The sequence below is a fragment of the Pristiophorus japonicus genome, chromosome 8 (genome assembly GCF_044704955.1).
Source record: "Pristiophorus japonicus isolate sPriJap1 chromosome 8, sPriJap1.hap1, whole genome shotgun sequence".
Lineage (NCBI taxonomy): Eukaryota > Metazoa > Chordata > Chondrichthyes > Pristiophoridae > Pristiophorus > Pristiophorus japonicus.
Genome location: NC_091984.1, coordinates 101425160 through 102001875, shown reverse-complemented (window position 1 = coordinate 102001875; position 576716 = coordinate 101425160). Strand labels below are relative to the sequence as shown.

At 46.3% G+C, this 576716-nt stretch overlaps 6 protein-coding genes across 17 annotated transcripts; 2 read left to right on the top strand and 4 right to left on the bottom strand.

Moving 5' to 3' along the window:
* Positions 1–169924: 169924 nt before the first annotated feature.
* LOC139268669 (14 kDa phosphohistidine phosphatase) lies at positions 169925–182391 on the bottom strand. Its single transcript, XM_070887205.1, has 3 exons — positions 182160–182391; positions 173718–173842; positions 169925–170242 (listed from the first exon to the last, which is right to left on the bottom strand). The coding sequence occupies exons 1-3, from the start codon at positions 182371–182373 to the stop codon at positions 170150–170152; spliced, it is 432 nt and encodes a 143-aa protein (XP_070743306.1). The 5' UTR covers positions 182374–182391; the 3' UTR covers positions 169925–170149.
* Positions 182392–217938: 35547 nt separating this feature from the next.
* LOC139268664 (L-selectin-like) lies at positions 217939–297750 on the bottom strand. 4 transcript variants are annotated; one of them, XM_070887190.1, is made up of 12 exons: positions 297600–297750; positions 277284–277387; positions 241459–241546; positions 237848–238231; positions 235687–235794; positions 234519–234704; positions 233003–233188; positions 229198–229383; positions 227390–227575; positions 224085–224201; positions 222218–222245; positions 217939–220662 (listed from the first exon to the last, which is right to left on the bottom strand). In XM_070887190.1, exons 2-12 carry the CDS (start codon positions 277383–277385, stop codon positions 220656–220658), a joined length of 1578 nt encoding a protein of 525 aa, XP_070743291.1. In that variant the 5' UTR covers positions 277386–277387; positions 297600–297750; the 3' UTR covers positions 217939–220655. The 4 variants fall into 4 exon arrangements, with proteins under 4 accessions (XP_070743291.1, XP_070743293.1, XP_070743294.1 ...); XM_070887192.1 differs by having other exon boundaries at positions 297650–297750; XM_070887193.1 differs by lacking the exon at positions 277284–277387 and having other exon boundaries at positions 297578–297750.
* A 24531-nt stretch (positions 297751–322281) lies between these two features.
* On the top strand, positions 322282–414859 carry LOC139269145 (sushi, von Willebrand factor type A, EGF and pentraxin domain-containing protein 1-like). Its single transcript, XM_070888246.1, has 24 exons — positions 322282–322433; positions 324965–325057; positions 326314–326706; positions 327147–327254; positions 328257–328442; positions 328740–328925; positions 330129–330314; positions 330587–330772; positions 331250–331435; positions 331603–331722; positions 337030–337057; positions 337669–337717; positions 341810–341924; positions 360992–361188; positions 363048–363251; positions 381755–381842; positions 383954–384334; positions 395494–395601; positions 398178–398363; positions 398493–398678; positions 398787–398963; positions 403323–403442; positions 409691–409718; positions 414811–414859. Exons 2-24 carry the CDS (start codon positions 324976–324978, stop codon positions 414842–414844), a joined length of 3534 nt encoding a protein of 1177 aa, XP_070744347.1. The 5' UTR covers positions 322282–322433; positions 324965–324975; the 3' UTR covers positions 414845–414859.
* On the top strand, positions 355244–358026 carry LOC139268668 (L-selectin-like). The gene is made up of 4 exons (XM_070887203.1): positions 355244–355669; positions 356099–356206; positions 357329–357514; positions 357812–358026. Exons 1-4 carry the CDS (start codon positions 355282–355284, stop codon positions 358009–358011), a joined length of 882 nt encoding a protein of 293 aa, XP_070743304.1. The 5' UTR covers positions 355244–355281; the 3' UTR covers positions 358012–358026.
* On the bottom strand, positions 396029–445883 carry dusp12 (dual specificity phosphatase 12). Of its 6 annotated transcripts, none has more exons than XM_070887198.1 (10): positions 445601–445883; positions 442959–443072; positions 442745–442863; positions 441839–441929; positions 439609–439786; positions 431456–431596; positions 430026–430120; positions 429732–429834; positions 399615–400193; positions 396029–398355 (listed from the first exon to the last, which is right to left on the bottom strand). In XM_070887198.1, the coding sequence occupies exons 1-7, from the start codon at positions 445852–445854 to the stop codon at positions 430091–430093; spliced, it is 927 nt and encodes a 308-aa protein (XP_070743299.1). In that variant the 5' UTR covers positions 445855–445883; the 3' UTR covers positions 396029–398355; positions 399615–400193; positions 429732–429834; positions 430026–430090. The 6 variants fall into 6 exon arrangements, with proteins under 6 accessions (XP_070743299.1, XP_070743300.1, XP_070743298.1 ...); XM_070887199.1 differs by lacking the exon at positions 399615–400193 and having other exon boundaries at positions 396029–397030; positions 398167–398355; XM_070887197.1 differs by lacking the exon at positions 399615–400193.
* Positions 445884–462352: 16469 nt separating this feature from the next.
* On the bottom strand, positions 462353–556152 carry LOC139268663 (P-selectin-like). Of its 4 annotated transcripts, XM_070887186.1 has the most exons (24): positions 556090–556152; positions 547965–548058; positions 533515–533901; positions 529072–529179; positions 523811–523996; positions 521324–521509; positions 521020–521205; positions 517292–517477; positions 513544–513729; positions 506855–507040; positions 502609–502794; positions 493438–493623; positions 493095–493280; positions 492741–492926; positions 486557–486742; positions 486201–486386; positions 485864–486049; positions 480793–480978; positions 478808–478993; positions 476449–476634; positions 474097–474222; positions 472868–472898; positions 466704–466759; positions 462353–464763 (listed from the first exon to the last, which is right to left on the bottom strand). In XM_070887186.1, exons 1-24 carry the CDS (start codon positions 556090–556092, stop codon positions 464753–464755), a joined length of 3792 nt encoding a protein of 1263 aa, XP_070743287.1. In that variant the 5' UTR covers positions 556093–556152; the 3' UTR covers positions 462353–464752. The 4 variants fall into 4 exon arrangements, with proteins under 4 accessions (XP_070743287.1, XP_070743288.1, XP_070743290.1 ...); XM_070887187.1 differs by lacking the exons at positions 485864–486049; positions 486201–486386; XM_070887189.1 differs by lacking the exons at positions 485864–486049; positions 486201–486386; positions 486557–486742.
* Positions 556153–576716: the final 20564 nt, after the last annotated feature.

Genomic DNA, 576716 nt, shown 5'->3' with positions numbered 1-576716 from the left:
TCTATCAAAGGATCCTCTAGGAAAGAGTGACCATAGCATGGTTCAATTTCAAATTCAGTTGGAGGGTGAGAAAGTTGGATCTCAAACCAGTGTCCAAAGCTTAAATAAAGGAGACTACAAAGGTATGAATGCAGAGTTGGCTAAAGTTGACTGAGAAAATAGATTAAAGTAAGGGACAGTTGATGAGCAGTGGCGGACATTTAAGGAGATATTTCATAACTCTCAACAAATATATATTCCAATGAAAAGGAAAGACTTTAATAGAAGGGATAACCATTCATGGCTAACTGAGGAAATAAAGGATGGTATCAAATTGAAAACAAGGGCATACAAAGTGGCCAAGACTAGTGGGAGGCCAGAGGATTGGGAAACTTTTAAAAGTCAGCAAAGAATGACAAAAAAAAATAAAGAGAGGGAGGATAGATTATGAAAGTAAACTAGCAAGAAATATAAAAACAGATAGTAAGAGTTTCTACAGGTACATAAAAAGGAAAAGAGTAGCTAAAATAAATGCTGGTTCCTTAGAGGATGAGACTGGGGAATTAATAATGGGGAACAGGGAAATGGCAGAGTCTTTGAACAAATATTTTGTATCTGGCTTCACGGTAGAAGACACTAAAAACATCTCAATAATGGATAATCAAGGGGCTATAGGGAGGGAGGAACTTAAAACAATCACTATCACTAAAGAAGTAGTAGTCAGTATAATAACGGGACTAAAGTTGGGCAAGTTCCCTGGACCTGATGGCTTGCATCCTAGGGTCTTTAAAGAAGTGGCTGCAGAGATAGTGGATGCATTGGTTGTAATCTACCAAAATTCTTTGGATTTTGGGGAGGTCTCAACAGATTGGAAAACCGCAAATGTAACACCCCTATTTATAAACGGAGACAGGCAGAAAGCACGAAACTATAGATCAGTTCGCCTAACATCTGTCATTGGGTAAATGCTGGAGTCCATTATTAAGGAAGTAGTAGCAGGACATATGGAAAAGCATAATTCAGTCAAGCAGAGTCAGCATGGTTTTATGAAAGGTAAATCATGTTTGGCAAATTTGCTGGAGCTCTTTGAAGATGTAATGAGCAGGGCGGATAGGGGGAAACAATGTATTTGGTGTATTTGGATTTCCAGAAGGTATTCGATAAGACGCCACATAAAAGGTGACTGCACAAGATAAAAGTTCACGGGGTTGGGGGTAATATATTAGCATGGATAGAGGATTGGCAAACTAATAGAAAACAAAGAGTTGGAATAAATGGGTCATTTTCTAATTGCCAAACAGTGACTAGTGGGGTGCCACAGGGCTTCAAATATTTACAATCTATATTAATGACTTGGATGAAGGGACCGAGTGTAATGTAGCCAAGTTTGCTGATGATACAAAGATGGGTGGGAAGGCAAGTTGTGAGGAGGAGGACACAAAAAAATCGACAAAGGGATATCGTAGACAGGCTAAGTAAGTGGACAAAAACTTGGCAGATGGAGTATAATGTGGGAAAATGTGAGGTTATCCACTTCGGCAGAAAAAATAAAAAAGCAAATTATTATTTAAATAGAGAAAAATTACAAAGTGCTGTAGTTCAGAGGGACCTGGGGGTCCTTGTGCATGAAACACAAAAATTTAGTGTGCAGATACAGCAAGTAATTCGGAAGGCAAATGCAATGTTGGCTTTTATTGTAAGGGGGATGGAGATTAAAAGCAGAGAAGTCCTGCTACAACTGTACAAGGTATTGATGAGGCCACACCTAAAGTATTGCATACAGTTTTGGTCTCCGTATTTAAGAAAGGATATACTTGCATTGGAGGCAGTCACAGAAGGTTCACTATGACTTATGAAGTTGACTTATGAAGATAGGTTGAGTAGGTTGGGCCTATACACATTGGAGTTCAGAAGAATGAGAGGTGATATTATTGAAACATATAAGATAATGAGGGGGCTCGACAAGGTGGATGCAGAGAGGATATTTCCACTCATAGGGGAAACTAGAACTAGGGGGCATAGTTTCAGAATAAGGGGTCATCCATTTAGAACTGAGATGAGGAGGAATTTCTTCTCTCAGTGGGTTGTAAATTTATGGAATTCTCTGCCCCAGAGTGGTGGAGGCTGGATAATTGAATATATTTAAGGCAGAGATAGACAGATTTTTGAGTGATAAGGGAATCCTGGGTTATGGGGAGAAGGCAGGGAAGTGGAGCTGAGTCCATGATCAGATCAGTCATGATCTTATTAAATGGCGGTGCAGGCTCGAGGGGTCAAATGGCCTACTCCTGCTCCTATTTCTTATGTTCTTATGTTCTTAAACCTGAATGTCATCCAGGTCTTGCTGCATGCGGGCATGGACTGCTTCATTACCTGAGGAGTAGCGAATGGAACACTGCAATCATCAGCGAACATTCCCATTTCTGACCTTATGATGGAGGGAAGGTCATTGATGAAGCAGCTGAAGATGGTTGAGCCCAGGACACTGCTCTGAGGAACTCCTGCAGCAATATTCCGGGGCTGAGATGATTGACCTCCAACAACTACAACCATCTTCCTTTGTACTAGGTATGACTCCAGCCAGTGCAGACTTTCCCCTGATCACTGTTGAATTCAGTTTTACTAGGGCTCCTTGATGCCGCATTCAGTCAAATGCTGCCTTGATGTCAAGGGCAGTCACTCTCACCTCACCTCTGTAATTCAGCTCTTTTGTCCCTATTCGGACCAAGGCTGTAATGAGATCTGAAGCCGAGTGGTCCTAGCGGAACCCAAACTGAGCATCGGTGAGCAGGTTATTGGTGAGTAAGTGCTGCTCGATAGCATTGTCGACGACACCTTCTATCACTTTGCTGATGATTGAGAGTAGAAGGATGGGTGGTAATTGGTTGGATTGGATTTGTCCTGCTTTTTGTAGACAGGACAAAACGTGGACAGTTTTCCACATTGTAGGGTAGAAGCTAGTGTTATAGCTGTACTGGAACAGCTTGGCTAGAGACATGCCTAGTTCTGGAGCACAAGTTTCCAGCACCACAGCTGGGATGTTGTCAGGGCCCATAGCCTTCGCTGTATCCACTGCGTTCAGCCACTTCTTGATGTCACAAAGGGTAGACAGTGTTAAGAAGTGGTTGTAGGTAGGATAGATAGATTTTTGGGCACATTTAAATGAGTGTTATTATGGAAAGGAAACACAATTTGCCTACAATCTATCCTCTGCCATATCCTTATCATCATCCTCTTCAAATCATAGGAATAGAGGGATTCCCACTGAGAAATCCATGTCCACAGTCCAAACTTGTACTTTCTGCAGGGTTGTCTAAAATTACCAGGAAGAGTTTTGACAAAACCTGAAAAGTACCAAACAATTCAAAGTAATACTAACCTTGAGCCCCAGCAAACCAAATGGATTCCTTAATGTGATATCAGTCTCAATTTACACTTGGGCTACTCATGGTGCCACTTAAGGAGAAGCAAATTTAATTTGTGTCAGATTTGGGACGTATATTGGGGAAATGGAGCAGTAAGGTTAGCCACCCCCACGTGGCCCCAGTTAAATACAGTGAATCAAGTTCCAGACATGAGTCATTACAGGGGAATGGCCTTATTAATGGAGAATTTAGGTGCAGTTTTTTAAATTGGTGCTGTTGAAGCTATAGCCTCTAATGCTTCAATTTACAAAGATTAATACCCTAAAACCGCCTGAAAATCCAGCCCTTTGTGCAGATGCAAAACTATTTGCCTTTGAATTGATGCATGTCAATTCAAGATAATTTGAAGTCACCTGAATCAAATTTAAGTAAATGGCACAAGGCCACCTCGAGGAGATAGGCGCACATTACACACATATAACAACCCTACACTTAACACTGAAAGTTCAAAGAGTTGCTTTATTACTGATTCATGCTGTTATACTGGCGATTGTTTATTTCCTTCCGGCAAGAAGGAATACTTTATGAGACTCAAACAGTCTGGTCACAAGACTTATCCACAATAAATCTTCTTTAATCAAAGAGAAACATCGCAGACTTCCATGTCGTATAATAAGAAGCATTCAAGGCTAATTAAAATGTGAGCAGATCCAGAGGAGAATGTAAATGCAGTATGCACACTCACTCGGTGTTCAGTTTCTCAATCTATATATTTGTTGGAATTGTTGGATAATAAGAAAAAAAGAAAAACTCGCATTTATGTAGCACCTGGCAAGACCACAGGATATCCCAAAGCGCTTTACAGCCAATGAAGTGCTTTTCACGTGTAATCACTGTTGTAATGTAGGAAACACGGCAGTTAATTTGCACATACCCAGTTCCTACAAACAGAAATGTGATCATGATTAAATAATCTGTTTTAGGGGTTAATATTGGCCAGGGAGAAAAATTGCGGGGAGAACTACTCTGGTCTTCAAAATGATGCCATGGGATATTTTACATCTGCAGTCGGGGCCTTGGTTTAATTTCTGATTTGAAAGACAGCACCTCTAACAGTGCAGCATGCCACCCCTCCCCCCAGCCTGCATTATGTGATCAAGTCTCTGGATCCATTTTGGTTATTCATTCCTGAGATGTGGGCGTTACTGGTAAGGCCAGCATTTATTGCCCATCCCTAATTACCCTTGAGAAGGTGGTGGTGAGACACCTTCTTGAACCGCTGCTGTCAGTTTGGTGAAGGTACTAGGGAGGGAGTTCCAGGATTTTGACCCAGCGACGATGAAGGAACGGCAATATATTTCCAAGTCAGGATGGTGTGCGACTTGGAGGGGAACTTGCAGGTGTTCGTGTTCCCATGTGCCTGCTGCCCTTGTCCTTCTAGGTGGTCGAGGTCACGGGTTTGGGAATTGCTGCCAAAGAAGCCTTGGCAAGTTGCTGCAGTGCTTCTTATAGATGGTAGAGACTGCAGCTACGGTGTATCGGTGGTGGAGGGAGTGACTGTTTAAGGTGGTGGATGGGGGGCCAATCAAGTGGGCTGCTTTGTCCTGGATGGTGTCAAGCTTTTTGAGTGCTGTTGGAGCTGCACTCATCCAGGCAAGTGGAGAGTATTCCATCACATTCCTGACGTGCCTTGTAGATGGAGGAAAGGCTTTGGGGAGTCAGAAGTGAGACATTTGCCACAGAATACCCAGCCTGTGACCCGCTCTTGTTGCCGAAAAGAAAACAAAAGGTTGCAAGGTAAGGACAGGCTCTCAGCTGTATTACAACAAGGACTACATGCAAATACTTCATTGACTGTAAGTCTTTCTTTACACGATCAAATAATCTGCCAACATTCACTGTCAAAGCTCACACTTGATGCCTGGTCATCTGGGCAAAGGCCTCCAACTGAATCAGTACCTTCAGGGAAGAATAAGAGAAAACTTGGCAAAATAATAACAAATTGGGTAAACAGTTATATTTTCCATAAAGTGCTTCTCTTATGCACATATTGGACAGATTTAATCATGTGTTTTAAATGGTTGCTGTAAGGTTTGGGGACCAGCTCTTTGATAAACAAGTCCAAGGGACAGTGGTTAGACTCTCGTTTGTTGGAGATAGTCATTGCCTGGCACTTATGTGGTGTGAATGTTACTTGCCACATATCAGCCCAAGCGTGAATGTTGTCCAGGTCTTGCTACATGTGGGCATGGACTGCTCCATTATCTGAGGAGTTGCGAATGGCACTGAACACTGTGCGGTCATCAGCGAACATCCTCACTTCTGACCTTCTGAATCTGAGGCGAGAGTCCAACAACTGAATGATTAAATAAAAATGATCTGTCGTGTGGAGGGCCTGTGTGGTGCATTCAGTTAGAATATTGTCCTTTCATGGTTGGAATTTGAAATCAAACACAGCCCAGACTAATAGTATGGGAGTCCCACTCTCTGCTGCCTCTGAAGATCCTAAGTGAAATGAGCCTGGGCAATCTCAACCAAGGTCCAATGCACAAAACCAGCTGCAAAGTGACAAACTGGCAACGTCACTCAGAGAAGCAACAAGGACTGCTAAATTCATACAATAGGGTGTGTTCTTCTCAGGTTGAAATTATGATATTCACACATGCCAATCTAGAAACCTCAGAAAAGCTGACAATGCAAAAGACAACGTACAAGTGAATAAGAGTCCTGAGAAAGGCTTATGACCTTATCACTACTGCAAGGCAAATGATTAATTTAAACTGCTGTTTACTCCATGGAGTTTTATGTTTTTTATGTTTTGGGATCAAGTTGTGCAATTCCATTTGTTTTTCTGTGAAAACTGAAACCCAAAGGCCTTGGATATGACAAACTGGAATATTTGCTCACCGCAATTCCTGTTTTCAATGAGTGGTCTCGAAGTGGAGAGTGTTATTGTGCTAATGCAATGAACCAAAGAGTTGCTACACATGTCCCTGGCATGAGGTCATTATCATAGGCGGTCCCTCGAGCGAGGATGACTTGCTTTCACGAGAGTTCACAGATGTTTCAATGAAGGACCTGATGTTCCAGTTCTGATCTCCAGTTGAGGGGGTGGAAGATGCCTGTGCGTGAATTTTTTTAACATGTGGTGATCATTTCACATCAGCCACCACACGGGCTTGACAGAGCTAGGCCTTTATCCAGTGGCAAGGATTAACCAGGACGACTGGAGACCTACTCTGCTGCATGAACCTAGTGTGCACACATATCGCAGTGTGGGCTGGCCTGTGCTGCCCCTGGGGCCTCAACTCTTCTGGGCCCCGTGCCCTCATTCGCCGCACCTCCGCCACGATGTTCCACAGCCCGGCGCTCCAGCTCTATTTATAGCCCCGACCTGCGGTGGTGTCCTCACACAGGTCGAGGCGGCTCATGATGTTGAGGTATTGTACTACTGAAGGAAGGAAATCAGAGGTGAGATTCATCTATATTGCTCAACAAATGAATTTATAATAGTTCATTTTCAAATGATAGTTTCAGCAACAAGTTGCAAAGCAGCATCAATAGGGGTGAACGAGTTTGGCAAAATCGCAGACAGTGAAGGAAAAAACTTACAAAAAAGGCATGCACTCAGACTGCAAACTCACCAATTCCACTGATGCCAGTGATGACCAGAGAGGCTTTGCAAGCATAAGCACAATGCAAGAAAGGTCATCAACCTGAAACGTTAACTTTTTCTCTCTCCACAGATGCTGCCTGACCTGCTGAGTATTTCCAGCATTTTAGGTTTATATTTCAGGTTTCCAGCATTTTCTGTTTATATTTCAGATTCCAGCATCTGCAGTATTTTGCTATTGAGAAACTTATGTGTTATGTATTAATGCTTGGGGGTCACCAGACATCAGAGGGCGCCGCGGTCGGAGGTCATCGGGCTACATGCATGTGGTATGTGTGCTTGGTCACCTGTATATAAGCTGGGTGTCTTTGTCATGCAGGCACTCTTGGGCTGGAATAAAGATGTATCAGGTCGCACCTGAATGAGTTTACAGTAACCAGACTCTTGAGTCATTACAATTGGCGACGAGGTAATTTAAGAACCTTCGCATGCACAATGGGCACTGTTGGAATCCTGAAGAGATTCGTGGAGGGCGAGGATTGGGCGGATTTTGTCGACCGCCTGCATCAGTATTTTGTGGCCAATGGCATGGAGGCAGAGGCCTACGCAGTTAAGCGCAGGGCAGTTCTCCTCACCGTTTGAAAATTTACGGCCTCATGAAGAATCTTCTCTTGCCTGTATGTCCGGTGGCAAAAGGGTATGAGGAATTGTGTACGTTGGTGGGTAACCATCTAAAGCCAAAAGAGGGGATCATCATATCACGCTACCGTTTCTACATGCATGTTCATGCTGAGGGCCAGGACGTGTCAGGATTTGCGATGTCTTGCTGAGCCATGTAAGTTTGGGAACATGCTGGAAGACATGCTGCATGATATCTTCGTGATAGGCATCAGCCATGATGCGATCCTCAGAAATTGTTGGCTGCAGAGTCGTTGGATTTGAAAAAGCCATTGGGACTGCCCAGGCATGCATGACAACGGATGATAATTTGAGACAGATATCATCGATGAGTCGGAGTTCCACAGCAAATACTGTAAACAAGATGGTGTCATCTTCGGGCAGAGCTGCTTATGCGAAACCTGCCACTGCTCAGAGCCCGCCAACTGGTTCGATCAGATTTCACCCTGTTGGTGTCGTGGGGGCAATCATCAGCCTCATCAGTGTCGGTTTAGACACTACTCATGTAATGGATGTTCGAAAGTGGGGCATCTTCACAGGATGTGTCCACAATGGAGCAAGCGTGGTGCGGCTCACCACGTGGTTGATGAGGACCAGTTCAGTGATGGCCCGGATACACAACCCGAGGAGGAAGTGAATGGACTGTATTCGTTCCTGAGCAAGAGCCAGCCGATAGTCGTAATGTGAAGCTGAATGGCGTGCCTATATCAATGGAGCTGGACACGGGTGCGAACCAGTTGATAATGAGCCAAAGGACATTCGACAAGCTGTGGGACACTAAGTGCTGCGAAACCGAAGCTGAGTCCAGTCAATGCCAGGTTGCGGACTTACACTAAGGAACTCATACCTGTGGTCGGCCGTGCAGCAATCGAGGTGTCATATGACGGTGTGGTTCACGAGCTACCATTATGGATCATCCCAAGTAATGGTCCAACGCTGTTCAGTAGGAATTGGCTCGATAAAATCAAGCTGAATTGGAATTATGTCAAGATGTTGTCCCCGGTGGATGATACTTTCTGTGCTCAAATATTGAAAAAGTTTCCTTCTTTGTTTGAACCAGGCATTGGTAATTTTACGGGAGCCAAGGTGCAGATTCACCTGGACTCCAATGCAAGGCCTGTCTATCACAAAGCTCGGTCTGTTCAGTACATGATGAGGGAGAAGGTTGAAATTGAACTTGTCAGACTCCAGCATGAAGAGATCATATCACCGGTCGAGTGGGCTAATCCCATTGTTCCTGTGTTGAAGGTTGATGGTACTGTCAGGATTTGTGGAGACTACAAGTTTACGATTAACCGATTTTCGAAACAGGATCAGTATCTGTTACCGAGGACTGATGACCTGTTCGCCATGCTAGCTGGTGGAAAGTCGTTCACGAAACTGGATCTGATGTTGGCCTATATGACCCAGGAGCTTGTCGACACTTCGAAGAAACTCACCTGCATCAACACCCACAAAGGACTGTTCATCTACAACAGGTGTCCTTTTGGGATTTGTTCGGCTGCAGCCATATTTCAGAGGAATATGGAGAGTTTACTGAAGTCTGTTCCTAGAACTGTTGTGTTTCAAGATGACATTCTGGTCACAGGTCGTGACACTGCTGAACATCTGAACAATCTTGAAGAAGTCCTACAGTGTTTAGATAAAGTGGGACTCAGGCTGAAACGCTCAAAGTGTGTATTCATGGCACCTGAAGTCGAATTCCTCGGGTGGAAGATTGCTGCTGATTCAAAAACCGAGGCCATCAAAAATACACCCAAGCCTCAGAATATGACAGAGCTGTGTTTGTTCCTTGGGCTACTCAACTACTTTGGTAATTTCTTACCCAGATAGAGCCACTGCATGTGTTACTAAGAAAAGGCGACAACTGGGTCTGGGTATGTCTCAAGATAGAGCCTTTGAGAAAGCCAAGAATCTGCTATGTTCAAACAAGTTGCTTGTTCATTATGATCTGCGTAAGCATCTTGTATTGGCCTGTGATGATTCATCATATGGGGTTGGCTGCGTACTCCAAAAAGCAAATGAATCAGGCAAGCTACAACCTGTTGCGTATGCTTCAAGAAGTCTGTCTAAAGCGGAAAGAGCTTACAGTGTGGTAGAGAAAGAAGCTTTGGCCTGTGTGTATGGGGTAAAAAAAATGCACCAGTACCTGTTTGCTCTTCGTTTTGAACTAGAAACGGATCAGAAACCACTCATTTCATTGTTTGCGGAACACAAAGGTATTAATACCAATGCATCGTCCCGCATTCAAAGGTGGGTGCTGACATTGTCTGCCTATGATTACGTCATCCATCATATACCTGGTACTGAGAATTGTGCCAATGCACTGAGTCATCTGCCCTTACCCACAACTGAGATGGAGACGCGTCAACCTGCAGATCTACTATTAGTAATGGATGCTTTTGAGAGTGAAGGAACCCCTGTCACTGCTCAACAAGTTAGGATCTGGACCAGCCATGACCCTATTTTATTGGTTGTGAAACGTTGTGTACTCAATGGTGCTTAGTCCGCCATACCTATGGAGATGCATGAAGAGACCAAACCTTACAATCGTCGCAAGGATGAGCTGTCCATTCAGTCAGACTGTTTACTGTGGGGTAATTGTGCAATCATACCTAAGAAAGGTAGAGAAAAATTTGTACGTGAACTTCATAGGACTCATCCTGGTATTGTCATGATGAAGTCCATTGCTAGGTCTCATGCATGGTGGCCTGGAATTGACTCTGACCTGGAATCATGTGTGCATCAGTGCATACTTGCAAGCAGCTAAGTAAAGTACCAGCAGATTCTCCGCTGAGTCTTTGGTCGTGACTATCCAGACCATGGTCGAGGATCCACATTAATTTTACGGGCCCGTTCCTTGGAAAGATGTTTTTCGTCATAGTAGATGCATATTCTAAGTGGATAGAGTGTGTTATTATGTATTCCAGCACGTCTACAGCTACCATTGAGAGCCTTTGTATCATAAGAACATAAGAATTAGGAACAGGAGTAGGCCATCTAGCCCCTTGAGCCTGCTCCGCCATTCAAAAAGATCATGGCTGATCTGGCCGTGGACTCAGCTCCACTTACCCGCCCGCTCCCCATAACCCTTAATTCCCTCATTGGTTAAAAATCTATCTATCTGTGATTTGAATACATTCAATGAGCTAGCTTCAACTGCTTCCTTGGGCAGAGAATTCCACAGATTCACAACCCTCTGGGAGAAGAAATTCCTTCTCAACTTGGTTTTAAATTGGCTCCCCCGTATTTTGAGGCTGTACCTCCTAGTTCTAGTCTCCCCGACCAGTGGAAACAAGCTTTCTGCCTCTATCTTGTCTATCCTTTTCATTATTTTTAATGTTTCTATAAGATCACCCCTCATCCTTCTGAACTCCAACGAGTAAAGACCCAGTCTACTCAATCTATCATCATAAGGTAAGCCCCTCATCTCCGGAATCAGCCGAGTGAATCATATCTTTTCCCCCTCCAAGGCTAGTATATCCTTCCTTAAGTAAGGTGACCAAAACTGCATGCAGTACTCCAGGTGCGGCCTCACCAATACCCTGTACAGTTGCAGCAGGACCTCCCTGCTTTTGTACTCCATCCCTCTCGCAATGAAGGCCAACATTCCATTCGCCTTCCTGATTACCTGCTGTACCTGCAAACTAACTTTTTGGGATTCATGCACAAGGACCCCCAGGCCCCTCTGCACCACAGCATGTTGTAATTTCTCCCCATTCAAATAATATTCCCTTTTACTGTTTTTTTTTTCAAGGTGGATGACCTCACATTTTCTGACATTGTATTCCATCTGCCAAACCTTAGCCCATTCGCTTAACCTATCTAAATCTCTTTGCAGCCTCTCTGTGTCCTCCACACAACCCGCTTTCCCACTAATCTTTGTGTCATCTGCAAATTTTGTTACATTACACTCTGTCCCCTCTTCCAGGTCATCTATGTATATTGTAAACAGTTGTGGTCCCAGCACTGATCCCTGTGGCACACCACTAACCACCGATTTCCAACCCGAAAAGGATCCATTTATCCCGACTCTCTGCTTTCTGTTAGCCAGCCAATTCTTGATCCATGCTAATACATTTCCTCTGACTCCGCGTACCTTTATCTTCTGCAGTAACCTTTTGTGTGGCACCTTATCGAAATGCCTTTTGAAAATCTAAATACACCACATCCATCGGTACACCTCTATCCACCATGCTCGTTATATCCTCAAAGAATTCCAGTAAATTAGTTAAACATGATTTCCCCTTCATGAATCCATGTTGCGTCTGCTTGATTGCACTATTCCTATCTAGATGTCCCGCTATTTCTTCCTTAATGATAGCTTCAAGCATCTTCCCCACTACAGATGTTAAACTAACCGGCCTGTAGTTACCTGCCTTTTGTCTGCCCCCTTTTTTAAACAGAGGTGTTACATTAGCTGCTTTCCAATCCGCTGGTACCTCCCCAGAGTCCAGAGAATTTTGGTAGATTATAACGAATGCATCTGCTATAACTTCCGCCATCTCTTTTAATACCCTGGGATGCATTTCATCAGGACCAGGGGACTTGTCTACCTTGAGTCCCATTAGCCTGTCCAGCACTACCTCCCTAGTGATAGTGATTGCCTCAAGATCCTCCCTTCCCACATTCCCGTAACCAGCAATTTCTGGCATGGTTTTTGTGTCTTCCACTGTGAAGACCGAAGAAAAATAATTGTTTAAGGTCTCAGCCATTTCCACATTTCCCATTATTAAATCCCCCTTCTCATCTTCTAAGGGACCAACATTTACTTTAGTCACTCTCTTCCGTTTCATATATCGGTAAAAGCTTTTACTATCTGTTTTTATGTTTTGCACAAGTTTACTTTCGTAATCTATCTTTCCTTTTTTTATTGCTTTCTTAGTCATTCTTTGCTGTCGTTTAAAATTTTCCCAATCTTCTAGTTTCCCACTAACCTTGGCCACCTTATACGCATTGGTTTTTAATTTGATACTCGCCTTTATTTCCTTGGTTATCCACGACTGGTTATCCCTTCTCTTACCGCCCTTCTTTTTCATTGGAATATATTTTTGTTGAGCACTATGAAAGAGCTCCTTAAAAGTCCTCCACTGTTCCTCAATTGTGCCACCGTTTAGTCTGTGTTCCCAGTCTACTTTAGCTAACTCTGCCCTCATCCCACTGTGGTCCCCTTTGTTTAAGCATAGTACGTTCGTTTGAGACACTACTTCCTCACCCTCAATCTGTATTACAAATTCAACCATACTGTGATCACTCATTCCGAGAGGATCTTTTACGAGGAGATCATTTATTATTCCTGTCTAATTACACAGGACCAGATCTAAGATAGCTTGCTCCCTTGTAGGTTCTGTAACATACTGTTCTAAGAAACAATCCCATATGCATTCTATGAATTCCTCCTCCAGGCTACCCCGTGCGATTTGATTTGACCAATCGATATGTAGGTTAAAATCCCCCATGATTACTGCCATTCCTTTTTCACATGCCTCTATTATTCCCTTGATTATTGTCCGCCCCACCATGAAGTTATTATTTGGAGGCCTATAAACTACGCCCACCAGTGACTTTTCCCCCTTACTATCTCTAATCTCCACCCACAATGATTCAACATTTTGTTCATTGGAGCCAATATCATCTCTCACAACTGCCCTGATATCATCCTTTATTTGTTTGCTACTCATGGTTTGCCTGACATTGTTGTGAGCGACAAAGGATCTTACTTCACAAGTCTTGAGTTCCAGGAGTTCATGAAACTCAATGGCATCAGACATGTGAGATCAGCTCCATTCAAGCCTGCTTCTAATAATCAAGCAGAGCGTGCTGTTCAGACCATCAAGCAAAGTATGAAACGTGTAACTCAGGGCTCACTGCAGAGACGGTTGTCATATATATTGCGCAATTACAGGTCAAGACCTCATAAGCTTACAGGAGTTCCTCCTGCTGAACTACTGATGAAGAGAAATATCAAGACCAGGCTTCCTCTTGTTCATCCTGATTTGAATGATCGTGTTAAAAAACAGACGTCAAAGTCAGCAATGGTGTCATGATCGTGTTGCCGTGTCACGGGACATCTCGGTCAACGATCCGGTTTATGTACTGAACTATGATCAAGGTCCAAAGTGGATCGACGGCACTGTTACAGCCAAGGAGGGTAACAGAGTGCTAATTGTCGTGCTCAAGAATGGGCAAACATGCAGGAAACACCTTGACCGGGTTAAACTGCGGCACACGGATGAACTGGAACCGAGTGAGGAAGATGCAGTCAGTGACCAACCAACCAACCATTGTTCACTCATCAGAGGACTCTGCTGACATTACTGACTCTTAACCTTCAGTCTCTGATCTGGTCATGACCACTCCCATCAGATCGGTTACTCAGAATCACGTTGCGTTTGATACTTGATACACACCAGGGATTAGGATTCAGTCTTTTTATGTCACTTTTGGTGTTGGTGCCAGTAAAATTTGGCTATTCCCAAAATTAAAGCTGACGATCTAATCCTGACCTGTGACCTTGATGAATGCTTACTGAATGCAGGTATCTCTCTCATAAGCATGGTCACAATTTATTCCTCCAGTTCATACCCAGTGACCGCTTCCAGCCACCATATGCGTTCATCTCGCAGGGGCTACAAGATGAGTTGATTTGTGGACCAATGAACGTGCCCCATTATGCGGATTGCCTCCTCAGCACATGTGCAGAAGCAGCGATCCACAATGTGTTATGGCGTGAGTTGAACAGTTTCCAAGCCTGCTGATTTTCCAATCCTGGTATGAATAGCATGATCCAGGATAGGAAAGGCTGAAGGCCACTCCAAAAGCAGGCAATTGGCAATCATGGATACATCATGGAAAGAATGAAATAATTGCTTTGAATAAAACATTTTTTTTCTTTTTAAAAAGGCCACTTTACTTAAAGGACCAAAGATTTGCGGCTGTTCGGGTGTACTCCCACCATGACTGCAATGGGAGTCCACTGTAACAGCTCGAATCTAAGCTGAGGCCCAGATACACTGGGTTCACACCTAGCTGTAAAGTTTTCTCACTGACTTGTTGAGGCGGAGCCTCTGCCCACCCCAAACATAGCCATTGTCATAAAGGGAAGTGGGACCGGGGAAAGGGACTCCCAACAATCGGGGTCCCCTTGCTCTGGGCCTTCAGTGGGACCTGGCACAGGGTTGGCAAAGGTATGTCTGGTCAAATCAGGCTCACTTCCCCAACTACTGGCAGCTGTAGTTAACCACCTGAGAGTCTTGGCCTGCAACTCCAAAGACAAAGGATGAAACTAATTTTTTAAATGTGGGCATTTACAAAGAAGGGCTGAGAGGATCAGCTATTACTTGTTTAACTCGGGGGGGCCTATACCGCTCCCCACGTCCCAGCCTGGGCACCTTCCCAAATTGAACCCCGAGTGGTGCGGTCGTCCGCTGTTGGCTGTTTGGACTCAAGGCAGATATTTTCAAAGCAACACATTTGCTTTAGTTGCTTTAATAATATTCATAGCACTTGTGTAAAATTTAGTGTTACAAAAAAATCTAATTTTACATAAATTTACAATAAATATGAATAATATAGTTTATTGTTCTCACTGGAACAAAATGGTGACAAACTAGAATTGTTTTAGATGAAAAATGTAAACATTCATGTCTCTGGATTTAAGGAGTAACTCTGGCAGAAATTTGTTGGAAACACTGCTTACGTGTGCAAATAGAAAGTAAGGAGTTTGACAATTGGGAAAACATGATTGGGAACAGGAGATGGTGTGATTCGTCTTTGTTTCAATGCATGGAAGATGCAGAAGGTGCAAGTTTGTAGGATTCACATATTTAGAATTTATGAGGCACAAGAAAGCTCAGAGGAGCAATGAACATCACAATATCAACAAAACAGAGAGATAAGATGCTAGAGGTACAAAAAGGTATTTCCTATTAGACAGACATTTACAACAGTAAATGACATAAATCAACATAAGTGTTTCTTTCTCAGCACCAATTCCATGCAGAATTCAAATGCCTAGAAATTAGATAAGGCCCGAAAATGGGCAGTGGCACCGACCAGCACTAATTGCCTGCACCTTTTCTAAGTGGCGCAGGCTGCACGCAAAATTTGTGCTGCCTGCTCATGAAGATGATTGGAGTGCTGATCACAGTGCTAAACATGCTGCTGATGGGCTTAGAGCTCAAAAGGGGGGCCAATATCAGGTGTAGTCTAATGGCCAATAAAGTTTGGTCAAGGCTCTCTCCGCTACTTAAAGGGGAGGTGCTTTGTTGCAGAAGCATCTCAATCTCACTGTGCTATCATCATGGCTGCGTTTACTAGTGTGCAAAGTGTCATGTATTCAACAGTCATTGTAATCCATGTATAAACTGACCTAAGTTGTACACCGTGAGAACACTGACCACTAGGTGGTGAACTTGTGGGAGACACTCCTAACTTGGACTAAGAGGAAGCTCCACCCATCTTCTCCACTTCAGTGCTGGCTACTAAAGGTTACTGGTCACAGAGTGACTTTCTCTCTGGAGGTGCTACGCAGACTGGACCGGGTAGGTCTGCGACTGAAAAAGACGAAGTGCGTCTTCCTAGCTCCAGAGGTAGAATTCCTGGGGATGAAGGTAGCAGCAGACGGGATCAGACCTACTGCGTCCAAAAGGAAGCGATCCAGAGAGCACCCAGACCCCGTAACACGACGGAGCTGCGTTTGTTCCTGGGGCTCCTGAACTATTTTGGTAACTTTCTTCCCAAATTGAGCACGCTGCTAGAGCCGTTACACATGCTCCTACGCAAAGGTCGCGAATGGGTCTGGGGGGACAGCCAGGAAAGGGCTTTTGATAGAGCACCCAATTTGTTATGCTCCAACAATCTGTTAATGCTATATGGCCCATGCAAGAAACTTGTGTTAACGTGCGATGCGTCGTCCTATGGGGTCGGGTGTGTGTTGCAGCATGTTATTGCCAAGGGTCAGTTACAGCTGGTAGCTTATGCCTCCAGAAGTCTGTCCCAGGCAGAAAGGGGCTACGGGATGGTAGAAAAGGAAGCGCTTGCATGTGTATATGCAGTAAAAAAAATGCACCAGTATCTGTTTGGCAGGAAATTTGAGCTGGAGACAGATCACAAACCCCTAACATCCCTTTTGGTCGACAGAAAGGCCATAAATGCAAATGCGTTGGCCTGCATACAGAGGTGGGCACTCATGTTAGCCGCCTATGACTATACAATTCGGCACACACCGGGCACTGAAAACTGTGCCGATGCACTCAGCAGGCTCCCACTAGCCACCACCGAGGGGGCAACCGAGCATGCTGCTGAGATGGTCATGGCTGTTGAAGCTTTCGAAAATGAAGGCTCACCCGTGACAGCCCGTCAGATCAAAGTCTGGACAAATAGAGACCCGCTACTGTCTTTAGTCAAGAAATGTGTCCTGAATGAGGACTGGGCAGCCACGTACGGGGCATGCCCTGAGGAATTTAAACCATTTCACAGGCGCAAGGATGAACGCTCGATTCAGGCCAATCGCCTACTGTGGGGAAACCGAGTAATCATGCCCCAGATGGGCAGAGAGGCGTTCATCCGAGAACTCCACAATGAGCACCTGGCATTGTCATGATGAAGGCAATTGCCAGGTCACACGTTTGGTGGCCAGGGATAGATGCAGACCTGGAACTTTGTGTTCACAGGTGCAACACGTGTGCCCAGCTGGGCAATGCGCCCAGGGAAGCCCCCCTTAGCCCCTGGCCATGGCCCGCCAAGCCATGGTCACCTATCCATGTGAACTACGCAGGTCCTTTCATGGGAAAAATGTTTTTGGTTGTAGTAGACGCCTGCTCCAAATGGATCGATTGTGACATTTTCAATTCAAGCACATTCTCTGCCACAGTAGAAAGTCTACGGGCAATGTTCGCCACCCATGGTCTACCGGACGTCTTGGTCAGTGACAATGGCCCGTTCTTTATTAGCATTGAATTCCAAGACTTCATGGTAGGAAATGGTATCAACCATGTCAGAATGGCACCATTCAAGCCGGCCTCAAACGGCCAGGTGGAATGAGCAGTGCAGATAATCAAACAGGGGATGCTCAGAATCCAAGGGGGTTCCCTACAAAGCCGCTTATCACGCCTCCTGTTGGCCAATAGATCCCGACCATACTCGCTCACAGGGGTTCCACCCGCAGAGCTGCTAATGAAAAGGACGCTCAAAACCAGATTATCCCTTATACACCCCGCCATGAAAGAAATTGTTGAGAGCAGGCGCCGGTCACAATGTGACTACCATGACGGGAATGCGAGGGTGCGATGTATGTGTCAATGACCCTGTCTTTGTCCTCATCTATGCTGCAGGGCCCAAATGGCTCGCAGGCACTGTGATTGCCAAAGAGGAGAATAAGATTCTGTTAGTTAAACTTACCAATGGACAAATCTGCCACAAACACGTGGATCAAACAAAAAGGAGGTTCAGCAATCCCATAAAAGAAGCAGAGGAAGAACACGTGTGACCGAACACCGGAACCAAGTGGAGGAGAGCCCAGTCACTGTGGGCAGTCCGGACAGGCCTGAGGCACCGCAAACAGCAGACACTCAGGCCAGCGCCCAACAACCAGAGCCCCAACTCAGGTACTCTACAAGGGAGCGTAAACCACCAGAGAGACTTAACCTGTGTTCCCAATAAGACTTTGGGGGGGAGGTGATGTCATGTATTCAACTGTCATTGTAATCCATGTATAAACTGACTTAAGTTGTACACCGTGAGAACACCGACCACTAGGTGGTGAATTTGTGGGAGACACTCCTAACCTGGACTTTCAGGTATAAAACAGGAAGCTCCATCCATCTTCTCCACCTCAGTGCTGGCTCATAAAGGTTACTGGTCACAGAGTGACTTTCTCTCTAGTATGGGCCTCGTGCAGTTGTACTGTATAGTAAGGACATATTACAAAGGGACTTGCAGGGTGTCGCAGCAAAGCCACATGTGTGCAGTTGATGGCGTTCTGCACCATGAGGAAGCCCGATACCCTGGCAAAGCCACGTACATTCTCGTCCTGCTTCTCTCTGTTCAGAGAGAGGACAATGAAGTCCCTTCTCCTGGAGTACAGAGCATTTGTGCCCTCCCAGATGCAGTGATGATGGTGAACTGGGAAATGGTAGCTATGTTTTTTGCTGCAGACTGGAAGGATCCGCTGGCAAAGAAATTGAGGGTCACAGTGACCTTGAGGGCCACTGGGAGAGCCATGGTCGTGCTGCTCTGAGGCTGCAGATCTGGTTGCAGGAGGTGGCAGATTTCTGTAACCACTTCCTAGGTGAAGCGGAGCCTCCTAATACACTGTTCCTCGCTTACGTGGATGTAGGAGAGTGCTCTCAGAAGACCCTATGTGGGTAAGGCCTCGTGCTAAGTGCCCTCCTAGACCTCCTCCTCCTCCTCCCTCTGCGAGCATCTTCTCTTCTTCGCTGCCTCATTTCCCTCTCCCGAAGAAACCTGAGCATGAAAGGGGACTGCCAGTTCAGCCCCCATGAAGGTGAGCAAGTGGTGTGAGCAGAAGCCTTTAAATGAAAATCAAGGCATTCCCCACTTGCAATTGCACTCCCTGTGACTTCAGCAACTTTAAACAAGTTTGCAGACCTGTAGACAGAACAGTAAAACTAAGAAACCATAGAAGCTGCAAGTTGCTGTTGATCCCTTTAAATGGCACAGCTGGGGGCTCCTTCCTGCTGCTGAACGCTTGGTCAGCTGGTTGTGATTAAGAAAGGGCGGTAAGTGGAGCGGCTAAATCCAAAATGGCAGATCATGTGTCAAATCAGCGTTGTACACTCATTGACGTCATGATCTGCCTCATTTCCATTCCTCCTGCGAGCATTGGCAACGACAGCACAGCTGACCTCCACTAAATAGCGGCCACTGTGGGACACGCCAGAAGCGAGTCGGCCGCCATTTTTTCTTCAAAATGGGCTTTAATGGCTGGTGTAAACCCTAGAATTTCTAGGCCAAAGTTTCCATATAATAGTCAAATTTCCCACTGGCAGTAGGTGAGGGCAGTGTTTAATATTTTTTCATATAAGATGTCGTTAACAAATAAACAATTCTTGTAAATGCACCTGTATACCCATAGGTCAAGAGTTTTTTTTCCAGCACTGGTATTTTAAATATTACCATTTACATAAAATTAATTACGTTTCCATTGTTCTGTGTTTTACAAAATGAAAGACTTATTCTCAGTGCCACTACTCTGCCAGTGTTGCAACAACTACTCTTTATTCGCAAAATGAATCTCAACATTTCAAGACTTCGCAACAACAAATCAGCTATTGTGAGAGGTTATTCAAAAAATGGGTTAGTAGGATGTTGAAAATAGTTTTAAGTGCGATGTATGCTGGCTGTGGAGCATTGTTGCTCTCTTTTCAAAGAAAACTGCAGAAGTCACCTTTGTTGACCTGCGTGGTTGTTTGGTATTTAATATCTTAACTCGTTGGGGACTGTAGTATTAAATCTGAAAATTGTGATGGTTCAGCTTACTCCTGGGACAGAGTGAATTGGGAAATGGTCTTTGTTTGACGTTATGTGGTGCACTGGAAACGTTGTAGCATGGCATTGTGCCCATAATCCTCCACACACTGCCATGGGATGGTGCGAAGCACTGGCCAAATGCAGACAAAAGGGAAGACTTGAAAAAGAGAAAGAACTATCCAGGGCTAATCTCATGCATCTCCCAAAGGCCCGTTGCACACCTAAATGTCCTCTTGGCTAATGGTGTTGCATGGCATGGGCTTGATGTAAGAATGGGGAATGGGAGGAAACACCTTTTAAGAAAAAATAGAAAAAAGTACAATCTTTATTTTTTTTTAAACATTTCTCCCACACATATTTCACATCTGCTTGGGAGGCAACGGATGCAGTTGAGGAGTTAGATGAAAGCTCTAATTCTCCAAGTGATAAAAATACAGTTCTAAAAACTAAATAATCTTTCCAAATGCCACCCACCTTTCTGGGAACATTGTATTTTAAAATGATTTAAAAGTTGACCAAAAGTTGTCAACAACAGCTCCTGATTAACAAAGTGACACAAAAATGAGCTGATGGGTGAATCTGGTATCTTTTCAAAGTTAAATTTCACAGATAATAACCTCCCACAGGCAACCAATGTTATCTGCTGCCATATTATCCAGACTAAAAAAGAGCGAACAGTCAAATGTTAAGCAGCTCAGAAGGAACGCTGGTGACAGGAGACGCAGGAAATGGATAATATGAGAAATCTACCCAGAAACAATGATGGTCTGGAAAATTACTATAAAACATCTGGATTCCCCCCCACTCCCCCCTTAGGGATTGAAGGAACTGAAGAAGTTTCGACTGAGTTAGAAACTACTGGTTTTGATCCAAATGTAAAGATGTCACCAGTTGAAATTCAGGCAGTGCTTCAGTTCCTAAATCTTCTCACCAGGTCTAAACAACAATTCTGAAGCACCTGCCCCCCCCTCCATGCAAATCAGAACCAGACCAAAATTCAGACATTTTCAAGGGGTGGGGTGAGAGGAAATACATTTGGAACTCAGTGCAGAGCATTCTAATTCAGATGTAGCCTAAATTTGATGAAATTAGAAAGAAAGAAAGACTTGGATTTATATAGCACCTTTCACGACCACCGGACTTCTCAAAGCGCTTTACAGCCAATGAAATACTTTTGAAGTGTAGTCACTATTGTAATGTAGGAGAATAACTAAATTAAATTAATTGTGAGAGATTGTTAAACACATCTCAGTAGAAGACAATTGGAACACCTTCAAAGGTAGAATGTTGAACATGCAGGATAAATCCAGTCCTAAAACCAGCAACATCAGACAAAGAAATATGACCTTAAAGTGATATAAAAGAAGGGGAAAAGCCAGGAGAAGGGATTCACTGCAATGAATGTCAGTAAATTCAGAAACATGTTAAAAGGGTGATCAGAGGGGTAAAGAGAGATCTGGGAATAAGCGTAACAACCAAAGATTCTTTCAGTGTCAGTGAAACATCCCGAGGCGCTTCACAGGAGCATTATGCGATAAAAATTTGACACCGAGCCGCATAAGTAGAAATTAGCGCACGTGATCAAAAGCTTGGTCAAAGAGATATGTTTTAAGTAGCGTCGTAAATGAGGAAAGAGAGGTAGAGAGGCAGAGAGATTTAGGCAGGGAGTTCCAGAGCTTGGGGCCTAGGCAACAAAAGACACAGCCACCAAAGATTGAGTGATTATAATCAGGGATGCTCAGAAGGGCAGAATTAGAGGAGCACAGACATCTTGGGGGATTGTGGGGCTGGAGAAGATTACAGATATAGGGAGGGGTGAGGCCATGGAGGGATTTGAAAATACGGATGAGAATTTTGAAATCGAGGCGTTGCTTAACCAGAAGCCAATGTAGGTTAGTGAGCACAGAGGTGATGGGTGAGCGGGACTTGGTGCGAGTTAGGAAATGGGCAGCCAAGTTTTGGATCACATCAATTTACGTAGGGTAGAATGTGGGAGGCCAGCCAGGAGTGCATTGGAATAGTCAAATCTAGAGATAACAAAGGCATAGATGCGGGCTTCAGCAGCAGATGAGCTGAGGCAAGGGTGGAGATGGGCGATGTTACGGAGATGGAAATAGGCGATCTTAGTTACGCTGCGGATATGTGGTTGAAAGCTCATTTCAGGGTCAAATATGATACCAAGGTTGCAAACAGTCTGGTTCAGCCTCAGACAGAAGTTCAGGAGAGGGATGGAGTCAGTGGCTAGAGAATGGAGTTTGTGGTGGGGACCAAAAATAATGGCTTCGGTCTTCCCAATATTCAATTGAAGAAAATTTCTGCTCATCCAGAACTGGATGTCGGACAAGCAGTTTGACAATTTAGAGACCGTGGAGGGGTCGAGAGACGTGGTGGTGAGGTAGAGCTGGGTGTCATCAGCGTACATGTGAACACTGACATTGTGTTTCCGGATGATGTCGCCAATGAGAAACATATAGGTGAGAAATAGGAGGGGCAAACTTGGTGGGGCTGTGGAATTGTAAGAGGCAGCTCAAAAATTATAGAACAAGTTGGACAAGATATGTAAATAGGCAGAACAATGGCAGAAGAAATTTAGTACAGCCAAGTGTAAAATGCTACACATAGGAAGGGAAAATAGACAACACCCATATTCCATTAATGGTGTAGAAATAGCTACGGATGAAGCTGAAAGAGACCTAGGAGTCTTGTAGACTTGACGCTACACATTTCCAACGGATGCAGAGTAGCAGTCAACAATGGCAATAGGATATAAGACAGAGGATGTAATGATCAAACTTTATTGTGCACTAGTCAGCCCACACCTTAAATACTGCATCCAAATCTTTTGCTAAGAAACAAAACAGCCATTCAAGCATTGTAAAAGAGCCAAAGGCTGATCTCTACTGTCAGGGGTCTGAGTTACAAGGAACTGGGGAAATTTGATATTTTCAGTCTTGAAAGGAGACCATTGAGAGGTGATCTGAGAGGTTTATAAAATTGTTAAGGATATAGAAGAATTTAACTTGGAATATGAGTTTAATGGGTATGGAAGCAGGGGGACACACGTTAAACTAATTTAAGGTTATATCAGGATTTGCTCTTCACACAGAGATTGATCAACATGTAGAATAAACTTCTTGAGTAGTTGAGGCAATAAAACCGGAATTGTTTAATAAAGAAGTGTTAGCACCTCTCTGGATGGATGAATTCAAATGGTCTTCCTCATCATAATCATAATTATCTGGTCACCCATTAAGAAAATAAATGCAACATGCCACTTTGCAACTGTTCTGCACATGTCGGATGCCATTTTGTAAGTCACACTAAATACTTCAGCTTCATATGTGTTGGATGTTGACAGCCAAAAGAGAATGACTCAACTTTAAAAAGTATATTTTGCTCTTGTCTTGCCATGTTTGATGGATTGGTGATGGTATCTGTTAAGTTCAGAATAACTCCACAAGACTGTGTTATAAGCTCAAACCATTGTGTCTCTTTAATGTAACTCCAAAGTGAGGAAGCAGCATGGCGGATTGCCTTTTATACCTGCTTGCCCAGGGTGCACAGGTAACCCTTAGGTCTCCCACAGATGTGCTTCCTGGTGGCAAGTCTTACACATTGGTGAGGTTTGCATACATAACATCACTCCCCCTCAAAGTCTTATGTACAAGTTATTTACAGGTTGAGGCGATCTGGCGTTCTGCGTTCCCGGGTCGATCGCCTGAGTTGAAGTCCTGGCATGGGTGAGTTGGTCGGATCATTGCTGCACGGCAACTCGGCTGGTCTGATCGGGCTGTCGGGCACGGTGGGTTCATCCTCGTGGTTGACAGCGAGGTCGATTGCTGGTTGGGTGCGTGTTGGTGGATCATAGATAGTAAAGTCTTCTTCAAACTGTTCTTGGTTGTCAGTGAATCGCAGTTTGGTCTGATCCAAGTGCTTTCTGCACGTTTGCCCATTCAACATTTTAACAACAAACACTTTATTCCCCTCCTTGGCTAAAACAGTGCCGGAAATCCAGTTGGGTCCATGACCGTAATTTAGAACAAACACCGGATCATTAACCTCAATATCATGCGATACCTCCGCGCGATCACAGTACACGTTATGCAGGTGCCGCCGGGTTTCTACGTGATCATTGAGATCCGGGTGGACTAAGGAGAGCCTGGTTTTGAGCGTTCTCTTCATTAACAATTCTGCCGGGGGAACCCCGGTGGGCGAATGGGCGCATCCGGTAGCTGAGCAGGACCGGAGATAACCGGGTCTGCAAGGAGCCGTCCGTTATACATCTCAAGCTCTGCTTGATGGTTTGGATTGCCCGTTCCACTTGACCATTGGATGCGGGCTTAAATGGGGCAGACCTGACATGCATAATGCCATTGTGGGTCATGAACTCGTTGAATTCCGAGCTGGTGAAACATGGTCCATTGTCACTAACAAGGACTTCGGGAAAACCATGGGTGGCGAACATGGCCCGGAGGCTTTCAATGGTGGCAGTGGATGTACATGATGACAATATAATACATTCAATCCATTTAGAGTAAGCATCCACTGCTACTAGAAACAGCTTTCCTAGAAAAGGGACAGCAAAATCTACATGGACCCTGGACCACGGTTTGGAGGGCCATGACCACAGGCTCAGTGGGGCCTCCCTGGGTGCATTGCTTAACTGTGAGCAAGTGTTGCATTGGTGTATGCATGACTCCAACTCCAAGTCAATGCCGGGCCACCAAACGTGCGACCTGGCGATAGCCTTCATCATGACTATGCCTGGGTGGGTATTGTCTAGGTCACGTATAAACGTTTCCCTGCCTTTTTTTGGCAAAACCATGCGATTTCCCTATAGGAGACAATCCGATTGGATGGACAATTCATCTTACGTCGGTGGAACGGCTTAATTTCATCTTGTATTTCCCCGGGAACCACCAACCAGCTCCCATTAAGGATGCAGCTTTTTACTAGTGATAGCACAGGGTCTTAGCTAGTCCAGGTCCTGATCTGGCGAGCCATGACAGGTGACCCCTTGCTCTCAAAAGCATCCATTACCAGAAGCAAGTCTGCGGGTTGTACCATTTCCACCCCGGTGGTGGGCAATGGTAGCCGACTGAGGGCGTCAGCGCAGTTCTCTGTGCCTGGTCTGTGGTGGATTACAGAGTCATACGCAGACAATGTTAGTGCCCATCTTTGGATGCGGGACGAAGCATTGGTGTTGATATCTTTGCTTTCTGAGAGCAGTGAAGTAAGCGGTTTGTGGTCGGTTTCGAGCTCGAATAGGTATTGGTGCATTTTCTTAACCCCATATACACATGCTAACGCTTCTTTCTCAACCATACTGTAGGCTCTTTCAGCCTTGGATAAACTTCTGGACGCATTTGCAACCAGTTACAGTTTGCCTGACACATTTGCTTGCTGTAACACACAATCGACCCCATACGACGACGCATCACAAGCTAGTACTAAACAATTACATGGGTCATACAATACAAGTAACTTGTTAGAGCATAGCAGGTTTCCAGCCTTATTAAAGACTGTCTTTTGAGATTTACCCCAAATCCAGTCGTCACCCTTGCATGGCAATAAATGCAAGGGTTATTAGTCAGGAAATGGTGTTAGGAAAATTGAAGGGACTGAAGGCCGATAAATCCCCAGGGCCTGATAGACTGCATCTTAGAGCACTTAAGGAAGTGGCCCTAGAAATAGTAGATGCATAGGTGGTCATTTTCCAACATTCCATGGACTTTGGTTCAGTTCCTATGGACTGGAGGGTAGCTAATGTAACCCCACTTTTTAAAAAAGGAGGGAGAGAGAAAACAGGGAATTATAGACCGGTTAGCCTGACATCGGTGGTGGGGAAAATGCTAGAATCAATTATTAAAGATGTAATAGCAGCACATTTGGAAAGCAGCAACAGGATCGATCCAAGTCAGCATAGATTTATGAAAGGGAAATCATGCTTGACAAATCTTCTAGAATGTTTTGAGGATGTAACTAGCAGAGTGGATAAAGGAGAACCAGTGGATATGGTGTATTTAGACTTTCAAAAGGCTTTTGACAAGTCCCACACAACAGATTAGTGTACAAAATTAAGGCACATGATATTGGGGGTAATGTATTGACGTGAATAGAGAACTGGTTGGCAGACAGGAAGCAAAGAGTGGGAATAAATGGGTCCGTTTCAGAATGGTAGGCAGTGACTAGCGGGGTGCTGCAAGATTCAGTGCTGGGACCCCAGCTATTTACAATATACATTAATGATTTTGACGAAGGAATTGAATGTAATATCTCCAAGTTTGCAGATGACACTAAGCTGGGTGGCAGTGCGAGCTGCGAGGAGGAAGTTAAGAAGCTGCAGGGTGACTTGGACAGGTTAGGTGAATGGGCAAATACATGGCAGATGCAGTATAATGTGGATAAATGTGAGGTTATCCACTTTGGTGGCAAAAACAGGAAGGCAGATTATTATCTGAATGGTGACAGATTAGTAAAAGGGGAGGTGCAACGAGACCTGGGTGTCATGGTACATCAGTCATTGAAGGTTGGCATGCAGGTACAGCAGGCAATAAAGAAAGCAAATGGCATGCTAGCCTTCATAGCGAGGGGATTTGATTATAGGAGCAGGGAGGTCTTGCTGCAGTTGTACAGGGCCTTGGTGAGACCACACCTGGAATATTGTGTGCAGTTTTGGTCTCCTAATCTGAGGAAGGACGTGCTTGCTATTGAGGGAGTGCAGCGAAGATTCACCAGACTGATTCCCGGGATGGCAGGACTGACATATGAGGAAAGACTGGATCGGCTAGGTTTATACTCACTGTAATTTAGAAGAATGAGAGAGGATTTCATAGAAACTTATAAAATTATGACGGGACTGGACAGGTTAGATGCAGGAAGAATGTTCCCGATGTTGGGGAAGTCCAGAACCCGGGGTCACAGTCTAAAGATAAGGGGTAAGCCATATAGGACCGAGATGAGGAGAAACTTTTTCATCCAGAGAGTTGTGAACCTGTGGAATTATGTGCCACAGAAAGTTGTTGAGTCCAGTTTGTTGGACATATTCAAAAGGGAGTTAGATATGGCCCTTACGGCTAAAGGGATCAAGGGGTATGGAGAGAAGGCAGGGGTGGGGTACCGAGATTGCATGATCAGCCATGATCGTATTGAATGGTGGTGCAGGCTCGAAGGGCCGAATGGCCTACTCCTGCACCTATTTTCTATGTTTCTATGTTTCTATGGTTCTAGCAAAGTGCTCAACCCCGGTAGAAAGTTACCAAAATAGTTGAGGAGTCCCAGGAACGAACGCAGCTCCATCACATTCTGTGGTCTGGGTGCATTCTTGATGGCCTCCGTCATGGAGTCCGTGGGTCTGATGCAGTCCGCCGCAATCTTTCTCCCCAGAAATTCGACCTCTGGCGCCAGGAAAACACACTTGAAGCGTTTCAGCCTGAGTCCCACTCTGTCCAGTCGCTTTAAAACCTCTTCCAGGTTGTGCAAATGTTCAGTGGTGTTGCGACCAGTGATCAAGATGTCGTCTTGGAACACCACGGTACATGGAACCGATTTCAGCAGACTCTCCATGTTCCTCTGGGAGGTGGCCGCAGCCAAGCGAATCCCAAAGGGGCATCTGTGGTACACCGACAGTCCTTTGTGCGTCTTGATGCACATCAATTTCTTTGACAGTTCAGCCAGCTCCTGTGTCATGTAAGCAGAGGTTAGGTCTAGCTTGGTGTTTCCCCCTGCTAGCATTGCGAATAGGTCCTCCGCTTTAGGTAATGGGTACTGGTCCTGTAACGAGACTCGCTTGTAGACCCCACAGATTCTGACTGTCCCATCGCTCTTTAGCACCGGCACGATTGGACTAGCCCATTCATTGAACTCGACTGGCAATATGCTTCCTTCTCGTTGATGTCTGTTCAGCTCGATCTCGACTTTCTCTCGCATCATACATGGGCCTGCTTGAGCCTTGTGATGAACAGGCAGTGCCCCAGGAACAAGATGGATCTGCACCTTGGTGCCTGTGAAGTTCCCGATGCCTGGCTTAAATAACACTGGGAATTTGTTCCACTGAAGACAGTGCTTTGATGTCGTCCAATTCCATCAGGTCCTTCCGAGCCAGCTTCTGCCGAACAGCGTTGGGCCATCGGCTGGTACAATCCATAGTGGTAAATCATGCACCATCCCGTCATACCATACTTTCACTGCTGTGCTGCCGATAACAGGTATGAGTTATTTGGTTTAAGTGTGCAGCGTTGTGTGAATCGGGCTCAGTTTTGGCCTCTGTGCCTTGTTGCCCCAGAGTTTCTGGCTCATGATTGATTGACTCACCTCCATGTCCAATTCCATGGAGACTGGAATGCCGTTAAGTTTAACTTTTAACATTATTGGAGGGCTTTTGGTGGTGAATGTGTGTACCCCATACACTTCCTCTTCATCCTCAGGTTCAGTAGCCTCTCCTGCTCGTTCAGCGTGATCCACGCTGGATCGGTCGTCCTCTCCTGACTCTGCCACGTGGTGAGTCAGAGGTCATTTGCACATTCGCTGGAGATGCCCCATTGTTCCACAGACCTTGCACACATAGTGCTTGAATCGACATTGATGGCTTCTATGACTGCCCCGCAGTGCCAGCATGGTGTTAATGGATACGCATTCACACCCCACAGCAGCCTCTGAGTCACCCTAGGCATGGCATCTACGGTCGTGTAGGCCCTGCCATGTATAGTTCTGCCTGCTGAAGGCATTATTTTATGCACAGTACTTGCCGGTGTGCTTCGATGCTGTGAAGATATCTGTTTTGTGTTGTCGCTCGTGGATATGAAAGTCTGGGCTATCGTGATGGCCCTGCTCAGATCTAGGGATTCGGCAGACAGCAGTTTGCGAAGAATGACCTTGTGGCCGATTCCAAGCACGAAAAAGTCCTGCAATATTTCCCCCAAAGATCCTGCAAGGCGTCTTAGGTCAGCGACAAAGCTCGCCACGTTCTGGCCCTCGGAGCGATGGTGTGTGTAAAAATTATACCTGGCCATTAGGATGCTCTTCTTCGGCTTGAGGTGTTTCTGAACCAACGTGCACAGCTCTGTGTAAGTCTTGTCTGTTGGTTTGACCGGTGCCAGCAGATTTTTGACGAGGCTGTATATCGAAGACCCACATACGGTGAGGAGAATTGCCCTGCGCTTGACTGCCGTCTCAACCGTGTTCAGCTCGTTGGCCACAAAGTACTGGTCGAGACACTCAACGAAGGCTTCCCTATCATCACCCTCAACAAATCTCTCAAGAATTCCAACGGCAGCCATTACCGTGTGAAAGTTCGTGATCTGTAACTCGTCGCCAATTGTTAAGTTCAGAATAACTCCACAAGACTGTGTTGTAAGCTCAAACCATTGTGACCTTGGTCTCTTTAATGTAACTCCAAAGCGAGGCAGCAGCATGGTAGATTGCCTTTTATACCTGCTTGCCCAGGGTACACAGGTGACCCTTAGGTCTCCTACAGGTGTGCCCGCTGGTGGCAAGTCTTACACATTGGTGAGGTTTGCATACATAACAGTATCCAGTACCTTCCTGGGCATGTCTACTTGTGCATGTAGAGAGCATGTCCAGTGTGAGTATGTACCCGATATTTACTTGGAGCCAGGAAGAAGAACAGAACATAAGAACATAAGAACATAAGAATTAGGAACAGGAGTAGGCCATCTAGCCCCTCGAGCCTGCTCCGCCATTCAATAAGATCATGGCTGATCTGGTCGTGGACTCAGCTCCACTTACCCGCCCTCGCCCCATAACCCTTAATTCCCTTATTGCTTAAAAATCTATCTATCTTTGACTTGAAAACATTCAATGAGCCAGCCTCAACTGCTTCCTTGGGCAGAGAATTCCACAGATTCACAACCCTCTGGGAGAAGAAATTCTTTCTCAACTCTGTTTTAAATTGGCTCCTCCGTATTTTGAGGCTGTGCCCCCTAGTTCTAGTCTCCCCGACCAGTGGAAATAACCTCTCTGCCTCTATCTTGTCTATCCCTTTCATGATTTTAAATGTTTCTATAAGATCACCCCTCATCCTTCTGAACTCCAAGGAGTAAAGACCCAGTCTACTCAATCTATCATCATAAGGTAACCCCCTCATTTCTCGAATCAGCCTAGTGAATCGTCTCTGTACCCCTTCCAAAGCTAGTATATCCTTCCTTAAGTAAGGTGACCAAAACTGCACGCAGTACTCCAGGTGCGGCCTCACCAATACCCTGTACAGTTGCAGCAGGACCTCCCTGCTTTTGTACTCCATCCCTCTCGCAATGAAGGCCAACATTCCATTTGCCTTCCTGATTACCTGCTGCACCTGCAAACTAACCTTTTGGGATTCATGCACAAGGACCCCCAGGTCCCTCTGCACCACAGCATGTTGTAATTTCTCCCCATTCAAATAATATTCCCTTTTACTGTTTTTTTTCCCAAGGTGGATGACCTCACACTTTCTGACATTGTATTCCATCTGCCAAACCTTAGCCCATTCGCTTAACCTATCCAAATCTCCTTGCAGCCTCTCTGAATCCTCTACACAACCCGCTTTCCCACTAATCTTAGTGTCATCTGCAAATTTTGTTGCACTACACTCTGTCCCCTCTTCCAGGTCATCTATGTATATTGTAAACAGTTGTGGTCCCAGTACCGATCCCTGTGGCACACCACTAACCACTGATTTCCAACCGGAAAATGACCCATTTATCCCGACTCTCTGCTTTCTGTTCACCAGCCAATTCTCTATCCATGCTAATACATTTCCTCTGACTCCGCGTACCTTTATCTTCTGCAGTAACCTTTTGTGTGGCACCTTATCGAATGCCTTTTGGAAATCTAAATACACCACATCCATCGGTACACATCTATCCACCATGCTCGTTATATCCTCAAAGAATTCCAGTAAGTTAGTTAAACATGATTTCCCTTTCATGAATCCATGCTGCGTCTGCTTGATAGCACTATTCCTATGCAGATGTCCCGCTATTTCTTCCTTAATGATAGTTTCAAGCATTTTCCCCATTACAGATGTTAAACTAACCGGCCTATAGTTACCTGCCTTTTGCCTGCCCCCTTTTTTAAACAGAGGCGTTACATTAGCTGCTCTCCAATCCGCTGGTACCTCCCCAGAGTCCAGAGAATTTTGGTAGATTATAACAAATGCATCTGCTATAACTTCCGCCATCTCTTTTAATACCCTGGGATGCATTTCATCAGGACCAGGGGACTTGTCTAACTTCAGTCCCATTAGTCTGTCCAGCACTACCTCCCTAGTGATAGTGATCATCTCAAGGTCCTCCCTTCCCACGTTCCTATGACCAGCAATTTTTGGCATGGTTTTTGTGTCTTCCACTGTGAAGACGGAAGCAAAATAATTTTTTAAGGTCTCAGCCATTTCCACATTTCCCATTATTAAATCCCCCTTTTCATCTTCTAAGGGACCAACATTTACTTTAGTCACTCTTTTCCGTTTTATATATCTGTAAAAACTTTTACTATCTGTTTTTATGTTTTGCGCAAGTTCGTAATCTATCTTCCCTTTCTTTATTGCTTTTTTAGTCATTCTTTGCTGTTGCTTAAAATTTTCCCAATCCTCTAGTTTCCCACTAACCTTGGCCACCTTATACGCATTGGTCTTTGATTTGATACTTTCCTTTATTTCCTTGGTTATCCACGGCTGGTTATCTCTTCTCTTGCCGCCCTTCTTTTTCACTGGAATATATTTTTGTTGCGCATTATGAAAGAGCTCCTTAAAAGTCCTCCACTGTTCCTCAATTGTGCCACCGTTTAGTCTTTGTTTCCAGTCTACTTTAGCCAACTCTGCCCTCATCCCACTGTAGTCCCCTTTGTTTAAGCATAGTACGCTCATTTCTGACACAACTTCCTCATCCTCAATCTGTATTACAAATTCAACCATATTGTGATCACTCATTCCGAGAGGATCTTTTACGAGGAGATCGTTTATTTTTCCTGTCTCGTTGCACAGGACCAGATCCAAAATGGCTTGCTCCCTTGTAGGCTCTGTTACATACTGTTCTAACAGGGAAGAGGATTTTTGGATGGGAATCCCAGAAATAAGGAGTAGGCTATTCAGCCCCTCGAGTCTGCTCCGCCCTTCAATGAGATCATAGCTGATCTGCGACCTAACTCCATATGCCCGCCTTTGAAAATACCACCCATATTTCCCGCATGCCTGGCCAAATTTAACGTCAGGATATCATTAAAATGTTTTCAACAGGTTTGAAAGCAACCGGAAAGCAGCTAGAGATTGGATGTCAGGTAAGTCTGACATCGCGGGGGTGAATCAGACATCGTGAAGGCAGCAGGGGCGAGGGGGGGTGGGAGGGTCGACCGATCGTGGGAGTGTGTGAATCGGACATTGTGGGATGTTGGCTGACCGTAGGGGTCCAGTTGGGTGGGGGAAGCTTGCTGGGCCTGGGGGAAAACACCTGCTCCTCCTGGCCCACAACCAGTGCAATAAAGTCATTTCTCTCGTGGAACCACTAGTTTTCGCCTCTTTTTATCCTGCGCAATATTTATTCTTTCACCTGATTTTTAACACAATAATCATTAGTTGGGCCCTGAATGTCTGCCGCTGTACCATCGTAATTTTGCCAGAAACCAAACTTACGCATGTAAATAGGCCTTCCGCCATATTTGCAACATCGGTATGCAGCACAGTGGCAGAAAATTTGGGGCACGGATCTCAACCAGGGCAGGTGTAGGGCCTCAGTATTCTTGGGCTGGGAGAGGGGGGTAAAAAATTCAGCTGGCGTGTTCCTGATCATTATATAGTGCCCCCTACCTGGAAAAAGTTGGCGTGTGAATATCGAGCGAGGACAGTATTGGGCTTGGCTGTGACGTCCCCAAACATGCTGCAGACTTTTCCTGTCTGGATTCGCACGTGAAGGATTAGACTGCCAGTATCTGGGGGATTGCAGTCAGCATGAGTCAGGACTTTTAGGAAACAAAGAGAAGGTCATAAAAAAAATAGATCCTGGACTCAAAAGGCAACACCTTTCTTTTGACAAAAAAATAAATAAATTTCCGGAAGGTCTAAGAGACAGTTGAGAGAGAAGTGAGCCACATAGTCAAATCAAAATGCCATTAACCTTTTTGCCTGCAGCACTGGTTGTGAGAAAACCCATGGGATGATTCTGAACAACGTTGAGCAATAATGGGAGGAAACCATCAGAGATCTTTCGGCATGGAAGCTAATTCCAAGTGTTACGCCTTAAAAATTTATTAGTCCACAGTCACATATGCAGTAGTTCATCAGGAGGAACTAAATTATTGTTCTGGTACCAAGCTAGAGAAGAGGTAGCACACTACCAAAAATCAGGACACAATTCACCAGAAATGCAACATTTTAACAATACAGTGCTGTAAGAAGAGCTCTGGGATTAGACGAAGTTTGGTTTACCTGTCAAGAAGGAACATATTTATCACTAGATGTTAATATCACGGTTATTCTTGTCTGGCACTCTTTTCAGTTACTAAATCCAGTTACTGGGGCAACCATACCCTGGGGATTCCATGGCTTACACTTAACACAGCAGCAACTCTGCAATAATGAAAGGAAGTTGGATTTCTGTCAGAACTTGTTTCTTTAATAAAATTGGCATCCTGGCAGGAGACATAACAGGAGTTTTTTTTATTAGTTTAGAGCTTGGCTTATGGAGCTGACTGAATTTTTCAATACTCCTCTGACATTTGATTGTCTTCATATAGATATTAAACATTCTGATTATTATATTAAAATATGTTAATTTAATATGTAAGTGAGGAAAAAAACTGACAATGAGAAAGTCTTACACTCTGCTTCAAAAATCAGTTACAAAGAATTCAAGATTTCAATTCTTTTGTTTTGTTGTGTCTCTGTGTCATATGGAGAGCGCTGATGTGCAAATCGACAGCATTATGTCGTTAACGGGAAGTCTAATGGAAAAGCCCTGCATTTACATGTGTCTTTGAAAACGCATTCTAAGCTCACTGGCCTCAAAAATCTATGGCTGTTTCAGCAAATTCTCGCCCTAAGTTCATGTGAACTGACATGGAGCGTGGCTGGGCCCTGCCGCCAGGCAAAGTTTCTGGGATGGACTTGCGGGAAGGAACCTCCACCTACCCCAATGAGGTAATTGGTGTAATGGGGGATAGGGACTCCCTAAATTGGGAGCTCCCACGCCTAGGCCCTCACTTAAGATCTGGTGCAGTATCGCTGTAGGTATGCCTGTTCTCATCAGCTGTACCTGGCCAAAAGCAGTGGAAGTGGGGCCCACCTGGGGTTAAGAGCAGCGTCAGGGCCTGCATCCTGAAATAAGAGTGGTCAGTAATTTCTTTTTGTTTAAGTCTTTAACATGGTCCCTTAATGCAGGGCCATAATCTGCAGCTTTCAGGGGGTGAGGATGGGCATGGTGCACCCAGACAGCACCAAAACATGCTCGTGCAGGACCCTCGCTCTCACCCTGCAAATTTCAGTGGGGGCAATTCTGCAGCGGGCCTATCCCAGCACTCACAGGTGGGTACATTTCCCACTGGGTTTTTGGGGCGAACACCATGTAATACTGAGATCTATCAATCTTTTGGTTGGTCCCTTCAGCTTTGATATATGTAGGTGCTTTTGAATAAAACAGAAAACAAAAAGTTGTCCTAGCTACAGACCATGTAAAATATGCCTCGTAATGTGCTTGAGGAAGTAGTTCAACCACAGGTAAAACCTCCAAGGTAATAAATGTCTCTCTAATTCCTAAAGAGCATTAAGATATATACTCCAAGATAGCAAGCTAACATTACAATCTACATCGTATAAATCTGGCTTTACACAGATTACATCTCCATGGCTTCAATAGGACAGAACCGATTATTCTGTACCTGATTATACAGTATCTAATTATTTGCGTTTATTCTTTTAATCTTATCCAGCTTTTTTTAAAGCATCAATCAACACAGCATTAACTGTTTTGCCAGCAATTGACTGCACCTACTGTTCTGTGAGATAATAGAGACCAATCTGTCTAACCTCCGGTCTCACTTGAGGTTGTTAACTTTGTATTTTTGTCTTTTACTACTGAGGTCACAGTTAAATAACCAATTTACATCCTTTGAATTTCTTTGATCAAAGATTATAGGTCAGAGTGAAGTCCTGCTGTAAAATTTCCAAGAACCATAATCATAGTTCAATCTCTTTTAATAATGAACTGTAGAAGACATTCTATAGATCAAAATATAATCTAATTGATGAAAAATCCAATCCTTTTTCAAATAAAATTAGCCTGATTAAAACTTCCAACTGCTCACTGTAGGATACTAAACCCCTTGTATGGCTCCAGGAGATTAACACAGGCTTTTGAACCAACTCTTGCTTTTTTCAACATCTGTCTATGTATTCAAACTTACTGCAGGTTTTCTCTTAAAAAATAATGTTATAGTTTATTTAGGGTGGAGTCAGAACATCATTGTGGCCCCTTATCTGTACCAGGAAGCAAACTGTGTTTTAAAAATTCTCTTTAAACTCTCATGTACCGTACACGAAGCACAGTATCCCGTGCCGTTCACAATCCCCATTGTTTGGGGTGAAGAATCTGGTGAATTTTTTTTCAAAAAACAAATTATTTCCATGGTTTGATAGGCAATTGTATTCCTCGCTGTGGTCGTGAGCCGAAATAGAAAGAAAGAATAGACCAGAATATGCCAGGTTCGATCGCAAGTTCAATCCAGATCTGTGTTGGTTTATCAAATGTTAGCTAAGGCAGTGGTACAGGGTCTATAATTGGTCTCGGAGCATCTGGATTAAGGAGGGGGAAAATATAGAGTTTGCATTCCTGCATATTATCCAATCAACCCTGCTGGAAAGTGCTCCTGTGGGGATGTGGATGATAACTCTATCAGACTCAGCTCTCATGCCCTCTAGAGCCAAACAGACTGTTGTTACTCACTGTCTATGATCACGCATATAAAAAAATTACTTGGGTGAGATACCAGAGGACTGCGTCTCTGTACTACCGCAAGAATCATGCTTTCAGTAGAGAATAGAAAATGAAGAGGAAAAAAAAATCGAAATTTGTATAGTTGATTGAATATAACCAAAATGCAAATAGACCAGCCATAATATTTTCCTGCAACTAGGTACTCCCAGTGTGTGGGTAAATATAGCTTCATATTTTGTTGCATTTCTTCTGCAAATGTGCTCGGTTACACAATTTTATGAGTTAAGTTACACACCTTCACCCATGAACTTGTAACTAACATGGTTAAAGCCACTGCAGGAGTAAGGAAAAGCCAGTGCCTGTAGCAACGCCTCTTACCCGTCCCCTACACACCCCAAAGCACTTATTTACACTCCCTCAATAGATCCATTTATCTGTCAATCGAAATTTCTCTCAGTGTGCAGTGCCAATTACTATGATCATACATAAATTCCCTCCTTGGATATGAGGGTGGTGGCAGAGGACTGCAGAATTGCAAATGTTACACCCCTGTTTAAAAATGGGGAGAGGGATAAACCCAGCAACTACAGGCCAGTCAGCTTAACATCTGTGGTGAAGAAACTTTTAGAGAAAATAATTTGGGACAAAATTAATTAGCATTTAGAAAAGTATGGGCTAATAAATTAAAGTCAGCACGGATTTGTTAACAATCGTGTTTGACTAACTTGTTTGAATTCTTTGATGAGGTAACGGAGAGAGTTGATGAGGGTAATGTGGTTGATGTTGTGTATATGGATTTTCAAAAGGCCTTTGACAAAGTACCACATAATAGACTTGTTAGAAAAATTAAAGCCCATGAGATGAAATGGGCAGTTTGGATACAAAATTGGATAGGTGACAGAAAGCAGAGTGTAGTGGTGAACGGTTATTTTTCAGACTGGAGGGAAGTATACAGTAGCTTGCCCATGGATTGGTATTAGGACCACTGCTCTTTTTGATATATATATTAATGACCTGGACTTGGGCATACGGGGCATAATTTAAAAGTTTGCAGATGATATAAAACTTAGAAATGTAGTAAACAATGAGGAGGATAGCAACAGACTTCAGGAGGGCATAGACAGACTGGTAAAATGGGCAGACACATGCCAGATGCAATTTAACACAGAGAAGTGTGCGGTGATACATTTACGTAGGAAGAATGAACTAAATGGTACAATTTTAAAGGGGGCGCAGGAATAGAGGTATCTGGTGGTGTAGGTACACAAATCAATGGGCTCAATTTTCCCCAATGCCGTTTATCGGCGTATTGCAAGAGTTACGCCCGTTTCTTGTGGCCTCGACTACTCCCCAAAAGTAACTAGCAAGTATCCCCATTCTATTTTTTGAAATTGGCACCGCACAGCCTATCCTTTAGTTTCGGGGGATGGAGCCTAATGCCTGTGCCGAAAAAATGATGCCCCACATCTGCGCATGCGTGAAAAATAAAAGGATGTTTTTGACGTGACTGCTACTGGCGCACATGTGCAGTACAGCTCCCGCTCAGCATTTGGCAATTTTTAAAGAGCTAGTTGTGTGTGATAACTTTAATTCTCATTGGAAAAATCAGAGCTGCAATACAAGATGCAACGCGGCTCAAGAACCAAGAATTTCTTCCAGGATGAAGTGGAGGCACTGGTTACTGGAATTGAGGCCAGATGGCAGGAGCTGGACACCAGCAGAGGTCACATAAAAGTTTCACCAAAAGAAATGAAGAAACGCTGGAACCAACTTGCAGAATATTACTGTGCAATGGTGACCACCCAGAGGTCTGGAGGCCAGTGCAAAAAGAAGTGGCAGGATCTTGGTTGTCATGTATCCTACATGGCTACTGTTGGTACTATCACAAGGTGTGCCACCAGAGGGCACATCAGTGGGAGACTTGCATGTTAACAGTACAGGTGTGCCTGGCCTAGTATAAAAGGCAGGCCACCAGATGTGATTCTCACTCTGGTGTTAACAAATAAAGGACTAAGGTCACTACAGTTCAAGTTCAACACATTGCCTCGTGGAGTCATTATTAGAGCATCCAAGGACACAACAATTGGCGACAAGATTACGAACTTTCATGCGAAAATGGCTACCCTTGGTACGTTGCAGCAGTTCACCGATGGTGATGATTGGGACGCCTTTGTGGAGAGGCTTGATCATTTCTTCACAGCAAATGACCTGGCAGGAGACGACCCAGCCACACTGGCTGATAAGCGCAGAGCTATCCTGCTAACCAGTTGTGGGCCCACTGTCTATGGCCTCGTCAGGGACTTGCTGGCACCAGCGAAGACAACGACCAAGACGTACAAGGAGCTCGTAACCCTGATCCATGAGCAACTCAAGCCCAAGGAGAGCATCCTCACAGCCAGACACTGGTTCTACACCCACCAACAGCCCGAAGGCCAGGAAACCACGAAATACGCTGCAGACCTCAGGAGGCTGGTGGCATCGTGTGAGTTCGGCAACCACCTCAATGAAGCGCTGCGGGACATTTTTGTCATTGGAATTGGCCATGAGGGCCTTCTCCACAAGCTACTGTCAGCGAATACCACAGTCACACTGCAGAAGGCCATCTCTGTGAGCCAGGCATTAATGACCTCGACCTACAGATGACTCACCCTCAGGACTCAAACCCGGCAGGTACTGTGCACAGAGTGGCGCCATTTAGAGGCTGGACTGTAGAACCCGAACCCTCTCAGGGAAGAGAGAACAGGCCGGTGAGTCCCTTAACTCAGAGTTCGCCGAGGGGAGCTAATTGAGTAGCTCCATGCTGGCATTGTGGAGAATCACAGGGCTCACCAGTGCTGCTTTAAAGACTATGTATTCAAGGGCTGCAGCACAAAGGGCCACCTCCAGCGAATGTGTAAGAGAAATATGATTCACTGTGTCAATAATGAGTCTGCAGATGGCGTTCGGAGGCACAGCAAGCCCTCACTTGAGGGTGGACCTGGCACCAGAGAGCAGACCAGCACCCGAGGCACAGACCGCTCAGCACGACTGCATGGAGGTGATCCAGCTGAGACGACCCGAGCGCACCTTCTAGGCTCCAGGGGCAGGACTCCGGAGGAAGAAAATCGGATCCAAAGGTGACTTCCCAACTGCGGAGGCAGAACCCAGGGAAAAGAGGATCACCGCAGTCGACATCGTGGATGGAGGAAAGATGGCGCCCAAACCACGAGGTGAGGCACTGAAGAAAAAGATGGCCGCAGCCAGACCACGAGGTGCAGCGCTGATGGAACAACACATGGCACCAAACGAAGAAGAGGAAAGCAAGGCTCTCTTAAAGGAGGCCTGCAACCCACTACAATTAAAGGGACAGTTCCACACACTCAAGCAATGTAATAGCAACTGTAAGTTAAAAACAAAATGTGTAATTGACGATCAGAATTGTGTACATGCAATAAGCAAGGCAAAGTCGCGCGATCATGTAAAATGTGTAATTGATGATCAGAATTGTGTACATGCAACCAGCGAGGAATAGTCGAGTGATCGCGCTCGGAGCTACAGAGTATCCACAATAAGTAATGAAAAGATGTGCGATGTAGGATTTCAACTGCACGCAGTCAATGCAGCGGGCAGACACCCATCGGGAGCACACAGGTCCAGCGAGCTACCCAATGCTGTAGCCTGCATCCCGGGGACCAGAGTTATGCACCATGGAGTGTGGCCACAAGCAGCCAATACACACGAACTGCAGAGCAAGCGACCTCAGCTGAGCAATGGCACTGGTATCGATACCCTGTCCCGGATCAGCTCCACCTCTCAGGCACCCGATGGCACCAACCGCCATGAGCCTGAAAGAGCAAACTGTGCTAAGGCGCAGCCCCCAGACCCCATTGCCACCAAGGCCATACCGGAAAACGAAGGGTCACCCGCTACAGTCCCTCCAAAGGGGACCGGGACCAGCCAGGATCCCAAACCAAACAATGCCCAGATTAGCGAGTCAGCAGTTCCTTGTGCACTGCTAGACAACAGCTCCTCAGGGAGCAGCAGTGACCCAGGTGCAAAGAAAGGACAGGGAGGTCACAGGCATCTGTGAACCTGCCCCATGCTAGGAACCACGGCAACAGTCCCAAGAGCAGGCAACTCGAGCCAACTGGGTTCCCACTGCCAGCACTGGGCAGCACGCCACCACCAGACTGCAGGGACACCATCCAGCAGTTCTGGAACTAGTTTGTCCTTACGCACCGGTCACCACATCGATAATGTACCTCACAAGTCTAATGTACTTGTCTCACAACAGAACCACAAATGTAATGCAAACTTGTTTTTCTGAACTTGAATGTATATGAATGCAATGAGCCTCCAGCATTATCAATATGTGGGCAGTGGGGGGGGGGGGGGCGGGGGCGGGGAGAATGGAGTGGTCAGGGACACACACAAACAGCAACCATCAGTACTCTACTGCATGCACCAACCACTCACCCAAGATTGAAACCACCCACCAAGGCTCAATCAGATAAAGCCCAGATATAGCTAAGCCCGGAGCACAATCAATGCAGAGGCGATTTGCATTAAAGGCTTAGGGGAGAGTGATGTCATGTATCCTACATGGTTACTGTTGGTACTATCACAAGTTGTGCCACCAGAGGGCACAGCAGTGGGAGACTTGTAGGTTACCTGTACAGGTGTGCCTGGCCTACTATAAAAGGCAGGCCACCATGTGTGATCCTCACTCTAGAGTTAACAAATAAAGGACTAAAGTCACTACAGTTCAAGTACAATACATTGCCTCATGGAGTCATTATTAGAGCATCCAAGGACACAACATTGGTCAAATAGTTAGTGTAAGTAATATTTTCATTTATTCACTGGAATTGCAATTGTAAATGTGACCAGCTGTATATGCCTCACCCAGCAGAAAGACATCCTCTCTAAAAAGTTATATTTTCATCTTTGCAGAGGAAGGTGGCACACAATAAAAGGGAAAGAACTCGAACAGGAGGAGGCCCGGCAAATCTGCACCCACTGACACCCTTGAAAGAGAGGGTCGCTGCTTTGATTGGTCCTGCCTGGAGAAAAGCAACCACCACTGCACAAGCTGGGCCCACACTCGAGGGAGAGGGTAAGTCCTGCAAATTCCACAGTCTGGCTTTGCTAAATGTTAATGAGTGCGCGGGCTAGCCATGCTTCGGTTCATGGGGAGCTCTCCATCAGCTACGCTTCGATTGATGCAACGTGCTATCATTCATCATGGTCCTTTAAATGAGCCTGCTGCCTGTGCTGTGTGAGCCTACTCATGCCACTCACACTGCCCCGTCCTCTGCTGCTAACCATTTGTCTGTTCTGTTCTATGTTGCAGAACTCGAGGGCAACCCTGACGAGGCTGAAGCCGATGCTGAAGAAGATTCAGATGCGAACGAACCTGAAGAGGAGAACATCTTCCAATCCCACCTTCAAGACCAAGAACATGGGGGTGAGGGCAAGAGGGGGGGGGGGGGGGCGGAGTGGGTGGTGATGGATGAAGCCCCCATTGTTGTACTCACTCTGGAGGAGATGCAGGTGTCGCCCATTGAGGTAGCAGGCCCTTTCCTGAGTGGTACGAGTGTTGAGACATTCTATGGTTTCGCACAGTCCGAGGCGGGGGATTCCAAAGGAATGCAGCGAGGCACACCCAGGGCCCCACAGTCTGAGGCTGCGGTACCAGTGGGATGCAGCGAGCTACATCCAGGGCCCCACAGTCCGAGGCTGAAGATCCCACGAGGATGCAGCGAGCCGCACCCAGGGTGAGGAGGGGAAGGAGAGCTCGATAGCGCTATCCTGTGTTGCAGGATCTAACAGATGTGGTTCAGATGATGGCAATGAGTGGGGAGAGCATTGATGTTATGCGATCACTCCTGGACACCATCAGTGGGGTGGGTGATGAGGTAACGGGACTGTTGGGAGAAATAACAACATTCTCAGAAGAAATGGGAACACTGTCCGGGCACATGAGGGAGGGAATGTCGCAGGCAGCTGATACACTGTCGGTGAACATGAGGGAGGGAATGTTGGAGGTAGTTGCTGCAATAAGGGAACACACCCAAACCCTGCGCTCATTGACAGAATCAACTGCCACTCCCACTCCAATCCACAGACCAGCCTCTGAAGAGGCCCAAGCCGGGCCTTCCACATTACCTGCTGCCCCGACCCACCCCCCATCTACCATCAAGAAGTGCACATTTCCTGAGATGTTCGAAAGAATAAGCTTGGTACCAACCCGAGAAACGCTGCGCACGCGGGCAGGAGTGGAGTCAACATGACCAAGCGCAGCGGGCGGTCTTAGAATAAGGTGGAAGAGAGATGGGTGCAGCCTTTCTTTGCTGCTGTTGTTGTTATTGTTGTTATTATTGTTGTTGTTACTGTTGTAACTGTTCTCAAATTAAAGTTTTTTGTAAGTTATATAAATTTACAAGTTTAAAAATTTGTAAGTGATCTTAAAGTTTGTCAATGATCGTAACTGAAAACTTTAAAGTTTGATACAAGAATATTTTTATTAAAGTTAAGTACACACAAGTGTTAAACTTTTGAATAAAATATATTTTAAATTACAACTGAATAATTTCCATTATTCGTTCCATTAACACAACACAACATTACGGAACAGGTCCAAACAGTAAACATGGTCCATTTGGAATAGTTGCCGTTGAGCCTTCAGGCAGCAAAGCGTTCTCGGATGTGCTACTGGCGCAAGGCTCGAGCAATCGTTAAAGGTGCAGGACGACCCGCCCTCCTCCGCCGTCGTACTCCGGGTTCAGGTAATTATATGGCTTCCTCGTCCTCCTCCTCCTCCTCATCATCTATATCTTCCTCCTCATCCTCATCATCAGCCAATCTCGCCTCAGGTGGGTCTTCTGCTACCAGCTGCTGCTGCCTTATGATGGCTAAGTTATGCAGCATGCAGCACACAACAGTGAACTAACACAATCTGAGGGGAGTATTGCAAGTAGCCTCCGGAATGGTCCAGGCATCGGAAACGCTGTTTCAAGATGCCAATGATCTTCTCTATTATGCTACGTGTCGCAATGTGTGACATGTTGTATTCCCGGTCAGCTTCGGTCCAGGTTATGCGTAGGGGCATCATGGTGGCGAGGCCGTACCCTTTGTCTCCCAGCAGCCAGCTCTGCCCTTCTGGCTGCTGCTGAAACATGGCAGATATAGTGCTCTCGCATAGGATGAAGGTATCATGGGTGCTCCCAGGGTATCTCGCATCAACTGACATGATGCGATGCATGTCATCACAGATGAGCTGCACATTCAGGGAGTGGAAGCCTTATCTATTCTACACCTCGGAATCCTCCAAAGATGCTCGCAAGGCGATGTGGGTACAATCAATGTAGCCCTGTACCTTTGGGAATCCAGCAATCATGGAGAAGCCCACAGTTCTGTCACGCTTTGCCTGCGGTGGTCATGGGGAACTTTATGTAGTCATTCCTCCGAGCATGTAGTGCAGCAATCACCTGCCGAATGCAGATATGTGTTGCATGTTGAGAAATGGTGCACGCATCCCCAGTTGTGGCCTGGAATGATCCAGATGCATGGTGTCACGTATGTATGCTTGGAATTCTGGAGAGATTCGTGGAGGGAGAGGACTGGACAGATTTTGTAGCTCGCCTGGACCAGTACTTCGTGGCAAACAAAATGTAGAAACCCATTGACGCAATTAGGCGCAGGGCGGTCTTCCTCACGATTTGCAGTCCGAAAATCTATGGACTCATAAAGAATCTTCTCTCGCCTGCAATTCCAATGGACAAGGACTATGAGGAATTGTGTGCTCTGGTAGGTGACCATCTCAAACCAGAAGAAGGCATCATCATACCACGATATCAATTCTACAAGCACGTTCGTTCTGAGGGCCACGATGTGTCGGAATTCGTTGCTGACCTAAGACGTCTAGCTGGGCCGTGTAAGTTTAAAAGCGCATTGGGAGACATGCTGTGGGACATCTTTGTAATCGGCATCAACCAAGAGGTGATCCTGCGTAAGTTACTGTTGGCGGAAACGCTGGATTTGAGCAAGGCAATCACGATTGCCCAGGCATGCATGACGACGGACAAAAACTTAAAGCAGATATCATCGAAAATTCGAAACTCGGCAAGTACTGAAAACAGGATTGTATCGTCGTTTGGCAGAGCTGCTTATAGCAGGGCCTACTCGTCTGCATATGCGAAACCTGTGGCTGCTCAAAGTCCGCCAACGGGAATGAATCCGATTTCACCGTGTTGGCGTTGTGGGGGCAATCATCGGCCTCATCAGCATCGGTTTAAACAGTACATTTGTAAAGGCTGTTTGAGACTGGGCATCTCCAGCACATGTGTCCGCAACTGAGCAAGCGTGCTGCGACACACCACATGGAGGATGATGAACAGTATAGCGCGGATCCGGATATGCAATCCGAGATACCAGAGGAGGAAGTGTATGGACTGTATTCATTTCTAACAAAGAGCCAACCGATAATGATTAAGTGAAACTTAACGGTGTGCTGGTACCGATGGAATTGGACACAGGGGCGAGTCAATCAATAATGAGCCAGAGAACATTCAACAAGCTGTGGGATACTAAGGCTGTGAGGCCTAAGCTGAGTCCAGTCAATGCCAAGTTGCGTACGTACACTAAAGAACTCATAATGGTGATTGGCAGTGCAGTAGTCAAGGTGTCATATGATGGTGCGGTTCATGATTTACCGTTATGGATTGTTCCAGGCAATGGTCCAACGCTGTTCAGCAGGAATTGGCTAGAAAAAATCAACCGGAATTGGAACTATATCAAAGCGTTGTCGTCGGAGGGTGATACTCCATGTGCTCAAGTGCTGCGCAAGTTCCCCTCGCTGTTTGAACCAGGCATCGGCAAATTCACGGCAACCAAGGTGCAGATCCACGAGGACTTGGATACAAGACCCGTCCATCATAAAGCACAGGCGGTTCCGTACATGATGAGGGAGAAGGTCGAAATCGAACTGGACAGACTCCAGCATGAAGGGGTCATATCACCGGTCGAATTTAATGAATGGTCAGGCCCATTGTTCCTGTGTTGAAGAATGATGGTACTGTCAGGATTTGTGGAGATGACAAGGTTACGATCAACCGAGTTTCGAAACAGGATCAATACCCATTACCGAAGGCTGATAACCTCTTTGCAAAGCTAGCCAGGGGGAAGTCGTTCACTAAACTGGATCTGACATCGGCCTACGTGACACAGGAGCTGGTCAAGACGTCGAAGAAATTTACATGCATCAACACTCATAAAGGCCTGTTTATCTACAACAGGTGTCCTTTCGGAATTCGCTCGGCTGCAGCCATATTTCAGAGGAACATGGAGAATCTACTGAAGTCTATCCCTAGAACCGTCGTGTTCCAAGATGACATCCTGGTCACAGGTTGTGACACCGCCGAACATCTGAACAACCTGGAAGAGGTTCTACATCATCTGGACAAAGTGAGACTCAGACTGAAACGTTCAAAATGCATCTTCGTGGCACCGGAAGCCGAATTCCTGGGGAGGAAACTTGCTGCTGACGGCATCTGGCCTACGGACTCGAAAACCAAGGCCATCAAAAATGCACCCAAGCCTCAGAATGTGATGGAGCTGCATTCGTTCCTTGGTCTACTCAATTACTTCGGTACTTTCCTACGCTGATTGAGCACTTTATTAGAGCCACTGCACATGCTGCTAAGAAAAGGCGACAATTGGATTTGGGGTGCGTCTCAAGACAGAGCTTTTGAGAAAGCTACTAACCTGCTTTGCTCTAACAAACTGCTAGTACATTATGATCCATGTAAGTGTTTAGTATTGGCCTGTGTTGCTTCGTCATATGGAGTTGGTTGCGTGCTCCAACAAGCAAATGAGTCGGGTAAACCTGTTGCGTATGCTTCTAAAAGTTTGTCAAAGGCGGAAAGAGCCTATAGCATGGTAGAAAAAGAAGCATTAGCCTGTGTGTATAGAGTTAAAAAGATGCATCAGTACCTGTTTGGTCTTCAGTTTGAACCTGAAACAGATCACAAGCTACTCATACCTTTTTTTTCCGAAAACAAAGGTATCAATACCAATGCATCGTCCCGCATCCAGAGGTGGGCACTGATATTATCTGCCTATGATTATGTAATTCGCCATAGACTTGGCACCGAGAATTGTGCCGATGCACTGAGCCGTCTGCCGTTGCCCACACCGGAGGTGGAGACACCACAACCTGCAGACCTACTGTTAGTCATGGATGCTTTTGAAAGTGAAGGAACCCCTGTCACGGCTCAACAAGTTAAGACCTGGACCAGCCAGGACCCGATATTATTGGTTGTGAAACGTTGTGTCCTTAGTGGTGATTGGTCTGCCATACCCAAGCAAATAGGTGATGAGACCAAACCTTTAACTGTCGCAAAGACGAACTATCTATTCAGTCAGATTGTTTACTGTGGGGTAATCGTGTTGTTATGCCCAAGAAAGGCAGAGAGAAATTTGTACATGTCCTACATAGCACTCATCCCAGTATTGTCATGATGAAAGCCATTGCCAGATCTCATGTATGGTGGCCTGGAATTGACTCTGATCTAGAATCATGTGTGCATCAGTGCAACACTTGCATGTAGCTAAGTAAAACACCAGCGGAATCGCCGCTGAGTCTGTGGTCGTGGCCATCCAAACCATGGTCCAGGATCCACATCGACTTTTCAGGTCCTTTCCTGGCAAAGATGTTTTTAGTTGTGATGGATGCATATTCCAAGTGGATAGAGTATATAATCATGTCATCCAGTACATCCACAGCTACCATTGAGAGCCTTTGTGTCATGTTTGCCACTCATGGTCTGCCTGACATCGTTGTAAGCAACAATGGATCTTGCTTCACTAGTCTGGAGTTTCAAGAATTCATGAAACTCAATGGTATCAAACATCTGAAGTCAGTACCATTCAAATCTGCATTCAATGGTCAATCAAAGCGTGCTGTCCAAACCATCGAGCAGAGTATGAAACGTGCAACTCAAGGTTCACTGCAGACTCACTTGTCACACATATTACTTAGTTACAGGACAAGACCCCACATGCTTACCGGGATCCCCCCTGCTGAACTATTGAAGAGCGGTCTCAAGACCAGGCTCTCTCTTGTCCACCCTGACTTGAACGATCATGTTGAATACAGACGTCAAAGTCAACAGTGATTGCACTGCTGTGTCACGCGACATTTCTGTTAACAATCCTGTGTATGTTCTAAATTATGGTCAAGGTCCCAAGTGGATCGCCGGTACTGTTATGGCCAAGGAGGGTAACAGAGTGTTTATCGTCAAGCTCAAGAATCGGCAAACATGCAGGAAACATGTTGATCAGATCGGCTACCTAGCACCCAGTCATAACAGACTCAGAACACTCGCTCATTGCCACTCCCATCAGATTGGCTACCCAGTCCCCAGTCATAACAGACTCAGAACACTCGCTCATTGCCACTCCCATCAGATTGGCTACCCAGTCCCCAGTCATAACAGACTCAGAACGCTCGCTCATTGCCACTCCCATCAGATTGGCTACCCAGTCCCCAGTCATAACAGACTCAGAACGCTTGCCCAAGGCTGGAGTTGAACTGAGATGATCAACTCGGGAGCGGAAAGCCCCGGAGCGTCTCACTTGTAAAAAGACTGTTACTAATATCTTAAAGAAGGATATTGTCATGTATGTATGCTTGGGGTTACCAGCCACCAGGTGGCGCAACTGTTGGAGGCCATTGGACTGTACGCACGTGTGTGCAGACCAGGCATAAAAGGCAAGCCATCATGTAATGTGATCACTTTGGGCCCTAATAAAGCAGAGCCAGGTTAGTACCTGTGTTAGTTTACAGTATTCAGTCTATCATGTTATTACATACATAACACATAGAATGAAAGTGCAGCTGTAACCTTCACTTCAACTGACAAAGCAGTCCTTCTGACACTTCTAGGGTGCAGGTCTGCTTTTACTAACTCTCAGATCTCGGCTACAACTTATTTGCGGAAACGCAGCCTTCTCACACAGTCTGCCTCACTCAGGTGCAGGTATGAACGTCTGTCTCGATATACCCGACGTGGGTAAGGCCTCCTGCCCATCATCCTATGTGCTCTGAGGTTCCTCATGCGATGGCGTCGAATCAATCGTCTCCTCTGCAGCACTATCATGCAGTAGGCTTGCACAAGATATGGCATTGTCAATATTGCCCCCATAACTAAATTGTACCTTTGCAAGTAGCTCAAAACAGCAGAACAAGGAGTTAAAGCTTCTTTGTTCTCTCCCTCGCCCTAGTACGGACCACACCCAGGTCTGCCCATGCACAATAGGCTTGCTCAGAACGGGAAGCTAGGCATTCAAGTGAGGACATTTTGGGCAACGAAGTCGAAAGCAATTCTTTAATTTTAAATTTTTTTCAATGTACTACCCCACCACTGACCGAACGTCTCCTCACAGGGCTCAAGGGTCAGCCGGCAGAATAGCTCCCTCGCCCAGACACAGGGGCTCGGCAGACATCCCCACTCCTGGGCATCTTTTGATGCTGCTGCATAGTGTAAGGGTTCTCATCCCTTCAGTTCGGCTTCCACATCCCCCCACTGCCCCGCACCCCCCCCCCACCCCCCGGGCTTCTTTTGCAGCTGTGCCCCTGTGTCTGGGCAAGGGACCAATTCTGCTGGTCGACGCTCCAACCCTCGAGCCCGGTTTGGAGACGTTTGGTGGTGGTGTGGCACTTCGAAAAAAATCCAAAATTAAAGAATTGCATTAGACCTCCATTTTGGGTGTTTTAAGTTTGAAAAAATTAAGCTTCATGGTGCACATTTAATGTGTTCCTGACTCCCGACAAAACTTTGCATAAAAACAATGGCGTCTTTCTGCGCCGATTTTTTAATATGCGCTAGTTTTTCTTAAGTGCCAGAAGGTTTTTTGGGAGTGGCCACATACGCTGTCCTAGGAAAAATGTAAGTTGGCCAAACTTGCATAAATGTGAAAAACTGCCACAGACATCAGGTTACATATAGACCATAGTGTCCCAGGTTTAATTCCCAAGTTTATTCCCAAGCCATCACTAAGACCGCCTATTGCCATCTCCAGAGCATCGCTCAATTTCGTAAAAGGGGAGGTGCAACGAGACCTGGGTGTCATGGTATATCAGTCATTGAAAGTTCAAACAGATTCCTGACAAAGCTGTCCCAGTTCGCTTCCCTCAGCTGACCTTCCGTGAGTACCAGGGCTAACACATGGGTGGGGGTTCGCATGGCTCTGCCGGGCATGAGCTCGTACAGGGAGTACCCCGTGCTCTTTGACTGGCTGGCCCGGATTCCGTCCCCATGAGGACCAGTGGTAGGACCTCTACCCACCCTTTGGGTGAGTCCCCTGTCTCTTTGCGCAGCCTTTCTTTGATAGTGCGGTTTAAACGCTCCACAGGCCCGGATGACTGCGGGTTGTGGGCGACATGCCATTTTCCTTTGATGCCGAGTACTTTAAGGGTCTCCTGTATCACCTCAGAAAGCAAATGGCATATTGGCCTTCATAGCGAGGGGATTTGAGTACAGGGGCAGGGAGGTGTTGCTACAGTTGTACAGGGCCTTGGTGAGGCCACACCTGGAGTATTGTGTACAGTTTTGGTCTCCTAACTTGAGGAAGGACATTCTTGCTCTTGAGGGAGTGCAGCGAAGGTTCACCAGACTGATTCCCGGGATGGCAGGACTGACATATCAAGAAAGACTGGATCAACTGGGCTTGTATTCACTGGAGTTCAGAAGAATGAGAGGGGATCTCATAGAAACATTTAAAATTCTGACTGGTTTAGACAGGTTAGATGCAGGAAGAATGTTCCCAATGTTGGGGAAGTCCAGAACTAGGAGTCACAGTCTAAGGATAAGGGATAAGCCATTTAGGACCGAGATGAGGAGAAACTTCTTCACCCAGAGAGTAGTGAACCTGTGGAATTCTCTACCACAGAAAATTGTTGAGGCCAATTCACTAAATATATTCAAAAAGGAGTTAGATGTAGTCCTTACTACTTGGGGGATCAAGGGGTATGGCGAGAAAGCAGGAATGGGGTACTGAAGTTGCATGTTCAGCCATGAACTCATTGAATGGCGGTGCAGGCTCGAAGGGCCGAATGGCCTACTCCTGCACCTATTTTCTATGTTTCTATGTTTCTATGTTACCCCTCCTGATATATCCCATAGACACCTTTCTTTTCTAGGGGTTGGGCTTGTTGGCCGCGCACACCAGACAGCTAGTGCAGAACTCGCGGACATCTTCCCTGAGTCCTGGCCACCACCCTGCCTGTTCCACTCGTTGCCAAGTGGTCTCAGGTCCGGGATGTCCTGCTCCTGGAACCTCGTGGGCCAGCTGGAGGAATTTTCTCCGGTGTTGTACTACCCATTGCTCCCCCCTGAACAGCATGCCTTTTTTAATGGCAATTGCTGCGGCTTCGTACAGGCCGTCTACCTTTTCCCCCTTTGCTAGCGTGTTCAGGACAGTTTTGAGGGCGGGATCTTAGGTCTGAACTGTTTTTAGGTCCAGGGGAAAAGCTATCCCTGCCTTCCCTGCTGTCCCTATCCTGCCCCTGACTGCTGCTATGAGTCCTGGGTTGTACGGATCCCAGAGCTTGCCCATGCGGGCTCCCTGCTTGGCTAACATGTCAGCCTGCTGGTTTCCCTTGCTACAGGGTTCTGTGGTGGAATGTGCCTTCACCTTATGTACATAGATATTCCCTTCCTCCCCTACGGCTTTCTGATCTTTCCCAGTAGGGGCTTAATTGCCAGGGGTCTCCCATCTGCGGATGTGTATCCGCGGCGGGACCAGATAGCCAGATACTCCGTACATGAATTGCATGTGAACATACTGTTCGAGCAAATCGTGTATGGGGTAGGGAATTCTTCGGGGTGTGTGACTACGTACACTACCGCAAATAGTTCAGCGTGCTGGGCGCTCATAGTACTGGGGAGTTTAATCGCCAGGGCAATGCCTGCCTCGGGGTCATAAACTCCGCAGCCTGTGAGTCGTTCACCCGCAGATACTGTGCTTGAACCGTCCACATAGATCTCTCGGCCTGTGGGGTGTAACCCAGCCTGAAAGCCTATGTCAATTTCCCATACCCTGTCTATGGAACACCGGTGGGCTGTCCCTGGATAAATCATGTTGGCTGCGAGTCTTGGTTCGCAGAGGCCCTTTACCCATAGGTCCATTTGAGAGAGGAGCAGAGTCCGGCGAGCAATGTGGGCACTACTCACTGTCGCGTCCTTGATTCTCAGTCCAGGAGCACTTTGGTGGGCATATGGTGGGTAAGGAGTGTGATAGGGGACCCCCCTGTGAAGCTCAGTGATCTTTTCACAGCCAGTGAGTGGCTAGGAGGTGCCCCTCACAGTTGGAGTATCCCTTCTCTACGTCCATGAGTATCCTGGAGGAGTAGACTACTGGTCTCAGCCGGCCATGCCACTCTTGGAGCAGTACTGCGCTCAGGCTGTCCCCAATGGCTGCTACCACCAGCAAAAACTCTTTACCTCCATCTATGGCCCCTGGAGCTGGCGCGGTCTGCAGGTCTTTCTTGAGTTGGATAAATGCTGCCTCGCAACCTTTGTCCCATTCCCACTCCACTCCCTTGTGTAAGAGTCAGAGCAGAGGGGCTGCGGTGGCTGCATAATCCTCAATGAAGTCTCTGCAGTACCCGGTCAGCCCTAGAAAAGATCTTACTCCTGTCACTGTGTTGGGGGCGGGTAACTTCTGCACTGCTTCCCTTCTAGCTTTGTCAATGGCTCTGTCCCCTGCCAGTCCCAGGAATTTTACTTCCTTCAGGTTGATCTGTGCCTTCTTGGGGTTTACTTTAAATCCTTCTTCTTTCAGCAGATCCAGCAGTTCAGCCAGCAGTGGGCCATGCTCCTCCCCCTCATTGGTGAACAGGAGCAGGCCATCCACATACTGTACTAACTGCTGGGGTCTGCTGAAAATCTTTAAACAGTTGGCCATACACTGATGGAAAATACTGGAGCTGTTGTGGAAGCCCTGAGGGAGACAGTTCCAAGAATATTGCTGCCCTTTAAAGGTAAAAGCAAACTTGTACTGATCTTCCCTTCTTAAAGGTATGGACCAGAACCCGTTGGAAATATCCAGCACCGTGAAGGTGGTCGCGGAGGCTGGGATACTTCCAATGAGGTCGGCGACAGCAGCAACAGTGGGTGCACAGGCTGGGATGTTACGGTTGAGTACTCGATAGTTCACCGTGGCTCTCCAGGAGTTGTCCGGTTTCTTAACTGGCCACAATGGAGAGGTCACATGGGTAGTTATAGGTCTCAATATCCCCTGTTTAACCAGAGAACCCAAGGCTGTTTCCATGTCTGCCTCCGCCTCCCTGGGGAAGTTGTACTGTTTCTGTGGTCGGGTCATGGGGACCCATCTATACTAACCTCAACCCCATTTATTCTCCCACAGTTGTGTTTGTGAGCGGAAAAAGCTGCAAGGTATTTCCTCACATACTCTTGATATTCTACAGAGGTGCTACTGACCAGTGATTCAAAGTCGTAACCCTCCTTTGGTTTCATGGTGCACACCGTCCCTTTTCCCTGTTTTCCGCGATAGCCATCAACTCATTCTCCTGTCCCGTACTACTGACTCCCAAAGACAGTGCTTTCTTAAATCCACCAGGATCCTGTGGCCGAGGATGAAGTCAGCCCCCAGGATCCCTCTCCCTTCCTGCTCCCACTTCATCAGGACACAAGTCCACTTAGTGGGAAAGCGGGTTGTGTAGAGAACACAGAGAGGCTGCAAAGAGATTTAGATAGGTTAAGCGAATGGGCTAAGGTTTGGCAGATGGAATACAATGTCGGAAAATGTGAGGTCATCCACCTTGGAAAAAAAAACAGTAAAAGGGAATATTTTTTGAATGGGGAGAAATTACAACATGCTGCGGTGCAGAGGGGCCTGGGGGTCCTTGTGCATGAATCCCAAAAAGTTAGTTTGTAGGTGCAGCAGGTAATCAGGAAGGCGAATGGAATGTTGGCCTTCATTGCGAGAGGGATGGAGTACAAAAGCAGGGAGGTCCTGCTGCAACTATATAGGGTATTGGTGAGGCCGCACCTGGAGTACTGCGTGCAGTTTTGATCACCTTACTTAAGGAAGGATATACTAGCTTTGGAGGGGGTACAGAGACGATTCACTAGGCTGATACTGGAGATGAGGGGGTTACCTTATGATGATAGATTGAGTAGACTGGGTCTTTACTCGTTGGAGTTCAGAAGGATGAGGGGTGATCTTATAGAAACATTTAAAATAATGAAAGGGATAGACAAGATAGAGGCGGAGAGGTTGTTTCCACTGGTCGGGGAGACTAGAACTAGGGGGCACAGCCTCAAAATACGGGGGAGCCAATTTAAAACCGAGTTGAGAAGGAATTTCTTCTCCCAGAGGGTTGTGAATCTGTGGAATTCTCTGCCCAAGGAAGCAGTTGAGGCTAGCTCATTGAATGTATTCAAATCACAGATAGATAGATTTTTAACCAATAAGGGAATTAAGGGTTATGGGGAGCGGGCGGGTAAGTGGAGCTGAGTCCACGGCCAGATCAGCCATGATCTTGTTGAATGGCGGAGCAGGCTCGAGGGGCTAGATGGCCTACTCCTGTTCCTAATTCTTATGTTCTTATGTTCTTATGTACCTAAATGAATGGAGAGCGGAATGGAGAATGAGCCAGTCTGTTCAGTGCCCGTGAAACCCACCAAGCTGTAGGGAACCCCGTTAGACAGAGGTGAGGCGGCGGGGTTGGCTGCATAGACAAGGGTGCTTGAGGCACCGGTGTCCAGCAGGTAAGTCCTTTCACCTTTTCCACTTCCATCTGTACGGTGGGTCTCCCCCACGCATCATACTCGAGGGCACACAGGTGGACAGGCTGCAGCTGTTCTAGTCACGGTTTTGGTTGGGAGGGGGCAGCTGGGATTTCGGTATCGGTGGCGGTGGCTACCTTCCCAGGGCCATCTAACATGGCTCGGAGCGCAGTTAAAAATGTATCAAATGAGTGGGCGGGGGGACTGGTTTATCTGTCTCGGTCTTTTAGGCAGGGGCTGGAGAACTCTTTCCTGCGCTATTCTGCCAAGGATTTTTACAATCCTTTCTCCAGTGCCCACTCTTTCCGCACCCGAAGCAGGTACGTTTTGTATCGGAGGGGTTGCCCCCCTCGTGGCGCCATTCCCTCTTGTCTTGTTTAGGTTGGATTTCGTGAATCCTTCCCTTTTGTGGGTGCTCTTCTGTCCCTCTGCCGTTTCTGTAAGCTAGGGTCAGCTGCCTAAGCACTCCCTGTTCTGTGGCTTGGCGATCCCTGGGGTCGAACTAGGCCTCAGCCTTGGTTCTTATTCTGGGGAAACTGTTCGCTACTCGGCTTCGGAGCCAGTGTGCTAATTCATCCGGGTTTAAGTGACCTCTATCTATGTCCCCACTACAGGCGCTTTTGTACACTGGCCACAGTCAGTCTGCGAAAGTCTGTAGGGTTTCTCCTGTGAGCTGCACCGTTTTCTCTACTCTAGAGAAGGGACTCCCATCATTCCAGCCCATAGCTTCTAAAATGTCTTTCTGGATGGCAGCAAGTGTTTTCTGTCCTCTTTTGCTCTCAGTAGAGAGGGACTGGTACAGTTTGCTGTATAGAGATAGGAGAAGCATCTTTGCCATTTTTGCATCGTCGCACCCATTAATATCCCCTGCCTGTTCCACTTCTACAAGGTGAACCGAGGGGTCTCCCTTTGGAGTTAGCTTTCCCAGGTGGCTTATCATAGCCCTAAGCTGTTGGGGAGTGTGGGGGACCACAAACTGACTTTCCAGGGGCCCTGGACCCCCATTAAGGGTGGGCGGGCCAAACGTCTGTTGCCGGACCGGGCACATTGGCCCTGGTTCTGGCTCTCCCTGTTCTGGCTCGCCTCCCTCTCTTCCCTGCTGCCAAGCCGAGCTGAAACTCGGTGCTACAGGTGGTGGTGGTTCACTATCCCTGTCCGCCCCGTAACTGATTTGCCCCTCCTGCTGCTGAACCAGTGTAGTCACCGGTGCCACATGTGGTCGGCAGGTAGTTTCTTCCTTCTATTCCAGGTTTACCTGGGACGTACCCGGGCTTATTAGGCATACCATGCCTTTTGCCTTGGACAGAGCAAGGTCGGGAGCAGCGTCGAGGAACTTCGTTGGTGAGGCCTATAAAAGGCACAGCAGGGAGTCCGGGGCCCAGCATCGGCGGCAGTCGGGAGCAGCATCGAGGAGGTCCGTTGGTGAGGCCTACAAAAGGCACAGCAGGGAGTCCGGGGCCCAGCATCAGCGGCAGTCAGGAGCAGCGTCGAAGAGGTTCGTTGGTGAGGCTTATAAAAGGCACAGCAGGGAGTCCGGGGCCCAGCGTCAGTGGCAGTCGGGAGCAGCGTCGAGGAGGTCCGTTGATGAGGCCTATAAAAGGCGTGACTTGTGCAGCTACAGGGAGAAGGCAAAAAGAAGTAGAAAGAAACAGAAAGGTGACATCACAGCCAAGGGGGTAAATGATTGGCTGGTGATTGGTGAGTAGTTTTTCTTTTTTCTCTTCTATATCAGTGAGTAAACTTTAGCATTGTTGTTGCCAATTTAAGTGTATCTAAGGGTTAAGTCATGGCAGGAGAGCTTGGTCACGTGATATACTCCTCCTGTACCATGTGGGAACTCAGGGACACTTCCGGTGTCCCTGACGACTACACGTGCGGGAAGTGTGTCTGCCTCCAGCTCCTGATGGTCCGCGTTGTGGAATTGGAGCTGAGGGTGGATTCACTCTGGAGCATCCACAATGCTGAGAATGACATGAGTAGCACATGTAGCGAGCTGGTCTTACCACAGGTGAAGGATCCACAGCCAGCTAGGGAATGGAAGACCAGCAGGAAGAGCAGTGCAAGGAAGGTAGTGCAGGGGTCCCCTACAGTCATCCCCCTGCAAAACAGATACACCGTTTTGAGTACTGTTGAGGGGGATGACTCATCAGGGGAGGGCATCAGCAGCCAAGTTCATGGCACCATGGCTGGCTCTGCTGCACAGGAGGGCAAGAAAAAGAGTGGGAGAGCGATAGTGATAGGGGATTCGATTGTAAGGGGAATAGATAGGCGTTTCTGCGGCCGCAACCGAGACTCCAGGATGGTATGTTGCCTCCCTGGTGCAAGGGTCAAGGATGTCTCGGAGCGGGTGCAGGACATTCTAAAAAGGGAGGGAGAACATCCAGTTGTCGTGGTGCATATTGGTACCAACGACATAGGTAAAAAAAGGGATGACGTCCTACGAGACGAATTTAAGGAGCTAGGAGCTAAATTAAAAAGTAGGACCTCAAAAGTAGTAATCTCGGGATTACTACCAGTGCCACGTGCTAGTCAGAGTAGGAATCGCAGGATAGCGCAGATGAATACGTGGCTTGAGCAGTGGTGCAGCAGGGAGGGATTCAAATTCCTGGGGCATTGGAACCGGTTCTGGGGGACGTGGGACTAGTCCAAACCAGACGGTCTGCACCTGGGCAGGATCGGAACCAATGTCCTAGGGGGAGTGTTTGCTAGTGCTGTTGGGGAGGAGTTAAACTAATATGGCAGGGAGATGGGAACCAATGCAGGGAGACAGAGGGAAACAAAAAGGCGATAAAAGCAAAAGACAGAAAGGAGATGAGTAAAAATGGAGGGCAGAGAAACCCAAGGCAAAAAACAAAAAGGGCCACTGAATATAAAGGGGCTGCAGGAGGGGTCAAAACTAGAAATCATGGTTTAAAAACTAGGATTAAAACACTCTACCTAAACGCACGCAGCATTCGAAATAAAGTAAATGAGTTGACGGCACAAATCATTACAAATGGGTATGATTTGGTGGCCATTATAGAAACATGGTTGCAGGGTGGCCAAGGCTGGGAATTAAACATACAGGGGTATCTGACGATTCGGAAAGATAGATAAGAAGGGAAAGGAGGTGGGGTAGCTCTGTTAATAAAGGATGATATCAGGGCAGTTGTGAGAGACGATATTGGCTCTAATGAACAAAATGTTGAATCTTTGTGGGTGGAGATTAGAGATAGTATGGGGAAAAAGTCACTGGTGGGCGTAGTTTATAGGCCCCCAAATAATAACTTCACAGTGGAGCGGGCAATAATCAAGGGAATAATGGAGACATGTGAAAAAGAAATGGCAGTAATCATGGGGGATTTTAACCTACATATCGATTGGTCAAATCAAATCGCAAGGGGTAGCCTGGAGGAGGAATTCATAGAATGCATACGGGATTGTTTCTTAGAACAGTATGTTCCAGAACCTACAAGGGAGCAAGCTATCTTAGATCTGGTCCTGTGTAATGAGTCAGGAATAATAAACGATCTCCTAGTAAAAGATCCTCTCGGAATGAGTGATCACAATATGGTTGAATTTGTAATATAGATTGAGGGTGAGGAAGTTGTGTCAGAAACGAGCGTACTATGCTTAAACAAAGGGGACTACAGTGGGATGAGGGCAGAGTTGGCTAAAGTAGACTGGAAACACAGACTAAACGGTGGCACAATTGAGGAGCTCTTTCATTGTGCACAACAAAAATATATTCCAGTGAAAAAGAAGGGTGGTAAGAGAGGGGCTAACCAGCCGTGGATAACCAAGGAAATAAAGGAGAGTATCAAATCAAAGACCAATGCGTATAAGGTGGCCAAGGTTAGTGGGAAACTAGAAGATTGGGAAAATTTTAAACAACAGCAAAGAATGACTAAAAAAGCAATAAAGAAAGGAAAGATAGATTACGAAGGTAAACTTGCGCAAAACATAAAAACAGATAGTAAAAGCTTTTACAGATATATAAAACGGAAAAGAGTGACTAAAGTAAATGTTGGTCCCTTAGAAGATGAGAAGGGGGATTTAGCAATGGGAAATGTGGAAATGGCTGAGACTTTAAACAATTATTTTGCTTCGGTCTTCACAGTGGAAGACACAAAAACCATGCCAAAAATTGCTGGTCACAGGAATGTGGGAAGGGAGGACCTTGAGACAATCACTATCACTAGGGGGGTAGTGCTGGACAGGCTAATGGGACTCAAGGTAGACAAGTCCTCTGGTCCTGATGAAATGCATCCCAGGGTATTAAAAGAGATGGCGGAAGTTATAGCAGATGCATTCGTTATAATCTACCAAAATTCTCTGGACTCTGGGGAGGTACCAGCGGAATGGAAAGCAGTTAATGTAACGCCTCTGTTTAAAAAAGGGGGCAGACAAAAGACAGGTAACTATAGGCCGGTTAGTTTAACATCTGTAGTGGGGAAAATGCTTGAAACTATCATTAAGGAAGAAATAGTGGGACATCTAGATAGGAATAGTGCAATCAAGCAGACGCAGCATGGATTCATGAAGGGGAAATCATGTTTAGCTCATTTACTGGAATTCTTTGAGGATATAACGAGCATGTGGATAGAGGTGTACCGATGGATGTGGTGTATTTAGATTTCCAAAAGGCCTTCGATAAGGTGCCACACAAAAGGTTACTGCAGAGGATAGAGGTACGCGGAGTCAGAGGAAATGTATTAGCATGGATAGAGAATTGGCTGGTGAACAGAAAGCAGAGAGTCGGGATAAATGGGTCCTTTTCGGGTTGGAAATCGGTGGTTAGTGGTGTGCCACAGGGATCGGTGCTGGGACCACAACTGTTTACAATATACGTAGATGACCTGGAAGAGGGGACAGAGTGTAGTGTAACAACATTTGCAGATGATACAAAGATTAGTGGGAAAGCGGGTTGTGTAGAGGACACAGAGAGGCTGCAAAGAGATTTGGATAGGTTAAGCGAATGGGCTAAGGTTTTGGCAGATGGAATACAATGTCGGAAAGTGTGAGGTCATCCACCTTGGGGAAAAAAAACAGTAAAAGGGAATATTATTTGAATGGGGAGAAATTACAACATGCTGCGGTGTAGAGGGACCTGGGGGTCCTTGTGCATGAATCCCAAAAAGTTAGTTTGCAGGTGCAGCAGGTAATCAGGAAGGCGAATGGAATGTTGGCCTTCATTGCGAGAGAGATGGAGTACAAAAGCAGGGAGGTCCTGCTGCAACTGTATAGGGTATTGGTAAGGCTGCACCTGGAGTACTGTGTGCAGTTTTGGTCACCTTACTTAAGGAAGGATATACTGGCTTTGGGGGGATTACAGAGACGATTCACTAGGCTGATTCCGGAGATGAGGGGGTTACCTTATGATGATAGATTGAGTAGACTGGGTCTTTACTCGTTGGAGTTCAAAAGGATGAGGGGTGATCTTATAGAAACATTTAAAATAATGAAAGGGATAGACAAGATAGAGGCAGAGAGGTTGTTTCCACTGGTCGGGGAGACTAGAACTAGGGGGCACAGCATCAAAATACGGGGGAGCCAGTTTAAAACCGAGTTGAGAAGGAATTTCTTCTCCCAGAGGGTTGTGAATCTGTGGAATTCTCTGCCCAGGGAAGCAGTTGAGGCTAGCTCATTGAATGTATTCAAATCACAGATAGATAGATTTTTAACCAATGTGGGAATTAAGGGTTATGGGGAGCGGGCGGGTAAGTGGAGCTGAGTCCACGGCCAGATCAGCCATGATCTTATTGAATGGCGGAGCAGGCTCGAGGGGCTAGATGGCCTACTCCTGTTGCTAATTCTTATGTTCTTATGTTCTTATGTTTAAACTTTTAATCTGTTGCTGGCAGGGACCGTGGTCTCCCGATTCAAACCCATTAGTGCTAGCTACTTTATATGCTGCTTGCACATCTTTTAATCTTTCCTGGAGCTCTTTTACTTGTAGGGTGAGGCGAGTGCTTTCCTCCCTCAGTGACTTTTCATTACTTTTGACCTCGGTAACCTGACTTTGAAAATAGTCCTGACTGTTTTTAAACCTTTCCATTAATTGGGTCCTTTCCTGTTTTAGCTTACGGAGTTCTCCTGATAATCTTTCTTCTGACATAACCCTTTGCTGATAGTTCTCTGCGCATTCCCATAACTCTGCCAGTAATGTTTCATTCATTCGGTCTAGTAGTTGGACCTGTCGCTGTAGACAGACCAACCAAATTGCTTTCTCTACTGCTTCTTTGTGATCTTTACTTGCTGTCCACTGGGCTGCAGCGTCAGCCGGACACTCAGCGTGCAATAGACTAAGCATCCATTCCTTAGTTACATTCACCTTCTTATACACAAAGGAGGAAATCCTCTCTTCCATTTTGGTTCTTTGTCCCAAACCAGCACTCTCCACATCACACCCCTTGTACTAGAATCCTGCCACGGTCGCCATTTTGTCAGGTTGTGGGGGGTGTGTGTGGTCTCTATGAGGGGGTCAGGTTCCCTTCTGACCAACTTGAGTGGTTCGAATCGCTCCCACTCCCTTGGGTTCTAAACCCTGGATTTATTTGGGGGGTGTGACAAAACTGCAGAGGACACGGAAGTGTATCCGCCTCGAGCTCCTGACGGTCCGCGTTGCGGAATTGGAGCTGAGGGTGGATTCACTCTGGAGCATCCACGATGCTGAGAATGACGTGAGTATCACGTGTAGTGAGTTGGTCTTACCGCAGGAGAAGGGTCCTCAGCCAGATAGGGAATGGAAGACCAGCAGGAAGAGTAGTGCAAGGAAGGTAGTGCAGGGGTCCCCTGTGGTCATCCCCCTGCAAAACAGATACACCGTTTTGAGTACTGTTGCGGGGGATGACTCATCAGGGGAGGGCAGCAGTAGCCAAGTTCATGGCACCGTGGCTGGCTCTGCTGCACAGGAGGGCAGGAAAAAGAGTGGGAACGCGATAGTGATAGGGGATTCAATGGTGAGGGGAATAGATAGGCGTTTCTGCGGCCGCAACCGAGACTCCAGGATGGTATGTTGCCTCCCTGGTGCAAGGGTCAAGGATGTCTCAGAGCAGGTGCAGGACATTCTGAAATGGGAGGGAGAACAGCCAGTTGTCGTGGTGCACATTGGTACCAACGACATAGGTAAAAAAAGGGATGAGGTCCTACGAAACGAGCTAAATTAAAATAAGGAGCTAGGAACTAAATTAAAAAGTAGGACCTCAAAAGTAGTAATCTTGGGATTGCTACCAGTGCCACGTGCTAGTCAGAGTAGGAATCGCAGGATAGCGCAGATGAATACGCGGCTTGAGCAGTGGTGCAGCAGGGAGGGATTCAAATTTCTGCGGCATTGGAACCGGTTCTGGGGGAGGTGGGACCAGTACAAACCGGACGGTCTGCACCTGGGCAGGAAAGGAACCAATGTCCTAGGGGGAGTGTTTGCTAGTGCTGTTGGGGAGGAGTTAAACTAATATGGCAGGGGGATGGGAACCAATGCAGGGAGACAGAGGGAGACAAAAAGGAGGCAAAAGCAAAAGACAGAAAGGAGATGAGGCAAAGTGGAGGGCAGAGAAACCCAAGGCAAAGAACAAAAAGGGCCACTGTACAGCAAAATTCTAAAAGGACAAAGGGTGTTAAAAAAACAAGCCTGAAGGCTTTGTGTCTTAATGCAAGGAGTATCTGCAATAAGGTGGATGAATTAACTGTGCAAATAGATGTTAACAAATATGATGTGATTGGGATTACGGAGACGTGGCTCCAGGATGATCAGGGCTGGGAACCCAACATCCAGGGGTATTCAACATTCAGGAAGGATAGAATAAAAGGAAAAGGAGGTGGGGTAGTATTGCTGGTTAAAGAGGAGATTAATGCAATAGTTAGGAAAGACATTAGCTTGGATGATGTGGAATCTATATGGGTAGAGCTGCAGAACACCAAAGGGCAAAAAACGTTAGTGGGAGTTGTGTACAGACCTCCAAACAGTAGTAGTGATGTTGGGGAGGGCATCAAACAGGAAATTAGGGGTGCATGCAATAAAGATGCAGCAGTTATAATGGGTGACTTTAATATGCACATAGATTGGGCTAGCCAAACTGGAAGCAATACGGTGGAGGAGGATTTCCTGGAGTGCATAAGGGATGGCTTTCTCGACCAATATGTCGAGGAACCAACTAGGGGGGAGGCCATCTTAGACTGGGTGTTGTGTAATGAGAGAGGACTAATTAGCAATCTCATTGTGCGAGGCCCCTTGGGGAAGAGTGACCATAAAATGGTGGAATTCTGCATTAGGATGGAGAATGAAACAGTTAATTCAGAGACCATGGTCCAGAACTTAAAGAAGGGTAACTTTGAAGATATGAGGCGTGAATTGGCTAGGATAGATTGGCGAATGATACTTAAGGGGTTGACTGTGGATGGGCAATGGTAGACATTTAGAGACCGCATGGATGAATTACAACAATTGTACATTCCTGTCTGGCGTAAAAATAAAAAAGGGAAGGTGGCTCAACCGTGGCTATCTAGGGAAATCAGGGATAGTATTAAAGCCAAGGAAGTGGCATACAAATTGGCCAGAAATAGCAGCGAACCTGGGGACTGGGAGAAATTTAAAACTCAGCAGAGGAGGACAAAGGGTTTGATTAGGGCAGGGAAAATGGAGTACGAGAAGAAGCTTGCAGGGAACATTAAGGCGGATTGCAAAAGTTTCTATAGGTATGTAAAGAGAAAAAGGTTAGTAAAGACAAACGTAGGTCCCCTGCAGTCAGAATCAGGGGAAGTCATAACGAGGAACAAAGAAATGGCAGACCAATTGAACAAGTACTTTGGTTCGGTATTCACGAAGGAGGACACAAACAACCTTCCAGATATAAAAGGAGTCAGAGGGTCTAGTAAGGAGGAGGAACTGAGGGAAATCTTTATTAGTCGGGAAATTGTGTTGGGGAAATTGATGGGATTGAAGGCTGATAAATCCCCAGGGCCTGATGGACTGCATCCCAGAGTACTTAAGGAGGTGGCCTTGGAAATAGCGGATGCATTGACAGTCATTTTCCAACATTCCATTGACTCTGGATCAGTTCCTATCGAGTGGAGGGTAACCAATGTAACCCCACTTTTAAAAAAGGAGGGAGAGAGAAAACAGGGAATTATAGACCGGTCAGCCTGACCTCAGTAGTGGGTAAAATGATGGAATCAATTATTAAGGATGTCATAGCAGCGCATTTGGAAAATGGTGACATGATAAGTCCAAGTCAGCATGGATTTGTGAAAGGGAAATCATGCTTGACAAATCTTCTGGAATTTTTTGAGGATGTTTCCAGTAAAGTGGACAAAAGAGAACCAGTTGATGTGGTATATTTGGACTTTCAGAAGGCTTTCGACAAGGTCCCACACAAGAGATTAATGTGCAAAGTTAAAGCACATGGGATTGGGGGTAGTGTGCTGACGTGGATTGAGAACTGGTTGTCAGACAGGAAGCAAAGAGTAGGAGTAAATGGGTACTTTTCAGAATGGCAGGCAGTGACTAGTGGGGTACCGCAAGGTTCTGTGCTGGGGCCCCAGCTGTTTACATTGTACATTAATGATTTAGACGAGGGGATTAAATGTAGTATCTCCAAATTTGCGGATGACACTAAGTTGGGTGGCAGTGTGAGCTGCGAGGAGGATGCTATGAGGCTGCAGAGTGACTTGGATAGGTTAGGTGAGTGGACAAATGAATGGCAGATGAAGTATAATGTGGATAAATGTGAGGTTATCCACTTTGGTGGTAAAAACAGAGAGACAGACTATTATCTGAATGGTGACAGATTAGGAAAAGGGAAGGTGCAACGAGACCTGGGTGTCATGGTACATCAGTCATTGAAGGTTGGCATGCAGGTACAGCAGGCGGTTAAGAAAGCAAATGGCATGTTGGCCTTCATAGCGAGGGGATTTGAGTACAGGGGCAGGGAGGTGTTGCTACAGTTGTACAGGGCCTTGGTGAGGCCACACCTGGAGTATTGTGTACAGTTTTGGTCTCCTAACTTGAGGAAGGACATTCTTGCTATTGAGGGAGTGCAGCGAAGATTCACCAGACTGATTCCCTGGATGGTGGGACTGACCTATCAAGAAAGACTGGATCAACTGGGCTTGTATTCACTGGAGTTCAGAAGAATGAGAGGGGACCTCATAGAAACGTTTAAAATTCTGACGGGTTTAGACAGGTTAGATGCAGGAAGAATGTTCCCAATGTTGGGGAAGTCCAGAACCAGGGGACACAGTCTGAGGATAAGGGGTAAGCCATTTAGGACCGAGATGAGGAGAAACTTCTTCACCCAGAGAGTAGTGAACCTGTGGAATTCTCTACCACAGAAAGTAGTTGAGGCCAATTCACTAAATATATTCAAAAGGGAGTTAGATGAAGTCCTTACTACTCGGGGGATCAAGGGGTATGGCGAGAAAGCAGGAAGGGGGTACTGAAGTTTCATGTTCAGCCATGAACTCATTGAATGGCGGTGCAGGCTAGAAGGGCTGAATGGCCTGCTCCTGCACCTATTTTCTATGTTTCTATTTTTCTATGACGCTGGTTTAATGCAAAAAACTTTGGTTTTATTACAGTTAAAGTAATACAGGCTTATTACTCTGGTAAGAAAATACAAGGCCAAACTTACAATCACTTTAATAAAGGACAGTACAAGGAAAGGTACAAGGCCAAACTTATAACCACTCTAATAAAAAACAATACAAGGAAAGGTAAAAGGTCAAACTTATAATCACTCTAATAAAGTACCATACACTACACATTCAAAGGGGGTTGCAGTAAAATTATACCTCCCACCTCCCAATACCTAATTCTAGCTAGCAGGCAGGGACTTATGCTTACCAATCCTTTTGATAGTTAATGATAGATGGTGATGTTCTTCCTTCCTTCAGGACTTCAAGACTTCGAGGCTGGAGAAGTTAGTTTACAACTGTCGCATTGGTTTGTCTCCTTGTCTTGATGAGGTAGTAGCAACCACCTCTCTCCCGAACCTCTGTTGAAAACAATGGCCAGTTGTACGATTTCAGTGGTTCTAATCTTGCCGCCCAATCTGTTCACAATCCTTTGTATAATTTTGGCGGGCTTGGTTCTTCTTTGTAATATTTTGTCAGGTTCGTTAAAGTTGATATGTCTTGGGTGGGTTGATGTTCGAAAACGGTTTCCTGATGGAAATATTAGTTTGGTAATTGCAATGTCCTTTTGTGCTTAGTCTTTCGCATACAGGCTGGATTGGGCCTCTTTGTGATGTATATGCAGAAATGGTTTGTCCAGACCCATGTTGACGGGGAGCTATCTCTGGGTGATTTTGTGATGGTAATGTCTCTTGTGGAGAAGGATTTTCAAATACTCATTCTTCCAGACAGGTTAACTCAGTCCTCACACCTAGACAGTGCCAATAATCAAGTGGGCTTAATTTGTTCCCGAGGTCTGCCCACAGGCTTGAATTTGTCTTTTAAAATCCAAAATTCTATTAAAGTTCGTAGTTTCTTCCATAAGCACTTTAGAGTTCCAAACTTTTCGGTAGATAGCCCCAAATTAAATTTCCTTTCGAGTGAGCCCAAACGCAGGGGGGGTTTCTTGTGAATTTTGCATTCCTTCAGAAGGCAAATGGCATGTTGGGCTTCATAGCAAGAGGATTTGAGTGTAGGAGCAGGGAGGTCTTTCTACAGTTGTACATGGCCTTGGTGAGGCCACACCTTGAATATTGTGTACAGTTTTGGACTCCTAATCTGAGGAAGGACATTCTTGCTATTGAGGGAGTGCAGTGAAGTTTCACCAGACTGATGCCCGGGATGACAGGACTGACATATGAAGAAAGACTGGATCGACTAGGCTTATATTGAATGGAATTTAGAAGAATGAGAGGGAATCTCATAGAAGCATATAAAATTCTGACAGGACTGGACAGGTTAGATGCAGGAAGAATGTTCCCGATGTTGGGGAAATCCAGAACCAGGGGACACAGTCTAAGGATAAGGGGTAAGCCATTTAGGACCGAGATGAAGAGAAACTTCTTCACTCAGAGTTGTGAGCATGTGGAATTCTCTACCACAGAAAGTTGTTGAGGCCAGTTCGTTAGAGATATTCAAAAGGGAGTTAGATGTGGCCCTTACTGCTAAAGGGATCAAGGGGTATGAAGAGAAAGCATGAATGGGGTACTGAAGTGCATGATCAACCATGATCATATTGAATGGTGGTGCAGGCTCGAAGGGCCGAATGGCCTACTCCTGCACCTATTTTCTATGTTTCTGTGTTTCTATGTAACTCTGTCTCTGCCTCAGTTCATCTGCTGCTGAAACCCTCATCAATGCCATAGTTACCTCTAAACGGGACAATTCCAATGCACTGCTGGCCAGCCTCCCACATTCTACCCTCCGTAAACTTGAGGTAATCCAAAACTCTGCTGCTCATGTCCTAACTCGCCCCAAATTCCATTCACCCATCACCCCTGTGCTCAATAAGGTACACTGCCTCAATTTTAAAATTCTCAAGTTTGTTTTCAAATCCCTCCATGGCCTCTCCCCTCTTGATCTCTGTAATCTCCTACACAACCCAACAAGATATCAGCGCTCCTCTAATTCTGGCCTCTTGAGCATCTGCAATTTCAAATCGCTCCATCATTGGTGGCTGTCCCTTCAGCTGCCAAGGCCCTAAGCTCTGGAATTCCCTCCCTATCGACCTTTCTTTCCTCCTTTAAGACGTTCCTTAAAACCTACCTCATTTGTCCTATTATCTCCTTATGTGGCTCGGTGGCAATTTTGCTTTAAATTTTGAAGTGCCTTGGGATGTTTTACTAAGTTAAAGGCTCTATACAAATACAAGTTGTTATTGTTTTTGTAGTCTGTGTGGATTACAAGTCAATAACTGGGGCTCGAGGAATGGGCAGGTTACATCATCAGGGACAACTAGTTGAATTCTATTTGCCAATATCACCAATGGACAGAACATGAATGTTTAGCGCCAGGAAAAGATAATTGAAGCCAACAAGCTTGTGGCTTATGATACATTACAACCTCACCTGTCAGTGGAGTTGACCTCATTTTAGGCACAGATTAGGATGGGAGATCAAAAGTTTGGTCAAAGAAATGGGTTTGAAAGGAAGAGAGGAAGATGGGGAGCAGAGGTCTTCAGGAAGGGAATTCCAGAGAATGGCACCTCGCCAGCTGAAGACCCAGGTACCAATAGTGGGACATAGGGGGATGCACGAGAGGCTTTATTCAAAGGAAAGGAGAGTTCAAGGGAGGATGTAGTGCTGGAGCAGGCTACAGAGGTAGGGTGGGATTCAAAGTCAAGGAAAGAATTTCAAAATTAAGGCACTGATCCAATGCAGGTCAGTGAAGTCAGGGGTGATGTGTGAGAAGGGTTTGATATGGAATAGGATCCAAGCAGCAGAGTTTTGAATGAGTTGAAGATTATGGAAGATTGAGGATAGGAGGTGCATTGGAGTAATTGATTCATAATGCTCGAATTCATATTCTCCAAGCCAGGAGTCTAGAATGTTTCTATAGTGATTATACATTTGAAAACATTATACACATCATTGGTAAAAAAAAATACAGAATCAACACCCAGAAACACGCATAACTTTTTGACAACTGTAATAACATTTCTACAACAAAACCAAAAATTTAATAAGATTCCAATTTTGTTTTGCTTCCAATGATACTTTAAATTAAGAAAGCTCGGAATTCTCCTCCAGTAAAGGCAAATTTAGAAAATAGTGTAGTATTGGGTTAGAAAAGTCCCAGATTCAATCCCTGGAATGGGCTAAATTAATCTATCTCAGCAGGGAAAGCAGTGGGTTAGATTTCATTGCTCAGGCAACTTAATGCTGCTGATAAGTTAATGTTGTATCTAATTGCAGGAGGGCTACAATTTCACTAATGAGGAATGATTTGGGTAAGCTACACTGGGATATGAGTAACACGAGCTGTGATATAGATAAAAATTGGTCATTTTTCAATCAATGCTGAAGGACAAGGAATCCTTGCAGATCCACAGCAAAAAAGGAGAATTCCATGTAAAGTGAAACTTAAATGGCTCAATAGGGAAGTCCACAGAGAAATTAATCACTAAATTTTATAAAAAGGTACAATTATCAAAATAAAGGAACAATTATAAAAACAGCTGAAGATAATTAAAGTTAATATTAGGAATTCTAAAATGTAATTAGCGAAAAGAATAGTGTTCAATTGCAATACACAGAAACATAGAAACATAGAAAATAGGTGCAGGAGTAGGCCATTCGGCCCTTCGAGCCTACACCGCCATTCAATAAGATCATGGCTGATCATGCAACTTTAGTACCCCATTCCTGCTTTCTCCACGTACCCCTTGATCCCTTTAGCCGTAAGGGCCACATCAAACTCCCTTTTGAATATATCTAACAAACTGGGCTCAACAACTTTCTGTGATAGAGAATTCTACAGGTTCACAATTCTCTGAGTGAAGAAGTTTCTCCTCATCTCGGTCCTAAATGGCTTACCCCTTAACTTTAGACTGTGACCCCTGCTTCTGGACTTCCCCAACATCGGAAACATTCTTCCTGCAAAAAACCTGTCCAGTCCTGTCAGAATTTTATATGTTTCTATGTGATCCCCTCTCATTCTTCTAAATTCCAATGAATATAAGCCTCGCCGATCCAGTCTTTCTTCATATGTCAGTTCTGCCATCCCGGGAATCAGTCTGGTGAACCTTCGCTGCACTCCCTCAACAGCAAGAATGTCCTTCCTCAGATTAGGAGACCAAAATTGTACACAATATTCAAGATGTGGCCTCACCAAGGCCCTGTACAACTGCAGTAAGACCTCCCTGCTCCTATACTCAAATCCTCTCGCTATGAAGGCCAACCTGCCATTTGCCTTCTTCACCGCCTGCTGTAACTGCATGCCAACTTTCAATGACTGATGTACCATGACACCCGGGTCTCATTGCACCTCCCCTTTTCCTAATCTGTCACAATTCAGATAATATTCTGCCTTCCTGTTTTTGCCACCAAAGTGGATAACCTCACATTTATCCACATTATACTGCATCTGACATGCATCTGCCCATTCACCTAACCTATTCAAGTCACCCTGCAGCCTCTTAGCATCCTCCTGACAGCTCACACTGCCACCCAGCTTAGTGTCATCTGCAAACTTGGAGATATTACATTCAATTCCTTTGTCTAAATCATTAATGTATATTGTAAATAGCTGGATCCCAGCACTGAACCTTGCGGTACCCCACTAGTCACTGCCTACCATTCTGAAAAGGACCTGTTTATTCCTACTCTTTGCTTCCTGTCTGCCAACCAGTTCTCTATCCACGTCAATACATTACCTCCAATACCATGTGCTTTAATTTTGCACACTAATCTCTTGTGTGGGACCTTGTCAAAAGCCTTTTGAAAGTCCAAATACACCACATACACTGGTTTTCCCTTGTCCACTCTACTAGTTACATCTTCAAAAAATTCTAGATTTGTCAAGCATGATTTCCCTTTCATAAATCCATGCTGACTTGGACCGATCATGTCACTGCTTTCCAAATGCGCTGCTATTACATCTTTAATAAATTGATTCCAACATTTTTCTCATTATCGATATCAGGCTAACAAGTCTATAATTCCCTGTTTTCTCTCTCCCTCCTTTTTTAAAAAGTGGGGTTACATTAACTACCCTCCAATCCATAGGAACTGATCCATAGTCTACAGAATGTTGGAAAATGACTACCAATGCATCCACTATTTCTAGAAATACAGAGGACAGGGCTTTTTTCAATTATGTTAGAAGCCACTTTGTGAGTTTTTTCTCCAGGAAGATTATGTACAAAGATAGACTTGGCTGATGAGCTAAATATACATTTTGGAGCACTTTTCACTTCTGAAGTTGAGGCCACTATTCCGATATCATAAGATAAGTGTGTAACTAAAATTGTTTCATTAGCAGTAACAACAGAAATGTTTATTTTTTGGTTAAGATTTATATGTTTAAGAGTGACAGTGCTGCAGGACCTGATGCAATTTCCTCAGAGAGCTCAGAGAAAAGGGATATGTTGTTTGTAAGCCAGTGGCTCACATGTTCAATAGCTTATTGAGGTCAGGTTGGTTCCCATGAATTAGAGAGTGGCTCACTTTGCTCCATTATTTAAGAAAGGAAAAAAAAAACAGACCCTGGATATTACTGGCTCATAATGTTGACTTCAGTAGTAGGAAAGCTATTGGAAACCATTGTATGAGTGCAGCATATGATCATGTGGAGATTTCAACAGTTATTTGGGATGCTGTCATGTATGTACATGCTGTTTGTAGCCACCAGATGGTGTCATTGTTTGAGGCCACTGAGCAGCACGCACATGGTGCTGCTCCGGTATAAAAGGCCAGCCATTTTGTGAGCCAGGCACTTTGGACCATAATAAAGCAGAGCCACGGTTGTACCTTGTTCAGTTAAACAGTACTCAGTTTGTACCTTTATTGCATACATAACATTTGGCGACGAAAAGACAAGAACCTTTGTTTGCAAAATGAGCACAATTGGTTTTTTAGAGCAATTCATGGTGGGAGAAGATTGGGCAGACTTTGTGAGCCGTTTGAACCAGTACTTTGTGGCCAAGAAAATGAAGGGGGTCGACGATGCAAATCGGCACCGGGCCGTGTTCCTCACTGTGTGCAGTTCAAAGATCTACAGTCTGATAAAGAATCTACTCATGCCTAGTGATCCAACAGAGAAAACGTACGAGGAGTTGTGTACATTGGTACGGGAGCATCTCAAGCCAGACGACGGCATCATCATCTCAAGATACAGGTTTTATACACGCATTCGATCGGAGGGCCAGAGCGCAGCGGAATTTGTTGCCGGCCTGAGACGTCTAGCGGGACTGTGCAAGTTCGGGATGGTGTTGGTAGACGTTCTGCGGGACTTCTTTGTTATCGGTATCAACCACGAGATGATCCTGTGCAAACATCTGGCGGTGGAGGAGTTGGATTTGAAAAGGGCCATCCAGATCACTCAATCATGTATGACGATGGACAGGAGTTTAAAGCAAATATAGCTGAAGAACCGAACCTCAGCAAGTACTGTAAATGCGATTGATTCTGTGTTCGGTAGAGCAGCACGTGGCAGGGCCTACCTGGCTGCGTTCGCGAATGGTTCACCGTTCGGCAGAGCGGCACATGGCAGGGCCTATCCGGCTGCATTCACGAAACCTGTGGCTGCCCAAAGTCCGCCAGCGGGAATGTATCCGACTTCTCCATGTTGGCGTTGTGGGGGAAATCATCGGCACCAGCAGTGGCGATTTAAGCAATATAGTTGCAAAGACTGTCTGAGAGTGGGGCATCTCCAGCGCAAGTGTCCGTAGATGAACAAGCGAGCTGCGACACACCACGTGGAGGTTAAGAGTCAGACTAGCGCGGATCCGGATACGCAATCCGAGATGCCAGAGGAGGAAGTGTATGAATTGTACTCTTTCATAACCCAGAGTAAACCAATTTTGATTAATGCGAAGTTTAACGGGATACCGGTATCGATGGAACTGGACACAGGGGCGAGTCAATCGATCATGAACGCAAGGGCATTTAATAACCTGTGGGATACTAAGACTGTGAGGCCCAGGCTGAACCCTATTAACGTCAAGCTGCGCACATACACCAAAGAACTGATAAAGGTGATTGGCAGTGACAAATTAATGTGTCGCATTAAGGTGCGGTTCACGAGTTACGCTGTGGATTGTTCCAGGCAATGGCCCAATGCTGCTCGGCAGGAGCTGGTTGGAGAAAATCAGATGCGACCGGAATGACATAAAGACGTTGTCATCAGAGGAAGATACATGTGCCCAAGTATTGAGCAAGTTCCCCTCGCTGTTCGAATCAGGTATCGCCAACTTCACAGGAGCCAAGGTGCAGATCCACGTGGACTCAGATACAAGACCCGTCCATCATAAAGCTCGGGCAGTGCCGTATATGATGAGGGAGAAGGTCGAAATTGAACTGGACAGACTCCAGCGTGAAACATAGAAACATAGAAAATAGGTGCAGGAGCAGGCCATTCAGCCCTTCCAGCCTGCACCGCCATTCATGGCTGAACATGAAACTTCAGTACCCCCTTCCTGCTTTCTTGCCATACCCCTTGATCCCCCGAGTAGTAAGGACTTCATCTAACTCCCTTTTGAATATATTTAGTGATCATATCACCTGGCAAATTTAATGAATGGGCCAGCCCCATTGTTCCTGGGCTGAAAAGTGATGGCACAGTCAGAATCTGTGGAGACTACAAGGCTATGATCAACAGGTTTTCGAAACAAGATCAGTACCTGTTACCGAAGGCTGATGACTTGTTTGCGACGCTAGCCGGAGGGAAGTCGTTCACAAAACTGGACTTCATGTCAGCCTATATGACGCAGGAGTTGGTCGAGACGTCGAAGAGACTTACATGCATTAACACGCACAAAGGACTGTTTATTTACCACAGGTGCCCGTTTGGAATTGGCTCGGCTGCAGCAATATTCCAGAGGAATATGGAAAGTCTACTGAAGTCTGTTCCCAGAACCGTCGTGTTCCAAGATGACATCCTGATCACCGGTCATGAGTCCAAGGAACATCTGAACAACCTGGAAGACGGACTACTGCATTTGGACAGAGTGGGACTCAGACTTAAACGCTCAAATTGCATCTTCATGACACCGGAAGTCAAATTCCTTGGGTGGAAAATCGCCGCTGATGGAATCAGACCTACTGACCTGAAAACCAAAGCCATCAAGAATGCACCCAAGCTACAGAATGTGATGGAGCTGCATTCGTTCCTGGGTCTACTCAACTACTTTAGTAACTTCCTATCTAAATTGAGCACCTTACTTGATCCACTGCACATGCTATTGAGATAAGGCAACAACTGGGTGTGGGGCACATTGCAAGACAGAGCTTTCAAGAAAGCCACCAATCTGCTTTGCTCGAACAAGCTGCTGGTACATTATGACCCATGTAAATGTTTAGTTTTGGCCTGTGACGCATCATCATATGAAATTGGTTGCATGTTACACCAAGCCAATGAGTCAGGGAAACTTCAACCTGTCACGTATGCATCCAAAAGTTTGTCTAAAGCAGAAAGAGCCTACAGTATGGTACAAAAAGAAGCTTTAGCGTGTGTGTACGGTGTTAAAAAGATGCATCAATACCTGTTCGGTCTGAGGTTTGAATTAGATACCGATCACAAGCCGCTCATTTCGTTTTTTCCGAGAGCAAAGATATCAATACCAACACTTCATTCCGCATCCAAAGGTGGGCGCTGACATTATCTGCTTATGATTATGTCATTTGCCACAGACCTGGCACAGAGAATTGTGCTGATGCTTTGAGCCGGTTGCTGTTGCCCACATGGGAGGTGGAAACGCCACAACCGGCAGATTTAATGTTAATCATGGATGCTTTTCAGAGTGAAGGTACCCCTGTCACGGCTCAACAAGTTAATATCTGGACCAGCCAGGACCCAATATTATCGGTGGTAAAGAGTTGCATCCTCAAAGGGGATTGGTCTGCCATACCCAAGCAAATGTGCGCGGAGGCCAAACTGTACATTCGTCGCAAGAACGAACTGTCTATTCAAGCAGATTGCATATTGTGGAGCAATCGTGTTGTAATGCCTAAGAAAGGGAGAGAGAAGTTTGTGCGTGAGTTACACAGCATACATCCTGGTATAGTGATGATGAAGGCCATCGCCAGGTCCCACATATGGTGGCCAGGAATTGATTCTGAGCTAGAAGCATGCATGCATCAGTGCAACACTTGCAGCTCAGCAAAGCACCAGTGGAATCGTCGCTGAGTCTGTGGTCATGGCCATCCAAACCTTGGTCCAGGATCCATGTAGATTTTGCAGGTCCCTTCCTGGGCAAGATGTTTTTAGTGGTGGTGGATGCTTTGTCGAAGTAGATAGAATGCATAGTCATGTCATCCAGTACGCCCACGGCAACCATAGAGAATCTGAATGTCAGGCTCGCGACACATGGTCTGCCTGACATAGTGGTGAGAGACAATGGGCTGTGCTTCACCAGTCAGGAGTTTCAGGAGTTTGTAAAACTTAATGGCATAAAACATGTAAGGTCAGCACAGTTCAAGCCTGTGTCCAACGTGCAAGCAGAACATGCAGTACAAATTATCAAACAAAGCATGAGGAGAGTAACCCAAGGGTCACTGCAGACCCACTTGTCTTGCATACTGCTGAGTTACAGGACAAGATCCCACACACTCACAGGGGTCTCGCCTGCTGAACACATGATGAAAAGAGATCTTAAGACCAAGTTATCTCTTGTACACCCGGATTTAAGTAATCATGTTGAATACAGAAGACAGAGTCAACAAGGGTACCACGATCATGCAACTGTGTCATGCGAGATTTCTGTTAATGATCCTGTATATATGTTGAATTATGGTCAGGGTCCCAAATGGATCGCTGGTTTGGTCATGGCCAAGGAGGGCAACATAGTATTTATTATTAAGCTCAAGAATGGGCAAACACATGGATCAAACAAAGCTGAGGCACGCAGACGAGCCAGAGGAGTTGGACGAAGAAACCGTCGACGACCAACCAACTTAACAATAGCTTTCAGTGGACTCAAGGGTCATCAGTGAACCCGGAATTCCCATCACGGACTTGTTCAATAAAAATGGACTTGCAATTCCTGACATGGCCACTGCCACCCCCAACAAGTCAGCTATCCAGCCACCAGCTACAACAGACTCCGCACATTCATCCAAGGCCGGAATCGAACTGAGACGGTCAACCCGGGAGCTTAAAGCACTGGACCATCTCAATCTAAAAAGACTGTGATAAGATCTCAGAGGAGGGTATTGTCATGTATGTACATGCTGGTTGTAGCCACCAGATGGTGTCATTGTTGGAGGCCACTGAGCAGTACACACATGGTATAAAAGGCCAGCCATTTTGTGAGTTAGGCACTTTGGGCCGTAATAAAGCAGAGCCAAGGTTATACCTTGTTCAGTTAAACAGTACTTAGTTTGTACATTTATTGCATACATAACAGATGCCCAGGATGGTTTTATGAAACATTTTATGAAACAATCAGGCCCGCCAGCGCCTGATTGCCACCCAAAAGACCGCTAAGATTCCCAAGATTATCGCCGGCAAAAACTCCGCCCCCCCCCCCAAAAAAAATCAGCCGAGTGAAAAACATGGGTGTTGCACCCCCAATCTGGGCAAAAAAATGGAATTTAGGGTCGATTGGGCGTTTCCTAAAGAAAATGGGCGATAAATTAAAAAATCACTAAAAATTTAGCCTGAGGCTGCGGGTTGAGCCTTGCAGCAGAAAAACACTAAAAATAATTTTTCAAAAGACATCACATAAAAAATCATTGAAACATTCTCAAGGTCCTTTTAAACTAAATCACCACAACAGAATTTTAAAATAATGAGTAAAAAATCAATTGCTAACCTTTTTCTTGCAGAGTTACTCACCTACCGCCCAGCTCTGCTGATCCTCGTGAGCGTTTTTTTTATACTCACCTACGGGTCACCACTGAACCAAATATCACGCCATGGCGATCTGAAGACGGTACTTGCCGGCGGTCCGCTCTCCTCGAAACCACTGGCATAACTCAGGTAGGGAATTTTTCGCTCAATTGATTATCGCCCACAATGGACAATACTGTCCAGAAACCGGGCGGTAAGCCAATGGAAATTCTAGCCCTTGCTTTCATTTTATCCATTGAAGTTGGTCGGACAATTACAATTTTCATGAAGAGTCAAGTAATACAGTATATTACAAGTTGCCGAGGGTGAGCGGGCCATGTCTGATACCTCAATCTCAAGTGGATTTACATGGATAGGTTTTGAGTTAACAGCAGAGGTGTTTAAGAAAAACTGTTGACTATTATTCGGTAGAGGGATACAAGCAAAGATAACTGCAGCATATAGCTTGAATTAATTCAAATGAATACATACTATATTCCATTACTTATTACTAAATTGTACATCAGAAGGTACTTGCACCTTGCCTCTGTCAGGCAGCAAGCAGAGGAAGAGGAGCAGGATACAGAAACACACAACAACATATAATGACAAACAAGGGAAATCAGGGATAGTATTAAAGCTAAGGATGTGGCATACAAATTGGCCAGAAATAGCAGCGAACCTGGGGACTGGGAGAAATTTAGAACTCAGCAGAGGAGGACAAAGGGTTTGATTAGGGCAGGGAAAATGGAGTACGAGAAGAAGCTTGCAGGGAACATTAAGGCGGATTACAAAAGTTTTTATAGGTATGTAAAGAGAAAAAGGTTAGTAAAGACAAACGTAGGTCCCCTGCAGTCAGAATCAGGGGAAGTCATAACGGGGAACAAAGAAATGGCAGACCAATTGAACAAGTACTTTGGTTCGGTATTCACTAAGGAGGACACAAAACAACCTTCTGGATACAAAAGGGGTCAGAGGGTCTAGTAAGGAGGAGGAACTGAGGGAAATCTTTATTAGTCGGGAAATTGTGTTGGGGAAATTGATGGGATTGAAGGCTGATAAATCCCCAGGGCCTGATGGACTGCATCCCAGAGTACTTAAGGAGGTGGCCTTGGAAATAGCGGATGCATTGACAGTCATTTTCCAACATTCCATTGACTCTGGATCAGTTCCTATCGAGTGGAGGGTAGCCAATGTAACCCCACTTTTTAAAAAAGGAGGGAGAGAGAAAACAGGGAATTATAGACCGGTCAGCCTGACCTCAGTAGTGGGTAAAATGATGGAATCAATTATTAAGGATGTCATAGCAGCGCATTTGGAAAATGGTGACATGATAGGTCCAAGTCAGCATGGATTTGTGAAAGAGAAATCATGCTCGACAAATCTTCTGGAATTTTTTGAGGATGTTTCCAGTAAAGTGGACAAAGGAGAACCAGTTGATGTGGTATATTTGGACTTTCAGAAGGCTTTCGACAAGGTCCCACACAAGAGATTAATGTGCAAAGTTAAAGCACATGGGATTGGGGGTAGTGTGCTGACGTGGATTGAGAACTGGTTGTCAGACAGGAAGCAAAGAGTAGGAGTAAATGGGTACTTTTCAGAATGGCAGGCAGTGACTAGTGGGGTACCGCAAGGTTCTGTGCTGGGGCCCCAGCTGTTTACATTGTACATTAATGATTTAGACAAGGGGATTAAATGTAGTATCTCCAAATTTGCGGATGACACTAAGTTGGGTGGCAGTGTGAGCTGCGAGGAGGATGCTATGAGGCTGCAGAGTGACTTGGATAGGTTAGGTGAGTGGGCAAATGCATGGCAGATGAAGTATAATGTGGATAAATGTGAGGTTATCCACTTTGGTGGTAAAAACAGAGAGACAGACTATTATCTGAATGGTGACAGATTAGGAAAAGGGGAGGCGCAACAAGATCTGGGTGTCATGTACATCAGTCATTGAAGGTTGGCATGCAGGTACAGCAGGCGGTTAAGAAAGCAAATGGCATGTTGGCCTTCATAGCGAGGGGATTTGAGTACAGGGGCAGGGAGGTGTTGCTACAGTTGTACAGGGCCTTGGTGAGGCCACACCTGGAGTATTGTGTACAGTTTTGGTCTCCTAACTTGAGGAAGGACACTCTTGCTATTGAGGGAGTGCAGCGAAGATTCACCAGACTGATTCCCGGGATGGTGGGACTGACCTATCAAGAAAGACTGGATCAACTGGGCTTGTATCCACTGGAGTTCAGAAGAATGAGAGGGGGCCTCATAGAAACGTTTAAAATTCTGAAGGGTTTAGACAGGTTAGATGCAGGAAGAATGTTCCCAATGTTGGGGAAGTCCAGAACCAGGGGTCACAGTCTAAGGATAAGGGGTAAGCCATTTAGGACCGAGATGAGGAGAAACTTCTTCACCCAGAGAGTAGTGAACCTGTGGAATTCTCTACCACAGAAAGTAGTTGAGGCCAATTCACTAAGTATATTCAAAAGGGAGTTAGATGAAGTCCTTACTACTCGGGGGATCAAGGGGTATGGCGAGAAAGCAGGAATGGGGTACTGAAGTTGCATGTTCAGCCATGAACTCATTGAATGGCGGTGCAGGCTAGAAGGGCTGAATGGCCTACTCCTGCACCTATTTTCTATGTTTCTATGTAACAGCATACAATGATACACAATGGTAGAATCATTCATAATATCTTGAGATTCTTTGCCTCCATTAAGATCTGGCAAATGTAATGTATAATATTTACGAATGGGAAATCACAGTCTGCAAATCCAGTGTAACATATCAAACAGAGTTTAATTTTAAGTATGCTCTGTATCAAAATAAGTGGCATTTTTTATTATTCATTCCAGTATGTGGGCGTCACTGGCAAGGCCATCATTTATTGCCCATCCCTAATTGTCCGTGAGAAGGTGGTAATGAGCCGCCTTTTTGAACTGCTGCAGTCCTTGTGGTGAAGGTATTACCAGATTGCTGTTAGGGAGGGAGTTTTAAGATTTTGACCCAGCGATGATGGAGGAACTGCAATATATTTCCAAATCAGGATGCTGTGTAACTTGGAGAGAAACTGGCAGGTGATAGTGTTCCCATGCGTCTGCTGCCCTTGTCCTTTATGGTGGTAGAGGTCGCGGGTTTGGGAGGTGCTGCCGAAGAAGCCGTGCATCTTATAAATGGTACACACTGTAGTCATGGTGCACTGGTGGTAGAGGGAGTGACTGTTGAAGGTGGTGGATGGGGTGCTTCTTGAGTGTTGTTGGAGCTGCACTCATCCAGACAAGTGGAGAGTATTCCAGCACACACCCGATTTGTGCCTTTTAGATGGTGGAAAGGCTTTGGGGAGTCAGGAGGTGAGACACTCGATGCAGAATACCCAGCCTCTGACCTGCTCTTGTTGCCACAGTATTTATGTAGCTGGTCCAGTTAAGTTTCTGGTCAATGGTGACACTCAGGATTTTGATGGTGGGGGATTTGGCAATGGTAATGCCGCTGAATATCCAGGAGAGGTGGTTAGGCTCTCGCTTGTTGGTCATTGCCTGGCATTTATGTGGCGTGAATGTTACTTGCCACTTATCAGCCCAAGCCTGAATGTCGTCCAGATCTTGCTGCATGTACTGTTTCTTTTTTTGAAGAGGTGCAAATGGAATTGAACACTGTGCAATCATTAGCAAACATCCCAATTTCTGACTTTATGAAGGAGGGAAGGTCATTGATGAAGCAGCTGAAGATGGTTGGGCCTAGGTCACTGTCATGAGGAACTCCGTCCTGGGGTTGCGATGATTGATATCCAACAACTACAACCATCTTCCTTTGTGCTAGGTATGACTCCAGCCAGTGGAGAGTTTTCCCCCTGATTCCCATTGACTTCAATTTTACTAGGACTCCTTGATTCCACACTCGGTCAAATGCTGCCTTGATGTCAAGGGCAGTCATTCTCTCCTCACCTCTGGAATTTAGCTCTTTTGTCCACGTTTGGACCAAGGTTGTAATGAGGTCTGGAGCCAAATGGTGCTGGCCGAGACAAACTGAGCATCAGTGAGCAGGTTATTGATAAGTGCACTTGATAGCACCTTCCATCACTTTGCTGATGATTGAGAGTAGATTAATGGGGTGGTAATTGGCCAGATTGGAGTTGTCCTGCTTTTTGTGGACAGGACATACTTGGGCAGTTTTCCACATTGTCGGGTAGATGCCAGTGTTGTAGCTGTACTAGAACAGCTTGGCTAGAGTCATCGCTAGTTCTGGAGCACAGGTCTTCAGCACGACAGCCAGAATGTTGTCGGGACCCATAGCCTTTGCTGTATCGAGTGCGCTCAGCTGTTTGTTAATATCACGTGTAGTGAATCGAATTGGCTGAAGACTGGAGTCTGTGATGGTGGGGACTTCAAGAGTAGGGCGATATGGATCATCCGCTCAACACCTCTGGCTGAAGATGGTTGCAAATGCTTCAGCCTTGACTTTTGTACTTGCGTGCTGGGCTCTGCCATGATTGAAGATGGGAATATTCAGGGAGCCTCCTCCTTCTGTTAGTTGTTTAATTGTCCACCAGCATTCATGACTGGATGTGGCAGAACTGCAGAGCTTTGATCTGATCTGTTAATTGTGAGATTGCGTAGCTCTGTTTATAGAAAACCAAAATGAATAATAGAAATTTTTAATGAGTGGCACTTGGCAGAAATGCATTAGAGTTTGGACTATGTTAGTTGGAAGGGGACACAACTTTGATGTAACAATAACACCATCACTACGCTGCTTCTCGGGTCAGGTTGTTGGTATGGCTGAACTGGGGTGCATGCAGCACTGAAATTATAAGGTAGATTTTCCTCTTTGCATGCCCATTGGATACCTGAGTTGCAGATAAGGAGGCAGAATTTTCCTTCCTGGGCCATTGAGATGGCCCGAATTTACTCAGGCATAGGACTGCCCCATGGCTGGGTCACATACCTGAAAAGCAGAGAGGAAATCAGAGCTGTTCTAGCCACTGACATTGGGGCCTTCAGCCTGCTGGATCACAACAGGCTGAAGATCCCAAGGCCCAAAGGTCATCCTGGGCAAAGGCGGGGGTGAAAATCCTACCTTTGAACATAAGAAATAGAAGCAGGAATAGGCCATACGGCCTCTTGAGCCTGCTCCGCCATTCACTAAGATTATGGCTGATCATCGATCTCAACTCCACTTTCCTGCCCGATCTCCATATCCCTTGATTCCACATGACTCCAAAAAGCTATCTATCTCAGTCTTGAATATATTCAGAGACTCAGCATCCACAGCCCTCTGGGGCAGAAAATTCCAAAGATTCACAACCCTCTGAGTGAAGAAATTCCTCCTCATCTCAGTCTTAAATGGCCAACCCCTTATCCGGAGACTGTGACCCCTAGTTTGAGACACTCCAGCCAGGGGAAACAACCTCTCAGCATCTATCCTGTCAATCCCCTTCAGAATCATGTATGTTTCAATGAGATCACCTCCCATTCTTCTAAACTCCAGATAGTATAGGCCCATTCTACACAATCTCTCATCATAAGAAAGCCCTCCCATCCCTATCTTCTACCTCTAGCCTTTGGCCCACATAGTAAATCAGGAATATATAATAAACTAAATTATTAGAATAGGACAAGGGGGGCAGAGATTCAAGCTAGTAAAAGATAAGTTTCGGACTGATATCAGGACGTTCTTCTTCACACAAAGACCAAATGGACTTCCAGATAGAGCAGTGCGGGTGAAAACCCTTGGATCATTTAAGAAACAATTGGATGCTGCAATGCAGGGCTTTAGGATCTCTCCGAATGATAAATTAAGATGGGTCAAATAGTGTTTCTCATCTGTAATCATCTTGTGATCTTGATCCTTTCAAGTCAAATAACCTGCCATTGCCAACTATCCAGCTCATGTATGTGAAATGACCACTTGGGTGGGAAAGTGGAATGTGGCCTGTGACAAGGGAACCATCCCCCAGCTAAAGTCAGCAGAGCCAAATTTCCTCACTGGGATCCTAGTGAGCCGTGGACCGTTGCACTTTTGGAGAGATGGCTGAAAGTATTTTTCCTCCCTGGATGGCCCAGGGAAACTCCATCCCTAGTTTCATCTTTTGTGATTGCAAAATGGGAACAGATTGAGTGCTGGCTCCTACACTTACAATAGAGAAGACATACTTGCCCATCTGCCCAGGACCATTGCAGGCCTTCCAGTCGGTGGGGAAATGGGCGCAGGCCATAACATCAGGTTTCACTGTGCACCCCTGCAGGAAATTGAGGCAGCTGTGATGGGGTGAGTCTTTTGCCAAATGTCATAGGCTGGGAATTACCCCTCCTGTCTTATTACAATTATTATTACAGGCACAAGCTAGTGACGTTAGTGGATCGTGTCATGTATGTAACCATCATGCAACGGTAATCTTCATGTAACTGTAACCTTCATGCAACTCCTGTACACTGTACTTATACCCTAGAAATGCTCATCCTGACCACAGGGGGTGAACTTGTGGGAGACACTCCTCACCTGGGTTTCCAGGTATAAAAGGGGAGGTCCCATCCAGGGTCAGCACACCTTGGTCCTGGGAATAAAGGTTAAGGTCACGTAGTGACTGTGTCTGCAGTACATGCCTCGTGTGAGTTTGTAGTACGGTGCAGGGACACCACATTTGGCGACAAGAAACGGGAATCACCGAACCACGAGGATGGCCACCAGTAGCACAGGGGAATGTTACTGTGTGGGTGAGGACTGGGACGACTTTGTGGAAAGACTCCAGCAAAGCTTTAACACGAAGGACTGGCTGGGAGCGACAGCGGCTGACAAGCGGAGGGCGCATCTACTGACCAGCTGCAGACCACAGACGTATGCGCTGATGAAAGACCTGCTCGCACCCCAGAAGCCAGCGGACAAGTCCTTTGAAGAGGTCAGCCAGCTGATCAGTGAACATCTCAAGCCGGCGAGTAGTGTACACATGGCCCGGCACCGGTTCTATACATTCCGGCGTCGGGAGGGACAATACATCTCGGACTTCGTTGCGGACCTGTGGCGCTTGGCTAGTCTCTGTAAGTTCACAGACGCCTGCAGGGGGGAGATGTTATGGGACTTTTTCATCGAGGGCATTAATCATGCCGGGATTTTCAGGAAGCTCATAAAGACCAAGGACTTGACTTTAGAAGGGGCGGCGTTGATAGCTCAGACCTTCATGGCAGAGGAAGAGGAGACCAAGCTAATTTACATGCGCAGCCCTGGTCCCAACGTGGCGATGGACCAGGGAGTTAACATTGTGAACACAGCTAGGGACCCCGCAGGCAGGCAAGGGCATTTCAAAATCGCCCAGGCAGCAACAGGCTCTAGGGTGGGCCCACAACAAGGACAATGGAAAGGGGATCGGCAATTCACGCCATCACGAGGAACAATGCGTCCCGCGATCGGACCATTAAACACCCACCATTAGAGTGCTTAGAAACAACCAAATGGGCAATCAAAGAGGAATGCCTGGTAACAGTCCCTTTGTTAACAACAATCTCAGCTCATGCTGGAGATGCGGGGGTAGACATACTGCGAAAAGCTGCAGGTTCCAGCAATATACCTATAGGATTTGTAACGTCAGTGGACACTTGGCCAGGATGTGCAAAAAGGCTGTGGCGAGGCTAATCTGCGAGACAGGAACCAGACGAGGGGTCTGCAAGGCAGGATGATGCCTGGGGAAAAGCCATGGATGCTGATATTCAGCGGGTTCACGTGGCTGACGTCCACAGCTCATACACTAAAACGCCACCCAAGATGATGAAAGTTTTATTGAATGGCATCCCGGTACACATGGAGCTGGATACGGGAGCAAGCCAGTCACTTATGAGCGCCCAACAATTTGAGAGACTATGGCCACACAGAGCTATCAGGCCCAAACTGGAACGCATTGAGACGCAGCTACGGACGTACACCAAAGAGATCATCCCGGTGCTGGGCAGTGCAAACTTGGTGGTAACGCATAATGGATCACAGAACCAGCTGCCACTCTGGATTGTCCCGGGAAATTGCCCCGCGTTCTTGGCTAGCCGAGATGAATTGGAAATGGGGGAATGTGCACGCCATTTCATCTGTGGAGCGAAGTTCATGCTCACACGTCCTACAAAAATTTGGGTAACTGTTTCAACCCAGTGTCGGAACGCCCAAGGGCACTAAAGTAGTGATACACATCACTCCGGATGCCAGACCAGTGCACCACAAAGCCAGAGCGGTGCCGTATGTGATGCGTGAGAAAATTGAAAGTGAATTAGACAGGCTGCTCAGAGAGGGCATAATTTCGGTCGTTAAATTCAGCGACTGGGCAAGTCCATCGTTCCTGTTCTTAAAGCAGATGGCTCGGTCAGAATTTGTGGCAACTACAAAGCCACCATCAACCGAGTGTCGCTGCAAGACCAATACCCACTCCCGAGAGTGAAGGACCTTTTTGCCACACTGGCAGGTGGCAAGCTGTTCACGAAGCTGGACCTCACTTCGGCCTACATGACTCAGGAACTGGCTGAAGAATCCAAGCTTCTGACCACCATCACGACACACAAGGGATTATTTATCTACAACAGGTGTCCGTTTGGCATTCGTTCGGCGGCAGCTATCTTTCAGCGGAACATGGAAAACTTGCTCAAATCCATTCCTGGAACAATCGTATTCCAAGACGACATCCTTATAACGGGTCGAGACACCAAGGAACACCTCCGCAACCTGGAGGAGGTGCTACGCCGACTGGACCGGGTAGGCTTGCGGCTGAAAAAGGCCAAGTGTGTGTTTTTGGCCCCAGAGGTCGAGTTTTTGGGCAGGAGGGTTGCCGCAGATGGGATCCGGCTCACTGAATCAAAAGTGGAGGCGATCCGCCGGGCGCCCAGGCCCAGCAACACGTCAGAGTTGTGATCATTCCTGGGACTTTTGAACTGTTTCGGGAACTTTCTGCCAAACTTAAGCACATTGTTGGAGCCGTTACACATGCTCCTGCGTAAAATTTGTGAATGGCCTTGGGGGGATTGTCAAGAACGGGCTTTCAATAAGGCGAGGAACGTGCTGTGTTCTAACAAACTGTTGATTTTGTATGACCCCTGTAAAAAACTGGTTTTAACATGCGATGCGTCATCCTACGGGGTTGGGTGTGTGTTACAGCAGGGTAACGATGACGGCTGACTCCAACCGGTGGCTTACGCCTCCAGGTCGCTCTCCCAGGCAGAGCATGGATACGGCATGGTCGAGAAGGAAGCACTCGCGTGTGTGTACGGTGTGAAAAAGATGTACCAGTACCTTTTCGATAGACGGTTCGAGCTAGAGACGGACCACAAGCCGTTAACATCCCTGTTGTCCGACAGCAAGGCTGTTCATGCCAATGCGTCAGCTCGCATACAGCGATGGGTTCTCATGCTGGCTGGGCATGACTACACCATACAGCACAGGCCAGGCACTTAAAATTACGCTGACGCACTCAGCAGGCTCCCACTGGCCACCACCGAGGGGGCAGTGGAGCAAAGCGCTGAGATGGTCATGGCCGTTGAGGCTTTTGACACCACAGGCTCCCCCATCACAGCCGCCAGATTAAACTCTGGACAAACAGGGACCCCCTCCTATCCATGATAAAGAAATGTATCCTGACTGGGGATTGCGTGCCCGCACACAGGGCGTGCCCCAAGGAAGTCAGACCGTTTCAGAGACGGATGAATGAGCTCTCCATCCAAGCCGACTGCCTGCTATGGGGCAGTCAGGTAGTCATGCCCCAGAAAGGCAGGGAAGCGTTCATCAGGGAACTCCACAGCGAGCACCCTGGCATCGTGTTAATGAAGGCCATTGCCCGGTCACATGTATGGTGACCGGGGATTGACTCAGACCTGGAACACCGGGTTCGCAGGTGCACGACGTGTGCCCAGCTGGGCAATGCCCCCAGGGAGGCCCCACTCAGCCCGTGGCCCTGGCCCACCAGGCCATGGTCACGTATTCACGTAGACTATGTGGGCCCGTTCATGGGAAAAATGTTCCTGATCGTTGTCGATGCATACTCGAAGTGGATCGAGTGCATCATATTGAACTCGTGCACGACATCCATCACTGTGGAGAGTCTGCGTACGGTTTTTGCGACCCACGGCTTGCTGGACATCCTGGTCAGCGACAATGGCCCGTGTTTCACCAGCCATGAATTCCAGGAGTTTATGTCGGGCAATGGTATCAAACATGTCCGGACAGCGCCGTTCAAGCCGGCTTCCAATGGCCAGGCGAAACATGCGGTCCACGTTATAAAACAGGGCATGCTACGCATCCAAGGACCCTCCCTTCAGTACCACCTATCGCGCCTCCTGCTGGCCTACAGGTCCCGCCCGCACTCGCTCACGGGAGTCCCGCCAGCGGAACTCCTCATGAAATGCACGCTTAAAACGCGGCTGTCCCTCATTCACCCAGCCCTAGCAGACATTGTTGAGGGCAAGCACCAGTCCCAAACTGAGTTCCATGGTCGAAACGCAAGGGGGAGGTGTATAGAAATAGATGACCCGGTATTTGTTCTTAACCATGCTTTGGGACCCAAGTGGCTTGAGGGCACCGTAATTGCAAAGAAGGGAATAGGGTCATAGTGGTCAGACTAAACAATGGGCAGATATGCCGCAAACACTTGGACCAAGTAAAGAAAAGGTTCAGCATAGACACGGAGGAACCTGAAGAAGAGCATGAGATGTCACCCACACCACTGCCAGCGGACGAGCAACAAAGGCAGCCCTCAGCAGGCACAGTCCCTGCGGCCAGCCCGGACAGGCCGGAATCACCTCAGGTGACAGAGACGCATGCCGAGGCTCAGCCACCAGAGCCACAACTGCGGCGATCCATGAGAGAGCGTCGACCACCTGACAGACTTAACCTTTGACACAAAAAGATGTAAGGGGGGAGGTGATGTCATGTATGTAACCATCATGCAACGGTAATCTTCATGTAACTGTAACCTTCATGCAACTCCTGTACACTGTACTTATACCCTAGAAATGCACACCCTGACCACAGGGGGTGAACTTGTGGGAGACTCTCCTCACCTGGGTTTCCAGGTATAAAAGGGGAGGTCCCACCCAGGGTCAGCACTCCTTGGTCCTGGGAATAAAGGTTAAGGTCACGTAGTGACTGTGTCTGCAGTACATGCCTCGTATGAGTTTGTAGTACGGTGCAGGGACACCACAGATCGAGCTCTAGCGTAATGGGGACTGAGCTCTGACCTTTCAACCCCCTTGGTCCTTCTCCTGCAGAATTCAGATTGCTCAGGCGCAGAGGTAAAGAAAATCAACTCAGCCTCTTCAGGATGAGAGAGAAAGAAAGGGTAATTTCGATGAAAAATTAAATCACTCAGTGGTCCTATTATGCCATCTACTGGTTGCTGATGAAAACATCAGCGAACAACACTTGTGGGAACACTTGCACAATGGTGTAATTCACTCGATATTGGTGGAAACACATTGTGGCCTAGAAATTCGATAGGTTTGCGCCCGTTTATCGCCATGGCGAAGTGGAAAAAGTAATTTTTTTTGGCGCTAAACGACTCGCACACAATTTTGCGCCCGGTCGAAAAATTCGGCAGCGGTTTTGAGACAGCACTAAAAATGATTGCCCACCTGATTTTTTTGCCGTTTTTATGACGTCAATCGGCATGTAATGCTGCGCTATCGCCGGGGGCAGAATTTTTGCCAATATTGCCATTTTTACTGCCCGCTCCAGGTAGGATCCAGGGAGCACTCGGCGCTAACGGCGCCATCTTGAAAAACAGCAGAAGTTCAGTGCATAAAAGGATTTGGAGGGCAGGCTGCATTTTACACAGTGAGCTTTATGTGAGTGTATAGTTCAATTTTAAGGATATTTAGGGGCATTTAAAAGAATGGGCACTATAATATCTCTGCCATTATTCCTAGTTGCTTTTTCTATGCAGCATCGAGCTGGAAGAAGGCTTATTCAAGATCATCTTGAGAGTAATCGAAGAGCTTGCAGACGAATGGGTGGAGGCCTTACTTCCCACGAGTTTACAGGGAACAGCGCTCATACCTGCAGCTGTCTAAGGCACAGTGCATTAGAAGGCTGCACTTCCGAAAAGAGGTGGTCACAGAGATATGTCAGCTCATAAAGGCAGACCTACAGCCTACCAGCGCCAACAGGACTGCATTGCCCGTCGAGGTGAAGGTGACTGTGGCACTTGCCTTTTATGCCTCCGGCTCCTTTCAAGTATCAGCAGGGGACATATGCTCCATCTCACAGCACGCTACACATCGCTGTATTCGCCAGGTGATTACTGTACTGTACGCACGCAGGATTGGCTTTATAAAGTTCCCAATGACCAAGGAGGCACAGAATGAGAGGGCCAAAGGTTTTTTTCACAAATTGCTGGCTTCCCCAAGGTTCAGGCTGCCATTGACTGTACGCACATCGCCTGTGAGCACCTTGAGAGGATCCAGAAGTTTACCTGAATGTACAGATCGTCTGCGACCATACTCAGCGCATCATGGCATAAATGCCCAATTTCCAGGGAGCATCCATGATGCTTTCATCTTGTGTGAGAGCAGTGTCTTATACCTGTTCGAGTGTCAACCACAAGGCCAGAGCTGGATGTTGGGGGACAAAGGTTACGGCCTCACCACCTGGCTCATGAACCCCCCTCCAGAACCCTCAGACAGAAGCCGAGCATCGCTATAATGAGAGCCATGTAACCACACGCAACATCGTCAAAAAGACAATTGGAGTGCTTAAGCAACACTTCCGATGCCTGGATCACTCTGGAGGCTCCCTGCAATACTCCCCTCAGCAAGTCTCTGAGTTCATTGTGGTGTGCTGCATGCTACTTAGCCATCATGAGTGGACAGGATTTGCCACTGGGGACTGCAGGGCCAACCTCAGGAGAAAGGAGAAAGGAGGAAGAGGAGGAGGAGGAAGAGGAGGAGGAAGAGGAAGAGGAAGAGGAAGAGGAGGAGGAGGAAGAGGAGGAGGAGGAAGAGGAGGAGGAAGAGGAGGAGGAAGAGGAGGAGGAGGAGGAGAAGGAAGAGGAGGAGGAGGAGGAGGAAGAGGAGGAGGAGAAGGAGGAGGAGGAGGAGGGCGAGGAGGAGGGCGAGGAGGAGGGCGAGGAAGAGGAAGAGGAGGAGGAAGAGGAGGAGGAGGAAGAGGAGGAAGAAGAGGAGGAGGAGGAGGAAGAGGAGGAGGAGGAAGAGGAGGAGGAAGAGGAGGAGGAGGAGGAAGAGGAAGATGAAGAGGAAGTGGAAGAGGAAGAGGAGGAGGAGGAGGAAGAGGAGGAGGAAGTGGAAGAGGAAGAGGAGGAGGAAGAGGAGGAGGAGGAGGAAGAGGAGGAGGAGGCAGAGGAGGAGGAAGAGGAGGAGGAAGAGGAAGAGGAGGAGGAGGAGCCTGGTGATTAACCCATGCCACCACCCCCACCACCACCACAAGGGAGGCCTCGTGGAGCTTTCGTCGCTGCAAAAGCCTTACATCAGCGGTTCATAATTCATCACTTTGCTTGAACAGTGAACTGCACATTTCACCATTGCCTGCCCACTCTATTCCACCATGTTGACTATTCCCCCTCTAATTCTGCAAATGAGACACCACACAGCAATGGTTAAGGTGAATAATATAATTTATTAAACATACAGTACCTTGATAAACATTGTAACTGGAATAAGATTTAAACTTGAATAAAATTTAAACATGTCAAAAGTGGAACAAAATTTATTAAACATTGTGAATTGGCAAACTTTTATAAAATATCAACAAGAAAATAACAACGAAAGAACAACCCCTGCACTGAACGTCTTTTACCTGCAGTCCTTCCTCAACCCCTCGGCCTAACCCCGCTCCCTCACATCATAATCCCTACACAAGGTGGTACCAAGAGTTTGTGCAGCAACGCGGTCAGAGTCCTGCTGTAAAAGGGGGATAGACAATGGAGACGCCATGTGTGGATCCCCTGGAGAAGCTCGGGGTATGGAAGGCCCAGCTTCTGAGTGGCAAGGCTCTTGCTCGGCCTCACCACTCCCAGGTGTTGTGGGACTGGGTGTGACACTGGGGACTGTAGTGTCAAAGATCGAGACTGTCAATTGCACATGGACAATGACAGCCTCGGTGTTCTCACGGGTCACACCGACAATCTGCGACGTGCCCTCCCTCATGTCCACGGATAGTGCTGCAACGCTTGCAGGAAAACCACCCAAGACCTCCAGGAGCTGTCAGCTGAGCTGGACACTCTCTCTGGACAGTCCCACTATGTCTAGGTGTGCGACTTCCTGTCTGTCAGCAGACCGGCTTTGACGACTCACCCGCCAGAGAAACGGCATACGGGGTTCAACCCTGGGAGTGTGTTGCTGCACGCCACTTGGAGTCTCTGATTGGTCAAAGCCCGAGAATGTTTCTTCCTCGTCAGAACTAGTGGTTGCAGCTAAACGGTGTGTCGATTGCATCACCCCCCCCGCCCGCCCCCACCCCTCCGAATAGCTTTCATCCTCCCGTGGAGGTTCCTCATCCTCGGTATCTTCGTGGTCCCCCTCCTGCACCCCCACACGATGGGCCGAGGTGGAGACTTCCATTGGCGGATGTGGCGCCTCCTCATCTAGAAATAGAAAACAACAGGTCAGTGGTTAGCAGCAGAGGAGAGAACAGGGTGACATGAGGAAGGTCACATAGTCCTGGCTCATTTGATGGACCGGCGCTACTCCATTATATGTAGTCCACAAACACTGCATCACATTGCCCCAACCCTAGCCTACAAACACTGCATCACATTGCCCCAACCCTAGCCCACAAACACTGCATCACATTGCCCCAACCCTAGCCTACAAACACTGCATCACATTGCCCCAACCCTAGCCTACAAACACTGCATCACAATGCCCCAACCCTAGTCCACAGACACTGCATCACATTGCCCCAACCCTAGCCTACAAACACTGCATCACATTGCCCCAACCCTAGCCTACAAACACTGCATCACATTGCCCCAACCCTAGCCCACAGACACTGCATCACATTGCCCCAACCCTAGTCCACAGACACTGCATCACATTGTCCCAACCCTAGCCCACAGACACTGCATCACATTGCCCCAACCCTAGCCCACAGACACTGCATCACATTGCCCCAACCCTAGCCTACAAATACTGCATCACATTGCCCCAACCCTAGCCTACAAACACTGCATCACATTGCCCCAACCCTAGCCCACACACACTGCATCACATTGCCCCAACCCTAGCCCACAGACACTGCATCACATTGCCCCAACCCTAGTCCACAGACACTGCATCACATTGCCCCAACCCTAGCCCACAGACACTGCATCACATTGCCCCAACCCTAGCCCACAGACACTGCATCACATTGCCCCAACCCTAGCCTACAAACACTACATCACATTGCCCCAACCCTAGCCTACAAACACTGCATCAAATTGCCCCAACCCGAGCCAAAAACACTGCATCACATTGCCCCAACGCTAACCTACAAACACTGCATCACATTGCCCCAACCCTAGCCTACAAACACTGCATCACATTGCCCCAACCCGAGCCCACAGACACTGCATCACATTGCCCCAACCCTAGCCTACAAACACTGAATCACATTGGCCCAACCCTAGCCTACAAACACTGCATCACATTGCCCCAACCCTAGTCCACTGACACTGCATCACATTGCCCCAACCCTAGCCTACAAACACTGCATCACATTGCCCCAAACCTAGCCCACAGACACTGCATCACATTGCCCCAACCCTAGCCTACAAACACTGCATCACATTGCCCCAAACCTAGCCCACAGACACTGCATCACATTGCCCCAACCCTAGTCCACAGACACTGCATCACATTGTCCCAACCCTAGCCCACAGACACTGCATCACATTGCCCCAACCCAAGCCCACAGACACTGCATCACATTGCCCCAACCCTAGCCTACAAACACTGCATCACATGGCCCCAACCCTAGCCTACAAACACTGCATCAAATTGCCCCAACCCTAGCCTACAAACACTGCATCACATTGCCCCAACCCTAGCCCACACACACTGCATCACATTGCCCCAACCCTAGCCCACACACACTGCATCACATTGCCCCAACCCTAGCCCATAGACACTGCATCACATTGCCCCAACCCTAGCCTACAAACACTGCATCACATTGCCCCAACCCTAGCCTACAAACACTGCATCACATTGCCCCAACCCTAGTCCACAGACACTGCATCACATTGCCCCAACCCTAGCCCACAGACACTGCGTCACATTGCCCCAACCCTAGCCTACAAACACTGCATCACATTGCCCCAACCCTAGCCCACAAACACTGCATCACATTGCCCCAACCCTAGCCCACAGACACTGCATCACATTGCCCCAACCCAAGCCTACAGACACTGCGTCACATTGCCCCAACCCTAGTCTACAGACACTGCGTCACATTGCCCCAACCCTAGCCCACAAACACTGCATCACATTACCCCAACCCTAGTCCACAAACACTGCATCACATTGCCCCAACACTAGCCTACAATCACTACGTCACATTACCCCAACCCTAGCCCACAAACACTGCATCACATTGCCTCAACCCTAGCCCACAAACACTGCATCACATTGCCCCAACCCTAGCCTACAAACACTGCATCACATTGCCCCAACCCTAGCCTACAAACACTGCATCACATTGCCCCAACCCTAGCCCACAGACACTGCATCACATTGCCCCAACCCTAGTCCACAGACACTGCATCACATTGTCCCAACCCTAGCCCACAGACACTGCATCACTTTGCCCCAACCCAAGCCCACAGACACTGCATCACATTGCCCCAACCCTAGCCTACAAACACTGCATCACATTGCCCCAACCCTAGTCCACAGACACTGCATCACATTGCACCAACCCTAGCCTACAAACACTGCATCACATTGCCCCAACCCTAGCCTACAAACACTGCATCACATTGCCCCAACCCTAGCCTACAAACAATGCATCACATTGCCCCAACCCTAGCCTACAAACACTGCATCACATTGCCCCAACCCTAGCCTACAAACACTGCATCACATTGCCCCAACCCTAGCCTACAAACACTGCATCAAATTGCCCCAACCCTAGCCTACAAACACTGCATCACATTGCCCCAACCCTAGCCCACAGACACTGCATCACATTGCCCCAACCCTAGCCTACAAACACTGCATCACATTGCCCCAACCCTAGCCCACACACACTGCATCACATTGCCCCAACCCTAGCCCATAGACACTGCATCACATTGCCCCAACCCTAGCCCACAAACACTGCATCACATTGCCCCAACCCTAGTCCACAAACACTGCATCACATTGCCCCAACACTAGTCCACAAACACTACGTCACATTGCCCCAACCCTAGCCGACAGACACTGCATCACATTGCCCCAACCCTAGTCCACAAACACTACGTCACATTACCCCAACCCTAGCCCACAAACACTGCATCACATTTCCCCAACCCTAGCCTACAGACACTGCGTCACATTGCCCCAACCCTAGCCCACACACACTGCATCACATTGCCCCAACCCTAGCCTACAGACACTACATCACATTGCCCCAACCCTAGCCGACAGACACTGCGTCACATTGCCCCAACCCTAGTCCACAGACACTGCATCACATTGCCCCAACCCTAGCCGACAGACACTGCATCACATTGCCCCAACCCTAGCCCACAAACACTGCATCACATTGCCCCAACCCTAGCCCATAGACACTGCATCACATTGCCCCAACCCTAGCCTACAAACACTGCATCACATTGCCCCAACCCTAGCCTACAAACACTGCATCACATTGCCCCAACCCTAGTCCACAGACACTGCATCACATTGCCCCAACCCTAGCCCACAGACACTGCGTCACATTGCCCCAACCCTAGCCTACAAACACTGCATCACATTGCCCCAACCCTAGCCCACAAACACTGCATCACATTGCCCCAACCCTAGCCCACAGACACTGCATCACATTGCCCCAACCCAAGCCTACAGACACTGCGTCACATTGCCCCAACCCTAGTCTACAGACACTGCGTCACATTGCCCCAACCCTAGCCCACAAACACTGCATCACATTACCCCAACCCTAGTCCACAAACACTGCATCACATTGCCCCAACACTAGCCTACAATCACTACGTCACATTACCCCAACCCTAGCCCACAAACACTGCATCACATTGCCTCAACCCTAGCCCACAAACACTGCATCACATTGCCCCAACCCTAGCCTACAAACACTGCATCACATTGCCCCAACCCTAGCCTACAAACACTGCATCACATTGCCCCAACCCTAGCCCACAGACACTGCATCACATTGCCCCAACCCTAGTCCACAGACACTGCATCACATTGTCCCAACCCTAGCCCACAGACACTGCATCACTTTGCCCCAACCCAAGCCCACAGACACTGCATCACATTGCCCCAACCCTAGCCTACAAACACTGCATCACATTGCCCCAACCCTAGTCCACAGACACTGCATCACATTGCACCAACCCTAGCCTACAAACACTGCATCACATTGCCCCAACCCTAGCCTACAAACACTGCATCACATTGCCCCAACCCTAGCCTACAAACAATGCATCACATTGCCCCAACCCTAGCCTACAAACACTGCATCACATTGCCCCAACCCTAGCCTACAAACACTGCATCACATTGCCCCAACCCTAGCCTACAAACACTGCATCAAATTGCCCCAACCCTAGCCTACAAACACTGCATCACATTGCCCCAACCCTAGCCCACAGACACTGCATCACATTGCCCCAACCCTAGCCTACAAACACTGCATCACATTGCCCCAACCCTAGCCCACACACACTGCATCACATTGCCCCAACCCTAGCCCATAGACACTGCATCACATTGCCCCAACCCTAGCCCACAAACACTGCATCACATTGCCCCAACCCTAGTCCACAAACACTGCATCACATTGCCCCAACACTAGTCCACAAACACTACGTCACATTGCCCCAACCCTAGCCGACAGACACTGCATCACATTGCCCCAACCCTAGTCCACAAACACTACGTCACATTACCCCAACCCTAGCCCACAAACACTGCATCACATTTCCCCAACCCTAGCCTACAGACACTGCGTCACATTGCCCCAACCCTAGCCCACACACACTGCATCACATTGCCCCAACCCTAGCCTACAGACACTACATCACATTGCCCCAACCCTAGCCGACAGACACTGCGTCACATTGCCCCAACCCTAGTCCACAGACACTGCATCACATTGCCCCAACCCTAGCCGACAGACACTGCATCACATTGCCCCAACCCTAGCCCACAAACACTGCATCACATTGCCCCAACCCTAGTCCACAGACACTGCATCACATTGCCCCAACCCTAGCCTACAAACACTGCATCACATTGCCCCAACCCTAGCCTACAAACACTGCATCACATTGCCCCAACCCTAGCCTACAAACACTGCATCAAATTGCCCCAACCCTAGCCTACAAACACTGCATCACATTGCCCCAACCCTAGCCCACAGACACTGCATCACATTGCCCCAACCCTAGCCTACAAACACTGCATCACATTGCCCCAACCCTAGCCCATAGACACTGCATCACATTGCCCCAACCCTAGCCTACAAACACTGCATCACATTGCCCCAACCCTAGCCTACAGACACTACGTCACATTGCCCCAACCCTAGCCGACAGACACTGCATCACATTGCCCCAACCCTAGCCCACAAACACTGCATCACATTGCCCCAACCCTAGTCCACAAACACTGCATCACATTGCCCCAACCCTAGTCCACAAACACTACGTCACATTGCCCCAACCCTAGCCGACAGACACTGCATCACATTGCCCCAACCCTAGTCCACAAACACTACGTCACATTACCCCAACCCTAGCCCACAAACACTGCATCACATTGCCCCAACCCTAGCCTACAGACACTGCGTCACATTGCCCCAACCCTAGCCCACACACACTGCATCACATTGCCCCAACCCTAGCCTACAGACACTACATCACATTGCCCCAACCCTAGCCGACAGACACTGCGTCACATTGCCCCAACCCTAGTCCACAGACACTGCATCACATTGCCCCAACCCGAGCCTACAGACACTGCATCACATTGCCCCAACCCTAGCCCACAAACACTGCATCACATTGCCCCAACCCTAGTCCACAGACACTGCATCACATTGCCCCAACCCTAGCCTACAAACACTGCATCACATTGCCCCAACCCTAGCCTACAAACACTGCATCACATTGCCCCAACCCTAGCCTACAAACACTGCATCAAATTGCCCCAACCCTAGCCTACAAACACTGCATCACATTGCCCCAACCCTAGCCCACACACACTGCATCACATTGCCCCAACCCTAGCCCACAGACACTGCATCACATTGCCCCAACCCTAGCCCACACACACTGCATCACATTGCCCCAACCCTAGCCCACAGACACTACGTCACATTGCCCCAACCCTAGCCGACAGACACTGCATCACATTGCCCCAATCCTAGTCCACAAACACTGCATCACATTGCCCCAACCCTAGCCCACAGACACTACATCACATTGCCCCAACACGAGCCCACAGACACTACATCACATTGCCCCAACCCGAGTCCACAAACACTGCATCACATTGCCCCAACCCTAGCCTACAAACACTGCATCACATTGCCCCAACCCTAGCCCACAAACACTGCATCACATTGCCCCAACCCTAGTCCACAGACACTGCATCACATTGCCCCAACCCTAGTCCACAGACACTGCAACACATTGCCCCAACCCTAGCCCACAGATACTGCATCACATTGCCCCAACCCTAGCCCACAGCCACTGCAACACATTGCCCCAACCCTAGTCCACAGCCACTGCAACACATTGCCCCAACCCTAGTCCACAGACACTGCAACACATTGCCCCAACCCTAGCCCACAGACACTGCATCACATTGCCCCAACCCTAGCCCACAGACACTGCATCACATTGCCCCAACCCAGCCCGGGGATTTTGCAGGACTTACCCTCAGTTTCAAACAGGGGCTCAACACCACCCGCTGGTACTTGATTTCCCTGAGGCACTGATCAGAGCTGCCACTCTCTCCTCGAGGTCCGTTAATGGCAATGTCTGGGGTGGACCGTCGCTTGTCCGCCACTGCTCCCGATGGTTGTGCAACAACTTTCCCTGCAAAGCTGACAATGGGAATGGTTACCAGAGGGCCCTTCTGCTTTTGTGGCACACACACATAGCCACCAAAGCACTTAAACTATACTGTGTGCATTTAATACAGTCCTCTGTTTAATGGCCCTGGTAGTTGCACGTAGTTCATGAGGAAGACATTGAAGTGCAGAAACATCTTTTAAGATGTCATCAAGCAATCTTAGTAATGTGTAAAGATCATTCATGGCAAATAGGGTGCAACATTAAGCCTACATATATACCAACGTGTCAAATTTACAATTTATGTAATGAAGGAGTGCATGAATAAAAATATTACTTACTCTGACAACCCAGCAATGGTCATTGAACCTTTCCGACACTGCTTATGGTCCCTTTTGATATCGTCCACTGAAGAAACCTCCTCGGCCACGTCGGTCCACAGATGCCTTAGCACAGCTGGGAGGGGTTTACTGGCACCCCTCCTATTAAAATCCCCCATCTACTTTGCAGTTATGATGAGGGCCTTGTTTACCTTAGAACTGAACTTTTTGGCTCTCTGCCTACTGAAGTCCCCTTGCAACATGGCTGTTTACTCTGTGAAAAATAGCTGCTTTAGCCCTGGATGTACTGCGCATGCATGGGCAGCTGACCAGAATCACGGAAGAAGAAAAAAAAATGGGGGAAAAAAATCGCAAATTAGCAGGATAGTGTGTAACTGAGGCATTTACATGAGGGCAAGGGGGTGGAATGCAGGATAGCGTGGTGCTGGGTTATGTATGTGAGGGCAAGAGTAGCATGGCACTTGGGTCAGATAAAGGTAAGGGGTGGAATGCAGAATAGTGGAGTGGGTGAACATAGGCAAGGGCTAGAGGATGGAATGTAGAATTATGTGGAGCTAATGTATGTAGGCAAGAGGGATGATGCACTCATTTACACAGAAATCTATTTGTCTTGCTTTAATGAGCAGAGCTATCCATGATAACCTATCTGAGAAGGGCTCTTGCAGCCAGTAAAGGTTGAGTTCCCACCTCCCCTTCATGTTGCTGTTCCTTTGTTGGATCTTGCCCCAAACCTGGTACCCCTTCTTCCTTGGGGATATTGATGAGGCGGCCATTCTGCAGGGCATAATTGTGCATGACGCAATATGCCACCACAACACGAAAGGTTCTGTTGGATATATACTGGAGAGGCTCTCCGCAATGAACCAGGCACCTGAACCAACCTTCCAACATTCCCATCATGTGCTCCGAGAATGCTGGTGGCAACATGGGTCTAGTTGTAACTTTGCATGCCTGGTGTGGTGGATATTTTCTGCCAAAGTGCATGACCTCACACTTTCCAACATTATACTCCATTTTGTATCAGTCTTTACGGTAGAGGACACTAACAATATTCCAACAATGGATAGTCAAGGGCTATAGGGGGGGAGGAACTTAACACAATCGCAATCACTAAGGAGGTGGTACTTGTGGTGTATGTAGCATCCAAATCACTGACTCCACACAGTCTGGTGTGGTAGTAACTACTGTGAACTTGCAATCAAGCAGACGCAACATGGATTCATGAAGGGGAAATCATGTTTAACTAATTTACTGGAATTCTTTGAGGATATAATGAGCATGGTGGATAGAAGTGTACCGATGGATGTGGTGTATTTAGATTTACAAAAGACATTCGATAAGGTGCCACACAAAAGGTTATTGCAGAAGATAAAGGTACGCGGAGTCAGAGGAAATGTATTAGCATGGATCGAGAATTGGCTGGCTAACAGAAAGCAGAGAGTCGGGATAAATGGGTCGTTTTCGGGTTGGAAATCGGTGGTTAGTGGTGTGCCACAGGGATCGGTGCTGGGACCACAACTGTTTACAATATACATAGATGACCTGGAAGAGGGGACAGAGTGTAGTGTGACAAAATTTGCAGATGACACAAAGATTAGTGGGAAAGCGGGTTGTGTAGAGGACACAGAGAGGCTGCAAAGAGATTTAAGCGAATGGGCTAAGGTTTGGCAGATGGAATACAATGTCGGAAAATGTGAGGTCATCCACCTTGGGAAAAAAAACAGTAAAAGGGAATATTATTTGAATGAGGAGAAATTACAACATGCTGCGGTGCAGAGGGACCTGGGGTCCTTGTGCATGAATCCCAAAAAGTTAGTTTGCAGGTGCAGCAGGTAATCAGGAATGCGAATGGAATGTTGGCCTTCATTGCGAGAGGGATGGAGTATAAAAGCAGGGAGGTCCTGCTGCAACTGTACAGGGTATTGGTGAGGCTGCACCTGGAGTATGTGTGCAGTTTTGGTCACCTTACTTAAGGAAGGATATACTAGCTTTGGAAGGGGTACAGAGACGATTCACTAGGCTGATACCGGAGATGAGGGAGTTACCTTATGATGATAGATTGAGTAGACTGGGTCGTTGGAGTTCAGAAGGATGAGGGGTGATCTTATAGAAACATTTAAAATAATGAAAGGGACAGACAAGATAGAGGCAGAGAGGTTGTTTCCACTGGTCGGGGAGACTAGAACTAGGGGGCACAGCCTCAAAATACGGGGGAGCCAATTTAAAACCGAGTTGAGAAGGAATTTCTTCTCCCAGAGGGTTGTGAATCTGTGGAATTCTCTGCCCAAGGAAGCAGTTGAGGCTAGCTCATTGAATGTATTCAAGTCACAGAAAGATAGATTTTTAACCAATAAGGGAATTAAGGGTTATGGGGAATGGGCGGGTAAGTGGAGCTGAGTCCACGGCCAGATCAGCCGTGATCTTGTTGTGTGGTGGAGCAGACTCCAGGGGCTAGATGGCCTACTCCTGTTCCTAATTCTTATGTTCTTATGTTCTTATGTAAGGTGATATTGCTGTCCAGTTGTGGCGATGTGGTTTACTGTCTTGTCAGGGATTTGCTGGCACCAGCGAGCGCCAAGGACAGGTCATATGAGCAGCTGATTGAACTCATTCGTGACCAACTGAAACCGAAGGAGAGCATCTTCATGGCCAGGCACAAATTCTACCACCACTGCAGACCTGAGGGCCAGGATGTCACCAAATATGCTGCGGACATTAGGAGACTCGCGGTGCCGTGCGATTTTGGCACAGACCTTGACGAGGCGTTGCGAGACGTTTTTGTTATGGGGATTGGCCATGAGGGTCTCCTTCACAAGCTGCTAGCCACTGAACCTACAGTCAGCCTGCAGCAAGCCATAGAAACATAGAAACATAGAAAATAGGTGCAGGAGTAGGCCATTCAGCCCTTCTAGCCTGCACCGCCATTCAATGAGTTCATGGCTGAACATGAAACTTCAGTACCCCCTTCCTGCTTTCTCGCCATAACCCTTGATCCTCCGAGTAGTAAGGACTTCATCTAACTCCCTTTTGAATATATTTAGTGAATTGGCCTCAACTACTTTCTGTGGTAGAGAATTCCACAGGTTCACCACTCTCTGGGTGATTTATGACCTCGACTTGCAGCATCAAGCAGATGATCCACACGGATTCCAAACGGGCATCTGTTATAAGCAAAAAGACCTTTGTGCGTGTTGATACAGGTGAGGGCCTTCGATGATTCCTCCAGTTCCTGTGTCATGTAGGCTGAAGTCAGAACCAGCTTCGTGAACGTCTTTCCTCCTGCCAGTGTTGCAAAGAGGTCGTCGGCCTTTTGTAGTGGGTATTGGTCCTGCAGGAAAAACGATTGATAGTTACTTTGTAATCGCCACAGATTCTGACGGTGCCGTCTCCCTTCAGGACTGGGATGATAGGACTGGCCCACTCGTTGTACTCGATCGGTGAAATGATGACCTCTCTTTGCAGCCGGTCTAGCTCGATCTCTACCCTTTCTCTCATCATGTACAGTACAGCTCTCGCTTTGTGATGGATGGGTCACGCCCTCGGAATTAGGTGGATCTGCATTTTTGCTCCTTGGAATTTCCCAATGCCTGGTTCGAACAGCGGAGGAAATTTGTTTAAGACCTAGGCACACGAGTGTCGTCAGGGGGCGATAGCGCTCGGATGTCGTCCCAGTTCCAGCGTCTCTTTCCCAGCCAGCTCCTGCCGAGCAGAGTGGGACCATCACCCAATACCACACAGAGTGCACCGCTCCATAGTAGGAGGCCTTTACAGTAGCGCTGCCGATTACAGGAATCAGTTCTTTTGTGCAAGTTCTTAGTCTTGTGCGAACTGGAGTTAAGACTGGCCTTGAGGCCTTGTTACACCACAACCTTTCAAAAGTCTTTTTGCCCATGATGGACTGGCTCGCGCCCGTGTCCAGCTCCATTGACATCAGGAGTCCATTTAGTACAACATTCAGCATTATCAGGGAACAATTCGTGGTGAATGTGTGCACCCCATGTACTTCTGCCTCCTCGATCTGAGGTTCTTGTTCGTCATGATCCTCCATGGATTTGTCCTCCTCTGCAACATGGTGGTTTGCAGATTTAACAGGCTTTGCAGTTCTCCTGCACACTCGTTGGAGGTGTCCCATTTTTCCACAGCCCTTGCAAACGTACTCTTTGAATCCGCATGAATGGAAACGATGATCACCCCCGCAGCGCCAACAAGGTGTTAATGGCCTTGCTTTCATCACCCTTGAAGGGGAGGCTCGCTGCGAGCACTGCATGGGGTTTAGTTAGGCCCACTGGGCCACCAAGGAGGGTTTTGACCAGGCAAGTGGCCTGGAACCCAAGAGGGGGTGCTGGGCTGCTTGTTGGCGGCCCGGCCGAACCCGGGGCCACCATTGTCGGGCCGACCTTGGAGTCGGCCTACAAATAAAATAAAATGGTGTCCGCGGCATTGCGCCCTCCCCTTTAAGGGTAGATGTGCTGCCCAGGCACACACAGCTTCCCGCAGGGAAAACCTGTCAGTGGCACTGACCAGCGACTGCTCCGCTCCCACGGGGCAATTTCCCGTGGGGGTCAGAATGGAGTCGCCGCCAGGCAATAGGGTGGGAACACGTGCGGCGTGGTGACGATCACTGCCGGGAAAATCGGATGCTGGAATATTCAAATAAAAACAAAATGCCGGAAATATTCATCCAGTCAGGAAGAGGGAAACAGATTTAACGTTTCAGGTCAATGACCTTTTGTCAGAACTGACAGTAACTAATTGTAATTCACTGCAATTGCATTGGTAACAAATAGTAATACAGGTACAACGTCAGATATCCGAATCCTCGGGAATGACTCCGTGCCGGTTTTGGGGGTTTTCCGGATTTCAGACAAGAAAATCAATAGTCTGAAATGTGGAATCCTTGAGACTGAATCCATGCTGGATTTCAGGTTCTGCCGGATTTCGGATTTCGCCGCGGCCTGAATCCGTGACGGATTTTGTTTTTTGGTGGATTTCGGACCTCGCCGCCTGCCGATCCTCTGCTCCTCACCGTTCACCGAAATGTCTGGTTTTCGGACAATTCCTGTTTTCGGAGTTCCCGGTTCGGGACGTTGCACCTGTACTGTACTGGTAACACTCAGATTGCCCTCATAACCAACAATAATACAATAACTCACTGGTAGTTTACATGTAACTGGTAGTAAGAAATACAACACCCCAATATCATACCTTTAACTAGTCGTAATCCTATAACCTGCTGATATTCACCCTGTAACTGCAGCCAGAATCCTCCTGAACTGCACAAGGTTCTCCAGTCAATGCCATTGTTAACAGGCCCCGTCTCTCTCCCTATCCCCTTGGTCTCAGGTTTGGACTCTGGTTCTGTGTGAAGGTGACAACTCTGAACTGGGAGCCTCAATCAGAGCTGATCTGTGCTTGGACTTCACACATTAAAACCGTGCAGCACAGAATGACCTGAACCAAATTGAGAGATCCCACAAGGGTAGTGGGCTCAGTGTTTGGGGCACCGTGCTAAACTCACCTCAGCACCAATATTTCTCCCTGAGCTCAGACTTGATGCAGACGAGTTTTCACAGAATGATAGAGATTACAGCACAGGAGGAGGCCATTCAGCCCCAGGTGCCTATGCTGGTACTGCGGCTCTCCCCTGGAACACCATCCCACACCCCCATGCTTTTCAAATAGTTAGTCTATTCTCTTTTAAATTACATTCTACTCTCAACCTCAATGGCCGCATGGTGAAGCATCTCATGGTCTAATAGCCCTCAGTTTGTAAACCTTCCTTCTCCTGTGGTTCTTCCAGTAAGAATTCTCAGTCTCTGTGCTCTTGTTCTCCATTGGCCCACCAGTGGAAACAATCCATATAAAGTCCCCACGTCTCACACACCCTTTTACTGGTTGTCCCTCTCTCACTGCCGCTCGTGCTCACCATGTTGCAGCTGCTGCTCCTGGCTCTGCAGGAAATGCTGGGTCCCACGCCATTCTCCATCCTCCCTTTGTTCCAACCCCACCCCCCCCCCACCCCAATGGTCGAGCCCCAATCCCTTTGATCCACAATGCTGAGTCTCCCTCTCTGCCCCTACCCAAGCCCTAATCCCCCCGATCCACAGTCTCCTTCTCTTCCCCTCTCCCAAGCCCCAATTTCCAAACTCCTATTATGTTGTCTTCCTCTGTCTCCCGAGCCCTCATCCTCGAGCTCCCATCTCTCTTTGTTCCCTGGGTCCCCAGCCTCAGATCCAAGCCCTCATTCCCTAACCCCATTCTGATGTCTCTCTCTCCCCTCCACCCCCCCACCCCCGAGCTGCCAATTCCCAGTCTCCTTCTCTAATTCAGTACAGACTGCAGTGGTACATGAGGCCTCCCTGAGTTGTATAGTTGGGCAACAGCATGTGATGCATTTAACCAAACAGCATTGAAGAGAGCTCAAGAATACTCATTTATAGTTAAATCCATTGTCCCATATATTAGATTATTTAGCATTTATCAAGTAATAATAATTCACCACATGATTCCCTCTGAAAACAGACTACATTAGGAGTCTGTTTAATCAGTTGCCTTGGAATATAGTGTCTGCCGGGCTATGTTTTACTTTTATGACTGTTAAGTTTGTGCCTTTTCTAACTTCATACAATGATCTTGTAATGTCATGGAAATGTTGTTAATTGCTTTCATTTGCTACACTTGTGCGCTATCCCCTCTGGGATACTTGGAGACTGAAATGAGATTGATGTACAAATTCTTTTTTATAAACTGAATAAAGGAAATACTCCATCTGAAGTCAGTACAGTAACTTGACCTCCAACTGTCCATTGCAACATAAACATACTGTGGGTTTAATCTGCAGGCTCAGGTGAAGAGATCAACAAAATGAGATTTGATTGTGAGCAGAGATAGTTGAGATGCCTGTAAACAGGCCAAGAATATGACAGGAGGCACTGTAGGGATATGGTCCTATGCCTCCTTGACTGTGGTGCATCGATAATGCTGTTATTTAATGATTAACTCTTTGCAACATATATGAGTTTGAGAAGAGTTTTTACATAAGAATATAAGAAATAGGAGCAGGAGTCGGCCATATGGCCCCTCGAGCCTGCTCCGCCATTTAATATGATCATGGCTGATCTCCCTTCCTGTCCTGGAGGTGAGTGGGGTACAAACACCAACAGCCCTTTGATACCTGGTCCAACAGGCCATTCTCCATGTGTGAATCTGGACAGTAACTAGCCAATCGTGATGGGATTGGCATCACAGCCAAGCTTGCTCCTGTCCACCTTCACTTTGCAGTCAGGATCATTGGATAATGATCGTGAGTGACAAGCACCCAACCCTGGCTGATTCCACCCCTCTAACCCCCCTCCCCCTCCCCTCATCCTTAAACAGAGGCATTGAGACCAATTGCAATACTCCACTGCCATCTCAACAGAGATCAGTTAACTTAGCACAAAACATCAATTTAGGACCTTTCTGATCTGAGTATTGCACCACACTGGGCATTTAGCTATTGAGCCATCAAGAGAACATTTTTCTAAATAAATATTTAGATCGATTTTTATCATCTAAGAAGGAGTTAATAGATGTTTGAGTAAACTGTAGTTTTAATGATAATGGAATCTGTTATAACAGTAAAATGTAGTAGCAGTATAATTCATTATTTTATTTTCTGTCAGTGTAGTGCATCTGTTAGAGTTTGTACAGTTCCATCATGTGTGGTGGTCCTTTAGGATGTATGCAGAAAATCATTCATTTCAAAATAAAAGCCTTGTTTTTCCAGCTATCATATTAACTGATTAATCCGGATCACCCCGGTGGTTTATTGGGTAACGGTATTGGTTGTTGTGTTACTGAGCAGTGCCGACCAGAAGTTGCCAGTTGGCTCTACAATTGGTCTCAGGATCTCTACATCAGGAACAGAAGGTCCAGGGGTGCCCAGGAAGGGGGTGGGAGGATTTTGTTTGAGGAAGAGGAAGAGCAACTCTTCCATGAGCTCTTGGGAGGGGATAACTTTTTTCATTTAATTTACATAGTTTAATTGAGAAAAAGCAAGTGAATTGGGAAAGATGAGGCAAAAGCAGCTCAGAGAAGAGGGAGGAACATCCATCACTGAGAAATATCAACCGATGCTTCCAGTCGTTGATCACTGACCAGCAGCACATACTGGACAGTATATGTATATGGGTACAGCAGTCTAGTGGTTATGGCATTGGACTACTAACCTGGAGATTGTGAGTTCAAGTTCTACCTTGGCAAGTTATGAAAATGAATTGAATAAGTTTGGTCATTTGTGGGCTAACACAATGAAAGCAGTCATTTTGTCTTTAAAAACTCAACTGGCTCCTAAATTTCCTGCAGGGAAGGGAACCTACCACCCCTGCCTAGTCTGGTCTATATGTGACTGCAGTCCCGCACTACGCGATGGACAATACATGACAGTACTCAGTAAGATAATGGGACTAAAGGCGGATAAATCTCCTGGACCTGATGGCTTGCATCCTAGGGTCTTAAGAGAAGTAGCGGCTGGGATTGTGGATGCATTGGTTGTAATTTACCAAAATTCTCTGGATTCTGGAGAGGTCCCAGCAGATTGGAAAACTGCAAAAGTAACACACCTATTTTAAAAAGGAGGCAGACAAAAAGCAGGAAACTATAGCCCAGTTAGCCTAACATCTGTGGTTGGAAAAATGTTGGAGACCATTATTAAAGAAGCAGTAACAGGACATTTGGAAAAGCAAAATTCGGTCAGGCAGAGTCAGTATGGATTTATGAAGGGGATGTCATGTTTGACAAATTTGCTAGAATTCTTTGAGGATGTAACAAATAGAGTAGATAAAGGGGAACCAGTGGATGTGGGGTATTTGGACTTCCAGAAGGCATTTGACAAGGTGCCACATAAAAGGTTACTGCACAAGATAAAAGTTCATGGGGTTGGGGGTAATATGCTAGCATGGATAGAGGATTGGCTAACGAACAGAAAACAGAGAGTAGGGATAAATGGCTCATTGTCAGGTTGGCAATCAGTAACCAGTAGGGTGCCGCAGGGATCAGTGCTGGGACCTCAACTATTTACAATCTATATTAACGACTTGGAGGAAAGGACCGAGTGTAACGTAGCCAAGTTTGCTGACGATACAAAGTTGGGAGGAAAAGCAATGTGTGAGGAGGACACAAAAAATATGCAAAGGGACATAGTCAGGCTAAGTGAGTGGGCAAAAATTTGGCAGATGGAGTATAATGTTGGAAAGTGTGAGGTCATGCACTTTGGCAGAAAAAAAATCAAAGACCAAGTTATTATTTAAATGGAGAAAGTTTGCAAAGTGCTGCAGTACAGCGGGATCTGGGGATACTTGTGCATGAAACACAAAAGGTTAGTATACAGGTACAGCAAGTGATCAGGAAGGCCAATGGAATCTTGGCCTTTATTGCAAAGGGGAAGGAGTATAAAAGCAGGGAAGTCTTACTACAGCTATATAAGGTATTGGTGAGTCCACACTTGAAATACTGCGTGCAGTTTTGGTTTCCATATTTACGAAGGGATATACTTGCTTTGGAGGCAGTTCAGAGAAGGTTCACTAGGTTGATTCCGGAGATAAGGGGGTTGACTTATGAGGAAAGGTTGAGTAGGTTGGGCCTCTACTCATTGAAATTCAGAAGAATGAGAGGTGATCTTATCGAAACATATAAGATTATGAGGGGGTTTGACAAGGTGGATGCAGAGAGGATGTTTCCACTGATAGGGGAGACTAGAACTAGAGGGCATAATCTTAGAATAAGGGGCCGCCCATTTAAAACTGAGATGAGGAGATCTTCTCTCAGAGGGTTGTGGATCTGTGGAATTTGCTGCCTCAGAGAGCTGTGGAAGCTGGGACATTGAATAAATTGAAGACAGAAATAGATAGTTTTTTAAATGATAAGGGGATAAGGGGTTATGGAGAGCGGGCAGGGAAGTGGACCTGAGTCCATGATCGGATCAGCCATGATCGTATTCAATGGCGGAGCAGGCTCGAGGGGCCGTATGGCCTACTCCTGCTCCCATTTCTTATGTTCTTATATTTGCTCAGGTGTCAAGAGCCACAGTAACATCATTACCCAATAGCTATCCAGACACTTGCCTGTCTGGGTGAGAGAGAGCTTGTACAGTGGACTGGCATAACATTAAGATGTCTTGGCTGCTGCCAGAAAACCTTGAAATGTTATTGTTTGGTACTTTGGTCACATATCAGCTGCACATTCAATAAATGCAAGTTCTTTGTTTTAATAGTTAAGGGTTTTGATAAATGGCACCTAGTTAGCCACATGACTAACATGTATAATTCCTGCACCTTGAGCAAGTGTGCCACATGATAGAAATGAACATGTCACTCTGTGGACATTTGCTCAGGTATCATGAGCCACAGTAACAACAGATAGTCCTCATCATCCAGTTAGACATCCAGACACTTGCCTGCCTGGTTGAAAGAGAGCTCGTACAAATGACCTGAAGGATACAGGTATGAAACTGACTGAAGTTGGTCAAGTCCCCTACCACAGCCTGAGAAGAACCAGTCAAGAAAGTTCAGGGCTGCAATGATGTTAATGGACATCAAGACTGTAGCCTGAATGGTGGATCTGGGTTCCAGGTCTGGCAGTAGCTCATCCACGACTTCTTTGGTAAAGTGCATCCTCCTTATGCAGATGTCCTGGAAGTAAAACATAAGAAATAGGAGCAGGAGTAGGCCATTTGGCCCCTCGAGCCTGCTCCGCCATTCAATATGATCATGGCTGAAGACCTACATTTATAGAGCACCTTTCGTGACCTCAGACCATCACAAAGCACCTTACAGCCAATGAAGTACTTTTTTGAAGTGTTGTAATGTAGGAAACGTGGTACTGTTGGAGGCAGAAGTGGGGCAGTGTCCATCAACGCGACATGGGCGTGCCGTATCTGCTACCTGCACCTGGCCGGAAAGGCCTTAGAAAAAGGGTCAATTTCAGCCTCCATGATTCCAAAGAGTTTTCCTCAAATTCCTGGGCGTCTCAGAGTTCTGGTTACAGGATCAGTCGACAGCTGTTGAACAAAAAAAAGTTCCAAATTGGAAACGGAAATAACTGAATACAAGCAAAAGTACAAAAGCCCTTTAACAAAGCACTTGGCTTTGATCAGCTGATCCTGGCAACTACACCTGCTTTATACATTCCATCTGGAAAGCAAGCTATGCGTCACTCAGATTTTTCACATTGATGGAGTGGTAGCCCTTCATCTGGTGTATCTCAGGATTGTGGCTTGGTGCCCGAATTGGTTTTGTGTGTGAAAATAGCACAATGAGCATAGTTTTTTTAATGTATTCTCTAGCATCCCCAGGAGCATTGAACTCCGCATCCAAGCCTTCACCATCTCCAGACTTGACTTCTATAGCTATGCTCCAACCTACATGAACCCCAAATTACTGCAGCCTATACCCTACCCTGTTCAAAATACCTTTCACCTATGACCCTGTCCTCACCAACTTTCATTGGTTTCCCATCCAATAAATTGAATCCAAATCCTCATTCTCCAATCCTTGGCCTCACTGACAACTATGAGCTGATGAACTAGTGTCAGCATGGATTTGTGACAAGTAGGTTATGCCTGACCAATCTAGTTGAACTTATTGAGGAGGTGACTAATACAGGGAGTGCCTATGGATATTATCGACATGAACTTCCAGAGGATTTAAGAATGTTCCACAGGAAAGATTATTAGCAAAAATAAAAGTGCACAGAATTGGAGGTAACCTTATGACATTACTTAATCCAGATCAATAATGCAGGGGTGAAAAATGATGATCTTGGTGATAAGAACATAAGAAATCAGAGCAGGAGTAGGTCATTTGGCCCCTTGAGCCTGCTCCATTTAATAAGATCATGGCTGATCTGATCATGGACTCAGCTCTACCTCCCTGTCTGCTCCTCTTAACCCTTTACTTCCTTATCGCTCAAAAATCTGTCCATCTCCGCCTTAAATATATTCAATGACCCAGCCGCCACAACTCTCTGGGGCAGAGAATTCCGTAGATTTACAACCCTGAGAGAGAAGAAATTTCTCCTCATCTCAGTTTTAAATGGGCGGCCCCTTATTCTAAGATGATGTCCCCTAGTTTTAGTTTCCCCTATGAGTGAAACTATCCTCCCTGCTTCCACCTTGTCGAGCCCCCTCATTATCTTATAAATTTCAATAAGATCACCTCTCATTCTTCTGAACACCAATGTGTATAGGCCCAACCTACTCAACCTATCCTCATAAGTCAACCCCTCATCTCTGGAATCAACCTTGTGAACCTTCACTGAACAGCCTCCATTGCAAGTATATCCTTCCTTAAATACGGAGACCAAAACCGTATGCAGTACTCCAGGTGCGGCCTCACCAATACCCTGTACAGTTGTAGCAGGACTTCTCTGCTTTTATACTCCATCCCCCTTGCAATGAAGGCCAACATTCAATTTACCTTCCTAATTACTTGCTGTACCTGCATACTAACTTTTTGTGTTTCATGTACAAGGACCCCCAGGTCTCTCTGTACTGCAGCACTTTGCAAATTTTCTCCATTTAAATTATAATTTGCTTTTCTATTATTTCTGTTAAAGTGGATAAAACCTCACATTTTCCCACATTATACTCCATCTGCCAAATTTTTGCCCACTCACTTATCCTGTCTATGGGCTAGAACCTCCCCTTTCTTTGCATGCTTAACGCCCACTTTACTGTTGAAATGTCATATAATGCCCATATATCGCCCAATTTGGCACAAAATGGAAACTGACGAGCATTTTTAGGAAACTTATCGGCGAGCGTTACTTTCCCCATGTGCTTAACGCCAGGAAAAAATATTAGTGCCCGCCCACTTTTTTTTGACGGAATCATCAGAATGGGTGAAATCAACGCCCATAATATCCCCCAGCGTTAATTTCCGCACTGATTTAACGCCGACATTCAATAATACCGCCCGCTCACTTTTTTTTGTCATAAAGAGCATATTTATCGAAACCAGCGGCCATGAGATCACCCAGCGTCAATTTCACCACCTCGCACGCATATCGCCCACAATATCGCTCACCCAAAAAACTGCCCAGAAAAAGTGGAACTAACCGGAACAAATCACAGTGTTATGGACGCCATGTTCTACATCACATGTCGCATCCTTTAAAAGGCTGCTGTGCTTCAACCTTGGCAGAGTTCCGATGTACTCTGCAAGTTGTTGGAGTTGATGTGAACATCTCTACAAACATCTTGACCACACTGTGACCGATTGGAATTGAATAGGTGTCTTCATCGGGACATTCCTTGTTTGTGGCCAATCGATGGAAAACAGACAGCTACTGCAACGGGGCCTGTTCTTTCTCACCCTCTCTTGGTGACTAATTACATGCAGCAGACTCGAGATCGCCGAAGGTACACTCCACTGCATTATGTGCCCAATGTAAGATGTGACAGACTGATGAGGAGGACCAGACGTTACGCCCCCCGCAAATACAAGGAGAAGCATTCTTACCGCGACTTGCCCCGAGCCAGAAGCAAGATGTTGCTGCTGGCTCTCGTGTGTGGTTGGCAATGGGGGTGCGGCTCCTTGGGGTGCAGTGCCGCGCTCCGGAACCACTGGGAGCCCTCTGCCACCAGTGTTCCTGGCTACCAGTTCCAAGGCCTCTTCCATCCCTTCCATGTTATATCTTATTTGTTGGACAAAGCCTTGGTGCCAACTATGTTCTTGGTGCTTAGTAGGCTTCTTGCTGCTAGTGAATCTCCCTCGTGCCTCCCACAACAGCCAGACAAGCACACACCACAGCCACACATGCTTTCAGTGCCTCTGCTGAGCTCCCTCTCTATCTGTCTCTTCTTCTGCACATGTCATGATGACCCTTGACCTCCTGAATCATGGCAATCGAGCATTGCCATGCCGTTGCTAAGGACAGTGACACTTTACGGCAGAAGGTCAAAAAAATGTAACTTTACTGGCCATTTCATATCGCTCGAGGTAAGTAGGTGCTTTGAGAATGGGCGAGAAGCCGGCGATCTGAAAACCCTTTTTTACTGCCCATGCCGGAAACATCGCCCATTTTTGGGCGATAAGCACAAAAGTGGAGCGTCTAGCCCGATATTGCTTTGCAGATTTTTGGTGTCCTCCTCACAATTTGCTTTCCCACCCATCTTTGTGTCATCAGCAAACTAGGCTACATTACACTCAGTCCCTTCATCCAAGTCATTAATATAGATTGTAAATAGTTGAGGACCCAGCACTGATCCCTGCGGCACCCCACTAGTCACTGTTTGCCAATCGGAAAATGACCCAAATAATCCCGACTCTCTGGACGTGATGTGGGATTAAAAACTCAGCCCAGAATCAAACCGTACACCACGGTTGTGCATGATCAGGTTCAGCCTGAGCAAGTTGCCTCATATAACAACAACTTGTATTTATATAGCACCTTTCACATAGTAAAACCTCCCAAGGCACTTCACAGGAGTGTTATAAGACAAAAAAAATTGACACTGAGCCACATAGAAGAAATTACAGCAGGTGACCAAAGGCTGGCTCAAAAAGGTAGGTTTTAAGGAGCATCTTAAAAAGAGGAAAGCGAGGTAGAGAGGTGGCAAGGTTTAGCGAGTGAGTTCCAAAGCTTAGGGCCCAGGCTCAGATGGTTGAGCAGTTATAATTCGGGATGCTCAAGAGCGCAAAATTTGAGGAGCACAGATTTCTTGGGGGTTTGTAAGGCTGAAAGAGATTAGAGAGATAGGGAGGGGCGAGGCCATGGAGGGATTTGTAAACTAGGATGAGAATTTTGAAACCAAGGCATTGCTTAACCGGGTGCCAATATAGGTCAGCGAGCACAGGGGTAATGGATGAACGGGACTTACTGCGAGTTAGGACACGGGCTGCCAAGTTTTGGATGACCTCAAGTTTATGTAGAGTAGAACGTAGGAGGCCAGCCAGGAGTGCGTTGGAGAAGCAAAGTCTAGAGGTACCAAAGGCATGGATAGGGGTTTCAGCAGGGGATGAGCTGAGGCAGGGGTGGAGACGGGTATCGTCTAGGAATTGATATGCAGGTGAGGTTGCATGAGGACAGGCAAAGGAATCAAGGAGAGAGAAGGTTATGTCTCAAATAAAGCAACGTGACTGAGTACTGTAGACTTGAGTAAGTGTGACCTTAGTCTCTTTATTTTGACTCCAGAGTCCCGCACAGCATGGGAGGCCTGTTTATATGCAGTGCTCCCAAGGGATGCTGGGATCCCTTGGGACTCCAACAGATGCGCCCTCTGGTGGCGGTAGAATGCTGGTTACAAGGTTTTGCATACATAACATCACTCCCCCCGCAAAGTCAATAGTACACTTATTTACAGGGTGAGATGATTTGGGGCTTTCCGCTCCCTAGTCGATCGTCTCGGTATAAACACAGGTGAGTTGGTTGGGCCTTCGCTGGGCTGCTGCACAGCTGGCTTTGCTGGCTTTGCTGGGCTGCTAGGGATGATGAGCTTAGCTTCGTGGTCAACCGTGATGTCGGTTGCCATTTGTGTGTGTATTGGAGGGTCGAAGTTGGTGGTGTGCTCTTCAGGTTGCTCGTGGCTGTCTGTGAATCGCAATTTGGTTTGGTCCAAATACTTTCTGCAAGTTAGTCCATTTGCAAGTTTGACCTCAAACACCCTACTCCCTTCTTTGGCAACGACAGTGCCAGCAAACCATTTGGGACCATGTCCATAGTTGAATACAAATACAGTCATTGACTTCAATATCGCGTGACAAATTTGCGCCATCATGGTACATGCTTTGTTGATGCCGTCTGCTCTAGATGCAGGCTTGAACGGGGCAGATGTGACATGCTTGATCCCAATGCAGGTCATGAATTGCTTGAATTCAGTGCTGACAAGGACATCAGGCAGGCCGTGCATGGCAAACATGGCTCGTAGGCTTTCAATGGTGGCAGTGGACGTGCTTACAGACATTATTACACATTCAATCCATTTTGAATAAGCATCCTCAACAACCAAAAACATTTTGCCTAGAAACGGGCCAGTGAAGTCAGCGTGGATCCTAGACCACGGTTTGGAGGGCCATGTCCACAAACTTAGTGGTGCCTCCCTGGGTGCATTGCTCAGTTGAGAGCAAGGGTTGCAGTGGTGCACGCAAGACTCCAAATCTGAATCGATGCCGGGCCACCACACATGGGATCTGGCTAGAGCTTTCATCATTACTATGCCTGGGTGGGTACTGTGTAGGTCGCGTATGAACGTTTCCCTGCCTTTTTTAGGCAAAACCACGCGATTACCCCACAAAAGACAGTCCGCCTGTATGGATATTTCGTCTTTGCGCCGCTGAAACGGCTTGATCTCTTCATGCATCTCCGCTGGGATGCTGGATCAGCTCCCATGGAGGACACAGTTTTTTACAAGGGACAGTAAAGGATCCTGGCTGGATCTGTCCTGTCTGGAGTAAAAATAAAACGGGGAAGGTGGCTCAACCGTGGCTAACAAGGGAAATTGAGGATAGTATTAAATCCAAGGAAGAGGCATATAAATTGGCCAGAAAAAGCAGCAAACCTGAGGACTGGGAGAAATTTAGAATTCAGCAGAGGAGGACAAAGGGTTTAATTCGGAGGGAGAAAATAGAGTATGAGAGGAAGCTTGCCGGGAACATATAAACTGACTGCAAAAGCTTCTATAGATATGTGAAGAGGAAAAGATTAGTGAAGACAAACGTAGGTCCCTTGCAGTCAGATTCAGGCAAATTTATAATGGAGATCAAAGAAATGGCAGACCAGTTGATTAAATACTTTGGTTCTGTCTTCACGAAGGAAGACACAAATAACCTTCCGGAAGTTCTAGGGGACCGAAGGTCAAGTGAGAAGGAGGAACTGAAGGAAATCCTTATTAGGCAGGAAATTGTGTTAGGGAAATTGATGGGATTGATAGTCTGCATCCCAGAGTACTTAAGGAAGTGGCCCTAGAAATAGTGGATGGCATTGGTGATCATTTTCCAACAATCTATCGACTCTGGATCAGTTCCTATGGACTGGAGGGTAGCTAATGTAACACCACTTTTTAAAAAAGGAATGAAAGAGAAAACGGGTAATTATAGACCAGTTAGTCTGACATCAGTAGTGGGGAAATGTTGGAATCAATTATTAAAGATGAAATAACAGCACATTTGGAAAGCAGTGACAGGATCAGTCCAAGTCAGCATGGATTTATGAAAGGGAAATCATGCTTGACAAATCTTCTGGAATTTATTGAGGATGCAACTAGTAAAGTGGACAAGGGAGAACCAGTGGATGTGGTGTATTTGGACTTTCAAAAGCCTTTTGACAAGGTCCCGCACAAGAGATTGGTGTGCAAAATTAAAGCACATGGTATAAGGGGTAATGTACTGATGTGGACAGAGAACTGGTTGGCAGACAGAAAGCAGAGAGTCGGGATAAACGGGTCCTTTTCAGAATGGCAGGCAGTGACTAGTGGGGTGCCGCTGGACTCAGTGCTGGGACCCCAGCTCTTTACAATATACATTAATGATTTGGATGAAGGAATTGAGTGTAATATCTCCAAGTTTGCAGATGACACTAAACTGGGTGGCGGTGTGAGCTGTGAGGAGGACGCTAAGAGACTGCAGAGTGACACTAACAGGTTAGGTGAGTGGGCAAATGCATGGCAGATGCAGTATAATGTGGATAAATGTGAGGTTATCCACTTTGGGGGCAAAAACACAATGGCAGAATATTATCTGAATGGTGGCAGATTAGGAAAAGGGGAGGTGCAACGAGACTTGGGTGTCATTGTACATCAGTCATTGAAAGTTGGCACGCAGGAACAGCAGGTGATGAAGAAGGCAAATGGTATGTTGGCTTTCATAGCTAGGGGATTTGAGTATAGGAGCAGGGAGGTCTTACTGCAGTTGTACAGGGCCTTGGGGGTGAGGCCTCACCTGGAATATTGTGTTCAGTTTTGATCTCCTAATCTGAGGAAGGACGTTCTTGCTATTGAGGGAGTGCAGCGAAGGTTCACCAGATTGATTCCCAGGATGGCTGCACTGACATATGAGGAGAATCTGGATTGACTGGGCCTTTATTCACTGGAGTTTAGAAGGATGAGAGGGGATCTCATTGAAACATATAAAATTCTGACGAGACTGGACAGGTTAGATGCAGGAAGAATGTTCCCGATGTTGGGGAAGTCCAGAACCAGGGGACACAGTCTAAGGATAAGGGGTAAGCCATTTAGGACTGAGATGAGGAGAAACTTCTTCACTCATGGAGTTGTTAACCTGTGGAATTCCCTACCGCAGAGAGTTGTTGAGGCCACTTCATTGGATATATTCAAGAGGGAGTTAGATACGGCCCTCATGGCTAAAAGGATCAAGGGGTATGGAGAGAAAGCAGGAATGGGGTACTAAAGTTGCATGATCAGCCATGATCTTATTGAATTGTGGTGCAGGCTCAAAGGGCCGAATGGCCTACTCCTGCACCTATTTTCTGTGTTTCTATGTTTCTGATCTGGCGGGCCGTAACGGGTGACTTTTCATTTTCAAATGCATCCATCACCAAGAGTAAGTCTGCAGGCTGTGCCATTTTCACCCCGGTAATAGGCAATAGTAGCCGACTGTAAGCATCAGCGCAGTTCTCTGTGCCTGGCCTGTGGCAAATTACATAGCTATATGCAGACAGCATGGGCACCCATCTTTGAATGTGAGCAGAGGCATTGGTATTAATACCTTTGCTCTCTGATAATAGCAATATTAGCAGCTTATGGTCAGTTTCTAACTCTAACTTAAGCCCAAACAGATACTTGTGCATTTTTTTCACCCCATAAATGCATGCCAGAACTTCTTTTTCAATCATGCTGTAGGCCCTTTCGTCCTTGGACAAACTCCTGGACACATAGGCAACCGGTTGCAATGTTCCTGATTCGTTTGCTTGTTGTAACACACACCCAACCCCGTACGAAGACACATCGCAAGCTAGCACTAAACGTTTACATGGGTCATACAGAACAAGCAGTTTGTTGGAACATAACAGATTCTGGCTTTCTCAAAAGCAGTCTCTTGTGATTTTCCCATACCCAATCATCTCCCTTGCGTAGCAACACATGTCGAGGTTCTAGCAAGGTGCTTAACCCGGGTAGGAAATTACCAAAATAATTGAGGAGTCCCAGGAACGACCGCAGCTCCGTCACGTTCTGTGGTCTCGGCGCGTTATTGATGGCCTCCGTCTTGGCGTCAGTGGGTCTGATTTCATCTGCTGCGATTCTTCTCTCTAATATCTCGGCCTCTGACACTAGGAAAATACACTTCGAGCGTTTCAACCTGAGTCCCACCCGATCTAGCCGACTTAGAACCTCTTCCAGGTTCTTCACGTGTTCAATGGTGTCCCGACCTGTGATCAATATGTCATCCTAGAAAACCACGGTGTGTGGAACCGACTTGAGCAGACTCTCCATATTCCTTTGAAAAATAGCCGCGGCCGATCGAATCCCAAACGGGCATCTATTGTAGATGAACAGACCTTTATGCGTGTTGATGCAGGTGAGGCCTTTCGAAGATTCCGCCAGTTCCTGCGTCATATAGGCCGAGGTCAGGTCCAACTTGGTGAACGTCTTCCCTCCTGCCAGCATCGCAAATAGGTCATCTGCCTTGGGTAGCGGGTACTGGTCCTGCAGCGAAAAATGGTTAATCATTACTTTATAGTCCCCACAAATTCTGACCGTGCCATTGCCCTTGAGAACTGGAACAATCGGACTGGCCCACTCGTTGAACTCAACCGGCGCAATGATGCCCTCTCGTTGCAGCCTTGTCCAGCTTGATCTCCACTTTCTCTCGCATCATGTATGGCACCGCACGTGCCTTGTGGTGGATGGGTTGTGTACCGGGAACCAAGTGGATCTGCACTTTCGCCCCAGAGAAATTTCCGATGCCTGGTTCAAATAACGACGGGAACTTGCTCAAAACCTGGGCACATGAGGCGTCGTTGACGGACGAAAGCGCTCAGATGTCGTCCCAGTTCCAGCAGATTTTTCCGAGCCAGCTTCTGCCAAACAGTGTGGGGCCATCTCCTGGTCCAATCCATAGTGGTAGTTCGTGCACCGCTCCATCATAGGAGACTTTTACTGCCAATTACAGGGATCAGCTTTTTAGTGTAAGTTCACAGCTTGGTATGAATAGGGCCGAGCTTGGGCCTGTGTGCCTTGTTGCACCACAGCCTCTTGAAGGATTTTCTACTCATTATGGACTGACTCGAACCCGTGTCCAATTCCATGGATACTGGAATTCCGTTCAGTTCAACTTTTAACATGATCAGTGGACATTTTGTGGTGAAGGTGTGTACCCCGTAAACTTCTGCCTTCTCAGTTCGAGTCTCTAGTTCAGTTTGATCTGCCATGGATTGGTCTTCCTCTGCAACGTGGTGGTTTGCAGGGTTTGCAGCTCGTCTGCACATTCGCTGGAGGTGCCCCATTGTTCCACAGCCTTTACACGCATAGTGTTTGAAGCGGCATTGATGGGCTCGATGATCACCTCTGCAGCGCCAACAAGGTGTTAATTGCCTTGCATTCACGCTTGGTGGTGGACTCTGAGTCATCTGAGGTCGTGCAGCTGGCTGTGTGTACGTTCTGCCATATGCATTCCTATCTGAAAACGAGGTTACTTTGTGTACAGTACTTGCCGAAGCATCTTTATGCTGCGAAATTTGTTTGGTGTTATCGCTGGTGGACATATCGTTATGGCTTTGCAAGGTTCGGTGTTTCAACAGTCAATAGTTTGTGAAGGATAAACTCATGGCCAATGCCAAGCACAAAAAGTCTCTTAGCATTTGCTCCAGGAATCCACCAAATTCGCAATGTCCTGCAAGGCGCCTTAGTTCAGTGACGTAGCTCGCCACTTCCTGGCCTTCAGACCGTTGACATGTATAAAATCGATACCTTGCCATCAGAATGCTCTCCTTCGGATTTAGGTGCTCCCGGACCAGCATACACAGTTCTTCATACGATTTGGTTGTTGGTTTCGCCGGAGGAAGAAGATTCTTCATGGGGCCATGGGCTGTTGCCCCGCAGACGGTGAGGAGGATCACCCTTCGTTTGGCAGCGTTCTCATTCCCTTCCAGCTCATTGGCCATGAATATTGGTCGAGTCGCTCCACGAAGGCTTCCCAATCATCACCTTCTGAGAATTTCTCCAGGATACCAACAGTTCTCAGCATTTTCGCGTGATGATTTGTTATCTATTACTTGTCGCCAGTTGTTATATCTCAAATAAAGCAACGTGACTGAGTACTGTAGACTTGAGTAAGTGTGACCTTAGTCTTTTTATTCTGACCCCAGATTGCTGACACAGCATGGGAGGCCTGCTTATATGCAGTGATCCCGAGGGATACCGGGATCCCTTTGGACTCTAACAGTTGCACCCTCTGGTGACGGTAGAATGCTGGTTACAAGGTGTTGCAAACAAAACAGATGGCAAAGGTAATTTAGATGTTGGAATGAGTTCCTCAGTGCCAAGATTATGTTCGGAAAGTAGGAAGGAGATCCCAGCAAACAAATCGCCACAGGGCTTGGGAGTGTCGGAAATAATCAGATGTTTAAGAGCATAAGATATTGGAAGAGGAGAGGGAAAGACTGAGATGTGAGACAATGAGAGCTTTGGCAATTTGGGCAGGGAGCATGGTGCAATCCTTATATTGGCAAGGCAGTTTTAGTAGGCAGGGGTTTTCTCAATTACTGAGCCAGGTTTCTGTCAGGCTCAGGATATCGATGGACCCTTCCAAGATCAGGTGGATGTAAAATAATGTTTTGCTGAATGGGCTAAAAATAAAACGAGTGATTTTTATTTTTGGATAGCCAGGGAAAGGCCCTGGGAACAATATCTTCCTCTGGAGAGTACTGCCCTGATGCTTAAAGGTGGTGTGAATGGCATCTGGTCAGTGGCATCAGCACATTATTATCCTGTAGAAAGTTCGTGGCCACTTTAGGTTGTTGAAGGTGGAAATGGGATGGGGTGTCCCCAGTCCATTCTTTTGGTCTGACTGGACAGTATTTTAGTCAAACCTTGACTGGGGATTGTACCTGGTGTCAGGGCTGTAATTTAAGTGAGCAGGGTCAGGGGCTGCTGCTAGCAGCCCGAATACCGCTGTATGAAATGGATGCAATTCAGCATTACAAGCAAAAAAATCAGCTGCTTTAAAGGGGAAGTAGTTGGGCTGTACCATTAGGCAATGCTACATGTTGCTTTGTTTGCCGGATTTCGGGGTTATGTGGAGGAATGTTTGCACAAAAATTGACATCTGGGTCCAAAGCTTCACCTCATTCATTTGCAATAGGACATGCTAACTTAAGGCAGCTGAACACTTGTCCAGTTTTAGGAACATAAGAAATAGAAGCAGGAGTAGGCTATCTGGTCCATCGAGCCTGCTCTGCTACTCAAAAAGATCATGGCTAATCTGATCATGGACTCAGCTCCACTTCCCTGCCTGCTCCCCATAACCCTTTATTCCCTTATTGCTCAAAAATCTGTCTATCTCCACCTTAAATATATTCAATGACCCAGCCTCCATAGCTCCCTGGGGCAGAGAATTACAACCCTCAGAGAGAAGAAATTTCTCCTCATCTCAGTTTTAAATGGGTGGCCCCTTATTCTAAGACTATGTCCCCTAGTTTTAGTTTCCCCTATGAATGGAAATACCTCTCTGCATCCATCATGACGAGCCCCCTCATTATCTTATATGTTTCAATAAGATCACCTCTCATTCTTCTGAACTCCAACGTGTATAGGTCCAACCTACTCAACCTATCTTCATAAGTCAACCCCCTCATCTCCAGAATCAACCTAGTGAACCTTCGCTGAACTGCATCCAATGCAAGTATATTCTTCCTTAAAAATGGAGACCAAAACTGTTCGCAGTACTCCAGGTATGACCTCACCAATACCTTATACAGTTGTAGCAGGACTTCTCTGCTTTTATACTCTATCCCCCTTGCAATAAAGGCCATCATTCCATTTGCCTTCCTGATTACTTGCTGTATCTGCATACTAACTTTTTGTGTTTCATGCACAAGGATCCCAGGTCACCTCTGTACTGCAGCACTTTGCAATTTTTCTCCATTTAAATTATCATTTACTTTTCTATTATTTCTGCCAAAGTGGATAACCTCACATTTTCCCACATTATACTCCATCTGCCACAATTTTTGCTCACTTAGCCTGTCTATATCCCTTTGCAGATTATTTGTGTCCTCCTCACAATTTGCTTTCCCACCCATCTTTGTATCATCAGCAAACTTGGTTACGTTACATTTCACTTCTTGTACTGTTCCAATGACCCCTGATATTCAGTCCAAAGACCTATCAGAAGGACAAGATGTTTTCAACCTTAAATTTCAAGAGACATCATTAATATCATACCTCGAGTTTTAGAGATAGATTATTGCCAGAAAGTTTTGTTTCCTTCCTTCCTGGCTAACTGTAGGGAAAGCCCAAGTATAAATCCATTTGAAGTTTGGATTCAAACTGTGGCCTTATACTGGAATCCGATATTGGTGTTTAGTTTGACATTGCGATCATAAATAACTCGGGGAACGACTTTGGCTTTCCTCACAGGAAAAGATGAACACAATAACATTGAAAGTGTATAGTCTTATTTGTCCTTTGGCATGATGCCAATACTTTGGCTAGGTCTTTGCATGGGGTGTTCGGAAAGGGTTTATGTATTTTCTGTTATGTAAGCCAGTTAAACTATAACCTTTACTGGCTGTAGGCATTTGTAAGATCTATTATGTTGGCAACTTTCTATAATGGCTAAAATGCTCTTTGGAATGCACAATTTTATCAAGCTAAGGGTTGTGCAAAATAAAAAAAATTGACCCAAGGCATTAAATAGCCACTGAATCTGCAAAGTTGAACAAGCTAAGTTACAGGACGATTCGAAAATGCTTGGAAACTGGGCAAACAGATAACAGATGAAATTCAGTGTAGAGAAATGCAAAGTGCTTCACATGGAGGCAAGAAATCCAGGAAGGAACTATTACTTTAATGTGTAACAAAAATGAAAGAGATCTGGGGGTCCAGACTGACAATAAATTGAAGCTATCACAACAATTCTCGGTGGCAGTGAGTAAAGCCGAGGCCCTAAACTATGGAATTCCCTCCCTCTGCAGCCACCGATCTGCTCAATCACACCCTCAACACCATCTTTGATGCCCTAGTCCCTATTAAAACCATTACTCTCTCTCACCCTGGCTATTCCCCCTTGTACATCCCTGATCTTCGCTCCCTCAAGTCCAAGGGACGCAGACTTGAAGAGATGTGACAAACAATTGGTTTAGCCTTTCACCGCCAGATCTGGCTGGACCACATAAAGCACTATCAGGTCCTACTCTTGTCTGCCAAAACTGCTCACTATTCCAGGTTCATTCTGGAATGCAAAGATAACCCCCGGCTACCATTCTCTACTGCTAATCATCTTCTAAAACCCCTCTCCCCTGTCTCCACCACACTCACCTCCAACAAGAATGCGAAGAGCTCATGGACTTCTTTGTCTCAAAGATTGAGACCATCCGATCAGCTGCCTCTGCGAGTTCCCTTCCTTCACCTAGCCCACAGGGCCAAACTTCCACTGAGGTTCTCCCCTACACTAGCCCTGAACTAGCTCCAGCTTCTCTCTGATCTCCCCTCTTGATCTCTCCACGCTCATCTTGTCCATGAGACCCACTTCCTGCTCCCTTGACCCTATTCCCACTAAACTACTGACCACCCAACTTCCTTTTCTGGCTCCCACGTTAGCTGACATTGTTAACGGTTCTCTCTCCTCTGGTACTGTTCCACTCTTCTTCAAATCTGCCGTCATCACCCCTCTGCTCAAAAAAACAACTCTTGACCCCACTGTGCTTGCAAGCACTAGAGTTTATTTCTAGAGGGATAGAATTGAAAAGTAGTGAAGATATGCGAAATTTGTATTGGACATTAGTTAGACCACATTTGGAGTTCTGTGTGCAATTCTGATCGCCATATTATAAAAAGGATAGAGAGACACTGGAGATGGTGCAGAGAAGATTTACATGATGATGCCAGAAATTCAAGGATACATCTATCAGGAAAGAATGAACAGGCTGGGTCTCTTTTCTCTTGAAAATAGAAGGCTGAGGGATGACTTAAAAGAGGTCTTTAAAATTATGAAAGGTTGTGATAGAGTAGATACAGAGAGAATGTTTCCACTTCTGGGGCAGAGCATAACTAGAGGCCATCAACATAACACAATCACCAAGAAATCAAACAGAGAATTCAGAAGAAACTTCTTTACCCAGAGTGGTGAGAATGTGGAACTCACTACCACAGGGAGTGGTTGAAGTGAATAGTACAGATGCATTTAAGGAGCGGTTAGATAGCATATGAGAGAGAAGGGTGTTATGTCTTTATGCTCTGATAATGACTCCACGAGGCAAAGTATTGCACTTGAACTGTAGTGACCTTAGTCCATTTAATATAATTCCAGAGTGAAGAACACACATGGTGGCCTGCCTTTTATATTAGGCCTGGCACACCTGTACAGGTAACCTACAAGTCTCCCACTGCAGTGCCCTATGGTGGCACACCTCAGTGACCATACAGCTGGTGTACAAGTTTCCCATAGTAGTGCCCTCTGGTGGCACATCATATGTAATAGTACAAGCAGAAAACATGTCTGGATACCTGACATCACTCTCCCTCAAGTCCTTAGTGCAAATCGCCTTCAAACATTGACTGTGCTCTGGGCTTAGGTCTATTTGGTTGACCCTTGGAGGGTCGTTTCCATCTTGGATGAGTAGGTGGTGTTTTGTTGGCAGTAGAGTGCTGGTGGTTTCTGTTTGCGAGTCCATGACCACTCCATTCTCTGCACCCCGCACCCCCCACATATAGATTATGCAGGGGGCTCATTACATTCATATACATTCATATCCAGAAAAAAAATATGCATTTACATCATTACATTTGTGGTACAGTTGTGAGGCAAGTGCATTTGACTGGTGAGATACATTCTTGATACATACTTGGAATCAGTACTGGTGTCAGCACCAGTGTGTGAGGACAAACTAGTTCCCGAACTGTTGGATGGTGTCTGTTGTGTATCTGTAAAGCATGCACTCGCATGTTCCGCCACCAGGGAGCACATCCGCTGAAGTCCCAAGGGCATCCCAGCATCCCTTGGGAGCACTGTATATAAGCTGGTCCCTAAGGCCTGTTCCTCACTCTGGAATGTCTTAATAAACACTGAGGTCACTGTTACTTTAACCTCCCTGTGTGCAGTCTGATCTGAGTTAGGAACACAATAACAGACGACGAGTATACGAATCCAACGCAAAGATGCAGCAAACTGTGGGCATCCTGGAGAAGTTCACGAAGGGTGAGGACTGGGAAGCCTATGTCAAATGGCTAGACCAGTACTTTGTAGCCAACGAGCTGGACGGAGAAGGAAGCGCTGCAAAAAGGAGAGCGGTCCTCCTCACGGTCTGCGGGGCACCGACCTACAGCCTCACGAAGAATCTTCTGGCTCCGGTGAAACCCACAGATAAGTCATATGCGGAGTTGTGTACACTGGTTCGGGAGCATCTTAACCCAAGAGAGAGCGTGCTGATGGCGAGGTATCGGTTCTACACGTGCCAGCGATCTGAAGGTCAGGAAGTGGCGAGCTACGTCACCGAGCTAAGGCGACTTGCAGGACAATGTGAGTTTGATGGCTACCTGGAGTAAATGCTCAGAGACTTTTTTGTACTGGGCATTGGCAACGAGACCATCCTATGAAAACTTTTGACTGTAGAGACACCGACCCTCAGCAAGGCCATTACGATAGCACAGGCATTTATGTTCACCAGTGATAACACCAAACAAATCTTTCAGCACACAAGTGCTAGCAATGTTCATAAATTAACTGGAACTGTGTTTGCAAGCAGAAATGTACAGGGCAGAAACCACGAGTCTGCAACTGCCAGCAGGCCTCAGGTGACCCAGATGACTCAGAGTCCGCAACAAAGGATGAATGCAAGGCAATTCACACCTTGTTGGCGTTGTGGAGGCTTCCATTCAGCATATCCATTCTGCTTCAAAGGGTATGTTTGCAAGAGCTGTGGAACACTGGGGCACCTCCAACGAGCTTGCAGCCCTGAAAAACCTACTAACCACCACATGGCAGAGGAAGATTGGTCCATGGTGGATCAAAACAATTTCGAGCCTCAAAGAGAGGAGGCAGATGCTGAAGTACACGGGGTGCACACATTCTTGTCGAAATGTCCACCTATAATGCTAAATGTAAAATTGAATGGCTTACCCGTAGCCATGGAACTGGACACTGGCGCTAGCCAATCCATCATGAGTAAAAAGATGTTTGAGAGACTGTGGTGCAACATGGCACTCAGACCAGCCCTGAGCCCCATCCACACGAAACTGAGAACGTACAGCAAAGAACTTAACACTGTCCTGGGCAGCGCCATGGTCAAGGTCACCTACGAGGGCACGGTGTATGAACTGCCACTCTGGATTGTCCCGGGCGATGGCCCCACACTGCTTGGAAGGAGCTGGCTGGGCAAAATCCGCTGGAACTGGGATTACATCCGAGCACTATCACATGTCGATGAGGCCTCATGTACCCAGGTTCTTAACGAATTTCCTTCCCTATTTGAGCCAGGCATTGGAAACTTTTCCGGGGCGAAGGTGTAGATCCACTTGGTCCCAGAGGCGCGACCCATTCACCACAAGGCGCGAGCGATACCTCACATGATGAGGGAGAGAGTGGAAATCGAACTGGACAGGCTGCAACGCGAGGGCATCATCTCCCCAGTGGAATTCAGCAAGTGGGCCAGCCCGATTGTTCCAGTACTCAAAAGTGATGGCACGATCAGGATTTGCGGCGATTATAAAGTAACTATTAATTGTTTCTCGCTACAGGACCAATACCCGCTACCTAAGGCAGACGACCTATTTGCGACGCTGGCAGGAGGCAAGACGTTCACCAAGCTCGACCTGACTTCGGCCTACATGACGCAGCAGCTGGAGGAGTCTTCGAAGGTCTCACCCACATCAACACGCACAAAGGACTGTTCATCTACAACAGATGCCCATTTGGAATTCGGTCAGCTGCAGCGATATTCCAGAGAAACATGGAGTGTCTACTCAAGTCGGTACCACGCATGGTGGTTTTTCAGGACGACATATTGGTCACGGATCTGGACACCGTCGAGCAACAGAAGTGGAGTTTTTGGGGAGAAAGATCACGGCGGACGGCACTCGGCCCACAGACGCCAAGACAGAGGCTATCAGGAACTTGCCCAGGCCACAGAATGCCACGGAGCTGCGGTCGTTCCTGGCGCTCCTCAACTATTTTGGTAACTTCTGACCGGGGTTAAGCACCCTCTTAAAGCCCCTATATGTGTTGTTGTGTAAAGGTGAGAACTGGGTATGGGGAAAAAAAACCAAGTAATTGCTTTTGAGAAAGCCAGAAACATTTTATGCTCCAACAAGCTGCTTGTATTGTATAACCCGTGTAAACGACTTGTGCTAGCATGTGATGCGTCATCGTACGGAGTCGGGTGTGTATTACAACAAGCTAACATTGCGGGGAAGTTGCAACCTGTCGCCTATGCCTCCAGGAGCCTGTCTAAGGCCGAGAGGGCCTACTGCATGATTGAGAAAGAGGCATTAGCGTGTGTGTTCGGGGTAAAGAAAATGCATCAGTAACTGTTTGGCCTCAAATTTGAGCTGGAAACCGAGCACAAGCCCCTCATATCCCTGTTCGCTGAAAACAAGGGGATAAATAAGAATGCCTCAGCCCGCATACAAAGATGGGCATTTGCGTTATCAGCGTATAACTATGCCATCCGCCACAGGCCAGGCACCGAGAACTGTGCAGATGCTCTCAGTCGGCTACCATTGTCCACCACGGGGGTGGAAATGGCACAGTCTGCAAATTTGTTGATGGTGGCGCAGCCCGCAGACTTGTTGGTGGTCATGGAAGTGTTTGAAAATGATAAATCACCTGTCATGGCCGAAGAACATAAGAATTAGGAACAGGAGTAGGTCATCTAGCCCCTCGAGCCTGCTCTGCCATTCAATAAGGTCATGGCTGATCTGGCCGTGAACTCAGCTCCACTTACCCGCCCTCTCCCCGTAACCCTTAATTCCCTTATTGGTTAAAAATCTATCAATCTGTGATTTGAACACATTCAATGAGCTAGCCTCAACTGCTTCCTTGGGCAGAGAATTCCACAGATTCACAACCCTCTGGGAGAAGAAATTTCTTCTCAACTCGGTTTTAAATTGGCTCCTCCGTATTTTGAGGCTGTGCCCCCTAGTTCTAGTCTCCCCTACCAGTGGAAAAAACCTCTCTGCCTCTATCTTGTCTATCCCTTTCATGATTTTAAATGTTTCTATAAGATCACCCCTCAACCTTCTCAACTCCAACGAGTAAAGACCCAGTCTACTCAATCTATCATCATAAGGTAATCCCCTCATTTCTGGAATCAGCCTAGTGAATCGTCTCTGTACCCCTTCCAAAGCTATTATATCCTTCCTTAAGTAAGGTGACCAAAACTGCACGCAGTACTCCAGGTGCGGCCTTACCAATACCTTATACACTTGCAGCAGGACCTCCCTGCTTTTGTACTCCATCCCTCTCGCAATGAAGACCAACATTCCATTCGCCTTCCTGATTACCTGCTGCACCTGCAAACTAATCTTTTGGGATTCATGCACAAGGACCCCCAGGTCCCTCTGCACCACAGCATGTGTAATTTCTTCCCATTCAAATAATATTCCCTTTTTTTTTCCCAAGGTGGATGACCTCACACTTTCCGACATTGTATTCCATCTGCCAAACCTTAGCCCATTCGCTTAACCTATCCAAATCTCCTTGCAGCTTCTCTGAGTCCTCTACACAACCCGCTTTCCCACTAATCTTAGTGTCGTCTGCAAATTTTGTTGCACTACACTCTGTCCCCTCTTCCAGGTCATCTATGTATATTGTAAACAGTTGTGGTCCCAGCACTGATCCCTGTGGCACACCATTAACCACCGATTTCCAACCGGAAAAGGACCCATTTATCTCGACTCTCTGCTTTCTGTTTGCCAGCCAATTCTCTATCCATGCTAGTACATTTCCTCCGACGCCGCGTACCTCTATCTTCTGCAGTAACCTTTTGTGTGGCACCTTATCGAAGGCCTTTTGGAAATCTAAATACACCACATCCATCGGTACACCTCTATCCACCATGCTCGTTATATCCTCAAAGAATTCCAGTAAGTTAGTTAAACATGATTTCCCTTTCATGAATCAATGCTGCGTCTGCTTGGTTGCACTATTCCTATCTAGATGTCCCGCTATTTCTTCCATAATGATAGTTTCAAGCATTTTCCCCACTACAGATGTTAAACTAACCGGCCTATAGTTACCTGCCTTTTGCCTGCCCCCTTTTTTAAACAGAGGCGTTACATTAGCTGCTTTCCAATCCGCTGGTACCTCCCCAGAGTCCAGAGAATTTTGGTAGATTATAACGAATGCATCTGCTATAACTTCCGCCATCTCTTTTAATACCCTGGGATGCATTTCATCAGGACCAGGGGACTTGTCTACCTTCAGTCCCATTAGCCTGTCCAGCACTACCCCCCTAGTGATAGTGATTGTCTCAAGGTCCTCCCTTCCCACATTCCTGCAAATTTTGGCATGGTTTTTGTGTCTTCCACTGTGAAGACCGAAGCAAAATAATTGTTTAAGGTCTCAGCCATTTCCACATTTCCCATTATTAAATCCCCCTTCTCATCTTCTAAGGGACCAACATTTACTTTAGTCACTCTTTTCCGTTTTATATATCTGTAAAAGCTTTTACTATCTGTGTTTATGTTTTGCGCAAGTTTACCTTCGGAATCTATCTTCCCCTTCTTTATTGCTTTTTTAGTCATTCTTTGCTGTTGCTTAAAATTTTCCCAATCCTCTAGTTTCCCACTAACCTTGGCCACCTTATATGCATTGGTCTTTGATTTGATACTTTCCTTTATTTCCTTGGTTATCCACGGCTGGTTATCCCTTCTCTTGCCGCCCTTCTTTTTCACTGGAATATATTTTTGTTGCGCATTATGAAAGAGCTCCTTAAAAGTCCTCCACTGTTCCTCAATTGTGCCACCGTTTAGTCTTTGTTTCCAGTCTACTTTAGCCAACTCTGCCCTCATCCCACTGTAGTCCCCTTTGTTTAAGCATAGTACGCTCGTTTCTGACACAACTTCCTCACCCTCAATCTGTATTACAAATTCAACCATACTGTGATCACTCATTCCGAGAGGATCTTTTACTAGGAGATCGTTTATTTTTCCTGTCTCATTACACAGGACCAGATCTAAGATGGCTTGCTCCCTTGTAGGTTCTGTTACATACTGTTCTAAGAAACAATCCCGTATGCATTCTATGAATTCCTCCTCCAGGCTACCCCGTGCGATTTGATTTGACCAATCGATATGTAGGTTAAAATCCCCCATGACTACTGCCGTTCCTTTTTCACATGCCTCTATTATTCCCTTGATTATTGCCCACCCCACCGTGAAGTTATTATTTGGGGGCCTATAAACTACGCCGACCAGTGACTTTTTCCCCTTACTATCTCTAATCTCCACCCACAATGATTCAACATTTTGTTCATTGGAGCCAATATCATCCCTCACAACTGCCCTGATACCAGCCAAGATCCTCTGCTGTCCCTTATAAAAACCTGTGTACTGCATGGGAGCTGGGCCAGCATCCCCGCTGAAATGCAAGAGCTAATCAAGCCATTCCAGCGGCGAAAGGACGAGCTGTCCATTCAGGCAGACTGCCTGTTGTGGGGTGGTGCTACCCAAAAAGGGCAGGGAGACGTTCATCTCGGATCTCCACAGCACACACCCAGATATAGTAATGATGAAAGCAATAGCCAGACCCCATGTGTGGTGGCCCGGTATCGACTCTGACTCAGAGTCCTGTGTATGGCAATGCCGCGTGTGTGCTCAGTTAAGCAACGTGCCCAGAGAGGCACCACTATGTTTGTGGTCCTGGCCCTCCAGACCATGGTCAAGGATCCACGTCGACTATGCGGGCCCGTTTCTCAGTAAAATGTTCCTGGTGGTGGTGGATGCTTTTTCAAAATGGATTGAATGTGAAATAATGTCGGGGAGCACCGCCACCGCCACCATTGAAAGCCTGAGGGCGATGTTTGCCACCCACGGCCTGCCTGACATACTGGTCAGTGACAACGGGCCATGTTTCACCAGTGCCGAATTTAAAGAATTCATGACCTGCAATGGGATCAAACATGTCACCTCGGCCTAGTTTAAGCAAGCCTCCAATGGACAGGCAGAGCGGGCAGTACAAACAATCAAACAGAGCCTTAAACGAGTCACAGAAGGCTCACTCCAAACCCACCTGTCCCGAGTACTGCTCAGCTACCGCACGAGACCCCACTCGCTCACAGGGGTGCCCCCGGCTGAGCTACTCATGAAAAGGACACTTAAAACCAGACTCTCGCTGGTTCACCCCAACCTGCATGATCAGGTAGAGAGCAGGCGGCAGCAACAAAATGTAAACGATGGTCACACCACTGTGTCACGGGAAATTGATCTGAATGACCTTGTGTATGTGCTAAACTATGGACATGGTCCCAAGTGGATCGCGGGCACAGTGATAGCTAAAGAAGGGAATAGGGTGTCTGTAGTCAAACTAGATAATGGACAAATTTGCAGAAAGCACCTGGACCAAACGAGGCTGCGGTTCACAGACTGCCCTGAACAACCCACAGAAGACACCACCTTTTTCGAGCCCACAACACACACCCAAAGGATCAACGACCCACCACCCCGGACCAGGAAATTGAACCCATCACGCCCAACAGCCCAGCAATGCCAGGCTCACCCAGCAGCCCTGCAGGGTCAACAACACGCCAGCCCAGCGAGAGCACAGCCAACACACCAGAACAAACATTTGTACCAAGGCGTTCCACCAGGAAAAGAAAGGCTCCCGACCGCCTCACCTTGTAAATAGTTTGCACTTTGACTTTGGTGGGGAGTGATGTTGTATATCTGTAAAGCATGCACTCCCATGTTCCGCCACCAGGGAGCGCATCCCCTGAAGTCACAAGGGATCCCAGCATCCCTTAGGAGCACTGTATATAAGCCGGCCCCTAAGGCCTGTTCCTGACTCTGGAGTGCCTTAATAAAGACTGAGGTCACTGTTACTTTAACCTCCCTGTGTGCAGTCTCATCTGTGTTAGGAACACAATAGTGTCCAGATAGTCTGGTGGCGGCACAGTGCCCAGTGCTGGCAGTGGGAACCCGGTTGGCTCAAGTTGCCTGCTCTTGGGGCCTTTGCCGTTGCTCCTAGCATCGGGCAGGTTCACAGGTGCCTGTGACCTCCCTGTCCTTTCCTTACGCCCTGGGTCGCTGCTGCTTCCTGAGGGGCAGTCGTCTGGCAGTGCGCAGGGAACTGCTGACTCACTTGCCTGGGCGTTATTTGGTTTGGGATCCTGGCTGATTCCGGTCCCATTTGGGAGAACCGTTGCGGGTGACCCTTCATTCCCGGGTGTAGCCTTGGTGGCGATAGGGTTTGGGGGCTGCGTATTAGCGCGGTTTGCACTTTCAGGCTCATAGAAACATAGAAACATAGAAAATAGGTGCAGGAGTAGGTCATTTGGCCCTTCAAGCCTGCACCACCATTCAATAAGATCATGTCTGATCATTCACTCAGTACCCCTTTCCTGCTTTCTCTTCATACCCCTTGATCCCCCGAGCCGTAAGGGCCATATCTAACTCCCTCTTGAATATATCCAATGAGATATATCCAATGAAATTGTAAGCGTGTCACCGTGACTGCTTCTCTTCAACCCTGTCTTCTCCAGGAGCTCCAGTGTGTTATATTTTTCCAGGTGTCATTACATTGGACAAATGCGGGTATCATTTGTCATCACATTCTGTGTGTATGCTGTTGATAAAGCGCTATCATTTAGTTTAAGAATAGTTGTTACCCTTTGTTGTACATGCCTTTGATGTCTAATCTTTACTGCAAAAGAAATGTACTCCCTTATCTACACTGGAGTCCATTCAACAATTGACATTTCTTCTTCACACTCCCCCCTGCTGTGCTAAAAGCCTGCCTGGTGCATCTATGCGTTTTTCTGAAGTATGTTTTAACCTAACAACCCTCTAGCTCAGTATTATATAATGCTGTACAATTAATAATCTATATGTGCCTACCCTTTTGTCTTGCCATCATCATAGGCGGTCCCTTGAACGAGGATGACTTGCTTCCACGAGAGTTCACAGATGTTTCAATGAAGGACCCGATATTCCAGTCCTGAACTCCAATTGAGGGGGTGGAAGATGCCTGTGCGTGAATTTTTTTAACGTGTGGTGACCGTTGCACATCAGCCACCACATGGGCTTGACAGAGCTCGGCCTTTATCCAGTGGCAAGGATTAACCACGACAACTGGAGACCTGCTCTGCAGCATGAACCTAGTGCGCACACATATTGCAGTGTGGGCTGGCCCGTGCTGCCCCTGGGCCCTCGGCTCTTCTGGGCCCCATACCCTCATTCGCCGCACCTCTACCACGATGTTTCAGGGCCCGTAACACTTGTCTTGTAACACTGTTGTGAAGTGCCTTGGGACGTTTTACTATGTTAAACATGCTATATACAATACAAGTTATTATTATTACCCTAACAAAAGATTTTTAAAGTGAGGAGAGAAGTGGAGGGATGCAGAGAGGTTTAGGGAGGGAGTTCCAGAAAGTATGGCCAAGGCCATTGCGAAGGCTCTGCCAGCAATAGAAGGAGAAGGTGAGGGCAGGATGTACAAAATATCAAAGTCGGAGCATTGAAGAGTGCTGTTTGTATATTGATCTCAGGCGGGCTTGATGCTGACAGTGGACACTTTGGATGAGCGCATCACATTTCAAAGTGTCAGAATTTGTTACAACTTCAAAATAATCTTTAAAAAAAGAAACAAGAGTAATTATTTCCTACTGCTTTTTTTTGATCTTGCTTCAGGAGCCAGAAATTTACAGTCATCTGCCATTGTGGCGGTTGGTGCCATCCAGTGCCTGAGAGGTGGAGCTGATCAGGGGCAGGGTATAGATACCGGTGCCATTGTCCTCCTACAGCTTGTCTATATTAGCTGCTTGTGGCCACACTCCATGGTGCATCACTCTGGTCCCAGGGACACAGGCTACAGCACTGGGTGGCCGCTGGACCTGTGTGCTCCCGATGGGTGCTTGCCCACTACATTATCTGAATTCAGTTGAAATCCTGCATCGCGCAACATTTCATTACTCATTGTGGATAAACTGTAGCTCGATTGCAATCGCACGACTTTTCTTTGCTTATTACATGTATAAAACTCTGATCATCAATTACAAGCTTTACATTTAACTCACAGTTGCTATTACATTGCTTGAGTGTGTAGAACTGTCCCTTTAAGTGTGGTGGGTTGCTGGCCTCCTTTAAGAGAGCCTTGCTATCTTTACCCCAATCATCTTCTTCACTTGGTGCCACGTGTTGCTCCATCAGCGCTGCATCTCGTGGTCTGGCCGCCGCCATCTTTTTATTCAGCGCTTCACCTCGTGGTTTGGTCGCCATCTTTCTCCCATCCACGATGTCGGCTGCTGTGATCCTCTTCTCCCCGGGTTCTGCCACCGAAGCTGGGAAGTCGCCTTTGGATCCGATTTTCTTCCTCCGGAGTCCTGCCACTGGAGCCTGGAAGATGCATTCGGGTCGTCTCAGCTGGATCATCTCCGAGCAGTCGTGCTGAGCGTCTGTGCCTCGGGTGCTGTGCTGGTCTGCTCTCTGGTGCCGGATCCAATCTCAGGTGGGGGCTTGCTTTGCCTCTGAGCGTGGGGGATGCCGATCGCTAGAGGGATGAAATCTTCCCAGCTCCAATGGATCATCTTCATCCACCTTCTTCCGAGTAGCATTGGTCCATCACCTGCAACAATCCACAGTGGTAACTTGTGCACTGCACTACCAACGACTGGGATAAGTTCATTGGTGTAGGTGCGCAGCTTTGGCTGAACTAGGACCAACTTGGGTCGTTCAGCTTGATTGTCCCATAGCCTCACAAAGGCTTCTTGATTCATTACTGACTGGCTCGCCCCCGTGTCCACCTCCATGAAGACTGGAGCGCCATTTATCTCGACTTCCATCCTCAACGGGGAACATTCTGTGGTGCAGGCAAACATTCCGTACACCTCACCATGGAGCTGAACTGCCTCTCTGACCACTTCTTCATAATCCACGCTGGATTCATGACCCTCTGCAGACTCTTCATCCACACAGTGAGTCCTATTTCTTTTACACATTCGCTGGAGGTGACCCTTTGTGCTGCAGCCTTTACACACATAGTCCTTAAAACTGCACTGGTGAGCCAGGTGATTACCTCCGCAACGCCAGCATAGTGCTAACCGATTAGCCCCCTCGGTGGACTCTGAGTTAAGAGAGCGGCCTGTTCTCTCTCCCCTGAGGAGATTCAGGTTCTACAGTCCAGCCTCTAAAAGGAACCACTATGTGTACAGTACTTGCCGGGTTTGAGTTCTGAGGATGAGTCATCCGCCTGGAGCTGCAGGTCGAGGCCATGAATGCCGCTCATGGTGATGGCCTTCTGCAGTGTGACTGTGGTATCCGCAGACAGTAGCCTGTGAAGAATGTCCTCGTGGCCGATTCCGATGACAAAGATATCCCGCAGCGCTTTGGTGAGGTATTCGCTGAAATCACATGGTGCCACCAGCCTCCTGAGGTTTTCAGCATATTTCATGATTTCCTGGTCTTCGGGCCATCAGTGGGTGTAAAACCGGTGTCTGGCTATGAGGATGCTCTCTTTGGACTGGAGTTGTTCTTGGATCAGCATTACAAACTTCTCATATTTCTTGGTTGTCTTCGCTGGTGCCAGCAAGTTCCTGACAAGGCCATAGACGGTAGGCCTGGTGAGCAGGATAGCTCTGCACTTATCAGCCAGTGTGGCTGGATCATCGCCTGCCAGGTCGTTTGCGGTGAAGAAATGGTTGAGCCTCTCCAAAAAGGCGTCCCAACCATCCCCATCGGCGAACTACTGCAACGCACCAAAGTTAGCCATTTTCATGTGAAAGTCCATAATCTCATCACCAATTGTTACGTCTTTAGATGCTCTAACAATGACTCCATGAGGCAAAGTATTGCACTTGAACTGTAGTGACCTTAGTCCATTTAATGAAACTCCAGAGTGAGGATCACACCTGGTGGCCTGCCTTTTATACTAAGCCTGGCATACCTGTACAGGTAACCTACAAGTCTCCCACTGCAGTGTCCTCTGGTGTTACACCTTATGTAATAGTACAAGCAGTAAACATGTCTGGATACATGACAAAGGGAATAGAGGATTATCCTGTTAGGATTAGATGAGGAAAGACACGAGGAGGCTCGAATGGAGCATAAATGCCGGCGTGGACCGGTTGGGCCGAATGGCCTCTTTCTGTGCTGTATATCCTATGATGTTTTCTTTCTCTCTTTCACTTACAGCTGCAATTCTTCTTTTCTCATACATGCCGGATACCCGTCTGATGTACTGACCTAATATTCTCATAGTTTTGAAAACATGTGTATAATCACTGAGACTGGAGTTTCCATTGGGCTTTAGGAATAGGCTTTGATACTTCTCAATTTTCCAGGGTGGTAGCAGACGCGATCGGTGGCAGGTCGGCTGAGAAAGTTGTTTTTTTTGACAGCGGGTCGGGAACCTGGTCAACCCGCTCCCATGCACATTTCCTATTGGTGCATCTGTCATTGTGGAGCCAACCCACCCGACCTGCAGCGGCGGGGGACCCAAATGAAATCATAATGAGGTACTTTAGAGACACACAAGTGCCTTTTATCCCCTATTTTTATATTTCCCTGCAAGGCCACGGGATTCACATCTTTCAACCTGAGGTGTGAGTTCTGTGGTCATTGCTCCAGCTGATTACTTGAAACCAAAATAAAAACTTTTATTCGTTATTGGCAAGGCCAGCATTTATTGCCCATCACTAATTGCCCTTGAGAAGGTGGTGGTGAGCTGCCTTCTTGAACCGCTACAGTTCTTGTGGTGAAGGAACTCCAACAGTGCTGTCAGGGAGGGAATTCCAGGATTTTGACTCCGCGATGATGAAGGAACAGCGACATACTTCCAAAGTCAGGATGGTGCGTAACTTGGAGGGGAACTTGCAGGTGGTGGTGTTCACATGCGTCTGCTGCCCTTGTCCTTCTAGGTGCTAGAGGTCACTGGTTTGGGTGGTGCTGCCAAAGAAGCTTTGGCGAGTTGCTGCAGTGCATCTTATAGATGGTACACACTGCAGCCATAGTGCGGCAGTGGTGGAGGGAGTGACTTTTGAAGGTGGTGGATGGGGTGCCAATCAAGTGGGCTCCTTTGTCCTGGATGGTGTCAACCTTCTTGAGTGTTGTTTGAGCTGCACTCATCCAGGCAAAGAGAGAGTATTCCATCACACTCTTGACTTGTGTCTTGTAGATTGTGGAAAGGTTTTGGGGAGACAGGAGATGACACACTCGCCACAGAATACCCCAGCCTCTGACCTGCTCTTGTTGTCACAGTATTTTTGTGGCTGGTCCAGTTAAATTTCTAGTCAATGGCACACCCCAGGATGTTGATGGTGGGGGAATCAGCAAAGGTAATGCCGTTGAATATCAAGGGGAGTTGGTTAAATTCTCATTTGTTTGGAGATGGTCGTTGTCTGGCACTTGTTTGGCACGAATGTTACTTGCCACTTATCAGCCCAAGCCTGAATGTCATCCAGCTCTTGTGGGCGTGGACTGCTTCATTTTCTGAGTAGTTGTGAATGCAACTGAACACTGTGCAATCATTAGATAACATCCCCACTTCTGAGCTTATGATAGAAGAAAGGTCATTGATGAAGCAGCTGAAGATGGTTAGGCCCAGGACACTGTCCTGAGGAACTCCTGCAGCGATGATCTGTGGCTGGGATGATTGACTTCCAACAACCACACCTATCTTCCACTGTGCTATGTATGATTCCAGCCAATGAAGAGTTTTCCCCCCGATTCCCATTGATTTCAATTTTACTGGGACTCCTTGATGCCACACGCGGTCAAATGTTGCCTTGATGTTAAGGGCAGTCACTCTCACCTCACCTCTGGAATTCAGCTCTTTTATTCAAGTTTGGGCCAAGGCCATAATGACTTCTGGAGCTGAGTGGTCCGGGCAGGACCCAAACTGAGCATCGGTGAGGAGGTTATCGGTGAGTGAATGATGCTTGATAACACTGACAATGACACCTTCCATTACTTTGCTGACAATTGAGTAGAGTGAAGGGGCAGTAATTGGCCGGATTGGATTTGGCCTGCTTTTTGTGGACAGTATGTACCTGGGCAGTTTTCCACATTGTCGGGTAAATGCCAGTGTTGTAGCTGTACTGGAACAGCTTGGCTAGAGGCACGGCTAGTTCCGAGCACAGGTGAGGCCCACACAGTAGAGCCTGGTCTCCAGTCGTCTTAGATCCCTTGCCACTGGACCAAGACCTTGCTCTGTCAAGCCAGTGTGGTAACTGGCGTACAACGGCCACCCCACGTTAAAAGAATTCATGCACAGGCATCTTCCACACTTTAAAGATGAAGTTCGGAACGTGGAACGTCAGAACCCTCATGGACAAACACTGTAGATCCCGCATTGGACTCTTCAGTCACCCAAGAACTCATTTTTAGTGTGGAAGCAAGTCATCCTTGACTCCAAGGGACTGCTGAAGAAAAACAGCAAAACAGCCGGGATGTTGTCGGGGCACATAGCCTTTTCTGTATCCAGTGCGCTCAGTTGCATCTTGATATAACGTGGAGTGAATCGAGTTGGTGAAGACTGGCTTCTGTGATGGTGGGGACCTCAGGAGGAGGCCGATATGGACCATCCACTCAGCACTTTTGGCTGAAGATGGTTGCAAATGCTTCAACCTTGTCTTTTGTACTTGCGTGCTTAGCTCCGCCATCATTGAGGATGGGGATATTCATGGAGCTTCCTCCTCCTGTTAGTTGTTTAATTGTCCATCGCCATTCATGACTGGATGTGGCAGGACTGCAGAGCTTTGATCTGATCCATTGATTGTAGAATCACTTAGCTCTGTTTATAGCATGCTGTTCCCGCTGCTTAGCATGTATGTAGTCCTGTGTTGCAACTTCCACAGGTTGGTACCTCATTTTTAGGTATGCCTGGTGCTGCTCCTGGCATGCTCTTCTGTACTCATTGAACCAGGGTTGGTCCCCTGGCTTGATTCTAATGGTAGAGTGATGGATATGCCGGGCCATGAGTGTTATGTATGTAAACCTGTAATTACCATGTCTAACCACCAGAGGGCTTATCCCCTGGAGTCCCAAGGGATCCCACAATCCCTTGGGAGCACCTGTATATAAGGAGGCTGCAGAGGCTGGAGAGGCACGCTGAGATCTGTAATAAAGGACTACGGTCACACTTACTTTGAGCTTGCAGTATCTAGTCTGACTCTTTATCCAAGATACAACAATGGGATTGCAGATTGTAGAGGAAAACAATTCTGCTGCTGATGGCCCACAGCGCCTCATGGATGCCCAGTTTTGAGCTGCTAGATCTGTTCTGAATCTACCCCATTTAGCACGGTGGTAGTGCCACACAACACGATGGAGGGTGTCTTCAGTGTGAAGACGGGACTTCACCTCCACAATGACTGTGTGGTGATCAATGCTACCAATGCTGTCATGGACAGATGCAGCTGAGACAGGTAGATTGGTGTGGATGAGGTCAAGTAGGTTTTTCCCTCGTGTTAGAGTTCTCACCACCTGTTGCAGGCCCAGTCTGGCAGCTATATCCTTCAGAACTCAGTCAGTAGTGGTGCTACTGAACCATTCTTGGTGATGAACATTAAAGTCCCCCACCCAGAGTACATTCCGTGCCCTTGCTACCCTCAATGCTTCTTCCAAGTTACATTCAACATGAAGGAGTACTGATTCATCAGCTGAGGGAGAGCGGTATTTGGTAATCAGGAGGACGTTTCCTTGCCCATGCTTGATCTGATGCCATGAGACTTCATGGGGTCCGGAGTCAATGTTGAGGACCCCCAGGGCCACTCCCATCCAACTGTTTACTACTGTGCCGCCTGTGGGACAGGACATAACTAGGATGGTGATGGAGGAGTCTAGGACATGTTGATTACATTAGCTAATGGATTGATGGAGATGCTGTTCTACTTGAAAAGCTACTATTAAAATGTTAATTCAGACATTCCTGAAGGGATGTAAATGATGAGGGAAATACATTTTTCACTGGCCATTCTCGGCTGTTGCCTTCCAACTCAACAGTAATTGCAGTGTAAAGAATGACATATACCATTTAAATACATTTTTGTGTTGTTTCTGGTCAGGTTTTTCTCACAGCATACTGCGATTATCCAGTTGCACATTAAATCAAATCATCAACAGTAACAATTTCATTCTCATCACTCATTCCACTGGTTCAATGTGCTTTTAGTCCCTGAATATGACTAATTTAATTTTTCAGTCTGAGACTTTCAGGTGAATTTCTGCAGAGGTTCTCTCATTTGCCCATTGTTAACTTCAACGGAAGAGCTGCAGAAATCCCAGCAACACGTTGTAAGCACCACATGCACTGTTTGTCAGGGATTCCACAGCTCTGCCACTGAAGATTGTAAATCCATCCCTTTAAAATCTGCTTAATTTTATGTCTTATCTATACATACACATCTTTTATTGGTACTAGTTACTGATACAAGTTAATAGATTTGTAACTAAAGTACCTATAACTTCCCAATTAATGTACTTTTAAAAGTTATGTTCTTGATTGTATTTGTAGATGGAGTCATATTACTGGATAATACTATTTAAATATTTCTTTGTCACTCACATATAACTTTTATATTATTGTACAGTGAAGATTCAATACCCACTATGTTAAACTTAAAATTTAACGTGGCCAGGGTTCCTTTAAGGATCCCGGCTTAAAACGTGTGATGAATGACGTCACCAGATCCGCTCCATCTAATTGGGCTGGGTAACGTGCTGGACCCCATTAAGGTAAGTTCATTTTCTACAGCAGAATGGAGCCAGTAGCAGGGTGGGGACCCACCACGGACACCGGCCACACCAGACCCGCCAAGATAGGGAAAATTCTGGCCCTTGTTTTTCACCTTACTGACGCTTGTATATTGAAAGATACTGATAATTAAAATTAATGGTCCAAAAATAGCAGTCGGCAGCGTAGCTATTGAGTACACCGCCAACCTTTGAAACAAACTTACGTTGTGCAAGGCTCCACATGTAGACTTGCTGTTCGGTGCTGCAAGTTGTGCGCAGTGTATTACATCACTGAGACCAGGAGCATAACATACAGCCTATGTGTAAAAGACATGCCGACAAAATCTGTCAACACTAAGCCACACCCACAGAAACTTCCTTTAGTCTCTTCCATTGAAATTACCTTTTAAAAACTTTTAATTAAACGGCAAATCGTTCCTTAATAACTTTAGGTGCAAGTATTTTGGAGAGCATTCATGCTACACATTTTATTGCGAAACTGAATGCATTAAACAAGCAAATAGCAAAGATAGAAAGAATTGTTGGCAAAATATGTAGAACTGCACAGTTACCAAATTTGGTACAAAAGCAAAAGTGTGTCGATGCTGGAAATCTGAAATAAAAATATAAAATGCTGGAAATACTCAGCAGGTCAAGCAGCATCTGTGGAGAGAGAAACAGAGATAATGTTTCAGGTCGATGGTTGTGACGAAAGGTCATCGACCTGAAACTGAAATTCCACTAGAGGTCTTCCCGTGGGTAAACTAAAGAAAAAAGGTAAAAAACTGCTTACTTACCTGTTGCTGCTGCACCCGCTCGAACTTCCGAGCCTGAGGCCTTCACTCCTATGCATCAGAGTGCGTTCACGTTGGGACGTGCGCAGGGCTGGAGCTGTAGTCACATGGCTCTGGGCAGCCAATAAAGGTACAGTATTTTCTCATTCATAATAATAGGAACTCCGTAAGTTGGAGTTCCCATTATGATGAATGAGAACCCCCCCGCCCCCAAAACACACACAAAATCAACAAAAAATAGAAAAATACACGACATATTTAAGAATCATTTAAATTAAAGTTCTTACAAAAAATAATATTTTCCCAACTTTTTTTAAAGATCCTTAAAATAAACTTACCATAGTGGGAAAGGTTTTTAACAATAAAGTATGTTTTCATATGTGTTTATTTAATTTAATTTTAATGTTTTTATGTATTTTTAAACACTTGCGCCTGTAAAAATAGGCTATACGCCTGCTTTTTCAGGCGCAAGATTTTAAAGGATATTTGCAGGGCATGAGATTCTAAAATATCGGAAATCTTGCCCTGCAAGTGTCCTCGCTCCCGATATGCGCGAGATCTGTCAAGCCAGAAACGTGACAGATCGGAAAAGCTGGTTTTCAGCGCATGCGCATTGTGCGCTGAAACCCAGCTTTTCCGATGCCTTCCTGAGTCCGTAGGAACTTCGTACGGACCCGGGACATTGGAATTTCAGGGCCATTAACTCTGTTTCTCTCTCCACAGATGCTGCCTGACCTGCTGAGTATTTCCAGCATTTTCTGTTTTTATACCAAAACTGGTACTTGGACCTGTTTCATATATCAGCATTTTGTAAAATTATGAAGCAAAATACCAACATGTTGATTTTTGAAATGCAGTATCTGTACAAGGTCATAACCAAAAAACTCCCATTAGGTTTTCAGAAACAAAACATCTGCTTTGGTGAGAGTGGATGCAGAAAAGGGGACTCGTGTTTATTACGTACTGTAACGTTTGCCAACGAAACCAAAAAATAGTTGTGCTTTCATACCTACTCCGTGTGAAACTCACGTGCAGCTTGATATTTATTTCTCCCACATAAATATTTATATATAGTTCTATAAAATATGTGGATGTCTAGTATATGTGCAATTTATGTAATTAACCATTTCATGTATGCGTTTCTATGAGTTACTGAAAAGGTTGAATGTTCGATCTTCCACGGCTCCATATCATTTATAAACAGTATGTATGCTGCTAGAATGCAATAAAGCTTGTTGGTACAGAATGCTAATAAAAGCAGCAAGTGTTCAGTACAAGTAGTTTGTTTCCATGGCTGATTTTCTGGTAATACTTGAGTTTGCAATATATAGAATATTTGGTATCATTTCAATTTTATTGAAACTTACTGAACAATTTGCAGATTTTGCACATTTTAGGGTAAAAGTTCTTGTGCTTACAACTATAAATGCTGTTTACTCTCAATGTTCAATACAAATGACAATAATGTAAAATTTATTGGTGCAAATCTTTTAGGCAACTTTCAAAGTGCACCCGCTGTCAGAAACCTCAGCAGGAATTGGCTGCAAGGTCTTCCGGATTCCTTTCACAGTGAAACAGGCTGCTGCGCATGCTTTCACTAACCATGGCCAGAATTTTCCAGGGTTCAGCAGGCAGGATTGGTGGCGGGTTGGGTGGGAAATTGTTTTTTTTTGATGGTGGGTTGGGAACTCACTGTCAACCTGTCACATCGCACCTTTCCCAATGTCGGGTCTGTCAGCGCTGAGCAGACCCGACAGACAGTGGTGGGTGACCCAAATAAACTCATTACAATTTACTTAACAGACCGTTAGCAGGCTTTTTTAAACTTATTTTTTAACTTTAACTTCACGGCCAAGGGAACCACACTGTTCAGGGACTAAATCTATCAATCTGAGCTGGGAGTTCAGTGGCCATTGCTCCAGCTGATTACTTGACAACTTCAAATGTATAGTCAATGCTCCCACCTGACAGATGATCACTTTCATCAGTCACAAGCTGTCTCTCAGTCCATTTCTAGCGCAGGTTCTACAGGCTTTCCATTTTTCACTCTCCATCCATTCTTACCTCATTGGAAGAACTCTCTCACCATTGACAGAATGCTTCTTCACCTGCCATTTATTCCATCAGCTTGGGTGCCCTTTCTACTGTCTCACCTTGGTCCTCAAAATCCGACCAGGGTCATCCCCAACACCAGCAGCACCAGGCACACCAGCACCAACACCAACCTTCTCTGCAATCTCCTGATGTTGTACAGGACACAGGGCATCAGTATCCAAGTTTATCGCTGTCCGGGAGGCCAGGGATGGCCTCACCATGGCCATATTTATTTCACTTGATGCTGTACATCCTGGCTACTGCACCACCCCACACCAACACTATAAAGCATCCCTGAAATGTACAAGGCATTCCTTTCACACTCACTGCAGGGGAGTACTGTTATGTCTCACCAGTCAATGAAACTCACTAAGCCACTTCCAAAGGTGCAAACAAATCTGTCTAAGACAGTGTTGAAAATAAAGATTTCAATGTTTGACAGCACATTAATAGAAACTTTACATAAACATTGGATAAAACATCCAAATGGCCACCCTTTTGTGTTGTTAATAGGTCCGGACGTGGATTGGGTCTGTGGTGGATCCATCGGTCAGGATCACGGCTTGCATGTCATTGTGGAGCAGGCGGAGGATGGTGACAAACTTTTGGGGGCAGCCGAAACGGAGGACGCTCCACAGTCCCTAACGGTTGACAGTGTCAAAGGCCTTTGTGAGGTCAAAGGCCTTTGTGAGGTCAAAGGCGGCCATGTACAGGGGTTGATGCTATTCCCTTCATTTCTCTTGTAGTTGTTGCATGGTGAAGATCATGTCCGTTGTACCCCTTAGTGGACGGAATCCACAAAGTACCACCAACTCTGCCTCTGCAAGATCCTGCAAATCCACTGGGAGGATAGATGCACCAATGTCAGTGTTCTCGCTCAGGCCAACATCCCCAGCATCGAAGCACTGACCACACTCGACCAGCTCCGTTGGGCGGGCCACATCATCCCCGACACAAGACTCCCTAAGCAAGCGCTCTACTCGGAACTCCCACATGGCAAGCATGCCCCAGGTGGGCAGAGGAAATGTTTCAAGGACACCCTTCAAAGCCTCCTTGATAAAGTGCAACATTCCCACCAGCACCTGGGAATCCCTGGCACAAAACCGCCCAATATGGAGGAAGAGCATCCGGGGAGGGCGCTGAGCACCTCGAGTCTCGTCGCCGAGAGCATGCAGAAATCAAGCGCAGGCAAAGGAAGGAGCATGCGGCAAACCAGTCCCACCCACCCTTTCCTTCAACCACTGTCTGTCCCACCTGTGAGAGACTGTAATTCCGGCATTGGACTGTACAGCACCTGAGAACTCACTTTTAGAGTGGAAGCAAGTCTTCCTCAATTTCGAGGGACTGCCTATGATGATGATGACGATTGTTGTTAGAAGGTATAATTGCAAAGGAAAGAAAAAAATAAACTTATATTTTTATAGCGCCTTTCATGACCACCGGACGTCTCAAAGCGCTTTACAGTCAGTGAAGTACTTTTGCAGTGTAGTCACTGTTGTAATGTCGGAATGTACTAGGACAAGGGTGAATGTGAGGGGTGGCTAGTGAGATGGGGATGTGATAATGCAGATAGAGGGGGATGGGTGGAGGTGCAAGGTAAGTTGTTTTGATGAGGACGTGCAGGAGTAGGATTGGGAAGACAGAGTGATGGGGATGTGATGAGAGGCACAGCAGGATGAGGCTGAATGTGGCTTTGTACAAAATGTTGTGATCTGATGAGGTCATTGAAATGTTTGCACCCCTGCACCCAGGTCCTCCTGACCACATCCCTGCTTGTGCCCTCCTATGCAATGTGCAACCAGACTGTTTTGGTCTCTTGAGGAGGTGTCTTCCACCCATGGAAAGGGAAGTGAACCTCCCTGCTTACTGTAACTCCCTCCACAAGCACATGGAGGGAATCTTGGGAGAACCTGGTGTTGGACAGCTTTCTTTCTCTTTTTGTTTTGTTGCTTTAAACGTCAGATTACACACACACTCAGTTGTAGTGATGGCAGGATCAGGTCTTTTATTTTAAACATTCATACTATACAAAACCAGTGTGAAAGTTAGTAAGAGATACATTTCACAAAGCCAGTGTACGCTCTTTGCTTGTGAGACACACACCTTCCAATCTCGAGACTCCAAACTAATGTCTCTCCTCACTCTTATACAAAATCATAGTATTAATGGTACATGCAAATAATTAACAAATTAACATACAGACGATGTAGACTAAATGACCATTGCCCTGAAATCACGTCTAACTGCTTCATGAATTACTGTACACAAACCAGGTGATCAGTAGAAGTTTATACAAAATCAAGTCTTCAATTCCATGCATAGTTTCAATGGTACATACAAATAATTAACTTACAGATGATGTAGACTAAACGACCAGCTACCCATTGTCCTGAAATCAGGTCTCATTGCCGCAATCGACCCTTGCCATGAAGTTGGAATGCTTCATGATGAAAGCATTTTTGTAACTCACTGCAAATTCAGGATTAACAGGGATAATTTGTTGTTGATTATTAATAATAATTGTTAATAATTCCCCACAGTGCAGGGTACTACATAAAGAATGGACAATTATGTAGGTTCCAGAGAATTGGTGGTGCCCACAGAACTGTACTATTTGAGAGAGGAGGAAGGGAGAAAATTGGCCAAAAACCGGCTTGGAGACTGATAGCTGGGTGGTGATTGAATACACCCCTGGTATAATTTCCCTCGCATAAAACTTTGTAAGCTGAGAGCTGGAGTATAAATCTCATGCATATGGTTCTGCGACCACCTTCAATTAGGGGGTATCGGTTTTAAAAATCTACCCGGAAAGGATGGGAATGTGTGCCATGAAGAAAAGCTGCAAAATCTGCACAGTGAAACTGCGGATGTGCAAATCATATGTGCTACATATACAAGGCTGTACTGGGGCAGGCCACTGGAGAAGTGTGTGGTACTCACGGGGCACATTCCCAATGTTTGTCCGATTATGCCTGTGTCCGATTATGGGCCACTTTCTACATTAAAGATGTTATATAAATTCAAATTGATAGAGAATTCAAACAGGCTCATTTAGACAGACTGTGAAAATTCACAGACCCCCGAAGTCAAGGCTGCTACGTGCTGCTCAGCATGTTGCATTAACTCATCAATCAACTTGACATTTTCGGATCTTGGGTAGCGAGCCAATAAAACGTTAAAAGACTTTCAATTGAGCCAATAAGGTTAAAGAAGGCGAGTTCTTTTCTGTAAATTGATCCAGGCATAAATACAGCCATTTTGACCATGTGTCTCAGTAAGACAAAGAAACTGGCAATCAGCCAGCAGTTTGTTACTCTCTGCCGAGATTAAAAAGTTAAAACTACCATCGGAGTTCGTATTTCATTGGAAATTAAGAGATCTAACAATTTTGGCGCTGCGAGCAGGCTCGCTGAGGAAAGAAACTGAATTTTGGACATCGGACCTACATATAGAGGTAAGGACTCCTCTTTTTAAAAAAAGTCCTCGGTCAAAAGTCTAAATTCGCCTCTCCTTCTACGCGATTCCGAAAGCCTCCGGTTTGCGAACCCTCCAGTTGGTAGTCGGCTCGAGGTCCCATAGACGTCTAAACTTCGGCGGTGTGTTAGTTAATTAATCACCGACCCACTGATTGGCTAGCAGGCCTATGACTCAAGACCCCAGTAAAGAACTCAGTAAAGAAATGGCAGTAGGAGAAAAGGGCAAAGAATTGCCTACAACTGTTAAAGGTGGACAGGCACCACCTCAAGTTTCGGTAGATTTAATTCTCGAACAGTTGAAAGAATACATAGAGCAACAATTCAACTTATCTAAAACCTGTATTAAGATCGAACAAAAGTACGGAACCTCCAAAGGACAATGGTCCTTGGACGAGATTAAAAGGGTCTGGGGAAAAACGACCCGTATGAAAAATAAAGAGCGAACTAGATGGTCCCTAGCGGTTATGGGCCAGATCCGAAACCGGAATGAAATTATAATGCGTTCCCAACATGATCGAGAACTGACCAATTGCAAGCAGTTTGAGCACAGCTGCGACAGAAAAAGCTTGAACTTGAAAAGCTGGAAGTGGAAGTTAAAGATCTTAAAGGTGAAATTAAAGAATGGAAAAATTCATTAGGTCAAGAGACAGTAATAGGAAAAGGAAAAGGTATTGATCAATTCCCAGGGTACCCATGTTTGGATAAATTAAAAGCGCAAACCCGAAGACACGACCGAGGAATAGATACAGTTTCTGAATCCTCCGACAATATAGTGTCGGAGGATGATGAAGAATTAGGGGTGCGCTTTGCCCCGTTTAAAAAAAGACGAGTTGTAGTCAAATCAGAAGAGACTGCGGATGAAGGCGGAACCAAAAAAACAAAGAGAAGGGTGTATGGAGAATACTTAGTTCATGATCCGGCAGACCCAGAGAAAATTGATAAATGGTCCAAGGAATTGCCCAATCCAAAGAAAGGGGGAGTAAAAACGTGGGACCAATTGGACCGCTTAAGAAATATATATCAACTTCATCCCTGGGACGGAGTGCAAATTTTGACCATAATGCTGCCAAAAACACAGGGAAGAAAATTGCACGACAAGGTAGATGAAGCTTTGGGGCAGAATGAGCAAGAATTAGACGCAGGATGGGAGGCGATTAAACACTGGCTGCAAGCCTTCAGTCCAGCTAAGGCAGACTGGGGAAAAATTGCAGCCTGCCAACAGAAAGGAACAGGAGGTCCTGGAGTATGACGAGTGGTTTAGATGCACGTGGCTAGAACATTCGGGTATGAATAATACGGATGAGGAAATGGATGAACAAGTGTTTGGACCCCTGAAAGCAGCTTTCGTGGCAGGTCTAAAGCCAGAACTGTCCAAAATGCTTAAGGTAGTGTTACCGGACTGGGAAGGTAGAGGAACTACCTTTGCAGCATTGGTGGATCGATGTAACCAATTAGATCGGGATATGGGAGCTAAAGTCCGAGCTGTACAGGCTATGGGATGGAAATCCCAGGATTCCGATAAACAGTCATTCGGAAAATTACCCGGAAAATGTCATTATTGTGGGAAAGAAGGTCACTGGGCCAAGACGTGCAGGGCAAAACAGAAAGGTCGTGGCTGGGGAAGAGGACGCAGCCAGGGATACAATAATGACCTCATAGAAGCATTTAAGCGACTGACAATACAACAACAGAAGGAGTTACTTGGGATAGCAAAAAACGATTAGAGCCCACCCTGGCCCCCCTTCTCGCACTAATACAACAAAGGGGAGATGGGCTATATATAACTGTGAGGGTGGGCGATAAGGATGTGGACTGTCTTTTCGACACAGGGGCGGAATTAACATGCTTACCCCTACAATATGGAGACTTTTTGCCGTTGGATGGTAGGGCACGTACAGCCTATGGAGTTGGGGGCCATAAAATGGAAATTAAAAGGACAACACCGGTACTTATAGGGCTGGGTCCACATGAACTAACCACGTCGGTCTGGATAGGCCCAGTAGATCAACCCCTTTTGGGAATGGACGTTCTAATCCAAATAGATTCATCGTTGCATTTCGAGGATGGTCGGATGACATGGTCAATTAGAACTTTGAAGAAAGAAGAATTGAAGGAACACCCGATATGGGCTAAAGATAAGAACGATTGTGGCCTACTCCAGATGGAGCCTGCGTCATTTACAGGGACCAAGCCTCCATGCACTAAACAGTATCCCATCAGTCCAACTGCCATCGCGGGAATCTTACCAGTTATTCAGCAATTGGAGAAACAAGGGGTGCTTATTAAAATGCATAGCTCCTCCAATAGCCCCGTGTGGCCGGTACAGAAATCTAATGAGACTTGGCGTTTGACTGTCGATTATAGGAAAGCTAACCAGTGTATTGATCAAAAAGCTCCTTTGGCCGCAGATCCCTCCACCATTTTTAATGCCCTCAAACCGGAACATAAATATTTCTCGGTTATAGATATGGCCAACGGATTTTGGTCGGTGCCTCTGGCACCAGAGGTTCGACAGTGGTTTGCTTTCACTGTCCAAGGGCAACAGTATACTTGGACCCGGTTACCGCAGGGTTTCCACAACAGCCCTACGGTATTCCACATGGCTTTACAAAGCCATTTGCGAGAATTACCTCCCCTGTCATCCACAGTCATCCAATATGTAGATGATATCCTGCTAGCTTCAAACACGGAAGAACAGCATGAACAAGATTTACGAGCTTTGCTGGATCACCTTCGGCTGAAAGGACATAAAGCCAGCATCGACAAAGCACAAATATCCCAAGAAGAGGTTGTATACCTGGGACAAAAGATTTCATAAGGAAAGAGAGAACTTACCCAGGATAGAACTGCAGCCATTCGGGCTGCTAAAAAACCCACCACGATTCAGGAACTAAGGTCTTTTTTGGGATTGTGTAACTTTAACAGAAATTGGATTGACTCCTTCACACAGCTTGCTCAGCCATTGAATGATATTTTAAAGGGGAAACGTGCCTCTAAAGAAGCCATCACCCTCACTAAAGTACAGCAAGAGGCCTTCCTGAGTTTGAAAAAGGCTTTGTGTTCGGCACCGGCTCTGGGAATCCCCGACAGTGGTAAGCCATTTACCCTGTTTGTCCATGAGAAAGAAGGATATATGACAGCTATACTGACACATGAACATGGGGATTGGCAAAGACCTATTGGCTATTATTCGGCAAAACTGGATGCGGTAGCCCTCGGATGGGGAAGTTGCCTAAGGGCCATGGAAGCTACATGTCGAGCGGTAATGATCACTGCGGGTCTAGTCCTCGACCAAAAGCTGATTGTCAAGTGTCCCCACACCGTACACACTTTGCTGTCTATGAATAGAATGTCTCAGGTGACAGCAGCAAGATGGACCCGCTGGACAGCAGTTTTGGAAGCTCCTAATCTCCATATCGTCCGGGCCAGCCCAGTTAATCCCGCAACTATGCTCCCGATGTCAGAATCGAGGGAGCAAGAGGGGGGAGAATGTGAAGAGCATGACTGCGTGGAGATTTTAAAAGAAACAGAAGAAGCAGCCTTAGCAGCAGAGGAGCCTCTGCACAACCCAGACCTCATCCTGTTTACAGATGGTTTCTCCTTTGTTGACAATGATACCAGAAAAGCAGGATGGGCAGTTACAACCTTATATGAGGTAGTGGCAAAAGGATGTTTACCCTCAGGAATGTCAGCACAACAGGCCGAGTTACGGGCCCTGTCAGAAGCATGTCAAATAGCAGAAGGACAGACAGCTAATGTCTACGCAGATTCGTGTTATGCTTTTGAAGTCGCTCACGACTTTGATATGTTATGGCGGAAAAGAGGATTCCTCACTGCTGCTGGTACACCTATCCGAAATGGAAAAGAAGTCCGAGACTTACTGGAGGCCATACAATTACCTCAGGAAGTGTCCATCCTGAAGTGTAAGGCCCATACCAAGGAAAATACCACAGAAGCACAGGGAAATGCCCTAGCCGACCAGGCAGCTAAAGATGCCGCCTCACAGGGCGTTCCTCCAGAAGAACCAACACAGATATGCAGATTGAAAGCACTCAGGACTCTGACACGAGACCTTCAAACAATGCAAGGCGAGTGCTCCCGAGAGGAAAAATGGACATGGATCGAGGCAGGAATTAAGCTATGCGAAGATGGTGTCTGGAGACAAAGAGTTACCGACAAGCCAGTCGCGCCACAAGCGCTTATGCCTTTTTTAGCCCAACAGATCCACTCGTGGGACACTTGGCCTCACAACAGATGACGGCACGGTTCCAGAAAAGCTGGTGGGGTCGGGGATTTAAAAACCATGCCCAGCTGGTAACAGACCGCTGTGTGGTCTGCCAGAAAAATAATTCTGGACCCATCACGGTAATGCCCCAACTAAGGCCCCCTGCCCCTGTCGGACCATTCCAGCATCTGCAGGTTGATTATATATCTCTTCCTTCATGCCAAGGATACACTAACATTCTTGTCATGGTCGACAGATTCTCTAGATGGGTAGAAGCTGTCCCAACTAAAAGAGCCGCAGCCAATCACACTGCAAAGGTCTTGTGTAAGGATTACATTCCCCGATGGGGAGTTCCGAGTAGCATTGACTCAGATCAGGGAACACACTTCACAGGTGCTGTCTGCCAAGAAGTCTGTAGGTTACTGAACATTACGTGGGATTTACACTGTCCTTATCATCCACAATCATCAGGACAAGTAGAAGGAATGAATCGAACTCTGAAACAACGGCTTGCCAAATATCACCAAGAAGGAACACCATGGTCCCAGGCACTACCAATAGTGCTATGTAGCATTAGGGCAACCCCGAACAGAACTACAGGTCTAAGCCCATTTGAAATTATAACAGGAAGACCCATGTCGCTGCCAGGAACTATCGATTTACGGAAAGCTGATGTTCACTTAATGAGTGGCACTCTGTTATCATACTGTCAGAACTTAACCAATGCTATTAGTTCTGTTTCCCGACAGGTATCGGCAGCTTGGGGTAATCCACCCGAAGGAGGACACGACATCATCCCGGGAGTCTGGGTGTATGTGAAAAAGTTGCATAAAGAACCTTTGGGTGCCAAGTGGGAGGGACCTTATCAAGTGTTATTGACCACCCAGGCAGCTGTTAAAGTCCAAGGAAAGAAAGCCTGGATCCACGCTTCACACGTTAAACGAGCACCCGTAACTGAAGCTGAAATCTAATAAGGACAATTACTTTTTGCGAAAATTGTAGGTATTATAGGCATAGGCCTACTTCTTACTAGCCGACCCTCTGCACCAAAGGGAAATAGTAGGGTAGCAAGGGAATTACATGTAAATACCTTTTACTTTTATATTGCTTGTTTATGTTATGCTTAAGGAAAGGTTGTTTACTGGTTGAATGAAGATATTGATTTGGATTAAATTGGAATAAGGTTAATTAACCTATTAAAACCAGACTTCCATTGTGGCCACGATGGAACTCGGGTTGGTGTAAATTTGTGTGGAAGCTACTAGTCCGGACATGTGGCGAAACACATCAACAAATTTTAGAAGGAAACTCAATTAACATGTATGAAATTATTTTGTAGAATGTTTAACCAGTGATACCTGATGTTTTCTGATTCAGTTTGTGAAAGAATCAAAGGGGGGATTGATAGAGAATTCAAACAGGCTCATTTAGACAGACTGTGAAAATTCACAGACCCCCCCAAGTCAAGGTTGCTACGTGCTGCTCAGCATGTTGCATCAACTCATCAATCAACTTGACATTTTCGGACCTTGGGTAGCGAGCCAATAAAACGTTAAAAGACTTTCAATTGAGCCAATAAGGTCAAAGAAGGCGAGTTATTTTCTGTAAATTGATCCAGGCATAAATACAGCCATTTTGACCATGTGTCTCAGTAAGACAAAGAAACTGGCAATCAGCCAGCAGTTTGTTACTCTCTGCCGAGATTAAAAAGTTAAAACTACCATCGGAGTTCGTATTTCAATGGAAATTAAGAGATCTAACACAAGTTATTATTGTTGTTGAACACCACTCATTATTCAAGCTTTTGGACGATAACTCACATTTAAATCTACTGATTTTTTGGCAAACTGATCACGGGCTACAATTTTAAAAAAAATCTACTTCCAGTAATTGAGAACTAACTAAATTGCTTCCTGTTTTTTCAGCCTTGGCATCAGTGGTAGCGGTGACAATGGGATTTCAGGAAGCAGAGTAACAGCCTAACTGGCTCTCACATGTGGCCTGACTAAATTCTGAGAATGGGACTTTCCAACTTCAACCACCCCAACCCAAGAGGCGCCAGTGCATTGCGGAATTATGTTTTTCTCTTCCATGTAATGCTGGAAAGTCTCTTCCCATGAGACAATACCCAAGAACGACAATTTAGATAGGCTGCAGAACATGCACATATACAGGAATTAGAAAACTGCTGTAATGAATTAATTTGATTTTCTGGCTCTAAGCAATGTCAGTCCAATCAGACACTACTCCGCAAAAAGTTGGAAGCGGTATTTTCGTAAAATAACTTTGTATCTAGTTTTAAGTAAAATGCCAAACTGCATTTAAAATATCAATGTTAAATTATGACTTCAGTGTGCAAATACTAAACCATTTGCTTCTCCCCATATCAGACCTAAGTCACTTCAATCACAAGCTAATGTACCGAGTTTTCTCCGCCATACTGCCAAAAGTCTGGTGGTGTAGTGGCAGAGGAACAGGGCGTAAAGGTCTTCCACAAGATCCTCAGCCCTGGAAACAGCATTATCCATTTCTCTCCCATCTGTCCTGCTACATTTAAATGATCACGTGGAGCGGGAATAGGGGAATCCGAGATGACGTTTCTGCCTTCCTGCCACTGTGCATTGACTCCAGGCAAGAATTATATATAGGGTGACAGTGCTTCCTGGAGCAGGGATGGGAAGATTGCTGAAGGCCCTGGTTTAGGAGAGGACTGTATAGTGGCTACCTCTCCCTCTCTTCTGCCCCAGTGACGCCCAAAAAGAGAAATGGCAGCTCAGTGAAGTAATAGCTATTCAAATGCTTCTGCTCTCCTTCTCCTCCAGTAGATGTATTTTCCTGTCTGGCAAAGGCAGGCCCCCTCTGTATAGTGGAAGTACTGTCCAGACCCTACCAAACATGTTCAATCAACCTTGACCCAGGAAGTGTTGGGGCAGCAGGTGGCAGTCCTGTTCCCGAGTTACCTTCGCCCTGAAGGAAAATGCGGCCCCAAGTTTCCAGAGCTGAAAAACCCTGCTAATAGAAGGTACAATTGTAAACTCTATACCTTATATCCCTCATGTCTTGCTTATATGAGAAAGGGGATCTGAATCACAGAAAATTGAAGCAATTCAATTTCCACTTGCCATCAGTATGACAAACATAGAGGATAAAGGGATTAGTGGCTGAGACTAAAGAAAAATATTGTACACCGTATGTTGATTCCTGCAGAACTTGCATAAATTCAGAGTTTTGTTTAAAAGTGTTTGGAAGAAAGGGTGAACTCCAGGTTAAGGATTAATTCCGGATTAAGGTCGCACGCATTCCCATAGGAAGGCCCTAGCAGGCGGAGATATAGGCTATTTGCCCATCTCTTGCCCAGCGAATGTCCTTCAAACACTTACATCTGATAAAAGCACGGTGTATAGCCTACTTTTACCAGCATAAGAATTTTAAAACATAGAAAAATTAAATGTTATTACTTATTTTTATATTACAAACCTTGTCTATGAAGGTAAGTTTATTTTTAACATTATTAAAACATTTTTTTTTTAATTTCAAAAAAATAAATTTTTCTCTAAAACATTTAATTTAATGCAATTTTAAAAAGTGAAGTGTTTTTTTTAATTTATGTTTGTGGTTTATTTGACTTCAGGAGTGTTTGCATTGATAGTAATGGGAGTTCGGAGCTCCCATTACTATGAATAAGATTACCCTGTACTACATTGTGATTGGTGGTCCAGGCCCACGTGATTCCAGGATATGCATACGATCCTGAAAGACATTATCCCGTACACTGGACTGTGAAACTAGGCCTCCGAGTGCAATCCTACGTTCCACCGGGAGCACCAGGTATTTTGGTTAAAAAAAATTTTGGTTGGAGGTGTTTGCCCGCAGGAGGCCTCCGACCGCAATTTTCTCCCTGTATTTATGCACTATCCTGCTAGGCAAGTGTCCTGTAGGCCTTGTACACCAGAATGGTTAGCGTGTAAATGTTAACATAATGCATTTTCAATTATGTCATGGGATGAGAAACTACAAATGCAACTCATCTTAAACTTGCCAATAATATAAATATTAAATGAGCTGTATGCATGGGACTGAGTGGTGTAGGTGTTAGAATACTCTATTCCAGACTAATGAATGGAATAAGTCTCCATTTTGTACCCTGTAAGAATTCTAAATTAAGTACCATTGGGCAAGCTTATCCCAGTGAGTGTGTCCATTACATAAAACTTTCAATATGATAGTCTTATCGCAGTGGAGTCCAGATTCAGTCACTACCTGTACCACATTCAAATAAAGGGCTGATTATATTGCAGTAAAACTAAAGGTAGGTTATTAAGAAAAGGCAACAGGTTGGTAAACATTATTTTTGAGTTACACATAGCAAAAGCAAGGTTTAAGTCTAACTATAATGGACAAGTACCAAGGCTTCGATTTTAACGTGCCTGCCTGACGGAAACCAGGCAGGAAGGCAGATAAAATGGAGTGAGAGATTTACACACTCCTTTCCCACTCCAATCTGGATGACTCCAATTTTAGGTTGCAGGCGGCAAGGGCACCCATACCAAAGTGGCAGGTCCTCTTTAATTATGCAGATTGGGCTCCAATGATAGCATCAGGGCCCAATCTGTTATTTTAATCTGAGGTGAGGGGCCGAGCGGGGGAGGGAGGCAGTGAGGGGCCGAGCGGGAGAGGGAGGCAGAGAGGGGCCGAGCAGGACCAATACCCACTACCAAAGGCTGATGACCTCTTTGCAACGCTGGCGGGAGAAAAGACGTTCACGAAGCTCGATCTGACTTCAGCGTACATGACGCAGGAACTGGAGAAATCATCGAAGGCCCTCACCTGCATCAACACGCACAAAGGTCTTTTTGTTTATAACAGATGCCCGTTTGGAATTTGATCGGCGGCGGCAATATTCCAGAGAAACATTGAAAGCTTACTGAAGTCGGTCCCGCGCACCATGGTCTTCCAGGACGACATCTTGGTCACAGTCGAGCATCTGCAGAATTTGGAGGAGGTTCTTAGTCAACTCAACTGTGTGGGGCTTAGGTTAAAATGCTCAAAGTGCGTTTTCCTGGTGCCTGAAGTGGAGTTCCTGGGATTGCGGCGGACGGCATCAGACTGCGAAGACAGAGGCAATCGAGAACCCACCGAGGGCACAGAATGTGACAGCACTGCGGTCATTTCTGGGACTCCTGACCTACTTTGGTAACTTCTAACCGGGTCTCAGCACACTGTTAGAACCACTGCATATCTTACTACGAAAAGGGAACGAATGGGTTTGGGGCAAAAGCCAAGATAATGCTTTTGTAAAAGCGAGAAAATTGTTATGCTCAAACAAATTGCTTGTATTGTATGATCTATGTAAGTGTTTGGTACTAGCATGTGATGCGTCGTCATATGGCGTCGGATGTGTATTGCAACAAGCTAATGATTTTGGGAAACTGCAACCGGTTGCCTATACATCCAGGAGTCTGTCTAAGGCTGAGAAAGCCTACAGCATAATTGAGAAAGAAGCGTTAGCGTGTGTTTATGGGGTAAAGGAAATGTATCAATACCTGTTTGGACTAAAATTCGAATTGGAAACTGACCAAAAGCCACTTATATCCCTGTACTCCGAAAGTAAAGGGATAAACACCAACGCATCAGCCCGCATCCAGAGATGGGCGCTCACGTTGTCTGCATACAACTACGCCATCCGCCATAGGCCAGGCACAGCAAACTGCGCCGATGCTCTCAGTAGGCTGCCATTGCCCATCACGGGGGTGGAAATGGCACAGCCTGCAGATCTAGCCATGGTTATGGAAGCATTTGAGAGTGAGCAAACTCCCATCACTGCCTGGCAGATCAAATCCTGGACAAGCCAGGACCCCTTATTATCTCTAGTCAAAAGCTGTGTGCTTCACGGGAGATGGTCCAGTGTCCCATTGGAAATGCAGGAAGAGATAAAGCTGTTCTAGCAGTGCAAAGATGAAATGTCTATACAGGCAGACTGCCTTCTGTGGGGCAATCGAGTAGTGGTCCCCAAGAAGGGCAGAGACACCTTCATCAATAACCTCTACAGTATCCACCCAGGCATCGTAATGATTGTGAAAGCGATAGCCAGATCCCATGTGTGGTGGCCCAGTATCGATGCGGACTTAAGAGTCCTGCGTTCACAGATGTAATACATGCTCGCAGTTAAGCAATGTACCCAGGGAGGCGCTGTAAGTTTATGGTCTTGGCCCTCCAAACCCTGGTCTAGGGTACATGTCAACTATGCAGGCCCTGACTTGGGTAAAAGGTTTTTTCGTGGTTGTAGACGCGTACTCCAAGTGGATTGAAGGCGAGATAATGTCGACTTGAACGTCCGCTGCCACTACTGAAAGCCTGCAGGCCATGTTTGCCACACACGGCCTACCCAATGTCCTGGTGAGCAACAATGGGCCATGTTTTACCAGTGCTGAGTTCAAAGAATTCATGACCCGTAACGGGATCAAACATGTCACATCTGCCCCGTTTAAACCAGCATCCAATGGTCAGGCAGAGAGAGCAGTGCAAACCATCAAGCAAGGCTTGAAGAGGGTAACTGAAGGCTCACTGCAGACTCGCCTATCCCGAGTCCTGCTTAGCTACCGCACGAGACCACATTCACTCACTCACTGGGATCCCACCTGCAGAACTGCTCATGGAAAGAGCACTTAAGACAAGGCTCTCGTTAGTTCACCCTGATCTACATGAACAGGTAGAGAGCAGGCGGCTTCGACAAAGTGCGCACCATGATAGCGCAAATGTGTCACGCGAGATTGAAATCAATGATCCTGTATTTGTATTTATTTTTTGGACAAGGTCCCAAGTGGCTTCCCGGCACTGTCGTGGCCAAAGAGGGGAACAGGGTGTTTCGGGTCAAACTTTCAATTGGACTCATTCACCGGAAACACTTGGACCAAATCAAACTCAGATTCACGGACTATCCAGAGCAACCCACCTTGGACCCTACCTTTTTTGATCCCCCAACATACACACCAGTGGCAACCGGCACCATGGTTGACCACGAAGCAGAACCCATCATCCACAGCAGCCCTGCAGGGCCCAACACACCAGGCAGCCCAGCATGGCCAGCCACACAGCAGCCTAGCGAGGGCCCAACAAATGATTCAACAATACCAGCTTTCACACCGCGATGATCATGCAGGGCAAGCAGGGCCTCAGATCGACTCACATTGTAAATAGTTACACTATTGACTTTGGGGAGGAGTGCTGTTGTATATGTAAACTTGTATTTACTCTGTACAGCCACCAGAGGGCTCTTCCCCTGGAGTCCCAAGGGATCCCATAATCCCTTGGGAGCACAGGTATTTAAGGAGGCTTCACAGGTTGGAGAGGCACTCTTGAGACCTGCAATGAAAGGTCACACTTTACTTTGAGCTCAGAATGTTCAGTCTGACTTTCTCTCCATGACAACACACGCCACTCGCTTTGCCGTGTTCCCGCGCAGGAGTTAAATCAAGCCCCAAGTTTTGTCAGCAGAACCATCACAGAACCAGACCAGAATAATGTCTGTGCCAACATGCGGTCAATGAATGCAGCAAGTTCTCCATTGCTCCAAATCCATATTTCTCGCCTCAATGGGCTTAATGATAACATTTATTTAAATGTTATTTTACTGAAATCCTATTAGAATCCCTTGTTTCCCTCTAAAATGTTCCAGAACATTTATAGCACTGACTATCCTGGTGACCATGCACTGCTATCACTAGTACATTACGAACTATCTTGGTGACAGGACAGAGCTATCACTAGTACAGCACTGCATGTCGTCGTGGAGTAGGCGGAGGATGGTGACGAACTGTTGGGGGCATCCGAAACAGAGGAGGATGCTCCGTAGACCCTCGCGGTTGACAGTGTCAAAGGCCTTCGTATGGTCGAAGAAGACCATGTATAAGGGCTGGTGTTGTTCCCTGCATTTTTCCAGCAGCTGTCGCGCTGCAAAAATCATGTCCGTTGTGCCCCGTAGGGGACAAAATTCGCACTGTGACTCCGGGAGGAGCTTCTCAGCCACATGGAGAAGACGGTTGAAGAGGACTCCAGAAACATAGAAAATAGGTGCAGGAGTAGGCCATTCTGCCCTTCGTGCCTGCACCACCATTCAATAAGATCATGGCTGATCATTCCCTCAGTACCCCTTTCCTGCTTTCTCTTCATACCCCTTGATCCCTTTAGCCGTAAGAGCCATATCTTACTCCCTCTTGAATATATCCAATGAACTGGCATCAACAACTCTTTGCGGTAGGGAATTCCACAGGTTAACAACTCTCTGAGTGAAGAAGTTTCTCCTCATCTCAGTCCTAAATGGCCTACCCCTTATCCTAAGACTATGTCCTCTGGTTCTGGACTTCTCCATCATCGGGAACATTCTTCCCGCATTAAACCTGTCCAGTCCCATCAGAATCTTATAAGTTTCTATGAGATCCCCTCTCATCCTTTTAAACTCTAGTGAATACAGGCCCAGTCGATCCAGTCTCTCCTCATATGTCAGTCCTGCCATCCCGAGAATCAGTCAGGTGAACCTTCGCTGCACTCACTCAATAGCAAGAACATCCTTCCTCAGATTAGCAGACCAAAACTGAACACAGTATTCCAGGTGAGGCCTCACTAAGGCCCTGTACAACTGCAATAAGACCTCCCTGCTCCTATACTCAAATCCCTAGCTATGAAGACCAACATACCATTTGACTTCTTCACCGCCTGCTATACCTGCATGCCAACTTTCAGTGACTGATGTACCATGACACCCAGGTCTCGTTGCACCTCCCCTTTTCCTAATCTGCCGCCAGTCAGATAATATTCTGCCTTCCTGTTTTTGCCACCAAAGTGGATAACCTCACATTTATCCACATTATGCTGCATCTGCCATGCATTTGCCCACTCACCTAATCTGTCCAAGTCACCCTGCAGCCTTTTAGTGTCCTCCTCACAACTCACACCACCACCCAGCTTAGTGTCATCGGCAAATTTGGGGATATTACGCTCAATTCCTTCAACTAAATCATTAATGTATATTGTAAATAGCTGGGGTCCCAGCACTGAGCCCTGCGGCACCCCACTAGACACTGCCTGCCATTCTGAAAAGGACCCGTTTATCCCGACTCTCTGCTTCCTGTCTGCCAACCAGTTCTCTATCCACGTCAGTACATTACCCCCAATACCATGTGCTTCAATTTTGCACACTAATCTCTTGTGTGGGACCTTGTCAAATGCCTTTTGAAAGTCCAAATACACCACATCCACTGGTTCTCCCTTGTCCACTCTACCAGTTTCATCCTCAAAAAATTCTATAAGATTTGTCAAGCATGATTTCCCTTTCATAAATCCATGCTGATTTGGACCAATCCTGTCACTGCTTTCCAAATGCGCTGCTATTTCATCTTTAATAATTGATTCCAACATTTTCCCCACTACTGATGTCAGGCTAACCGGTCTACAATTACTCGTTTTCTCTCTCCCTCCTTTCTTAAAAAGTGGTTTTACATTAGCTACTCTCCAGTCCATAGGAACTGATCCAGAGTCGATAGACTGTTGGAAAATGATCACCAATACATCCACTATTTCTAGGGCCACTTCCTTAAGTACTCTGGGATGCAGACTATCAGGCCCCGGGGATTTATCGGCCTTCAATCCCATCAATTTCCCTAACACAATTTTCCGCCCAATAAGGATTTCCTTCAGTTCCTCCTTCTCATATTCCAGAAGGTTATTTGTGTCTTCCTTCGTGAAGACAGAACCAAAGTATTTGCTCAACTGGTCCACCATTTCTTTGTTCCCCATTATAAATTCACCTGAATCTGACTGCAAGGGACCTACGTTTGTCTTCACTAATCTTTTTCTCTTCACCAATAGAAGCTTTTGCAGTCAGTTTTTATGTCCCCAGCAAACTTCCTCTCATACTCTATTTTCCCCCTCCTAATTAAAACCTTTGTCCTCCTCTGCTGAATTATAAAATTTCTCCTAGTCCTCAGGTTTGCTGCTTTTTCTGGCCAATTTATATGTCTCTTCCTTGTATTTAACACTATCCTTAATTTCCCTTGTTAGGCATGGTTGAGCCACCTTCCCCGTTTTATTTTTACTCCAGACAGGGATGTACAATTGTTGAAGTTCATGCATGTTATCTTTAAATGTTTGCCATTGCCTATCCACCGTCAATCCTTTAAGTATCATTTGTCTGTCTATTCTAGCCAATTCACATCTGATACCATTGAAGTTATCTTTTCTTAAGTTCAGGACCCTCGTCTTGAATTAACTGTGTCACTCTCCATCTTAATAAAGAATTCTACCATATTATGGTCACTCTTCCCCAAGGGGCCTCGCACAACAAGATTGCTAATTAGTCCTTTCTCATTACACATCACCCAGCCTAGAATGGCCAGCCCTCTAGTTGGTTCCTCGACATATTGGTCTAGAAAACCATTCCTAATATACTCCAGGAAATCCTCCTCCACCGCATTGCTACCAGTTTGGTTAACCCAATCTATATGTCGATTAAAGTCGCCCATGATAACTGCTATACCTTTATTGCACGCATCCCTAACTTCTTGTTTGATGCTGTCCCCAACCTCACTACTATTGTTTGGTGATCTGTACACAACTCCCACTAGCGTTTTCTGCCCTTTGGTATTCCGTAGCTCCACCCATGCTGATTCCACATCATCCAAGCTAATGTCCTTCCTTACTATTGCGTTAATTTCCTCTTTAACCAGCAATGTCACCCCACCTCCTTTTCCTTTCTGTCTATCCTTCCTGAATGTTGAATACCCATGGATGTTGAGTTCCCAGCCTTGGTCACCCTGGAGTCTTGTCTCCGTGATGCCAATTACATCATTTTCGTTAACAGCTATCTGCGCAATTAATTCATCCACCTTATTCCGAATACTCCTCGCATTGAGGCACAGAGCCTTCAGGCTTGTCTTTTTAAAAACACTTTGCCCCTTTAGAATGTTGCTGTAATGTGGCCCTTTTTGCTTTTTGCCTTGGGTTTCTCTGCCCTCCACTTTTATTTTTCTTCTTTCTATCTTTTGCTTCTGCCCCCATTCTACTTCCCTCTGTCTCCCTGCATAGGTTCCTATCCCCCTGCCATATTAGGTTAACCCCTCCCCAATAGCACTAGCAAACACTCCCCATAGGACATTGGTTCCGGTCCTGCCCAGGTGCAGACTGTCCGGTTTGTATTGGTCCCACCTCCCCCAGAACCGGTTCCAATGTCCCAGGAATTTGAATCCCTCATTTCTGCACCACTCCCTCAAGACACGTATTCATCTGAGCTATCCTGCGATTCCTACTCTGACTAGCATGTGGCACTAGTAGCAATCCTGAGATTACTATGTTTGAGGTCCTACTTTTTAATTTAGCTCCTAGCTCCCTAAATTAGTCTTGTAGGACCTCATCTCGTTTTTTACCTATATCGTTGGTACCTATATGCACCACGACAACTGGCTGTTCACCCTCCCCCTTCAAAATGTCCTGCAGCCACTCAGAGACATCCTTGACCCTTGCACCAGGGAGAGTGACGACTTTGCCAGTGGTTGATAACAGGGATAACAGGATAACAGGATAACATTGACAATGAGATTCAACACCGCCTGCAGTGCACTAGTGCAGCCTTCGGCCACCTGAACAAAAGAGTGTTTGAAGACCAGGCCCTCAAATCTGCCACCAAGCTCATCATCTACAGGGCTGTAATAATACCCGTCCTCCAGTGTGGCTCAGAGACATAGACCATGTACAGTAGGCACCTCAAGTCACTGGAGAAATATCACCAACAATGTCTCCGCACGATCCTACAAATCCCCTGGGAGGACAGACGCACCAACATTAGCGTCCTCGACCAGGCCAACATCCCCAACATTGAAGCACTGACCACACTTGATCAACTCCACTAGGCAGGCCACATTGCTCGCATGCTAGACATGAGACTCCCAAAGCAAGCGCTCTACTCGGAACTCCTTGATGGCAAATGAGCCAAAAATGGGCAGCGGAAAAGTTGCAAGGACACCCTCAAAGCCTCCCTGATAAAGTTCAACATCCCCACTGACACCTGGGAGTCCCTGGCTAGAGACCGCCCTAAGTGGAGGAAGTACATCCGGAAGGCACTGAGCACCTTGAGTCTCATCACCGAGAGCATGCAGAAATCAAGCGCAGGCAGCAGAAAGAGCGTGCGGCAAACCTGTCCCACCCACCCTTTCCCTCAATGACTATCTTTTCCACCTGTGACAGGGACTGTGGCTCTCGTATTGGACTGTTCAGCCGCCTAAGGACTCATTTTAAGAGTGGAAGTAAGTCTTCCTCGCTTCTGAGGGACTGCTATGATGATGAGTACAACACTAACTATCCTGGTAACCATACAGAACTATCACGAGTACAGCACTGACTATCTTACTTGAGCAACATTTGCAACCATTGAACATGCTCCTTCATAATCAAGTTTCTTGATATCTTAAAAATTGGAAGAGATCCAATGCTTTGTCTGGTTACTTCCAAGTTCGCTGTTGTTTCCGAGTTTCAACATTATAATTTCAGTAATTATAAAGCTTAAAAGCCTTTCAAAAGGGAAGCAAATTTGTCAAACTGTATTAAGTGAAAAGGATATTCCCAAAAGCAGCGATACAAAGGAAATATTTCTAACACCTCGCTTCGGTTAAATGAAGAGAAGACACCATGAACAGTAATCCGTAGGAAATACATTTTCACCACCTTTAGAATAAATAAGCCATGGTTCCAAAAGCAGGCCTTTAATAGGAAATACATTTCATCACCTTGAACAAAATTAAGTCAGGTTTCCTGTTTTTGTGATGCCCTGTTGGAGATAACAAGTATGAAAAATGGGCGCCCGAGACCAAAGCGGCAAACAAATAATCTTGGCTACATAATCAACTGATTGGAGATAGTTAAACTGCTGAAGTTGATATGAGCGGTTCTTGGACATAAATGTGGCAACATATCAGAAAATCAAATAACTCAAAGCTGAACTTGAAAACTCATGACTCAACCACGTCAAGAGCTCATATCCCAGGGATAGACTATCACTCAAAATCTCTTGCCTTGGTTGGGTGTTCATGTCAGCTCTCGAGCATATTCTTAGAAGAACTACATGCACCATCTGTAGGAATGCTACCAATCCAGTTTTCAACCAAATAGTTTGTTACTGGGCAGCAAAGTCTTTTTCAAGGATTAACCCACTTTTTTTTTCTTTGCCAGTTTTCCAGACAACATAGATTAACATTTCTCCAATCAGCCCAATCAATCAGGTCAGAGCCTGCTCAACCAATCGGGGCACATCAGAAGCCACATGACAGAAGACACTTGTGAGCACATGTGTGTGGATTGAGGCAAGTTAGCTGTTAATGGAAAGAGCCATCAACAGGAAATCCCACCTCTCCCAAGATATGCTCATGTGTACTGTCATCACATTACTCTGTCTTCAGGCATGCACCTGGGACAAGTTTACTAAAAAATAACCGTCACACTACTAGTGATAGTCTGTTATATTTAATGGCCTCGAAATTCGTGACTGGCACAAAAGCTGTTGGTGCCACCGCGGCCAGTGTTAACGGCTGCCATAAAAGGTGGCGCTGGCAGGACCGAAAAAGTGGCGTAGGGACCTAATTATCATTCGCCCAGCGCTGAACTTACCATGGAATACCGTGCTGGAGGTGTTGGTCCTGACTGGAGGCTCCAATGTGGTGTGGCCCAACGTCGTTGCTGCTAGAATAGTCTTTCTGAAAGTGAGGCTGTTATTTCAGAAAGCACTGTGGGATTCCTAAAGGGGCAATGCCTTCTGAAATCAAAAAAATAAAAGCATGTAAAAATATGCAGTTTTTAGCCCTTGCAGCTTAACTGCTTTCTGAAAAAAATTAGCAGTAAAAGAATTCCCAAATGGGAGTCTTCAGCTTTTAAAGCTGAATTCCCTTCCGCACTAAAATAATGGGAAAAGTGCTCCAGCACGAATGGCTCAGCAAGCCAGGGAAGGGGCACCCAGGGTCTCGCACGCAGTACTTCAGTTTGTGCAGGGGGTCAACACTGCAAGAGAGGTCCTCCATCCACAGGGGCCAGGAGGCCCTCCGGAAAGAAGGATCTGGGACCACATCACCAAGGTCATCACTGTCGCCCCATGACCTGGCTCCAGTGCCCAAAGAAGCTACATGACCTCAGACCAGTGGTCAAGGTCAGTGAATGCATCTTCAAAAGCCATCTCCTACCAACTGCACTACTAGCCTCTCACACTGCTCAATGCACGACCCCCTCCCCCTAATCACTCACCTACCAACAATCTGTGCCAAACACGAGGCACACCTCCTACTCCTAGCTTCACTTCACTCCTTTGGAGGAGACAACGTAGTCATTATCATCAGGGGCATGGCTGAGCCCTTGGCCATCGGTGGGGCTGAAAGGTACAAGATGCTGGTATCCTCACGTTACCCTCCTTCTCGCATGTGCCTCTTGCTTTCCCGCCTTCCCCTCACAATTCCACCCTTATGCCTTCCTCATTTCACACACCCAAGAAATGCAGCCCTCCCCAGTGGTTGACCAAGAAGTGGGAGAGGAGAGTGAAGAAGAACAAGTTGGTGATGATTGATGTGACACTCCTAGCCACCAGCTCTTCAAGGTCGACCAGCAAGGCCATTTGCAGTGTCCCCCACTGAAAGTCAGCAGCCTTCTACCAGCCATGCTGCAACTATTGGGGTAGCACTGCATGACATCAGTGTTGTAAGTAGTTTTGCCCTTGGTGGTTTCGAATCACCCCCCTTACAATAGTTCTAGACCCCAGGAATTATAGTAGTGAACAGAATATTCAGTTACAGACAGATCTTTCGGTCTTAACCATCATAATGCTTTTATTCAGGTTAAAGCACACACCTGCTTCCAGTAAAATACACCCTGGTGGCGTAAAACAAACACAGTACAACACACAACACTGGCTGAAGAGGCCCCTATCGCGAAGTACCCACGATTAAAACACCCCTGCTTGACTCAATAGGGCACCACTGAATCTGTCCAGCAGATTGTGCACACGCCTATGATCCATACAGAACCTCTCCACTAAACCCCTAAGGCTTGGTTGGGACACACGACACCCCTTCACACTATGAGGTGGCCTAAAGGATGTGTGGGCTGGGATAATGCTCACCAGTTACCCCTCTGGCTTACTCGCTGCTTCTCCCGATGAGGCATATCTTTTGGTTCTGTACCAATCTATGGTTTCCAAGTCCAGTCTCAAGGTCAGCTTCCCAGTCAAAATAGCAAGGCTCCCTTTGCTGGTAGATGAAGGTTGCTTCTCTCCGTCCCAGACGGAGTGCTCGGTCCTTGAATGCGTTGAACGCAGCGAGCAAGCGTAGAAGAGGAGAGAGAGATGGCAGTAAACTGCCTGTTCTTAAAACTTAAAAAATGCTTGCTGAATCCTTGTGCCAAAAGCAAGTCCTTTGCTTGAGGCAGTCCAACTAAAGAGCAATGAATCACATCTTTGGCCTGTGCCTTTGTTACTGGGCTCTTCCTGGGGATAAAGGTTCCAACGAGTCTGGGTGGCCAAATAGTTTCCTTTGTCCGGAGATTCCCGCGCTCCGAGGCTCTCAGTCATTTCGATGGCTTGAGCACTGACCAGTTTACCTGATCTCTCACTGATGGGTTCCCATTACTGGACAAAAGGGTTCTTTTAGCTATCCCAGACTATCCCTGCCCACCTGATGTGTATTCCTGTGGAACACGCCTGGGCCGGTCCTAGTCATGCTGTCAGTTCTTCTGAAATATGAAAAAGCAATGTCCAAAACTTAAAGTCCAAAATGTTGAAGTCTGTGTCGATGTTTATGCCGATGCTTACAGTAGGATAGACGTCACACACAAGACTGTCACTAAGGGAATGCATAAGGGTGATGAGTTGATTTCTTGATGTCATATTGGATGGATAGATGTATAAAGTTGGATTGGAAAGTTTGCTCTGTGATGGCTTTTATTTCAGCATCGTGGCCAAGAGGACGCTGTGATGGTCAATGACAGAAGGATGTAAGTGTGGGACAAATATTGAAAGGGGAATTGGGGTTGTGGTCACTGGTACCGTAGGTAGATCATTCGATTCCAGATATTCCTACCAAAAAGGGGCTGTCTGGGTTGCATCCTTTCTTCTGCATCTTCCTCTTCCCTCTGCAAGCGGATGCTGTAAATCTAAAATAATAACAGAAAATGCTGGGAATACTCAGCAGGTCAGGCAGCACCTTGACCTGAGGCATGAACTCTGTTCCTCTCTCCACGGATACTGCCTGACCTTCAGAGTATTTACAGCATTTTGTGTCTTCGCAAAAACCTTCCTTTATCATCCGGGGCTTTGCAAGCATCCAGAAGCACACCCTGCACACTTAAAAAAACTCTTAACATATATTGCAATAAGCCACTACTCCAATAAAACAAAATGTAAAAATCCAATCCAAAAGCATAAATGCAAACTTACCTGAAAGATATGGGTTTCCCTTAAAGAGGTGTGGACAGCACCTGTCAGTCTGCTGAACACTAGGTTTTCATGGCAAGCTTAGGACCCAGCACTGAACTCAGCACTAAGTCCAAGTTCGCTGAGGAGACGTTAAGTCGGCGTTGCAAGCCGGCTGACGTCACCCTCTCTTAATTTACATCTCCAAGGCTACCGTTAAGACCCTTACCAAAATGGTAGCCGCTGAGTCCTGCACCAAAGAAAGGCGCTACAGTGACGGCCGCCATTTTACACCATGGTTGCAGTGCTAACAGGTGGCTCTAAGGTAAGGAATTTCTAGGCCAATGAGTTCTAACCGTCTTTACGCAAAATTATTTATATCTCTACTAATGAAGTTCTGTTTAATTAGAACCTGATAAATTGGACCTTTTCCAGGTGCTTACGGGATCCTCGGCTTTATAAATAGAGGAAGAGAGTTCACAAGCAAGAAAATTATGTTAAACCTTTATAAAACACTGGTCAGGCCCCAGCTGGAGTAATGTAACTAATTCTGGGCACCATACTTTAGGAAGGATGTCAAGGCCTTGGAGAGGGTAGAGGGGGGATTTAATATTAGGGATGCAGGACTTCAATTATGTGGAGAAACTGGAAAAGCTGGGATGGTTCTCCTTGGAGCAGTGAAGGCTAAGGAGAGATTTGATAGAGGTGTTCAAAATCATGAAGGGTTTTGATAGAGTAAATAAGGAGAAACTGTTTCCGGTGGCAGTAGGGTCAGTAACCAGAGGACACAGATTTAAGGTAATTGGCAAAAGAACCAGAGGCAACAATACATGAAGGGAAACATTTGCAGGACTACGAGTAAAGAGCAAGGGAGCGAGATTAATTGGATAGCTTTTTCCAAACAGTCGGTACAAGCACGATGGGCCAAATGGCATTCTTCTGTGCTGTATCATTCTGAGTGTGAGGTTGGAGGAGTTCCAAGAACTGAAGAGATTCGGGAGGTCCTGCTGAATGAAGTGGCGCTGAGGAAAGTGATCATTTTTGGGGTAGAGGGAAACCCTCCTAATAGAGCAAATGTGCAGGAGGTGAAAAGGGAACATTGTCTCCATTATCCACAGATCCTGGGACCAAATGTTGGAAGTGTGCATCAAATTGTAGAAAACAAATCATCAGCAAGCAGCAGGAAAAATATATGCAGTCGCTATAATCTGCAACATTCTGTTTTGAGGAGTAAGTCCAAGAATCAAACATCAGGCAACCTAATTTATAGTCTTGGGATTCTGCAGTTAACAGAAAGAAGGCCTTGCAGTGCCAGTTTTATAGGGGAGTTCAGACCATGGAGATTTAATTGTAGGATTAATCTACATTAACAATGATAATTTGGGGGCAGCATTGAGGCCTGTGCACAAATGTAGCATGGCCACAAGATTTAAAAAAAACCTTCTCCCACAAAAATCAGGAATTCAGCGCTAAGTTTGCTAGGGCCTAATTTACAATTTTGCACTCCTGGTAGGGGGGATTCACCAAATATGACATTGGGGAAATAAGCTCTCAAAGCTCTCCAGGCTGTACATTACTCTACCTCAAATTCCTAGGGCCTCCAGATCGTAGAATCTGGCTTTAAAACATGGTCTTAGTGTCCCTAATGTCTTTTCTCTTGCTCTTTCCAAACTTGGCCACTTCACCTAGATGTCTCAATTTAAAATAAAACACACTAAAAGGAGTGTATGTTATATTGGATGGGCCTACCACTTTCTAAATGTGCACTTATGCTTTCAGTCAGTAACGCGTTGGTGAGAGGTAGTCTAGCAGCAGACACTTTGTGTGGAATTCGATGTGATACCATGATATTTCTGCTCGAGTGACACAATGAATGAGGAGTGTGGTCTTCAGGTATTCATTCAAACACTGGAGCACAACATTGTGTTAAAATGGAGGAAGTTGTGCACAAAATGTCTGCCTCCCTAACCAGCAACTCTGAACTACAAAACAACACAAAAAAGGCCAAGAAACAGGTATCAGTCATAAATGTTTTCGTGTACAACATCTAGTATAAGGCACTGTTTATTTAAAAGGTTCCTTAATAGAGAGTAATTTTTTTCCCACTGCATGTGCAATATGTTCAGCAGATCCTGTCACAAACCTGTGGCAAATTATTCTCTAATTAAAGTGAAACAAGCTTTTTCACCTGCTGCAGAAATAAGAGAACCTACTGCAAACCGCAGAAACCCTGATGGTGTTGAAAACAGATGTTGGGTTTTGCTAAAGATAAGGTTTAACAGACAAAACCCTTCTGAGGTCAATCTTGAAACGATATTCAAAAGAATGCAAGACGTTCTTTTCCATAGCGCGCTGCAGTTTAACCTCACTAAATGTGTTTAAGGGGAGGTGTTGCTTTTTTAAGCACCATTCCCTTCAGAAACTGCAGCAGATATGTTTATCATAAACAGAAAATACACAGCAGGTTCTCACTATCTTACCACTTCAGCTGGGTCCCACCCTAAGCTTTAGACTATTTTTCTGTTTCAGGTATTTACCAAGCTGTTGTGCATTGCCGTCATTTGTCGTTTTGACATTTGTCTGTTGTGCTGCTGTGGCTCTCCAACCAACAAAATCCTCATCAAATCGAGCAAAAATAAAACACATCAGAGGGCACTTTAACAATACAAGAGTATATGAATTAGAAGCAGAAGTAGGCCAAATGGCTCCTCGAGCCTGCTCCACCGTTCAATAAGATCATGGCTGATCTTCTACCACAGCTCCACTTTCCCACCTGATCCCCATATCCCTTAATTCCCTTAGAGTGCAAAAATCTATCGATCTCAACCTTGAATATATTCAAAGACTCAGCATCCGCAGCCCTATGGGGTAGAGAATTCCAAAGATTCACAACCCTCCGAGTGAAGAATTTTCTCCTCATCTCCGTCTTAAATGGCTGACCCCTATCCTGAGACTACGGCCCCTAGTTCTAGACTCTCCAGCCAGGGGCAACAACCTCGCGGCATCTACCCTGTTAAGCCCGCTCAGAATCTTGTATGTTTCAATGAGACAGCTTCTCATTCTTCTAAATTCCAGAGTATAGGCCCATTTTACTCAATCTCTCCTCATAGAACTGTCCTCTCATCCCAGGAATCAATCTAGTGAACATTGATTGCACCATCTCCAAGGGAAGTATATCCTTCCTTAGGTACAGAGATCAAAACTGTGCACAGTGCTCCAGGTGTGGTCTCACCAAAGCCCTGTACAATTGCAGCAAGACTTTGTTACTCTTGTACTTCAACCCTCTAGAAATAAAGGCCAACATACCATTTGCCTTCCTAATTGCTTGCTGTGCCTGCAGATTAACTTTCTCTGTTTCATGTACAAGGACTCCCAAATCCCTCTGAACACCAACATTTAATAGTTTCTCACCATTTAAAAAACATTCTGTTTTTCTATTCGTCCTACCAATAACCTCACATTTCCCCAAATTATACTTCATGTGCCAACTACTGTCCACTCACTTAATCTGTCTATATCCCTTTGCAGACTGTGTTCTCCTCACAGCTTAATTTCCCATCTAGCTTTGTATCGTCAGCAAACTTAGAAACATTGCACTTGGTCCCTTCATCCAAGTCATTAATGATTATAGATTGCAAATAGCTGAGGCCCCAACACTGATCCTTGCGGCACCCCACTAGCAACAGCCTGCTAACCTGTTTATTCCTACTCTGTTTTCTGTCCTTTAACCAATCCTCTATCCATACATTAATATATTACCCTCAATCTCATCATCCCTTATCTTCTACAACAAACTTGTGTGGCACCTTATTGAGTGCCTTTTGAAAACCCAAATATACTACATCCATTGGTTCCCCCTTATTTACTTTGACCAGTGTTCATCACCTCTGAATTTAGGCACTCTTTTTAAAAAAAAAACACTATTTTGAAAGCGCGTGCAAATCCATATTTTGTGTTGATTACTAGCACAAATCAGTGCCTTCACCAGAATAGACAATAATAGACATAAAATCAATTACTTTACAGCCCAGTGCAATCTGCTGATAAGTTACCACACAATACATTAGAGGTAAACTCACAACATACCATTTATTAGGTGATGAATCTCAAAGTAGATTCTACATTGACACTGTTTAACACCAGTGTGCGAAGTCCCTTAGCACTGTCATAGTTCAACTCAATGCTACAAATAAACTGCTTTCATCTAGAAACACTGGTACTACTTGAAACAAAAAAAATGAACACAGTTTTATGCTAATTCTGTTGATGGAGAACAGTCTAGTGACTCCCCATTTTTACTTGGTGTCGTCTGACCAGGTAATTTCATAGTCCTTGTACACAGTCTTCAGCTTTTCCACGGAAATGGAGTGATCTGCTTTCCCAAAACCCTAAGACAAATAAACAGGTCGTTAACATCAATTATATTCACTCTCATTGCGCACTACAGTCTCCGCAGAATAAGTTCAGCTGGAGTTTCGGCTCTTGGTTGCCATCCGGTAACTGCTGATCAGTGTATATGGACATCAGGTGAGGGCGGGATTTGGCCTCCACCAGGAGATTAAAGTACTGCCATTGATTCACAGTACCTGACGGTCAGTCTGCTTTCAGGAGAGGAGGCCAAGAGAAGGTGGTGGTGAGCCACCTTCCTGAACCGCAGAAGGCAGTTAAGAGTCAACCACACCGCTGCAGGTCTGGAGTCACATATAGGCCAGACCAGATAAGGGCATCAGATTTCCTTCCCTAAAAGGACAATAGTGAACCAGATGGATTTTTGCAACAATCCGATAGTTTCATGGTCACCATTACTGATACTAGCTTTTTAATTCCAGATTTATTTAATTAACTGAATTTAAATTCCCCAGCTGCCGTGGTGGGATTTCAACTCGCGTCTCCGGATCATCCAGGCCTCTGAATTACTAGTCCAATAACATAACCACCATGCTACTGTACTGTTTGTGAGAAGAGGAGTAAAGTAAAAAAAAAATCAAAAACTTTTGAACTTCACCTGCATGATTAAGGACATCCTGGTTACTCCATTTATGATTGCACTTTTTTTTTTTAAAAAACAGATTTTAGATCAATTATTTGTATATTTTCAATATTCCCTTGCTGTGGCAAAGCATCTGACATCCAGTTGGATTCCACTCCCTACCATGGCCAAGAGTCATGGAGAATCTATTTGGCTACATCTGAACTTGCTGACAATGGGTGAGTCATGGTAGTAATGATGGATGATTGACTCAATGTGCTGCTATGACTCAAGTTTGCTAGCTGGTACAGGGATACCACAGCTTCTGTAATTAGAAAGTATGACTGATAAATACAACACATCTTACAATCTTTGGCAATCAATGTGAACACAGAAACAATCTAACAATCTAAAGGCAAGAAATAAGTTTGTGCAGTAATGAAGGGGTTAAATTAACATTGCTTATGCTGTTAGTGTTACTTAGCTAGTTCATCAAACCACCGATTTCTTTCATGGATACAGAACAGAGCATCAAAATGAGTCAGCATCTGTTAGCAGTGCTAAGCAGCCAGTTAATCCATTGAAATAGTGCCTTCCAGCTTGGCCCAGCTGCGATTGCCTGGGCACAATTGCATTACAAAGAGTGAGACAGAAATGATAGAACTTATAGGACTTTATGGCAGCCTCCTGCCTCCTAAAAAGCACCAAGTGTGGCAGGTGTAGAAGGAAATAGGAGCACCCACAGGACCCAATGAGATCAGAGATGCAAGATCTAAATAAAACTGCTAGAGTAATCCAACAATACTGTTATTGGAAGAAGCACCTACTACACGTAGACATGCAAGAAATGGTTACCTTGACAAACTTCTTAATGCCTTGTCCACTAAGCCAGGCTAGTGAAGGTTGTACACTGCAGTACTTTCATGAAAGAATCAGGGCAATCAATGCTTTGCACAATTGGGAAAGATAGAATGAGCAAGTCCGTTTTCCAGCATGTGTGAACATCAACAATAGTTAAAGGAGGTTCATGCTTGTAAGTCAACTGAGCAGAGTGATGTGCATTTGGGAGGGCACTGAGCACCTCGAGTCTGGTCGCCATGAACATGCAGAAACCAAACGCAGACAGTGGAAGGAACGTGCGGCAAACCAGATTACCCACCCACCCTTTCCTTCAACCACTGTCTGTCCCACTTGTGACAGAGACTGTCATTCCCCTATTGGACTGTACAGCCACCTGAGAACTCACTTAGAGTGGAAGCAAGTCTTCCTCGATTTCGATGGACTGCCAATGATGATAATGATGTGCAATTTATATCAGGGAGTATGGTTTGAACTCTATGTACTTGCAGAATCTCACTACTATTTTTCAGCTTCCAGTATAATCGCAGGAGCTGAATGGCACAGGTGGTAGCCTGAAGCAATTCAAGCCCAAAACTCCATTTGAGGAGCTGCCCTCACATTGAAGAGCAGGATGTGTTGAAACTGGGGGCCTCCCTTGAGCTCATGGCCAGTATCATGTATCATGTTCATGTCATGTAATGTACACAATGAACTTGAGTAACACCATAAAGAGTATCATGCAACGAATGTCCGGTTTGAAGGCGATTATTTCAAACAGCATTTTGACAAGGGATTTCCTTATGGAAGAAGCCAGTCACAACAGCATCAGGCATGGCTGGTTCAGTGTAAGACCATCGCTATGCACTATCACAAGGAGGATTGGGCGGCACAAGAATCCCAGCAGGCTAGCAGTTCTTCAAATACCATTAATGCTGAAACCATGCAGCCAGCCAGCATGCATATTCCTGCCATAAGGAAATCACTTGGATGAAGTACAAGGTTAAGTGCTACATGTCACACAGTGCTACATGTCCCAGGACTCAGGAATCCCAGCAGCTGCAGCGAGGCAAGGACAGCCTCGGGGAGCATTCCTTGTAGGGCAGGAGGAGCAGCAGTGCTTCCACCTGGCCTTCCCCCCACCCCCCCGCCACCATCAGACTGCACCCCCATACAACCCGCACTCCCATCCCAGGTCGGGGATTGGACCCCTCCTCCTCCCTCCGGGGTCGCGGATTGGACCTATCTGGTTCTGCGATCTCTTCTCCAGTATTCCCTGGAAGCCAAGCCTGACATCAATCAGGCTGCCTTCCAGGCGAGGATCTGGTCAGTGACATCAGATACATGCTATGGTTTCCCACCCGCTATCAGGTCCCCCTCCCACCCCATCGTCGCTCCCAGCGCATTAGAACATTAAAATTCCCCCAGTGTCTGACCTATCAATCGTCCTTGCTGTACTGCTGGCTTGCCACTTAATTCCTCCTTTCTCTTGTTCCGGCATGGTTTTCCCATCTTCTATCACCACGGTGAAGACTATTTTGCATTACTCTTCGCACACCAGCTACATTGATGGAATATAAAACTTATGGGTCATATAGGGCTCAGCATCTTCTGCAGCAGCCAATGGAAACATGGGTGGAATTAATGACCCTCCTGAGCTCCACTAAAGCCAGTAGAATTGTGTTACTGTAGCATATTGCTGTCAGTCAATAGTGAAAGGGTTTCAGCTGTTGGCCCTGCTGAATAATGAATTTATGCCCTACTAGATACACCCATGTGTGACCTTGGAATATGCTGCACGTTTCAACCAATCAGCTGTGATGCTGCCAATAATTAGCTTAGCTAGCTCAACACACTTCTCCAGCACTAATGCCCACACGCCATATCCAACAAAGAGCAATTTGGCAGCGTGCAATGAACTGACAGGAACTGTTCATTGCTCTGCTCTCCTGGATATTACTTCCCTGTGAATCACAGGCATTCTTTATAACATGACATTATTTTCAAGGCTGAAGAGACTTTGGATTCTGCTTTAGGAGTGGCAATAGATTACTCACCGTGGAAATACCGAATACTCTAATTTTCTTCTGCTTGCTGTTGTGGTCAATTTTTCCACCTCCCAGACACTTGCACTCCAGGTCCAGCTTCTCCATTTCAGGACTCAACTTTTCAAAGATGTTATCTGTAGCGGGGTGAGAGAATCTGTTTTATAATCCACCCAACACCACCACTTCCAGCAAACAAACCTGCTGGTTTTGTAGATTTAAATTACCCAAACCAAAATATTGCTAGAACTAAAAAGGTATGCAGGAGTGATAATAATGAGTCATGCATCTCTCTCCCCATACCACACCAATGGTTCTGTCATTTAAATTTAATTGGGAGATTCATGACTACCTAGAGGTAAAAATGCCGGTAATGTGCCAGCACACACCCTGATGAGCATATCACAAAATAATGCAACCCCAGCTCACGGTTTTCCACTTATTATGCAGTTGTGCAATTCACAATATACATTCCGAGGCATGGGCTGGGAGTGTAGAAGTAGAATTGTTACCTTTAGTTATCGCTTAAATCACTATCTGTGGCATAATTAAGTTGTTTAAGTCACTTTTTCCTCTCCCACTCTCTTCCTTCAACAACCTTGTTTACTCAGCAGACCTATCCACTCTTTTCCTGGTCACTCCCACTTGCATCTCTCAGTGCTCACAACCCTCCATTCCCCTCAGTGCAACAACGAGCAGTAAATCTTGATCTCTACCCCCTTCAATGGGGCAATGAAAATCGCAGCACCTCCCCTCACCTCTAGCTTCCCGCCCTCTCGTCACCGCAATCCTAATCAATACTACATTCAGTGCTCCTCGGAACTTTACTCCCCTTTCCTTTCTAAACTCCAAGGGCCCGAACTTGGTGGAAGCTACGTTCCGCCCAAAAGGACTGCCGAGATACCACCCGGTGGCAAAATTTACGCCGTGAATCTGGGCGGCATTGGGCGGGAGCTCCCAATCTCAGCAGCAAATGCAATTCTTGTCAAAGTGACGCTGAGGATTGAGTCGGGCCCGGGGGGGAGGGGGAGCACATAAAAAGAAAAATTTACACAAAAAAACAACCACTGGAAGACCTTCATGGGACCCCATCCACATAAAACGTTGAAAAAAATAAATAAATAAAGCAAGTTTACTAACCTCTTTTTGCAGGTCTTCATACTTACCGTTGGGGTTAGACCTGCCTCCACACAGCGGTCTTTCCCCCTGCTGCCGCTGACTCCCACCCGGAGGGGTCTACCAGCTCGGCGGGTGGGAGGACACTTATGCACCTTGTGCACTTGCGGCCATCAGCGGGCGGGTCCCAGCGGGCCCCCCCTCCCTAGTGGAAACTGGCACTGAGGGGAGACCACCGATAAAACTGGACGGCAGCAGGTGGCAAGGCCACAAGTTCAGGGCCCCCAGTACATTGTCCTCCTCCCCACATCCTCAGGTGTATTGAAATCAAGACTAGTCAAACGGTCTCCTACTCCAACTTATTCTTTCCTAAGACCTCAAAACTGTGGAACTCCTTGCATCCATATGTTTTTTGGGTTTTTATGCTACATGTACTACTACAATGGTTCAATGTCAGTGACCACTCCAGTAAGCAGACCCCGCATTCCCTATGAATCCAAGCATGGATTCTGGGAAATTGTACGAAGACCGATATTCCATTTCAGCTGTGCAGCCCATTAAAGGGGCCATGTGGCCCTAAATAAATTGTATGGAACATTGACTAAGACTCAGAGTTGAATAGAAAACCCGTCATATTATACTCCAGCTTACTGGAATATATCACGTGCCATCCTCGACTTCGTCAGACTGAGCCCCAAGCTATAAACCAACAGACAAATTTAGTAAATGAACAATATTTAGTATAAACAGCATATTTACAGTAATTTTAAAAATGTATTATTCTCCTCAAAAGGTCAAACTGGCAAAGCCACTTCCCCTATGTTGCGTCTCAATATAGTAATAAAGAAAAAAGTGACTTTGCTTTTAATAGCGTCTTTCATGACCATCGGATGTCTCAAAAGCGTTTTACAGCCAATAAAGTACTTTTAGTGTAGTCACAGTGGTAATGTGGGAAACACGGCAGCTGCCAATTTGCGCACAGCAAGCTCACATAAACAGCAATGTGATAATGACCAGATAATCTGGGTTTTTTTGTTATGTTGATTGAGGGATAAATATTAACCAGGACACCACTGATAACTCCCCTGCTCTTCTTCAAAATAGTGCTATGGGATCTTTTAAGTCCACTTGTGCCAGCAGAACCCACAGCCTTCTGACTCAGAGTGTGCTACCCACTGAGCCACAGCTGACACTAATCTTTAAAACACAGTCGCTCACATCACACAATGAAACACTACCATGGAGTCACAGCTCAGTCTCTCTGCTGGCTATCGACCGAGTGCTAACTTAGACAGATGGGGAACTCATGTCTCATGTAACCAGGATCGGACTTTTCCTGGCTCCTAACAACTGTAAAACACATGGACCTTCTCCCTTGGGCCTAGTGGGGATCAAGCAGCAGGTTAGTAAACGGGGAGGTTGGTAACAAGTCTCCATGTGAACACTTCTTTCAGAGCCTTAGCACCAATTTAAAAGTGCCTAGAGGGAGAAATAGGCTGGATGTGATTCTGAGCTCAGGCACTGAGAGGGAACTGAACTGACATGCGCAAATCAAATGACAAAAATAGGTGTGAAGTCGCCGTCTGACAAGTGCAAAAACAGATGCTCCTTGACGTTGTGCTCAGGCTTTCTGGCAAGCCGTCGTGGTCCTGAGCAGCGGGGTTCGTATGTGACCTCACCCTCCAGGGAGCGGGTGCTTGCGCTGCCCTTTCCTCCAGCCCTGGCTGCAGGCCACCCCTGCCCGATGGCTCACCATCTGCAGATCCCGCCTCTATACAACCCTCTGAACTCTGCGCAGTGCCAGCATCTGAGCTGGTGGCTGCGAGTGTCAGATCCAGTGACGGTGTTTCTTCATCATCATCACACTCCCCTCCCTCTTCCACCACTGCCTGGGCAGGTTAGATTTCTTGGGTCTCCGAAATGGGAAATGCACAAGGGTCGGGTTGTGGTGAGGGGTGGGGGATTAAAGGTGGGCAGATCAGCCATGATCTTATTGATTGGCAGAGCGGGCTCGAGGGGCCGTATGGTCTACTCCTGCTTTTAATTCTTATGTTCAATGTTGTAGAACAATCCCAACTGCTGGTCAATCATTTAAAATAAACTGGTTAACACCTCCATTAAAACAGCAGAAACAGGAATGACAAACCAATTCAGTTACATGTTCATCTGCTAATATCACCAACAGAAACTTCTGGTTTGTACTTCTACTGATACATCAACTCCTTATTACTCCATGCCATATTCTCTCAGTAATGCCAGCTGTCACTTCACCGTTTAAACAAGAATGTTCACGCAAGAAAAAGCATCAACAGGAATGGCCAAAGAGAAGAAAGGCTATTGAAGTTAATTTTAATTTAACCATTTTCACACTTACAAACACTGTTGAGTTATTTGCATGTTTCTCTCTCTCTCTCTCTCAGGCCGTCCTTTGGAGTCGGGGCTGACTTGCTTCCACACTAAAAATGAGTTCTCAGGTGGCTGATGAGTCCGATGTGGGACCTACAGTCTCTGTCACAGGTGGAGCAGATGGAGGTTGAAGGACATGGATAGAGAACTGGTTGGCAGACAGGAAGCAGAGAGTCGGGATAAACGGGTCCTTTTCAGAATGGCAGGCAGTGACTAGTGGGGTGCCGCAGGACTCAGTGCTGGGACCCCAGCTCTTTACAATATACATCAATGATTTAGATGAAGGAACGGGGTGTAATATCTCCAAGTTTTCAGATGACACTAAACTGGGTGGCGGTGTGAGCTGTGAGGAGGACGCTAAGAGGCTGCAGGGTGACTTGGACAGGTTAGGCGAGTGGGCAAATGCATGGCAGATGCAATATAATGTGGATAAATGTGAGGTTACCCACTTTGGGGGCAAAAACGCGAAGACAGAATATTATCTGAATGGTGGCAGATTAGGAAAAGGGGAGGTGCAACGAGACCAGGGTGTCATGGTTCATCAGTCATTGAAAGTTGGCATACAGGTACAGCAGGCGGTGAAGGCGGCAAATGGTATGTTGGCCTTCATAGCTAGGGGATTTGAGTAGAGGAGCAGGGAGGTCTTACTGCAGTTCTACAGGGCCTTGGTGAGGCCTCACCTGGAATATTGTATTCAGTTTTGGTCTCCTAATCGGAGGAAGGACATTCTTGCTATTGAGGGAGTGCAGTGAAGGTTCACCAGACTGATTCCCGAGATGGCTGGACTGACATATGAGGAGAGACTGGATCAACTGGGCCTTTATACATTGGAGTTTAGAAGGATGAGAGGGGATCTCATAGAAACACATAAGATTCTGACGGGACCGGACAGGTTAGATGCGGGTAGAATGTTTCCGATGTTGGGGAAGTCCAGAACCAGGGGACACAGTCTTAGGATAAGGGGTAGGCCATTTAGGACTGAGATGAGGAGAAACTTCTTCACTCGGAGAGTTGTTAACCTGTGGAATTCCCTACTGCAGAGAGTTGTTGATGCCAGTTCATTGGATATATTCAAGAGGGAGTTAGATATGGCCCTTACGGTTAAGGGGATCAAGGGGTATGGAGAGAAAGCAGGAGAGGGGCACTGAGGGAATGATCAGCCATGATCTTATCGAATGGTGGTGCAGGCTCAAAGGGCCGAATAGCCTACTCCTGCACCTATTTTCTATGTTTCTATGGAACTAGTGGGTAGGGTGCTTGGGTTGCCGTGCACTCCTTCCGCTTGGCTTCCGCGTGCTCCCGGCGAAGAGATTCGAGGTGTTTGGCGCCTTCCCGGATGCTTTTCCTCCACTTTGAGCGGTCTTGGGCCAGGGATTCCCAGGTGTTGATGGGGATGTTTTACTTTTTCCAAGGAGGCTTGGAGGGTGTCCCTGAAGTGTTTCCTCTGCCCACCTGGGGCTCGCTTGCCATGTCGAAGCTCCGAGTAGAGCGCTTGTTTTGGGAGTCTCGTATTGGACATACGGACGATGTAGCCTATCCAATGGTGCTGATCGAGTGTTGTCAATGCATCGATGCTGGAGATATTGGCCTGAGCGACAATATTGACGTTGGTGCGCCTATCCTGCCAAGGGATTTGCAGGATCTTGCGGAGGCAGCGTTGGCGGTACTGCTCCAGTGTTTTGAGGTGCCTGCTGTACATAGTCTATGTCTCTGAACTATATAGGAAGGCGGGTATCACTACTGCTCTATAGACCATGAGCTTGGTGCCAGGTTTGAGCTCTGATCTTCAAACACTCTCTTCCTCTGGCGACCGAAGGCTGCACTGGCACACTGAAAGCGGTGTTGGACCTAGTCGTCGACGTCTGCCCTTGTTGACAGTAGGCTCCCGAGGTATGGAAAATGGTCCACAGTGTCCAAGGTCTTGTCGTGAAATTTGATGATTGGGCGGGGGGGGGGGGGGTGGGGGGGACAGTGTTGTATGATTGCGGGAGCAGGTCGGTAGAGGTCCTTTGTCTTACGGATGTTTAGTGTAAGGTCCATGTTCTCGTATGCTTCGGTGAAGGTGTTGACGATGGCTTGGAGTTCGGCCTCCAAGTGTGCGCAGACACAAGCATCGTCTGCGTACTGTAATTCAATTCCAGTCCAGATCCAAGGTCGTCCTATCCTCGGTCATTGAATTTGCATGTGTGGAGCTCAGCCATTTCCACTTTCACAATGATCTGAATGTGCAGTGAAAACGTGGCTCCCTACTTCATGCTAATAAAATAAGCTGATACTACACCACTCGGTGTGTTATAAAAGTGACATCAATGTTCATTTTTCACTTCTCTCTTCACAACCCATCTATCCATGAGATCTGTCATTCAATTCAACAGGGAAAAAATGTCTTAACTTTGAAATTGGGAAATACCAGAGCAACACAAATGGTTTAACCGGTTGAAGAGAGTTTTCTGTGGCAATTGCTTCGATTCCCATGCAGAAATCAAGTGCAGACAGCGGAAAGAGCGTGCGGCAAACCAGTCCCACCCACCCCTTCCCTCAACGACTATCTGTCCCACCTGTGACAGAGTCTGTGGGTCTCGTATTGGACTGTTCAGCCACCAAAGAACTCACTTCAGGAGTGGAAGCAAGTCTTCCCTCGATTCCGAGGGACTGCCTCTGATGATGATGAGATTGCAAGAGGGGCAGCAACAGATTGGAACGAGCAGCTGGGTTGCCAAAAACTATCTTCTTTCTTCCTGTTGGTGAAACAACTCATATCTGCAACCTCCTTTACTCACCATCGAACCCTATTGACTCTCTTTCTAATGATTTCAACTTACAATACTGAGATTGTGCTCTCTGTGTACAAAACCTGCATTCTTCTTACAGTGCAATGAATAACTAAATCTTGATCTCCGTGCCCGTCAATGCCTCGATGGCTTCACCCTTAGTTTTTCGTCATCTCCTCCATTCTAGAGTTGACAAGAAACGTGATTCTTTGCTTTATACGTAACACTTCTATTCTTCCTTCTGTTTATACACGCAGAGTTCCTGAAAGACTTGGATACAGCTCCCACATCTGGATAGACTCAAGCACCTCACATACAACCATGGAACTGACACAGGTAAAAACTTATCAGTTAGGCAATTCTTCCCTCACTTGGAGTAATTTTACAAATGAATTCTTCCAGCAGGGTACCTCACCTGTTGGGAACACCTATTGGGCAATCACAGGTCTGTCCCCATGACTTTATCAGTGGAAAACAGTGAGAGGCACACTGGTGATTTCCCAAATATGCTGCCAGCAGGTGAGGTTCCCTGCCAGGAATGTGAGGTCCCACATCAACCCTATAAGCTCTCTGTGTCGCAACCTTTCCTGTCTTTATCCATTTACTACTACTACAGGCATCACTATACTGAATTGTATGTCTTTACCCCCCCCAACATGATCCAAAGAAGATGTTTTATAATTTGTGCCTGCACTTTCAAGTGTTTAAATCAACTCACTGTGCAGGCTCTTAACTCAATCTTTCCCAGGGCCTCTAAACTGTCAAACTTCCTTACCTCTCTCTGTCTGTTCTGTTCCTTATACAACTGAAACAAACTTGGCATCAACAAACTACCATTTCCTGATTTACCTCATCTATCTTTGTCTCTTCCCACTAAATCTTCTCAGCTTTGGGAGTAACTAAGATCCTGGGCCCTTCATTCAGGCTTGTAAAACATTTGGGGATAGAAATTGACCTCCGTCCGAAACGGGGCACACCCTTTGGTTTTTGAAGTTTTTCTCCGCCGCAACCCATGCGGTGAAGATGCCGTCGATATTCAGCACCTGATATTTTTTATTAGCTCGGGGCAGAAGCTGTGGCGGCTGAGGGGCAGAAGTGCCCTTGCAGCAGGTCCGCCGCCCTGACCAGTCATCAGCGCCACACTGATGACATCATTGCTGATGACATCAGCGCGACGCATCACAACATCTCTCCCCTTCAGTTAAAGGGGAGGGCCGCTGTGAACTCTGCAGCCACTTCGGTGGCAAATACAGGCTACCAGGGAGTTTCGGCCAGGCCAGTGGCCTGGCACCCCTGCCTGTTGGCAGCCCAGCCAAACACAGGGGGCATAATTGTCAACTTTTAAAAAAATGGCATTGCCGGCAGCGTCACGTCCCTTTAAGGGTGGTCGTGCTGCCGATCAACAAGAAGTGCACTGACAGAAAAAGCTGTCGGGGGCTCCGACCAGCGGCGCTGCCACCGCTCCCACGGGGTAATTCCACAAAAGGGATATTTCCTGCAGGGCAATTTCGGGAAGGAGTTGCCGCCAGTCTGTGAGGGGTTGGTGCGTGCATGCCGCGGTGAGAAATCGGGCGGAGCAGTCCCCTACACCGCTCTGACCCTGAGGAAGGACAATGTACAAAATGGCGGCCCCTCCGCGCTGCCCCGTGGCCGCCGTTTTCAGGCAGCCAGAGGCCTTATCCGGGAGGGCAAGGGGGCAATTTCAGTCCTTTGGGCTTATGGCTCTAAACAGGGCATTTTATTTTTCGACCTCATTTGACTCCTCACTCCTTATTCGCCTTGAAACAGTTGGTGTCCGGCTCCTGCCAGGTTGTAACCCGAACCCTGGCCACATGGATCCTGCAGTCACTGCAGTGCTGTATATGGTCACCTCAGTACACAGGGGGCGACCCGCGTCCTCCCTGCACTCTGCACCAGGTCAATACCTAAAAGCAACAAAAAGACTTCACTAATGCACGCATTGGGAGCGCTGGAGCCGTGTCCCCGGGGCAAGGGGCAAGGGGCGGGCTGGGGCGGTGTCCCCGGGGCAAGGGGCGGGCTGGGGCGGTGTCCCCGGGGCAAGGGGCGGGCTGGGGCGGTGTCCACGGGACAGGGTGTGGGCTGGGGCTGGGGCTGTGCCCCGGGCGGGGCGGCTGGGCGGCTCCCTCCCCTGGGAACTTACTGTGATACTCGGCGCTTTTGGTGCCCCGCACGATGTCCTTGTGCTCCGCGCCGCCCTTGCGGCTCAGCCTCACCAGGATGTACTTGAACACCCCGTCAGGGTCGATCTCCACATCCGCAACGCTGGCCAGGCCGGCCATGTTCCTGCCGCGCCGGGCTGCGAGTGGGCGGAGCGCCGGGCGGCCCATGCGCCAGAGAGACGCCAGGATGGTCATGGGGAGCGAGCAGAGCCCAGTGTATCCCACACACACTGGGGGAGGGAGCAGAGCCCAGTGTATCCCACACACACTGGGGGAGGGAGCAGAGCCCAGTGTATCCCACACACCGAGGGAGGGAGCAGAGCCCAGTGTATCCCACACACACTGGGGGAGGGAGCAGAGCCCAGTGTATCCCACACACACCGAGGGAGGGAGCAGAGCCCAGTGTATCCCACACACTGGGGGAGGGAGCAAAGCCCAGTGTATCCCACACACTGGGGGAGGGAGCAAAGCCCACTGTAACCCACACACCGGGGGACGGAGCAGAGCCCAGTGTATCCCACACACACTGGGGGAGGGAGCAGAGCCCAGTGTATCCCACATACACCGAGGGAGGGAGCAGAGCCCAGTGTATCCCACACACTGGGGGAGGGAGCAAAGCCCAGTGTAACCCACACACCGCGGGAAGGAGCAGAGCCCACTGTATTCCACACACTGGAGGAGGGAGCAGGGCCCAGTGTATCCCACACACCAGGGGAGGGAGCAAAGCCCAGTGTATCCCACACACCGGGGGAGGGAGCAGGGCCCAGTGTATCCCACACACCAGGGGAGGGAGCAAAGCCCAGTGTATCCCACACACCGGGGGAGGGAGCAGGGCCCAGTGTATCCCACACACTGGGGGAGGGAGCAGAGCCCAGTGTATCCCACACACCGGGGGAGGGAGCAAAGCCCACTGTAACCCACACACCGGGGGAGGGAGCAGAGCCCAGTGTATCCCACACACTGGGGGAGGGAGCAAAGCCCACTGTAACCCACACACCGGGGGAAGGAGCAGAGCCCAGTGTATTCCACACACTGGAGGAGGGAGCAGGGCCCAGTGTATCCCACACACCAGGGGAGGGAGCAAAGCCCAGTGTATCCCACACACCGGGGGAGGGAGCAGGGCCCAGTGTATCCCACACACTGGGGGAGGGAGCAGAGCCCAGTGTATCCCACACACCGGGGGAGGGAGCAGGGCCCAGTGTATCCCACACACACCGGGGGAGGGAGCAGAGCCCAGTGTATCCCACACACCGGGGGAGGGAGCAGAGCCCAGTGTATCCCACACACACTGGGGGAGGGAGCAGAGCCCAGTGTATCCCACACACACTGGGGGAGGGAGCAGAGCCCAGTGTATCCCACACACACTGGGGGAGGGAGCAGGGCCCAGTGTATCCCACACACACCGAGGGAGGGAGCAGAGCCCAGTGTATCCCACACACTGGGGGAGGGAGCAAAGCCCACTGTAACCCACACACCGGGGGAGGGAGCAAAGCCCACTGTAACCCACACACCGGGGGAGGGAGCAGAGCCCAGTGTATCCCACACACCGGGGGAGGGAGCAGAGCCCAGTGTATCCCACACACCGGGGGAGGGAGCAGAGCCCAGTGTATCCCACACACACTGGGGGAGGGAGCAGAGCCCAGTGTATCCCACACACACTGGGAGAGGGAGCAGAGCCCAGTGTATCCCACACACACTGGGGGAGGGAGCAGGGCCCAGTGTATCCCACACACACCGAGGGAGGGAGCAGAGCCCAGTGTATCCCACACACTGGGGGAGGGAGCAAAGCCCACTGTAACCCACACACCGGGGGAGGGAGCAAAGCCCACTGTAACCCACACACCGGGGGAGGGAGCAGAGCCCAGTGTATCCCACACACCGGGGGAGGGAGCAGAGCCCAGTGTATCCCACACACTGGGGGAGGGAGCAAAGCCCACTGTAACCCACACACCGGGGGAGGGAGCAGAGCCCAGTGTATCCCACACACTGGGGGAGGGAGCAGAGCCCAGTGTATCCCACACACCGGGGGAGGGAGCAGGGCCCAGTGTATCCCACACACCGGGGGAGGGAGCAGGGCCCACTGTATCCCACACACTGGGGGAGGGAGCAGAGCCCAGTGTATCCCACACACCGGGGGAGGGAGCAGGGCCCAGTGTATCCCACACACCGGGGGAGGGAGCAGGGCCCAGTGTATCCCACACACCGGGGGAGGGAGCAGAGCCCAGTGTATCCCACACACCGGGGGAGGGAGCAGGGCCCACTGTATCCCACACACTGGGGGAGGGAGCAGGGCCCAGTGTATCCCACACACTGGGGGAGGGAGCAAGGCCCAGTGTATCCCACACACTGGAGGAGGGAGCAGGGCCCAGTGTATCCCACAAAAACTGGGGGAGGGAGCAGGGCCCAGTGTATCTCACACACTGGAGGAGTGAGCAGGGCCCAGTGTATCCCACACACTGGGGGAGGGAGCAGAGCCCAGTGTATCCCACACAGCGGGGGAGGGAGCAGGGCCCAGTGTATTCCACACACTGGAGGAGGGAGTAGGGCCCAGTGTATTCCACACAGTGGGGGAGGGAGCAGAGCCCAGTGTATCCCACACACCAGGGGAGGGAGCAGGGCCCAGTGTATCCCACACACCGGGGGAGGGAGCAGGGCCCAGTGTATCCCACACACTGGGGGAGGGAGCAGGGCCCAGTGTATCCCACACACTGGGGGAGGGAGCAGGGCCCAGTGTATCCCACACACCGGGGGATGGAGCAGAGCCCAGTGTATCCCACACACCGGGGGAGGGAGCAGGGCCCAGTGTATCCCAGACACCGAGGGAGGGAGCAGAGCCCAGTGTGTCCCACACACCGGGGGAGGGAGCAGGGCCCAGTGTATCCCACACACTGGGGGAGGGAGCAGGGCCCAGTGTATCCCACACACACTGGGGGAGGGAGCAGAGCCCAGTGTATCCCACACACACTGGGGGAGGGAGCAGGGCCCAGTGTATCCCACACACCGAGGGAGGGAGCAGAGCCCAGTGTATCCCACACACTGGGGGAGGGAGCAAAGCCCACTGTAACCCACACACCGGGGGAGGGAGCAATGCCCACTGTAACCCACACACCGGGGGAGGGAGCAGAGCCCAGTGTATCCCACACACCGGGGGAGGGAGCAGAGCCCAGTGCATCCCACACACTGGGGGAGGGAGCAAAGCCCACTGTAACCCACACACCGGGGGAGGGAGCAGAGCCCAGTGTATCCCACACACCGGGGGAGGGAGCAGGGCCCACTGTATCCCACACACTGGGGGAGGGAGCAGGGCCCAGTGTATCCCACACACTGGGGGAGGGAGCAAGGCCCAGTGTATCGCACACACCGGGGGAGGGAGCAGGGCCCAATGTATCCCACACACACTGGGGGAGGGAGCAGAGCCCAGTGTATCCCACACACCGGGGGAGGGAGCAGGGCCCAGTGTATCCCACACACTGGGGGAGGGAGCAAGGCCCAGTGTATCCCACACACCGGAGAAGGGAGCAGGGCCCACTGTATCCCACAAAAACTGGGGGAGGGAGCAGGGCCCAGTGTATCCCACACACTGGAGGAGTGAGCAGGGCCCAGTGTATCCCACACACTGGGGGAGGGAGCAGAGCCCAGTGTATCCCACACACCGGGGGAGGGAGCAGGGCCCAGTGTATTCCACACACTGGAGGAGGGAGTAGGGCCCAGTGTATTCCACACACTGGGGGAGGGAGCAGAGCCCAGTGTATCCCACACACCGGGGGAGGGAGCAGGGCCCAGTGTATCCCACACACCGGGGGAGGGAGCAGGGCCCAGTGCATCCCACACACTGGGGGAGGGAGCAGGGCCCAGTGTATCCCACACACTGGGGGAGGGAGCAGGGCCCAGTGTATCCCACACACACTGGGGGAGGGAGCAGAGCCCAGTGTATCCCACACACACTGGGGGAGGGAGCAGGGCCCAGTGTATCCCACACACACTGGGGGAGGGAGCAGAGCCCAGTGTATCCCACACACACCGGGGGAGGAAGCAGAGCCCAGTGTATCCCACACACCGAGGGAGGGAGCAGAGCCCAGTGTGTCCCACACACTGGGAGAGGGAGCAAAGCCCACTGTAACCCATACACCGGGGGAGGGAGCAGAGCCCAGTGTATCCCACACACCGGGGGAGGGAGCAGAGCCCAGTGTATCCCACACACCGGGGGAGGGAGCAGGGCCCACTGTATCCCACACACTGGGGGAGGGAGCAGAGCCCAGTGTATCCCACACACCGGGGGAGGGAGCAGGGCCCAGTGTATCCCACACACCGGGGGAGGGAGCAGGGCCCAGTGTATCCCACACACTGGGGGAGGGAGCAGAGCCCAGTGTATCCCACACACCGGGGGAGGGAGCAGGGCCCACTGTATCCCACACACTGGGGGAGGGAGCAGGGCCCAGTGTATCCCACACACTGGGGGAGGGAGCAAGGCCCAGTGTATCCCACACACCGGGGGAGGGAGCAGGGCCCAGTGTATCCCACACACCAGGGGAGGGAGCAAAGCCCAGTGTATCCCACACACCGGGGGAGGGAGCAGGGCCCAGTGTATCCCACACACTGGGGGAGGGAGCAGAGCCCAGTGTATCCCACACACCGGGGGAGGGAGCAGGGCCCAGTGTATCCCACACACCGGGGGAGGGAGCAGGGCCCAGTGTATCCCACACACCGGGGGAGGGAGCAGGGCCCAGTGTATCCCACACACTGGGGGAGGGAGCAGAGCCCAGTGTATCCCACACACCGGGGGAGGGAGCAGAGCCCAGTGTATCCCACACACCGGGGGAGGGAGCAGGGCCCACTGTATCCCACACACTGGGGGAGGGAGCAGAGCCCAGTGTATTCCACACACTGGAGGAGGGAGCAGGGCCCAGTGTATCCCACACACCAGGGGAGGGAGCAAAGCCCAGTGTATCCCACACACCGGGGGAGGGAGCAGGGCCCAGTGTATCCCACACACTGGGGGAGGGAGCAGAGCCCAGTGTATCCCACACACCGGGGGAGGGAGCAGGGCCCAGTGTATCCCACACACACCGGGGGAGGGAGCAGAGCCCAGTGTATCCCACACACCGGGGGAGGGAGCAGAGCCCAGTGTATCCCACACACACTGGGGGAGGGAGCAGAGCCCAGTGTATCCCACACACACTGGGGGAGGGAGCAGAGCCCAGTGTATCCCACACACACTGGGGGAGGGAGCAGGGCCCAGTGTATCCCACACACACCGAGGGAGGGAGCAGAGCCCAGTGTATCCCACACACTGGGGGAGGGAGCAAAGCCCACTGTAACCCACACACCGGGGGAGGGAGCAAAGCCCACTGTAACCCACACACCGGGGGAGGGAGCAGAGCCCAGTGTATCCCACACACCGGGGGAGGGAGCAGAGCCCAGTGTATCCCACACACCGGGGGAGGGAGCAGAGCCCAGTGTATCCCACACACACTGGGGGAGGGAGCAGAGCCCAGTGTATCCCACACACACTGGGAGAGGGAGCAGAGCCCAGTGTATCCCACACACACTGGGGGAGGGAGCAGGGCCCAGTGTATCCCACACACACCGAGGGAGGGAGCAGAGCCCAGTGTATCCCACACACTGGGGGAGGGAGCAAAGCCCACTGTAACCCACACACCGGGGGAGGGAGCAAAGCCCACTGTAACCCACACACCGGGGGAGGGAGCAGAGCCCAGTGTATCCCACACACCGGGGGAGGGAGCAGAGCCCAGTGTATCCCACACACTGGGGGAGGGAGCAAAGCCCACTGTAACCCACACACCGGGGGAGGGAGCAGAGCCCAGTGTATCCCACACACTGGGGGAGGGAGCAGAGCCCAGTGTATCCCACACACCGGGGGAGGGAGCAGGGCCCAGTGTATCCCACACACCGGGGGAGGGAGCAGGGCCCACTGTATCCCACACACTGGGGGAGGGAGCAGAGCCCAGTGTATCCCACACACCGGGGGAGGGAGCAGGGCCCAGTGTATCCCACACACCGGGGGAGGGAGCAGGGCCCAGTGTATCCCACACACCGGGGGAGGGAGCAGAGCCCAGTGTATCCCACACACCGGGGGAGGGAGCAGGGCCCACTGTATCCCACACACTGGGGGAGGGAGCAGGGCCCAGTGTATCCCACACACTGGGGGAGGGAGCAAGGCCCAGTGTATCCCACACACTGGAGGAGGGAGCAGGGCCCAGTGTATCCCACAAAAACTGGGGGAGGGAGCAGGGCCCAGTGTATCTCACACACTGGAGGAGTGAGCAGGGCCCAGTGTATCCCACACACTGGGGGAGGGAGCAGAGCCCAGTGTATCCCACACACCGGGGGAGGGAGCAGGGCCCAGTGTATTCCACACACTGGAGGAGGGAGTAGGGCCCAGTGTATTCCACACAGTGGGGGAGGGAGCAGAGCCCAGTGTATCCCACACACCAGGGGAGGGAGCAGGGCCCAGTGTATCCCACACACCGGGGGAGGGAGCAGGGCCCAGTGTATCCCACACACTGGGGGAGGGAGCAGGGCCCAGTGTATCCCACACACTGGGGGAGGGAGCAGGGCCCAGTGTATCCCACACACCGGGGGATGGAGCAGAGCCCAGTGTATCCCACACACCGGGGGAGGGAGCAGGGCCCAGTGTATCCCAGACACCGAGGGAGGGAGCAGAGCCCAGTGTGTCCCACACACCGGGGGAGGGAGCAGGGCCCAGTGTATCCCACACACTGGGGGAGGGAGCAGGGCCCAGTGTATCCCACACACACTGGGGGAGGGAGCAGAGCCCAGTGTATCCCACACACACTGGGGGAGGGAGCAGGGCCCAGTGTATCCCACACACCGAGGGAGGGAGCAGAGCCCAGTGTATCCCACACACTGGGGGAGGGAGCAAAGCCCACTGTAACCCACACACCGGGGGAGGGAGCAATGCCCACTGTAACCCACACACCGGGGGAGGGAGCAGAGCCCAGTGTATCCCACACACCGGGGGAGGGAGCAGAGCCCAGTGCATCCCACACACTGGGGGAGGGAGCAAAGCCCACTGTAACCCACACACCGGGGGAGGGAGCAGAGCCCAGTGTATCCCACACACCGGGGGAGGGAGCAGGGCCCACTGTATCCCACACACTGGGGGAGGGAGCAGGGCCCAGTGTATCCCACACACTGGGGGAGGGAGCAAGGCCCAGTGTATCGCACACACCGGGGGAGGGAGCAGGGCCCAATGTATCCCACACACACTGGGGGAGGGAGCAGAGCCCAGTGTATCCCACACACCGGGGGAGGGAGCAGGGCCCAGTGTATCCCACACACTGGGGGAGGGAGCAAGGCCCAGTGTATCCCACACACCGGAGAAGGGAGCAGGGCCCACTGTATCCCACAAAAACTGGGGGAGGGAGCAGGGCCCAGTGTATCCCACACACTGGAGGAGTGAGCAGGGCCCAGTGTATCCCACACACTGGGGGAGGGAGCAGAGCCCAGTGTATCCCACACACCGGGGGAGGGAGCAGGGCCCAGTGTATTCCACACACTGGAGGAGGGAGTAGGGCCCAGTGTATTCCACACACTGGGGGAGGGAGCAGAGCCCAGTGTATCCCACACACCGGGGGAGGGAGCAGGGCCCAGTGTATCCCACACACCGGGGGAGGGAGCAGGGCCCAGTGCATCCCACACACTGGGGGAGGGAGCAGGGCCCAGTGTATCCCACACACTGGGGGAGGGAGCAGGGCCCAGTGTATCCCACACACACTGGGGGAGGGAGCAGAGCCCAGTGTATCCCACACACACTGGGGGAGGGAGCAGGGCCCAGTGTATCCCACACACACTGGGGGAGGGAGCAGAGCCCAGTGTATCCCACACACACCGGGGGAGGAAGCAGAGCCCAGTGTATCCCACACACCGAGGGAGGGAGCAGAGCCCAGTGTGTCCCACACACTGGGAGAGGGAGCAAAGCCCACTGTAACCCATACACCGGGGGAGGGAGCAGAGCCCAGTGTATCCCACACACCGGGGGAGGGAGCAGAGCCCAGTGTATCCCACACACCGGGGGAGGGAGCAGGGCCCACTGTATCCCACACACTGGGGGAGGGAGCAGAGCCCAGTGTATCCCACACACCGGGGGAGGGAGCAGGGCCCAGTGTATCCCACACACCGGGGGAGGGAGCAGGGCCCAGTGTATCCCACACACTGGGGGAGGGAGCAGAGCCCAGTGTATCCCACACACCGGGGGAGGGAGCAGGGCCCACTGTATCCCACACACTGGGGGAGGGAGCAGGGCCCAGTGTATCCCACACACTGGGGGAGGGAGCAAGGCCCAGTGTATCCCACACACCGGGGGAGGGAGCAGGGCCCAGTGTATCCCACACACTGGGGGAGGGAGCAGAGCCCAGTGTATCCCACACACCGGGGGAGGGAGCAGAGCCCAGTGTATCCCACACACCGGGGGAGGGAGCAGGGCCCAGTGTATCCCACACACTGGGGGAGGGAGCAGGGCCCAGTGTATCCCACACAATGGGGGAGGGAGCAGAGCCCAGTGTATCCCACACACCGGGGGAGGGAGCAGGGCGCAGTGTATCCCACACACCGGGGGAGGGAGCAGGGCCCACTGTATCCCACACACTGGGGGAGGGAGCAGAGCCCAGTGTATCCCACACACTAGGGGAGGGAGCAGGGCCCAGTGTATCCCACACACCGGGGGAGGGAGCAGGGCCCAGTGTATCCCACACACTGGGGGAGGGAGCAGAGCCCAGTGTATCGCACACACCGGGGGAGGGAGCAGGGCCCACTGTATCCCACACACTGGGGGAGGGAGCAGGGCCCAGTGTATCCCACACACTGGGGGAGGGAGCAAGGCCCAGTGTATCCCACACACCGGGGGAGGGAGCAGGGCCCAGTGTATCCCACACACACTGGGGGAGGGAGCAGGGCCCAGTGTATCCCACACACTGGAGGAGGGAGCAGGGCCCAGTGTATCCCACACACTGGGGGAGGGAGCAGAGCCCAGTGTATCCCACACACCGGGGGAGGGAGCAGGGCCCAGTGTATTCCACACACTGGAGGAGGGAGTAGGGCCCAGTGTATTCCACACACCGGGGGAGGGAGCAGGGGCCAGTGTATCCCACATACACCGGGGGAGGGAGCAGAGCCCAGTGTATCCCACACACACTGGGGGAGGGAGCAGAGCCCAGTGTATCCCACACACACTGGGGGAGGGAGCAGAGCCCAGTGTATCCCACACACTGGGGGAGGGAGCAGAGCCCAGTGTATCCCACACACCGGGGGAGGGAGCAGGGCCCAGTGTATCCCACACACACCGGGGGAGGGAGCAGAGCCCAGTGTATCCCACACACCGGGGGAGGGAGCAGAGCCCAGTGTATCCCACACACCGGGGGAGGGAGCAGGGCCCAGTGTATCCCACACACACTGGGGGAGGGAGCAGGGCCCAGTGTATCCCACACACTGGAGGAGGGAGCAGGGCCCAGTGTATCCCACACACTGGGGGAGGGAGCAGAGCCCAGTGTATCCCACACACCGGGGGAGGGAGCAGGGCCCAGTGTATTCCACACACTGGAGGAGGGAGTAGGGCCCAGTGTATTCCACACACTGGGGGAGGGAGCAGGGCCCAGTGTATCCCACACACTAGGGGAGGGAGCAGAGCCCAGTGTATCCCACACACCGGGGGAGGGAGCAGGATCCAGTGTATTCCACACACTGGGGGAGGGAGCAGGGCCCAGTGTATCCCACACACTGGGGGAGGGAGCAGAGCCCAGTGTATCCCACACACCGGGGGAGGGAGCAGGGCCCAGTGTATCCCACACACACCGGGGGAGGGAGCAGAGCCCAGTGTATCCCACACACCGGGGGAGGGAGCAGAGCCCAGTGTATCCCACACACACTGGGGGAGGGAGCAGAGCCCAGTGTATCCCACACACACTGGGGGAGGGAGCAGAGCCCAGTGTATCCCACACACACTGGGGGAGGGAGCAGGGCCCAGTGTATCCCACACACACCGAGGGAGGGAGCAGAGTCCAGTGTATCCCACACACTGGGGGAGGGAGCAAAGCCCACTGTAACCCACACACCGGGGGAGGGAGCAAAGCCCACTGTAACCCACACACCGGGGGAGGGAGCAGAGCCCAGTGTATCCCACACACCGGGGGAGGGAGCAGAGCCCAGTGTATCCCACACACTGGGGGAGGGAGCAAATCCCACTGTAACCCACACACCGGGGGAGGGAGCAGAGCCCAGTGTATCCCACACACTGGGGGAGGGAGCAGAGCCCAGTGTATCCCACACACCGGGGGAGGGAGCAGGGCCCAGTGTATCCCACACACCGGGGGAGGGAGCAGGGCCCACTGTATCCCACACACTGGGGGAGGGAGCAGAGCCCAGTGTATCCCACACACCGGGGGAGGGAGCAGGGCCCAGTGTATCCCACACACCGGGGGAGGGAGCAGGGCCCAGTGTATCCCACACACTGGGGGAGGGAGCAGAGCCCAGTGTATCCCACACACCGGGGGAGGGAGCAGGGCCCACTGCATCCCACACACTGGGGGAGGGAGCAGGGCCCAGTGTATCCCACACACTGGGGGAGGGAGCAAGGCCCAATGTATCCCACACACCGGAGGAGGGAGCAGGGCCCAGTGTATCCTACAAAAACTGGGGGAGGGAGCAGGGCCCAGTGTATCCCACACACTGGAGGAGTGAGCAGGGCCCAGTGTATCCCACACACTGGGGGAGGGAGCAGAGCCCAGTGTATCCCACACACCGGGGGAGGGAGCAGGGCCCAGTGTATTCCACACACTGGAGGAGGGAGTAGGGCCCAGTGTATTCCACACACTGGGCGAGGGAGCAGAGCCCAGTGTATCCCACACACCGGGGGAGGGAGCAGGGCCCAGTGTATCCCACACACCGGGGGAGGGAGCAGGGCCCAGTGTATCCCACACACTGGGGGAGGGAGCAGGGCCCAGTGTGTCCCACACACTGGGGGAGGGAGCAGGGCCCAGTGTATCCCACACACCGGGGGATGGAGCAGAGCCCAGTGTATCCCACACACCGGGGGAGGGAGCAGGGCCCAGTGTATCCCAGACACCGAGGGAGGGAGCAGAGCCCAGTGTATCCCACACACCGGGGGAGGGAGCAGGGCCCAGTGTATCCCACACACTGGGGGGGGGAGCAGGGCCCAGTGTATCCCACACACTGGGGGAGGGAGCAGAGCCCAGTGTATCCCACACACCGGGGGAGGGAGCAGGGCCCAGTGTATCCCACACACCGGGGGAGGGAGCAGGGCCCACTGTATCCCACACACTGGGGGAGGGAGCAGAGCCCAGTGTATCCCACACACCGGGGGAGGGAGCAGGGCCCAGTGTATCCCACACACCGGGGGAGGGAGCAGGGCCCAGTGTATCCCACACACTGGGGGAGGGAGCAGAGCCCAGTGTATCCCACACACCGGGGGAGGGAGCAGGGCCCAGTGTATCCCACACACCGGGGGAGGGAGCAGGGCCCAGTGTATCCCACACACTGGGGGAGGGAGCAGAGCCCAGTGTATCCCACACACCGGGGGAGGGAGCAGGGCCCACTGTATCCCACACACTGGGGGAGGGAGCAGGGCCCAGTGTATCCCACACACTGGGGGAGGGAGCAAGGCCCAGTGTATCCCACACACCGGGGGAGGGAGCAGGGCCCAGTGTATCCCACACACACTGGGGGAGGGAGCAGAGCCCAGTGTATCCCACACACCGGGGGAGGGAGCAGGGCCCAGTGTATCCCACACACTGGGGGAGGGAGCAAGGCCCAGTGTATCCCACACACCGGAGGAGGGAGCAGGGCCCAGTGTATCCCACAAAAACTGGGGGAGGGAGCAGGGCCCAGTGTATCCCACACACTGGAGGAGTGAGCAGGGCCCAGTGTATCCCACACACTGGGGGAGGGAGCAGAGCCCAGTGTATCCCACACACCGGGGGAGGGAGCAGGGCCCAGTGTATTCCACACACTGGAGGAGGGAGTAGGGCCCAGTGTATTCCACACACTGGGGGAGGGAGCAGGGCCCAGTGTATCCCACAAAAACTGGGGGAGGGAGCAGGGCCCAGTGTATCCCACACACTGGGGGAGGGAGCAGGGCCCAGTGTATCCCACACACTGGGGGAGGGAGCAGGGCCCAGTGTATCCCACACACCGGGGGATGGAGCAGAGCCCAGTGTATCCCACACACCGGGGGAGGGAGCAGGGCCCAGTGTATCCCAAACACTGAGGGAGGGAGCAGAGCCCAGTGTATCCCACACACCGGGGGAGGGAGCAGGGCCCAGTGTATCCCACACACTGGGGGAGGGAGCAGGGCCCAGTGTATCCCACACACACTGGGGGAGGGAGCAGAGCCCAGTGTATCCCACACACACTGGGGGAGGGAGCAGGGCCCAGTTTATCCCACACACACTGGGGGAGGGAGCAGAGCCCAGTGTATCCCACACACACCGGGGGAGGGAGCAGAGCCCAGTGTATCCCACACACCGAGGGAGGGAGCAGAGCCCAGTGTGTCCCACACACTGGGGGAGGGAGCAAAGCCCACTGTAACCCATACACCGGGGGAGGGAGCAGAGCCCAGTTTATCCCACACACCGGGGGAGGGAGCAGAGCCCAGTGTATCCCACACACACTGGGGGAGGGAGCAGAGCCCAGTGTATCCCACACACCGAGGGAGGGAGCAGAGCCCAGTGTATCCCACACACTGGGGGAGGGAGCAAAGCCCACTGTAACCCACACACCGGGGGAGGGAGCAATGCCCACTGTAACCCACACACCGGGGGAGGGAGCAGAGCCCAGTGTATCCCACACACCGGGGGAGGGAGCAGAGCCCAGTGTATCCCACACACTGGGGGAGGGAGCAAAGCCCACTGTAACCCACACACCGGGGGAGGGAGCAGGGCCCAGTGTATCCCACACACCGGGGGAGGGAGCAGGGCCCACTGTATCCCACACACTGGGGGAGGGAGCAGAGCCCAGTGTATCCCACACACCGGGGGAGGGAGCAGGGCCCAGTGTATCCCACACACCGGGGGAGGGAGCCGGGCCCAGTGTATCCCACACACTGGGGGAGGGAGCAGAGCCCAGTGTATCCCACACACCGGGGGAGGGAGCAGGGCCCACTGTATCCCACACACTGGGGGAGGGAGCAGGGCCCAGTGTATCCCACACACTGGGGGAGGGAGCAAGGCCCAGTGTATCCCACACACCGGGGGAGGGAGCAGGGCCCAGTGTATCCCACACACACTGGGGGAGGGAGCAGAGCCCAGTGTATCCCACACACCGGGGGAGGGAGCAGGGCCCAGTGTATCCCACACACTGGGGGAGGGAGCAATGCCCAGTGTATCCCACACACCAGAGGAGGGAGCAGGGCCCACTGTATCCCACAAAAACTGGGGGAGGGAGCAGGGCCCAGTGTATCCCACACACTGGAGGAGTGAGCAGGGCCCAGTGTATCCCACACACTGGGGGAGGGAGCAGAGCCCAGTGTATCCCACACACCGGGGGAGGGTGCAGGGCCCAGTGTATTCCACACACTGGAGGAGGGAGTAGGGCCCAGTGTATTCCACACACTGGGGGAGGGAGCAGAGCCCAGTGTATCCCACACACCGGGGGAGGGAGCAGGGCCCAGTGTATCCCACACACCGGGGGAGGGAGCAGGGCCCAGTGTATTCCACACACTGGAGGAGTGAGTAGGGCCCAGTGTATTCCACACACTGGGGGAGGGAGCAGAGCCCAGTGTATCCCACACACCGGGGGAGGGAGCAGGGCCCAGTGTATCCCACACACCGGGGGATGGAGCAGAGCCCAGTGTATCCCACACACCGGGGGAGGGAGCAGGACCCAGTGTATCCCAGACACCGAGGGAGGGAGCAGAGCCCAGTGTATCCCACACACCGGGGGAGGGAGCAGGGCCCAGTGTATCCCACACACTGGGGGAGGGAGCAGGGCCCAGTGTATCCCACACACACTGGGGGAGGGAGCAGAGCCCAGTGTATCCCACACACACTGGGGGAGGGAGCAGGGCCCAGTGTATCCCACACACACTGGGGGAGGGAGCAGAGCCCAGTGTATCCCACACACACCGGGGGAGGGAGCAGAGCCCAGTGTATCCCACACACCGAGGGAGGGAGCAGAGCCCAGTGTGTCCCACACACTGGGGGAGGGAGCAAAGCCCACTGTAACCCATACACCGGGGGAGGGAGCAGAGCCCAGTGTATCCCACACACCGGGGGAGGGAGCAGAGCCCAGTGTATCCCACACACCGAGGGAGGGAGCAGAGCCCAGTGTATCCCATACACTGGGGGAGGGAGCAGAGCCCAGTGTATCCCACACACTAGGGGAGGGAGCAGGGCCCAGTGTATCCCACACACCGGGGGAGGGAGCAGGGCCCAGTGTATACCACACACTGGGGGAGGGAGCAGAGCCCAGTGTATCGCACACACCGGGGGAGGGAGCAGGGCCCACTGTATCCCACACACTGGGGGAGGGAGCAGGGCCCAGTGTATCCCACACACTGGGGGAGGGAGCAAGGCCCAGTGTATCCCACACACCGGGGGAGGGAGCAGGGCCCAGTGTATCCCACACACACTGGGGGAGGGAGCAGGGCCCAGTGTATCCCACACACTGGAGGAGGGAGCAGGGCCCAGTGTATCCCACACACTGGGGGAGGGAGCAGAGCCCAGTGTATCCCACACACCGGGGGAGGGAGCAGGGCCCAGTGTATTCCACACACTGGAGGAGGGAGTAGGGCCCAGTGTATTCCACACACTGGGGGAGGGAGCAGGGCCCAGTGTATTCCACACACTGGAGGAGGGTGCAGGGCCCAGTGTATCCCACACACTAGGGGAGGGAGCAGAGCCCAGTGTATCCCACACACCGGGGGAGGGAGCAGGGCCCAGTGTATTCCACACACTGGGGGAGGGAGCAGGGCCCAGTGTATCCCACACACTGGGGGAGGGAGCAGAGCCCAGTGTATCCCACACACCGGGGGAGGGAGCAGAGCCCACTGTATCCCACACACTGGGGGAGGGAGCAGAGCCCAGTGTATCCCACACACCGGGGGAGGGAGCAGGGCCCAGTGTATCCCACACACCGGGGGAGGGAGCAGGGCCCAGTGTATCCCACACACTGGGGGAGCGAGCAGAGCCCAGTGTATCCCACACACCGGGGGAGGGAGCAGGGCCCACTGTATCCCACACACTGGGGGAGGGAGCAGGGCCCAGTGTATCCCACACACTGGGGGAGGGAGCAAGGCCCAGTGTATCCCACACACCGGGGGAGGGAGCAGGGCCCAGTGTATCCCACACACTGGAGGAGTGAGCAGGGCCCAGTGTATCCCACACACTGGGGGAGGGAGCAGAGCCCAGTGTATCCCACACACCGGGGGAGGGAGCAGGGCCCAGTGTATTCCACACACTGGAGGAGGGAGTAGGGCCCAGTGTATTCCACACACTGGGGGAGGGAGCAGAGCCCAGTGTATCCCACACACCGGGGGAGGGAGCAGGGCCCAGTGTATCCCACACACCGGGGGAGGGAGCAGGGCCCAGTGTATCCCACACACTGGGGGAGGGAGCAGGGCCCAGTGTATCCCACACACTGGGGGAGGGAGTAGGGCCCAGTGTATCCCACACACCGGGGGATGGAGCAGAGCCCAGTGTATCCCACACACCGGGGGAGGGAGCAGGGCCCAGTGTATCCCAGACACCGAGGGAGGGAGCAGAGCCCAGTGTATCCCACACACCGGGGGAGGGAGCAGGGCCCAGTGTATCCCACACACTGGGGGAGGGAGCAGGGCCCAGTGTATCCCACACACACTGGGGGAGGGAGCAGAGCCCAGTGTATCCCACACACACTGGGGGAGGGAGCAGGGCCCAGTGTATCCCACACACACTGGGGGAGGGAGCAGAGCCCAGTGTATCCCACACACACCGGGGGAGGGAGCAGAGCCCAGTGTATCCCACACACCGAGGGAGGGAGCAGAGCCCAGTGTGTCCCACACACTGGGGGAGGGAGCAAAGCCCACTGTAACCCATACACCGGGGGAGGGAGCAGAGCCCAGTGTATCCCACACACCGGGGGAGGGAGCAGGGCCCAGTATATCCCACACACACTGGGGGAGGGAGCAGGGCCCAGTGTATCCCACACACTGGGGGAGGGAGCAGGGCCCAGTGTATCCCACACACCGGGGGATGGAGCAGAGCCCAGTGTATCCCACACACCGGGGGAGGGAGCAGGGCCCAGTGTATCCCAGACACCGAGGGAGGGAGCAGAGCCCAGTTTATCACACACACCGGGGGAGGGAGCAGGGCCCAGTGTATCCCACACACTGGGGGAGGGAGCAGGGCCCAGTGTATCCCACACACACTGGGGGAGGGAGCAGAGCCCAGTGTATCCCACACACACTGGGGTAGGGAGCAGGGCCCAGTGTATCCCACACACACTGGGGGAGGGAGCAGAGCCCAGTGTATCCCACACACACCGGGGGAGGGAGCAGAGCCCAGTGTATCCCACACACCGAGGGAGGGAGCAGAGCCCAGTGTGTCCCACACACTGGGGGAGGGAGCAAAGCCCACTGTAACCCATACACCGGGGGAGGGAGCAGAGCCCAGTGTATCCCACACACCGGGGGAGGGAGCAGAGCCCAGTGTATCCCACACACACTGGGGGAGGGAGCAGAGCCCAGTGTATCCCACACACCGGGGGAGGGAGCAGAGCCCAGTGTATCCCACACACCGGGGGAGGGAGCAGAGCCCAGTGTATCCCACACACTGGGGGAGGGAGCAAAGCCCACTGTAACCCACACACCGGGGGAGGGAGCAGAGCCCAGTGTATCCCACACACTGGGGGAGGGAGCAGAGCCCAGTGTATCCCACACACCGGGGGAGGGAGCAGGGCCCAGTGTATCCCACACACCGGGGGAGGGAGCAGGGCCCACTGTATCCCACACACTGGGGGAGGGAGCAGAGCCCAGTGTATCCCACACACCGGGGGAGGGAGCAGGGCCCAGTGTATCCCACACACCGGGGGAGGGAGCAGGGCCCAGTGTATCCCACACACTGGGGGAGGGAGCAGAGCCCAGTGTATCCCACACACCGGGGGAGGGAGCAGGGCCCACTGTATCCCACACACCGGGGGAGGGAGCAGGGCCCAGTGTATCCCACACACACTGGGGGAGGGAGCAGAGCCCAGTGTATCCCACACACCGAGGGAGGGAGCAGAGCCCAGTGTATCCCACACACTGGGGGAGAGAGCAAAGCCCACTGTAACCCACACACCGGGGGAGGGAGCAATGCCCACTGTAACCCACACACCGGGGGAGGGAGCAGAGCCCAGTGTATCCCACACACCGGGGGAGGGAGCAGAGCCCAGTGCATCCCACACACTGGGGGAGGGAGCAAAGCCCACTGTAACCCACACACCGGGGGAGGGAGCAGAGCCCAGTGTATCCCACACACTGGGGGAGGGAGCAGAGCCCAGTGTATCCCACACACCGGGGGAGGGAGCAGGGCCCAGTGTATCCCACACACCAGGGGAGGGAGCAGAGCCCACTGTATCCCACACACTGGGGGAGGGAGCAGAGCCCAGTGTATCCCACACACCGGGGGAGGGAGCAGGGCCCAGTGTATCCCACACACCGGGGGAGGGAGCAGGGCCCAGTGTATCCCACACACTGGGGGAGCGAGCAGAGCCCAGTGTATCCCACACACCGGGGGAGGGAGCAGGGCCCACTGTATCCCACACACTGGGGGAGGGAGCAGGGCCCAGTGTATCCCACACACTGGGGGAGGGAGCAAGGCCCAGTGTATCCCACACACCGGGGGAGGGAGCAGGGCCCAGTGTATCCCACACACACTGGGGGAGGGAGCAGAGCCCAGTGTATTCCACACACCGGGGGAGGGAGCAGGGCCCAGTGTATCCCACACACTGGGGGAGGGAGCAAGGCCCAGTGTATCCCACACACCGGAGGAGGGAGCAGGGCCCAGTGTATCCCACAAAAACTGGGGGAGGGAGCAGGGCCCAGTGTATCCCACACACTGGAGGAGTGAGCAGGGCCCAGTGTATCCCACACACTGGGGGAGGGAGCAGAGCCCAGTGTATCCCACACACCGGGGGAGGGAGCAGGGCCCAGTGTATTCCACACACTGGAGGAGGGAGTAGGGCCCAGTGTATTCCACACACTGGGGGAGGGAGCAGAGCCCAGTGTATCCCACACACCGGGGGAGGGAGCAGGGCCCAGTGTATCCCACACACCGGGGGAGGGAGCAGGGCCCAGTGTATCCCACACACTGGGGGAGGGAGCAGGGCCCAGTGTATCCCACACACTGGGGGAGGGAGTAGGGCCCAGTGTATCCCACACACCGGGGGATGGAGCAGAGCCCAGTGTATCCCACACACTGGGGGAGGGAGCAGGGCCCAGTGTATCCCAGACACCGAGGGAGGGAGCAGAGCCCAGTGTATCCCACACACCGGGGGAGGGAGCAGGGCCCAGTGTATCCCACACACTGGGGGAGGGAGCAGGGCCCAGTGTATCCCACACACACTGGGGGAGGGAGCAGAGCCCAGTGTATCCCACACACACTGGGGGAGGGAGCAGGGCCCAGTGTATCCCACACACACTGGGGGAGGGAGCAGAGCCCAGTGTATCCCACACACACCGGGGGAGGGAGCAGAGCCCAGTGTATCCCACACACCGAGGGAGGGAGCAGAGCCCAGTGTGTCCCACACACTGGGGGAGGGAGCAAAGCCCACTGTAACCCATACACCGGGGGAGGGAGCAGAGCCCAGTGTATCCCACACACCGGGGGAGGGAGCAGGGCCCAGTATATCCCACACACACTGGGGGAGGGAGCAGGGCCCAGTGTATCCCACACACTGGGGGAGGGAGCAGGGCCCAGTGTATCCCACACACCGGGGGATGGAGCAGAGCCCAGTGTATCCCACACACCGGGGGAGGGAGCAGGGCCCAGTGTATCCCAGACACCGAGGGAGGGAGCAGAGCCCAGTGTATCACACACACCGGGGGAGGGAGCAGGGCCCAGTGTATCCCACACACTGGGGGAGGGAGCAGGGCCCAGTGTATCCCACACACACTGGGGGAGGGAGCAGAGCCCAGTGTATCCCACACACACTGGGGTAGGGAGCAGGGCCCAGTGTATCCCACACACACTGGGGGAGGGAGCAGAGCCCAGTGTATCCCACACACACCGGGGGAGGGAGCAGAGCCCAGTGTATCCCACACACCGAGGGAGGGAGCAGAGCCCAGTGTGTCCCACACACTGGGGGAGGGAGCAAAGCCCACTGTAACCCATACACCGGGGGAGGGAGCAGAGCCCAGTGTATCCCACACACCGGGGGAGGGAGCAGAGCCCAGTGTATCCCACACACACTGGGGGAGGGAGCAGAGCCCAGTGTATCCCACACACCGAGGGAGGGAGCAGAGCCCAGTGTATCCCACACACTGGGGGAGGGAGCAAAGCCCACTGTAACCCACACACCGGGGGAGGGAGCAATGCCCACTGTAACCCACACACCGGGGGAGGGAGCAGAGCCCAGTGTATCCCACACACCGGGGGAGGGAGCAGAGCCCAGTGCATCCCACACACTGGGGGAGGGAGCAAAGCCCACTGTAACCCACACACCGGGGGAGGGAGCAGAGCCCAGTGTATCCCACACACTGGGGGAGGGAGCAGAGCCCAGTGTATCCCACACACCGGGGGAGGGAGCAGGGCCCAGTGTATCCCACACACCGGGGGAGGGAGCAGGGCCCACTGTATCCCACACACTGGGGGAGGGAGCAGAGCCCAGTGTCTCCCACACACCGGGGGAGAGAGCAGGGCCCAGTGTATCCCACACACCAGGGGAGGGAGCAGGGCCCAGTGTATCCCACACACTGGGGGAGGGAGCAGAGCCCAGTGTATCCCACACACCGGGGGAGGGAGCAGGGCCCACTGTATCCCACACACTGGGGGAGGGAGCAGGGCCCAGTGTATCCCACACACTGGGGGAGGGAGCAAGGCCCAGTGTATCCCACACACCGGGGGAGGGAGCAGGGCCCAGTGTATCCCACACACACTGGGGGAGGGAGCAGAGCCCAGTGTATCCCACACACCGGGGGAGGGAGCAGGGCCCAGTGTATCCCACACACTGGGGGAGGGAGCAGAGCCCAGTGTATCCCACACACCGGGGGTGGGAGCAGGGCCCAGTGTATTCCACACACTGGAGAAGGGAGTAGGGCCCAGTGTATTCCACACACTGGGGGAGGGAGCAGGGCCCAGTGTATTCCACACACTGGAGGAGGGAGCAGGGCCCAGTGTATCCCACACACTAGGGGAGGGAGCAGAGCCCAGTGTATCCCACACACCGGGGGAGGGAGCAGGGCCCAGTGTATCCCACACACTGGGGGAGGGAGCAGGGCCCAGTGTATCCCACACAATGGGGGAGGGAGCAGAGCCCAGTGTATCCCACACACCGGGGGAGGGAGCAGGGCCCAGTGTATCCCACACACCGGGGGAGGGAGCAGGGCCCACTGTATCCCACACACTGGGGGAGGGAGCAGAGCCCAGTGTATCCCACACACTAGGGGAGGGAGCAGGGCCCAGTGTATCCCACACACCGGGGGAGGGAGCAGGGCCCAGTGTATCCCACACACTGGGGGAGGGAGCAGAGCCCAGTGTATCGCACACACCGGGGGAGGGAGCAGGGCCCACTGTATCCCACACACTGGGGGAGGGAGCAGGGCCCAGTGTATCCCACACACTGGGGGAGGGAGCAAGGCCCAGTGTATCCCACACACCGGGGGAGGGAGCAGGGCCCAGTGTATCCCACACAGACTGGGGGAGGGAGCAGGGCCCAGTGTATCCCACACACTGGAGGAGGGAGCAGGGCCCAGTGTATCCCACACACTGGGGGAGGGAGCAGAGCCCAGTGTATCCCACACACCGGGGGAGGGAGCAGGGCCCAGTGTATTCCACACACTGGAGGAGGGAGTAGGGCCCAGTGTATTCCACACACTGGGGGAGGGAGCAGGGCCCAGTGTATTCCACACACTGGAGGAGGGTGCAGGGCCCAGTGTATCCCACACACTAGGGGAGGGAGCAGAGCCCAGTGTATCCCACACACCGGGGGAGGGAGCAGGGCCCAGTGTATTCCACACACTGGGGGAGGGAGCAGGGCCCAGTGTATCCCACACACTGGGGGAGGGAGCAGAGCCCAGTGTATCCCACACACCGGGGGAGGGAGCAGGGCCCAGTGTATCCCACACACACCGGGGGAGAGAGCAGAGCCCAGTGTATCCCACACACCGGGGGAGGGAGCAGAGCCCAGTGTATCCCACACACACTGGGGGAGGGAGCAGAGCCCAGTGTATCCCACACACACTGGGGGAGGGAGCAGAGCCCAGTGTATCCCACACACACTGGAGGAGGGTGCAGGGCCCAGTGTATCCCACACACTAGGGGAGGGAGCAGAGCCCAGTGTATCCCACACACCGGGGGAGGGAGCAGGGCCCAGTGTATTCCACACACTGTGGGAGGGAGCAGGGCCCAGTGTATCCCACACACTGGGGGAGGGAGCAGAGCCCAGTGTATCCCACACACTGGGGGAGGGAGCAGGGCCCAGTGTATTCCACACACTGGAGGAGGGAGCAGGGCCCAGTGTATCCCACACACTAGGGGAGGGAGCAGAGCCCAGTGTATCCCACACACCGGGGGAGGGAGCAGGGCCCAGTGTATCCCACACACTGGGGGAGGGAGCAGGGCCCAGTGTATCCCACACACTTGGGGAGGGAGCAGAGCCCAGTGTATCCCACACACCGGGGGAGGGAGCAGGGCCCAGTGTATCCCACACACCGGGGTGGGAGCAGGGCCCAGTGTATCCCACACACTGGGGGAGGGAGCAGGGCCCAGTGTATCCCACACACTGGGGGAGGGAGCAGGGCCCAGTGTATCCCACACACTGGGGGAGGGAGCAGAGCCCAGTGTATCCCACACACCGGGGGAGGGAGCAGGGCCCAGTGTATCCCACACACTGGGGGAGGGAGCAAGGCCCAGTGTATCCCACACACCGGGGGAGGGAGCAGGGCCCAGTGTATCCCAAACACACTGGGGGAGGGAGCAGGGCCCAGTGTATCCCACACACTGGAGGAGGGAGCAGGGCCCAGTGTATCCCACACACTGGGGGAGGGAGCAGAGCCCAGTGTATCCCACACACCGGGGGAGGGAGCAGGGCCCAGTGTATTCCACACACTGGAGGAGGGAGTAGGGCCCAGTGTATTCCACACACTGGGGGAGGGAGCAGGGCCCAGTGTATTCCACACACTGGAGGAGGGAGCAGGGCCCAGTGTATCCCACACACTAGGGGAGGGAGCAGAGCCCAGTGTATCCCACACACCGGGGGAGGGAGCAGGGCCCAGTGTATTCCACACGCCGGGGGAGGGAGCAGGGCCCAGTGTATCCCACACACTGGGGGAGGGAGCAGAGCCCAGTGTATCCCACACACCGGGGGAGGGAGCAGGGCCCAGTGTATCCCACACACACCGGGGGAGGGAGCAGAGCCCAGTGTATCCCACACACCGGGGGAGGGAGCAGAGCCCAGTGTATCCCACACACACTGGGGGAGGGAGCAGAGCCCAGTGTATCCCACACACACTGGGGGAGGGAGCAGAGCCCAGTGTATCCCACACACACTGGGGGAGGGAGCAGGGCCCAGTGTATCCCACACACACCAGGGGAGGGAGCAGGGCCCAGTGTATCGCACACACTGGGCGAGGGAGCAGAGCCCAGTGGATCCCACACACCGGGGGAGGGAGCAGGGCCCAGTGTATCCCAGACACCGCGGGAGGGAGCAGAGCCCAGTGTATCCCACACACCGGGGGAGGGAGCAGGGCCCAGTGTATCCCACACACTGGGGGAGGGAGCAGGGCCCAGTGTATCCCACACACACTGGGGGAGGGAGCAGGGCCCAGTGTATCCCACACACTGGGGGAGGGAGCAGAGCCCAGTGTATCCCACACACTGGGGGAGGGAGCAGAGCCCAGTGTATCCCACACACACCGGGGGAGGGAGCAGAACCCAGTGTATTCCACACACTGGAGGAGGGAGCAGGGCCCAGTGTATCCCACACACCGGGGGAGGGAGCAGAGCCCAGTGTATCCCACACACTGGGGGAGGGAGCAGAGCCCAGTGTATCCCATACACCGGGGGAGGGAGCAGAGCCCAGTGTATCCCACACACTGGGCGAGGGAGCAGAGCCCAGTGTATCCCACACACACTGGGGGAGGGAGCAGAGCCCAGTGTATCCCACACACACTGGGGGAGGGAGCAGGGCCCAGTGTATCCCACACACACCGGGGGAGGGAGCAGAGCCCAGTGTATCCCACACACCGAGGGAGGGAGCAGAGCCCAGTGTGTCCCACACACTGCGGGAGGGAGCAAAGCCCACTGTAACCCATACACCGGGGGAGGGAGCAGAGCCCAGTGTATCCCACACACCGGGGGAGGGAGCAGGGCCCAGTGTATCCCACACACTGGGGGAGGGAGCAGAGCCCAGTGTATCCCACACACACCGGGGGAGGGAGCAGAGCCCAGTGTATCCCACACACCGAGGGAGGGAGCAGAGCCCAGTGTGTCCCACACACTGGGGGAGGGAGCAAAGCCCACTGTAACCCATACACCGGGGGAGGGAGCAGAGCCCAGTGTATCCCACACACCGGGGGAGGGAGCAGAGCCCAGTGTATCCCACACACACTGGGGGAGGGAGCAGAGCCCAGTGTATCCCACACACCGAGTGAGGGAGCAGAGCCCAGTGTATCCCACACACTAGGGGAGGGAGCAAAGCCCACTGTAACCCACACACCGGGGGAGGGAGCAATGCCCACTGTAACCCACACACCGGGGGAGGGAGCAGAGCCCAGTGTATCCCACACACCGGGGGAGGGAGCAGAGCCCAGTGTATCCCACACACTGGGGGAGGGAGCAAAGCCCACTGTAACCCACACACCGGGGGAGGGAGCAGAGCCCAGTGTATCCCACACACTGGGGGAGGGAGCAGAGCCCAGTGTATCCCACACATCGGGGGAGGGAGCAGGGCCCAGTGTATCCCACACACCGGGGGAGGGAGCAGGGCCCACTGTATCCCACACACTGGGGGAGGGAGCAGAGCCCAGTGTATCCCACACACCGGGGGAGGGAGCAGGGCCCAGTGTATCCCACACACCGGGGGAGGGAGCAGGGCCCAGTGTATCCCACACACTGGGGGAGGGAGCAGAGCCCAGTGTATCCCACACACCGGGGGAGGGAGCAGGGCCCACTGTATCCCACACACTGGGGGAGGGGGCAGGGCCCAGTGTATCCCACACACTGGGGGAGGGAGCAAGGCCCAGTGTATCCCACACACCGGGGGAGGGAGCAGGGCCCAGTGTATCCCACACACACTGGGGGAGGGAGCAGAGCCCAGTGTATCCCACACACCGGGGGAGGGAGCAGGGCCCAGTGTATCCCACACACTGGGGGAGGGAGCAGAGCCCAGTGTATCCCACACACCGGGGGAGGGAGCAGGGCCCAGTGTATTCCACACACTGGAGGAGGGAGTAGGGCCCAGTGTATTCCCCACACTGGGGGAGGGAGCAGGGCCCAGTGTATTCCACACACTGGAGGAGGGAGCAGGGCCCAGTGTATCCCACACACTAGGGGAGGGAGCAGAGCCCAGTGTATCCCACACACCGGGGGAGGGAGCAGGGCCCAGTGTATCCCACACACTGGGGGAGGGAGCAGGGCCCAGTGTATCCCACACAATGGGGGAGGGAGCAGAGCCCAGTGTATCCCACACACCGGGGGAGGGAGCAGGGCCCAGTGTATCCCACACACCGGGGGAGGGAGCAGGGCCCACTGTATCCCACACACTGGGGGAGGGAGCAGAGCCCAGTGTATCCCACACACTAGGGGAGGGAGCAGGGCCCAGTGTATCCCACACACCGGGGGAGGGAGCAGGGCCCAGTGTATCCCACACACTGGAGGAGGGAGTAGGGCCCAGTGTATTCCACACACTGGGGGAGGGAGCAGGGCCCAGTGTATTCCACACACTGGAGGAGGGAGCAGGGCCCAGTGTATCCCACACACTAGGGGAGGGAGCAGAGCCCAGTGTATCCCACACACTGGGGGAGGGAGCAGGGCCCAGTGTATTCCACACACTGGAGGAGGGAGCAGGGCCCAGTGTATCCCACACACTAGGGGAGGGAGCAGAGCCCAGTGTATCCCACACACTGGAGGAGGGAGCAGGGCCCAGTGTATCCCACACACTAGGGGAGGGAGCAGAGCCCAGTGTATCCCACACACCGGGGGAGGGAGCAGGGCCCAGTGTATCCCACACACACCGGGGGAGAGAGCAGAGCGCAGTGTATCCCACACACCGGGGGAGGGAGCAGAGCCCAGTGTATCCCACACACACTGGGGGATGGAGCAGAGCCCAGTGTATCCCACACACACTGGGGGAGGGAGCAGAGCCCAGTGTATCCCACACACACTGGGGGAGGGAGCAGGCCCAGTGTATCCCACGCACACCGGGGGGGGGCGCAGAGCCCAGTGTATCCCACACACACCGGGGGAGGGAGCAGAGCCCAGTGTATCCCACACACCGAGGGAGGGAGCAGAGCCCAGTGTATCCCACACACTGGGGGAGGGAGCAAAGCCCACTGTAACCCACACACCGGGGGAGGGAGCAAAGCTCACTGTAACCCACACACCGGGGGAGGGAGCAGAGCCCAGTGTATCCCACACACACTGGGGGAGGGAGCAGAGCCCAGTGTATCCCACACACACTGGAGGAGGGTGCAGGGCCCAGTGTATCCCACACACTAGGGGAGGGAGCAGAGCCCAGTGTATCCCACACACCGGGGGAGGGAGCAGGGCCCAGTGTATTCCACACACTGTGGGAGGGAGCAGGGCCCAGTGTATCCCACACACTGGGGGAGGGAGCAGAGCCCAGTGTATCCCACACACTGGGGGAGGGAGCAGGGCCCAGTGTATTCCACACACTGGAGGAGGGAGCAGGGCCCAGTGTATCCCACACACTAGGGGAGGGAGCAGAGCCCAGTGTATCCCACACACCGGGGGAGGGAGCAGGGCCCAGTGTATCCCACACACTGGGGGAGGGAGCAGGGCCCAGTGTATCCCACACACTTGGGGAGGGAGCAGAGCCCAGTGTATCCCACACACCGGGGGAGGGAGCAGGGCCCAGTGTATCCCACACACCGGGGTGGGAGCAGGGCCCAGTGTATCCCACACACTGGGGGAGGGAGCAGGGCCCAGTGTATCCCACACACTGGGGGAGGGAGCAGGGCCCAGTGTATCCCACACACTGGGGGAGGGAGCAGAGCCCAGTGTATCCCACACACCGGGGGAGGGAGCAGGGCCCAGTGTATCCCACACACTGGGGGAGGGAGCAAGGCCCAGTGTATCCCACACACCGGGGGAGGGAGCAGGGCCCAGTGTATCCCAAACACACTGGGGGAGGGAGCAGGGCCCAGTGTATCCCACACACTGGAGGAGGGAGCAGGGCCCAGTGTATCCCACACACTGGGGGAGGGAGCAGAGCCCAGTGTATCCCACACACCGGGGGAGGGAGCAGGGCCCAGTGTATTCCACACACTGGAGGAGGGAGTAGGGCCCAGTGTATTCCACACACTGGGGGAGGGAGCAGGGCCCAGTGTATTCCACACACTGGAGGAGGGAGCAGGGCCCAGTGTATCCCACACACTAGGGGAGGGAGCAGAGCCCAGTGTATCCCACACACCGGGGGAGGGAGCAGGGCCCAGTGTATTCCACACGCCGGGGGAGGGAGCAGGGCCCAGTGTATCCCACACACTGGGGGAGGGAGCAGTGCCCAGTGTATCCCACACACCGGGGGAGGGAGCAGGGCCCAGTGTATCCCACACACACCGGGGGAGGGAGCAGAGCCCAGTGTATCCCACACACCGGGGGAGGGAGCAGAGCCCAGTGTATCCCACACACACTGGGGGAGGGAGCAGAGCCCAGTGTATCCCACACACACTGGGGGAGGGAGCAGAGCCCAGTGTATCCCACAGACACTGGGGGAGGGAGCAGGGCCCAGTGTATCCCACACACACCAGGGGAGGGAGCAGGGCCCAGTGTATCGCACACACTGGGCGAGGGAGCAGAGCCCAGTGGATCCCACACACCGGGGGAGGGAGCAGGGCCCAGTGTATCCCAGACACCGCGGGAGGGAGCAGAGCCCAGTGTATCCCACACACCGGGGGAGGGAGCAGGGCCCAGTGTATCCCACACACTGGGGGAGGGAGCAGGGCCCAGTGTATCCAACACACACTGGGGGAGGGAGCAGGGCCCAGTGTATCCCACACACTGGGGGAGGGAGCAGAGCCCAGTGTATCCCACACACTGGGGGAGGGAGCAGAGCCCAGTGTATCCCACACACACCGGGGGAGGGAGCAGAACCCAGTGTATTCCACACACTGGAGGAGGGAGCAGGGCCCAGTGTATCCCACACACCGGGGGAGGGAGCAGAGCCCAGTGTATCCCACACACTGGGGGAGGGAGCAGAGCCCAGTGTATCCCATACACCGGGGGAGGGAGCAGAGCCCAGTGTATCCCACACACTGGGCGAGGGAGCAGAGCCCAGTGTATCCCACACACACTGGGGGAGGGAGCAGAGCCCAGTGTATCCCACACACACTGGGGGAGGGAGCAGGGCCCAGTGTATCCCACACACACCGGGGGAGGGAGCAGAGCCCAGTGTATCCCACACACCGAGGGAGGGAGCAGAGCCCAGTGTGTCCCACACACTGCGGGAGGGAGCAAAGCCCACTGTAACCCATACACCGGGGGAGGGAGCAGAGCCCAGTGTATCCCACACACCGGGGGAGGGAGCAGGGCCCAGTGTATCCCACACACTGGGGGAGGGAGCAGAGCCCAGTGTATCCCACACACACCGGGGGAGGGAGCAGAGCCCAGTGTATCCCACACACCGAGGGAGGGAGCAGAGCCCAGTGTGTCCCACACACTGGGGGAGGGAGCAAAGCCCACTGTAACCCATACACCGGGGGAGGGAGCAGAGCCCAGTGTATCCCACACACCGGGGGAGGGAGCAGAGCCCACTGTAACCCACACACCGGGGGAGGGAGCAGAGCCCAGTGTATCCCACACACTGGGGGAGGGAGCAGAGCCCAGTGTATCCCACACATCGGGGGAGGGAGCAGGGCCCAGTGTATCCCACACACCGGGGGAGGGAGCAGGGCCCACTGTATCCCACACACTGGGGGAGGGAGCAGAGCCCAGTGTATCCCACACACCGGGGGAGGGAGCAGGGCCCAGTGTATCCCACACACCGGGGGAGGGAGCAGGGCCCACTGTATCCCACACACTGGGGGAGGGAGCAGGGCCCAGTGTATCCCACACACTGGGGGAGGGAGCAAGGCCCAGTGTATCCCACACACCGGGGGAGGGAGCAGGGCCCAGTGTATCCCACACACACTGGGGGAGGGAGCAGAGCCCAGTGTATCCCACACACCGGGGGAGGGAGCAGGGCCCAGTGTATCCCACACACTGGGGGAGGGAGCAGAGCCCAGTGTATCCCACACACCGGGGGAGGGAGCAGGGCCCAGTGTATTCCACACACTGGAGGAGGGAGTAGGGCCCAGTGTATTCCCCACACTGGGGGAGGGAGCAGGGCCCAGTGTATTCCACACACTGGAGGAGGGAGCAGGGCCCAGTGTATCCCACACACTAGGGGAGGGAGCAGAGCCCAGTGTATCCCACACACCGGGGGAGGGAGCAGGGCCCAGTGTATCCCACACACTGGGGGAGGGAGCAGGGCCCAGTGTATCCCACACAATGGGGGAGGGAGCAGAGCCCAGTGTATCCCACACACCGGGGGAGGGAGCAGGGCCCAGTGTATCCCACACACCGGGGGAGGGAGCAGGGCCCACTGTATCCCACACACTGGGGGAGGGAGCAGAGCCCAGTGTATCCCACACACTAGGGGAGGGAGCAGGGCCCAGTGTATCCCACACACCGGGGGAGGGAGCAGGGCCCAGTGTATCCCACACACTGGAGGAGGGAGTAGGGCCCAGTGTATTCCACACACTGGGGGAGGGAGCAGGGCCCAGTGTATTCCACACACTGGAGGAGGGAGCAGGGCCCAGTGTATCCCACACACTAGGGGAGGGAGCAGAGCCCAGTGTATCCCACACACCGGGGGAGGGAGCAGAGCCCAGTGTATCCCACACACTGGGGGAGGGAGCAGAGCCCAGTGTATCCCATACACCGGGGGAGGGAGCAGAGCCCAGTGTATCCCACACACTGGGGGAGGGAGCAGAGCCCAGTGGACCCCACACACACTGGGGGAGGGAGCAGAGCCCAGTGTATCCCACACACACTGGGGGAGGGAGCAGGGCCCAGTGTATCCCACACACACCGGGGGAGGGAGCAGAGCCCAGTGTATCCCACACACCGAGGGAGGGAGCAGAGCCCAGTGTGTCCCACACACCGGGGGAGGGAGCAGAGCCCAGTGCATCCCACACACTGGGGGAGGGAGCAAAGCCCACTGTAACCCACACACCGGGGGAGGGAGCAGAGCCCAGTGTATCCCACACACTGGGGGAGGGAGCAGAGCCCAGTATATCCCACACACCGGGGGAGGGAGCAGGGCCCAGTGTATCCCACACACCGGGGGTGGGAGCAGGGCCCACTGTATCCCACACACTGGGGGAGGGAGCAGAGCCCAGTGTATCCCACACACCGGGGGAGGGAGCAGGGCCCAGTGTATCCCACACACCGGGGGAGGGAGCAGGGCCCAGTGTATCCCACACACTGGGGGCGGGAGCAGAGCCCAGTGTATCCCACACACCGGGGGAGGGAGCAGGGCCCACTGTATCCCACACACAGGGGGAGGGAGCAGGGCCCAGTGTATCCCACACACTGGGGGAGGGAGCAAGGCCCAGTGTATCCCACACACCGGGGGAGGGAGCAGGGCCCAGTGTATCCCACACACACTGGGGGAGGGAGCAGAGCCCAGTGTATCCCACACACCGGGGGAGGGAGCAGGGCCCAGTGTATCCCACACACTGGGGGAGGGAGCAGAGCCCAGTGTATCCCACACACCGGGGGAGGGAGCAGGGCCCAGTGTATCCCACACACTGGAGGAGGGAGTAGGGCCCAGTGTATTCCACACACTGGGGGAGGGAGCAGGGCCCAGTGTATTCCACACACTGGAGGAGGGAGCAGGGCCCAGTGTATCCCACACACTAGGGGAGGGAGCAGAGCCCAGTGTATCCCACACACCGGGGGAGGGAGCAGGGCCCAGTGTATCCCACACACTGGGGGAGGGAGCAGGGCCCAGTGTATCCCACACAATGGGGGAGGGAGCAGAGCCCAGTGTATCCCACACACCGGGGGAGGGAGCAGGGCCCAGTGTATCCCACACACCGGGGGAGAGAGCAGGGCCCACTGTATCCCACACACTGGGGGAGGGAGCAGAGCCCAGTGTATCCCACACACTAGGGGAGGGAGCAGGGCCCAGTGTATCCCACACACCGGGGGAGGCAGCAGGGCCCAGTGTATCCCACAAACCGGGGGAGGGAGCAGGGCCCAGTGTATCCCACACACACTGGGGGAGGGAGCAGGGCCCAGTGTATCCCACACACTGGAGGAGGGAGCAGGGCCCAGTGTATCCCACACACTGGGGGAGGGAGCAGAGCCCAGTGTATCCCACACACCGGGGGAGGGAGCAGGGCCCAGTGTATTCCACACACTGGAGGAGGGAGTAGGGCCCAGTGTATTCCACACACTGGGGGAGGGAGCAGGGCCCAGTGTATTCCACACACTGGAGGAGGGAGCAGGGCCCAGTGTATCCCACACACTAGGGGAGGGAGCAGAGCCCAGTGTATCCCACACACCGGGGGAGGGAGCAGGGCCCAGTGTATTCCACACACTGGGGGAGGGAGCAGGGCCCAGTGTATCCCACACACTGGGGGAGGGAGCAGAGCCCAGTGTATCCCACACACCGGGGGAGGGAGCAGAGCCCAGTGTATCCCACACACCGGGGGAGGGAGCAGAGCCCAGTGTATCCCACACACACTGGGGGAGGGAGCAGAGCCCAGTGTATCCCACACACACTGGGGGAGGGAGCAGAGCCCAGTGTATCCCACACACACCGGGGGAGGGAGCAGGGCCCAGTGTATCCCACACACACCAGGGGAGGGAGCAGGGCCCAGTGTATCCCACACACTGGGCAAGGGAGCAGAGCCCAGTGGATCCCACACACCGGGGGAGGGAGCAGGGCCCAGTGTATCCCAGACACCGCGGGAGGGAGCAGAGCCCAGTGTATCCCACACGCCGGGGGAGGGAGCAGGGCCCAGTGTATCCCACACACTGGGGGAGGGAGCAGGGCCCAGTGTATCCCACACACACTGGGGGAGGGAGCAGGGCCCAGTGTATCCCACACACTGGGGGAGGGAGCAGAGCCCAGTGTATCCCACACACTGGGTGAGGGAGCAGAGCCCAGTGTATCCCACACACACTGGGGGAGGGAGCAGAGCCCAGTGTATTCCACACACTGGAGGAGGGAGCAGGGCCCAGTGTATCCCACACACCGGGGGAGGGAGCAGAGCCCAGTGTATCCCACACACTGGGGGAGGGAGCAGAGCCCAGTGTATCCCATACACCGGGGGAGGGAGCAGAGCCCAGTGTATCCCACACACTGGGGGAGGGAGCAGAGCCCAGTGTATCCCACACACACTGGGGGAGGGAGCAGAGCCCAGTGTATCCCACACACACTGGGGGAGGGAGCAGGGCCCAGTGTATCCCACACACACCGGGGGAGGGAGCAGAGCCCAGTGTATCCCACACACCGAGGGAGGGAGCAGAGCCCAGTGTGTCCCACACACTGCGGGAGGGAGCAAAGCCCACTGTAACCCATACACCGGGGGAGGGAGCAGAGCCCAGTGTATCCCACACACCGGGGGAGGGAGCAGAGCCCAGTGTATCCCACACACTGGGGGAGGGAGCAAAGCCCACTGTAACCCACACACCGGGGGAGGGAGCAGAGCCCAGTGTATCCCACACACTGGGGGAGGGAGCAGAGCCCAGTGTATCCCACACACCGGGGGAGGGAGCAGGGCCCAGTGTATCCCACACACCGGGGGAGGGAGCAGGGCCCACTGTATCCCACACACTGGGGGAGGGAGCAGAGCCCAGTGTATCCCACACACCGGGGGAGGGAGCAGGGCCCAGTGTATCCTACACACCGGGGGAGGGAGCAGGGCCCAGTGTATCCCACACACTGGGGGAGAGAGCAGAGCCCAGTGTATGCCACACACTGGGGGAGGGAGCAGAGCCCAGTGTATACCACACACCGGGGGAGGGAGCAGGGCCCACTGTATCCCACACACTGGGGGAGGGAGCAGGGCCCAGTGTATCCCACACACCGGGGGAGGGAGCAAGGCCCAGTGTATCCCACACACTGGGGGAGGGAGCAGGGCCCAGTGTATCCCACACACACTGGGGGAGGGAGCAGGACCCAGTGTATCCCACACACTGGGGGAGGGAGTAGGGCCCAGTGTATCCCACACACTGGGGGAGGGAGCAGGGCCCAGTGTATCCCACACACTGGGGGAGGGAGCAGAGCCCAGTGTATCCCACACACCGGGGGAGGGAGCAGGGCCCAGTGTATCCCACACACTGGGCGAGGGAGCAGAGCCCAGTGTATCCCACACACCGGGGGAGGGAGCAGGGCCCAGTGTATCCCAGACACCGAGGGAGGGAGCAGAGCCCAGTGTATCCCACACACCGGGGGAGGGAGCAGGGCCCAGTGTATCCCACACACTGGGGGAGGGAGCAGGGCGCAGTGTATCCCACACACACTGGAGGAGGGAGCAGGACCCAGTGTATCCCACACACAGGGGGAGGGAGCAGAGCCCAGTGTATCCCACACACCGGGGGAGGAAGCAGGGCCCAGTGTATCCCACACACCGGGGGAGGGAGCAGAGCCCAGTGTATCCCACACACCGGGGGAGGGAGTAGGGCCCAGTGTATCCCACACCGGGGGAGGGAGCAGAGCCCAGTGTATCTCACACACCGGGGGAGGGAGCAGAGCCCAGTGTATCCCACACACTGGGGGAGGGAGCAGGGCCCAGTGTATCCCACACACACTGGGGGAGGGAGCAGGGCCCCACTGTATTCCACACACCGGGGGAGGGAGCAGGGCCCAGTGTATCCCACATACTGGGGGAGGGAGCAGGGCCCAGTGTATCCCACACACTGGGGGAGGGAGCAGGGCCCAATGTATCCCACATTTCATCATGGAACTAACTTTTCGGCTGGTGCAATGAGTGCGGATTTGCTGCAAATTCAAAAGGGAGCTGGAGGAGTTTCTGTCTGTTTTTGATATCTACAGTTGTTAATCTTCCCAGATTGTCCGGGAATCTCCAGATGAGTGACATCCTCCCGTCCTTCACACACACACACAGAGCCAACCCTGCTTCGGAATAAGCAAACACGGGACCGACTCGTTGACAGGAGGATAGAGGAATGAGACAGAGCGGGGCTCCAATGAATAAGTCTACAGGACATTGGATTGGGGTTCGGGGTATGAAGAGAGCATGACCAGGTCCTTACCCGGGTGGGTGTTGGCAGATTCCAGGGGTTGGAGCAGGGAGAGAGCTTTGGGGATAAGATTCAAAGTTTTCAAGTCGTGAAGGAAATCACTAAGTTAGATGTGGAGTTGTATCTTGTACATCTCTAATCATGGACCGGTAGATAGTAGCAGTGGTTTTAATCCACCTGTTATTGTCCATGTGATTCAGTAGCTTTAGTTGTGTTAATGTTTTTTTAAGACTTTCTCTAAAATCACTCTGTAAAATATTTTGAATATTATCTCCAGTGACCGCTTCCCCTGACAACAAGGTCATGCCTTCTTCAACATTGTTCTTTCATGAGCCTTGTAGAGAATGTTTTATTCCCAGGCCACTGTTCTTTCCTTGTTTATGTCTGTTTCCTTCCCTACTCTAAACTTTTAACTCCATTAGTGTTTGAAGCTGTTCCACATTTGTGTATGAATAAGTTAATAATCAGAACTTGGAGGAAGAAAATGTTTCTCTTTTGCAGAATCAGAAATTCAATCATAACCTGTGCTAGGAGTAAATACTATTGTCCTGTTTCATGTTGTGTGTCAATGACCAGAACAGGACATAGTAGTGAAAGTGCAATCTGACCAGAATACCATACATTCTTAGCATGTTATCCTTCAACTTGTACAATACTGATTTGGCTACATAGTTTAGCTCATTGCAAACTGGTGTTGGGAGCTACAAGAACATTTCTTCACAAGTAAATGTTATTTCTCATCAATTCGTTCAAGTCTTGCCAATAAGTCAAACGCTAGTCTAATTTATGAAACAAGCACCAGTTTTATCAAAGATCATATTTGCTCACATTGATCTAGTACCGCCATTAGATACCTTTTAAGACAAATATTTTGTGTGTCTTTTCAAATGCCTTTGATATATGGGAGCTTCATTGCTCCAGATTATTTTGACTGCCATTGTGTGAATTACAATAGGGATTATGTTCAGAAGTGTGTTGCAGGCTGAAAGTAGCATCAGTGTTGTGTAAGACAATTCAAATCTGACAACCAAATATAATTTGCAACTTAATCCTTTTATTGTGTTCAACCAAGTCTTTGACACACACACAATGGCCCCAAGTTTCCACACGATAAAAAACGGGTGCCCCTCCGAGCTGGGCGCCCGTTTATCGTGCCGAAAACGGCGCCGGAAAAAAAACGCGCGATTCTGGAGCGCCCTGCAGCTCCATGTCTGCTTGGCGCGGTGCCCAGGGGGGCGGAGCCTACCACTCGCGCTGATTTTGTAAGTGGGAGGGGGCGGGTACCATTTAAATTAGTTTTTTTCCTGCCGGCAATCCTGCGCGTGTGCGTTGGAGCGTTCGCGCACGCGCAGTGTGAAGGAAACATTGGCACGCGGCCATTTTTGTAGTTCTTTGTCGCTGTTTAATTTTTGAACATTTTTTAATAAAAGCACATTGCCATCAGCACATCAGCACTGAGGCTTCTTGCAGCAGTGAGAAGGCTGCAGGAAGCCTCAGAAAGTTGAGGCAGCCGTTTTCCTCCCCCCCGCCGCCCCCCCCGCGGGAACGGCTTCCTCCTCCCCCCCCCACCCCCGGGAACGAACGGCTTCCTTCTCCCCCCCCCCCCCGCGGGAACAAATGGCTGCCTCCTTCCCCCCCCCCGCGGGAACAAATGGCTGCCTCCTTCCCCCCCCCGCGGGAACAAATGGCTGCCTCCTTCCCCCCCCCCGCGGGAACAAATGGCTGCCTCCTTCCCCCCCCCCGCGGGAACAAACGGCTGCCTCAACTTGTGAGGCTTCCTGCAGCATTCTCCCTGGCTGAAGCACTTTCACACAGGTAGGAAGATGGTTTATTTAATCTTTTCTTTGCTTATAAATTTTTATTCAGGTTGGATTTATTTGTATAATATTTGTATAAGTATAAATAAGGATTTATTATAGAATTTAATGACTTCCCTTCCCCCCCCCCCCCTCCCCTCCCCCCCCCCCCCCACCTCGTTCTGGACGCCTAATTTGTAACCTGCGCCTGATTTTTTAATGTGTAGAACAGGTTTTTTCAGTTCTACAAAAATCTTCACTTGCTCCATTCTAAGTTAGTTTGGAGTACGTTTTCACTGTGGAAACTTTGAAATCAGGCATCAGTGGCCGGACACGCCCCCTTTTGAAGAAAAAATTCTGTTCCAAAGTGAAACTTCTAACTGACTAGAACTGCAGAAAAAAAAATGTGGAGAATTGCGATTTCTAAGATAGTCCGTTCTCCACTAGTTGCTCCTAAAAATCAGGCACAAATCATGTGGAAACTTGGGCCCAATGTCTTTAAGCAGTAGACATACAGAGAAATAAACAATATTAGCCCATTTTCCCTCTGGGTAGAGACATAACCTTCATCGATTTTTTTTTGATGCTGACTCTACAAATTGTGAAGAGAAGCTTCAAATCCCTATAGACCACTAGTCACCTATACTGTCTTTGTTGATTCATTATGGCATGACAAGTATTACTGTGGACCCAGAAATGAGATAGTTCCTACAAACTTTGAAATGGACAATCTGTTTATCATTAAGCAAATCACTAATTATCCTGAGCTCATTGTTCGATCCACCTAGCTCAAGATTGTCTTGGCTATCTTGTTTTACAATGTGGCGACAAAAGTAAGTCAACAGGCATGAATCACACATTCTGCACTTTCAGAAGCTAAACAGCACAATCAGCTAAATTGTACCCTGGCACATTAAACCCTAAAGCATCCTGGGAATTAACAACTTTAATTATTTCTAGCTACAGTACAAATCCATAAATCATTTGTAAGTAAAAAGAAAGCCAAATCATATGAAATGAAACCAAATCCTAACCCTATCTATATATGTACACAACTAGGGTATCTTACAGGCAGTAACTTGTTAACAAGAGTGACCATTTCTATGAGGTTGGAAAATGATGCCACGCTATAGTATTGCCCAGTAATTGTTGGTTGGCCATTTTAAGTTAGGCATAGCATGCAAAGAAAACTGAAGATATGATCAGACACAACTCTGAGACTCCTAATGAAAGCCTAGGCCCAAAATGTTAATCTGTCTTTTCTCATTCAGAGGCTTGCAGACCAAATCTATATTTACAGTATTTCTCTGTTTATATTTCATTATTCTAAAACAGCAATGCTAATTTTTAATGTACATACATGTATATATTTTTATAGCAACAAAATCTGTGTAAATCTCACCAATGCGCAGAATGTCATAGACTGCAGCACACATTAGCAAACCTATCAAGGCCTCTGCCAGGCCTAAGCACTGAAACAATAAAGTACTGAAGAAGCTCTTAGTTGGTTGTATTCACAGATAGCATATGCTAAAATAAAGCAGTGTCTGAATCAGATTTAGAACCTTGAATCAACAAAATATCGCGATACCATACGTAAACAGCACTCAAAAATATAAAGCAAGCTCCGCATTAAATTCACTGAAAGAAAATATCAAACATGTTGGACTGTGGTAGCTAATGTTAACTCAAATATTCTGGCATAATTTGCTTGGTTAGTTATTGTGTCGAGGGATATGAATGTATTAGAAGTGAAATTAGTGAGGGCAAGTTCTAAAGTGTACCAAAAGATTGTTAGAAATAGAGAAAAGCTTAATAAGCTTGTCCTATTTTTACAAATTAGAAAGAACAAAAAACTTGCATTTATATAGCGCCTTTCACAAAAGCACTTTACAGCCAATGAAGTACTTTTGAAGTGTAGTCACTGTTGTAATGTAGGATCAGCCCTGTGTGCTCACTTACTTCCCTCAACCTCTTCTCACTCCAGACATGTTTGTAGTTGCCTTATGGTACCTATTTCCCAAGTTTATTATGCTTTAGGTGTGCCAGTTATTTTTTCCTCTAGTATTTGAATCTTTCACCGAAGTGAACAATTTCTTAATTCCCTTCAGAATATCAAACCAGTCAAAATCTCCCCTATTCCCTTAACCTTTCATCATAAACTAAAAGAGAAGAGATAGAATTTCTCATGCAGATGCAGTCTGTTGGTAGCTCTGATACAATTTCCTCTCTCTCAATTCTTTTTCAGCAAGTTTTTTTTCTCTTCCTGCTGTCCTGCATGCTCTGACTGGTGTCTGGTTCCACAGATGCTAAAAACCCTTTGGTACCGCCTCAAAATGCTCATTCTTCTTGTGGGAGCCTAAACAGTGAGTATCAGCAGGCTTTTCTTTAATCCTGTCCACACACAAATACTTTCCAACAGAGATCACTAGATATCATTCAAGAGCAGGGACCCTTGGCTTACTTCCTCCTCTCGAGCATGCAAGTGTTCAGGCAGATTGTTGCATTGCACCCCAGCTGAGAACAGCACACTCAGCACAGACCAGGATTTGAACCTGGGACTTTTGACTGAGTAGCTCAGCTATGCTGCTTTTTGCAGTTACACCATCCAAGGAGTCACTTTCTGTCACTAATAAGTTCTCATCTATACACACTAACCAACCAAGCAAACTAATAAATCAAGGAAATTAATTTTACCAATTTTTATACATTTTAATTAGTTTCTAGGGAAAGTTCTTGCATCTGAAACTGCCCTGGAGTGATTGATAGCATGGGACATAAACATTGGTGTCCCCTCTCAACCACCGATAGTAAAGAGTGACATCTTCACATTTAAACAGAATCTCTTAAAAGTTTTAAAGGGCAGTATTATTTTCTATTTGAATACTTTTTACATTTGTTTTTTCAGGGAATCATAGCGACAAAAAGCCTCAAGTTCTTTGCGAAGAAATGACATATCTCAGACTTCGAAATTCCACCATCTTTTCTGGTTGAGTCTTGGAGTTGGTCAGTCTATTTAAGAACTGGAATTAAAGGAGCAAAATTGAGAATCCGTTATCATTATTTGATCATAGCACTTTAAATACAGTGTTCAGATAGAGTAAGTGTGGTGCAGACTATTGTGTTCCTACACACAGGGAGGTTAAAGTAACAGTGACCTCAGTCTTTATTAAGACACTCCAGAGTGAGGAGCAGGCCTTAGGGGCCGGCTTATATACAGTGCTCCCAAGGGATGCTGGGATCCCTTGGAACTTCAGGGGATGCGCTCCCCGGTGGCGGAACATGGGAGTGCATGCTTTACAGATACACAACACAGACCTCCTTCATTAAAGGTGCCTAACAGGGATGTCAGCTAGCTAGTTGCTTCATTATATCCATAACCATTGATAGTTCTCAGTTGTTAAAATGTGAAGTAAAATTGACATATATTAAGAAAAAGATCAAACCATACTTTTTCCAATATATATTTCTCAATGGACCACAGAACAGTCCTCGACTTTCCTTTCCTTTAACAGGACTCCGCTATGTTTGATGTTTAAATTAAGAATTCTTTAATAATGTCAATAATTTAAAGGAAAGCTCCAGGCTTCAATGCCTGCTCAATGGACAGAAGTCCCTCCAGTGCGGTGTTCCCAGGACTAATCAATTTGGTAGTTTCCAGTAGCCTGAATGTAGCCTTTGGCTGCTTTGGAGAGATTCTTAGCTACTGTTTGAAAAAAATGGACTTGTTGAATGGCGGGAGCTATCCCCCGACCACGGCAGGTGACAAGCTCCCAGGTTTCTGTTGGTAATGGGGACCAACCCCTGAGCAAGAACATAGGCAAGTGAGAAGTTCCCAGCTTTCTGCTGGTACCATTGTATGACTGTTTGATGGTGACACTAACCAATTGCATGTAGCATGAAGACACCAGCTATATTCTTAGTCCACTCATGCCAGTTGAGGGGAGGGTTGGCCATAGCAAAAATACCACAGAGGCAATTGATGAATAGGATTGGCTCAAAAGTTTTTGTTTCATCAATACATTTAAGTGAAGTGCTAGGACAACACCAAGATTTAAATGAGTCAGAAAGAAGAGAATATAAATAGAGAAGCAGTGATTAGGTGATGCCAAGCCTGTAGACTGAAGGAGGAAGGGAAGAGTGAAGGAGGTAAGGAGATCCATAGTTTCCAGGCCTGAGAAAGAATAAGTTGAAGTAGGACATAGTCAACAATAGGAGAACAAAATTGGATGAAGAGCTAAGCAATGAAAAGGATGGGAGGGAAGGGGCAATAAGATAAAATTCAAGAGATTGATTGTAAAAATAAGACATAGGAAAGATTGAGAGAGTGAGAGTTTTAAAAAAGGGCCTGACAATCAGGACACTGGAAAACCTGGTGGGACTTGCAAATGTCAGTGAGGGATGGTAGCGGTTTTACCACCCCAGGCAATCCAAGCAGATCTCCACCACATAGTTACACAAGAAGCTAAAGTTGGAATCCTGCTAGTTGCAGTCATAGTTCCATTTACCAACCCAGTTATTTAAACATTGAGAAAGCAGCCAATTGGACTGGTCTTTTTACCTTACATAAAGCATTACCTTACAGGCGAAAAATGTCTCTGCATCACTAGAAAACAAAAACAGAAAATATATTCATGTTATTATTCATGTGCAACTCAGCTCTCAACTAACTGTGTATTTGAGGAATAACTTTCAAACTGATCATTGTGATAGATCTGAAATCTCCGTTCCACAGACTTCAATCAACACAGCTTCTGTTACACTTTTATTTGATTTTTATTTTAAATGTTGCAGTTTACTAGTCAAAGGACATACAATTAATTTACAGTTGAACTTCCATTATCTGACATCCTGCTTTAAGTCAGAATTTTCACAATAAAAAGGTTTGCACAAGCCACTGCTTCACTGTACATCTCGCTAACCCCAGTCTCCTGCTGTCGAACTCGAACTCACCCAAGAAAGATTGAATTCAATTTCTGTTATTCGTATGGCTCTTGTATTTTATTCATGTGCCAAGGCTGTTACTGTACATATGATCAAGACTAAAATTCGGGGACTTTCGATTACCCACTAATCACCAATACCTATCAGAAGGGATCTTCCTCATTATGGCAGATAATGCAGGTTCTACTATGTAAGAACATAAGAATACAGGCAATGGAAAAAAGGCCATTGAGTGCATCAAGCTTGATCCTTACTCAAACTCTGTACAATCCACTCTATCATGAACTCCACTCCACCCACTTAATCTCCTGAAAAAAGATTATGCAAAGTTTCTCCCTTAACCCCTACAAGGTAAATCAACTTCAAGGCAAACTCCACAATATCCATCGAAATGAAATGATTCATCCTTGACATGTTGCGTTCTGGGATAGGACATGTATTTGATGCCAGCAGCTCAGGATCCGTCACGTTGCATTCACTATCTGATCATCTCCACCTGTACTTATCTTTATAATCTTCAAACTCCATTCCAGACCTGATGCTCATCCAGCCGTTTATAATCTCATATCTTGAAGTTTACAGATTCCTGTTCCTGTGACTCCATTCAAAATGGCAGTTTACTAGTAAGATAAACTGGAATATCTTATCTAACTTGCATAAGAACTAGCCACTTGGTGCAATAGAAAAAACGAATAAAGGGCAAACAGATGCTAAGATCGAAACGGAGACATTGTGCTACAGTGTCAGTTTGGCTCAGTTAGTCTGAAGCAGAAGGTTCTGAGTTGAATCCCTGCACCAGGACTTGGAACACCTAACTTAGCTAGACACTCGGATGTAGTACTAAGAGAGTGCTGCATTATCAGAGGTGCTGTTAACCAAGACCCTATCTGTTTCTTCTAATGGATCCGATTGGAAGAACAAGGAGTTGTCCTGGTTAACATTCCTCCCACAACTAACAGGACCAAAAAAAACATATTGGGACGGTATTTGTTGTGCTCACCGTTATTTATACACAAATTAGACAGCAACATCCGGTGAGTGGAGGTACACAGTTAAACGTGAAAATCCGGAATTGCTGTCCAAGATGCAGCGCTCCTCTATAAGCTGCGTGAAAACGACATCTGACTCCCTATTCAAAGGTATTGAATGGCATGAAGTTCCTGTACTGACATCGTAGATACGGACTAAATTCATCACAGACAGGGCTTATCCATTCCAGTCTAAGAACCATTTTTAACGACATGGTAAGTCTTAATTATTGCCAAACAATCTCTCTGGAACTGAAAATTAACTTTTACAAGTGTAGGTCTTATTCCTTCAACATTTAATTCAAATATTCATTAAAGTGTTTGAAGTCTCATTAAGCTATTAAATCTCTTCTAATTATATTAATAGCACATGGACAGAATCAACACACAGAATGTGTACATGAGCAGAGAGAGAACTTTGGGCACTAACCCAACAAAGAACAGAAAGGTGAGATTTAAACAAGAAGCCTTACTTTTCTTTCGATAGTGTTTGATAATCCAGATAACAAAAGGCACAGAAGTTAAGCCGGCTGATATAGCAACAGCAGTGCTGATGAATCCCGTAGATTTATATAGTTCCTGCTGGGTACCTAAAACAGAAAACAAAGCTGCAAATATGATGGCTAAAATAGGAAATAGAGAGAACATGAAGCTGTGGTGTGGGGCTGAGTTGGACCGAACAGGAAAGTCCCACTTATGCTTGGTGGTGTGGGCTGAGTCAGCTGATCTCAACTAAAGTGGAGGTGGATGTAGAGGTGCCAGAATTAACTTGTGCACCACTGAGCTAGGGAGAAAAAAAATATCATCAGCCAGCAGCCCTGCTGCTGATTTACTATCCAATCACTGCTTCTGGAAAATAGATGTGTATGTGTGTGTGATTTGTGAGGACAGGGTGGGACTGGGCTGTGATATCCCAAATGAGAATAGAATGGCCATCTGAACTTGGAGGTTATGGTGTTCCCATGCACCTGCTACCCTTGTCCTTACGGCTGGTGGAGTTTAGAAGATGCTGCTGAAGCAGTCTTGGTGAGTTACTGCACAGTTTCCTGTAGATAATAAGCACTGCAGACACATAAAAACATAAGACACGAGCAGGTGGACGTTTAATCTTAGGGGGATATTTTTCACAGTATACAGTGAACATAGTATTGTATTCATGGCACATTAATATCTATCCACTGTGGGTAAATTGCCGATCAAGCAAACTGCTTTGTCTTGAGCGATGTTGAGCTTCTTGAGTGTTGTTGAAGTTGCACCCATACAGGTAAGTGGAGAATATTCCAGCACATTCCTGACTTGTAGGTGGTGGAAAGGCTTTGGGGAGTCAGGATGTGAGCCACTCGCCACAGAATAATGGGCTCAAGTTTCGGCCTGAGTTGTTCCTATTTTTTTGGAGCAACTAGTTTAGAATGGAGCATCTTAAAAATTGCAATTCTCGGCATTTAGCTTGCTCCAGTTAGAATAGTTCCATTTTAGAACAGCTTTTTTTTTCAAAAGAGGGCGTGTCCAGCCACTTACGCCTGTTTTGCAAGTTTAGGCAGTGAAAACTTATTCCAAACTAACTTAGAATGGAGTAAGTGTAGATTTTTGTACGCTCAGAAAAACCCTGCCTACACTTATAAATCAGGCGCAGGGAACAAGAGATAGTGGTGGGGGAGGGGTGGGGAAGGGAAGTGTACAAACATTAAACACTTCACTTTTACAAATAAAGAGCCACCATCAATAATAAATGCTAAATAAATCAATAAATCAACAAATAAATCAATCAAAAAAATGTAAAATATAAAAAAAATAATTTAAAAAAATCAATAAATAAAAAATTAAGTTTCTACTCACTGACTGCAGCACCGGGAGCCCTCCAACAGCGAGCTGGGACAGCTCCCCCTGCCCCCCGCCAGTGTGTCTCTCTCTCTCTGTCTCTGTCAGTGTCTCTCTCTCTCTGTCTGTCTCTCTCTCTCTGTCAGTGTCTCTCTGTGTTTCTGACAGCGAGGAGGGTAGGGGGGAGAGGAGGGGAGGGAAGGGGTGGGGAAGGAGAAGGAGGAGGAGAGGAGGGGGGAGGGAAGAGGAGGGGGTAGGGAGAGGAGGGAGGCAGGGAGGGGGAGAGGAGGGAGGGAGGGGGAGAGGAGGGAGAGAGGAGGGGGGGAGGAGGGGGGGAGGGAGGAGAGGAGAGGGAGGGAGGAGAGGAGAGGGGGGGAGGAGAGGGGGAGGAGAGGGGGAGGCTGAACGGGCCCCGCCGATGAGAGGAAGCTGGGCCGAAGACTTCGGGCGGGGCCCGCCCCCAGCAAGATGCCGGGCGTGCGGGCGCCAAGGACGTGGAGGGAGGGAGAGAGGGGGAACGGGAGCTCAATGGGAGGGAGGGGGTGGGAGCGGGAGCTGAACGGGAGGGGGTGGGGAGCGGGAGCTGAACAGGAAGGAGGGAGGCCCGAGTCCGATCTTCGCCACTCCGGTGAGCCCATTCGGCCAGGGTTAGGGGCGGCATGCTTCGGGCCCCTCCCACGCAGCCTTGGGGGCGAGGAGCTACTGCACATGCGCGCACACTCTAGCGCGCATGTGCAGAAGTCCCGGCACTATTTTCAGCGCCGGGACCTGGCTCCGCCCTCCACGCGTTCTGCTGCGCTGTGCCAAGGGCCTGGATTGACCGGACAGAGGGGAGAACACCAAGGTAAATAATTGGCGCGTTTCTGTTCTAAAAAGTCGGCACACTACACGGAGATGCGCCGTTCTAACCCCGGGGTATCAAACTTGGGCCAACTGCACCTGTTCATAGCAACAAATGAAAGGTCAAAAAAAATTACCCACACCCCTCCTCAGCAGCACAGGTGGAACCTCAAGTTGTGGCAGAATATGGGAGGTTGTGGCAGGAGGACACAATCCTTCACATTTCATGGGTCCACCCAAAGCTCGAGTCCTTCTTACAAAATTAACGACATACATAAATTCACCAAAAAAGCAACTGAGCCTGGCCCGGCATGCTGTCTCCCGGACCTTCCCATTGCAACTCACCCACCCCTCCAGACCCCAATGCATGCGTTGCCTTCTAACAGCAGCTCGGGATGCGTCCCACTGAGGTAGGGGCAATTTGATGCACTAGGGAAAAGTGTCCAGCCCAAGAACATCATGTACACTCTGAGGCTGACCAAGGAGAATACCTTTGATATCCGGTCCCAGTTCCTAGCCTACCACAGGGACTGGTTGACGTGTTAATGGTAGCCTCCACACAAGCTACTCACTGTGCATTTGGAGTGTGCTCCTTCCCACTGAATTGGGTAACTTGAAAAAGCCCAGGTGCCACATTCAAACCCACTACGCACAAATGCAGAAATGAGCAAGTACACTGCTGCAATTCACAGAAATCAAAACCCAGGGTCATCTAGGACTACAAGATGCCAGGTATACTATACTATGTTCACTCTACACTGCCAATGTAATGGCTGCCAGTGTGTTGTAAATCAAGAACAATTTCAAGTAATAAATATTGTAACAGTTAAGAACACCAAGAGACTGGTATTACACACATGGTCGAATAGCACTTACCAATGCTATGTTGTACACTTATTTGAAATGCCAGTACAATAACATCAAAGTTCAGTGAAGGTAAATTTGAGATTTTAATTTGTTTTTTAAAATTATTTTCTCTACAACTCCTGAAAGCACAAATTCACGATCAATACTGATCTGTACCCCAGTATGATTCAGCACCCTGATTGGGATGGGACGGAATTGTGGGAACAGGAACACATATTAAAACAGTGACCTTATGATCTAGTTCACACACTACCTTCGCAGGTCGGTATTGGTGACGACCATGTTCCAGAGCCCTCACATTGCAGACTCACTGATCCATTCAATGAGAAACCTTCCACACAGCCAAAGTCACAAGTTGAGCGGTAACTGAAGTTTCCAAATGGATGGGAACAGTTCCTGTTCCCATTTCTAGGACTCTTTGGAACATCACATTTCACAGCTGGAGTGGAAAATTCAATATTTAATAATACTGTATTTACATTTTTGTAAAAACATATTAAATCAGAACATCTCAAAGCACTTTACAACTATTTCCTCTTTAAAGGCAGCCTATAGTTTCATTACAGTTTTGCCTGCCAATCTTTGTTTCCAATTTACCTAGGCCAGATCCGTTCTTATCCCACTGAAATTGGCCTTGCTCAAATTAAGTATATTTACCTTAGATTGCTCCCTGTCCTTTCCCATAGTTAATCTAAACCATATGATAGTATGATCACTGTTCCCTAAATGTTCACCTTCTGACACTTGCTCCACTTGACCTATCTCATTCCCCAGAATCAGATCCAGTAATGCCTCCTCCCTCGTTGGGTTGAAGTCCCCCATTATTAATACTCTATCGTTCTTGCATCTCTCTGTAATTTCTCTGCAAATTTGTTCCTCCATATTTTACCCATTAGTTTGTGGCCTATAAAATACACCTAGCAGTTTAATGCCTCAACTATTATTTCTTAATTCTAGCCATATAGATTCTGTCCTAGACCCCTCCAGTACATCCTCTCTTTCCAGAACTGTAACATTTTCCTTAACCAATGCCACCTCCTATCTTCCCTTCCCTATCTTGCCTGAACACCTTCTGAACATCTAGGATTATAAAATGCCAGGTATACTATACTATGTTCACTGTACACTGTTGATGTAATGTCTGCCAGTATTTTGTAAGTCAAGAGCAATTTTAAGTGATAAATATTGTAAAAGTTAAGAACACCAAAGATTAAACCTCAAAGGAAGCATGTTCCCGATGTTGGGGAAGTCCAGAACCAGGGGACACAGTCTAAGGAGAAGGGGTAAGCCATTTAGGACTGAGATGAGGAGAAACTTCTTCACTCAGAGAGTTGTTAACCTGTGGAATTCCCTACCGAAGAGAGTTGTTGATACCAGTTCGTTGGATATATTTAAACGGCCCTTATGGCTAAAGGGATCAAGGGGTATGGGGAGAAAGCAGGAAAGGGATACTGAGGTGAAAGATCAGCCATGATCTTATTGAATGATGGTGCAGGCTCGAAGGGCCGAATGGCCTACTCCGGCACCTATTTTCTATGTTTGTCTATGTCTAAATGAAAGAAGCATATTATCAGAAGCAGAGTGGAAACTCTGCCACAATTCCTAATATTCCTACGATTTACCCCAATAACGATTATTGCTCATGCAGTATAAATTATTAGAAATAAGGTTTTGATTACTCTCAGGATAAAATAAAGGAATTATGTTAGTTCTATAGTAGAATAGGAAAAATATTTTATCTGATGATTACTAATAAAAGGCAATGGTGGAAAATAGTCCACCATGTGGTATCACACACATGGTAGAATATTACTTACCAATGTTATGTTGTACACTTATTTGAAATGCCAGTACAATAACAACAAATTCAGTGAAGGTGAATTTGAGATTTTAATTTTTTTTTTTAAACTTATTTTCTCTACAACTCTTGAAAGCACAAATTCATGATCAATACTGATTTGTACACCAGAATAATTCAGCACTCTCACTGGGATGGGGTGGAATTGTGGAAACAGGAACACATATTAAAACAGTGACCTTATGATTTAGTTCACACACTACCTTCGCAGGTCGGTATTGGTGACGACCATGTTCCAGAGCCCCCACATTGCAGACTCACTGACCCGTTCAATGAGAAACCTTCCACACAGCCAAAGTCACAAGTTGAGCGGTAACTGAAGTTTCCAATTGGATGGGAACAGTTCCTGTTCCCATTTCTAGGAATTTTTGGAACATCACATTTCACAGCTGGAATGGAAGATTGAGAATTGAATAATACTTACATTTATGTAAAAACGTCTTAAATTAGAACATCACAAAGCCCTTTACACAGTGCAGTGACAGTCATTATGTGGGCAAACATTGCAGTTTATTCTATACCGACAATATCTCACAGACAGAAGGATACCAGGACGACACCCTGCTCTTCTTTCGATAGATGTCTTTAGCTTTTAAGATCCACTTAAATAGCCAAATGGAATCTGAACCTAAATTTAACATCACTTTCGACAGTGTAGCAACTCCTTCAGTTTGCATTGGAGAATCGACCTAGACCATGCTGTGGAAGGTTGAACACACAACCTTATAACTCAGAGGTGAGTGTGCTACCAAGTAAACCAAGCTTTCAAAAGCAAATCGGTATCACTCATAATTTAAACACTGTTTTGTATAAAGTTAGGTTGCTACCACATTGACATAAGTGTATCTTATAGAAGAAAAGCTTTTCTTAATCTTTATAATAATCATATTATAAATTGTGGATAATAGATTTAAATTGAAGATGAATTAACATGTTAGTATCTATCAGAAAATGTGTGTTGGCTTGTAATGAATAATAAACAGATTTATCTCAGAATATGGATATCTATATTTTAAAATTAATTGAAAATAATATATATATAATTATTTTAGCCACTGAAAGGCAGACAACATAGTCACTGATGTACTTTCTCTAGTGAGATCTCTGCCAAATATGATCTCTGGGTTTGCATCCCATCTCTTACAATGAACCAGATTATGCCCATACCACACAAGAACACAATCCTTCACAAAGCTTAATTCCTTCTCAAAATTTAATGGCATACATAAAATTTTTAAAATGCCAAATGAGTCTGTCCAAGCACACTGCTTCGTGGACCTTCCTAATGTGACGCTCTCCCCACCACACGCGCCGTCCTGCCCCCAGTGCATGGGTTATGTTTTAACTGCAGCTCGGGGTGCATCCCACTGAGGTAGAGGTAGGTGGTCCTCCCTCATCCACTCAGCCAATGTAGATTGATGCACTAGGGACGAACGTCCAGTCCAAGAACATCACTTACACCTTGAGGCTGAACTCTGGTATCCGGTCCCAGTTCCTATCCCACCACCAGAGGCTGGTTGACATGTCAGTGGTAGCCTCCACACAAGCTGCTCACTGAGCATTTGGAGTGCGCTCCATCCCATTGAATTTTGTAACTCGCAAAGCCCAGGTGCCACATTCAAACCCACAAGGCACCAAGACAGAATGTGCAAGTACACTGCTGCGAGCCACATGAATCAATCCCCAGGGTCATCTAGAATCATAGATGGTTACAGCATGGTAGTAGGCAATTCGGCCCATCAAGCCTGTGCTGGCTCTCTGAAAGAGCACTTCAGCTAGACCCACTCCAATGCCCTTTCCCTGTGGGCCTGCAAATTCTGTTGCCCAGGTACCTATCCAACTTCCTATTGAAAGGCACGATTGAGTTTGCCTCCACCACACTTTTAGGCAGTACATTCCAGATACTAACCACTCGCTGCGTTTTTCCTCATATCGCCTTTGGTTATTTATCAATCACCTTTAATCTTTGTCCCCTGGTTCTCAATCATGCTGCCAATGGGAACAATTTCTCTCTATCAACTCTGTCCAGACCCCTCATGGTTTTGAACACCTCTATCAAATCTTCACTCACTCTTCTCTGCTTTAAGGAGAACAGCACCAGCCTCTCGGATCTATTCACGTAATCATTCTTATAAATCTTTTCTGCACCCTCTCTAAGGCCTTCACATCCTTCCTAAAGTGCAGTGCCCAGAATTCGATTCAATACTCCAGTTGAGGCCGAATCAGTGTTTTATACAGGTTCATCATAATTTACACGCTTTTGTACTCTATGGTGCTGAAATTGACCCCCGACCAAAAAGTAAGCGCACTTGCTGCTCTTGTAGTTTATTTTTCCACCCCCTTGCAGCGATATTCGCCTCTTTGACTTCTATTTCCAGTAGGGCAGTGCTAAGGGGCGGAAGTGCCCTTCAGTCGGGGTGGATGCCCCAACGCCGATGTGAATTCTTTTTTAGTTTACTTAGGCCCACTGGGCCACCAGGAAGGGTTTCAGATGGGCCATTGGCCTGGCACTCAAGAGGGAGTGCCGGGCTGCCAGTTGGCTGCCCGGCTGAACCTGTGGCCACCATTGTCGGGCCGACCTCGGAGTCGGCCTAACAATTAAAATAAAATGGAGGTGCCGGCAGTGCGCCCTCCCCTTTAAGGGTAGACACACCGTCCAGGCACACACAGGTTCCCGCCGGGGAAACCTATCAGTGGTAGCACTGGGGTCAATACAGGGGTCGTCACTGGTCGGTGTGGGATTGGCGTGTGTCCGACAGGGTGGCAACACGGTTGGTGCGGAAACCTGTTTCCGCCGCTCCCGGCCCGTGGGCAATTTTGGATGGGTCAGCCCATCCATCTGCCCCCGGTCGGTGAGGCCTAGCCGCTCCATTGCTGCCTCTTAGAGGTGGTAATGGAGCTTAAGGAGGGAGGAAATTTCAGCCCCTATACCTTTATTCATTAAGCCCAGAATCCTGTATGCTTTTTTAACTGCTTTCTCAGCCTGCCCTGCCACCTTTAACAATTTGTGCACATATATCCCTAGGTCTCTCTGTTCATGCTCCCCCTTTAGGATTGTACCCTTTAGTTTAAATTTCCACTCCTCATTCTTTGTATCACTTCACACTTTTCTGCGTTAAATTTTATCTGCTACGTGTCCGCCCATTTCACCAGCCTGTCTATGTCTTCCTGAAGTCTATCACTATCCTCCTCACTGTTCACTATATTTCCGAATTTTATGTCATCTGCAAATGTTGAAATTGTGCCCTGTATACCCAAGTCCAAGTCATTAATATATATCAAGAAAAGCAGTGGTCCTAGAACTGATCTCTGGGGAACACCACTGTATACCTTCCTCCAGTCCGAAAAACAACCATTCACCGCTGCTCTCTGTTTCCTGTCACTTATCCAATTTGATATCCATGCTACCGCTGTCCCTTTTATTCCATGGGCTTCAACTTTGTTGGCAAGCCTATTATGTGGTACGTTGTCAAACGCCTTCTAGAAATCCATGTACACACATCAACCGCATTGCCCTCATCAACCGTCTCATCAAAAAACTAGATCAAATTGGTTAAACACGATTTGCCTTTAACAAATCTGTGCTGGCTTTCCTTAATTAATCCAAACTCTGCCACAATTCCTGATATTCCTACGATTTACCCCAATAACGATTATTGCTTGTGCAGTTTAAATTATTAGAAATAAAGTTTTGATTACTCTCAGAATAAATTAAAGGAATTATGTTAGTTCTACAGTAGAATAGGAAGGATATTTTATCTGATGATTACTAATAAAAGACAATGGTGGAAAATAGCCAGTACAATAACAACAAATTCAGTGAAGGTGAATTTGAGATTTTAATTTTTTTTTAAACTTATTTTCTCTACAACTCCTGAAAGCACAAATTCATGATCAATACTGATTTGTACACCAGAATAATTCAGCACTCTCACTGGGATGGGGCGGAATTGTGGAAACAGGAACACATATTAAAACAGGGACCTTATGATTTAGTTCACACACTACCTTCGCAGGTCGGTATTGGTGACGACCATGTTCCAGAGCCCTCACATTGCAGACTCACTGATCCATTCAATGAGAAACCTTCCACACAGCCAAAGTCACAAGTTGAGCGGTAACTGAAGTTTCCAAATGGATGGGAACAGTTCCTGTTCCCATTTCTAGGACTCTTTGGAACATCACATTTCACAGCTGGAGTGGAAAATTCAATATTTAATAATACTGTATTTACATTTTTGTAAAAACATATTAAATCAGAACATCTCAAAGCACTTTACACAGTGCAGTGACAGTCAATTAATGGCCTGGATTTTACGGGGCCTATGATGACGTATGCACAGCATACACGGTCGTAAGTGCCCCGCAAACTCCGGGTTTCCTCCTGCACTGTCCTAACTCGCACCAAGTCCTGCTCACCTATCACCCCTGGGCTCGCTGACCTACATTGGCTCCCAGTTAAGCAACATCTCGATTTTAAAATTCTAATCCTTATTTTCAAATCCCTCCATGGCCTCACCTCTCCCTATCTCTGTAATCTCCTCCAGTCCCCAACCTCCCAAGATGTCTGCACTCCTCTAATTCTGAGCATCCCTGATTTTAATCTTTCAACCATTCAGCCTTGAATTGTCTAAGCATTTAGCTCTGGAATTCCCTCCCTAAACCTCTCCGCCTCTACCTCTCTTTTCCTCCTTTAAGACGCTCCTTAAAATCTATCTCTTTGACCAATCTGCCCTAATTTCAGTTGATGTGGCTCGGTGTCAAATTTTATTTTCTAACGCTCCTGTGAAGTTTTACTAGAAATTAGAAAACTCCCACGTGATAATGACCAGATAATCTGTTTTTGTTTTGTTGATTGAGGGATAAATATTGACCAGGACACCAGGGATAACTCCCCTGCTCTTCTTCGAAATAATGCCATGGGATCTTTTATGTCTACTTGAAAGGATGGGGCTTCAGTTTAACATCTCATCTGAAAGACAACACCTCCAACTGCACTGGAGTGTCAACCTAGATTTTTGTGCCCAAGTCCCTGGAGTGGGACTGAACCAACAATCCTTCTGACTCAAAGGCAAGAGTGCTACTCACTGAGCCACTGGATGACACCAGTTAAAGGCTACTAGATTAAAGGCGCTATATAAATACAAGTTATTGTTGAAATCTCTGATGGGATGAGAACAGATCTTGAATCATTGTCCAGGAACCTGCAGACATCCACATTTCATAGCTGAATTATAAGTTAAGAAGCTTGACAGTAAATTCACTGATGCAGTCCTCCCGATGGGGATCCACAGTGAAAAAGAGTGCGGGTCAGAGATAGGGCTACTGCACTAGTGCTAATTCTCTGACCTGTGCTCCTTTCAAGTGTAGCTCCTCACTGCGAGTGCTGCATTGGTGAATTTACAACTTGACGTAAACTCAAACACACAAAAAGTTGCTGTTATTAAGATATTCCTGCTAACATGTTCTAAAATCTGATTGTGGATTTTCTCTTTTTGTTAGTGGATCTTGTTTGACCCTGTACCTTCACAGCTGGGTGTCTCCGCTGTCCATATTCCTGTCGCATTGCACCGGAGACTCTGTGACCCCTGCAGTGTAAACCCTGCTGCACAGTGAAAGTCACACGTGGAGCTGAAGCTGAAGTTTCCATTAGGATGTGTGCAGCCCATAGTCGCTTGGTCAGGAGCATTGAGAGTGGCACACTGTTCAACTGGACAGGAGGTAATGGTTAGTATGCAATAAAGTTTGTTTTTTGAATTCGGCATGTAATAATAAAAGCATTCAATTTACTTGTTGCCAGCTGTATATTTTCTCTCGTTCTCATTCCTTTTTAACCCATGCATCGGCCTGTGAGAGACAGGCAGGTGACCTGTTGCCAAGTCTTTTATTGTGCAGCTCTGTGAATGGCTACAATGAGGTACATGTGAACGGTGAGGTTCCGTCTGGCCGATCGTCCCTCCTTCCTCTCTGTATCATTGCACAATGTGCTCATGCTCAATGTTTTGCAGCACTATGACATCCACACTGAAATTAATATTTATTGATAAATATTTTCAGAACTACTTCCTTTAATGTTAGTTTTTCAATGGTGGTTCTCGTTCTCTTTTTCTTTCTCTCTCTCTCTTGTTCTTTATTTCTTGCTCTCTTTTTCTTTTCATTTCTTCCTTATTCTCGCTTTCCTTCTTATTTACTTTTTCATGCTCTTTCTTGCTTTCTCTGTCTTTCATTCCTTGTTTTGCTCTCACACTCATGCTCTCGCTCTCTCTCTATATATAATATATAGATATATAGAAATATTAAATATATATATATATATATTGGATCAATTTATTGAACTTTCAGAAACTGTGTATAATATGTAGATCTCTTTTCAGCATTCTGGTGTCAAAAGAATCACTGATGATGTGTGATCCATGTGCACTTCCCATGTGCAGAATCATGCTTGAATCAAAATACCTCTCAATGCACAGAACAGTTTATTGCCCTACAAATATACATGTTTAAATTAGAGCATTAAATTTGAAAAAGGCACAAGAAATAGTGGGTTAAAATTACAGTGGAATAAATGGTTCCATGCTTTGCTAAGGTAATGGACAAAGTAATTTTGTATGTGTTAAACCATTTGCTACAATTCAGTACAGTGCAATTTTAACCTTCAAGTTATCCACAGCAAAAGAGAACATGACTCTTACAAAATTCACACTCCGGGCCATAGAGTCCTTCATTGCATCGACATGTATAATTTCCAATAGTTTCCACACATTCTCCGTGACCACTGCATGAAGTAGGCTTGCATGAAGCTGTTAAAATAAACAACATAAACTTATGTATATGCAGGTAAACAAGGCTGCCAGCACTGTGAACTTAAAGGGGGTTATTTAACAAGTCTGTGCTCCTAACAACCAGCCTCACACAGTGGGAGCACAAATCATGCATTTTAATAGTCGTAAAGTCATTGGCACTGCACACCCACATTTCTGATACATACTCCCAAAGGGCCTCCATCTGGAGGTGAAACAATGATTACAGCAGTGAGAATTTCACCCTGTGTTCACCACCACAGTTTGTTATCCTGTTGGGGCCAATGTTTATTTTGTATTGACTGGGCTCCTGACCCTACCTCCGAGTTCCTAATCCTAAAGCTTATCACATTACTCTATCAGTGTGCCCGTGAACTTTTATCTTGTGCAGTAACGTTTTATGTGGCACCTTATCGAATGCCTTCTGGAAATCCAAGTACACCACATCCACTGGTTCCCCCTTATCCACCCTGCTCGTTACATCCTCAAAGAACTCCAGCAAATTGGTCAAACATGATTTCCCTTTCATAAAACCATGTTGACTCTGCTTGATTGAATTATGCTTTTCCAAATGCCTTGCTACTGCTTCCTTAATAATGGAGTCCAGCATTTTCCCAAAGACAGATGTTAGGCTAACTGGTCTATAGTTTCCTGCTTTCTATCTGCCTCCTTTTTTAAATAGGGACATTACATTCGCGGTTTTCCAATCCACTGGGACCACCCCAGAATTCAGGGAATTTTGGTAGATTATTACCAATGCATCCACTATCTCTGCAGCCAACTCTTTTAAGACCCTAGGATGTAAGCCATCAGGTCCAGGGGACTTGTCCGCCTTTAGTCCCATTATTTTACCGAGTACTACTTCTTTAGTGATAGTGATTGTATTAAGTTCCTCCCTCCCTATAGCCACATGATTATCCACTATTGGGATGTTTTTAGTGCCTTTTATCGTGAAGACCGATATAAAATATTTGCTCAATGTCTCTGCCATTTCCCTGTTCCCCATTATTAATTCCCCAGTCTCATCCTCCAGGAGACCAACATTTACTTTAGCCACTCTTTTCCTTTTTATGTACCTGTAGAAACTCTTACTATCTGATTTTATATTTTGAGCTAGTTTACTTTCATAATCTATCTTCCCTCTCTTTATTATTTTTTTTATTCATTCTTTGCTGGCTTTTAAAAGCTTCCCAATCCTCTGGCCTCCCACTAGTCTTGGCCACATTGTATGCCCTTGTTTTCAATTTGATACCATCCCTTATTTCCTTAGTTAACCACGGATGGTTATCCCTTCTCTTAACAGTCTTTCCTTCTCATTGGAATATATTTTGTTGCGAGTTATGAAATAGCCCAGTGGTCCAATGTCTAGTTGGATGCAGACCAGGTAGGTCACAGGTTCAATTCCCAGTCTATGTTTAGCAGCTGATCTCAGCCAAGAAAATGGTAGCGGCACTATCATTGGTCTTAATGATCCTTAGCTAAGCTTCAGAAAATTACACTGTGATCCTGCTCCTGATCGTTAGTCAGTGACACCTTCTGGAATTCTATGCCAGCGGACATAGGGTGAGGACACGATCAGCCTAAGCTGTGATGGCTCTTTCAACACTCATTGTCAAGGTTCACACATGAAGAATGCCCACTTAGTTCAAGTGGCAAAGGATTACTGGTGCCTACCGCTCTCTATCCTAGTGAGGACTCAACACGTTCAGGAGAAGGAGAGTGGGAAGAAAACTGGTGAGGGGATAAAATAAGATTGGTGAGATTACGTGCAGAAGTCAAGTTGAGTACTAAATAAATGGGCCAGGGACATCCCAACTCAGTGCGTGTGAGATGTTTATCAACTGCTAAGACAGGCTAATGAATTGCTTATTATTTATAGTCTTTGCAGAAACAGCATAGCTTAAAACATAGCTCATTAGCACTTCATCTATCTATCCTCTCAGTGCCTTTAAAAAAAAACTTGTGAATACATTTTGTTTTAACAACAAAATTTTCAAAAGTAACTTCTTTTTCTCCCCAAATAAATAGTGTGGAAAAATGGTCAAAAACTTACCTAAATAGCATAATGCTCGTTTCGATCTCTCCAGACAGGGTTCATTATTCCACTTTCCTGCATCATTCTCTCTCTGTATATAAATTTCTACACAATCTTCCACCCCAGGAGTTGGTTCACCTACAGCCCAGTTTTCTGCCCCTTTATCCAGTGATTTGTTAGTTCCAACCCAGGTCCAAACACCACCAATCTTTCTTATTCCAATCCAGTAGTAAGTTGGATTTCTTGGTAACGTATAATTCAGGTAATTAATTTCTTCATGGTTCTGAATTGCAACCAGGTCAGTGAAGAACTCTCGGCAGAATTCTCTGGCAGCTGGCCATGTCATATCTGTTGTTGAATAGTTGTAGTTCCAGCTGTGGACTCCTTCCCAAATTGCTAGCTCTGTAAAGACAATACACATTCTTTTAATAAATAAAGAAAACGCTGGCAGTACACAAGAGATTCACCAGCACCTGTTAAGCAAAGCGATAGATTAATGATTGTAAGCACCTTCTTTAAGAATTAAAACCTGAAAGAGATTTGTTGAACAATCTCTCAGTTTTCAGTTCTGAGTAAGGGACTGAAGCCTGAAACGACAAGCCATCTTTGCTCTTTGCAGAGACTGATGAACCTGTGGTGTATTTCCAACATGTTCTGTTTCTATTTTAGATTTCCAGCATTTGCAGTTTTTGCATTATTATTCACTGTAATGCCGAATTAAAAATAAAACAAGTTAATTTCAAACTGAATAAGGGTGCTTAAGATGGTAGTGAAAAACCTTACTTTAAAAGTCGACAGTCCTGAGTTACATAGAGATGTTTAAAATTCAAGTTGAGCTGATATCACTGTCTGACCAGACCCTCCCACAACCTCTCTGACAACCATGACTCTCACTCAATAGTTCAGCCTGACATGCATTTCTCCTCTGCCCTTTCCTCTCCTGTCTGTAGAGCTTCCATTGAGTCTGAGCAAGTCAAGGAAAAGAAAATCAGTATAGTGCAGATTCAGAATGGTCAGGGTCAATTTCTGTCATTTGAAGAATATGGTAAAGTTTAAGTAACTGTAGTTTCTTTCTTTTCCTAGAGTAGACAGAAGGTTGAAGGTCAGGTTGAGCAGAGATGCTGGGTTGGGGGTCAGGCACAGGAGCTAGGTGAGCGTTGAATCAGGGTCAAACAATTGGGACAGGTGAGGCAGAGAAGCAAGGCCTGAGTCAGTGCCAGGGTCAAGGAAAGAGGCTGGGTGTGGGCAACGTTCCCTCTGAATTGTTTTTGTTGTGCGCAGCCTGTTTGTTTCAACGTGCGGTCCTTTAAATTTCTGCGCATTGCCGATATTTCAAATAGTAACACTTGTGAGCAGCCTGCGCAGTAACATGCAGATTATTGCATAGCCATGCATGTTCACTGGAGAAAGAGACTGAGTGAACTGCCATGTGGCTACGCTCACTGCTTTGGTTCAGTTAAATGCCCTAACATATGTTGCATATTTTTTTCAAAAAAGGAATTAAAATCAACATTTTGAAAGGGCAACTGTCAACAATGGTCTCACAGTGCTCACTGACTGATCCGTGTATTTCCAAATCTTCTCCTTGTTGCAAGTAACAAGTTATGAACACTGAGACCTATGAGGCCACCACAATAAGTAAATCAACAAAAGCAGAATGCTGGAAATCTGAAATAAAAACAGGAACTGCTGAAAATACTCAGCAGGTCAGGCAGCATCTGTGGAGAGAGAAACAGAGTTAATGTTTCAGGTCGATGACCTTTCATCTAAGCTGGAAGATGCTGGTGATGACCAGCTTTTAAGCAAATACATGACATGTCTGTGATAGGGTGGAGGGCCGGAGTGATGAAATACAAGGGAAAAGGAGCTGATATTGGGCCGAAACAAAAGATGGTTACAGAATGTCCAAGAAAAAAATGGGAACAGTGGTTAAGATCTAAACTTGTTTTACTGAATGTTAAGGCCAGAAGATTGTAAAATGTCCAATAGAAAGATGAAGTGCTGTTTCTTTAGCTTAGGATTAGTCCTGCATTGAATCTTGGAGCTGAGGTTAGACCAGCAGCAATCTGAATTGAATCTCAGTGTGAGATTAGATCATCAGAGCAATCCTGTCATCAGCGCCATGCTCCAGAGCTGAGATCAGCTGAAATGTCCATAGACCAGAGAAAACACTAGCATAAAATAGAGTTCAACAGCGCAAAGTTTTCAGTACAACACTACAAATCTCTTTGTATTAATGTGGTGTTTGGATGCTGTATGTATCCTCAAATGGTAAAGCTGTAAGGCGGAATAATTGATTATCGCCCCGTTTGGGGGCGGTAACATTTGAGAGGCATAGCACGCCCGAAAGGAAGTGGAGCCCTAAATCAAGCACTCCACTTCCTTTTTGGAGTGCGAACGGGGCAGACGCCTCAGCAGCGGTGCACACTGGGCCGTGCAGCACTGCAGGGTCCAAAGGGCCCTCCCTCCCTTAAAGGGCCCCCCCCTCCCTGAAGGGAAAGCTAATTCAGTCAAATTATTCACCATGGCAAATGATTCGAATAGCAGGGGCACAAGTTATAATTTGGAAGCTAGGAACCAGCTTGAGTTACAGAGAAAGACCATTGCAACTGACAGTATAAATGGATTCAAAAAGCAAATAGATCCATTTACAAAGAGAGAAGGGGTTGGAGGATGTGTTGAGGTGAGAAGACGGGTAAGGCAGAGTTGATCTTTCAAACAGGAAAAAGTTTGTTGATATTTATTGGCTTTTTCTTGTTCCTAAAAAATATCTTGCGCCACCTCCAGGAGCCGCTTACATGTGCAAGCCTGTTTTCGCCTGGTGGGGGGGGGGACACGCTACTGGCTCCCACAAGATTGCGCAGGAATTAGCGGAGGCGCTGACACAGTAGCACCGCGCCCCACTAATAGCGTCCCGGGCCGCAGAGCAACCGGCAATTAAGTCATCGCCATGTGTAGCGATCCTTTAGTGCCCCATGGCGACCCCTTTCCACCTCACGGCGGAAATTAGCCAGCGCCCGGCGAGGCTGCCGTGATCAGTGTCAGTGCCAGCCTTGTGGGTCGCAAACCGGGCCGACACCCGCTCACGGAGCAGAAGTTAAAGGGGAGGTGGGGTGCGCCGTGAGCCGCCATTTTGTGGTTTTGGCCGTCTCACCGGTCGGCCCGTCTTATGTCTCTGTCGCGTGATCCGGCCGGGCCACCATTGTGCAGCTTGGCACTCGGTTTGGCTGCTGGGCTGCGGTCTCGGCACCGGGCTACCCTGGTGGCCCAGTGGGGGCCATCAGAGGCCAGGCAGTGTGCGCAGCAGCTCTCCACTTTAACGGAAGGGGAGGGGTGTTGAAATGCCTCAGTGCTACACTGAGTAGCTGCGAAGCGCTGCCCAACGCGCCCGAGTAGCGCCCCTGAACCTGCCCCAACAGGAAGTGGAGCGCACGAACTTGCGCTCCACTTCCTGTGAACGGCAGTAACGGCAATTTCGCGGCTGGGGCGGGACTTCCACAGGGCGGGTGCAGGAAGTCCCGTCCCGACTTGGTTACCACCCCCCAAATGTGGCGCGGGGGAATTTTGCCCCCCTTGTGTTTGTTTACCAGCACTAAAATTCTTAGAGAAGCAGGAGAGTAAAACCTTACCATAGAGCACAACTAAAAGCCAAAACTGAGCAACACCCTTCTGAATCTGATGATGTTTTTGTCGAGCAGAGATTTCCACACAAAAGGTCTATTGAAAGAAAATCAAGAATTATATACAGTATATTAAACAATATATATATACAATGTCCACATAAAATTACAGAATATATACACATTGGATATATGTGTGTATATATATATATATCAATATATTAATCACATTTTGCACCTGACATGCACTTTTGATTCATGTTACCTCCTGTGTCATAATTTTGTGTCGTAGTATTTCTATCTCGCTTTTCAGTCACATTTTCTTGTCCACTAATGTGTTGCTACTGATTTTACTTACCTCTGATTGGGATAGAATTTCCATGGTATTTCCACCAATCTCCTGGCGTAATTTCAGTGTAAGATCAGTGAAAACCCCGAAGAAATTATGTATTCTCCATGGTATCAGCCAAAATTACATCGGGGGACAGGAGAGCCCCCACTGAAATTAAGGGCAACCCCAGCCTAGGTAGCGCTATAAAAGCTCGTCTCAACCATTTCAAGCCTTTAAGTCATTCTTTTTAATTATTTAAAAATATATATATGTACAGTTTTTTGTGCCCCCGTCTCAACTATGGCCCCACCCATTTCTTCTATTACCTTTTCACAGAATCACAGGCATTTATAGCACAGAAGGATGTCAGCCCATCGTGTCTGTCCTGGCTCTTTGTTAGAGCAATCAAAAATGAATCTGACTGCCCATGTTCCCCTATAGTTTTTTATTCCCCTTTGCTTCAAATATTTACCCAATGTTTTTCCTTAAAAGATGCAATGGATTCTGCCTCACCTCTCCCTGTGGAAAAGCATTCCATGCTATAACATAAGTAAAGACCTTTTTCCTAATCTCTCTCCTCACTCTTCTACACTAAACCCTGTGCCTTTACTGTTTGCTGACCCAATTCCCTTTGAATGATTCAACTGAGTCAGTAATAACAAGGTGTGTATCCATTTCACTAGTTGATGACTCTAATGGGGTCAAATCGAAGTTTGAGATATTGTGAATATGTTAATTGCTTTTGTATGTAATTCCTTTGTTCACTATTTTAACAAAGACTTTAACCCATTTATGGTAAATGAAATCTCTTATCAAAGTCTCAGTGCATTCATTAATATTAATGTTGCAAAACAATTTCAATCCACAAATGCAAAGACGTTATTTTTATAGTAAGGTTAATTCATGGCCTTAGTTTATATAATGTCTTCTGGAGCTTCTATGCTCATTTTGTACAATGTAGTACTTTACTTAGTCATTTCTTTCATTTTATTTTAAAAACATGAATCTGCTTGAATCACATTCCCAACTATTCTTGTTACCCTTCTCCAAATCCTTTCCCACTTTTCTGTGAGTATGAGGACCACCTTTGGATGCTATTCTCCATGTGAGAGCTCATTAATGATTTATTATTAGTATCATGTCTTTGAGTTTATACTTAATGTCTGATTGCCCATCCTTTCCAACTACTGACCTAACACTGTGAAACTATTTAGTAAACTAATGTACAACTAATTTTCCTGGCTCGTTTTATGTAATTATATACCCCTCCTTTTACAAAGTATTACAAAGTATTTACAGCACAGAAACAGGCCGTTCAGCCCAACATGTCTATGCTAGTGTTTATGCTCCACATGAGCCTCCTCTCACACTTCTTCATCTAATACCATCAATATATCCTGCTATCAGAACACTGATAACATCACCACTGCACCACCACACCTAACCAGCGCAGACTTCGGCCGCCTGAGGAAAAGAATGTTCAAAGATCAGGCCCTCAAATCTGCCACCAAGCTCATGGTCTACAGGGCCGTCGTGATACCCGCCCTCCTGTATGGCTCAGAGACATGGACCATATACAGTAGACACCTCAAATCGCTGGAGAAATACCACCAACAATGTTTCCGCATGATCCTGCAAATCCCTTGGGAGGACAGACGCACCAACGTTAGTGTTCTCAATCAGGCCAACATCCCCAGTATCGAAGCACTGACCATACTCAACCAGCTCTGTTGGGCGGGCCACATTGTTCATGTCATGTATGTACATGCTGTCTATAGCCACCAGATGGTGTCATTATTGGAGGCGACTGAGCAGCACGCACATGGTGCTGCTCTGGTATAAAAGGCCAGTCATTTTGTGAATCAGGCACTTTGGGCCGTAATAAAGCAGAACAAGGTTGTATCTTGTTCAGTTAAACAGTACTCAGTTTGTACCTTTATTGCATACATAACATTTGGAAATGAGAATACAAGAACCTTTGTTTGCAAAATGAGCGCGATTGGATTTTTAGAGCGATTCGTGGAGGGAGAAGATTGGGAAGACTTTGTGGCCATGTGAACCAATACTTCGTGGCCAACAAAATGATGGAGGTCGACAATGCAGATCGGCGCCGGGTCGAGTTCCTCACTCTGCGGTTCAAAGATCTACGGTCTGATAAAGAATCTACTCATGCCTAGTGATCCAACAGAGAAAACGTACGAGGAATTGTGTACATTGGTACGGGAGCACCTCAAGCCAGACGACGGCAGTATCATCTCGAGATACAGGTTTTATACACACGTTCGATCGGAGGGCCAGGGCGTGGTGGAATTTGTTGCCAACCTGAAACGTCTAGTGGGACCGTGCAAGTTTGGGACGGTGTTGGCAGACATGCTGCGGTACTTCTTATCAACCACGAGGTTATCGATATCAACCACGAAGTGATCCTGCGCAAACTTCTGGCGGTGGAGGAGTTGAATTTAAATAGGAGCATCCAGATCACTCAATCATGTGTGACGACAGACAGGAGTTTAAAGCAAATATCGGTGAAGAACAGAACCTCGGCAAGTACTGTAAATGCGATTGATTCGTCATTCGGCAGAGCGGCACATGGCAGGGCCTATCCGGCTGCGTTCGCGAAACGTGTTGCTGCCCAAAGTCCGCCAGTGTGAATATATCCAACTTCTCCGTGTTGGTGTTGTGGGAGAAATCATTGGCACCAGCAGTGCCGATTTAAGCAATATAGTTGCAAAGGCTGTCTGAGAGTGGGGCATCTCCAGCACAAGTGTCCGTAGATGAGTAAGCGAGCTGCAACACACCACGTGGAGGATGAGAGTCAGACTAGCACGGATCCGGATACGCAATCCTAGATGCCAGAGGAGGAAGTGTATGGACTGTACTCTTTCATAACCAAGAGTAAACCAATTTTGATTCATGTGAAGTTTAATGGGATACTGGTATCGATGGAACTGGACACAGGGGCGAGTCAATCGATCATGAACGAGAGGGCATTTAATAAGCTGTGGGATACTAAGACTGTGAGGCCCAGGCTGAGCCCCGTTAATGCCAAGCTGCACATGTACACCAAAGAACTGATAAAGGTGATTGGCAGTGCACAAATTAATGTGTCGCATGACGGTGTGGTTCACGAGTTACCGCTGTGGATTGTTCCAGGCAATGGCCCAACGATGCTCGGCAGGAGCTGGTTGGAGAAAATCAGATGCGACTGGAATGACATAAAGGCATTATCGTCATTGGAAGATACATATGCCCAAGTATTGAGTAAGTTCCCCTTGCTGTTCGAATCGGGTATCGCCAACCTGGCGAATTTAATGAATGGGCCAGCCCCATTGTTCCTGGGCTGAAAAATGATGGCACAGTCAGAATCTGTGGAGACTACAAGGCTATGATCAACGGGTTTCGAAACAAGATCAGTACCCATTACCGAAGGCTGATGACTTGTTTGCGACGCTAGCTGGAGGAAAGTCGTTCACAAAACTGGACTTGACATCGGCCTATATGACGCAGGAGTTGGTCGAGACGTCGAAGAGACTTACGTGCATTAACACACACAAAGGACTGTTTATTTACCACAGGTGTCAGTTTGGAATTGGCTCGGCTGCAGCAATATTCCAGAGAAATATGGAAAGTCTATTGAAGTCCGTTCCCAGAACCATCGTATTCCAAGGTGACATCCTGATCACCGGTCGTGACTCCAAGGAACATCTGAACAACCTGGAAGAGGTTCTACTGCGTTTGGACAGAGTGGGACTCAGACTTAAAAGCTTGAAGTGTGTCTTCATGGCACCGGAGGTCGACTTCCTCGGGAGGAAAGTCACCGCTGATGGCATCAGACCTACTGACGTGAAAACCAAGCCATCAAGAATGCACCCAAGCTGCAGAACATGACGGAGCTGCTTTTGTTCCTGGGTCTACTCAACTACTTTGGTAACTTCCTACCTAAATTGAGCACCTTACTTGAACCACTGCACATTCTATTGAGAAAAGGCATCAACTGTGTGTGGGGCGCATTGCAAGACAGAGCTTTCGAGAAAGCTACCAATCTGCTTTGCTCGAACAAGCTGCTGGTTCATTATGACCCATGTAAACGTTTAGTTTTGGCCTGTGACGCATCGTCATATGGAATTGGTTGCATGTTACAACAAGCCAATGAGTCAGGGAAACTTCAACCTGTCGCGTATGTATCCAAAAGTTTGTCTAAAGCAGAAAGAGCCTACAGTATGGTAGAAAAAGAAGCTTTAGCATGTGTGTACGGTGTTAAAAAAATGCATCAATACCTGTTCGGTCTGAGGTTCGAATTAGAGACTGATCACAAGCTGCTCATTTCATTGTTTTCCAATAGCAATGCTTCATCCCGCATCCAAAGGTGGGCGCTGACATTATCTGCCTATGGTTATGTCATTTGCCACAGACCTGGCACAGAGAATTGTGCCGATGCTTTGAGCCGGTTGCCGTTGCCCACACCGGAGGTGGAAACGCCACAACCGGCAAATTTAATGTTAATCATGGATGCTTTTCAGAGTGAAGGTATCCCTGTCACGGCTCAACAAGTTAAGACCTGGACCAACCAGGACCCGATATTATCGGTGGTAAAGGGTTGCATCCTCAAAGGGGATTGGTCTGCCATACCCAAGCAAATGTGCGAGGAGGCCAAACCATACATTCGTCGCAAGAACGAACTGTCTATTCAAGCAGATTGCATATTGTGTTGTAATGCCTTAGAAAGGGAGAGAGAAGTTTGTGCGTGAGTTACACAGCACACATCCTGGTATAGTGATGATGAAGGCCATCGCCAGGTCCCACGTATGGTGGCCAGGAATTGATTCTGAGCTGGAAGCATGTGTGCATCAGTGCAACACCTGCATGCAGCTCAGCAAAGCACCAGCGGAATCGCCACTGAGTCTGTGGTCATGGCCATCCAAACCTTGGTCCAGGATCCATGAAGATTTTGCAGGTCTCTTCCTGGGCAAGATGTTTTTAGTGGTGGTGGATGCTTATTCGAAGTGGATAGAATGCATAGTCATGACATTCAGTACGCCCACGGCAACCATAGAGAATCTCAATGTCATGTTCGCGACACATGGTCTGCCTGACATAATGGTAAGCGACAATGGGTCGTGCTTCACCAGTCAGGAGTTTCAGGAGTTTGTAAAACTTAACGACATAAAACATGTATGGTCAGCACCTTTCAAGCCTGCTTCCAACGGGCAAGCAGAACGTGCAGTACAAATTATCAAACAAAGCATGAGGAGAGTTACCCAAGGGTCACTGCAGACCCACTTGTCTTGCATACTGCTGAGTTACAGGACAAGACCCTACACACTCACAGGGTCTCGCCTGCTGAACACATGATGTTGACTCTAGTGTCTTATTACCCTCTTCATTTTCAGGCAAATCTGTCTGATTGCTTCCTGCCAGTGTTTTCTACGGCTGTCCCACAATAAGCCAGCAGCCAAGCACAACTGCATACTTCTCTTTACATCACATTTTATATAATATCCAACTCCAGCTCCCTTTCTAAGACCACTATTCATAAATTAGCCGTACCTCTGTGAGACAACCCGAGGGACTCCCTCTCATTGTTAAGCACTTTAGTCAGCCAAAATATCTTTGTTAAAATATTGTTCATTCAGTACATGCTGCACCATTACAATTTTAAATAGGTTTCAACCACACACAGTGCTTATAATTGTTTTCCTTAAATAGCATTACTATTCATGATGAAACTAGCCTTTTTGACAGTTCATGGACTAGTTGGGCCAAATAGCATGTTTCCTTGTTGTATCTTCTAGATATGTTATTTTATTTCTTTAAAATATTTAATTTTTCTCATTTCCCTCAGTTTCTGCTGAATTTTCAGGATCCTTCAATAAAGTTCCACTAAAACAGAATAAAATTAACGTAACTCACCATTTTAGGAATATTCTTATTTTGGCGTTGCTTTTTTCACCCCAGTATTTTCCTCACCAATGTTTTGTTAGTTGTAAAGGCTGTGCTTTCTTCAGTCTGTAGCAGTAACTCAGTGCAGCACTGTGCCTTCACAAACCAAATACCTCAGTCCTGACCACAGTTTTGCATGCTCCCCTCACTTTTTATTCTCTGATTCACTAGCTTCCTGCAATATTTGACAAAAATAACTTTATGTAAAATGAAAATTGGATGTTCCAACTGAAATACCTGGCCACATGTCTTCATAAGCAGCGACCAACAACACAGCTTTATGAAATGGGAAGACAAGCAGTCCTAGATATTCGTTTGCCCCCGAAAGTGGGCACGGGCATCGTGACGCACAATCAACCCGCGCCCCGTTCAGAGGGATGCAGGTAGTACGCGAACTTCGTGCCGCCAGTTCATTCCCATGATTGCAGCGTTCAACCCAGCGATGAACACGCAGCTGAGTAGCTGAACGCTTAGCAGTGGGCCTAAGTTCATGCGAAGCTGGCACCGATTAAAGCTAGCTTGCAATACATAAAGGCAGTCTGCATTCCTTAAAGGGGAGGTGCATTCTGCCTGCAGTAGTTCATTGAACTGGCTGAGGCAGACAGTGAAAAACAACTATGATGGCACAATAGGAGAGAAAATGTGCACCAAGGTTCTCCAAAGCAGCACTGGTGGACAAGAGGAGAGAGGTGGTTTTTCCACAGGGGGCAACAGGCAACAGTGTAAAGTCCAATGGGAGCAGATAGTCACTGTGGTGAACGCCAGCAGTTTAGCCGCAAGGACCTGGACGCAGTGCAAGAAGACGTTTAATGACCTCACATGACTGGTCAAAGTCAGTGAATTCATCTTCAAATGCCATATTCCACCATCTGCACCACTGGCCTCACACAGTGCTCAATGCCCCACACCCCCATCACTCACCTACCAACAATCTCTACCAAACACGACTCACACCCCACCCTCGCACACTTACCACTGCTGCAAAATTCACACCCATATCTCACAGCCTGCACACACTGTCAGCTATTCAACCATGACAGGCATATCACCCAAACACATTGCACCACACTCACTGACACATTTCCCTTTCTCTTGCAGGAGAAGGTGGCTTTCAACCGATGCCAGCAGGACCTAACCAGCGGGGGACAGGCGCGTCTGCATAACCTCACCTCCATGGTGGAGATGGTGCTGGCCGTTATTGGGAGGGGTATCGCTGAGCCCGTGGCCAGCAGCAGGGCTGAAAGAATACAAGATGCTGGTATCCCCATATGTAATCCTCCTTCTCACATCCACTTCCCCCTCATCCCACAATCTCTCCTGATTTATACTGGTGTAAGCATACACCTCTTGCTTTCCCCTGCTCCCCTCATTACACCCTACCCTTGTGCCTTTCTCATTTCAGAGACCCAAGAAATCCAGCCTGCCAAGCCAGTGTTGGAAGAGGAAGGGGGAAAAGAGAGTTTGATCTGCCACTCGCAGCCACCAGCTCAGATGCTGCACTGCGCAGAGTTGAGATAGTAGCTTAGAGGTGGGATCTGCACTTGATGAGTCAACGGCACAAGTATGCTGTATCTAGGGCAGGGGAAAGGGGTAGCACAGCTCCCCGGAGGGTGTGACCGCTCACGAGTTCTTCTGCAGAGGACTCAGATGAAGAATTCGATGGGGTGGCCTACAGCAGAACGCTGAAGGGTATGCACAACAAAATGCTAGGTGCATAGGCAGACCTTCCATAAAGCCCGAGTGCATTGTTAAGGAGCATGGAGGAGTCCGGCACCAACCTTGTACAGGGCTTTGCACAGAGTTTGGAGCCCATGATTTCCAGCATGGATAAGATGGGCAGATCCATTATTGCACTTGTGGACCCAACCATGAAGCAGGGTCTGATGGCTAATGTTTCAGCTTCCATTGTAGCGCAAGCAGAAGCCAACCGATGTCTGAGTGCTGCAGTGGAAACTCAAACATCTGTCATGCAAGCTCCGATTACTCTCATGCACACACAGCTTGCTGCCATGCAAGCTCAGACTGCTGCCATCATGGCAGTTTGATAGTATTCAGTAGACTGAATACTGTAAACTAACACAGGTACAAACCTGGCTCTGCTTTATTGGGGCCTAAAGTGATTACATTACATGGCCTTTTATACCTGGCTGCACACATGTGCATACAGCCCAATGACCTCCAACAGTCACGCCATCTGGTGGCGAGTAAACCCAAGCATACATACATGACAATATCCCCCTTTAAAATATTAGTAACAGTCTTTTTACAAATTGAGATGCTCCGGGGCTTTCCGCTCCCGAGTTGATTGTCTCAGTTCAACTCCAGCCTTGAGCGAGTGTTCTGAGTCTGTTATGACTGGGGGCTGGGTAGCCGATCTGATGGGGGTGGCAATGACCATGTCAGGGATTGAAGGTCCAGATTCATTGACGACAGCGGAGTCCTCTGATGACTGAGGGTAGGTTGGTTGGTCATTGATTGTATCTTCCTCAGTCTGTTCCAGTTCATCCGTGTGCCGCAGCTTTATCTGATCAACATGTTTCCTGCATGCTTGCCCATTCTTGAGCTTGACGATAAACACTCTGTTACCCTCCTTGGCCATAACTGTACCGGCGATCCACTTGGGACCTTGAGCATAATTTAGTACATACACAGGATCGTTAACAGAAATGTCGCATGACACGGCAGCACGATCATGATATCACGGCTGACTTTGACGTCTGTATTCAACATGATCATACAAATCAGGGTGGACAAGAGAGAGCCTGGTCTTGACACCTCACTTCATCAATAGTTCAGCAGGGGGGACCCCGGTAAGCATGTGGGGTCTTGTCCTGTAACTAAGCAATATGCGTAACAAGCGAGTCTGCAGTGAACCTTGAGTTACACGTTTCATACTCTGCTCGATGGTTTGGACAGCATGCTCTGCTTGACCATTAGATGCGGGTTTGAATGGTGCTGATCTCACATGTTTGATAGCATTGAGTTTCTTGAACTCTTGAAACTTCAGACTACTGAAGCAAGGTCCGTTGTCGCTTACAACGATGTCGGGCAGACCATGGGTAGCAAACATGACACGAAGGCTCTCAATGGTAGCTGTGGATGTACTAGATGACATGATTATACACTCTATCCACTTGGAATATGCATCCACCACAACTAAAAACATCTGCCAGGAAGGGACCTAAAAAGTCGATGTGGATCCTGGACCATGGTTTAGATGGCCACGACCACAGACTGGTTTGAGATGGTCATGAACCAGAGCACACAATTCCTCATAGTCCTTGTCCATTGGACTTGCAGGCGAGAGAAGATTCTTTATGAGTCCATAGATTTTCGGACCGCAAACCATGAGGAAGACTGCCCTGCGCCTAACTGCGTCAGTGGGTTCTTCCATTTTGTTTGCCACAAAGTACTGCTCCAGGCGAGCTACAAAATCTGTCCAGTCCTCTCCCTCCACGAATCTCTCCAGAATTCCAATTGTGCTCATTTATGCATGCGAAGGTTTTTAAGTTACCTCGTTGCCAAATGTTATGTATGTAATAACTCAATAGACTGAATACTGTAAAATAACACAGGTACAAACCAGGCTCTGCTTTATTGGGGCCCAAAGTGATTACATTACATGATGGCTTGCCTTTTATACCTGGGCTGCACACACGTGCGTCCAGCCCAATGACCTCCGGCAGTCATGCCACCGGGTGGCTAGTATCCCAAGCATATATACATGAGAAAATAGATGTCTAAGCTTCCAATATAGTGGACATGAAGTGTGCGTTCATTATGAGCCGAAAATGTGCCGCACCCCATATCGATAATGGCAAAAAAATGGCGTTCAGGATTTGCGCCTGACACAGGCATTTGGCTCTTTGCATCTACAGCTGTAACCCACCACCAAAAAGGAAAGTTAAAAAATAACTTTCCTGAATGTGGAGCCAGGATGTGCAGTAGTACTCCTACCAGCTCCACATTAAAACCACATGCCACTGCTGGCCACCTCTCCACCTCCCCCTTCCTGATCGTCCCCCCACTCCCCCACCTTATTCCAGTCTCTGGTCAATTAGAATAAATGTGAAGCTTCTCCCGATCATCTACCATAACTTCACTGGTAGATCCCGGGAAATTCAATCCCCTTGTTTTCAGGGTTACATTTCAGGCTGTTAGCTTTTACCAAGTTGGAGGGCAGGGGGCGGGATCATGGTTTGAGTTCTTATGATCCTTTTGCTGATGACAGAATCACTTAAAACCTTTAATAACCAATGCTTCACATCATAGAAGTATGTAGAAATAATGGTTTAAAAACTTGTCTTCTGGGGGCAGAAGATTTCACCTGGTTGTTTTTTTTAGTGAACCTGTAAATATAACAGAAAGGTTTTAGTGTTTCTATGTTCACTATTTTAGCGCAGTTGTAAATAAATTCTGAAAGAATGAACTAGCGACTGGAAGAAAGCCTTTCCGTTTTGTTTACTCTCCCTATAACATGCTTTATTCACAATACGTACTGCAAACTGAGCTGGTTTCAAGAACACAGCTATGAGAGCGTTACACACCCACATACGGTTTTATAGCTCCTCCTATTTAGGCCACCAAAACAACCACTAATGATATGGATTCCGCCTCCATCCTGAACTGTAGAACCACCCTGGTAGAGGTATTTTCTTTTAACATTCTGATTAAAAGAGCAGAGTTTTCTACCTATTAGACCTTGTGGCAGACAGATACACAGGCAATTTCTGTGAAAAGATGCAGTTGTCATCAGTAACTTTAATCTTCTAAATAGAAGATTATTTAGAAGATGGATGATTTTAAAATTCTGTTGTTTCTGTTGATTTTTTGACTATTCTATTTGAAGAGTGCAGGTGAAACTCCACATCATCATCATAGGTAGTCTCTCAGAATTGAGGAAGACTTGCTTCCACTCTTAAAATGAGTCCTTAGGTGGCTGAACAGTCCAATACGAGAACTACAGTCCTTGTCACAGGTGGGACAGATAGTCATTGAGGGAAAGGGGAGGGTGGGACTGGTTTGCCACACGCTCTTTCCGCTGCCTGCGCTTAATTTCTGCATGCTCTCGACGATGAGACTCGAGGTGTTCAGCGCCCTCCCGGATGCACTTCCTCCACTTAGGGCGGTCTTTGGCCAGGGACTCCCAGGTGTCAGAGGGGATGTTGCACTTTATCAAGAAGGCTTTGAGGGTGTCCTTGTAACGTTTCCTCTGCCCACCTTTGATTTGTTTGGTGTGAAGGAGTTCCGAGTAGAGCGCTTGCTTTGGGAGTCTCGTGTCTGGCATGCGAATGATGTGGCCTGCCCAGTGGAGCTGATCAAGTGTGGTCAGTGCTTCAATGCTGGGGATGTTGGCCTGGTCGAGGATGCAAATGTTGCTGCGTCTATCCTCCCAGGGGATTTGTAGTATCTTGCGGAGGCATCACTGGTGGTATTTCTCCAACGAGTTGAGGTGTCTACTGTACATGGTCCATGTCTCTGAGCCATACAGGAGGGCGGGTATTACTACAGCTCTGTAGACCATGAGTTTGGTGGCAGTTTTGAGGGCCTGGCCTTCAAACACTCTTTTCCTCAGGCGACCGAAGGCTGCACTGGCACACTGGAGGTGGTGTTGAATCTCATCGTCAATGCCTGCTCTTGTTGATAAGAGGCTCCCGAGGTATGGGAAATGGTCCACATTGTCCAGGGCCCGCCGTGGATCTTGATGTCTGGGGGGGGCATTGCTGTGCGGTGAGGACAGGCTGGTGGAGGATCTTTGTCTTACAGATGTTTAGCATAAGGCCCATGCTTTCGTACGCCTCAGTAAATACATCAACTATGTCCTGGAGTTCAGCCTCTATATGTGCGCAGACGCAGGCATTGTCCGCGCACTGTAGCTCGACGAGAGGTTGGGGTGGTCTTGGATCTGGCCTGGAGACGGCAAAGATTGAACAAATTCCCACTAGTTCTGTAGTTTAGTTCCACTCCAGCAGGGAGCTTGTCGACTGTGAGGTGGAGCATGGCAGCGAGGAAGATTGAGAAGAGGGTGGGGGCGATGACGCAGCCCTGTTTAATCCCAGTCTGGACGTGAATTGGGTCTGTAATGGATCCATTGGTTAGGATCATGGCCTGCATGTCGTCGTGGAGCAGATGGAGGATGGTGACGAACTTTTGGAGCATCCGACACGGAGGAGGACACTCCATAGACCCTCAAGGTTGACAGTGTCAAAGGCCTTTAAGAGGTCGAAGAAGGCCATGTATAAGGGCTGGTGCTGTTCCCTGCATTTTTCCTGCAGCTGTCACGCTGCAAAAATCATGTCCGTTGTGCCCCATAGGGAATGAAATCCGCACTGTGACTCCGGGAGGAGCTCCTCAGCCACAGGGAGAAGACGGTTGAGGAGGACTCTAGCGACCACTTTCCCAGTGGCTGATAACTGGGAGATTCCTCTGTAGTTGCCGCAGTCGGACTTGTCCCCTTTTTTAAAGATGGTCACAATCATTGCATCTCTGAGATCTCCTGGCATGCTTTCCTCCCTCCAGATGAGAGAGATGAGGTCATGTATTCATGCCAACAGTGCCTCTCCACCATACTTAAGTGCCCCATCTTGTAGTTAGAGCTTACGGGACAATCGGAAGTCCTAGACTTACAGAAGCCAAGCTTGATCACCTTGGGACTGCAGGAAACCAGGTTGTATGAGTCTATTGTATAACCATAATAGTTATTATACTATCGGTGTCTGAGTAATCAAATTGCATTTGGATAATTCAAGCTCGAGCTTGAACCACAAGGAACCATTTAATTCAATTAAAAGAGATTTCCTTACAGTGCCAAGGTATCCCACGCAGTGGGCACGCCATTTTTCAACCCGCACTTGTGAGATACCTTGCCACCCTTATGTATCAGCATACATCATCATCATCATAGGCAGTCCCTTGGAATCGAGGAAGACTTGCTTCCACTCTTAAAAATGAGTTATTAGGTGGCTGAACAGTCCAATACGAGAACTACAGTCCTTGTCACAGGTGGGACAGATAGTCATTGAGGGAAAGGGTGGGTGGGACAGGTTTGCTGCATGCTCCTTCCGCTGCCTGCGTTGGTTTCTGCATGTTTTCGGCGATGAGACTCGAGGTGCTCAGCGCCCTCTTGGATGCACTTCTGCCACTTAGGGCGGTCTTTGGCCAGGGACTCCCAGGTGTCAGTGGGGATGTCGCACTTGATCAGGGAGGCTTTGAGGGTGTCCCTGTAACGCTTCCGCTGCCCACCTTTGGCTCGTTTGCCATGAAGGAGTTCTGAGTAGAGCACTTGCTTTGGGAATCTCGTGTCTGGCATGCGAATTATGTTGCCTCCCCAGCGGAGCTGATCAAGTATGATCAAGCATACCATCCTCGCTGTTATCAGCAGCTCCATCTTTAGTTTGTGAATTTTGTACTTGTGAAAGTCAACCGCTGAGTTGGAGCAGAAATTCTGGCGCACTGTGCTTCAGCAGGAATTTAGTGGTTTTCCTTTTCATCTTTGCAGATGTTAAGGGCAGAGGGACATGAGTAAAAGTAACCACTGCCATTGAAGGTGCTGGTCAGCATTCAGAGAATCATAGGGCTAGACCTTCGCCTTCATTTTCGGCGGTTTTCATGGCGGTACTGCTGTTTTTTGATGAAAAACCGCTCGGCGAAAGTTTCCTCTTTATTTTTTAAAGAGTTCCACCCACATTTTGAAAATATTTCCGGGAAGCAAACCGCCCACATGCATCTGCATGCACCGCCGAGAAAACCGTCACAATCCAAGTTTTGCCTCAACGGCGGACCCATATGGCAATATTTTTTACCTTTATTATGGAAATTTTCGCCAGAGTTGCAGAACGTCAACGTTGTTTCTGGGTGGCAGTCATGCAGTGAGGGGCTTTAGGGAAAGTCTAGCCCTGAGAATCTTACAGCACTGAAGGAGGCCTATGCCGGTCTTTGGAAGAACTATTGGTCCCACTCCCCTGCTCTTTCCCCATAGCCCTGCAAATTTTTCCTTTTCAAGTATTTATCCAATTTCCTTTTGAAAGTTACTGTTCAATCTGCTTCCAACGGTCGGGGAAAATGCAGCAGCCAAGGAATAAAAGCAAATAAATGCACTTGTTTTTCCGGTACTGTGGAATCTGGCCACAATATAAATGTGCAGGCTCTACAGCACCAGCCCTCAGGTATTACAAAAGCACTTCTTTATGATGAATGTCTATTATATATAACATCAATTTGAATTTATATAGCACTGTCACGTTTTAAGATTTTTTTGACCAGTTTTCCACAGAAATGATTTGGGGAAAAAGTTACGATTAATGCATCGTTTCTCAAAGAAATGTATTTTCGTATGAATTTTAAAAAAGATGCCTCGACAAAAGGTGACAATACGCTCATTGGAAGTTGTTTTTCTAAGTGTGTAAACATGAAAATGCCAGGCATGAAAAGACCAGCTGGTCGATCAAGCCTGCCCCACATACATGATGGCCCTATCCTGCCCCCCACCCCGCCGCACCCCCCCCCCACCCCCCCACCGCCCACACACAGCCATGTAATTCCTGGGAGAGGCAAAAAAACAGAGAAAAACCCAGGACCAATAAGGATCCAGGAGATCACATGAACCATGTGTTATCTGTGGAACCACTTACCTTTTATATGAAGCAATCTGTTCCCCAGTCAGGTTCAACATCCATCGCACTAGCCGGCAAAGCATTCCAGTGACAATTAAACAATAGGCAATTCATTACCATGTCTGGGTAATCGGAAGCACCTCTCAACTTCTATGTTGAAAAGCCCTCTGATTTCTGAACTATCTGTGAATTGGGTAGTAGAAGAGAGAGAGGCTTTTTGACAGAGTGAGGTCTTTAAAAAAACAAGTCTGCAAGGACAGTCAGTTTTGCACTGAAGTGAAGAGGTTATAAATGCTGGCGGAAAGTTTAAAAAAAAATCTTGTTTAAGTCAAGTAAAATGACTCAATGTGGGAAAACAGGTATGTTCTTTATTTTGGATCATTATATGAATATACGTTGTACTGATTGAACTACGTGACTTTGATCATAACTGTTGCTCTACATTTCACCTTACTGTGTAATAAAGCAGCTTGACAATTCAAATCTTACCTATTGTTAACTTAGTCTGCCTTCAGAGTCCAAATTCAAATTTGGTCAAACAGAATTTTTCTTGTGCACCAATTATATTGTTTTCTTGTGTTCAGTATTTGGAATGGATCTGATTTTGTCATAGTTTCTCAAAGAAGGTTTTGTAGTTCCAGCCTCTAAAAATGTAAAAAGGAAAATTGGGACTACTTGTATAGATTGTCTCACAATGATTGCACAATGCTACAGGAATAACATATGCAACATCACAGAACTGTATGATGAATTCTTCAGCCTACAATCTGTAACTCTCACTGCCTAATGCTTGAAAAACCAGAACTCTATCTGTTCTGGACCCAGACTTTTTCAGACCAGCTATACTGCACAGTGGAGACTGGATTTCAGTTGAATTTATCAATCTTCTAGTCCCTGCTGTGCATTATAACTGGGCTATTTTACTCTTGAGCTGTTGGGAGAACTGAATTAAATTGAAGTGAACTTTGGCTAACTTTTTAAACATTACTAAATAGCAGGAAAAAAATCTTATCTTTCACCATGCAACATAATGGTGAATGTGAATAGTTAAAAGCTGATGGAGGGTGTATTGGGAAATAGGGAAATTTCCTCTTTTGTTGAGTAAGTTTTCTCTCAGAGACTTCCACCCTCCTCGCTAGATAGCTTTGTCTGGTGTTTTGTGCAGCAGCAGTCCCTTCAAAGCATATGCTTCCTGCATGTGTTTTTCTTCTTTTTTCCCCAAGTCCCAGAAGAGACAGAGCTGTGAAAGGCATGTGACTAACCGGCTAGCTTGTCTATTAGAGAGAAAGAAAATCCTGCTTTAACTTAAAAAAAAGGAAACAAGGCAGGACAGTTGAACAATGACTTAGCTGAAGGACAATGTAAATGACAGCAAGAAACACCACTCGCTTACTGTACATAACACATTCTAGGGAAAGATCATAAATTTGCTGGACTTGGCTTCATGTCTCCTAATAGCTTCCTGTGCAGTGTGATTCAATTGTTAATCTGTTATTCATCTCTGCATGTCAATTGAAGTAATATAGAATGGGAAAATAGTGAATATTTGCTGTGAATTATTCCAGTGAAAGATAGTCTTTCAGTCTATAACTTTTGACACATTTACTGGAGTTCTTTGAGGAAGTAGTGAGCAGGGTGGAAAAGGGGAAACCAGTGGATGTGCTGTATTTGGATTTCCAGAAGGCATTCGATAAGGTGCCACATAAAAGGTTACTGCACAGGATAAAAGTTTACAGGGTTGGGCGTAATATATTCGTATATAGAGGATTAGCTAACTAACAGAAAACAGAGAGTCGGGATAAATGGGTCATTTTCCGGTTGGCAAACAGTAATTAGTGGGGTGCCGCAGGGATCGGTGCTGAGGTCTCAACTATTTGCAATCTATATCAATGACTTGGATGAAGGGACCGAGTGTAAAGTAGCCAAGTTTGCTGATGATACAAAGATGGGTGGGAAAGCAAATTGTGAGGAGGACACAGAAAATCTGCAAAGGGATATAGACAGACTAAGTGAGTGGGCAAAAATTTGGCCGATGGAGTATAATGTGGGAAAATGTGAGGTTATCCACTTTGGCAGAAAGAATAAAAAAGCAAATTATAATTTAAATGGAGAAAAATTACAAAGTGCTGGAGTAGAGAGGGACCTCTTGTGCATGAAACACAAAAAGTGAGTATGCAGGTACAGCAAGTAATCAGGAAGGCAAATGGAATGTTGGCCTTTATTGCAAGGCGGATAGAGTATAAAAGCAGAGAAGTCCTGCTACAATTGTATAGGGTATTGGTGAGGCCACTGAAGGGTACAAAATTCATGGGAGAACCCCCCCAGTATTTGGACTCATTGGAAAGGAAATTTAATTTGGAACTATCTACCAGAAAGTTTGAAATCCTAAAGTGCACATGGAAGAAATTACGAACTTTAATCGAATTTGGGATTTTACGAGACAAATTTAGTCTGTGTGGGCAGGGCTAGAGAATTAAAGGATGACTATCCTACAAAGAAACCAGTTTGAGTATTGAAGCTGACTGGGGTATTGAAACTAAAGTAAATTGTCTGGAGAATTATGGATACTGGAAAACCCTTCTCCAGAAGAGACATTAACATAGCAATAATTAACCCAGATATAGCTAACCATCATCCAGCATATGCATAACAACAAAGGCCCATCTAGCCCGCATGAAAAAAACTTGAGCACAGACAGACCTTGTAAATAACAAGCTAATATTTCCATCACGAAACAGATTTAGAAGATCAACACACCCGAGACAGGTTAACATTTTAATGAGCTCACCAAAATATGACAAAGCAATATCAAGCCCACCAAAATTAAACAAAGAATCCGGGCTGATTTGGCGCGAAGATTAGAACAGCTCCAATGGCGGGACTGACCTATCAAGAAAGACTGGATCAACTGGGCTTGTATTCACTGGAGTTCAGAAGAATGAGAGGGGACCTCATAGAAACATATAAAATTCTGACGGGGTTAGACAGGTTAGATGCAGGAAGAATGTTCCCAATGTTGGGGAAGTCCAGAACCAGGGGTCACAGTCTAAGGATAAGGGGTAAGCCATTTAGGACCGAGATGCGGAGGAACTTCTTCACCCAGAGAGTGGTGAACCTGTGGAATTCTCTACCACAGAAAGTTGTTGAGGCCAATTCACTAAATATATTCAAAAAGGAGTTAGATGAGGTCCTTACTGCTAGGGGGATCAAGGGGTATGGCGAGAAAGCAGGAATGGGGTACTGAAGTTGAATGTTCAGCCATGAACTCATTGAATGGCGGTGCAGGCTAGAAGGGCCGAATGGCCTACTCCTGCACCTATTTTCTATGTTTCTATGTTTCTATAACCGGGCCCTGCTTTAACAAAGGATATGCTACTGCCTCAGAAGACGTTGCCATGTTTAAAAGAAGGTATGCACACAGCAGCATAGCATCATACAGGATTAAGAAGGGAGAGAGACCACCGCAGCAGTTGTAACTAACTTTTCCAGCCTCGACATCCTGAAATCAAAAAGAGCATCACCATCGCGGCAGCAACCGACCACAGCCAACATGGTACCACCAAAAGCACCGCGATCGACCAACTTCGAAACAAAACTCCGCAAGGAAGAAACTAAAGAATCAAAAGTTTCCACTCTACAACCTAGGCCTGACTACCAACAGGTGAAAACATTATCTAAAAAGACTTTGAAACCTATTTCTAACGAAAGAAAATGGGTACTTACCCCTTAAGTCCAAAACGCGCCCTACCACATCAGCGGACACCACCCAACTGAAGATTGCGCAGTAAGAAGTCTTCTCCGACGTTCGGGATACGGCAAGCAGAGCCTACAGAATCCAGCGAACCCCGAAATCGCGAACTACTGCTAACTGACCATAAAAAATTGGTAAGCATAGTCCCTGTCTGCCTTGGGAGTCTAATCTAGTCAGTGTTAGGTATTGGGAGGTGGGAGGTGTATTATTCACTGTGTGTGAATGTGTGATGTACTATTTTTTTATTTGAGTAATTATAAGTTTGACATTATATTTTCTTGCCTGTAATAAAATCAAAGTTCTTTTGCACCAAACCGGTTGTCTCTTGCATTTTATCATGTCCCCCAAATAAATCCAGAGTCTAGAACCCAAGGGAGTGGGAGCGATTCGAACCGCACAGAAGGTCAGAGGTGAACCTGACCCCCAAGACCACCCCTTACAAAATGGCGACCGCGGCAGGACTTTGGTATAAGGGATGTGATGCAAAGGGTGCTGGTTTGGAAGGAAGAACGAAGATGGAAGAGAGGATTTCCTCCTATGTGTATAAGAAAGTGAATGTCACTAAAGAGTGGGCGCTTGGTCTATTGCGCGCTGAGCGTCCGGGAGACGCTGCAGCCCAGTGGACAGCAAGCAAGGATCACAAAGAATCAGTAGAAAAGGCAATTTGGTTTGTCTGTCTATAGTGACAGGTCCAACTCAGAGACAAAACCGTTGGGTCACTACAGGCAGAACTATGGAAGTGCGCAGAAACATCACATGAAAGGGCGTTGGCAGAAGAAATGTTATGGGAAGAACTCCGTAAGCTAAAACATGGAAAGGCCCAGCAAATGGAAAGGTTTAAGAACAGTCAGGACTATTTTCAATGTCAGGTTACCGAGGCTAAAAATAATGAAAAGATACTGCGGGAGGAAAACACTCGCCTCCACCCTTCAAGTAAAAGAGCTGGAGGAGAAATTAAGAGACGTATAGGCAGCATATAAAGTAGCTAGCACTAACAGGTTTCAGTCAGGAGACCATGGTCCCCGCCAGCAACAAATCAAAAGTTTAACCCTTGTCCTGTCCAAGGCAAAAGGCATGATATATATTGTGTTCCTAACTCAGATCAGACTGCACACAGGGAGGTTAAAGTAACAGTGACCTCAGTCTTTATTAAGACACTCTAGAGTGAGGAACAGGCGTTAGGGGCCGGCTCATATATAGTGCTCCCAAGGGATGCTGGGATCCCTTGGGACTTCAGGGGATGCACTCCCTGGTGGCATAACATGGGAGTGCATGCTTTAGAGATACACAACATCACCCCCCCAAAGTCAAAGTGAAAACTATTTACAAGGTGAGGCAGTCGGGAGCCTTTCTTTCCCTGGTGGACCGCCTCGGTACAAATGTCTGTTCTGGTGTGTTGGCTGTGCCCTCGCTGGGCTGGCGTGTTGTTGGCACTGCAGGGCTGCTGGGTGAGCCTGGACTTGCTGGGCTGTTGGGCGTGATGGGTTCAATTTCCTGGTCCGGGGTGGTGTTGTTGATCCTTTTGGTGTGTGTTGTGGGCTCGTAAAAGGTCGTGTCTGCTGTGGGTTGTTCAGGGCAGTCTGTGAACCGCAGCCTCATTTGGTCCAGGTGCTTTCTGCAAATTTGTCCATTGTCTAGTTTGACTACAAACACCCTACTCCCTTCTTTAGCTATCACCGTGCCCGCGATCCACTTGGGACCATGTCCATAGTTTAGCACATACACAGAGTCATTCAGATCAACTTCCCGTGACACAGTGGCGCGACCATCGTTTACATTTTGTTGCTGCCGCCTGCTTTCTACCTGATTATGCAGGTTGGGGTGAACCAGCGAGAGTCTAGTTTTAAATGTCCTTTTCATGAGTAGCTCAGCCGGGGGCACCCCTGTGAGCGAGTGGGGTCTCGTGTGGTAGCTGAGCAGTACTCGGGACAGGCGGGTTTGGAGTGAGCCTTTTGTGACTCGTTTAAGGCTCTGTTTGATTGTTTGTACTGCCCGCTCTGCCTGCCCATTGGAGGTTGGTTTAAATGGGGCCGAGGTGACATGTCTGATCCAATTGCGGGTCATGAATTCTTTAAATTCGGCACTGGTGAAACATGGCCCGTTGTCACTGGCCAGTATGTCCGGCAGGCCGTGGGTGGCAAACATGGCCCTCAGGCTTTCAATGGTGGCGGTGGCGATGCTTCCCGACATTATTTCACGTTCAATCCATTTTGAAAAAGCATCTACCACCACCACCAGGAACATTTTACCGAGAAACAGGCCCACATAGTCGACATGGATCTTTGACCATGGTCTGGAGGGCCAGGACCACAAACTTAGTGGTGCCTCTCTGGGCGCGTTGCTCAACTGAGCACACACGCTGCATTGCCGTACACAGGACTCTAAGTCAGAGTTGATACCGGGCCACCATATGTGGGATCTGGCTATCGCTTTCATCATTACTATACCCGGGTATGTGCTGTGGAGATCCGAGATGAATGTCTCCCTACTCTTTTTGGGTAGCACTACGCGGTTACCCCACAACAGGCAGTCTGCCTGAATGGACAGCTCGTCCTTTCGCCGCTGGAATGGCTTGATTAGCTCTTGCATTTCAACGGGGATGCTGGCTCAGCTCCCATGCAGAACACAGTTTTTTTACTAGGGACAGCAGAGGATCTTGGCTAGTCCAAGTCCTAATCTGGCGGGCCGTGACAGGTGATTTATCACTTTCAAATGCTTCCATGACCATCAACAAGTTTGCAGGCTGCGGCATTTCCACCCCTGTGGTGGGCAATGGTAGCCGACTGAGACATTCCCACAGTTCTCGGTGCCTGGCCTGTGGCGGATGGTATAGTGCCCACCTATGTATGCGGGCTGAGGCATTAGTATTTATCCCCTTGTTTTCAGCGAACAGGGATATGAGAGGCTTGTGATCGGTTTCCAGCTCAAATTTGAGGTCAAACAGGTACTGATGCATTTTCTTTACCCCAAACACACACGCTAATGCCTCTTTCTCAATCATGCTGTAGGCCCTCTCGACCTTAGACAAGCTCCTGGAGGCATAGGCGACAGGTTGCAACTTCCCCACAATGTTAGATTGTTGTAATACACAACCGACTCTGTACGACGATGCATCACATGCTAGCACAAGTCTTTTACACGGGTTAGACAATACAAGCAGCTTGTTGGAGCATAAAATGTTTCTGCCTTTCTCAAAAGCAATTACTTGCTTTTTTTCCCCATATCCAGTTCTCATCTTTACGCAATAACACATGTAGGGGCTCGAAGAGCGTGCTTAATCCCGGTAGGAAGTTACCAAAATAGTTGAGGAGTCCCAGGAACGACCGCAGCTCCGTGACGATCTGTGGCCTGAGCGCATCCCTGATAGCCTCTGTCTTGGCTTCTGTGTGCCGAATGCCGTCCGCCGTGATCTTTCTCCGCAAAAACGGCACTTCTGTTGCCATGAAGACGCATTTCAACGTCTTCAGCCGGCCCTATGCGATCCAGTTGCTGGAGGACCGCCTCCAGGTTTTCTAGGTGCTCGACAGTGTCCCGAATTCCAAACGGGCATCTGTTGTAGATGAACAGTCCCCTGTGCATGTTGATGCAGGTGAGGCCCTTCGAAGACTCCTCCATCCCCTGCGTCATGTAGGCCAAAGTCAGGTCGAGCTTGGTGAACGTCTTGCCTCCTGCCAGCATCGCAAATAGGTCGTCTGCCTTAGGTAGCGGGTATTGGTCCTGTAGCGAGAAACGATTAATAGTTACTTTATAATCGCCGCAAATCCTGACCGTGCCATCACTTTTGAGTACTTGAACAATTGGGCTGGCCCACTCGCTGAATTCCACTGGGGAGATGATGTCCTCACGTTGCAGCCTGTCCAGCTCAATTTCCATTCTCTCCATCATCATGTGAGGTACCGCTCGCGCCTTGCGGTGAATGGGTCGTGCCTCTGGGACCAAGTGGATCCACACCTTCACCCTGGAAAAGTTTCCAATGCCTGGCTCAAAAAGGGAAGGAAATTTGTTCAGAACCTGGGTACATGAGGCCTCATCGACATGTGATAGCACTCGGATGTCATCCCAGTTCCAACGGATTTTGCCCAGCCAGCTCCTTCCAAGCAGTGTGGCGCCATTGTCCGGGACAATCCAGAGTTGCAGTTCGTGCACCGTGCCCTCGTAGGTGGCCTTGACCATGGTGTACGTTCTCAGTTTCGTGTGGATGGGGCTCAGGGCTGGTCTGAGTGTCTTGTTGCACCACAGTCTCTCAAACATCTTTTTACTCATGATGGATTGGCTAATGCCAGTGTCCAGTTCCATGGCCACGGATAAGCCATTCAATTTTACATTTAGCATTATAGGTGGACATTTCGTTGAAAATGTGTGCACCCCGTGTACTTCATCATCTGCCTCCTCTCTCTGAGGCTCAAAATTGCTTTGATCCACCGTGGACTGATCTTCCTCTGCCACGTGGTGGTTAGCAGGTTTTGCAGAGCTTGTAGCTCGTCTGCAAGCTCATTGGAGGTGCCCCATTGTTCCACAGCCCTTGCAAACATATCCTTTGAAGCAACATGAATAGGCTGAATGGAAGCCTCCACAACGCCAACAAGGTGTGAATTGCCTTGCATTCATCCTTTGTTACGGACTCTGAGTCATCTGGGTCACCTGAGGCCTGCTGGCAGTTGCAGACTCGTGGTTTCTGCCCTGTACATTTCTGCTCGCAAACACAGTTCCAGTTAATTTATGAACATTGCTAGCACTTGTGTGCTGAGAGATTTGTTTGGTGTTATCACTGGTGGACATAAACGTCTGTGCTATTGCAATGGCCTTACTGAGGGTCAGTGTCTCTACAGTCAAAAGTTTTCGTTGGACGGTCTTGTGGCCAATACCTAGTACAAAAAAGTCTCTGAGCATTTGCTCCAGGTAGCCATCAAACTCACATTGTCCTGCAAGTCGCCTTAGCTCGGCGACGTAGCTCGCCACTTCCTGACCTTCACATCGCTGGCACATGTAGAACCGATACCTCGCCATCAGCACGCTCTCCCTCGGGTTAAGATGCTCCCAAACCAGTGTACACGGTTCCTCATACGACTTATCTGTGGGTTTCACCAGAGCCAGAAGATTCTTCATGAGGCTGTAGGTCGGTGCCCCGCAGACTGTGAGGAGGACCGCTCTCCTTTTTGCAGCGCTTCCTTATCCGTACAGCTCGTTGGCTACAAAGTACTGGTCTAGCCGTTCGACATAGGCTTCCCAGTCCTCACCCTCCGAGAACTTCTCCAGGATGCCCACAGTTTGCTGCATCTTTGCGTTGGATTCGTATACTCGTTGCCAGTTATTGTGTTCCTAACACAGATGAGACTGCACACAGGGAGGTTAAAGTAACAGTGACCTCAGTCTTTATTAAGACACTCCAGGGTGAGGAACAGGCCTTGGGGACCGGCTTATATACAGTGCTCCCAAGTGATGCTGGGATCCCTTGGGACTTCAGTGGATGCATCCCCTGGTGGCGGAACATGGGAGTGCATGCTTTACAGATACACAACAGTATATGTCTAATAAACCCGGGTATGGCCCAGGTAAACCTGGAAGAGGAGGAAACTGTTCAACCACCATCTGTGGCACTGGTGACTACACTGGTTCAGCAGCAGGAGGGGCGAACAAGTTGCGGGGTGGACAGGGATAGCGGACCACCACCACCTGTGGCGCTGGGTTTCAGCTCGGTTTGGCAGCAGGGAGGAGGGGTAGGTGAGCCAGAGCAGAAAGAGCCAGAGCCAGGGCCAATGTGCCCGGTCCAGCAACAGAAGTTTGGCCCAGCCACCGGTGCTGGGGGTCTGGGGCCCCTGGAAGTTCAATTTGTGGTTCCCCACACTACCGAACTGTGGAAAAATATTTTTATCTAAGCTGTACCACACTGTATTGTTGTGCCCTTTTGTAATATAAAACAAAATGGAGTTCTGGTCCTTCCAGGAATTTCTGCAACAAGCAGTCGGTTTGCATAAACAGCTAAACCTGGCTTGAAATGGCTGATAGCCACCAGACAGCTGGGAGGCAAGTCCTGCTGAGACACGTACCCCCCGCCCCGCCCCCCCCGCATGGTGCTCTCCTATTGTCTATACGACACCAGTTCCACGCCACCCCACTCTTTTCGAAGTACTCAAACCACCAGCCATTATCTCTTGTACAGACCTCATCCATTTGATGCAAAAAGATAACTGACCAGGAAACTGAACAATCCTGACAATGCAATGCAGGTAATAGCTCATTACCACAGTCTCATCGAGTAATGGCCGGCTGGCCAACTAATAACCCTGACAAAAGGAAATATCTGGAAACCATGTCAGGACAAGGATGTAGTAATTAACTCTCTATCTGTATTCACTGACTGCGAGACAGAGCCAATACACAAGCGAGAGGCCATAACTTGGGTTTTACTGTATAACTATCTCGTGAAATTGTACAATTTCGGGGAGTCTCCACCTAGCCTTTGACTGGGTGAGATCTTCCCCCTTGCTGCAAGTAAATTAAAGAAACTTCTGCCGGAGCTGAAGGTGTCTGAGTCGTTTATCGGGAGTCGAGATTTCGACACAACAGCTTAGGGCTATGATGAGTCACCTGGGAAAGCTCACTCCAAAGGGAGAACGCTCGATTCACTTTATGGAAGTGGAACAGGCAGGGGATATTAATGGGTGTGATGATGCCGAGATAGCAAAGATGCTCCTCCTCTCACTGGACGGCAAGCTGTACCAGTCCCTCTCTGCCGAGAGCAAAAGGGGGCAGAAAACATGTGCCGCCATCCAGGAAGACATTCTAGAAACCATGGGCTGTAATGACGGGAGTCCCTTCTCCAGAGTAGCGAAAACAGTGCAGCTCACAGGGGAAACCCCACAGGCTTTCGCAGACAGACTGTGGCCTGTGTACCAGAGCGCCTGTGGACGGGACCTCGACCGGAATCATTTAAGCCAGGACGAGAGAGCCCAGTGGCTCCGAAGCCTGGTGGCAAACAGTTTACCACGTATAAGAACAAAGGCTGAGGCTGGTTTGACCCGAGAGATCCCCAGGCCACCGAACAGGGAGTGGTCAGGCAACTGACCCTAGCTTACCAGAACGGCAGGGGGACAGAAGAGCACCCACCCAAGGGAAGGATCCACGAGATCAGACCTAGTCAGGATAAGAGAAAATGGCGCCACGAGGGGGGCAACCCCTCTGATACAAAACGTACCTGCTTCGGGTGCGGAAAGAGTGGGCACTGGAGGAAGGATTGTAGGAATCCATGGAAAAGTAGCGCAGGGAAGAATTCTCCAGCCCCTGCCCAAACCACCGAGACCGAGAAGCCAGTCCCTCCCCACACGTTTGATACCTTCCTGACTGCGCTCCGAACAATGCTAGATGGCCCTGGGAGGGTAGCCGCCACCACCGGTATGAAACCCCATCTGCCCCATCCCAGCCAAAACAGTAACTAGGACAGGCGCAACCTGTTCAACTGTGTTCCCTCGAGTATGATGCGTGGCGAGACCGACCGTTCAGATGGAAGTGAAAAGGGTGAAAGGGACTTACCTGCTGGATACTAGTGCCTCAAGCACCCTTGTCTATGCAGCTAACCTCGCTGCCTCACCTCTAACTAGCGGGTTCCCCTACAGCTTGGTGGGTTTCACAGGCACTGAGCAGGCTGGCTCATTCCCCGTTCCGCTCTCTATTCATTTAGGAACACTCCACACCAAGTGGACTTGTGTCCTGATGAAGTGGGAACAGGAAGGGAGAGGGATCCTGGGGGCTGACTTCATTCTAAGCCACGGGATCCTAGTGGATTTAAGAAACCACTGTCTTTGGGGGTTAGTATGTACGGGACAGGAGAGTGAGGTGATGGGTATCCCAGAAAAATGGTGAAAAAGGACAGTGTGCACCATGAAGCCAAAGGAGGGTTACGACCTTGAATCACTGGTCAGTAACACTCTGATGGAGTACCAAGAGTATGTGAGGGCAAACCTTGCAGCTTTTGCCACTCACAAACATGACTGTGGAAGGATAAACGGGGTTGAGGTTAGCATAGATGGAGACCCCATGACCCGACCACAGAAACAGTACAACTTCCCCAGGGAGGCGGAGGCAGACATGGAAACAGCCTTGGGTTCTTTAGTTAAACAGGGGAAATTGAGATCAATAGCTACCCATGTGAACTCTCCATTGTGGCCGGTTAAGAAATCGGACAATCCTGGAGAGCCACGGTGGACTATCGAGTACTCAACCTGTTACGTCCTTACTATACAGTATAAATGCACACGAGGCCCATGCTTGAGAGAAGGTCAGTCTGTGACCTATCCTTTGTTTCATAGCACTCAAGTGATGAAAGTGGGTGGAGCTTCCCCTTTTATATCTGAACGTCCAGGTTAGGAGTGTCTCCCACAAGTTCACCACCTAGTGGTCATCGTTCTCACAGTGTACAACTTAGGTCAGATTATACATGGGTTACAATGCTGGTTGAATACATGACATCACCTGGTGAGAGGGGAGCGACCTGTCAAAAGCCCAGCGGGAGATCGTGAGCCAGCGGCAGTTGGTGAGAGGGGAGCGACCTGTCAAAAGCCCAGCGGGAGATCGTGAGCCAGCGGCAGTTGGTGAGAGGGGAGCGACCTGTCAAAAGCCCAGCGGGAGATCGAGAGCCAGCGGCAGTTGGTGAGAGGGGAGCGACCTGTCAAAAGCCCAGCGGGAGATCGTGAGCCAGCGGCAGTTGGTGAGAGGGGAGCGACCTGTCAAAAGCCCAGCGGGAGATCGAGAGCCAGCGGCAGTTGGTGAGAGGGGAGCGACCTGTCAAAAGCCCAGCGGGAGATCGAGAGCCAGCGGCAGTTGGTGAGAGGGGAGCGACCTGTCAAAAGCCCAGCGGGAGATCGTGAGCCAGCGGCAGTTGGTGAGAGGGGAGCGACCTGTCAAAAGCCCAGCGGGAGATCGAGAGCCAGCGGCAGTTGGTGAGAGGGGAGCGACCTGTCAAAAGCCCAGTGGGAGATCGAGAGCCAGCGGCAGTTGGTGAGAGGGGAGCGACCTGTCAAAAGCCCAGCGGGAGATCGTGAGCCAGCGGCAGTTGGTGAGAGGCGGGAGCGGCCTATAAAGGCGTACCGGTGCAGCTACAGCGGGAGAGAAAGCAAAATAGAAGTAGAAAGTAATCAAAAAGTGACGTCACAGCCAATGGGGTAAGTGATTGGCTGGTGATTGGTGAGTAGCTTTTCTTTTATTTTTTATATCAGTAAGTGAACTATAACATTGTTATTACCAATTTAAGGGTATCTAAGGTTAAGACATGGCAGGAGAGCTCGGTCATGTGATATGCTCCTCCTGTACCATGTGGGAACTCGGGGACACTTCCGGTGTCCCTGACGACTACGTGTGTGGGAAGTGTATCCGCCTCGAGCTCTTGACGGTCCGCGTTGCGGAATTGGAGCTGAAGGTGGATTCACTCTGGAGCATCCACGATGCTGAGAATGACGTGAGTATCACGTGTAGTGAGTTGGTCTTACCGCAAGAGAAGGGTCCACAGCCAGATAGGGAATGGAAGACCAACAGGAAGAGCAGTGCAATAAAGAAAGTGCAGGAGTCCCCTGTGGTCATCCCCCTGCAAAACAGATACACTGCTTTGAGTACTGTTGGGGAGGATGACTCATCAGGGGAGGGCAGCAGCAGCCAAGTTCATGGCACCGTAGGTGGCTCTGCTGCAAAGGAGGGCAGGAAAAAGAGTGGGAGCGCGATAGTGATAGGGGATTCGATGGTGAGGGGAATAGATAGGCGTTTCTGCGGACGCATCCGAGACTCCAGGATGGTATGTTGCCTCCCTGGTGCAAGGGTCAAGGATGTCTCGGAGCGGGTGCAGGACATTCTGAAATGGGAGGGAGAACAGCCAGTTGTCGTGGTGCACATTGGTACCAACGACATAGGTAAAAAAAGGGATGAGGTCCTACGAAAAGAATTTAAGGAGCTAGGAGCTAAATTAAAAAGTAGGTCTTCAAAAGTAGTAATCTCGGGATTGCTACCAGTGCCACGTGATAGTCAGAGTAGGAATCGCAGGATAGCGCAGATGAATACATGGCTTGAGCAGTGGTGCAGCAGGGAGGGATTCAAATTCTTGGGGCATTGGAACCGGTTCTGGGGGAGGTGGGACCAGTACAAACCGGACGGTCTGCACCTGGGCAGGTCTGGAACCAATGTCCTAGGGGGAGTGTTTGCTAGTGCTGTTGGGGAGGAGTTAAACTAATATTGCAGGGGGATGGGAACCTATACAGGGAGACAGAGGGAGACAAAAAGGAGGCAAAAGCAAAAGACAGAAAGGAGATGAGGAAAAGTGGAGGGCAGAGAAACCCAAGGCAAAGAACAAAAAGGGCCACTGTACAGCAAAATTCTAAAAGGACAAAGGGTGTTAAAAAAGCAAGCCTGAAGGCTTTGTGTCTTAATGCAAGGAGTATCCGCAATAAGGTGGATGAATTAATTGTGCAAATAGATGTTAACAAATATGATGTGATTGGGATTACGGAGACATGGCTCCAGGATGATCAGGGCTGGGAACTCAACATCCAGGGGTATTCAACATTCAGGAAGGATAGAATAAAAGGAAAAGGAGGTGGGGTAGCATTGCTGGTTAAAGAGGAGATTAATGCAATAGTTAGGAAAGACATTAGCTTGGATGATGTGGAATCTATATGGGTAGAGCTGCAGAACACTAAAGGGCAAAAATCGTTAGTGGGAGTTGTGTACAGACCTCCAAACAGTAGTAGTGATGTTGGGGAGGGCATCAAACAGGAAATTAGGAGTGCATGCAATAAAGGTGCAGCAGTTATAATGGGTGACTTTAATATGCACATAGATTGGGCTAGCCAAACTGGAAGCAATACGGTGGAGGAGGATTTCCTGGAAGGCATAAGGGATGGTTTTCTAGACCAATATGTCGAGGAACCAACTAGGGGGGAGGCCATCTTAGACTGGGTGTTGTGTAATGAGAGAGGATTAATTAGCAATCTCATTGTGCGAGGCCCCTTGGGGAAGAGTGACCATAATATGGTGGAATTCTGCATTAGGATGGAGAATGAAACAGTTAATTCAGAGACCATGGTCCAGAACTTAAAGAAGGGTAACTTTGAAGGTATGAGGCATGAATTGGCTAAGATAGATTGGCTAATGATACTTAAGGGGTTGACTGTGGATGGGCAATGGCAGACATTTAGAGAACGCATGGATGAATTACAACAATTGTACATTCCTGTCTGGCGTAAAAATAAAAAAGGGAAGGTGGCTCAACCGTGGCTATCTAGGGAAATCAGGGATAGTATTAAAGCCAAGGAAGTGGCATACAAATTGGCCAGAAATAGCAACGAACCTGGAGACTGGGAGAAATTTAGAACTCAGCAGAGGAGGACAAAGGGTTTGATTAGGGTAGGGAAAATGGAGTACGAGAAGAAGCTTGCAGGGAACATTAAGGCGGATTGCAAAAGTTTCTATAGGTATGTAAAGAGAAAGAGGTTAGTAAAGACAAACGTAGGTCCCCTGCAGTCAGAATCAGGGGAAGTCATAACGGGGAACAAAGAAATGGCAGACCAATTGAACAAGTACTTTGGTTCAGTATTCACTAAGGAGGACACAAACAACCTTCCGGATATAAAAGTGGTCAGAGGGTCTATTAAGGAGGAGGAACTGAGGGAAATCTTTATTAGTCGGGAAATTGTGTTGGGGAAATTGATGGGATTGAAGGCCGATAAATCCCCAGGGCCTGATGGACTGCATCCCAGAGTACTTAAGGAGGTGGCCTTGGAAATAGCGGATGCATTGACAGTCATTTTCCAACATTCCATTGACTCTGGATCAGTTCCTATCGAGTGGAGGGTAGCCAATGTAACCCCACTTTTTAAAAAAGGAGGGAGAGAGAAAGCAGGGAATTATAGACCGGTCAGCCTGACCTCAGTAGTGGGTAAAATGATGGAATCAATTATTAAGGATGTCATAGCAGCGCATTTGGAAAATGGTGACATGATAGGTCCAAGTCAGCATGGATTTGTAAAAGGGAGATCATGCTTGACAAATCTTCTGGAATTTTTTGAGGATGTTTCCAATAAAGTGGACAAAGGAGTACCAGTTGATGTGGTATATTTGGACTTTCAGAAGGCTTTCGACAAGGTCCCACACAGGAGATTAATGTGCAAAGTTAAAGCACATGGGATTGGGGGTAGTGTGCTGACGTGGATTGAGAACTGGTTGTCAGACAAGAAGCAAAGAGTAGGAGTAAATGGGTACTTTTCGGAATGGCAGGCAGTGACTAGTGGGGTACCGCAGGGTTCTGTGCTGGGGCCCCAGCTGTTTACATTGTACATTAATGATTTAGACGAGGGGATTAAATGTAGTATCTCCAAATTTGCGGATGACACTAAGTTGGGTGGCAGTGTGAGCTGCGAGGAGGATGCTATGAGGCTACAGAGTGACTTGGATAGGTTAAGTGAGTGGGCAAATGCGTGGCAGATGAAGTATAATGTGGATAAATGTGAGGTTATCCACTTTGGTGGTAAAAACAGAGAGACAGACTATTATCTGAATGGTGACAGATTAGGAAAAGGGAAGGTGCAACGAGACCTGGGTGTCATGGTACATCAGTCATTGAAGGTTGGCATGCAGGTACAGCAGGCGGTTAAGAAAGCAAATGGCATGTTGGCCTTCATAGCGAGGGGATTTGAGTACAGGGGCAGGGAGGTGTTGCTACAGTTGTACAGGGCCTTGGTGAGGCCACACCTGGAGTATTGTGTACAGTTTTGGTCTCCTAACTTGAGGAAGGACATACTTGCTGTTGAGGGAGTGCAGCGAAGATTCACCAGACTGATTCCCGGGATGGTGGGACTGACCTATCAAGAAAGACTGAATCAACTGGGCTTGTATTCACTGGAGTTCAGAAGAGTGAGAGGGGACCTCATAGAAACGTTTAAAATTCTGACGGGTTTGGACAGGTTGGATGCAGGAAGAATGTTCCCAATGTTGGGGAAGTCCAGAACCAGGGGTCACAGTCTAAGGATAAGGGGTAAGCCATTTAGGACCGAGATAAGGAGAAACTTCTTCACCCAGAGAGTGGTGAACCTGTGGAATTCTCTACCACAGGAAGTAGTTGAGGCCAATTCACTAAATATATTCAAAAGGGATTTAGATGAAGTCCTTACTACTCGGGGGATCAAGGGGTATGGCGTGAAAGCAGGAAGTGGGTACTGAAGTTTCATGTTCAGCCATGAACTCGTTGAATGGCGGTGCAGGCTAGAAGGGCTGAATGGCCTGCTCCTGCACCTATTTTCTATGTTTCTATGTTTTACCTCCCCCCCAAAGTCTTATTGGGAATCACAGGTTGAGTCTCTCTGGTGGTTTACGCTCTCTTGTAGAGCGCCTGAGTTGGGGCTCCGGTTGTTGGTCGCTGGCCTGAGTGTCTGCTGTTTGCGGTGCCTCAGGCCTGTCCAGACTGCCCACAGTGACTGGGCTCTCCTCCCTTTGGTTCCTGTGTTCGGTCACCTGTGGAGGAGTGAACTCTATATCGTGTTCTTCCTCTGCTTCTTCTATGGGGTTGCTGAACCTCCTTTTTGTTTGATCCACATGTTTGTGGCAGATTTGTCCATTGGTAAGTTTGACTACCAGAATCCTATTCCCCTTTTTGGCAACTACAGTGTCTGCGAGCCATTTGGGCCCTGCAGCGTAGTTGAGGACAAAAACAGGGTCATTTACATCAATACATCGCGCCCTCGCATTCCTGTCATGGTAGTCATATTGTGACTGGCGCCTGCTCTCGATAATTTCTTTCATGGTGGGGTGTATAAGGGATAACTGGATTTTGAGCGTCCTTTTCATTAGCAGCTCTGCGGGTGGAACCCCTGTGAGCGAGTGTGGTCAGGATCTGTAGGCCAACAGGAGGCGTGATAAGCGGCATTGTAGGGAACCCCCTTGGATTCTGAGCATCCCCTGTTTCATTATCTGCACTGCTCGTTCTGCCTGGCCGTTTGAGGCCGGCTTGAACGGTGCCGTTCTGACATGGTTAATTCCATTGCCTGCCATGAAGTCCTGGAATTCAGTGCTTGTGAAGCACAGGTCATTATTGCTGATCAAGATGTCCGGTAGACCGTGGGCGGTGAACATTGCCTGTAGACTTTCTACCGTGGCAGAGGATGTGCTTGAATTTAAAATGTCACACTCGATCCATTTGGAGTAGGCGCCTACTACAACCAAAAACATTTTTCCCATGAAAGGACCTGCATAGTCCACATGGATTCGTGACCAAGGCTTGGCGGGCCATGGCCAGGGGCTAAGGGGGGCTTCCCTGGGCGCATTGCCCAGCTGGGCACATGTGTTGCACCTGCGAACACTAAGTTCCAGATCTGCGTCTATTCCTGGCCACCAAACGTGTGACCTGGCAATTGCCTTCATCGTGACAATGCCTGGGTGCTCCTTGTGGAGTTCTCTGATGAACACCTCTCTGCCCATCTGGTGCATGACTACGCGGTTTCCCCACAGTAGGCAATCAGCCTGAATTGATAGTTCATCCCTGCGCCTGTGAAATGGTTTAAATTCCTCAGGGTATGCCCTGTACGTGGCTGCCCAGTCCCCATTCAGGGCACATTTCTTGACTAGAGACAATAGCGGGTCTCTATTTGTCCAGACTTTAATCTGATGGGCTGTCACGGGTGAGCCTTCGCTTCCGAAAGCTTCAACAGCCATGACCATCTCAGCAGCATGCTCGGTAGCCCCTTCAGTGGTGGCTAGTGGGAGCCTGCTGAGTGCATCGGCGTGGTTTTCGGTGCCCGGTCTGTGCCGAATTGTGTCGTCATAGACGGCTAACGTGAGTGCCCACCTCTGTATGCGGGCCGATGCGTTTGCATTTATGACCTTGTTGTCGGCCAAAAGGGACGTTAGGGGTTTGTGATCTGTCTACAGCTCAAATTTCCTGCCAAACAGGTACTGGTGCATTTACTTTACCGCATATACACATGCGAGCGCCTCCTTTTCTACCATCCCGTAGCCCCTTTCTGCCTGGGACAGACTTCTGGAGGCATAAGCTGCTGGCTATAACTGATCCTTGGCATTGACACGCTGCAACACACACCCGACACCATAGGACAACGCATCGCACGTTAAAACAAGTTTCTTACATGGGTCATATAACGTTAACAGATTGTTGGAACATAACAAATTGCGTGCTCTATTAAAAGCCCTTTCCTGGCTGTCCCCCCAGACCCATTCACGACCTTTGCATAGGAGCGCGTGTAGCGGCTCTAGCAGCGTGCTCAATTTGGGAAGAAAGTTACCAAAATAGTTCAGGAGCCCCAGGAATGAACGCAGCTCCGTCGTGTTATGGGGTCTGGGTGCTCTCTGGATCGCTTCCGTCTTGGACGCAGTAGAGCTGATCCCGTCTGCTGCTACCCTCATTCCCAGGAATTCTACCTCTGGAGCTAGGAAGACGCACTTCTCCTTTTCAGTCGCAGTCCGATCTGGTCCAGTCTGCGTAGCACCTCCTCCAGGTTGTGGAGGTGTTCTTCAGTATCATAACCCGTGATGAGGATGTCGTCCTGAAAAACCACCGTCCCTGGAATCGACTTGAGGACGCTTTCCATATTTCGTTGGAAGATCGCGGCTGCCGAGCAAATCCCGAACGGACATCTGTTGTACTCAAACAAACCCTTGTGTGTCGTGATGGTGGTCAGCTTCTTCGACTCACTCGCCAGCTCCTGGGTCATGTAAGCTGAGGTCAGGTCCAATTTTGAAAAAAGTTTGCCACCGGATAGCGTCGCAAAGAGGTCCTCCGCTCTCGGTAGCGGGTACTGGTCTTGGAGTGACACCCGATTGATGGTGGCCTTGTAATCGCCACATATCCTGACCGACCCCATCCGCCTTGAGCACCGGCACAATCGGGCTCGCTGAATTAGACTGGCGAGATGATTCCTTCCCTCAGCAGGCGGTCCAATTCGCCTTCTATCTTTTCCCGCATCACGTACGACACCGCTCTGGCCTTGTAGTGTACTGGCCTGGCGTCCGGGTTTATGTGACTCACTACCTTGGCCCCCATGAAAGTGCCAATGCCAGGTTGAAATAATGAGTCAAATTTGTCCAGGATCTGTGAGCATGATACTCGCTCCACAGAGGAAATTGCATGACATCGCCCCATTTCCAGTTCATGACAGCAAGCCAACTCCTCCCCAGTAGTGCGGGACCGTCCCCTGGGACAACCCAGAGTGGCACCCTGTTCTCCGAATCTTTGTGGGTCATGACTACCGTGGCGCTGCCTAGCACCGGAATGATCTGCTTTGTGTATGTCCGTAGCTGTGCGTCAATCGGCAATAATTTTGGCCTCCTGGCCTTGGACGCCCACAACTTTTTGAACTGTTTGATACCCATCAGGGACTGGCTGTCCCCCGTGCTTAGCTCCATTGATACTGGGATGCCATTGAGGAGCACTTTCATCATTATCGGTGGCGTCCTGGTGTATGAACTGTATATGTGCTCCACATGAACTCTCTGAACTTCAGCTTCCAGCGATTTCCCCCAGCGTTCATTTCTGCAATTTCTGCAGGTATTTTGCTCATCTCTGCAAACTCCGGCTGAGTGTGTGCCTCCACGCCTCCAACATGAGCTGCTGTTTGAAACAAAAGGTCTCTTGCCAGTCGATCGTTCCTGACTGCCCCTGTTATTGTCTTTGAGTGCGCCATTAACAGATGTTGATGGCCCCATAACTGGCCATATTGTCCCTTACAATGGCGTGAATCGCCGTTCAGCTTGGATTGTCTCTGTCGAACTCCCCCTCTGGGTTCGACTACATGTTGGGGCATGCCCGACTGCCCTTGTCTGCCTGGAGAACTGTGTGCTGCTTTAACAATGCTGAATCTCTGTCCCAACCATTCCTTAACACAGTACCTCTCGTCTGTTCTGCTCGTGGCCATGCTCGCGTGGTTTAAATCCCAGTTTCTCGTTGCCATTGATACATCCTTACTATACAGTATAAATGCACACGAGGCCCATGCTTGAGAGAAGGTCAGTCTGTGACCTATCCTTTATTCCATAGCACTCAAGTGATGGAAGTGGATGGAGCTTCCCCTTTTATATCTGAAGGTCCAGGTTAGAAGTGTCTCCCACAAGTTCACCACCAAGTGGTCATTGTTCTCACAATGTACAACTTAGGTCAGATTATACATGGGTTACAATGCTGGTTGAATACATGACACAACCGTAACATTCCCACCTGTGCATCCACTGTTGCTGCTGTCGGCGACCTCATTGGGAGTATCCCAGCCTCCGCGACCATCTTCACAGTGCTGGATATTTCCAACGGGATCTGGTCCATACCTTTAAGAAGAGAAGATCAGTACAAGTTTGCTTTTACCTTTAAAGGACAGCAATATACTTGGAACTGTCTCCCTCAGGGCTTCCATAACAGCCCTAGCATTTTCCACCAATGTATGGCCAACTGTTTAAAGAGTTTCAGCAGACCCCAGCAGCTAGTACAGTATGTGGATGACCTGCTCCTGTTCACCAATGAAGGGGAGGAGCATGGCCCACTGCTGGCTGAACTGCTGGAGCTGCTGAAAGAAGAAGGGTTTAAAGTGAATCCCAAGAAGGCACAGATCGGCCTGAAGTAAGTAAAATTCTTGGGACTGGCTGTGCGCACTGGGGAAAGGACCATTGACAAAGCTAGAAGGGAAGCAGTGCAGAAGTTATCAGTCCCCAACACAGTAACAGGAGTAAGATCTTTTCTAAGGCTGACCGGGTACTGCAGAGATTTCATTGCGGATGATGCAGCCACAGCAGCCCCTCTGCTCTGACTCCTACACAAGGGAGTGGAGTGGAAATGGGACATAGATTGCGAGGCAGCATTTATCCAGCTCAAGAAAGACCTGCAGACCGCGCCAGCTCTAGGAGCTATTGATGGGGGTAGAGAGTTCTTCCTGGAAATAGCAGCCAGCGGGGACAGCCTGAGTGCAGTACTATTCCAGGTGTGGCATGGCCGGCTGAGACCAGTGGTCTACTCCTCCAGGATACTCACGGACGTGGAGAAGGGATACTCTTACTGTGAGCGGCACCTCCTGGCCACTAGGCTGTGAAAAGATCACTGATCTTCACAGTGGGGTCCCCTATTACACTCCTTACCCACCATATGCCCACCCAAATGCTCCTGGATGGGAGAATCAAGAATGGGACAGTGAGCAGTGCCCGCATTGCTCGCTGGACCCTGCTCCTCTCTCAAATGGACCTAAGGGTAAAGGGCCTCTGTGAGCAAAGGCTCGCAGCCAACATGATCTATCCACGGACAGCCCACCGATGTTCCGTAGAAGGGGTATGGGAAATTAACATAGGTTTTCGGGCTGGGTTACACCCCACAGGCCGAGAGATCTATGTGGACGGTTCAAGCACGGTATCTGTGGGTGAACGACTCACAGGCTGCGGAGTTTATGACCCCGAGGCAGGCATTGCCCTGGCGATTAAACTCCCCAGCACTATGAGCGCCCAGCACGCTAAACTATCTGCGGTGGTGTATGTAGTCACACACCCCGAAGAATTCCCCACCCTATATACGATTTGCTCAGACAGTATGTTCACATGCAATTCATGTATGGAGTACCTGGCTATCTGGTCCTGCCGCGGATATAAATCCGTAGACCGAGACCCCTGGCAATTAAGCCCTTACTGGAAAAGATCATGACAGCCGTGGGGGAAGAAGGGAAGATCTATATACATAAAGTGAAGGCACATTCCACCACTGAAGTCTGTAGCAAGGGAAACCAGCAGGCTGACATGTTGGCCAAGCAAGGTGCCCGCACGGGCAAGCTTTGGGATCCGTACAATCCAGACCCATCGCAGCAGTCAGGGGCAGGATTGGGATGACAGGGAGGGCAGGGATAGCATTGCCCCCGGTCCTGAAAATGGTTCAGACCCAAGAACCCATCCTCAAAACTGTCCTGAACACGCTAGCTAAAGGGCAAATGGTAGACGATCCATAAGGTGTCGCAGCTATTGCCATTAAAGAAGGCATGCTGTTCAGGGGGGAGCAATGGGTGGTTCCGCAACAACACTGGAGAGAATTCCTCCAGCTGGCCCACGAGGGTCCAGGAGCAGGACACCCCGGACCTGAGAGCACCTGGCAATGGGTGGAACAGGCAAGGTGGTGGCCGGGACTCGGGGAAGATGTCCACAAATTCTGCGCCAGCTATCTGGTGTGCGCTGCCAACAACCCCGACCCCCAGAAAAGAAAGGTGTCTATGGGACATATCAGGAGGGTAGAGGGACCCTGGCAGTCAATCCAGGTCGATTACATCGGGCCCCTACCCAGTGCCCAGGGAGGCTACAAGTACTGCCTAGTGTTGGTGGATGTATTCACCAAATGCATGGAAGCCTTCCCATGCCGAACAGCTACTGCTCTGGGAATAGCTAGGATCATGGTCAGGGATGTGTTCTCCCAGTGGGGACTACCACAATATATGGAGTCCGACCAGGGGAGTCACTTCGCCGGGCAGGTGATGCAGGAGACCCTTCAAGTGCTCGGCATCAAAGGGAAATGGCATGTCGCCCACAACCCGCAGTCATCCGGGCCTGTGGAGTGTTTAAACTGCACTATAAAAGAAAGGTTGCATAAAGAGACAGGGTACAAGAGGTGGGTAGAGGTCCTACCACTGGTCCTCATGGGGATCCGGGCCAGCCAGTCAAAGAGCACGGGGTACTCCCCGTACAAGCTCATGATGGGCAGAGCCATGCGAATCCCCACCCATGTATTAGCCCCGCTACTCGGGTTGGAAATCTGTGGTTAGTGGTGTGCCACAGGGATCGATGCTGGGACCACAACTGTTTACAATATACATAGATGACCTGGAAGAGGGGACAGAGTGTAGTGTAACAAAATTTGCAGATGACACAAAGATTAGTGGGAAAGCAGGTTGTGTAGAGGACACAGAGAGGCTGCAAAGAGATTTAGATAGGTTAAGCGAATGGGCTAAGGTTTGTCAGATGGAATACAATGTCGGCAAATGTGAGGTCATCCACCTTGGAAAAAAAAACAGTAAAAGGGAATATTATTTGAATGGGGAGAAATTACAACATGCTGCGGTGCAGAGGGACCTGGGGGTCCTTGTGCATGAATCCCAAAAAGTTAGTTTGCAGGTGCAGCAGGTAATCAGGAAGGCGAATGGAATGTTGGCCTTCATTGCGAGAGGGATGGAGTACAAAAGCAGGGAGGTCCTGCTCCAACTGTACAGGGTATTGGTGAGACTGCACCTGGAGTACTGCGTGCAGTTTTGGTCACCTTACTTCAGGAAGGATATACTAGCTTTGGAGGGGGTACAGAGACGATTCACTAGGTTGATTTCAGAGATGAGGGGGTTACCTTATGATGATAGATTGAGTAGACTGGGTCTTTACTCGTTGGAGTTCAGAAGTGATCTTATAGAAACATTTAAAATAATGAAAGGGATACAAGATAGAGGCAGAGAGGTTGTTTCCACTGGTTGGGGAGACAAGAACTAGGGGGCACAGCCTCAAAATACGGGGGAGCCAATTTAAAACCGAGTTGAGAAGGAATTTCTTCTCCCAGAGGGTTGTGAATCTGTGGAATTCTCTGCCCAAGGAAGCAGTTGAGGCTAGCTCATTGAATGTATTCAAATCACAGATAGATAGATTTTTAACCAATAAGGGAATTAAGGGTTATGGGGAGCAGGCGGGTAAGTGGAGCTGAGTCCATGGCCAGATCAGCCATGATCTTGTTGAATGGCAGAGCAGGCTCGAGGGGCTAGATGGCCTACTCCTGTTCCTAATTTTTATGTTCTTATGGTTCTTATATAACTCGTCAGGAGTGTTAGTAGGGTTGTCTCAATCCCTCAGCATGCCTGAGTTATGGAAAGGGAAACTAAGAAAGAAAGGGAAGGGACTTGCATTTATACAGCATATCTCATGCGTCTCAAAACGCTTTACAGCCAATTAAGTACTTTTTAAATATAGTCACTGTTGTAGTGTGAGAAATGCGGCAGCCAATTTGCACAGAGCAAGGTTCCATAAACAGCAATGACCAAATCATCTGTTTTAGGTGTTGATTAAAGAATAAGTATTGGCCAGGACACCAGGAGAACTCTGCTCTTCTTTGAATAGTGCTGTGGGATCTTTTATGTCCAGCTGAGGGGGCAGACGGGGCCTCGGTTTAATGTCCCATGCACAAGACACTGCAGCACTACCTCAGTACTGCACAACTGCTAGCCTAGTTTATGTGCTCAAATCTATTGAAATCAGCTAGAGTTGCCAGTTCTTGATTGTTGCCTAGTGGTTTGGTTTGTATTGGAAGTTCATGTGTGAATTTCATGATCAGATGTAATATTGATGATGATGCACATTATTTTTGCAATGGCAAAAATGAAGCATTGTGTCCAAGATTTAGCATGGTATTGGCTTCAATAATTCTATCACATTGCATAAAGAGTTAACACAGAAATCATGTCCCACCTTAACCTGATGCAACTGTTGCAGAGTATAGTTCATTTGCCTGTGCTTCATGTCTATGGAATGGGTCAAGCTATTTAAGTCAAATACAAAAAGCTTGTGGGATTTGTTCAAACGTTTGGTTGGCAGCATTTTACTGGAGCGCAATGTTACTCGGGCCATTGGAAGGTATTAATATTCAAGAGGCCCACCCCAGTGAGTGGAATTGATAATGGGGTAATTGATGCACTGTTGCTCACTATCATATTTTGCCAGGATACAAAAGGGGCATTGTAACTCCACCCAGCCAGTGGAAACTGGGAAGATTAACAGCTAAAATTGGTCGGGAGACGGACCCACCCAGGTCCTGCTCTTTTGTCGCAGTCTTTAATTTTAACCTGCCCTTCCGAGCAGGTGACAGGAAAACCCGCCTGAATACATATCAGTATACATATCAGGCCTCCATCATCAGGGCCCAACTACTATTTCAACCCAAAACAAAAGCAAAATACTGCGGATGCTGGAACAAAAAATGCTGGAAATCTCAGCAGGTCAGGCAGTATCTATGGGGAAGAAGCAGAGTTAACGTTTTGGGTCGATGACCCTTCATCAGAACTATTTTAACTGGTGGCCTGAGTATGGAAGCTATTGTGGCTTTCCCGTCGGGTGAAGACAGCGGAAAGAGGAGCCTGTGCCAGAAGGGGCCTAAAGAAGTGCGTTTTTTTACTTTCCTTGTGGAGCCAGGAGGAGCAGGACTGAAACTCCCTTCCTGCAACTCACCCAAGTGCTAGGAACTGATCCTTGGGCCCCGCCTGGCGACTCATGCAGGCCAGCATTCTGATTCCATCGCAGTCCTCTTGCTACCGAGGATAGGGAGGGGTTGGGTGTGGTGCTCGCCTGGGCCCTCTCCTGCTCCCAGTTAAAATTGGGACGAGAAGAAGCTGCACATATCTGGTGTGCTGCACACATGCGGTGGCTGATGTGATGCCAGAGGTTATACAGCAACAGTAACTTTCTGATTTCTCTCCTCTTCCACCCCGCCATTGTGGCAAGCTACCTGTTGCAAGTGGAAACACCAGTGGGAGCCCAACAAAATAATTTGTATAAGGCTGCCAATGAAGTACCTTCGAAGTGCAGTCATTGTTGTAATGTCGAGAAATACGGTGCCACTTTGTGTGCAGCAAGGTCCTACAAATAGCAATGTGATCCTCATTATCTGAAACACGATTGACTCTTGGCTCTGTCACAGTGTTCCAAATGTTATTCATTAAAAATGAATCTGTCTTTATCTCCGTGGATTCAGTGAAGTCGAGCATTGTTTTCATTGTGATGATAACCTTTTTTCCACAGCAATGATGCATTTTGTTATGATTAGCAAACCAATGAGAAAAGGTTGGCCAAACATTTTTGAATGACAATGCTGCCTCTAATTATTCAGCATTTTACTTTTATTTTGGGAAGGAGGTAGATTTATTTGTAAATTGTTCAATACCTTCCTCTTCAGTTATCGATGTTCTTACGATATTTACTTGACTCATTTTAGATTTTCCAAATCTGTTATTCAGCCTAACACCAGTTAGTTAAAATAAACAAGCTGAATTTCCTGTATTACTCACAGGTCATTTCACAGTCTTACAAAGAATAATGTGGATCAGATCTTATCAGTATCAAAACACTGTCATTGCATGACTGGGAAAGTACAAGTGATTAAACTGTTTGATTTGTAAACACGTTGTGCAATAAATGGCATTCCCAAATTCCTAAGAAGTGGCATCTCTAATGATATAACAATATGACAATCCACTGAAGCACTAAATGCCAATAAAGTAGTGAATTTTTATTAGTACAGTTACACTTCTCCAGTCCGGGACTCTTTAGTCCGTAAACATCCCTGGTCCGGCATCAGTCCTGGCATGGATGGCGTCCCGCGCTGTTCGTTGAGGTAAGTGGGCTGGGCAAGGAAAGGGAAGAGAAGGGCAGGCAGCTGACTGAGGAACCAAAGCTGGGCCTGGCCCCAGGCTCTCTCTCTCTCCCTGCTGCTCAGTGCCGCTGCAGCTCAGCGGGAGGCTCGCGGCTCAGCTCTCTTTCCCCACCGCGCCGTTTCCCTCCCCTCCCCACCCCGCCGCTTCCCTCCCCTCCCTGCCGCTTCCCTCCCCTCCCCTCCCCACCCCGCCGCTTCCCTCCCCTCCGCTTCCCTCCCCTCCCCCCCCACCCCGCCGCTTCCCTCCCCTCCCCGCCGCATCCCTCCCCTCCCCTCCCCACCCCGCCGCTCCCCTCCCCTCCGCTTCCCTCCCCTCCCCCCCCACCCCGCCGCTTCCCTCCCCTCCCCGCCGCTTCCCTCCCCTCCCCGCCGCTTCCCTCCCCTCCCCGTCGCTTCCCTCCCCTCCCCGCCGCTTCCCTCCCCTCCCCTCCGCTTCTCTCCCCTTCCCTCCCTTCCGCTCCCCGCCGCTTCCCTTCCCTCCGCTTCCCTCCCCGCCGCTTCCCTCCCCGTCGCTTCCCTCCCCTCCCTGCCACTTCCCTCCCCTCCCCTCCGCTTCCCTCCCCTCCGCTTCCCTCCCCTTCCCTCCCCTCCGCTCCCCTCCCCTCCCCGCCGCTTCCCTCCCCTCCGCTTCCCTCCCCTCCCCTCCCCACCGCTTCCCTCCCCTCCCCTCCCCGCCACTTCCCTCCCCTCCACTTCCCTCCCCTCCCCGTTGCTTCCCTCCCCTCCCCTCCCCTCCCCGTCGCTTCCCTTCCCTCCCCTCCCCTCCGCTTCCCTCCCCTTCCCTCCGCTTCCCTCCCCTCCGCTCCCCTCCCCGCCGCTTCCCCCCCCTCCGCTTCCCTCCCCTCCCCCCCCACCCCGCCGCTTCCCTCCCCTCCCCGTTGCTTCCCTCCCCTCCCCGTCACTTCCCTTCCCTCCGCTTCCCTCCCCTTCCCTCCCTGCCGCTTCCCTCCCCTCCCCGTCGCTTCTCTCCCCTCCCCTCCCCACCGTTTCCCTCCCCTCCCCTCCCCGCCGCTTCCCTCCCCTCCGCTTCCCTCCCCTCCCCGCCGCTTCCCTCCCCTCCCCTCCCCGCCGCTTCCCTCCCCTCCCCTCCGCTTCCCTCCCCTTCCTGCCGCTTCCCTCCCCTCCCCACCACTTCCCTTCCCTCCCCTCCCTGCCGCTTCTCTCGACTTCTAGACGACTAAATGCTGTGTAGTCGGCTTCTGCGCAGCACATGCGCAGAACACGTCCGGGTCGTTGTCAGCAGTGGTGTCAGCAGTTGACCTCCCATGGTTCGGAAAATTTTCTGGTCTGGCACTGGTCAGGTCCCAAGGGTGTCTGTACACACATTTATAGCCTTAATGGACTACGCAGTGAGGACTGAGTGGGGATTGGTAGCCTAGTGGTTATACTACTGGACTAGTAATCAGAGTTGTGAGTTCAAATCTCACCACAGCAGCTGAGGAATTTAAATTCAGTTAATTAAATAAAATCTGGAATAAAAAGCTAGTATCAGTAATCATGAAACTATTGGATTGTTGTAAAAACCCATTTGGTTCACTAATGTCCTTCAAGGAAGGAAATCTGCCGTCCTTACCTGGTCTAATCTATATGTGACTCCAGACCCACTGCAATATTGTTGATTCTTAACTGTTCTCTGAAATGGCCTAGCAAGTCTCTAACTTGTAACAAATCGCTACAGAAGACAATAACAATAAGAATAAAACCGAGAACCATTGACCGCCACACCGACTTCGGACATGACAATGGCACACGTAGCTCAGTCGACCCCTGCAAAGTCCTCCTCACTAACATCTAGGGACTTATGTCACAATTGGGAGAGCTGTTCCACAGACTAGTCAAGCAACAGCCTGACATAGTCATACTCACAGAATAATACCTTTCAGCCAATGTCCCAGACTCCTCCATCATCATCCCTGGGTATGTCCTGTCCCACTGGTCGGGAGGGAGTGGCCCTGGGAGTCCTCAACATTGACTCCGGACTCCATGACATTTCATGGCTTCAGGTCAAGGAAACCTCCTGCTGATTGCTACTTCCCGCCCTCTCTCAGCTGATGAATCAGTACTCCTCCATGTTGAACACTACTAGGAAAAAACACAGGGAGTAGCAAAGGCACAGAATGTACTCTGGATGGGGGACTTCAATGTCCATCCCCAAGAGTGGCTCGGCAGCACCACTACTGACCAAGCTGGCTGAATGCTGATGGACATAGCTGCCAGACTGGGTTTGCGGCAGGTGGTGAGAGAACCAACACGAAGAAAAAACCGACTTGATCTCGGCCACACCAACTACCTGTTGCGGATGCATCTGTCCATGACACCATTGGTAGCAGTGATCTCCGCACAGTCATTGTGGAGACGAAGACCCATCTTTACACTGAGGATACCTTCCATTGTGTTGTGTGGCACTATCACCGTGTTAAATGGGATAAGATTGAGAACAGATCTCGCAGCTCAAAACTGGGCATCCAAGGCGCTGTGGGCCATCAGCAGTAGAAGAACTGTATTCTCCCACAATCTGTAACCTCATGGTCTGGCATATTCCTCAATCTACCATTATTATCAAGCCAGGGGACCAACCCTGATTCAATAAGGAGTGTAGAAGAGCATGCCAGGAGCAGCACCAGGTGTACCTAAAAATGAGGTGCCAAACTGGGGGGAACTGCAGCACAGAACTACATGCATGATAACCAGCAGAAGCAGTATACTATAGACAGGGCTAAGCGATCCCACAACCAACGGATCAGATTAAAACTCTGCAGTTCTGCCACATCCAGTCATGAATGGTGATGGACGATTAAACAACTAACGGGGGGAGGAGGCTCCATGAATATCCCCATGTTCAATGATGGCGGAGCCCAGCACATGAGTGCAAAGTACAAGGCTGAAGTATTTGTAACCATCTTCAGCCAGAAGTGCCAAGTGGATGATCCATATTGGCCTCCTCCTGCGATCCCCACTACCACAGAAGCCAGTCTTCAGCCAATTCAATTCACTCCACATGATATCAAGAAAAGGCTGAGCGCACTGGATACAGCAAAGGCTATGGGCCCCGACAACATCCCGGCTCTCGTGCTGAAGACTTATGCACCAAAACTAGCTGCGCCTCTAGCCAAGCTGTTCCAGTACAGCTACAACACTGGCATCCAACCGAGAATGTAGAAAACTGCCCAGGAATGTCCTGTTCATAAAAATCAGTATAAATCCAATCCATCCAATTACCGCCCCATTAGTGTACTCTCAATCATCAGCAAAGTGATGGAAGGTGTACTGCTTGATAACACTATTGGTAGTGCTATCAAGCGGTACCAATAACCTGCTCACCAATGCTTAGTTTGGGTTTCGCCAGGACCACTCGGCTCCAGATCGCATTACAGCCTTGGTCCAGACATAGACAAAAGAGCTGAATTCCAGAGGTGAGGTGAGAGTGACTGCCCTTGACATCAAGGCAGCATTTGACCGAGTGTGGCATCAAGAAGCCCAAGTAAAACTGAAGTCAATGGGAATCAGGGGGAAAACTCTCCACTGGCTGGAGTCATACCTACTACAAAAGAAGATGGCTGTGGTTGTTGGCGATCAATCATCACAGCCCCAGGACATCACTACAGGAGTTCCTCAGGGCAGTGTCCTAGGCCCAACCATCTTCAGCTGCTTCATCAATGACCTTCTCTCCATCATACGGTCAGAAGTGGGGATGTTCGCTGATGATTGCAGTGCTCAGTTTCATTTGCAACTCCTCAGATAATGGAGTAGTCCATGCCTGCATGCAGCAAGACCTGGATGACATTCAGGTTTCGGCTGATATGTGGCAAGTAACATTTGTACCACACTAGTGCCAGGCAATGATTATCTCCAACAAGTAAGAGCCTAACCACCATCCCTTAACATTCAACAGCATTACTATTGCCGAATCCCCTACCATCAACATCCTGGGGGTCACCATTGACCAGAAACTTAACTGGGCCAGCCACATAAATACTGTGGCAACAAGAGCAGGTCAGAGGCCGGGTATTCTGTGGTCTCACCCCCTGTCTCCCCAAAGCCTAAGTCATAAGTCAGGTGTGTGATGGAATACTCTCCACTTGCCTGGATGAGTGCAGCTCCAACAACACTTAAGAAATTCAATACCATCCAGAACAAAGCAGCCCGCTTGATTGGCACCCCATCCACTACCTTAAACATAAACTCCTTCCACCACCGGCGTACCATGGCTGCAGTGTATACCATCTACAAGATGCACTGCAGTAACTCTCCAAGGATTATTCGGCAGCACCTCCCAAACCCGTGACCTCTACCACCTAGAAGAACAAGAGCAGCAGGCACATGGGAACACTATCACCTAAAAGTTCCCCTCCAAGTTACAGACCATCCTGACTTGGAAGTATATCGACATTCCTTCATCGTCGCTCAGTCAAAATCCTGGATCTCCCTCCCGAACAGCATTGTGGGAGTATCTTCACCACATGGACTGCAGTGATTCAAGAAGGCGGCTCACCAGCATCTTCTAAAGGGTAATTAGGATGGGCAATAAATGCTGGCCTTGCCAGCGATGCCCACATCCCAGGAACTAATAAAAAAAAGATAACAGACTCCCACTCCTGAAAAGATTGTGAAAAATAAATATAATGAGTAATGGCTCCAAATCTGTAACCTTTTAACTGTGGCCTGGATTTATTTCCAGCTCTATCGCTTTAAATTAAAACAACATTAAGTGCCGGAAATGTTAAATATTACTTAAAAAATACAAAGAAAATGTGGAGAATCACTTACCAAACCTTTCTGGAAATGCATGTTAAGCTCCCTCCCTACGTACTGGAAGGTTATCTAATATAAAGTGGTGCCAAAAGCTCAAAATTGTGAAGTTATTGTATGAATACTTAATGTAATCATATCAAATTCTCTCTTCAATATTTTAGTGCAGGTGTTAGTCATTCAAAATAAATGGTTTAATACTGTTAGAAGCAGAGCCTCAAACAGTAACAATTCTGTACTTTATTTTTATGTTGACTTTAAGATACGCGTTTTAAAAGATTATTTAAGTTCTGTACATTAAAATAATAAAATAATAATTTTTATTTATATAGTGCTTTTAACGTAGTAAAATGTCCCAAGGTGCTTCACAGCAGTGCTACAAGACAAAACAGATACATTTGACATTGAGCCGCAAAAGAAGAAATTAAGGTAGATGACCAAAAGCTTGGTTAAAGAGGTAGTAAGTAGCGTCTTAAATGAGGAAAGATAATGATATTTTATATACATAAAAATATATTTTTATATTCTAAAAAAAGCTTTTTTGTATCTGTGGGGAGAACCGCAAATTCACAAATATATCTGGAGGCAACCATGTGCCCATCTGGGTGTGGGCAGGGGAATGGGACTTCTCGCCTAGCTACTTCCTCAGGGACATAATTGCCTTCCTTTATTTGTAGATTAGTGGAATGTAAAGTTATTTTATGACAAGAAGGCCTTCAGGCCAAACATTTGGATGGCTGTAAAAGATTGTTGCTCTGGCCTTCTCAGGGCACCCTTGGCTTACTGCTTGGTCCCTTGGATCCTCCGATATGAGAAGGCCCAGGTGCAAGGCCTAACTCCAGCTTCCTCGCACGCACCTCCGTTTAGGGACCCTTCGGGCAAAGATGGAGGAAACTGAGGCAAGGCCATGCCTGTCCTTGGCCATGCTTATTGTAGGCGCAGGCCTAGGTCCATCACTTTGGGGAAGCATTGAAAATCCTGGGACAACTTAAAGGACGTCAAACTTGGTGTAACGGAACTTCACCCTTATATCCTGTGCTTAGCACCCCGAGAATAAACGTTCCCAAAGGACAAACCATAAGACAATTGGCAGCAATATGTTCTTATAATTTATTTTTGTAAAATATAGGATTATTTGGCTGTTCAATGAATATACTTTTATGTTGAAGGGCGTTTCCTAAGACAAAGGCACCTGCAAGGTACATATAAAATGGCTGCCAGAGATTCCGCAAAGCAGAACTTAGCTAGCCGACTTGACCACATTCCTAGTTAATTGACATAATTGCATTTCCTCACACAGGAACACACAAAAAGGCACGTTCAGCAGATATCTCTAATCAACAACCTCCAGACCCCCAGACAAGATGTCCTGGTAAAATGCTAAACAAATCTTGTAACAGTGTTAAGATAAGGAGGCTATGCGCACACAGAACCCAAGGACAGTAGATAAGGCCCAAATAAATCTATATGTAATCTATACTCGTTATGATTGGATTGTGTCCAGCCGAAGTGGGCTGAGTAACTGTAGTAAACTGCTGTAAAACATATAAGTATCGATGAATTTCTTTGTTCGGCAGAGAGGAGTGCCTGGTGTTACCCAAAGGCTTTCTCCCCGCCGGCGTAAATAAAACCGTTTTGACGTTTGGAACTGACCCGAGTGATGAGTGATTTTTCCAGGATTCATTCGCGCTAACAGTGGCGTAGTCAGCAGGATATTTCGGAGATCGCTTGATACCCTTGGAAACACCGGGTGAGTATTTAATTTAAACATATCCCGGGGCCGGGTGGTGCCCAGCGACCGATGAATATCAAACCTGTGAACAGGGTCGGACCAACAGGCAAAACAGTGGTAGGTAGTTCATTAAGGAGACGTAGAGCGCTATCGGGAATTGCTTAAAGTATTTAAGAATTGTATCATAAGCCTGGTGTAAGAAAGACATCGTGACAAACTTGTGACCCGACAGCTAGCCAGGAGATGGTCTACTACAAGTAGCGCTAGACAGAAAGCGGACCTCTGAGAGTAGATTCCTAATGGTTCTAATCCTACCCAGGAATAGCCAATGAACAGACAAAACTCGAGTGGGGCCAGACGGGTCCCTTACCCGCCACCTGGCGGAGAAACAGAAGAAAGTAATAGAAAGGATGATTAAATCAGGCTGGAAATCCCACGACCCGCCGGCTGACCAGCGGGAGTGGTGGAAGAAGGAAAAGAAAGATAAGGAAGAAAAGGCCTGGGTTCTGATTCTTCGAGCCCATGTAAAATTAACAGAGAAAGTAAATCAATCATGTATTAATCAATCATCATGTATTAATTGTAACTTGTGTAATTACGTAATGCCATAAAAAACCTGATAGTGACTATCTTGAGTGATGTATGGATCCAAAAATAGAGCCGGCCAAACAATAAGCTTTGTTGAATGAAGAGAGACTTTTGTGAATATTTGTCTTTGAATGAGAGTGCTTGTATGATTTTGACTGCGGAATATTTGAGGTAGGAATTGATGAATTTTTCATGTGTCTGAAAGCCTCTTTGAAAAAATGGTGAAGCTGTCTGTTTGTCTTAGCTCCACCCACTTTTTCAGACAGAGTGAAAGTTTTTTTTTAATCCTTTGTAGTGTTGTCCTGTATGTGGAAGTTTTAAGAAAATGTGAACCTAGAATTGAATTACATTTTAAGTTAGAATCGCAGGTACGGATTTATTTGGATGATAAGTTACGGAGCTAGGAAATGCACAAAGGATAGGTTTGTTGAGCAAAAGATAAAAAATGCGTGGTCCCGTTGGTTTTTTAAAAAAAAATGCCTTTTAAAAAAAAAGCCTGCGTGGGTCTCTCGAGGCTGCGGGCTGGGGAAGTACGCTCTCATTTTCCTTTGTGTAAAACCTTGATGCGAAAGCTTCTAGCTCAGTAAAAAGAGTTTAAATAAAAGATTTTGGTTGTATTAGAAAATCTTGGGTTTGGAAGCCTTTTTAATACAAGTACACTTACTGCGTCAGAAGCTGAAGCTTAAAAAGATGTAATTTATGAGATACTGTATGACAAAATTTAAGTTTCAGAGCAAAAGATTAGAGTTTTTGATGTTCAGCTTCTAAAACAGAAGTTAGGCACATAATTATTAAACAAGTACTTTGCATTCTGTGATCTGTGAATCACTAAGCATAAATGAGAAGTCCGATATTAAAAAAAACAGTATTACCATATTTGACATTTTGTAATTCAACAATAAATACAAATACTACAAAAGGGGAGCAGAAATTAGGATGGGAAAAGTGAAGAGCTAATTTTGTTGTGAAGGTTTCAAGTACCACTGGTTAAGAAAAGGCAATATATTTAAAATAAAAAGTTAAATCTGATCTTTTAAAAAAAAAGAAATAAAACTAAAAGGTTTGGAAACAATCTAGAAATCCCTTCAGGGATCAGGTCAAACTCTTGGGCAAATGGGGAGCTATCTGCAAAAGTGTAAAAGAGACTTTAGAAAAATTAGGATGTTAAAACGGCAGGCTTTAGCAGTTTAGAACAAAGGACAATGTAATGGCCTTGAAACTGGAACATTTGAGATAACGGAAAGCAGCTTTCAAAGCCTACTTGCTGGACTCGGTTCTAGTTTTGGAAAAGACATTTGAGATAACAGAAAGCAAGATTTAAAGTAAATCCCAAAAAGGCACAAATCGGACAAACCATGGTACAGTATCTAGTACACGAAATATCCCAAGGAACTAAGACCATGTCCAATGACAGGAAGGAGGCCATTAGGATTATGCCCCAACCAAAAACAGTCCGAGGGGTGTGTAATGTACTGGGGCTCTTTAACTATCGCAGGAATTTTGTATCTAACCGCGGCAATTGCAGAACCAATACAGCGGCTAGTGAAAGGGGGAAGATCATCCTTAGAAACTATAGAGTGGGGCCCCGAACAAGAAACAGCATACGGTAATCTGAAGGAAGCCCTAATGTCAGCTCCAGGGCTGGGACTCCCGAACATGGATCTCCCGTTCCATGTATATTGTGAGAACCAGGGAGGCTTCTATGGAGCCGTGGTGACACAAATGCATGGGAATAGGATGAGACCCGTAGCTTACTACTCGACACAGCAATCACCAGTGGTTGCCGGTCTGTCCAGGTGCGTGGCCGCACTGGATTGTGCCACTTGGGCAGTCAAAATTAGCGAGCCTGTCATAATGACAGGAGAAATAATACTGCACACAAAACACACACTGGTGGAAATGCTAAATGGGAGGCAGTCCTATTACCACATGATTGACTCGGATCAAGGGACTCATTTCATGGGTCAAGTGATGAAAGAAACTTGTAGAATATTCGGCATTAAGCAGAAGTTTCACATCCCATATCAACTGTGAATTCAGAGATGGTAGAGAGAATGAATCGGACCCTTAAAACTGCCTTGAGTGAGGCAATGAGGTTACCAGAAGGAATAGTGACAGGAGGAGCCGACTTACGAGACAGAATCAGAAAGTATGTGAGGGAATTGGGTGAGCAGTTGAAAAGTATGCGACAGGAGGTCTGGGACAGGCAGAAGGAGGAGGACGAAGGTGGTGTGATAACCGCCTCGGCTATAATCCCTGAGGTGGGGGCGAAGGTAATGGTTAAGGAGGTAGCAGAGAAACCAGGGTTCGCACCTAGGTGGAGCGGACCACATGAGGTATTAATTAGTGGAGATATGTGTGCTTGCATGAATATTAAAGGTAGAGGTCGATGGAAGCACTGGTTCCAGCTGAAAGAACATAAAGGTACAACAGATGGACTTTTTAGAGGAATAGTGGTGCCATTGATGTTGATTGGAGTTTGGATAATATTTAGTTGGGTCACCATGCAGGCTCGAGCACAACATGCTCAATGCAAAACCGACGGCCGCTCAGACAGGAACATGAAGTGATAGAGATGGTATGACTATAAAGAATATGGATAACCTCACCCTTCCCTCCGATTTCACAGAGTGACCTCGACAGGCATGAATAAAAGATGAGTAGACCAGAACCTAATACCTGGTGACGACCAGGCTATCTGTTTAAAATTTGCAGATAAAACACTCACCGAGATGGGATCGCAGCGGCTACTTCGACTCTGGAGACTCAGGATACTGGGAACCTTAAGGCCCACGCAAGCACTGGATAATACAGACGGACTACGAAAGATACAGCACACTCAGGAAAGACACAACTACATGAACTATGGGGTTTTGTTTAATTTGACTGACAGAATATGCATTCCAGCAGCCAAAGACTGGAGCAAGGACAGAACTTATTTTAACGCATGGCTACAAGTACACTCGAGCAAGGACAAAGTATGCGTGCAATGTTCCACCGATATAAGGGTCAGCTGCATCGGGAGAAGGGAGGCCAGAGGGTCCGATAAATGTACTTTTGGAATAATTTGTGCGCCCCCTGTCGAGCCCCAACCAACGGTTACCTACCGAAAGGGGGTGGGAGTGTGCGAGTATTATGAGGAGGTAGGGGCAGCAGCCGTATCTTTGTATGTATGCTTTTCGCCTCCTCCTCCAGAACAACCTCCACCCAGCCTGAGAACTTGCCGTGTCCCACAACTACTAAGGGACTGGAAAATGGGATTATACTGTTCAACGAAGGTGAATTATTATATGATAATTTTAAGCATGAAATTGTGCCTGTTCTGATCAATATCTCAGTCATACGAATGCCGGAATATTGTACGGAACAAGCAAGAAATATGTATAGTGTATTAAGTAAGGTTGTAATGCAGCAGGCTGCCATGCCATGGGCGCCAGTAGATTCCGAGGACAGGAGCAGGTTCATAGGACCAAGAGGGGAATAGTTAATGACACTGCTACCGGTTTTAACACATTGAACCTCCATAGTAAACTCACTGGATATACAAGGGGTAAACGAAAAGGTGGAAAACTTAAAGGGGTGATGAAAGGACTATTAGAATGGGCAGAGCAGAATCAGGAAGATCAAGCTAACCTAGGAAGAGAGGGCGTGGAAATACAATTGGATGGTATTTCAATACTAGAAACTCATGCCAAAACAATTAATCTCCTCATCGATAGAGAGAAGGAAGATGCCAGAAAGTTCAGACAGGGACAACTCTGTCACGCTTATGGGTTATGGATGGTGGGACAGATACGACACAACCTTGATCAGATCCAAAGGGGGGAGGTGCCAGACTGGATAGACAGCCCACATCTGGCTCAGTTGGCCAAACTGAAGGGGTCACTGGATAATTGCACTTTGAAGGGACTGACCAGAGTATACCCAGTGATCCCAAATTGCCCAATGGGCAAAGCTGCTGGAGTGGGAATAGTCCTGATGATCCCTATAGTCACATAAGACTCAGGGCCGTTTCCCCTTTTATCAACTGGAGAATATCGGGACCATACGGGAGAACACTCCCTCCATTACTATCTGACCGCAATCTCTGCTGTCCGCAGAGACAACACACTCTATGGGATCTCCCTGACGGGATGCAAGCAGAGGGGTGACGTTACGGTGTGGCCTCACCCGGTGGGACAAGGAGAATTAGACGAGTGTGGGTTCAATCGAACAGATGTATTAGAAATAGTACCTGCCCCCACACATTTTGCCAGAGCAGGTTACAGAGGCAAAGGGAAGTACTGTGTCTCTACCACGGAACACTTTTATCAGTACAATGGCCTACAATGCCAGATCCCACAGACAAACTTTTGCTTTACGCCTCTACGACCCGTTACTATAGGACAAGCTCGCATTATCCAGGTTAACGTCGAGGTACCAAAATCATCGATTAGCTCCACGATCACCTGTAGGATTATGACGAGCCAGAGCAGGCCCCTATCCCACATTTAGCCAAGGTATTGAGGGTACTAAGACTCAGAGTGGGCCAGTCTATCAAGCTCTACCACCAATTACAGACAAAGATTAAAATATTGGAAAAGGATACCGACTTAAGAGTTACAAAACCCGAGTTGGTGGAGAAAGATCTGAAACTGGGGGATGAATGTAAATATCCACCTCTGGATTCGAATAATATCACACATACTGGTTGGGTTACAGCTGGTCTTGGCGCTAACATGGGGTGTTATGGCCTGTCGATCCTGCAGGCATTATGCACGACAAAGGGGAATCAGAACCAGAGCTCAAGTAAACAAGGAGATCTGTCTATCAGAAGGACAGGGTAATTTGAACTATATCTATTTGATCTAAGCAACTGGAACTCCTGAAACCACGTGACTGGCCAGCATGTTGAGGCAGGGAGTACCGGGTGGTACGTAAAACAATAAATGAGGTAACAAATAGTGTTGGTTAAAGAGACTAGGACTAGTCACTTCCCGAAAGGGGGGATTGTAGAAGGGCGTTTCCTAAGGCAAAGGCACCTGCAAGGTATATATAAAATGGCTGCCAGAGATTTCGCAAAGCATGAGGGAAACTTAGCTAGCTGACTTGACCACATTCCTAGTTAACTGACATAACTGCATTTCCTCACACAGGAATACACAAGGCACGTTCAGCAGATGTCTCTAATCAACAACCCCCAGAGCCCCCAGACAAGATGTCCTGGTAAATGTCCTTGTTCAGCCATGAACTCATTGAATGGCGGTGTGGTCTCGAAGGGCCGAATGGCCTACTCCTGCACCTATTTTCTATGTTTTTATGTTTCTAAAATGGTATTCCTGTAACAGTGTTACGACAAGGAGGCTATGCGCACACAGAACCCAAGGACAGTAGATAAGGGGGGCTTGGAAAACATCACGAGACCATGAGTAACCCCCTAGCTGAACATGAAGTGATTCCATTGGCCCAAATAAACCTATATGTAATCTATACTCGTGATGACTGGATTGTGTCCAACCGAAATGGGCTGAGTAACTGTAATAAACTGTTGTAAAGCATATAAGTAGCGATGAATTTCTTTTGGCAGAGAGGAGTGCCTGGTGTTACCCAGAGGCTTTCTCCCCGCCGGTGTAAATAAAACCCTTTTGATGTTTGGAACTGACCCGAGTGACGAGTGAATCTTCCAGGATTCATTCGCGCTAACATTTCATATCACCTGTAGAGAGAGATACAGCCATGCATGTGGATTGCTACAGGACTTGTGTCATGCCGATTGTGTTGGTTCATGTTCCTCACACTGTCAGAGTCAGGTGTCTCCTTCTCTAGAGTTACGCAGACAGAAGTTACGGCTCCGACTCTTGTGTTCCTGGCTAGTAAAATATCTATTACAATTCAGTTCCAATTAACTGAAAGGATCAATACAATTAAAGAGAAAATTCCTGGCATTGGAACCGAGAATAAAGTTTTTCCTCCTATGAGGAAAGAACCTGCACAGGAATGAGATTAAAGATATATCGATGTAGTTCCATGTATTGTTCACATCCCACGAGTATTAACTGGCATGGTCTTCCATTTTAATACACACATTCCAGGAATGAAAACAGGATGATGACATCTGTGATACTCTCAGGCAAATGAGAAGCTGGAGAAATGTTCCTATCACAGAAAAATGTAACTTTTAGAATGTCGGCCGACTTAATGCTGATGCAAAAATAGCATTCAGCTCCTGTTCTAACACTGGTTTGATTCAATTTTAAGATGCTTCTTGCCAGTGGACTAAAAACACTAAAGACAAATTGAATCAATCTTGGTAGTCCAATAAATTATGGCCTAAAGATTTGGCACCGTAGCGTCAGATTTTTTGGCGACCCTGGAAAATTCCGGCCAAAGTTTATTTTGATATGATTGTGGTATGCAGTCAGCACTGCTCCAAAACTGAAAATAATCCTCATTTCCCCTTTACCTGCAAATGATACCTAAAAGAAGCATATTACCAATAAATATTCTGGAATTCACATTTGTATCATATTATTTTAGGAATTTGCAGACAAAGGGAAACAGAGCCAGTTAGCTGAACTTTCACATCAAAGAATAATCAAGGCAGAGCTTCCTCCTGAAAATCCCAACAGAAAATGTTGGTGCGAACCTGCCAATTTGTTATCAGAAGCCATTTCCAGATATAGAATCTTATTCTTTAATATGAAGCCAAGACTGTGATTTTACCGTAACCATCAGTCAGGAGAAAAGAAATAGCTTGATCTTTTTTACTGTGGAAATCCCAGACTGAATATTTGGGAAGTGCTTAGGTTCTGGCAATAACTTTTGCATGACAATCGCTGGTATGATCTAGAACTGGGGTGTCCAAACTACGACCTGTGGAGCACAGGCTGCCCTTGAGTCCTCTCAATACAGTCCACAGAGCTGTAGAGATCAGCTTATCTCTGGTCTTTCAAATAATCAGGATCGACTGCAAACCAATATTGTGGGTATATTGTGTTTCATCAGAGTTTAAGACGGACTATAACATGCTAGTTACACAGCAATAACATACAATCATGACAAGCAGCAAGTACCGGTCCGATCAGACAGATGGCTAATGTGCGCAAACTGTTCTCCGGCTTACGGCTTCTCTTCCTCTCATCTAGAACGTCCAACAGTTTTAACTTCGGTGAACATGGGTTCACTCTCGGAAGAGCTTTCAACCAGCCCCACTCTTGTATGGCTCTCCCCTCCACCGTCTATGTGAACAAGCTCTCATGGTGTTTGTTTTATTCTCTTTTTAGGGGTGGGCCTGGGTAGAATATTGACAAGACCATTTAACCTATAGAGATTCCTCTTAAAACTAGGTGCCCAATGGCACATCGAATTCTTTGTTTCAATTCGTAGATGAAAGCCCACCCCTGAAGAGGTCTCCTATTCTTTGCCAATTTGTCTTTCTTGTTTATACATCCTGAAGATTCCTCCATTGGAATTCATCTTATCTCACTTGTCCCTATCCTCCCTGGTACATCCAGTACAAGGCCTGGCCTTGTACCCTCTTAATCAGGAGGCCCAAGCCAGAGCTGTCTTGCTCAGCCTGTCATTATCCAAACTAACTCCCTTTAATCTAACATACTGCTCCATTAACTTCCATAAATTCTTTTTATTCTATATTTTTTATACTAATTAACTTCTAATTATCTTTGCAAGCAGTTCTGTTAAGCTGACTCCAATTCCTATCTTAGCATTATAACATGGTAATTAGTAACAATAGAAGAAACGTAGGCATTGAGCCTTAGTTGGTCAAATGGGAGATACATAAACAAAGTTGAAATCCTAACTAGAAAACAGCAGATAGCTAGCTTGGAAACAGGATTATATATGACCGTCACAGTGCAGAGTGCTATAACATCTGCAGGGAACCAAAAATATAAGCAACTTCTAAGCATCTATCTAGTTATTCTAATATTAGTCTGAAGAGTCTTTTTGTCTCCAGTTTGTCTCATGTAAGCACAGTTTTGTTTGCATACATTTTCCAACAGAGTCAAGGTGACTCAATACTTGTGCCTGTATAGCTTACTTCCTGGTTTTTCTTGTTTGATTTTAATGGATCTGGAACTTTGAAAAGGGCTGTTTTTATCAATGCTGCTTCACTGCTGCATAATTTCTAAATCAAAACACCAGGGAGCCGAAATTGCCCCTGCCTAAAACAGGGCGCACGCACACTGTTTCTATGGTTTTTACTGCCACGGTGGTGAGGTGGCCTCTTGAGCAAAATTCCACTTTGTTTTTTTTTCACTCGGATCTGGAAGTCGCTCTTAATGGGGGCAGATATGCGGTGGTGACACCACTAACGGAGCGGAAGTTGGGGCGGTGCGGAGTGGACGCCGCGATGATGTCATCACAGCGCCACATCACCACGGCTCTCCCCTTCACTTAAACAGGAGAGCCTGTGCGATCTTTAAACTTCGGCCCACTAGGCCACCAGGGAGGGTTTCAGCTGGGCCAGTGGCCTGCCAGGCTGCCTGTTGGCACCCCAGCCGAACCTGGGAGCATAAGTGTCAGGCCGACATGACAGTCGACCAACAAAAATAATCATGGCGGCAGCGGCAGTGCGCCCTCAAGGGGAGCCGCACCGCCATTGCAGAAGGCCTCAGCCTCACTGGACTGCTGCGAAAAAGCTTGTTTTGGCACCGGGGGCGGGCCGAAGATTTTCACAGTGGAATTTCGTCGTCGGGGGGAACATCGGCGGCGCGCACTGTAATGACAGATCAGCAGCAGCAGAGCGGCAGGCGGCTAGCGGGTCACCGCCGGGATAACAGGGTGTGGAATTTTGATAATGGCGACCATTACATGAAAAGTCGGCGGCTGCAGTGTGGCCGCCGCTTTCCGGTGTTAAGAGGCCTTAAGGAAAGGGGCAATTTCAACCCCCAGGATGTTAGTATCTGCAGCTTGAGATAGATGCAAATTAATGGGAATGTGGATTTAAACATTTTGTGTGGCCCAAGAGGCTACCTGGTATGTACCCAAGTAGCCCATGATAACAAAAAGCTTGGACACTGCTGATTTTGGGATCTCTTTATCTATCTACAGCCACCCATATGCTCCCTCAACCTAATTAGCAGAGGAGCAGGGTTTATCACTGCAGCTCTTTTGCTTCGTAGCTGTTTGGATGTTTCAGTAACACAAGGCCATTTTGCTGCTAGTAGACTTCCAAGAAGGGAATGGGAAAATCAATACTATGAGGCTGCCAACTGCTCTCCCCACCAGACTACCAGATTAAAAGGGACAAATGCACAAATCTTAAAATCCCTCTCCTCATTAGAGTGATGGAGTGGCAGGCATCCTTGTGATAACAGTGCCTCTGCCTGACTCACTGTATTCTAGTTATTTTGATAATAGATGATATATTGGCCTACCCTTAGAGGTAGTGAATCATGAAAAAGTGGTTAGATGATGCCAAGCTTAGTTTTAAAAACCTGTAGACGGCAGGAGGAAGGGATGACAAGGAAGGGAAGGAGTTTTCAGATCCTGGGAAAGAATAATTAGTATAGGAGGTGCTATAACGGGATTTGGTTTCAACACAGTAAGCACTCAGGGAGGAGGAAAATCATGAAGGACAGTTTATTTAGAGCTTAGAGGAAACAAGAGAGGAAAGTACCATATAATCATGAGTAGTTGCAGCTAAGGAATTAAGGATATTACAGTAAAATATTGTTTTAAGAATTCTGAATGATCGTAACACCCTGCCTATTAGTTTGATTGTTAATATAATTATTTTGCTTAAGTACAAAACCATAGAGACAGGCTAACTCCTGTCTAGTCTAAGGCAGTTTCTAATCTAACTTACTACCATATTCTATGAGTAATGTGAACTGTTGTTTTGGAACACATCAGCATATTAAGACCAGTGAACTATTCACCTACATATATGACGACACTTGGCTGTTATCAGTTGTTGACTTTATCACAGTTTATCAGATTTTGTCTTCGAAAAAGAAATAAAACCACAGATAAACAAGGTATGAAACACAGCAGGGGCTCATCCTTGCTCAAAATAACAGGAAGGCACTCAGGAGATATTCACCAACCGAAAGCCTTAATGACAGAATGTGCCGTTAAATGCAGCTGCAAGGCTAAGGTTATATTTGAACAAAAGTGGATAATGTCCTCAAACACAGCTTACAATTCAGCATTCCTCTCTCATTACTGTATAATGTACTGAGGATGTTTGCTACATTAGAAACAGCAGAAGAGAGATTTGATTTTCATTTAAGTTGTTTTAATGAAATGTATTAAATGCGTCCAAGACCCTCCCACATGCCACTAATTGCTGAAGCCAGTCTCCTCTTTCTACTGTTAACAACCAGTAAATAGCATGAGCCAACTCTGCCTCTCCATATATGGCCTGCAATCATTTTCCTAAAGTCAATACGATTCCAAACTTTGTGATGTTTAGATCACAAGTATTTAAAGACCAATGAAGAGTTCACCTACTGTACAAAGCTGTCCCTTTACCTATCTGTATGTACCTTTCAATGATGTATGTATCTATGAGTGCTGCATATATATATGAGTGCTTATATATGGTGTGAGTGCTGTATGTTTGTGTGTGCACTGTATGTATCTGTGAGTGCTGTATATATCGTGTGAATGCTGTATATATCGTGTGAGTGCTGTATATATCGTGCGAGTGCTGTATATATGGTGTGTGCGCTATAGGTATCTGTGAATGCTGTATATATTGTGTGAGTGCTGTATATATCGTGTGAGTGCTGTATATATGGTGTGTGCGCTGTATGTATCTGTGAGTGCTGTATATATTGTGTGAGTGCTGTATATATCGTGAGTGCTGTATATATCGTATGAGTACTGAACGTATCTGAATGCTGTATGTATCTGTGAATGCTGTATATATCATATGAGTGCTGTATGTATTTGTGAGTGCTTTATATATCTGGAGAGATCCCAGAAAGGTCATTAGGAGGGACCTCCATTTTAAAGGGCTAACAACAGAAGCCATACAAAATTGGAAAGCAATATTTAGTAACATTAAAAAAAACTTTCATGTCTCAATGCACTTAGAGTCCATTTGTTTAGTTTTTTCCAGAATAGATTTTATTTTTTTCCTGCTGGCTGCGTTTCTTTCTAGTTCTTGATCTTCTGCTTTGAAGAAATATATTATGATATTGGCCCGTTAATTCTAGTCGTGTGCCTTTAATTCAGATATGTGTATCTTTAAATGGCAGTTTGAGAATTTGAAATCAGCTTTAAAGATCTGGAAATAAGAAAAATACTGGTATGATTAAAAGTCACTATGAAGCTGTCGGATTGTCATAAAAACCCAACTTGTTGACTAATATCTTTTAGGGGTGGAAACCAGCCGGCTTTAATTATTCCAGCTTAATCGTGACTCCAGTCTCACTAGTGGACTCCTAACTGCCTTCTGAAGTAGCCGAGCAAGCATCGGGCAACTAGGGATGAGCAATAAATGTCGGCTGTTATGTATATTAACTGGGTTTTACCTGCCACCAGAGGGCACGACTGTCGGAGTCCTAAAGGTCACTGGCAGACACATGCAAGCTGTGTATATAATGTTGGCAGCCATGTTGAATCCTCATTTTGAGAATAAATAAACTGGTGTAAGGTCATGCCTGAACTAGCTCACCGTACTTAGCCTCGTGGAGTTATTCGATACTTGACAATTGGCGACGAGTTAAAAATATGAACTTTCACGCAGCCATGTCTGTTGGAATCTTGGAGAGATTCATGGAAGGGGAAGACTGAGAGGATTTCACTGATCGCCTCGACCAGTACTTCGTAGCCAACGGATTGGAAGGAACCGATAACGCAATTAAGTGCAGGGCAGTTCTCCTCACCGTTTGTGGGTCAAAAATATATGGCCTTATCGAGAATCTACTCTCACCGACTCGACCCACGGATAAGACTTAGGATGAATTGTATACACTGGCTCGGAACCACTTTAAACTGAAGGAAAGCATCATCATGGTGAGGTATCGTTTCTATACGCACAATCGCTCTGAGGGCCAGGACGTGGCGGAATTTGTCGCCGACCTGAGACGTCTCGCTGGGCCGTGCAACTTTGGAGCTGTGTTGGAGGAAATGCTGCGGGATTTTTTCGTGCTTGGCATTGGCCATGAGGTCATCCTTCCAAAGCTGCTGGCTGCTGAATCTCTAGACCTGAGCAGGGCCATCACGATCGCCCAGGCATGCATGTCCACGGACGAAAACTTGAAACAGATATCTTCCCAGCATCGAAACTCACCGGCAAGTACTGTGCATAAAGTAATATCGTCGGCAGGCAGAGCTGCACATGGCAGGGCCTACCTGTCCGCATTCGTATGACCTGTAACTGCTCAAAGTCCGCCATCGGGGGTGAATCAAATCTCGCCTTGTTGACATTGCGGGGGCTATCATCGGGCCCATCAATGCCGATTCAAGTGATACGTGTGCAAAGGCTGTGCAACAATGGGGCACCTTCAGCGAATGTGTCCGCAACCGAGCAAGCGTGCTGCGACACACCACGTGGCTGAGGATGATCGATCCAGCGTGGATCAAGCGGCACAGGCAACTCAACCTGAGGTACAGGACAAAGAAGTGTATGGGGTACATTCTTTTACTAAAAGTTCTCCAATAATGCTGGAAGTTAAATTAAATGGGGTTCCAGCATCCATAGAATTGGACATGGGTGTGAGTCACTCAATAATGAGCCAGAGGGCTTTTGAAAAGCTGTGGGACACTAAGGCAAAAAGACCTAAACTAAGCCCAATCAATGCGAAGCTGCGTACCTACACCAAAGAGCTCATACCAGTCATTGGCAGTGCTGCAGTAAAGGTATCGTACGATGGAGCTGTGCATGATTTATCGTTGTGGATCATTCCAGGCAATGGCCCAACGCTGTTCGGCAGGAGTTGGCTAGAGAAAATTAAATGGAACTGGAATGATATTAAAGCCTTATCATCAGTGGATGAAGCTTCGTGTGCTCAAGTGCTGAGGAAGTTTCCCTCGTTGTTCGAACCAGGCATCGGCAAATTCATGGGAGCCAGAGTGCAGATCCACCTAGGCCCGGATGCAAGGCCCGGCCATCACAAGACTTGGGCGGTTCCGTACATGATGAGGGTGAAAGTCGAGATCGAACTGGACAGACTTCAACGGAAAGGAATCATATCACCAGTCGAGTTCAGCGAATGGGCCAGTCCAATTGTCCCGATGTTGAAAAGTGATGGCACGGTCAGGATCTGCGGCGACTACAAGATAACAAACTGAGTCTTGATACAGAATCAGTACCTGTTACCCAAGGCTGACGATCTGTTTGCAGTGCTAGCGGGGGGGAAGTTCTTCACCAAATTGGACCTGACCTCCGCTTACATGACACAGAAGCTAGTCAAATCTTCGAAAAAACTGACGTGCATCAACACACACAAAGGACTGTTTATATACAACAGATGCCCTTTCGGAATTCGCTCGGTGGCAGCCATATTTCAGAGAAACATGGAGAGTTTGCTGAAGTCTGTCCCGAGAACCGTCGTGTTCCAAGATGACACCCTGATCACCGGTCGCGACGCCACCGAACACCTGCACAACCTGGAAGTCGTCTGGACAGAGTGGGACTCAGGCTAAAACGCTCCAAGTGCGTTTTCGTGGCACCAGAGGTGGAATTCCTGGGAAGAAAGATTGCAGTAGACGGCATCAGACCTCCAGACTCGAAGACAGAGGCCATCAAGAATGCACCCAGACCCCAGAGTGTGACGGAGCTGCATTCATTCCTGGGTCTTCTCAACTATTTCGATAACTTTCTACCTAGTTTGAGCCCTTCCTAGAGCCCTTGCACATGTTGCTGAGAAAGGGTAATAACTGGGTTCGGGGAAAATCTCAAGACAGAACCTCTGAGAAGGCCAGGAACCTGCTATGTTCCAATAAATTACTGGTACACTATGACCTATGTAAGCGGTTCATGCTGGCCTGCGACACCTCATCATAAAGGTTCGGTTGTGTGCGCCAGCAAGCCAACGTATCAGGCAAACTCCAATCAGTTGCATACGCATCCAGAAGTATGGTAGAGAAAGAGGCTTTAGCATGCGTATATGGAGTCAGGAAAATGCACCAATACCTGTTTGGGCTTAGGTTTGAGCTTGAAACAGACCACAAGCCGCTCATTTCATTGTTTTCTGAGAACAAAGGTAGAAACACCAATGTCTTGTCCCGCATCCAAAGATGGGCACTGACATTATCTGCTTATGATTATGTCATCTGCCACAGACCAGGCACCGAAAACTGTGCTGATGCGCTTAGCCGGCTACCATTGCCCACAACCGGGGTGGAAATGCCGCAGCCCACAGAGTTGCTGCTGGTCATGGATGCCTTTGAGAGCGAGGGGTCACCAGTCACAGCTCGCCAAATTGGGATTTGGGCCAGCTAGGATCCTGTACTGTCAGCATAAAAAGGTGTGTCCTAAATGGAAATTGGTCTGCCATTCTCAGGGAAATGCAGGATGAAATTAAGCCTTATAGCCGCCACAAAGATGAATTGTCTATTCAGTCTGATTGTCTGTTATGGGGTAATCATGTTGTTATGCCAAAAAAAGGCAGGGAAACTTTTGTGCGAGATTTACACAGTCCCCACCCAGGCATTGTCATGATGAAGGCCATTGCCAGATCTCACATTTGGTGGCCCGACACTGACTCGGACTTGGAGTCATGCATGCATCAGTGCAACACTTGCATGCAACTGAGTAATGCACCTATGGAGGCTCCACTGAGTCTGTGGTCATGGCCATCCAAACCGTGGTCAAGGATCCACATAGACTTTGCTGGCCCCTTTCTCGGCAAAATGTTTTTAGTGGTAGTGGACGCTTACTCCAAATGGATTGAATGCGTAATCATGTCATCCAACATGTCCACAGCCACTATTGAAAGCCTCCGGGTCATGTTCGCCACCCATGGCCTGCCAGACGTCCTTGTCAGCGACAAAGGACTGTGTTTCACCAGTTCGGAGTTCCACGAGTTTATGACCCGTAATGGCATCAAGCATGTCAGGTCTGCCACTTTCAAACCCGCGTCTAACGGTCAAGCGGAGCGGGCTGTCCAAACCATTAAGCAGAGCCTAAAACGCGTGACTCACGGCTCCCTACAGACCTGTTTGTCCCGCATTCTGCTCAGTTACCGGACGAGATCCCACTCGCTCACCAGGGTCCCTCCTGCCGAACTGTTAATGAAGAGAGCCCTCAAAACTAGGCTCTCCCTTGTACACCTGGATCTCAATGTTCATGCCGAAACCAGAAGGCAACGGCAGCAATGGTACCACGATCGTGCGGCCATATCACGTGACATTGCTGTTCATGACCCTGTGTTTGTCCTGAATTATGGTCATGGTCCAAAGTGGGTTGCTGGCACGGTTTTGGCCAAGGAGGGGAACAGGGTGTTTGTAGTCAAACTGTTAAATGGCCAAACATGCAAGAGGCACATCGACCAAACCAAACTGCGATTCACAGACAACCCAGAACAAAGTGAAGATGACATCATCATGGACCAACCAATACACATCCAACCATCAGTTGACCCTCGTGCCATTCACGAAGACGAACCTACCATCCCCGACAGTCCTGTCAGACCGACTGCTCCGCAATGCAGCAATGGTCCTACTAACTCACTCAAGCTCCTGTTCGAACTGAGATCAACCAGGGAGCGGAAGGTCCCGGACCGTCTTAACTTGTAAATACAACCTGTACCAAGGACTTTGGGGGGGAATGATGTTATGTATGTTAACTGGGTTTTACCTGCTACCGGAGGGCACGACTGTCGGAGTCCTAAAGGTCACTGGCAGACACGTGCAAGCCGTGTATATAATGTTGGCAGCCATGTTGAATCCTCACTTTGAGAATAAATAAACTGGAGTAAGGTTATGCCTGAACTAGCTCACCGTACTTAGCCTCATGGAGTTATTCGATACTTAACACCGGCCTTGCCAGCAACATTCAGATCCTGAAAACAAATAAAAAAGATATGATCTACAACAGACAATAAAAGGGTTCCAAAGTTTGTTTCATCTGAAAAGGTTGTTAACAAATGTTGCTTTTTAATAGATGCAGATACTGACAGAAATTTCACCACAATTAGTTGCCATCAATAAAGTTATATTGAGTAACTTCCTGTAAGTTTCTTACATCCCCAGTTTATATAGGCGGTTAAAGGATGCAGTAATATATTAGCTGTCACTGAGGATAACTCTTGTGAACTGATGCTTGCTTCAATGCAGGCAGTCCTGGATCTAGACCGACCTGTCAATCACTCAGTGGGGAATAGTGCATCTTGCTGGAACATATTAAGCTGTGTTTCAGAATGTGACCTGGCAGCAAAGAAATAAACCTATGGAGCAGCTTTGTGTCACGAGCACAAGCTGAAGAAAGACTGATGTAAGTTGATGTGAGCTGAGTTCAGGTTATAAGACTGTAGCGGTTTTACTGTGATACGTAACACTTCAATCCGATCAGTGGCTTTTAGACAAATTTTTCCGTTAGTGAGGTTGGAACGAATGTACCAGAGTCCTTGTCTGGTCAATGTCAGGTAGACGAATGAGAGAGCAGTCCTGGCAGTTTTACCCACTAACCTCCTCCTTATGCCCCCCTTTTTAAAAAAACTATGTATGATTGAGTATTCGTTTCATAGGTTTAGAATAAAAATTACTTTACTTTTTTTTTTAAACGTGCAGCTGCTTTTTAAAAATATATATGTTTTCTCTTTAACACTGTACAATAATAAAGGAATTAAAAACTGAAATGCTGGAAATACTCAGCAAGTCAGACAGCATCTGTGGAGAGACAAACAGAGTTAATGTTGCAAGTCGATAACCTTTCATCAGAATAATAATGAAGGATTATCTGTTCCCATTTCTACAGGAAAAATGAGCTATATTTAGGTATGTGAAGGAGAATGACAGCAGTGAATCTACTTGGAACTGAAGGAGAGTGAGGGCATGTTCTGGTGTTCAATAACCCATCAGTGTCATCTTAAACCTGGCATGTTATAAGATGCATAAAGCAGATTAGATTACATACATCCTCCCTGGTAGTGTAATCGGGCATTATCAAACTGCGGAAGTGGCACTTGTGGGTAAATGAGGTGTACCAGTCTCAGCTAGCTGCAACTTTCAAATCTCGTTGCTATTCAGGAAACTGCCCGACCACTTGACTGTACCCATACGATTGCTGGTGCATTTTCATTCTTGTGGGCACGCAGGGCAAAACACAGGAAAACCACCAAGGTAGTGCAATGAAAAGTCAGATTACAATCTTGCTGCCCTGAAGCCTGGACATAGTTTATTTTTCTCTCTATAGCTTTTTTTTTACATTAAAGGTGCTTTATAAAAGCGAGTTATTGTTGTTGTTTAAAGTGTGTTTTTCATACTGCAAATGTAATGCCCCCATTTAAAAAGGAGGCAGACAAAAAGCAGGAAACTATAGACCAGTTAGCCTAACATCTGTCGTTGGGAAGATGCTGGAGTTAATTATTAACGAAGCAGTAGCGGGACATTTGGCAAAGCAAATGCAGTCAAGCAGAGTCAGCATGGTTTTATGAAAGGGAAATCATGTTTGACAAATTTGCTGGAGTTCTTTGAAGATGTAATGAGCAGGGTGGATAAGGGGGAACCAGTGGATGTGGTGTATTTGGATTTCCAGAAGGCATTCGATAAGGTGCCACATAAAAGGATTCTGAACAAGATAAAAGTTCACGGGGTTGGGGGTAATATAGGTAGCATGGATAGAGGATTGGTTAACTAACAGAAAACAGAGAGTCGGGATAAATAGGTCATTTTCCAGTTGGCAAACAGTAACTAGTGGGGTGCCGCAGGGATCGGTGCTGGGTCCTCAACTATTTACAATCCATATTACTGACTTGGACAAAGGGACCGAGCCAAGTTTGCTGATGATACAAAGATGGGTGGGAAAGCAAATTGTGAGGAGAACACAAAAAATCTGCAAGAATATAGACAGGCCACGTGAGTGGGCAAAAATTTGGCAGATAGAGTATAATGTGGGAAAATGTGAGGTTATCCACTTTGGCAGAAAAAACTGGAAAAGCAAATTATAGTTTAAATGGAGAAAAATTGCAAAATGCTGCAGTACAGAGCGACCTGCGGGTCCTTGTGCATGAAACACAAAAAGTGAGTATGCAGGTATAGCAAGTAATCAGGAAGGCAAATGGAATGTTGGCCTTTATTGCAAGGGGGTAGAGTTAAAAAGCAGAGAAGTCCAGCTACAACTGTACAGGGTATTGGTGAGGCCACACCTAGAGTACTGCATCCAGTTTTGGTCTCCGTATTTAAGGAAGGATATATTTGCATTGGAGGCTGTTCAGAGAAGGTTCACTAGCTTGATTCCGGAGATGAGGGGGTTGACTTATGAAGATAGGTTGAATAGGTTGGGCCTATACACTTTGGAGTTCAGAAGAATGAGAGGTGATCTTATCGAAACACATAAAATAATGAGGGGGCTCGACTCGGTGGATATTTCCACTCATAGGGGAAACTAAAACTAGGGGGCATAGTCTCAGAGTAAGGGGCTGCCCATTTAAAACTGAGATGAGGAGAAATTTCTTCTCTCAGAGGGTTGTAAATCTGTGGAATTCGCTGCCTCAGAGAGCTGTGGAAGCTGGGTCATTGAATATAATTAAGACAGAGATAAGACAGTTTCTTAACCGATAAGGGAATACGGGGTTATGGGGAACAGGCAGGGAAGTGGATCTGAGTCCATGATCGGATCAGCCATGATCTTATTAAATGGCGGAGCAGGATCGAAGGGCCAGGTGGCCAACTCCTGCTTCGATTTCTTATGTTCTTATTATTGAGGATGTATCTACGAATTCTACTTGTTTGGTTTTAACAGAGGCCCCTTCTGTAATGATTATGTGGTTTAATATGTAATGACACAGAACAAACAGAAAATGCGCAACATGAAAGATCAATACATGTTAATACTTCATGTGAGACCTTACATCAGAATTGCCCAGTGCACATATTTTATGAAGCCACTGTGGGATTTTATTGACCATTTATCCCCAGAAAGGATTTGGAAACAAAAAAAATTACTTTTTAAATGGCCCAGTCCGGGGACTATGACCATGTACGCTGTGTAAGCGGGCTATAACTGCCCCGCAAGTTCCGGGTTTACACATGCGAGAAAACCCAGAACTTGCGACAGATCCTCCGCATTCCCAGGAAATAGACATCTGCTGGAGGAGAGTTGGACTATTTGCCTTGTCCTTCCCAATGGTAAGGGGCGAGTTTGGGAATTGCTGTCAAAGAAGCCTTGGCGAGTTGCTGCAGTGCATCTTGTAAGTGTTACACACTGATGGCACAGTGCGCTGGTGGTGGAGGGTGTAAATGTTTAAGGTGGTAGATGGGGGGGCCAATCAAGTGGGTTGCTTTGTCCTGGATGGTGTCAAGCTTCTCGAAGCTGCACTCATCCTGACTTGTGCCTTGTAGATGGTAGAAAAACTTTGGGGAGTCAGGAGGTGAGTCTCCACAGAACACTCTGATCTGCTCTTGTCGCCACAGTATTTATGTGGCTGGTCCAGTTATGTTTCTGCTCAATGGTGACCCCCAGGATGTTGACAGTGGGGGATTCAATGATGGTAATGCCATTGAATGGCGCAAATGTTACTTGCCATTTATCAGCCAACACCAGAATGCTGTCCATGTCTTCCTGCATGTGGGCATGGACTGCTTCATTATCTGTGGAGTTGTGAATGGAACTGAACACTGTACAATCATCAGCGAACATCCCCACTTCTGACGTTATGCTGGAGGGAAGCCGTTGCTTGATGAGTCTTTGGGGCAGATCTCCCAATTTTGGCACAGGTTCCCAGATGTTAGTGAGGAGGACTTTGCAGGGTTGACTGGGGTGGGTATGCCTTTGTCATGTCCGAATCTGGTTAGTTCATCCAAATGTTTTCTTATTATAGTTTCTCATAGTGGTTTGGTACAACTGAGTAGGCCATTTCAGAGGTCAGTTAAGAGTCAACCACAGTGCTGTGGGTCTGGAGTCACATATAGACTAGACCAGGTAAGAACGGCAGATTTCCTTCCCTAAAGGACATTAGTGAACCAGATGGGTTTCTATGACAACCCCATAGTTTCATGGCCACCATTACTAATATTAGTTTTTTTTTTAAACCAGATCTATTTAATTAACTGAATTTAAATTCCCCAGCTGGGATTTGAACTCATGTCTCCGGATCATTTGTCCAGACCTCTGGATGACTAGTTCAGTAACATAACCACTACCATACCTCTGCTCCACATCTCTAGCCTTCAGAGGGATCTGGCATAAGGCCGGCAGCAGTCCACTTGGAGACTCAGTTTACCATGCTGTCAAATGTGGAAAGGGATCGAACTGGATATCCAGGCTAGGATCGTGACCTGAACCCCCAAAAGAAGTAAATATATTTTTTTATTACTTTGAGGCGGCTGGGACTGGGAGGAGGGGGAGTCTCAAACTTATTTCCTGCAATTTGCAGCCTGTGCCCTAGATGCACCCCAGCAACAGCAACTTGCATTTATACAGCACTTTTAACATAGAAAAAATGTCCCTCGGCACTTCACTGAAGCATAATCAAACATGAATGGACACTAACCTACAAAAGGAGCTCTGAAACTCACTAGCTTGGTCCAAAAATTGATTTTAATGAGTGTTTTAAAGTAGGAGAAGGAGGTGAAGGGGTTTAAGAAGTGAATTCCAGAGTAGCAGCACAGGAGCCACCATTTACATGGAAATAAAGGGACTTCCGATGACCCTACCAACTTTGGCAGGGCAGGGCTGGAGGTCCCCCACCCCACTGGGGATTTTTGGCCCCATTAACTCAAAACTTTATGCTTTATAAACATTTATGCAACTTTTAGTACATTTTCCCTTTTTAAATGAGGACAACAGATCTACTGTTTTCATTTTGTCGTTGGGGTGTTGTGTTTCTATACTTCCTTGAACCTTATTATTGAGACACCTTCCTTTCCTTTGCTGACTCAACATGGAATTCCTATTAAATGCAGGAGTGTTTCCACATAGTTGGCGGCGCATTGCAGTCTCATGCAATGGTTTATTTTCCTCTGTGCTATTTTAGTGCACTGGTTAATATATTCACGTTAAATTTCTGTCGATTTGAACGTAGTTAATAATATATTTAAAATACATTGATTAATAATAAGGTGTCTATTAAAATAGAAATCGGAGTTAACACAAATGTATTAACCAGTGCACTAAAAACTTTGCACAGAGAACACACTCACAGTTAACTCTCTCTGCCCTATATCTTCCTACTGTAATAAAAACAGAAAATGCTAGAAATATTCAGCAGATCAGGCAGCATCTGTTGAGAGAGAAACAGAGTTAATGTTTCAGGTCAATGACCTTTCATCAGAACTGGAAAAAGGTAGAGATATAACAGATTTTAAGCAAGTGCAGGGGCAGAGAAAGGGGGAGGAGAGGAAAGAAGAAAAGGGAAGGTCTGTGATAGGGTTTCTTTCTCTCACACATTTCTCTGTAACCTTATATACTACCCGACTCTCACAGTCTCATCAGCACCATCACATTACCCCACTTTGTCTCTCCCTTTATAAAGTATTACCAGTGAATTATCCCAGGACTTCAATAATTTAATTGGCAGTACAAAAATGAAGATTAAAACACATTTCATATGACTGGAGGTTATCAACAAACCCTTTCGAGATTATTTCTATACAAGGATCTATCCTTGGCCCCCTCCTATTTCTCATCTACATGCTACCCCTCGGCGACATCATCCGAAAACACGTCAGTTTCCACATGCACGTTGACAACACCTATCTCTACATTACAACCACCATTCTCGAACCTCCACTGTCTCTAAATTGACTGAATGCTTGTCTGACATCCAGTACTGGATGAGCAGAAATTTTCTCCAACTAAATATTGGGAAGACTGCGGCCACTGCTTTTGGTCCCCACCACAAACTCCGTTCCCTAACCACCGACTCCATCCCTCTCCCTGGCAACTATCTGAGGCTGAGCCAGACTGTTCGCAACCTTGGTGTCATATTTGACCCTGAGCTGAGCTTCCCATCACATATCCACGCCATCACTAAGTTCGCCTATTACCAACTTTGTAACATTACTCATCTCCACCCTTGCCTCAACTCATCTGCTGCTAAAACCCTCATCCATGCCTTTGTTACCGCTAGACCTGACTATTCCAACACACTCCTGGCTGGCCTCCCATCTTCCACCCTCCAAAAACTTGAGGTCATCCAAAACTCTGCTGCCCATGACCTAACTTGCACCAAGTTCCTTTTAACCATAACCCCTGTGCTTGTTGACCTATTTGGCTCCTGGTTAAGAAACACCTCAATTTTTAAATTTTCATCCTTGTTTTCAAATCCTACCATGGCCTCACCCCTCTCTATCTCTGTAACCTCCTCCAGCTCCAAAACCCTTCGAGATATTTGCGCTCCTACAATTCTGGCCTCTTGCGCATCCCCGATTGGCAGCCACTCCTCCTGTTGCCGAAGCCCTAAGCTTTGGAATTCCCTCCCTAAACCTTTCCCCCTCTCTACCTCTCTTTCCTCCTTTTAAGATGTACCTCTGTTCTAACATCTCCTTATATGGCTCAGTGTCAAATTTTGTTTGATTACGCTCCTGTGAAGCACCTTTTACTATGTTAAATGCACTACATAAATACAAGTTGTTGTTAGTTCAGCAGCTTTAATGTTCAGAGGATGTGTAATTATAGTGTTAAACGCTAAAAGGAAAGCTGCTGTAGTTTATCTGCTTCTCTTGCATTGACAGCACCACAGTACATGCAGAATTCGGAGTGTTTGGGTGTGAGTAAGAGCCACTGTTTAACTGAAGCTCTCTGATAAAGTTATAAACCACAAGAGGAAAGTTACAGATATCAACTGAAGCTCAAGATAAATTCCAAAGATGTTAGCCACTGCCTGCCCTCTATTGTTATTTAGAAATAGAGAATACAATGGGCAACTATTAATCCTTATTTTTATGAGCCCTATAGATCATTTCTTTATAGATATAATACCTTGACAAGGCATCTCAAAACAACTTCAAATAGCTTTTCTGGGCTAGAAAGCATTCCTTCACTTAAATCATTATTCTGTCCAGTCGAAAAACTGTTATAAATAGAATGCCTCATGGCTCACGATAAATAGCTTCACTCATAAGTTTCTCAGTGGTGAATTTATTCTTTCAATGTCATGGGCAGCAGTGATGCATCTTTTCTGTATCAGTGTCCGCAGAACGCAACCCCACTTTCAGGAGAGGGGAGAAAATTGAGAAAAAATTGCCTCCATGAATCCCAAAATTGAAGATTCAATATAGGAATCATGTACAATAATAAATAAAATGTGAATAAATGTTCAGCATATGCCAAGGTGTGTAAACAATTTTCCATATCATCATCATAGGCGGTCCCTTGAATGAGGATGACTTGCTTCCACGAGTTCACAGGTGTTTTGATGAAAGACCCGATGTTCTAGGCCTGAACTCCAATTGAGGGGTTGGAAGATACTTGTGCATGAATTTTTTTAACGTGTGGTGACTGTTACACACCAGCCACCACGTGGGCTTGACAGAGCTAGGTCTTGGTCCAGTGGCAAGGATTAACCAAGACGACTAGAGACCAGTTCTGCTGCACGGACCTAGCACACACACATATCAGTGTGGGCTGGTCCATGCAGCCCCTGGGCCCTCGGCTCTTCTGGGCCCCGAACCATCATCTGTCGCACCTCCGCCACGATCTCTCGCCGCTCCTCCACCATAAACATTCACCGCATCTCGCCACAAACACTCGCCGCTCATCCGCCCTGACCTTTCCACTCCTCTGTACCTGGGTCCTGCCGATGTTCCTGCCCACGCTCCAAAACGGCAACCAGGGTCTAGGCCACCATCAACAACGTCCCTCTAATAGACTATTTTAGTTAGAAGTGGAATTATTTTTAGTAAATATTTTCCATAACACAGGAAGCAAACACCCTTACGAATATTAATTATGCAAAGAACTTAATGGAGTCATCCAGTTTGCATTACCCAAGATGGGAAATATTCTCCTCTCTCCTGTACTGCGGGTGATGGCTCATGCTGGGCTATATTTTTACAGGCATTGACATACAGAGGATGCATCACAGCCATGACATTTCAACGATAAAAAAAAATTCAATTAGGGAATTTTTCTTTAATCTTTAATCAAACTACGTCTTTCAATATTTACTTATATCCTGTATGGCTCTTGTGCGTCATTTCTCCATCATTTACCAGAGATAAAAAGAAAACTCAGAATTCTGCTAATCTGAAATAAAATAGAAAATGCTGGAAATGAGTATCTGAAATAGACAAGGCAGCTCCTCTCAGAGGACTGATTCTGGTGTTCCTCCTCTGAACATGGTGCCTGGCCTCTCAGGGGATTGTCTTCACCTGTTCTCAGCTCAGCTGCTGCCTCTCTGCAGCATAGCTTCCACCCGCCTCGGTCTCTTCTTTGTTCTTTGTTCGTAACCTATCTCACAAGCTGCCCTTTGTCCTTTGGCCCAGTGTGGCTTTGGGCATTAAAAAAACGTAATCCTTCTTGGGACACAAGTGCTAAGTCCTAACCTCAAGAGGTTCCATTCATGGGCATTCACTGCTGCTGCTTGCTAAAAATGCAGTGTCCTGGAGCCTTCCTGTTTCTGTCAGGCCAGTGAATCCCTGGGAAGCCCATACTAAACAAGTGCACTAGTAGGGTCAAATTAGCAATCCCACACTTAGGCCGGAATCTGACCAGCTCGGCAAGTGCAAGTTTGGAGGCAGGCCCCACTGCCAAAATGGCTGTGATTGACAGCGGGGCAGAAGTCCGCTCTGAACCCACCTCCTTGTAAGTTTCCAAAGTGCCGGGTCTGGCTGCAGTTCACAGACCCAATACCAAGTGGTGGGCCAGCCAGTTAACATCACACACCTCAATGCTGCACAACACTGACAGAACAACTGTCAAAATGAATGTGGCCACGGTCCCTTTCAGGAAACCGGCTGATGACACGTCATCAAATAACATCATCAGACCCGCTTCCTTTTAATTGGCCGGGAACCTCGCAAGACCAAGCCCCATCAATAGAAGATTCTTTTCACAGAGCGGGTTGGAACCAGGAGCGGTGTTGCAACCCACCACCGACCCCGGCCACCCCAGACCCACCATGGTTGGCAAAATCACGGCCTTAGAGAGGAACCATGCTCAAAAGGACAACAGGTTATAGAGTTATACACCACAGTGTTAGAATCATATAGCATAATGGAAGCCATTCAGCTCATCATGCCTGTGCCGGTTCTTTGAAAGAGCCATCCAATTAGTCCCATTCCCTCGCTCTTTCCCCATGTCTGGCGTAAAAATAAAAAAGGGAAGGTGGCTCAACCGTGGCTATCAAGGGAAATCAGGGATAGTATTAAAGCCAAGGAAGTGGCATACAAATTGGCCAGAAATAGCAGCGAACCTGGGGACTGGGAGAAATTTAGAACTCAGCAGAGGAGGACAAAGGGTTTGATTAGGGCAGGGAAAATGGAGTACGAGAAGAAGCTTGCAGGGAACATTAAGGCGGATTGCAAAAGTTTCTATAGGGATGTAAAGAGAAAAAGGTTAGTAAAGACAAACGTAGGTCCCCTGCAGTCAGAATCAGGGGAAGTCATAACGGGGAACAAAGAAATGGCAGACCAATTGAACAAGTACTTTGGTTCAGTATTCACGAAGGAGGACACAAACAACCTTCCGGATATAAAAGGGGTCAGAGGGTCTAGTAAGTGAGGGAAATCTTTATTAGTCGGGAAATTGTGTTGGGGAAATTGATGGGATTGAAGGCCGATAAATCCCCAGGGCCTGATGGACTGCATCCCAGAGTACTTAAGGAGGTGGCCTTGGAAATAGCGGATGCATTGACAGTCATTTTCCAACATTCCATTGACTCTGGATCAGTTCCTATCGAGTGGAGGGTAGCCAATGTAACCCCACTTTTTAAAAAAGGAGGGAGAGAGAAAACAGGGAATTATAGACCGGTCAGCCTGACCTCAGTAGTGGGTAAAATGATGGAATCAATTATTAAGGATGTCGTAGCAGCGCATTTGGAAAATGGTGACATGATAGGTCCAAGTCAGCATGGATTTGTGAAAGGGAAATCATGCTTGACAAATCTTCTGGAATTTTTTGAGGATGTTTCCAGTAAAGTGGACAAAGGAGAACCAGTTGATGTGGTATATTTGGACTTTCAGAAGGCTTTTGACAAGGTCCCACACAAGAGATTAATGTGCAAAGTTAAAGCACATGGGATTGGGGGTAGTGTGCTGACGTGGATTGAGAACTGGTTGTCAGACAGGAAGCAAAGAGTAGGAGTAAATGGGTACTTTTCAGAATGGCAGGCAGTGACTAGTGGGGTACCGCAAGGTTCTGTGCTGGGGCCCCAGCTGTTTACATTGTACATTAATGATTTAGACGAGGGGATTAAATGTAGTATCTCCAAATTTGCGAATGACACTAAGTTGGGTGGCAGTGTGAGCTGCGAGGAGGATGCTATGAGGCTGCAGAGTGACTTGGATAGGTTAGGTGAGTGGGCAAATGCATGACAGATGAAGTATAATGTGGATAAATGTGAGGTTATCCACTTTGGTGGTAAAAACAGAGAGACAGACTATTATCTGAATGGTGACAGATTAGGAAAAGTGAAGGTGCAACGAGACCTGGGTGTCATGGTACATCAGTCATTGAAGGTTGGCATGCAGGTACAGCAGGCGGTTAAGAAAGCAAATGGCATGTTGGCCTTCATAGCGAGCGGATTTGAGTACAGGGGCAGGGAGATGTTGCTACAGTTGTACAGGGCCTTGGTGAGGCCACACCTGGAGTATTGTGTACAGTTTTGGTCTCCTAACTTGAGGAAGGACATTCTTGCTATTGAGGGAGTGCAGCGAAGATTCACCAGACTGATTCCCGGGATGGTGGGACTGACCTATCAAGAAAGACTGGATCAACTGGGCTTATATTCACTGGAGTTCAGAAGAATGAGAGGGGACCTCATAGAAACGTTTAAAATTCTGACGGGTTTCGACAGGTTAGATGCAGGAAGAATGTTCCCAATGTTGGGGAAGTCCAGAACCAGGGGTCACAGTCTAAGGATAAGGGCTAAGCCATTTAGGACCGAGATGAGGAGAAACTTCTTCACCCAGAGAGTGGTGAACCTGTGGAATCTCTACCACAGAAAGTAGTTGAGGCCAATTCACTAAATATATTCAAAAGGGAGTTAGATGAAGTCCTTACTACTTGGGGGATCAAGGGGTATGGCGAGAAAGCAGGAAGGGGGTACTGAAGTTTCATGTTCAGCCATGAACTCATTGAATGGCGGTGCAGTCTAGAAGGGCTGAATGGCCTGCTCCTGCACCTAGTTTCTATGTTTCTATGTTTCTAACACTGCACATTTTTCCTTTTCAAGTATATATCCAATTCTCATTTCTCCAACACGTGCTCCCTTTGAGCATCGAATTGTGAAATTCACCTTTATATGCACTGGGGCTAATACAGTGAAATGAACAAGACATACAATATTAGTGATGAGTAAATTTTTTTTACCCAGGATGTATTGCAGATGCAGAGACATGGATGAGATGAAAGGGCGAATTCAGTAATCTACACTTCTGGCATGGAGGCTCACACAATGAGACCGTGGTTCAGTGGTTAAAGCACAGAGGTTAGCAAATTGAGCATGTTCAGCTTGGCGCCCAGTTTTCCAATCCATGCACCAGGAAGGCAGCCTCTCAGAATTATATAGCACCAGATGAATTATGTCTAGTATACAGCACAGAAACAGGCTATCCAGCCCAACTGGTCTGTGCTGGTATTTATGTTCCATATAAGCTTCCTCCTACTCTACTTTATCTAACCCCATCAGTAAATGCTTCTATTCCTTTATTGCTCATGTATTTATCTAACTTCCCCTTAAATGCATCTATGATGGTTAACCTAGGAGCGCTGCACTTGTACAGTAGCTGACTGTACAAGGCTGAAATTGCCCCTCTCCTTAAGGCCTGTTACCACCGCAAATCGGCGGCCACGCTGTGGAGTGCAGTGGCCACTGACCTTTCATGGAATGGCCGCTGATAGCCTAATTGCACTTCTGAGGTGTCGTGTCTCGATTCCCCCCCCCCCCCCGCGACCACTCCGCTGCTCCTGATCCAATCTACACCCGCCACCCCCCACCCCCAGCGGCGACATTCCTCTCTGAAAATCTTCGGCCCGCCCGTCGGTGCCAAATCCTGTTCTTTCCCGGTGGTCCAGTGAGCAAAGGCGGTGCGGCTTCCCTTGAAAGGGAGGATGCACTGCCGCTGCCGCCATGTTTATTGTTTTGTCGGCCGACTGCCATGTCGACCTGACAATTATACCCCCGGGTTCAGCTGGGTCGTGAACAGGCAGCCTGGCACCCACTCTTGGGTGCCAGGCCGCTGGCCTGTCCGAAACCCTCCCGGGTGGCCCAGTGGACCGCAGTTTTAAAATCGCGAAGGCTCTCCCCTTTAAGTGAAGGGGAGACCCGTGGTGAAGCGGCACCATGATGACGTCATCGCGGCGGTCACTCCGCACCGCCCCCAACTTCCACCTCACAGGTGTTGCCACCACTGCGTATCTGCCCCTCTCGTGTAGTCACCGCCCCCATTAAGAGCGACTTCTGCATCCGAATTAAAAAAAAACAATAAAGAGCGGAATTTTGCTCAAGAGGCGACCTCAACCACAGCTGCGTTAAAAACCGTTGACAGAGAGTGTGTGCGCCCCGTTCGGGTGGGGGGCAATTTCGGCCCTACGTCATCTGTTAAATTGGCTTTACCTTTGACCACTGCATACATAGAGGAGCTGAGAGAGAAACATACATGAAATGGAAAGCATCAGAGGAATTGGTTACTTTGGAGAATGCACACACACAGAAGCTGATATACACTAGAGGCAAGTGAATTTTTAGCTTTCACCTAGTGCATATGATACCAACAAAAATATTTATGATGTAGGTTGCCCTAACTTCAAAATGGGTTAAAATAGTCAGTTCCCAGCTCTGTCCGACAGTTTCTTCTGCCTGTATCTAGCGACAGGCTGTCTGACAGGAAGAAGGCAAAGAAGTCTTAATTTGGATAAGCATACTCATCACTTTTCCTTCCTTATTAGAAAAGCTTCAATTACCGTCAAGAGGCCCACTTTTGGCAGTCAGACTGGAATTTATTTTCCTGGCCTAAAATAAAACAAACTCATAAAAATCAGAGGAAACCGCTGCAGTAAGTAGGTGTTTAAAAAACATACTGAAGTGAAAAAGCAGATAAAAGGTTGCTCCTGCAAAAGGTCAGTTGGCAAGGGCAATGTCCAATTTGTGGCTAATACACACAGATCAGGAAAACCTAGCTTTGGTGACTTGGCTGCACTGAATTAGCAGATTTTAGCCAGGATGGTGGTAGGAATGCCACACCTTAGTGAGGGGAAAGCTGGCTAGGGATCATGTCCCTGAATGGCATCCACTGACGCCTGCTGGTCGAGTCAGGATCCGATCAGACCCAGTGCTAATGTCACCCCTGTACTAATTGCCTGCTGACTCTCACTATTTCGACTTAAACGCGAGCACTGTCACTTCAGGGAGTTGGAAAAAGGACGACTGCCACGAATGGAACTATACCCGAGGAAAGATCAGTGTCCGCAGAAGACAGGAGGAAAGTAGAGGGTGGGTGGGGGGCATTAAAAGAAAAAGATATTTCACCAGTGGGTGAATGTTGGATATTCGATGAAGAACAAATCAAGCTCTGTTAATTTGCTCCCTCCTGGTTGAATACACTTAGTTAATATTGAACATACTCCTTCCATGAGCTGCCTATCCACTCCGCACAGTCCGCTAGTGCATGCTTTCTTAGGAATATTCCTTCTTCCTTCTGCAAAAAAATCTCAAAGTTTATCTTAAAATTGCATATTCCAGTTCATTTTAGCATAACTTGAACAGGTGAAAAATTTTGAATTATAAAAATGCTTTCAGTCAATTTTTATGATGATGTTTGATGCAGTCTATCTAAGTATACATTCATAAGACAATAGGCATTTTTTGCTACTGGCAAATAAATGGCCAAGGCATAACAAATAATTAGTAACAAATGAAAGATCGTGTTTTGTATAAACTGTTGAGCAATCAATTTTTGCACCCATACTGGTCTTTGACTTTACAATGAATTATCGCAATAATGCTGTGTGATTGTACAATAACTTAGTACAGTAAGACTTGCCATGAAATGTTGTCAACAACAACAGCAAAAATTTACATTTATATAGGGCCTTTAACATAGTAAAACGCCCCACAGGAGTCTTATCAAACAAAGAAGGAGATATTCGGACAGCTGACTAAAAGGTTGGTCAAAGAGGTAGGTTTTAAGAAACATCTTAATGGAGGACAGAGAGGTGGAAAGGCAGGGACGTTTATTGAGGGTTATCCAGAGGTTAAGGCCCAGACGGCTGAAGTCATGGCCGCCAATGGTGGGACACAGGAAGTGGGGAATGCACAGGAGGTCAGAGTTGGAGGAGCACAGAGATCTCACATGGTTATAGCAGATGGGCTGAGGCAGAGGCGAGACGAGCGATATTGCGGAGGTGGAAGTAGGTAGCCTTTATGTTGAAATGGATATGGGATCGGAAGCTCAACTCACAGTCAAATAGGACACCAAGACTGTGCAGCCTGGTTCAGCCTCAGACAGTGACCAGGGAGGGGGATGGAATCGGTGGCGAGGAATGGAATTTTTGGCGGGGACCAAAGACAATGGCTTCGGTCTTCCCAATATTTAATTGGTGGAAATTTCTGCTCATCCAATACTGGAAGCCGGTCAAGCAATCTGACAATACTGAGGCAATGGAGGGGTCGAGAGAGGTTATGGTGAGTTAGAGCTGGGTGTCATCAGTGTACATGTGGAACCGACATTCCGTCTTCGGATAATATCGCTGAGGTGCAGCATGTAGATAAGAAATAGGAGGGTGCCAAGAATGGATCCATGGGGGATTCCAGAGGTAACAGTGTGGGAGCGAGAAGAGAAGCCGCTGTAGAAGACTCTCTGGTTATGACTGGATTGGTAAGGGTGGAACCAAACGAGGACAATGCAACCGAACTGGACAATGTACAAGAGGCGTTGGAGGAGGATGGTGTGGTCTACCATGTCAAAGGCTGCAGTCAGCTCAAGAATGATGAGGACGGTCAGTGTAATATGGTCACAGTCAGAGGATGACATTTGTGACTATGATTAGAGCACTTTCAGTGCTGTGGCAGAAACCTGATTGGAAAGGTTTACACATGGAGTGGCCGGAAAAAAAATCCTCTTGGTAGCCCAGGTGTACTGAGGCCAATTGTGGCGCCTCCATCATTATCATAGCTGACATCTGTTGTAACGTAAATTCCACTTACAATGTAAATGGAGGCCGATAGTGCTCAGCTCAATTACAATATACTTGGCTGTGATCCATTGTTACCATATTTCTACTTTTGTTGAAAAGTTGCCCATAAAATGAGAAAAAAAACATAAGAAGTGATGGTTACATTTATTTCGTCACTGGCGACAGATAAAATCTGATGTCCGTCTTTATACCTTGGGGTATTCAAAAGCCGAGTTCCGTCTATTTTATTCCAATCAGTCAACGTCACAGGGAATTTTTCTGGAAAGGCCAGGAAGTTGTGGAATCGCCTGCATGAGCGAGGATATAAGGCTAGCAGCTACAGTGAAAGTATCAGTCTGCAAAGATAATCTATTCGGTGCAGTGCTCCTTTCCTGTGCAGACAGACAGACAGAAACAGGTTCTATTCATTCAACCTTCAACTGAGCACTTGTAGAGCACCAGAATCAACAGCTGTGAGTTGAAATCTTATAAGGTAAGACAGAATGCTATAGTCTGGTGTGCTTACTGCATGCAATTTCATTGAATGGTTTCATCAAATTTTATTTGCAAGAAAAAAGAAAGCCTACTAAAAGAAAAGCTGATTAGCAGTGTGCTTTAAGGGAATTTATTAGTAAGTCAGAAAGCGTTAGAATCAAAATGTTCAGACTTAAAAAGGTAAAGAGGTAAAGAGGTTTGATGCAAAATTTGTATGATTTTGGCAACAAAAAAAAAATTAGACCTGATACTAAAACTGTTTAAAATGATCTGATCTATCCAGTCTTTCTCCCTGTAAAAGTTGGGAACATTCTAAGGATAAGCATGTAGCCCCAAGGAAATTCAATAACAGCTACACAAATACTAAAGCTGTAATATATTAATAGCTTGCAAATTGGTGATTCTTAGAATTAATTTTTATTTATGCTGTGGTGTCAGTTTCATAGTCTATCTTCATAAGATATCTGAGAGTAAGAGAAAGTGACTGTATTTTCATTTAACTGAAACAAAGTTATTTTCTTTGGAAGGAAAGCAAGTGAAAAAGATACAAAATAAATTGAATTTATAGGGTAACCAAGTGATGTTTCTGTAAGACAGGTCAAATATTGTTGCCTTTGTGGGGGGGTGGGCTGATATCACACTGCAATACACATGCTGGTGCAAACCAGCTGACTCCAATCTGCTACACTAGGCTCTTAGAATAATTAGTCTTGTGAAACTGAGGGTAAAATCATCGTAAATTCTGATACTAAATACAATGGGGCCGAGCTTGATGAAGGCCAAGTCCCGCCCAAAAGGCCGCTGATGGCCGCCGAGAGACTGGGCAGCACTTTGGGCGGGAAATTGATGAAAAATAATTTAAAAGTTGGGCCAGCGGCAAACGAGCGATGTATGGCGTCAAACTGGGCGGAAGCGGGCGGGAGCTCCCAATCTCGGCTGCAACGGCTCTTGCTGCCGAGGATGGAGTCGGGCCCACGGAGGGTCAAAGATATTCAAATAAAAATGATTGGAAAAAAAAAATTACCTGGAAGACCTTCAGGGGAACCCATTAAGGTAAGTCACTGTGAAAAAAAATTATTAAAATGTTCACTAACCATTTTTTTCCAGTTTTTTAAACTTACCTTGGGGGTTAGACCAACCTTCTCGCGGCGGTCCTTCACCCCGCTGGCGCCGACTCTCGCCGACATCCGCCCGCACCAATCTGGCATCTGGGCGGGCGGGAGGTCATTTGCGCCACTTGGCCATCCGCTGAGATCAGCGGGTGGTTCCCGGCAGTTCTCCCCTCCCGCCCACCCAATTGCAAACGGGCACTGGGCGCAACCCGGAGAGGAATGTCGGCAGATCTCGGCGGCAGTGGGCAGTAAGGCCCCAATGTTTTTGGGGGGCTATTTTTCAGTAGAAGCTTAAAGTTGATATTAATTTTTCCATAATGATTATAAGTTTTCTACTCTGAAAAATATAACAAAATAGTATTGGCAAACCCTTCCCTTGACATCGTAGTTATTTTCCTGTATAATAATGGACACCTCTCTCCTTATTAATCGTGTAATGTTTGGGACTGACTTCAAAGGGCTGTTAGTAACTTATATACATGAGCACAGTAGCAAAATGACCAGCTACAAGGAACAGGTTTGTAATGAGTTTAATATTTTGCTAATCCAGAGCATCCACACTATCCTAAGCTCAGTGATGTTTTGTCGCAGACACTCTTGATAATAATCTTCTTAGATAAACCAGTCTCTTATGGCACAGATGCTGGCCTGAGAGCAGTTTGGTACCTCCTGAGAGCAATGTGGAACCAGCAGTCTCAAGTTATACTGCCAGCTATGTGTCATGGTTGAGTCAGGGAAAGCGGAGCTGTACACGCGTGTGAAAACTCTGCTCGCCAATAGCTAGACTCTAGTTAAATTTTAGTGTTAGCAGATAGCTTGTGGGACAGTCAGTTCTCTGTTAAAATTTAAAATGAAGCTTAAAAATTGTTGGTGTGCCTGGAAACTTGTTAAATTTCGCTTTGCACTGGTTGTAACTAGAATGATGCTACTATGTGTTAGTCTTCATAGGGAGTAGCAGTCGTGCTACTGTTCAATGTTAGTCTTCATAGGGAGGATACAATATTAGTCCTTCAAGGCAGAGGGCTATTCCAACCCAAAGCATGATGCCACTATGAGTTGAAATGAAATAGTTAAACTGTCACAGTTATGGTGCACGGAGGGTCATGGTTTTGAAATCACAGCATTAAGTGGATGGGTGCTTAACACCAGTATGAAATTCCCTTTGTTATTTTAAGAGAGCTGTTAGCCTATGAAATGCGAAGACTGCACAGCATGATTTCAAGTCTCATGTTTTTAACATATGTGAAGAATGAGTGCTAAAATCAGAAATTATTGGTTTCTTATTTTAGAATAAAATAATACGATGAGAAGTATATCTTGAATAATACATATTGCATGCACATCTGTAATTTCCAATGGTTTTCACATACAGCATTCATTCTACTTGATAATTATTAATCATAACTTATTCCCACAGATTACAGCAGAATGACAAACAAGGTAAACCAACAAACTCCACTGATTCAGAGGGGTGGAAGTCAACGGTGGTTCTTCACAATCATTATTATTGGTAAGATATCAGTGACATACAATATAAGCTGCAATAACACTGTTTTTTGACACTATGGGTTGCTTCTATCATGCTCCATTATCTTATATGCACTATCTTGGTCGCGACTAATGCCCTTGAGATACCGGAATCACTGGGAAATAAGAAAAGTATCTGGACTGGGTAGTTCAGTAAGTTAGATTCTGGCCTTTTACCTCTGGGGCCATGGTTCAAAATCCATTCAAACTCTTGTCTGTTGGCCATAAACGCCCTACTGAATTGATTTTGGGCAGTCTCAGTTCAATTCTTAATGGGTATGCACCAAATTGCAACTTAATTCTACACTAATTAGCACTAACTTATCAATTTCACTCAGAAAGGCCATAGAATGGCTGGTGTGGAAAATGCAAACCTGTCACAGGTACAAAAGAACATAAGAACATAAGAACATAAGAAATAGGAGCAGGAGTAGGCCATTTGGCCCCTCGAGCCTGCTCTGCCATTAAATAAGATCATGGCTGATCTGATCTTGGCCTCAACTCAACTTTCCTGCCCGCTTCCCATAACCCTTGATTCCCCTATCGTTCAAAAATCTGACTATTTCTACCTGAAATAAATTCAATGACCTAGCCTCAACAGCTCTCTGGGTTAGAGAATTCTAAAGATTTACGACACTCAGAGAAGAAATTCCTCCTTATCTCAGTTTTAAATGGGTGACCCCTTATTCTAAAACTATGCCCCCTAGTTCTAGATTCTATCACAAGGGGAAACATCCTCTCTGCATTTACCCTGTCAAGCCCCCTCAGAATCTTATATGTTTCAATAAGATCACCTCTCATTCTTCTAAACTCCAGTGAGTATAGACCCAACCTGCTCAACCTTTCTTCATGAGACAATCCCTTCCTCTCAGGAATTAACTGAGTGAACCTTCTCTGAACTGCCTCCAATGCAAGCATATCCCTTCTTAAATAAGGAGATCAAAACTGTATGCAGTACTCTGGGTATGATCTCACCAATGCCATGTAGCAGAAGATTCATCTCTGGAGTTGGGACAGAGTAAAGGAGCTTTGCTTTGCTTCTAAATAGACTTGGGATTGCTTGGTGCTGACATTGGGTGCCAGAAATGGGAAAGTGTTCCATTCCCCAGCATATCCCCATAAATAATAATCACAACGTTTGGTACAAATCGAAACATGGAAGTAGGGAAGCAAATTGATTCAAACAGTGGGTAGCGTACTCACCAGTATCATTCATCAGAATTCTCCTTTTCTTCACAGAACTAATGCTTCTAGAAATAATCCATGGCTGGACCTATGCCGATATTAAAGAAAATATGCCCTGGGAAAATGCAAGAAGTTTCTGTAAAAGACATTACACAGATCTAGTTGCAATCCAGAATGCAGAAGAAATTGAGCATTTGAATAGGGTTCTACCATTTGCACCATATTACTACTGGATTGGAATAAGGAAAATACATGGCGTTTGGACCTGGGTTGGTACTGATAAGCCACTCAACAAAGAGGCAGAGAACTGGGCTCATGGGGAACCTAATAATGAAGGAGAAAATGGGAAAGAAGACTGTGTAGAAATGTACATAAAGAGGACACAGGATACAGGGATGTGGAATGACATCAGCTGTGACAAAAAGAAAAGACCTCTGTGTTACAAAGGTAAGAATAAAAACTGACCAAAGATTATTTTAAAGAGTGCTCTGTGTTTTCATCACAATTATCCTTAATCTCAGAACCACATCTAAATGAAAGATTTTACACAAATCCTGAATCACTGCAAAAGGGTTCTTCACACACTCTCCTGATCCAACATTAGTACATTATTCAAGTGCCCTCTGTAAACAAAAAGGATGTATTTGTGAGTAATCTCTAAACACGAGATTAGCCATTAAAATAACCCAATTTGTAACTTGCATGTGGAAAATTATTCTTTAATTACATTGCGAATATGATAACATTGAATTATTTAAATGCATTCATTGTGGCAATGCCACTATTGTGCACCACATCTTCTAATAGAAGTTTATATAAAAGTTCTTCTACGTGTATAAAAATTGCTAATATGCATTGATTTCTGAGTTGTGTTGTGTTTTTTTTAGCTTCGTGCGTTCCCACTTCATGCAGTGGTTATGGAGAATGTGTGGAGACTATTGGAAGTTACAGATGTGCATGCAATGATGGATACTATGGGCCAGAGTGTGAACATGGTATGGGAATGCTACTTTCATACAGAGAATGAACTGATTTATATGAAATAATATGACCTATTATTTGAGGAATTTTATATATAAATATATATACACACACGCACACACATGTCTGGAATCCGGCAACCTCGGGACTGAAACCGTGCCGGTTTTCGGATTTTGATGGATTTCGGACCTCGCTCTTGGTGCTCCTCGCCACCCACCGATCCTCGCAGCCCGCGGCCCCCCCCCCCATGGGCATTGTGTATTTTTACCGGGTTTTACAGGTTTCCTCGTCCCTCGCTGCCTGATGTCGCCGTCTTGGCCGCCTCAAAAATGTCCTGATTTCAGACAATTTCAGTTTTCGAACAGCCGGATTTGAGACGTTGTACCTGTATATATTTACAGAATCAACTTCCTCCATTCATCATTAATTTAATTATAGCAACTGCTAAGTTGTATCCCTTCTTCAGATTTGTTTTTGCCTATGCAATTTTTCCCTCCCTCTCCTGTTGACAATGACTCCTTGCTGGGTATGGTTCGATGGCTGCTGTCAGGCCTCCACCACTTCACCCAAGTGACCATTCCTCATTTGCTAACTCAAAACCCTGGTGTGGGAAGGTTTTGCCTCACCCCATGTCAATACGCTCTCATTTTCCAGCAGGAGTCCCTGGGTAGTGAGCAGGAACAAAGACAGGCTGATTTTCCAACCCCCAACCCCCCACCAGCCACCCCTCCCACCCCCATACTGCCCAATCCACAAGCACCAGGGCCCAATGTTCGGGTCTCTACTGCTGCCATAACTTAGAACAGCTAATGCATCACAGACAGAAGAAAGTTCTTCCTTTATATGAGAAGTGAATGACAATATGCAAGTGAGTATGGAAATTATTTCTAAAATATTCACAAGTAGTCACTATGTAAATGTTTAAAGTAATATTCAATAACACAAATTTTTATGCAAACTTATAAAAGAAATTGTAACGCAGTAATTAACATGTCATTCCATTACCTCCTGTCCAGTTGAACAGTGTGCCACTCTCAATGCTCCTGACCAAGCGACTATGGGCTGCACCCATCCTAATGGAAACTTCAGCTACAGCTCTACGTGTGACTTTCACTGTGCAGCAGGGTTTACACTGCAGGGGTCACAGAGTCTCCGGTGCAATGCGACAGGAATATGGACAGCGGAGACACCCAGCTGTGAAGGTACAGGGTCAAACAAGATACATTAACAAAAAGAGAAAATCCTGAAACAGATTTTAGAACATTAAGTGGATGATGCACTTTTATAGGTGATGGTGTTTAAGCTTATATTGAATTTCATAATTTATATGAATCAGTTGCGAAATGCAGAGGTTTGGAGATATTAAGGCAGTTATACCAATGAATGAAAAGTAGAAACTTGAAAATAGTTTGACAGATTAGATTTCAGCTGAATTATGTTCAGAATAGAAGTTTTTGTATTTATGTTCGTGAACTTATATTGTTTGATTACTGTTTCAGCTGTGAAATGTGGAAGTCTGGAGGTTCCTGGACAAGGATTCATGGTCTGTTCTCATCCCATCGGAGATTTCAGTTACAACTCAACGTGTGACTTCAGCTGTGCCGAAGGGTTTGAGCTCCAAGGATCAGACAGAGCGGAGTGTGGAGCATCTGGAGAATGGTCAGCGCCCATCCCCAACTGTGAAGGTACAGGCAAATAGTATCTAAAAATTAAAGCGCTCTAAAGATAAGAGAGCTCTAAAAGCAGACACCCAATTTTGAAGGTCGAGTCTCAGGCTTGTTCTGAGTAATCATGCAATTAGCATAATTCAGGTTAAAAGTGTGAGAACTATGCTTGAACCGTAACGTTCAGAATATTAAGCTTCAATGTCAGTTAACATGTAGAATGCGTATAACAGCAGGAAAGTCCTGCTTCAACTGTACAGGGTATTGCTGAGCTCACACCTAGAGCACTGCGTATAGTTATGGTCTCCTTATTTAAGGAGGGATATACTTGCATTGGAGGCAGTTCAGAGAAGGTTCACCAGTGCCAAAACAACCGTTTGCCCAATGGTCCAGTGAGACTGTGGTCTTCTACAGTGGTGGTACGGCTTTCCTTAAAGGGGAGGGCCTACTGTCATTGCCACCACGCTTTTTATCTTCGGCCGACTGCCAGGTCAGTCCAACAAATATGCCCCCGGGTTTGGCCGGGCCGTCAACAGGCAGCCTGGCATCCCGTCATGGCCGCTGGCCCGGCCGAAACCCTCCCCGGTGGTCCAGTGGCCTGAAGTTTTAAAAGTGCGGTGGCTCTTCCCTTTACGTGAAGGGGAGAGCCGTGGTGACGTGGCGCTAAGATGATGTCATCGCAGCGGTGACTCCGCACCCGCTCCCACTTCCGCCCCCACGTTGCTGTCACCGCTGTGTCTTTGCCCCTCAGGGATAGTCACCACCCGCATTATGACAGACTTATGGATCAAAACAAAACAAAGAGCCCAATTTTGCAAAAGAGTCAACCTGAACCGCAGCTGTGATAAAAGCCACCGAAACAGGGTGTGGGCAATTTGTATCCCTCTCCCTCTTACTATTATGTGCTCTTTGTATGACTCCCAAAGAGTCACATCGACAGAATTAAAGGAATAATTTGGAATGCACTAGCTGAAAGGGTGATGGAAGCTGATTCAATTGTAACTTTCAAAAGGGAAAATTTGCAGGGCTGTGGGGAAAACGCAGGAGAGTGGGACTAGTTGCGAGCTCTTTCAAACATCTTGGTAAGAGTCTCAGATTATACCAAGGAACAAAATGTAGAAATTTCAAAATGGTTTGATGGATTGGATTTCAGTTGACTTATGTTCAGAATAGAAGTTTTTGTATTTATGTACATGAACTTATATTGTTTGATTTCTGTTTCAGCTGTGAAATGTGGAAGTCTGGAGATTCCGGGACAAGGATTCATGGTCTGTTCTCATCCCATCGGAGATTTCAGTTACAACTCAACGTGTGACTTCAGCTGTGCCGAAGGGTTTGAGCTCCAAGGATCAGACAGAGCGGAGTGTGGAGCATCTGGAGAATGGTCAGCGCCCATCCCCAACTGTGAAGGTACAGGCAAATAGTATCTAAAAATTAAAGAGCTCTAAAGATAAAAGAGCTCTAAACGCCGACCCCCAATTTTGAAGGTCGAGTCTCAGGCTTGCTCTGAGCAATCATGCTATCAGCATAATTCAGATTAAAAGTGTGAGAACTATGCTTGAACCGTAACATTCAGAATATAAGCTTCAATGCAGGTCAACGTATAGAATTGCAAAATGCACGTGCTGTGGTACTTTGCATGGTGCACTGCAACTCAACCAATTCTCCTTTATATGTTACAGCTGTACAATGTGAAAACCTGCTGACTCAAGGCCAGGTTATTGTGACCTGCTCAAAACCAACTGCACCATTCAGTTACAACTCAACATGTGATTTTAGCTGCCCAGAAGGATTTGTATTGAGTGGATCAAGCAGAATCGAGTGTGAAGCTGCAGGTCAATGGACAGCACCAATGCCAACTTGCAACGGTAATTTTCAGTACAAGTGCTGCCAGTTAAATAAGTACTTTCAAAGCAGCTTCTGCAATTTCTTGCAGAATCTATTTTGAAATCTGACAATATTTGGAATTTACAAGTCAAAATTGATGCCTCCATGATGCACCTATCGCTAACCTATCCCTCTGACATTCAGTCATTGGGATGGGGGTTGGATGCAGCATACATTATTTATAACCCATCTCTCACTTATTATTCCCCATTACATAGTATACCCTTCACAATCTTTGGTTAAAATATTTCATTAATCTCAAATTATTTTAAAGTATATACACAACTTAAAATATATTTCTTACTTAGCATAGCTTAACAAAAGCTTGTCTTCCATAAGGTGCACTTATAAGAATGTGGTAAAATAGACAGGAAGAACTTGCATGTAATTTTACACAAGTCAGTGGTTAAATATTGTTCAGTGATAATTTGCATTCAATTTATGCTCTTTCATTCCAGCTGTGAAATGTGATGTCCCACAGATTCCTGAAAATGGGAAGATTAACTGTTCCCATCCAATGGGAAACTTCAGTTACCACTCAGCTTGTGACTTCAGCTGTATGGAAGGTTTCTCATTGAATGGATCAGTGAGTGTTCAATGTAAGGGCTCTGGAACATGGTCGTCACCAATACCGACCTGCGAAGGTACGTTGAAACTTCATATTTCATTTTAATACCTGCTTGTTAATCACGTGTCTTTAGTAAGAATTACTTGGGGTATATTTGGAAATAATTTCTCTTTAAAGTTAAATTATGACGTTTGTTGAAATATTCTGTAATGTTTTTAATGTTGGTTTTCTGTCTGTTCTTAGATTCTGCTCCGCAGTTAATACCTGAAAATTACACACCGATATTAACAGCGTCTGTTGTTGCATCTGGCATCTCTGCTGTGACACTGATAGGCTGGATAGTGAGACAGCTCAGAAAGAAAAGTAAATATGCCTCAGATAATCGTTTTCTATTCTTGCAATTTCTTGTATTCTTTTTTTCAATCAGACTTCACAGCTATTTCTGTTTGACCAAAAAGGCTTTTAACAGGTTATTTCCTGCAAGGTGTGTCAAGGTTGAGCTAGGCTTCATGGTGTGTCCCCTCAAAGTGGTTAGGGTGGTACAACCTCACAACACACTTAATCTGCTATCATAGTTATTGGATCATAAAAGCAGTTCCTAGCCAACCTCCTAGCTTGAGTTTTAAAGAACTGGCTGCCCATTGGATTCCTTTGAACCCCACTACCATTTAAACTTAATTCCCCACAGAGCACAAGTCTCTGGCTACTGTTGCTCTCAGCTGGACTGTTAGATACAGGGCAAAAAGTTGTGTAGTATTCCCAACTCATGGATGTGGGGGGGGGGCGTTGGGGAAGAGCGGGGGCAGAAATTTAGAGGGACCCACTCTAATGTATTTGCTTCATGGGTTCTTTGCTTAAGAATTTATAGCAACACATTGCTATTAAGAACTAGTTGGTTTATTAACAAAGGTTTAACAATCGCACTACACATTACCAGTTCATCCACAGTATCTATGGGCTTCTCACATTAAAGTGGAGAGGTCTGCTTCATAAACCATTCCGAGGTTCGGAATGAAAAAAGCAAATATGATGATGGTTGGCGGGCATGGGAATCTAATGGGGAAATCTGGGCAAAAATAAAACAAATTAAATAGGTTACAAATTAAATAGGAACAGAGTAAAGACTGTAGAGATTGAAATCATGTTGTGTGATGTTAGTAACAAACATGTTCATGGGAAATTCCTTTGCTTGCACAAGTTATTAAATTTACACCATTGTTAAACTAGCAGACAGGGAAATTTCATACAAATATTACTAATGTTTGTTACTAATATCACGATCTGGAAATGAGACGTTTATTAGAAAAACATACAACGTGCAGGTGAACACTTCTTGCTCAGATTGTTGAGCTGATAAACAATAATGGTTTCCTGCTGTAAGGGTGGAGATCTGACCTCAGATTTAAAAAAAAATATGAAGCGTAAAGGTCATGTTGGTCAAAAACAAAATAAAAAATGAAGAAATGAGAGGACGAGGGAGGGGCGGGCTGCAGATTAGCACTTTCCTCGCTGGGACCTGGCTCTGAAACCAGCCCAAATGGATAGGGTGAAAGGATCCTTTCTCTGCAGAATCTAACTTGAAATGACCTCATTCATTGTGAGAATGGTCCAAAACACAGACCTTCCCGTAATATAGCAATAATTAGCCATCTCACCAAGAATGGCTTTAAGTATAGTTGGTGTAATAAAAATAGCACACTGGGGTACAGGCATATTGGGAGAAGATTTCCTCTTCAGTTGGTTGTCCTGTGCCTGATGTTGGGTGTGCACATTTGTATCATGTTCCATTCTTCCGTGGCTTGAGGAGTGGTGCAGAAGGGAGGGATTCAAATTCCTGGGACATTGGAACTGGTTCTGGGGGAGGTAGGACCAGTACAAACCGGACGGTTTGCACCTGGGCAGGACCGCAACCAATGTCCTAGGGGGAGTGTTTGCTAGTGCTGTTGGGGAGGAGTTAATATGGCAGGGGGATGGGAACCTATGCAGGGAGACAGAGGGAAGTAAAATGGGGGCAGAAGCAAAAGATAGAAAGAAGAAAAGTAAATGTGGAGGGCAGAGAAACCTAAGGCAAAAAACAAAAAGGGCCACATTACAGCAAAATTCTAAAGGGGCAAAGTGTGTTAGAAAGACAAGCCTGAAGGCTCTGTGCCTCAATGTGAGAAGTATTCGGAATAAGGTGGATGAATTAACTGCGCAGATAGCAGTTAACGGGTATGATGTAATTGGCATCACGGAGACATGGCTCCAGGGTGACCAAGGCTGGGAACTAAACATCCAGGGGTATTCAACATTTAGGAAGGATAGACAGAAAGGAAAAGGAGGCGGGATGGCATTGCTAATTAAAGAACAAATTAATGCAATAGTAAGAAAGGACATTAGCTTGGATGATGTGGAATCGGTATGGGTGGAGCTACGGAATACCAAAGGGCAGAAAACGCTAGTGGGAGTTGTGTACAGACCACCAAACAGTAGTAGTGAGGTTGGGGACAGCAAACAAGAAATTAGGGATGCATGCAATAAAGGTACAGCAGTTATCATGGGTGACTTTAATCTACATATTGATTGGGCTAACCAAACTGGTAGCAATGTGGTGGAGGAGGATTTCCTAGAGCATATTAGAGATGGTTTTCTTGACCAATATGTCGAGGAACCAACCTGGGAGCTGGCCATCCTAGACTGGGTGATGTGTAATGAGAAAGGACTAATTAGCAATCTTGTGTGAGGTCCCTTGGGGAAGAGTGACCATAACATGGTAGAATTCTTTATTAAGATGGAGAGTGACACAATTAATTCAGAAACTAAGGTCCTGAACTTATGGAAAGGTAACTTTGATGGTTTGAGGCGTGAATTGGCTAGAATAGACAGGCAAATGATACTTAAAGGTTTGACGGTGGATAGGCAATGGCAAACATTTAAAGATCACATGGATGAACTTCAGCAATTGTACATCCTGTCTGGAGTAAAAATAAAACAGGAAAGGTGGCTCAACCGTGGCTAACAAAGGAAATGAAGGATAGTGATAAATCCAAGGAGGAGGCATATAAATTGGCCAGAAAAAGCAGTAAACCTGAGGACTGGGAGAAATTTAGAATTCAGCAGAGGAGGAAAAAGGGTTTCATTAAGAGGGGGAAAATAGAGTTGGAGAAGAAGCTTGCTGGGAATATAAAAACTGACTGCAAAAGCTTCCATAGATATGTGAAGAGAAAAAGGTTAGTGAAGACAAACGTAGGTCCCTTGCAGTCAGAATCAGGTGAATTTATAATGGGGAACAAAGAAATGACAGACCAATTGAACAAATACTTTGGTTCTGTCTTCACGAAGGAAGACACAAATAACCTTCCGGAAGTACTAGGCGACCGAGGGTCTAGTGAGAAGGAGGATCTGAAGGATATCCTTATTAGTCAGGAAATTGTGTTTGGGAAATTGATGGGATTGAAGGCCGATAAATCCCCGGGGCCTGATCGTCTGCATTCCAGAGTACTTAAGGAAGTGGCCCTAGAAATAGTGGATGCATTGGTGATAATTTTCCAACAGTCTATCGACTCTGGATCAGCTCCTATGGACTGGAAGGTAGCTAATGTAACACCACTTTTTAAAAAGGGAGGGAGAGAGAAAGCGGGTAATTATAGCCTGACATCAGTAGTGGGGAAAATGTTGGAATCAATTATTAAGGATGAAATAGCAGCGCATTTCGAAATAGTGACAGGATCGGTCCAAGTCAGCATGGATTTATGAAGGGGAAATCATGCTTGACAAATCTTCTGGAATTTTTTGTGGATATAACTAGTAGAGGAGACAAGGGAGAACCAGTGGATGTGGTGTATTTGGATTTTCAAAAGGCTTTTGACAAGGTCCCACACAAGAGATTGGTGTACAAAATCAAAGCATATGGTATTGGGGGTAATATACTGACGTGGATAGAGAACTGGATGGCAGACAGGAAGCAGAGAGTCAGGATAAACGGGTCCTTTTCAGAATGGCAGGCAGTGACTAGTGGAGTGCCGAAGAGCTCAGTGCTGGGACCCCAGCTCTTTACAATATATATCAATGATTTAGATGAAGGAATTGAGTGTAATATCCAAGTTTTCAGATGACACTAAACTGGGTGGCAGTGTGAGCTGTGAGGGGGACGCTAAGAGGCTGCAGGGTGACGTGGACAGGTTAGGTGAGTGGGAAAATGCATGGCAGATGCAGTATAATGTGGATAAATGTGAGGTTATCCACTTTGGGGGCAAAAACACGAAGGCAGAATATTATCTGAATGGCGGCAGATTAGGAAAAGGGGAGGTGCAACGAGACCTGGGTGTCATGGTTCATCAGTCATTGAAAGTTGGCATACAGGTACAGCAGGCGGTGAAGAAGGCAAATGGTATGTTGGCCTTCATAGCTAGGAGATTTGAGTATCGGAGCAGGGAGGTCTTACTGCAGTTGTACAGGGCCTTGGTGAGGCCTCACCTGGAATATTGTGTTCAGTTTTGGTCTCCTAAATGAGGAAGGATATTCTTGCTATTGAGAGAGTGCAGCGAAGGTTCACCAGACTGATTCCCGGGATGGCTGGACTGACATATGAGGAGAGAATGGATCAACTGGGCATTTATACATTGGAGTTTAGAAGGATGAGAGGGGATCTCATAGAAACACATAAGATTCTGACGGGACTGGGACAGTTTAGATGCGGGTAGAATGTTCCTGATGTTCGGGAAGTCCAGAACCAGGGGACACAGTCTTAGGATAAGGGGTAGGCCATTTAGGACTGAGATGAGGAGAAACTTCTTTACTCAGAGAGTTGTCAACCTGTGGAATTCCCTGTTGCAGAGAGTTGTTGATGCCAGTTTTTTGGAAATATTCAAGAGGGAGTTAGATATGGCCCTTACGGCGAAGGGGATCAAGGAGTACGGAGAGAAAGCAGCAAAGGGGTATTGAGGGAATGCTGAGCCATGATCTTATTGAATGGTGGTGCAGGCTCAAAGGGCCGAATGGCCTACTCCTGCACCTATTTTCTATGTTGCTATTCCCCAGCACTGATTTTCTAACCATTTAACTGAGAAGACTGAGAAGCAATGGGATGCAGACTGGCGATTTCCCAAACAGCTTCAGGGAATCAGCCCAGAATGGTTTCATTCCGAGCTTCTGTTTGGAATGGTACTAAATCACAGTCACTGTTTTTGTTTGTTATATAACTCTCCATTCACATTGCGATGTAAACTGATAAATGTGGCTAATCTAGCTATCATTAATTGGCAGTTGATTATAATTGCCTTCAATCACCAAGGGTGAGAAAATAAATTGTTAGTTGTCTCTTTGTGCTGTGGATTTTATAACTGGGGCAAGTGATCAATCACTGCACAATATCCTGTGACAAATCGTACAAATCGTGGTGCAATTTGGTGTCCAAGTTTGCATAAGAAGTCCCAGAGGCAGAGGGAATGCTGGTTTTGAGCAGCTCTGGCCGGTAGCAAATCATACGTTGCAACAAATCATTTGCCCTAATTATAACAATTTTAACAGTGGTTGATCCAGTGTTGCATGTACTTTGTTTTATTGATAGTTTGTTTGAATAGTCAGCTCTCAGTAACACCATGTTGTCAGCTGAACCTGTTGTCTTAACTTAAATGTTCTTTTCTGTGGAAAATAAAATCAATTGATTTTCTTTCTCTCTCTCCCTTTTAGCACAAGCAAAAAAGTTTTCACTTTCAAGGTAAGAATTTGTAAATGTTTTAAAAGATTTTTTTGGAAATGGCCTGTCACATGGCCACTTTCAAATATTATTCGCCTCTGCGTGACCTGTGGCTTTATGTAAACTCAGTGCAAGCGATGTTAGGATTGTAATGACTGCAACAGTATCTATGGGCTTTTCACATTAAAGTGAAAGGTTCCCTGATACTTCAGTCGCTAATGGCACCAGCCAATGTGGAAGTGAGCCTTATAGACCAGGAAGGTGCCAGCTTCCTCACCGAGTCTGTGCTGAATTAGCTGATCTCAGCTGGCGTAATGTAGGGATGGCCTGAGCAAGAGCGGGGAAAATAAATGAGTCAGGTTCACTAGTACTGATTGATTTGTACCTCGTCATGTGTGGACATGGCACACACAGGATCTGACCGGCTGAGATGGTTTCCATGATCAAGTAGCTTACCAAAACCCGTTGTCTCGGCTCACACGCTAAAATTGGCAGTCAACAATCATGAAATGGTACCCAGTCAGTACAGTTAGAAGAGGGAAAAATATACAGTAAACTTAAATTAGTTATAGCCCAATAAATGTAGGCAATTATTTCTAAATGCTAATTAAGTCTTTATTTCCTTTTTACAGCAATGATAAACAGAATAAAACATCAGGCACTTACAAGATGAACGATGAGGTGTAGTGACAGCATGTGCTCAGGTGAGAGACCGATATTTAACTGATCATTACCCATTATTAGTCTTTTTTGCTGGCAATAGTGAGATAACTACATCGCAATTTTCAACAGTTTCTGATAAAGCTTAAAGCTGATTTATTCTTTTGATTCTAAGGGTGGGACTGGGTAGAACAGCATGTGTAATATTTCTAATTGTGCTTTACATTTCTTATTTCAGGTCTTCCATACTTTTTTAATCAAAGAACAGACAAATAAGAAAGGATTGTGAAAAATGTCCACATTCATTGATTTTGCATCTTCAACCATTCCAACAAATTGCTACCACATTATGAATGGATGGGTATCCTTTACCAACAGAACAGTTCACCCTCTTTAATTTTCATTAACACCAATCTTCCATCTTTCTGAATGACAAACGCCACTGACAAGATACTAACGCTCCATCATACGAAGATGCATAGATTGTGTAACGTGTTTACCATCACAGAATTAAGTCCCAAAACAGTTCCTTTATGGCTGTTGCGTTATGACAAATTTGTCACTTTTACAAAAAGCAGCCAGAGGCGAGATGAGAATGGGCATTGTGAAAATGGCACAACTCCTCTTTAAAGGAGACATAGGCAGTCATATAATTGGTCTCAAACTACTTGTTAGATCAGTGGATATGTTAGATCAATAGATTCAGTGTTGTGTTGTTTTGTACAAGTTGTTTACTGTATAGAATATGTGCATTACTAATGACCTCTGTGACTGGTGTATTAAACACAAATCCAGCAAAGGGTGAGATAATTTATTGCATGCAATAATGGATTTGGCCAAATTTGTTACTATAATTTCAACCACTACTGCACTAACTCCTTTAGGTTTCCCTTACATCACACAGCATTTTCTATGATGACAGGACAGTAGCCTACATCTAGGCCTGCTCCTAAGCCTCTGTATCTGGCCAAGGATCATGTCCCTCTGACTATATCCTTGCTCCAACCCTCCGTCCACTCCTTTTATCTGATAGCACTTCCAAGATCAAGACGTTATGCGCGAATTGATGCCCAAGCATTCCAATGCCATGACTCACGGGATGTATAAACCCACTGCATCATATGTTAAGTTTTATGAAATCTAACATTAACAGATCTAAAAATGAACAATTATGTTCCCAACTTAATTGGTTACAATAGTTGAAGGAAGGATTTAATTTATTAATAATAAAGATGGTAATGTACAAAACAACAAACTGAATGGTAAGATGGTTCAAATCCCTTATTGTAAATGGAAATAATTTAAATAAAATTACATCAGGTATGGGAATACAAAGTCAAATGGTTCTCTTAGTAATCAGTGTGAAACTGCACAATAACCATTGAACGAATTACATTGTTCTGCAATTTTTATGCACTTACTGTATATATGGTTATATGAGTGTGTACAGAATTGATATTTATTATCGGTTTATTTAATTCCTCCCTATGGGATGTGCTGTAATATTACCTGAAGTGTGATTGTTAGATTTGTATAATTGTCTCATCAGGCTAACTACACTTATGGTGTGTATGACATTGGTGTCCTGCTGTTATTTATATGACTCCATACCTGTGTATGACATGACGTTGTGACTATGGGCTTGTTAACTTGGAGCCATATCTTATTTCCTAATTCATGGGTTGTTCAAATGCACCTTTTTTTTGTAAGTTGATAGGGACTGATGATAATTTGTTCATTATGTGCCAGGTTCTTCCCTCTCAAAAGCAATTAAGAAATATTCGGCAACAAATAATTTGGTGCTAAAAAACACTGCATCCGATTACTTACTGGTCCCCAATATGTGTTTTCGCTAGAGTAATTTGACAAGGCCTTTAAATTTATGTAGACAGTTGAAACCATGTTTCTCATGCAATTTGATAACACATCTGTTTGAAAGAAATAAGCCAGTTAGGATGCCAGATACAGTATGAATGATTTTAGTAAAATAATACAATATTAATTCCACATGGAAATTGAAAATTGTTCCATTCCCCAGCCGTGATATCCCTCACCATAATGAACACAAAATTTACACATAAGAAAAAAAAAGTGGCAGATTGGACAATTTTGATGCATCATTTTAAATGTAGCTCATATGAAAGTATTTATGTATGAAAGAGGAAAGTGACCATAGCCATTGTGTTTTAAGATATTTTAAGGTATTCTCATTTCTAAATTAATGTCATTGTACATGAGGATTAAATAAATTATTTGTATATCTGTTACTGATTGATATTCATTTGTATATATCATTTCAATAAAATGTAAATGCTGGACATACTGATTGTGCTGTCAATTGCCTTCATAGATCTCTATAGGATGGACATGGGCTAGGTCGCTCCGGCTGGACTTTTTACTCCGTTTGTAGTCATTAGATGAACATCCCAACCACTGTAAGTGGTTTCCCTTAGATGTTTTCGACGCACATCCACGTTACACTAGTTCGAGACCTGGGAGTGATTACTGTACTAAACAGATGAATGAGTCACGGACAAATGCCTCGGTCTCAACCGGCAATACTTTATTAAAGCTAAAACACACACCTGCACTCAGTAAAACCACACACACCATGGTGTGTAAAACAAACAAAAGCAGTACAATGCACAGTGTGGTCGGTCTAATACGAAGTGCCCCAACGTCTAAAACACTTCCCCTGTAAACCCCTAAGAATTTGGTTGGGAGAACGCACGATACCCCCTCACACGTGACTGTGATCTTAAAAGATGTGTGTGCAGAAATGCTCACTGATTTCACTGGCTTACTCGCTGCTTCTTCCGATGAAAAGGTGTCTCTTCTAGTTTCTTCTCTCCGACACAATACAGAGGGTTGGATTCTTGTAGGGGCGAAGCAATGAGGCAAGAGAGAGCGAGAGATGGCCACACGGCCACTTTTTATATCCAAGTCTGTTTGCCCTTCCTGGGTCATTGCTGTTGAGGCTTTGTGTGGGTGTGTCTTCCTTTGGCCTTTGTTTCAAGGTTTGCTGTGGATATGTTTTCTGCTTTTACCCAATAAAGTTCTTTGTTTTTGAGGCTTCCTGTGTTTGAGTCCAGTGATAGGTTTTCGCTTCCAGGCAGTCTGGGTTTAATGGCTCTCTATTGTTCTGGTAACTCACCCAGGTAATCACTGATTGACGAGGTCACCTTGCCGAACAATGGACTCCATTAGCCCACCTCTTGCCTTATGTTGGCCATTGTCATTCCAGACTCCCTGCCCATCATTCCAAGTCCAACATGGAGCTGCACCTGGGCCCCTCCCACAAACCAGCTTTCTTTCTGTGGTGAGAAAAAATATTAAACGCAATGACCAGACAATGTCCAATAAATCCTTGGGGGTTTGAGGCTTCCAGTCCTTACAATTTATTATTAACAAGTGTAACCCAACTCAACAATCAGATCAGTTGGCCAGCTGACTCAAGACAAAGCACAAGATTGCTGTTTTGATTGGTTTATTGTAGTTTGTCACTTAGACCTTGAAATTATGGTGTACAAATATTAGCGACAGGCTGTCTGGAAGGAAGAGGGCAAAGAAGTCTTTATCTGGACAAGCATACTCATCACTTTTCCTTCCTTATTGAAAAAGCTTCAATTACCATCACATGAGGCCCACTTTTGGCTGTCAGACTGGAATTTGTTTTCCTAAAATAAAACAAACTCATATCAGAGGAAACCGCTGCAGTAAGTAGGTGTTTAAAAAACATACTGAAGTGAAAAAGCAGATAAAAGGCTGCTCCTTCAAAAGGTCAGTTGGTAAGGGCAGTGTCCAATTTGTGTTTAATATACACAGATCAGGAAAACCCAGCTTTGGTGACTTGGCTGGATGCCGGACAAGCAGTCTGACAATACTGAGGCAATGGAGGGGTCGAGAGAGGTTATGGTGAGGTAGAGCTGGGTGTCATCAGTGTACATGTGGAACCTGACATTCTGTCTTCGGATAATGTCGCTGAGGTGCAGTGTGTAGATGAGAAATAGGAGGGTGCCAAGGATGGATCCATGGGGGACTCCAGAGGTAACAGTATGGGAGTGAGAAGAGAAGCCGTTGTAGGAGACTCTGGTTATGACTGGATCGGTAAAGGTGGAACCAAGCGAGGAAAGTGCAACCCAACTGGACAATGTAGAAGAGGCGTTGGAGGAGGATGGTGTGGACTACCATGTCAAAGGCTGCAGTCAGCTCAAGAATGATGAGGACGGTCAGTGTAATATGGTCACAGTCAGAGGATGACATTTGTGACTATGATTAGAGCACTTTCAGTGCTGTGGCAGAAACCTGATTGGAAAGGTTTACACATGGAGTGGCCGGAAAAAAAAATCCTCTTGGTAGCCCAGGTGTACTGAAGCCAATTGTGGCGCCTCCATCATTATCATAGCTGACATCTGTTGTAACGTAAATTCCACTTACAATGTAAATGGAGGCCGATAGTGCTCAGCTCAATTACAATATACTTGGCTGTGCTCCATTGTTACCATATTTCTACTTTTGTTGAAAAGTTGCCCATAAAATGAGAAAAAAAACATAAGAACTGATGGTTACATTTATTTCGTCACTGGCAACAGATAAAATCTTTGATGTCCGTCTTTATACCTTGGGGTATTCAAAAGCCGAGTTCTGTCTATTTTATTCTAACCAGTTAACATCACAGGAAATTTTTCTGGAAAGGCCAGAATGTTGTGGAATCTCCTGCATGAGCGAGGATATAAGGCTAGCAGCTACAGTGAAAGTATCAGTCTGCAAAGATTATCTATTTGGTGCAGTGCTCCTTTCCTGTGCAGACAGACAGACAGAAACAGGTTCTATTCATTCAACCTTCAACTGAGCACTTGTAGAGCACCAGAATCAACAGCTGTGAGTTAGAATCTTATAAGGTAAGACAGAATGCTATAGTCTGGTGTGCTTACTGCATGCAATTTCATTGAATGGTTTCATCAAATTTTATTTGCAAGAAAAAGGAATGTTTTTATTTCTCCTCCCTTTAACTTCCTTCATCTCCTGAAGTGTGGTTCTACGGGTGCTAGTAGTCCTCTCGTACTTCGCCCAAATGTCCATACTTCATGTGAGCCTAGACAGGATATTCCGTCATTGGGTGCACCACAGCTGGTGTCTGATCATGTCTTTATCCAAAGACCACACAAAGTGCTTTCCAGCAGAGGGTCCTTGATTACAATAAGGAGTGGGAACTCTGGCAGCTTTGTGTTTGTTGTGTCCTTACACACTACAGCAAATCAACACTAAGCACATACTGGAGACAAGGTCACTCTGTGACCTGTACCCTTATTCACAGGACCAAGAAGTGATGACCCTGTGTGAAACCTCCCTTTATATGAGACCTCTCTCCTGTGACAGTTGGAACTGGTGCTCTCCACTCTCTCTCCTGTGACAGTGGGAACTGGTGCTCTCCACTCTCCCATCCTATGACAGTGGGAACTGGTGCTCTCCACTCTCCCATCCTGTGACAGTTGGAACTGGTGCTCTCCACTCTCTCTCCTGCGACAGTTGGAACTGGTGCTCTCCACTCTCTCTCCTGCGACAGTTGGAACTGGTGCTCTCCACTCTCTCTCCTGCGACAGTTGGAACTGGTGCTCTCCACTCTCTCTCCTGCGACAGTTGGAACTGGTGCTCTCCACTCTCTCTCCTGCGACAGTTGGAACTGGTGCTCTCCACTCTCCCGTCCTGTGACAGTGGGAACTGGTGCTCTCCACTCTCTCTCCTGCGACAGTTGGAACTGGTGCTCTCCACTCTCTCGTCCTGTGACAGTTTGAACTGGTGCTCTCCACTCTCTCTCCTGCGACAGTTGGAACTGGTGCTCTCCACTCTCCCATTGGTGTAGGAGGGAGGGCTTTAGTTTCCTGAACAATTGGGACCGCTTCTGGGGAAGGTGGGACCTGTACAAGTCGGACAGGTTACACCTCAACAGAGACGGGACCAAGGTTCTCGCGGGTGGTTTTGATAGTACGGTTTGGAGGGTTTAAGCTAGCTTGGCAAGGGGATGGGAACCCAGGAGAGGGCTCTGAGCTAGCTAGAGTGGGTGAGAGCTCAGATGAACAGAACTCCAAGAAAGAATGCAAAAGGCAGGAGGCAACAGAGCAGAGTAGCACTAGGCTAAGTGTAAACCACAAGGTGATAGGAAGGGACAATATGTATGAATATAAAGGGACTGCAGGAGGGGTCAAAACTAAAAATCATGATTTAAAAACTAGTATTAAAACACTCTACCTAAATGCACGCAGCATTCGAAATAAAGTAAATGAATTGACGGCACAAATCATTACAAATGGGTATGATTTGGTGGCCATTACAGAAACGACATTGCAGGGTGGCCAAGATTGGGAATTAAACATACAGGGGTATCTGACAATTCGGAAAGATAGATAAGAAGGGAAAGGAGGTGGGGTAGCTCTGTTAATAAAGGATGATATCAGGGCAGTTATGAGAAACGATATTGGCTCTAATGAACAAAATGTTGAATCATTGTGGGTGGAGATTAGAGATAGTAAGGGGAAAAAGTCACTGGTGGGCATAGTTTATAGGCCCCCAAATAATAACTTCACGGTGGGGCGGACAATAATCAAGGGAATAATGGAGGCATGTGAAAAAGGAATGGCAGTAATCATGGGGGATTTTAACCTACATATCGATTGGTCAAATCAAAACGCATGGGATAGCCTTGAGGAGGAATTCATAGAATGGATATGGGATTGTTTCTTAGAACAGTATGTTACAGAACCTACAAGGGAGCAAGCTATCTTAGATCTGGTCCTGTGTAATGAGACAGGAATAATAAATGATCTCCTAGTAAAAGATCCTCTCGGAATGAGTGGTCACAGTATGGTTGAATTTGTAATACAGATTGAGGGTGAGGAAGTAGTGTCTCAAACGAGCGTACTATGCTTAAACAAAGGGGACTACAGTGGGATGAGGGCAGAATTAGCTAAAGTAGACTGGGAACACAGACTAAACGGTGGCACAATTGAGGAACAGTGGAGGACTTTTAAGGAGCTCTTTCATAGTGCTCAACAAAAATATATTCCAGTGAAAAAGAAGGGCAGCAAGAGAAGGGATAACCAGCCGTGGATAACCAAGGAAATAAAGGAGAGTATCAAATTAAAAACCAATGCGTAAAAGGTGGCCAAGGTTAGTGGAAAACTAGAAGATTGGGAAAATTTTAAACGACAGCAAAGAATGACTAAAAAAGCAATAAAGAAGGGGAAGATAGATTACGAATGTAAACTTGCGCAAAACATAAAAACAGATAGTAAAAGCTTTTACCGATATATAAAATGGAAAAGAGTGACTAAAGTAAATGTTGGTCCCTTAGAAGATGAGAAAGGGGATTTAATAATGGGAAATGTGGAAATGGCCGAGACCTTAAATAATTATTTTGCTTCGGTTTTCACAGTGGAAGACACAAAAACCATGCCAAAAATTGCTGGTCACGGGAATGTGGGAAGGGAGGACCTTGAGACAATCACTATCACTAGGGGGGTAGTGCTGGACAGGCTAATGGGACTCAAGATAGACAAGTCCCCTGGTCCTGATGAAATGCATCCCAGGGTATTAAAAGAGATGGCAGAAGTTATAGCAGATGCATTCGTTATAATCTACCAAAATTCTCTGGACTCTGGGGAGGTACCAGCGGATTGGAAAGCAGCTAATGTAACGCCTCTGTTTAAAAAAGGGGGCAGACAAAAGGCAGGTAACTATAGGCCAGTTAGTTTAACATCTGTAGTGGGGAAAATGCTTGAAGCTATCATTAAGGAAGAAATAGCGGGACATCTAGATAGGAATAGTGCAATCAAGCAGACACAACATGGATTCATGAAGGGGAAATCATGTTTAATTAATTTACTGGAATTCTTTGAGGATATAACGAGCATGGTGGATAGAGGTGTACCGATGGATGTGGTGTATTTAGATTTCCAAAAGGCATTCGATAAGGTGTCACACAAAAGGTTACTGCAGAAGATAGAGGTACGCGGAGTCAGAGGAAATGTATTAGCATGGATCGAGAATTGGCTGGCTAACAGAAAGCAGAGAGTCAGGATAAATGGGTCCTTTTCGGGTTGGAAATCGGTGGTTAGTGGTGTGCCACAGGGATCGGTGCTGGGACCACAACTGTTTACAATATACATAGATGACCTGGAAGAGGGGACAGAGTGTAGTGCAACAAAATTTGCAGCTGGCACAAAGATTAGTGGGAAAGCGGGTTGTGTAGAGGACACAGAAAGGCTGCAAAGAGATTTAGATAGGTTAAGCGAATGGGCTAAGGTTTGGCAGATGAAATACAATGTCGGAAAATGTGAGGTCATCCACCTTGGGAAAAAAAACAGTAAAAGGGAATATTATTTGAATGGGGAGAAATTACAAAAAGCTGCAGTGCAGAGGGACCTGGGGGTCCTTGTGCATGAATCCCAAAAAGTTAGTTTGCAGGTGCAGCAGGTAATCAGGAAGGCGAATGGAATGTTGGCCTTCATTGAGAGAGGGATGGAGTACAAAAGCAGGGAGGTCCTGCTGCAACTGTACAGGGTATTGGTGAGGCCGCACCTGGAGTACTGCGTGCAGTTTTGGTCATCTTACTTAAGGAAGGATATACTAAGCTTTGGAAGGGGTACAGAGATGATTCACTAGGCTGATTCCGGAGATGAGGGGGTTACCTTATGATGATAGATTGAGTAGACTGGGTCTTTACTCATTGGATTTCAGAAGGATGAGGGGTGATCTTATAGAAACATTTAAAATAATGAAGGGGATAGACAGGATAGAGGCAGAGGTGTTGTTTCCATTGGTCGGGGAGACTAGAACTAGGGGGCACAGCCTCAAAATACGGGGGAGCCAATTTAAAACCGAGTTGAGAAGGAATTTCTTCTCCCAGAGGGTTGTGAATCTGTGGAATTCTCTGCCCAAGGAAGCAGTTGAGGCTAGCTCATGGAATGTATTCAAATCACAGATAGATAGATTTTTAACCAGTAAGAGAATTAAGGATTATGGGGAGCGGGCGGGTAAGTGGAGCTGAGTCCACGGCCAGATTAACCATGATCTTGTTGGGTGGCGGAGCAGGCTCGAGGGGCTAGATGGCCTACTCCTGTTCCTAATTCTTATGTTCTTATGAATGTTGGGGAAGTCCAGAACCAGGGGTCACAGTCTAAGGATAAGGGGTAAGGCATTTCGAACCGAGATGAGGAGAAACTTCTTCACCCAGAGAGTGGTGAACCTGTGGAATTCTCTACCACAAAGTTGTTGAGGCCAATTCACTAAATATATTCAAAAAGGAGTTAGTTGTAGTCCTTACTACTAGGGAGATCAAGGGGTATGGTGAGAAAGCAGGAATGGGGTACTGAAGTTGCATGTTCAGCCATGAACTCATTGAATGGCAGTTCAGGCTCGAAGGGCCGAATGGCCTACTCCTGCACCGATTTTCTATGTTTCTATATACCTGGATGACCAGGTGAGGAGCGTCTCCCACAAATTCACCCCCTGTAGTCAAGGTGTGCATTTCTCAGGTAAATACAGTGTACAGTTTTGTTACATAAAGGTTACAGTTCTGTGAGGTTACAAACATGACATCACCACTCCCCAACATCTTTGGGTCAAAGATTGAGTCTTTCAGGCGGTCGACGATCTCTTGTGGAGCGCCGCAGTTGGGGCTCTGGTCGTTGAGCCTTGGCATGCGTCTTTGTCACTTGTGGTGATTCCGGCTCGTCCGGGCTGACCGCAGGGACTGTGTATGCTGCTGATGGTTCTTGTTGCTCGTTCACTGGCAGTGGTGTGGGCAGCATCTCATGATTTTCCTCAGGTTCCTCAGTGTCTATGCTGAACCTTTTTTTTTAAAACTTGGTCCAGATGCTTGCGGCTTATCTGCCCATTGTTGAGTCTGACCACTATGACCCTATTCCCCTCTTTACCAATTAGAGTACCCTGGAGCCACTTGGGCCCCACAGCATGATTAAGAACAAATACAGGGTCATCGATTTCTATCCATCTCCCCTTTGAGTTACGGTTGTGGCACTCATTTTTGGACTGGTGCTTGCCCTCAACAATGTCTGTCAAGACTGGATGAATGAGGGATAGCCGAGTTTTTAAGTGTACGTTTCATGAGTAGTTCCGCTGGCGGGACTCCCGTGAGCGAATGCGGTCGGGACCTGTAGGCCAGCAGGAGGCGCGCTAGATGGTATTGAAGGGAGGGTCCTTGAATTTGGAGCATGCCTTGCTTTATGATTTGGACCGCACGTTCCGCCTGGCCATTGGAAGCCGGCTTGAACGGCGCTGTCCTGACATGTTTGATGCCATTACCCAACATGAACTCCTGGAATTCATAGCTAGTGAAACATGGGCTGTTGTCGCTAACTAGGATGTCCGGCAAGTAGTGGGTCGCAAAGACCGCATGCAGACTCTCCACTATGGTGAATGTCGTGCACGAATTCAATATGATGCACTCAATCCATTTCGAGTATGCATCAACAACAATGAGGAACATTTTTCTCATGAACGGGCCCATGTAGTCTACGTGAATACGTGACCATGGCTTGGTGGGCCAGGGCCACGGGCTGAGTGGGGCCTCCCTGGGGGCATTGCCCAGCTCGGCACACGTCGTGCACCTGTGAATACAGTGTTTCAGGTCTGCATCAATTCCCGACCACCATACATGGTCGCTGTGGAGTTCCCTGATGAATGCTTCCCTACCCCTCTGGGGCATGACTACCCGGCTGCCCCATAGTAGGCAGTCGGTTTGGATGGAGAGTTCATCCATCTGTCTGTGAAACGGTCTGACCTCTTCAGGGCATGCTCCGTGTGCGGGCGCCCAATTCCCCGTCAGGACACATTTCTTAATCTGTTTGTCCAGGTTCTGATCTGATGGGCTGTGATGGGGGAGCCTGCACTGTAAAAGGCATCGACAGCCATGACCATCTCCGCGCTTTGCTCCGCTGCCCCCTCAGTGGTGACCAGTGGAAGCCTGTTGAGCGCGTCAGCGCAATTTTCGGTGCCTGGCCGGTGCCGTATAGTGTAGTCATACGCAGCCAGCGAGAGAGCCCATCGCTGTATGCGAGCTGACGCATTGGCATTGATAACATCCCTGTTGTCCGACAGCAAAGCTAATGGCTTGTGGTTCGTTTCTAACTCGAACCTTCTGCCAAAAAGGTACTGGTGCATCTTTTTCACCCCGTAGACACATGCGAGTGCTTCCTTTTCAATCATCCCATACCCGCTTTCTGCTTGGGAGAGCGGCCTGGAGGCATAAGCCACAGGTTGGAGTTCCTCATCATTACTCTGCTGCAACACGCACCCAACCTCATAGGATGATGCATCGCATATCAAAACCAATTTCTTACAGGAGTCGTACAGGGTCAATAACTTATGAGAACAAAGCAGGTTCCGCACCCGATTGAAAGCCTGTTCCTGACAGTCTCCCCAAAACCAATCGCAACCCTTATGCAGGAGCACGTGTAGCAGCTCCAGCAATGTACTTAAGTTCGGTAGAAAGTTCCCGAAATAGTTCAATAGTCCCAGAAATGAATGCAACTCTGATATGTTGCCGGGCCTGGGCGCGCGACGGATCGCCTCCGTTTTGGATTCAGTGGGCCGGATCCCGTCTGCGGCAACCCTCCTGCCCAAAAGCTTGACCTCTTGGGTCAAAAACACACACTTGGACTTCTTTAGTCACAGGCCTACCCGGTCCAGTCGGCGTAGCACTTCCTCCAGGTTGTGGAGGTGTCCCTCGGTGTCTCGACCCGTGATAAGGATGTCATCCTGAAATACGATTGTTCCGGGGATGGATTTTAGCAGGCTTTCCATGTTCCTCTGAAAGATAGCGGCTGAACAAATGCCAAACGGACACCTGTTGTCGACAAACAGCCCCTTGTGCGTGGTGATGATGGTCAGTAGCTTGGATTCGTCGGCCAGTTCCTGGGTCATGTAGGCCGAAGTGAGGTCCAACTTGGTGAACAGCTTGCCGCCTGCCAGCATGGCAAAAAGATCCTCCGCTCTCGGAAGCGGGTATTGGTCCTGAAGGGACACTCAGTTGATGGTGGCCTTGTAGTCGCCACAGATCCTGGCCGAGCCATCCGTTTTTAGAACAGGGACGATGGGGCTTGCCCAGTCGCTGAATTAAACGGGCGAAATTATGCCCTCTCTTCGCAACCTGTCCAACTCACTCTCAATTTTCTCCCGCATCACATATGGCACAGCTCTGGCTTTGTGGTGCATTGGTGTGGCGTCCGGGGTGATGCATATCCTTACTTTGGTGCCTTTGAAAGTCCCGACGCCAGGTTGAAATAATGACTCGAACTTTAGTAGGACCTGTGAGCATGAACTTCGCTCCACAGATGAAATGGCGTGCACATTCCCCCATTTCCAGTTTATCTCAGCTAGCCAGCTCCTCCCCAAAAGCGCGGGACCGTTTCCCGAGACAATCCAGAGTGGCAGCCAGTTCTGAGATCCATTATGTGTGAGCACCAACATTGCACTGCCTAGCACTGGGATGATCTCTTTGGTGTCCATCCGTAATTGCGTGTCAATGCGTTCTAGTTTGGGTCTGCTATCTCTGAGTGGCCACAGTTTCTCGAATTGTTGGACACTCATAAGTGACTGGCTGGCTCCTGTGTCCAGCTCCATGCGTACCAGGATGCCATTTAACAGTACTCTCATCATCATAGGTGGCGTTTTTGTGTATGAGCTGTGGATGTTTGCCACCTGGACCCGCTGAACTTCAGCGTCCATTGCTGTGTCCCAGGCATACCCCTGCCTTGCAGATCCCCTTGTGGTTCATCCACTTCGTAAACCCAGCCTCGCTGCGGGCTTCCTGAACATCCTGGCTAAATGTCCACTCAAGTTACAATTTCTGCAGATGAATTGTTGAAACCGGCAGGTCTTCGCAGCATGTTTGCCCCCGCACCTCCAGCATGAGCTGAGATTGTTGTGAACAAAAGAGCTGTCACCAGGCATTCCTCTCTGATTGTCTCTTTGATTACTCTTGAGCACTGTGGGTGTCAATGGTCCCATCCCGGGACATATTGTCCCTTGTGATGGTGTAAATGTCCGTTCAACCTGCCATTGTCTCTGTTGCGGGCCCACCCTAGAGTCTGTTACTGCCTGGTTGGTGTTGAATTGCCCTTGCCTGCCTGCGGGGTTCTGAGTCGCGTTTACCATGTTAACTCCCTGGTCCATCGCCACGTTGGGAGCAGAGTTGCACGCGTATATGATCTTGGTTTCCTCCTCCCCCGCAATGAAGATTTGAGTCAAGTCCTTGGTCTCAATTAGCTTCCTAAAAATCTCGGCATGACCAATGCCCTCAATGAAGAAATCCCGTAACATCTACCCCTGCAGGCGTCGATGAACTTAGAGGCTGGCCAAGCGCCGAAGGTCCGCAACGAAGTCCGGTATGCTCTGCCCTTCCCGACGTTGGTGCATATCGAATCGGTGTCCGGCCATGTGTATACTACTCGCTGGTTTGAAGTGCTCACCGATCAGTTTGCTGAGCTCCTCGAAGGTCTTGTCCGCCGGTTTCTCGGGTGCGAGCAGGTCTTTCATCAGCACGTACATCTTAGGTCCACAGCTGGTCAGTAGATGCGCCCTTCGCTTGTCAGCCGCGGCCGCTCCCAGCCAGTCCTTCATGACAAAACTCTGCTGGAGCCTCTCAACGAAATCGTCCCAGTCCTCACCAATGCAGTATCATTCCTCCATGCTGCCGGTGGCCATTCTCTTGAGTCGTTGATTCCTGTTTCTCGTCACCAAATGTGTCCTTGCACACTACAGCAAATCAACACGAGGCACACACTGGAGACAAGGTCACTGTGACCTGTACCTTTATTCACAGGACCAAGAAGTGATGACCCTGCGTGGGACCTCCCTTTATATACCTGGATGACCAGGTGAGGAGTGTCTCACACAAGTTCACCCCGTGTGGTCAAGGTGTACAGTTCTCAGGTGTAAACAGTGCACAGTGTTGTTACATAAAGGTTACAGTTATGTGAGGTTACAAACATGATGGTCTTCTCCTGAGCCCAGGGTGTTGGAGCTGATTGTGGTGCCCCTACTTCTGCCCCGGTTGAGATCAGCTGAGGGGAGTTAAAAGGAGGGAGAAAAAAGCTTTCTTTATGGCCTACTATGTAAAGCTGATCAGCAGTGTGCTTCAAGGGAATTTATTAGTAAGTCAGAAAGCATTAGAATCAAAATGTTCAGTCTTTCTTTCCCTGGTGGACCGCCTCAGTACAAATGTCTGTTCTGGTGTGTTGGCTGTGCCCTCGCTGGGCTGGCGTGTTTTGGCCTGCAGGGCTGCTGGGTGAGCCTGGCCTTGCTGGGCTGTTGGGCGTGATGGGTTTGATTTCCTGGTCCAGGGTGGTGTCGTTGATCCTTTGGGTGTGTGTTGTGGGCTGGAAAAAGGTGGTGTCTGCTGTGGGTTGTTCAGGGCAGTCTGTGAACCGCAGCCTCGTTTGGTCCAGGTGCTTTCTGCAAATTTGTCCATTATCTAGTTTGACTACAAACACCCTTCTCCCTTTTTTAGCTATCACCCTGCCCGCGATCCACTTGGGACCATGTCCATAGTTTAGCACATAAACAGGGTCATTCAGATCAATTTCCCCTGACACAGTGGCACGACCATCGTTTACATTTTGATGCTGCCGTCTGCTCTCTACCTGATCATGCAGGTTGGGGTGAACCAGCGAGAGTCTGGTTTTAAGTGTCCTTTTCAAGAGTAGCTCAGCGTGGGGGCGCCCCTGTGAGCGAGTGGGGTCTCGTGCAGTAGCTGAGCACTACTCGGGACAGGCGGGTTTGGAGTGAGCATTCTGTGACTCGTTTGAGGCTGTTTGATTGTTTGTACTGCCCGCTCTGCCTGCCCATTGGAGGCTGGTTTAAACGGGGTAGAGGTGACATGTTTGATCCCATTGCAGGTCATGAATTCTTTAAATTCGGCAGGTTTTGTAGGTGCTCGACGGTGTCCCGACCAGTGACCAATATGTCGTCCTGAAAAACTACCGTGCGTGGTACCGACTTGAGTCGGCTCTCCATGTTTCTCTGGAAGATCGCTGCAGCCGACCAAATTCCAAACAGACATCTGTTGTAGATGAACAGTCCCTTGTGCGTGTTGATGCAGGTGAGGCCCTTCGAAGACTCCTCCAACTCCTGCATCTTGTAGGCCGAAGTCAGGTCGAGCTTGGTGAATGTCTTGCCTCCTGCCAGCATCATAAATAGGTCGTCTGCCTTAGGTAGCGGGTATTGGTCCTGTAGCGAGAAACAATTCATAGTTACTTTATAATCGCCGCAAATCCTGACCGTGCCATCACTTTTGAGTACTGGAACAATTGGGCTGGCCCACTCGCTGAATTCCACTGGGGAGATGATGCCCTTGCGTTGCAGCCTGTCCAGCTTGATTTCCACTCTCTCCCTCATCATGTGAGGTACCGCTCGTGCCTTGTGGTGAATGGGTCATGCCTCTGGGACCAAGTGGATCCGCACCTTCGCCCCGGAAAAGTTTCCAATGCCTGGCTCAAAAAGGGATGGAAATTTGTTAAGAACCTGGGTACATGAGGCCTCATCGACAGTTACACCACAGTCTCTCAAACATCTTTTTACTCATGATGGATTGGCTAGCGCGAGTGTCCAGTTCCATGGCTACGGGCAAGCCATTCAATTTTACATTTAGCATAATAGGTGGACATTTCGTCGAAAATGTGTGCACCCAGTGTACTTCAGCATCTGCCTTCTCTGAGGCTCGAAATTGCTTTGATCCACCATGGACCAATCTTCCTCTGCCACGTGGTGGTTAGCAGGTTTTGCAGAGCTTGCAGCTTATCTGCAAGTTCGTTGGAGGTGTCCCATTGTTCGACAGCTCTTGCAAACATACCCTTTGAAGCGGCATGAATAGGCTGAATGGAAGCCTCCACAACGCCAATAAAGGTGTGAATTGCCTTGCATTCATCCTTTGTTGTGGACTCAGTCATCTGGGTCACCTGAAGCCTGTTGTCAGTTGCAGACTCTTGGTTTCTGCCCTGTACATTTCTGCTCGCAGAGTTCCAGTTAATTTATGAACATTGCTAGCACTTGTGTGCTGAGAGATTTGTTTGGTGTTATCACTGGTGGACATAAACGCCTTTGCTATCGCAATGGCCTTACTGAGGGTTGGTGTCTCTACAGTCAAAAGTTTTCGTAGGATGGTCTCGTGGCCAATGCCCAGGACAAAAAAGTCTCTGAGCATTTGCTCCAGGTAGCCATCAAACTCACATTGTCCTGCAAGTCGCCTTAGCTAGGTGATATAACTCGCCACTTCCTGACCTTCAGATCACTGGCACGTGTAGAACCGATACCTCGCCATCAGCATGCTCTCCCTCAGGTTAAGATGCTCCCGAACCAGTGTACACAGCTCCTCATACGACTTATCTGTGGGTTTCATCAGAGCCAGAAGGATTCTTCATGAGGCTGTAGGTCGGTGCCCTGCAGACAGTAAGGAGGACCGTTCTCCTTTTTGCAGCGCTACCTTATCCGTACAGCTCATTGGCTATGCATTACCGGTCTAGCCGTTCGACATAGGCTTCCCAGTCCTCACCCTCCGAGAACTTCTCCAGGATGCTCATAGTTTGCTGCATCTTTGCGTTGGATTCGTATACTCGTCACCAGATATTGTGTTCCTAACACAGATAAAACTGCACAAAGGGAGGTTAAAGTAATAGTGACCTCAGTCTTTAGTAAGACACTCCAGAGTCAGGAACAGGCCTTAGGAGCCGGCTTATATACTGTGCTCCCAAGGGATGCTGGGACCCCTTGGGACTTCAGGGGATGCACTCCTCGTGGCGGAACATGGGAGTGCATGCTTTACAGATACACTTTCCTCTCTGCTCCCAATAACCCTCGACTCCCCTATCGTTCAAAAATCTGTCTATTTCTACCCTAAATAAATTCAATGACCTAGCCTCAACAGCTCTCTGGGTTAGAGAATTCTAAAGATTTATGACACTCTGAAATAAGAAATTCCTCCTCATCTTCGTTTTAAATGGGCGACACCTTTTTCTGAAACTATGCCCCCTAGTTCTAGATTGCCCCACGAGGGGAAACATCCTCTCTGCATCTACTCAGTCAAGCCCCCTCAGAATCTTATGTTTCAATAAGATCACCTCTCATTCTTCTAAACTCCAGTGAGTATAGACCCAACCTGTTCAACCTTTCTTCATGAGACAATCCCTTCCTCTCAGGAATTAACCGAGTGAACCTTCTCTGAACTGCCTCCAATGCAAGCATATCCCTTCTTAAATAAGGAGATCAAAACTGTATGCAGTACTCTGGGTATGATCTCACCAATGCCATGTAGCAGAAGATTCAACTCTGGAGTTGGGGCAGGGTAAAGGAGCTTTGCTTTGCTTCTAAATAGACTTGGGATTGCTTGGTGCTGACATTGGGTGCCAGAAATGGGAAAGTGTTCCATTCCCCAGCATATCCCCATAAATAATAATCACAACGTTTGGTACAAATCGAAACATGGAAGTAGGGAAGCAAATTGATTCAAACAGCGGGTAGCGTACTCACCAGTATCATTCATCAGAATTCTCCTTTTCTTCACAGAACTAATGCTTCTAGAAATAATCCATGGCTGGACCTATGCCGATATTAAAGAAAATATGCCCTGGGAAAATGCAAGAAGCTTCTGTAAAAGACATTACACAGATCTAATTGCAATCCAGAATGCAGAAGAAATTGAGCATTTGAATAGGGTTCTACCATTTGCACCATATTACTACTGGATTGGAATAAGGAAAATACATGGCGTTTGGACCTGGGTTGGTACTGATAAGCCACTCAACAAAGAGGCAGAGAACTGGGCTCATGGGGAACCTAATAATGAAGGAGAAAATGGGAAAGAAGACTGTGTAGAAATGTACATAAAGAGGACACAGGATACAGGGATGTGGAATGACATCAGCTGTGACAAAAAGAAAAGACCTCTGTGTTACAAAGGTAAGAATAAAAACTGACCAAAGATTATTTTAAAGAGTGCTTTGTGTTTTCATCACAATTATCCTTAATCTCAGAACCACATCTAAATGAAAGATTTTACACAAATCCTGAATCACTGCAAAAGGGTTCTTCTCACACTCTCCTGATCCAACATTAGTACATTATTCAAGTGCCCTCTGTAAACAAAAAGGATATATTTGAGAATAATCTCTAAACACGAGATTAGCCATTAAAATAACCCAATTTTTAACTTGCACATGGAAAATTATTCTTTAGTTACATTGCAAATATGATGAAATTGATTTATTTAAGTGCAATGTTCATTGTGGCACCACATTTTCTAATAGAAGTTTATATAAAAGTTCTTCTACATGTATAAAGATTGCTAATATGCATTGATTTCTGAGTTGTGTTGTGTTTTTTTTTTAGCTTCGTGCGTTCCCACTTCATGCAGTGGTTATGGAGAATGTGTGGAGACTATTGGAAGTTACAGATGTGCATGCAATGATGGATACTATGGGCCAGAGTGTGAACATGGTATGGGAATGCTACTTTCATACAGAGAATGAACTGATTTATATGAAATAAGATGACCTATTATTTGAGGGATTATATACACAACGTCTGAAATCCAGCAACCTCGGGACCAAGACCCTGCCGGTTTTTGGATTTTGACGGAATTCGGATCTCGCTGTTGGCGCCCCTTGCCGATCATTGCCGCCTGCAGCCCCCCGCCACCCCCTCGGGTGTTGTTTTTCACTGGTTTTTTAGCAGTTTCTTGGTCCCTCACCACTGGATTTCGGACAATTTCAGTTTTCGAACAGCCGGATTCGGGACGTTGTACCTGTATATATTTATATAATCAACTTTCTCCATTCATCATTAATTTGATTATAGGAACTGTTAAGCTGTTTCCCTTCTTCAGATTTGTTTTTGCCTATGCATTTTTTCCCATCCCTCTCCTGTTGACAATGACTCCTTGCTGGGTATGGTTCGATGGCTGCTGTCAGGCCTCCACCACTTCACCCAAGTGACCATTCCTCATTTGTTAACTCAAAACCCTGGTGTGAGAAGGTCTTGCCTCACCCCATATCAATACACCTCATTTTCCAGCAGGAGTCCCTGGCTAGTGAGCAGGAACAAAGACAGGCTGATTTCCCACTCCCCATACTGCCCAGTCCACGAGCACCAGGGCCCAATGTTCAGGTCTCTACTGCTGTATTCCTTTATATCAAAAGTGAATGACAATTTGGAAGTGAGTATGGAAATTATTTCCAAAATATTCACAAGTAGTCACTATGTAAATGTTTAAAGTAATATTCAATAATAAGACAAATTGTGAAGATGACATCACAACATCACTACGGATGACGTCCTTCAGCCTATTGCAGCACCTCCATCCAGAATGACCCTAAAGCCCCTTTCTCCCACCATTGCAGCACAATTAGCTCTTCAACAATTCTAGGGTATCTGTTTCCTCTCACCTATCTGGCAATCCATTCCATGCATCGGTTACTGTGTGACAAACAACGTTCTAATATCAGTCCTAAATTTGAACCAGTGTCCCCTTGTTTTAATTTCATGAAGTAATTTTTATGCAAACTTATAAAAGAATTTTAACGCAGTAATTAACATGTCATTCCATTACCTCCTGTCCAGTTGAACAGTGTGCCACTCTCAATGCTCCTGACCAAGCGACTATGGGCTGCACCCATCCTAATGGAAACTTCAGCTACAGCTCTACGTGTGACTTTCACTGTGCAGCAGGGTTTACACTGCAGGGGTCACAGAGTCTCCGGTGCAATGCAACAGGAATATGGACAGCGGAGACACCCAGCTGTGAAGGTACAGGGTCAAACACGATCCACTAACAAAAAGAGAAAATCCTGAAACAGATTTTAGAACATTAAGTGGATGATGCACTTTTATAGGTGATGGTGTTTAAGCTTATATTGAATTTCATAATTTATATGAATCAGTTGTGAAATGCAGAGGTTTGGAGATATTAAGGCAGTTATACCAAGGAATGAAAAGTAGAAACTTGAAAATAGTTTGACAGATTAGATTTCAGCTGAATTATGTTCATGTTAGAAGTTTTTGTATTTATGTACGTGAACTTATATTGTTTGATTAATGTTTCAGCTGTGAAATGTGGAAGTCTGGAGATTCCGGGACAAGAATTCATTGACTGTTCTCATCGCATCGGAAATTTCAGTTACAACTCAACGTGTGACTTCAGCTGTGCCGAAGGGTTTGAGCTTCAAGGATCAGACAGAGCGGAGTGTGGAGCATCTGGAGAATGGTCAGCGCCAATCCCCAACTGTGAAGGTACAGGCAAATAGTATCTAAAAATTAAAGAGCTCTAAAGATAAAATAGCTCTAAAAGCAGACCCCCAATTTTGAAGGTTGAGTCTCAGGCTTGTTCTGAGTAATCATGCAATCAGCATAATTCAGATTAAAAGTGTGAGAACTATGCTTGAACCGTAACGTTCAGAATATAAGCTTCAATGTAGATTAACATGTAGAATGTGTACAACAGCAGGGAAGTCCTGCTTAAACTGTACAGGGTATTGGTGAGCTCACACCTAGAGTACTGCGTATAGTTTTGGTCTCCTTATTTAAGAAGGGATATACTTGCATTGGAGGCAGTTCAGAGAAGGTTCACCAGTGCCAAAACAACCGTTTGCCCAGTGGTCCAGTGAGGCTGTGGCCTTCTACAGTGGTAGTACGGCTTTCCTTAAAGGGGAGGGCCTACTTTCGCTGCCGCCATGTTTTTCTTTGTCGGCCGACTGCCAGGTCAGCCCGACAAATATGCCCCCGGGTTTGGCCGGGGCATCAACTGGCAATGGCACCCCCTCTTGGGTGCCAGGCCGTTGGCCCGGACAAATCTCTCCCGGTGGTCCAGTGGCCCGAAGTTTAAAAAGTGCGGCGGCTCTCCCCTTTAAGCGAAGGGGAGAGCCATGGTGACGTGGCGCTAAGATGATGTCATCGCGACGGTGACTCCGAACTCACCCCCAACTTCCACCCCTCAGTTGCTGTCACCGCTGTATCTTTGCCCCTCAGGTGTAGTGGTCGCCCCCATTATGATCGACTTATGAATCAAAACAAAACAAAGAGCACAGTTTTGCGAGAGAGTTGACCTGAACCACAACTGCGGTAAAAAATCACCGAAACAGGGTGGGAGCAATTTGTACCCCTCTCTCGCTCTTACTATTGTGTGTTTTTTGTATGACTCCCAAAGAGTCACATTGACAGAATTAAAGGAATAATTTGGAATGCACTGTCTGAAAGGGTGATGGAAGCTGATTCAATAGTAACTTTCCAAAGGGAATTGGATAAACACTTAAAAAAGAAAAATTTGCAGTGCTGTGGGGCAAAAGCAGGAGAGTGGGACTTGTTGCTCTTTAAAACAGCTAGGTAAGAGTATCAGATTATACCAAGGAATAAAATGTAGAAACTTGAAAATAGTTTCAGACAATTTAGATTTCAGCTGAATTCTGTTCAGAATAGGAGTTTTTGTATTTATGTACGTGAAGTTATCGGCTGGACTTTACACTCAAATCGCTCGGGCCCAAAAAATGGGCGATGTTCCAGCCTTAGCGATGTTTCACCTTTCAAGATCGCTGGAAGATCGCCCATTTTTCAGATCGCTACTTTCAGCTTTTTTTTTCCTGCCGATAGCCCAGCGATGTGGATTGGGCCTTAGCGATGTGGAAGGCAAGGCTTCCTGAGCAATGGCCTTCTGCGCATGAGTTTTTTTTGGCAAACAAGTTTTCCTGCGATTTGGGTGGTCAGGGGTCATCCACGCATGTGCAGAAGGCAAAGAGAGGAAGAGAGAGAGAGTGGCAAGATTGGAGAGTCAGACAGGAGAGAGACAGGCAGAGACAGGCAGAGAGTGACAGAGATTGAAATAATTGTTCTAGTTCTTAATACATTTGAGATTGAAATAATAATCAGAAAATTATTTCCAATGTTGAAGAGTCGGTGGAGAGTGGCCAGGATGTGGAGGGGAGGAGGAGGGCCAAATCCTTCTCCAACGAGGCCCGCGTCAGGGAGGTGCACTTGCGGTGGGCACAATTAACCCGGGGTGGGTGTGGGAAACCACTACCCCGGGCCTACCGGAAGATTTGGGGCGAAATCGCTGACGTGGTCTCGTCGGCGTCACACGAGGCGAGTGGGTCGGACCCAGTGCCGCAAGCGTAAGTATTAAATAGATTTTAAATTGTAATGATCCACATAATATATAAATCTCCCGGATTGAAATTAAGCTGCTTATTCTTGCATATATTGCCTGCTAAGATCTGAACAGCACTTGGAACTTGCGCCCTTTTTAAGTCAAATTTTGGCACCATCTCCTTTTGGGCTACGTTGGTGGATGGGGCACGATTGAGCAGAGGTGTCCGGTCACCTCTAACCAGACTGTCAATCTCTCCGGCTGCTGTCACTTACACAGTGACCCAGCCTGGACTGGGGGAGAGCTGCCCTGGCTCACTATCTGCCCTGGGACACTTTGGAACATTAGCTCCAGTCATTGCCAAGCTCACCAGCTGTCCTGATTCCTACCACCCCCGGGGGCCCTTCAATGGAGATTGTAGTCGAGATGTTTGTGTCAAGCATTCGATCTTTGTTATAACCATGCATCACTTGTGGATACAAATCCTATTAGCATATAACGTTGGAAACTGTTGTCTTTCCATGATAGTATCTAGTCACTTAGCTTATGCCATGCTATTGTTGCATTTGCAGAGGAAGATATCGAAGAATCGAGCTGAGCGCAGGCACGCGGGAGGCCCTGCCCAGCTCGCTGTCCTAACTGACTTGGAGGAACGTGCTGCAGCACTGGTCGGCAGCCAGTCGCTCGGCCACCACCCGTGGTGAGGCAGAGCCCTCCCTTGCGTCACGTGAGTAATGTGTAAAGCAGTGTTAATTCAAAGTAATGGAACGGCAATTCACATACGAATGATGTCATGTTATGCATGCAGCTTCTGTCCTCCTCTCAGATTAACAACATAAAAACACCGCCATTTGATAAGATCATTGCTGATCTGATGTAGGGCTCAGCTCCACTTCCCTGCCCGCTCCCCATAAACCTTCATTCCCTTATCATTCTGTCTATCTCCGACTGAACCAGCCTCCACAGCTCTCTCGAGACAGTGAATTCCACATTGATGTACTGCCATTTGTACTACCATATGATGCGTTAATATGTAACTTCTCTCGGTCACATTTATTGTAGTAGTGCTGCTCCTCCTATGTATGCCAGCGCAGTGCAAGAATCCCTTATGTTGTAATAAGCTCAATAAGCTCAACTGTGTTTTGCAGGTCCCACAACTCCGATGGCACAGAGGGCCGCCACACCTGCACCTGGTAACATGCAGGTGGTCATCACCACGGGTGCGGAGGAGGAAGACAGCACTGAACCAGAGGAGGAGAATGTTATGGAAAGGGAGGAGGATGCCCCTTGCATCACATTGGATGTCTTACCTGCGGCTATTTCTTTGTCGGCGTCTTTGACAGAAGTAGTAGCGGGACCAGCGCAGAAGGAGGACATTTCGGCCCATCGCGTCCATGCCGGCCGACAAAGAGCTGCAAGGCCCTTGGTCAGCAGCCCTAAAGGTTACATATAAACCTATGAACAATGGCGGAAAGGCAAAGAGCACCAGCCCAACCAGTCCTCCTCACACAACTGTGACACCCCTTATACGGAAAGATTCTATACTCCAACCCAACCAGAGCCATGTGATCTCCGGGGAGAGGCAAAAACCAGATAAAAACCTAGGACAATTCTGGGGGAAAGAAATCTGGGAAAATTCCTTTCCGACCCATCCAGGCGATTGAAACTAGTCCAGGAGATCACCCTGGCTGCATTAGATTCCCTGCAGTACTTACCATTATATCTGCACCGTCCAACAAAAGGTCATCCAGTCTAATCCCAATTACCAGCTCTGGGTCCGTAACCCTGCAGGTTACTGCACTTTAAGTGCCCATCCAACCATCTCTTAAAAGTGGTGAGGGTTTCTGCATCCACCACTCTTCCAGGCAGTGAGTTCCAGATCCCCACAACCTTCTGCGTAAAGAAGCCCCCCCCCCCTCAAATCCCCTCTAAACCTTCTACCAACCACCTTAAAACTATGCCACTCGTAATAGACCCTTCCACCAATGGAAATAGGCCCTTACTATCCACTATGTCCAGGCCCCTCAATATGTTGTACACCTCAATGAGGTCTCCTCTCAACCTCCTCTGTTCCAGTGAGAACAAACCCAGCCTATCCAATCTGTTCTCATAACTAAGATTCTCCATTCCAGGCAACATCCTAGTAAATCTCCTCTGCACCCTCCCTAGTGCAATCACATCCTTCCTATAATACGGCGACCAGAACTGTACACAGTACTCCAGCTGTGGCCTAACCAAATATTACACAATTTAAGTATAACCTCCCTGCTCTTATATTCTATGCCTCGGCCAATAATGACAAGCATTCCGTATGCCTTCTTAACCACCTGGCCTGCTACTTTCAGGAATCTGTGGACAAGCACTCCAAGGTCCCTTTGTTCATCTACACTATTAAGTGGCCTACTGCTTAATGTGTATTCTTTTCCTTATTAGCCCTCCCAAAGTGCATGACCTCACACTTCTCTGAATTAAATTCCATTTGCCACTGCTTTGCCCACCTGGCCAGTAGATTGATATCCTCCTGCAGCCCATGACTTTCCTCTTCATTATCAACCACACAGCCAATTGAAGTGCCCATCCAACCATCTCTTAAAAGTGACTCCAAGGCACTTAGTGCTCACGCCGACCCCACAGAGGTCAAGTCAGCAAGGTCAGCACACGCCGCTACTGGCAGATCACATTGAGGGCATGTACAGACTGTGCACGGAGAGTGTTGCGATAAGTGGCAAGCTCCTCCAGGCGTTCGGTGTTTCACGGGGAACATTTCCCGGATGTCCGCTCGCATATTGGAGGATATGTAGCAGATGGTCTGGGAGATGCGGCATGCGAGATGGCACTGCACCCCAAGGTGCCGTCCCACCAACTGCCAGTGCAGATGCGAGTCAGGAGGAAGAACTTCCTTCTGGCTCGCAAGTCGTTTCCTCAGGAACATCTTCCCCTCCACCACCCCCACCCCCCCCGAGACGATCCTGCCACTGTCATCCTCTCCACAGCAGGAAGTCTTGAGGTTGCCCGCTGCAAGTTGTCCTCGTCCCGCTACTGGGGATTCAAATGGGGAGCTAAGACACGCGGGGGGCTAGAGGACCTGGAGGGAAGTGTGGGTCTTCTTCTAGGACGGCGAGCAGCGGGAAGCCCGGAGGTCGGTGAGTTGCGGGAGGATAAACCCCACCTGATTGATAAATATCTCTCTGTCTTTTATAACAGATAAATCTAATTAGTGGGATGGCAGGGCAGCTCAGTCCTGTGGAGTGCATGTCCTGCGGCATGTGGGAAGTCCTGGATGCTTCACGCAGCCTAGGCAACCATGTGTGCAGGAGGTGTCGCCAGCTTCAACTACTCGAACTCCACGTTTCGGAACTTGAGCGGCAGAGGGAAGTGGGTGACCACCAGATGGATGAAGAATGCTCGGTAGGTAGTGCAGGAGTCCATCTCGCCGATATTCTCTTCTGAACACCAGTGAAGGTGATGGTGCCTCTGGGGAGTGCAGCCAGAGCCAAGTCCAAGGCACCACGGGTGGCTCAGCTGAACAAGGGTGAGGGACAAAGAATAAAAGAGCTGCAGTAGTAGGGGATTCAATAGTTCGGGGAATAGAGATGCATTTCTGCGGCCGTAGATGTGACTCCAGGATGGTATGGTGCCAGGGTCAAGGATTTCACAGAGCAGACACAGGACATCCTGGGGGGAATGGGTGAACAGCTTGAGGTCGTGGTCCATATTGGGAACAATGACATAGGTAGAAAGAGGGATGAGGTCCTACAGGCAGAATTTAGGAAACCAGAAGAAAAATCAAAGATAGTAATCTCTGGGTTACTACCAGTGCCACGTGCTAATGAGTACAAGAATAGAAGGATAGAGAGGATGAACACGTGGCTGGAGAGTTGGTGTAGGAGGGAGGGCTTTAAATTCCTGAGGCATTGGGACCGCTTCTGAGGGAAATGGGACCTGTACAAACCGGACAGGTTGCACCTCAACAGCAATATCCTCGTGGGAACTTTTGCTGGAGATATTGGGGAGAGTCTAAACTAGCTTGGCAGGGGGATGGGAACCAGAGAACAAATTCAAGAGGGAAGGAAGTAAAGCTGAAATTGGAAAGTAAGTATGTAGAAAGTGAATCTGTAAGACAGAGGAAACAAGGGTCAGTAAGTAGTAATCAAGGAGGTCTTCCTGTGCTAAATGGTATATACTTCAATGCAAGGAGTATAGCGAATAAGGCGGATGAGCTGAGAGCACAGGTAGACACTTGGGAGTATGACATTATAGCCATTACAGAGACATGGCTGAAAGAGGGGCAGGTTTGGCAGCTCAATATTCTTGGTTACAGGATTTTTAGACAGGACAGAGAAGGGGTTAAGGCGGGGGGGGGGGGATTGGTATTGATTAAAGAAACTATTAGAGCCGTGAGGAGCGATGATATGTTACAGGAATCATCAAATGAGGCCATATGGGACGAACTGAAAAATGAAAAAGCGCTGATCACACTGTTGGGCATTTATTATAGACCTCCAAACAGTGGGAGGGAGATAGAAGAGCAAATATATCGGCAAATTTCTGTGAAGTCCAAAAACCATAGGGTAGTAATAGTAGGGGATTTTAATTATCCTAATTGTAGTAGCGAAAACTTTAATCAGGGGAAAAGTAATTTGGTAAAATTAAAACCTAAAGCAAGAAAGGCTGAGAGAAAGGTTTAATGTGTTCATGGAAGAATAGCTGAGTCCCACATTCCAGCAATTAAGCTGTTACACAGAACAACGGGTCTCACAAGGGCTAGGACTAAGGTTAGAGAAATTCTCTGAAAAGATAAAACTCTCGAGAGCGCAAACAAGATAGATGTAGACAGCTCACAGAAATAATGAAATGAGACCGCCATGTTCACGTCACACAAGACAGCAGAAACAAGGCCCCTTTGAAATGAGGATAGCCAGATGTATCTGTCAAGGACAAGTCTGAGAGTTAGCCTGGGAACAAGTTCAAAGAAATGTAACACGTAACCTATAGGGGGCTTTTCCCCAGCAACAGTGGCGATAAATGAATGTACCAGTGAAATCATTGGAAATTACTGTAACTGTAGTAACCAATGACATTGCTGTAAACTGTAGTAACTAATGAAATTGCTGTAAACTGTATTAACCAATGTATTAGTAACAGGTGGGCAGGGGCTGGTGGCAAATAACCAATGGAATACTTCCCCACGTAGTTTCACCATTTTGACTGTATTTCGACTGTATAAAATGTAACTGCGCAACCTGTCCCAGGAGACCGGCGATTAGAGCATTCAGTAGGGGTACTGATGCAACCGGTTCTCCCTAGATTAATCAGGTTTTCATAAACAATTTTTTTCTCTATATACGGACCTTTGTGTTGAGTGTTATATTTTTAATACACCACAACATTTTGGGGCTGCGAGCAGGGTACAACAGGCGGCCTACAGAGGAGCATATACGGATCAATCATGAGTGAGTATATTTAACTACTACTCATAATCCGATGTGAGCTGTTACGAGACGTGTCGGTTGCCCGAGATACCCGAATCTGTGAAAGGTCTGTTATGGTGTAAAAGACTTGGGGGAATTAGGAAGTCACGATAGGCACGATCATAAGGTATCGATGTGAGTGTTGTCTCTAAGGTCAAGGGGAACCGGATAGATGGGCAATCAGTATCTTAGAATACAGATAAATCGATAAGGGTGTCGATGGGATTGCAGGATCTAGGGGTAGGGGAAACCGATTAGAGGGACAATCAGTATCTAAGAATACAGTTTAAATCGATAAGAAGTCGGTGAGACCATAGACGCCAGGTTTAGGTGAAACCAAGTAGGGAGACGGTCAGTATCTGAGAATACAGTGAAACCGATATAGAGGTAGACATACCAAAACTGAATATGGCATGTAAAGATATGCTGGACACTGCTCCTTTATGGGGGGACCGGGTATATATTTTTCAGACGACCATAAAAAAAAACTGATAGTGACTATGTTAAGTGACGTATGGGATCCAAAAATAGAGCCGGCCAAACAATAGAATTAATAAGCTTTGTAAATGAAAAGTGCTTGTGTGGTTTCATTTGTCTGAAAGCCTGTTTGAAAAAATGGTGGAGCTGTGTGTTTGTTTTAGCTCCACCCACTTTTTCAGACAGAGTTGAAAGTTTTTAACTCTCTGTAGTGTTGTCCTAGATGTAGAGGTTTTAAGAAAGTGTGAACCTAGAATTGAATTACATTTTAAGTTAGAAACACAGGTATTTATTTTGATGATAAGTTACGGAGCTAGGAAATGCACAAAGGATAGATTTGTTTAACAAAAGAAAATGCGTGGTCCCGTTTTTTTTTTAAAAACAATTTCCGACACGCTCACTTGTCAAAAGAAAACACGTAATCAGTGATTACATTGGGTTGAAAGACAATAAATTTAATCTAGGAAGGAAATAAAGAACGGAGAAGGGAAATTGTAATGCCTTTAAAAAAAGCCTGCCTGGGTCTCTCGAGGCTGCGGGCTAGGGAAGTATGCCCCCATTTTCCTTTGTTTAAAACCTTATGTTAAATAACGTGAAAGTTTCTAGCTCAGTAAAAAAAAAAGAGTTTTAAATAAAAGATGGACAGTACAATATTTGAATTGGGATTTTGAGGTATTTCAGATGATTCTCCTTGATAAACATTTTGGTTGTATTGGAAAATCTTGGGTTTGGAAACCTTTTTAATAAAAGTACACATCTGCGTAACTTTACCTCAACTACTGTGTCAGAAGCTGAAGCTTAAAAAGATGTAATTTATGAGGTACTGTATCACAAAATATATCTTGAAGTTACAGAGCAAAAGATTTTCTACTTACGCTATTCCTACTTGGATTGGAGCTTTTAGGCCCCAAGTTTCCACACGATAAAAAACGGGTGCCCCTCTGAGCTGGGCGCCCGTTTTTCACGCCGAAAACGGCACCGGAAAAAAAAACGCGCGATTCTGGAGCGCCCTGCAGCTCCATGTCTGCTTGGCGCAGCGCCTAGGGGGGCGGAGCCTACCACTCCCGCCGATTTTGTAAGTGGGAGGGGGCGGGTACCATTTAAATTAGTTTTTTTCCTGTCGGCAACCCTGCGCGTGCGCGTTGGAGCGTTCGCGCACGCGCAGTGTGAAGGAAACATTGGCACTCGGCCATTTTTGTAGTTCTTTGTAACTGTTTAATTTTTGAACATTTTTTAATAAAAGCACATTGCCATCAGCACATCAGCACTGAGTCTTCTTGCAGCAGTGAGAAGGCTGCAGGAAGCCTCAGAAAGTTGAGGCAGCCGTTTCCCTCCTCCCACCCCCCCCGCCCGCCGTCGGGAACGGCTTCCTCCTCCCCCCCCCCCGCCGCGGGAACGAACGGCTGCCTCCTTCCCCCCCCCCCCCGCGGGAACGAACGGCTGCCTCAACTTGTGAGGCTTGCTGCAGCATTCTCCCTGCCTGAAGCACTTTCACACAGGTAGGAAGATGGTTTATTTAATCTTTTCTTTGCTTATAAATTTTTATTCAGGTTGGATTTATTTGTATAATATTTGTATAAATATAAATAAGGATTTATTATAGAATTTAATGACTTCCCTCCCCCCCCCCCCACCTCGTTCTGGACGCCTAATTTGTAACCTGCGCCTGATTTTTTAATGTGTAGACAAGGTTTTTTCAGTTCTACAAAAATCTTCACTTGCTCCATTCTAAGTTAGTTTGGAGTACGTTTTCACTGTGGAAACTTTGAAATCAGGCGTCAGTGGCCAGACACGCCCCCTTTTGAAGAAAAAATTCTGTTCCAAAGTGAAACTGTTCTAACTGACTAGAACTGCAGAAAAAAAAATGTGGAGAATTGCGATTTCTAAGATAGTCCGTTCTCCACCAGTTGCTCCTAAAAATCAGGCGCAAATCATGTGGAAACTTGGGCCCTTAATGTTCAGCTTCTAAAACAGAGGTTAGGCACATCACATAGTTACAAAACAATGAGAATTCCAATAGTTAAAAAAAAGTATTACCATATTTGACATTTTGTAATCCAAAAATAAATACTCCACAAGACTAATATTGATTGGGACAAATAGTATGAAGGGTATAGAGGGTGTGGAATTCCTAAAATGCATTCAAGAGAACTCTTTTAGTCAGTATGTAACAAGCCCAACACGGGAGGGGCGGTTCTGGATTTAGTTTTGGGGAATAAAGCTGGGCAGGTGGAAGGGGTATCAGTGGGAGAGCACTTGGGTGCCAGTGACCATAATTCAGTCAGATTCAAGGTAGTTATGGATAAGGACAAGGATAGACCAAGAATAAAAGTTACAAATTGGGGAAAAGCTAACTTTGCTAAATTGAGAAGTGATTTGGCCACAGTGAACTGGAAACAGCTACTTGAAGGTAAATCAGTGTCGAAACAGTGAGAAGCATTCAGGAAGGAGATGCGGAGGGCTCAGGACAAGCATGTGCCCTTAAAGAAAAAGGGTGGTAATAACAATTCTAGAGACCCCTGGATGTCTAGGGACTTACAGAGGAGGATAAAGAAAAAAGGGAAGCTTATGTCATATACTGACAGCTAAATACTGTAGCATTTCTGGAGGAATATAGAAAGCTCAGAAGTGAAATTAAAAAGGATATTAGAAATGCTAAGAGTATGAAAAATTCTTGGCTAGTAAGATCAAGGAAAACCCAAAGATGTTCTATAAATACATTAAGAGCAAGAGGATAACTAAAGAAAGGGTAGGGCTGATTAGAGACCATGAGGGTAATCTTTGTGTGGAGGTGGAAGATGTGGGTATGGTTCTTAATGAATGCTTTGTGTCTGTTTTTCACAAAGGAAAGGGGAAGATATGCTATCAAGGAGTGTGAAATTCTGAATGAAATAAAGAGAGAGAGAGGAGGTATTAAGGGGTTACCAGTTTTGAAAGCGGATAAGTCCCCAGGCCCAGATAAAATACACCCCAAACTGTTGAGTGAAGCAAAAGAGGAAATAGCAGAGGCCTTGACCATCATTTTCCAGTCCTCTTTGGATTGAGGCATGGTGCTGGAGGACTACTAACGTGGTATCCTTCTTTAAGAAGGGAGAAAGGGATGGGCCGAGTAATTTCAGGCCTGTCAGCCTAACCTCAGTGGTGGGGAAATTAATGGAAAAAATCCTGAAGGACAGGATAAACCTGTTATGTATGGAGAAAGAGTCAGACTGAACACTATGAGCTCAAAGTAAAGTGTGACCATAGTCTTTTATTGCAGGTCTCTAGAGTGCCTCTCCAACCTGTGAGGCTTCCTTAAATACCTGTGCTCCCAAGGGATTATGGGATCCCGTGGGACTCCAAGGGATGAGCCCTCTGGTGGCTGTACAGAGTAAATACAAGTTTACATATATAACAACCATTTAATAAGATCATGGCTGATCATTCCCTCAGTACCCCTTTCCTGCTTTCTCTCCATACCCCTTGATCCCTTTAGCCGTAAGGGCCATATCTAACTCCCTCTTGAATATAGCCAATGAACTGGCATCAACAACTCTCTGCGGTAGGGAATTGCACAGGTTAACAACTCTGAGTGAAGAAGTTTCTCCTCATCTCAGTCCGAAATGGCCTACCCCTTATCACTTTACTCTTGGAAAACAGGGATATTAGTGGCTTATGGTCAGTTTCCAATTCGAATTTTAGCCCAAACAGGTATTGATGCATTTTTTTTTAACCCCGGAGACACACGCTTCTTTCTCAATCATGCTGTAGACTCTCTCAGCCTTAGACAGACTCCTGGATGCATAAGCAAGCGGTTGCAGTTTTCCGAAATCATTAGCTTGTTGCAATACACACCCGACGCCATATGATGACGCATCACATGCTAGTACCAAACGCTTACATGGATCATACAACACAAGCAATTTGTTTGAGCATAACGAGTTTCTTGCTTTTACACAGGCATTTTCTTGGCTTTTGCCCCAAACCCATTCATCCCCTTTTCGTAGTAAGACATGCAGTGGTTCTAACAGTGTGCTGAGACCCGGTAAGAAGTTACCAAAGTAGTTCAGGAGTCCCAGAAATGACTGCAGCTCCGTCACATTCTGTGACCTCGGTGCGTTCTCGATTGCCTCAGTCTTCGCGTTGATGGGCCTGATGCCGTCCGCCGAAATCCTCCTTCTCAAGAATTCCACTTCAGGCGCCAGGAAAATGCACTTCGAGCGTTTTAACTTGAGCCCCACGCAGTTGAGTCGACTAAGAACCTCCTCCAGGTTCTGTAGATGCTCGACTGTGTTCCAACCTCTGACCAAGATGTCTTCCTGGAAGACCACGGTGTGCGGGACTGACTTCAATAAGCTTTCCATGTTTCTCTGGAATATCGCCGCCACTGATCGGATTCCAAACAGGCATCTGTTATAAACAAAAAGACCTTTGTGCGTGTTGATGCAGGTGAGGGCCTTCGATGATTCCTCCAGTTCCTGCGTCATGTAGGCTGAAGTCAGATCCAGTTTCGTGAACATCTTTTCCTCCCGCCAGTGTTGCAAATAGGTCGTCGGCCTTTGGTAGTGGGTATTGGTCCTGCAGGGAGAAACGATTGATAGTTACTTTGTAATCGCCACAGATTCTGACGGTGCTGTCTCCCTTCAGGACTGGGACAATAGGACTGGCCCACTCATTGATACTCGATCGGTGAAATGGTGCCCTCTCTTTGCAGCCGGTCTAGCTCGATCTCTACCCTTTCTCTCATCATGTATGGTACTGCTCTCGCCTTGTGATGGATGGGCCCCCGGAATTAGGTGGATCTGCACTTTTGCTCCTTGGAATTTCCCGATGCCAGGTTCGAACAGCGAAGGGAACTTGTTTAAGACCTGGGCACCCGAAGTGTCGTCAGCGGGCGATAGCGCTCGGACGTCGTCCCAGTTCCAGTGTATCTTTCCCAGCCAGCTCCTGCCGAGCAGTGCAGGACCACTCTGGCAGCACAAGAGACCTTTACTGTAGCACTGCCGATTACGGGAATCAGTTCTTTTGTGTAAGTTCTTAGTTTTGTGCGAACTGGAGTTAAGACTGGCCTTGAGCCCTTGTTGCACCACAACCTTTCCAAAGCCTTTTTGCCCACGATGGACTGGCTCGCACCCGTGTCCAGCTCCATTGACATCGGGAGTCTATTTAGTTCAACATTCAGCATTATCGGAGGACAATTCGTGGTGAATGTGTGCACCCCATGTACCTCTGTCCCCTCAGTCTGAGGTTCTGGTTCGTCGTGATCCTCCGTGGATCTGTCCTCCTCTGCAACATGGTGGTTTGCAGGTTTAACAGGATTTGCAGCTCACCTGCACATTCGTTGGAGGTGTTCCATTGTTCCACAGCCTTGCAAACGTACTCTTTGAATCGGCATGAATGGAAACGATGATCACTCCCACAGCGCCAACAAGGTGTTAATGGCCTTGCATTCATCACCCTTGATGGTGGACATGCAGCTGCAGTCATGTGTGATCTGCCCTGTACATTACGATTCAAAAACAACAACACTATGTTCACAGTACTTGTGTGCTGAGAGATTTGCTTTGTATTGTCACTGGTGGCAATGAACACCTGGGCTATCGCTATGGCCTTACTCAAGGTTGGCATCTCTACAGTCAAAAAGGTCCCTTGCTTTTTGTGGTATACATCAATAATCTAGATTTGAATATAGGGGGTAGGCTTAAGAAGTTTGCAGATGACACTAAAATTGGCTGTGTGGTTGATAATGAAGAGGAAAGTCATGGACTGCAGAAGAGTATCAATGTGGAAGTATAGGCCATAAGGTAACAGGAAGTTAATATGACAGACAGTGAAAAGTCGATGTAGTGTGCTAGCCGAGTGGAGTTTTATCAATCCTATTATGCACTGTCAATTTCAGCAGGAAAGAAGCTAGTCACATCAATTGTGTTACAATATGTAGCCAAAACTAGGGAATCGGCCAGATATTAGCAAAACAATGGTCATTGAATTTAGCTGATCAACTTAGACTTACTGACGCCAACTCGACAGGTTAGGGAGAGAACAGGAATATTGCGTGAGAAGGAGGGTATAAAGATAGACAGGTTCGGACAGTCCATAGCGAGAACCTAGGAGCAACACTCGGCAAAAGTAGGTGCCAGGGAAGAGACCCTGGACGGAACAGTGTTAGGATGGACTGATCATCCGTGGACCTGTTGGGTAACTATAAAGTATAAGTGGCGAGTCTTGTACTACTTCTGTATTAAACGAACATTAACGGTACCGCCATTGTCTAGTGTGTCATTTGGTATTTAACTCAAGAACCGTCGCAGGCAACTACTAGTCACACAACTAGCGAAATTGCCGTTCGAGCAACAATCAATCTACTGGTCGGGTGGGCAGAACAGTGGCAAATGGAATTTCATTTGGAGAAGTATGAGGTAATGCACTTGGGGAGGGCTAATAAGGAAAGGGTATACACATTAAACGGTAAGCCACTTAGAAGTGTAGATGAACAAAGGGACCCTGGAGTGCTTGTCCACAGATTCCTGAAAGTAGCAAGCCAGGTGGATAAGGTGGTTAAGAAGGCATACGGAATGCTTGCCTTTATTGGCCAAGGAATAGAATACAAGAGCAGGGAGGTTATGCTTAAATTGTATAATACACTGGTTAGGCCACAGCTGGAATATTGCGTGCAGTTCTGGTCGCCGTATTATAGAAAGGACGTGATTACACTGGAGAGGGTGCAGAGATTTCTGAGGATGCTGCCTGGAGTAGAGAATTTTAGCTATAAGGATAGATTGGATAGGCTGGATTTGTTCTCCTTGGAACAGAGGAGGCTGAGGGGAGATCTCATTGTGGTGTATAAAATTTTGAGAAGCCTGGATATAGTGGATAGCAAGGGCCTATTTCACTTGGTGGAAGGGTCAATTACAAGAGGGCACAGGTTTAAGATGTTTGGTGGAATGTTGAGGGGATATGAGGGGAAGCTTCTTCATGCAGAGGTTGTGGGGGTCTGGAACTCACAACCTGGAAAGGAGGTAGAGCAGAAACCCTCATCACATTTAAAAGGTGTTTGGATAGGCACTTGAAGTGCCGTGACCTGCAGGGTTACGGACCTAGAGCTGGTAAGTGGGATTAGACTGGATAACCTCTTGCTGACTGGCGCAGATATGATGGCAAGTAGCTTAGGGAATCTAATATGGTCAGAGTGATCTCCTGGACTAGTTTCAGTCACCTGGATGGATCGGAGAGGAATTTTGATTTTTTTCCCCTATTGGCCTGGGTTTTTAATGTTTTTTTGCCTCTCCCAGGAGATCGCATGGCTCTGGGTGGGGTGGAGTGTAAAGTGTTGCGATACGTGGGGTACCATGGTTGTGTGGGGCAGACTGGTTGGGCCAGATGCTCTTTACCTGTCCGCCATTGTTCATAGGTTTATATGTAACCTTCAGGGCTGCTGGTCGAGTGCTGTGTGGCTCTTTGTCGGCCGGTGCGTGCACAATGGGCCGTAATGGCCTCCTTCTGCTCTGTAAATTTCTAGGTTTTTATGTGACATCCTAAGCCTCCTGAAACACTGGTATTCAGACTTTTCAAGGAAACTCAACCTCTGCCTGTAGACCCTGTTTTGTGGGTTAGCTGCTGGAGCTATCGATCTGTGAGCAGCAGGCTTCTGCGGGGGCCGTTGCTGATCATCTTGGTCCTTATCTGAGTTCCAATCTAAGGCAGCATAAGGGGCACACATCCTGATGTAAGAGAGAAAACCTCCAAAGTGCAGAAAGTAACCTTTCAGCAAAAATACTGTGAACAACCCCTTTCTCACAAACGGATAAGAAAGCAGCTATAAGTACTGAGTATGTATTAGCATGTTTGCCCAAGATTGGTTCAACCCCCTCAATTGCCGCTGCATCTTGCCTTTTCTCACTGGCGAGTTTCGGGAAGCACGGGTAACCCATGGACCCAACGTTAAAGTCAAAAGTTAATATCGTTCCAATTGAGCGATTAACATATGGTAATTGATAATCCGCCTTTGCCGAAGGGGTTGCGTGCACACTGCCGAATACGTTTGTGTTAAATGCGCAAGTCGGCAGATTGAAGCCAGCTTCCAGACTGCTCACATTTTCTCTGGTTTTAAGCCCCCCCACCTGCATTCAAACCCATGCGCTCTTCTAGGTTAAAATTCAGCCCTTAATTTTCCAATGATTACGTGGCCTCCTTTTTCTTCCTACCAAAATTCCCAGCTCACACTTAACTTAAATCTCAATTAAGAAAGAACTGAAGTGAAAGGTCTCCACCTGTCTATCATGCAAATGTCTACATATGAAACAAAGCATGAGTTTAGCGTGACCCAGGAATATGGGTGAAAATCCAGGAAAAGGGTGAAGTAACTGTGAGTGAAATTAAGCTGCCTAACTTGTGTCAATTAATCGTATTCTCTTTGCCAAAAAGTAAAAATATGATTTCATTTGAGAATATACAGGAAGCATTAGCAGTAAATAAACTTTTGTACTGCCGTTTTTCAACAGCTAATTAATGGCTCCAAAAATTGTATTCAGATTAATATCGCAGCCAAGCCATTTCCTTTCTAATACAATCCAAAAGTTTAATAAGATTTTTGTTCCTTTAGTGAGTGAATTATTATAAAATAAAAGTTGGCTTATTTGTTTGAATATCAATTCAGCATAAAAAGCATTTTATACTATGGTGCCTCTTTGAAGATGTTCTTCCCTTCCCTATTTTATTTCTCATCTGGCAATCTTTGAGCCATACAGTCCCGTCCATCTCAAAAGTCTCCACTAACACTATTCTTGAGTCAGCCACCAGATGGCATATGGGAGCAATCAGATGAAGGATCTTACAATATTCCCCTCTTACCTCCTTATAGGGCAGAGATCAGAAAATCAGGAGTTGGAGGAAGGCCAGTTCCAGGGTATCACATGTTGATACTCTGACATGCTATGTTTTACCTCCTCAACAGAAAATTTCTTCAATAAATGCAACTTCTACACAAGATCACATCAGATCTTGAGACAGGATTAATAAACAATCTCCTAATAAAGGATCCCCTTGGAATGAGTGATCATAGCATGATAGAGTTTCAAATTCAGATGGAGGGTGAGAAAGTTGGATCTCTAACCAGCATACTAAGCTTAAATAAAGGAGACAATGCAGGTATGAGGGCAGAGTTGGCTAAAGTAGACTGGGAAAATAGATTAAAGTGTAGGACGGTTGATGAACAGTGGTGTACTTTTAACGAGATATTCCACAACTCTCAAGAAAAATATATTCCAGTGAGGAGGAAAGGGTACAAGAGAAAAGATAGCCATCCATGGCTAACTAAAGAAATAAAGGGCAGTATCCAATTAAAAACAAGGGCATACAATGTGGCCAAAACTAGTGGGAGGACTAGTTTTGATTGGGAAGCTTTTAAAAGCCAGCAAAGAATGACTGAAACAATGATTAAGAAAGGGAAGATAGACTATGGAAATAAACTAGCACAAAATATAAAAACAGATAGCAAGAGTTTCATCAGGTATATAAAAAGGAAAAGAGTGGCTAAAGTAAATGTTGGTCCCTTAGAGGACGAGACCGGGTAACTAGTAATGGGGAACATGGAGATGGCAGAAACTCTGAACAAATATTTTGTATCAGTCTTTACGGTAGAGGACACTAACAATATTTCAACAGTGGATAGTCAAAGGGCTGTAGAGGGGGGGGAAGGAACTTAACACAATCACAATCACTAAGGAGGTGGTACTCAGTAAGATAATGGAACTAAAGGCAGATAAATCCCCTGGACCTGAAGGCTTGCATCCTAGGGTCAAGAGAAATAGCGGCAGGGATTGTAAATGCATTGGTTGCAATTTACCAAAATTCCCTGGATTCTGGCGAGGTCCCAGCATATTGGAAAACTGCAAATGTAACGCCCCTATTTAAAAAAGGAGGCAGACAAAAAGCAGGAAACTATAGACCAGATAGCCGAACATCTGTGGTTGGAAAAATGTTGGAGTCCATTATTAAAGAAGCAGTAACAGGACATTTGGAAAAGCAAAATTCAGTCAGGCAGTCAGCATGGATTTATGAAGGGGAAGTCATGTTTGACAAATTTGCTGGAATTTGTAGTAATCTCAATATGGCTACCAGTACCATGTGCTAGTCAGAGTAGGAATCACAAGATAGCTCAGATGAATACGTGGCTTGAGGAGTGGTGCAGAAGGGAGGGATTCAAATTCCTGGGACATTGGAACCGGTTCTGGGGGAGGTGGGACCAGTACAAACCGGACGGTCTGCACCTGGGCAGGACCAGAACCAATGTCCTAGGGGGAGTGTTTGCTAGTGCTGTTGGGGAGGGGTTAAACCAATATGGCAGGGGGATGGGAACCTATGCAGGGAGTCAGAGGGAAGTAAAATAGGGGCAGAAGCAAAAGATAGAAATAAATAAAAAGTGGAGGGCAGAGAAACCCAAGGCAAAAATCAAAAAGGTCCACATTACAGCAAAATTCTAAAAGGGCAAAGTGTGTTAAAAGGACAAGCCTGAAGGCTCTGTGCCTCAATGCGAGGAGTATTCGTACCAAGATGGACGAATTAACTGCACAGGCAGCAATTGATGAATATGATATCATTGGCATCACGGAGACATGGCTCCAGGGTAACCAAGGCTGGGAACTTAACATCCAGGGGTATTCAACATTCAGGAAGGATAGACAGAAAGGAAAAGGAGGTGGGGTGGCGTTGCTGGTTAAAGAGGAAATTAATGCAATAATAAGGAGGGACATTAGCTTGGATGATGTGGAATCTGTATGGGTAGAGCTGCTGAATACCAAAGGGCAGAAAACGCTAGTGGGAGTTGTGTACAGACCACCAAACAGTAGTAGTGAGGTTGGGGACAGCATCAAACAAGAAGTTAGGGATGCATGCAATAAAGGTACAGCAGTTATCATGGGCGACTTTAATTTACATATAGATTGGGCTAACCAAACTGGTAGCAATACGATGGAGGAGGATTTCCTCGAGTGTATTAGGGATGGTTTTCTGGACCAATATGTTGAGGAACCAAATAAAGGGCTGGCCATCCTAGACTGGGTGATGTGTAATGAGAAAGGACTTGTTAGCAATCTTGTTGTGCGAGGCTCCTTGGGGAAGAGTGACCAGAATATAGTCTAATTCCTTATTAAGATGGAAAGTGACACAGTTAATTCAGAGACTAGGGCCCTGAACTTAAAGAAAGGTAACTTCGCTGGTATGACACGTGAATTGGCTAGAATAGAATCGCAAATGATACTTAGAGGGTTGACTGTGGATAGGCAATGGCAAACATTTAAAGATCACATGGATGAACTTCAATAATTGTACATCCCTGTCTGGAGTAAAAATAAAATGGGGAAGGTGGCTCAACCATGGCTTACAAGGGAAATTAAGGATAGTGGTAAATCCAAGGAAGAGGCATATAAATTGGCCAGAAAAAGTAGCAAACCTGAGGACTGGGAGAAATTTAGAATTCAGCAGAGGAGGACAAAGGGTTTAATTAGGAAGGGGAAAAGAGCATGAGAGGAAACTTGCCGGGAACATAAAAACTGACTGCAAAACATCCCAGAGTACTTAAGGAAGTGGCCCTAGAAATAGTGGATGCATTGGTGATCATTTTCCAACAGTCTATAGACTCTGGATCAGTTCCTATGGACTGGAGGGTAGCTAATGTAACACCACTTTTAAAAAAAGGAGGAAGAGAAAACGAGTAATTATAGACCAGTTAGCCTGACATCAGTAGTGGGGAATATGTTGGAATCAATTACTAAAGATGAAATAACAGCGCATTTGGAAAGCAGTGACAAGATCGGTCCAAGTCAACATGGATTTCTGAAAGGGAAATCATGCTTGACAAAACTTCTGAAATTTTTTGAGGATAGACTCGTAGAGTGGACAAGGGAGAGCCAGTGGATGTGATGTATTTGGATTTCAAAAAGCTTTTGACAAGGTCCCACACAAGAGATTGGTGTACAAAATTAAAGCACATGGCATTGGAGTAGTGAACTGGTTGGCAGACAGGAAGCCGAGAGTCGGGATAAATGGGTCCTTTTCAGAATGGCAGGCAGTGACTAGTGGGGTATTGCAGGGCTCAGTGCTGGGACCCCAGCTATTTACAATATACATTAATGAATTAGATGAAGGAATTGAGTATAATATCTCCAAGTTTGCAGATGACACTAAACTGGGTGGTGTTGTGAGCTGCGAGGACGACGCTAAAAGGCTGCAGGGTGACTTGGACAGGTTAGGTGAGTGGGCAAATGCATGGCAGATGCAGTATAATGTGGATAAATGTGAGGTTATCCACTTTGGTGGCAAAAACAGGAAGGCAGATTATTATCTGAATGGCAGCAAATTAGGAAAAGGGGAGGTGCAACGAGACCTGGGTGTCATGGTACATCAGTCATTGAAAGTTGGCATGCAGGTACAGCAGGCGGTGAAGGCAGCAAATGGCATGTTGGCCTTCATAGCTAGGGGTTTTGAGTATAGGAGCAGGGAGGTCTTACTGCAGTTCTACAGGGCCTTGGTGAGGCCTCCCGTGGAATACTGTGTTCAGTTTTGGTCTTCTAATCTCAGGAAGGACATTCTTGCTATTGATGGAGTGCAGCGAAGGTTCACCAGACTGATTCCAGGGATGGCTGGTCTGACATATGAGGAGAGATTGGATCGACTGGGCCGTTATTCACTGGAGTTTAGAAGGATGAGAGGGGATCTCATAGAAACATATAAAATTCTGACGGGACTGGACAGGTTAGATGCAGGAAGAATGTTCCCGATGTTGGCGAAGTCCAGAACCGGGGGACACAGTCTAAGGATAAGGGGTAAGCCATTTAGGACCGAGATGAGGAGAAACTTATTCACTCAGAGAGTTGTTAACCTGTGGAATTCCCTACCGCAGAGAGTTGTTGATGCCAGTTTGTTATATATATTCAAGAGGGAGTTAGATGTGGCCCTTATGGCTAAAGGGATGAAGGGGTATGGAGAGAGAAAGCAGGAAAGGGATACTGAGGTGAAAGATCAGCCATGATCTTACTGAATGGTGGTGCAGGCTCGAAGGGCCGAATGGCCTACTCCTGCACCTATTTTCTATGTTTCTATGTATCTATGTTTCTTTGAGGATGTAACGAACAGGGTGGATAAAGGGGAACCAGTGGCTGTGGTGTATTTGAACTTCCAGAAGGCATTTGACAAGGTGCCACATAAAAGGTTACTGCACAAGATAAAAGTTCATGGGGTTGGGGGCAATATATTAGCATGGATAGAGGATTGGCTAACTAACAGAAAACAGAGAGTCGGGATAAATGGTTCATTCTCGAGTTAGCAATCAGTAACTAGTGGGGTGCCGCAGGGATCAGTGCTGGGATCCCAACTATTTACAATCTATATTAACGACTTGGAAGAAGGGACTGAGTGTAATGTAGCCAAGTTTGCTGGCGATACAAAGATGGGAGGAAAAGCAATGTGTGAGGACACAAAAATCTGCAAAAGGACATAGACAGGCCAAGTGAATGGGCAAAAATTTGGCAGATGGAGCATAATGTTGGAAAGTGTGAAGTCATGCACTTTGGCAGAAAAAAATAAAAGAGCAAGTTATTATTTAAATAGAGAAAGATTGCAAAGTGCTGCAGTACAGCGGGACCTTGGGGTACTTGTGCATGAAACACAAAAGGATAGTGTGCAGGTAGAGCAAGTGATCAGGGAGGCCAGTGGAATCTTGGCTTTTATTGCAAAGGGGGTGGAGTATAAAAGCAGAGAGTATAAAATCAGGGAGGCCACACCTGGAATACTGCGTGCAGTTTTGGTTTCCATATTTACGAAAGGATATACTGCTTTGGAGGCAGCTCAGAAAAGGTTCACTAGGTTGATTCCAGAGATGAGGGGTTGACGTATGAGGAAAGGTGGAGTAGGTTGGGCCTCTACGCATTGGAATTCAGAAGGATGAGATGTGATCTTATCAAAACGTATAAGATTATGAGGGGGCTTGACAGGGTGGATGCAGAGAGGATGTTTCCACTAATAGGGGGGGACTAGAACTAGAGGGCATAATCTTAGAATAAGGAGCCGCCCATTTAAAACTGAGATGGAGAAGAAATTTCTTCTCTCAGAGGGTTGTAAATCTGTGGAATTCGTTGCCTCAGAGAGCTGTGGAAGCTGGGATATTGAATAAATTTAAGACAGAACTAGAAGTTTCTTAAACGATAAGGGAATAAGGGGTTATGGAGAGCGGGCAGGGAAGCGGACCTGAATCCATGATCGTATCAGCTATGATCGTATTAAATGGCAGAGCAGGCTCGAGGGACCGTAAGGCCTACTCCTGCTCCTACTTCTTATGTTCTTATGTAGATGAAGTAGGCCTTTTGAACCATTTGATCTCATCTGTCCAGAATATTCAACCTTCCCTTCTTACCAATATACCGAGAACGTTCATCTAAACAGGCAGACTGAACATCAGTGTTTAGCAACACACCCAAAGAATGGTACCTCCTGACAATGCAGACCTCCCTCAGGGTTGTACTGGAGTACTATGCACTCGAGTACCAATGTGGGACTTCAACCTTCTGACCCAGAGGCAAGAGTGCCACCAACTGAGCCAAGTTGGCTCAGTGAAAATGAAACTTTAAACAGTTTCTTTTAAAAGTACATAAACTGCACTAATTAAAAGGTTAATTCTAACTTTGTTTTCTGCTTCGGAAACTTTTGTAACAGTGTCTCCATTCAGCCACTGATATAACAATTCTCTTTATCCTTCGTTCGGCATATGAAATTAAATATATAATTCACTTGGAAATAACTTTTAATGTGAATGAGATGCTGACGGCAGATAAAATCTCTTTTGTTTTTGGTGGCCTTGGGTGTTTAAGCAGGAACACGCAATTATTTAATGTTGATTGCCCGACGTCATCAGAGGGTTGATGTCAGAGGATATAAAGCCCTGAACAATACTGAAAGATTTAGTGTGCAGAAACACAGAGTTGCAGCACTAGAGATAAATTCCACTGGATTCTTCACCTATAAAATATCTGCATGGAGACTTGGAGGAGCGAAGACAGGATTCTGCAGGCCAAAAAAATGGTAGGGTACATTTGCTTTTGGGAAGTTTTTTGACCCACACAGCAGAAAGCAAGACAAAATATTTTAAAATCGGAGCTACCAAAAATACTGAAATACGAAACAAATATACATAAAACAGTAAAGAAAAGCAGCGTCTTCCAAATACGATCTGGATTTTTATTTCAACTTCTATGATGAGATTGTGAATAACACCTTAACGTGAATATTATGCTCGAGTTTGTCATGCGAGTGCATTTTATTTGAGTAAAATGATTAAAAGTGAGAGGGACGCTCTGCATGCTTTCTGCAGTATCTGCGGGAACCAGTGCCAGTTTGTGGAGTATATGACAACAACACTGATGGTTATGAACAGGAAAAGAAAGCACTGGAGTCAAATGGAATAGGGTTCTGGAGTTTTAATTGTAACATGTATTCCTGTATCCCCCCTTCTATTTTTGTTAATTTTAAAGCCTAGAAATGACTGTTCGCGAGGTGAGTGGTTGAAAGCTGAATGCTTTTGTACAATGTTCCTCTCTCCACTATTTTAATGCAGGTGTTAGCTCACTTAATTTAAATGAGCTAGTGGACAGCGTGCAGTGAAATGTTACAGAACCTATTGTTTATCCACTAATACCAACAACACTAATTTCTCAGTTAATATTTCATTGTTTCTTTCACTGCAGTCATGTTTTTTTTCTAATTTTCCAACAAGAAGCTTGTCTAAATTGGGTAACATGTTTCCAGTTTTTGAAATACGGCATTATGACCTGTGACAACGTTAAAATGTTACACTAGGAGCTACAAGTATTAACATTTATAAGATAAAGTTCGTTCTATTCTAAAAGACACGCAGAGGAATGTTTTTTTTTAAATATTGCATTCCAGCTTTGTTTGCTTGAAATAATCATATAATGGTGGGTTTCTCTTTAATAGGCACCTTGCATGGAAATCTATGATTGGCAAAGGCACCGTCAAACTCAGAGAAGCACTGCTCACTTTTTGCTTTTAGTCGTTATCTATGGTAAGGTTTTACTCTCATGCTATAGCTCTACTGTGACCTTAGTGCTGGCATATATTTGGCAATCTTTTGCAGTTACTTCAGGAACACTACTCAATTTAACACTCTGTTTTCTTTCAATGCTGAACTACTGGAGAGAACAGCATGGGAAGAAAGATTAAAACGTGTGCCAGCAAGCAATAAGAGGGAAGTGCAGGAAACTTATTAGCCATTTCAATTCCAGGTCCCATTAATGGCAGCTCACAAAATTAATAAAATTACAAAAAGAACAGACAGTTCAGGGTGGAGTTATCGGGAGGAACAAATCTATGAAGAGATTTAAACACAAGGATGAGAATTTTAAATTGAAGGCATTGGGGACTGGGTATTAACGTAGTTCAGTAAGGAAAGGGTGCTGAGGGAATAAGACTTGGTGCACGATAGGCAGCTTGGATGACCATTTATATGGACAGATAATTCAAAAAGGCACCTGGATCTGTGAATAATTATGTAATGAGTTGACCCATGAAATTTGAGTGCTATTTGTACATTACCATGATGGGATTAGCTACAGTTCTTAATAATTTAGACCTGATTTACACCAGTAGAAGCAAATTGGCCCGGATATGTATTTGTCTACTATTGTCGCCAACAGTAATTAACAGCCTCATATGTTTAAAAGATTTAAGAAATGTTTGAAATGCATAATATACAAGTTGATTAGCATCTAAAAGAGGAAAATACAGGTAATATTTCAGTGTGATCTTTCATCAAAACTTAGTTCTAAAAGTTGTGTTTTTACAACATGAATTCACCCTTAGCCACCCTAAAGATACTTTAAAATAAAAGTTTTGTTAAATCAGCATATACTCAATGTAGGTAATTCACAATCTGGCTCTGGGTTACCATGGGGTCTGGGACAGGGCGGGACAGATATAATATTGAGCCACTTTTGATCTGTGAGTGTGAAAAGCAGTGCCAGTTGTGATTATTGCTAAGTGTGTGTTGTAAACGGTTTAACTTCACATATTAATGGGATGTATCTGGGGTTAGATTTGCAATGAAAGGAAGTGGATCCTGTAAAATAGTACTGAAGTCTCCATAGCTTTTTTATTTTTGCAGTAAAATATCTGTGACCCTTGCTGGGCAAACTAATGTTGGCATAAAGGGCAGAATTACAATAGGCTCCAAAATACCAGAAAATGCACCAAAAACGTGTAAAAAAATCTGTTCAAGAAAAGAGGAGAAAATATTTTCTCTGCTAGAAAATAAATCTCAAACCTTCAGTACTGCCATCTCACTCATAATCCCTAAATGCACTCTAGTAAACTTCATTATTGTCTAGTTCTTTCCCTCTGCAATAAAAATTATAGCTGTTCAATACACCTGCAGCTTAAGTTGTGACGAGCCCATGTCCTGCTGTACTTTCAATCAAACCCCTCTTCTTTGCACATCATAAGGCTTATAGCCAGACCATGTTGAGCTTTTTTGGGAGCTATATCAAATTCACTGTGGTTTGTAGTGTGGGGGTAGTTTAAGTTCCTTGGTGATTTAAGAACACTAGCCTATATTTTCCAGTCAACTGCATTTTAACACATTTATGGGATAACACTAGTATTAAACACCATCTATTGGAAAATCTTGGTTACTGTTGCCTCATTTCTGTAGTTAGTGTATTTAGTATCAGATTTCAGATTCTAATTTCTAATCTGATGTCAACAATTTTCCTAGATAATACTTGTTAACCACTATTTTTTTTTAAATGGCCTTTTTAAAGTCCCTCCGTGAATCTCCTTTCTTTCTACTGGGTGGGAGAGACCTCATGGGCTGTAGACTTCTGTCATAAATACCACTTAATGATTCTTCAACAGGAGATGAACCATTGGGCAGGTAGCCTGGTCCAGCCAGCTTTTTCTCTCCCACCTGGACCCCTCTCCCCTCAGGATAGCATACTCTACTGTTCTTGCTGAGAATTTCAATGCTCAATGAACATTAGTGAATACCAGTGGCAATCTAGATTTAGATTCAAATTTTTAACATTCTGCTTAAGCATGCAACAGTCTAGTGGAACTGATCATATGAATTGCGATGTGTTTATCGTTCAGGTGTTACAGGGAAATGTATTATCTTCACAGAACTAGCAATTTGGGAAGGAGTCCACAGCTGGAACTATAGCTATTCAATAATAGATATGACATGGCCAGCTGCCAGAGAATTCTGCCGAGAGTCCTTCACTGACCTGGTTTCAATTCAGAACAGTGAAGAAAACAAACATCTGAATATGGTTACTCCAAGACATCCAAGTTACTACTGGATTGGAATAAGAAAGAGTCGTGGAGTTTGGACCTGGGTTGGAACGAACAAATCACTGGATAAAGAGGCAGAAAACTGGGCTGAAGGTGAACCAACTCCTGGGGTGGAAGATTGTGTAGAAATTTATATAAAGAGACTGAAAGATGCTGGAAAATGGAATAATGATCCCTGTGAAAAACAGAAACGAGCAATATGCTATTTAGGTAAGATCAAAACCTTATTGCAATTATCAGAGCTTGGTGACTATGATGAGTGATCTTCGAACATTTAATGTTTGCACAACTCCAAACCCTAACTGAGCTCACAACTAAAATATTTTGTATGGAAATTTCTGGAAGGATCACCGTTCAGTTAATAGTCCGTCTCTCTGTTTTTACCACCAAAGTGGATAACCTCACATTTATCCACATTATACTTCATCTGCCATGCATTTGCCCACTCACCGAACCTATCCAAGTCGCACTGCAGCCTCATAGCATCCTCCTCGCAGCTCACACTGCCACCTATCTTAGTGTCATCCGCAAATTTGGAGATACTACATTTAATCCCCTCATCTAAATCATTAATGTACAGTGTAAACAGCTGGGGCCCCAGCACAGAACCTTGCGGTACCCCACTAGTCACCGCCTGCCATTCTGAAAAGTACACATTTACTCCTACTCTTTGCTTCCTGTCTGACAACCAGTTCTCAATCCATGTCAGCACACTACCCCCAATCCCATGTGCTTTAACTTTGCACATTAATCTCTTGTGTGGGACCTTGTCGAAAGCCTTCTGAAAGTCCAAATATACCACATCAACTCCTCCACCGTATTGCTTCCAGTTTGGTTAGCCCAATCTATGTGCATATTAAAGTCACCCATTATAACTGCTGCACCCTTATTGCATGCACCCCTAATTTCCTGTTTGATGCCCTCCCCAACATTACTACTACTGTTTGGAGGTCTGTACACAACTCCCACTAATGTTTTTTGCCCTTTGGTGTTCTGCAGCTCTACCCATATAGATTCCACATCATCCAAGCTAATGTCCATTCTAACTATTGCATTAATCTCTTCTTTAACCAGTAATGCTACCCCACCTCCTTTTCCTTTTATTCTATCCTTCCTGAATGTTGAATACCCCTGGATGTTGAGTTCCCAGCCCTGATCATCCTGGAGCCACGTCTCCGTAATCCCAATCACATCATATTTGTTAACATCTATTTGCACAGTTAATTCATCTACCTTATTATGGATACTCCTTGCATTAAGACACAAAGCCTTCAGGCTTGTTTTTTTAACACCCTTTTTCCTTTTAGAATTTTGCTGTACAGTGGCCCTTTTTGTTTTTTGTCTTGGGTTTCTCTGCCCTCCACTTTTCCTCATCTCCTTTCTGTCTTTTGCTTTTGTCTCCTTTTTGTTTCCCTCTGTCTCCCTGCATTGATTCCCATCCCCCTATCATATTAGTTTAACTCCTCCCCAACAGCACGAGCAAACATTCCCCCTAGGACATTGGTTCCGGTCATGCCCAGGTGCAGATCATCCGCTTTGTACTGGTCCCACCTCCCCCAGAACCAGTTCCAATGCCCCAGGAATTTGAATCCCTCCCTGCTGCACCACTGCTCAAGCCATGTATTCATCTGTGCTATCCTGCGATTCCTACTCTGACTAGCACGTGGCACTGGTAGCAATCCCGAGATTACTACTTTTGAGGTCCTACTTTTTAATTTAGCTCCTAAAATTTGTTTCGTAGGACCTTATCCCTTTTTTTTAACCTGTCGTTGGTACCAATGTGCACCACGACAACTGGCTGTTCTCCCTCCTTTTTTAGAATGTCCTGCACCCGCTCAGAGACATCCTTGACCCTTTCACCAGGGAGGCAACATGCCATCCTGGAGTCTCGGTTGCGGCCGCAGAAACGCCTATCTATTCCCCTTACAATTGAATCCCCTATCACTATCGCTCTCCCACTCTTTTTCCTTTCCTCCTGTTCAACAGAGCCAGCCACAGTGCTGCCCTCCCCTGATGAGTCATCCCCCTCAACAGTACTCAAAGCAGTGTATCTGTTTTGCAGGGGGATGACCACAGGGGACCCCTGCACTACCTTCTTTGCACTGCTCTTCCTGCTGGTCTTCCATTCCCTATCTGGCTGTGGACCCTTCACCTGCGGTAAGACCAACTCGCTACACGTGCTACTCACGTCATTCTCAGCATCGTGGATGCTCCAGAGTGAATCCACCCTCAGCTCCAACTCCGCAACGCGGTCCGTCAGGAGCTGGAGGCGGATACAATTCCCGCACACGTAGTCGTCAGGAACACTGGTGTTGTCCCCGAGTTCCCACATGGTACAGAAGGAGCATAACACGTGATCGAGCTGTCTTGCCATGACTTAACCCTTAGATAGGCAACAACAATGCTAAAGTTTACTCACTGTTATAGAAGAGAAGAAAGAAAAACTACTCACCAATCACCAGCCAATCACTTACCCCCTTGGCTGTGACGTCACCTTTCTGTTTCTTTCTACTTCTTTTTGGCCTTTTCCCTGTAGCTGCACAAGTACGCCTCTCGCTGCCGCTGGGCCTTTTATAGGCCTCCGACCCCGGACTCGCGCCTCACCAACTGCCGCCGCCTCTCGCTGCCGCCGGGCCTTTTATAGGCCTCCGACCCCGGACTCGCGCCTCACCAACTACTGCCGCCTCTCGTTGCCGATTTGGACGAGGGGATTAAATGTAGTATCTCCAAATTTGCGGATGACACTAAATTGGGTGGCAGTGTGAGCTGCGAGGAGGATGCTATGAGGCTGCAGAGCGACTTGGATAGATTAGGTGAGTGGGCAAATGCATGGCAGATGAAGTATAATGTGGATAAATATGAGGTTATCCACTTTTGTGGTAAAAACAGAGAGACAGACTATTATCTGAATCTGAATTAGGAAAAGGGGAGTTGCAACAAGACCTGGGTGTCATGGTACATCAGTCATTGAAGGTTGGCATGCAGGTACAGCAGGCGGTTAAGAAAGCAAATGGCATGTTGGCCTTCATATCGAGGGGATTTGAGTACAGGGGCAGGGAGGTATTGCTACAGTTGTACAGGGCCTTGGTGAGGCCACACCTGGAGTATTGTGTACAGTTTTGGTCTCCTAACTTGACGAAGGACATTCTTGCTATTGAGGGAGTGCAGCGAAGGTTCACCAGACTGATTCCCGGGATGGCGGGACTGACATATCAAGAAAGGCTGGATCAACTGGGCTTGTATTCACTGGAGTTCAGAAGAATGAGGGGATCTCATAGAAACGTTTAAAATTCTGATGGGTTTAGACAGGTTAGATGCATGAAGAATGTTCCCAATGTTGGGGAAGTCCAGAACCAGGGGTCACAATCTAAGGATAAGGGGTAAGCCATTTAGGACCGAGATGAGGAGAAACATCTTCACCCAGAGAGTGGTGAACCTGTGGAATTCTCTACCAGAGAATGTTGTTGAGGCCAATTCACTAAATATATTCAAAAAAGAGTTAGATGTAGTCCTTACCACTAAGGGGATCAAGGGGTATGGTGAGAAAGCAGGAATGGGGTACTGAAGTTGCATGTTCAGCCATGAACTCATTGAATGGCGGTGCAGGCTCGAAGGGCCGAATGGCCTACTCCTGCACCTATTTTCGATGTTTCTATGTGTGCTGAAAACTGGCTTTTGCGATGCTTTCCCGGGTCCATAGACACTTCAGGAAGGCGGGATTTCCAGGCCACTATAAATTATTTAAAAGTTTAGAATATGGAATCTCTCTCTCTTTCTTCGATAAGATAAAGGGAAAAACATATTGGGGTCGAAATTCGTGTAGACCCTTTTTCGAGCCGCCGTGATGCCAGCAGTCATGTGGGTGGGACAAGAATAGTAAATTGATTGGGGACCCGCATTATAAATGAAATAAGCGGGCTGCCATCTTTAGTCCTGCTGCTGACTGGCAGATCATCTAATCGGAGCTTTCAATTTCCAGCATTCCTGCTGCTACTTAAAGGCAGCCTGTAGCTCTTAAAGGGGACGTGCACTTTGTCTGCAGGCAACCGGGAGTCAGGAGATGGCAGGAGACTTCAAGGGCCCTTCACTTTTCCGACACTGCAATGTGGATGAGGCAGCAGGACGAGGAATGTCCTCTTCCCACCAAGTGGCAGGAAGTTACCCTACCAAGCTGCTTGGCAGCAGTGGGCACAGATGGTGGAGGGTGTGAATGCCATTAGCATCGCCGCACTAAACTGCCCCCAATGTAGGAATGACTTGCTGAGGTTTTTACGTAAGACTCCTAACTCCAATTTCCCATCACTCTCTGCAAAAGCCTGCACTACCTGAAGTCTCAGCACTCACCACTCTTCCCTCCCCCAAGTACCAGCACTCTCCTCCATTCACTGCAACACACTGCACTCCACCTCCTTCTGCTCCTAATGCCACTTTTCATCTTATACTCTCCTCACTAGTACTGCCTTCACCTTATCACAGCTCTTTTACCCTTTACACTCTAGCACCACTATTCGACCTTGATGTGCACATCCTTAAACCATCTCACTTGGTGACTACTAACTAACTCTCTCCTATCTTGCAGGCAAAGCTGGTTATCAATAAGAGAGGCGGCAAAGACAGGAGGGGCATGTCCTCTCCCCACTCTAAGAGCCAGTCATGGAGATCGTGGGATGGGTCGGGTCTGGGGCGTTATGACTGACCAAGCTGGAGGACACATCCCTTCACCCTCAGACCCTAAGCATCACAAGGTGCAGCTGCTTCCAGCAGCCACTCATCTGTCTTTGCTTATCCTTCCCACTAAATTCCCTCTCTTCCCTGTCAGGTCAATAAAATGTAGAGTGCCCAAAGGATGAGGAGCTGACAGAAAGCATCACCAAAGACGGCAAAGAGCTATTTGAACTTATTTTAGCAAGCACCGGGTCAGTAGCTGGTACTTTGTATACATTGGAGAATAGGTTAGATAAATCTGCACTGGGAGAATCACCAAGCACTACAGTGAAGGAGCATGGGTGGGGGATGGGACCGTCCAGGAAGCAGCAAACTGGAGGGAAAGTATACATCATAGCTCTGCTGCGAAGAGCAGAGATGAAGATCTTGAGGATGCAGCCTTCATTCAAACACTGATCTGCATGCCCCAGGACCTTTTAAGTGCAGCCTGCCAGAGAGCTGGGGCACAATGGCACAGAGCATGGAACAGTTCAGCTCTAGCTTCTGTGGGGTCATCCAGTAAGGCACTTAGACCATGCAGACAACCATGGAGTGAGTGGTCAGCTCTATGAACACTATAGCGGGGCCCACAATGATGGAGTCTCTGGTGACAGCTCCACTGGGAGCTCCGACTGCTGCCATCGTGGCCCTCACGTTTAGCGTCTCAGTCTTTCAATCCATGAATGAGAGCATGGATAGGAGTGTGGAGAGTATGGATAGGGGCTGCTAGAGAATCGCTACACTTCATGGCCTCTGTTCTTACAGAGTTGAGGGCCTGCAGAGACACATCCTCATGACACTTGCATTGGTTCCATGGGAAAGGCTCATGTTGTCCTCTCTCAGGTTGACAGCATGCGTGCTCCCCTGCTTGCCTGTGAACCAGTGCCTTTATTGGACCCACAGAGCCAGCTGGCCAAGATTTCCCCGACCGACGCTGAGGCACATCAGCCTGCACCTGGTCCCTCAACACTCAGAGCTGCTCAAAGTTGCCCACCACAATGATCTCTAGTGTCTTCAGTGAATGATCAGCAGCCTCCAAATGGCATAGTTCTGTAGCATACAGAAACCACTGCAAATCTGGAGACTTGTTTGAGACTATACTGCAGGACTCCACTGAATCGGTCCAGGCACCGGAACCTTTGTTTGAGGATGCCTATGGGTTGCTCAATGTGAGCTCGTTCTTGTGGCGTTCTTGTATTGGTGCTCCACATCTGTGCCCTGGCTCCTGACAGGAGTTATGAGCTCGGTGTCGAGGGGCATCGCCTGTCTTCAAGGAGCCAGCCTGGTGCCTGCTGATCTGGGTCAAAAACATGGGGGATTGAGGACTAAAGCAGTATGAAAGCATCAGGACTACTGTCAGGATACTGCGCACAGACCTGTATTATTCACTGCCTGTGATCACACACCAGCAGAATATTCTACAAGTAGAATTCCTTCCTTTTATAAAACATGGCTGGTTTGTGAAGGGGTGCGCAGTCAGTGAGACCATGGAAAAGGGGTGCGCAGTCAGTGAGACCATGCACCTGGAGAAATCCAGTGATACTGGCATATCTGGGACCTCTCCCCTCCTGATCAGCAGCTTCTATGGGGAAGGTGAGGTATTACACTCTCCTTGCAAAGAGGGCATCCATCACCCGACTGATGTTGCTGATGTCAACTGTTGCAGCCTGGAATGAGGCTGTGGCATAGAAGTTAAGAGCCATCATTATCTTCACAGACCCCTTTGCGCCATGTTTCTCTAGGCGGGTATAAGAAAGCGCAAATGAAAAGCTCCCAAGGATCAATTTCGGAAAGGGGTCCTAATTCAACACAGGACACAAGATCTCGATTGACATATTTTAATGAGGCCAGCAATCAATTCAGGCAGTTGCCAAGTCTGCTTTTAACAATATGACAGTGGCCATTATTTTGTGCACACTTCTGGTGTGAGATATCTGATGGCAAAATTTGAAATAAAACAGAAAATGCTGGAAATACTCAGCATGTCAGGCAGTAACTGTGGAGAGAGAAAGAGAGTTAACATTTCAGGTCAATGACCTTTCATCAGACTGCTTGACCAGCTGAGTATTTCTAGAATTTTCTTTTTTTCTTTCAGATTTCCAGCAACCGCAGCATCTTGCTTTTGCGAAATTTGTAAGTCCAACACTGAATTCACTCTACAAAATTGGTAGGATGCGAAGGAATTTCTAACCCATTGTCTCATAGGCGATTCATTTTTCAGTTCTAATTTCCAACCCATCTCTTTCTGTCTCAGTTTTATTTATTGATGATGATCAGGTCAATGCCCCTCAGAAAACTCTTGTTCCCTTTAAGCAGTAAATATGCTGTGCTGGACACTATGTTGAAAGCAAGACACGTCGCACACAATGTCCTACTGTAACTCATTCTTTCCCAAAATTGAGAAACTTCTTAGGACAAGAACTGCACAGCCCTGCTGCCAGTGCGAACCTTCATTAGATGTGAGTGAGGACCAGAGATATCATCCACGATTTTGCCTACCGAGGCAGACGAAGTCGGTGGTGGGGTCTGACCCTACTCCTGTCTCCATCCCGGCCTCCCACACTATTTTCTCCTGATTGGGCTTGTTAAGCCCATCCAGTGCAGTTCCTGGCCAATTAAAAGGAAGCGGGTCTGATGACATCACTTGATGATGCGTCATCAGCCGGTTTCCTTAAAGGGACCATGCGCAAATTTATTTTGACAGTTTGCTGTCAGTGTTCTACAGCATTGAGCTGCTACAAACACTGACATGCACTGCACAAAGGTGCAGGGTTGCACCCAGGCTCTCCCATGACTCCATTCATAAGTTATGGAAGGCGTCACAGCAAGCAGGGAGGTTCTCTTCTAATGGGCAGAAGAAACCTCCCCAGGAGACCAATGAAGCCTGGTTGCACATTGCACAGGAGGGCACAAGCATAGATGTCGTCAGGAGGACCAGGCTGCAGAGGCACAAACATTTCAATGATCTCAGAAGATCACTAAACGTTACTGCAAAGCCACACTCAACTTCATCCTGCTGTGCCACTCATCACATCCCCATCACGCTGCCTTCCTTACACTACTCCTGCACATCCTTACTCACACCAACTTACCTTGCACCTCCACCCATCTCTCTCTCACTATGTTCATTATCACACTCACCCTCATCCTAGTGCAAGCATACCAACGAACAGCACACAAGAGTAAGCACTTGGCTACTATCACCAATGTTCATATAAAGTTTCTGTTAATGTGCTGTCAAACATTGAAATCTTTATTTTCAACACTTTGCCTTCTTGGACAGATTTGTGTGCACCTTTGGAAGTGGCTTAGTGAATTGCAGTGAATGTGAAACATAAGAGTACCCCCCCCGCAATGGTGATGTGTGAAAGGAATGGCTTGGGCATTATAGGAATGCTTTATGATGCTGGTGTGGGGTGGTGCCAACCTGGTGTATTATGTGTCAGCCAGGCTGTACAGAGTTAAGGGAAGTAAATCTGGCCATGGCGAGACCATCCCTGGCGTCCTGGGCAGCAATGTGGTCGGGTGCTGATGCCGTGTCCCGTGCAGGATCAGTTGATTGCGGAGAAGGTTGGTGTTGTTGTTGGTGCTGCTGGTATGTCTGGTGCTGCTGATGTTGGGGCTGATCGTGGTGGGATTCTGAGGACCAAGGTGAGATAGTTTCAAGGTCACCGATGCTAATATAATAGATGGCAGGTGAAATTGAGATGACAGAAGTGATGTCAATGGTGAGAGAGGTTACTCCAATGAGGTGACACTGGATAGAGAGGTTGCTCCAAACACCTGCAACCTGCATAAAGCTCAATGTGCCTTCCAAATGCAGTAAAGTAAGAGCCTTTGGCAAACCTGGTAAAATTGTAAGTTCAGCTCAAAGTTTTCTTTAATAGCCTCTTAACAAGGTCTTAATCACCTAAATTGATAGAGAGATTGTAGCCATGATTGTTTTCTCTATGCCCATATCTATTAAGGCACAACATCAGTATCAAAGCCTTGCAATTTCTTCCCTCACACTTCACTTTCCTACACAAGCTTGCTGCAACACGACTACTACTTTTGTGATTTACCTCATCGCTTTTAGGCTTCAACTTTGGGGTTAACTGCAAGTTTTGACACTTCATCGTGGGTTTTTCCATTGAAAAAAGTTTCATAATTTCAAAAGATCAAAATATCAAATTGAAAATTCTGCTTTATATATCTTCAAATAAACAATATAAACTACAAGGCCAAAAGAGAAGTGCAATACATCTGGGTACAGTACTATAATGGTTAGATACCACAAGTGCCTTGTAAAGGGTGGTCAAGAGTCAAGCACATTCGTGTTGGACTGGAGTCACATATAGGCCTGACCGGGTAAGGACGCCTGGTTTCCTTCCCTAAAGGACATTAGTGAACAGATATGACAATCCAACAGCTTCACAGTCACTTTTACTAATACCAGTTATTTTCTTCCAGATTATTATTTTTTTTTTTTAAACTGAATTCAAGTTCTCAAATAACCTTGCCAGGGTCAGATTCTCTGAATTATTAGTCCAGGCTTCCAGATTACTAGTTGGCATAATAAGAAGTTGCAGCAGAAGTCTGCAGCTCACTTCTCTAAGCTCTCGTGACACAGATAGGCTTCCTATTCATTTCAGTTTGGAGCTCATGTGGCATGTTGGACACAATATGTTGACAGGAGATTTATCACAGCAAACCAACAGCTCAGACAACATAATGGCTGAGTACAGAGCAGAACTCCTCAGAAAACTACCCTATTCTGGCAAGTACAATTTACAACCATGGGGATAGTTCTTCTGTCTGCTACATGCACCAAAATCTTAAATCTGGAGTTATGATTTCATGTCAAGATAAATCTTTCCCTCGTATACTCTTAAACGACTGCATAGTCATCTACACAACAGTGCTGCTAGTTCCACAAACCATGTAGCTAGAATGGGGGGAGAGAGGAACAGAGAAAGAAAGAGAGATACTAAATCATAAAGGAGACACCTCCAAGGCAAACTTGAGAGGGTGATTTCTGCAGATAATCTGCAAACTATGACATTGGCAGTAATTGATTGCACAACCTTTCTTCCTCCCCCAAACCCTCCACAACCCCGGTTTACAGCAGGGTGCACTCACACAGCTGCTTTGAAAAAAGATTTAAAAACTTTTATTTTGTTCCAGTATAACCAGTAATGTTTATCATTCCCAGGTTAATAAATGCAGGAACCTTGAATCTGGAATTGTCTGCATCAGTAAAGCCAAACTGATAACTCACTTTCATGGTGTGTTATATAGTTCATGCTAATGAGCCTCGATTTCAGTTTCATTACAAAATTCCAATTTTTTACAAAGTTACAGAAATAGAAAAAGAGACCTCTAGAGGTTTAATATCTTGATAACACGTTAACTGGTGCACTCAAAATAACGTTGTGCTATTCCACCAGCTAATAAAATAAAGGGACTATTTGTACTGTACCTTTTCTGTCCTTCTGCGCCTACGTTCTCTCGAGACTCCTCCATCGATGCCTCCTGCCCAAAACCAGAGGTGGGACCCCGAACTGGAAGTGGGGCCCTGCAATCAGTCCGACCACGTTGTTGCTCCACGGATTGTTCGACCGGGCCGCCGGCTCCTCCGGCCGACCGCGCCTCCCGCTGAGCGGCAAGCCGCCGAGCCTCCGGCTGAGCGGCAGCAGGGGGAGAGCGGTGGCCGTGGGAGAGAGAGAGAGACAGAGAGATAGAAAGAGCCTGGGGGGTGCGGGAGAGAAAGAGAGAGAGTCTGGGGGTGGAATCAGAGGGGAGAGGTTCTTCCAACCGCCTTTACACCCACACCCGATTTCTCGGAAAGCTCGGTGCGTGTATTACAAGGTATATCGTTGGAGTGGATGAGATACAGAAGTCATGACACTTACTATTCACTTCATACCCAATAAACCTATTAACAATCCGCATACAATGCCCCCCATCTACGGCGGGGGGGGGGGGTGGGGGTGGAGTGGGTAAGGTTATGCGCTTGGGTAAGGGACTTGGGCTGGGGGAGGGATGCACTTGCACTGGGGTAAGGGACTTGGGCTGGAACTTGGTGACTTTTGGGGAGATAGAAACATAGAAAATAGGTGCAGGAGTAGGCCATTCGGCCCTTCGAGCCTGCACCGCCATTCAATATGATCATGGCTGATCAATCCTCAGTGGCTTCTGAAGTCAAAATGGATCGACTTACAATTTGCAAAGTCAGTCAGAACTTGGACTGGGCGGTTCCAATTACAAACTTCAGGGTGTGGCTTATCCTCCAAGGGGACCAATCAGCAATAGGTCAAGTTATATTGGGGAGCCAATCACAGACAAGGTGGCCATTTTGGCAGTACAAATAGACGCATCCTAAAATAAAAGGGGTAATGACTATTATGATGGCCCAACATTTTTTTATGCATATGCATTAACAATTTCACGGCCAGAAGTAAAATACTTCTTGAAACTATTTATTACCGTAGAGATTACACTATCTTTAAATCTAGCACGTTGGCTTGTCTACATAAGAAATCTTAATTATTTAGAATTATACTGGGTTGCAAGTAAAATTAAATTCTCAATGTTCTACCCATTACTGTTTACATCACAATGCCTGTAAACATATTTTCCTGAACATACATGTGTTTCTGGGTTTGCATTGCTTTCTTTAACAGCTTCATGCAAGCCTAATTCATGCAGTGGTCACGGAGAATGTGTGGAAACTATTGGAAATTATACATGTCGATGTAATGAAGGATTCTATGGACCGGAGTGTGAATTTGGTAAGAGTCATGTTCTCTGTTACTGTGAAACCAAAAGCAAATGACTGTTGTACTTTCAGTATAAATTACTCCTTCAGCTACATCATTTGAAATCAATTGCAGTCATAAGAGTCTCTGATATTTCCTCCTTACTTGAGGGAAACTAACCTGACTTCAACCAGTGTGTTCCCCTGAATCTGTGGCTGAAATGAGGAATTCATATCCCACAAATATATGAGCGAGTTCGGCTCCTCCAGATAATTTTTCTCATGCCCCCACAAACGTCAGCTTCTGTAGGCAAGCTCTGAACTCAAGTAAGTAAGTAACATGGGATAGTGTACCCTGAGCAAACAATAGACCCGTTGATTGTCTCAGAATTTCCACTATGTGCCTTCATCACCTCAGAAAATGATTAACATTAGTCACGCAAGATATTTTCATAACCGACTAAACAATTAAAAAGGTTTATTCATGGAGTCATTTACAGAAAGAAGCAACATTGCAAATTGTTGAAGTCACTTCAAATAATACAGCATCTTTGAACCAGATTACAAAACTTTACGTTACACTTAAAAGTCCCTGCTCCAGAACTATAAAAACCTTTAAATTCACAATGATCTCAGAGTGAACGCTGTGGGTAATTTTAACCTAACCCGGCCAGTGGGAAACTGATTGCATCCAAGTAGCTACTCAAGTCACTGGAAGGCAAAATCACGCGGGAGGTAAAATAGGTGGCTGATCCGATCCCGCCAGTTTCCCACTGGGTGGGTTCGGTTAAAATCTCCCTTTAGTTTGGACCTTAGTCCATGATGCAAAGTTAATGGCCTAGAAATTGGGTTCCACCCCGTTTGGAGACGGTAACACTCGCGAAGCGGGAGAATTTGCACCAGGTGCAGAAGTCTCATCTCTCGCAATAAAAATTGGGGTTACTGTCCCCGAAACAACAGTGCTATGCACTAGGCCGTATACGAGGGGCTCTTCCCTGAATTAAAGGAAAGGGCCCAAGCTGTATACTCTGCAGAATTCAGAACCCACCAACCTGGACCACCGGGGAGTGGGGGGCACGCGATCAGCCGAGCAGAGTGCCGGGCTGAGCGATCGCGACATTAACACCGCGACCAAAGTGGTACCGGAGTGGGAGTTTTTTTTCAGGAGCAGCCGGCTACCTCCTCTTTAAACTGCGCCCCGGTAGCGGCCGGCCGCCAAGTTCACGCCCACTGATGCTGTCACTCTTATTGTCCGGCGCAGCTTCAGGGGCCGGAACCCAATTGAGGTGCCGGGGCGCTTTCGGAACGATATGCATAGTGATGACGTCACTATCTCCAGGTGCAAATGTATCCACATTTAGCAGGAGTCGTTAGCGGCGATGTGCCCAGTCACAAAGTCATTTGCACCCCGTTAACACCCCGGGGGCGCAAATGCACCCAATTTCTCCCCCAATATGTGCTGCCTGACAACAGAAAATCACAAAAAAACAGCAACAGTTATACACACACTATGCTTTGAAATCCAGATTGAAACAAAGAAATAGCAAAACAGTGACTTTCACAATTAAATACTCTGTCAATCAAAATGGGGATTAATGGTATCACTTGCATCTCCCAGAAACCTATTTCTAGTCATCCATTCCCTTTCAGGACAAAGACAAGATGTAGGAACCTTGCTGGCAGGTGCCGCTGATGGGACAAGTTGCATTTATATAGAGCTTTTAATGTAGAATAACATTCCAAGGTGCCTCACAGTTGCGTGAGGATAAAAATTGACACTGATCCATAATATCGTGAAGGGGTTGAGGAATTCCTGAGAGTGGGGCCAAGATAGGTGAAGGTGCGGCCTCTAATGATTGGGTGAACAGAGTGGGAAGAATTCCAATAGTCAAAGGAATAGCGGGTGCAGAGGAGGATTGTCAGACTGGAGGTAGTTAGAGAGACAGGGAGGGGTGAAGTCATGGACTGATTTGAACACAAGAATGAGAATATTAAATTTGAGGTCCGAGGGAACAATATAGGTAAGAACAGGGATGATAGGAGAGTAGGATTTGGTGCAGGATAGAATACAGGCAGCAGAGTTTCGGCAGAGCTGAAGTTTATGAAATGCAAAAAGTAGGAGGCTGACCAAGAGAGCATTGGAGTGTGAAGGTGACAAAATCATATATGAGGATTTCAGTGGCAGATGGACAGAGGTGGGCAATATCACTGAATTGGAACAAGGTTGTCTTTGTGATGGAGAGGTCATGGGGTTGGAAGCTCAGCTTGAGGTCCAACAGGATGCTCAGGTTATGAATAGACTGTTTTAGTCTGAGACAGTGGCCAGTGCTCAGTTACCATCTAATAGCCTGGTAATTAAGACTTAGCAATTAATGCTTGTTAAGCAGTCTAGTTAGACAGAGAAAGTTCTTTTGCCCTTTGAAACAACTCTAATACATGAAGCAATATAAAATAATAGCCTTTATATGATTACTAACAGGACAGATCTCTAATCGGTCACACTCAAGACCAACTACTCAATGGTATCAACACAAGCAAATATTTGATCTTGGAAACTAATTATTGTAATATTTTATTTTGTAATCATTCATTCCATTACCTCCTGTCCAGTTGAACAGTGTGCCACTCTCAATGCTCCTGACCAAGCGACTATGGACTGCACCCATCCTAATGGAAACTTCAGCTTCAGCTCCACATGTGACTTTCACTGTGCAGCAGGGTTTACACTGCAGGGGTCACAGAGTCTCCGGTGCAATGCGACAGGAATATGGACAGCGGAGAAACCCAGCTGTGAAGGTACAGGGTCAAACAAGACAAAAAGAGAAACTTCAGGATCAGATTTTAGAATGTTAGCTGAATTATGTAAATGAGTAACCTTTTGCATGTTTTGAGTTTATATCAAATTTCTTAATGTTTATGTTTCAGCTATAAAATGTGGAAGCCTGAAGATTCCTGGACAAGGATTCATGAACTGCTCGCATCCCTTCACTGATTTCAGTTACAACTCAACATGTGACTTTAGCTGTGATAAAGGGTTTGAGCTTCGTGGATCAGACAGATTTTATTGTGGAGCTTCTGGACGATGGATAGGGCAGAGAGCCAACTGTGATGGTACAATCAGTTACAATAATACTCAAAAAAAATAAGAACATAGATGGAAGATTGTCTAAGCCTATTTAGCTTGATTTAATGTGTGCTTAATTAAAATATATTCTTCAGTTGTACAGTGTGGAAGTTCACAGATTCTCAGACAAGGATTCATGAATTGTACACATCCAACTGGTGAATTCAATTACAACTCAACATGTAACTTTAGCTGTACTGAAGGATTTGAGCTTCATGGATCAGACATGCTGGAGTGTGGAAATTGGACAGCACAGTCCCCCACCTGTCAAGGTACACACAATTACAGTAATACTGAGAATATAAGTGAGAACAAAGATTATCTAGGATTGTAAGTTAGTCAGTAATTTAATATATGTCTATAACTATGCATTGATTTCCAAAATGTACGCTTCTGTTGTAAAGTCTGAACTTCCAGAAATTCCTGGACAAGGACTGATGAACTTTTCTCATCAGATTGGAGATTTCATTTACGACTCAACAAGTGACATTAGTTGTGCCAAAGGGTCTGAGCTCCACAGATCAGTCAGACTCCATTGTGAAGCTTCTGAATAATGAATAGAAAAGATGTCCATCTAAAGATATAGGGGTCAAAATTCGGTACTGCTGGTTTTAAGGCAGTTTCAGCGCCTGAGTGCTGATTTTACCACCAGGCGTTAGGCGCAAGCTCAAACTGCCAAATTCAGTTTTTACGCCCAAAGATGAGAGAGAAGCACTAAAAAGTGGAGTTACACACTCATCCTCTGAGCCAAAGGGGCGGGAGCTCAGGAGGCCTACTGAATTTCGCAACGGAAGGCTGCCGGCATGTTGGTTTAAAAAAACAGGAAGAAAAAAAAAACCTAGAACTTCTCCGAGTCACACAAACACTTCCCCACTGCTACAACTAATGAAAACATGCAGAAATAAATAAAGGAAAAGACTTACCTTGTTCTCTAGGCAATTCCGCCCGCGATCCGCTATGTACGCACTGCTTTTTACAGGCTAGAAGAATACGTGCTGGGAAGGCCGCCGTGGAGACCAAATATCGTGAGAGTGGCAAGCTGGACAGTGTCGCCACATGGGTGGCATTAGAGGGCGCAGTGTTATCTCTTGGCGCCTCTACAAAAGACCCAACTTACTTTCTCCAGAGGTGTGGAAGCCGATTACCACTGACAGTAGGACTTTGCCTCCTGTTAGCCACCTCCCGCCAGCGGTAACGGGTAGCGTTAGAAACGGAATTTCGACCCTATAGTTTTGTTCCCCTCACCCGAGGAATGCTGCCGAGCATTTTCCTGTGTCATTGCTGCAAATCGCAACTCCAGGGCCAATAAAGGCTACATAGTGTATTCAAGGGTACAAAAGGCCTGAATAAATCCTTGACAATTATTGCAAGATAAAATTGTTGCTGTAGAATTGGATCTTTTAGGTGAAGTTGATACTCATCAAGGTGAAAGATCTGAGTGCTTGAGAGTGGAGGCCTTCTTCAACTTTAGAAACCTAGGGGTAGATGTTTGTCTTCACCGCCTGGGTCAATGAGAAAGAAAGACTGTAAGAGAAGGGATAACCATCCGTGGCTAACTTAAGAAAATAAGGGAGGGTATCAAATTGAAAACAAAGGCATACAATGTGGCCAAGACTAGTGGGAGGCCAGAGGATTAGGAAATTTTAAAAAGACAGCAGAGAACGACTAAAAAAATGATAGAGAGGGAAGATAGATTATGAAAGTAAACTAGCATGAAAGATAGTAAGAGTTTCTACAGGTACATAAAAAGGAAAAGAGTGGCTAAAATAAATGTTAGTCCCCTGGAGGATGAGACTGGGGAATTAATAATGGAGAACATGGAAATGGCAGAGACGTTGAACAAATATTTTGTATCGGTCTTCCCAGTAGAAGACACTAAAAACATCCCAATAGTGGATAATCAACGGGCTATAGGTAGAGATGAACTTAATACAATCACAATCACTAATGAAGTAGTACTAGATAAAATAATGGAACTAAAGGCGGACACGTCCCCTAGACCTGATACCTTACATCCTAGGGTCTTGAGAAGTAGCTGCAGATAGTGGAGGCATTGATTGTAATCTACCAAAATTCCCTGGATTCTGGGGCAGTCCCAGCAGATTGGAAAACCGCAACTGTAACGCTCCTATTTAAAAAAGGAGCAGACAAAAAGCAGGAAACTATAGTCCAGTTAGCCTAATATCTGTCATTGGGAAAATGCTGGAGTCCATTATTAAGGAAGCAGTAGCGGGACATTTGGAATCGCACGAGTCAATCAAGCAGAGTCAGCATGGTTTTATGAAAGGGAAATCATGTTTGACAAATTTGCTGGAGTTCTTTGAGGATGTAATGAGCAGGATGGATATGCAGGAACCAGTAGATGTGATGTATTTGGATTTCCAGAAGGCATTCGATAAGATGCCACATAAAAGGTTACTGCACAAGATAAAAGCTCACAGGATTGAGGGTAATATATTGGTTTGGATAGAGGATTGGTTAACTAACAGAAAACAGAGAGTCGATATAAATGAGTTATTTTCCAGTTGGCAAACAGTGACTAGGGGGGTGCCGCAGGGATCGATGCTGGGGCCTCAACTATTTACAATCTATATTAATGACTTGAATGAAGGGACCGAGTGTAATGTAGGCCAGTTTGCTGATGATACAAAGATGGGTGGGAAAGCAAATTGTGAGGAGGACACAAAAATCTGCAAAAATAGACAGGCTAAGTGAGTGGGAAAATATCTGGCAGATGGAGTATAATGTGGGAAAATGTGAGGTTATCCACTTTGGCAGAAATAATAGAAAAGAAAATTATAATTTAAGTGGCAAAAAATTGCAAAGTGCTGCAATAGAGACAGACCTGGGGGTCCTTGTGCATGAAACACAAAACATTAATATGCTGGTACAGCAAGTAATCAGGAAGGCAAATGTAATATTATTTATTGCAAGGGGGATAGAGTATAAAAGCAGAGAAGTCCTGCTACAACTATACAGGGTATTGGTGAAGCCACACCTGGAGTACTGCGTACAGCTTTGGTTTCCGTATTTAAGGAAGGATATACTTGCATTGGAGGCTGTTCAGCGAAGGTTCACTAGGTTGATTCCAGAGATGAGGGGGTTGACTTATGAAGATAGGTTGAGTAGGTTGGGCCTATACACATTGGAGTTCAGAAGAATGAGAGGTTATCTTATTGAAACTTATAAGATAATGGGGCTTGACAAGGTGGATGCAGAGAGGATATTTCCACTCATAGAGGAAACTAAAACTAGGGGACATAGTCTTAGAATAAGGGACTGCCCATTTAAAATTGAGATAAGGAGAAATTTCTTCTCTCAGAAGGTTGTAAATCTATGGAATTCTCTGCCCCAGAGAGCTGTGGAGGCTGGGTCATTGACTATATTTAAGGCGGAGATAGACAGAGTTTTGAGCGATAAGGGAGTAAAGGGTTATGGGAAGCGGGCAGGGAAGTGGAGCTGTGTCCATGATTAGATCAGCCATGATCTTAGTGAATGGCGGAGCAGGCTTGAGAGGCCAAATGGGCTACTCCTGCTCCTATCATTTCTTACGTTCTTATGGGCAATAATTTGGCTGAATGGATCATTTACCCTTTATACAATCCACCTGATTTTCATGCCATTGTGGTAAATAGTAATACCCTTCATACAATCCACCTGATTTTCATGCCATTGTGGTAAATAGTAAAACATTACAATGGTACAGGAGGGAGTGCTCTTCTAATGTTCGGCTGAGGTAAATTCTTCGTGTAGAGAAGAGGGAGTTCCTAAGCTTAGAGTACTCAATGTTGAATCTATTACCTTGTAGAAAAATTATCATATCCAGAGCCCGTACCATGCAAGAAGTATGAGGCTCAATCAATGAGATGAACCAATGTGACCCTACATTGGACTGAGCTTGTGATTCTACTGCAGTAAAAACCTGCCAAATTTCTATAAACAGTTCATGAGAGGAGACTAGGGTTCAGCCAGTGATTCAGAAGTTAGATGCATCAAGGTCTCAGCACATTATGAAGGGCACTATTAAAATGGGAGCTTAACATATAACAATGAGCCTGTTTCACAAATGTCACATCTGGTTGGGTACTGAAGTTGCATGATCAGCCATGATCATACTGAATGGCCTGCTCCTGCAACTATTTTCTATGTTTCTATGTTTCATGGAGATTTTTACATTCTTTGAATATAAAGCATTGACTTACCAATGGATACAACCAATATTACAACGATGTAAGGAAACAACTTATACAAAGAATGCAATTGTACTTAGGGTGAATCACACTGGAATTTTGTGACAAATACCATGGTATGACATCAAATATTAAACTCATCAGTGGAAATGTGATGTCAATGAGTCCATTGGCTGGCAGAGATCTAGTTAATTTATAAGCCCAGTGCAAGCAGACAACATAATGATCCGAATGCTTTACTTCTCTCTATCTCAAAGGGTCTAAGGTGAAACAGCTGCTTAAATTCTATGGTCAAATACCAGTGTTAACAACATTTTCTCAGAGTAAATAGTTGATTCCTTGCTGTCCATCGATATAGGATTAAGTGTGCTGTTACTATGACACTATGTTTTCTTACACTTTTAATTAATCCTTTTGTTTTTGAACTTTGTTTTGGTGCAGTTTATATTTTTGACAAGATGTGGGAACCACGCAAATCTATAGGAGCAACCACTGGAACATTATGCGCTTTGCTTTTTCTCTCATTCGTAGTTTGGGCCATTATACGTAAGCACAGAAAAGGTAAGATTTAATCCAAATAATATTTACTAATTTGTAAAATATAATTTTCTCTGTTGTTTGGATGTCTAAGCCTTGCACTGCTCTCTGTCATAAGAGTGGGCAGGTAAGCTTGCTACTAGGCCTCTGCAAATGCTGCTGCACGGCTAGGCCATTGGAGATGAGGGACAATGGTTCAAGGTTTGTCATCCGTATTTTCTTTCCTTCCTGTGAGGAAGCATCTAGCTCTTCCTTTTGGTGGCTTAAATGACATCAGGAAATAAAGAATGCAACAAACAAACTTGCATTCACGTAGCGCTCTTCACATCATCAGGATGTTCTAAACCAATTAATTACTTTTGAACTGCAGTCACTGTTGTTACATAGGCAAACACAGCAGCCAATTTTCACACCACACCACCAACAGCAAGCAAGATAAATGACTAAAGCGAAGGTGGCTCAACCGTGGCTATCAAGGGAAATCAGGGATAGTATTAAAGCCAAGGAAGTGGCATACAAATTGGCCAGAAATAGCAGCGAACCCGGGGACTGGGAGAAATTTAGAACTCAGCAGAGGAGGACAAAGGGTTTGATTAGGGCAGGGAAAATAGAGTACGAGAAGAAGCTTGCAGGGAACATTAAGGCGGATTGCAAAAGTTTCTATCGATATGTAAAGAGAAAAAGGTTAGTAAAGACAAACGTAGGTCCCCTGCAGTCAGAATCAGGGGAAGTCATAACGGGGAACAAAGAAATGGCGGACCAATTGAACAAGTACTTTGGTTCGGTATTCACTAAGGAGGACACAAACAACCTTCCGGATATAAGAGGGGTCAGAGGGTCTAGTAAGGAGGAGGAACTGAGGGAAATCCTTATTAGTCGGGAAATTGTGTTGGGGAAATTGATGGGATTGAAGACCGATAAATCCCCAGGGCCTGATGGACTGCATCCCAGAGTACTTAAGGAGGTGGCCTTGGAAATAGCGGATGCATTGACAGTCATTTTCCAACATTCCATTGACTCTGGATCAGTTCCTATCGAGTGGAGGGTAGCCAATGTAACCCCACTTTTTAAAAAAGGAGGGAGAGAAAAAACAGGTGATTATAGACCGGTCAGCCTGACATCGGTAGTGGGTAAAATGATGAAATCAATTATTAAGGATGTCATAGCAGCGCATTTGGAAAGAGGTGACATGATAGGTCCAAGTCAGCATGGATTTGTGAAAGGGAAATCATGCTTGACAAATCTTCTGGAATTTTTTGAGGATGTTTCCAGTAGAGTGGACAAGGGAGAACCAGTTGATGTAGTATATTTGGACTTTCAGAAGGCTTTCGACAAGGTCCCACACAAGAGATTAATGTGCAAAGTTAAAGCACATGGGATTGGGGGTAGTGTGCTGACATGGATTGAGAACTGGTTGTCAGACAGGAAGCAAAGAGTAGGAGTAAATGTGTACTTTTCAGAATGGCAGGCGGTGACTAGTGGGGTACTGCAAGGTTCTGTGCTGGGGCCCCAGCTGTTTACACTGTACATTAATGATTTAGACGAGGGGATTAAATGTAGTATCTCCAAATTTGTGGATGACACTAAGTTAGGTGGCAATGTGAGCTGCGAGGAGGATGCTATGAGGCTACAGAGTGACTTGGATAGGTTAGGTGAGTGGGCAAATGCATGGCAGATGAAGTATAAATGTGAGGTTATCCACTTTGGTGGTAAAAACAGAGAGACAGACTATTATCTGAATGATGACAGATTAGGAAAAGGAGAGGTGCAACGAGACCTGGGTGTCATCGTACATCAGTCATTGAAGGTTGGCATGCAGGTACAGCAGGCGGTTAAGAAAGCAAATGGCATGTTGGCCTTCATAGCGAGGGGATTTGAGTGCAGGGGCAGGGAGGTGTTGCTACAGTTGTACAGGGCCTTGATGAGTCCACACCTGGAGTATTGTGTACAGTTTTGGTCTCCTAACCTGAGAAAGGACATTCTTGCTATTGAGGGAGTGCAGCGAAGGTTCACCAGATTGATTCCCGGGATGACGGGAATGACCGATCAAGAAAGACTGGATCAACTGGGCTTGTATTTACTGGAGTTCAGAAGAATGAGAGGGGACCTCATAGAAACGTTTAAAATTCTGATGGGTTTAGACAGGTTAGATGCAGGAAGAATGTTCCCAATGTTGGGGAAGTCCAGAACCAGGGGTCACAGTCTAAGGATATGGGGTAAGCCATTTAGGGCTGAGATGAGGAGAAACTTCTTCACCCAGAGAGTGGTGAACCTGTGGAATTCTCTACCACAGAAAGTTGTTGAGGCCAATTCACTAAATATATTCAAAAAGGAGTTAGATGTCGTCCTTACTACTAGGGGGAATCAAGGGGTATGGCGAGAAAGCAGGAATGGGGTACTGAAGTTGCATGTTCAGCCATGAACTCATTGAATGGCGGTGCAGGCTAGAAGGGCCGAATGGCCTACTCCTGCACCTATTTTCGATGTTTCTATGTTTTGCTGGTGGTGATTGAGGGATGAAAAATGGCCACAGAGAGAACTACCTACTCTCCTCAAATCCGAACCATGGGATCTTTGGAATGATAAGATACGAGTTTGCATCCCTAATTTCCCTCAAGGTTACTTCCTGATCTGAGTTACACCATGAGGACAGGCTGAAAACAAAGTCTGGACTAATAATCTGGAGATGTGAGAGCAAATCTCACCACGGCAGCAATGGAACGTAAATTCAGTTAATTAAGTAAATCTGGAATTAAAAAGCTAGGGTCAGTAATGGTGACCATGAAGCTTCCGGATTGTCGTAAAAACCCATCTGGTTCACTAATGTCCTTTAGGGAAGGAAATCTGCCGTCCTTACCTGGTCTCGTCTATATGTGACTCCAGATCCACAGCAATGTGGTTGACTCTTAACTGCCCTCTGAAATAGCCTAGAAAGCCACTCAGTTGTAACAAACCGTTACAAGAAACAATAATACGAATAAAACCTGATGGACCACCCGACATCGACCTCGGCACCGGCTTCGGACACGCCAACGGCACACCCAGCCCAGTCGACCCTGCAAAGTCCTCCTCACCAGCATCTGGGGACTTGTGCCAAATTGGGAGAGCTGTCCCACAGACTAGTCAAGCAACAGCCTGACATAGTCATACTCTAATCATACCTTTCAGCCAATGTCCCAGACTCCTCCATCAGCATCCTTGGGTATGTCGTATCCCACTGGCAGGACAGATCCACCCGAGGTGGCGGCACAATGGTATACACGTCGGGAGGGAGTGGCCCTGGGAGTCCTCAACATTGACTCCGGACCCCATGAAGTCTCATGGCTTCAGGTTAAGCATGCTCAAGGAAACCTCCTGATGATTACCACCTACCACCCTTCCTCAGCTGATGAATCAGTACTTCTCCATGTTGACCACCACTTGGAAGAAACACTGAGGATAGCAAGGGCACAGAATGTACTCTGGGTGGGGGACTTCAATGTCCATCACCAAGAGTGGCTCGGTAGCACCACTATTGACCAAGCTAGCTGACTCCTGAAGGACACAGCTGCCTGACTGGGCCTGCAGCAGGTGGTGAGAACACTAACATGAGGGAAACACCTACTTGACCTCGTCCTCACCAATCTACCTGTCGCAGATGCATCTGTCCATGACAGCATTGGCAGCAGTGACCACCGCACAGTCATTGTGGGGATGAAGTTCCGTCCTCACACGGAGGACACTCTTCATCGTGTTGTGTGGCACTACAACCGTGCTAAATGGGGTAGATTCAGAACAGATCTCGCAGCTCAAAATTGGACATCCATGAGTGTGTGGGACATCAGCAGCAGCAGAATTATATTCCACCACAATCTGTAACCTCATGGCCCAGCATATTCCTTAATCTAATAACACCATCAAGCCAGGGGACCAACCATGGTTCAATGAGGAATGCAGAAGAGCATGCCAGGAGCAGCACCAGGCGTACTTAATAATTAGGTATCAACCTGGGAAAGCTGCAACATAGGACTACATGCATGCTAAGCAGCACGCTATAAACAGAGTTAAGCGATCCCACAATCAACAGATCCAACCAAAGCTCTGAAGTCCTGCCACATCATTTTGTGAATGGTGGTGGATAATTAAACAACTAATAGGAGGAGGTGGCTCCATGAATATCCCCATCCTCAATGATGGCAGGGCCCAGCACGCATGTGCAAAAGACAAGGCTAAAGCCAAGCAACCATCTTCAGCCAGAAGTGCCGAGTGGACGATCCATATCGGCCTCCTCCTGAGGTCCCCACCATCACAGAAGCCAGTCTTCAGCCAATTCGATTCACTACAGGTGATATCAAGAAACGACTGAGCACACTAGATACTGCAAAGGCTATGGGCCCTGACAACATCCAGCTGTTGTGCTGAAGTCTTGTACTCCAGAGCTAGCCATCCCTCTAGCCAAGCTGTTCCATTACTGCTGCAACACTGGCATCTACCCAACAATGTAGAAAACTGCCCAGGTATGTCCTGTCCACAAAAAACAGGGCAAATCCAATCCAGCCAATTACTGACCATCAGGAAACTCTCAATCATCAACAGTGATCAAAAGTGTTGTCAACAGTGCTATCAAGCGGCACTTACTCACCAATAACCTGCTCACTGATGCTCAGTTTGGGTTCCACTCAGCTCCAGACCTCATTACAGCCTTGGTACAAACATGGACGAAAGAACTGATATCCAGAGGCGAAGTGGGAGTGATTGCCTCAACATCAAGGCAGCATTTGATAGAGTGTGGCATCAAGGAGCCCTAGTAAAATTGAAGTCAATGGGAATCAGGGGGAAAACTCTCCACTGGCTGGAGTCATTCCTAGCACAAAGGAAGAAAGTTGTGGTGGTTGGAGGACAATCATCACAATCCCAAGACATCGCTGTAGAAGTTCCTCAGGGCAGTGTCCTAGGCCCAACCATCTTCAGCTGCTTCATCAATGACCTTCCCTCCATCATGTCAGAAATGGGGATGTTCACTGATGATTGTACAGTCAGTTCCATTCGCAACTCCTCAGATAATGAAGCAGTCCATGCCCACATGCAGCAAGACCTGGACGTCATTCAGGCTTGGGCTGATAAGTGGCAAGTAACATTCACGCCACATGAGCAGCAGGTAATGACCATCTCCCTCAAGAGAGAATCTAACCAACTCACCTTGATATTCAACGGCATTACCATCGCCAAATCCTCCACCATCAGCATCCTGCAGGTCACCATTGACCAAAAACTTAACTGGACCTGCCACATATATACTGTGGCTACAAGAGCGGGTCTGAAGCTGGGTATTCCGTGGTGAGTGTCTCACCTCCCGACACCCAAAGCCTTTCCATCATCTACAAGGCTCAAGTCAAGAGCGTGATGGAATACTCTCCACTTGCCTGGATGAGTGCAGCTCCAACAACACTCAAGAAGCTCAACGCCATCCAGGATAAAGCAGCCCGCTTGATTGGCACCCCATCCACCACCTTCAACATTCACTCCCTCCACCACCGGTGTACCGTGGCTGCTGTGTGTACCATATACTGTATAAGATGCCACGGCTTCTTCAGCGGCTCCTCTACCACGACTTCTATCACCTAGAAGGAGAGGGCAGCAGGCACATGGGAACACCATCACCTGCAAATTCCCCATCAAGTTACATACCAACCTGACTTGGAAATATATCGCCGTTTCTTCATCGTCGCTGGGTCAAAATTCTAGAACTCCCTCCCTAACAGCACTGTGGGAGTACCTTCACCACACGGACTGCAGCGGTTGAAGGCGACGGCTCATCACCACCTTGTCAAGGAAAATTAGGGATGGGCAATAAATGCTGGTCTTGCTAGCGATGCCCGCATCCCGGAACTAATAAAAAAAATGCTTGATTTTCCTTCCGTTTCAATTAATGGGGGGAAACTGGAGTGGGCTCCTTTACAGACACGCGGTCTGACATGTCTAACTTTGTAATATTCGTTGGCTCAGTCAATCCAGCGTGCCTGGGCACAGAGCTAGGATAAATCTGCCTTTAACTGTGACCTCAGAGCAAGGAACTGAACATCAAACATCATCCTGTGCTACTCTTGTGCACATCCTGTTGGCTTGCTCAAGAGCAGCAATGACAGAGGTTTGGGAGCATGTGGCCTGGTTGCAATTTTGACTGCAGAATGTGTTGTGGCAGTGGGGGATTGAAGTGGGAGGAAAGAAATAAATTATGTAAATTATTTAAGATCAATGATAAATCTATTAACAATATTCATTTCCTTTTACAGTAAAACAAGAAAAAACTCAACTTGCAAGGTAATCTTTTGTACACATTACGACTCTGTGCTACTGGCAGAGACCTTATCCACTGGCATATCAGAAATTACAGCATGCACTGCTTATGATTATCCAGCCATTAATGGTAGGAAAAGATGTGGGCAGAATGGGCCCAAGTTTGCCCCCACGCTTAGAACTGTGCACCTCCATGAGCTGTGCCGACTTTTTAGAACAAAAACTGCGCCTAAAAGTTACCTTGCTATTCTCCCCGCAGCTGGAACAATGAAGGTGCTCGGCGTAGCGCAGCACAAGGGGCTGGGGGCGGAGCCAGGTCCCGGCACTGAAAACAGTGCCGGGACCTCTGCACATGCACGCGCATATGCAGTAGCTCCTCGCCCTCGAATCTGTGCAGGCTGTGTGGGAGGGGCCCGAAGCACGCCATCCCTAGCCCTGGCCGAATGGGCTCCCCGCTGCGACCTGCGGGAACAGTGCCTGCCGCATTCAGCCGGGAGTACTATAAAGAACAAAGTCTGGAATGAGAAAGGGCCATTTGAATCATCAAGCCTGCACTATCCCGAATCCATGCCTTATTATTGTATCATGGAACAAGGAGGGAAGTCAGTGAGCATTTATTTACACAAAGAATAATGACGTTGCTCAAGAGAGAGAGAGAGAGAGAGCAATGAGTTTAAGGTAAGTTTCAGGAGAAAAATATGATTGAAGGGTATGGGAAAAAGCTGGGTTTCTGGGGTTGAGATTATTTAAAAAGGGATGGGCTTGTTCCTAAACATGTCTGTTCTCCCCCACCCCATGGAGTTGTGTGTTTTTGCATTAATTTTGAAGAAGCAATTACAATGAGCTTTCCCACAGTGGCTCAGTCATTTGGGGGTTTACAATGACAAAGCTAAAAATGTATTGTTGTGCAGACAGCTTCAAATAATTTGATAAACTATATAAAAATCACTTGAGGGTGTAAAGATCCTGTGTTACTGGGTGTTTTAAAGTACTTTATGCAGCTTTTATCTCCACCTACCTTTTGCATGTAGATTTGTGTTAGTTTACCGAGGATTCTGTAAAAGCAATCACTATGGTAAAGGCGGGGCAGTCCTGAAGCACGTCTGATTTAACAAAGCATGAAGCAGTAAGCTTGTAATCCAAGACGTATGTTCGGAGGAACTAGCTGAGGTAGTCGGTTGTGATTAGGCATGTCAACAGTTAATTAGTAAATTTACGACGTCAAAAAATAGTTATGGTGTGGGATGGTGTAATCATTTTCAAAACATTATAGTGATTGATTTATTGATCTATTTATCATTTATTATTGATGATGACTATTTGTAAAAGTGAAGTATTTAATGCTTGTAAACTTTCCTTCCATCCCCCCCCATCTCTTGTTCCCTGCGCCTAATTTCTAAAGTGTCGGCAAGGTTTTTCTGAGAGTACAAAAATCTACACTTACTCTATTCTAAGTTAGTTTGGAGTAAGTTTTCGTTGCCTAAACTTGCAAAACAGGCGTAAGTGGCTGGACACACCCGCTTTTGAAAAAAAACTGTTCTAAAATGAAACTATTCTAACTCACTAGAACTGGGGCAAACTAAATGCCGAGAATTGCAATTTCTAAGATGCTCCATTTTAAACTAGTTGCTCCTAAAAAATAGGAGCAACTCAGGCCGAAACTTGAGCCCTGTGTGCCCAAAGATCGCATATGTTCTTCTAGAAGGCAAGGCAGTCACCGCACCCTCCCCAGCAGCAAAATCTGGTGAAATTATCTTTTATGATTTACATTTATTTTGAGGATTAGAAGGAACTGGCAAGTTGTATTCTCTTGTAAAAGAAAGACTTGCATTTCTATAGCACCTTTCACGACCTCAGGACATCCCGAGACGCGTTACAACAAATGAAGTACTTTTCAAGTGTAGTCACTGTTGTAGGAAATGCGGTAGCCAATTTACAAACAGCAATGAGGTAATCTGTTTTAGTGAAGTCGATTGAGGAATAAATATTGGCCAAGAGTCCTGGGATAATCCCCGCTGTACTTCAAGACGCCTTGGGATTGTTTACATCCACCTGAGAGGGCAGACAAGACCTTGGTTTAATGTCTCATCCAAAAGACGGCAAATCCGACAGTGCAACACTCCCTCAGTACTACACCGGAGTATCAGCTTAGATTTTGTGCTCAAGTCTCAGGAGTGGAACAAACCCACAACATTCTGAGTCAGAGCCGAGAGTGCTATCACTTAGCCACGACTGTCAAGCCATCAACTAACCCAACAAGTGGCTGGAAAGTTTCTCCTTTAACAGTGACTACACTCCAAAAGTACTTAATTGGCTGTAAAGTGCTTTTTGAGACGTCCGGTGGCCGTGAAAGGCACTATATAAATGCAAGTCTTTGTTTCTTTAAGTTCAGTGTCTTTGCTTCAACAACAGGAATTGAGGCTGGGACACCTCATCCAGGATTCAAATATATTTAACTATTGAAAGCCAGCTTAATTTTATATGGATTTTCCAATATGGTTGCCAGGATTTTTTTTTAATTCTTTTCTTTCACCCATATCTACTATCTGTCTAATCACTGTAGAAAGCTATCTACTTGCACCCCACTTTTGGTTCTTAGCTTTTGTCCAATGCTTCCCCTTTGTGCTACTTGCCTTTCATTCTTCCATAGCACTCCCATTTAATTTGGTCTTTCCTAGTGCATCAAAACTTCTTGCGTTCCTCAATCTCATCCTATAATTGCCAGGACCCAAGCTTCGTCTCACCTCATCACTACTACTTTGCCTACCTTGTTTCCTTTCCTCCTATTTTCAACCTTTCTCGTGGCCGGCACTATGGACTTAACCCTCCATTTACATTTCCAAATTTTTAACAAGTAATTTTATCCAATTTGCTTAGCACTTTTGGGGAGTGTGAACCAATTGGTTGCACCATGTCATAAAAAATTCTGGAAAATATAGCTAATTTTAAATCAGCACACTGAAGAAACTGCAGGACGAAATTGTGTTCGGGAAATTGATGGAATTGAAGGCCGATAAATCCCCAGGGCCTGATAGTGTGCATTCCAGAGTACTTAAGGAAGTGGCCCTAGAAATAGTGGATGCATTGGTGATCATTTTCCAACAGTCTATCGACTCTGGATCAGTTCCTGTGGACTGGAGGGTAGCTAATGTAACACCACTTTTTAAGAAAGGAGGGAGAGAAAACGGGTAATTATAGACCGGTTAGCCGGACATCGGTGGTGGGGAAAATGTTGGAATCAATTATTAAAGATGAAATAGCAGCGCATTTGGAAAGCAGTGACAGTATCGGTCCATGGATTTATGAAAGGGAAATCATGCTTGACAAATCTTACAGAATTTTTTTGAGGATGTAACTGATAGAGTGGACAAGGGAGAACGAGTGGATGTAGTGTATTTGGACTTTCAAAAGGCTTTTGACAAGGTCCCACACAAGAGATTGGTGTGCAAAATTAAAGCGCATGGTATTGGGGGTAATGTATTGACTTGGATAGAGAACTGGTTGGCAGACAGGAAGCAGAGTTGGGATAAACGGGTCCTTTTCAGAATGGCAGGCAATGACTAGTGGAGTGCCGCAGGGCTCAGTGCTGGGACCCCAGCTATTTACAATATACATCAATGATATAGATGTAGGAATTGAGTGCAATATCTCCAAGTTCGAGCTGCGAGGAGGATGCTAAGAGGCTGCAGGGTGACTTGGACAGGTTAGGTGAGTGGGCAACTGTATAGCAGATGCAGTATTATGTGGATAAATGTGAGGGTATCCACATTGGTGGCAAAAACATAAATGCAGAATATTATCTGAATGGCGACAGATTAGGAAAAGGGGAGGTGCAACGAGACCTGGGTGTCATGGTACATTAGTCATTGAAAGTTGGCATGCAGGTACAGCAGGCGGTGAAGGCGGCAAATGGCATGTTGGCCATGTTCATAGGGGATTTCAGTATAGGAGCAGGGAGGTCTTACTGCAGTTGGGAGGCCTTGGTGAGGTCTCACCTGGAATATTGTGTTCGGTTTTGGTCTCCTAATCTGAGGAAGGACGTTCTTCCTATTGAGGGAGTGCAGCGAAGGTTTACCAGACTGATTCCCAAGATGGCAGGACTGACATATGAGGAGAGACTGGATCGACTGGGCCTGTATTCACTGGAGTTTAGAAGAATGAGAGGGGATCTCATAGAAACATATAAAATTCTGACGGGACTGGATAGTTTAGATGCAGGAAGAATGTTCCCGATGTTGGGGAAGTCCAGAACCAGGGGTCACAGTCCAAGGATAAGGGGTAAGCCATTTAGGACCAAGATAAGGAGAAGCTTCTTCACTCAGAGTTGTTAACCTGTGGAATTCTCTACCGCAGAGAGTTGTTGATGCCAGTTTGTTAGATATATTCAAGAGGGAGTTAGATATGGCCCTTACAGCTAAAGGGATCAAGGGGTATGGAGAGAAAGCAGGAAAGGGGTACTGAGGTGAATGATCAGCCATGATCTTACTGAATGGTGGTGCAGGCTCGAAGGGCCGAATGGCCTACTCCTGCACCTATTTTCTATGTTTCTATGAAACATACGAGCTGAGAACAAAAATTTTAAATGATTTAAAACCTCAGAAGAGATTTTGATGTCTTTAAGTACATCTTCAGATTACACAGTTGGTTAGTTTAAATAAAACTTAATTGAGTTTAGGATTCAGTGTATATATTTTAAAACTAAAATAGGAATTTCATGCCTATAGTGAACTGAAGTCAGAACTGTTACTCTCGTTAATTGCACAGCAAGTTTGTTGAAGAAATCATTGAAGAATCAGCAAATGTCAAATAAATGTGTACACAAGTGAACTGGAGAATTTGCTCATCCATCCCCCATGGAAAGTGAAATATTATTTCCCTTGATAAAACAATGAATGTTTAAATGATAAGGCTAACAAGTGACTTAACAAAAGCCTCCAGTGTATATATTATGTAAAACAGACAAAAAGAAGTAATTTCAAGGCTGTGACCTAACTAGTGGGAGTCACAAGTTCATAAATATGATGTAATGTGAAAACCCTTCAATTAGATTACAGCGACTCCTTGTTATGCTCAGCAGCAACAGTTGAAGCTTTAAATATTTTGTTTCCTCTTACAGAAATGAAGACAATATGGAAACAACTGCAGTTTAACTGTGTGATGTTTTGGATTGAAACCAGTGTTGAATGGCTCACATGTGTAAAATGAAAATTTAGACATGTGACATGGGGAAGGAACAGCTCTCTAAAGAGCAGGACCCAACTCTACAGAGACACCGAGAAACATCACTGATAAACTCTAATGAGACTGTAGAAATTGTCATGCAATGGAGGTGTATGAGGTTGCTCCAGAAGGTTCACTCCTGTTCCCAATGGTGTCTTGTACAAATATTGAAAATTTAAAAAATATATAATCTGAGGATGGAGGAATCAGCTAAGCACTTCTCAGTAACAGTATTGATTCAAAGATACCATCTCCTTTAAGATCCTAAAATTTAAGAATTGTTTTTATTGCAGATTTGGAAAGGAATAATTTAAAAAAAAAATGTTTAAATAAGATCCTTAATCTATGTATCAACTTTAGATTCATGAATCCTTGGCTGTATCTTACATAAGAATATAAGAAATAGGAGGAGGAGTAGACTATTTGGTTCCTTGATTCCAATAAGATCATGGCTGATCTCCCTCAACTCCACTTGCCTGCACTATCCCTCTATCCCAGTCCCTTAATATTCAAAAATATATCAATCTCGGTCTTGAATATGCTCAACAACTGAGCATCCGCAGCCCTCTGGGGTTAAGGACTTCCAAAGATTCACCACCCTGAGTGAAGCAATTTCTCATCTCAGTCCTAAATGGCTGAACCCTTATTCTGAGACTGTAAGCCCTGCTTCTAGACTCCCCAGCCAGGGGAAACATCCTTCCTGCATCTACCCTATCAAGCTCTGCAAGAATTTTGTATGATTCAATGAGATTACTTCTCATTCGTCTAATCCCTAGAGAATATAGGCCAGTGTACTCAATCTCTCCTCCTAGGACAATCCCCCCATCCCAGGAATCAGTCTGGTGAATCTTCGTTGCACTCTCTCTATGGCAAGTGTATCCTTCCTTAGGTAAGGAGGCCAAAACTGTGCGGTCTCACCAGGGGCCTATACAATTGCTGTAGACATCTTCACTCTTATACTTAAATCCTCTTGTAATAAAGGCCAAAATACTATTTGTTTTCTTAACTGCTTGCTGTACCTGCATATTAACTTTGTGATTTGTGTACAAGGACACTCAGGACCCTCTGAACACCAACATTTCCCAATCTCTCACCATTTAAAAAATACTCTGCTTTTCTATTTTTCCTACCAAAGTGGATAGCTTCACATTTCTCCACATTATATTCTATTTGCCATGTTCTTGCCCACTCATTTAGCCTCTATATCTTTTTCAAGCCTCTTTGCATCCTCCTCACAACTTACATTCCCACCTAGTAGTATAGTAGTATTAGGCAGTCCCTCGTATCGAGGATGACTTGCTTCAACACCAAAAAGGGATGTGTTCACAGGTGTTTCAATGAGGGACCTTACATTCTAGGTCCTGAACTACAAATTGAAGGGTGGAAGATGCCTGTGCGTGGATTCTTTTAACGTGGGGTGGCCATTGCACACCAGCCACCACACGGGCTTGACAGAGCTAGGTCTTGATCCAGTGGCAAGGGTTACCCACCTAGCTTTGTATCATTAGCAAACTTGGATATATTTACATCTGGTCCCCTCATCCAAATCATTGATGTAGATTGTGAAAAGCTGAGGCCCAACAGCCTGCCAACCCAAAAATGGCCCGGTTATTCCTACTCTCTGTTTTCTGTCTGTTAACTAATCCTCAATCCATGCTAGTATATTACCCCCAATCTCATGAGCCTTAATTTTGTTTAATAACCTTTTGCGTGGCACCTTATCGAATGCCTTCTGAAAATCCAAATACACCAAATCCACTGGTATAGTAACATAGTGGTTATGTTACTGGACTAGTAATCCTGAGGCCTGGACTAATGATCCGGAGATGCGAATTCAAATCCCACCATGGCAGCTGAGGAATTTAAATTCAGTTAATTAAATAAATCTGGAATATAAAGGTTTGCGCCAGTAATGGTGACCATGAAACTACTGGACTGTCATAAAAAGCCATCTGGTTCACTAACGTCCTTTAGGGAAGGAAATCTGCCATCCTCTCCCAGTCTGGCCTATATTGTTTAATTTCTCTGCCACTTCCTTATTCCCCATTATAATTTCTCCTGTCTCAGCCTGTAAGGGACCCACATTTACTTTCGCTAATCTTTTTCTTTTTACATACGTCTGTTTTTGTCTCTCACTAGTTTACTCTCGTATTCTATTTTCCCTTTATCAATTTGTTGGTCCTCCTTTGCTGAATTCTAAAATCCTCCCCATCCTCAGGCTTACTGCTCTTTTTGGCAACACTGTAAGCCTCTTTCTATGATCTAATACTATTTTTAACTTCTTTTGTTAGCCATGGTTGGACCACATTTCCTGTGGGGTTTTTGGGCATTAAAAGAATGGATATTTGCTCCAAATTATGTATTAATTCTTTAAATGCTATCCATTGCTTGTCTACCCTCATACCTTTCAATGTAGTTTTCCAATCTGCCTTATCCAACTCACCCCTCACACCTACGTAGTTTGCTTTGTTTAGATTGAAGATCCTAGTTTCGGATTCAACTAAATCATTTACAAACCCAATATGAAATTCTATCACATTATGGTCACTCTTCCCTAAAGGCCCCTTTACTACAAGCTTATTAATTAACCTGTTCTCATTGCACAATACTAAATCTAAAATAGCCTGTTCCTAATTGGTTCCTCAACATACTGACCTAGAAAACTATGTTGTATACATTCCATAAATTCAAATTTGGTTTGCCCAGTCTATATGTAGATTAAAGTCCCCCCTGATTACTGGATTACCCTTATTACATGCGTTTCTAATTTCCTGATGTATACCCTGCCCTACATTACAACTACTGTTTGGGGGCCTATAAACCAGTCCCACCAATGTTTTCTGCCCCTTGCCCTTCTTAGCTCCACCCAAACTGATTCTACTTCTTGATTTTCCAAGCTAAGATCATTTCTCTCTTCTGTCTTTATCCCATCCTTTATTATCCTCTTTTTCCATTTTGCCTGTCTCTTCTAAAAGTTAAGTATCCTGGAATATTTAGTTCCAACCTTGGCCGCTTTGCAACCACATCTCCGCAATGGCTATTAGATCAAACCTATCTGCGCTATTAATTCATCTATTTTGTTGTGAATGCTTTGCACATTCAGATATAGTGCCTTTAGCTTTGACTTGTTTCTATTCCTTCCCTGATGTCACCTTAGTCTCTGAGGCCTTATTATGTTTGTTACTCTCTGTCCCTTCCTGACCCACTCTGCTTAATTTTACCCAAAACTCTATTCTGCTCTGGAGCCTTGATATTTCTCTTGCTGCTTTTAAATTTACTTTTTCCTGAATCCTCTCACCCCCCTCGGCACAAAGAATGTTTCACTTTTTGTGAGGCAGATGTGTCAAGTGAGGCCAGCTCCATATTCTTTACAAAAGCAAAATACAGTGGATGCTGGAATCTGAAATAAAAACAGAGAATGCTGGAAATCTCAGCGGGTCAGGCAGCATCTGTGGAGAGAAAAACAGAGTTAACCTTTCGGGTCAACGACCCTTCGTCCATATTCTTTAGCTTGGCTCAATTACAGTAAATGATACTTACTTGATTAGAGGTTAGAAATACACTGTTGTGTTTTACCACACATTCTATGCGAGTACATTCAGAGAGTACCCAGTTATGCAGGGACAGCTTATTTAGTACGTTACTCCTTCAAAGCTAAATCCAGGTGCAGGTGGAGGTTGCTGACATCCGGTAACAATCATCACATTGAATTTCAGACAGACAGAGACAGCAAATGTAAAGAATTGTGAAAAGCTCCAATTACACTAGCTCTTCTGGGAACCAGATGAACAGCATGTCATTGTAAATAGTGTCTAATGGAGAGAACGCTTTGATCGTGTATCTGAGAAAGCAAGCCATAGATGTTCAGAGATTGTGTTAAATTACACGTTATAGTGAAGGACCTGTTATTGAGAGAGCCATAAATTATAGAATCATAGAATAGTACAGCACAGGAGGCCATTCAACCCATAGAGTCTGCACCGGCTCTTTCGAAGAGCAATCCAGTTAGTCCCACTCCCTGCAATTTTTCTATTTTGAATATTTATCCAATTCCATTTTGAAAGCAACTACTGAATCTGTTTTCACCACCCTATCAGACAGTGCATTCCAAATCCTAATCACTCGTTGCATGAAAAGTTTTTCCTCATGTTGCCACTGGTTCTTTTGCCAATCAGCTTAAATCTGTGCCCTCTGGTTATCAACCCTTCAGCCATCGGAATCAGGTTCTCTATCTAAACCCTTCATAATTTAAACACCTATCAAATCTCCTCTTAGCCTTCTCTGCTCTAAGGAGAACAACCCCAGCTTCTTCACTCTATCCATGTAACTGTAATCCCTCATCCTTGGAGTAATTTCAGTAAGACTCTTCTGTACCCTCTCCAAAGCCCTCACATCCCTCCTAAAATGTAGTGCCTAGAATGGGACACAATACTCCACCTAGGGTCGAACTGGTGTTTTATACAGGTAACTTCCTGGCTTTTGTACTCTATGCCTCTATTTATAAAGCTCAGAATCCTATATGCTTTATTAACTGCTTTGTTAACCTGTCCTGCCACCTTTAAAGATTAGTGCACAAACAACCCCAGGTCTCTCTGTTCTTGCACCCCCTTTAAAATTGTACCAATTAGCTTGTGCGCTGTACTATCATTCTTCCTACCAAAATGCATCACCTCACACTTTTCTGCATTGAATTTCATCTGTCATGTGACTGCTCCTTCCACCAGCCTGTCTATGTCCTCTTGAAGTCTATTACTATCTTCTTCACTGTTTACTACACTTCCAAGTTTTATATCTGCTGGAAATTTCAAAATTGTGTCCTGTACCCCCAAGTCCAAGTCATTAATGTACATCAAAAACAGCAATGGCCCTAGTACTGATCCCCGGGGAGCACCACCGCCTTCCAGTCTGAAAAATAGCCATTCACCACAACTTTGTTTTCGATCCCTTAGCTAATTTTGTATCCATGCTGCTTTTATCCTATGGGTTTCAATTTTGCTAACAAGCTTATAATGTGTGTTATATCAAACCTCAGAGTATGAGTGTGTGTATGGGGAGAGTCAACTATAATCAAGTAATGAATAGCTTGCATAAAAAAACCTCAATAATCAATAGTTATAAATGGGAACATGTATTCCTTTAGCACTCATCTTTTCCCATATTTATTTTAGGTGCTAAATAAAAGCAACTTGAAGAATGTCAAGTTTATTTTAAACTACTTAATAACAGGTCCCAAAAGGTATGAAAAAATAGTTGTTCGCGAAGCAATGATATTTTAATCAACTTTGTACGTGACTAAAACTTCTCTAGTTTTATTTGAAATAATATAAGATTACATAATTTATTGCAACACAAGTTCGATTACTCGATGCGCTCTACTTAACTGTAGCAATTTTCCTTAACTTTTACACACCCACCCCAGTGCAGGAATATAGATAAAATAGACTCTAGTAGAGTAATAAATTATACAAAAGGTGATGGTTATAATACCAACAGAGTATAGCACCCCTTGAAAATGGTGTTTACGCTGACTAAAATAATAACTTCCTTTATTTGTGTTACACTTGGAATACAGGAATGGGAGGAGAGCTACAATGTTAAAGGAACATATTTAAATGTTCAATAACCTTGGCTGGTACATACTGACATACAAATGAGTGCAGCATTTTCATATTTTACCACATTGCCACAAATCCACATTGATATCAAGTATAATTTTTTTTTTGTGGTCAGGGCAAATAATCTAGAATTCTTGTACTTTTTTTGTACCAGTGTACTCATCCAGATAACTCCTGATCAATACCAGTATGGCAGCGTTTTTATTTCAGAACCAAGCATAGAAAGACAATACAAGTGACCAACTCGCAAGAGCCACCGTGGTGAGAGAATCCAGCCGATTGGAAAAACAATCCCATTACTCCATCTTTACAAAAATGTGATCACCCTCTCTGTATTTACCAAGTCACTTGTTAATCCTGACTAATATATGTACTTGCTCCTTCAGAGACAGAACCCTACATGATATAATACACACTCTTCTGTCATATTGCGATGGGTTTAGCGTGCCTTCCAATAAAAAGTAACACATTGATTAATGAGCCACTTCCATTATTGGTTAAATCGATATCTAAAAGAATTAGCTCAACCACGTGAGACAATTAGGTTTTTCTTGCATCCTGATCTCCTAGGCGCCCATGCTGAATCTGCCAAATAATTTCTTGTGCAGAAATTAGATTGGTAGTTGCTATCCATGTGTCTGCTTGACCGATTTTAAGTCACTCCACTGGGCGGGAACAAGGTGGTAGCAGTCTGATAATTGCACTGCTGGACATACTGCCCTGTTTCCGCTCCAATTCTATCCAGTCATTTTTGGCACCTGCTGAAATGGGTGGCCCAGCAGCCTGCCTCATTCAAAAATGCAAATCAGGGTCCTATGATGTGCATCAGGCCCCAGAATAAGTTCTAGGTACCAGAGTCTGCCCATTAATACTAGGCGTCGAGCAGCCTAACCAGCAGTCATTAAAGAGACCGCTGCAGGCTCCTCAGAAAAAGGTATGGTGTTTTATTTTTCTTTAACTTTTGTCATGCCAGGAGCATGAATGCTCTTGCTGGTCCGACAAAAATCCTCTGCCCTCACCCCACCCCTTCCAGATATAATGTCCAGCTCATCTCCACGCAAAAACCACAGGTGTCTGTCCCACCACTCCGACTGGTGAGCTGCTCTTAAGTGCCAGAAGAGTTTGCAGCTTGCTGGTCTAATGTATGTGAGGCCTTTCCCTCAAAATGGGTTGAACCTCACGCTGCAAACATTAGGCGAGCAGTGCACCTCCCACCACCTCAACCCACACACCTCCAATATCTGTCCAAGGTTAAAATTGATCTCCAAGTGCCCTGCTGCTTGCCTTTTCAGATTAATTCGTGGTATAAGAACATAAGAAATAGGAGTAGGCCATTTGGCCCATCGAGCCTGCTCCGCCATTCAATAAGATCATGGCTGATCTGCTCATGGACTCAGCTCCATTTCCCTGCCCGCTCCCCATAACCCCTTATCGCTTAAAAATCTGTCTATCTCCGCCTTAAATATAGTCAATGAGCCAGCCTCCACAGCTCTCTGGGGCAGAGAATTCCATAGATTTACAACTCTCAGAAGAAATTCCTCCTCATCTCAGTTTTAAAAGGGTGGCCCCTTATTCTGAGACTATGTGCCCTAGTTTTAGTTTCCCCTATGAGTGGAAATATCCTCTCTGCATCCACCTTGTCAAGCCCCCTCATTATCTTGTATGTTTCGATAAGATCAACTCTCATTCTTCTGAACTCCAATGAGTATAGGCCCAACTAGTGAAAGCAATAAAGAGTCATTGAGACACTTAAGAGACACGTTCCCCGAGGGACGTAATCTCATTAAAAAAAACTTGGATAAATGGTAAGCACCTGATTTAAAAAAAATTAAAATACCGTTAAAGTGCCTCTTAATGATGTTAACTGGCTGGCCTGCCGCTTGGGATTGGGTCTGTGAACTGCAGCCAGACCCGGCACTTTGGAAACTTACAAGGAGGTGGGTTCAGAGCGGACTTCTGCCCCGTTGTCAATCACAGCCATTTTGGCAGCGGGGCCTGCCTCCAAACTTGCACTTGCCGAGCTGGTCAGATTCCTGCCTAAGTGTGGGATTGCTAATTTGACCCTACTAGTGCACTTGTTTAGTATGGGCTTCCCAGGGATTCACTGGCCTGGCAGAAACAGGAAGGCTCCAGGACACTGCATTTTTAGCAAGCAGCAGCAGTGAATGTCCATGAGTGGAACCTCTTGAGGTTGGGACTTAGCACTTGTGTCCCAAGAAGGATTACGTTTTTTTAATGCCCAAAGCCACACTGGGCCAAAGGACAAAGGGCAGCTTGTGAGATAGGTTACGAACAAAGAACAAAGAAAAGACCGAGGCGGGTGGAAGCTATGCTGCAGAGAGGCAGCAGCTGAGCTGAGAACAGGTGAAGACAATCCCCCGAGAGGCCAGGCACCATGTTCAGAGGAGGAACACCAGAATCAGTCCTCTGAGATGAGCTGCCTTGTCTATTTCAGATACTCATTTCCAGCATTTTCTATTTTATTTCAGATTACCAGAATTCTGAGTTTTCTTTTTATCTCTGATAAATGATGGAGAAATGACGCACAAGAGCCATACAGGATACAAATAAATATTGAAAGATGTAGTTTGATTAAAGATTAAGAAAAATTTCCTTATTTAATTTTTTTTATCGTGGAAATGTCATGGCTGTGATGCATCCTCTGTATGTCAATGCCTGTGGAAATATAGCCCAGGATGAGCCATCACCCTCAGTACAGGAGAGAGGAGAGCGTTTCCCATCTTGGGTAATGCAAACTGGATGACTCCATTAAGTTATTTGTATAATTAATAGTCATAAGGGTGCTTGCTTACTGTGTTATGGAAAATTGTTTACACACCTTGGCATATGCTGAACATTTGTTCACATTTTATTTATTATTGTACATGATTCCTATATAGAATCTTCAATTTTGGGATTCATGGAGGCAACTTTTTCTCAATTTTCTCCCCTCTCCTGAAAGTGGGGTTGCGTTCTGCGGACACTGATACAGAAAAGATGCATCACTGCTGCCCAAGACATTGAAAGAATAAATTCACCACTGAGAAACTTATGAGTGAAGCTATTTACCGTGAGCCATGTGGCATTCTATTTATAATACAGTTTTTCGACTGGACAGAATAATGATTTAAGTGAAGGAATGCTTTCTAGCCCAGGAAAGTTATTTGAAGTTGCTTTGAGATGCCTTGTCATGGTATCATATTTATAAAGACATGATCTATAGGAGTCATAAAAATAAGGATTAATAGTTGCCCATTGTATTCTCTATTTCTAAATAGAAATAGAGGGCAGGCAGTGGCTAACATCTTTGGAATTTATCTTGAGCTTCAGTTGATGTCTGTAACTTTCCTCTTGTGGTTTATAACTTTATCAGAGAGCTTCAGTTAAACAGTGGCTCTTACTCACACCCAAACACTCCGAATTCTGCATGTACTGTGGTGCTGTCAACACAAGAGAAGCAGATAAACTACAGCAGCTTTCCTTTTAGCGTTTAACACTATAATTACACATCCTCTGAACATTAAAGCTGCTGAACTGACAACAACTTGTATTTATGTAGTGCATTTAACATAGTAAAAGGTGCTTCACAGGAGCGTAATCAAACAAAATTTGACACTGAGCCAGAAAGGAGATGTTGGAGCATACACACTGCGTACACGGTCATAGTCCCCGGACTGGGCCATTTAAAAAGTAAAATTTTTTTTTCCAAATCCTTTCTGGGGATAAATGGTCAATAAAATCCTACAGTGGCTTCATAAAATATGTGCACTGGGCAATTCTGATGTAAGGTCTCACATGAAGTATTAACATGTATTGATCTTTCATGTTGCGCATTTTCTGTTTGTGTATTATCACATATTAAACCACATAATCATTATAGAAGGGTCCTCTGTTAAAACCAAACAAGTAGAATCTGTAGCTACATCCTCGATAATAAGAACATAAGAAATAGGAGCAGGAGTAGGCCACCTGGCCCCTCGAGACTGCTCCGCCATTCAATAAGATCATGGGCAGCCCTTTATTCTGAGACTATGTCCCCTAGTTTTAGTTTCCTCTATGAATAGAAATATCCTCTCTGTTTCCACCTTGTCAAGCCCCCTCATTATCTGATATGTTTCGATAAGATCACCTCTCATTCTTCTGAACTCCAATGTGTATAGGCCCAACCTATCTTCATAAGTCAACCCCCTCATCTCCAGAATCAACCTAGTGAACCTTCTCTGAACAGCGTCTAATGTAAGTATATCCTTCCTTAAATACAGAAATCAAAACTGTACGCAGTACTCCAGGTGTGGCCTCACCAATACCCTGTACAGCTGTAGCAGGACTTCTCTGCTTTTATACTCTATCCCCCTTGCAATAAAGGCCAACATTCCATTTGCCTTCCTGATTTCTTGCTGTACCTGCATGCTAACTTTTTATGTTTCATGCACAAGGAACCCCAGGTCCCTCTGTACTGCAGCACTTTGCCATTTTTCTCCATTTAAATTATAATTTGCTTTTCTATTTTTTCTGCCAAAGTGGATAACCTCACATTTTCCCACAGTATACTCCATCTGCCAAATTTATGCCCACTCATTTAGCCTGTCTATATTCCTTTGCAGATTTTTTGTATCCTCCTCACACTTTGCTTTTCCACCCATCTTTGTATCATCAGAAAACTTGGCTACATTACACTTGGTCCCTTCATCCAAGTCATTAATATAGATTGTAAATAGTTGAGGACCCCGCACCGATCCGTGCAGCACCCCACTAGTCACTGTTTGCCAACCGGAAAATTACCCATTTATCCCGACTCTCTGTTTTCGGTTAGTCAGCCAATTCTCTACCCATGCTAATATATTACCTCCAACCCCATATCTTGTGCAGTAACCTTTTATGTGGCACCTTATTGAATGCCTTATGGAAATCCAAACACACCACATCCACTGGTTCCCCCTCATCACCCTGCTCATTACATCCTCAAAGAACTCCAGCAAATTTGTCAAACTTGATTTCCATTTCATAAAACCATGCTGACTCTGCTTGATTGAATTATGCTTTTGCAAATGTCCCACTACTGCTTCCTTAATAATGGACTCCAGCATTTTCCCAAAGACAGATGTTAGGTTAACTGGTCTATAGTTTCCTGCTTCTTGTCTGCCTCCTTTTTTAAATAACGGCGTTACATTTACGGTTTTCCAATCTGCAGGGACCGTCCCAGAATCCAGAGAATTTTGGTAGATTACAACCAATGCATCTACTATCTCTGCAGTCACTTCTTTTAAGACCCTAGGATATAAGCCATCAGGTCCAGGGGGTTTGTCCATCTTTAGTCCCATTATTTTACCAAGTACTACTTCTTTAGTGATTGTGATTGTATAAAGTTCCTCCCTCCCTATAGCCCCTTGATTATCCACTATTGGGATGTTTTTAGTGTCTTGTACCGGGAAGACCGATATAAAATATTTGTTCAACATCTCTGCCATTTCCATGTTCTCCATTATTAATTCCCCAGTCTCATCCTCCAGGGGACCAAGGTTTACTTTAGCCACTCTTTTCCTTTTTATGTACCTGTAGAAACTCTTACTATCTGTTTTTATATGTTGTGCTAGTTTACTTTCATAATGTACCCTCTCTATCATTTTTTTAATCGTTCTTTGCTGGCTTTTAAAAGTTTCCCAATCCTCTGGCCTCCCACTAGTCTTGGGCACATTGTATGCTCTTATTTTCAATTTGATACCATCCCTTATTTCCTTAGTTAGCCATGGATGGTTATCCCTTCTCTTAACAGTCTTTCCTTCTCATTGGGATATATTTTTGTTGCGAGTTATGAAATATCTCCTTAAATGTCTGCCACTGCTCATCAACTGTCCCATACTTTAATCTATTTTTTCCAGTCTACTTCAGCCAACTCTGCTTCCATACCATTGTAGTCTCCTTTATTTAAGCTTAGGACACTGGTTTGAGAACCAACTTTCTCACCCTCCAACTGAATTTAAAAGTCAACCATGCTATGGTCACTCATTCCTAGAGGATCCTTTACTAGGAGATCGTTTATTAATCCTCTCTCATTACACAGGTCCAGATCTAAAATAGCCTGCTCCCTGATTGGTTCCGCAACATACTGTTCAAGGAAACTATCCCCGAGTTCTTCCTCAAGGCTATCCTGGCCAATTTGCTTGGTCCAATCAATATGAAGGTTAAAATCGCGCATGATTATTGCCGTTCCTTTATTACAAGCCTCCATTATTTCTTGATTTATACTCCATCCAACAGTGTAGCTACTTTTAGGGGGCCTATAGACTATGCCCACCAACGACTTTTTCCCCTTATTATTCCTCATCTCCACCCAAACTGATTCAATATCTTGATTCTTGAACCAATATAGTTTCTCACTAACCCACTGATCTAATCCTTTATTAACAGAGCTACCCCACCTCCTTTTTCTTTCTGTCCTTCTGAATTGTCAATATCCCTGAATATTTAGTTTCCAGTCCTGATCACCTTACAAGCACGTCTCTGTAATGGCTATCAGATCATACCCATTTGTGTCTATTTGTGCTGTCAATTCATCTATTTTGTTACAAATGCTACGTGCATTCAGATAAAGAGCTTTTAAATTTGTTTTTTTACCATTTTTTCCTGCTTTGACCCCACTTTCTGATTCACCTTTATGTTTATATATTCTGTGCCTTCCTGGCACGCACTGGTTTTCATTTCCCTGTCCATTATTTCACATTATGTAACAGTGGTGCATGTGGCGAGGGAAGGAGTGGGGGAAATGAGAGCAGTGACTGAAAAAAGCTATTTTCAGTAAACTGGCTGTGACCGTCAGAGCTGGAACACAAACAGTTCCAAGCATAAAATAGAAAGACAGGTTAATGTCATAGAACTAGCTAGTTTTGATGCGTTAGACCCAAAATCTGTCTCTTTCAGATACTGAGCGACTAAATGTGCATTTCCAGCGATTTCTAATTTTATTTCACTTTTGAACAACTTACATTTATATAGCACCTTTAACATACAAAAATGACTCGAAGCGATGTCAGAGCCGCTCGGAAAAACACAGTATTTGTGTCATTTTTGGTCCCCGAGAAGACTGCATAATGCACTGGTTATTTGTGATCTGTCACTGATTGTGTTCTTATGTACATAACAATGAAACTCAGATAAGCCGATTGCATTGGGATGGAAGAGTGAATTTCTCCTAACTAAAAGTGGCAGAATGGCTGTAGTTCTCTGTAATTAATGACATGTTAATGAAATAGCATATGTCAAAGTCCTGTGTTAATTTTCACTAACAGTTAATTTTTGGAGGAAAATAGCATTTTTTCCATTTTCCATTAAAAGAGGAATTTTGAATCCTATATAAACTTCTGATTAAATTCATCATTCAAATAAATTATTTTACTTCCTTATTTTTTTTAATGCCACAGAGTTGAATGTGATATGGATTACTAAATCATATGCACTACCTCCAGATGTTTGGTCTGGATACATTAAGGGCTGGATTTTGCAGGGGGTCAGCAGGTGCGATCGGTGGGTGGGTTTGGTGGAAAAGTGTTTTTTTCCTCCCAGCAGGTAGGGACCCCGCTGCGAACCCACCGCCATGTGCCTTTACCAAATGTCGGTTCTGTCAGCGCTCAGCAGACCCAACACGCTATGGTGGGGGAGGCAATTAAAATCATTAGTGGTTTATTTACAGCCACTTATTAATGTTTTTTTCCCAGCTTTTTGAATTTGACAGGTTGCCCACCAGTTTCCTACTGTGCCTAGACCTCGTCTGTGAAGCTGAGTCGGGAGGTCAGTGGCCATTGAATCAGCTGATGAGCTGACAGCTTCAAATGTCGAGTCAAAATTCCCAACTGATTGAGAAATGTTCCTTTAACCACCAGCTTCTCTAAAACTGCATTTCCACTACAGATTCAGGATGCTGCAAGTCTTTACATGAGTGTCCATCCAGTTTGACGTCATTAGTCTCCCACCATTGACAGATTGCCAGTCATCTCTACTTCACCTGCCATCTATTCCATCAACATGGGTGCCTTGAAACTCTCTCCTGAATCCCACTAACACCAGCAGCACCAACAACAGCAATCTTCTCATGCTGACACATGGCATCAGCACCCGACCACATTGCTACCCGGGACACCAGGGACGGCCTCACCATGGCCAGATTTACTTCACTTGATGCTGTACACCCTGGCTGCCACATGATGCACCAGGTTGGCACCACCCCACACCAACATCATTAAGCATTCCTACAATGCCCAAGCCATTCCTTTCACACTCATCGCTATTTTGGGGGGTACTGTTATGTCTCACCATTCACTGCAACTTACAAAGCCACTTCCAAAGGTGCACACAAATCTGTCGAAAATAAAGATTTCAATGTTTGACACCACATAAATCGAAACTTTACATGAACATTGCATAAAACACCTAAGTGCCTACCCTTGTATGTTGTTAGTTGGTATGACTGGACAAGGATGATGGCAAGTGTGAGGGGTGGCTTGTGAGATGGGGATGTGATAATGTAGATAGAGAGGGATGAATGGAGGTGCAAGTTGGTGAGAGTAAGGATGTGCAGGAGTAGTGTAGGGAAGTCAGAGTGATGCGATGAGAGGCTCAGCAGGATGAGGTCGAGTGTGGCTTTGTACTAATGTTTTGTGATCTACTGAGATCATTGAAACATTTGCAGCACTGCACCCATGTCCTCTGGACCACATCCCTGCTTGTGCCCTCTTCTGCAATGTGCAACCAGGCTGTGTTGATCACATGGGGAGGTCTTCCACCCATGGGAAGGGAAGAGGACCTCCTTGTATCCTGTAGCTCCCTCCATAAGCATATGGAGGGAATCATGGGAGAGCCTGGGTGTGGCCCTGCACCTCTGTGCAGTGATTGCAGCACCTCAATGCACAAATGTCAAAAGTTGGCCATGGTCCCTTTAAGGAAACCGACTCATGACGGGTCATCAAAAGACGTCACCAGACCTGCTTCCTCTAATTGACCAGGAACCGCGCTGGGTAGGCTTAACAAACCCAACCAGGGGAAATTCATTTCAGAGGCCGGGATACAGATAGCAGCAGGGTCGGGACAAGCCACCGTCGTCATCCATCAGACTCCCAACCGAGGTTCGTAAAATCCAGCCCCAAATGTTTTTTTTTTTTAAATTGGTTTTCATCTTACAACTATTTTGTTTGTTTCATTGCATCCCTACCTCCAAGTTTCCTACTCCTCTACAGAAGGGACGATGATCTGGGGTACAGTCTCCTATCAACGACACCCAAGGCTGGACAGGTTTCCTTGATGATTTATTACCCCTGGAATAGAATATCTTGACATCATAACATCCAAACTAATTATTCAACCTTAGCCACAACCACTCTTCCTTGTGTTTTGATTGGTGTCAGCACAAGTATAGGAATCAAGAAAAGTATGCAGGCTTAACAAAAAAACTAAGGAAACACACAAGTAAATTAAACAGAGACTGATGAGCTTAATAAGAACATACCACAGAAGAAATGTCAATTGATAACCATCTTGGGAATTATTTAGAAGTCTTCCTCATAAGATATGTCAGTCAAAATTGTTTGGCATAAGCTTGTACTGTATAAAACAGAAACTGCTTAGTCAAAAGAATTATTAGAACTTATTGTGCAATTAAAATACACATGCTAGTCTTCAAAATAAAGTAATTTATTGGTGCTAAAAGCATAGGGTCTTGGTCTTGATATAATGTGTCAGAAATATGATGGAAATAATAGAATATAACGTTTTTAAAATCAGATTGTTTTAAAAAAAAAGAGCACTCTATGATCACTGTAAATTTTCCAGATTTCAACTAGTCATTCTTCTATATCCATTATTACATACTGCAATGCTGCTCCAAGACAAAGCAGTTGCTATTTCACACAAGTCTAGTCATCAAATGGTAACAAATGTAAATACAGATATTGCACGCTATAATAACTTCTGTTATTAAATTCTTCAACATGATTGTTCCTTTATTCCAATCAGGTTGAAGAATCCTCACTAGGACACAGAGTCTACACCAGGAATTATAAATTAAAATATTTAATTCATTGTAAATCATATCCAGAAAGTGAAATAAAGAGATGGAAAAAAAGATGGGATTGAGAGAGATAAGAGTGACAAAGAAAAAGTTAAAAAATATTGAATGTTTAAAAAATCTCTAACAATAGTTCAATTCTGAAAGAATGAGACTTCAACTTGTAAAAGTTAATTTTCAGTGCCAGAGAGGTTGCTTGGCAGTAATTAAGATCTATCACGACGGTAAAACATTTTCTGGAGTGTTTAGTGGATAACTAATGGGTAAATACTGCAACTTCATGCCCTTACATGGATTTCAATGCCGAGTCTATCTAGCCTGGATTGTGGAGGAGAAGGCAAATTGGCCAGTAACTTCCAGATTTCCACGTTTAACTGTGCATATGTGGACTCCGGAAGCTGCTGTCTGACTTCATATTAATGGTGAGTGCTGATAGCCTCACCGTTATTGCTATTATAAAATCCAGGCCATTATTGCTCATGTGCAGTGCAGTTGTGAAAGATGAAAAATTCTACCATTTGACAAGCTGCAAAACTTGACCATTGAAGATATGTCAGGGGCTATACCAAACTAAAACTGTTTTAAGGATTTCTGTTTTTCATAATTTTTGTTCTATTTAATAAACTGTTTCACAGTACAATGGTATACACTTCGACAATTTTTGAAATAACACATGCACAGAAAGTGTTAACTAGTCCAAGTAAATGCCACCACTTGCTCTTTATATTTCATGTTATATGGCTTAGATTAAGATGGAATGATGGTAAAATTTTTCTCCACTTTACCAGTTGCTCAGACAGTCCAGATTTTTTGACCACACGTGTTTTTGACCACACTCACGAGTGTATTATTCAACTATTCACATTACTCACACTGCAGAAATTAAAATGTTTCATTTCATCTACACGATTCTTGTGAATCTGAAAGGCAGGAGTCACCCAACGACCACAGGAACACTGATCACCGTACCAGTTGAAAGATCCCAATTTGGAGTTGCACTTTGGGCAAAGCAACTGAAAAAAACAAATTAAGCATTAAAATGAAATGTGGAAAATAATTAATGCATATTTTATCTTTCATTTCAAATTGAAAGACATAATACTCCATAGATGAGGGTCAGCCATTAGGAAACAACATTTACTTATCGTTCTTTGGCAAAGTGAACAGAATTTCATCGCAAGGCTGTCATCTTTGTCAACATCAGTATTCCAACCTAATGCTTTACTTAGTAAAGACAGAAAATAAAAAATCCTAAGGATGACCTACTTTTTAACAATTTCTAAAATGATGTGAACTTGATGCATTAGAGGCTATTTCCTCCTTCCAGTCTCCTGTATGTCCCAAGGCACCTTTCAATCATGTCTGTTTCTTAAACATCATGCCAAGTTTATCAGCTTTGAATTCCCACTTTCACTTTTTTCCTCCAATGTTGCTTGCTCCTCGCTTTTGCAGTGAGACAGGAAGTGATTCGGCTTCAGAATTATGTCAGCTTTATCAGCGCCAGTGAAAGCAGCAACTATAATGCCAGAATCGCTGTCCTTCCACAACACTACTTATATGGTCACTCAACTGTCATGGCAAAGCTAGGCACAGTTTTGGGACAGGTTGTAGGCAAAGGCCAGGAATGAATAGGCCAGAAGGGAATCAAGAAAAAGGGATTGAAGTCAGCAGGGAGTTGAGGAGGGTTTGCATCTGATTCAGCACCTTATAATAACAATTTGCATTAATATAGCATCTATAACATAGAAAATGTCTCAAGACGCTTCACAGAGGTGTAATCAGATAAAACAAAACAGTATGAATTGTCACCTGCTTCCTAGTAGTCACTGATTATTTTTGGTAATTATAAAATCAAAACAGTAAAGTTAGCAAGTGTATTTGTTCATTACATTTATTACTTAGGACAAGCAATCACATCGCTGATTTTAAAAAAAAATTACTTTTAGTCTGCATTACGTAGTTTACATACAAGAAACTAATTTTAAAGATAGTTAAATATTTGTTTATTAGTCCATTTTGATTTAAATTTTTTTTGCATCAATACACATTCCCACATTGTAACTAGTTGATCTGCAACCTGGGTTTATTAAAGGCAAAATGAAAAAGATTTATTGCGTGTACGTGACTTAAAGCACTTCGATTCAGAGGAGATAGAAAATAATCTGCACGCCACATGTATCAACATAAGTTATATTAAGTTTTATACTGCCAATTTATACAGGAAATACACATTGTGGTATAATTCTTTTGGTTGGCAACACCACAAGCCTTTAGAAATCACTAACGCATAGGTGCCAATCGTGTTGTCGCCTCCCAAATCCGTGCCCATCTTTGAATCCCTCCAATCCGGTTTCTGCGCCTGCCACAGTACTGAAACGGCTCTCATCAAAGTCACAAATGACATCCTTTGCGATTGTGACAAAGGCAAACTATCCCTCCTCGTCCTTCTCAACTTGTCTGCAGTCTTTGACACAGTTGACCACACCATCCTTCTCCAACGCCTCTCTACCGTCGTCCAGCTGGGTGGGATGGCACTTGCCTGGTTCCATTCTTATCTATCTAATCGTAACCAGAGAATCACCTGCAACGGCTTCTCTTCCCGCCCCCGCATTGTTACCTCTAGTGTCCCCCAAGGATCTATCCTTGGCCCCCTCCTAGTTCTCATCTACATGTTGCCCCTTAGCGACATCATCCGGAAACACAACATCAGTGTTCACATGTACGCTGATGACACCCAGCTCTACTTCACTACCACTTCTCTCGACCTCTCCACGGTCTCTAAATTGTCAGACAGTTTGTCCGACATCCATTTCTGGATGAGCAGACATTTTCTCCAATTGAATACAGAGAAGACTGAAGCCATTGTTTTCGGTCCCCGCCATGAGAATGTGTAAAAGGGTTGCGAAAGTGGTAGATGGCTAGAGAAGGTGGCAAAAGGATGGAGATAGGGAATCATGGGAAAATAGCTAAAGAAATGGTCAAGATGCAGACAACTGCAGAATCAACAGAAAAAAAGGGGTTACTAAGAGTTGAAGTTGAGGTTAGACACGGGTCATGAGAAAGCCCAAGACAGCACAAAGAAAGAAAGCAATCCTAGATAGGAAGGGAAAAGTAATAGCTTCTACTGATAATGAGGAAGAGAAACTAATTGGGTTCTTTACTGATAAGGGAAGACAGTGTAGCAAAGCTATAACTAACCTACCTGACACCAGCCCTAATTGGGAGACTTTCTTGCCTGCCATTGGACGCACTTGTGGGGGGGGGGGGGGGGGGGAGGCAGAAAGGGATTGGATAGACCAAGTGCTAATCAAATGTGTTCTGTTTTGAAAATGTATATCTACTGTGCTTTTCGCGCTGAAAAGGGACTTGTCCAGAGGAAGGTAAACAGGCTCTGATTGAGAGTGTCCCTTTGTCTTGACAAGTCCCGGCCGGAGAATCTTCAATAAAGGTCTTTTACAGAAAAGGCAAGAGGTGTTCGCGTGTCAGTGTATTCGCTGAAACAGATTGAGGGAAAAATAATCCGTATTAACAGCCACATATTCCGTTCCCTAGACACTGACTCCATCCCTCTACCGAATTCCTGTCTGAGGCTGAACCAGACTGTTCACAACCTTGGTGTCATATTTGACCCTGAAATGAGCTTTCGACCACATATCCGCAGCACAACCAAGACTGCCTAGTTCCACCTCCTTAACATCCTCATCTCCACCCTTGCCTCAGCTCATCTGCTGCTGAATCCCTCACCCATGCCTTTATTACCTCTAGACTTGACTATTCCAACGCATTCCTAGCAGGCCTCCCACATTCGACCCTACATAAACTAGACGTGATCAAAAATTTTGTTGCCTATGTCCTAACTTGTACCAAGTCCCACTCACCCATCACTCCTATGCTCGCTGACCTACATTGGCTTCTGGTTAAGCAACGCCTCGATTTCAAATTTCTCATCTTTATTTTCAAATCCCTCCATGGCCTCACCGCTTCCTATAACTAATCTCCTCTAGCCCCACAACCCCCCTGAAAAGTCTGCGCTCCTCCATTTCCACCCTCTTGAGCATCCCTGATTGTAATCGCTCAACCATTGTTGGCCATGCCTCCCACTGCCAAGGCCCCAAGCTCTGGAACTCCCTGCCTAAACCTCTCCGCCTCCCTACCTCCCTTTCCTCCTCAAGACGCTCCTTAAAACCTACCTCTTTGACCAAGCTTTTGGTCACCTGCGCTAATTTCTACTTATGCGGCTCAGTGTCAAATTTTTATCGCATAATACTCCTGTGAAGCGCCTTGGGACATTTCACTATGTTAAACAAAAGAATATATGAATTGAATTAGGAGCAGAAGTAGGCCAACTAGCCCCTCGAGCCTACTCTGCTATTTAGTAAGATTATGGCTGATCTGATCTTGGCCTCAACTCCACTTCCCTGTCCTCTCCCCATAGCCGTTGAATCGCTTAGCACCTTATATTCAGTGACCCAGCCTCCACAGCTCTCTGGGATAGAGAATTCTAAAAACTCTACCGAGAGATGAAATTCCTCCTCATTTCAGTTTTAAATGGGTGACCCCTTAATCTGAGACTGTGCCCCCTAGTTCTAGATTCATCCGAGAGAGGAAACAGCCTCTTTGCATTTACCCTGTCAAGTCCCCTCAGAATCTTATACGCTTCAATAAGATCACCCCTCAGTCTTCTAAACTCCAATGAGTATAGGCCCAGCCTGCTCAACCTTTCTTCATATGACAACATGTTCATCTCAGGAATCAACCTCGTGAATCTTCTCTGAACTGTCTCCAATGCACGTATATCCTTCCTTAAATAAGGAGACCAAAACTGTACGCAGTACTCCAGGTGTGGTCTCACCAACGCCCTGTACAGTTGTAGCAGGACTTCCCTACTTTTATACTCCATCCCGTTTGCAATAAAGGCCAACATTCCATTCGCTTTCCTAATTACCTGCTGTACCTGCAAGCTAACCTTTTAAGTTTCATGTACAAGGACTCCCAGATCCCTCTGTACTGGAACATTTCATAATCTCTCCCCATTTAAATAATAATTTGCTTTTTTTATTTTTCTTACCAAAGTGGATAACCTCACATTTTCCCACATTATATTCCATCTGCCAAATTTTTGCTCACACACTAAGCCTATATATCCCTTTGCAGATTCGTTGCATCCTCCTCACAACTTGCTTTCCCATCGATCTTTGTAACAGCAAATTTAGCTACATTTCTCTCGGTCCCTTCATCCAAGTCATTAATATAGATTGTAAATAATTAATTGAAGCCCCAGCACGGATTCCTGCAGCACCCCACTAGTTACAGTTTACCAACCTGAAAATTACCCATTTTTCCCGACTCTCTGTTTTCTATTAGTTAGCCAATCCTCTATCCATGCTAATATATTAACATAGAAAATAAGTGCAGGAGTAGGCACCACCATTCAATATGATCATGGCTGATCTTGCAACTTTAGTACCCCATTCCTTCTTTCTCTCCATACCCCTTGATCCCTTTAGCCGTAAGGGCCACATCTAACTCCCTTTTGAATATATCTAACGAATTGGCCTCAACAACTTTCTGCAGTAGAGAATTCCACAGGTTCACAATTCTCTGAGTGAAGAAGTTTCTCTTCATGTCTAAATGGCTTACCCCTTAATCTTAGACTGTGACCCCCTGGTTCTAGACTTCCCCAACATCGGGAACATTCTTCTTGCATCAAACCTGTCCAATCCCGTCAAAATTTTATATGTTTGTATGAGGTCCCCTCTCAGTCTTCTAAATTCCAGTGAATATAAGCCTAGTCGATCCAGTCTTCATATGTCAGTCCTGCCATCCCGGGAATCAGTCTGGTGAACCTTCGCCGCACCCCTCAATAGCAAGAATGTCCTTCCTCAGATTAGGAGACCAAAACTGCACACAATATCCAAGGTGTGACCTCACCAAGGCCCTGTCCAACTGCAGTAAGACCTCCCTGCTCCTATACTCAAATCCTCTCGCTATGAAGGCCAACATGCCATTTGCCTTCTTTGCCTGCTGTACCTGCATGCCAACTTTCAATGACTGATGTACCATGACACCCAGGTTTCTTTCCACCTCCCCTTTTCCTAATCTGTCACCATTCAGATAATATTCTGCCTTCCTGTTTTTGCCACCAAAGTGGATAACCTCACATTTATTCACATTATACTGCAGCTGCCATGCATTTGCCCACTCACCTAACCTGTCCAAGTCACCCTGCAGCCTCTTAGCATCCTCCTCACAGCTCACACTGTTACCCAGCTTAGTGTCATCTGCAAACTTGGAAATATTACATTCAATTCCTTTGTCTAAATAATTAATGTATATTGTAAAGAGCTGGGGTCCCTAGCAGTGAACCTTGCGGTACCCCACTAGTCACTGCCTGCCATTCTGAAAAGGACCCATTTATTCCTACTCTTTGCTTCCTGTCTGCCAACCAGTTCTCTATCCACGCCAATACATTACTCCCAATACCATGTGCTTTAATTTTGCACACCAATCTCTTGTGTGGGACCTTGTCAAAAGCCTTTTGAATGTCCAAATATACCACATCCACTGGTTCTCCCTGGTCCACTGTACTAGTTATATCCTCAAAAAATCCTAGAAGATTTGTCAAGCATGATTTCCCCTTCATAAATCCATGCTGACTTGGACCGATCCTGTCACTGCTTTCCAAATGTGCTGCTATTATATCTTTAATAATTGATTCCAACATTTTCCCCACTACCGATGTCAGGCTAACCGGTCTATAATTCCCTGCTTTCTCTCTTCCTCCTTTTTAAAAAAAAAAGTGGGGTCACATTAGCTACCCTCCGATCCATAGGAACCGATCCAGAGTCTATAGAATGTTGGAAAATGACCACCAATGCATCCACTATTCTTAGGGCCCCTTCCTTAAGTTCTCTGGAATGCAGACTATCAGGCCATGGGGATTTATCGGCCTTCAATCCCATCAATTTCCCTAACACAATTTCCTGACTAATAAGGATTTCCTTCAGTTCCTCCTTCTCGCTAGACCCTCGGTCCCCTAATATTTCCGGAAGGTTATTTGTGTCTTCCTTAGTGAAGACAGAACCAAAGTATTTGTTCAATTGGTCTGCCATTTCATTGTTCCCCACTATAAATTCACCTGATTCTGACTGCAAGGGGCCTACATTTGTCTTCACTAATCTTTTTCTCTTACATATCTATATTACCCTCAATCCCGTGAGCTCTTATCTTGTGCAGTAATCTTTTACGTGGCACCTTATCAAGTGCCTTCTGGAAATCCAAATACACCACATCCGCTGCTTCCCTTTTATCCACCCTGTTTGTTACATCCTCAAAGAACTCCAGCAAATTTGTCACACTTGATTTCCCTTTCATAAAACCATGATTGCATTTTGATTTTCTAAATGTCCTGCTACTACTTCCTTAATAATGGACTCGAACATTTTCCCAATGACAGAAGTTAGGCTAACTGGTCTATAGTTTCCTGCTTTTTCTGTCTCCCTCCTTTCTTAAATAGGGGTGTTACATTTGTGGTTTTCCAATCCGCTGGGAACTCTCCAGAATCCAGGGAATTTTGGTAGATAACAACCAATGCATCTACTATCTCTGCAGCCACTTCTTTTAAGACCCTAGGGTGCTGGCCATCAGGCCAGTGGACTTGTCCACCTTTAGTCCCATTAGTTTGCTTAGTACTTTTTCTCTAGTGATAATGATTGTTTTAAGTTTCCCCCCCCCCACCCCACTCCCCACAATAACCACTTGATTATCAATTTTTGGGATGCTATTAGTATCTTCTACCGTGAGGACCGATACAAAATATTTGTTCAAAGTCTCTGCCATTTCCGTTTACCATTATTAATTCCCCAGTCTCGTCCTCTAAGGGACCAATGTTTACTTTTGCTACTCTCTTCCCTTTTATATACCTGTAGAAGCTTTTGCTGTCTGTTTTTATATTTCTTGCTAGTTAATCTCATAAACTATGTTCTCTCTCTAACATTTTTTTGAGTCATCCTTTGCTGGTTTCTAAAAATTTTCCAATTCTCTGTCCTTCCACTATTCTTCGCAACACTGTATACCTTTGTTTTCAATTTGATACCATCCTTTACTTCCTTCGTTATCCACGGATTTTTCATCTTTCTCTTGTCTTTTTTGGGAGTTTGTGAAATATCTTCTTAAATGTTTGCCACTGATTATCTACCATCTTAATCTTACCCTTTAATTTATTTCCCCAGTCCAGTTTAAAAAACTCTGCCTTTATACCTTTGTAATTGCCTTTATTTAAGTTCAGGACACTAGTTTGAGACCTAGCTTTCTCACCCTCAAACTGAATTTGAAATTCTACCATGCTATGATCACTCTGCCTAAGTGGATCCTTTACTATGCGATCATTAATTAATTCTGTCTCATTACACATTACCAGATCCAAAACAGCCTCCTCCCTGGTTGGTTCCACAATGTACTGTTCTAAGAAACCATCCCCCACATACACTGTATGAACTCTTCCTCAGGGCTACCTTTGTCAATTTGATTTGTCCAATCAATGTGAAGATTAAAATCACCCATGATTATTGCCATACCTTTCTTACACGCCTCCATTATTTCTTGATTTATACGCTGTCTACAGTGTAGCCTGTAGACTACACCCACCAGTGATTTATTTCCTTTATTATTTCTTATCGCCACCCAAACTGATTCTACATCTTGATTTTCTGAGTCAATATAATTTCTCACTACTGCACTGATCGCAACCTTTATTAACAGAGCAAAACATCCCCCCCACCCCCTCTTTTCCCTTCAGCTTATCCCTCCCAAATGGCAAATATCCCTGAATATTCATTCCTCCGCTTTGGTCATCTTGCAACCACATCTCTGTAATGGCTATCAGATCATACTGATTTATTTCTATTTGTGCCGTCAACTCATCTATCTTGTTACGAATTTAAAGGCGCTATATAAATACAAAAAAAACTCATCTGGACTTATTGGAGTAAGCAGAAATAGTTACCTCCTTTCTATAGTCATTTACCTGTCCATCCAAAACACCAAGTAGTGCATGCTCCATCCATTGCACTGGCTCAATGAAATATGATGTACATTTGGTCTGATCCTCTCTCAGGGATTGTGTCACCCTCTTGTGAGCAAAGGCAATTGGTCCAGTTCCAGGTACATGATTCAAATTACTTGAGCCACGAAATAAAGAACGTCTGATTTTTTTGTTAAAAAGGAGAAACATTAATAGGAATGTCTGCATATTAACATTCAGAATTAGTAGCACACACAATAGTAGATGGCCATGAGCAAGTTATAGAACAGTTACACAAATGATGGGTTCACAGGAGGATATGAACTGTAAGACTGCAGCTTGAGGTGTATATCCCCATCTTAACCATGAAATTTGTGCTGACGAAGAGGGGTGGGAGGAGGCTCATGTACAGCATAAACGCCAACATAAACCAGTTGGGCCAAAAGGCCTGATTCTGCGCTGTAAATTCTACGTAATTCTATATAATTCAGCATTCTCATTATTCTATTTTCTAACCTACAAAACACAACAACAATTTAAATAGCTGTTGCTGGGGCCCATCAGCAGATACTTGGTAAGGGACAGGACGTATTATTGTGGGATCCATGGTATATGTGGGAAGCTAATGGAACCAGATGGGGGGGGGGGGGAGGGAATGAGAAATACCAAAACACTCAGAGCCACCAGTCATTGTAAATGTAAAAAAATGCTTTCCCCAATGTATTTATTAATAAGATAGTTTTAAATAGTTTTACCTATTCATCTAATCTTTGAGGCAGCATCTGAGTAGCACGTAATCAAACAGATGCAAGCGAGCAGCGCATTATGTTAAAGCAGCAAAGACAGCCAGTTTCTCTTGCGTTGATCATTGCCAAATGGTACTAAAAAGTCATTGATGTGTTCAGCCACAACTGTAAGATATTAATCTAATATACTCTGGCCATCCTTTAGCACATAGTTCTAAGTTCTGTTTTTTAAAAATAGAAATATGATCCCACTCCTATGAATTAAATTTAAGAATATGATATTTTAACATTCAAATGATTTAAGAAACACTTAGATGCTCTAATGGGAGAAGCAAAGGTCTTTCTGTATGGATGAACAAAGCTGGCCCAAATGGTCTTTCTCATCTGTAATTAACATGCAACTGTGGGGGAAGTAACTCAAAATTAACAGATCCAGAGCAGTCAGTCCAGTAATTTTAACAGACCCATGGCAGTTGGAGCAGTACACACAACCCCAATGGATACTCACTGCACCATGCTTCTACATGCAGAAATCTTTTTGCATATTGTTTACAAACCATTTTGAAACAACACCTACCCATATACAATATTGTAAATACATTGGGCTGGAATTTGATCAAAAACTGCCACCACTGGTTTACCCCCCAAAACAACGCTATGGTTATTCTATTAAGAACAGCGGAAAATTTATCAAAAAGTGGGAAAAAAATCCGCCCGGCGGGAAAAATCGGCGTTGCACATGGATTCTCGCCAGAAAACGCGATCCTCGTCAAATTTAGTCCGAGGCTACAAGTTAGGCCTAGGGAGGGGGGAAAACACAAAAAATATTTTACCAAAAAAAAAAAAAAAAAAAAATCGCAAAACATTTACAAGACCCTTTCCCAGTGAATCGCTGCAAAAGAATTTAAAAATAAACTTTAACTTACCTTTTTTTGCAGGGTTTCATACCTACCACCGATCGAAGGGCTGCTCCAGCTGGTATCTCCTCAGCGGATTTTTTTCCCCAACTACGGATCACCGCTATGCTATGACCAAACTCGGGCGGACGTGGTTTTTCCCAGTGTTGCACGCCAGCGGTCCACTCCCCAGCAGTATTTCAAAACTGCCAGCAGAACACTTCAATGAAATTCCCACCGAAAACGAGGAAATACCGCTGAAAAACGCAGCGGAAGGCTAATGAAATTCCAGCCCAATGTGAATTATATCGTCAAACCAGCAGTGTTTTTAAAGCTGTGGCCCATTAAGCTACTGCTTCTGCTGCTTTATGGTTTTGCATTCTAATCTTGAACTCATACAAAATAAATTGGGGTGTGAAAACCCTTACAATAAACCCCATCAGAACAAACTCTGAAATTCTTCTCAGTGTTGTATAGCTACCATACATTTCATTAGAATTGAGAGACTGGCATTCACAAGTTAAGTGTAAGTTGGGTGTTTGATTTCACTCATAAACTGAGCATATCACCCAGAAAATAAATTCTGCTCACCTACACTTTCTGCACCTATAGATAGCTTCATTGGTTTTCCCTAGACTCATGGGATCCAACGCAAATAACTCCCGAGGTAAATTCTGCAGCTCTGGATAAAAAAAACAAATTACAATTAAGATAGTAATAGATAGCAAGTTAGTTTAAAAGCATCTGGACTTCACAACAGTTATAGTCGGGACTACTAAAATAGAGCTTCCTGTACATAGAAATCAAGAGAAGCACAGTAACCTTACAGTAACACATTATATTCTCTATATAAAATATATTTATTTATGAAAGTCTAAGGTCACTCAAGATATTAATTTCTATTTGGTGATGAAAGATTACAGAATGGTAGGATTCAAGTAAATTTCTGGTATGTATTACAAAAAGAGCTTTAAATGGCTGATTTTCTTTCCTGTCTTTTTTTTTAAAACTGTTGACACTTTGAAGTGTAATAGATAGGATAGAAAGAGAAAGAGAGAACGTGAAAGAGAGAGAAAGACACAGGCAAACAAGTCATGAGGGGAGCTAAATCTTGGGCACTTATTTGTATTTTTTTAAAGAATATGATATTCAGTAATTCAAACAGGTAAGAGATCAAGTATTATAACTTGATCAAGGGAATTAATAAAGTAGAGTAGATATATACTTTGTGCAAAATTATGGACATAATGAAGAAAGCAATGAGCTAAATATAAATGAAGTAGCAAAAGTCTTCGTGGTTAAAAACGATTAGTTTGTAAACTGCTGCAACTTAGTGAAGTAAATGCAAGAGAATAATTCCTCATTTAGCAACTACAGTAAGACAGGTTTGGGGTAGGAGATGTAAAATAGTCAATGTGACCTATCCAAATTATGGGATGATGTGAATGGTATTTTCTTGCTCTTGCCAGAATCCAGCCAGTAGCAGCAGCAGATTACCTGGGTACTTCTCGGTGACTTTCTGCAGTCGATATTGTTTGTAATCGGCACTTGTTAAATTTACCTCGTAGCCCATCACTTCATACAGCTTCAGCTGCTTCACAAACTCATCATTTATCCTACAACACAGAAAATCTAAATTTTTTTAGAAGTTTTCCCATTGAAACGAGTTAAAATAGTGACATGGAATCAGAAGCAACTAAAAAGAACTTACTTGACATCAGGTTTAACGGCCTGGAGTTTACTATATGCCTCTTCAAAGGTCAGACCATCAGTTTTCATAATAAAAGCAGTTACTACAGCAGCACTTCTACTGACTCCTGCATGACTGATATTGGAGAAAAAGAAGTTTTACAATAAGTTTCAAATGGTTAATACTAATCAGTAAGGACATTCCCTCCCAACAAAGACTAAATATTCAAAAGTTTGATTCTATTTCTGTCTTAATTTAGTTCATCTAATTAAAACCAAATAAGGTAAAACTGCAAACAACCAACAGAATCTGGTTCCCTTATCTAATGTAGTAATTATTTTGTGCCACTGAATTCTTGTTTCAACTAATATACAATAGGACCTTTATTCTCTTCCCCTAGTGGATAATGGTAATTGGCAGATTTAATAGAGTCCCCAACAACATGGTCTAACACGTATGGGAACGAAGTGCAATACTAGTAACAAAAGAAACAATGTGTAGTATTATTGACCAAGATGATGCAATACAGATAAAACAAACATTACTAGACTATACAACAACAACTCACTCATTTTTGTCCTAACAAAATCCTGGTAGATAATTAGAGCAAAGATAATGAAAGATAGGCTGTAGATCTGCCACAGATTACAAGCCTGGGCAAAGAAGGGCAGAGATAGCCGACAGTACTGCCAGCCATCTAAGGTCTCTAACTCATCCGACTCCCTTTTTGCTTTTAATTGTCAGATAGATAGATTAGATACATAACAAAATTACATTTGTCAATGAGGAAAAATCTTGGTTGTGGTTTGTATACAGATTTTGAGGGCTTTTTAAAGATCTACAATGCATTGTGACTTTCTGTCAGTGACCTGGAAGATATTCGTCCAATGCAAGGGATTTAGATGACATCTTTCAACTTGGATAGTAGTTTGTTCATCATGATCAATCCACAGTAACCATTCTTTACAATTTATAATATGCATGTTTATTCTGAGAATTATGAATTTAGTTTTCTATTTTAATACTTAAGTTAACAGCAGCCATGTTGTTTTTTTGTGACTTTGTTAAGGTAATGACACAGGCCCTGACAGGAAACCAGATTTGACATGCGCCATTTTGACTGAGTGAGAGTGCTACTATACAGGCTAGCAGTGCAATTATTATATTGTTAACCTGTCCATAAACCCTTCCCTTTGACATTGGGAAAGACCTCCTGACAAAAACCTTGAACTATGAATGCCCAAAATCAGTTGTAAAGACTAAATCCGTGGTATAAACAGAACACGTGGTATAAACAGAGCTGTGCGGTTTATACAAAAATAAATCTGGCAAGTGTTGCAACCAGCATAACTCTATTCAAATATTCATGAGGCAAACACTCAGTGCCATTTGCATATTTATTTTAAAATTTTCTGATAACTACCCCTAAAGATTTATTTCAAAGTTAAATGTAAAATCCAAAATAAAACCTACAAAATGCAGTTATCAACTGCAGTTCCAAGTGACTTTTAGACAGTTACTTTCTATAAGGTGCAGGGAGCAATTCATCTCTTTGTACCGATTGTCAACACTCATAGAAAGCACAACTCCAGTCACCTGTGTCAGGTAGCCAAGTTTGCTGACGATACAAAGATCAAAGATGGGAGGAAAAACAATGTGAGAGGAGGACACAGAAAATCTGCAAAAAGGGCAGACAAGTGAGTGGGCAAAAATTTAGCAGGTGGAGAACAAAAGGATATACTTGCTTTGGAGGCAATTCAGAGAAGGTTCACTAGGTTGATTCCAGGGATGAGGGGGGTGACTTATGAGGAAAAGTTGAGTAGGTTGGGCCTCTACTCATTGGCATTCAGAAGAATGAGAGGTGATCTTATCGAAACGTACAAGATTATGAGGGGGCTTGACAAAGTGGATGCAGAGAGGATGTTTCCACTGATAGAGGAGAGTAGAACTAGAGGGCATAATCTTAGAATAAGGGGCTGCCTATTTAAAACAGAGATGAGGAGAAATTTCTTCTCTGAGGGTTGTAAATCTGTGGAATTTACAACACTCAGAGAGCTGTGAAAGTTGGGACATTGAATAAATTTAAGACAGAAATAGACAGTTTCTTAAACGATAAGGGGATAAGGGGTTATGGGGAGCGGGCGGGGAAGTGGAGCTGAGTCCATGATCAGATCATCCATGATCTTATTGAACGGCGGAGTGGCTCGAGGGGCCGTATGGCCTACTCGTGTTCCTATTTCTTATGTACAGGGGATTGAATGAAGTTCTCTGTGGGAACAGACACCAAAGATAAGAACATTAAGAACATAATAGGAGCAGGAGTATTTAGCAACATATTTTGTGACTGCAGTAATACGTGTTTATTACACCTAAATCAATTCATTATTTCTTAAATTGTTTCACTTAAAATTGTGTTCCTTCTAGGTTGTTTTGCTTTAAACTTGGGAAGTTTTCTAATTCTGAACAAGTTGACACGTATTTGCTTGTAGATGATTACACCTCAAATTTAGTTCCAGACTTGAAAGCATAAAAACCAGAAAGCAAACCGTAGCGGAGGCACAATCCTCCGGCACTAAAAGAGGCTGCTACATAAACTCAGATATACTGCATGTTGCCTTGTGTTGTTGCAGGAGCCACACTGGCTATATAAACGGTCACTGTACCAATGCACCAGCACGGCAGCAGTGGCTGCAGTCAGCGCCTCCTGCACAAACCGCACGCACTCGTCCAGAAGGCTCAGCAGGTCGGTGCACGGCTCGTCCAGCGCCTGCACGAACTTGGTGCGACGGTCCCCCAGTGGCGGGGGTTCCTGCGAGTCCACGGTCAGCACATGGGAGATACCGGAATCCGAGAGGCTCTGCTGCTTGGCCACATCACCCGCCGTTCCAATGTACAGGCCGCTGCGCACGAAGATCATCTCACCAACAACAGCCGCTCCACAGTGAACGCGTGACGTGTCACGCAGGCTTACGTAAACCTCTGTCGGTATGACGGCGCGCGGCGTTCGGACCGCGGACAGATAGACAGGCAGGCACGAGCTTCAAGCACTAGCTGTCAGTAACGGCCAGGCGCGGGACCTAGTGCACGTGTGTCAGCTATGGCTCTCGCCTCGGTCAGATGGCTGTGAGTTCAATTCCCACTTCAGGGTCCAGAGCACATAAATCTAGGCTGACACTGCAGTGCTGACGGAGTCTGACGTGCCGTATTTTGAATGAGACGTTAAACCGAGGGCCTGTCTGCTGTATCAGATGGACATAAAAGTGTCCATGGTATTATTTTGGAGAAGAGCAGGGGTGTTCTCCCCCGTGTCCTGGTCAATATTTATCCCTCAACATCACTAAATACTGGATTATCTGATCATTATCACATTGCAGTTGTGGGAGCTTGCTGTGTGCTAATTGGCTGCCGCATTTCCTACAATGCAACAGTGACTACACTTCATGAGTACTTCATTGGATGTCCTTGTAACGTTTCCTTTGCACACCTGGGGATCACTTGCCGTGTAGGAGTTCTGAGTAGAGCGCTTGTTTTGGGAGTCAAGTGTGGTCAGTGCTTTGATGCTGGGGATGTTGGCCTGATCGAGAACACTGATGTTAGTGCGTCTATCCTCCCAGTGGATTTGCAGGATCTTGCGGAGGCAGCGCTGGTGGTAATTTTCCAATGCTTTGAGGTGTCTACTGTATAAAGTCCACGTCTCTGAGCCATATAGGAGGGTATCACTACTGCCCTGTAGACCATGAGCTCGGTGCCAGATTTGAGGTCCTGGTCTTCAAATATTCTCTTCCTCAGGTGACCGAAGGCTGCGCTGACGCATTGGAGGCAGTGTTGGACCTCGTCGTCAATGTCTGCCCATGCTGACAGTGGGCTCCCAAGGTATGGAAAATGGTCCACATTGTCCAAGGTCGTGCCGTGGATTTTGATGACCAGAGGGCAGTGCTGTGTGGCAGGGTCAGGTTGGTGGAGGACCTTTGTCTTATGGATGTTTAGTGTAAGGCCTGTGCATTCATACGCCTTGGTGAAGATGTTGTCGATGGCTTAGAGTTTGGCCTCTGAATATGCGCAGGCGTAAGCATCGTCCGCATACTGTAGTTCTATGACAGGATGGGACGACCTTGGATCTAACCTGGAGGCGCAAAAGATTGAACAGGTTCCCATTGGTTACAAGGACACCCTCAAAGCTTCCTTGGTAAAGTGCAACATCCCCACTGACACCTGGGAATCCCTGGCCCAAGACCACCCTACGTGGAGGAAGTGCATCCAGGATGGTGTTGTGCACCTCTAGTCTTGTCGCCGAGAGCACGCTGAAATCAAGCACAAACCAGGCTCCCCACTCACCCCTTCCTTCAACCACTGTCTGTCCCACCTGTGACAGAGACTGTAATTCCCGTCTTGGACTGTACAGTCAGCTGAAAACTCACTTTTAGAGTGGAAGCAAGTCTTCCTCGATTTTGAGGGACTGTCTATGATGATAATGCTGACTTGACTTCATTGACTATAAAACACCTTGGGACGTCGGGTGGTCGTGAAAGGTGCTATATAAATGCAAGTCTTTTTGTCTGAATTGGCAGCATAAAACTGACAAGGGTTTGAGAAATCCTTGCCTACATTGTTCAGACAAAGGGGCGGGGGGAGGGATCTTAACTTCCTCTTTCCCAAACAAGCAGAAAGAGCTGTGCATAGCATCAACCTGATATAGTTTTAATCTCTCATCATTACAGTCGGACAGATCCAAGAGGATTGGGTCAAAAACAGTTTTCTATGCAAGTGGGAGTCTCGGCTAGAAGCATACACAAAAAATGGATGCTGAGCTAAAGGAGATGTTAGAAGGGGTGACCGAAAGCTTGGCCAAAGAGGTGGGTTTTAAGAAGGATCTTTAAAGAGAGAGGTCGTTAAGGGAGGGAATCCTGACCTTGGGGCCTAAATGGCTGAAAGCACGGCTGTCAATGATGGGGTGAAGGGAGGGGTAAATGCACCGAGGCATAGAAACATAGAAAATAGGTGCAGGAGCAGGCCATTTGGCCCTTTGAGCCTGCACCACCATTCAATAGGATCATGGCTGATCATGCAACTTCAGTACCCCACTCCTGCTTTCTCTCCATACCCCCTGATCCCCTTAGTCATAAGGGCCACATCTAATTCCCTCTTGAATATATCCAACGAACTGGACTCAACAACTTTCTGTGGTAGAGAATTCCATAGGTTCACCATTCTCTGGGTGAAAAAGTTTCTCCTCATCTTGGTTCTACATGGCGTTCCCCTTAACCTTAGACTGTGACCCCTGGTTCTGAACTTTCCCAACATCGAAAACATTCTTCCTGCATCAAACCTGTCCAATTCCATCATAATTTTATATGTTTCTATGAGATCCCCTCTCATTCTTCTAAATTCCATTGAGTATAAGCCTAACCGATCCAGTCTTTCTTCATTTGTCAGTCCTGCCATCCCGGGAATTAATCTGGTGAACCTTCGCTGCGCTCCCTCAATAGCAAGCACGTCCTTCCCCAGATTAGGAGACCAAAACTGCACACAATACTCAAGGTGTGGTCTCACCAAGGCCCTGTACAACTGCAATAAGACCTCCCTACTCCTATACTCAAATCCTCTTGCTATGAAGGCCAGCATGCCATTTGCTTTCTTTACTGCCTGCTGTATCTGCTTGCCTACCTTCAGTGACTGATGTACATGACACCCAGGTCTCTTTGCACCTCCCCTTTTACTAATCTGTCGCCATTCAGATAATATTCTGCCTTCGTGTTTTTGCCACCAAAGTGGATAACCTCATTATCCACATTATACTGCATCTGCCATGCATTTGCCTATTCAGCTAACCTGTCCAAGTCACCATGCAGCCTCTTAGCATCCTCCTCACAGCTCACACTGCCACCCAGCTTAGTGTCATCTGCAAACTTGGAGATATTACATTCAATTCCTTTGTCTAAATCATTAATGTATATTGTAAATAGCTGGGGTCCCAGCACTGAACCTTGCGGCACCCCACTAGTCACTGCCTGCCATTCTGAAAAGGACCCGTTTATTCCCACTCTCTGCTTCCTGTCTGCCAACCAGTTCTCTATCCACATCAATGCATTACCCCCAATACCATGTGCTTTAATTTTGCACACTAATCTCTTGTGTGAGACCTTGTCAAAAGCCTTTTGAAAATCCAAATACACCACATCCACTGGTTCTCCCTTGTCCACTCTACTAGTTACATCCTTAAAAAACTCGAAGATTTGTCAAGCATGATTTCCCTTTCATAAATCCATGCTGACTTGGACTGATCCTGTCACTGCTTTCCAAATGCACTGCTATTAGATTTTTAATAATTGATTCCAGCACTTTCCCCACCACCGATGTCAGGCTAACTGGACTATAATTCACTGTTTTCTCTCTCCCTCCTTTTTTAAAAAGTGGGATTACATTAGCTACCCTCCAATCCATAGGTATTGATCCAGAGTCCATGGAATTTTGGAAAATGACCACCAATGCATCTACTATTTCTAGGGCTACTTCCTTAAGTACTCTGGGTTACAGACTATCAGGCCTTGGGGATTTATCGGCCTTCAATCCCATCAGTTTCCCTAACACCATTTCCTGACTAATAAGGCCTTCCCTCCGTTCCTCCTTCCCGCTAGACCCTCGGTCCCCTAGTATTTTCGGGAGGTTATTCGTGTCTTTCTTAGTGAAGGCAGAACCAAAGTATTTGTTCAGTTGGTCTGCCACTTCCTTGTTCCCCATTATGAATTCACCTGATTCTGACTGCAAGGGGTCAGGAACAGAGAGTTTGGGGTGGGGGTGGCAGGGCTGGAAGATGTTGCAGAGATTGGGAGAGGTGAGGCTACAATGGGATTTAAATACGACAATGAGCATTTTAAAGTTGTAAATTAGAGGACCAGGAGCCAATGTTGGCCAGCAAGGACAGGGTTGATAGGGGAGTGAGATAAGTTCCAGATAGCAGAGGTTTGAATGAGTTGAAATTTCTGGAAGGGAGAAGAGTAGATAATTGGAATAGTGGTGACAAAGGCGTAGATGAGAGTTAAGCAACAGATGGGCTGATGTAGGAACGGAGACGGGTTATCTTATGGAGGTGCAATTAGGCAGTCTTTGTGATAGGGAGGTTATGGGATCAGAAGCTCAGCTTGGGATCAAATACGACAGAAGTTCTACACAATCTGACGCTAGCTGGGGATGGAATTAGTGGTAAGGATACTGAGCAGGGGTTGAAGACCATGTCTTCCCAATGTTTAGTCTTTTATTGTGCTCCGTTACATTGGAGATTACATGTGTTGCATCATTATGCTTTCTGATCAAGGTAAAAGTACTCTCTTAAAGGGGCATTGCTGAAGTTTGATGCACTGATTGCGTTATCAGCTGTAACATTAGATTTATTGGAGTGATTTGATTTTTTTTTGTTGCAGGGTTTACATAGATTGATGAGATGATTAATTTAGGAAATTGAAAAATTCATACTGATTTAGAAGGGGGAACTGTTCTGAAAGGGGCATACTTAGCCCATAGAACATTGGTGGGTCTGCACCTGATTATACTACAATAGCACTTACAATGCACTAATTGGGCTTGGCCTCCTCACAGTGCTTGAAACAACATGGTTAATAAGTGCTCTTCCAAAATTGCTCTGGGCAGTGGAAAACTGTTATAAATTATAGTTTTTCTGGTGCTTAATCAAGTTAAAAGATATCAGCACAAGAAAACTGAAAACTGTTAAGTATAGAAGAACTCCACGAGGCTGAGTACTGTGAGTTAAACTTAGTGTGACCTTCGTCATTGTTACAATTCCAGAGTGCCTAAACAACATGGCCGCCAACCTTTTATACTGGCCCTGTACATGTGTGCAGGTGACCATTAGGACTCCAACAGTCACGCCCTCTGGTGTCAAGTATTACATAGTTACATACATAACATCACTGCCCCCCCTCCAAAAGTCTTCGGTACAAGTTATTTACAAGTTGAGGCGATCCGGAGCCCTTCGCTCCTTGGTTGATCGTCTAAGCTCAAACCCTGGCGTATGTGAGTTGGCCGGACCATTGCTGCACTGCACCATTGCTGCACTGCACCACGGCTGGTCTGACCGGACTGTCGGGAACGGTGGGTTCATCCTCGTGATTGACAGCGAGATCGATTGCTGATTGGATGTGGGTTGGTGGATCGTCAATGGTGATGTCCTCTTCAAATCATTCCTGGTTGTCAGTAAATCGCAATTTGGTCTGATCTAAATACTTTCTGCACATTTGGCCATTTAACAGTTTGATTATAAACACCCTATTCCCTTCCTTGGCCAAAATAGTGCCAGCAACCCACTTGGGACTATGACCGTAATTCAGGACAAATACAGGGTCGTGTGAAACAGCCGCGCGATCGTGGTACATGTTCTGCTGGTGTCGCCGGGTTTCCACGTGATCATTAAGATTCGGGTGGGCTAGGGAGAGCCAAGTTTTGAGGGCTCCCTTCATTAACAATACTTCCGGGGGAACTCCAGTGAGCAAATGGGGTCACGTCCGGTATTTGAGCAGAATATGAGACAAGCGGGTCTGCAGGGAGCCGTCCGTCACGCGTTTCATGCTCTGCTTGATTGTTTGGACTGCCTGCTCCGCTTGACCATTAGACGCGGACTCAAACGGAACAGACCTGACATGCTTGATGCCATTGCGGTTCATAAACTCGTTGAATTCCGAGCTGGTGAAACACGGTCCATTGTCGCTGACCAGGACGTCGGGCAAGCCATGGGTGGCGAACATGGCCCGGAGGCTTTCAATGGTGGCTGTGGATGTGCTGGATGACATGATTACGCATTCAATCCATTTGGAGTAAGTGTCCACTACTACTAAAAACATCTTTCCTAGAAAGAGGCCAGCAAAATCTACGTGGATCCTGGACCACGGTTTGCAGGGCCATGACCACAGACTCAGTGGAGCCTCCCTTGGTGCATTGCTCAGTTGCAAGCAAGTGTTGCACTGATGCACGCATGACGTCCAAGTCAATGCCGAGCCACCAAACATGCGACCTGGCAATTGCCTTCATCATGACAATGCCTGGGTGGGTACTGTATAGGTCATGTATAAACGTTTCCCTGCCTTTTTTTGGCAAAGCCACGTGATTACTCCATAAGAGACAATCCGACTAGATGGACATTTCATTTTTGCGTCGGTGAAACGGCTTAATTTCACCTTGCATTTCCCTAGGAACGGTCGACCAATTCCCATTTATGACACAACTCTTTACTAATGATAACACAGGATTCTGGCTAGTCCAGGTCCTGATCTGGCAAGCTGTGACAGCTGCAAAGTTGAGAAAACACAGATCCCTGCCTACGTTAGAAAGATAGCACGATGCCTTAAGCATCAATCAACTTGACATTTCAGGTCTTTAGGCTGGGAGCCAATTATGGGCTAACAACATATCAATTGAGCCAATAAGAGATTGTAAATCGATCCAGGATAAGTACAGCCATTTTTTTGCCATGTGTTTCAGAAGGACAAAGGATCTGGCATAAAGCCAGCAGTTTGTTGTAGCTGCCAGAATAAAGTTACTTTAAATCTATCACCGGAGTTCGCATCTCATTGAAAATTAAGAGATCCAACAGACCCCTCGCTCTCAAAAGCATCCATGATCAGTAGCAAGTCTGCGGGCTACGCCATTTCAACCCCAGTGGTGGGTAATGGTAGCCGGCTGAGAGCATCAGCACAGTTTTCAGTGCCTGGTCTGTGGCGGATAACATAGTCATAAGCGGATAATGTTAGTGCCCATCTTTGGATGCGGGACGAAGCATTGGTATTTATGCCTTTGCTCTCTGAAAACAGCGAAATGAGTGGCTTGTGGTCAGTTTCAAGCTCAAACCAAAATCCAAATAGGTATTGGTGCATTTACTTAACCCCATATATCCATGCTAATGCCTCTTTCTCGACTATACTATAGGCTCTCTCAGGCTTAGACAGACTTTTAGACGCGTACACAACTGGTTGGAGGTTGCATTTGCTTTCTGTAACACACACACCTGTACGATGAGGCGTCACAAGCTAGCACTAAACGTTTACATGGGTCTTAGTGTACAAGTAACTTATTTGAACATAGCAGGTTCCTGACCTTCTCAAAGGCTGTGTCTTGAGATTTGCCCCAAATCCAGTCGTCACCCTTACGTAGCAACATGTGCAAAGGCTCTAACAACGTGCTCAACCCGGGTAGAAAGTTACCAAAATAGTTGAGGAGTCCCAGGAACGAACGTAGCTCCATCACATTCTGTGGTCTGGATGCATTCTTGATGGCCTCTGTCTTTGAGTCTGTGGGTCTAATGCCATCTGCTGCAAACTTTCTCCCCAAAAATGTGACTTCTGGCACCAGGAAAACAAACTTGGAGCGTTTCAGCCTGAATCCCACTCTGTCTAGGTGACTTAGGACCTCTCCCAGGTTGTGTAGATGTTCGATGGTGTCACAACCAGTGATCAGGATGTCGTCTTGAAACACAGGTGTGCAGAACAGATTTCTGCAAACTCTCCATGTTTCTCTGGAAAATGGCTGCAGCTGAGCGAATCCTGAAAGGGCACCTGTGGTATATAAACAGCCCTTTGTGTGTGTGTGTGTTGATGCACGTCAGTCTTTTCGAAGATTCAGCCAGCTCCTGTGTCATGTAGGTGGAGGCTAGGTCCAACTTGGTGAACGACATTCCCCGCCACTAACGTTGCGAACAGATCATCCGCCTTGGGCAGTGGGTACTGGTCCTGTAGTGAGACTCGGTTAATCGTTACTTTGTAGTCTCTGCAGATTCTGACCGTGCCATTGCTTTTCAACACCGGAACAATTGGACTGGCCCACTTGTTGAATTCGATTGGCAATATGATTCCTTCACGTTGGAGTCTGTCAAGTTCGATCTCGACTTTCTCCCTCATCATGTACGGAACCACCCGAGCCTTGTGATGGACGGGCCATGCATCAGGGTCGAGATGGATCTGTACCTTGGCGCCTGTGAAGTTGCCGATGCCTGGTTCGAATAGCGAGGGAAATTTGCTCAGCACTTGAGCACACGAGGCGTCATCCACTGAAGATAGTGCTTTGATATCATTCCAATTCCATCTAATCTTTTCGAGCCAGCTTCTGCCGAACAGCGTTGGGCCATTGCCTGGAACAATCCACAATGATAGGTCATGCACAGCTCCATCATACGATACCTTCACTGCCGCACTTCCAATGACTGGTATGAGTTCTTTGGTGTAGTTTGCAGCTTTGCATTAATTGGGTTCAGTTTGGACCTTTGTGCTGTATTGCCCCACAGTTTCTCAAAAGCCTTCTGGCTCATTATTGACTGACTTGCACCTGTGTCCAACTCCATGGATACTGGAACTCCATTTAATTTGACTTTCAGCATTATAAGAGGGCACTTGGTGGTGAAGGTATGTACCCCATACACTTCTTCCTCGGATTGAGTTGCCTGTGCTGCGTGATCCGCGCCGGATCGATCATCCTCTGCTACGTGGTATGTCGCAGCACATTTGCACATTCGCTGGAGATGCCTCATCGTTTGCACACGTAGTGCTTGAATCAACATCGATGATTACCCCCGCAGCACCAACACGGTGCTAATGGATTCACATTCACCCCCGGTGGTGGACTCTGAGTCATCATAGGTTTGCAGCTGCAGACGTATAAGCCCTGCCATATGCAGTACGGCCTACTAGCAACGTCATTTTATGCATAGTACTTGCTGGTGAGCTTCGATGTTGAGAAGATACCTGTTTGGTGTTATCATCCGTGGCCATGCATGCCTGGGCGATCGCGATGGCCCTGCTCAGGTCGAAGGTTTCGGCAACCAGCAGCTTTCAAAGAATGACCTCATGGCTGATGCCCAGCACGAAAAAGTCCCGCAGTATTTGCCCCAACACAGCTCCAAAATCGCAAGGTCCCGCGAGGCGTCACAGGTCGGCAACATAATCCGCCACGTCCTGGCCCCCGGAGCGATGGTGCATGTAAAAATGATATCTGGCCATGAGGATACTCTCCTTCGGGTTGAGGTGGTCCCGAACTAGCGTGCACAACTCTGTATATTCCTTCTCCGTTGGTTTTGTCGGTGTGAGCAGATTCTTGATGAGGCCGTATATTTTAGGCCCACAGACGATGAGGAGAACCGCCCTGCACTTGGCCGTGGTAGTGTCTCCTTCCAGCTCGTTGGCCACGAAGTACTGGTCGAGATGCTCAACGAAAGCTTTCCAATCATCACCCCGTATGAATCTCTCTCATATTCCAAAAGCAGCCATGGTTGCTTGAAGGTTCGCATTCTGTTACTCATTGCCAGTTGTTAAGTATAGAAGAACTCCATGAGGCTGTGAGCTAAACTTAGTGTAACCTTAGTCTTCTTTATTACAACTCCAGAGTGCCTAAACAACAGGGCAGCCAACCTTTTATACTGGCCCTGCACATGTGTGCAGGTGACCATTAGGACGCCAACAGTCGCGCCCTCTGGTGGCAAGTATTACATAGTTACATACATAACAAAAATATTCCATTTCAAACACCCACCATCGTCATTCGAGTACTTCTACATCAGACGCAGCACAGTTAGATTATGAGTAAACCTTCTCCTAAAATGGCTCAATCTCAACCTGAGAAAAACATTGTTCTTTTTCCCTTTCCATTTCCTTCACCAACTGTCCTGGGACCTCTGTGAGCAAGTTGCATGTTGGTATCATTCTCTTTGATCAAGTAGGATGGATTTTCCCTCTTATTTTTCCTGGAGAACACTGATTTCCCAGACACATGGAGGAAAAAGGGTGTAAACCCATTATATAAGAAAATAAGAAATAGGAGCAGGAGTAGGCCATACGGCCCCTCGAGCCTGCTCCACTTTTCAATAAGCTCATGGCTGATCTAATTATGGACTCGGCTCCACTTCCCTGCACGCTCCCCATAACCCCTTATCAAAGAAACTGTCTATTTTTGTCTTAAATTTATTCAATGTCCTAGCTTCCACAGCTCTCTGAGGCAGCGAATTCCACAAATTTACAACCCTCTGGGAGAAGAAATTTCTCCTCATCTCAGTTTTAAATGGGTGGCCCCTTATTCTAAGATCATGCCCTCTAGTTCTAGTCTCCCCCATCAGTGGAAACATCCTCTCTGCATCCACTTTGTCAAGCCCCCTCATAATCTTATATGTTTCGATAAGATCATTTCTCATTCTTCTGAATTCCAATGAGGCGCAATCTACTTAACCTTTCCTCATAAGTCAACCCCCTCATCCCCGGAATCTAGTGAACCTTCACTGACCTGCCTCCAAAGCAAGTATATCCTTTCGTAAATATGGAAACCAAAACTGCACACAGTATTCCAGATGTGACCACAACAATACCCTGTATAACTGTAGCAAGATTTCCCTGCTTTTATACTCCATTCCCTTTGCAATAAAGGCCAAGATTCCATTGACCTTCCTGATCACTTGCTGTACCTGCATACTATCTGTTATATATGTAAACTTGTATATATCTTGTATAGCCGCCAGAGGGCTCATCCCCTGGAGCCTCAAGGGATCCCACAATCCATTGGGAACACAGGTACTTAAGGAGGCCTCATAGGCTGGAGAGACACTCTGAAGGCCTGCAGTAAAAGACTACGATCACACTTTACTTTGAGCTCACAGTATTCAGTCATATCTTCATTCATACATAACAACTGGCAACAAGATACAGATGATGAACCCAATGATGCAGAGAACAGTGGGCACCCTGGAGAAATTCTTGGAGAGAGATGATTGGGAAACTTTGAGGAGCGACTCAACCAATACGTCGTGGCCAACGAGCTGGAAGGAGAAGCGACCGCTGCTAAACGAAGGGCGATTCTCCTCACAGTGTGTAGGGCACCAACGTATGGCCTCATGAAAAATCTGCTTGCTCCAGTGAAACCCACAGAGAAATCGTACGATGATTTGTGCACATTGGTCTGGGAGCATCTGAACCCGAAGGAAAGCGTCCTGATGGTGAGGTATCAGTTCTACAACTACAAAAGCTTTGAAGGCCAAGAAGTGGCGAGTTATGTCGCCGAGCTAAGAAACCTTGCAGGACATTGCGAATTTGAAGGACATTTGGAGCACATGCTCAAAGACTTTTTTGTACTTGGCATTTGCCATGAAGTGATACTTCGCAAACTTTTGACTGTAGAGACCCCAACCTTGAGTAAAGCCATAGCGATAGCCCAGGCGTTCATTGCCACCAGTGACCATACTAAGCAAATCTCTCAGCACACGAGTGCTGCTACAAGTACTGTGAACAAAGTGATGTTGTTTTCAAATCACAACGTACAGGGAAGGCCCCACATGCCTGCAGCTGCACGTCCACAGATGTCTGAGTCCACCATCAAGGGTGATGAATACAAGGTCATTAACACCTTGTTGGCGCTGCGGGGGTGATCATCGTTTCCATTCATGTCGCTTCAAAGGATACATTTGCAAGGGCTGTGGAACAATGGGACATCTCCAATGTATGTGCAGGCGAGATGCAAACCCTGTTAAACCTGCAAATCACCATGTTGCAGAGGACAGATCCATGGCAGATCACGATGAACCAGAGCCTCAGACCGAAGAGGCAGAGGTATATGGGGTGCACACATTTACCACAATGCTGAAGGTTGAATTAAATGGACTCCTGGTGTCAATGGAGCTGGACACGGGTGCGAGCCAGTCCATTATGAGCAAAAAGACTTTTGATAAATTGTGGTGCAGCAAGGCCTCAAGGACAGTCTTGACTCCCATCCGCACGAAACTGTGAACTTACACAAAGGAACTGATTCCCGTAATCGGCAGTGCTACTGTAAAAGTCTCCTACAATGGAGCGGTGAACAAGCTACCACTCTGGGTGGTACCGGGCGATGGTCCCACGTTGCTCAGCAGAAGCTGGCTGGGAAAGATACGCTGGAACTGGGACGACGTCCGAGTGCTCTCGTCCGCTGACGACACTTCGTGTGCCCAGGTCATAAACAAGTTCCCTTCGCTGTTCGAACCAGACATTGAGAAGTTCCGAGGAGCAAAAGTGCAGATCCACCTAATTCCGGGGGCACGATCCATCCATCACAAGGCAGTACCAAACATGATGGGAGAAAGGGTAGAGATCAAACTAGACCGGCTGCAACTAGAGGGTATCATTTCGCCGATCGAATTCAACAAGTGGACCAGTCCGATTGTTCCAGTCCTCAAGGGAGACGGCACTGTCAAAATCTGTGGTGATTACAAAGTAACTATCAATCGTTTCTCGCTGCAGAATCAATATCCACTACCAAAGCCTGACGATCTTTTTGCTACGCTGGCGGGAGGAAAAACGTTCATAAAGCTGGACTTGACCTCGGCTTAACATGACGCAGGAGCTGGCGGAATCATCGAAGGGCCTCACCTGCATCAACACACACAAAGGTCTCTTCATTTATAACAGATGCCCGTTTAGAATTCGATCAGCCGCAGCGATATTCCAGAAAAACATGGAAAGCTTACTGAAGTCAGTCCTGTGCACGGTGGTCTTCCGGGACGATATCTTGGTTACAGTTCGGGACATAGTCGAGCATCTGCAGAACATGGAGGAGGTTCTTAGTCGACTCAACCACGTGGGGCTCAGGTTAAAACGCTCGAAGTGCGTTTTCCTGGTGCCTGAAGTGAAGTTCCTGGGGAGAAGAATCGCGGCGGGCGGCATCAAGCCCACCAATTCAAAGACAGACAGTCGAGAACGCACCGAGGCCACAGAACGTGACGAAGATGCAGTCGTTTCTAGGACTCCTGAACTACTTTGGTAACTTCTTACTGGGTCTCAGCACACTGTTAGAACCACTGCACATCTTACTCCATGAGACGAATGGGTATGGGGCAAAAACCAAGAAAATGCCTTTGAAAAAACTAGAAAATTGTTATGCTCAAACAAATTGCTTGTGTTGTATGATCCATGTAAGCGTTGGTACTAGCATGTGATGCGTCGCCGCACTGCGTCGGGTGTGTATTGCAACAAGCTAATGAATCTGGGAAATTGCAACTGGTTGCTTATGCATCCAGAAGTCTATCTAAGGCTGACAGAGCCAACAGCATGATTGAAAAAGAAACGTTAGCGTGTGTTTATGGGGTAAAGAAAATGCCTCACTATCTGTTTGGGCTCAAATTTGAATTGGAAACTGACCATAAGCTACTAATATCACTGTTTTCCGAAAATAAGGGGATAAATACGAATGCATCGGCCCACATCCAGAGATGGGGGCTCACATTGTCCGCATACAACTACGCCATCCGCCACAGGCCAGGCACAGAAAAGTGTGCTGATGCTCTCAGTAGGCTCCCATTGCCCACCACGGGGGTGGAAATGGCACAGCCCGCAGATTTGGTCATTGTGATGGAAGCATTCGAGAGTGAGCAATCACCCGTCACAGCCCGACAGATTAGAACCTGGACGAGCCAAGATCCCTTACTGTCCCGAGTAAAAAATTGTGTGCTTCCCGAGAGCTGGTCCAGTGTCCCAGTGGAAATACAGGAAGAGATAAAGCCAAGCTGAAATGTCTATACAGGCAGACTGCCTTCTGTGGGGTAATCGGGTAGTGGTCCCCAAGAAGGGCAGGGACATTTTCATCAGTGACCTCCACAGTACTCACCTAGGCATCGTAATGATGAAAGCGATAGCCAGATCCCATGTGCGGTGGCCCGGTATCGATGCGGACTTAGAGTCCTGCTTGCACAGATGTAACGCATGCTCATAGTTAAGCAATGCACCCAGGAGGCGCCACTAAGTTTATGATCTTGACCCTCCAAACAGTGGTCGAGGGTCCATGTCAACTATGCAGGCCCGTTTTTGGGTAAAATGTTCCTTGTGGTTGTGGATGCATACTCCAAATGGATTGAATGTGAGATAATGTCGGCAAGCACGTTGGCTGCCACCACTGAAAGCCTGCGGGCCATGTTTGCCACGCACGGACTGTGATGTCCTTGTGAGCGACAACGGGCCATGTTTTACCAGTGCCGAGTTCAAAGAGTTCATGACCTGTAACAGGATCAAACATGTTACATCTGCCCTGTTCAAACCAGCATCCAATGGTCAGGCAGAGACAGCAGTGCAAACTATCAAGCAGGGCTTGAAGAGGGTAACTGAGGGCTCACTGCAGACTCGCCTAGCCCAAGTCCTGCTTAGCTACCGCACGAGACCCCACTCGCTCAGTGGGATTCCACCTGCTGAACTGCTCATGAAAAGGGCACTTAAGACAAGGCTCTTGTTAGTTCACCCTAATCTACATGAACAGGTAGAGAGCAGGCGGCTTCAACAAAGTACATATCATGATAGCGCAAATGTGTCATGCGAAATTGAAATCAATGATCCTGTATTTGTACTGAATTATGAACAAGGTCCCAAGTGACTTCCTGGCACTGTTGTGGCCAAAGAGGGGAGCAGGGTGTTTCGGGTCAAACTTTCAAATGGACTCATTCACCGGAAACACTTCGACCAAATCAAACTCAGATTCACGGACTATCCTGAGCAACCCACTTTGGACCCTACCTTCTTTGACCCCCCAACATATACACCAGTGGCAACCGACACCGCAGTTGGCCACGAAGCAGAACCCATCACCCGCAGTAGCCCAGCAGGACTCACCACACCAGGCAGCCCAGCAAGGCCAGCTGCACAGCAGCCCAGCGAGGGCCCAACAAACAATTCACCAAGACCAGCTTTCACACCAAGACGATCAACGAGGGAAAGAAAGGCCCCAGATCAACTCACCTTGTAAATAGTTACACTGTTGACTTTGGGGGCGGGGGGGAAGTGGGGAGTGTTATATATGTAAACTTGTATATACCTTGTATAGCCACCAGAAGGCTCATCCCCTGGAGTCCCAAGGGATCCCACAATCCCTTGGGAGCACAGGTAATTAAGGAGGCCTCACAGGCTGGAGAGTCACTCTGGAGACCTGCAATAAAAGACTAAGGTCACACTTTACTTTGAGCTCACAGTATCCACTCAGACTCTTCATTCATATATAACACTATCCTTTTGTGTTTCATGCACAAGTACCCCTAGGTCCCGCTGTACTGTAGTACTTTGCAATCTTTCTCCATTTAAATAATAACTTGCTCTTTGATTTTTTTTCTGCCAAAGTGCATGACCTCACACTTTCCAACATTATACTCCATCTGCCAAATTTTTGGCCACTCACTTAGCCTGTCTATGGACTTTTGCAGATTTTTTGTGTCCTCCTCACACATTGCTTTTCCTCCCATCTTTGTATCGTCAGCAAATTTGGCTACGTTACAGTCCGTCCCTTCTTCCAAGTCGTTAATATAGATTGTAAATAGTAATTACATCAGGTCTCTGCCCCAGGGTTTTGTGCGGTATCCATGATAGGCAGTGCTTGGTCTGAATTAGATGCAGACCCAGTGCAAAGATATACACTGTGTGGAGGGGACATTCACAGCCTCCCACCTTCCCATAATCCCACAATCATTAGACACCTGAGCAGCAGGACACATAGAAACATAGAAAATAGGTGCAGGAGTAGGCCATTCGGCTCTTCGAGCCTGCACCACCATTCAATAAGATTATGGCTGATCATTCACCTCAGTACCCCTTTCTTGCTTTCTCTCCATATCCCTTGATCCCTTTAGCCGTAAGGGCCACATCTAACTCCCCCTTGAATATATCCTATGAACTGGCATCAACAACTCTCTGCGGTAGGGAATTCCACAGATTAACAACTCTCTGAGTGAAGAAGTTTCCCCTCATCTCAGTCCTAAATGGCTTAAGCCTTATCCTTAGACTATGTCCCCTGGATCTGGACTTTCCTAGCATCGGGAACATCCTTCCTGCATCTAACCTGTCCAGTCGCGTCAGAATTTTACATGTTTCTATGAAATCCTCTCTCATCCTTCTAAACTCCAGTGAATACAGGCCCAGTTGATCCAGTCTCTCCTCATATGTCAGTCCAGCCATCCCGGGAATCAGTCTGGTGAACCTTCGCTGCACTCCCTCAATAGCAAGAACGTCCTTCCTCCAATTAGGAGACCAAAACTGAACACAATATTCCAGGTGAGGCCTCACTAAAGCCCTGTACAACTGCAGGCCCTGAAGAAAGTTGGTGCTAGGGCTCGTGCCAGGACCCCCATGGAATGAAAGGTCTATGAGGATCCTATGAGTTTTCCAGAGGACAAAGAGGAGCCATCAAAAAATATTTTGAATTAATCTCCTCCCCCAGATGATCTGTGGGCCTCAGGGCAGCTCGAAGGCCCCAATGCCGAGGGCCAGGAGTGCCAGCAGTGTGCCCAGGACAGGAATATCGTAGGATCCTCCTGCAGATGCAGTGCACTTCCCACATGCTGAACCTGTCGGGAGCCCAAAGAGGAAAATCTATTCTATTTTCTGCCTATAGAGCAAGAGAAAAGAAGACAGTCGATTCCAGTAATGTGTTACCATTTATTTAAAAAGCGCTTGTATGGAAAAAAGAACAGTGGAAACCACAGTGACAAAGTAGCAGCTGTGTGGAATGATTTTTCTGGGCAAAAAACACAATACTCTACCTTTTTATTGAAAACATTGCAATCATCATAAATAAATGATAAATATCTCCACTCATCAGAAGTCATAACAAACTTGTTATTTTGTCACCTGTAATACAAACTGAATGTAGAATTTCTTGCTAATTTAAAGCACAGTGTTTCCTGATAAACCTACAGCAAGCACTGCAGTTGTATATACACTTCCTCACTGCATTAGGACGAGGATCATACATTCAATATTTGCACTCACGCCATTCCTAGACTGGGTGATGTGTAATGAGAAGGGACTAATTTGCAATCTTGTTGTGCGAGGCCCCTTGGGGAAGAGTGACCATAATATGGTAGAATTCCTTATTAAGATGGAGAGTGACACAGTTAAATCAGAAACTAGGGTCCTGAACTGAAGGAAAGCTAACTTCGACGGCATGAGGCATGAATTGGCTAGATTAGACTGGCGTGTGATACTTAAAGGGTTGACGGTGGATAGGCAATGGCAAACATTTATAAATCACATGGATGAACTTCAACAATTGTACATCCCTGTCTGGAGTAAAAATAAAACAGGAAAAGGTGACTCAGCCGTGGCTAACAAGGGAAATTAAGGATAGATTTAAATCCAAGGAAGAGGCATATAAATTGGCCAGAAAAAGCAGCAAATCAGAGGACTGGGAGAAATTTAGAATCCAGCAGAGGAGGACAAAGGGTTTAATTAGGAGGGGGGAAATAGAGTACGAGAGGAAGCTTGCTGGGAACATAAAAACTGACTGCAAAAGCTTCTATAGATATGTGAAGAGAAAAAGAGTAGTGAAGACAAACGTAGGTCCCTTGCAGTCGGACTCGGGTGAATTTATAATGGAGAACAAAGAAATGGCAGACCAATTGAACAAATACTTTGGTTCTGTCTTCACGAAGGAAGACATAAATAACCTTCCGGATGTACTAGGGGACCGAGGGACTAGTGAGAAGGAGGAATTGAAGGATATCCTAATTAGGCGGGAAATTGAGTTGGGGAAATTGATGTGATTGAAGGCTGATAAATCCTCGGGGCCTGATTATCTGCATCCCAGAGTACTTAAGGAAGTGGCCCTAGAAATAGTGGATGCATTGGTGATCATTTTCCAACAGTCTATCAACTCTGGATCAGTTCCTATGGACTGGAGGGTAGCTAATGTAACACCACTTTGTAAAAAAGAAGGGAGAGAAAACCGGTTAGCCTGACATCAGTAGTGGGGAAAATGTTGGAATCAATTATTAAGGATGAAATAGCAGCACATTTGGAAAGCAGTGACAGGATCGGTCCAAGTCAGCATGGATTTATGAAAGGGAAATCATGCTTGACAAATCTTCTGGAATATTTTGAGGATGTAACTAGTAGAGTGGACAAGGAAGAACCAGTGGATGTGGTGTATTTGGACTTTCAAAAGGCCTTTGACAAGGTCCCACATAAGAGATTGGTGTGCAAAATCAAAGCACATGATATTGTGGGTAATGTACTGGCATGGATAGAGAATTGGTTGGCAGACAGGGAGCAAAGAATCGGGATAAACGGGTCCTTTTCGGAATGGGAGGCAGTGACTAGTGGGATGCCACAGGGCTTAGTGCTGGGACCCCAGCTCTTTACAATATACATCAATGATTTGGATGAAGGAATTGAGTGTAATATCTCCAAGTTTGCAGATGACACTAAACTGGGTGGCAGTGTGAGCTATGAGGAGGATTAGTGGAAGTAAGGCGATGCAAGGTCATGGCGGGTTGGGGCGATGGATTCGATTAAGTTGATTCTCGGGGATACAAAGCATCAGTGGATCTTGGCAAAGATAAGGGTAATGAGGACGTCGGCTTTTGTACTAGTGAGAATGTGAGCAACATCATTATGGATGAACTGTAGCTTATTGAGTATAGAAGTAAGGAAGTCAGGGAGTAAGTTTGGGGTGCAGATTAGGGTTTCAGCAGGGAAGATGGGGGAGACAGGCAATGTCACAAAGGTGAAAGAAAGCGGTCAGGGGTAGGGGAGAAAGCAGAGCTCAGGGTTGAGCAGAATGTCAAGATACTGCATTTCTGGTCTTAGCCTAAAATTGGGAAAATTGATGGAAAAGAAGCCGGTGGTCAACTGGTGTTTGCAGGAGCAGAAGAGGTTGGCTTCAGTTTTGTTGCCATTTAGCTGGAAGAAGTTTTGGCTCATTCGGGTTTTAATGTTGCAGAAAGTGACAATATCCCTGGAGGCAATGGTGGAGGCAGAGAATAGTTCTGACACCATTCATTCACCAGATGTCTTATTTCCTTTGTGCATTTGTACTGATGACACTTGTTCTATTCATGTGGATCCTGTTGAGAGAAAAAGATTCAACACAAAATTATACTCATGTTTCAAACCTTTTAAGGTTGACTTTTAAGGAGATATTCTACGATTTGGTGCTCCCATTGGGGGTTGATACTTGCAGAGAATCACCTCTCTCTACCCCAAAGCAAGGTGTACCTGCAAGTACCTGTGGTAGTTTTTCCATGTCATATTCCATCACTCTCAAACAATCTGAAGAGCATGGTTTATGTACAAGGCAAGAATATATGCAATAAATCACAATGTGATTGAGCTGACTACTGCCCTGAAATGGATGAACAAATATTGATGTCGCCTCACTCAACATCTGTGTATCAGTTGTGGGGGAAGCTTTGTTGAGGTTTTGAGCCCTTCCTAAAATGTTCACTCAACCTGCTAAACTCAGAAGGGCAGAGCATTGGTCACAGATCCTACACTTCTTCACCAGCTCACTGTCAACTAGTCAGATCGCTGATTTGTAATGGATGATCAGAGATACCCAGTCATGATTTGTTGCAGCTAATCTGTTTAGCTCTTTCCAATATTGTACAAAGATTTCCAGGACTGGAAAGGATATCAATCTTGTTTATACTGCTGGAGCTGTTCTACTCCCAAGTGGAAGAGAGTTTAAACTATCGTGTATTAACTTAAAAGGGGTTGGTCGATGTCTTTTTACACAAAGTACTCTCCTCAACTTTCCCAGTCGGGGCATTGCATTTGGCCCCGGACTTCGGAGGAGAGAAATCAGCAGGGTTCCTAGTCACTATCCAGTGACGCTGCTTAAGGTGACTTCAGTTGGATGGCTGACTGTAAACAATGAGTGTTAGCAGATAGAGCCCACACCTGTGCTCACTAGCCATCCACATTGGCTGTCCACACATGTACATTTTACTGAGTTTCAGATTGGAGTCATTAAACAGACACTTTTCTAAAGGCCGACACTACCCTAATGGGTAAAGGCTCACTGAACACTTGCACATCAATCAGGCCATACAATTTGCATGAGTTTTACATGATATCTAAAGGACCTCTTTAAATGTACATTCATATCCTCATCAATTACTTGGTTTAATTTTAATCATCTGGGTTTAAAAAGATCATGCCTTTGAGAAAATTAATAACACTCAATCACGACAATACTAGAATCAGGATAGTAAATAAAAACTACAAGATGTCAGACCCTCAGAGATCTGAAGCAACACTGTGATTTCCACTGCATTTTCTAAACAGTAGCAGGCCATTTGTCTCATCACAGCGCCTGGGGAATGCTCAATTCCTAAGTGCTGTGGAGAGGAAAAAAAGAGTGGAGAGAAGTGGTATCAGGTCTCCTCCCCCACTGCACTGCCCCAGGATTTCTGAGGTTTTCCTTAGTGTCCATACCTGGATCTGGGTCTGTAATTACAACTCATACTTAAACAATTGTTTCTCGTGAGGAGATACAAGGCTGATTTTCCTCTCCCCAAATGTGGCAAATTGGGGCATTCCTGGCACTCTCACCACAACATGCTGTATTTCCATCAATGAGACGCCCAAACACAGGACACTCCAAAAATAAAAGCTGGTGGTGGGACTTATGTTGCCCACCCCGCAGCCCCCCCCCTCTCCAAAGCTGAAAGGGCCCTGGGAACAACTCAAAGATGACAATTACCAACAAAATAATTTCTCATCTTCATCCAGCAGGATCTTAGAGCCTTGGAGTCTTCTGGCTGCTGCTGAAGTGCATCAAGCAGAAGGCCTCTTGAGCATGCAGTAGCACTCCTCCTTCCACTTCTGGTTCCCAGTGCAAGTGCAGACAACTGCCAACACCCACAGAACTGTATTCCAACAGCAGACAACATCTTTTGGAGAGCAAAAGAGGTACTCATCCTCCTTCAGAAATATTCCTCTAAGATTGATTACATATTATAGTTTCTACTCATACATATGTTGACGAGGTTTGTAATCTTACCTGCAGGTGTATTCCTGGACGCTGGATTCTCAAAAATATCTTCTGTACCTTCAGTACTGGAAGACAAGTATAGCAGTTTAATTCAAAACGAATTGCTCATGGACAATTAAAAAAAAAATTGAATTGAGTCTGCCTCCGGGATTAATATATGTAATGGATGATAGTCACATCCCTATGCCTCTGCAATGAGCAATTCCTCATCCTCACTGATTTCAATCTGAACCGAGTTCCCCTTGCTCTCTCTTCTCTGAATTCAGCACGTCCTGTCTGCCCCAAACCTCTCCTTCCATATATAATTTCCTACACATATTCATGGCCATCCCCTAAATCTGCTTGGCTTTCATTCAATATTTTCCCTAGTTAACAACCTGTTTGAGATTGGGGAAGTGTCCAATGGAGCTGCAAAGGCAGACTCTACTACTCCATCTTCTGTCTTGTTGTATAAATAGGCCATCTACAATAATACAACAGCCTGGAATTAAAACCGAGCTTAAAAATGTTTATTGGGAACTAGATTGCAGTGGGTCAGTGCATTATCTATTTGCTCCAAAACCTGTGTTTGAATCCAGTCTGTAGAGATGGGATGAAATTATACTCTCTACTGGCTATAAGTGTTATACATTTAATGCTTTTGAGCAGCCTCGATCTGATTGGCAGTGCAGTCCGGGGAGCGTCGAGAGAGGCGGGAGTCGAGAGAGGCAGCGGCCTATAAAAGGCTCAGCAGTCCGGGGAGCGTCGAGAGAGGCGGGAGTCGAGAGAGGCGTACTTGTGCAGCTCCAGCTGAGAGAAGTCAAAAAAGAAGTAGAAAGAAATCAAAAGGTGACGTCACAGCCAACGTGGTAAGTGATTGGCTGCTGATTGGTGAGTAGTTTTTCTTTTTCTTTATTAGTCAGTAACTTTTAACATTGTTGTCGGCAATTTAAGTGTATCTAAGGGTTAAGTCATGGCAGGACAGCTCGGTCACGTGATATGCTCCTCCTGTACCATGTGGGAACACGGGGACAACACCAGTGTCCCTGACGACTACATGTGCGGGAAGTGTGTCCACCTCCGGCTCCTGACGGTCCGCGTTGCGGAGTTGGAGCTGAGGGTGGATTCATTCTGGAGCATCCACGATGCTGGGAATGACGTGAGTATCACGTGTAGCGAGTTGGTCTTACCGCAGGAGAAGGGTCCACAGCCAGCGAGGGAATGGAAGACCAGCAGGAAGAGTAGTGCAAGGAAGGTAGTGCAGGGGTCCCCTGTGGTCATCCCACTGCAAAACAGATACACTGCTTTGAGTGCTGTTGAGGGGGATGACTCATCAGGAGAGGGCAGCAGCAGCCAAGTTCATGGCACCGTGGCTGGCTCTGTTGCACAGGAGGGCAGGAAAAAGAGTGGGCGAGCGATAGTGATAGTGGATTCAATTGTAAGGGGAATAGATAGGCGTTTCTGCGGCCGCAACCGAGACTCCAGGATGGTATGTTGCCTCCCTGGTGCAAGGGTCAAGGATGTCTCGGAGCGGGTGCAGGACATTCTAAAAAGGGAGGGAGAACAGCCAGTTGTCGTGGTGCACGTTGGTACCAATGACATAGGTAAAAAAAGGGATGAGTTCCTACGAAATGAATTTAAGGAGCTAGGAGCTAAATTAAAAAGTAGGACCTCAAAAGTAGTAATCTCGGGATTGCTACCAGTGCCACGTGCTAGTCAGAGTAGGAATCGCAGGATAGCTCAGATGAATACGTGGCTTGAGCAATGGTGCAGCAGGGAGGGATTCAAATTCCTGGGGCATTGGAACCGGTTCTGGGGGAGGTGGGACCAGTACAATCCGGACGGTCTGCACCTGGGCAGAATCGGAACCAATGTCCTCGGGGGAGTGTTTGCTAGTGCTGTTGGGGAGGAGTTAAACTAATATGGCAGGGGGATGGGAACCAATGCAGGGAGATAGAGGGAAACAAAAAGGAGGCAAAAACAAAAGACAGAAAGGAGATGAGGAAAAGTGGAGGGCAGAGAAACCCAAGGCAAAGAACAAAAAGGGCCATTGTACAGCAAAATTCTAAAAGGACAGAGGGTGTTAAAAAAACAAGCCTCAAGGCTTTGTGTCTTAATGCAAGGAGTATCCGCAATAAGGTGGATGAATTAACTGTGCAAATAGATGTTAACAAATATGATGTGATTGGGATTACGGAGACGTGGCTCCAGGATGATCAGAGCTGGGAACTCAACATCCAGGGGTATTCAACATTCAGGAAGGATAGAATAAAAGGAAAAGGAGGTGGGGTAGCATTGCTGGTTAAGGAGGAGATTAAGGCAATAGTTAGGAAGGACATTAGCTTGGATGATGTGGAATCTATATGGGTAGAGCTGCAGAACACCAAAGGGCAAAAAACGTTAGTGGGAGTTGTGTACAGACCTCCAAACAGTAGTAGTGATGTTGGGGAGGGCATCAAACATGAAATTAAGGGTGCATGCAATAAAGGTGCAGCAGTTATAATGGGTGACTTTAATATGCACATAGATTGGGCGAACCAAACTGGAAGCAATACGGTGGAGGAGGATTTCCTGGAGTGCATAAGGGATGGTTTTTTAGACCAATATGTCGAGGAACCAACTAGGGGGGAGGCCATCTTAGACTGGGTGTTATGTAATGAGAGAGGATTAATTAGCAATCTCGTTGTGCGAGGCCCCTTGGGGAAGAGTGACCATAATATGGTGGAATTCTGCATTGGGATGGAGAATGAAACAGTTAATTCAGAGACCATGGTCCAGAACTTAAAGAAGGCTAACTTTGAATGTATGAGGCGTGAATTGGCTGGGATGGATTGGCGAATGATACTTAAGGGGTTGACTGTGGATGGGCAATGGCAGACATTTAGAGACCGCATGGATGAACTACAACAATTGTACATTCCTGTCTGGCATAAAAATAAAAAAGGGAAGGTGGCTCAACCGTGGCTATCAAGGGAAATCAGGGATAGTATTAAAGCCAAGGAAGTGGCATACAAATTGGCCAGAAATAGCAGCGAACCTGGGGACTGGGAGAAATTTAGAACTCAGCAGAGGAGGACAAAGGGTTTGATTAGGGCAGGGAAAATGGAGTATGAGAAGAAGCTTGCAGGGAACATTAAGACGGATTGCAAAAGTTTCTATAGATATGTAAAGAGAAAAAGGTTAGTAAAGACAAACGTAGGTCCCCTGCAGTCAGAATCAGGGGAAGTCATAACGGGGAACAAAGAAATGGCGGACCAATTGAACGAGTACTTTGGTTCGGTATTCACGAAGGAGGACACGCACAACCTTCCGGTTATAAAAGGGGTCGGGGGGTCTAGTAAGGAGGAGGAACTGAGGGAAATCCTTATTAGCCGGGAAATTGTGTTGGGGAAATTGATGGGATTGAAGGCCGATAAATCCCCAGGGCCTGATGGACTGCATCCCAGAGTACTTAAGGAGGTGGCCTTGGAAATAGTGGATGCGTTGACAGTCATTTTCCAACATTCCATTGACTCTGGATCAGTTCCTTTGGAGTGGAGGGTAGCCAATGTAACCCCACTTTTTAAAAAAGGAGGGAGAGAGAAAACAGGGAATTATAGACCGGTCAGCCTGACATCGGTAGTGGGTAAAATGATGGAATCAATTATTAAGGATGTCATAGCAGTGCATTTGGAAAGAGGTGACATGATAGGTCCAAGTCAGCATGGATTTGTGAAAGGGAAATCATGCTTGACAAATCTTCTGGAATTTTTTGAGGATGTTTCCAGTAGAGTGGATAAGGGAGAACCAGTTGATGTGGTATATTTGGACTTTCAGAAGGCGTTCGACAAGGTCCCACACAAGAGATTGATGTGCAAAGTTAGAGCACATGGGATTGGGGGTAGTGTACTGACATGGATTGAGAACTGGTTGTCAGACAGGAAGCAAAGAGTAGGAGTAAATGGGTACTTTTCAGAATGGCAGGCAATGACTAGTGGGGTACCGCAAGGTTCTGTGCTGGGGCCCCAGCTGTTTACACTGTACATTAATGATTTAGATGAGGGGATTAAATGTAGTATCTCCAAATTTGCGGATGACACTAAGTTGGGTGGCAGTGTGAGCTGCGAGGAGGATGCTGTGAGGCTGCAGAGCGATTTGGATAGGTTAGGTGAGTGGGCAAATGCATGGCAGATGAAGTATAATGTGGATAAATGTGAGGTTATCCACTTTGGTGGTAAAAACAGAGAGACAGACTATTATCTGAATGGTGACAGATTAGGAAAAGGGGAGGTGCAAAGAGACCTGGGTGTCATGGTACATCAGTCATTGAAGGTTGGCATGCAGGTGCAGCAGGTGGTTAAGAAAGCAAATGGCATGTTGGCCTTCATAGCAAGGGGATTTGAGTACAGGGGCAGGGAGGTGTTGCTACAGTTGTACAGGGCATTGGTGAGGCCACACCTGGAGTATTGTGTACAGTTTTGGTCTCCTAACCTGAGGAAGGACATTCTTGCTATTGAGGGAGTGCAGCGAAGATTCACCAGACTGATTCCCAGGATGGCGGGACTGACCTATCAAGAAAGACTGGATCAACTGGGCTTGTATTCACTGGAGTTCAGAAGAATGAGAGGGGACCTCATAGAAACATTTAAAATTCTGACGGGGTTAGACAGGTTAGATGCAGGAAGAATGTTCCCAATGTTGGGGAAGTCCAGAACCAGAGGTCACAGTCTAAGGATAAGGGGTAAGCCATTTAGGACCGAGATGCGGAGGAACTTCTTCACCCAGAGAGTGGTGAACCTGTGGAATTCTCTACCACAGAAAGTTGTTGAGGCCAATTCACTAAATATATTCAAAAAGGAGTTAGATGAGGTCCTTACTACTAGGGGGATCAAGGGGTATGGCGAGAAAGCAGGAATGGGGTACTGAAGTTGAATGTTCAGCCATGAACTCATTGAATGGCGGTGCAGGCTAGAAGGGCCGAATGGCCTACTCCTGCACCTATTTTCTATGTTTCTATGTTTCTATGTGCCATTGAATAAAAATGCAACTAACATGACACTGATTGGCATTTTTACTCAGAAAAGCTTCTTGGATTGAAATCACCATGGCCACTAGTTTGGGTAAATATGCTCTTTGCGACAAAAAACAGTTGCCGGGTGTTAATATTGAATCTCGCCATTAATTCCGTGCGGAAAGTAACACTGGGTGATAGTATTGGCGTTGAAGTTGCCCATCCTGCTGATTCTACCCCAAAAAAGTGGGCAGGCGGTAATATTTTTTTTCGGCGTTAAGCACATGGGGAAAGTCACGCTCGGCAATAAGTTTCCGAAAAATGCCCAGCACATTCCATTTTGTGCCTAATATGGGCATTATACGTCATTTCAGTGGTAAAATGGACGTTGTGGGCATTAAGCAGGCAAAAAAAGTGGAGGTTCTAGCCCATTAACTTTATGGTTTCTAATAGGCCCTATTCGTTCCTAATCTGAGGAAGGACGTTCTTGCTATTGAGGGAGTGCAGCGAAGGTTCACCAGACTAATTCCAGGGATGGCTTGACTGTTATATGAGGAGAGACTGGATCAACTGGGCCTTTATTCACTGGAGTTTAGAAGGATGAGAGGGGATCTCATAGAAACATGTAAGATTCTAACGGGACGGGACAGGTTAGATGCGGGTAGAATGTTCCCGATGTTGGGAAAGTCCAGAACCAGGGGACACAGTCTTCGGATAAGGGGTAGGCCATTTAGGACTGAGATGAGGAGAAAGCTCTTCATTCCGAGAGTTGTTAACCTGTGGAATTCCCTGCCGCAGTGAGTTGTTGATGCCAGTTCATTGGTTATATTCAAGAGGGAGTTAGATATGGCCCTTATGGCTAAAGGGATCAAGGGGTATGGAGAGAAAGCAGGAAAGGGCTACTGAGGGAATGATCAGCCATGATCTTATTGAATGGTGGTGCAGGCTCGAAGGGCCGAATGGCCTACTCCTGCACCTATTTTCTATGTTTCTATGTTTCTATATGGGCAAAGTATTAAACCAGTAGGTGGTGCTCTTCCAAAACTGGGAAGAAGGCACCTTTCAGGACAGTAAAAGGGAGCTTGGCACTGACACTAGGTACTCAAAATGAAAACAGATTTCATTTCTCAGCATTAACATTCCCACTTTGATGAGCACAAACATTGAATTTGAAGTTAGCAGAACATAGAGAAATTGAAGTTACCTGTCAAGGGTCAGCATTTTTGTATCATCTTCTGAAAAAAAAACATAAGGAATATTAGGGCTTGTATCTTGAAACTTTTAATTTTAAAAATAACTTAAAACACAACACATGATTTCAGCCAGGCAAATGTAGGAATGCTATAGTTAGCCTCAGTGCCTCTGGACTGGGAGGGGGAAAGGTTAGCGGCAGTCTCAATCTTGATTGTTATCCAGTGATTTTGCTGGAAAGTGCATATGTGTGGATGTCAGGCAAGAACAGGATGAAGTATAGTTGTAATGTCAATCTTGGTCAAACAGCCAGTTTACGCTCACTGTCTTGTCTCACACATGAAGTCAAGGCACTCAGGTCACCAGCTTCCATGGATTATACACTTTGAGTTTATATATTTAATAGAGATGGTGGTGGGGGGGAGGAAACTTGAACATAAAAAGTGTAATAGGAGTTTTAATTTACTAAAGAGCTATTACTGGGTTGAAAGCTGATTAACTCAATTAGGCATTATGCACAAGTAACAGTCTACAGCAACATTTTGATCCAAAACCACAATGCAAGGCATTCTGATTCTCTTGTCACCCATCACTCAAGGTCCACAGCAAGTAAGTGGCTAGGTCCTACTGACTAAACTGCTTGACCATTCCAAGCCAAATAATTGACACTTAATTATTGGTGCATGAGTTAGAAGGATATGGTTTCAAGCCCCACTCCAGAGACTTGAGCACATAATCTAGACTGACACTTCAGTGGAGTACTGAGGGAAAGTTGCATTGTTGGACGTGCTGTCTTTTGGATTAGACATTAAACCGAGGCCCTGTATGCTCTCTCAGATAGATGTGAAAGGATTTGAGGAGCGAGGGGGGAATTCTTCTGGAGTCTGGCCAATATTTGTCCCTCAACTAACTTCACTAAAACAGATTGGACATTTATCTCAGTGCTCCAAGTCAGACATTACTGTATGCAAATTGGCTGCAGTGTTTTCTTACATTGCAACAGTGACTACACTTCAAAAATACTTAATTGGATGTGAAGCTCTTTGGCACATCCTCAGATTGTGAAAGGCGCTATATAAATGCACATTCTTTCTATGGTGAGATCTTTCTGTCTGGCACTCCAGTAGGTCAGTAAAGGTATATCAAGTTTTGGTACAAGATGGCACACTCCTAAATACTGTTTGCAGTCAGCTCATAGAAAAAAAACTATTTTACTATTGGACTGCTAACAGTCTTAGTTACCTTTCTTTTGCAGTTTTTTTCTCATCCAGGCCACAATCATACCAATAACGAGAGCAAGTACGACAGCTGCTGCACTTCCACCTATGTAAGCCAGAAAACTCGCTGCAGGGGGTAATCCAGCAATCACTAAACATAAAAAGAATACTAAGCGGTTACTATGGTGTAACTGGTAACTTTTGTCACATTAGGTTGATTATCTGCACATTACTGTTGTTGTCACAGCCCAATAGTGATATATCACACCAGCAACGTATAAAATACTACATTTGTGAGTTATTGCTCTCTGTTCACAACTACACTGATTTGTTTCACATGGCACTTTGATGATCCCCATGATGTTAGATCTTGGCTACCATCTGTATCTTGGAAGTGTAAAATGATTGATTAAATTAACACACAAAAACATGATATAAATGGCAGGAATTTGAAACTGCAACACACCATTGGAATTATTGACACAATGGCCGTGGAGAAGATGCTAGCATTCAGCCCTAATGAGGGAAGTTTATAAAGGGGGATTTCCCTCATCCAAGCAGAAGTCCTAGGCTGCCCACACCTGGACCTGGGAACAAATAGGAAGAAGTTGTGTGCCATTCGAAGAAGTGTCAAGATAAATGTACTCACTGAGGCATACATGCATACTCAAGCTGTGGTCCCAGAGTAACTGAACTTGCTGGACTTTCTGAAAGAGCAGCTACAGAAGATTCTACAATGTATTATCCCCTTGATGTTACAAATCTTTATTTAATAGAGCCTGTAAAGCACACTGAAATGAGGATACATGACGTCCACGCACAGAGTTCTTCACAGGATGACCGGAAAATAAAACAGGCAAATGAACAGTATGCAAATTACTGGGAGCAGTCTGGGCCATAGGATGGGGTTCTTCAATAAACTGCTGCTTCCATCACTCATTCACAAAAAAACAAGCTCATAAATGTGTACTATTTACAGGCCAAGGCAGCCCACAACATTCAGGAGTGAATTATACTATTTTAAGGGGGTGCAAGAGCAGAGGGACCTGGGGTTGCATATTCACAAATCTTTAAAGGTGGCAGGGCAAGTTGATGAGGCGGTTAAGCAAACGTATGGGGATACTTGGCTTTGTAAATAAGGGCATTGAATACAAAAACAAGGAAGTCATGCTAAACATTTACAAATCACTGGTTAAGCCTCAGCTGGAATAGTGTGTAAAATTCTGGGCATCACACTTTAGGAAGGATGTCAACAACTTGGTGAGCTTACAGTGGAGGTTTTACCAGGATAATACCAGGGATAAGGGACTTCAGTTATATGGAGAAGCTGGGATTGTTGTCACTAGAGCACAGAAGATGAAGGAGAGACCTAATAGTGGTATTCAAAATTTAGAGGTTTTGATAAAGTAAATAGGGAGAAACTGTTTCCTCTGGCAAGTGGGTCAGTAACCAGAAGTTATAGATTTAAAATAACTGGCAAAAGAACTAGAGGGGAAATGAGGAGAAACGTTTTCCACACAGAGTGTTGTTAAAATCTGGAACGCACTACCTGAAAGGATGGTGGAAGTAGGTTCCATAGGAACATTCAAAAGGCAATTGTACATGTACTTGAAGAGGACTAATTGCAGGGTTATAGGGAAAAAGCCGGGGTGTGGAACGAAATTGGACAGCTCTTTCAAAGAACCGGCACAGGTACGACAGGCAGCATAGTCTCCTTCTGTGCTGTAAGATCCATTGATTCCAAGGGTCAAACATTCTAAAGGTGGCACCGCCCTCTGTAGCTGACAAGCTGCGCAGAGCATTGGAGAGGGAGAGTGGAGTCAAGGCAGCACCATCCAGTAAGCATCCTTCAATTGTTGGGATCTTTCATTCAGTTACTGCATTGCCCAATCCTTAAGACAGGGTTTACGCATGTTTTTGCATGAAGCATTAAAGTAGTATCAGCTTACCTTATTTTACTGGGCTCACGAGTAAGCTATCGCAGTGTGTTTGAGCAGACTATTTGATCATGAAAGACATCACAATGAAGCCCAACCCTGTGCACAGATGATGAACAGGGAAGCGCACTTTCCAGAAGTAGCTGTCAGGAGTAGAAACCTTAGGCCAAGGAGACAACCCCAACAGGAATTAGCAGAGCACAGACCAGGGATCTAACCTAGGACCATTCTGGTCTATTGGGTTCAGTAAAACACTGAGCTGTGCATTTACTAACAGAGCCACCTTCTCTGTTTCTTCGAGTCCATCTCTCAACTGATCAACATATAAAACCTATTCTCAACTATTACAAAAATGACATGTTGCAATCTTATGCTTAATCTCAAATGAATCTTCAAATGATTTTAAGTCATGATGTACAACTGGATTTTCTAAATAGTACCGTTACAAGATGGAATCTCCTCTGTCCATTGTCCAGATTCATTGCACTGGAGTCTCAAAGGTCCTTCCAAAATGAAGCCCCTGATGCAGTCAAAATCACATACTGAGCTGTAGCTGAAGTTCCCAAGGGGATCTGAACAATTCATAATCATTGGGCGATGAATATTCAGTTCCTGACATTGTACCACTGTGTTGGATTTCAAAGAGTAGAATTATTATGAACACAGTACATCACTGGGCAATAATTATTGATAGAGTCAATGTTTAACTTTTACTACTTTGCAAAATGATTTTGGCAGAATTGTACAATATAAAATAAAGTCAATACAAATAACATGATCGTATTAAATGGCAGAGCAGGCTTGGGCTGTATGGCCTAGTCCTGCTCCTATTTCTTTTGTTTCTTATGTAACATCAAAAATAAAAATCACCTCTGTATATATTTGTATTAAACATATTTTTAAAATAAAGAAGCCATCAGGGTAAATTCAATGCTCGTAGCAAAGACAAGCTTGAATTGAGCAATGTTGGAGATAGGACTTACACACTAGTGGAATTCTCCAACACATAATCCTTTCAAACAAGGCTTCCTATTCGGAATGCAGAAACACCAAATTTACTCTATTGCTTCATAATTTGAAAATGTATTAGCATCAGTGTTTTCCACATCTCAGGTACTTAATTGGAAATCATTATTTTTAAATGGTCTTTGCTTACACAAATTCCCTGCCTGATTTTTGAGAGCGATTTATCAGTTGGTTGATAATGGCTAATGCCCAGTACTGCTGGTGTTAATGCTGGTGTTCCGTTATTACAAAAAAGACAGAATAGGCCAAGTGGTTTGAATTGCAGTCTGTACTGAGTTAGACGATTTCAGTTGCGGTAGCACTCGGAAGCTACAGTTGGCCTCAGTGCTCTGGGCCAAGGAGGGGGAAAGGAGTTTGGATTGCTATTCAGTGGTTCTAGCTGCAAATGACACGTGTCATTTTTGGGTGATAAGATTGGGATGAGCTGTCATGCCTATGTCAACTAGGTTCTTGACACTCACTATCTAAGTGCACACATGAAGAATCATCAATCTACCAACTCCCATTTTACTAGTTTTGAAACGTTCAGAAATGATTAGCCCTGACTGCACACCAGTGATATTTAAACCAGGAAAATAATAGACCCTTCCCTTGCAAGTATTTGGAGGTTTGCCACAGCAAAGTAGGACACAAGTCATGTATCAAAATAGTATTCAGCAAAGGAGATACTCAAATACATTTTTTTTGTTGAAATTCAGCTTCACTTATTAGCTTAACTGTACTTCCCATCTTCTCAGTGCCAATAGCTACATTTATGCCTTGACCACTGTGCTGCTGGGAAGTCACTCAGATATTCAATTCTGTTGATTTTTGTCAGTAGTCGAAGACAGACCAATTGGCAACAGTGTTACTGTTGGAGTGGATTTTCGGACATAGCAAAGCATGATGGGGTAAGCCAACTATCTGCCTTGCCACTAAATGAACTTTGTATCAAGAAGCCTATCTGCTGTCCGCTGATATGAACTCTGCAGCAACAAGTGACTCATGGCCAGGTGCAGGCCACTGTTTCATAGAAAGCTTTGCAACAGAATAACTAACCACAAAAGAAGTTAAAGAGGAAGGACCCCCAAACTCGTGCCATGCTATCAGGTTTCACTAGGACTAAAAAGTTGCGTAACAATATGATTGGTTGTATGTAATTGAATTGCGTTGCCATATGGATTGATTGGTTGTATGTAAATGAATTTAAATGATTGTATTCCGCCCTCTGTAAACTGCTTATAACCCCGCGGCACCAGGCACTTGGGGAGAAGGTGCTTCACAGGTTGTGGGATCTCAACTCTTCTCCCAGAGCTCTGTTAGCAATAAAGTTGTCTCTCTTACCTTACCAGAGTCTATGTGAATTTATTTTCACTAACAGTTACCATCGGTAATAATCCATCAACAAGAGAAAACGCCAAGTCTTATTTTTTTTGTCCAAGTTAATTTACTTTCTTTGTGCTTTTAGGGGAGAAATTGCCCTGTGCCATTCCCCAAGTGACAGGGCTGACAAATGAGCCACTCCCAGGCCATTGCCAATACTGTTCTTGGGACAGCTAGCAGGAAATAAGGGAGAACAGGCAAGAGTCAGATGCTCTCAAATTTTCCTTCCCTTCGGGAAATGCCATGTCTCAATTCACATGCAGCTCTAGTTCCAAAACCTTGGGAGCAATTGGTTCCTGCCCTCTCAATTGGGCACATGCAAAGGAAGAGATTTTAAAGATTAAAATGTGAAAGAAGTAAGTAAACAAATATGTTAGAATTAATCATTTGTTTTTTTAAAGTAATCAGTACCTTTGCAACCTGGCATCTCATTTGTCCACTTCCCTGAAGCTGTACATTCAAGCTTGTCTGTTCCATTCAAAATGAAACCCTCCACACAGCCGAGGTCACACATTGAGTGGTAATTAAACTCTCCAATAGGATGGGAGCAGCTCATGCTGCCATGGTTTGGACTCTTCAATATGTTGCATTTTACGGCTGGAACAATGGAGATTTTTTTATTAGTGGATTACATTACACCTGTTGAAAATGCCAGCCATTAATAGGGAAGGTCTATGTGCCATAATGTTGCTGTGACTGTATCCTGCAGAGCTAACAGGCCAAACCCAACCAAAGAACCTCACACTGATTATCTAATTCATTTAATTAAAGGAAATCATAATAAGCCTGAACCAAATATTCTTATTTCATTAAAATGAAAATTATTAGAGAAGTAACACCTTCTTCAAGCAATACAAGTATTTTTGGAACAGGATAAAGCCATTAAACCGAAGAAGCTTGTCCATTTTTATACATCTGCCCAGTCTACCTATGACCTCACTGTGTCACTCAGTTCTTTCTTTCTTCAGAAATACATCTATTGTTCCCTTGAACCCATTTATACTGATCGCTTCAGTGGCCTGTGGTAGTTAATTCGGCAACTATCACCAGATTTTTGCCTTTTTAATTCCTGCTTCTTGGTATTTGAACTCTTCCCTATAAAGAAAAATGTTCCTGGTCGTCTTTGTGAATTCCCTCCATAATCTTGAACATTTCAATTAGGTAATCTTGAATCTTTACTTTCCAAAGAAAACATACCATATTTCTTTATCATTTCCTCTAATTTAAATTACTGATACCCTGAATCACCTTTGCTGCTCACCTCAATACCCTCTCAAGGGCAATAATATCCTGACTGAAGATAATTGCTTTAATAAGAATATTTTTAAAACTTGAGATAACAGAGTTAAAAGTAAATACTGTGTTTGCAAGTTCCTATTTTATTTTCAGCAATTCTTACGTAAGATCCCAACTGCAACCTTCACAACTAATCTGTCGGTTGGGATAATGAAATGGTCTTCACCACAAACTTACCCAGCACTACCAATGCCATGTATGCCACCTTAAGGCTGATCAAAGAGAAAAATGGAAAAAAACTTTGCATTTATATAGCGCCTTTCACATCCTCAGAATGTCCTAAAGCCATCACATTCAATTAATTACTTTAGAAGTTTAGTTACTGTTGTTCTGTAGGCAAATGCGGAGCCAATTTGCACACAGCAAGATTGCACAAACATCAGTGAGATACATGACCAGTTAACCTGTTTTGGTGGTCTTGGAAGTGCACTTTCGCATGTTGCACCCTCTGTGACACAAAGTGACAGCAGTTTACTAGTTTCTTTATTGCACAATATATTACAGAAGTAACTACAATCAGACAGAGCCCTGTTATACTAATGGTTCTGCTGTCAGCACATAACAGTTTTTATATACTTTCCCATTCATATTTTCCTGTCTCCTTTCCTCCTTGCACCCAGCAATAAAGCATGCACAGACACCCAGTGCAACATAACCAGCAGATTACTCTCAATTAAAGAAAAAAGGCTAATTGAGTACAGAGATTGAGATTCCAAAGCACAGCTCTATGTTGAGAGTTAAATGATTAACCAGAGCCAAGGGGCAGTGCTTGCAAGGTATATATATATATATATATTATATGTATATATATGTTTAAGTATAACAACACAGACATAAAAAAAAATCATCCAAATCATCATGCAGTATGAAGTGCTTTCCACTGGTACTATTATCAGTGGAAAAGTTGGGAGAGCATTTTATATTCTCATTGACTTTCACTCACTTTAGTGAGGGTGAAAATATAGCCTGCATCGTAGTTCCTTACAGACAAATATTGGCTTTTACCAGTCCACACGTTCCTTTATTCTTAAATCAACAGAACAAATTGCTCAAAGAGTCCCAACACTTGACAGATGTTACAGCATTAGTGTACATTCTACCTGTACAGCTGGGAGTCTCCGCTGTCCAATACCCATTAGCTCGACACTGAAGACTGTCTAACCCACTCAGTACAAACCCTTCAGCACAGCTGAAGCCACATGTTGAGTTATAACTGAAGCTTCCAATGGGGTGGAAGCAGACCATCATTCCGTGATCAGGCTGAAGTAATGTCTGACAGCTTACAGCTGAAACACAAATTTCAAATTTAAGATGAGCATATTGAAATATACAACATAAATTCCTCAAAGTACATATAGTTTCAAATATTACGGAACAACTTTAATATGTCCTTACTATACAGTAGAAATGCACACAAGGTCCATACTAGAGAGAAGGTCACTCTGTGACCAGTAACCTTGATGAGCCAGCACTGAAGTGATGAAGGTGGGTGGAGCTTCCCCTTTAAAACCTGAAATTCCAGGTTAGGAGTGTCTCCCAAAAGTTTACCACCTAGTGGTTAGTGTTCTCACAGTGTACAACTTAGGTCAGTTTATACATGGATTACAATGACAGTTGAATACATGACATCACCTCCCCCCAAAGTCTTATTGGGATCACAGGTTAAATCTCTCTGGTGGTTTACGCTCCCTTGTAGAGTGCCTGAGTTGGGGCTCCGGTTGTTGGGCGCTAGCCTGAGTGTCTGCTGTTTGCGGTGCCTCAGGCCTGTCCGGACTGCCCACAGTGACTGGGCTCTCCTCCACTTGGTTCTGGTGTTCGGTCACCTGTGGTGGAGTGAACTCTATATCGTGTTCTTCCTCTGCTTCTTCTATGGGGTTGCTGAACCTCCTTTTTGTTTGATCCATGTGTTTGTGGCAGATTTGTCCATTGGTAAGTTTAACTACCAGAATCCTATTCCCCTCTTTAGCAATCATGGTGCCTGGGAGCCATTTGGGCCCTGCAGCGTAGTTGAGGACAAAGACAGGGTCATTGACATCAATACATCGCGCCCTCGAATTCCTGTCATGGTAGTCACATTGTGACTGGTGCCTGCTCTCAACAATGTCTTTCATGGTGGAGTGTATGAGGGATAACCTGGTTTTGAGCGTCCTTTTCATTAGCAGCTCTGCGGGTGGAACCCCTGTGAGCGAGTGTGGTCGGGATCTATTGGCCAACAGGAGGCATGATAAGCGGCTTTGTAGGGAACCCCCTTGGATTCTGAGCATCCACTGTTTGATTATGTGCACTGCTCATTCCGCCTGGCCGTTTGAGGCCGGCTTGAACGGTGCCGTTCTGACATGGTTGATACCATTTCCTGCCATGAAGTCCTGGAACTCAATGCTTCTAAAGCACGGGCAATTGTCGCTGACCAAGACGTCCGATAGACCACGGGTGGCGAACATTGCCCATAGATTTTCTACCGTGACAGAGGATGTGCTTAAATTGAGAATGTCACACTCGATCCATTTGGAGTAGGCATCTACTACAACCAAAAACATTTTTCCCATGAAATGACCTGCATAGTCCACATGGATGCGTGACCATGGCTTGGCGGGCCAGGACTAGGGGCTAAGGGGGGCTTCCCTGGGTGCATTGCCCAGCTGGGCACACGTGTTGCACCTGCAAACACAAAGTTCCAGGTCTGCATCTATCCCTGGCCACCAAACGTGTGACCTGGCAATTGCCTTAATCATGACAATGCCCAGGTGCTCATTGTGGAGTTCTTGGATGAACGCCTCTCTGCCCATCTGGAGCATGACTATTCGGTTTCCCCTTAGTAGGCAATCGGCCTGAATCGAGAGTTCATCCTTGCGCCTGTGAAATGGTTTAAATTCCTCAGGGCATGCCCCGTACGTGGCTGCCCACTCCCCATTCAGGACACATTTCTTGACTAAAGACAGTAGCGGGTCTCTATTTGTCCAGACTTTGATCTGACTGGCTGTCACGGGTGAGCCTTCGCTTTCGAAAGCTTCAACAGCCATGACCATCTCAGCAGCACGCTCGGTTGCCCCCTCGGTGATGGCTAGTGGGAGCTTGCTGAGTGCATCGGCGCAGTTTTCAGTGCCCGGTCTGTGCCGAATTGTATAGTCATAGGTGGCTAACGTGAATGCCCACCTCTGTATGCGGCCCGACGCATTTGCATTTATGGCCTTGTTGTCGGCCAAAAGGGACGTTAGGGGTTTGTGATCTGTCTCCAGCTCAAATTTCCTGCCAAACAGGTACTGGTGCATTTTTTTTACTGCATATACAAATGCAAACGCTTCCTTTTCTACCATCCCGTAGCCCTTTTCTGCCTGGGACAGACTTCTGGAGGCATAAGCTACCGGCTGTAACTGACCCTTGGCATTAACATGCTGCAACACACACCCGACCCCATAGAACGACGTATCGCACGTTAAAACAAGTTTCTTACATGGGTCATTATAGCGTTAACAGATTGTTGGAGCATAACAAATTGCGTGCTCTATCAAAAGCACTTTCCTGGCTGTCCCCCCAGACCCATTCGCGACCTTTGCGTAGGAGCACGTGTAGCAGCTTTAACAGCGTGCTCAATTTGGGAAGAAAGTTACCAAAATAGTTCAGGAGCCCCAGGAACGAACGCAGCTCCGTCGTGTTATGGGTTTTGGGTGCTTTCTGGATCGCTTTCGTTTTGGATGCAGTAGGTCTGCTGCTACCCTCATCCCCAGGAATTCTACCTCTGGAGCTAGGAAGATGCACTTCGTCTTTTTCAGTCGCAGACCTACCTGGTCCAGTCTGCGTAACACCTCCTCCAGGTTATGGAGGTGTTCTTCAATATCACAACCCGTGATGAGGATGCCATCTTGAAAAACCACCGTCCTTGGAATCAACTTGAGGAGACTTTCCATGTTTCGTTGAAAGATCACGGCGGCCGAGCGAATCCCGAATGGACATCTGTTGTACTCAAACAACCACTTGTGTGTCGTGATGGTGGTCAGCTTCTTTGACTCACTCGCCAGCTCCTGGGTCATGTAAGCTGAGGTCAGGTCCAATTTTGAAAAAAGTTTGCCACCGGATAGCGTCGCAAAGAGGTCCTCCGCTCTCGGTAGCGGGTACTGGTCTTGGAGTGACACCCGATTGATGGTGGCCTTGTAATCACCACATATCCTGATGGACCCATCCGCCTTGAGCACCGGCACAATCGGGCTCGCCCAGTTACTGAATTCGATTGGCGAGATGATGCCTTCCCTCAGCGGGCGGTCCAATTCGCATTCTATCTTTTCCTGCGTCACGTACAGCACCGCTCTGGCCTTGTGGTGTACTGGCCTGGCATCTGGGTTTATGTGAATCACTTCCTTGGTCCCCATGAAACTTCCAATGCCGGGTTGAAATAGTGAGTCAAATTTGTCCAGGACCTGTGAGCATGATATTTGCTCCACAGAAGAAATTGCATTGACATCGCCCCATTTCCAGTTCATGACAGCAAGCCAACTCCTCCCCAGCAGTGCGGGATCGTCCCCCGGGACAATCCAGAGTGGCAACCTGTTCTCCGAATCTTTGTGGGTCATGACTACCGTGGCGCTGTCTAGCACCGGAATGATCTATTTTGTATATGTCCGTAGCTGTGCGTCAGTCGGCAATAATTTTGGCCTCCTGGCCTTGGACGCCCACAACTTGTCAAACTGTTTGATACTCATCAGGGACTGGCTGGCCCCCGTGTCTAGCTCCATTGATACCGGGATGCCATTGAGGAGCACTTTCATCATTATCGGTGGCGTCCTGGTGTATGAACCGTATATGTGCTCCACATGAACTTGCTGAACTTCAGCTTCAGCGATTTCCCCCAGTTTCCATTTGGCCTCGTAGGGCTTATATTGGGCCCGTCCTCCTCGTTCATCAACCTGGCTGCAGGCTTCCTGCACATACGCGCCAAGTGACTGCTGACGTTGCAATTTCTGCAGGTATATTGCTGATACCTGCAAGCTCTGGCTGTGTGTTTGCCTTCACACCTCCAACATGAGCCGTTGTTGGAAACAAAAGATTCATTACCAGTCGATCATCTCTGACTGTCTCTGTAACTGTTCTTAAACGCACCATTGACAGGTGTTGATGGCCACATTACTGGCCGCATTGTCCCTTGCGATGGAAGGAATCGCCGTTCAGCTAGCCATTGTCTCTGTTGAATTCCCCCTTTGGGTTCGACTGCATGCTGGGGCATGTCCGATTGCCCTTGTCTGCCTAGAGAACTGTGTGCCGCGTTAACAATGTTGACTCCCTGATCGTTTGCTGCATTTGAACCAAGATTTTTGTCAAACATCATTCTGGTCTCTTCCTCCCCTGAGATAAATGTCTGGGCCATCAAAGCCGATGTTTTCAGGGTCAAGTCTTTGGTCTCAATCAGTTTCCTGAAAACCCCAGCGTGCCCGATGCCCTCAATAAAAAAGGCTCGCAGCATCTCTGCTCTGGATGCATCTGGGAGCTTACATAGGCTCGCCAGTCGCCGAAGGTCTGCCACGAAGTCTGGAACGCTTTGCCCTTCCCGCCGCCGGTGCATGTAAAACCGGTGTCTCGCCATGTGCATGTTGCTCGCCGGTTTAAAATGCTCCCCGATGAACTTACTGAGCTCTTCAAAAGTCTTGTCCGCTGGCTTCTCTGGCGCCAGAAGGTCCTTCATCAGGGAGTAGTCCTGGATCCACAAACCGTCAGGAGATGAGCCCTGTGTTTGTCGGCCGAATCCTGTCCCAGCCATTCCTTAGTGACAAAACTTTGCTGTAGTCTCTCAATAAAATCGTCCCAATCATCACCAACACAGTACCTCTCGTCTGTGCTGCTAGTGGCCATGCTCGCGTGGTTTAAATCCCAGTTTCTCATCGCCAATAATATGTCCTTACTATACAGTAGAAATGCACACGAGGCCCATACTAGAGAAAAGGTCACTCTGTGACCAGTAACCTTTATTAGCCAGCACTGAAGTGATGAAGGTGGGTGGAGCTTCCCCTTTTATACCTGAAAGTCCAGGTTCGGAATGTCTCCCACAAGTTCACCACCTAGTGGTCAGTGTTCTCACAGTGTACAACTTAGGTCAGTTTATACATGGATTACAATGACAGTTGAATACATGACAAGCTTTACATATGATTTAAAAATGAGTATCCACGTAAAGTTCTTCAGTACCTTTACAACTGGGGGTCAGTCCTGTCCACTGTCCATTGGCTTGACACTGAAGCCTGTCTGACCCGTGCAGTACAAACCCTTCACTGCAGCTAAAGTCACATGTTGAGCTGTAACTGAAGTCTCCAATGGGATGGGAGCAGTTCACTGCCCCTCGTTCAGGCCGTGCCAGTGTCTGACAGGTTATAACTGAAATACAAGATTAGAACTTAAAATTAGAACGTTGAAAGATGACATATATTATATATTTTCTCAACTTTAAATATTGCAGGTGTAAACAAGATTTTATTGAAAGTTTTGCAGACCATTTAAAAATGATTAATGTAAAGTTCCCCATTACCTTTACAGCTGGGGGTCAGTGCTGTCCACTGTCCATTGGCTCGACACTGAAGCCTGTCTGACCCACTCAGTACAAACCCTTCAGCACAGCGAAAGTCACATGCGGAGTTGAAACTGAAGTCTCCAATGGGGTGGGAGCAGTTCACTGTTCCTCGTTCAGGTTGTGTCAGTGTCTGACAGGTTACAGCTGAAATACAAGTTTTAAATTAGTTAAGCGTCTTCAAAGATGAGTCACATATGCTTGTATAAATATATATAGTTTCAAATACCAGTGCGGAAATAAGAAACCAACATTTACTTAAACACTTAATAAAATAAATCATTTAAAATTAGTTTTTGCGCAATGTTCCTTATTACCTTTACAGCTGGGGGTCAGTGCTGTCCAATGTCCATTGGCTTGACACTGAAGACTGTCTGACCCATTCAGTACAAATCCTTCAGCACAGTTAAAATCACACGCTGAGTTGTAACTGAAGTCTCCAATGGGATGGGAGCAGTTCACTGCCCCTCGTTCAAGCCGTGTCAGTGTCTGACAGGTTACAGCTGAAATACAAGATTGGAATTACAACATTTTTTTTTAACATGAAACATAGGGGCGGAAATTCACCCCCGCTGAAAAAAGGGTCGCACCGACTGTTTTTGGTGTGTTTTTGGCCGCTGCAACGGATGCTGCGGCCCACCGTGCGAAATTAAGCTCTTTGACTTCCGCCCCGCTCTCAAAAAAATGACAGTCATAATAGGGGTGGAAGTGGGTACGGGACGGAGCCTCCGCCGCTGTCAGTCATCAGCGCCAGGCTGGTGACGTCATTACGCTGGTGCATCAACACATTTCTCACCTTCAGTTAAAGGGGAGAGCCACTGCGAGCTCTGCAGCTTTTTAAGTTAGGTCCACTGGGCCACCAGGGAGGGTTTCGGCCGGGCCAGCGGCCTGGCACCCTGTTGGCAGCCCGGCCGAACCTGGGGGCATAATTGTCGGGCTGAGCTGGCAGTCGGCAGACAAAAAGGAATAAGATGGCGGCCACAGCAGTGTGCCCACCCCTTTAATGGAGGCCGCACCGCAATTTCAAATGCAGTTCGACAGAAAAAACCGTCGGGGGCACCAAGCGACGGCCGGAAGATTTTCTGAGGTGAATTTAACTTCCGGGACGGGACATTGGCAGTGCGTGCTTTGTTGTCGCACTTACAAGGGTTCGGCACAGCAGTGGGACAGAAGTGGGGGGGGAGCGGGTCAGATATGGTTACCACCGGAAAAACCACTGGGGAGAATTTCGCGAGCGGCAGCTACTCGACGACAAATCGCCGGCCATTCGACATCACCGCGAGGCTGCCACTTTCCGGCAGTAACAGGCCTTATCAGGAGACTGAATTTCGGCCCCATAGTATATATGCATGCGTAATGTTATATAACTTATAGCACAGGGAATTGCCCCCCTCTTTAGGGCCCATTACTGTTTCTAAGAGGCGGCAATGGAGCGGATAGGCATTAGGGAACGGGTTTCCGCGCCGCTCATGCTGCCGCTCTGTCGGGCACGCACCGAACCCATACCGACCGGCGGCGACCCCCTTTCCGATTCCCACGGGAAATTGTCTCGCGGGAAATTGCTCCACGGGAGCGGATCAGCCGCCGGTCGGTGCCACTGACAGCTTTCCCCTGCGGGAAGCTCTGTGTGTCTGGGCGGCATGTCTGCCCTTAAAGGGGAGGGTTTTATTTTAATTTAATTTTAATTATTGCCCAACTCCAAGGTCAACCCGACAGTGGTGGCCTCCCGGGTTTGGTCAAACCGCCAATACGCAGTCCGGCACCCCCTTTTGGGTACCGGGCTGATGGCCCAGCCAAACCCCTCCCTGGTGACCCAGTGGGCCTAACTAAACCCCATGCAGAGTTTGCAGCGGCTCTCCCCTTTAACTGAAGTGGTGGGACATTGTGACGCAACTGACGTCATCAACGACGCGCGGTCGTCATCAACGCTCCGCCCCACCTGCATTTCTGCCCTACTGACGACAGCAATACCGCTCCGACCGAATAAATAAACTAGGAGCTGAATGTCACTCGAGTCTTCACCGCATGGGTTGGGGCAGGGAAAAAATGACAAAACAATGAGTGCGGCACTTTTTTCTCCGGGGTAAATTTCGGCCCCATAGTATATGCATGCGTAATATTATATAACTTACAGCACAGCGGAGACAGAGACAGCTTTTATTGAAGAGTTTAAAACCAAATATATAAATGAGCATTCATTTAGTTAGTGACAGTTTTATAAATGGAGGTTTATATGGTCCATTGCTACATATCGGAGTTTATCCAATTCCCTTAAAATAAAGCCTGCAGTACTGCTAATGTCTAATGTTGAGTTGTAATTCCAGTCTCCAATGGGATGGAGCAGTTCATTGTCCTACGTTCAGATTGTTATTAACGTTTGACACGTTACAGCTAATATACAAGATTTCAATCTCAATGAAAGAGATATGAATGTTTGAAAGCTGCTCTGGTTTTCCATTGCTCAAACGGTTTAGAGGAGTGCAGACAGGTTTATGGGAGTTGTTAGAAACAAAGAAACATTGAAACATAGAAAATAGGTGCAGGAGTAGGCCATTCGGCCCTTCGAGCCTGCACCACCATTTAAGAAGATCATGGCTGATCATTCCCTCGGTACCCCTTTCCTGCTTTCTCTCCATACCCCTTGATCCCTTTAGCCGTAAGGGCCATGTCTAACTCCCTCTTGAATATATCCAATGAACTGGCATCAACAACTCTCTGTGGCAGGAAATTCAACAGGTTAACAACTCTCTGAGTGAAGAAGTTCCTCCTCATCTCAGTCCTAAATGGCCTACCCCTTATCCTTGGACTGTGACCCCTGGTTCTGGACTTCCCCAACATCGGGAACATTCTTCCCGCATCTAACCTGTCCAGTCCCGTCAGAATCTTATGCGTTTTTATGAGATCCCCTCTCATCCTTCTAAACTCCAGTGTATAAAGGCCCAGTTGATCCAGTCTCTCCTCATATGTCAGTCCAGCCATCCCTGGAATCAGTCTGGTGAACCTTCGCTGCACTCCCTCAATGGCAAGAATGTCCTTCCTCAGATTAGGAGACCAAAACTAAACAAAATATCCCAGGTGAGGCCTCACCAAGGCCCTGTACAACTGCAGTAAGACCTCCCTGCTCCTATACTCAAATCCCCTAGCTATGAAGGCCAACATGCCATTTGCCTTCTTTACCGCCTGCTGTACCTGCATGTCAACCTTCAATGATTGATGAACCATGACACCTAGGTCTCGTTGCACCTCCGCTTTCCCTAATCTGCCGCCATTCAGATAATATTCTGCCTTCATGTTTTTGCCCCCAAAGTGGATAACCTCACATTTATCGACATTATACTGCATCTGCCATGCATTTGCCCACTCACCTAACCTGTCCAAATCACCCTGCAGCCTCTTAGTGTCCTCCTCACAGCTCACACCGCCACCCGGTTTAGTGTCATCTGCAAACAGTAGTAGTGATGTTGGGGAGGGCATCAAACAGGAAATTAGGGGTGCATGCAATAAAGGTGCAGCAGTTATAATGGGTGACTTTAATATGCACATAGATTGGGCTAGCCAAACTGGAAGCAATACGGTGGAGGAGGATTTCCTGGAGTGCATAAGGGATGGTTTTCTAGACCAATATGTCGAGGAACCAACTAGGGGGGAGGCCATCTTAGACTGGGTGTTGTGTAATGAGAGAGGATTAATTAGCAATCTCATTGTGCGAGGCCCCTTGGGGAAGAGTGACCATAATATGGTGGAATTCTGCAATAGGAAGGAGAATGAAACAGTTAATTCAGAGACCATGGTCCAGAACTTAAAGATGGGTAACTTTGAAGGTATGAGGCGTGAATTGGCTAGGATAGATTGACGAATGATACTTAAGGGGTTGACTGTGGATGGGCAATGGCAGACATTTAGAGACCGCATGGATGAATTACAACAATTGTACATTCCTGTCTGGCGTAAAAATTAAAAAGGGAAGGTGGCTCAACCGTGGCTATCAAGGGAAATCAGGGATAGTATTAAAGCCAAGGAAGTGGCATACAAATTGGCCAGAAATAGCAGCGAACCCGGGGACTGGGAGAAATTTAGAGCTCAGCAGAGGAGGACAAAGGGTTTGATTAGGGCAGGGAAAATGGAGTACGAGAAGAAGCTTGCAGGGAAAATTAAGGCGGATTGCAAAAGTTTCTATAGGTATGTAAAGAGAAAAAGGTTAGTAAAGACAAACGTAGGTCCCCTGCAGTCAGAATCAGGGGAAGTCATAACGGGGAACAAAGAAATGGCAGACCAATTGAACAAGTACTTTGGTTCGGTATTCACTAAGGAGGACACAAACAACCTTCCAGATATAAAAGGGGTCAGAGGGTCTAGTAAGGAGGAGGAACTGAGGGAAATCTTTATTAGTCGGGAAATTGTGTTGGGGAAATTGATGGGATTGAAGGCCGATAAATCCCCAGGGCCTGATGGACTGCATCCCAGAGTACTTAAGGAGGTGGCCTTGGAAATAGCGGATGCATTGACAGTCATTTTCCAACATTCCATTGACTCTGGATCAGTTCCTATCGAGTGGAGGGTAGCCAATGTAACCCCACTTTTTAAAAAAGGAGGGAGAGAGAAAACAGGGAATTATAGACCGGTCAGCCTGACCTCAGTAGTGGGTAAAATGATGGAATCAATTATTAAGGATGTCATAGCAGCGCATTTGGAAAATGGTGACATGATAGGTCCAAGTCAGCATGGATTTGTGAAAGAGAAATCATGCTCGACAAATCTTCTGGAATTTTTTGAGGATGTTTCCAGTAAAGTGGACAAAGGAGAACCAGTTGATGTGGTATATTTGGACTTTCAGAAGGTTTTCGACAAGGTCCCACACTAGAGATTAATGTGCAAAGTTAAAGCACATGGGATTGGGGGTAGTGTGCTGACGTGGATTGAGAACTGGTTGTCAGACAAGAAGCAAAGAGTAGGAGTAAATGGGTACTTTTCAGAATGGCAGGCAGTGACTAGTGGGATACCGCAAGGTTCTGTGCTGGGGTCCCAGCTGTTTACATTGTACATTAATGATTTAGACAAGGGGATTAAATGTAGTATCTCCAAATTTGCGGATGATACTAAGTTGGGTGGCAGTGTGAGCTGCGAGGAGGATGCTATGAGGCTGCAGAGTGACTTGGATAGGTTAGGTGAGTGGGCAAATGAATGGCAGATGAAGTATAATGTGGATAAATGTGAGGTTATCCACTTTGGTGGTAAAAACAAAGACACAGACTATTATCTGAATGGTGACAGATTAGGAAAAGGGGAGGTGCAACGAGACCTGGGTGTCATCGTACATCAGTCATTGAAGGTTGTCATGCAGGTACAGCAGGCGGTTAAGAAAGCAAATGACATGTTGGCCTTCATAGCGAGGGGATTTGAGTACAGGGGCAGGGAGGTGTTGCTACAGTTGTACAGGGCCTTGATGAGGCCACACCTGGAGTATTGTGTACAGTTTTGGTCTCCTAACTTGAGGAAGGACATTCTTGCTATTGAGGGAGTGCAGCGAAGATTCACCAGACTGATTCCCGGGATGGTGGGACTGACCTATCAAGAAAGACTGGATCAACTGGGCTTGTATTCACTGGAGTTCAGAAGAATGAGAGGGGACCTCATAGAAACGTTTAAAATTCTGATGGGTTTAGACAGGTTAGATGCAGGAAGAATGTTCCCAATGTTGGGGAAGTCCAGAACCAGGGGTCACAGTCTAAGGATAAGGGGTAAGCCATTTAGGACCGAGATGAGGAGAAACTTCTTCACCCAGAGAGTGGTGAACCTGTGGAATTCTCTACCACAGAAAGTAGTTGAGGCCAATTCACTAAATATATTCAAAAGGGAGTTAGATGAAGTCTTTACTACTCGGGGGATCAAGGGGTATGGCGAGAAAGCAGGAATGGGGTACTGAAGTTTCATGTTCAGCCATGAACTCATTGAATGGCGGTGCAGGCTAGAAGGGCTGAATGGCCTGCTCCTGCACCTATTTTCTATGTTTCTATGTTTCTATGTTACACTCAATTCCTTCATCCAAATCATTAATGTATATTGTAAATAGCTGGGGTCCCAGCACTGAGCCCTGCGGCACTCCACTAATCACTGCCTCCCATTCCGAAAAGGACCCGTTTATCCCGACTCTCTATTTCCTGTCTGCCAACCAATTCTCTACCCACGCCAGTACATTATCTCCAATACCATGTGTTTTTATTTTTTACACAAATCTGTTATGTGGGTCCTTGTCAAAAGCCTTTTGAAAGTCCAAATACACCACATCCACTGGTTCTCCCTTGTCCACTCTGCTGGTTACATCCTCAAAAAATTCCAGAAGATTTGTCAAGCATGATTTCCCTTTCATAAATCCACATTGACTTGGACCGATCCTGTCACTGCTTTCCAAATGCGCTGCTATTTCATCTTTAATAATTGATTCCACCATTGTTTGATTACACCATTTTAATATTTGATGGTTCACTTAAAGTTCCCTAGTACCTTTACAGCTGGGGGTCAGTGCTGTCCACTGTCCATTAGCTCGACACTGAAGACTGTCTGACCCATTTAGTACAAATCCTTCAGCACAGCTAAAGTCACACGCTGAGTTGTAACTGAAGTCTCCAATGGGATGGGAGCAGTTCACGGTCCCTCGTTCAGGCTGTGTCAGTGTCTGACAGGTTACAGCTGAAATACAAGTTTTAAATTCACTAAACATCTTGAAAGATAAGGCTCGTATACTTGTATAAATATATATAGTTTCAATTACCAGATTGAAAATGAGAAACCAGTGTTTACTTCAACATTTAATATTACATATTTAAAAATGAGGATTTATGGAAAGTTGCTCAGTACCTTTACAGCTGGGAGTTTCTGCTGTCCACTGTCCATTGGCTTGACACTGAAGCTTGTCTGACCCATTCAGTACAAACCCTTCAGTGCAGTTAAAGTCACACGTTGAGTTATAACTGAAGCCTCCAATGGGATGGGTGCAGTTTATCACCCCTCGTTCAGGCTGTGTCAGTGTCTGACAGCTTTCAGCTGAAATACAAGTTTGAATTTCAATGTTAATTTATAAAGATGAAACATACTTTTTAATATGTATAAATAGCTTACATTATTCTAGAAATGGGATCATTTTTTACTGAAAAGTTCTGCACACATCACAAGTGTGTGTTCATTTGATGCAGTACAATACCTGTACACATAGGGGTCGGTGCTGTCCATTGTCCAGAAGCTCCACACTCCAGATTGTGTGATCCCGTTAATATAAATCCTTCAGCACAGTTAAAATCACACAATGACCTGTAACTGAAGTCTCCAATGGGATGGGAGCAGTTATAGGTTCCTCTGGCTGGACTCCTCAGCATATCACACTTCATGGCTGGAATATTAATGACACTATTTACGCTGGTTCTATTTACACATAAACGACAAAGGCGAATAGTCAATTGGAAACTAGGATGTTGCCTGATTTTCCTGGATTGCCCCAACTCACAAAATGATGTCATATGGTGGAAGTGGTAGAATTCATCTCATCTTGTGATTGGCAGCCATGTGTCTGACGTCATGGAATTCTGCTTCTCTTTATAAATTGTTCTCTAAAATTCAGAACTCTGGTGAAGAACATCCCATTCGTAATTAGTCTGTTCCTCAGCAATGTTACTGAAATCCATGAAGAACAAAACCTGATGGTTTAGTGAGTAAAGAGCCATACTAAGCCATACAGACTTGGAAGTCCCAGGTCTGATCCTCAGTCTGCACTGAGTTAACTGATCTAATCTGTGATGGCAGAAGGTTTGTTACTCTTGACTGCAATGCCCTGGGCTAGGAAGAGTTAAAAATCAGGCCCTACAGGAAAATATGTGGGCTCATGATAGATGAAGACACATTTGGGCTCATGTGATGTTCTCTATAGTCAAATAGGCTGGAGTCACCACCTAGGTTCACAGACTAAGAATGGCAGATGAGCCTTCTGTCCAACTGCCCACACCCATGTCTACAGCCAGTTTTGGAGTCATGTGAGGGGAGTTCCCGGGCCACCCTGGAAATTCTGGCCAGTATGCCCGACTAATCCAGTAATGAAAGGCTCAACAGGCATCGTAACTTTTACTGAAAAGTTCTTCACATGTGACAAATATGTGTTCATTTGATGCAGTACAATACCTGTACACATGGGTACCTGTGCAGTCTTTCTATATGTCATGTATAGATGCTTGGGGTCACTAGACACCAGGGGGCGCCACTGTCGGAGGTCATCGGGCTGTATGCGTGTGTGTGCGGGCCCTGGTGTATAAGTGCTGGTACCATGTCTTGAAGTCACTTTGGGCGTGAATAAAGTAAACCAGGTTTACACATGAGTGAGTTTACAGGAACATGTCTTTTGAGTCATTATATACATAACATTTGGCGATGAGGTAACTTAAGAACCTTCTCATGCACAATGGGCACTATTGGAATTCTGGAGAGATTCGTGGATGGTGAGGATTGGGCAGATTTTATCGACCACCTGGATCATTATTTTGTGGCCAACAACATGGCGGGAGACAATGACGCAGTTAGGCGCCGGGCGGTTTTACTCACTGTTTGTGGTTCAAGAATATATGGTCTCATGAAGAATCTGCTCTCGCCTACACTTCCAACGGATAAAGAATAGAAGGATTTGTGTGCTTTGATACGTGACCATCTCAAGCCAAACGAGGGGATCATCATATCACGCTATCGCTTCTACACACATGTTCGTGCTGAGGACCAGAATGTGTCGGGATTCGTTGTCGACCTGCGACGTCTTGCTGAGCTGTGTAAGTTCAGGACCGTGTTGCGAGATTTCTTCGTTATTGGCATCAACCATGATGTGATTCTCCGGAACTTACTGGCTGCAGAGATGCTGGATTTGAGCAAGGCCATCACGACTGCCCAGGCATGCATGACAACTGATGATAATTTGAGGCAGATATCATCAAAAAGTTGTAGCTCCAAGACAAGTACTGTGAACAAGATTGCGTCGTTTTCTGGCAGAGCTGCTTATGGCAGGGCCTACTCGACTGCTCATGAGAAACCTGTAGCTGCTCAAAGTCCACCAACTGGTACGAATCCTATTTCACCCTGTTGGCGTTGTGGGGGCAATCATCGACCTCATCAGTGTCAGTTTAGGCAGTACATCTGTAACGGCTGTTCCAAAGTGGGGTATCTTCAGAGAATGTGCCCACAGCTGAGAAAGCGTGCTGCCGCTCATCACATTTGTGATGATGACCAGTCCAGTGCTGGCCCGGATGCACAACCCGAGGAGGAAGTGTATGGTCTGTATTCGTTCTTGGGAAAGAGCCAACCAATAATGGTTAATGTGAAACTGAATGGCGTGCCGGTATCGATGGAGCGGGACATGGGTGCGAGTCAGTTGATAATGAGCTAAAGGATATTCGACAAGCTGTGGGACACTGAGGCGGTGAAGCCTAAGCTGAGTCCAGTCAATGCCAAGTTGCGTAACTCATACCGGTGATTGGCAGTGCAGTTGTCAAGGTGTCATATGATGGTGTGGTTCATGATCTTCTGTTATGGATCATCTCAGGCAGTGGTCCAACGCTGTGCAGCAGGAATTGGCTCAAGAAAATCAAGTGGAATTAGAACGATATTAAAGCATTGTCATTGGTGAATGACACTTCATGTGCTCAAGTGTTGAAGAAGTTTCCTTCTTTGTTTGAACCGGGCATTGGAAATTTTATGGGAGCCAAGGTGCAGATTCATCTGGATTCAGATGCAAAGCCTGTCTATCATAAAGCTCGGTCTGTTCCCTATATGATAAGGGAGAAGGTTGAAATTGAGCTTGACAGATTCCAACATGAAGGGGTCATATCACCGGTTGAGTTTAACGAATGGGCCAGTCCTATTGCTCCTGTGTTGAAGAGTGATGGCACTGTCAGGATTTGTGGAAACTACAAGGTTACGATTAACCGATTTTTGAAACAGGATCAGTATCCGTTACCTAGAGCTGATGACCTATTCGCCATGCTAGCTGGTGGAAAGTCATTCACTAAACTGGATCTGACGTTGGCCTATATGACACAGGAGCTTGTCGACACTTCGAAGAAACTTACCTGCATCAACTCCCACAAAGGACTGTTTGTCTACAACAGGTGTCTTTTTGGAATTCGTTCGGCTGCAGTCATATTTCAGAGGAATATGGAAAGTCTACTGAATCCATTCCTAGAACTGTCATGTTTCAAGATGACATTCTGGTCACAGGTCGCGACACTGCTGAACATCTGAACAACCTTGAGGAAGTTCTACATCGACTGGACAAAGTGGGACTCAGGCTGAAATGTTCAAAGTGTGTCTTCATGGCACCTGAAGTTAAATTCCTTGGAAGGAAGATTGCTGCTGATGTCATCAGGCCTATGGATTTGAAAGCCAAGGCCATCAAAAATGCACCCAGGCCTCAGAATGTGACGGAGCTGCATTCATTCCTTGGGTTACTCAATACTTCGGTAATTTTTTACCCAGATAGAGCACTTTACTAGAGCCACTGCACATGCTGCTCAGAAAAGGCGACAACTGGGTCTAGGGTGTATCTCAAGATAGAGCTTTTGAGAAAACTAAGAATCTGCTCTGTTCAAACAAGCTGCTGGTTCACTATGATCCGTGTAAATGTCTTGTATTGGCCTGTGATGCCTCATCATATGGGGTTGGCTGTGTACTCCAACAAGCAAATGAGTCGAGTAAACTACAACCTGTTGCATATACTTCGAGAAGTTTGTCAAAAGTGGAAAGAACGAACAGTATGGTAGAAAAAGAAGCTTTGGCCTGAGTGTATGTGGTAAAAAAATGCATCAGTACCTGTTTGGTCTTCGGTTTGAACTTGAAACGGATCACAAGCCACTCATTTCATTGTTTTCGGAAAACAAAGACATCAATACCAATGCATCGTCCCGCATTCAGAGATGGGCGTTGATGCTGTCTGCCTATGATTATGTTATTCGTCACAGACCGGGCACTGAGGACTGTGCAGATGCACTGAGTCGTCTGCCTTTGCCCACACCAGATATAGAGATGCCTCAACCTGAAGATCTACTGTTAGTAATGGAGGCTTTTGAGAGTGAAGGTACCCCTATCGCTGCTCAACAAGTTAGGATCTGGACCAGCCATGACCCTATTTTATCGGTTGTAAAACGTTGTGTCGTCAGTGGTGATTGATCTGCAATACCCATGGAGATGTGTGATGAGACCGAACCTTACAACCGTCGCAAAAAAGTGAACTGTCCATTCAGTCAGATTGTCTACTGTGGGGCAATCGTGTTGTTATGCCCAAGAAAGGCAGAGAAAAATTTGTACGTGAACTACATAGCACTCATCCTGGCATTGCATAATGAAAGCCATTGCCAGGACTCATGTTTGGTGGCCTGGAATTGACTCTGATTTGGAATCATGTGTACATCAGTGCAATACTTGCATGTAGTTAAGTAAAGTACCGCTGAGTCTTTGGTCGTGCCCATCTAAACCATGGTCGAGGATACACATCAATTTTGTGGGCCCTTTCCTGGGAAAGATGTTTTTTGTTGTGGTGGATGCATATTCAAAGTGGATAGAGTGTATTATTATGTCATTCAGTACGTCCACAGATACCATTGAGAGTCTTCGTGTCATGTTTGCTACTCAGGGTTTGCCTGACATTGTTGTGAGTGACAACGGATCTTGCTTCACAAGAGTTCATGAAACTCAATGGTATTAAACATGTGAGGTCAGCCCCATTCAAATCTGCTTCTAATGGTCAAGCAGAGCGTGCTGTTCAAACGATCAAGCAGAGCATGAAATGTGTAACTCAGGGTTGACTGCAGACTCATTTGTCACGCATATTGCTTAGTTACAGGATAAGACCTCACACGCTTAACGGGGTCTCCCCTGCTGAACTACTGATGAAGAGAAGTCTCACGACCAAACTCTCTCTTGTTCATCCTGATTTGAATGATCGTGTTGAAAACAGACGTCAAAGTCAGCAATTGTATCATGATCGTGCTGCTGTGTCACGTGATATTTCAGTCAATGATCCGAATTATGTATTGAACTGTGGTCAAAGTCCAAAGTGGATTGCCGGTACTGTCACAGCCAAGGAGGGTAACAGAGTGTTTATTGTCATGCTCATGAATGGGCAAACTTACAGGAAACATGCTGATCAAGTAAAACTATGGCACACGGATGAACTGGAACAGCTTGAGGAAGATGCCGTCAGTGACCAACCAACCAATGGTCATTCTTCAGAGGACTTTGCTGTCATTACCGAACCTGGACTTTCAGTCCCTGACATGGTCATTACCATTCCCATCAGATTGGCTACTCAGCCTCCAGTCATAACTGACTCAGAACGCTCGTCCAGAACTGGAGTTGAACTGAAACGATCAACTCGTGAGCGGAAAGCCCCAGACCGTCTTAATTTGTAAAGAGACGGATACTAAGATCTCGAAGGGGGATGTTGTCATGTATTGATGCTTGGGGTCACTAGACACCAGGGGGGCGCCACTGTCGGAGGTCAGTGGGCTGTACACGCATGTTGTCGGGCCCTGGTATATAAGTGCTGGTACCATGTCTTGTCGTCACTTTGGGCGCAAATAAAGTGGACCAGGTTTACACCTGAGTGAGTTTACAGTAACCAGTCTTTTGCGTCATTATATACATAACATTATACAGTTTACATTTGAAAGAAAAATGATTCACCTATCCACCTATTTCGTGGATAACACATTTCTAGAAGTAGTCACCCCGCAGCTTAAGAGTGTGCAGGCAGAGAGGAAGTGGGTGACCGCCAGACAGAAGAGGAGGACCAGGCAGGTATTACAGGAGTCCCTGAGTGCATCTCACTCTCCAACCAGTATTCTATTCTGAGTACTGGTGGGGGCAATGAGTACAGCCAGAGCCAAGTCCATGGCACCACGGGTGGCTCAGCTGCACAGGGTGGGGAGGAAGAAGAGTGGAAGAGCAATAGTGGTAGGGGATTTGATAGTTAGGGGAACAGACAGGCATTTCTGCAGCCGCAGACGTGACTCCAGGATGGTATGTTGCCTCCCTGGTGCCAGGGTCAAGGATATCACGGCACGGCTGCAGGGCATTCTGGGGGGCGGGGAGTGGGGGAGGGTGAACAGCCAGAAGTTGTGGTCCATATCGGTACCAATGACAGGTAGAAAGAGGGATGAGGTCCTGCAAGCAGATTTTAGAGAGCTAGGAGAAAGATTAAAAAGCAGGACCTCAAAGGTAATAATCTCCAGATTACTCCCAGTATCACGTGGTATTGAGTACAGAAATAGGAGGACAGGACAGATGAATGTAGGGCTGGAAGGACGTTTCAGGAGGGCGGGCTTTCGATTCCTGAGGCATTGGGACTGTTTCTGGGGGAGGTGGGACCTCTATAAGCTGGACGGGTTGCAGCTTATACAGCTTCAACAGAGCCGGGACCAATATCCTTGTGGAGTGGGGTGGGGGGGGGGGGGGGGCGGGGTTGCTAGAGCTGTTGGGAAGGGTTTAAACTAGCTTAGCAGGGGGATGGGAGGATGGGAACCTGAGAATAGATTCAGTAGGGAAAGAAGCAAAGCTGGAATTGGAAAACAAAAAAATAGAAAGCGAATTTGGAAGACAGAGGAAACAAGGGCTAGAAAATAGACAACAGGAAGTTTGGCAGTGCCAAATGGTATATACTTCAATGCAAGGAGTATAGGGAATAAGGCAAATGATCTGAGAGCACAGATAGACACTTGGGAGTATGATATTAAAGCTATTACTGAGACATGGCTGAAAGAAGGGCAGGTATGGCAGCTCAACATTTCTGGTTACAGGGTTTTCAGACGGGATAGAGAGGGGGGTCAAGAAGGAGGGGGTGTTGTGGTATTGCTTAAAGAAACAATTACAGATGTGAAGAGGGATGATATGTTGGAAGGATCATCAAATGAGGCCATATAGGTCGAATTGAAGAACAAAAAAGGGACGATCATACCACTGGGAGTGTGCTATAAACCCCCAATCAGTCAGAGGGAGATAGAAGAGAAAATATGTAGGCAAATTTCCAGAAGTACAAAAACTATAGGGCAGTAATAGTAGGGGATTTCAACTGCTCTAATATTAACTGGGATAAAATTAATGTGAAAGGAATAGAGGGTACAGAATTCCTAAAATACATTCAGGAGAACATTTTTAGCCAGTATGTAGCAAGCCCAACAAGGGAGGGGGCAGTTCTGAACTTAGTTCAAGGGAATGAAGCTGGGCAGGTGGAAGGGGTATCAGTGGAAGAGCATTTTGGTGCTCGTGATCATAATTTAGTTAGATTTAGGGTAATTATGGAAAAGAACAACGATAGACCAAGAATAAAAGTTCTCAATTGGAGATAAGCCAATTTTGATAAGCCTAGAGGTGATTTAGCCATAGTGGGCTGGAAACAGCTACTTGAAGGTAAATCAGTGTCAGAGCAGTGGCAGGCATTCAAGGAGGAGATCTGAAGGGTTCAGAGCAAGTATGTTCCCTAAAGAAAAAGGGTTGGACTAACAAATCTAGTGCCCCTTGGATGTCAAGGGACATACAGGATAGGATAAAGAAAAAAAGGAGGGTTATGACAGATACCGAGGGCTAAATACAGCAGACACTCGAAAGTCCAGGGGTGAAATTTAAAAAAAAATTAGGAAAGCAAAGAGAGAGCATGAAAAAATGTTGCCAAGTAAAATCAAGGAAAAAGATGTTTTATAATACATTAAGAGCAAGAGGATAAATAAAGAAAGAATATAGCCTATTAGAGACCACAATGTTATCTGTGTGTGGAGGCGGAACACGTGGGTATGGTTCTAAATGAATACTTTGCGTCTGTTTTCACCAATGAGAGGGGTGATGCAGACATTGCAATCAGGGAGGAGGAGTGTGAAATATTAGATGAAATAAACAGTGAGAGAGGAAGTATTAAGCTGTTTAGGAGCTTTGAAAGTGGTTAAATCCACTTAAATGTATCCCATGCTGTTAAGAGAAACAGAAGTGAAAATAGCAGAGGCTCTGACCATCATTTTCCAATCCTCTCTGGCTACAGGTGTGTTGCCGGAGGACTGGAGGACTGCTAACGTGGTACCTTTGTTTAAAAAGGGAGAAAGGTATAGGCCAATTCGCCTAACTTCGGTGGTGGGAACATTATTGGAAAAAATTCTGAGAGACAGGATAAATCTTTGTTTAGAAAGATATGGATTAATCAAGGACAGTCAGCATAGATTTGTTAAAGGAAGGTCATGTCTAACTAACTTGAATGAATTTTTTGAGGAGGTAACACATAGGGTCGATGTGGGTAGTGCATTTGATGTCGTGTCTATGGATTTTAGCAAGGCTTTTGATAAGGTTCCACGTGGCAGACTGGTCATGAAAGTAAAAGCCCATAGAATCGAGGGCAAAGTGGCAAGTTGGATCCTAAATTGGCTCAGAAGTAGTAAGCAAAGGGTAATGGTTGATGGGTGTTTTTGTGACTGGAAGGCTGTTTCCAGTGGGATTCCACAGGGCTTAGTGCTGGGTCCCTTGCTTTTTGTGGTATATATCAATGATTTAGACTTGAATGCAGACATTAAATGGTAGGACATTGAGAAGAGTAGAAGGACAAAGGGACCTTGGAGTGCATGACCACAGATCCCTGAAGGTAGTTAAGAAGGCATACTGAATATTTGCCTTTATTAGCCGAGGCATAGAATACAAGAGCAGGGAGGTTATGCTTGAACTGTAAAAAAACACTAGTTAGGATGCAGCTAGAGTACTGCGTACAGTTCTGGTCACCACATTACAGGAAAGATGTGATTGCACGAGAGAGGGCCCAGAGGAGATTTACGAGTATATTGCCTGGACTGGAGAATTTTAGCTCTGAGGAAAGTTTGGATGGGCTGGTTTTGTTTTCTTTGGAACAGAGGAGACTGAGGGAAGAACTTATTGAGGTATGTAAAATTATGAGGGGTCTAGATATGGTAGATAGGAAGGACCTATTTCCCTGAGCAGAGGGGTCAACAACCAGGGGGCATAGTATTAAAGTAATTGGTAGAAGGTTTAGAGGGGTTTTGAGGGGAAATGTCTTCACCCAGAGGGTGGTGGGGGTCTGGAACTCACTGCCTGAAAGGGTAGTAGAGGCAGAAACCCTCACCACATGTAAAAGGTACTTGAATGTGCACTTGAAGTGCCGTAACCTACAGGGCTATGGACCAAGATCTGGAAAATGGGATTAGGCTGGATAGCTCTTTGTTGCCGGCTCAGACACAATGGGCCAAAATGGCCTCCTTCCACGCTGTAAATTTCTATGATTTTATGATTCTACCCACAGCCCCTCACAGGGAATAGGGAGAAAGCTACAGTGACAGTGATTGTTAGGTGCATACATTACCTTTGCAAGTAGGGGCCTTTGCTGTCCATTGTCCAGACACATCACATTCAAGCCAGTTTGTTCCAGACAACAGAAATCCTTCAGTGCACCAAAAGTCACACGTTGAGCTGTAGCTAAAGTCTCCAATGGGATGGGAGCAGTTCATCGCTCCACGTTCAGGCTGTGTCAGTTTCTCGCATTTTATGACTGAAACAGAAGTTTGCAGTTTTGTTATTTAAAACAGTCCTTTGCATGAGAAACAAAATTTTTCTTACATAGCTTAAAAAATTATCCTTTTTGTGCATTAAGTATCTTTCTTTGTACCCTCACTTCGAAGCTTGTTTTTTCTACCCCAATAACAGTAAAACTAAATGCTAATTTGATTTATCCTGGGTTAAAAACACTCAGATACCCTTCATGTTCCACGGGGAATTGGGGTAGGGAATAGGATAGACATTGGGGTGGGGTATAGGGTAGACACTGGGGTGGAGCGTAGGGTAGACACTGGGGTGGGGAATACGGTAGACACTGGGGTGGGGTATAGGGTAGACACTGGGGTAGGGAATGTGGTAGACACTGGGGTGGGGTATAGGGTAGACACTGAGGTGGGGAATACAGTAGACACTGGGGTGGAGAATGCGGTAGACACTGGGGTGGGGAATGTGGTAGACACTGGGGTGGGGTATAAGGTAGACACTGGGGTGGGGAATACGGTAGACACTGGGGTGGGGAATACGGTAGACACTGGGGAATAGAGTAGATTGCAGTTAGTTTGCCTTAAGTTTCAATCAAAAACAAAAATTGACAAAAGAATTGCTTTCTCCTCAATCTGCTTTACTTAAAGCTCCATTTCTGTTTTTCCTGTTCCTTGTCAGAGGAGCACATATGTGTTGTCTCTCCGATTCCTCATCACTCTTTCTGGATCACTTGTTTTGCTAAATTACACATAAGCAACCTACTGTAACTTGATCATTTTGGAATTTGTTGCTGCCCGTTTCTCAAGCCCGACTATGAAAAGACAACACCTAACTTGTAGTAAGAAGACCAATAAAGATGCATACCTAATAAGTATTACATAAGAACATAAAAAATAGGAGCAGGAGTTGGCCATTCGGCCCTTCGAGCCTGCTCCACCATTCAATAAGAAAACGGCTGATCTTTTACCTCAGCTCCACTTTCCCACCCTATCCCCATATCCCTTGACTTCCTTAGTATCCAAAAATCTATCAGTCTCTGTCTTAACTATACTCAATGACTAAGAATCCACAGCCCCCTAGGGTAGAGAGTTCTAAAGATTCACAACCTTCTCCCCATCTCAGTCCTAAATGACCGACCCCTTATTCTGAGACTGTGACCCCGAGTTCTAGATTCCCCAGCCAGGGGAAACATCCTCCCAGCATCTACCATGTCAAGCCCCTTAAGAAGTTTATATATTTCAATGAGATCGCCTCTCATTTTTCTAAACTCTCGGGAATATAAGCCTAATCTACTCAATTTCTCCTCTAAGGACAATCTCTTCATCCCAGGAATCAATCTAGTGAAATTTCATTGCACTCCCTCCATGGCAAGTATATCCTTCCTTAGGCAAGGAGACAAAAACTGTACACCGTATTCAAGGTGTGGTCTCACCAAAGCCATGCATAATTGCAATAAGACTTCTTAACTCTTAAACTCAAATCTCTTTGTAATAAAGTCTAATGTACAATTTACTTTTCTAATTGCTTGCTATATGTGCATGTTAACTTTATGGGATGTGTGTACAAGGATACCCAGGTCCCTCTGAATACCAGTATTTCTCAGTCTCTCACCTTTTAAAAAATATATTCCACTTTTCTATTTTTCCGACCAAAATGTCTAATTTCACATTTCTCCACATTATATTCCTTCTGCCATGTTCTTGCCCACTCACTTAGCCAGTCTATATCCCTTTGCATCCTCCTCACAGCTTACTTTCCCAACTACCTTTGTATCGTCAGCAAACTTGGATACATTACACTCGGTCGCCTCACCAAAGTCACTGATATAGGTTGTAAATAGCTGAGGCCCAAGCACTGATTCTAGTTATAGCCTGCCAATCCAAAATTACCCATTTATTCCTACTCTCTGTTTTCTGTCCATTACCTGAAGCAAGCTTCGAAGACTATTACAGAACTGGGACATTTTGTATGAGGTGGGTTGTCTCATCTCTACTTTACATGGGGAAATGTAAGGAGTAGAAATTCACCACACCCAAAACCTGGCGCACCTACCGTTCTCAAAGTATTTTTACCGTCGTGTCAGACGAGGTGGATTCTAGATCGATTTTCAGCTCTTTGGTAATTTTTTTTGAGCGGACCGAAAGTCGGTCATAATGGGGGCGGAAGTGCGGCGGTAAGTACTCTAGAGGGGCGGAAGTGGGGGCGGGACGGAGTCTCTGCCACTGTCAGTCAGCAGCAGAGCATGTTCACATGAGTGCATGTGTGCGTAACCATGTCTCTCCCTTGTCCCGCCTCTGTTAAAACTGGAAGTGGGTGGGTTGAAGGCGGGTTCTAATCGGATTTAGCTTTTTAACACTTTAACTTCCCAACTGATCCCAACCCACCCATTTTTGGGAGTTAAAATTCTCCCCATTATTCCAATGGATCTCTGGAACAGATGCCCTAAGAAGAAGTGGAAGAAGATAACATTAATTAATTCGATGCAAATGAAAGAGATTTCTTTCAGAAAAATAATATTTTGGGATATAGCATATGAGTAATTTGAGGCATGACTTGGCCTGTATTTTGCTGTGAGCGGCGAAGGAACAGCTTTCGCCGTTCACCTCGCATAAAGTTTCCAGAGACTTTTTGCGGGCATGTCAGTGGAGACTTCCAGTCATCCAGCATATATTTGGATTCAGCGCCCTCTAAAGCACATCTGTGACATCTGCACCCAGCATTGAGGCTCTTCAAGCAATCAGATTGAAGAATCCTCACCAAGACACGCAGCCTGCAAAGCAGGAAGTTAAAAACAGAAAATATAAATTATATTTAAATCATTGTACAGGAAGCAAAATATAGTTTTGATCTTACACATGGGATTAAAGGAAAGACATAAAAGAGAAAAATAGTAAAACCATTAAAAATATTTATTTAAATTTTTTTAAATAGGCAACATTAATTTTCTTTTGAGGGAAAGAAACTCCACACTTGTAAAATAAAATTTTCAGGGCCAGAGAGGTTGTTCAGCAGCAATTAGCAGGTACTACATGATTAAAAACTCACTTAGTCCTGATTGTACAAGGCCTAACTTTTTCATCTGTGTTTAGAGTGAGAATAGTGGGTAATTAGCCTAAGTTTAAGCCATCACAGTAGTCGCTGTGTAGATTCCATCGGCAATAAAGGCAATAGCGCACTCTGTGGAGGAACAGACTATCACTGACAGCAACTTCCGGATTTCTGCATTTAACTGCGCATGTGCGGACACCAGAAGTTGCTATCAGATTTACCTAGTAATAACGGCAAGCGCTAACAACTCCAATATTCTTTTATCATGCAAATACCAGGATGGTAGAATGCGAACTAAATGTATCTTGGTCTTTCTTCATCTAAAAATTCTACATTCTTACTATATTCCAGTCTATAATCCTCAGCAATGTTTCATGGATGTAACAACTACAGCAGTTTGGATTTACCCCTTAAGCTAGGCAGTAATCTCTAGTAACTGAGGCATAACATTACAGGACCAATGGCAAATGTGCAACAAAAATCACTGCTTCTAAATATATCGATACATGAGGAATAACATTTCATATTTTTATGTGTTAGCAATAATTTAGAACCAAATCTGTCACATAAATTTTGCTTCTATTTCTTCTAAATTTGAGTGCCATTTCTACACATGTACGGCTTATAGTTGAACAATAGTAACTGTTTATACCCAATTTATTCTACAGCGCTGCCGCCGATGGCAGCATGAACTTCCATGGAAGGACTACAAACTAATGAGGTCCACCTAAAGAGGTAGCTTCCTAATTGCATTATATACAGTGTCATCGCCGGCACCGGCAGCCATCTTTTCTGGCAATCAGTGGCTGAGTGGCTCAGTCTGACAAGAGAGCTCAATAATGCAGGTATGTTTGACCAGATAATTACCGCACAAACCATGACTTATAAACAACAGCTCAAGTTCCAGTGCTATGAAATTTGCAATGTAAATTGGACTTATTCTACAGCACCAATATCCTTGAGCAATTCTGCAATCTCGAAGCAGATCTGGAACATAAATAGGTCATAACGTTGCAGGGTACCTTCACAGGAGGGTATTTGTGTTGTCCAATTTCCAGAAGCTCCACATTGAACCCTGTCTGATCCATTTAATATAAACCCTTCTTCACAGTTGAAGTCACATGTTGCGTTGTAACTGAAGGGTCCAAAGGGATGGGAGCAGTTTATAGTCCCTTGCTCAGGATTCTCCAGTATTGTGCATTTTGCAGCTGAAACAATAATTTAGCGATTTTGATACACATTCAAACTGCTCGGTTTTAACCTTATAAGTTTTGCTTTCTATCCTAAAACACTTTAGGTCACCACCAACATCTATGAAATAAGGATTGACCCCCAACCCTAGTTGTTCTAAATGCATTGAGTTGCTATTGTCAGCTGTATGTAGTCGGCAGCTTTCACCTTCTTACTCCTCCCTCCCCAGTGCCCCAGAAACAGGACAAAATGTGGTAAATTTAAACTTTCAGTAATGGTGCTAAACGAGCAATATCTGATTAGTTGCCTGTTGTCCAATTTTACTTTTCAGAGACTTATTAAGACATACTAATGGAGAGGAAAATCTGGTGGGGTATTTAATGGGCAGTCAATCCAATACCTCCCATTTCTACCATTGCTGAAAGTTACAATTACTCCCCAATGTTGCAAAAACATGCTTTATTATTTTGATAGATGCCTAAACTGAGAATGCAGTCTCCAACGGTTGAGACGTCTAACTGAAAAGGAGGAGTGGATACAAGGTCTCTAAGTTAATAGGCACGAGAGAAACATAGAAACATAGAAAATAAGTGCAGGAGTAGGCCATTCGGCCCTTTCAATGAGTTCATGGCTGAACATGCAACTTCAGTACCCCATTCCTGCTTTCTCGCCATACCCCTTGATCCCCCGAGTAGTAAGGACTACATCTAACTCCTTTTTGAATATATTTAGTGAATTGGCCTCAACAACTTTCTGTGGTAGAGAATTCCACAGGTTCACCACTCTCTGGGTGAAGAAGTTTCTCCTCATCTCGGTCCTAAATGGCTTACCCCTTATCCTAAGACTGTGACCCCTGGTTCTGGAACATTGGGAACATTCTTTCTGCATCTAACCTGTGTAAACGTTTCTATGAGATCCCCTCTCATTCTTCTGAACTCCAGTGAATACAAGCCCAGTTGATCCAGTCTTTCTTGATATGTCAGTCCCGTCATCCCGGGAATCAGTATGGTGCACCTTCGCTGCACTCTCTCAATAGCAAGAATGTCTTTCCTCAAGTTAGGAGACCAAAACTGTACATAATACTCCAGGTGTGGCCTCACCAAGGCTCTGTACAACTGTAGCAACACCTCCCTGCCCCTGTACTCAAATCTCCTCGCTATGAAGGCCAACATGACATTTGCTTTCTTAACCGCCTGCTGTACCTGCATGCCAACCTTCAATGACTAATGTACCATCACACCCTGGTCTCATTGCACCTCCCCTTTTCCTAATCTGTCACCATTCAGATAATAGTCTGTCTCTCTGTTTTTACCACCAAAGTGGATAACCTCACATTTATCCACATTATACTTCATCTGCCATGCATTTGCCCACTCACCTAACCTATCCAAGTCACTCTGCAGCCTTATAGCATCCTCCTCGCAGCTCACACTGACACCCAACTTAGTGTCATCCGCAAATTTGGAGATACTACATTTAATCCCCTCATCTAAATCATTAATGTACAATGTAAACAGCTGGGGCCTCAGCACAGAACCTTGCGGTACCCCACTAGTCACTGCCTGCCATTCTGAAAAGTACCCATTTACTCCTACTCTTTGCTTCCTGTCTGACAACCAGTTCTCAATCCACGGCAACACACTATCCCCAATCCCATGTGCTTTAACTTTGCACATTAATCTCTTGTGTGGGACCTTGTCGAAAGCCTTCTGAAAGTCCAAATACACCACATCAACTGGTTCTCCCTTGTCCACTCTACTGGAAACATCCTCAAAAATTCCAGAAGATTTGTCAAGCATGATTTCCCTTTCACAAATCCATGCTGACTTGGACCTATCATGTCACCTCTTTCCAAATGCGCTGCTATGACATCCTTAATAATTGATTGCATCATTTTACCCACTACCGATGTCAGGCTGAGCGGTCTATAATTCCCTGTTTTCTCTCTCCCTCCTTTTTTAAAAAGTGGAGTTACATTGGCTACCCTCCACTCCATAGAAACTGATCCAGAGTCTATGGAATGTTGAAAAATGACTATCAATGCATCCGCTATTTCCAAGGCCATCTCCTTAAGTACTCTGGGATGCAGACCATCAGGCCCTGGGGATTTATCGGCCTTCAATCCCATCAATTTCCCCAACACAATTTCCCGACTAATAAGGATTTCCCTCAGTTCTTCCTTCTTACTAGACCCTCTGACCCCTTTTATACCTGAAAGTTTGTTTCTGTCCTCCTTAGTGAATACCGAACCAAAGTATTTGTTCAATTGGTCTGCCATTTCTTTGTTCCCCGTTATGACGTCCCCTGATTCTGACTGCAGGGGACCTAAGTTTCTCTTTACTAACCTTTTTCTATTTACATATCTACAGAAGCTTTTGCAGTCCATTTTAGTGTTCCCTGCAAGCTTCCTCTCGTACTCTATTTTCCCTGCCCTAATCAAACCCTTTGTCCTCCTCTGCTGAGTTCTAAATTTCTCCCAGTCCCCGGGTTCGCTGCTATTTCTGGCCAATTTGTATGCCACTTCCTTGGCTTTAATACTATACCTGATTTCCCTTGATAGCCACGGTTGAGCCACCTTCCCTTTTTTATTTTTACGCCAGACAGGGATGTACAATTGTTGTCGTTCATCCATGCGGTCTCTAAATGTCTGCCATTGCCCATCCACAGTCAACCCCTTAAGTATCATTCGCCAATCTATCCTAGCCAATTCACGTCTCATACCTTCAAAGTTACCCTTCTTTAAGTTCTGTACCATGGTTTCTGAATTAACTGTTTAATTCTCCATCCTAATGTAGAATTCCACCATATTATGGCCACTCTTCCCCAAGGGGCCTTGCACAACGAGATTACTAATTAATCCTCTCTCATTACACAACACCCAGTCTAAGATGGCCTCCCCCCAGTTGGTTCCTCGAAATATTGGTCTAGAAAACCATCCCTTATGCACTCCAGGAAATCCTCCTCCACCGTATTGTTTCCAGTTTGGTTAGCCGAATCTATATGCATATTAAAGTCACCCATGATAACTGCTGCACCTTTATTGCATGCACGTCTGATTTCCTGTTTGATGCCCTCCCCAACATCACTACTACTGTTTGGAGGTCTGTACACAACTCCCACTAGCGTTTTCTGCCCTTTGGCATTCCGTAGCTCCACCCATACCGATACCACATTATCCAAGCTAATGTCTTTTCTTACAATTGCATTAATTTCCTCTTTAACCAGCAATGCCACCCCGCCTCCTTTTCCTTTCTGTCTATCCTTCCTAAATGTTGAATACCCTTGGATATTGAGGATCTGCGGGTGAGCGAATGGAGCAGCCGGAGATAAAGCGGCCCGCGAACTCAGAGGGAGCGTGAGCGTCAGGGAGCGAGGTGCAAAAACCTAAAGTGATGTCAGCACAAGGGAAGGAGCTGATTGGTGAGTAGCTAATAATAGTTTTTTTTTAAGTCTATTTCTGTTAAGTTAGTTAATAGTCTATTAAATAGAGGCAAGGCAGGGCACCTCAGTCCCGTGGAATGCACATCTTGTGCCATGTGGAAACTCCAGGACGCTTCCTGTGTCCTGGACAATCACGCAAGCAGGAAGTGTTGTCAGTTAGAGGGGCTCAAGCTCCAGGAAAACCAGCACAGATTTGTTGAAGGTAAATCGTGTTTAACTAATGAGTTTTTTGATGAGGTGACAGAGAGGGTTGATGAGGGCAATGCGGTCAATAAAACACTGGTCCAACCTCAACTGGAGTATTGTGTCCAATCCTGGGCACCACAATTTAGGAAGGATGTGAAGGCCTTAGAGAGGGTGTAGAAAAGATTTACAAGAATGGTTCCAGGAATGAGGGACTTCAGTTACGTGGATAGAATGGAAAAGCTAGAATTGTTCTCCTTAAAACAGAGAATGTTGAGAGGAGATTTGATAGAGGTGTTCAAAATCATGATGGGTCTAGACAGAGTAGATAGAGAGAAACTGTTTCCATTGGTGGATGGGTCAAGAACCAGAAATCACAGATTTAAGGTGATTAGCAGAAGAACCAAAGGCAGCATGAGGAAAAGCTTTTTTACACAATGAGTGGTTAGGATCTGGAATGTATTGCCTGAGAGGGTGGTGGAGGCAGAATCATTTCTGGTTTTCAAAATGGAATTTGCTAAGTATCTGAAGGAAAAAGATTTGTAGGGCTACGGGGAAAGGGCGGGGGAGTGCCGCTTGCTGAAGTGCTCTTGCAGAGAGCTGACATGGGCTCAATGGGCCGAATGGCTTCCTTCTGTGCTGTAATCATTCTATGATTCTACAAAGACTATGTGAGGATTGGAACTTTCAATCTTAGCTGATTCTACATTTGGGGAGGGTGCTATTACAGCTAGCCAGGTGAGGCTCATCTCCATTTTCAAAGGTCTGGAAGTCCCATTATATAACCCGCATTTGATTGGAATTTAACTGGTGGATATATGTTCATATCATTGTGAGGAATTACACTGGAATCTCCCTCAAATAATAGTTTAAAATCTCCTCCATAAAGTAACATTGCAGATTATATTGAATTGCCTGTCATTTAATGACGGATCTTATCAGCAGTGTAAATTTGTAATCTAAAGGAACTTTTTATTTGTGTGGAAAAAAAACTTTCTCAAAAAATGAGTTTGTTCCCCAAATAAGAGCAGATCTGCATTGCTTGTGCCATTTGCCATTATTTGATGGTATTATTTTGCTGGTGTCATAGAGCCTACTGATGTACTCCGAATATTCATTTTTAGATATAACATTTCTCTCTAGGCTAAAGCTACAGCCTTGATGATACAGCCACTTTGGAATACTGACATATTGCACCATGGAATTACAGGAATCCCATTCTAGCCCACGACCTGTCATTTGCAAGTTCCCAATCTCAACCAGATGATCTGGAAAGACACTGAACAGTGGAGAGCAGCTTCCCTCAGTTGGAGGAAAATCCTCAGCTGAGATAATATGAGTTATTTTTGCATACAGTTCACCTGGAGTGATATAGACCGAAGTCCAGGAGGGGAATGTTTACCCGACTGATCTCCCAGTGTAGCAATGTCGCATGTAACAGACTTTATACCAAGGAGGGTGGTTAACCTAAATATATAACAAATATATAAATTTAAAAAGAGAATGCTGGAATATTGCACATGATTATCCATTCCACTTGGCTCACTGTTGCCTCTGAGTCAGAATGTTGCGGGTTCAAAACCTACTTGAGAGATTTGAGCACATTATCGCAGTGCAAGATTGGAGGAATACTGTATTGTCGGAGCTGCTGTCTTTTGGATGAGACGCTCAGTCAAGGCCCAATCTGCCCTATCAGGGAGATTTAAAGGATTCCACGGTACTTTTTGAAAAAGAGCAAGGGAGTTTTTGCCCAGTGTCCTGGCTAACATTTGTCCCTTAACCAACACCACCAAAAACAGATTATCTGGCCATTTAACTCATTGCTGTCTATGGGAACTTGCAGTGGAAGCTCTATTGCTGGGTGGAAGAAGGAAAAGAGACAGGAAAAATATGAATGGGAAAGTGCATAAAAACTATTATGCGGTGAGAGTAGAGCCATTGGGGTAATGGGGCTCTGTCCAATTGAAATTACTGCTGTAATATACTGGGCATTAAAGAAACTAGTAAATTGTGTCACCTTGTGTTACAGAGAATGCACCATGCCATAGTGGACTTCCAACACCACCAAAACAGGTTAACTGGCCATTTACCTCACTGCTGTCTGTGGGACCTAGCTGGATGCAAATTGGTTACAGAATAACAGTGACCAAACTTCAAATACAATTAATTGGCTGTGAAATGCTTTAGGACATCCTGAGGTTGTTAAAGGCACGATATAAATGTGAGGTCTTTCTTCTTTTCATCCCACTACTCATGAAATAAATGGTAGCTTCAGTAATACAATTTCCACATTATCCTTGGAGTTGAGCATTAAGATAGTGTTACTTATTGACCGAGCACAAATGAATCTAAAATTGTATTGTAATCAAATACAAAGAGGAACTTTAATTATTAATATTAATTGCAAATAAAACATATATAGCCAATTATCTCAAATCAAGGTCACATCAGAGAGAGGCATTTTCACATTAGCTATAACAGTAAATATTCTGTGACTGCCTAAAAGTTCAATGAGTGAATAACTAAGTCTTAAAATTAGGAAGACTCCAGGTCCCATTCCCAGTTTGACCTGAATTAGCCCCAGTGCTCCTGAATTGGTGAGCGGAGGGGAAAAGATATGCCACTATCCTGGAAGTAGCATGTGTGTAGACATTGGGAAATGACAGGATTGGTCTGTGATAAACTCGTTTTGTTAAATAGCTCACTGATTAGGATCACACATTAAGAATGGCCACTTGGGTAAGATACCAGAAGGCTACCAATAACTGGGGAACTGTACCCCAGTGTGAATCAATGCCTTTAAAAGAAAAGGAAACAGTGGGGAGAAATGCTGTCTTCATGTTTCAGTCCAGCAACTATTGTTAATAGAAAAGAATAATTCCAGAGTCTATGATACCTTCACAGGTGGGAACCTCTGCTGTCCATTGTCGAGATGCTTGGCACCGAAGATTGCCCAATCCATGCAGTACAAATCCCTCAGTACAGCCGAAGACACATGTTGAATTGTAACTGAAGTCTCCAAAGGGGTTTCTGCAGTTCATGATACCTCGCTTAGGAGTCTTCAGGAACTTACATTGAAGAACTAAAACATGAATTCAAACATGTGTAAAACCGATAAATGAAATTCACTGTACATCAAACATTTTTGAGAAATACTGCAATTATAATTGTTTGGACTTTAACTAATTTATATGAAGCCATCAGAAGCCAGTTCCACTGATGGCTTAGTGGATGAATGCATCATAGAATCATAGAAACATTTCGACACAGAAAGAGGCCATTCAGCCCGTCGTGTCCATGCTGGTTGAAAAAAAGCTAGCCGGCCTAATCCCACCTTCTAGTACTAGGCCCGTAGCCCTGTAGATTACGGCTCTTTAAGTGCATAGCCAAGTACTTTTTAAATGTGATGACGGTTTCTGCCTCTACACCCTTTCAGGCAGTGAGTTCCAGACTCCCACCACCCTCTGGGTGAAAAAATGATTCCTTATCGCCCTTCTAATCCTTTTACCAACTACTTTAAATCTATGACCCCTGGTTATTGACCCCTCTGCTAAGGGAAATAGTTCCTTCCTATCCACTCTATCTAGGCACTTCATAATTTTATACACCTCAATTAAATTTCCCCTCAGCAACCTCTGTTCCAAGGAAAACAACCCAAGCCTATCCAATCTTTCCTCATAGCTAAAGTTTTCGAGACCTGGCAACATCCTTGTAAATCTCCTCTGCACCCTTTCTAGTGCAATCACATCCTTCCTGTAATGTGATGACCAGAACTGTGGACATATACTCCAAGGTCCCGCTGTTCCTCCACACCTTTCAGTATCCTCCCATTTATTGTGTATTCCCTTGCCTTGTTGCCCCTCCCCAAATGCTTTACCTCATACTTTTCCGGATTGAATTCCATTTGCCACTTTTCTGGCCAACTGACCAGTTCATCGATATCTTCCTGCAATTGAGAGCTTTCCTCCTCATTGTCAACCACACGGCCAATGTTTGTATAATCCGAAAAATTTCTTTATCATGCCCCCTACATTTAAGTCTAAATCATTCATTTATACTACAAAAAGTAAGGACACAAGTACTGAGCCCTGTGGAACCACACTGGAAACAGCCTTCCAGTCACAAAAGCACCCCTTAACTATGACCCTTTGCTTCCTGCCACTGAGCCAATTTTTAATCCAATTTGCCACTCTCCCTTGGATCCCATGGGCTTTTGCTTTTTTGATCAGCCTACCATGTTGGACCTTGTCAAAAGTCTTGCTAAAATCCATATAAACTACATCAAACACACTGCCCTCATTGACCCTCCTTGTTATCATCTCAAAGAACTCAATCAAGTTAGTCAGTCACGACATTCCCTGAACAAATCCATGCTGACTGTCCTTGATTACTCTGTCTTTCTAAATGAAGGTTTATACTGTCCCTCAGAATTGATTCCAGTGATTTGTCCGCCACCGACGTTAAACTAACTGGCCTGTAATTGCTCAGTTTATGCCTACTCCCTTTTAAAACAATGGTACAATGTTAGCAGTTCTCCAATTCTCTGACACAACTCCTGTAGCCAGGGAGGATTGGAAAATGATGGTCAGAGCCTCCGCAATTTCCTCCCTTGCTTCTTTTAATAGCTTCAGATATATTTCATCTGATGCTGGTGATTTATCTACTTTCAAGGATGCTAAACCCCTTAATACTTTCTCTCTTACTATATTTATCCTGTCCAATATTTTACTTTCTTCCTCTTGAACTTCAACATCGGCATTGTCCCCCTCTTTTGTGAAGACAGCCCCAAAGTATTAATTTAGTACCTTACGCACACCCTCCGCCTCCACACATTTTGGTCCCTAATAGGTCCTACTCTTTCCTTAGTTATCCTTTAGCTCTTTATGGAATTGTAAAACATATTTGGGTTTTCTTTGATTCTACTTGCCAGTACTTTTTCATGCCCTCTTTTTACTTTCCTAATTTCCTTTTTAATTTCACCCCTGTACTTTCTATACTCTTCTAGGCTTCCTGCAGTATTGAGCTCACAATATATGATACAGGCTTCCCTTTTTTGCCTTATCTTACCCTGTATGCACCCTGTCATCTAGGAGGCACTAAATTTGGCCGTTCTACCCTTTTTCTTTCTGTGAACATGTTTACCCTGAACTCCATATACCTCCCTCTTGAATGCTTCCCACTGATGTACCTTCAAATAACTGTTTCCAGTCCACTTTTTCTAAATCACTTCTCAGCCAGGTAAACTTGGCCTTCCCCCAATTTAGAACCCATATTCCTGTTTTTTTCTTTATCCTTATCCATAATTATGCTAAAATTAACTGAATTATGATCACAGCCACAAAAATGCTCTCCCATTGATACTCCTTCCACCTGCCCAACTTCATTCCCTAACACTAAAATCAGAACTGCTCCCTCTTGTTGGGCTTGCTACGTATTGGCTAAAAAAGTTCTCCAGAATGCAATTTATGAATTCTGTGCCCTCTGTACCTTTTACACTGATAGTATCCCAGTTAATATTAGGGTAATTTAATCCGCCACTATTACTACCCTATTGTTTTTGCACTTGTTAGAAATTTGTCTACACATTTGCTCTTCTATCTCCCTCAGACTGTTGGGGGTCTATAGTACACTCCCAGCCGTGTGGTCACCCCTTTTTTGTTCTTTAGCTTTTTGTTCTTTGTCTGTAAAGTGCTTTGAGACGTCCGGTGGTCTTGAATGGTGCTACATAAATGAAAGTCTTTCTTACTTTCTTTCTTTCTTTCAACTCATATTGCCTCATTTGATGATCCTTCTAACATATCATCCCTCCTCACAGCTGTAATTGCACTCTGTGGTGTGGTTCAGAGCTGGACAGACGATAAAGATATCAGATTGAATTCCTATTCTGTTAGTTGATCTCAGCCAGAGCACCATTTGAACCATTACAATTGGTGTCAGCATCTCTGGACTAGATAGGGGAATAGAATCAGCCAGGATTGCCATTCTTGTTTAATATTCAGTGAGACCTGTTGGGAAGAGCATCTGTGGGGATATCAGGAGAGAATAGGGTCAGATTTAGTCATTATTGACTGTCCAGACTCATACATGAACAATAGAGGTTAGGATGAGATATCAAAAGACTGTCATCACCATAGAGCCATATCCTAGCAAGAGACAGGGAGAAACCTGCGGGAAGAGCCATTAGGACACACAAATCTAGGCTGGTTAACAACAGTTGATCAGCAGGACTGACCTGTCACATAATTGCTATGACCAAAGGTCTTTTTAAAGCTTTGAATGATTCATTGCTCCATTATAATAGCTTAACATTTTAAAACATGTCTGTGGAGAGAACATGTGCTCCTCCTGCTGCAGCTGCATCTGGCCCTTGTCCCCATTCAAGTCCCAAAGCTTGTACTGTACTGCAATCTAGTGTATTTGAAAGTGTACAATTAATGAATTGATGAGGTTAAGAAATGTCTTTTGAATAGTGATTCTGGTGTCAGTTTCATGAATAGTGCCTAATGGTAAGTGTAGAGAACTGATTAGCAATACTTTGAGGAATGGAATTTCATTTTTAAATTTCTTAATAGAGGCCAATTGCCATTTTAAGAAGAACTGATAAACATAACTGTTGCTGCTAACCATTCAGTTATTGACTATACCTTTGCAGATGGGTGTCTTTTCTGTCCATTGCCCAGAAGCTTCACACTGGAGTCTGTCTGACCCCTGTAAGGTAAATCCATCCTTACAGACAAAATCGCATGTTGAGCTATAACTAAAAGGTCTAAAGGGGTCAGAACAGTTCATTAGGAGGCTGTGAGGAATCTTCAGTTCACCGCAATTCACAGCTGCAATAAGAAGTTTTCAGGGGTTAATACATATTGTGTAAGTAAGTCAAATATTTCCCTTAAGTTATGGTATCGAATGTTCTATCAGGCTGCATTGGTCCAGCCTTGAAAACAAGGATAATGTTTTTAAAGTCAATGTGCTGGGATACAGGGAAACCATATAGGTCAGTGATTAACTGGGATTATGCGTGAGCAGATAATAGTGCAGGATAGGATACGAATGGCAGAATCTTGGAGGTGTGGAGGGTGGAGAATGGTAGGCCAGCAAGGAAGACATTTGAGAAATTGAGTCTAGAGCTGACAAAAGGGTTTCACTTGTGGTGGGCCCGAAGGAAGGGCAGAGATGGTTAAAGTCAATGTGCTGGGATACAGGGAATGATAGTAATTGGTGTTGAAGATGGATAGCATGTGGGGTTTGAAGCTCAGCTCCAAGTTCAACAGGATGCCAAGGTTTCCCACAGTCTGTTTCAACTTGGCTAAGTAGCCAGGGTGGGAGGTAGAATCAGTGGCAAGATACCAGTTTACGGCAGAGTTCAAGATTCAAGAATTATGGTTTCAGTCTTCCTGATTTTCAGTTGAATTTTTTTTAGCTCATTGTCAGGCAGCCTGGCAACAGAGGCCATGAGGTTGAGAGAAGCGGTGGAGAGATAGAGTCATTAATATAGATTGTAAATAGTTGAGGTCCCAGCACTGATCCCAGTGGCACCCCACTAGTTACAGTTTGGCAACCTGAAAATGACCCAGTTATCTCGACTCTCTGTTTTCTGTTAGTTAGCCAATCCTCTATCCATGCTAATATATTACCCCCAACCACGTGAGCCCTTATCTTGTGCAGCAACCTTTTATGTGGCACCTTATCAAATGATTTCTACTAGTTCCTCTTTATGCACCCTGCTCGTTACATCCTCAAAGAACTCCAGCAAATTTGTCACACGTGATTTCCCTTTCATAAAACCATGCTGACTCTGCTTGACTGCATTTTGATTTTCTAAATGTCCTGCTACTACTTCCTTAATAATTGACTCCAGCATTTTCCCAATGACAGATGTTAGGCTAACTGGTCTATAGTTTCCTGCTTTCTGTCTCCCTCCTTTCTTAAATAGGGGCATTACATTTGCGGTTTTACAATCCGTTGGGACCTCTCCCTAATCCAGGAAATTTTGGTAGATTACAATCGATGCATCCACTATCTCTGCAGCCACTTCTTTTAAGACTTTAGGATGAGGCCATCAGGTCCAGGGGACTTGTCCACATTTAGTCCCATTAGTTTGCCTAGTACTTTTTCTCTTGTGACAGTGATTATTTTAAGTTCTCCTCCCCTTATAGGCCCTTGATTATCAATTATTGAGATGCTTTTAGTGTCTTCTACTGTGAAGACCGATACAAAATGTTTGTTCAAAGTCTCTGGCATTTCCCTGTTTCCCATTATTAATTCCCCAGTCTCGTCCTCTAAGGGACCAATGTTCACTTTAGCTACACTCTTCCTTTTTATATACCTGTAGAAGCTCTTACTGTCTGTTTTTATATTTCTTGCTAGTTTACTCTCATAAGGTATCTTCTCTCTTTATCATTTTTTAGTCGTCCTTTGCTGGTTTCTGAACATTTCCTAATCCTCTGGCCTACCACCATTCTTCGCAACATTGTATGCCTTTGTTTTTAATTTGATATCATTTTACTTCCGTAGTTAGCCACGGAGGGTTCATCCTTCTCTTAGTGTCTCTCTTTCTTACTGGAATATATCTTTCTGAGATTTCTGAACTATCTCCTTAAATGTTGGCCACTGCTTTTCTACCGTCTTACCCTTTAATCTATTTTCCCAATCAACTTTAGTCAACTCTGCCTTCATACCTTAGTAATTGCCTTTATTTAAGTTCAGGACACTGGTTTGAGACCTAGCTTCCTCACCGTCAAACTGAATTTGAAATTCTACCATGCTATGATCACTCTTCCCAAGAGGATCCTTTACTATGAGATCATTAATTAACACAGACTCATTACACATTACCAGATCTAAAATAGTCTGCTCCCTTGTTGGTTCCACAATGTATTGTTCCAATAAACTATCCCGCATACACTCTATGAACTCTTCCTCAAGACCATCTTTGCTAATTTGATTTGGTCAATCAGTATGAAGATTAAAATTACCCATGATTATTGCCATACATTTCTTACAAGCCTCCATTATTTCTTGACTTATACTCTGTCTTACAGTGTGGTTACTGTATCTCAGGATCACATGCAACACCAAGGTTGCAAACAGTCTGGATAGCCTCAGACAGTTGCCAGGAAGAGGCATGGCGTTGGTGGCAAGGGAACGGAATTTGTGGCCGAAACTGAAAACAATGGCTTCAGTCTTCCCAATATTTAACTGGAAGAAATTTCTTCTCATTCAGTATTGGATATCAAACAAGCAGTCTGATAATTTAGAGACTGTGGAGAGGTCGAAAGAAGTGGTGGTGAGGTAGAGTTGGGTATCGTCAGCTTACATGTGGAAACTGATACTGTGATTTCAGATGATGTCGCTGAGGGGCAGCAAGTAGATGAGAAATAGGAGGAGGCCAAGGATACCAGCGGTATCATTGCGGGAGCAGGAAGAGGAGCCATTGCAGCTGATTCTCTGGCTATGACTGAATAGATAAGAATGGAACCAGGCGAGTGAAGTCCCTTCCAGCTGCACAATAGTGGAGAGGCGTTGGAGGAGGATGATATAGTCAACCGTGTCAACGACTGCAGACAGGTCGAGAAGGACGAGGCATATAGGATGCCATTTGTGAAGTTGATAACTGTCGTTTCAGTACTGTGGTAGGCGGAAATCAGGTGGAAGGATTCAAACATGGAGTTCTAAAAGATGGGCATGGATTTGGGAGGTGACAGCACATTCAAGGATGTTAGAGAGGAAAGGGAGATTGGAGATGGGGTGGTAGTTTGCAAGGACAGAGGGATCAAGGGTTTTTTCAAGGAAAGGGGTGATAATGGCAGATTTGAAGGCGAGGGGGTCAGTACCTGAGAAGAGAGAACTGTTAACAATATTAGCTAACAATAAGACCAGGAAGAGGAGTTGGGTGGTCAGTAGTTTAGTAGGAATAGGGTCAAGGGAGCAGGAGGTGTGTCTCATGGACAAGATAAGCTCAGAGAGGGCATGAGGGGAGATATGAGAGAATCTAGAGAAAGATGTGAGTTCAAGGCTAGGGCGGATATAGCCATAGAAATGGGCTTTTAAATTCTACAGTCAAATAGCCTGCCAGTACTCAATATCGGAGTTCAAACATGAAGAACAGCCACTTGGACAAGGTACCTGAATGCTGCTGGTGGGAAAAATAAAGACCCAAAATGGATTCAAAGCTTACATAGTCAGATGCCAATAGACATGCTGTGCATTACCAGCACTTCTATTTTATCTTTTTTATTTCAGATTTCCAATATTCACATGATTTATTTTTGACCTTCAGTTAGATTGCTGAGGTGTAACCGCTCGCAGGTATGCATTATTGTCCGTACAAACTACAAACAGATCATTAGTAAACAGTCTACTCACACAGTACCTTCACATGTTGGCTTTTGTGCTGTCCACTGTCCAGAAACTTTACACTGGAGCCTGCTCACTCCACTTAATGCAAATCCTTTGTTACAGCTAAAGTCACATGTTGAGTTGTAACGGAAGTCTGCGATGGGATGGATGCAACTAATATTGCCGTAGTCAGGAACTGTCAATGTTTTACATACTTGGACTGCAAGAAATTTAAGTGAAGAATATTAAAGAAGTTGTTTCCTTGAAAAATGGCAAAGTAACAATTCATTCCCATTTTAAGAAGATTATAATGGCTGCATTGTAAAATAATGACATACCTTTGCAGGTGGGGGTCCGCTCAGTCCATTGACCAGAAGCTAGACACTGGATTCTGTCTGGTCCATCCAGTACGTACCCTTCCCTACAGCCAAAGGTGCAGGTTGAGTTGTATCTGAACTGTCCAAGTGGATCGGAGCATTTCATGACATCCTTACGAGAAACCTCCAACTGTCTACATGGTATAACTGAAAGTTATATGCAGATATCAAGTGGTGTTGGCACACAAAATTCAGCAATTAACAGTAAGCATCAGATTCCATTCTAAGAGTTCTTATTAAAAAATAATTGAGATTTGTTTTTAGAAATAGGAGCAGGAGTAGGCCATTTGGCCCCTCAAGCCTGCTCCGCCATTCAATAAGATCATGGCTGATCTGACCATGGACTCAGCTCCACTTCCTTGCCTGCTGCCCATAACCCTTTACTACCTTATCGCTCAAAAATCTGTCTATCTCCGTCTGAAATATATTCAATGACCCAGCATCCACAGCTCTCTGGGGCAGAGAATTCCATAGATTTACAAACCTCAGAGAGAAGAAATTTCTCCTCATCTCAGTTTTAAATGGGCGGCCCCCTATTCTAAGACTATGTCCCCTAGTTTTAGTTTCCCTGTGAGTGGAAATATCCTCTCTGCATCCACCTTGTCGAGCCCCCTCATTATCTTATGTTTCAATAAGATCACCTCTCATTCTTCTGAACTCCAATGTGTATACGCCCAACCTACTCAACCTATCCTCATAAGTCAACCCTATCATCTCTGGAATCAACCTAATGAACCTTCTTTGAACAACCTCCAATGCAAGTATATCCTTCCTTAAATGCGGAGACCAAAACTGTATGCAGTACTCCAGGTGTGGTCTCACCAGTACCCTATACAGTTGTAGCAGGACTTCTCTGCTTTTATACTCTATCCCCCTTGCAATAAAGACCAACATTCCATTTGCCTTCCTGATTACTTGCTGTACCTGCATACTAACTTTTTGTGTTTCATGCACAAGAACCCCCAGGTCTTTCTGTATTGCAGTACTTTGCAATTTTTTTCCATTAAATTATAATCTGCTTTTCTATTTTTTCTGCCCAAGTGGATAACCTTACATTTTCCCAAATTATACACCATCTGCCAACTTTTTGTCCACTCACTTAGCCTGTCTATATTCCTTTGCAGATTTTTTGTGTCCTCCTCACAATTTGCTTTCCCACCCATCTTTGTACCATCTGCAAACTTGGTTACATTACACTCAGCTCCTTCATCCAAATCATTAATATAGATTGTAAATAGTTGAGGACCCAGCACCGATCCCTGCGGCACCCCACTAGTCACTGTTTGCCAACCGGAAAATGACCCATTTATCCCAACTCGCTGTTTTCTGTTAGTTAACCAATCCTCTATCCATGCTAATATATTACCCCCAACCCCGTGAGCTTTTATCTTGTGCAGTAACCTCTTATGTGGCACCTTATTGAATGCCTTCTGGAAATCCAAATACACCGCATCCACTGGTTCCTCCTTATCCCCCCTACTCGTTACATCCTCAAAGAACTGCAGAAAATTTGTCAAAGATGATTTTCCTTTCATAAAACCATGCTGACTCTGCTTGATTGAATCATGCTTTTCCAAATGTCCCACTACTGCTTCCTTAATAATGGACACCAGCATTTTCCCAACAACAGATGTTAGGCTAACTGGTCTATAGTTTCCTGCTTTTTGTCTGCCTCCTTTTTTAAACAGGGACGTTACATTGGAGGTTTTCCAATCTGCTGGGACTGCCCCGGAATCCAGGGAATTTTGGTAGATTACAATCAATGCATCCACTATCATTACAGCCACTTCTCTTAAGACCCTAGGATATAAGGCATCAGGTCCAGGGGACTTGTCCACCTTTAGTCCCATTATTTTGCCGAGTACTACTTCTTTAGTGATAGTGATTGTTTTAAGTTCATCCCTCACTATAGCCCCTTGATTATCCACTATTAGGATGTTCTTAGTGTCTTCTACCGTGAGGACAGATACAAAATATTTATTCAACATCTCTACCATTTCCCTGTTCTCCATTATTAGTTCCCCAGTCTCATCCTTTAGGGGACCAACATTTACTTTAGCCACTCTTTTCCTTTTTATGTACCTGTAGAAACTCTTACTATCTGTTTTTATATTTTGTGCTAGTTTACTTTCATAATATTTCATATTTTTGAGTTCCAGTGAATGCTACGCATCTCAAGGTGAGGAATATTAGTACTGAGGAATAGAACACTTTCCAGTTTTCAAATCAGCATCAAGACTGCCCAGGCCAGGTGTATACAATTTTATTGTGGGAAAATTTCTCTCTGCTCTGCCCCAACAATGTGCCTTAGTACTGAAAATATTCCACGATAATCTACCCTGAGGATGACTGGGCTAGCTGCCATTTCCATACAGCTGTGTCTATTGACACTACACTGCAGTAAAGACTGGTCCTGAAGCATATTTGGAATATGAACCTGTACTGTACCTTTGCACTCTGGAAGGGGTGCAGTCCAATCTGCAGAAGCTGTACATCGGAGCCTCCTTGATTCACGTATTTCAAATCCTTCTACACAGCTAAAGTCGCAAACTGAGTTGTAACTGAAAATTCCATGCGGGTGGGAACAGTTCACAAGGCCTCGGTCAGGAGTCTCTAGTCTGAAACACTTAATAACTAAAAATAATATCAAGATTATTTGAGAAAGTATTTAGGGATTAGAAGTTGTTATGGAGAGCAACATATATTTAGATCTTTAAATTTATAACGAAGATATGTTTCTCTTTTTAAAAAAATGTATCAGCTATTTCATACAGATGTATCTTACATTATCAGAAAAGTAAAAACAGAAAATGATGGAACTGCACAGCAGATCATTCAGCATCACTAAGTAGAAATGGCAGTGTAAGATTTTGGATGTTCAGTTCTGAGGAAGGGTCTTACACCTGAAATAGTAACCTGTATTTTCTTTTTACAGATGTTGACTGACCTGTATATGTCTAGTATTTTTTGTTTATATTTCAGATTTCCAGCATCTGCAGTTTTTTTAAATAATTTTTATTTGCACAGGAAATCATTACAGTATTAAAAAAAAATCATGGAAACAATAACTTCAACACGCAAAATATATCAATCAAAGGGAATAAATCAAAAAGCGAAAGAAAAGGTGGAGTTTCACAAAAGGAAAGAACACTGTAGTCCCTATAGTTAGTTATCTTGGCTAGAACCTCCACTTTTGTGCTTATCGCCCCAAAATGGACGTTATTTCCGGCGTGGGCGGTAACAAAGGGTTTTCAGATCGCCGGCTTCTCGCCCATTCTCAAAGCACCTAGTTTCCATTTTTGAAAATGGGTATTACCACGAGCAATATGAAATGAGCGTTAGCGTTAAATTTTTTTTGACCTTCTGCTGTAAAGTGTCGCCGACCTTAGCAACGGCATGGCAACACTCGATTCCCACGATTCAGGAGGTCAAGGGTCATCATGACATGTGCAGAAGAGGAGACAGATAGAGAGGGAGCTCAGAGGCACTGAAAGCATATGTGGCTGTGGTGTGTGCTTGTCTGGCTGTTGTGGGAGGCATGAGGGAAATTCACCAGCAGCAAAAAGCCTACTAAGCACCAAGAGTATAGTTGGCACTGAGCTTTTGTCCAACAAATAAGATATAACATGGAAGGGATGGAGGAGACCCTGGAGCTGGTAGTCAGGAACACTGGTGCCAGAGGGCTCCCAGTGGTCCCGGAGCGCCGCACTGCACCCAAAGGTGCCGCACCCCCATTGCCAACCACACACGAGAGCCAGCAGCAACATCTTGCTTTTGGCTTGGAGCATGTTCCCACCACGGGGCGGTACTCTCCCGTATCTGTCCAAGCAGCATTTCGGCCATCATCCCCCCTGCCCTCCCCCCCACCACCCCCCAATGAAGTATCGCCCAAGGAGTTCCTTGGCCAGGCGGTTTGGAGTCAGGAGGGGAAGGGAAAGGGGTAGAGGTGGGGAGGAGAAGTGCGGCTGTGGGGGGGCGGCGAAGGGTTGATTTGTACAGAAATACTGATGATTTCAGACTAATGTTCGGTTTAAATGTTTTTTATTTAACAAGACCTTGTAGCGCATTGGCTCAGATAGCTGCACCGTTACACGCCAGTGATTCCTTAACATCAAAGGGTATAATGACACAACTTCAATCAACTTAAACTTTAACTGCTCCAAGGTGATGCCCACCATTGATGTATGACCTGCACACCCAGCAGTGTGTCAGCCTTGTAAATAACACCAATGTTTTTTCAGGCAAAGTGATCATTGATGAGCTTCTGACATAAGGCTCTTGCAGCTATCATGTCACCATGGACCCTTTCATCCAGTCTATGGGGGGTGGGGGGCATGGCTTCAACGTCAGCCTGATTGTCTGGGCCAATGTCAGTATCTGGCTCCTCATCCTCCTCTTCCTCTCTCTGGTGAGGTGGACTGTCAGACTCATCAGGTAATTCTTGTCCCTTCCTGATAGCCAAGTTGTGCAGCATGGAGAAAACCACCACGAATTGAGCTACCTGCTCAGGGTGGTATTGGAGCTCACCTCCTGAGTTGCTAAAGCGCTGCTTCAGCACTCCAATGGTTTTTTCCACGATATTGCGAGTTACTTTATGGCTCTCGTATCGCCTTCGGTGAGGGTGTCATGCACGGGGATCATCAGCCAGGTGGCGAGGCCATATCCCTTGTCACCAAGCATCCAGAATTGACCTTGTGGTTCATTGTTAAACAAGTTAGATACAGTGCTCTCATGCAGGATGTGAACATCATGGATACTGCCCAGAAATTTAACATTCACTGCCAGTATAATTTGCTGGTGGTCGACAACCAGTTGGACATCCTGAAAAGGTGCCCGCATCGCATTGTGCATACAATCTATTGCTCCCTGCACCTTGGGGAAGTTTGCAATTCTGGAGAATCCTAGAGCCCTCTTACTCTGTGCCTCCTTGGTCACAGGAAAGCTGATCAAGTCCCTCCTGCTTGCGTACAGGACTTCAGTGATCTGTCAAATGCAGCGATGTGTGGCATGCTGAGAAAGTCTGCAAAAGTCTCCAGCTGTGGCCTGAAAAGAACCCGAGGCATAGAACGACAGTGCGGTGATGACTTTCACATCATGGACAGTGCAGTAGTGATGGTGCTGGCAGGCTGCAGATCTGTCCTTATCAGCTGGCATACCTCAGTGATAACCTCTTTGTGGAAGCGCAGTCTCTGAAGGCAGGTGGTGTCGGGCAAGTCGAGGGAAGAATGATTCTCCTTGTACTTGCGGGGGGTGTAATGTCTAGTCCTCCTCATCAGTCTTTCACATCTTACATTGGGCACATAATGCAGTGGAGCATACCTTCGGTGATGTCGAGTCTGATGCATGTAATTGGTCACCAAGAGAGGGTGAGAAAGGACAGGCCCCATTGCAGTAGCTGTCTGTTTTCCACCGATTGGCCACAAACAAGGAATGTCCTGACGAAGACACCTATTCAATTCTAATCGGTCACAGTATGGTCAAGATGTTTGCAGAGATGTTCACATCAACTCCAACGACCTCCAGAGTGCATCCGAACTTCACCGAGGTTGAAGCACAGCAGCCTTTTAACGGATGCGACATGTGATCTAGAACATGGCGTCCATAACGCTGTGATTAGTTCCGGTGAGTTCCACTTTTTCTGGACTTTTTTTTGGGCGAGCGATATTTTGGACAATATGCGTGCAAGGTGGTGAAATTGACGCTGGTTTCGATAAATATGCTCTTTATGACAAAAAAAAATGAGCGGGCGGTATTATTGAATGTTGCCGTTAAATCAGTGCGGAAATTAACGCTGGGCGATATTATGGGCGTTGATTTCACCCATTCTGATGATTCCACCCAAAAAAAATGGGCGGGCAGTAATATTTTTACCCGGCGTTAAGCACATGGGGAAAGTAACACTTGGCGATAAGTTTCCTAATAATGCCCGTCAGTCTCCATTTTGTGTCAAAATGAGCGATATATGGGCGTTATACATCATTTCAGCGGTAAAATGGGCGTTAAGCATGCAAATAAAGTGGAGGTTCTAGCCACTTGGGATTATACTATATGCTTGCGGCACGGGAGCACGTGGAGGCCCCAACCTGCTTGAGAACATCAGCGGCAGGTCGCGGCCATAAAAGGGGCGGCGAGCAGCCCGGGAGCAGCATGGAGGCATACTACTTCAGGGAGCTGTGCGAGCCGGTGACGGCAGCGAAGAGTGATATCATAAAGGTCCAGGTTGGTGATTGGAGCGTGGGCAGATACAGCAGGAGCAGCGAGATCGGGGCGAGAGACTGTACAGGGATGTGATTGGGGCCCAGGGGAGGTGTGAGTTTGGGGCCAGTGGCCCAGGGGCAGCACGGGCCAGCCCACACTGCGATATGTGTGCGCACTAGGTCCGTGCAGCAGAGCTGGTCTCCAGTCGTCTTGGGTAATCCTTGCCACTGGACCAAGACCTAGCTCTGTCAAGCCCATGTGGTGGCTGGTGTGCAACAGCCACCACACGTTAAAAAAATCCACGCACAGGCATCTTCCACACTTGAGGATGTAGTTCAGGTCCTTCTTTCGAAACACCTGTGAACTTATCCTTTATTGGCGTAGAAGCAAGTCATCCTCGTTTCGCAGGACCGTCTATGATGACATAATAATATAATATATTATAGAATCCTCAAATTCTGGCCTCTTGAACATCCCTCATTAAAACTGCTCAACCATCGGTGGACATGCTTTCAGCTGCCTGAGCCCTAGGCTCTGGAACTCCCTCCCTAAACCTCTACGCCTCTCAACCTCTCCTTCCTTCTTTAAGACACTCGTTAAAACTTACCTCTTTAAACAAGCTTTTGATCATCTGCCTTAATTTCTTCCATGGTTCGATGTCAAATTTATCTGTTTGTAACATTGTTGTGAAGCGCCTTGGGACATTTTACTATGTTAAAGGCGCTATATAAATAAAAGTTATTTTATTATATGTAATCCAAAATCTGTGTCATGGCTAGTGCACTGTATAGGTGCGGAGTCATGTGTAGTGCACTCTATAGTTGCGGAGTCATGTGTAGTGCACTGTATAGATACAGAGCACCTCTGCTGCAACCTGACCTGCTTACTATTGTTTTTTTTGATCCTCCTGTTCTTCAGCCAAAAAGCTAGAATAGAAGAATTCCCAATGGAAAGCCCATTGTGGCATTATGAGTGCACCACAGCAGTAAGGCTCTTCATTGTACTTCATGGGCTGTAAAGTGCTTTTGGGCTTACTGAGATTGTGAAAGCCACTCTATAAATGCAAGTTTTTTTTCTTCAGCTCGGCTGGGACAAAACAAAGCTGCGGCCAGGGCCTGACAATGTGGCGATCCTATTACTGGTCTCTTTCAACTGATGGAGCTCAGATCTTGCAGCCCAAAATCCCCAGTTTATAAGGGTGGGTAAAAGAAATTGCATTGAAATGGTGGAAATCATGCTAAAACATACAAATAACTTTAGCACATCAGTATGTGCTTATTTACTGCATCTGTCCACAATCTGGTGTAGGTTTCCGACACAAACTAAAATCCAAATCATTTCATAGCGCTCCACATACAAGCCCAGCTGGTACTCAAGGCTGTTTTTTAATTTCTGTTTCTGTTTGTACTTCTATATTTGCACATTCCGTTCTTAATCTGTGTGTTTTTGGTACATTTTTTAAAACTTGTTTATTTCTGCTTTCAAGCATAACAGTTGTATTAAGGGCTCACCATTTTCACACCGTTCTCCATAGAATCCTTCATTGCACTCACACTTATAATAACCAATAGTTTCCACACATTCTCCATGACCACTGCAAGAATCAGGACTGCATGAAGCTGTCAAAAGATAACGTAGACTTTTTAAAAATATTTACTGTATGCAATAAAACATTATTAAACGCTAATCAAAACTAGTGCTCAGTTTATCATAAGGCAATTACAGATGAGGAAGTCTATTTGGCTCATCCTGAGTCATCCATTCAGAATGGCCCTAAACCCCCCCCCATTGCAGCATTAAATTGGATCTTAAATGATTCCAGGGGTTTGCATCAATATTTACCAGGGAGACAGATCAGGTGGACATGACATCAGAAGGTGAGATTAGAAATGATATAACCACATTTAAAATAAAAAAGGAAAAATATTAAATAAACTAATCAAACTCAAAGAGGATAAAATCCGTGCATTTTAAAAGAATCGAGGGAAGAGAAAGCAGAGGCCCTATTACACATATTTAATCATTTGTTAGGAAAAGGTATAGTGCCAGAGGACTGGCGGATAGCTAACATAATACCTGTATTTAAGAAGGGAGATAGAACATGTCCAGGGAAATATAGATCAGTCAGCTTAACATCAGTGATAGGAAAAATAATGGAATCCCTACTAAAGGAAATAATAGAACATCTAGAAGCTGAAAATATAATAATGAATAGTTCGCATGGATTTCAAACGGGAAAGTCTTGCTTGACCAACCTCATTGAATTCTTTGAAGAGGTATCAGAGAGAGTATCATAGAAATCAGAAATTCACAGCACGGAAGGAGGCCATTTCGGCCCATCGTGTCTGCACCAGCCAATCAAGAGCTATCCAGCCTCATCCCACTTTCTAGCTCTTGGTCCGTAGCCCTGTAGGTTACGGCACTTTAAGTGCACATCCAAGTATTTTTTAAATGTGAGGGTTTCTATCTCTACCATCCATTCAGGCAGTGAGTTCCAGACCCCCACCACCCTCTGGGTAAAGACATTTCCCCTCATATCTCCTCTAAACCTCCCCCCAATTACTTTAAATCTATGCTTCCTGGTTGTTGACCCCTCTGCCAAGGGAAACAGGTCCTTCCTAATCACTCTATCCAGGCCCTTCATAATTCTATATACCACAATCAGGTCTTCCCTTAGCCTCCTCTGTTCCAAACCCAGCATCTCCAATTTTTCCTCATAGCCAAAATTCTCCAGTCAAGGCAACATTTTTGTAAATCTTCTCTGCACACTTTCCAGTGCAATCACATCTTTCCTGTAATGAGGTGACCAGAACTGCACACAGTACTCCAGCTGCGGCCTAACCAATGTTTTATACAGTTCAAGCATAATCTCCTTGCTCTTGTATTCCATGCCTCGACTAATAAAGGCAAGTATTCCATATGCCTTCTCAACCATCTTTATCTACCTGGCCTGCTACCGTCAGGGATCTGTGGACGCACTCCAAGGTCCCTTTGTTCCTCTACACTTTTCAGTGTTATACCATTTAATGTGTATTCCCTTGCCAGACCTCCCCAAATGCATTGCCTCACACTTATCTGGATTGAATTCCAGTTGCCACTGTTCTGCCCACCTGACGAATACATTGATATCTTCCTGCAATCCGCAGCTTTCTTCTTCATTATCAGCTGTACAGCTGATTTTAGTATCATCTGTAAACTTCTTAATCATACCCCCAACATTCAGATCTAAGTCATTGATACATATCAAAAAAAGAGCAAGAGACCCAGCACGGAGCCCTGCAGAATCCCATTGGAAACAGCCATCCAGTCACAAAAACACCCATCAACTATTACCCTTTGCTTCCTGCCTCTGAGCCAATTTTGGATCCAACTTGCCACTTTGCCCTAGATCCCATGCGCTTTTACTTTCGTGACCAGTCTGTCATGTGGGACCTTATCAAAAGCTTTGCTAAAATCCACATACACTACATCATACACACAACCCTCATCGTCCCTCCTGGTTACCTCCTCGAAAAATTCAATCAAGTTAGTCAGACACAACCTTGCCTTAACAAATCCATGCTGACTGTCCATGATTAATCCATGTCTTTCCAAATGAAGATTTATCCTGACCCTCAGGATTTTTTCCAATAATTTCCCCACCATTTTGTCAAGAAAAATAAAGTCACATATTACTTGGAAAATAAGAATCTAATTGGAGTAGAAGAGCAAAGGTATCTCGGAGTACAAATACACAAATCACTAAAAGATGCAGGTTAATAAGGCCATAAAAAAAGCAAACCAAGCACTGGGGTTTATTTCTAGAGAGATAGAATTGAAAAGTAGAGAAGTTATGCTAAACTTTTATCGAACCTGGGTTAGAGCACACTTGAAGGACTCTGTACAATTCTAGTCACCGTATTATAAAAAGGATGTAGAAGCACAAGAGAGGGTGCAAAAAAGATTTATGAGGATGATACCAGAAATGTGAGATTATACCTATTGGGGCCGAAATACAGGGTCCAAATAAGGCCCGTTTACGTCATTTTGGTCGAATGGCTGCCGCAAGCTAAATTAGGCAGGGTTTTTTTTCTGGTAGTCCCCATTTCCGCTCCGCCATTGCCGAACGGCCGTAAGTGCGTCATCAATGTGCGCACCGCTGAGACGACCTATCTCCGTCCATATTCAGCCCGAAAAATCGAATCCCTGCCGATCGGTGCCCCGGCCAGCTTTTACTGTTGGTGCACCTTCTCTTCTCACTGTGTGGCGGCCATTAAAGGCGAGGGCCCACTGCTGTGGCCGCCATTTTTTTTTTGGCCGGCCGACTTCTGGTGGCCCAGTAGCCGATGCTAAATATTCGCCAATTATTTCCCGTATAATGCAGGGGAGATATGTGGTGATGCAGACAAGCAATGACGTCGCCACCGCTCTGCTGAGTGACAGTGGCAGGGAATCCATCCCTCCCCTACTTCCGCCCCCCACCAGCACTTACCACTATACTTCTGCCCCCATTATGACCGGCTTCCGGTCCGCTCCAAAACAAAGGACAAACAGATGAAAATCGATCAAGAGCCTGCCTCATCGGACCCGACGGTAAAAGCTTAAAAAAAATAGAATGTGCACCAGCTTTCTGGCAGGCAATGATTTCGTCCCCCTTTTCTCTTGCAAAGAGAAGTCTGAGGGGTGATTTAATAGAAATCTTTAAAATTATAAAAGGTTTTGATAGGGTAGACACAGAGAGAGTGTTTCCACTTATGGGGAACAGCAAAACGCGAGACCATCAATATAAGATAGTCACCAAGAAATCACATTGGGAATTCAGAAGAAACTTCTTCACCCAGAGTGGGGAGAATGTGGAACTTGCAACCACAGGGAGTGAGTGGTTTGAAACGAATAGCATAGAAGCATTTAAGGGGAGGCTAGATAAGAATATGAAGGAGAAGGGGATAGAGGGTTATGCTGATAGGGTTAGATGAGGAAACATAGGAAGAGGCTCGAGTGGAGCATAAACACCAGCATGGACTGGTTGGGGCAAATGGCCTGTTTATGTGCAGCCCACTGAAAATTAACCTATCTTTCTTTTTTTCAGAAATTGGCTGACCTGCTGTGCAGCATTTCTGTTTTCATTTCAGATTTCCAGTTTATGCTTTTTCATTCCACCTCATCAAGTTTGGTTTAATTGGTAGCACTGTTGCCTCTGAGTCAGAAGTTGTGGATTCAAACTGCATCACAGGCCTGAACATATAATCTAGGCCATCACTTCTATGCCGTTCTAAAAGACTGCTGCAGAACGGCTCCTTTTTCAGGTGAGTTGTTAAACTTGACCCTGTCTGCCTATTTGGGTGCATGCAAAAGATCCCACGGCACTATTCGAAGAAGAGCAGGGAGTTGACCTCAACCAATATACCCTTCAAATCTCATAGATGAGTTGATCCAAGGAGGAATCTTATACAGGTTGAACCTCCCTTATCCAGAACTCCCTTATCCGGAACCACCCCTCGTCCAGAATGATTCCCGGCCACCGGCTGGTACACGCACAGAACACCGACATGAACAAATTGAAGTCCTTCTTCGCTGCCGACTCCCGCAATCGCTGGCCTGACCCCGCGATCCACCGCCCTCCCCCCCTCCCCCATGATCTCTCTGCCGCACTCCCAGCCCCAAGCCAGCCCACCCCGATATCCCCTGGCTCAGTACCTGTACCATCCAATTTAACATGGCCACCCCTCGTTCGGAAAAATCCCTTATCCAGAACAGGCCAGCTCCTGAGGGTTCTGGATAAGGGAGGTTTAACCTCTACCTTCATTTATTTGCTTGTTGTGGGACTTTGCTGTGTCCTCCTGCATAACAATAATGACTGCACTTCAAAAATAATTCATTGATTGTAAAGCCCTTTGTGATGTCATGTGGAAGTGATATGGACCTCGAGCTATAAGTGCAAGTTCTTTCTTATGGCTAATAATGTTTAAAGTTACCATTGTAACACAGTGGCCTTTTCTTTTTAAGGCAGGGCTCATCATTCCATTTTCCTGCATCCGGAATTCTCTTTATATACATTTCCACACACTCTTCAGTGTTCTTTCCATTGTTGGGTTCACCAGGAGCCCAGTTCATAACAAAATCTTCCGATGCCCGATTCGTTCCAATCCAGGTCCAGATACCTTCTATCTTCCTCAAACCAATCCAGACGTGGGTGTCTGCTTTTGGCAAATATTTATTCAGGTACTTGTTTTCCTCCATATTTTGTATCGCCACCATGTCAGTGTACTTAGATCGACAGAAGTGCCTTGCAGACTTCCAGCTCACGGATTTATTGGAATAATGGTATGTCCAACCATGTGCTCCTTCTAACATCAGAATTTCTGTAAAGGAAGAAAGCCTTGAGTTTTATATGTCAATAATTATTCAGAAATGCATGGCTATTTATAGCGTTGCATGAAATGATCTGGAGGGAAAAGCAAACTGAAGTACAATGGATGAACAAAGGTAGGCAGCACATTTAGCCTGAGGTTACAGTCTATCATATGGCAAACTAAGAGGTGATAAACTACAACAAGTAGGTCAAATGTTATTTAAACAGCACCTTACATTCAGGTAGCAACAGTGGTGTGGCACACTGCACCATAAACTGCCATAATGTAGGTTGGTGCCTGTGACTCCCCACACAAAGCTCCTGAATTTATACATTCCATTATCGGAGAAAGACTGACTAGAGACCAAACACTTCCCCACAGGGTGGAGGGAAACACTGGAGGACAAGCTTCCACAGGCTGCTGTTGTACGCTGTTACAAATTCAGGTCTGCCACAGAAAGCTTCTCAGGTTCAGTGGTGCCATTCGCTCCCATAAGCAGTCTGGTCACCCACTTCTTACGGGAATTGACTCCTATTGCCCTTTATCTATTGGTGCGGTAGCAAAACCGGGAAGTGTAACAGTGAAACCAGAATGATTTTCCACATCTTACGCACATGTACTCATTCAATTTCTCCAAAAATAAACTGAGTGAACGCTGGATGAGCTGAAGTATGGTTTGTATCATGAATTGCTTTATTCCATTGTAAGTAAAACATACAGAACAATGATATTGATGAAATACAAACAGAAATGCTGAAAATACTCAGCAAGTCAAGTAGTATCAGCGGAGAGAGAAACAGAGTGAAAGTTTCAGATCGATGACCTTTCATCAGAACTGGAAAATGTTACAGATGTAACAGATTTTAAGCAAGTACAGAGGCAGGGAAAGTGGGAGGGGAGGAAAGAACAAAAGGGAAGGTCTGTAATATGATGGAAGGCAGGAGAGATTAAATGACAAAAGGGATGATGGTGTAAGGCAAATCGGGGTGGTAATGGGATAAGTAAAGAAACCAAAGATGGGTTTACAGGAGGTGTAAATGACAACAGCAGAATCATTACAGTCCGAAAAAATTGGAGCAGTGGTTATGATCTGAAATTGTTGAACTTAATATTGAGTCCGAAAGCCTGTAAAGTGCCACATGGAAAAATAATGGGCCTAAAATTGAGGTTGGAGGCTTTCTTCGTACACCTCCAACAGGAAAAAACTCTACGAAAGTACCTGGTGGTCTTGGAGGAACGTAAAATCCCGGTCGGAGGCCTAGATTTGCTGCACAGCGCATGGGCACCTGTCTTCGAGGTACATATGTGCATTCCAGAGTCACGTGGGCCTGGAGCACCAATCACGATGCAGTATGCTCATTGATAAAAATGGGAACGCCGTTTGTACGAGTTCAATCGAGAAAACCCCCTAAAACACCCAAACACATCATAATAAATAAAACATTTTACCTATTTAAAATTAATTGAAATTAAATGTAATTGAATGTTGTGGAAAAAAAAATATTTTTTGCAATTTTTATTAGTGTTTTAATAGTGTTAAAAATAAACTTACCTTAATGGACAGGAAAATATGTTAAAAAAAAATGTAAAAGCTCTTTATAAGAATGCACGCAGCATTCGTAACAAAATTAGATGAGTTGACGGCACAAATAATAAATGGGTATGATCTGATAGCTAGTACAGAGAGCAAGGTGACCAAGGCTGGGAACTAAATATTCAGGGATATTTGACAATTCGGAAGGACAGATAGAAAGGAAAAGGAGGTGGAGTAGCTCTGTTCGTAAAGGCTGAGATCAGTGTGATAGTGAGAAATGATATTGGCTCAAAAGAGCAAGATGTTGAATCAGTTTGGGTGGAGATAAGGAATAATAAGGGGAAAAAGTCACTGGTGGGCATCGTCTATAGGCCCCCTAAAAGTAGCTACACTGTTGGATGGAGTATAAATCAAGAATAATGGAAGCTTGTAAAAAAGGAATGGCAATAATCATGGGTGATTTTAACCTTCATATTAATTGGACAAATCAAATTGGCCAGGATAGCTTTGAGGAAGAGTTCATCGAGTGCATCCGGGATAGTTTCCTTGAACAGTATGTTGCGGAACCAACCAGGGAGCAGGCTATCTTAGATCTGGTCCTGTGTAATGAGGCAGAATTAATCAACGATCTCCTTGTAAAGGATCCTCTTGGAATGAGTGATCATAACTTGTTGAATTTCAAATTCAGTTGGAGGATGAGAAAGTTGTCCTAAGCCAAACCAGTGTCCAAAGCTTAAATAAAGGAAACTACAAAGGTATGAAGGCAGAGTTGGCTAAAGTGGACTGGGAAAATAGATTAAAGTATAGGAAGGTTGATGAGCAGTGGCGGACATTTAAGGAGATATTTCATAATTCTCAACAAAAATATATTCCAATGAGAAGGAAAGACTGTAAGAGAAGGGATAACCATCCGTGGCTAACAAAGGAAATAATGGATAGTATCAAATTGAAAACAACGACATACAAAGTGGCCAAAATATTGAGAGGCCAGAGGATTGGGAAATGTTTAAAAACCAACAAAGAACGACGAAAAAAATAATAAGGAAAGGGAAGATACATTATGAAAGTAAACTAGCACGAAATCTAAAATCAGATAGTAAGAATTTCTATAGGTATATAAGAAGGAAAAGAGTGGCTAAAGTAAATGTAGGTCCCTTAGAGGATACAGTAATTAATAATGGGGAACAGGGAAATGGCAGAGACTTTGACCAAATGTTTTGTATCGGGCTTCACGGTAGAAGACCCTAAGAACATCCAATAGTGGATAATCAAGGGGCTATAGGGAGGGAGGAAATTAAAACAATCACTATCACTAAAGAAGTAGTACTCGGTAAAATAATGGGGCTAAAGGTGGACAAGTCCCCTGGACCTAATGGCTTGCATCCTAGGGTCTTAAAAGAAGTGGCTGCAAAGATAGTGGATGCATTGGTTATAATTTACCAAAATTCCCTGGATTCTGGAAAGGTCCCAGCGGATTGGAAAACCGCAAATGTAATGCCCCTGTTTAAAAAAAGAGGCAGACAGAAAGCAGGAAACTTCAGACCAGTTAGCCCAAAATCTGTCGTTGGGAAAATGCTGGAGTCCATTATTAAGGAAACAGTAGCAGGACATTTGAAAAAGCATGATTCAATCAAGCAGAGTCAGCATGGTTTTATGAAAGGGAAATCATGTTTGACAAATTGGCTGGAATTGTTTTAGGATGTAAGGAGCCGGGTGGATAAAGGGGAACCAGTGGATGCGGTGTATTTGGATTTCCAGAAAGCATTTGATAAGGTGCCACATAAAAGGTTACTGCACAAGATAAAAGTTAATGGGACTGGGGGGTAATATATTAGCATGAATAGAGGATTGGCTAACTAACAGAAAACAGAGAGTTGGAATAAATGGATCATTTTCCGATTGGCTAACGGTAACTAGTGGGGTGCTGCAGGGATCGATGCTGGGGCCTCAACTATTTACAATCTACACTAATGACTTGGATGAAGGGACCGAGTGTAATGCCAGCAAGTTTGCTGATGATACAAAGATGGGTGGGAAAGTAAATTATGAGGAGGACACAAAAAATCTGCAAAGGGATATAGACAGGCTAAGTGAGTGGGCAAAAAGTTGGCAGATGGAGTATAATGTGGGAAAATGTGAGGTTATCCACTTTGGCAGAAAGAATAGAAAAGCAAATTATAATTTAAATGGAGAAAAATTGCAAAATGCTGTAATACAGAAGGACCTGGTGGTCCTTGTGCATGAAACACAAAAAGTTAGTCTGCAGGTTCAGCAAATAATCAGGAAGGCAAATGGAATGCTGGCCTTTATTGCAAGGGGGATAGAGTATAAAAGCAGAGAAGTCCTGCTACAACTGTACAGGGTATTGGTGAGGCCACACCTGGAGTACTGCGTACAGTTTTGGTCTCCATATTTAAGAAAGGATATACTTGCATTGGATACAGTTCAGAAAAGGTTCACTAGATTGATTCCAGAGATGAGGGGGTTGACTTATGAAGATAGGTTGAGTAGGTTGGGCCTATACTCATTGGAGTTCAGAAGAATGAGAGGTGATCTTACCGAAACATATAAGATAATGAGGGGGCTTGACAAGGTGGATGCAGTGAGGATATTTCCACTCAGAGGGGAAACTAGAACTAAGAGGCATAGTCTCAGAATAAGGGGCCGCCCATTTAAAACTGAGTTGAGGAGGAATTTCTTCTCTCAGCTGGATGTAAATCTGTGGAATTCTCTGCCCCTGTGAGTTGTGGAGGCTGGGTCATTGAATATATTTAAGGCAGCGATAGACAGATTTTTAAGCAATAAGGGAACAAACGGATCTAGGGAGCAGGCAGGGAAGTGGGGCTGAGTCCATGATCAGATCAGCTATGATCTTATTAAATGGCGGAGCAGGCTTGAGGGTCCAAATGGCCCACTCCTGCTCCTATGCTCCTATTTCTTATGTTCTTATGTTTCTATGACAAAATTGTGTATTTAAATTAAATTTTTATATTTTTAAAAACTCTTACACTGGTAAATGTAGGCTTTGCGCCTGTTTTCAACACGCGTAAAAGTTTAAAGGACATTTGCTGGGCATGAGTTGGGCAAATAGCCCAATCTCCGCCACGCGGATGTCCTTCTCCCGGTGATGCAGAGGATCTGTCAAGAGAAATCTTTGACAAATCGGAAAAGCCCGTTTTCGGCACATGCGCATTGCGCCCCAAAAAACAGCCTTTGCGAGGCATCGCCCGGTCTGTGCGCACTTCATACGGACTTGGTGAGGCTGGAATTTTAGGCCCAATGTGTTGTTCCTTGAGCTTGTGTTGAACTTCATTGGAACAGCGAAGGAGGTCGAGGACAGAGAGGTCAGAGTGGGACTGGGGCAGTTAGCTAAAATGACAAGCGACCAGAAGCTCAGGGTCACGCTTACACATTAAATGGAGGTGTTCCGCAAAGTGATCACCCAATCTGCATTTGGTCTCCCCAATGTAGAGGGGACCGCATTGTGAGAAACAAATACTGTATACTAAATTGAAAGAAGTACAAGTAAATCGCTGTTTCACCTAGAAGGAGTGTTTGGGACCCTGGACAGTGAGGAGGGAGGAGGTAAAAAGGCAGGTGTTGCATCTGCTGCACTTGTACAGGAAGATGCCGTGGGAAGAGGGTGCTGGGGGTGATTGAAGAGTAGGCCAGGGTGTCACAGAGAGACTAGTCCCTTCAGAATGCTGAAAGGGGGAGGGCAGAGGAAGTTGTGTTTTGGTGATGGCATCATGCTGGAGGTGGTGGAAATGGCGGAGGATGATCCGTTGATTGTGGAGGCCGGTGGGATGTAAGGTGAGAACAAGAGATACTTTCCGTTATTAGCCGAGGCATAGAACATACGATCAGGGAGGTTATGTTAGAACTATATAAAACACTAGTTATGCCACATCCAGAGTACTGCCTACAGTTCTGGTCACACATTACAGGAAAGATATGATTGCACTAGAGAGGGTACAGGGAAGATTTACGAGAATGTTGCCAGGACTGGAGAATTTTAGCTATGAGGAAGGTTTGGATAAGCTGGGGTTGTTTTGGAACAGAGGAGGTTGAGGGGAGGTTTAATTGAGGTGTATAAAATTATGAGGGGCCTAGATAGAATGGATCAGAAGGGAGAAACAGAGTTAACGTTTCAGGTCAATGACCTTTCATCAGAACTAAAAAAAAATTCTATGATAGGGTGGAAGGCAAGAGAGATTAAAAGATGAAAGGGATGATGGTGTCTTCCATCCTATCACATACCTTCACCTTCACCTTTGTTCTTTCATCCCTCTCCCCTTTCCTTGCCTCTGCACTTGCTTAAAACCTGTTTTATCTTTAACTTTTTTCACTTCTGATGAAAGGTCATCAACCTGAAACATTAACTCTGTTTCTCTCTCCATAGATGCCTGACCTGCTGAGTATTTCCAGCATCCGCAGTATTTTGCTTTTGTCGCTAGAAAAAGATCTATTTCTCTTCGCAGAGAGGTCAATAACCAGGGGGCATAGATTTAAAGTAATTTCAGAAGAATTAGAGGGTGGTTGAGGGGATTTTATTTCACCCACCAGAGGGTGGTAGGCGTCTGGATCTCACTGCCTGAAAGGATGGTAAAGGCAGAAACCCTCATCAGATTTAAAGTACTTGGATATGCACTTGAACTGTTGTAACCTGCGAGGCTACAGACCAGGAGCTGGAAAATTGAATTAGGCTGGCTAGCTCTTTTTCGGCTGGCAAAGATGCAATGGGCCGAATGTCCTACTTCTGTGCTGTATATTTCTATGATTCTTCTTCTTCTTCTTCTATGATTCTATGTATCAGGGAAACCCGATCGTAGTTCTGGGAGAGAGGGGAATGGATGAGAGCAGAAGTACGGGAATTGGGATGGACACAGTCAAGAGCCCTGTCAACCACGGTGGAGGGGAATCCTCGGATGAGGAAAAATGAAGACATATCGGAAGTACTAGTATGGAAGATGGTATCATCAAAACAGATGTGGCGGGGATGGAGAAACTGGTAGAATGGAATAAAGTCCTTATCGGAAGCGGGGCAGGAGGAAGTGTAATCCAGGTAGCTGTGGGAGTCAGGAGGTTTATAGTAGATATTGGTCGACAGCTTATCCCTGTAGATAGAGAAGTTGAGGAAGGGAAGAGAAGAGTCGGAGATGGATCAAGTGAAGGAAATTGGGAGATGAGGAAATTGGAAGCAAAGTTAATAACATTTTCTGGTTCAGGATGAGAGCAGGAATTAGCACCGATACAGACATCAATGTACCAGAAAAAGAGGTGAGGGAGATGACCTGAGTTGGACTGGAACAAAGAATGATCCATATATCCTAGAAAAAGCAGACATAGCTCGGACCTAAATGGGTTCCCATAGTAACACCTTTTATTTGGAGGAAGTGAGAGGAGTCAAATGTAAGGAGTTGTTCAATGTAAGAACAAGTTCAGCCAGGTGGAGGAGGGTGATAATGGATGGGGCCTGGTTGGACTTCCGTTCAAGAATAAAGCAAAGGCCTTCAGACCTTCCTGGTGGGGGATGAAGGTGCAGAGGGATTGGATGTCCAGAGTGAAAAGGAGATGGTTAGGGCCAGGAAACTGGAAACTGTTAAAATGGCAGACATCGGAGAGTCATAGATGGGAAGGGATTTGACAAGATAGGAAGAAATAAGTTCCATGGGGCAAGAACAGGCTGAAACAATGGGTCTACCAGGCAGTCCTGATTGTGGATCTTGGGAAGGAGGTAGAAGCAGACTGTGCGGGATAGGGGGACTATGAGGTTGGAAGCCGTGGAGGGAAGATTTCCAGAGGAGATGAGGTCAGTGACAGCATTGGCAGAATTTTGCTTTTGTATTAATGAAATTAATGAGAGCTGATTAGTACAAACAGAACAACATCTGTTCAGATACTGTTACTGCTATGTCTTGAATAAAGAGTCAGACAAGATACTGCAAGCTCAAAGTAAGGTGTGACCGTAGTCCTTTATTGCAGATCTCAGATTGCCTCTCCAGCCTGTGAGGCCTCCTTATATATAGGTGCTCCCAAGGGATTGTGGGATCCCTTGGGACTGCAGGGGATAAGCCCTCTGGTGGTTAGACATGGTATTTACAGGTTTACATCATTAACAACACTCCCATCCCCCCCCCCCCCCCCAAAGTCAATAGTGTAACTATTTACAAGGTGAGTCGATCTGGGACCTTCCTTTCCCTGGTTGATCGTCTCGGTGCGAATGCTGGTTTTGGTGAGTCATTTTTTGGACCCTCGCTGGGCTGCTGCGCTGCTGGCCGTGCTGGGCTGCTGGGGGTGGTGAGTCCTGCTGGGCTGCTGCGGGTGATGGGTTCTGCTTTGTGGACAACTGTTGGGTCGGTTGCCACTTATGTGTGTGATGGAGGGTCGAAAAAGGTGGAGTCTATTGTGGGTTGTTCTGGATAATCCGAACGTCTGAGTTTGGTTTGGTCCAAGTGTTTCCTGCAGGTGAGTCCATTTGAGAATTTGACCACAAACACCCTACTCCCCTCTTTAGACAAAACAGCCACTTGGGACCTTGTCCAGAGTTCAACACAAATACAGGATCATTTATCTCAATTTCGCGTGACACATTTGCGCGATCATGATATGTATTCTTTTGCAGCCGCCTGCTCTCTACCTGTTCGTGTAGATCAGGGTGTACTAATGAGATCCTTGTCTTAAGTGCCCTTTTCATGAGCAGTTCAGTGGGAGGGACCCCAGTGAGCGAGTAGTGCCTTGTGCAGTAACTAAGCAGGACTCAGGATAAGCGAATCTGCAGTGAGCCTTCAGTTATCATTTTCAAGCTCTGCTTGATTATTTGAAATGCTCATTCTGCCTGACCGTTGGACGCTGGTTTAAACGGAGCAGATGTGACATATTTGATCCCATTGCGGGCCATAAACTCCTTAAACTCGGCACTGGTAAAGCACAGCCCATTGTCACTTACAAGGACATCAGGCAAGCTGTGCGTGGCAAACATGGCCCGTAGGCTTTCAATGGTGATAGAGGACGTGCTTGCCGAAATTATCACACATTCAATCCATTTGGAATATGCATCTACTACCACTAAGAACATTTTTCCCAAGAATGGGCCTGCATAGTTGACATGGACGCTAAACCACGGTTTGGAGGACCAGGACCATAAACTTAGTGGCGCCTCCCTGGGTGCATTGATTAACTATGAACATGTATTACATTTGTGCATGTAGGACTCTAAGTCTGCATCGATACCGGGCCACCACACGTGGGATCTGGCTATCGCTTTCATCATTATGATGCTTGGGTGGGTGCTGTGGAGATCACTAATGAAGGTGTCCCTACCTTTTTGTGGCACCACTACCCGATTACCCCAAAGGAGGCAGTCTGCCTGTATAAACATTTCATCTTTGCGCCGCTGGTATGGCTTTATTTCTTCCTGCATCTCTAACGGGACACTAGACCAACTCCCGCGGAGCACACAGTTTTTTACGAAGGACAGTAAGGGGTCATGGCTCGTCCAGGTTCTAATCTGTCGGGTGCTAACAGGTGATTGCTCACTCTTGAATGCTTCCATTACCATGACTAAATCTGCGGGCTGTGCCATCTCCACCCCTGTGGTGGACAATGGCAGCCTACTGAGAGCATCGGCACAGTTTTCTGTGCCTGGCCTGTGGCAGATGCATAGTTGTATGCGGACACCGTGAGCGTCCATCTCTGGATGCGGGCCGATGCATTCATATTCATCCCTTTGCTTTCAGAAAAGAGGGATATCAGCGGCTTGTGGTCGGTTTCCAATTCAAATTTGAGCCCGAACAGATATTGATGCATTTTCTTTACCCAGTAAACACACGCTAACGCTTCTTTTTTGATCATACTGTAGGCCCTCTCGGCCTTAGACTGACTTCTGGATGCATAAGCAACGGTTGCAATTTCGCAAATTCATTAGGTTGTTGTAATACAGACCCGACCCCGTACAATGACGCATCACATGCTAGCACCAAACGTTTACATGGATCGTACAACACAAGCAATTTGTTTGAATATAACAGCTTCCAAGCTTTCTCAAAGGCATTTTCTTGGCTTTTACCGCATACCCATTCATGTCCTTTATGCAGTAAAGAGTGCAGGGGTTCTAACAATGTGCTAAGGCCCTGTAAGAAGTTACCAAAATAGTTCAGGAGTTCGAGAAATGACCGCAGCTCCATCACATTCTGTGGTCTCGGTGCGTTCTTAATGCCTCCGTCTTCGAATCGGTGGGCCTGATGCCCTCCTCCACGATTCTTCTCCCCAGAAACTCCACATCAAGCGCCAAAAAAACGTACCTCGAGCATTTTAACCTGAACCCCACACGATTAAGCCAACTAAGAACCTCCTCCAGGTTCTGCGGGTGCTCGATGGTGTCCCGACCTGTAGCCAAGATGTCGTCCTGGAAGACCACGGTGCGCGGGACTGACTTCAGCAAGCTTTCCATGTTCCTCTGGAATATCGCCACGGCCGATCGAATCCCAAACAGGCATCTGTTGTAAATGAAGAGACCTTTGTGCGTGTTGATGCAGGTGAGGCCCTTCGATGATTCCTCCAGCTCCCGCATCATGTAGGCCGAGGTCAAGTCCAGCCTCGTGAATGTTTTCCCTCCCGCCAGCGTCGCAAATAGGTCGTCTGCCTTGGTAGTGGGTATTGATTCTGCAGTGAGAAATGATTGATAGTTACTTTGTAATCACCACAGATTCTGACGGTGCCGTCTCCCTTGAGGACTGGAACAATCGGACTGGCCCACTCATTGAATTCGATCGGCGAAATGATGCCCTCTCATTGCAGCCGGTCCAGCTCGATCTCCACCCTCTCCCTTATCATGTAAGGTACCGCTCTCGCCTTGTGATGGATGGGTCGTGCCCCCGGAATCAAATGGATCTGCACTTTTGCTCTTTGGAACTTCCCGATGCCTGATTCGAACAGCAAGGGGAACTTGTTTAGGATCTGGGCACATGAAGTGTCATCGACGGACGAAAGCGCTCAGATGTCATCCAAGTTCCAGCGTATCTTTCCCAGCCAGCTCCTGCCGAACAGCGTGGAGCCATCGCCCGGTACCACCCAGAGTGGTAACTCGTGCACCGCTCCATCGTAGGAGACCATTACGGTAACACTGCCGATTACGGGAATCAGTTCCTTTGTGTACGGTCTCAGTTTAGTACGAATGGGACTCAGGACTGGCCTTGAGGCCTTGCCGCACCACAATTTATCGAAAGTCTTTTTGCTCATTATGGACTGGTTTGCGTGGACACTGGGAGTCCATTTAATTCAACCTTCAGCATTATCGGGGGACACTTTGTGGTAAATGTGTGCACCCCATATACCTCTGCCTCCTCGGTCTGAGGCTCTGGTTCATCGTGATCTGCCGTGGATCTGTCCTCTGCGACATGGTGGTTTGCAGGTTTAACAGGGTTTGCAGCTCGCCTGCACATACGTTGGAAATGTCCCATTGTTCCACAGCCCTTGAAAATGTATCCTTTGAAGTGGCTGAATGGAAATGATGATCACCCCTGCAGCGCCAACAAGGTGTTAATGGCCTTGCATTCACCACCCTTGATGGTGGACTCTGAGTCATCCATGGATGTGCAGCTGCAGGTGTGTAAGTCCTGCCCTGTACATTTTGATTCAAAAACAATGTTACTTTGTTCACAATACTTGCAGCAGCACTCGTGTGCTGAGAAATTTGTTTGGTACTGTCACTGGTGGTGATGAACGCCTGGGCTATCGCTATGGCTTTACTCAAGGTTGGGGTCTCTACAGTCAAAAGTTTGCGAAGTATTACTTAATGGCCAATGCCAAGTACAAAGAAGTCCCTGAGCATGTGCTCCAAGTGTCCTTCAAATTCGCAATGTCCTGCAAGGTGCCTTAGCTCTGCGACGTAGCTCGCCACTTCCTGGCCTTCAGACCTCTTGTACGTTTTGAACCGATACCTTGCCATCAGAACGCTTTCCTTCGGGTTTAGATGCTCCCAGACCAGTGTGCACAACTCATCGTACGACTTGTCTGTGGGTTTCGCTGGAGCAAGCAGATTTTTCATGAGGTCATACGTTGGTGCCCCGCAAACAGTGAGGAGGATCGCCTTTCGTTTAGCAGCGTTCCCTTCTCCTTCCAGCTCGTTGGCCACGAAGTATTGGTCGAGTCGCTCCATGAAGGTTTCCCAATCATCTCCCTCCAAAAATTTCTCCAGGATGCCCACGGTTTTCTGCATTGTTGCGGTGGGGTTCATCATTTGTATCTCGTCGCCAGTTGTTATGTCTTGAATAAAGAGTCAGACTAGATACTGCAAGCTCAAATTAAGGTGTAACTTTAGTCCTTTATTACACATCTCAGAGTGCCTCTTCAGCCTGTGAGGCCTCGTTATATACAGGTACTCCCAAGGGATTGTGGGATCCCTTGGGACTCCAGGGAATAAGCCCTCTGGTGGTTAGACATGGTATTTACAGGTTTACATACATAACAGTTGCAAAATATAAAACTTATGAGAGCTAGTCCACTCTGGTTGGTCATCTAACGCAACTTAAAAGCACAATCTCTATGCACTCTGTCCTACCACCCAGGAAACTGCTACGCTCCCTTCGCAGTTTTTACTGCTCTCTTGGTTCTTGGTGTTCAATATTGATATTTAAAAACCTCACCTTTCAGCCTCCACAGTATAAAAAAAAGTTTTCTAATGCCAAGGTACGAAATGTCTTTCTGAATAACCAGACATTGCCAACAAATTGTCCAATGTTTGGGTCTCTGAGTGAACTTCCCATCTTGCATTGTAAATACTATTCATTTGCCTACCTATGCAAAACTCAGCATGGAGCTATGCTGATAAGTTCATCAGTTTTAGGCAACCCGAAAAGCACAGACATTTTTATAGCTAACTGTGGGATTATCTGAAGAATCTGCGATGTAGAATAAGGAATCTGCATTGACCTTCACAGTAGCCTGAAATTCAAAATAAAAATCTGATGTCGGAGTTGCATTTCAGCATCATGTTGAATAGTCCCAAGCCAATGCCATCACTGTAATAACAACCCAGGATTGGTTCCCATTGAAGGCAGAACCTTTAGGCATTGGAAAAATTAACCAACCCATCGGAAAATTAATTAAAGTTTAATTTTAGAAGCAGTTATTGGTCAGACAGCAGCTAAATGACCTGCCCCACTGAGCCAAACAAATTTGTGTGCCTGCAATGACATACTGGGGCTGAATTTGCGTACGAGGTGTGCACACGCCCGTAGGGGCCACACTAATTCCGGTTTAGGCATGCGCTGTGTGTGCACTAAAACCAGCAACTTGTGATCTGTCAAGAATCCTCTTGATAGATCCAACACATCCAAAGGAAATGGGCCTCCGCGGGCGAGAGTTAGGTTATTTGCCCAACTTCTGTGCAGTGAATGCCCATGAAATTCTTATGCCTGATAAAAGTCGGTGTAAGACCTGTTTTTACAAGTGTAAGAGTTTTAAAAAACATAAACATAACATTTTTCCAATCATTTATACATTAAAAAATCCTGTGCAATAAGGTAAGTTTCTGTTTAGCCCCCTTAAAACATGTAAATTGTTTTTCCAAAATATGTAATTTATGTTTTAAATATTTTATTAAATGCTAGTTTAATTAATTTTAAATATGCAATTTAAAAAAAAAATTATTTGATGTGTAGAGGTATTTTTTATGTGATCCCCATTCATACTTATGGGAGTTCCGTACATACAGAAGTATGAATGGAGATTCCCTCCTTTGATTGGTTGGGCAAGCCCACCTGATTCCAGGGGTGCTTGCGAACTGCATGCGCCCCTGAGATACACGGGCCACTATGGAGGCCTACGCTGCTATCCCTGATCTTGCTTGTCACAGGCCCACCTAACTGGGGCCATATGTCCAATTCATGCCTCCCCACTCTTTTCGGCAAAGCAATTAATTGTCTTGATTTCAGATTCTGAGGAGTTCAAAATAAACAGCTTAAGATGCACGATGAACAAATATTGGTGGTTTCTTTTAGAATTATATTGTGCCAATTTATTTAATTGCAGGATTATATTCAATAAAATAATTTGCTCCTTTATAAAATATTCTGGCAATATAGGATTCAGTTTCATTATCAAATTCTGCCTTTAAATTCAGAATGTAATGGTGGATTTTATAAATTCACTTTCCCAACATGTGAAGCACATTTCTTTTGGAGTGGGGAGAGAGAGAGAGCAACTATTTTCAGGAGGGAGAAAGAGACCTTGTTATGGGATGGGGGGTGGCGGGGAGAGGCTGAGATCTTGTTGAAGACAGGATGAGAAAGAGAGCGACTGTTGAAAGAGTAAGTGAGAGAGATCCTGTTAATGGGGATGGGGGAAGTGAGAAACAATGTTGGAGGGAACAAAATTAAGGAAAAGAAAACTTTTTGCTGGAACTCTGGCTGATGGCTTTACAAAATCAGAACTAAGTACCAAAAATGAAGTGCCTTCTCTTGAAGCTGAAAAATAGTCCTTACAGCATCACAAAGCAAAACAAGTCAAATAAAGGATAGAGGAAGTGCAATCTTACCATAGGTCACCACAGCTAACGCCAATAATCCAAATATGTTTCCTTGTACCTGTGGGCATCGCCTGTACGGGCAGATCATGCCATCATAAGATACCTGCATGTGACAGAACAGATCAAATAGCACCAAATAAAAAAATATTCGAGATAAAAATAAATTAGCCTCCATTGCACCTCCCATTAATTCCTCCAGGGAGTGATAACAGGGTGCTACTGGCTTTCTGATCGGGCGCGGCAAAAGTACCAACGTCCACGAAATTCCCTTGCAGGTTCGCACTGGAGGTAAATCTGAACGCCACAATCTCCTGCAGCCCGGAGATCGTGATGTCATCCGATGCACAGCGTCCCGGTACTGCCCCGGAGCCTAAATTCATTTCTGCTCCCTGCAGCATCGCCGGGCATCAACAATGGCAGCTGCGGGAGGCGTTGTGAGGACAGCCAGCTGGCCACTCGGGGAGTGGTAATTAAAGTCATTGGTGGTCAGGTAGGCCAAAAATAATTTTTCACCTCTCTCTGCTCATTTTTGAATTTTTCCAATGCCGTGATTGATCAGCCCTGCACTCTGTTAGAGTGCTTGGGGTTGATCGTCGCGGATCACAGATGCTGTCGTCGAAGAGTCCCTTTAAGGGAGGGAAGGAGCCTGTGATTCTGGCAGCGCTGCATGGGACATTGTGCAGCGCTCTGCCACTACCGTCCCTCTTGCTCCATTTAGTGCTCCAAGGGAAGTTGTAGTGCCTGATTTAGTGCTCCACTTCCTCCTGGAGCGTTAAACCGTAAGTTTGTGTCTGCAGGAATTGGGTAGCACCCGGTGATAATTTTGCGCTCCAGCAAAAGTTAACGCCCCAAACATGTCGCTACGCAATTTCTAGCCCTTTATTTCAAAAGTCCCAATGACAGCCACGTCCTGGTTGTTAAGTAAAATTATGCAAGTAAGACACACCCAGCAGTTGGCTTTACAAATATTGAGCTAGGCTGTACATGATATTGTCTAGCTGGTGATTTAATGGTCTATAACGTCTGCTATTATTCACTCATTTTCTCCTCTCTGTTCACAAAGACTCATACCAGGGCATGGTACTGATGTGCCAGCAGCCCTTCACTACCTTTCCTAAGTCGTCATTCCTCTTTGATGAGTCCTAGCAAACTATTTGAGGTTTATAGGTAGGGAAGAGAGGTTATCAAAGCCAAACCTGACCCTGTTCTCATCCAACATCCATACTCTCAACTGGCAAATGTGAAAATCAGGAATATTTTACTGCGCTTTGCTTCATGAATATTCAAATCGCCTAATATTTCCATTTTTGTACTATTATTTTATGTGCTTCTATTGAATTTAATCATTGTTAAAGCTTTTACAGTTACAAATATTAAATAAAGAAACTTCAGTCTGGTATGTAAATCTGGTTCCTTTTACATTTCTTAATCTGAGGGACTAATGTCTTATTTTAAGTTGATAGTACAGAGGGAGTGAGTCTGTCATCCAACAATTCCAGTGAGGACCTTCACTGGCAAACAGTGCATCTCAGGAAACCATGGGTGGGTAGCTTGTGGTTTACTACCCATTATGAATGTCATGTGGGCCCACAATTTCCGAAGATGTGGTTCCTGTGAGTTCTGCTTCATGTTGAGTACTGGATTATGAAAATACCCCAAATATTTAAATCTTAAACAAATACAATAGGGTGTTAATCCTCGGACTGAGAAACAAATTAAGCATTTCAGGCATTCTCCTTGTGGTACAAGTGCTATTAAAGTTTTATGTCGCCAGATCCTTCCAAGACACCAATTATGCCATGTGCCAAATAAATTCAGCTTCTCACAGATACATTAAATATCTGACAGCCCTTATCAGCAAGGGAAAATACATTTATTATTTTCCGCGTGGAAAGGAAACATCAGCTTGACAGAGCACAGAATTCTTACTCGGGGTTCCCAAGAAAACAAAGAACAGCACCTATTAATAGCACCCTGACTATCACCTGCTGATTCATCAGGGGTCATTGCCAACATCTGGGAAGAGTGACCTGAGTTCCAAACAGCGTAATCCTTCATATCAGGTATACTATGTCCACTGCCAGCTCTCAGAGTAGATAAGGGGGAATCAGTAGATGTAGTGTATTTGGATTTTCAAAAGGCATTCGATAATGTATCACACAAAAGTTGTTATACAAGATTAGGGCTCATGAGATTGGGGGTAATATATTAGCATGGATTGAAAATCAGTTAACGGACAGAAACCGGAGTAGGAATAAAAGGGTTATTTTCAGGTTGGCAGATTGTAACTAGTCGGGTGCCACAAGGATCAGTGTTTGGGCCTCAGCTATTTAGAATCTATATCAATGACATAATGAGGGGACCGAGTGTAATGTATCCAAGTTTGCCGACGATACAAAGCTATGTGGAAAGTAAGCTGTGAGGAGGGTGCGAAGGGGCTCAAAGGGATATAGATAGGTTAAGTGAGTGGGTAAGAAGGTGGCAAATGGAGTACAATGTGGAGAAATGTGAAATTATCCACTGTGGTAAGAAGAATAGAAAAGCAAAATATATTTTTAAATGTGAGAGACTAGTATATGTTGGTTTACAGAGAGATTTGGGTGACCTTGTTCACGAATCACAGAAAGGTACAGCAAGTAATTAGGAAAGCAAATGATATTTTAGCCTTTATTGCAGAGAGTTCGGAGCCAAAATTGCCCCTTCCCTTAAGGCCTGTTACCACCAGAAATCGATGGCCACGCAACAGATTTTTTGTGGAATGGCTGCCATTTTGAAAATTGCCCTCCTGCGGAATCCTGGCAGTGACTCATTCCCCCCATTTCCACCCGCTGCTGCCGATCGTCCTAAGTGCATCATCAGAGCATGCACCTCCGATGATCCCCCCGAAACACGAAATTCCGCAGAGAAAATGTTGCTGCCGTCGCTCGGTGCCACTGACAGCTTTTTCTGTCGGTGCACTGTGCTTGCAGTGTGTTCAAAATGGCAGTGCGGCCACCACTGAGGTTGTTGAATTTGTTACAGCACTGTGTCAGGGTTCTGTCTACCACAGTGTTGGCTGACACCTCCTCAGCCAATTCTCGCCACATGGCCCTGAATACCTGTGGCGATGGCTTCCTTCCAGATGCAGCGAACCGCAACTCCCTCTTTTTCTCTACTGCCCTCACCAATGGTGCCAATGCCACATTAATAAAGTGTATGACCCTCTCCCTTGAAGCAGGATTTACATCAGCCATCGTACAAAGGTGTCTCAGTTGCTGAGAGGTCTGACTCAAGTGTAGCAATGCTGAAAATGAGCAGCAGCAGTTTGAAATTACCTCCCCTTTAAGAACTGGAATGAGCTAGAGGCACGGATTGAAGGCTGATTGCTGAATGCAAGTCGCTGAAATTGGGTAACTCTCTGGCAATAGCGCCCCTACAGCACCCCACTGAGGCCAATAGTGCTTCATTTACCACCCCCTTCACTCCTGGGACTTAAACGCCCAATTTCACACAATTTTGCAAGCCATTTCGCCGGACACTAACTTTCCGCTCTACCTGCATTTGCACTTTCAATAATTATACATTTAAATCTCTGTTCATCTGCACCCTTCAGCATCTTTCCATTGTGTAGACTCCATTTCTTGTTCAACCCAAATATATTACTCATACTTTTCCCCATTAAATGTTATCTGCCACCTGTCTGCTCATTCCACTAACATGTCTTATGCCTTCCTGAAGACTAATACAGTCCTTCTATTTTTGTTTCATCAGCAAATTTTAAGCTTATGCTCCCTATAGCAAGGCCAAACCCACATCATCTGTATATGCCGACAACAAAAGTGGACCCAGCACAGAACCTTCTCCAATCGAAGCACGAATTCACCATGTGGGAAAATCCCGGGTGTGAAATCAGCCAAACCAACTTTTGTCTCATAAATCACTCCTGCCTGCCACCCTATCACAGACCTTCCCTTTTCTTCTTTCCTCTCCTCTCCCTTTCACTGCCCCTGCACTTCCTTAACAATCTGTTACATCTCGAACATTTCCAGTTCTGACGAAGGGTCACAGACCCAAAACGTTAACTCTGTTTCTCTCCACACATTCTGCTTGACCTGCTGAGATTTTTTGTTTTTATGTACATTCTATCCCCTGCTGACATCATTTGCAAGTACATGGTCAGCTTTCACATGTACTCTGATGCTAACCATCATTCTGCTACCACAGTCAGCTCCAAAGTTTTGCTGTTTGTCCAACATCAAGTCTTGGATGACTTGATTTATTTCAGCTCAATGTAGAAAAAGCTGATGTCATCTTGGTCAGTTCACATCAGTATCTGAATGGCTCCGACTCCAGCTCCATCAGCCTCCTGGGCTGCTTGCTCAGGCTGAACCAGTTGGTGCTCAACACTTACATTGAGCTCAACCTTGAGCTGGACTGCTTACTGCAGATCCAATTAGTTGACAAGACTGTGTTTTCCCACCTCTAGAATATTGCCCATTTCAGTTGACTGCCTCTCTGCCTCTGCTGCTTACTTTATGCCCTTCATTACCGTGAAGATTGTTTTCTCAAATGTTCTCCTTAGTCTCCCCTCCTCTACCCTTCACAAACTTACATTAATACAGAACTCTCAGGCCTGAGCTCTTTCTCACATAAAGCCCTGAATTCCCTTCACACTTGTCCTTGTTAAGCTCCACTGGTTCTCTGTCCTCCAGTGCATTAGCTTCAATGTCCCAGTCTTCAAATCCTGCTATTGTCTCACCCCATATTATCTGACTGATCTTCTCCCCTTACTGCTTTTCCTCTGTTTTCCTGACTCCACCATTGATAGCCAATGTTTCAGTGACTACTCCCCAGCTCTTTGGAATGCTCTCTCAAAACCACGCCATCTTGCTACCTTTCTCCTTTCTTTCAAAACTTTAAAAAGGAACCTTCCCCTTAGAGCCTGCTTTTGAGTGCCCCCATTAACTTTCCCACCATATCTTGCTTGCCACCTGCCTCTCCCCGTTATAAGGAGTCATTCTTCAATCATAGGAGGAGGCCATTCGGCCTGTCCGACCTCTTTAAAAGAGCTGTCCAATTTAGTTCCACAACCCAGCATTTTCCCCATAACCCTGCAAATTAGTCCTCTTCAAGTACATGTCCTACTGCCTTTTGAAAGTTCCTATGGAATCTGCTTTCATCATCCTTTCAGGTATTGCGTTCCAGATCATAACAACTCTCTGTGTGAAATAATTCCTCCTCATTTCCCCTCTAGTTCTTCTGCCAATTATTTTAAATCTACCGGCCCACTAGCCAGAGGGAACAGTTTCCCACTACTTGCTCGATCAAAACCCTTCATAATTTTAAATACCTCTGTTAGGTCTCTCCTTAACCTTCTCTGCTCTAAGGAGAACAATTCCAGCTTCACCAATCTCGCCACATAACTGAAGTCTCTCATCCCTGGTATAATACTTGGTAAACCTCCTCTGTGCCCTCTCCAAGACCCAGACATCCTTCCTGAAGTGTGGTGCCCAGATTTGTACACAATACTCCAGCTGAGGCCTAACTAGTGATTTGTAATGGTTTAGCATGATTTCCTTGTTTTTGTACTCAATGCCCTATTTACAAAGCCAAGCATCCTATATGGTTTCTTAACTGCCTTATAATTTTGCCCTGCCATCTTCAAGGATTTGTGAATAAGCACCCCCAGGTCCATCTGCTGTTGTACCCATCAAAATAGTACCATTTAGGTTATACTGCCTCTCCATGTTGTTTCTTCCACAGTGCATCACTTCACACTTATCACATTCAATTGCATCTTCCATGGGGTGGAAATTCGGTCGCGCCTCTGTTATGGTGTTAACCCAGGCGGAGCGGTTAAATTTGCACCGGCAAATGGTTTGCGTCTGCCACCGCAAAATTCATCAGCTGGCCCTGAGTTTGGAGTGGAGCACTAAGGGAGGCATTGCGCATCTCTTTTAGGGCACTAGGCCGGCTGAGCAAGTGAAAATCCCGAGCTAAACAACCGGCCTTGGAGCGACCAATGAGAGGCCCCATGGAAAAAAAAATTTGAAAAAAACCCACCAGAAACATTCCCAATAAATACCTCATGCCACCACAACATAAATTGCAAAAAAAAATTAAGAACAATCACACTGACCTCAGGTCGACATTACTTACCTCACTGCAGCTGCTACAGCTTTGAACGGCAGCTTCCACAGGCGTTCCCACCACGGCGCTCTGTAGAGTGCTATGGGTCGGGGGCAATCCAAATATCGAGCCGGTGTCGCAACCAGTAGTGGTGCAGACCGACTTGCCACTTCTGGGCGGTAATGTTCTGCGCCCCCTCGAAACCGGCACCGAATGTCCCGGCAGGGCACTGGAAGCTGGCCGCCCACCAGCCCGGAAGTGCTTACCGTCGCCATTGCCACCCCTCCGGGGCGCTAACAGGGTCGGCAGAATAACCAAAAATCCAGCCCCATATGTCTACTCATTCCACCAGTCTGTCTACAACTTCCTCAAGTCTCCTACTATCATGCTCACTATTTGTTTCATCCGCAAACTTTGAAATTGTACTACCTATACCCAAATCCAGGTAATTTATATAAGAAGAAAAGTAATGGACCTAATACCAATCCCTGGGGGATCCCACTGCATACTTCTCCCTAGTCAGAAAAACATTTGTTCACCACTACTCTCCGTCTCCTATCCTTAGCCAATTACTTACCCAAGTTACCACCAGCCCTTTAATACCATCTGCTTCTATTTTCCGAATGTCAGTTATGAAGACTTTATCAAATGCCTTTTGAAAGTGGATATATACAATATTGCATTACCTTCATCAGCCCTCTCTGTTACTCCATCAAGGAATTCAATCAGGTTAGTCAGACACGATTTACCTTTAACAAATCCATGCTAGCTGTCCTTTATTAACCCATGCTTTTCTAAGTGAGAATTAATTTTGTCCTTGACAATGGTTTCTAGTAGTTTTCCCACCACTGATGTTAGCCTGACTGGCCTGTAGTTACCAGGTTTATCCCTCTCCCCTTTTTTGAACAGGGCTGTAACATTTGCAATCATCTCGTCCTCTGGCATCAATCCCAGACCTAAATACGATTGAAAGATTGTGGTCAAAACTTCTGCTATCTCAACCCCAGCTTCCCTCAACAACCTAGGATGCATCCCAACTGGACCAAGTGACTTGTTAACTTTGAGTGGTCTCAACCTACTTAGCACCTCCTTTCTCTGTATTTTATTCTTATCCAATATCTCTACTTCCCTTCCTCTACTGCAACATTAAATTCACCCTCTTTTGTGAAGAGAGGTGCAAAGTACTCTTTCAGTACGTCAGCCCCACCATTCCTTTAACTATCCTTTTACTTTTTATATGTTCATAAAAAAGATTTTTGGGTTCCCTCTTATGATACCTGACAAGCTTTTCTCATACTCTCGCTCTGCCTTTTTATATCCGATTTCAATTCGCCCCCACATTCTCTGCATTCTGCTTGGTTTTCTATTATATTCTGTATCTGACATTTGTCATAAACCTCCTTTGTCTGTTTTATTTAAACTTGATTTCCTTTGTTATCCAGGGAGCTCGAGTTTTGGATGCCCCCTCTTCCTTATGGGAATGTGATGATCTATATAAATACAAGTTATTGTTGGTCTAACATGTTACATCACTATGCTGCCTGGTAATCACTCTATAAACAGCATTCAAAAATATCGAGACGATTTTTAAAAAACGTACTCATTAATCTTAGTTTAGACAGTAAAACTATTGTCCAATTACAATGTGAATACTTACAGTCAGTTGTATTGGTAACCAAATGCCTTTGCAATTGACAAATTGCCTCAGTTACATTATCAAGTATACAGCAATTTGCCAAAAGAAAAGAAACGATTAATGCAGTAAATAGTTCAACTGTATCATATATAATGTACATGTAGCACTGAGACCCTCCGATACCAGTGCATTTTGTTTATAACGGTTTTTGTTTTTATCAATGTGTATGCAGTTACAGTTCACTTCATTTGACAAATTCAAGAGTTACCAGTATTTTTAATATCCTCCTCATTTCAGTCACTCTCTTAAACCCAGCAGAATAGTACTGCACTAGGCAACTGTTGCACGAGATTCCCTCTCCTGAAAGAAGAGGCAGAAAACTTTACTCACCATCTTCGTGATGTGAGAGAATCCTTAGACTTGTGACTGTCACTGCTCTCAGCTTTGGTCTTACCAAACTTCTGTGCGTAATTCTGTAACAGCAGGAACATATAATACAGCCCATTGTGTGGATTTCCTGAAGAGTTGTTAATTAGGAACTCGCCCACTTCTGTTTCTTGCCTGAATGATCTCCTGTGCACAAGGCTTACTGGAACTGAATTTATACAAATAAATTTATAGCGTATGGAAGATTCAAAGAACTATTTCCATTTGTATGAATAAATGACTGGCTTTATTTGTAGAACTCATCAAAAGCTGTATCTTATCTTAAGTTGTTTTAAATAATCTTGGCCACAAAAAGGAAGGGGAAGAGAGCAGCTAACATGTTATTGCCTCAATTCACCAGGGTTTTGCAGTTAGCAACAAGAATAACTTGTATTTATATAGTGCCCTTAATGTAGTAAAACATCCCAAGGCACTTCACAGGAGCATTATCAAACAAAATTTGACACCAAGCCACTTAAGGAGATATTAGGGTAGGAGAGCCAAAGTTTAGTCAAAGAGGTAAGTTTTAAGGCGCGCCTTAACGGAGGAAAGAGAGGTAGAGAGGCGGAGAGGTTTAGGGAGGGAATTGTAGAGTTTAGGGCCTTAGCAGCTGACGGCATGGCTGCCAATGGTGGAGCGATTAAAATCTGGGATGCTCAAGAGGCCAGAGTTGGAGGAGCGCAGAAATATCGGAGGGTTGTATGGCTAGAGGAGATTACATAGATAGGGAGGTGGCGAGGCCATCGAGGGATTTGAAAACAAGAATGAGATTTTAAAATCAAGGCGTTGCTGAACTGGGAGACAATGTAGGTCAGCGAGCACAGGGGTGATGGTGAATGGAACTTGGTGTGATTTAGCAGAGTTTTGGATGACCTCAAGTTTATGGAAGGTCGAACGTGTGAGGCCAACCTGGAGTGCATTGGAATAGTCAAGTCTAGAAAGGCATTTCTCCACTCATCATCTCAGGAGGCCATCGAATGGATAGCGAAACTAGACATCTCATGATAAGTTTTTCCTGTCATATGAAAGTAGTAAAGGCATGGATGAGGATTTCAGCAGCAGATGAGCTAAGGCAGGAGTGGAGTCGGGTAATGTTACAGAGGTGGCAATAGGCGGTCTTGTGATGGCGCAGATATATGATCAGAAGCTCATCTTGGGGTCAAATATGACATGAAGTTTGCGAACAGTCAGATGGAGTCGGTGGCTAGGGAATGGAGTTTGTGGCGGAGACTGAAGACAATGACTGAAGATGGTGACTGGTGCCAGTTCTGGCAACTGTGTCTGCCGCAGACATCTCCTGGGCAATTTCACACCATATCCATTTGAAAATTGTTGGCAGCGGTCCCCCTCCCCCAACCAGATGGAGTGATGTCCGCCTCCTCTCCACTGCATGGACTAAGGCCTCAGCAGTCTACGTTGAGAAATGCCTGGCATGTTGCCTGGCCTCCTGGTGCTCCATCTCTGCAGAAGTGCCAGAAGTCAGGCGGGTCATCTGCGCATGCGCAGAGGAAGCCACCCGAGGAAACAAAACTGCGACTGTACATGTACAAAATGGCCGTCTCTTTTACCGCCGTGATTTTCAGTTTGGGCGGACAAAGTCCGTGGTGTAACGCCTGATTTAGTGACCCGATCATGGATCCTCATTTTTTGACGAAATTTCCAGTCGAAGACGCAAACTTTTTTCAGGCGGTATCGGGATTGGCCCGCTGCGATTAGCGCCCCGAAATCGGTAAAGCTGAAAATCCAGTATAATATCCAACATAATAAAATAGAATATTGATGGATTATTCGGTAAATATACTGCCTAGTGTATCACTGAAGCATATAGATAAAGCTTCAGGTTCAATCCCTGGTCTCTGCTCAGTTAGCTGACTTCTTCATCTGGCCAGCTGTTGGGTTGCTACAAATAGCACTGCTGAGCTTGAGAGGGAGACAAATAAAAATCAGCCAGAGTTCCCACTTAGCCAATAGGAGGACCAATTGGACCAATAGCCAATAATTCCCACTGGAAATGCATGTGCGTGTGTGTGTGGCAAGGGAGAACAGGATTGAGCTTAGCTATGATGGCCCCTGAGGCAAGTAATAAACTTGCCTCAGGGGCAATAAACTTGCCTGCAGATTGCTCAAGGTTCCTTCTTGCTTGTAGAGACCCTGGCTGTCACAAGTAGGTCCCAACATCGTCCTGCTGCACCTGGGAGAGAGGGGAGGATACTTGGGCCCTGAGCAAATGACACAACCACCACCCCGCCCTCACGGTACCCATCATTTGCATACGGTGGGGTGAGAATGCGGAGAGCAAATAAGTAAACCCTAGCAGGAGTGGAGGAGAATCTCCGAGACAACATCTCCTAGAGCAAGAATTTGGTGGTAGGCCACCTGACATCATGAAAAATTCTAGAGATTCTTAGTTGCCGTTAAGAACTGGCATTCCCTGAATTACGGGCCCTACCTCCACCAGGATCTAATCCCGACAGGCAAGCGCTACATCATTACGCCAACATACCATTGGAGGCAAGTGCAGCAAAACTGGTTGGATTTCTGACATGATATCATTCAACCGTTGTGACGCCTCTTCCTGCACGGGGGCAGGGGATGATGGAAGAGACATCTGCCCCTGCTTCTGTTGGAATTTGGACAAATGAGAAGGGAAATGGACCAGGCAGAACCAATCCTACCCCAAATTCAGGCCCGATCGCCTGCCCCAGTTACAGTGCCACTGCATCCCCCAGTAGGCCATGGAATTTCAGGGCCTGTGCTTCCATTACGTTGCTTTTGCTGCTGAGAGAGTTATCTGCTTGGCAAGGCACTTTAACATTGTGCCCAATGGTTTCTATCGTGGCCCTTGGTGGTGCAAAACGCAACTTCTCAACTTCCGTGCCTCAAGGTAAGCCCTGCAGGGATTGCTGAATTACCCTTCATTGTCCTGCTGTTTGCTGGTGTTAAGGAAAATAATAGTTTCAATATAAAATTAGTTTCTCTGCTTTCACATCAGCTTGTTTGCTAACATTACTCAAAAATGCTCAGAAATTTTTTAACAGATCTGTTTGTGTAAGAGTCTTCATCAATTCTATTTAATAGGATCTCCAAGAAAAGAGACTTACTTAACACTATTTTGCTGGCATGGAGAAGCTAACAGATATATCACATGAACAGGAGAGAACAAAGGCACCATACAAGCCAAGGTCATCCATCTGCTTTCAGTATTTTGTATTACTTACTTCACTGCCAAACGGCATCTGTTCCAATGTGTACTTAAACAACCTTTTTAAAGAGTTTCTTCAAAAAAAATTCTTGCTGATTTTCACTTCTTTTCGCCTGAAGGTGTTCGACTTTTTGCTGGGCATGGCTAAATTTTGTGCGGCCATTTCAAATTCCTGAAAGCCAGAAGAAGGAACAGACTGAGCACACAGCTGGAGGCTGCATTATGTGGTATCCCATTAATCTATCCGTTTCATACTAATGATGGGGTATCTGAGTAATTCTGCGATGTCAGTACTATTATTCATGTGTGAGTCGTGACTTGAGTATCAACAGGATATTCAAACACTGGGCAATGGGGGGGCATTACAGCTAGGCCCCTACCCACTGTTTACATGCACGCACTTCCAGCAGTGGTCATTGAATAGCCATCAGATGTGGGAACCACTGACAAATATCTCCTCCCTAACGTAGGGCTGCTGAGATCATCTGTAACACACCTACTCACACTGTGGCTTAGATCAGCTAATTCAGCACAGAGAAGGGATTGAACCCAAGATTTTCCTTTACTCACTAGACCAACTCACAGCCATTCAGGGAACCACAACTGTTTGACCTCTGGAGTAAGGAAGGGAAAAACAACCAAAGTTTCTATTTCTGATCATTATCCACTTTTGCAAAATGCATATGTGTGGACATTAAGTGGGAATAGCATCAGGATCAGCTGTGATGCCTGCCAAGTGCCAACCCCCCCAATGTTAACTAGCATTCTGATACACACAGTCTACATTGCATACCACATGCATTGGTTACTTGGGTAACTGGTGCCTGTGGGGTCATGCCCAGCGTGAGTCAGCACCTTCAGGAGAAAAAGGAGAGAATTGGCTGTAAATTTTCTATCTATGCCAATGTAAGGATTTGGAGCAATCATAGATCAAATGCGAACATATGAAAATGACAGACAGGAAAAGACCAGCTGGTCCATTAGCCTATTTTATGCAGTCATTACGACCATTGATGCATCCATCCACCAGCAGCCATGTCATTTCCCGAGGCCATTTCAGCAAAAAAATAATTCTCGGAAATACCTCTTTAATCCACAGCGACAATTGAAAGGATTCCCAGGAGACCACAGTGACACTTCATCCAATACTCCAGCCTCAGCCAGGAAATCCACGAGCAACCTATTAAATGTTTGCAGCAAATCTGCACTCACGGCCAAGCCGGCAAATTGTTCCAGAGATTGATGACCCGCTTCAAAAAGAAAAAGCTCCTGACCTCTAAACTAATTCTCTATTTATGCAACTTAGAATCATACAATCATAAGAACATAAGAAATAGGAGCAGGAGTAGGCCATACGGCCCCTCGAGCCTGCTCCGCCATTTAATACGATCATGGCTGATCCGATCATGGACTCAGGTTCACTTCCCTGCCCGCTCTCCATAACCCCTTATTCCCTTATCGTTTAAGAAACTGTCTATTTCTGTCTTAAATGTATTCAATGTCCCAGTTTCCATAGCTCTCTGAGGCAGCAAATTCCACAGATTTACAACCCTCTGAGAGAAGAAATTTCTCCTCATCTCAATATTAAATGGGCGAACCCTTATTCTAAGGTTATGCCCTCTAGTTCGAGACTCCCCTATCAGTGGAAACATCCTCTCTGCATCCACCTTGTCAAGCCTTCTCATAATCTTATACATTTCGATAAGATCACCTCTCATTCTTCTGAATTCCAATGAGTAGAGGCCCAACCTACTCAACCTTTCCTCATAAGTCAACCCCCTCTTCTCCGGAATCAACCTAGTGAACCTTCTCTGAACTGCCTCCAAAGCAAGTAAATCCTATCGTAAATATGGCAACCAAAACTGCATGCAGTATTCCAGATGTGGCCTCACCAATACCCTGTATAACTGTAACAAGACTTTCCTGCTTTTATACTCCATCCCCTTTGTAATAAAGGCCAAGATTCCATTGGCCTTCCTGATCACTTGCTGTAACTGCATACTATCCTTTTGTGTTTTATGCACAAGTACCCCCAGGTCCCGCTGTACTGCAGCACTTTGCAATCTTTCTCCATTTAAATAATAACTTGCTCTTTGATTTTTTTCTGCCAAAGTGCATGAGCTCACACTTTTCAACATTATACTCCATCTGCCAAATTTTTGCCCATTCACTTAGCCTGTTGATATCCTTTTGCAGATTTTTTGTGTCCTCCTCACATCTTTATATCGTCAGCAAACTTGGCTACGTTACACTCGGTCCCTTCTTCCAAGTCGTTAATATAGATTGTAAATAGTTGGGGTCCCAGCACTGATCCATGTGGCACCCCACTAGTTACTGATTGCCAACATGAGAATTAACCATTTATCCTAACTCTCTGTTTTCTGTTAGTTAGCCAATCCTATATCCATGCTATATTATTACCCCCAACCCCGTGAACTTTTATCTTGTGCAGTAACCTTTTATGTGGCACCTTGTCATAGAATAGTACAACACAGAAGCAGGCCATTTGGACCATTGAGTCTGCGCCGGCTCTTTCGAAGAGCAATCAAGTTAGTCCCACTTACTCGGTCTTTCCCCATATCCCTGCAATTGTTTCTTCTTCAAGTATTGAAGGCTACTACCAAATTTGTATACACCACCCTATCAGGCAGTGCATTTCAAATCATTCGGTAATTTATTTTTCCTCATGTCATCGAATGGTTACAGCACAGAAGGAGGACATTCGGCCCATCGAGCCTGTGCCGACTCTCTGCAAGAACTCCACAGCTCGTCCCACTCCCCTGCCTTTTCCCGTAGCCCTGCAAATGTTTTTCCTTCAGGTACTTATCTAATTTGAAAGGCACGATTGAGTCTGCCTCCAACACACTTTCAGGCAGTGCATTCCGGATCCCAACCACTCGCTGCGCAAAAATGTTTTTCCTCATGTCGCCTTTGGTTCTTCTGCCAATCGCCTTAAATCTGTTTCCTCTGGTTCTCGAGCTTTCTGCCAATGGGAACAGTTTCTCTCTATATACTCTGTCTAGGCCCCTCATGATTTTGAATACCTCTATCAAATGTCCTCTCAACTTTCTGCAGTACAGAGGGACCTGGGGGCCTTTGTGCATGAAACACAAAAAGTTAGTATGCAGGTACAGCAAGTAATCACGGAGGCAAATGGAATGTTGGCCTTTATTGCAAGGGGGATAGAGTATAAAAGCAGAGAAGTCCTGCTCCAACTGTACATCAAAATCATAGACAGTCGCTCGGGATTGAGGAAGACCTGCTTCCACTCTTTGCATGAGTTCTTAGGTGGCTGTACAGTCCAATACAAGAACCACAGTTTCTGTCACAGGTGGGACAGATAGTCGTTGAGAGAAAGGGTGGGCAGGGAGCCTGGTTTGCTGCACACTCCTTCCGCTGCCTGCGCTTGATTTCTGCATGCTCTCGGCGATGATACTCGAGGAGCTCAGCGCCCTCCCGAATGCACTTTCTCCACTTAGGGCGGTCTATGGCCAAGGACTCCCAGGTGTCAGTGGGGATGTTGCACTTTATCAGGGAGGCTTTGAGGGTGTCCTTGTAATGTTTCCACTGCCCACCTTTGGCGTGTTGCCGTGGACAAGTTCCGAGTAGAGCACTTGCTTTGGGAGTCTCGTGTCTGGCATGCGAACTATGTGGCCTGCCCAGCGGAGTTGATCAAGTGTGGTCAGTGCTTCAATGCTGGGGATGTTGGCCTGGCTGAGGACGCTAATGTTTGTGCGTCTGTCCTCCCAAGGGATTTTCGGGATCTTGCAGAGACATCGCTGGTGGTATTTCTCCAGCGACTTGAGGTGTCTACTATACATGATCCACGTCTCTGAGCCATACAGAGGGCGGGTATTACTACGGTCCTGTAGACCATGAGCTACAACTGTACAGGTATTGGCGAGGCCACACATAGAGTACTGCATACAGTTTTGGTCTCCGTATTTAAGGAAGGATATACTTGCATTGGAGGCTGTTCAGCGAAGGTTCACTAGGTTGATTCCGGAGATGAGAGGCTTGACTTATGAGGATAGGTTGAGTAGGTTGGGCCTATACTCATTGGAATTCAGACGAATGAGAGATGATCTTATTGAAACTTACAAGATAATGAGGGGGCTCGACAAGGTGGATGAAGAGAAGATACTTCCACTCATAGGGGAAACTAAAACTAGGGGACTATGGGCTAGAACATCCACTTTTCTGCTTGTTGCCCAAAAATGGGCGTTATTTCTGGCATGGGCGGTAAAAAAGGGTTTTCATCCCGCCGGCTTCTCACCCATTCTCAAAACACCTAGTTTCCATTTTTGAAAATGGGCGTTAACACGAGCGATATCAAATGGGCGGTAGCGTTAAAGTTTTTTGACCTTCTGCCGTAAATTGTGGGCGTCCTTAGCAACGGCATGGCAATGCTAGATTCCCGTGATTCAGGAGATCAAGGGTCATCATGACATCCACAGAAGAGGAACCAGAGAGAGAGGGAGCTCAGAGGCACTGAAAGCATGTGTTGCTGTGGTGTGTGCTTGTCTCGCTGTTATGGGAGGAACGACGGATATTCACCAGTCGCAAAAAACCTACTAAGCACCAAAAACATAGTTGGCACCAACTTTTTGTCCAACAAATAAGATATAACATGGAAGGGATGGAGGAGGCCCTGGAGCTAGTAGCCAGGAACACTGGTGGCAGAGGGCTCCCAGTGGTCCCGGAGTGCCGCACTGCACCCTAAGGTGCCGCAACCCCATTGCCAACCACACATGAGAGCCAGCAGCAACATCTTGCTACTGGCTCAGAGCACATTCCCACCTCGGGACCGTCCTCTCCCGTATCTATTCAAGCAGTGTTTCGGCCTTCACCCCCCTCCCCAATGAAGCATCGCTCGAGGACCTCCTCGGCCAGGCGACTTGGAGTCAGGAGGGGAAGTGGAAGGGGTGGAGGTGGGGAGGAGAAGCCGGGGGAGGGAGGAAAGCGTTGCCTTGTACAGAAATACTGAGTATTTCAGACTAATGTTCGGTTCAAATGTTTTTTATTTAACAAAACCTTGCAGCACATTGGCTCAGATAGCTGCACCATTACACGCTGGTGATTCCTTTACATCAAAGGGTATAATCACACTTAATTTCAATCAACTTAAACTTTAACTGTCACCAAGATGATGCCCACCATTGATGTATGACCTGCACACCCAGCAGTGTGTCAGCCTTGTAAATAACACCAACGTTCTTTCAGGCAAAGCAATCATTGATGAGCTCCTGATTTAAGGCTGTTGCAGCTATCATGCCTTCATGGGCCTTTTCTTGTGGTCTACAGAGGTGTGGGGGCATGGCTTCAGCATCAGCCTGATTGTCTGGGCTGATGTCAGCGTATGCCTCCTCGTCCCTCTCTATAATTTGCGCACATAATGCAGTGGAACATTCCATCGGCGACGTCAAGTCTGCTGCATGTAATTGGTCATCAAGAAAGGGTGAGAAAGGACAGGCCCCATTGCAGTAGCTCTCTGTTTTCCACCGATTGGTCACAAACAAGGAATGTCCCGACGAAGACACCTTTTCAATTCCAATCAGTCACAGTATTGTCATGTACGTAGATCATGTATACTAACTGTATAGTCACATAAGATGTGCCACCAGAGGGCACTGCAGTGGGAGACCTGAGGGTCACCTGCATAGGTGTGCAGGGCCCAGTATAAAAGGCTGCCCACCATGCTTGTGCCTCACTCTGGAGTTACAATAAATGGGACTAAGGTCACAACAGCTCAAGTATAATACCAGACCTTGTGGAGTCATTCATAAGAGTATTAAAGACATAATAACTGGCGACAAGATTACGAACTTTCACGCAAAAATGCCTAACGTTGGTGCATTAGAAACATTCTCAGAGGGTGAAGATTGGGAAGCCTTTACGGAGCAGCTCGACCAATATTTCGTAGCAAATGACCTGGTAGGCGATGATCCGGCCACGCTGGCAGATAAGAGCAGAGCTATCTTGTTGACCAGTTGTGGGCCCACGGTCTACGGCCTCGTCAGGGACTTGTTTGCTCCTGAGAAAACAACGACCAAGTCATACGAGGAGCTGAACGTGCTAATTCTGGACCAACTCAAATCAAAGGAGAGCATCCTCACGGCCAGGCATCGATTTTATACACACCACCGCCCCAAGGGCCAGGAAATCGCGAAGTACGCTGCCGACCTCAGGAGGCTGGCAGGACCGTGTGAATTTAGCACATCGCTCGCTGATGTGTTGCGGGATGTCTTCGCAATTGGCATCGGTCATGAGGCCCTTCTTCACAGGCTACTGTCTGCCTAAACCACCGTCACTCTGCAGAAGGCCATCAGCATGATGACTCACTCTCAGAACTCAACCCGGCAAGTACTGTAAACAGAATGGCGCCTTTCACAAGCAGAACTGTTGAACGTGAATCTGCCCAGGTCAGAGCGTACAGGCCCCCTAGTCCTTTAACTCAGAGTCCGCCGAGGGGTACAAACGTAAGTCGAGTAGCTGGCGTTGCGGAGGTAATCGCAGGGCTCATCAATGTCGGTTCAAAGACTATGTGTGCAAAGGCTGCAGCACAAAGGGCCACCTCCAGCGAATGTGCAAAAGAGCTGTGACTCACCAGTGGAAGAGGAGTCGGCAGATGGCTGTGAATCCAGTGTGGATTATGAGGAGATGGCTCGAGAGGCAGCTCAGTCCCAGGACCAAGTGTATGGAGTATATACCTGCACCACAGACTGTCCTCCAGTGATAATGGAAGTCGAGATAAATGGCGTTCCAGTCTTCATGGAAGTGGACATGGGGGCGGGTCAGTCAATAATGAGCCAGGAAGCCTTTGAGAGGCTATGGAACGATCAAGCTGAACGACCCAAGCTGGTCCCGGTTCAGGCAAAGCTACACACCTACACCAAGGAACTGATATCAGTTGTTGGAAGTGCGGATGTAAGTGTAGCCCATGATGGCACGGTGCACAATTTACCATTGTGAATTGTTTCAGGTGATGGACCAACGCTACTTGGAAGAAGGTGGATGGGGAATATTCATTGGAACTGGGAAGACTTCGTCCCTCCAGCGATCAACGTCCTCCATGCTCAGAGGTAGAGCAAGCCCCACCTTCGATTGGACCAGGCACTGGAGAGTAGATCCCCGCAGCCTCTGAGGCACATGATCCGGCCGAGACGACCTGAACGCACCTTCCCGGTTTCAGTGGCAGACTCCTGGGGAGGAAGATTGGATCCGAGGGCGCCTTCCCAGCTTCAGTGGCAGAATCCCTGGGAAAGAAGATCGCGGCAGTCGACATCATGGACAGGGAAAAGATGGCGTCCAAACCACGAGGTGCAGCGCTAATGGAGCAACGACACACAAGGAAGACGATTGGGGTAAAAGTAGTAAGGCCATTTTAAAGGAGGCCAACAACCCATCATTTTTGAATGAGCTGCTTGAAATTGGTAACCAATGTAAAAGTCCAGCTGTAATGAGCAAAATGTTGTTGAGCGATGTCGGTGCAAATTGCAATCAGCCAATGTAGCGGGCAACACCTAACGGTCGTATACAGGTCCAACAAGCTACCCAATGCTGTAGCCTGCGTCCCCAGGACCAGAACGATGTATCATAAAGTGTCCCCACAGCAGACAGAAGTAGACAAGGCGCAGAGTAAATGATCCCTGGAGAGCAGAGGCACCAGTAGCAATACCCTGCCTCAGATCGGTTTAACATTGCAGGCACCCGATGGCATGAACCGCCACAGTAAACTGCGGCTATGCTCGCAGTCGGCTACCATCACTCATCACCCGGGTGAAAAAGGCGCAGCCCACAAACCCACTCGCCACCACAGCAATGCCCAAGAACGAAGAGTCACCCGCAATGGCTCCTCCGAATGGGACCTGGACCAGCCAGGATCCTAAACTAGAGAGTGCTCACAATGGTGCCCTCAAGGAAAGCGAGTCAGCAGTCCCCTGCGAACTGCTATACAAGCCGAGGCACCCCACTGTCGCTTAGACAAAACGTTCCGTCGCTTAGACCGCTTCCCAGGGAGCAGCAGTGAAACTGTGCAAACAAAAAGGACAGGGAGGCCACAGACACATCAGCTGTCTTTGGGCCTGCCCAACACTAGGAATAACGGCAAGAGCCCTGAGCTCCGGCAACTCGAGCAAAATGAGCTCACCTTGCCCACAGACCCACTAGCATGGGGCGCTGCGCTGCCACCAAATGACCCGGATCTCATCCAGCCATGCTGGAACTAGACTGTCTTTGTGTACCTGTACTAATATACCTGTACTGATCATGTAAATAAACCACACAAAAAGAAACGCAACTGTAATCCACCCAACAAATGTACCAAGATGTAAATGTAAAACCCATGTGATGAACTTGAATACAACTTGCATGTAATGGGCCATTAGCAAGATCTCTGTGTGGGGGGGGAGAATGGAGTAGTCATGGACTCACAACCAGAAACCACGGGGACCTCTACTGGCAACAAATCTCACCACCAACCCACCCAAACTAGAAGTGACTTTTCAATGGTCAACCAGCAAGAGCAAAGCCCAGGTCATCGTCAATGTACGAGTCAATTTGTATTAAAGACTCGGCGGGGGGGAAGTGATGTCATGTATGTAGACCATGTATAGTGTAGGGGAGGACGAAAACCCCCTCATTTTACCCAGAAGGAAAAGGGCTGTGGGATCAGTCTGTGCTGTGAATTGAAACCGATGGAAGGAAAACTTTGGGACACAAATGGAGACCCCCCCGTGTTTGGACTCATAGGAAAGGGAATTTAATTTGGAACTATCTACCAGAAAGTTTGAAATCCTAAAGTGCACATGGAAGAAACTATGAACTTTAATCGAATTTGGGATTTTTTTAAAGGTCTGCAAGAAAAGGGGTGGAGTCAATATCAAAAGGGCCAGTTTGGACATTGGAACTAATCAAATTGTCTGGGAACTGTATACCCTCGAAACTTGCCCCTTGAAAACATTAGCATTTAAACAATGCCACATACATATTCCAACACCTTTTTCATCAGGCATAGAAATATCTGGCTCAGGCCAGACTAGCACAATGGCTACAGGAGGCCAATGCAATCAACACCCACTCAAACCTTGAGTAGGTTAAGATCAGTGGGGAAAAAAAACCTAAAAACCTCAAACTGTTGCATTTTTCAAAATCAAAAGTCCACCAATGAGAAGAATCGACTTCAGCAGGAGAGGCGGACTGGATAATCCGGCTATAAAAAAAGGGGTTTCTGACGTAGTGAGAGAGAGGAGTGATGATTTTCCCTGCCCTGGTGATTCAACAACCACAACCACAGGCCTCTCGACACGGAAGGAAAACCAGTGTCCGAAGACACTGAAGATAGAAGAAACAAACCACCAGACTGCAGAAGGCACAGTAGTGAGTATAACCTCTGTTCCCCAGAACTCCCAACTCAGTTAGGCCAGGAAAGGTGGGAGGTTGGGCATTGTACTGCTAAACTGGTGTAAAGATTTTCGTTGTGTCCGTTTAGTGGGATTTAGGGGGATTGTTTTGTTGGTGTATTGCTGTTTTGTTGAGTTACACCTTGCCAAATAAATTGGAAGCCTAAAGTTCCTCTTGGAATCACCTTGTCTCAGTTCTATTGTATTACATCTCCTGATCGTGAGTCTTATGTCAGAACCGTGTAAGGGAAGCTAGGAGCGCCTCGAAAACGCTCAACTGTGTGTCACAGGCTAGGGAAGAAGGGGTTAGGAGTGTTTGACACTCACAGGTGCCTCACAGGCTAGGCATAAGCTGTGGGGACGCACGAGTCTCAAAACCCCCTTCATAAGCTGTGGACACAGTCTCTCCAGGGGTGCTCTTGCAGCACTCAGGGTACCTCACAGGCCAGGCATAAGCTGTGAGGGCAGAAGCCCAGAGAGAGACACCCAAGGCACAACAACAACCCTGTGAAAACCCCTTACAGAACATGGCGACCCAGATGGGACATAAGCAAACAGGAGATGTTAATATAACAGATGAGGTGATAAGAGAGGAAACTAAAATGGAGGAGAGAATTTCCTCATACATTTTTGGCAAGGTGAACCTCACCAAACCTTGGGTGCAAGCCCTCACTCGGGCAGAACGCCCAGTGGATGCTGCTGCTCAGTGGACAGCAGGGAAGGACCACAACCACAAGGTGGAAAAGGCCATCTGGCTTATTTGCCTCACCCGCCAAGTCCGAAAGCTCGATCAGCGGGTGAAGGACTTGGAACAGAGTCTTCAGAAATCAGAGGAGCTCTCTGCTATCCGGGCTGTGGTTGGGGACAACCTGCTGGCCGAATTAGCTGGGGAGCAGCAAAGGAACCGGCAGTTGGAGGAGACCTTCCGAAATAGCCGGGACTATCTTCAGTGTCAGGTCACTGAGGCCAAGGATAGTGAGGGGTCCCTCCGGGAACAGAATTCTCGGCACACCCAGAAAATTTGGGAACTGGAGAATAAATTAAAAGACGTACAGGCAGCCTATAAAGTGGCCAGTAGCAGTGAGTTCGCAGATCACGGTCCCTGCCAGGAGAGGATTAAAACTCTCACCCACGCTTTATCCCAGGCAAAGGGGATGGTCGCCCTGATAGGACCTGGAGGGTCCACAGGGGACAAAGGAGAGTATTGGGGGGTAGAGGAGAATCCAAAGGCAAGAGACGCCCGACCGCCTCCTGAGGCACCGGTGGTTTGTCCGGTGGGGTACCAGGAGGGGCGGGGCACGCAGGTAGTAGCATACCCAGGGCTGGGGGCAGGACCAATGTGTCCCGCTCAGCAGCAGGGATGTGAGGCTCCAGCCGAGGGTCAGTTAAAGGCTGGATCAGGCGACCAGGCACTGTCTGCTGCACCAGGTATGGTGGGACAGCCGGAGGTAGAGGGACCAGCGCAGAAAGATCCTGAACCAGGGCGGATGTGCCCGGTCAGGCAGCGCAAGTACGGTCCTCCACAGGCAGGTGGCCAAGGTCGGGGAGCGCTGGAGAGCGACTTTATTATTCCCCATGGAGTTCAATCACTCAGGGCCATGGTGGCCCATTTGGCCAAACTCACTCGCAGCGGGGACCCGTCTATCCACTTCATGGAGGTGATGCAGGCAGGGGAAATTAATGGGTGCGACGAGGAAGAGACAGCCAAGCTGCTGCTCTTCTCTCTGGACAGCAAATTGTACCAGGCCCTGCCGGCAGAATGCCGGAGAGGACAGCGTACATTTACTGAGGTCCAGAGGGCCGTCCTTGAGGCTATGGGCTTCGATGACGGCAGTCCTTTCGAACGGGTCGAAAGGACAAGGCAGCTCGCAGGGGAAACCCCGCAGGCGTTTGCGGACAGGCTGTGGGTGGTATACCACGCAGCCTGTGGGGAGCTCCTCGACCGGGCGAATCTTTCCGCGGTACAGACTGGCCGCTGGCTGAGGATGCTGGTGGCAAACTGCTTGCCCCGGCTCAAGGCCAGGGCAGAACTGTGGTTCGATTCCCGGGACCCCAACCTCACCGAGGAAGCAGTGGTCAGGCAACTGGCACTGGTCCAACGGAATGGAGGAGGGGAGGAGGAGAAAACCTCCAAAGGTCGGGTAAATGAAGTAAAGCCCAACTCGATTCCCAAAAGGGAATGGCACCAGGAGGGTGGCCGCTCGATTGATAAGGAGGGTGTGTGCTACGGGTGCGGGAAAGCTGGGCATTTTAAAAGGGATTGCAGGAGCCCAGTAAAGAGATATGGGGGGAGAAGTCCTTCAGGAGCCGCCCAGAGTGAGGGAAGTGGAGTGAGCTCCTCACTATCCCTTGACCAGATAGTAGCTGCAGTGAGGACAGCGCTAGAGGGGACTGGGAAGGTAGCCACGGCAACAGGCAGGGAAGCACCAGCAACCCTGCCAGTACAGAGACCGTGACTAGCCCAGACCCAGCCTGCATACCTGTGCCCACTAGAATATGACCCCTGGGGACGACCCTGGGTCAAGATGGAGGTTGAGGGTGTATTGGGTGCCTACCTTTTGGACACTGGTGCTTCCAGCACGATAGTCCATTCGGAGGACCCCGCAACCTCACCTCTATCAAACGGGGTGCCGTATCAACTAGTTGGGTTCACAGGTAATGAGAAGGCTGGGTTTTTCTCAGTCCCGCTTGCAGTTCGTTTAGGAGCACTCCAAACACAATGGAAGTGCGTCCTGATGAACTGGGAGCAGGTGGGAAAAGGGATCTTGGGGGCTGATTTTATCATCGCTCGCCAGATCCTAGTAGACTTGAGGAATCACTGTCTATGGGGCACAGTGGGCACGGGAGCAGAGGGAGAAGTCATGGTTATTGATAAGAAACAGGGAAAAGGGACTCTGTGTACAATGAAGCCAAAAGGGGGTTACGACTTGGAGGTTCTGGTCAGTAACACCCCGGCCGAGTACCGGGACTATGTGCAAGCAAATCTTGCAGCATTTGCCACCCATAAACACGACTGTGGGAGAGTCACAGGAGTGGAGGTTCGAATAGATGGGGATCCCATGTCGCGCCCGCAAAAGCAGTATGGCTTTCCCCGAGAGGCAGAAGCAGACTTGGAGACAGCTTTAAGCTCGCTTGTCGAGCAGGGTGTTTTGAGACCCATAGCCACCCATGTCAACTCCCCGCTTTGGCCGGTTAGGAAACCAGATAATTCTTGGAGGGCTACGGTGGATTATAGGGTGCTCAATAAAAACATCCCAGCTTGTGCCCCCACAGTAGCGGCGGTTGCGGATCTGATAGGGGAAATCCCTGCATCCGCAACCACGTTCACAGTGTTGGACATATCCAACGGGTTCTGGTCTATCCCTGTACGGAGGGAAGACCAGTACAAGTTTGCCTTCACCTTCCGGGAACAGCAGTATACATGGAGCTGCCTCCCACAGGGCTTTCATAATAGTCCCAGCATCTTTCACCAATGCATGGCGAACTGCTTAAAAGGCTTCAGCCAGCCACACCAGCTGGTCCAGTATGTGGACGACCTGTTGTTGTTCACAGACAGCAGTGAGGAACACGGTCCACTGCTGGCCGAACTGCTGGTATTACTGAAGGAAGGGGGTTTTAAAGTTAACCCCAAGAAAGCCCAGATAGGTCTAGGAGAAGTAAAATTCCTGGGCCTGACGATAAGGGCAGGAGAAAGGGCCATTGATGAGGCTAGAAGAAAGGCAGTGCAGGAACTCCCTGTCCCTAGGGATGTGTCGGGGGTAAGGTCTTTCCTGGGAATCACTGGCTACTGTAGGGACTTCATCGAGGACTATGCAGCCACTGCCGCCCCTCTGCTCAGACTCCTACATAAGGGGGTCGAGTGGGAATGGGACGAGGGCAGTGAGGCAGCATTTGTCCGTCTTAAGAGAGACCTGCAGGTAGCACCAGCCCTAGGGGCAATTGATGGGGGTGAGGAATTCTTCCTGGAGGTGGCAGCCAGTGGCGACAGCTTAAGTGCAGTGTTGCTCCAGGAGCGAAACTCTCAGCTGAGACCAGTGGTGTACTCCTCCAGGGTCCTCACGGAGGTAGAAAAGGGATACTCCAATTGTGAGAGGCACTTGCTTGCCATCCACTGGGCAGTAAAGAGAGCTCAGATCTTTACCGGAATATCCCCCATTACACTCCTCACCCATCATACCCCGACGCAGATGCTGTTGGACGGGAGGATTAAGGACGGGACAGTGAGCAGTGCTAGAATCACTCGCTGGACCCTCCTCCTCTCCCAAATGACTTTAAAGGTCAAGGGCCTCTGCGAGCCCAGGCTCGCAGCAAATTTAATCTATCCAGGGCAGCCGCATCGATGCTCTGTGGAGGGAGTATGGGACATTAACTTTGGATTTCGGGCAGGGATACACCCCACAGGCCGCGAGATCTATGTTGATGGCTCCAGTTCAGTGTCCGCGGGTACAAGACTCACGGGCTGCGGAGTTTGGGATCCCAAGGCAGGAATTGCCTTGGCTCTTAAACTCCCATGCACCCTGAGCGCCCAGCAGGCGGAACTCTCGGCGGTGATGTATGTGGTCACACACCCCGAGGAATTCCCTACCCCATACACGATTTGCTCGGACAGCATGTTCACTTGCAATTCATGTACAGAGTATCTGGCGATTTGGTCACGCCGGGGGTACACCTCTGCGGATGGGAAGCCCCTTGTGACCAAACCCCTGCTAGAAAAGATTGTGGCTGCAGTGGGAGAAACCGGGGATGTATATATCCATAAGGTAAAGGCCCACTCCAAAACTGAGCCACGGGGGGAAGGTAACCAGCAGGCAGACCTGCTGGCAAGGGAAGGTGCTCGCACAGGTCGCGCATGGGACCCATACGAGGCAGGCAGGATAGCAGCAGCAAGAAGCAAGCCAGGGACACAAGGGAGCGTAGGGGCGGCTGTGGCCCTGGACCTTAAAGTAGTCCAGATGCAGGATCCGATCCTGAAGGCTGCCTTGGCTGCTATCAAAAGGGGGGGAAAGGCAGAGGGCCCATACAGTGCTGTAGATATTGCTGTGCGGGAAGGCATGTTGTTTAAAGGGGACAAATGGGTAGTGCCGCCACAACACCGGAGGGAATTCCTTCAGCTGGCCCATGAGGGTCCAGGTGCGGGACACCCTGGGCCAGAATCTACCTGGCAACGGGTAGAAAAGGCAGGGTGGTGGCCAGGCCTCCGGGAAGACGTTCGCAACTTCTGTGCGGGCTGTCTGGTTTGCGCTGCAAACAATCCAGACCCTCAGAAAAGGAAGGCGTCTATAGGACACGTCAGGCAGGTAGAGGGACCATGGCAGTCGATCCAGATCGACTACATCGGACCCCTACCGGCCGCCCAGGGAGGTTATAAATACTGCCTTGTCCTGGTGGATGTGTTTTCCAAGTGGGTGGAAGCCTTCCCTTGCCGAACAGCTACCGCGGTGGGGACTGCAAAAATCCTGGTGAGGGAGGTGTTCTCTCGGTGGGGTCTACCTCAAATCGTGGAGTCCGACCGAGGAAGCCACTTCACCGGCCAGGTGATGCAGGCCACCCTAAAGGTGCTGGGGATAAGAGCCAAATGGCATGTCGCCTACAACCCTCAGTCCTCAGGCCCCGCAGAACGCCTGAACCGGACCCTAAAGGAAAGGCTGCGCAAGGAGGCGGGAGATTCACCAAACAAGTGGGTGGAGGTCTTACCGTTGGTCCTCATGGGAATCCGGGCCAGTCAGTCAAAGAGCACAGGGTACTCACCCCATGAGCTGATGAAGGGCCGGATCATGAGAACCCCAGTGCATGTGTTGGCGCCGGTTCTCACCGAAGGGCAGCTCCGAGAGGTGAACCGGGACCGGTTTGTCAGGAACCTGTTTGAACACCTGAAACAGATTCACTGGCAGGCTGCTAGTAACATGGGCAGACAGCATCAGAGTAACCGATTGCTGCTAGAACCCAGCAAACACCACGAATGGGAGATAGGGGACCAGGTAATGGTGAGGAACTATGCTCGGGTCGGGGTTTTTGAAGCATTATATATGGGACCATACAGCATAGTCGACAAGGCTAGCTCTATGGTCTATGCGGTTCGATTGCCTCACCGGGTGAAGTGGTATCACATTAATCAGTGTAAATTGTTTGACCCCAAAAGAGGTAAAAAACAGAGGGGACGAGCAAGGGAAGGGAATCAGGCACTGGGGGAAGAACAGGCCCCGGTGGATTTGGAGGCTCCGGAGGAGGCAGCGGGCCCCGAAGCTCTACAGCCGGGGCTGGCTCACTGCTCCTGTAAGGCTATCCCACCACTGGGTAGAGGTTCCCAGCCCACTAACAGAAGTAGGGAGAAAGGCTCTACCATTAGCAAGGTTCAAGGGGAAGCTGAACCTCCCATGGTGGATCAGCTGGGGCTAGCCCAAGAGGTGGAGGAGATGGCACTGCAGCCCATAACGTGGGACTCTGCACCGACAGTAAGGAGGAGTAACAGAGTGCCACAGCCCAGGGCGCCGTGGTCCCCTGTTTACTTAGCCCCCCGCCCCAGACTAATACGGCGAAAGACAACAGGGAGGGTGCTCTGTTGCGCTAGCAAGGGTCTCCCACCGATCATCCGGGGCTCGGGACGGCCTTGGAGGGCAGCACAAGACTCATTTAGGGGGACCATACGAGCCCCTCAGCGGAGGACATCCTGGTCCCCAGGGTACGGTCAGCCAAGTGGTCGACGACGCCTGTACAGTGACAGGATATAGCCTGGCCACCCGGGGACGGGTGGCGGTGTGTATATTTTCCCTTCCTGTTTTGTTACTTTGTGTTGTGAGTATATGTGTTTAGGTAAGGCAGTGACGGTTGGGTACAGCATTTTTGTGTTTGGAACATGTTAAGTGGGCCGAGCCTGGAGAGGTCTCTCAAGGCAAGGCCATGTTCTTCTTGCCTTTCAGATGTCAACACCTCCCTACTGGACGTTAGTGATGCTGGTATTGCTAAGGATCTGCACCGGGCACCGAGGGGACACCGAGGACTCCCTAGTTTTCGGATGCTCCGGGGGCAGAGCACCGACAGTGACCACAGGAGAAGGGACTCCGGTGGCGGATGGCCGGGTCACCTACTCCCATGAGGGGGAATGGCCTGGGTGGTTGGGATCGAACTCCACTAAGTACTCCAACCATAAGGACTTTACCTACGGAGAGGCCTCCATCCCCTGCCCGGAGATCACTGTGGCCACTTCCAGAGTGAGAGTGACAGAAGGCAGGAAGGTATGCCTAACTTGCCAAGGGGACATACCTCTGGGACGGTGGTGGTGGTGGCTCAGAAAGCTCAAGAGGGACGTGGGAGACCGACACTCGGACTGGGAACGTCTGGATAATGATACCTACCGAACCATCATGGGGTCATCCGGCGGGGTAACGGTGTGCTGGGAGAAATGGTGGGCGTAAGACCAAGGAATTTATTTGTGTATGTGGGGATCCACTCGCGTGTGTTCAGAGGGAGTCTCCATTGCTTTCTTTTGGTGGGGGCAGGATGTCGGGGATGGGGTGGTATGGGATCGCAGCGGGGAGGCGTGTGTGACCCCCAATCCCCGGATACCAGTAAACGCCACCGAACTTGTAGTTCGGGAAAGGAAGCCCCCACCCACGGCCAAGCCCACCGTCCCACACGAGTGCCCGACAACAACCAGGGGGCCGGGGAATGGTTTAGTGTTGGTCCCTACCGAGAAACTATTTTATCAGTGGGTACACTACGCAGTGGCATCAGTGGTGCTAAATCTGACAGAAGTCCGCCTACCTACGTGGTGTCCCCGGGAAACCGAGCTGTTATACCAGGCTCTGCTGCGGGAGATGTTCCGGAAGTTCTATGAACTGGACTTCGGGGATGTCAAAGTGACAGACTTGTATAAACAGTGGGATAGGGCCGAACCGGGCAGGCAGAAGCGTGGCACTTTAAATGACATTCTTACGGGGTTTAACACCGGGGCGTCCACCATAAACAGTTTGGATAACATGCAGCTGGCT

What these genes read in the sequence shown, in the direction of transcription:
- LOC139269145 (XM_070888246.1), top strand. Translation starts at nt 324,976, where the DNA reads ATGACAAACAAGGTAAACCAACAAACTCCACTGATTCAGAGGGGTGGA. An exon ending in TGGACCGGAGTGTGAATTTG is followed by an intron (nt 395,602 to 398,177) that starts GTAAGAGTCATG and finishes CCTCCTGTCCAG; the next exon opens with TTGAACAGTGTGCCACTCTC. An exon ending in TATACGTAAGCACAGAAAAG is followed by an intron (nt 403,443 to 409,690) that starts GTAAGATTTAAT and finishes TTCCTTTTACAG; the next exon opens with TAAAACAAGAAAAAACTCAA.
- LOC139268668 (XM_070887203.1), top strand. Translation starts at nt 355,282, where the DNA reads ATGCTTCTAGAAATAATCCATGGCTGGACCTATGCCGATATTAAAGAA. An exon ending in AAGACCTCTGTGTTACAAAG is followed by an intron (nt 355,670 to 356,098) that starts GTAAGAATAAAA and finishes TTTTTTTTTTAG; the next exon opens with CTTCGTGCGTTCCCACTTCA. An exon ending in GGAGACACCCAGCTGTGAAG is followed by an intron (nt 357,515 to 357,811) that starts GTACAGGGTCAA and finishes TTAATGTTTCAG; the next exon opens with CTGTGAAATGTGGAAGTCTG.
- dusp12 (XM_070887198.1), bottom strand. Translation starts at nt 445,854, where the DNA reads ATGATCTTCGTGCGCAGCGGCCTGTACATTGGAACGGCGGGTGATGTG. An exon ending in GCCGTTAAACCTGATGTCAA is followed by an intron (nt 442,864 to 442,958) that starts GTAAGTTCTTTT and finishes TCTGTGTTGTAG; the next exon opens with GATAAATGATGAGTTTGTGA. An exon ending in AGTCACCGAGAAGTACCCAG is followed by an intron (nt 441,930 to 442,744) that starts GTAATCTGCTGC and finishes TTTTTTATCCAG; the next exon opens with AGCTGCAGAATTTACCTCGG.
- LOC139268663 (XM_070887186.1), bottom strand. An exon ending in ACTGACCCCCAGCTGTAAAG is followed by an intron (nt 486,387 to 486,556) that starts GTAATAAGGAAC and finishes CTTGTATTTCAG; the next exon opens with CTGTAACCTGTCAGACACTG. An exon ending in TGAGATGCCAGGTTGCAAAG is followed by an intron (nt 476,635 to 478,807) that starts GTACTGATTACT and finishes AATCCAACACAG; the next exon opens with TGGTACAATGTCAGGAACTG.
- LOC139268669 (XM_070887205.1), bottom strand. Translation starts at nt 182,373, where the DNA reads ATGACCATCCTGGCGTCTCTCTGGCGCATGGGCCGCCCGGCGCTCCGC. An exon ending in CAAAAGCGCCGAGTATCACA is followed by an intron (nt 173,843 to 182,159) that starts GTAAGTTCCCAG and finishes ACCCCGCTACAG; the next exon opens with ATAACATCTTTGAAAAGTTG. An exon ending in GAGTATTCGGTATTTCCACG is followed by an intron (nt 170,243 to 173,717) that starts GTGAGTAATCTA and finishes TATTTGTCTTAG; the next exon opens with GGTTTTGGGAAAGCAGATCA.
- LOC139268664 (XM_070887190.1), bottom strand. Translation starts at nt 277,385, where the DNA reads ATGGACCAGATCCCGTTGGAAATATCCAGCACTGTGAAGATGGTCGCG. An exon ending in TGGCCCGGAGTGTGAATTTT is followed by an intron (nt 234,705 to 235,686) that starts GTAAGAGTCATG and finishes CCTCCTGTCCAG; the next exon opens with TTGAACAGTGTGCCACTCTC. An exon ending in ACCAATACCGACCTGCGAAG is followed by an intron (nt 229,384 to 233,002) that starts GTAGTGTGTGAA and finishes CTTCCATTCCAG; the next exon opens with CTGTGAAATGTGATGTTCCA.